This window comes from Bufo bufo, chromosome 3, assembly GCF_905171765.1.
Source record: "Bufo bufo chromosome 3, aBufBuf1.1, whole genome shotgun sequence".
Lineage (NCBI taxonomy): Eukaryota > Metazoa > Chordata > Amphibia > Anura > Bufonidae > Bufo > Bufo bufo.
Genome location: NC_053391.1, coordinates 247367889 through 247928582, shown reverse-complemented (window position 1 = coordinate 247928582; position 560694 = coordinate 247367889). Strand labels below are relative to the sequence as shown.

Sequence of the window (560694 nt, the reverse complement as noted above, 5' to 3'; positions counted from 1 at the left end):
GACGTGGTGAGTGGCTTATTACGCTTTGGCCAAAATGTACACCAATGCCTCATCCAGCATGGAGGCAGGGCAGAATGCTGGATATAGAGTGCGATCACATTTGTATTTTCCGTTTGTATATGTATTTCACCATAGTGATGTGCACCTACATACAGGTTGTGCTGACCCAATCCCCCACATTTTTTCTTTGTAGTATATATTGGAGGCGTGGCGATCTCCTTGGAGTCATGCACACCTGACCAGTCAATCTGTCCTGGAGGCTGGTTTTAAAGTCAGAATAAAACTGAGTCTGCTTATATAGAACCTACCAGTAGCCATTTGGCTCCAGGAGAAGTATATGGTGGGCTCAGCGTGCATGTTGGTACTTGCATCCCTGGATCCGATGAAAGCTGTAATGGCACTGGACGGGGTTAAAAGCAGAGTGTGCTTGGCTTGCATGCTGACCTGCATTCCCTGGACTTTGTGTGGCTGTCATGGCCCATAAACAGGTAGGAACTAGTGTTAGGGACCACTCAATAGAGGCGACCTTGACGTGGTGAGTGGCTTATTACGCTTTGCCCAAAATGTACACCAATGCCTCATCCAGCATGGAGGCAGGGCAGAATGCTGGATGCAGAGTGCGATCACATTTGTATTTATCATTTTGGAAATGTCATTTTATTTTTTAGGACGTTAGAAGGCTTAGAAGTTTAGAAGCAATTCTTAAGAATTTTAAGAAAATTTCCAAAACCCAGATTTTAGGGACCATTTAAAGGGCTTCTGTCACCCCACTAAACTGATATTTTTTTTGTGTACTTATAATCCCTATCATGCGATATTGCTATACCTTATGTTATTAATAATTTTCGTTCAGTAGATTTTGCAAAAAACATACTTTTATAATATGCTAATTACCTTTCTACCAGCAAGTAGGGCGTCTACTTGCTGGTAGCAGCCGCAGAAAACCGCCCCCTCCTTCTGTTGATTGACAGGGCCAGCCGCGATCTCCTCCTCTGGCCAGCCCTGTCACCATTTCAAAAATCGCGCGCCTGTGTTGATTCGGCGCAGGCGCTCTGAGATAAGGAGGCTCGCCTCCTCAGCACTCCCTCAGTGCGCCGATGACGTCTTCTCTTTCGGTGACGTCATCGGCGCAGGCGCAATATAATGCAGACGGATCCGTTCTGAGCGGATATCATCGTTTGCATTATAGGAGCGGATCTGTCTGTGCAGACACCAGACGGATCCGCACCGAACGCAAGTGTGAAAGTAGCCTTAGTTGTTTCTGAGAACCATGATCAGAATCATTGAAGCCCAGGCCTTGAAAAGAGTCAAATCTACTTGAGAAGAGTTATGGTTATTCATAATCTCCTGCTCTCCCCGTCCATCTGCTGATGATTGGCAGTTCTCTCCTAGAGAGAAAGGGAGAAAACTAGGTAGAAGACTGTCAGTCATCAGCAGGTGGGCAGGGAGAGCAGGAATCCATGAATAACCATGACTCTTTTCAGGTGGCCATGAGTATTTTTCAGCCCCAGTCTGCAATGATTGTGATGTGGCTTTTCTGCAAAAAATTCCTTTATAAACTTATAAATGACAGACCGCAGAAATCAACTCACCGGTCTGTACTTTATTCTGCCGTGATTATGGGCAGCATAAGGTTGCTGACAGGTTCCCTTTAAATACATGTATTTTAATAATGTTTTCTCTATTGAAGGACGGAGGACAACCTGGAGGAAGAGACTGAGCAGGCTGCCCAGCAGCATTCTTCTGCTGCTGAAGAGGAGAATCCCCCTTCCCTGGAGACAGAAGAGATGGCTGAAGCCGGACCATCCACCATCTCCACTCCCCACATCCCTCCTGCAGAGTCTTCACTTCAGCTGGGGGCACGTCGGAAACGGTCGATGCCAACAGCTGAAGTGGAGGTCAATACTCGGGTACTGGTCTACTTGTCCAGAGTCCGGCAGGAGGATCATTATGAGTTGTATGGGCGCAGTCTTGGTAGGCTTTTAAAGAAATTTCCAGAGGATCTTTATCTGCGGACCCAAGGCGCCCTTGAGATCGTTATTCAGGCTGCCACTCCTCTGAAAGATCCTACTGAAGTGTTTACAGCGCTTGAAAATTGGCGCTTATATGGGAGCATCTATGGGCCACCACCTAGGCCTCCTTCGCAGATTCCTATCAGGGCTCCCCACTACTCTCCTCCTCCTCGGCAACCATTTCCCCTCCACCCCAACAATATGGCCACCTATACAGTGCAGAGGCAGCATATCTTCAACCTGCTCCTTCCGCAGCTCAGGCTGCTCCACCACAGCACTTTGCCCCCTCTTCTCAGGGCAGGTTAACCCCCCCCCACACACACACCCTCACGTTACTATAACTTGTAACTGATGTAAATTATATATTGTTTTCATTGTTCTTATTTATGTCAGATATGACTATATTTTGTGTTCATATTATTTTTTTTTGTAAAAAATAAATAAATATGGACTTGGTGTTTTATTTTATTACAAGTAATATACACAGTAATTTTATGGACATCAAATAGTAAAGATGACTTATTTTATAGTGACATTATGAGGGATCAGTTGATATTTCACAAACATTTTTATTAACATTTTATGCATGTGAATTATGTAAGCTCGCAACCCAACGTCAAGGGTCCTCATAGTTTTGCGAGTCCCTAACTTTAAAATAAAAAAGTAACTTAAAAAAGTATCCATCCAGGATACATACAATGTATAGTAGTCATCTTGATGTTAATTAAACAATATTATCTTGGACCATATGAAGAGGGCTGTTGATGAAATGTAAATGACCCAGCAGGAGACATGAAATAGTCTGAAAATAATTCTCTCACTCTCAGTGCTGCTGAACCAGCTCATCCAAGTAGAGAAGGGTCTCCAGTGGCTGCTGAAGTCAACACCTCCACATCTTCATCTGGACTGGCCTCATACATGCAAGTGTAGTTATGGAGCACTACACACGCTTTAAAGGGAATCTGTCACCTGGTTTGACCATATTAAGCTGTCACCATTGCCATGTTTAATAAAATACCTTATTTCCTGCAGTGGTATTCTTTCTTCTCTTCATGGTTTCATTTTGTAAAAAAGTGATTTTTGTATTATGCAAATGAACCCCGAAGGTGCCCAGAGGGGCGTTATTCATCACCCTTTGAGCCCAGTAACGCCCCCCTGCAGTGCCTAGCCCACCTTAATTTAGACCCAAGCACGCCTCCTCGTTATGAACTATCGTCCCACAGCCTAGTTTGACGCCGCCGCCCCCTCTGCTATGTCAACTAATTCATTCAAGCTACGCACCTGGAATCTTCATTTCGTCCGACGGAAATCTCGCGCAGGCGCAGTACCGCCTGTGCGATCCAATAGCTCCTGAGGGCAACAGCGATAAGAAGACGTCACTGGGTTCAGCGCATGCCCAGTGACACGTTTGAGGCTGTTGCCCTCAGGAGCTATTGGATCGCACAGGCAGTAGGTGGTACTGCGCCTGCGCGAGATTTCCGGCGGACAAAATGAAGATTCCAGGTGCGTAGCTTGGATGAATTAGTTGACGTAGCAGAGGGGGCGACGCCGTTAAACTAGGCTGTGGGACGATAGTTCATAGCGAGGAGGCGTGCTTGGGCTCTAAATTAAACTGCCCTTTGCAAGCACTCTGTGCTATTATAGGGTGAACCCACATCCTCTTCCTCCGCGGTTCCTCAAGCATTTCTCTTCACTCTCCGAAACAACGGTACACCAGCCAGTGCAAAAGCATAAGATCAGGAGTTGATGCGGGCAAAGAGGACATCCTGTTTAAAAAGGGAACACCTGAAAATACAATCCACACACTTTAGATCCACACAAAATGGAGCTGCCACAAACAGAAGAGCAGGCTGTTTTTTTTATATGTGTTTCAAATGAACATGTGACTCAACAGGATGGTTGTGGTTTTTTTCACACGCGTTAAAAACGCATGTCACCCGGATGCCATCTGCGCAGAAAAAACGCAAGCATGGAATGCAATCGCAGTGAAAACTTACTTATTTTGGTACTAAAATCGCACCCTTAACGCATCCTGAGCCAATCCGTCACGCCCATGTGAACCCAGCCTTAGTGTATGACACTGAGTCATAAACTAACAGGTTGCCTAGGAGATCTGGATATCCTCACTATCGGATTCCTGCCACAGCAGCGCGGGGACTCGATGGGCTCCCTCACCCGCAGCAAACCCCTTCTATGTCGCGGTAAGTGCTGACCGCGGCATAGAAGGCGTTAATCCAGTGGATTAAGCCAGCGGATACAGCAGGGGCCCAGCTATCAGGGACTGCCGGACCCCTGCAGTGATTGGGCGTGCACCGCTCCGGTGCCCGCGTGATCACCATGACGTACTATTACGTCAAAATGCGAGAAGTCACTGACTTCCATGACTTAATAGTACGTCACATGTCGGGAAGGGGTTAAGTATTTGCTGTTTTGTTTTGGTTTTTTGCTGTGTATAACTGCTGTGAAGGGGGCACATGTGGGCATGACTATTATGAAGGGGGCACATCTTGGCATAACTACTGTGAAGGAGGCGCGTCTGGACATAACAACTGGGAAGGGCGCACATCTAGGCATAAATAATGTGAAGGGGGTACATATCTGGCCACAACTACTGAGAAGGTGCACATCTTGGCATAAGCTGTGAAAGGGGCATGTACCTGGGCATAACAACTGTGCAGGGGCACATGTGGACATAACTACTGTGTAGGGAGCACATCTGGGCATAACTACTATGTAGGGAGCACATATGGGCATGACTCCTGTGTAGGGAGGAGCACATATGGGCATGACTACGGTAAATGGGCACATCTGGGCATAACTACTGTGAAAGGGGCACATTAGGGGTTTTTATACTAAGAGGGGCACAATGTGGGCATACCTATTATGGTGCGATTGGGTGTGTATTCTTTGGGCAGAGTTAGAGGTGTGGCCTAGTATGAAAACATTTGCTGCAGCGGACATATTGTCCCTCTTTCTGCTTTGTTATGAGGTATGCAGTAGATATATTGGATGAAAAGGTCTAGTACATGACAATCTATTTCTGACAAAGTTAGAACCAGCCCTGTACCTCACATGGATCCAGAGCTCCCCTCATTTATAGCTCCAATTATTCTGCTACATTTCTTTCAAGCTGGGCGCTCAGTGGACGTGTCTTTTCTTAGAGGGTGTGTCATGTTTAAAAAAGAGCAAAAAGCAGGTGGCGCTATACAGATAGATTTCACTGAATAGCTCAGTAGGTATAATACATTTTTAATTACATGAAATTACAATTAGTGTTCAGATCCAGGTACTGGTTTGAAAACTGTAGAACAGAAATCAGCAACCTTCGGCACTCCAGCTGTGCTGAAACTACGACTCCCAGTATGCACACTTGCTTGGCTGTTCTCAGAACTCCCATCCAAAGTGAAAGTAGCATGCTGGGAGTTGTAGTTTCATAACAGCTGGAGTGCCAGAGGTTGCTGACCCCTGCTGTAGAAGATTATTCATGGAACAACCCCTTTAAAGGGAAGCTGTCAGCTAATCTAACTTTATGTAACCCAAGGCTACATAGTGCTGCCTAACATGCCAAAAACCACACCTTTCTTAGTATTATGTGCATTTCAATAGTGCAGTAAAATAACTATGCAAATAAAGTCTCAAGGTGCCCAGCGGGGTATGTATAACTGTTGTAGGAGCCTACGCACTCCTTCTGCCAGAGCCCAAGCCCTCCTTACTTGTTCCCTGTACTTCCCCTTGCTCCATCCAGCCCACCCTCTCCACTGTGACGTCACGATCCTCCTTCAACTCCGGCCGGCTGATCCACAATGTCCCTTGGTGACATCAAATGTCTACGCTTGCCATCGAATGCCCTGCGGTCAAATGGAATGTGATGTCATCACAGGAGGCCTAGTTGTAGAGGGATTGGCATCGGAGAATTCATGGGAATCAAGTGAGGTGAGTATTCTTTGGGAAGGGACGGGGGGTTCGCTGCTTGCTGGATACTGCAACTGAAATCCACAAACAAAGCTGCAACAGAACCCTCACAATTTGGTGCAGATTTGCAGCCATGACGTATATACGTTATAGGAATAAAAGGGTTAAGAACAGGAAAAAAAACAATGTGGATACATAGAAATGTAAAAAGGGCAAGAAATAACAAAACAAAACCATTTACTGTATTTTTCGCGTCTTATGGAGCGTATACTAATGAACGCTTCCATTATGGAAATTATTAGTACATTAGGTCTGGGGAGCAGTGATTGCAGCATCCTCCATGCGGGCTCTGCACTCACCACCTCCTGGTCTTCCTCGGCCACACGCTGTGCTGTGCTTTGCGCACAGTATGAGGACATGATTGTGCTTGGTGACCGCATCAGGAAGACCAGCAAAAGCGCTGGATCCCAGGAGCGTCTGCAGCATCCGAAGCAGGAGAGGTACGTTGATTATTTTTTTGTGTGTCTGCTCTGAGCCCTGATTAACATGAGGGTCTGATCTGAGATCTTATTAGGGGTCGTATAAACACTGGGGGTCTGATCTGAGGTCTAATTGAGGTCGTATAAACAATGGGGGTCTGAGTTAAGGTCTGATTGGGGGTCTTATTAACATTGGGAGTTTTAAATGAAGTCTAGAATAAAATAACAATGCTTTATTAAATACTTAAATAGGTAAGAGGGATAATCAGTATACTGCCTCTTACCTATTTAAATGGTCCTGGAGTCGAGCGAAAAGCCCTGTACGGACAGGTGGGTGGGGAGGAGGGTACCTTCGGGCATGTCCTGCCTTCTCCCCACCTGATTGGCCAGTGCATCGTTCGAGCTTCTCCCAGAGGCAGGCCCTCCCTCCTTATAGCTTGGTGGTTCAGGTGGCCGCTTCACGGCCATACGAGTGCAAGATGCGCTGCCACATACCTTCAATGTGGCGGCACTTTCTTAGCTCTGCAGTTGGCAACCACATTTACAGTTAGCTCCTGATGACTCACAGATTGTGAAGAAACGCGTCGAGCCAGACGCCACTTGTGGGAATCTTTATATTAGCTAGCTGAGCTTAAAGCATTATAGATAGCATAGGGGTAACTACTCGCAATTGGGGCATCAGGCTCTAATGGACCAGTGTCACCATGTGATGGACACTCATTGGGTGCTATACAACCCGGACTCAGCCAGCAATTAACTAAATAGGTAGCTATTTGTTCTAGTAGTATAGACATATACTCCCCAATCTTCCTCCGCTATCTCTTTATTATCCACACAGAGGTTTTCAGAATTAGAGTGCCTTTACATGCACCATGCACTCTGTGCCTGCTTATGTGTTGTAGCACAGTTTGGTGGCAGACGCCATAACAATGTGTTTTGGTAATTGTATTTTGTTAATTGCGTCACAGACCATGCCATTGTGTTAGTTAATTGCGTCAAAGACAATGCCAGTGTGTTTGTTAATTGCGTCACAGACAATGCCATTGTGTTTGTTGAATAGGGTTAGTTTTGTTTTTAAACTGTACAGGATTGGCTGCTATGTCATGTCCTCAGTATGTCATGTGTATATAAGTGTCACGGCTGAGGATGGGGAAAACCCTCAGCCGTGCGGTATCAGCAGATGGAGTCGCTGCAGGGCCAGGACAGAGAATTAGGGAGCTGGTCACCTCCTACACATCCCTAACTCTGACCCTGTCTCCTATCCGTATGAGCCAACCCTGAAGGTAGGAGGGCTCATACTCCGGAACCTGATATTCCTGCTTGCCCTCAGGGTGGCCCTGGACTAGGAGCAGGGTAAGACGACCCGTTCCTCCTAGACACGGAGGAACAGGAGTCTCACTGGCCAAGATACATAGAAAGGGGGAACATAAACAGACATATGCAATGACAGGTAAATGAGACTAGTTCCACACTTACCTGCCATAGACACACAACCTGGAACCCACGTGCAAGTGCTGCTATCCACAACCAACATAAAGGACACAGCACACAACAGACATCACACGGGAACCCAGTAAACCATATGCTGCAATAACAGATAAACCATAAACTAACACCAGACATAACGTTTATGACAACCAGGGTGGCCCTCACTGGCAGATGGTAAATAAGCAGGAGGATGTCTCCAGCAAGCATGGCTGAAGCACCCTCTCTGACTACTGCCTTCCACTGAGGCTTTATAGGGCCAAGTAGCCACACCCACAGTCAGACACACCCAGTGCACACACACACTAGGAAGGAAGTTAACCCTTCCAACACCAGGGAAGGGAAAACAACAACTTAAAGGGGAAGTGCACACAACACATATAACACCCCGTAAACACCGATAAAAGGCACACCTATAAAGAGAGGTTGCCTGGTGCAACCGCATGCCTACTGCAGCAAGCTGCCTAGCACCGCTCAGGCTGCTCTGCTGCCACATACACAATGTTGCCAGCGGCAACCACAGGTGAGGCAACATACTATAGCCCTCACCTGTGATTGACAACAACACCAAGACCGCAGGCAACTGCTGTCACGGATGGTGTACAGGAAACAAGACAATACCATATAAACAATGTCTCTCTGGATCCACAACTAAGGAACAAAGGGAGACCCCTGCAATAGACCTGCCGCTCTCCCTCACTGCTCAGCCTATGCGAACACCCCAAAGGTGGATGGCCGCATATCCACGTTCCTCGGCTATCTATTACCTGAAGACCCTACAATAGTGAAGGGACACGACCACCGGCTCCCTACACTGACACGGAGGGAGTCAGGGTCACCTGGATCCAGAAAAGACAAAATCATAAATACATAAACAGCACTTATCTTGCAGACGACTGACGACTGGGAACTGGGAACAGCAAGCACACACACTCCAGGAAGTTGTATCAGCCGCACACTACTGCATTATGGGGAGGAACTAAAAGGGTAGCAATTAGTCCAACTGCAAGACAGCTGAGATAGACTAACGAGATGAGAAACTAAACCAAAACAAAGAAATTCAAGGAGGAGGATCTGAGAAGCTCCTGTGAGCGCTTCTCAGCTGTCTGGCTGTGACAACTGCATGCGGTTACAGGGGTCACGACCAAGACCAAGGGTCGTGACAATAAGTCAATGCTGTGTGTTCAATAAAGAGTTCCTGTTTTACATTCAACATAGAGCCTCGTCTCATGTGTATGGGGATTGCTATACGCCGTATATTCCCCTGGCTATAACTACTAGCTCTTGTAAGAGCTGTTCCTGCTCTCTGGATTTAGGAGAGGTTCACCCACTGGAGCCTGGAGCCTTGTCGTAGGTCCAGGGTGGGTAGGAGACGGCGAGACCTCAACCAAGCTTCGGCGGTTCGTGGGGTCTGCAGTGCTTACGGTGTCAAGTGGAGTGCTTGGAGTCCTCGGGAAGCACTAGGAGCATCCATCAACGGAGGTACGCAGTCAGGGTGTCAGGAGATCCTTTACACTTCATATTGGGAGTACTGTTTTACTGGATACACAATACTTATATTTTTTGCGCCCACTGTGTATTTTTCCAGCTTTAGCTTCCACCATCTGTCCACATTGACAATCACTGAGGGAATCCTCTTTCTCTATTTTACCTTTAATCAGATATTTAATAAAGCATTGATACCGCCTTACTCCACAGTGATTAGTCAAATACAGAGATGCATGCTCTTTTATTTTCTATTCCATGAATGTGTCTGATCTGAAGTTTGATTAACATTGGGGATCGAATTGGTGGTATGAACTGAGGTCTAATGAAAATTTTTTTTTTATTATTTTCCTCCTCTAAAACCTAGGTGCATCTTATTGGGCAAAATACGGTAAATTACTAAAATAGGAATGTACAGGGGCGGACTGGGGACTTAAAGTGTTTCTGGAAAAAATACTAAAAGTGGCCCTGTTTTGTAGTTAGGTTTAAATTGATGGAAGGCAGGGACAGCAATACCATATTGTAGTACATTATTAATACCACCCCAACAGAGCCAAATACCACAGTCCGTTACAAAATACTGCCAGCAGCACAAAATACATCCCCAAAACTTCCACTAGCCGGCCATGAGGAGGGCCCAGGTGGCCCCCTGGGCATCAGCCCACCGAGAAATTTCCCTGTAAGGTCTATGGCCAGTCCGCCCCTGGGAATGTAGCGAATAAGCTCTAACAACCTATGAGGAAAAAAATAGGATATGTAAAAGACAGATAAAGGCAGCCAATATGGAAACAGAGAGACTTATTACCAGAGAGTACACCGTGTGCACAATTATTAAGCAAGTGAGTATTCTGACCATATCATCATATTTATGCGTATTTTCCAACTCCAATAAACCTGAATGCTTACTGGCTTGAAGTATATCATGTGATGTGTATTTCAGTAATGAGGGAGGATGTGGCCTAAGGAGATCAAAACCCTATATCAAGGTGTGCATAAATATTAGGCAAAAAAAGGCCAAAAAGATTTAACTGAATCTGAAAAGTCATAAATTGTAATCACAGAACTGTCAAACATTTTGTTGCAAATAGTCAACAGTGTTCCATGAAACATGTTGAGAAAAAAAAGATGCAAATTAACTGCCAACGATTTGATAAGAATCAAACGAGAAGCGACCAAGAACCCATTATCCTCCAGTGCTATCATATTCCAGAACGGCAATCTCCCTGGAGTGCCCAGAAGGTATTCAGTGCTCAGAGACATGGCCAAGGTAAGGAGGCCCGAAACCTGACTACCGCTGAAAAAGACACATACGTTGAATCGTCAAGACTGGGCCAAGAAATATCTGAAGACAGATTTGTCAAAGTTTCTATGGACTGATAAGTGACTCTTGATGGACCAGATGGATGGGCCTTTGGCTGTATCAGTAAGGGGCACAGAGCTCCACTTTGACTCAGACAACAGCAAGGTGGGGTACTGCTATGGGCTGGTATTATTAAAGATGAGTTAGTTGGGCCTTCATGTTGAAGATGGGCTCAAAATCAGCTCCCAAGCCTACTACCAGTTTTTAGAAGTCACTTTCTTCAAGCAGTGGTACAGGAAAAAGTCAGCATCTTTCTAGAAAACCGTGATTTTTATGCAGGACAATGCTCCATCACATGCATTGAAGTACTCCACTGCATGACTCACCAGTAAAGGCCTTAAAGGGGTTGTCTCACCTCAGCAAAGGGCATTAATCATGTAGGCAAAGTTATTACAAATCACTAATGTATTGTGATTGTCCATATTGCCTCCTTTGCTGGCTTGATTCATTGTTCTATCGCATTATGCACTGCTTATATCCATGGTTACATGCTGGGTATCTCCAACCACTGTCTAGGTAAAGGGAGTGGTGGTAGTCGTGGTTGGTATGGATAAGCTGCACAGAAGTAAGTAGTGGGATTGCATGGTTAGTCAGCTTTGTTCCGAGACCTCTTTCAGTGTGAAGCTTGTGTTCATTGTGCTTTTCCCTTTAGCTTCGCACCCCCACTGATAAGCTGTATGAAGAGAAGCCACCTGCCGCATGTGCATGCCATCTCCTGTCTCTCTTCCTGCACGTCGCTGCTATGTAGACAGCAAGCAGGAAGAGGGACAGGGGGTTGCCGGGTGTTGGACCCCCGCCAATCTGATATTGATGACCTGTTCTGAGTTGCAAAAATAGCCAAGCTAGTGCTGAATGGAGAGTGCAACGCACTAGCATGGCTACTTCTTCATTTACTGCTATGGGACTGCCAGAAATAGCCGGGCCATCACTCAGCTATTTTTGAAACTATGGTAGAATTGAATGGAGTATAACTGTACTTGCACAATGCACTCTCCTTCACTTTGGCGCCCCATACTGAAGATATGAGTAGATCGGAGAGGTGGGAGCCACACCTAGTAATATGCCGTCAGTGTCTGAGATGGGAATACCCAGTAAATTGTATGCTTACATGGTATTCCTAAGAACATTGTTTCTGATTGTTACCATTTGTTTCAAACCCTTAAATAGTATCTTAGGTGTTACAGTACCCATTACCAATGTGAATGAGTTACTTATCTGCCACTACTCGTATTTGCTATTAATAATCCCTATCATGTATCTCTCGATACTTCACCTTTTTTCTGTAACTATGGGTTTTATCCTCGTTTTTGGTCTTTTTCCGCTTCCGATACTGAAAACCAGGGGGTAGAGATTGATTCTAATAAACTGTGCACAGTGTGGGCCCAGGTTTAAGCGAACCTGAAGAAAGACCAGTCTTTTCAAAAGAAAAGTGCTGAAAACAAACATTCTGCTGTTCTCTTGTTTTCTGTGGGTGAAAAGGTATGTTTGTCTACACAAAATGTTTCTCTCAAAATACCTTCACATAAGTTAGGTCCCAGATACATTGCTCCTTGCGAGATTGTGGAAGTTCCTAGATTCCTAATGTGTTTCATAAATCACTTCTCAAAAGTACATTTGGCCTGTGACTCTGTCTAAGGGACCTTCTTCTCCTATCCAGGTGGAAGGAGATACAGAGTATGAAGTTCAACTTATTGTTAATTTTCGTAGAGGTTCTCTTTGCATTGGAAGGGTTATGGACATGAAGAACGTTCTTGGGTACCAGCCCAATCTGTACATGTGGGTCATCTGGTCTGATTGTTTCATAAAAAGTTTACACTCAAACTTGATCCTAGGTCTAAGTGGCTCCTCATAGAAGTGTATGTGTGAGTGTAGGGGGTGTACTATCAGGAGTTATTTCATCCAAATCACTATGCAGGGCTATGCTGGGAGGATTGCCACGCGAACCAGCCAAGTTCCAGTTCTAATAATTCTAGAGCTAGGTGTGATTTAAGACTGCTGGAACCTGATTAACTTGCCTGTGATTGTGTTTGTATCAGGGCTCTATACTGTGTGACTTTCTACTGACTGTGTGAACTGACTTGTGGCTTGTTTTTGGATTTACCTTGTGGCTGCTGTTCCTGCTTATATCAACTCTCCTGCTAACTGACCTTGGCTTGCCTCTGGATTAAGCTCTTGTGTTCTGCATTACTCTTGTCTGTCTCTCCTGGTTTTGATCCTGCTTGCTAACTTCCCTTTATACCTCTTTGGTCATTCTGGAAGGTCTGCCACTTGTGTGCCTGCACCAGATTTTTATCAGCTCTGCAGATATATTCTGTGTCAGCAGGGTCAATCCAGCCTTGTGGTGGGCTCTGGTGAAGAACCTAAGGGTAAGCTTTAGCGTCCTACCATCCAGAGTGGTAATAGTTTTGGGGTTCACTGGCTGTGGTCAGTGACCTTAGTACTTCCTAACATTGCCGCTTTGAAGGCAAAGGGTGAACTTTGCGCGTTTGCGATTTGCCGAACATGCGAACATATGGCAATGTCCGCCGGCGCCATATTCTTTTGCACTGCGCCGAACTTTGACACATGACACATCCATCAGGTGGGGCAGGACAGCCAATTGAGACATTTCAGCACATGGACAATCTGGCAGCCAAGTTACATTCTGTGTTTTGCCAGTGTAGGGAGAGGTTGCTTTGTGGAGCAGGGACAGGCTGTTAGGGACACCAAACCCTAGCTAATAGGGTCACAAAAGTCCTTTTAGGACTGGTATAGGTGTGATATACTGAGGGGTGTGATATACTTATAATATACTTTCTAACATCAAAAGTATATTATAGTGCATTTGTATTGTGCAGCAGTTGTGTGCATTTCTGCTGCAATACCGCAGCTATATAGAGAGACAAGCGCTATTGGAACAACTATTTGCAACTGGTGTGATATACCTGTTGCCCCCAAAAAAACTGCTTGAGGAGTGTGATATACCTGCTTACACAAAATACTGATTGACGGCTGCGATATACCTGTTGCCACAAATAAACAGGGTGATGTGATATAACTGTTGTGGCAAAAAAAATTCTTGACGGGTACGATATACCTGCTTCCACAAAATACTGATTAAGGGGATTGATATACCTGCTTTCACCAAATATTGATTGAGGCCTGCGATACACCTGATTCCACAAAATACTGATTAAGGGGTTTGATATACCTCCTTCCACAAAATACTGATTGAGGACTGCGATATATATTTGCTTCCACAAAATACCGATTAAGGGGTTCAATATACCAGTTTTCACCAAATATTAATTGAGCCCTGCGATATACCTGCTTCCACAAAATACTTATTAAGTGGATTGATATACACTGCTCAAAAAAATAAAGGGAACACTTAAACAACACAATGTAACTCCAAGTCAATCACACTTCTGTGAAATCAAACTGTCCACTTAGGAAGCAACACTGAGTGACAATCAATTTCATATGCTGTTGTGCAAATGCGATAGACAACAGGTGGAAATTATAGGCAATTAGCAAGACACCCCCAATAAAGGAGTGGTTCTGCAGGTGGTAACCACAGACCACTTCTCAGTTCCTATGCTTCCTGGCTGATGTTTTGGTCACTTTTGAATGCTGCCGGTGCTTTCACTCTAGTGGTAGCATGCGACGGAGTCTACAACCCACACAAGTGGCTCAGGTAGTGCAGCTTATCCAGGATGGCACATCAATGCGAGCTGTGGCAAGAAGGTTTGCTGTGTCTGTCAGCGTAGTGTCCAGAGCATGGAGGCGCAACCAGGAGACAGGCCAGTACATCAGGAGACGTGGAGGAGGCCGTAGGAGGGCAACAACCCAGCAGCAGGACCGCTACCTCCGCCTTTGTGCAAGGAGGAACAGGAGGAGCACTGCCAGAGCCCTGCAAAATGACCTCCAGCAGGCCACAAATGTGCATGTGTCTGCTCAAACGGTCAGAAACAGACTCCATGAGGGTGATATGAGGGCCCGACGTCCACAGGTGGGGGTTGTGCTTACAGCCCAACACCGTGCAGGACGTTTGGCATTTGCCAGAAAACACCAAGATTGGCAAATTCGCCACTGGCGCCCTGTGCTCTTCACAGATGAAAGCAGGTTCACACTGAGCACATGTGACAGACATGACAGAGTCTGGAGACGCCGTGGAGAACGTTCTTCTGCCTGCAACATCCTCCAGCATGACCGGTTTGGCATTGGGTCAGTAATGGTGTGGGGTGGCATATCTTTGGAGGGCCGCACAGCCCTCCATGTGCTCGCCAGAGGTAGCCTGACTGCCATTAGGTACCGAGATGAGATCCTCAGACCCCTTGTGAGACCATATGCTGGTGCGGTTGGCCCTGGGTTCCTCCTAATGCAAGACAATGCTAGACCTCATGTGGCTGGAGTGTGTCAGCAGTTCCTGCAAGACAAAGGCATTGATGCTATGGACTGGCCCGCCTGTTCCCCAGACCTGAATCCAATTGAGCACATCTGGGACATCATGTCTCGCTCTATCCACCAACGTCACGTTGCACCACAGACTGTCCAGGAGTTGGCAGATGCTTTAGTCCAGGTCTGGGAGGAGATCCCTCAGGAGACCGTCCGCCACCTCATCAGGAGCATGCACAGGCGTTGTAGGGAGGTCATACAGGCACGTGGAGGCCACACACACTACTGAGTCTCATTTTGACTTGTTTTACGGACATTACATCAAAGTTGGATCAGCCTGTAGTGTGTTTTTCCACTTTAATTTTGAGGGTGACTCCAAATCCAGACCTCCATGGGTTAAAAAAATTTGATTTCCATTTTTTTTTCCGTGTGGTTTTGTTGTCAGCACATTCAACTATGTAAAGAACAAAGTATTTCAGAAGAATATTTAATTAATTCAGATCTAGGATGTGTTATTTTTGTGTTCCCTTTATTTTTTTGAGCAGTGTACCTGCTTCCGCAAAATACTGATTGGGGGCTGCGATATACCTGCTTCCACAAAATACTGATTAAAGTGCTCGTTATACCTGTTTCCACCAAATATTGATTGAGGCCTGCGATATACCTCCTTCCACAAAATACTGATTAAGGGGATTGATATACCTGCTTCCACCAAATATTGATTCAGGCCTGCGATATACCTGATTGCACAAAATACTGATTGAGGGGTTTGATATACCTGCTTCCACAAAATACTGATTGAGGCCTGCGATATACCTGCTTCCACAAAATACTGATTAAGGGGTTCGATATACCTGTTTCCACCAATTATTGATTGAGGCCTGCAATATACCTGCTTCCACAAAATACTGATTAAGGGGATTAATATACCTGCTTCCACCAAATATTGATTGAGGCCTGTGATATACCTGCTTCCACAAAATACTGATTGAGGGGTTTGATATACCTGCTTCCATAAAATACTGATTGAGGCCTGCGATATACCTGCTTCCACAAAATACTGATTAAGGGGTTCGATATACCTGTTTCCACCAATTATTAATTGAGGCCTGCGATATACCTGCTTCCACAAAATACTGATTAAGGGAATTAATATACCTGCTTCCACCAAATATTGATTGAGGCCTGTGATATACCTGCTTCCACCGAATACTGATTAAAGGGTTTGATATGCCTGTTTCCACCAAATATTGAGCGTAAAAAGTTGATGACGCCGGATAACCCTCTTGCCCAACGGCTGACTGCTGGCTTGTCGGAACTGCTAGCCCGCCAAATACTGCCATATAAACTGGTGGACTGGGAGGCCTTTAGAAAATTTGTGGCCATTGGCACACCGCAATGGAAGGTCCCCGGAAGGAAATATTTCTCCCAGAAGGGCATCCCAGAGCTATATGGCCACGTTCAGCGGCAAGTGAATATATCTCTGGCACACAGTGTCGGTGTCAAGATACATTTGACCACAGACACATGGTCTAGCAAACATGGGCAGGGAAGGTACATAACTTTCACTGCCCACGGGGTGAACCTTCTGACGGCCGTCAAGCATGTAACCCGTGGCTCCCGTGTGGATTTGGTGTTACTGCCACGGATTGCATGCAGGCCTGCCTCTTCTTTTTCTCCTCCTCCTACTCCTCCTCCCTCCGTCTCCTCCTCGGCTGACTCCTCCTTTTCCACTGCTACCGCCTCTTTCGCTGCACCCCCCAAGCCCCTCAAAGCCTATTTGACTTCCCAGGAAAGACGTTGCCATGCTGTGCTGCGGCTGTTGTGCCTGGAAGCCAAAAGCTACACTGGTCCTGGACTGCTTTCAGCTCTGCAGTCACAGGCCGATAAGTGGCTAACCCCGCTCAATTTGACAGTTGGTAAAGTGGTGTGCGACAACGGTGCCAATCTGCTGAGTGCACTGAAACAGGGCAAAATTACACATGTGCCATGCATGGCACACGTCCTGAACTTAGTCGTGCAGCGATTCGTTGCCAAATACCCTGGGGTCCAGGACGTCTTGCGGCAGGCCAGGAAAATCTCTGGACATTTTAGAAGATCCTACATGGCCATGGCTCGCCTTGCGGACGTTCAGCGGTGACTAGTGATGAGTGGCAGGGGCAATATTCGAATTTGTGATATTTAGCGAATATTCGGTAGAATATTCGTCATATATTCGAGAATTCGAGATGATTTTCTTGATTGCGAAATCGGCAATGCAGCATGCGCGTAATGCGCATGCGCGATACGGGCGTGGCCTAGTTTTGCTAGTTGTCATACTGCCAGAAGTTTCCTGAGACTGGAGAAGATGGATGGCAGCAACTTTCGCGAATGTGAGGAAGAACTGGTCACTGTAAGTAATTTTACATTATATAACTGTTTGAACAATAGCTTTACATGCAGATAGAGTGTCCAATATATTCGCGATTGCTCAAATTGGCATTAATGACGCACATTCGTAATACATGCAACTTCAAAATTTATTAGGTCTAAGTAGATATTACTGATTGGTGCAAAATATTGTTGTGACATCACACCACTATGTCTGTAGCATGTATGTATAGACAGCAGAGAAAAATCTCTCACATGCACATTGCAAATCCATATTCCTGCCACACAGTACGGTATATACCACACACACACCAGACACACACGCTAGGGTAGTTGGACAGTCCGGTTTTCAGGCTCCTGGTCCTCCGTCTGGCGCAAGGCCAGGACGGACGGATGGAAGTTCTCCTTTTTTTGTGGTTACATGGGTGTTTGCAGTTGGCACGGGTCAGGATGGCTTTACGTATTCTCATCACTGGGAGCAGGGCCTGGCAGCATGTCTGGACCGCACAGTGTTCTGTATGACGTGACTTCACAACGTCATCAGCGCTGCTGCGTGCATGGCACGTCCGACATGTACCTTTAGTTCAGACAGGAGCGGCTGCGGCGCGCGGGTGCCACTCTGATCAATGCTCACTGGCACTGCCTGCCATCTATGATTCCCCGCTGGTCCAGGCCATCCAGTGCTTGAAGAGCCAGCAGAATCAGCACTCAGCCCACTAGGCACAAGGTTAGCACGGATTCCACTGCCCCAGGTACTTACAGGACTTCAGACTTTATGTGAACGATGCTCTGTACAGCCAGGAGCCTGTGGGACATTGGCTGGGAAAGCCGCATCGGTTCACAGGGTGTGACCTGTACCTAATAGGTGAGTCATTACATACTGTACATCCCCCACTTAATTTGGATTTTTATATGAGTTCTGAGTTTGTTTAAATTGTGAACATTGTCTAATTCACAGGGGTAATTTAATGCATTTAGTGTAGGTATATATCAACTGTATATCACTGAATAACTACCCTACTTAAAACTTAACTTTTATATTAGGTATTCGCTAAAATAAGTCCCACAAATAGATAAATATTGTAGATGACTGCAATTGGTTATCTGGCAAATGAACATATGTTTACAGGTACAGGGCACCACATTCAACATATAATAATGTTTTTTTGACACTGAAGTTTTGTAACGGTTTGATGAACATTTCATTCAGGCTGTTGTGGTGGCTCCGAGTCCTAGGCAGGGGGGCATATTCGATGGGAATTCCTTTTGGATCCGTGGACCTTGATTATTGCTTCGCCCGCTGTAAATAGGGTCCAAAGGTTTAACAATATTCCTACCCCTCTTTAACAAAAACGGAATGGGGTATTGGGAGATATGTCCCTATTAATCTATTTAGCCCTACCTAAAAGTAGAGAGGTCTCCCGCCTAAATGCGGAAGAATCACCCCCTAGAGACCGACCCCACTTATCGATGGCTGACCCTGGCAAATCTCGCCCTATATTAATAACTCCCAATGCCTGTATAGCCAGATATTCCGACTAGTCCCGACGCATTTCCTCTGTCAGGATATACTGACAGAGTCATCAGGGGATAAAAAAGATGAGGATACAGCTTAATGGCCGTTAACTGAATAGCTATAGCTGATGCTCCGGCTGGTTATGTGCAGTCCAGAACGATGTCTGGAGACTGCTCCCTAATATACCCATTCTTAATCAAACAGATTTTGTACACATGGGTTACTTACACTTTCCCATGGCGTGCGTTCCACCTCGCTAAAGCAGAACCGGAAGCTTGTCACTCGGCGCATGCGTCGGTATTCACCATGTAATTTATACACTATCTATATTAGTCAAAGGTGTGTGGATACAGTAAGAATTTATATGAAACATCCAAAAGACAATACCTCATTAAGGCCTAGTGGGCTCACAGTTTTCAGTCTGTGAGTCCACTCTGCCTCTATGATTAGGGTAGAAACAGATCATAACATTATAATAGAGCCTTCAGATAAAGGAGGAAATTTAGTAGTCATGGATCATCATGACTACAAGCAAATGTGTAATGCTATCCTTAATGATAAAATTTTTTATGATATACTGAGGATGGACCCTACATCTAATTTGTACACTGATCTTGAGGCCCTACTTCTGGAGGCTATTGAAGAGAAACTAGTATCCAGTGATGAAATTAGATTTATACTAAGACCTCACCCACAGATTCCAACATTCTATACTATACCTAAAATCTATAAGGGCCTTACCCCACTAAAGGGTCGCTCAATAGTGGCAGGGATTATCTCCCTAACACAGAATGTAGGCATATATATTGATAGGATTCTGAGAACATTCGTTACGGCACTCCCATAATATATCAGAGACACTTCTGACCTACTAATCAAAACTGACGGATTACATCTTGAAGAGGGTGTTCTATTGGCATCTATAGATGTAGAGGCGCTCTATAGCAACATTCCCCATGACCTGGGCCTATGTGCGGTAAACCATTTCTTGAAAAGTAGGGGAACCCAATTTACAGCACATAACCGATTCGTTCTCAAACTTATGGATTTCGTCCTGTGACACAATAATTTTTTATTTGATTCTAAATTCTTCCACCAGCTCAGGGGCACAGCAATGGGGAGCGCTTGTGCCCCCACTTTTGCCAACCTATTCCTGGGCTGGTGGGAAGATACGGTGGTATTCACCGAGGAGAGTGTCTGGACGTCGAGGATAGTTTTCTGGGGCCGCTATATCGATGACATATTGATATTTTTGGGCAGCTCCAGAAGACTGTTCTCTGATTTTCTGACAGAACTAAATAGCAATCAGATTGGTATGCATTCTACCTCTGAGATAAGTGATCAAGGTCTGGCCTTTTTGGATTTGTACATTATTCTGACCAATGGTACTATTAATACTAAAACCTATAGGAAACCTACAGCAACTAATAATTTGTTAAGATGGGAAAGTCATCATCCTTTTAACCTTAAATGCGGTATTCCAAAGGGCAATACCTTCGAATCCGCAGAAATTGTACCACCAAAAATGATTTTTATGATCAGTCTAGACATTTGAAGATCAGATTTAATCAAAGAGGGTACCCAGACCGACCTTTACAAACAGCTTTTCGATCAGCCCTAAATGCGGATAGAACAGATCTATTGTCTCCGAAAAAAGTGAGGAAACAGGAAATGGATTCAATGCTTCGAATAGTGGGAACCTTTGATAACTGTAACAGAGAAGTGAGAGACATTTTACTAAAATATTGGGAAATGTTGCTTATAGACCCTGATGTTAAGGATATTCTCCCCTCATATCCGGCTATAACGTACAGGAGAGGTAGATCCCTAGGAGACAGGTTCGTCCATAGCCACAATACACCTATTAAAATATTAGGTACGTGGCTGGATAGAAAACCTCTTGGCACCTTTAGATGCGGATCTTGTATAGCCTGCCCACACATTTGTCAAACCAAAACCTTCAACAGTAACACAACTAATAAAACATATACCATCAGAGATTTTGCAAACTGTAAAACAACAGGAGTTGTGTACTTGTGTACATGCACATGCAAACTCCAATACGTGGGCAAAACAAAAAGAGAGTTTAGAAGATGGATTGGTGACCACCTAGGAGACATAAGACTCAAAAGAGATACAACAATCTCTAAACATATACATAACTTCCATGAATGAAATGAAAAATCATTGAGGTTTTGGGTAGTTGAAGTTGTACGCCCCTCACCAAGAGGAGGAGATTTAAATAGAAAAATATTACAAAAAGAGGCAGAGTGGACTCACAGACTGAAAACTGTGAGCCCACTAGGCCTTAATGAGGTATTGTATTTTGGATGTTTCATATAAATTCTTACTGTATCCACACACCTTTGACTAATATAGATAGTGTATAAATTACATATGGACCTGTCAGAAAACAAATGTATCAGATATAGGTGAAGAAGGGTATCTAGATAGGGCATATCCTGAATTTTTAAAAATAATAATATAATAGTCTTATCTCTTTATTCATCTGGTCCCCCTTCAAAATACCGCTGACCCTAATTTAATTTACCCTAATTTAGCAAAACTTACCCTGGCAACACATCTGGCTTAACCACCTGCCATCTGGGCCATTTGCCCCCTTCCTGACCAGGCCAAATTTTGCAAAACTGACATATCTCACTTTATGTGATAATAACTTTGGAACGCCTTTATTTATCCAAGTCATTCAGAGATTGTTTTCTCGTGACACATTGTACTTCATGATAGTCATAAATTTGAGTCAAAATATTTCACCTTTATTTATGAAAAAATCCCAAATTTACCCAAAAAGTTGAAAAATTCGCAATTTTCTAAATTTCAATTTCTCTGCTTTTAAAACAGAAAGTGATACCTCATAAAATATTTATTACTTAACATTCCCCATATGTCTACTTTATGTTGGCATCATTTTGGAAATGCCATTTTATTTTTTTAGGACGTTAGAAGGCTTAGAAGTTTAGAAGCAATTGTTCAAATTTTTAAGAAAATTGCCAAAACCCACTTTTTAAGGACCAGTTCAGGTCTGAAGTCACTTTGTGGGGCCTACATAGTGCATACCCCCATAAATGACCCCATTGTAGAAACTACACCCCTCAAGGTATTCAAAACCGATTTTACAAACTTTGTTAACCCTTTAGGCGTTCCACAAGAATTAAAGGAAAATGGAGATCAAATTTTTAAATTTGACTTTTTTGGCAGATTTTCCATTTTAATAAATTTTTTTCTTTAACACATCGATGGTTAACAGCCAAACAAAACTCAATATTTATTACCCAGATTCTGCGGTTTACAGAAACACCCCACATGTGGTCATAAACTGCTGTATGGGCACACGGCAGGGCGCAGAAGAAAAGGAACTCCACATGGTTTTTAGATGCCATGTCCCATTTGAAGCCCCCTGATGCACCCTTACAGTAGAAACTCCCAAGAAGTGACCCCATTTTGGAAACTAGGGGATAAGGTGCCAGTTTTATTAGTACTATTTTTGGGTACATATGATTTTTTGATCATTCATTATAACACTTTATGGGGCAAGGTAACCAAAAAATTGGTTGTTTTAGCACAGTTTCTATTTATTTATTTTTACAGCGTTCACCTGAGGGGTTAGGTCATGTGACAGTTTTATAGAGCAGATTGTTACGGACGTGGCGATACCTAATATGTATACTTTTTCTCATTTATTAAAGTTTTACACAATAATAGCATTTTTGAAACAAAAAAATTATGTTTTAAGGTGTCCATGTTCTGAGAGCTATAGTTTTTTTATTTTTTGAGAGATTTTCTTATGTAGGGGCTCATTTTTTGCGGGATGAGGTGACGGTTTTATTGGTACTATTTTGTGGGACATACGCATTTTTGATCACTTGGTGTTGCACCTTTTGTGATGCAAGGTGACAAAAATTGCTTGTTTTGACAGTTTTTTTTTTTTTACGGTGTTCACCTGAGGGGTTAGCTCATGTGATATTTTTATAGAGCTGGTTTTTACGAACGCGGCAATACCTAATATGTATACTTTTTTTTATTTGTTTCACTTTAACACAATAATAGCATTTTTGAAACCCAAAAAATGATGTTTTAGTGTCTCCATGTTCTAAGAGCTATAGTTTTTTTTTATTTTTTGAGAGATTTTCTTATGTAGGGGCTCATTTTTTGCGGGATGAGGTGACGGTTTTATTGGTACCATTTTGTGGGACATACGCATTTTTGATCACTTGGTGTTGCACCTTTTGTGATGCAAGGTGACAAAAATTGCTTGTTTTGACACAGTTTTTTTTTTTTTTTTTTTACGGTGTTCACCTGAGGGGTTAGCTCATGTGATATTTTTATAGAGCTGGTTTTTACGGACGCGGCAATACCTAATATGTATACTTTTTTTTATTTGTTTCACTTTAACACAATAATAGCATTTTTGAAACCCGAAAAAAGATGTTTTAGTGTCTCCATGTTCTAAGAGCTATAGTTTTTTTATTTTTTGAGAGATTTTCTTATGTAGGGGCTCATTTTTTGCCGGATGAGGTGACGGTTTTATTGGTACCATTTTGTGGGACATACGTATTTTTGATCACTTGGCGTTGTACCTTTTGTGATGCAAGGTGACAAAAATTGCTTGTTTTGACACCATTTTTTTTTTTTTTTTTTACGGTGTTCACCCGAGGGGTTAGGTCATGTGATATTTTTATAGAGCTGGTTTTTACGGACGCGGCAATACCAAATATGTCTATTTTATTTAATTTTTTCTATTTTTAAAAAAAATTTTCATTCCTTACTTGGGGACTTTTTTTTTTTACATGTGAAACGTTTTTTTATTTTTTTATTTTCAACCTTTTATTTTTATTTTTTTTATTTTACACTTTTCGTCCCCCATAAGGTCATACAAGACCTCTGGGGGACATTTACTTCACTTTTTCTTTTTTTTTTTCACTGTTGATTTCTCCTGTAACTGGGGCTGACATAGTAGCCCCAGTTACAGAAGAAATGCACCCCTAGAGAGGCTGTACAGCAGCAATCCAGCGCTGTACAGCCTCAGTGCAGGGCTGATCGAGGTCTCTGAGAGACCTCACACAGCCCCTGCACTCTCCGGTCACGGCGGTCACATGACCGCCGGGCCGGAACAGGAAGCGCATAGCTCGGTGAGCGCTGTGTACGCAGCGATCCAGAAGGCAGGGACACCTGGGCACTGTCCCTGCCTTGTCTTAGGGTTGCCCTGCTGTCACTGACAGCGGGCAACCCGATAAGCAGCTGCACGATTAGCGTGCAGCTGCTATTTCTGAAAGGACGTTTTAAAACGTGCTTTCAGAAATAGAGGTCCACCCATAGGACATTTATATCCTATGGGCGGACGGAAAGTGGTTAAGGTGATTTTCGGATACAGTAGGTGAACCCGATTTTGTGTCAATCTCGCTGTATTTCTCGGCGAGATTGAGCACATACGAGCCCCATCGCGGGAGCCAGCGCCGAGCTGGCTTGCCGCTATGGAGAGCAAGCGCGTCATAGAAGCGACGGGAGATCCGACTTGGATTCCCGCCAATTCTACACGTGTGCGGCGTTTGTTATGAATCCTGAGGGGGAAGTCCCCGCCGGATTTAAATAAAAATCCGACCTGGGTCCCGCCCTCAGGAGCATACCGGGCCCTTAGGTCTGTTATGGGTTGTAAGGAGAGCCCCCCCTACGCCGAAAAAAACGGCGTAGGGGGTCCCCCTACAATCCATACCAGACCCGTATCCAAAGCACGCTACCCGGCCAGCCAGGAAGGGAGTGGGGACGAGCGAGCGCCCACCCCCCTCCTGAGCCGTACCAGGCTGCATGCCCTCAACATGGGGGGTTTGGTGCTCTGGGGCAGGGGGCGCACTGCGGCCCCCCCACCTCAGAGCACCCTGTCCCCATGTTGATGAGGACAGGGCCCCTTCCCGACAACCCTGGCCGTTGGTTGTCGGGGTATGCGGGCAGGAGGCTTATCGGAATCTGGGAGCCCCCTTTAATAAGGGGGCCCCCAGATACCGGCCCCCCACCCTAAGTGAATGAGTATGGGGTACATCGTACCCCTACCCATTCACCTGCAAGAAAAGTGGTAAAAACACAAATAAACCACACAGTGTATTAAAATATTTTATTTTTCTGCTCCGGAGGCCGCCCCCTGTCTTCTTTATTAGCTCTTTTACCAGGGGGGGCTCTTCTTCTTCCGATATCCCGACGGGTCTTCTCCGCTATCCGGGGGGGTCTTCTCGACTCTCCGGGGTTCTCCTTCTGTCTTCTCCTTCTGTCTTGTTGTCTCCTTCTGTCTTCTGTCTCCGGGGGGGGCTCTTCTTCTTCCGATATCCCGACGGGTCTTCTCCGCTATCCGGGGGGGTCTTCTCGACTCTCCGGGGTTCTCCTTCTGTCTTCTCCTTTTGTCTTGTTGTCTCCTATTGTCTTCTGTCTCCGGGGGGGGCTCTTCTTCTTCCGATATCCCGACGGGTCTTCTCCGCTATCCGGGGGGGTCTTCTCAACTCTCCGGGGTTCTCCTTCTGTCTTCTCCTTCTGTCTTCTCCTTCTGTCTTGTTGTCTCGGCGCACCCCGATTCTTCGTCTTCTCTTCTTGTTTTCGCCTCTCTCTGTTGTTGACTCGGCGCACCCCGGTTCTTCGTCTCGCGAGACTCGGCGCACCCCGATTCTTCGTCTCGCGAGACTCGGCGCACCCCGATTCTTCGTCTCGCGAGACGAAGAACCGGGGTGCGCCGAGTCAACAACAGAGAGAGGCGAAAACAAGAAGAGAAGACGAAGAATCGGGGTGCGCCGAGACAACAAGACAGAAGGAGAAGACAGAAGGAGAACCCCGGAGAGTTGAGAAGACCCCCCCGGATAGCGGAGAAGACCCGTCGGGATATCGGAAGAAGAAGAGCCCCCCCCGGAGACAGAAGACAGAAGGAGACAACAAGACAGAAGGAGAAGACAGAAGGAGAACCCCGGAGAGTCGAGAAGACCCCCCCGGATAGCGGAGAAGACCCGTCGGGATATCGGAAGAAGAAGAGCCCCCCCCGGAGACAGAAGACAGAAGGAGACAACAAGACAGAAGGAGAAGACAGAAGGAGAACCCCGGAGAGTCGAGAAGACCCCCCCGGATAGCGGAGAAGACCCGTCGGGATATCGGAAGAAGAAGAGCCCCCCTGGTAAAAGAGCTAATAAAGAAGACAGGGGGCGGCCTCCGGAGCAGAAAAATAAAATATTTTAATACACTGTGTGGTTTATTTGTGTTTTTACCACTTTTCTTGCAGGTGAATGGGTAGGGGTACGATGTACCCCATACTCATTCACTTAGGGTGGGGGGCCGGTATCTGGGGGCCCCCTTATTAAAGGGGGCTCCCAGATTCCGATAAGCCTCCTGCCCGCATACCCCGACAACCAACGGCCAGGGTTGTCGGGAAGGGGCCCTGTCCTCATCAACATGGGGACAGGGTGCTCTGAGGTGGGGGGGGCCGCAGTGCGCCCCCTGCCCCAGAGCACCCAACCCCCCATGTTGAGGGCATGCAGCCTGGTACGGCTCAGGAGGGGGGTGGGCGCTCGCTCGTCCCCACTCCCTTCCTGGCTGGCCGGGTAGCGTGCTTTGGATACGGGTCTGGTATGGATTGTAGGGGGACCCCCTACGCCGTTTTTTTCGGCGTAGGGGGGGCTCTCCTTACAACCCATAACAGACCTAAGGGCCCGGTATGCTCCTGAGGGCGGGACCCAGGCCGGATTTTTATTTAAATCCGGCGGGGACTTCCCCCTCAGGATTCATAACAAACGCCGCACACGTGTAGAATTGGCGGGAATCCAAGTCGGATCTCCCGTCGCTTCTATGACGCGCTTGCTGGGATGTGCTGTCGCTATCCCAGTGAGTGCGAGATCTCGGCACCACGTCGCCGAGTATCAGCGGGACGCTGTCGTGCTGAAAACACAATGTCAGAAACACCTACTGTATATACAGTCAGGTCCATGAATATTGGGACATGGACACAATTCTAACATTTTTGGCTCTATACACCACCACAATGGATTTGAAATTAAACAAACATGATGTGATTTAACTGTAGACTGTCAGCTTTAATTTGAGGGTATTTAATTCCAAATCAGGTGAACGGTGCAGGAATTACAACAGTTTTCATATGTGCCTCCCGCTTGTTAAGGGACCAAAAGTAATGTGACAATTGGCTTTTCAGCTGTTTAGTGGCCAGGTGTGTGTTATTCCCTCATTATCCTAATTACAATGAGCAGATAAAATGTCCATAGTTCATTTCAAGTGTATTATTTGCATTTGGAATCTGTTGTTGTCAACTCTCAAGATGAGATCCAAAGAGCTGTGACTATCAGTGAAGCAAGCCATCATTAGGCTGAAAAAACAAAACAAACCCATCAGAGAGATTGCAAAAACATTAGGTGTGGCCAAAACAAAGAGATTGCTGCCCATACAGGAAGCAGGAAGTAAAGCGGCAGCCATTTTAAGAAAGGGAAAACAGCATTGTCTTCATTGTATGTGGGAGAATTGTCTGCTATTACACCTGAAGGAGGAGGTCTGGGGAAGATCGGATCCTTTGGGTGTCGAGGAGAGGGGCTGATACCCTATGCCATCCACTGTTGACCGGGAGACATAGTCTCTAGCAGCGCGGTTCCAAAACCCCTTGATTTGTATAAACCGGTGTGAACGACCTACCACACTATTCCGGGACCAGCAGCAGCGCAAGTAATTGTCCGTGTTGGGACACAGGACTGACTTTTCCTTTTTGTATTTTAACTATGCAAATATAAAATGTCTCATTCAATTAAAAGTGATTAAACATGCCCCCCCACTTTTAATATTACCGTACACCCTAACAGCTTCTGTAGAATGCAGGCAGGCAGGGCGGGCGGCAGCGTAACTCCCTGATGTCACGTGCCTGCGTCGCCTACTTTATGAATGAAGCAGGCGGCGCAGGCACGTGACGTCAGTGAGTGACGCGCCGGCCGCCAGGCCTGCCTGCGTTGTACATAAGCTGTTAGGGTGTACGGTAATATTAGGAGTGAGGGGGCATGTTTAATCACTTTTAATTGAATGAGACATTTTATATTTGTATACTGCAGCACTGGAGCGGTGGGGGGGGGAATCTGTGGATGACAGTTTTATGGGGGACATCTGTGGATAGCACTGTTAAGGGGTTGGGGTCTGTGGATGGCACTGCTATGGGCTGGGGGGGTCTGTGGATGGCACTGTTATGGGGTCGGGGGTCTGTGGATGGCACATATATAACAGTGCCACCCACAGATCCCCCATAACAGTGCCACCCACAGATCCCCCATAACAGTGCCATCCACAGATCCCCCATAACAGTGCCATCCACAGATCCCCCATAGCAGTGCCATCCACAGATCCCCATAACAGTGCCATTCACAGATCCCCCATAACAGTGCCATCCACAGATCTCCCATAAGAGTGCCATCCACAGATCCCCCATAACAGTGACATCCACAGATCCCCCATAACAGTGACATCCACAGATCCCCCATAACAGTGCCATCCACAGATCCCCCATAACAGTGCCATCCACAGATTCCCATAACAGTGCCATCCACAGATCCCCCATAACAGTGCCATCCACAGATCCCCCATAACAGTGTCAGCCACAGATTCCCCCCTGTAACAGTATCCTTCACAGATCCCCCCCATAACAGTGTCCATCACAGATCCCCCCATAACAGAGCGTCATCCAAGATCCCCGCATAACAGTGCATCATCCACAGATCCCCCCATAACAGTGTCATGCCCTGCTCAGGCTATGTGCGGAGGTCTGCCAGATTAGCAGCACGTGTCTAGCCTTTTGTTTTGTTTTGGAGTCAAGCTAGATCCGCCTCCCTTCAGGTGCACTGGGTGGGGTCGTTGGTTTCAGTTTAAATCACACCCACTCCCAGTGTTCCCTGCGGGTTATAGCTTCTGGCTGGCTCTGTGTATGCAAGGAAGGAAGAAAGGATTGGCTGTTCCTGCTCAGAAAGATAAGTTGGTTTTTTGTTCTCTTGTAGTTTGCTGTCTAGGCTGTTAGAGAGACACCTGCCCCTCCAGGTTCTGAGGGAGCAGGCTGCCTCTATTTCCCTTTCACCATAGGGTTCTTAGGGTATTTTCAGCCCAGGCACGAGGACACATTATTCCCACCTTAAAGAGGACCTTTCACTAGATTCAAAAATCTAAACTAAGTATACAGACATGTAGAGCGGCGCCCAGGGATCCCCCTGCACTTACTGTTATACCTGGGCGCGCTCCGTTTGCCCGGTATAGCCTCAGGTATCTTCACATGTTAGGCTCCACCCAGGGAAATCTGCCGGCGTCTCTTTCTCCCATGCTGTAGCGCTGGCCAATCGCAGCGCTCAGCTCATAGCCTGAGAGAAAAAAAAACCTCTCAGGCTATGAGCTGAGCGCTGCGATTGGCCAGCGCTACAGCATGGGAGAAAGAGACGCCGGCAGGTTCCCCTGCGTGGAGCCTAACATGTGAAGATACCGGAGGCTATACCGGGCGAACGGAGGCGCGCCCAGGTATAACAGTAAGTGCAAGGGGATCCCTGGGCGCCGCTCTACATGTCTGTATACTTAGTTTAGATTTTTTAATCTAGTGAAAGGTCCTCTTTAAGGGTCTGAATGTGGGCATAGCAGTATAGGGAGAGCTGGTAGGGATTCGCCAGGAGGTGACCTTGATCCCCAGCTTCTAGAAACTTGTTTGTTCATCTTTCTGTGTATCTTATACCCTGTCCGCCGTGACATTATAACCCGCCAATACTTTGACTGCCATTGCTCAGCGGTTTTGAGATGGAGTCAATTGATGCGCTAGTTGATCGCATGCAGGGATTATCCCTAGAGGTTGCAGATCTGCGTAATTCGGTCACACGGTGTCAGAATGCTTTGGCATCAGATGTAAGTCAAATTTATGGGGAACCTAAAGTCGCTCTCGCTGATAGATTTGCAAGGGGTGTGGATGACTTTATCCACTTTAAAGAATCATGCAAGTTGTATTTTCGGCTGCGTCCATCTTCATCTGGTGATGAGAGTCAGAGGGTTGGTATAATCATTTCTCTGCTTAAAGGGGACGCTCAATCCTGGGCCTTTTCTCTGCCGCCCGGTTCTCTGGCCCTCCGGTCGGTGGAAGAATTTTTTAAAGCCTTGGGATTAATATATGATGATCCAGATCGGGTCTCGATGGCGGAATCTAAATTGCGCAATTTATTACAAGGTGAACATACTGCTGAGGCTTATTGCGTTGAGTTTAGGAGATGGGCTACCGAGTCAGAGTGGAATGACCCCGCGTTACGTAGTCAGTTTTGTCAGGGGTTATCTGAGAGATTGAAGGATGCGCTTGCCTTTCATGAGTATCCGGATACTTTGGAAAATGCTATGTCTTTGGCAGTACGGTTAGATAGACGTATTAGAGAGAGGTGTAAAGCTCCCTCCGCGCAAGGGATCCCTCCTGTGAGTGGTTTTGTCTCACCTGTTCCCCAGGGTGATATTTCATGTAACTCTGGGGTAGGGGAGGAACCCATGCAGCTGGGTCAGGTATCTTTCCGTTCTGGTAGTAGAGACTTTAGGAGGTTGCATAAACTTTGTTATTACTGTGGAAAAGGTGGTCATTTTATTTTTTCTTGTCCTTTTGTTCAACCGCATGTTGATGAGAAATAATCACAAAGAGGTTTACTTAAAGAGAAAAAGAAAACATGCCTGACTCTTGGTAGTGTGAATGTAGTGGTGGAGCAAGCAGGTATGTAAGCTCCCTGTAGTACTCGTTTTCTCTTTCCAGCTATGGTGGCGCTAGACTCAAGAAAACTTTTTGTTGAAGTATTCATTGACTGTGGTGCTGGGGTAAACCTTATTGATTTTCTTTTTCTTCAAAATCTGGGTCTAAATACTTGCACTTTAGAAAGAGAGATTTCGGTTTTTGCAATTGATTCTTCCCCTCTTTCTCAAAAGAGTCTCACTCATATTGCTCATGGTATTCTGTTAAGGGTGGGTGATTCACATGTTGAGATTATGTCTTGTTTTGTCATGAAGGACTTGTCCGCTCCTATAGTCTTAGGGTTACCGTGGTTGACAAAACATAACCCAATTATAGATTGGCAAGCAAGACAGATCATTGGTTGGAGTGAGTTTTGTTCGGATACTTGTCTTGGCACATCTATCTCTGGTGTGTCTACTACGGCTCTACCTCTGTATCTCTCAGATTTTGCGGATGTCTTTTCGGAGGGTGGGGCTCAGGAATTGCCCCCTCATCGTGACAATAATTGTCCAGTTAATCTCATCCCAGGGGCTAAGTTGCCAAAGTCTCGGCTTTACAATCTTTCTCAACCTGAAAGAGAGGTCATGCGGAAGTATATTGCCAAAAGTTTGGCAAAAGGTCATATTAGGCCATCTAAGTCTCCAGTGGCAGTGGGTTTATTCTTTGTAAAGAAAAAGAATGGATCGCTGAGACCTTGTTTGGATTTCCGGGAATTGAACCTTATTACGGTCCGTGATCCGTATCCCCTTCCTTTGATCTCCGATCTTTTTGATCAGATTGTTGGAGCCAAGGTGTTCTCCAAGTTGGATTTAAGAGGGGCCTACAATCTGATCAGAATCAAGGAAGGGGATGAGTGGAAAACGGCCTTCAACACGCATGAGGGTCATTTTGAGAACCTGGTTATGCCTTTTGGGTTAACGAACGCACCAGCGGTATTTCAGCGATTCGTCAATGACATTTTCCATCATTTTGTGGGGAGGTTCGTGGTAGTTTACTTGGATGACATTTTAATTTACTCTCCTGATCTGAAGACCCATCAGGATCACGTGAGACAGGTTTTGCCGATCCTTCGGGAGAATAAATTATATGCCAAATTGGAGAAATGTGTGTTTTCTGTGCAGGAGCTTCCGTTTCTGGGATATCTGCTTTCTGACTCTGGTTTTTGTACGGACCCCGAAAAGGTCCGGGCGGTTCTGGAATGGGACCGACCGGAGAATCAGAAAGCTTTGATGCGGTTTTTGGGGTTTACTAATTATTATAGAAAATTTATTTTGAACTATTCTACCATTGTAAGACCTCTGACCGATATGACTAAGAAGGGCGCCGATGTCTCTGTCTGGTCGGATGAGGCATTGCAGGCCTTTTCGACTATTAAGGAATGTTTTGCGTCTGCTCCCATTCTGGTGCAGCCCGATGTGTCTCTGCCATTCCTGGTGGAGGCTGATGCATCAGAGGTGGGGGTTGGAGCAGTGCTGTCGCAGGGTTCATCTCCTGGCAAATGGGTTCCATGTGTTTTTTTTTCCCAAGAAGCTCTCGGTCGCCAAGAGGAATTATGATGTAGGAAATAGAGAATTGCTAGCCATCAAATTGGCCTTTGAGGAATGGCGTCACTGGTTGGAGGGGGCATCTCATCCCGTTACAGTATATACGGATCATAAGAATTTGGCTTACCTACAATCTGCCAAGCGTCTGAACCCTAGACAGGCCAGATGGTCACTGTTTTTTACCAGGTTCAATTTTGTGGTTACTTTTCGCCCGGGGGTTAAAAAACGTTAAGGCAGATGCGTTGTCTCGCAGTTTTCCTGGGGGATGTGATTCAGAGGACCCTGCTCCAATTTTGGTCGATGGGGTGGTGGTCTCCGCTCTGTACCCCAAATTGGAGATGGAGGTGTTGGGAGCCCAGGAGGGGGTTCCTGGTTCTTGTCCCCCAGGGAGGTTGTTCATTCCTGACGGACTGCGATACAAGGTATTCAAGGAACATCACGATACTGTCCTTGCTGGACATCCTGGTGGTAAGTCCACCTTTGATCTTGTGTCCCAGAAGTTCTGGTGGCCCGGGTTACGTAAGAGCGTTGAGGATTACGTGGCAGCTTGTGAAACCTGTGCACGGTCAAAGGTTGCTCATACTCGACCTGCTGGTTCACTTCTTCCTTTGTCTATTCCGTCTTGTCCTTGGACGCACTTGTCTATGGACTTTATTATGGATCTGCCAAGTTCCTCCGGGAAGACAGTAATTTTGGTGGTTGTTGACCGTTTTAGTAAAATGGCTCACTTTATATCGTTAGCTAGTCTGCCCAATGCCAAGACTCTTGCGCAGATTTTTGTGGATAATATCGTGAAATTGCATGGCATTCCTTCGGATGTGGTTTCTGATAGGGGCACACAGTTTGTCTCCAGGTTTTGGAGGGCGTTCTGCTCTCGGCTTGGCATTCAACTTTCGTTCTCTTTGGCTTTTCATCCGCAGTCGAATGGGCAGACAGAGCGTACTAATCAAAACCTGGAGACCTACTTGAGGTGCTTTGTGGCTGAGAATCAGGAGGACTAGTCCTCATTCTTGTCCCTAGCAGAGTTTGCTTTGAATAACCGTAGGCAGGAGTCCACGGGTAAGTCGCCATTTTTTGGCGCATACGGTTTTCATCCTCAGTTTGGTACCTTTTCTGGGACTAGTTCCTCTGGGATGCCAGAGGAGGAGAGATTTTCTTCTGCCTTGTCTTCTATCTGGCGGAGGATCCAAGTGAATTTGGAGAAGATGGGTGAGAGTATAAGCGAATGGCTGACAAGAGACGTATGACTGGTCCGGACCTGTGTGTGGGTGATCTGGTGTGGTTGTCTACTAAAATTATTAAACTGAGAGTACCATCTTGGAAACTGTGTCCAAGATTTATTGGACCGTACAAAATATCTGCGGTGGTCAATCCAGTAGCGTTTCGGCTGGATCTTCCGCAGACTTGGAGGATCCATGATATGTTCCACAGGTCTTTACTAAAAAAATATGTGAAGCCAGTGTAACAATCGCCATTGCCTCCTCCTCCTGTTCTTGTTGATGGAAATTTAGAGTTCGAGATCTCCAGGGTTCTTGACTCAAGAGTTCTTCGGGGTTCCCTTCAGTACCTGGTACACTGGAGAGGATACGGCCCTGAGGAAAGGATGTGGGTTCCGGCTCTGGATGTTAGTGCCAGCCGACTGGTGAAGGCTTTTCACAGATCCCACCCGGATAAGGTTGGGCCGGGGTGTCCGGAAGTCACCCGTAGAAGGGGGGGTACTGTCATGCCCTGCTCAGGCTATGTGCGGAGGTCTGCCAGATTAGCAGCACGTGTCTAGCCTTTTGTTTTGTTTTGGAGTCAAGCTAGATCCGCCTCCCTTCAGGTGCACTGGGTGGGGTCGTTGGTTTCAGTTTAAATCACACCCACTCCCAGTGTTCCCTGCGGGTTATAGCTTCTGTCTGGCTCTGTGTATGCAAGGAAGGAAGGAAGGATTAGCTGTTCCTGCTCAGAAAGATAAGTTGTTTTTTTGTTCTCTTGTAGTTTGCTGTCTAGGCTGTTAGAGAGACGCCTGCCCCTCCAGGTTCTGAAGGAGCCTCTTAATCTAAATTGCAAGTAATTTTCATTCTCTTTTTTTTCCAATCCTAACAGTACAAATTCAATTAAAAAAACAAATAAGGCTGCTGCAACAGTAGCACCTAAAATCAATGAAGGAACTCCAGGAGCAGCAGAGGAAGCAGCAGCTGATTTTTGACAGAAAGGTGCAGCAGATAGAGGAGCAGCACCGTCAGAGAATCCAGGAGCATTTGGACCTTCAAGACAAAGTTAAGAAATTGCCATAGAGGCATATTTGTTTCCCAAATTGTAAATAAATATTTTGTTCATTTCTAACGTGTGCTTTTGTTTTTTGAAATTATGTTTTTGTGTAATATTAACAGATAAGGTTGCAGTAAGGCCCCTTTAGTCCAGGGCAAACTCATCAGGATCAGGACAGACAGCAGCAGGTACATAGTAACGGTCGAGTATAAGGCCTACACATAACTCATCAGAATTATGACTGACAGCAGCAGGTACATGGTAACAGTCGAGTATATGGCCTACACATAACTCAGCAGGGTCAGGACAGACAGCAGAAGGTAAATGGTAATGCTATAGTATAAAGCCTACACATAGCTGGGACTAACTCAGCAGGATCAGGACAGACAGCAGCAGGTAAATGGTAACGCTATAGTATAAGACCTACACATAGCTGGGCCTATCTCAGCAGGATCAGGACAGACAGCAGCAGCAGGTAAATAGTAACGCTGTAGTATAAGGACAACACATAACTGTCACGGATGATGTTGCAGATAGCTGGAAGTTATAAATAAACATCCGACTGGCTTGATCCCAAACTAAGGAGCATATATGTGACCCCTATAAAACCCTAAGAGCTCACCCTGACTGCTAAGCACATACAAGGGTCTCAGAGGTACACGATTGTATGCCCACGTACCTAAGACTGTGTGACACCTGAAAACCCTATAATAGTGAGGGTACACGACCACCGGCTCCCTGCACTTCATACGGAGGGAGTCAGGGTCACCTAGAATCAAGCCAGTAAGGAAACACAATACATGAAAGGACTTATCTGAACAAGCAGCAGCAGAAGCCTCCAGCAGTGAACACTTCAATCCAGGAAGTAGTATAAACCGCAAAGTGAGGCAGTATGGGAGGGAATATAAAGGAAAGAGGAGTAGTCTAAATAGGTGAAACCTGGGAGAAGGAAATGAGATGAGAAAGTGAAACCAAAACAAAGAACATCATGCAAGAGGTAGAGAAGGACGTCTGTCAGACCTTCTCACAGAACTGGCGGTGACAATAACTCAGCAGGATCAGGACAGATAGCAGAAGCAATGTGTTCTCAGGAATGGGACCCCACCAGACCGGGGCAACACCAAAAATAAACTTAGAGACACCTCTGACAGCAGCAGGTTCTTCGTCTAAATGCAATATTTTCCTTTGACAATTTTTTTCAAAGGTATTTTAAGTTTGTAAAGCCCACAATAAATTATTACAAAATTAACTCCACACGCCACCGTGCAGTCTGCTCTCAGTTTCCATATCAGGCACATCGAGTCTGGAGCAGAACACTACGGTAACGCAGCCTGCCTCTACTCCAGTAGTCTACAGTAAATTTTTATCAAGTGACCGCCTAATGTACCTCCAGCCACATCATCACAAGTTCTTTTCTGTCAGATGAATGCCTAATTTTTGGGGCTCGTACTGGCCTACAGTAAAAAATGTTTCCAGTGACCGTTTGATTCCCGGACATAGCTTGATATCACTGCGCATCGACACGGGAGGAATCCTAGGAGCGGTCGGGAGAATACAGGGATGGCTCATGTAAGTAGCGTTGGCTTGAGACACGTGTATTTCATGTCTGTGTTTGGCCCTTGGGGCAGTCTGTGAGTGTGTTTACTGGTTTCTTCACAGACATCTGTATGATTGGAGCTGCCAGGTGCACTCTCTCCATAGTCCTCGAACAGGCATTCATCTTGGCCTAATTTATACGGATCCCAGTCTCATCCATGTGGTGGTATTCGGTCCACATTTTTCATATACATCAAAGATATGTTTGGCTATTACATACATGAGTGACGCCTATGTAAGTTACACCTTCCCTTTTTGTTTTTGTAATAGGACTGAGTTATACCTGAGTAGGTTGGTCTAGATATGTGTCCTGTTTATCGATTGGACCTTCTATATGGGACTGATATCTGGTCACGTTTGGCACACATGAGCTATTTTATACATCATGATATATCGATTACTCTCCCTTACTTAAATTGACCTCTCCTGTAATACTTGGATTATCCTCTTTCATCTCTGTTTATTTATCTTTATATCTATATGTCTATGTATCTATATTTACTAAAATTTTTGTATTTGAGTAGTGACTCACCTATGATATTGACCCCCTGAGGAACCCATTGTTGGGGGAAACGTGTTGGAGTATGAGGCCCGGTTAGGGCCAGCTTGGGTGTGTTGGGGTACGAGGACCCATTAGGGACAACTAGGGTGTGTAAGCCCAGGTACGAGGACAGAGAGTCCCCACCATTAGGGGTCGTCTCTGGGCTAAGGTATAGTTTAGGGCGAGTTCAGGGAAAGAACTCTCTACCCTACACCTTGATACGTACCCCTACCATCACCGATTACCATCTGGAGCATATATTTAATTAATTGACTATGTACACTCACCTAAAGAATTATTAGGAACACCTGTTCTATTTCTCATTAATGCAATTATCTAGTCAACCAATCACATGGCAGTTGCTTCAAGCATTTAGGGGTGTGGTCCTTGTCAAGACAATCTCCTGAACTCCAAACTGAATGCCAGAATGGGAAAGAAAGGTGATTTAAGCAATTTTGAGCGTGGCATGGTTGTTGGTGCCAGACGTGGGCCGGTCTGAGTATTTCACAATCTGCTCAGTTACTGGGATTTTCACGCACAACCATGTCTAGGGTTTACAAAGAATGGTGTGAAAAGGGAAAAACATCCAGTATGCGGCAGTCCTGTGGGCGAAAATGCCTTGTGGAGGCTAAAGGTCAGAGGAGAATGGGCCGACTGATTCAAGCTGATAGAAGAGCAACGTTGACTGAAATAACCACTCGTTACAACCGAGGTATGCAGCAAAACATTTGTGAAGCCACAACACGCACAACCTTGAGGCGGATGGGCTACAACAGCAGAAGACCCCACCGGGTACCACTCATCTCCACTACAAATAGGAAAAAGAGGCTACAATTTGCATGAGCTCACCAAAATTGGACTGTTGAAGACTGGAAAAATGTTGCCTGGTCTGATGAGTCTCGATTTCTGTTGAGACATTTAAATGGTAGAGTCCAAATTTGGCGTAAACAGAATGAGAACATGTATCCATCATGGCTTGCTACCACTGTGCAGGCTGGTGGTGGTGGTGTATTGGTGTGGGGGATGTTTTCTGGGCACACTTTAGGCCCTTTAGTGCCAATTGGGCATCGTTTAAATGCCACTGGCTACCTGAGCATTGTTTCTAACCATGTCCATCCCTTCATGACCACCATGTACCCATCCTCTGATGGCTACTTCCAGCAGGATAATGCACCATGTCACAAAGCTCGAATCACTTCAAATTGGTTTCTTGAACATGACAATGATTTCACTGTACTAAAATGGCCCCCACAGTCACCAGATCTCAACCCAATAGAGCATCTTTGGGATGTGGTGGAACGGGAGCTTCGTGCCCTGGATGTGCATCCCTCAAATCTCCATCAACTGCAAGATGCTATCCTATCAATATGGACCAACATTTCTAAAGAATGCTATCAGCACCTTGTGGAATCAATGCCACGTAGAATTAAGGCAGTTCTGAAGGCAAAAGGGTGTCCAACACCGTATTAGTATGGTGTTCCTAATAATTCTTTAGGTGAGTGTATATGCGATAACATGGACTATTGACCGTTACTTTAATTATTACATGGATTTTAAAGGGTTATCTTGATTTCTGCTGGAACATACTTTTGATTTGATGACTCAGCTATAGGATATTGATTGTTGGATTTTTTGACCGCCTAATGTACCTCCAGCCACATAATCACAAGTTCTTTTCTGTCAGGTGAATGACTAATTTTGGGGTCCTGTACTGGCCTACAGTAAAATTTTTATCTGGTGACCGCCTAATGTACCTCCAGCCACATAATAAACTGCTTGAGAAAGACCAGAGGAGGTCGAAACGTTGCTGTTATTATGCTGCCGGTTTTAATAAAGTAACATGATGGGACCCCTGGCCAGGATCTCTACCTGCGAGCACCATTACCACTATACTTGTTATTGATCTGTTTTTCCCAGATTGGGATCTATAATTCTGCTTACCCTGCATTTATCTAATGTACCTCCAGCCACATAATCACAAGTTCTTTTCTGTCAGGTGAATGCCTCATTTTTGGGGCCTGTACTGGCCTACAGTAAAATGTTTAGCCAGTGACCGTCTAATGTACCTCCAGCCACATCATCACAAGTTCTTTTCTGTCAGGTGAATGCCTAATTTTTGGGGCCTGTACTTGCCTACAGTAAAATTTTTAGCCAGTGACCATCTAATGTACCTCCAGCCACATAATCACAAGTTCTTTTCTGTCAGGTGAATGCCGAATTTTTGGGGCCTGTATTCCCATGGCCTAAAATAAAAAAATTCTAGGCTCCAGCATGGCACATTTTTGAGAGTTTCCCTTTAAGACACATAAAAATAACCCCTGATTAAAATACATATTTTTTGTGGGAATTTATGCCAATGATCCCCCTCTGGTATTTCACTGTCCATGTTGTGGGACTATTTGTGCACTTCTAGTAAGTATTTGGTGGCTGCTAATATGACCTGAAGGTTTTTCAGGTTCGCCTGCCATTAAAGTCAATGGGGCCTTCCGCGAACGCGCGGTTCGCAAACATTTGGTTGCGAATGCGCGTTCACGAACCGTCCCGGACGATGTTCGTCCATCACTAGTGGTCACACCAAATATTTATTTGATTTAGATCTCTCAGGAAGAAGGACAGTTAAGAGAACCTGGTGGGAGGAAGAAGCTGTGTATGTGAGTGTGTATGGTAAGTGAGTGGTTAAAGGTATTTTACTGGGTAGAGATTATTTTAGGTGTTTTGTTAAGTACTGTATATCTTGTATTACACTAATTTAGTATAGATTTATATTAGACTGGAAAATAAAGTACAGAGATATACAGGGCCGTCTTTAATATTGATTGGACCCTGGGCAAGAATTTACTTGGGCCCCCTGGATCCCGCCTACCCACACCCTAAAAAAAAAGCGAAAATCTTACACTCACCTGTGTCCTTTCACTGGCGCTCACTAGCTGCTGGTACGGCGAGGGATGGTGCAACGCAGACGCGCACACCTCACCGCGTCCTGGCACAGGCGGGCGTGATGACATCATCACGCCTGCCTGCGCTGGGATTTCACTACCAAATAGACCTCAGGCCTGTAGCCTATGACAAGTCTTGTCGCCATCTGCAAATTTTAAGGCGCATTGGCGACCATTTTGTTCGCCATCTGGAGCGCTGTATTGCATCAGCGACATGAACACTCTCCACATATAATGATATAGTACATCAGTGACATCACTGCTCTCCACATATAATGTTATATTACATCAGTGACATCTCCGCTCTCCATATATAAGTGATATTTTACATCAGTGACATCACCGCTCTCTACATATAAGTGATATATTACATCAGTGACATCACCGCTGTCCACATATAGGCGATATATTACATCAGTGACATCACCGCTCTCCACCTATATGTGGAGAGCGCTGATGTCACTGATGTAATATATTACTTACCGGTGTGATGTCACTGATGTAATATATTACTTATGTGGACAGCGGTGATGTCACTGATGTAATATATTACTTATATGTGGAGAGTGGTGATGTCACTGATGTAATATATTACTTATATGTGGAGAGTGGTGATGTCACTGATGTAATATATCACTTATAAGTAATATATTACATCAGTGACATCACCGCTGTCCACATATAGGTGATATATTACATCTGTGACATCACCGCTCTCCACATATAAGAGGCATATTACATCAATGACGTCATCCCTCTACAGTATATGACGTTACAGATTACAGTTCGTCTGTCAGACCTTCTCACAGAACTGGCGGTGACAATAACTCAGCAGGATCAGGACAGATAGCAGAAGCAATGTGTTCTCAGGAATGGGACCCCACCAGACCGGGGCAACATCAAAAATAAACTTAGAGACACCTCTGTCAGCAGCAGGTTCTTCGTCTAAATGCAATATTTTCCTTTGACAATTTTTTTCAAAGGTATTTTAAGTTTGTAAAGCCCACAATAAATTATTACAAAATTAACTCCACACGCCACCGGAACCAGTCTGCTCTAAGTTTCCATATCGGGCACATCGAGTCTGGAGCAGAACACTACAGTAACGCAGCCTGCCTCTACTCCAGTGGTCTACAGTAAATTTTTATCAAGTGACCGCCTAATGTACTTCCAGCCACATCATCACAAGTTCTTTTCTGTCAGGTGAATGCCTAATTTTTGGGGCTCATACTGGTCTACAGTAAAAAATGTTTCCAGTGACCGTTTGATTTACGGACTTAGCTTGATATCACTGCGCATCGACACGGGGGGAATCCTAGGAGCGGTCGGGAGAATACAGGGATGGCTCATGTAAGTAGCTTTGGCTTGAGACACGGTGTATTTCATGTCTGTGTTTGGCCCTTGGGGCAGTCTGTGAGTGTGTTTACTGGTTTCTTCACAGGCATCTGTATGATTGGAGCTGCCAGGTGCACTCTCTCCATAGTCCCCGAACAGGCATTCATCTCATCTTGGCCTGATTTAATACGGATCCCAGTCTCATCCATGTGGTGGTATTCGGTCCACATTTTTCATATACATCAAAGACATGAGTGACGCCTGTGTAAGTCACACCTTCCCTTTTTGTTTTTGTAATAGGACTGAGTTATACCTGAGTAGGTTGGTCTGAGGAATTGTTTTTCTGTTTTATTTCTAGATATGTGTCCTGTTTATCGATTGGACCTTCTATATGGGACTGATATCTGGTCACGTTTGGCACACATGAGCTATTTTATACATCATGATATATCGATTACTCTCCCTTACTTAAATAGACCTTTCCTGTAATACTTGGATTATCCTCTTTCATCTCTGTTTATTTATCACGCCTGCCTGCGCTGGGATTTCACTACCAAATAGACCTCAGGCCTGTAGCCTATGACAAGTCTTGTCGCCATCTGCAAATTTTAAGGCGCATTGGCGACCATTTTGTTCGCCATCTGGAGCGCTGTATTGCATCAGTGACATAAACACTCTCCACATATAATGATATAGTACATCAGTGACATCACTGCTCTCCACATATAATGTTATATTACATCGTGACATCACCGCTCTCCATATATAAGTGATATTTTACATCAGTGACATCACCGCTCTCCACATATAAGTGATATATTACATCAGTGACATCACCACATATAGGCGATATATTACATCAGTGACATCACCGCTCTCCACCTATATGTGGAGAGCAGTGATGTCACTGATGTAATATATTACTTACCGGTATATGTGGACAGCAGTGATGTCACTGATGTAATATGTTACTTATGTGTACAGCGGTGATGTCACTGATGTAATATATTACTTATATGTGGAGAGTGGTGATGTCACTGATGTAATATATTACTTATATGTGAAGAGTGGTGATGTCACTGATGTAATATATCACTTATAAGTAATATATTGCATCAGTGACATCACCGCTGTCCACATATTGGTGATATATTACATCTGTGACATCACCGCTCTCCACATATAAGAGGCATATTACATCAGTGACGTCATCCCTCTATATGACGTTACAGATTACAGTTCGTTCTATAGTATGACACAGGAGATTATAAAGCTGCAGGGTGAGACATCAGACATGTGCCTGACACACACAAACTGTTTAGAGGGCGGAGCCCAGGGAAATGAGCGGGTGACGGGGTTGGTCTCCATACAGTATATATATCTATATGTACAAGGGATGAGGCACCTGCTCCGCCGCTATCTGCTTGGCAGCCGCTGACGCCATCTGCTTCTCTTCTAGCTGAGAGCTGTTGCTCTGCACACCGGAGGCTCTGACAGTCACGTGACTTTCGGTTGCGCTCCTGGGCTCCTGCCGCCAGATGTGGGGGGGGGGGGTTGGCGCTGGGGTGCAGCCAGGGCCGGCCTTAGGTGTTCAGGCGCCCTGTGCGAGCTAACCTTGTGGTAGTGTTACCTGCAGTCCTATGTAAAACCACAGATAACACCAGTGCTGAATAATGTAGTAGTGTTACCTGCAGTCCTATGTAAAACCACAGATAACACTAGTGTAGATCATGTGGAAGTGTTACCTTCGTCCTTAGTGTGCCTCCCTGTGTCTATCGCACGGACTCCATGCTGGCGCTGGCGCTGCCTCCTCTTCCATCTTCTTCTTCTTGCCCCGCACAGAACGTTCTGAAGCAGCTGCGTCAAGACATAGGAACACTGTGGGCATGGTGATGGTGACACACAGGGAGAGACACACACAGGGACGGACACACACACACACAAAGGGACGGACACACACACAGGGACGGACACACACACACACGGGGACGGACAGTCACACACACAGGGACGGACAGTCACACACACACACCGGGACGGACACACACACATACATACAATAAATATGATCACCACACGGCTCCTGCCTGTCTACTTTGGTAAAGCAGGGCATAGCTGGGCTATGCCAGGCTTTAGCAGAGTGGGCACAGGACAGTGGACACAGGGCACGATATGTATGCGAGCACAGCTGAGCGAGTGCAGGGCAATGGCCCGCATACACATCACCCCTCCTGCCTGTCATACCACCCCCCCACCGGGAATTTTGGGGGGCATTAGGGGTTGGATGATGCGGAGTGTGCACATAGCCACCAATCATATCCCCCCCCCCCCTCCTAAAGGTAACTGATGTGCTGGGGGAGGGGAATGTGATTGGTGGCACTGGCACACTCAACATCAGCAGCAAGGAGTTAAAGTCCAACCCTTAATGGCCCCCAAAATCCCTGGGGGGGGGGGGGTTGTTGTAGTAGCAGGAAAGCACACACTATCCCCCTGTCCTCTATGAGCCCCCCCCCCTCCCCCGCCTTGGCACATTTCTCCCACTGCATCATGGGCCAGTGGCAGATGGGATCCATCCATCTTTGTACAAAATTGTACTTTGTACTACCAAATACCTGTAAGTTCTGTTCTGACTTGTTATGGTGGAACTGAAACTTGCACTTGCTTAGTTGCTTGGCTGGCTCAGGCTGTGTTTGTTGTGGCTGCTGGCTGGGGCTCGCTCCGCCTCCTTCTTCTCTCTGCCTGTGCGGCAGCTGCGTCACGCTCCAGCAGCCACTGGTCTGCTCTGTTAAAGAGAGAGGCAGGCCAGGCAGCAGAGCGGAGCGCAGAGCGGAGCGCAGAGCGGCCGCGGGCCCTGCCCCCTCCTCACTCAGTCTCTTTCTATAGTCCGGACCGTGACTCCGTGCTGTTACATGGCCGGCGGCAACAAAATATAGGGGGCCCAAGTAAATTCCAAGTAAAATGCTGCTTGGGCCCCACAGGAGCAACTGGGCCCGGGGTTAGCTGCCCCTTTTGCCCCGCGGTAAAGACGGCCCTGGAGATATATCTCTCTTTACTTTGCTCCATTTAGCTTTCCCTCAACCCTGACTGGTCTTTCTGTCACAGCCTCTGAAAAACACCCCCATATGCTTTACTGTAGGGATAATATTGGGCAGTGTCTGGTTTCCTCCAAACATGATGTTTAAAATTGAGGTCAAATAAGCTTGGTTTTCATCAAAATCGTTCATGGCTTTCTGCTGCTCTTTTTTTTCTCTCTTCCACTTACCCCCTTTTCTTTATCCCCTTTATCTCTTATATTATACCTAGCCCTTACATTATTCTAGCTCCCCCCCCCCCCTTTCTCCATATAGGGATACCAGAGCCACTCCAGTGAGGCCTCTATGTGTCGGGGGGACTGTTGGGGCAGCCAGCATCTATTTTGTGAGCCCCTAATATCATCAACATCTGTATCAATTTAATAGTTGTTTTTGGGCTATCCACCCCCGGATTAACAATAAAAAAGAAAAAAAAGAAGGAGGGGGCATATTTATCACAGTGTTTCATGTCCTTTGTTATTTTGGAATAATTTGTTGTCCCCTACCAGGCCCCTCCATGTAGCTTAAAACATTATTCATACCAGGGGACCTAATGCCTAATCTCACCATCTGGAAGCATTTGGCAGATTTGCCTTGGATGCAAGGGACATACCGATTGCCCTGAACACTTGACCACCCAACCTGGGACTACTTATCTGTGGAGCATTTCTTTGTCTGGTTTATTTCTAGCTTCAATTTAAACTATGGGTTTTAGTTTTTTTTTAAGGGAACGTTTATTCAAAGAAGCAGGGTATAAAAAACTGTGGGGGGAATTTATCATGAGGGGAAAATTTTAAGTCAGTTTTGAGTCTGCGTTGGAGTACATTTATCAAATGTCTGACGTTGCTTGATACATTTAGCTTATCCTTAGACCTGACACTTTTGTCTAGAGAAGCTACTCCAGTTTTCATGCTCCATCCTCCTCCTGGAGTGAGATTGCAAATTTTTTTTTCAACTTAAAAAAAAAAAGTCTCAATGATAATTTGGAGTGAAACTCATTAACATGGCCAACGACACCCAATTTTTCACCTACATTACAAAACTGGAGTGAGTGGTGTAAAAATGCAAAAAGTCAAAAAATTTTGGTCAATCGCTTAAATTTTGCGCAAGCGAGTGCAAAAAGTCGCAAACGCCATATTTCTGCGACTTTTTGATGCCAGAATTCAGGAGTGAAGGTATGATAAATCAGGGCCTATTTACAGTTGAAACCAGAAGTTTACATACTGTGAGACAGTGACAGGTCTCACTCAGGTTAGAGGCAAGTAAGGGGTGGATAGTGCGGTCCACACCCCTGTTCCACCACAGGTGAGAGAAGCTGGAGGTAATCAGCCTGGCATAAGGCACCTCCCAGAGTGTCAGAAAGGGAGTGTGTGTTATCTGTGGACAGAGGCCTGGAGGCTCTGTCTGTGTGGTCTCAGCTGGGCAAGGCTGAGGGACCACAAGGCTGGGAGATAGCCTGAAGTTGGGGGACGCAGCGACGCCTGGGAGGGTCGCAGGGCCATAGTCAGGCAGACTACTGAGCCCCAATCCCCCACAAGAAACAGTGAACTGGAGACAGTGGGCGTACTGTGCTCTGTACAGCCAGGAGGCTGTGGGACATTGGCTGACAAAGCCGCATGTGTTCACAGGGTGTGAACTGTGACTTTAGGTGAGTCAGGATATTATATGTTTAGTTAGAGCCCAGCCGGGCAGGCGTTTATTTTGTACCATTTATGTTTGGATTGCTGAGGAGCCAAATAAAGTGATGTTTGGACCAGAAACTTGGTGTCTGGCGACGATATTTGTGTGAATCACCCCCGGAGAAGAGCTAACCCCCCACAATACATATATACTATATAAAAAGACACAAATGCATGTTTTTCTCAATATCTGACATGAAATCAGAAAAAAACTTTCCTGTTTTTGGTCAATTAGGATTACCATAATTATTATTATTTGCCAAATGCCAGAATAATAAGAGAGAGAGATAGAATGTTGTAAGGTATTTGTATTACTTTCTGCAAAGTCAAAAGTTTACATACATTTCATTAATATTTGGTACAATTGCCCTTAAACTGTATAACTTGGGTCAAATGTTTCGGATATCCTTCCACCAGCTTCTCACAATAGTTGGCAGGCATTTGGGCGCATTGCTGCTGACAAAACTGGTGTAACTGAACCATGTTTGTTGGTCGTCTTGCTCGCACCTGCCTTTTCAGCTTGGTGCATACATTTTCAATAGGATTGAGATCAGGGCTTTGTGATGGCCACTCCAAAACATTGACTTTGTTATCCTTAAGCCACTTTGTATCCAGTTTGGCAGTATGCTTCGGGTCATTGTCCATTTGGAAGACCCATTTCCGCCCTTTAACTTCCTGGCTGATGTCTTGAGATGTTGCTTCAGTATTTCCACATAATCTTCTTTCCTCATGATACCATCTATTTTGTGAAGCGCACCAGTCCCTCCTGTAGCAAAACAACCCCACAACATGATGCTGCTACCCTCGTGTTTCACATTTGGGATAGTGTTCTTAGGCTTCCAGTGTCAGACCACAGTAAATGTCTCCAAAAATGTAGGTCTTTGTTCCTGTGTGCATTTGCAAACATTAATCTGGCTTTTTTATGTTTCTTTTGGATTAATGGCTTCTTCCTGGCAGAGTGGCCTTTCAGCCCGTGTTGATACAGTACTCGTTTCACTGTGGATAGTGACACAATCTTACCAGCTTGCGCCATCATCTTCACAAGGTCTTTTGCTTTTGTTCTTGGGTTAATATGCACATGTCAGACCAAAGCACGTTCATCTCTGGGACACAGAACCCGTCTCCTTCCTGAGCATACCGCCAGATGGCTGAAATTCCCATCTTGTTTGCACTTGCGTATACCGTAATTGTTTGTACATATAAACGAGGCACCTTCAGCTATCTTGAAATTGCACCCAAGGGGAGCCAGACTTGTGCAAGTAATAACTTTGGAATGCTTGTACTTATCCGAGCCATTCTGCAATTGTTTTCTCGTGACACATTGTACTTCATGATATTGGTAATTTTCAGACAATATTTTTAATTTAAAAAAAATCCCAAAGTTACCAAAAAATTGGAAAAGTTCGCACCTTTCCAAATTTAAATTTCTCTGCTTTTAAAACAGATAGTAATACCTCATATAATACTTATTACTTTACATTTCCCATATGTCTTCTTTATGTTTGGATCATTTTGTGAATGCCATTTTATTTTTTGGGGACGTTAGAAGGCTTAGAAGTTTAGAAGAAAAACTTGAGGTCTGAAGTTACTTTGTCGGGCTTACTTAATAGAAATCACCCATAAATGGCCCTATTTTAGAAACTACACCCTCAAGGTATTCAAAACAGATTTTACAAACTTTGTTAACCCTTTAGGTGTTCCACAAGAATTAAAGGAAAATGTAGATAAAATTTCAGAATTTCTCTTTTTTGGAAGATTTTCCATTTTAATCAATTTTTTCCAGTAACAAAGCAAGAGTTAACAGCCAAACAAAACTCAATATTTATTACCCTGATTTTGTAGTTTACAGAAACACCCCATTTGTGATCGTAAAAACTGCTGTACGGGCACATGGCAGGGCGCAGAAGGAAAGGAGTGCCATATGGTTTTTGGAGGGCAGATTTCACTTGGATAATTTTAAGTTGCCATGTCACATTTGAAGACCACCTGATGCATCCCTAGAGTAGAAACTCCAAAAAAGTTACCCCATTTTACAAACTACACCCCTCAAGGTATTCAAAACTGATTTCACAAACTTTGTTAACCTTTTAGGTGTTCCACAAGAATTAAAGGAAACTGTAGATTAAATTTCAGAATTTCACTTTTTTGGCAGATTTTCCATTTTAATCCATTAGTTTCCAGAAACAAAGCAAGGGCTAACAGCCAAACAAAACTCAATATTTATTACCCTGATTCTGTAGTTTACAGAAACATTTGTGATTGTAAACTGCTGTACTGGCACACGGCAGGGCGCAGAAGGAAAGGAGCGCCATGTGGTTTTTGGAGGGCAGATTTCACTGGGATAATTTTAAAGGGCTTCTACCACCAGAAATACCGTTATGTAGCTGACTGACATTAGCGATACGCTAATGTCAGCACTACATAACAGTATGTTTCTAACATTTGTCCCTGCAGCCGTTTTTGTAAAATAAGCACTTTTATAATATGCTAATGAGCCTCTAGGTGCTATGTGGGCGTAAAATCAGCACTAGAGGCTCCGTCCACTCATGCTTTATCCCGCCCAGGTCCTCTGTTCTGCCCGCCCCGCTCCTCTTGATTGATGCCACGGTCCACCGCATAGTTGACGAAATCACGCGCCTGCACCGTTCACTTCGGCTACTGAAAGGTTGAGAGATAAAAGCAAGATCAGGAACCAAGTACAAGTAAGAACATTACCTTTTCTAAAGTAAGCTGGAGTTAACCTCTACAATTCACCATAAGGAGCCTGCTAATTTGCAGCTTTGCACTTTATGCCATCTGTATGTAAGACAAAGTGATGATATTGGATGCCTTACTACATCTGACAAGTAAAGTTTAACTACTGCCTCATTCCTCATTCTTTTGTTCCATCTCTTGATTGCACCTTACAGTCCTGGCGTCACAAACACAGGGGCCGAGCCACCAAAGCACCTTAAACACCCATTACTATCAAGGGCACCTCAACCACCATCTGGCTGGTGTTCTCTGCAAAAGAGAGTGCCCTGCAGGATTTCGTGCTGTCTTCCCATCCACTGCACGTCGGCCCCAGGGGACAAATGAACTGTGAGTACTACTACTATCCTCGGCACCTCATCACTAGTACACTCACTCAACCACTAAACCCCTGTGGCTCGGTCGCTGCATACTGCAAGTGAAATTCAACATCACATGCCAAGTTGAGGGTGGAAAACAGTGTCTAGTGTTTACACAACTATCAGAAGGTGTTTGCGAGTCATTGGGTTACAAGCCAGACATCCAGCTACAGGTGTTCCATTGACCTCATGCCACCATTCTCAAAGGCTATCATGGAGCACAGGAAGACGGCAATAGAGTCTGGAATGGAAGTCTGTCCTCCTCAGCGATGAGTCCCACTTTTGTCTTCTTTGCAATGATAGCCAATGATTGGTCTGGAGACCACGTAGGGAATGCCATGCCTTTACAAGAGAACATCACTCCGGTCCTGCTCTTGGCATAATGTGTAATAGCTGGACCCCTTTAGTCTAAATTTTAGATACACTAACAGTTGAGCTTTACATTAATTTGATGGTCCCAGTGGTACGGACATTTTTCCAACAGTTTTTCAACAGTACAATGCTAGACAGCATGTTAGTGCTACTGTGAGAAACCTGTGTGGCCTAAATTTGCTACCATGGCCTGCAGCATCTCCAGACTTGTCTCCCATTGAGCACAACTGGAACGTCATTGGTCGGCAATTGCAAAGGGAGCTGCCAGCAGCAGAACATGATGATTTGCATACGCAAGTGCATTCATCGTGGCAGAACATTGCTCAGACAATCATTAATAATCTAATTGATTGCATGTGTGTGAGTCTGTGTATTTCTGCATATGACGCTCATACCTTATGAATCAAGATGTTTTTAATATTTTGTTTCTATTTATTTATCATTTGCATATCATTACATGTCTATCATATAATTTTCATAATTCCACGATGTGACGAATACTGCACCTCGCAGCCCCGCCTGACGTCAACTACGTCAAGCTCACAAGATACGGTTTAGTCACTGGCTTCCAAGACGTGATGTTTTACGCCCTCCCCGGGAGCATGTAAGGTCAGCTTGATACAGTTTACACAGACGCCTCTTGTCCACGCGAGCACAGACAGGCAGGGGGGTGAGAGACGGTGGTCCACACTTGCTCACAACCCTAACAAGCTGAGTGAGCCCTTTCACTGCCCCAGAGCCTTTTCACTGCCCCGGTGAAACAGAGCTTTCTCAGCCTGGTAGACTGCCACCAGTTCCTCGTTTGATATAAGCCCGGTCCACTAACGGGATTATATAGGGTGAGAAACCAATCCGCAGTAGCGTATAACTATGCTGAAACACAGACGTGGGGATTCGTGATCAAGATACAGGAACAGCACAATATTAAATTATATATTTAATTGCCTTAAGGGCGCACTAGACAATACATGATATACACAGAGAATATATACAGTGGTCGGATGTGCAAATACAGGTGGTATGATACAACAGAGTTAAATAGAGCAAGGGTCAGTTACCAGATGGATGAGTAGTCCTTTGGGTTGTGATGAGTTCTGGGTTGCTGTAATGCTTGGCTGTAGTCACATGGGGGCAGTGATGTCAGCAGTTTGTCCACGGTCCCTCCAAACACGTTACTCGAGGTGACCCCCTTAAGAGAAAGATGCCGGCCTCTGGCCTGCATGGGCCTTTTCACCTGTAGTCGGTCACTCCCCTCCCTCCCTCTGGGAGGAGTCCACACTCCCTTCCTTGTCCTGGCAGCCAAAAGACCCACAAAACCCATTAGGGACCATAGCTCCAGACCAGAAGGTCACAGGGAGATGGTTCTGGGACCAATGGATCCGCCTGGGTTCCGCCTATAGATGGAGACCAAACATGGTGCCGTTATTAGGTTTCTGCTGGGAGATCTCTGTATCTCCCCTTCCTGGCATCCTACAACCAGGGGTATGTCTGTCTGGGCCCCTGTGTCACAGTGATATAACTGGTTTATATCTGTGACGGACGGGCAATTCATAATTCCTTATGAACCCCCGGTTCTGTGATGTCTGATGGATTTGAGTCATCTGGTAATAGCTGCGACCCCCTACAGTTTTTTTTTCCCTGTAGGATGAGTTGGCCTCCGTGCTGGCTGAGTGAGGTGTGAGTTTGTACACATGTGGCCTGTTTGAAGTCAGGACCCCTGCGGAGTTCACTCCCTATGCTATCTGACAGCAAATGTCTGGAATTAGATTATGGCTGGCATTAGATCATAATTCCACATTCCTCACACACGACCTTTCCTTTTTGGTGTTGCAATTGCAATGTCAAGGAGTGTATGGATGTAACATGGTTAGCACTCCTTTTTTCTGAGATTTCTGAGTTTGGTTATCTAATCTAAGCAAACACCATCAATTGCTTTTCAATGGCTTTTGTCTGAAGATAATGAAATGAGTTAAGAAATTTGAGTTAACAGCGGGAGTGCTAACCATGGTACATCTGTATTTTAATAAATATATTTTATTATTCATACAGTAGCAGAATCCTCTACGGCAGAAACTGGTATAAAAAACTCTCATGGCCCCGGTTTTCAAACTTTTTAGATGCACACAGTATTTCTACACCACCCTTGCCACTGGCGAGGGGCGTCGTAGAGGTTGGGCCATCAGCCCTGGCAAATCCATTATTATTTATGGCGTAAATGATGATAGAAATCTACTTCTGCTAAAAACAATATAAAGATAATAGGACCACACTTCTCTGTTTTTTCACAGAGTCAGTTGGAGCCTGTAGATAGTCTTTTTTTTTCTCTCATTTTTGGTGTAGTCAATCACTGCTTTTCGTGTCAGAAATTGAGGGGCAAAATAGTGAAGCACCACAGACACTAACACAAATTAACAGATTTATTACACTCACAAGGGTTATTAAAATCAAAGCACATCAAATGTCTTAAAAGTCTGGTTGCCCATATCTTACCCAACCTAGATTTCTCCACCGCTTCATCGGGGGTGTATCCTTTTTCTCCGTTGTTCACTTCCTTTTATGTGTCCAGAAAAGCTTCCTTTTTCCATTCTTATCAAAAAGCTTAAATCACAACATAATATACAGGCAATAGCACTATCCCCTTGCGTTTCCTCATACTTAATTAAACCTAATCAAATCCCCAGTTTCCAATCCAAAGTCCACAGATGACATAAACAGACCATTGGAGGTTGTACATTCAAGTTTACGCAATAAAAGTTTTTTCCTCAAGTGAAAGAAAATGAATGTGTAGAAGCTTTCAAACAGGGAGTCATAAAAGAACTATAAAAAAAAAAAAATGAAACCCAGGTATTATAATCTAAATATGGAAGAGTCAAATGCCATGAGATCATTAGAAAAAAAAGAGTCCTAAAGCCAGCTGACAGGGGAGCATCGTTGTAATGGACCGGGATAAATATGAAAAAGAATTGTCCAGGTTGTTATCTGATATAAAAACATATAAAGTCTTAGAGAAAAACCCTACGGTGAAATATAAAGGGAAGATGAGAGATTATTGAATAGAGGATTAAAAACAGGCACTTTGAATAAAAAAAGAATTTGACTATTTGAATACAAAATACCTAGTAATCCTAGTCATATATCATATTTCGAAAATACACAAAAGTCTGAATGATCCACTAGGAATAGTGGCGGGGATTGATTCCATGATCAGTCAACTTACAGAATATGTCGATATGTATTTGCAAAAGATAATAACTTAAATACCATCATATATAAAGGATACGGGGGATGTCATTAATATGTTAAAAGGCTAGGTACACCTTTGGAGGCAATTTTTGTTTATGATTGCATTTGATTCATTTTGGCTGAAAATCATATTTTCAATTGGCCTTTATTAACTCCTTAAGGACCGGGCTCATTTTCACCTTAAAGACCAGGCCTTTAAAACGCTTTGACTTATCCAGGCCATTCTGAGATTGTTTTTTCGTCACATATTGTACTTCATGACACTGGTAAAATGGATTAAAAAAAATCCTTTTTAATTATAAAAAAATACCCAATTTTCCAAAAATTTGGAAACATTTGCAAATTTCCAAGTTTCAATTCTCTACTTCTATAATACATAGTAATACCTAAAAAAAATAGTTATTACTTTACATTCCCAATATGTCTACTTCATGTTTGGATCATTTTGGGAATGACATTTTGTTTTTTGGGGATGTTACAAGGCTTAGAAGTTTAGAAGCAAATCTTGAAATTTTTCAGAAATTTTCAAAAACCCACTTTTCAAGGACCAGTTCAGGTCTGGAGTCACTTTGTGAGGCTTACATAATAAAAACCACCCAAAAATGACCCCATTCTAGAAACAACACCCCTCAAGGTATTTAAAACTGATTTTACAAACTTTGTTAACCCTTTATGTGTTCCACAAGAATTAATGGAAAATAAAGATAACATTTCAAAATGTAACTTTTGTCATATTTTCCATTTTAATAATTTTTTTCCAGTTACAAAGCAAGGGTTAACAGCCAAACAAAACTCAATATTTATGGCTCTGATTCTGTAGTTTACAGAAACACCCCATATATGGTTGTAAACCGATGTACGGGCACACGGCAGGGCGCAGAAGGAAATTAATGCCATACGGTTTTTGGAAGGCAGATTTTGCTGGACTGGTTTTTTGACACCATGTCCCATTTGAAGCACCCCTAGAGTAGAAAATCCAAAAAAGTTACCCCATTTTAGAAACTACACCCCTCAAGGTATTCAAAACTGATTTTACAAATTTTGTTAACCCTTTAGGTGTTCCACAAGAATTAATGGAAAATAGAGATACAATTTCAAAACATCACTTTTTTGGCAGATTTTCCAGTTTAATAATTTTTTTCCAGTTACAAATCAAGGGTTAACAGCCAAACAAAACTCAATATTTATGGCTGATTCTGTAGTTTACAGAAACACCCCATATGTGGTCGTAAAACGCTGTACGGGCACAGAAGGAAAGGAATGCCATACGGCTTTTGGAAGGCAGATTTTGATTGACTGTTTTTTCAACACCATGTCCCATTTGAAGCCCCCCTGATGCACCCCTAGAGTAGAAACTCCAAAAAAGTGACCCCATTTTAGAAACTACGGGATAGGGTGGCAGTTTTGTTGGTACTATTTTAGGGTACATATGATTTTTGGTTGCTCTATATTACACTTTTTGTGAGGCAAGGTAACAAGAATTAGCTGTTTTGGCACAGTTAGAATTTTTTGTTATTTACAACATTCATCTGACAGGTTAGATCATGTGGTATTTTTATAGACCATGTTGTCACGGACGCGGTGATACCTAATATAAATCCTTTTTTTTTATTTATGCAAGTTTTACACAATGATTTCATTTTTGAAACCCAAAAAATCATGTTTTAGTGTTTCCATAGAGTAAGAGCCATAGTTTTTTTTCAGTTTTTGGGCGATTATCTTGGGTAGGGTATGATTTTTGCAAGATGAGATGACGGGTTTATTGGCCCTATTTTGGGGTGCGTGTGACTATTTGATCGCTTGCTCTTACACTTTTTGTGATGTAAGGTGACAAAAAATGGCTTTTTTTACACCGTTTTTTTTTTACGATATTCACCTGAGGGGTTAGGTCATGTGATATTTTTATAGAGCACGCGGTGATACCTAATATGTATACTTTTTTTTATTATGTAAGTTTTACACAATAATATCATTTTGGATTTTTTTATATATTCTGAGAGCCATAGTTTTTTCAGTTTTTGGGCAATTATCTTAGGTAGGGTCTCATTTTTTGCGGGATAAGATGACGGTTTTATTGGCAATATTTTGGTGTGCATATTACTTTTTGATCGCTTGCTATTACACTTTTTGTGATGTAAGGTGACAAAAAAATTGTTTATTTAGCACAGTTTTTCTTTTTTACGGTGTTCATCTGAGGGGTTAGGTCATGTGATATTTTTATAGAGCCGGTCGATACGGATGCGGAGATGCCTAATATGTATACTTTTTTTATTTATGTAAGTTTTACACTAACAGCTTTTTATTAAACTAAAAAAAATGATGTTTTAGTGTCTCCCTATTCTAACATAGTAACATAGTAACATAGTACATAAGGCCGAAAAAAGACATTTGTCCATCCAGTTCGGCCTGTTATCCTGCAAGTTGATCCAGAGGAAGGCAAAAAAAACCCTGTGAGGTAGAAGCCAATTTTCCTCACTTTAGGGGAATAAAAAATTCCTTCCCGACTCCAATCAGGCAATCAGAATAACTCCCTGGATCAACGACCCCTCTCTAGTAGCTATAGCCTGTAATATTATTACACTCCAGAAATACATCCAGGCCCCTCTTGAATTCCTTTATTGTACTCACCATCACCACCTCCTCAGGCAGAGAGTTCCATAGTCTCACTGCTCTTACCGTAAAGAATCCTTTTCTATGTTTGTGTACAAACCTTCTTTCCTCCAAACGCAGAGGATGTCCCCTCGTCACAGTCACAGTCCTGGGGATAAATAGATGATGGGATAGATCTCTGTACTGCCCCCTGATATATTTATACATAGTAATTAGATCTCCCCTCAGTCGTCTTTTTTCTAACGTGAATAACCCTAATTTTGATAATCTTTCAGGGTACTGTAGTTGCCCCATTCCAGTTATTACTTTAGTTGCCCTCCTCTGGACCCTCTCCAGCTCTGCTATGTCTGCCTTGTTCACTGGAGCCCAGAACTGTACACAGTACTCCATGTGTGGTCTGACTAATGATTTGTAAAGTAGTAGGAATATGTTCTCATCACGGGCATCTATGCCCCTTTTGATGCAACCCATTATCTTATTGGCCTTGGCAGCAGCTGCCTGACACTGGTTTTTGCAGCTTAGTTTGCTGTTTATTAAAATTCCTAAATCATTTTCCATGTCAGTGTTACCGAGTGTTTTACCATTTAGTATGTACGGGTTACTTGCATTATTCCTTCCTATGTGCATAACTTTACATTTGTCAGTGTTAAACCTCATCTGCCACTTATCTGCCCAAGCCTCCATTCTATCCAGATCCCTCTGTAGTAGTATACAGTCCTCTTCAGTGTTAATTACTTTACACAGTTTAGTGTCATCTGCGAAAATTGATATTTTACTATGCAAGCCTTCTACAAGATCATTAATAAATATATTGAAGAGAATAGGGCCCAATACTGGCCCCTGAGGTACTCCACTAGTGACACTGACCCAATCTGAGTATGTACCGTTAATAACCACCCTCTGTTTTCTATCATTGAGACAGTTACTTATCCACTTACAGACGTTTTCTCCCAGTCCAAGCATTTTCATTTTATATTTTTTTCCAGTTACAAAGCAAGGCGATACCTGATATGTCAACTTTTTTTCTTCTCTATATTTTACCAATTTTTTTTTACTTTATTTGGGGAAAATGAAGTTTTTATTTATTTTTACTTGAAACTTTAAATTTTTTGGGGGGGAAACTTATTTTTTCAAATTTTTTTTCACTTTATTTTTTGTACCACTTTGGGACTTCAACTTTTTGGGGTCTAATCCCCTTTACAATGCATCCCAATACTTCTGTATTGGAATGCATTGGCTGTATGAGTAATACTGTGTGTATTACTCATACAGCTTCCGGCCTGTGAGATCCAGGGGGCCGCAACATGTAAAAGCCGCAAACCACAGGTCTGAATTGAGCTGTGGTTTGTGACGATCGCCGACACAGGGGGGGTCACGGGACCCCCCCCCCGCGCATTGACCCAAGGTGCCTGCTCAATGATTTGAGCAGGCACCTTGTTCCAATCACCACCCGCCGGGCGGCGGTGATCGTAAATACACATGACGTACCGGTACGTCATGTGTCCTTAAGTACCGGGACATCACGTCGTACCAATACGTCATGTGTCCGGAAGAGGTTAAAAATATCGAGCCATTCTGTCACATAGGGTTAACAGTTTTTCTAACTGTGTGACTGGTACTTTCACTTCACTTTATGCTGATCATCTAATAACCCTTATCTCTAATTTACTAATATGTCCTAAACACTTATTTAAGCCACATTCTTATAAGTAAGATAAGGACTGGGCTTTGATGATTATGTCAGAGAGGAGAGATAAGGAGTCCATCTGCTCCCTAGATGACGACAAAAAAAAGCTCTGTACACAAAAAAGGATTCCATATTTTTAATAGACCAATTGAAAAAAAGATTTTTATCTCAAAATAAGTACGAAGCAATAATACAAAAATGCCCTCAAAGGTGTACATAACCTTTAAGTACTTTTGGCCTCCTGTGATCTCCCTGTATACTATTATTCCAAAAGAAAAGGGTGTAACTGCAGTGAAACATCAATTACATAAAGATATGTCCATGTCAGAAAAACAAAAATAAATTCTAATTGCTTAGATTTTTGCCTAACTCTTAACTATTTTTGGTTTAATAAGAAATATTATTTACAGTTAACAGGTATGGTGACAGTGGTGAAATTCACCCTGTTTCCCCATTTTTTTTTTATGGCACACTGGGAGGAGGATTACATAGACTCCCAGCTTGTGAATAAGGATAAGAAGGGATTTATACTTTGAAAGCATTATATAGATGACTGTTTAACCCTTTCATGATCAAGGGTCATTGATACCCCCATGACCACGTCTAATCTTGCAAATCTGACATGTGTCACTTTATGTGGCAATAACTTTGGAATGCTTTTACTTATTCAAACCAATCTGAGTTTGTTTTCTCGTGACACATTGTACTTCATGATAGTCATAAATTTGAGTCAATATATTTCACCTTTATTTATGAAAAAATCCAGAATTTACCAAAAATTTTGACAAATTAGCAATTTTCTAAATTTTAATTTCTCTGCTTTTAAAACAAAGTGATACCTCATAAAATATTTATTAATTAACATTCCCCATATGTCTACTTTATGTTGGCATCATTTTGTAAATGTCATTTTATTTTTTTAGGACGTTAGAAGGCTTAGAAGTTTAGAAGCAATTCTTAAACATATTTAAAGAAAATTGGCAAAACCCACTTTTTAAGGACCAGTTCAGGTCTGAAATCAGTTTGTGGGGCTTACATAGTGGTAACCCCCCATAAATGACAGATTTTTCCAAACTTTGTTAACCCTTTAGGTGTTCCACAAGAATTAAAGGAAAATGGAGATGAGATTTCAAAATTTCACTTTTTTGGCAGATTTTCCATTTTCCTCCATTTTTTTCTTGGAAACAAAACTCAATATTTATTACCCTGATTCTGCGGTTTACAGAAACACCCCACATGTGGTCATAAACTGATGTAAGGGCACACGGCAGGGCGCAGAAGAAATGGAGCGCCATATGGTTTTTGAAAAGCAGAACTCCCAAAAAGTGACCCCATTTTGGAAACTAGGGGATAAGGTGCCAGTTTTATTGATACATATGGGGTACATGTGATTTTTAATTGCTCTATATTACGTTTTTTGTGAGGCGAGGTAACCAAAAAAGGGCTGTTTTGGCACTGTTTTTATTTTTTGCAAGATTTATCTGACGGTAGATCATGTGCTATTTTTATAAAGCAGGTTGTTACGGACGCAATGATATCAAATATGTTTACTTTCTTTGTTTGTTTCAGTTTTACATAATAAAGCATTTTTGAAAAATAAATTATGATTTTGTGTCTCCATTTTCTGAATGCCTTATTTTTTATATTTTTCTGATCGTCTTGTGCAGGGGCTCTTTTTTTGCAGAAAGAGTTGATGTTTTTATTGTTACCATTCTTGGGTACGAAAGATTTTTTGGTCATTCATTATTACACTTTATTGGGCAAGGTGACCAAAAAAATTGGTTCTTTTGGAACAGTTGTTTATTTATTTATTTTTACAGCATTCACCTGAGGGGTTAGGTCATGTGACATTTTTATAGAGCAGATCGTAACAAGGTGGCAATACCTAATATGTATACTTTTTCTTATTAATTTTACTTTTTTAAGTTTTACACAATAATAGCAATTTTTTTTTCCATGTTTTAATTTCTTATAAATGACCGGATATAGGAAAAGGCAATTTATTTTATTTTTAATTTATATATTTAATTTTTATTTTTTATTTTTTTACTTTGTTATTTTCACTCTCTTTTATCAAGTCCCACTTGGATCTTGAAGGCTTGGATCTTGGGGCTTAATGGCTGTACTATACTTTGCAATGCTCTTTGCAAAGTATAAGACTATCAGTTTTACACTGATAGATGGCAACACTGGATGCCTTTGCAAGGCGTCCAGTTGCCATGGCAACCATCAGGCCGCTGCCATCGCAGCTCGGCAGCCCGATGGTTGAGAGAGGGAGCCCCCTCCCTCTGTTAACCCCTTGGATGCCGCTGACAGCTCACTGCTGATGGTGGCGGCTCAGGAACAGAGCCACCACCATCAGATACAGAAGGGGAACCGCATAAGGGGGCACAGACGAGGGCTGGGGAGGGGACACAGATGGGCAGGGGACATGGATAGGGGCAATCACAGAGGTCATGGATGGGAGCAGGACGGCAAGCACATACGCAGTGCACAGCCGGCAAAGCTGGAGGAAGGGCGCACAGAAGGGGGCACAGATCGGGGCAGGGGGCTCACATATTGGGGGCACAGATTAGGGGGATGGAGCATATAGTACCTGAATTCAGGATCTGATCTGCAGAGTGCAGATCAGAGCCTGAAACCAGCATTTTAACACTGCCGCGATCTGATTGGTTAGTCTACAGACTAGATTAGACTAACCAATCGGAGCGATCGTCGGCAAATGACCACACTGATTGGTCCCTTGCCATAATTACTGGACTGTATTCTGTCCATGACAGCAGCAGTGCAGGGGCAGAAGCTTTAATTCAAGCGCTTTGCATCGCTTGGATTAAAGAGGCGCCATAACGTTTATATACGTGCTAGCTGCACGGGGCATGTGTAATTAGCATGTATATAGCCGTATGGCAGTCGTGAAAGGAATAATATTATGGAAAGGTGAATTATTGGATTGACAAGAATTTTTGGGGTATATTAATTCCAATCTATGAAATATTTATTTTGCTTAAGAAGGCCTCCTCTTCAGCCAGCTGATCGGCAAGGGTGCAGGGTGTCGGATCTGATATTGATGACCTATCCTATCTATACATTTTTTTTTTTTTTACACATATCTGTATTAGTATCAGTATCAGTGTCCTAAATATCTGGATATTAGTAGTGGTGCTCTTATTCTTTATATAATTATATGTATATATATTTATATATACAGAATAAGCAGATATTGACACACACAAACACACACACACCTACAGATAAGCTAACACATACACACTAACGGGCCCTTTACACGGGCCGAGAATTGAACAAATCATCGCTAGCAAGCATTCACAGTAACGCTTGTTAGCGATGATCTGCACTGCCGATTACCCGATGAACCAGTGAAGCGCTCGTTCAACAGGTAATTGGATCGTTTGTGCAGCACAAAATTTTTTTGTTTTTCAGTGGTAGATCGTGGGTAAAAGCAATGGCCTACACACTATATACACACACATACACCCACAAGTACACAGACACAGGTAATCACACTTAATTACCTACATGCTGCAGGTTCTCAGTTCTCCTCCTCTGGCATCTTTTGGAGACTAAAGGACCTGCGATTATGTGATGTGATGATATCAAACATCCTTTAGCCTACCATTACTGTTTTCCAAAGGTCTTTCATACTCTGATATGTTGATCTATGCCTAAGGGTCATTGTACATTGAGGTTTTGTTGCGGTTTTTGCAGCAAATTACAGCAAAAACCGCAGTAAAACAGAGATGTCCAATAATCCCCAAACACATAGATGTCTGCATGGCTGTGCAGGAATGCAGGGCTGGAGGCTAAAATGCTGACCCCCTGCTGTCCTAGAACAGCACTGCCTGAGGACACTGCCTTACATTGGCTAATTAGAGATGCAATTTTAGATACTGCCCCAGAACTCTTACTAGACAATATCCCACTGCTCTGTCTGTCACAAGAAGAACTCCCCAATCTCAGTGGAGGAACTTTGTTCAGCCATTAAGTGCCTTAAAGAGGACCCTTCACCTCTCCAGACATGTCTGTTTAGTAACTATTTGCATTGTCCATGTAATAACAGTTCTGCAGCATCTATTCTTATAGCTCTATGTTGTCCCATTCCTCTGTTATTTCTTTTAGAAGGTTATGAATAAATTGCCACCAGCTTGCAGTAAAGGTAAACAGATGGGTGATAGCTGTTGAGGGTGTGTCCCTGCACAGTCTGACACTGGCAGCACTGATTGGATAGAGTCAAACACACCTGCTACTGGTAACACCCAGCAGTACCTATACTTCCGACTGCTAGCGGTTTATTTGTAAACTAGCAGGAATAATACAGGAATAGCACAACATAGAGTCATAAGAATAGATGCTCCAAATTTTTTATTACACGGGGAATGCAAGCAGTTACTAAAACGAACACGTCAGGAGAGGTGACAGATCCTCTTTGAAAGCACATAAAGCACCTGGGCCAAATGGGTATACTACAATTTTTTAATGGTTACCTATACGGAGCAGTAATCCATAGTGAAACAAATACTGCTTATATCAAAGTTTTACCAAAGCTAGGTAAAAAACTCACTCAGGCTTCATCATAATCGTTGATTGATGTAGACTTGAAACTGATATCAAAGATGTTGGCAGAGAGATTATCTTTGATACTTCCTGGGCTCATAGCCCTGTCAAATTGGTTTAATTAAGGGACTTTCAGCTGTGTTGAATATTAGGCTGAATATAAGTGCTGACAGTGTTGGACCTTAAAATGCATCCTGAAACCCATACATCTCTGGCCATACTTACAATAGAAGCTGAAAAAGCATTTGATAATGTGCATTGGGGGTGGTTGTGTGCAGTATTAAATCAAATGGGTTTTGAAGGTCCCATGCGCTAACACATATATTCCTTGCAAACCACATAAACAACTTGGGTTTACACATCAGATTTTCCCCTGCACAAAGGCACTTGACAAGGATTCCCTTTGTCCTCACTTCTATTTAATTTATCTATTGAACATCTGATTAGACTATTAGAATAATCTGCCTATTTACAAGGTATTAAGATAGGGTCACATAGGGTTAAAACTGCACTTTTTGCAGATAATAACCTGATATTTTTATTGCAGCCTATTGCAGAATTACCAACCCTTTTCGCCATTTTTTGGAAAACAGGCAAGCTTTAATGTATATGTTGTTAGTGAAATCCGCTATTCAAACAATACAGCAGGGCTCCAAATGAGGATGTGGTCGAGTGGCTCGGAGGAAAAACACAGGAGACACAAGATTTGTGTACTCAATGAAGAATAGTTTTTATAGGGGAGAACAAGAAGGTTTCATGCCAAGCTTTTGAAGCAAGCATATAAGCAATATACTAACTTCATGGTCATAAAGCTGACTATTCTGGCACAAATCATACCTTATCTACTAATCTTGAGTTCTTGGCTACTCGCCTAGAACTTCTTAAGAAACTGTTCCTGCAAGAGTCATAAATCTAGTACATAATACATTCATAATGAAGTTAAGGATAAAATGGATTCCACAAACAAGATGGAGTCTCTCACAATGTCAACAAATGTGAGTTATTAGCTCAGACCCCAATGCCTCAAACAGCCTTATATACCTCTCAAGGGTTTCTACTGGGGTCCTAAATTCGAATCCGAACATCTGCGTGGAGTTTGTATGTTATGCCCATGTTTGTGTGAGTTTCATCCTGATACTCCTGTTTCCGCCGCACTCCAAAGACATACTGATAGGGAAGTTAGATTGTGAGCCCCATTGGGGACAGCGTGATGCTAATGTCTGTAAAACGCTGCGGAATATAGTAGCACTATATAAGTGCATAAAAAAATAAGTAAATAAATTATGACCCTAGTAAAGACATATTACCTAGTTAGGCATTAAATTTGGTAGAACACCAGTCTTTGTACAAATTACAGTAAACTTTTCCCCATATAAAGTTTTGGCGGAACTTGGTGGACTAATCTGCTGCTATCGCTCTTAGGGCGGTGTCATTTAATAAAAATGATGAGCTTTGGATAGCTGCTATAGCTGTTACAGACTATTCCCCTTCTCTTTAAACATACTAACATGAATAAACTATACCTGGCATTTACTAAAATAATATGGGCAAATACTGTCAATACCAGGGATAGCACTTAGGAAATTAACTTTGCCAAAAGACAAAGGGGGCATAAATTTGCCTGACATTAGGTTTTATACTTAACTAGCCTATTTCACCACTGCATAAATTGGATTAAAAAAATATATATATATATCATGCCACAGTTTTATGGGGTTTGTTTTTACAGCATTTCTATGCAGTATAACTCACCTGTTATTTTCATTCTGTGGGTCAGTATGATTACAATGATACCACATATGTATATGTTTTCTTGCATTTTAATACTAAGAAAAATAAAAAATCTTGAATTTTTTTCCCCGCCATATTCTGATCCCTATAACTTTTCTGTAGTTATGTTTACAGAGCTGTGTACTTTTTTTGTAATTTTTTGCAGGGCGATCTGTACTTTTCATTAATACCATTTTGAGGTGTGTATGACTTTTTGATCACTTTTTATTAATTTTATTTTTTGTGGCAGGTGAAGCGACAAAAAAATGGCAAATCGGCCATTTTTACTTTTTTCCATTTTGCCGTATTGGATAAATATTTGTATATTTGTATATTTTAATAGTATAGCAATGCCCATGATGTTTATTGATTTAACTGTTTATGTATTGTGGTAATGTGTACGGTATCAATGTGGAGGGTGTGTATATCCCACCCAGATACCTCAGCTGGGTGAGATAAGCGAAGTCCAGAAAAGCTGCACTCGCTTCAGCAAACATAGTTGTTGGAGCTGTTTTATTTAGTTATATGGGCTGGATTTTATTTGGACTGAAAGGTAGGTTTAGCAGTGGGACCTTTTAGTCCACACACCCTTCCACTGCACATATTCCCTTTAACCTGAGATGATCGCAGGTGAGGCGGGCTGTGATATCAATGAGGGATAAAACAACCCTCTGTGTAAGAGTCTGGGGGAGAGGAAGTGACTGTCACTGTGTGGTGTGGGAGGGGAACTCCGCACCAAACACAAAAGGGAGAGAGAAGGTACCAGGCCTGCAAACTAGGGAAAGGGGAAAGGTCACCACCTAATAAATCCCAACCCGAGCCCTGACTGCCAATGGTAGGACTGTTTATCCGCAGGAACCTAAGCCTGGCTCACCCTAAAAGGCCCTGAAGATAGTGATTGGGCCACAGACGATCTGTACCTTCCCAGCTGAAGGAACAAGAGTCTGCCTCAGGTTTGGTACCAAGAGACAGGGAAATAAACACAATACATAAAGGAAAGACACTTAACTCCGGGTAAATGGAAAGCAGGAACTCAGCCGAGATCCAGACATCAAACAATCCACAACCAGAATGAGCTATCAACCGCAAGGAGTGATGGGTGAAGCCAGAAGGGAGAAGTAATGGTCACATGATATACACCTGAAAAGGAGGTGTGGACATCCCAGCAACACATAGACAAGGTGAAACCAAAAGAAGCTGTCAGATCACTGACGTGCAGCCAGTCTTTCAGATCTTCCACCACCTGTCACAGGTGTGACAGTACCCCTCGTTCTACGGGTGGCCTCCGGATACCCAGGACCCACTTTATCTGGATGAGCTCTGTGAAAAGCTTTCACCAGATGCTTAGCATTAACGTCGGCCGCTGGGACCCACATCCTCTCCTCTGGTCCATAACCCTTCCAGTGCACGAGATACTTGAGGGATCTACGGAGAACTTAGGAGTCAATTATCCTGGCGATTTGAAATTAAAAATTACCATCCACCATAACAGGAGCGGGAGTTACGGTGGACGGTTCAACATAAATCTACAACAACGATTTATGGAACACAATATAAATTTTCAAAGCTTTGGGAGTTCAAGACAAAAGGCTACCGGGTTAACAATTGCAGTGATCTTATATGGACCAATAAACCTTAGACCCAACTTCCAAGAAGGTATTTTCAACTTAAGGTTTCTTGTGAACAGCCACACAGAATCACCCACTCTCCGGTCCGGACCATTCATACGTCTCTTGTCAGCCATACGTTTATACTTCTTGCCCATCTTTTTCTGATTATTTAGAATTTTCTGCCAAATAGCTGACAAAGAAGAAGAAAATCTTTCTACTTCAGGTATACCAGAAGTCTCAGTGCTCGAAAATGTGCCAAATTGCGGGTGGAACCCATATGCCCCAAAAAACGGCGACTTATGAGTAGATTCTTGTCTACAGTTGTTTATGGCAAATTTGGCCAAAGACTCTCTGAGACAAAATATCTCAAGTAAGTCTCCAAATTCTGGTTTGTGCTTTCAGTCTGTCTGTTTGACTGAGGGTAAAAGGCCAAAGAGAAGGACAATTGTACCCCCAGATGAGTACAGAACACCTTCCAAAACTTGGAAACAAACTGAGTCCCTCTATCAGACACCACATCAGAGGGAATACCATGTAGTTTCACGATGTTATCGACAAACACCTGTGCAAGAGTTTTAGCATTGGGAAGACCTGGTAAAGCTATAAAGTGCAGCATCTTACTAAAGCGATCAACAACTACCAGAATCACAGTTTTCCCCGAAGTATTAGGTAAATCTGTGATAAAATCCATGGATAAATGAGTCCATGGTCTAGAAGGAATGGGCAGCGGAAGTAAAGAACCGGAAAGCCGGGTATGTGTCACAAGTACTACAAGCTGACACATAGTCCTCAACACACTTGCGTAAACCTGGCCACCAGAATGTACGAGATATGAGATCGACAGTGGATCTGCTCCCTGGGTGTCCTGTGAGAACAATACAGTGATGTTCCTCGAACACCTTGTGACGCAGCTCAGAAGGAACAAACAACTTCCCCGGAGGGCAAGAATCCAGTGCTTCCCCCGGGGCCTCCAACAACTCTGCCTCAAGTTCAGGGTATAGGGCGGATATTACTACCCCTTCGGACAATATGGGGCCTTCCGAATCACCTCCCCCAGGAAAGCTACTTAACAAGGCATCAGCCTTGATATTCTTAACTCCAGGCCGATAGGTGACAAGGAAATAAAATCTGGTAAAAAACAACGACCATCTGGCCTGTCTTGGGTTCAGACGTTTAGCTGACTCCAAGTAAGCCAGATTTTTGTCATCAGTGAGCACTGTATTAGGATGAATTGCTCCTTCCACCCAATGACGCCATTCTTCAAAAGCCAACTTAATGGCCAGCAATTCCCTATTACCCACGTCATAAATTTTTTCAGCAGCTAAGAGTTTCTTAGAGAAGAATGCACATGGACGCCATTTACTAGGTGAAGGACCCTGCGACAGGACCGTTCCTACCCCAACCTCGGATGTGTCAACTTCCACAATGAACGGCTGTGACTCATCCAGTTGCACCAGTATAGGGGCAGAAGCAAAACACTCCTTCACCACTGAAAAGGCTTGTAATGCCGTATCCAACCAGACTGAGATATCCGAACCTTTCCTAGTCATGTCCGTTAAAGGGGTTGTCCAAGTTCAGAGCTGAACCTGGACATATCCCCATTTTCACCCAGGCAGCCCCCTGACTTGAGCATCAGAGCAGTTCATGCTCCGATGCTCTCCTTTGCCCTGTGCTAAATCACACAGGGCAAAGGCATTTTCAGGAGTTCTGATGACAAACCAGGCTCTCCACTGATGGGCGGGCTTTAGTGCTGCCCTAGCCAGTAAAACGGCTAGGGCAGCGCTAAAGCACAACCATTAAAGCCGGAGATGTCACCGAACGTAAACTAAAGAGCCCTTGCCCTGTGCGATCTAGTGCAGGGCAAGGGAGCGCATCGGAGCATGAGTTGCCCCGATGCTAGCATCAGGGGGGGCTGCTTGGGTGAAATTATGGGTATGTCCAGGTTCAGCTCTGAACCCGGACAACCCCTTTAAAGGTTTAACCACACTCACCACATTCATTCAAAATGAATTTACGGTAGTAGTTTGAGAACCCCAAAAACCGCATAAGGGATTTAAAATTTTCTGGACGATCCCAGTCCAGCACGGACCTTCTCACGATCCATCCAAAAACCTGAGGAAGAGAGTAGATAACCCAGGAATTGTACTTCCTGAACTGCAAATGCACACTTCTCCATCTTAGCATACAATTTATTCTCTCTTAGGATCTGTAACACCTGTCTCGCATGATCCTGATGGGTCTTCATATCAGGAGAATAAATTAGTATATCATCCAGATATACCACAACAAACCTCCCCGCCAGTTGATGAAAGTGTTGAAAAACTGACGAAGTGTTGAAAAACGGCAGGTGCATTGGTTAAGTCAAAAGGCATGACCAGATTCTCAAAATGACCTTCAGTGGTATTAAATGCCGTCTTCCATTCATCCCCTTCCTTCATCCTTACCAGATTGTATGCCCCCCTCAAATCGAACTTGGAGAACACCTTGGCACCGACAATCTGATTAAACAAATTTGGGATCAAAGGAAGGGGATAAGGATCGCAGACAGTGATACGATTAAGTTCACGGGAGTCCAAACATGGCTTGAGAGTATCGTCCTTTTTCTTAACAAAGAAAAACCCTGCGGCCACTGGGGATTTACACGGTCTAATATGTCCCTTAGCCAAACTCTCAGTGATATATTCTCGCATGGCCGTTCTTTCGGGTTCAGAAAGATTATATAATTAAGATTTGGGCAGTTTAGCTCTGGGAATAAGATTGATTGGGACAATCATAATCCCGATGCGGAGGTAATTCCTGGCCTTCACATTCAGAGAATACATCAGAGAATTCAGATATAAATGAGCGTTCAGCTTTAGTGGTTACAACAGAAATCGATGTATAAAGACAATTTTCTGTGCAATAATCACTCCAATCGAGAATCTGTCTCGCTTGCCAATCGATGGTAGGATTATGTTTGAATAAAATTAAGGAGGATCGGCACTTCAATTTCAGAATCACTCAGAGAATCAATTTATTTAAGCTGAGTACATAATTCATATAAATAACAAATGAATCCACAGAAAAACTAAAGATAAAAATCAATAAAAGTCAGTAAAGGACAACAATAAAAAGTCCATAAGTATAAATAGAAACGGCAATAATGAGATAGATTCCAGAAAGTCCATCCAATTTACACAGTATCCAAGTTGTATTCTGCGCAGCATAAATCTATATTCAAATGGGTATATAATATGTCTTGAAATGTCTCTTTATGCAACACTGAGTGGTATCTCTTGCATTAGAATGTTATCACAATTATATCAGCTGGTGTTACCTATTATTTTCAGATTAAGTAATATAATCTCCAGTAATTGTGCACTGAGGATAAATGGATTGTAGTATATCCTCTATTAGTCAGATGTTGGCTGTATGACCGTAATATTCATTAGGAATATAACATGCATTGGGGATCATTCCCTTGTGTTGCCCCATGTTGGTTATCATAACATGTCCATGCAGATGTTAGTGATCAATAACAAACTTAACAGTTATGCTGGAGTTAGCTATATTAGTTGTTTTAGTTGCCTCCTCTCTATCAAAGCGCAGATTACTATTAGTTAGTTTGGTATTCCTACCATTCCTGTGTTCAAGGGGTCGGAGTCTTAGTGCCTGCCGTGGGGTCCCACGTGTTCATCGGCACTGCAAGCTTACCTCCAAATCTCCCCTCCCACCTGTAGTTCCATTTGTGTAGACGCCGTCCGTGCCCTTGGAGGAGGCGGCTTGTATACTTGGAACAGGTGCAGTCAGCGTGTAGGTGTAGTGCATAAAAGCCGGCCGGCAGCCTTTCGATTTGAATGGATACAATCCTGGAGCGCTCCTTTTAGAAAGAGTTATGAATGGAAGTCCATCTTGAAATATCCATACATGGGGGGCAGATTAAACATCAAACGCGTTTCGGACATTTACACTGTTCCTTCCTCAATGGTCACTGAACTTCTTTGGTTTACTATGGTGAGGCCTGTACTGAGTGGAACCTGTCTTATTAAACCTCTGTATGGTCTTGGCTGCAGCTCAGTTTCAGGGTGATAGCAATCTTCTTATAGCCTAGGCCAGTGGTGGGCAACCTTTTTTTTCAACTGAGCCAAATCTCGCCAAAACCACGATTGAAATTTATTTTGAGAGCCACATTTTTAAAACCGAAAATACATAGGATGGTACACTGTTTTTAGTTTCAATAAGTTTTTATTGAGAATATTGTGCATGCAAGTATCCACATAGGTCGGGTACTGTGGGACTCTTTGCACCGGCCCTGTCACGTGGACGTGACCAGAGCCTGTGCAAGGATTTTTTGGCAACACAAGCGAAGCTACATCTCGGTGACCCCCTTCTCCCACCGCCCCGCCCGCAGCTCACCTGGTCCTGGTTCTGTCTGCAGCAGCTGGCTTCTCCTCTGTGTGGTCCTGATATCTTCGATCTGGTTTGAGGACTGTACTTTTCGCCCTATAAGATGCACATAGGTTTTAGAGGAGTATAATCAGAAACAATATTTTCCATTATACCTCAGGTCAGACCACCAATCAGACCCCCAATGTTAATCATACCTCAGATCAGCCCCCTATATCAGCAGTCAGCACCCCATCCATCATGCCCATGTCAGCCCCCATCCATCATGCCCCCATGTCAGCCGTCATGCCCCTATGTCAGCCGTCAGCCCCCCATGTCAGCACCCCATCTATCATGCCCATGTCAGCCGTCAGCACCCCATCCATCATGCCCATGTCAGCCGTCAGCACCCCATCCATCATGCCCATGTCAGCCGTCAGCACCCCATCCATCATGCCCATGTCAGCCGTCAGCACCCCATCATGCCCATGTCAGCCCCCATCCATCATTACCCCCCATGTCAGCCATCAGCCCCCCATGTCAGCCATCATGCCCCCCATGTCAGCCGTCAGCACCCCATCCATCATGCCCATGTCAGCTGTCAGCCCCCATCCATCATGCCCCCCATGTCAGCCGTCATGCCCCTATGTCAGCCGTCAGCACCCCATGTCAGCCGTCAGCCATCAGCCCCCCATGTCAGCACTCCATCCATCATGTCCATGTCAGCCGTCAGCCCCCATCCATCATGCCCCCCATGTCAGCCATCATGACCTTATGTCAGCCGTCAGCACCCAATGTCAGCACCCCATCCATCATGCCCATGTCAGCCGTCAGCACCCCATCTATCATGCCCATGTCAGCCATCAGCACCCCATCATGCCCATGTCAGCCCCCATCCATCATTACCCCCCATGTCAGCCATCAGCCCCCCATGTCAGCCATCATGCCCCCCATGTCAGCCGTCAGCACCCCATCCATCATGCCCATGTCAGCTGTCAGCCCCCATCCATCATGCCCCCCATGTCAGCCGTCATGCCCCTATGTCAGCCGTCAGCACCCCATGTCAGCCGTCAGCCATCAGCCCCCCATGTCAGCACTCCATCCATCATGTCCATGTCAGCCGTCAGCCCCCATCCATCATGCCCCCCATGTCAGCCATCATGACCTTATGTCAGCCGTCAGCCCCCCATGTCAGCACCCCATCCATCATGCCCATGTCAGCCGTCAGCACCCCATCCATCATGCCCATGTCAGCCGTCAGCACCCATCCATCATTACTCCCATGTCAGCCATCATGCCCCCCATGACAGCCGTCAGCCCCCATCCATTATGCTCCCTAATGGGGGACAATGTTGGAGTCTGCACCATCGGGGGGGGTGACATGATGAGGGACAATGTTGAAGTCGGTACCTGATATATCACTGGGGTCTGGCTGGAGTGGGGTCGGTCTGGTCCTGGCTCCAATCTCAGCTGGCTCTGCCTTAAGGTGTCTTCTCCAGAGTCCAGACTAGAGTCCAGCAGGGTCGGCCAAGTTCCAACAAGTCGTGCCTCAGTGTTACTCTGTGACTGTGTTCTTCTGCTGCCAGCCTGGAGGGGCAGCTTTTACAGGTCATAGCAGACAGAGCAGCTCCGCCTCCTCGCCTCCCTCCGCCGCGGCCCCACTGACAGTCAGTGACGCCTCCTTTGGCCTGAGCGCCGCACGGCACACATGTAGGCAGGACAGCCGCAGGCTGCCGCCCCCGAGAGGAGGGAGGGGAGCGGGCGCCGGGCACACAGAACAGTGCTCCAGACTAAAAAAAAATTCCAAGTAGCCATTGGCTCCTGAACTGAAAAATTTAGGAGCCAAATCAAATTTTTAGTTGCCAAATCGAAACTGAATCAAAATTTTGGTATCGTGACAACGCTACGCCGATCAGATCGGCGTAGGGTTGTTTTGAAACCAAAATTTTGATTCGCTTTCGTCACCATAAAAAAGTATTGTGATACTCAATACCGTGCAAAAAAAAAAAAACAACAAAAAAAGCTGTGTGCATTTCGCATTTTATGAAACATTCGGCCCATAATAGAACAGTCCTATGCTATTTTTTGGGGTGACAAGGTGACTAAAAAGGCTATGTAATATGTTTATTTATTTATTGTTTATATATTTTATATGTAAAATTGGGAAAGGGGGGATTTAAACTTAATATTTTAAAGTACTTTCACATTAGCGTTTTTCATTTCCGGCACTGAGTTCCGTCACAGGGGCTCTATACCGGAAAATAACTGATCAGTTTTATCCCCATGCATTCTGAATGGAGAGTAATCCGTTCAGGATGCATCAGGATGTCTTCAGTTCAGTCATTTTGACTGATCAGGCAAAAGATAAAACCGTAGCATGCTACGGTTTTATCTCCGGCGAAAAAAAATGAAGATTTGCCTGAATGCCGGCTCCGGCATTTTTCCCCATAGGAATGTATTAGTGCTGGATCCGGCATTCAAAATACCGGAATGCACCCGCACTAAATCCGGACCCATTCACTTCTATGGGGCTGTGCACATGAGCGGTGATTTTCACACATCACTTGTGCGTTGCGTGAAAATCGCAGCATGCTCTGTTGTGCGTTTTTCGCGCAACGCAGGCCCCATAGAAGTTAATGGGGCTGTGTGAAAATCGCAAGCAAGTGCGATTTTCACGCATGGTTCCTAGGATGAAAGTCTATTCACTGTATTATTTTCCCTTATAACATGGTTATAAGGGAAAATAATAGCATTCTGAATACAGAATGCTTAGTACAAGGTCAATATAATAAACATTGGTGGCGCAGTGCGCCCCCCCATCACCCCAATATAATAAACATTGGTGGTGCAGTGCGCCCCCCTCAATATAATAAACATTGGTGGCGCAGTGCGCCCCCCCCCATCACCCCAATATAATAAACATTGGTGGCGCAGTGCGCCCCCCCTCAATATAATAAACATTGGTGGCGCAGTGCGCCCCCCCATCACCCCAATATAATAAACATTGGTGGCGCAGTGCGCCCCCCCTCAATATAATAAACATTGGTGGCGCAGTGCGCCCCCCCCATCACCCCAGTATAATAAACATTGGTGGCGCAGTGCGCCCCCCCCATCACCCCAATATAATAAACATTGGTGGCGCAGTGCGCCCCCCCAACACCCCAGTATAATAAACATTGGTGGCGCAGTGCGCCCCCCCATCACCCCAATATAATAAACATTGGTGGCGCAGTGCGCCCCCCCTCAATATAATAAACATTGGTGGCGCAGTGGGCAGTGCCAATGAGGGTTAAAAAATAAAAAAATAATTAACTCACCTCCTCCAATTGATCGTCTCCTGTTCTTACTTCTTTCTAGTTTCTTCAGGACGCAGGACCTGTGGTGACATCACTGTGCTCATCACATGATCCATCACCATGGTAATGGGCCATGTGATGAGCTCAGTGACGTCACCACAGGTCCTGAAGAAACTAGAAAGAAGTAAGAACAGGAGACCGGCAGCTACCTGATCAACTGGAGGAGGTGAGTTAATTTTCTTTTATTATTTTTAACCCTCATTGGCACTTCCCACTGTGCCACCAACGTTTATTATACTGGGGGAGGGGGGGCGCACTGTGCCACCAACGTTTATTATACTGGGGGGGGGGGGGCGCACTGTGCCACCAACGTTTATTATACTGGGGGGGGGGGGGTGGCGCACTGTGCCACCAACGTTTATTATACTGGGGGGGGGGGCACTGTGCCACCAACGTTTATTATACTGGGGGGGGGGGGGCACTGTGCCACCAACGTTTCTTATACAAATACAGGAGGCGGGTGCCGGAATCAAATAGCCGGCACCCGACCTTTGTGACAGGGAGCTGCGATCAGCGGCAGTTAACCCCTCAGGTACCGCACCTGAAGGGTTAACTCAACTGCAGCGGATCGCAGCTCCCTGTCACAGAGGTCGGGTGCCGGCTATTTGATTCCGGCACCCGCCTCCTGTATTTGTATTAACAGGTCAGTTTTCTTCATTGGTGGCGCAGTGGCCACAGCCCCTCCCCTCCTCCTCCTGCCTCTTCTTATTGGCAGCGGCGGGGACAGCAGCAGCACAGGGGGGAGGGAGAGACTCCTCCTGCGTTGCTGAGAACGATCATCTCCTGTGCCCGCCGCTGTATTGAGCAGAGCTGCGGCGGCGGGTCTAGTCGCTAATGGCATCTGGAGCCCTGCAGAAGAGCCGCATTAAAGTGTGTAAAGAGCCGCATGTGGCTCGCGAGCCGCGGCTTGCCGACCACTGGCCTAGGCCATCTTTATGTAGAGCAACAATTCTTTTTTTCAGATCCTCAGAGAGTTCTTTGCCATGAGGTGCCACATTGAACTTCCAGTGACCAGTATGAGAGAGTGTGAGAGCGATAATACCAAATTTAACACACCTGCACCCCATTCACACCTGAGACCTTGTAACAGTAACGAGTCACATGACACCAGGGAGGAAAATGGCTAATTGGGCACAATTTGGCCAGTTTAACTTATGGGTTTACACACTTTTGTTGCCAGTGGTTTAGACATTAATGGCTGTGTGTTGAGTTATTTTGAGGGCACACCAAATTTACACTGTTATACAAGCTGTACACTGACTACTTTACATTGTAGCAAAGTGTCATAACTGTTGTCCCATGAAATGATATAATAAAATATTTACGAAAATGTGAAGGGTGTACTCACTTTTGTGAGATACTGTATGTGATCCACATTATCATTGATCACATACATTAGTCCCAAATGCCTGCTGTTTAAAACAGGAAGCACCTAGTGGCTTTAATTTTAATGCCCCCCCCCCCCCACCTTAGTGTCAGTACATAATGCTCTTCCCCCCTTGGTGCCAGTAGATCATGCTCCTTTGTGCCCTCCCAGTGCCAGTATATAACGCCCCCCCCCTTAGGGCCAGTACATAATTCTTTCCCCCTTTAGTGCCAGTATATAAGGTCCCTCCTAGTGCCAGTACATAATGCGCCCTCCCCCTTTGTGCCAGTAGGTAATGCTCTCCCCCCACTTAGTGCCAGTATAATATGCTCCTTTGTGCCCCCCTTTGTGCCAGTATAATATGCTCCTTGGTGCCCCCCCTCTTAGTGCCAGTATATAATGCTGTCCTTCCCCCTTAGTACCCGTATAATATGCTCCTTTGTGCCCCCCCCCTTAGTGCCAGTATAATATGCTCCTTTGTGCCCCCCTTTAGTGCCAGTATAATATGGTTATTTGTGCCCCTCTTAGTGCCAGTACATAATGCTCCCCATTCACAAAATTCTGCTTCAGAAACAGAAGTCTTACCAGTTGTGCCACAAACCCCAATACAAAAAGAGAGCTACTATCCAATAAGCACCGCGTCTCCAACCGCAACTATTGAAACACCAATAAGAGAACAACAACGCAGTGCTGAATAAATGTCAAAAATATATGAGGGGTAATCACCCCGAAACAGCTGTCTGCAGATGAGGTGCTGGTTTATTTAATATCCAAGTCATGTCTCAAGGCTTATTTTAAGAGCTGAACATTGACTTATAGGATAGCTGCCTTACATCTGGTGGCATTAAAGGCAGAGCTTGTTAAGAGTTCATTTGCATCCCTTCCCTCCCAGAATTCCAGAGGAGCATGTATGGCCTATAAGTCTACTCACACTGATTAAGGTGCTCTCTCCCTAAGGATAGTTAGTTCCCCCCTGACCCGGACACAGGCCTCTCACCCAGTTAAGCCAGTACTCTCTTCTCTGCCCTGATGAGGGGCAATCACCACGAAACAGCTGTCTGCAGATGAGGTGCTGGCTTATTTAATATCCAAGTCATGTCTCAAGGCTTATTTGAAGAGCTGAACATTGACTTATAGGATAGCTGCCTTACATCTGGTGGCATTAGAGGCAGAGCTTGTTAAGAGCTAATTTGCATCTCTTCCCTGTCAAAAATATACAAACCGGATTCCAAAAAAGTTGGGACACTATACAAATCGTGAATAAAAACTGAATGCAATGATGTGGAGGTGCCAACTTCTAATATTTTATTCAGAATAGAACATAAATCATAGAACAAAAGTTTAAACTGAGAAAATGTACCATTTTAAGGGAAAAATATGTTGAATCAGAATTTCATGGTGTCAACAAATCCCCAAAAAGTTGGGACAAGGCCATTTTCACCACTGTGTGGCATCTCCCCTTCTTCTTACAACACTCAACAGACGTCTGGGGACCGAGGAGACCAGTTTCTCAAGTTTAGAAATAGGAATGCTCTCCCATTCTTGTCTAATACAGGCCTCTAACTGTTCAATCGTCTTGGGCCTTCTTTGTTGCACTTTCCTCTTTATGATGCACCAAATGTTCTCTATAGGTGAAAGATCTGGACTGCAGACTGGCCATTTCAGTACCCGGATCCTTCTCCTACGCAGCCATGATGTTGTGATTGATGCAGAATGTGGTCTGGCATTATCTTGTTGAAAAATGCAGGGTCTTCCCTGAAAGAGATGACGTCTGGATGGGAGCATATGTTGTTCTAGAACCTGAATATATTTTTCTGCATTGATGTGCCTTTCCAGACATGCAAGCTGCCCATGCCACATGCACTCATGCAACCCCATACCATCAGAGATGCAGGCTTCTGAACTGAGCGTTGATAACAACTTGGGTTGTCCTTGTCCTCTTTGGTCCGGATGACATGGCGTCCCAGATTTCCAAAAAGAACTTCGAATCGTGACTCGTCTGACCACAGAACAGTCTTCCATTTTGCCACACTCCATTTTAAATGATCCCTGGCCCAGTGAAAACGCCTGAGCTTGTGGATCTTGCTTAGAAATGGCTTCTTCTTTGCACTGTAGAGTTTCAGCTGGCAACGGCGGATGGCACGGTGGATTGTGTTCACTGACAATGGTTTCTGGAAGTATTCCTGAACCCATTCTGTGATTTCCTTTACAGTAGCATTCCTGTTTGTGGTGCAGTGTCGTTTAAGGGCCCGGAGATCACGGGCATCCAGTATGGTTTTACGGCCTTGACCCTTACGCACAGAGATTGTTCCAGATTCTCTGAATCTTCGGATGATGTTATGCACAGTTGATGATGATAGATGCAAAGTCTTTGCAATTTTTCGCTGGGTAACACCTTTCTGATATTGCTCCACTATCTTTCTGCGCAACATTGTGGGAATTGGTGATCCTCTACCCATCTTGGCTTCTGAGAGACACTGCCACTCTGAGAAGCTCTTTTTATACCCAATCATGTTGCCAATTGACCTGATTAGTGTTAATTGGTCTTCCAGCTCTTCGTTATGCTCAAATTTACTTTTTCCAGCCTCTTATTGCTACTTGTCCCAACTTTTTGGGGATTTGTTGACACATTTGGTGAAATTTTCAATCAACGTATTTTTCCTTTAAAATGATACATTTACTCGGATTAAACGTTTGATCTGTCATCTACGTTCTATTACAAATAAAATATTGACATTTGCCATCTCCACATCATTGCATTCAGTTTTTATTCACAATTTGTTTAGTGTCCCAACTTTTTTGGAATCCGGTTTGTATTTGCTGTAGCCCCATCTCTCTCGATCCCTCAGTTGAACCCCTGTTTGACCTAAAAAAAGGGGAGCAATATTTGTGGTCTTCTCTCCTGTGGCTGCATTGGTTTGCAAAGGGTGTGTCTGAATGAGGGGTTGCGATGTTTGTGGTTGAAACATGGTATGCCCCTTGCCTGGGATCCCAAATGAGAAGGGTTGTGTAGAGGAGGATGGATAGGGTAAGGTTGATGTACCGCTGGGGTTCATTGCCGTGATTCAAGTCAAGTGTTCTCCAATACACATATCCCTCTTGGGCAAACGGATATTAACATTGCCTTTAGAAATCTAAACAAGACCTATAGCCAGCACATACGGTTGTGGTGGGAGATAGCAAGTTTGGAAACGTACATTCAACTGGGCATGGTATACAGAGGATTACGTATTCCTCTGAGACCAAACGTGCATTTGGAAGTTACCCAGTTCACCAAGGGCTGGGAAGATCTCCTAACAGAGTGCTCACTTAGATTACTGAAATATCTAGCTGAGTACGAGAGGGAATTCTTTAATAAAGTGGACCAACAACTAGAGAGGGAGATCAGAGAAATACAGGAATTTGGCCAACATCCAGAGTTTCCAGACCTTGAACAAAAAATAAAGAAAAACATAGATACGTTACAAAACGAAATAAAGGAAAGGAAACACGCCAAATACCTGAGAGATCGTACTGGTTCTGAAAGTAATAGAGTATACATCTGGAGGAATAGGGTGAATAATAGAAACCCACAGAGGACATATAGGGAAAATTCTGAAACAGAAACCTCAGGAACAGAGGGGTCAGGTTATAGCTCTACAGGACAGGGGAATTGATCTAAGGGAATAAAGCGTAAAACCAAAAAGAGACAGTATCCACCAAGGAAATAATCTCTTGAGAGACGTGACGTGAAGGGGAGTAACAGCAAAACAAGGTATAACAGATGTAAACACCACGGCAATGAACACCAGCGGTACATCTACCTTACCCTATCCATCCTCCTCTACACAATCCTTCTCATTTGGGATCCCAGGCCAGGGGCATACCATGTTTCAACCACAAACATCGCAACCCCTCATTCAGACACACCCTTTGCAAACCAATGCAGCCACAGGAGAGAAGACCACAAATATTGCTCCCCTTTTTTTTAGGTCAAACAGGGGTTCAACTGAGGGATCGAGAGAGATGGGGCTACAGCAAATAGCTGTGAGAACATCAGATGAAGAAGTAGATGACAAACAGATTATCAATCTGTCAAATTGCATCTTGACACCATCAGAAAAACTCCTTCTGAGCAAAGGCCTCACTTTTGCTCCAGTACCACAGTGTGACAAGTTCCTGTGGATTAAGGATGTGAACCTCTTTGCATGAAAGCTGGCCCTACATAAAGTACATAAAAAAGAAGAATATGATGCTCGTATACTATATGAGAATGAAAGGAGATGTGTGGAAATGTTGGAATCACTACAGAAGGAGAGTGAGGGTCATCAAATAATTCCTGACCCCCCCCTTCTCGACATTGAAACCAAAATCTAAAATTACGCCACAATTCACACAATTCCAAGAAATAGAAACTTTTGTACAGCTGGTCACGCAGGATATCAAATCGTTGCAGATGAGGAAGGAACACATAGAACCAAACCTAAGTACCCAGGAACAGAAGGCTTTAGAAACCTTAAAGAATGAGAGTATCATAATAAAACCAAGTGACAAAGGGGGCAATATAGTCATCCAAGATAGGAAAGACTACGTAGACATGGTGCTGAAACTTTTAAGAGACAAGCAGACGTATCAGCCCTTGGCCAATGACCCCACAAAGGAATATCTGAATGACCTTAAAAATCTGTTACAGGAGGCACTCCAAACAAATGTGATAACAAAGGACGAATATCAATATCTTTACAATAAAAACCCAATGATTTCCACCTTTTACGCCCTACCAAAAGTGCACAAGAATAAAAAAACAGTCCCAGGAAGACCAATTGTGTCTGGGAATGATAATTTAACACAGGCTGTCAGTGAATATATTGACCAAATTTTACGACCATTTGTGACCACCTTACCCTCATATATTAGAGACACCAAAGACCTTCTTCTCAAAATTAATGACATTACACTCACAGCAGGCACTCTCTTAGCAAGTCTTGACGTAGAATCACTTTATAGCAACATTCAACACTCACTGGGGATACAGACAGCTGAATAATATTTAAACACTCGAAGCCAAAATTTTAATAAACACAATAAATTTGTTTTATCATCACTAAAATTTGTTTTGGAGCACAATTACTTTGTCTTTCAAGGACAAAAAAATTAATGGCACCGTGATGGGGCGTCCTGCACCCCAACTTATGCAAATTTATTTTTGGGGTGGTGGGAAAATTATCACTTTTTCACGGAAGAAATGTCGTCATATGTCTGCCACATAAATTTTTGGGGTAGATACATTGATGACATCCTCATCCTATGGGATGGGGGTCAGTCACTGTTTCAGGAGTTTGCTCAGAAACTAAATCACAACAATATAGGTATGAAGTACACGTATGAAATTCAGGACAGTGAGATTGTGTTTTTGGATTTGAAAATAAAAAAGACAGAAGTAGGTCAGTTGGTGACAGAGGTTTTTAGGAAACCAACGTCAACGAATAGTTACTTGCATTGGAACAGCTGGCACCCTGTTTCCCTGAAGAAGGGAATCCCTGTTGGCCAGTATTTGAGGGCACGCCGTAATTGTTCGGATGAGGCCTCTTTTTCCAGGGAGAGTGGACAACTTCTCCAAAGGTTCAGGAAAAGAGGCTATCCAAAAAGATCCCTAAAAAATGCATACAATAGAGCTAACAAGACAAAGAGAGAAGAACTTCTAAAAAATACATCTCCCCAAAAAAATTATGTCATTAGATGCATAGGGACATTCGATGGATACAACAGCGAAATCTATAGGATCCTCAAAAAACATTGGCACATAATAAAATCAGATAGAGATCTAAACATGGTACTCACCCCTAATCAATCGGTCACGTACAGACAGGGCCCTAATTTAAAGGATCAATTGGTTCATAGCCATCTTATGGAAGAGGGGATCAAACTCGGTAAAACAGTAGAGAAATATTGTGGATCATCGCCGTGCGGAGACTGTTCCTTCTGTAAGTACGTCCCTCGCATTAAAAGTACATCAACCCTGTGGATAAAAAGGAGTATGAGATAAGACAACTGATTACCTGCAAAACACAGGGGGTGATCTACCTGGCCTCTTGCCCATGCCCCAAGCTATATGTGGGTAAAACTGTACAGGAATTACGACGTCGAATTTCAGGGCATCTGAGTACCATCGAAACAGGAAAAGATACAGCAATAGCCAGACACATAAAGTACTTTCATAACAACAAGAGCTCTGTATTACGATTTTGGGGCATAGAGAAAATATCTTTAGGACCAAGAGGAGGGAACCTTGACAAAAAATTGCTACAAAGTGAGGCGAGGTGGATACATAGATTGGACACGATGAGCCCACAAGGTTTAAATGAGGGTTTCTTGTTCATGGCATTTATTTAGCGAATATTATGAAAAAATTATTTGAAGTGAAAAATTACACTTTTCTTCCTTCCCCATCACCCCCTAATGAATACATGAATATTATTAGTAAGTAGAAATCATAAAAAGTTGACTTACCTGGAGGAAAAAGAAGAGCAAACCAATGCCCCAGACGTCCATAATTGTCTCCCTAAAAATGAGGACCGAAGGGATAATATTTAGTAATCCGCCATATAAAAAATACAGTAAGAACTAGAAATAATCTAGGAGCGAGTAACATCTTAACGAGTATCCAGATATGACTACCAGTCCTGAGTGGCAACCAAGCTGTATATGGACAAATCTCAAATCCCCACTATTGCACTGTAACATTCAGCAGAACCCAATTCAGATGCAGCCACAGGTATTAGTGGTTGTACTCTGTGGGCAAACAACCTCAGACTCTGTGGGCAAACAATTTCAGATATATGTATAACCTAGGAATTGAAAGATGTCATCCAGGCATGTACTGGAATTTACCTTAATCACACTGGAATGTATAAACTGACCCCCACTCCAATTGTGCTGGATCTGAGGATGCCAAGTATTCACGCATGCACCCTAGCAACTGGAATTGTAGGATAGCTCTAAAAGAAAAGGAAAAAATTGGCCCAAGTTATTCCAAGTACTCACGCATGTGTGTCACGAGGGTGTCAAGAACCACGCCTGACTCCGTTATACCCGGGGTCAGGAAGTCGCAGCGGTTGGCTGCGCGCTCTATGTAAGATAGGGCTGTTTCCTTATGGAAGCTTTCTGGGTTTGCTTTGCAACCCTTTTGGCTCACTCAGGGATCCGTAGCTCCTTCTCCTCTACTGTTCTTTGTCCAGCACTCCCAACCTCCTTATATTCCCCTCTCACACTTCTCTGGTTGCCAGATATAGAGCTTCCCGCCTGGACATCTATTCTGACCCTCTGGAGCTGTGTTGCTGCGATCTCTGGTTGTTGGTCCGGAACGCTACCCTCCGGATCCCTGTTGGACCTTTGTGGTCTGCTGTGGTCGCCCACCTGGGTGTATGTGTTTGTCTGTATTGTCTGTCCTCTCCCTGGTGTTTTCCTCTTAGTGTCAGTGGTGCGGACTAGCGATCCCACCGGCCCGTTCACTATCTAGGGCTCATTTTAGGGAAAGCCAGGGTTTAGGCACGTGATCGCCGCACGGGTGAGGAACCCGTCTAGGGACGTCAGGGCAGTCAGGTGCCAGCCGCAAGGTGAGTCAGGGGTCACCACCTTTCCCTCTCCCTTGGGCAGGGCTTAGCCCTTTCCCTCCCTGTGCGTGACGCCGGTCATTACATTATATCTGGCCCTTATTTTTTTTTTTTTTACCTACTTAGAATCCAGTATGGATCAAATTGCTGCTCTGTCCAAACAATTTCATGGCCTGTCTTTGGAGGTGGCAGGATTGAAGGCGTCGGTCCTCCAGCAACAGCAGCAATTACAACTGACCGCAAGCCCAGCGGTTGCTACTAGTAACCAGGTTGTTGCGGAACCCAAGGTCCCTCTCCCTGACAGATTTTCTGGGGGAAGGGACAAGTTTTTGACATTCTGTGAGGCCTGTAAATTATATTTTAAACTGCGCCCTTACTCCTCTGGTAATGAAGAACAGCAGGTGGGGGTTGTTATTTCCCTGCTGCAGGGGGACCCACAGTCCTGGGCGTTCTCTTTTCCTACTGATTCCCAGGCTCTTCGGTCAGTGGATGAGTTTTTCGGGGCCTTGGGTCTCATATATGACGACCCTGACCGAGTTGCACTGGCTGAATCAAGATTACGGAGACTCCTACAAGGAAAGCGGCCGGTAGAGGAGTATTTCTCTGACTTCCGTAGGTGGGCTACGGATACCCAATGGAACGACCCGGCTCTCAGGAGTCAGTTCTGCTCTGGGTTATCCGAAAGGGTTAAGGATGCGCTTGCATTATATGAGACCCCCTTTTCCCTTGATGCGGTTATGTCCCTTTCTATCCGAATAGATAGACGCCTTAGGGACAGGTTGAAAAAACCGGAGCAATTGGTAACCCCTCCCAAGCAGCAGTTAGTCTGTACGGACTTAGACGAGCCTATGCAGCTAGGAGGAACTACTCGTCAGGTCCGTCCTCCTGAGGCTCGCCGTAGGCGTGGGGTTTTTTTTTTTTGTGGGGAGAGGGGTCATTTCATTAATGTCTGTCCTTCTTTCCTCAGAAACAAAAGACCGTCGGAAAACTACTAACCCCAGGCTGTGTGGAGGATGTCAGCCGGGGGGGTATACGTTTCCTCCATACGTACATCGCAATTTGTGTTGCCAGCGGTTATTGTTTTTGGTGATAAGACGGAGACTATTTCTTTCTTTCTAGACAGTGGAGCAGGGGTAAATTTTATAGATGCCCATTTTGCCCGCACTATGGGTTTGTCTCTCTGTACGCTACAGAGACCTATTCCCATATTCGCTATTGATTCTGCTCCTCTGTCTCAGAGAAACCTCACCCACATTGTTCATAATTTACACCTTCGGGTAGTGGACCACCATAACGAGATGCTTTCATGTTATGTTCTGGAGGGGCTTCCCACTCCGGTGGTGTTGGGTCTTCCCTGGTTGGTAGCGCACAATCCAGTGGTGGATTGGCAGGCCAGGGAGATATTGGAGTGGAGTGAGCAGTGCAGAGAAAATTGCTTAAATAGCAATTGCTTAGTCGCCTCCATAACTACCCTACCTACATTTATTTCGGATTTTGAGGACGTTTTTTCTGAAAAGGGTTGTCAGAAGTTACCACCTCATCGTCCTTATGATTGCCCGGTTAACCTTATTCCCGGCGCAAAATTACCCAAGATCAGGTTATATAATCTTTCAGGTCCAGAGAGACAAGCCATGAAAGATTATCTCCGAGAGCTTGGCTAAGGGACACATCAGACCCTCTTCTTCACCCGTGGCTGCAGGGTTTTTCTTCGTTAAAAAGAAAGATGGGGGCCTGCGTCCTTGCCTAGATTTTCGCGAATTAAATCGGATAACCATCCGAGACCCATACCCTCTTCCTCTCATTCCTGACCTGTTTAACCAGATTGCGGGTGCTAGGTGGTTCTCCAAACTTGATCTTAGGGGGGCCTACAATCTGATTCGTATTAAGGAGGGGGATGAGTGGAAGACAGCTTTTAACACCCCTGAGGGGCATTATGAAAATCTAGTTATGCCTTTCAGTCTGACCAATGCTCCTGCCGTCTTTCAACATTTCGTTAATGACATTTTAGTCATCTAATCGGCAGGTTTGTGGTAATATACCTAGATGATATTTTAATTTATTTGTCTGATCTGAGAACACATGAGGTGCATGTCAGACAAGTACTGCAGGTCCTACGGACGAATAAATTATATGCTAAAATTGAAAAATGTGTCTTCGCCATTCAGGAGATACAATTCCTAGGTTATTTTTTATCTGCTTCAGGTTTCCGTATGGATCCTAGGAAGGTCCAGGCAATTTTAGATTAGGATCTTCCTGAGAACCTCAAAGCACTGCAACGGTTCTTGGGCTTCGCGAATTTCTATAGGAAATTCATTAAAAATTATTCACTTATTGTAAAACCCCTTACTGACATGACTAGGAAGGGGACTGATTTTTCTAAATGGTCTGACGCCGCTAAAGTTGCTTTTTCCTCTCTAAAAGAGAGGTTTACCTCAGCACCTGTACTAGTCCAACCTGATGTCTCTCAGCCTTTTATTGTTGAAGTCGATGCGTCAGAGGTGGGAGTGGGGGCGGTGCTGTCTCAAGGTCTGTCTTCTGGCAAATGGCGCCCTTGTGCTTTCTTTTCTAAAAAACTATCTGCAGCAGCAGAAAAGAACTACGATATTGGCAATAGGGAACTATTAGCTATTAAACTAGCGTTTGAAAAATGGCGTCACTTTTTAGAGGGGGCAGTCCACCCCGTCACTGTGATTACGGACCACAAAAATCTTCTGTACCTCGAATCAGCTAAGCGTCTCACCCCTAGACAAGCTAGGTGGTTGCTATTTTTTACCAGGTTTAACTTTGTGATTACCTATCGTCCTGGGGCAAAGAATACCAAGGCTGATGCACTATCTCGTTGTTTCCCTGGAGGGGGTAATGTGAGTGATCCGGTGCCCATTCTTCAAAGAGGAGTTGTTGTTTCTGCGGTACACTCTGTTCTGGAGGGGAAGGTGTTAGAGGCCCAGGGGGACGCCCCGGTCTCTTGCCCTTCAGAGAAATTGTTTGTACCGTTGAACCTGCGTTTCGAATTATTAAAGGAACATCATAATTCGGCACTTGCTGGGCACCCGGGTAGTAAAGAAACCTTGGAGCTATTGTCTCGTCGTTTTTGGTGGCCAAGGTTGCGTCAGGATGTATTGGATTTTGTGTCTTCTTGTTCTACCTGTGCGCGCGCAAAAGTTTCACATACACGTCCTGCAGGGTCTCTATTACCACTCGTCATTCCCAATAGACCATGGACACATCTGTCAATGGATTTTATCACTGACTTACCTTTGTCTGCGGGTAAAACAGTTATTTTGGTAGTAGTGGACAGGTTTAGCAAAATGGTACACTTCATTGCGTTACCCGCACTACCTAATGCTAAGACTCTTGCTCAGGTATTCGTCAGTGAAATCGTGAAGCTTCACGGGGTCCCCTCCGATGTTGTTTCGGATCGGGGTACCCAGTTTATTTCTAAATTTTGGAAAGCTTTTTGTTCCCGTTTGGGGATACACTTGTCCTTTTCCTCAGCTTTCCATCCTCAGTCGAATGGACAGACTGAGCGTACCAACCAAAACCTGGAGACATATCTAAGATGTTTTGTGTCTGAAAACCAAGAGTTGTGGTCATCATATTTACCGTTAGCTGAGTTTGCCATAAATAATCGTCGTCAGGAATCCACTGGCAAGTCACCATTTCTTGGTGCATATGGTTTTCATCCCCAATTCTGTACTTTCAAAGAGGGGGGTCTTCTGGGGTTCCCGAAGAGGAACGGTTTTCGTCATCTTTTTCATCGGTATGGCAGAAGGTGCAAGCTAACTTGAAAAATATGGGAGGTAAATACAAATGCATGGCTGATAAGAGACGGTCGCCAGGTCCGGACCTAGGAGTGAATGACTATGTGTGGTTGTCTACTAGGAATATTAAATTGAAGGTTCCCTCTTGGAAACTGGGTCCTAGGTTTATTGGTCCTTACAAAATTGTAGCCATCATCAACCCCGTGGCTTTTCGCCTGGAGTTACCTCAGACTTTTAAAATCCATAATGTCTTTCATAAGTCGTTACTCAAAAAATATGTTCCACCTCTAGAACCGTCACCGCTGCCACCCCCTCCTGTTGTTGTGGATGGTAATCTAGAATTTCAGATATCCAAAATTGTTAATTCTCGTCGGGTCCGCCGCTCTCTTCAATATCTGGTGCATTGGAGAGGTTACGGTCCCGAGGAAAGAATGTGGGTTCCTGCATCTGAGGTAAACGCCGACAGGCTAGTTCGGGTTTTTCATGCCTCTCATCCTGAGAGACCTGGTCCTGAGTGTCCGGAGGGGGTACTGTCACGAGGGTGTCAAGAAACACGCCGGACTCCGTTATACCCGGGGTCAGGAAGTCGCAGCGGTTGGCTGCGCGCTCTATGTAAGATAGGGCTGTTTCCTTATGGTAGCTTTCTGGGTTTGCTTTGCAACCTTTTTGGCTCACTCAGGGATCCGTAGCGCCTTCTCCTCAGCTGTTCCTTGTCCAGCACTCCCAACCTCCTTATATTCCCCTCTCACACTTCTCTGGTTGCCATATATAGAGCTTCCTGCCTGGACATCTATTCTGACCCTCTGGAGCTGTGTTGCTGCGTTCTCTGGTTGTTGGTCCGGAACGCTACCCTCTGGATCCCTGTTGGACCTTTGTGGTCTGCTGTGGTCGCCCACCTGGGTGTATGTGTTTGTCTGTATTGTCTGTCCTCTCCCTGGTGTTTCCCTCTTAGTGTCAGTGGTGCGGACTAGCGATCCCACCGGCCCGTTCACTATCTAGGGCTCATTTTAGGGAAAGCCAGGGTTTAGGCACGTGATCGCCGCACGGGTGAGGAACCCGTCTACGGACGTCAGGGCAGTCAGGTGCCAGCCGCAAGGTGAGTCAGGGGTCACCACCTTTCCCTCTCCCTTGGGCAGGGCTTCCCTTTTCCCTCCCTGTGCGTGACGCCGGTCATTACAATGTGTTGGAAGAATGAGGAGAGAGGAAATGACTCTAAGTCCTCACGCATGCGCCGCAATAGTTAAGAGACGTTAAATCAGTTCAAAGACCCCACGCATGCACTGTAGTAATTAGGAGGAAGGGAAGGAAAATATGTGCAAGTGATTCTAAGTTCCCAGGCATGCGCTGTAATAGCTAGGAGATTTGGAATATTTCCAAGTCTTCACGCATGCGCTGGAATAGGCAGACGGACATGCGCCGTAGCGGCTAGGAGATGTGAAATAATTCTAAGTCCCTATGCATGCGCTGTAAGAGGCAGGTTAACATCAAATCGATTCTAAGTCCCCACGCATGCGCTGGGATAACTGGGACAAGCGAAAAATATGTTGTGGACAACTCTAAGTTCCCAGGCATGCGCCGTCATAGCTAGAAGATGCGATCTACCTCTAAGTCTTTGCGCATGCGCCGAAGTAGCGAAGATAAACAAGAAATCGTTAAAGTACTTGCGCATGTGCAGTCTTACGTTTTAAAGGGACGGCGCGAATATATGACGAATAAAACACACTGGAGGCATCGGATTGGTTTGCCCGACTGTCACACGAGTCTGAAGCAGGGATTGGCCACAGGATGACCAATGACCCACCCCTATTAGTTATAAACGCTTACTTGCAAAGCATTCGTGTTAATAGTAGCTCCATCCCCCTGAAGAAGCCACAGCTAGTAGTGATACATGTTGGGGGAGCTATACTTCGGTTTTTAAATTAGGTGCATGTTGGATAAAGTGTCTTACTGGGGAGTGCCTGCAGACTCACCATACTTAGACACTCCAGCGGCAGTGAGTCGCGCCAAATGATTTACAGAAAGTGACTTCTCTGAAAGCGACCTGATAGGTGATCCTCCAATATGCGATACACTTAGATATACAAATTATTGCTGGCAAAAGCAAATAGAAAGCAAAATGGATGCATAAAAAGGAGGCAGGATATATGGGTGAAGTAACCCTAATTTCTGCCGCTTGAATCCATATAGCACCTTTAATTTTAAAAGTAGTTTCTTTTTTCTCCTGTTTCGTATTATCTTTAATAAAATAAATAAACGTTACGTTTTAATCTACTAGAAACGGGAGTCTAGTAGCTTAAGCTATTTGAACTATATTATTTGTAAAATATCCTGGGTCTAAAGGGTCTATGAAATACAACAATGTAAGTAGACTTGACAAAGGCTGTGTATCAGCCGAAACGTTGCCATTTGTAGTACAGCTTTGAAGTCCAAATAAAGTCGATGATGTGAGATGCTGCTGACACCGTCTGAACTTTTCTATATATTCTAGCCGTTGGATCCAAGGCCATCGGTGAGGCTGTTGCATCTATTTGGATACATCAACAAGGACCGAGTGGTGCTGCTTCTACACTTTGTTTATTGCTATTGGGATTCGGGAAGCATGCACAAGGGATGCAGACCTAGTGGTGTGAGTAAATCATGGAGTGTCCCCCAGGTCCGGGTAAGATGACTGAAACTTCGTCAAAGCAAATGTATTTGTACACTGATGAGGACATTAGACGACTCATAGATGTGGATGGTTGTGATGTGACCTTTTTAAGTTCCCCCTCCATTGACATTTTGAAACGTAAAGTGGAACAGGATACTAAAAGGTTGAGCACAATGGAATTGCACCTTATCACTTTAAGAGAGTATTACAAGAATCAGAGAATACCGAGGGGCTTGAGGTCCCATTTTCGCCCGAATTTGTTCCCGTACAATGGGGACATTTGTAAGGCGGTGAATAATAAATACTATTTTGAATTGATCCTGTTGAATATAGATTTCCTCCAGAAAGAGGTGGAAAGCCTCGAGAAAGCTCTCAGTGACCTGGATACCCAGATCCAAGGCCTATTGAGTGTGGAAGATTATACCATATATAGGGATAAAATGTCTCAGAATGTGACTCGTCATAGAGTGGAGGTCGAGCGTGTGAAAAGAGATAAGTGGCACAGAGACCTTGACGATTATCAATCTGGAAAAGTGTATAATTGGCAGTCTACTCAAACTCAGAGAAACAACCGACGGAGGAGAGGGAAACGCTTTGAACAAGGCAAATTTGGCTTCACTACAGGGGACTCTGACTCAACTGATGAGTCAGGCACATTTAATTTTTTAGGAGCCAACAGAGGAGGAGGGGAGGCGGATACCGAAGGGGGGGTAGGAAACACCACCGAACACACAAAAAATCTACCACCGATACAATCGGGTCCCCTGGAAAAGAGAATATTAACAAGAAGGAGATTGCTGGTGACCCTGGGACTGCATTATCATGTCACAAATTGGGCTTAAAAAATAAGAGTCAATTTGCTCCACCACAGAGCAATCATGTTGTGGATTGCATACATTGAGATCATAAAAAACGTATTGATGTATTGCATACTGAAGGAGCTAGTGTAGCAAGCCATAATCTATCTGTGATTGAAAGACAGGCTATAGAGGATCTAGAAAGTAACAGAAAGTTGACTGTGAAACCGGCTGATAAGGGTGGTGTCGTGGTCGTGATGGACACGGATAAGTATTTGGGAGAGATTGTCAGACAGTTGGATGACAATTAAGTGTATGAGGTCCTTATGAAGGATTCCAAATGGGATCTAGCAGGTATCTTGGGAGTGATGTTGGATAAGGCTGTGGATGAGGGTATCATCAATGATGACTTGATTAATTACTTGCGAGTCAGCAATTCCATCGCTCCCGTGGTATACGTGCTACCGAAGATCCATAAAAGGCTAGTGGATCCCCCTGGCCGGCCCATTGTGTCGGGCAGGGGTTCCATCTTTAACACTGTCTCCATCTTTCTGGAAAAGATCTTGCGTGTCCATGCGACCTCGGCCCCATCCTACATTAGGGACACGGGTCACTTTCTGACCAAATTAAGTGAAATCAGATTACCTAAGGAGTTTTTGCTAGTCAGCTTTGATTTTGTATCATTATATACAGTACAGACCAAAAGTTTGGACACACCTTCTCATTCAAAGAGTTTTCTTTACTTTCATGACTATGAAGGCATCAAAACTATGAATTAACACACGTGGAATTATATACATAACAAACAAGTGTGAAACAACTGAAAATATGTCATATTCTAGGTTTTTCAAAGTAGCCACCTTTTGCTTTAATTACTGCTTTGCACACTCTTGGCATTCTCTTGATGAGCTTCAAGAGGTAGTCCCCTGAAATGGTCTTCCAACAGTCTTGAAGGAGTTCCCAGAGATGCTTAGCACTTGTTGGAGGCCAGGTCATCTGGCGCAGCACCCCATCACTCTCCTTCATGGTCAAATAGCCCTTACTTTCAAAGTTTTCCCAATTTTTCAGCTGACTGACTAACCTTCATTTCTTAAAGTAATGATGGCCACTCGTTTTTCTTTACTTAGCTGCTTTTTTTTTGCCATAATACAAATTCTAACAGTCTATTCAGTAGGACTATCAGCTGTGTATCCACCTGACTTCTCCTCAACGCAACTGATGGTCCCAACCCCATTTATAAGGCAAGAAATCCCACTTATTAAACCTGACAGGGCACACCTGTGAAGTGAAAACCATTTCAGGGGACTACCTCTTGAAGCTCATCAAGAGAATGTCAAGAGTGTGCAAAGCAGTAATCAAAGCAAAAGGTGTCTACTTTGAAGAACCTAGAATATGACATATTTTCAGTTGTTTCACACTTGTTTGTTATGTATATAATTCCACATGTGTTAATTCATAGTTTTGATGCCTTCAGTGTGAATCTACAATTTTCATAGTCATGAAAATAAAGAAAACTCTTTGAATGAGAAGGTGTGTCCAAACTTTTGGTCTGTACTGTACATCTATTGACCATACATATGGGCTTAGTGTCGTCGATGTGTCCCTGGCTAGCACGGGTCTCTCTTCTGGGGCGTGCCGGCTGATCCTCGACCTCCTGGAGGTGGTCCTGAGGAGGAATTATTTCCACTTTGGTGACACCTTCTACCAGCAGAAGCATGGGGTGGCCATGGGGTCCAATGTGGCCCGACCTACGCTAACATCTTCATGGCGGAGGTCGAGGATCGACTGCTGTATCGCTCCAATTTTAATGAGAAAGTCCTGTGCTGTTGGCGCTACATCGACGACATCTTTATGATTTGGGGAGGCAACAGCTCGGAACTGGAGGAGTTTCACCAACATTTGAACTCTGGTGTCCGGGGACTCCAGTTCACTCTGACTGTTTCAGACAGTGAGCTGCAGTGGACGTCAGGGTGTATCTGCAGGACGGGGCACTTAAAACCGATCTCTTTCAGAAACCCACTGATAAAAATACACTGTTGATGTATGACAGTAATCATCCACACAAGATGGCTGACTCGCTGCCATGGAGCCAATTGTTGCGGGTACGCCGGATTGTGTCGGAGGATGATATTTTTGAAAAACGTATTGATGAGATGTGTAGGAAGTTTACAAACAGGGGATATCCCAAGAGGTTGTTTGGATGTACCAGGAAGAGGATTATAGACATTGAGCGCAAGGGCACTCTAAATGTGAGTCCTCACAATAGAATTGAGACGAGGATCCCTTTTGTGTCCATCTATGGGGAAGATTGCCACAATCCTTAGAGAAGAATGGCAGATCCTACATCGTGGCCTGCCCACTATAAAGGAATTTTAATTACCTCCCATGATGGCATACAAATGGGGCCCCAACATTCGTGATCGAGTTGTTAAGGCAGATGTCGGAGGGAAAGATTTAGATAGACAACTACTCCTGGCCCCCAAAAAATATGGGAATTTCCCTTGTCTCTCATGCTGTAACTGTCACCGCCAGCTCTCTAAGAAGGTCTGGCAGACGTTCTTCTGTACCTCTTTCATGATGTTCTTTGTTTTGGTTTCACTTTGTCATCTCCTTTCCTTCTCCCAGCTGTCATCTATTTACACTGATTGCCTCCTTTTATATTTCCTCCCATACTGCCTCACTTTGCGGTTTATACTACTTCCTGGATTGTGTTCACTGCTGGAGGCTGCAACTACTGATTACTCAGATAAGTCTTTTTCCCTTTATTTGTGTTTCCTTGCTGGCTTGATTCTAGGTGACCCTGACCCTGTCCGTATTAAGTGCAGGGAGCCGGTGGTCGTGTCCCCTCACTATTATAGGGTTTTCAGGTGTCACACAGTCTAGGTACGAGGGCATGCAATCGTCTACAATAAAGACCTTTGCATGGGCATAGCAGTCAGGGAGAGCTCTAGGGGTTTTATAGGGCTCACCCATATGTTCCTTAGTCTGGGATCAAGTCAGTCGGATGTTTATTTATAACTTCCAGTTTTCTGCAACACCATCCGTGACAGCAACTGCAGTGGCATCATGAGAGGCGATAGCTTCCCACATCCATACAGTGGCAGAATATTTAAGTTGAAGGGATATTACACATGCAGATCCAGAGATGTCATTTATATGATACAGTGCCCATTAGGGCTGCGCATCTTCACTCGTCCCCCGATTCGATGCGATTACGATTATCAAGTCCACGATTCGATTCGATTCGATTCGGCGATGCATCACGATGCATCAAGATTATTACCCAAGTCCCCTTGTTTTTAAATTTTACATCAAAAAATTAATTCAATCAGTCAGAAATTGCACAAAAATATTTATTTGTATCTGCTATTTAAACAAATCATACCAAGTTCCCTGCATATCATATAGCAAAGTCTGAATGAACAAAACAGTGCAGCAGACAACAGTATTTATTTAAAACAGTACTGTCAGTGTCTCTGTAACATTAAACTGTTGTGCTGGCCTGGCTGGTGCAGTTAGTTTATAAGTTTTACAATAGTTTTACCATATAATATATATTATATATTATATAATATTAAACAGTACCTACAAAAAAAGGAGCACTTCAGTTCCTGACTGTAAAACATCACAGTGAGTCAGTGAACCTATAACACAGTCAGTGACTGTGTTATAGGTTCACTCACTGTGATGTTTGCCAGTCAGGAACTGTCTGTCACACAGTGTGTTCAAGTTGTCTGTGTTGCAGAACTTCCTGGTTCACCGTGATTGTTTTGGCAGCAGGAGCAGCACCACCACCAGCACCACCAGCAGCACCAGCACCACCACCAGCACCAGCACCAGATGGGTAGTACGTCTAGATCAGTGCTATAAGCTCTCAGAGTTGTCACTTTACAGAAAACGTTACCTGCACTGAGCACTCAGCAAGCACTCTACCACGATACATCAACTGAAGCCAAGCCATGCCACCATTAGAGGAAGCTGGAAAATCCTTGACAGAATACATTTTCAACTGAATCTGAAAACCTTGGACAAATCTTTATGGGATCACAAACACACACCACAGAATACCAGAAAAAAAATAAACACACATCCTCCTCACTGAATCATAATGGTAAAGGGCAGGCCACAGGACGGGCAATGTGGCACAGCCACCATAGTCAGACATGATGTCAGAAGGTCGGTGTGTGTTTTTTTGGTTTGTGTGAATGTGTATTTGTGTGATCCAATAAAGATTTACTCCAGGTTTTAAGTTTCAATTTATTCTTTCAATGATTTGCCTTCCTCTGGTGGCTTGGCGGGCGTCAGTTGTCTTTAATCAAATAAATACACTTTTAGAATATTTGGCTGAGGTTTTAAGTTGAGCCCCCCTAAAAATTGACATTCAAAAGATAGACAGACAGTACATCAAGTTAGAAAATTCAATGGAATGGACACATTTTTGAAGATTGTGTCCGACACAATCTTAAAAAATAATACCATTCTCCCCAGTGCTAGAAATTGAAAAGCTTGTCGTCACACAGTGACTTAACAGAAAATTTTACCTGCACTCTACCACGCATAGTCGCATACACCAACTGAAGCCAAGCCACGCCACCATTAGAGAAAGCTGGAAAATCCTTGACCGAAAAAATTGGCAACTGAATCTGAAAACCTTGGACAAATCTTTATGGGATCACAAACAGTCACCACAGAATACCAAAAAGAAAAGAAAACACACACATGACACTGGATAATGATTGGTAAAGGGCAGGCCACAGCAGGTCAGACAGACAAGCGGGCAATGTGGCACAGCCACAGACAACATGAGGTCAGGTAGGTGTGTTTTTTTTTTTTTTTTTTTGGCTCGTGTGATCCAATAAAGATTTACTCCAGGTTTTAAGTTTCAATTTATTCTTTCAAGGATTTGCCTTCCTCTGGTGGCTTGGTGTGCTGCTGCAGTCACTGCGTGCTGCTGTTGTCTGTGTGGCACTGGCGATTGCGGCCTAGCTCGGGTCACTCTCCAGCCCAGTGAGCCCACTCCAGTCTTGTGAGCCAGGTAAGGTCTCCTCGGCTCTCAGACAGCCAGTTTGTGCTCCCATGTGGCATGTGCTGCCTGCCACTGCTGCTCACTGTGTCTGAGTGTGTGGCACTGTCAGGCGGTGGCTGCGGCCTAGCTCGGGTCTCACTCGTCTCCTTCACTCCAGTCCTGCGGTCTCCTCCTCCTCTGTCCCCCCGCAAGACAGCCTGTTTTTTTTCTTTTGTGCACAGCACAGTTAGCCGACCGAGGAGAAAGTTCTGAGCGCTCTTGGGGGTACGAGGACGGGTCCGCTGTGCTCAGTGCTGCTGCATGCACGTCCGTCTCCTCTCCAGTCCTCCTCACGAGTCGACTCACGCGTGCGACACAGGGGGAGGGGGGTGTCACTGTCGTCACGTCAGCGGGAGGCGGGAAAGAAGGCGCCAAAAAACTTTTTTTTCTGACTCGGCTCTGCACGGCGGACGCGACGCTGACGTCATCAACATGCATCGATTATTTAAAGCAACCGCATCGATGCAGAATCGCCGGGGGTGGAATCGCGATGCATCGCTGCATCGATTATATTCGACAGCCCTAGTGCCCATGCAGTTTTATATATGTTGGTGAGACGACAATGGAATTAAGAGAGCGGATCAATAAGCATAAGAGCACAATAAGGAAAGGGATGATTGACAAACCTGTAGCAAAGCACTTTATTGAATGTGGACATTCCATAAATCAATTACGTTTTCGTGCAATAGATGGGGTAGAATAAGATGGGGACAAGAATAAGATTTTGAGGAAAAAATAACTCAAATGGATACACAATTTGAAGTCACTCCAACCTTATGGATTGAACATTGAGTTCAATGTTGCCACAATAGATTAAGTTTGGGTTGTGTGATTTATATGTGGGACAAGAATAGGCATTTCTATAGGGGTGCCAGGCGGGTGTGTTGCGGATCCGCAATTTGCGGGTCCGCAACACACCACGGACATGTGAATGGAGCCTTAAAGGGGTATTCCAAGATTTTACTATTTATAGCCTACCCTCAGGAAAAGCCATCAATATTTTATCGGAAGGGGCCCAACACTCCACATCTCTGCTGATCAGCTGTTTTGCAGTAGCTCCAGCATTTGAAGTCAGCGCTGAAATTACATAGCTCCGTCCATTGTGTCATGGATACAGCTGGTTACTACAGCAGTGTTCTCATTCGCTTCAGCGGGAGCAGTGCTGCAATAGCCAACCCTGTCCACTACACAGTGGATCTACTGCATAACAGCTGATTGGTAGGGTCTGGTACCCCAGCAGATCAGATATTTACAGCCTATTCTGAGCATAGGCCATCAATTGTAAAAACCTGGAATATCCCTTTTGGCTTATAAAGGACAGTGGTATTAGTCTTGCCCAAAAATAATTCTTTCTACCATGCATTTTGTTGAGGTCTGCAAACTATTTTTTCTCAGGTATGTTTATTTATCTTACTTTAGCCCCCTCAGCACCGGGTCATTTTCCTTTTTTTTTCATTCTTTTATTACCTGCCTTCCCAGGGCCATAACTTTTTTATTTTTCCATTTACATAGCTGTATAAGGGCTTGATTTTTGCAGGACAAGTTGTTGTCACGGATGAAGTTGCAGATAGCTGGAAGTTATAAATAAACATCCGACTGGCTTGATCCCAAAATAAGGAGCATATAGGTGACCCCTATAAAACCCTAAGAGCTCACCCTGACTGCTAAGCACATACAAGGGTCTCAAAGGTAGACGATTGTATGCCCCTGTACCTAAGACTTTGTGACACCTGAAAACCCTATAATAGTGAGGGGACACGACCACCGGCTCCCTGCACTTCATACGGAGGGAGTCAGGGTCACCTAGAATCAAGCCAGTAAGGAAACACAATACATGAAAGGACTTATCTGAACAAGCAGCAGCAGAAGACTCCAGCAGTGAACACTTCAATCCAGGAAGTAGTATAAACCGCAAAGTGAGGCAATATGGGAGGGAATATAAAGGAAAGAGGATTAGTCTAAAATAGTTGACACCTGGGAGAAGAAAATGAGATGAGAAAGTGAAACCAAAACAAAGAACATCATGCAAGAGGTAGAGAAGGACGTCTGTCAGACCTTCTCACAGAAGTGGCGGTGACAGTTGCACTTTTTAATGGCACCAATTATGGTTGCATACAATGTAATGGGAAGCTTGAAAAAATGTCATATGGCTTGAATTTAGAAAAAGATTCTGATGCTATGTTCATTCTCCGGGTCTGTATGATTTCAACGATACCACATTTATATAATTTTTCTTGCGTTTTAATACTGGAAAAAAAGAAAAACTTTGGAGTTTTTTTTATTTTTTTCTTTGCATCGCCATCTTAAGACCACCATATTTATGTCTACAGAGCTGTGTGAGGGCTTATTTTTTTGTAGGAAGATCTGTAGTTTTTATTGAGACTATTTTGGAGTGTGTATCACTTTTTGTTCATTGTTTTAGGGAGGTGAAGTGACAAACAAAGTAGAATCGGCCATTCTGATGTTTTTATTAATGACGCCATTCGTCATATGGGATAAATATTTTTATAGTAAGTAAGTTTTCGCACACGGTGATGCCTACAATGTTTATTTTGTGGTCTATCTTTATTTTGGCGAAGGGGGGGATTAAAAATTTTTTCTTTTATATTTTTAATTTTTTTTTTCTTTCTGTTAGACAGCTCCCTGATCACCACTAGGGGAAGCTGTTACAGCCCAGAAGCACTGCACTTCTGGGTTTTTGGCTTTCAGATGCTGTGGTCCCATTTGACCATGGCATCTGAAGGGTTTAGTGTCTGCGACCAGCGTGTCTGCTGTTAAAAACAGCAAGCACCCAGCAGCTATGGCGCCCTCTGGACTTGCGAGCAATGCCACATTTAAATACCTAACGCCAGCGGTAAATTTACAGTAGGCAGTCGAGAAGGGGTTAAAGGGGTTTTCCATGGGGAATTTTTTTTTTTTTTACAAAATGGACCACAAAGGGTAAAAAAAATAAAAAATAAACCATACTCATGCTCACTGATGTCCCGCAGATGTTGGATCATTTCCCACTGGTCTCCACTTCCTGTCCAGCTCAACAGGCCTGCTTGGCCATTCACTAGTAAGCATAAGGAGTCTTATAAGCCATGCAATGCTCATCTGGGGAAAAAAGTATGCAATTTAGGCCTCATGCACACGACCGTTTTTTTTTTTATTTTTTTCTTTGCATCGCCATCTTAAGACCACCATATTTATGTCTACAGAGCTGTGTGAGGGCTTATTTTTTTGTAGGAAGATCTGTAGTTTTTATTGAGACTATTTTGGAGTGTGTATCACTTTTTGTTCATTGTTTTAGGGAGGTGAAGTGACAAACAAAGTAGAATCGGCCATTCTGATGTTTTTATTAATGACGCCATTCGTCATATGGGATAAATATTTTTATAGTAAGTAAGTTTTCGCACACGGTGATGCCTACAATGTTTATTTTGTGGTCTATCTTTATTTTGGCGAAGGGGGGGATTAAAAATTTTTTCTTTTATATTTTTAAATTTTTTTTTCTTTCTGTTAGACAGCTCCCTGATCACCACTAGGGGAAGCTGTTACAGCCCGGAAGCACTGCACTTCTGGGTTTTTGGCTTTCAGATGCTGTGGTCCCATTTGACCATGGCATCTGAAGGGTTTAGTGTCTGCGACCAGCGTGTCTGCTGTTAAAAACAGCAAGCACCCAGCAGCTATGGCGCCCTCTGGACTTGCGAGCAATGCCACATTTAAATACCTAACGCCAGCGGTAAATTTACAGTAGGCAGTCGAGAAGGGGTTAAAGGGGTTTTCCATGGGGAATTTTTTTTTTTTTTACAAAATGGACCACAAAGGGTAAAAAAAATAAAAAATAAACCATACTCATGCTCACTGATGTCCCGCAGATGTTGGATCATTTCCCACTGGTCTCCACTTCCTGTCCAGCTCAACAGGCCTGCTTGGCCATTCACTAGTAAGCATAAGGAGTCTTATAAGCCATGCAATGCTCATCTGGGGAAAAAAGTATGCAATTTAGGCCTCATGCACACGACCGTTTTTTATTTTATTTTTTTCTTTGCATCGCCATCTTAAGACCACCATATTTATGTCTACAGAGCTGTGTGAGGGCTTATTTTTTTGTAGGAAGATCTGTAGTTTTTATTGAGACTATTTTGGAGTGTGTATCACTTTTTGTTCATTGTTTTAGGGAGGTGAAGTGACAAACAAAGTAGAATCGGCCATTCTGATGTTTTTATTAATGACGCCATTCGTCATATGGGATAAATATTTTTATAGTAAGTAAGTTTTCGCACACGGTGATGCCTACAATGTTTATTTTGTGGTCTATCTTTATTTTGGCGAAGGGGGGGATTAAAAATTTTTTCTTTTATATTTTTAATTTTTTTTTTCTTTCTGTTAGACAGCTCCCTGATCACCACTAGGGGAAGCTGTTACAGCCCGGAAGCACTGCACTTCTGGGTTTTTGGCTTTCAGATGCTGTGGTCCCATTTGACCATGGCATCTGAAGGGTTTAGTGTCTGCGACCAGCGTGTCTGCTGTTAAAAACAGCAAGCACCCAGCAGCTATGGCGCCCTCTGGACTTGCGAGCAATGCCACATTTAAATACCTAACGCCAGCGGTAAATTTACAGTAGGCAGTCGAGAAGGGGTTAAAGGGGTTTTCCATGGGGAATTTTTTTTTTTTTTACAAAATGGACCACAAAGGGTAAAAAAAATAAAAAATAAACCATACTCATGCTCACTGATGTCCCGCAGATGTTGGATCATTTCCCACTGGTCTCCACTTCCTGTCCAGCTCAACAGGCCTGCTTGGCCATTCACTAGTAAGCATAAGGAGTCTTATAAGCCATGCAATGCTCATCTGGGGAAAAAAGTATGCAATTTAGGCCTCATGCACACGACCGGTTTTTTTGGCGGTCCGCAAAAACGGGTTCCGTTTTTCCGTGATCCGTTTTTTCTTCCGTGGGTCTTCCTTGATTTTTGGAGGATCCACGGACATGAAAAAAAAAAATCGTTTTGGTGTCCGCCTGGCCGTGCGGAGCCAAACGGATCCGTCCTGACTTACAATGCAAGTCAATGGGGATGGATCCGTTTGACGTTGACACAATATGGTGCAATTGCAAACGGATCCGTCCGCCATTGACTTTCAATGTAAAGTCAGGAGTTAATATACCATAGGATCGGAGTTTTCTCCAATCCGATGGTATATTTTAACTTGAAGCGTGCCCATCACCATGGGAACGCCTCTGTTAGAATATACCATCGGATTTGAGTTAGATCGTCAAAACTCAGATCCGACAGTATATTCTAACACAGAGGCGTTCCCATAGTGATGGGGATGCTTCAAGTTAGAATATACTAAGAATGTGTACATGACTGCCCCCTGCTGCCTGGCAGCACCCGATCTCTTACAGGGGGCTATGATCAGCACAATTAACCCCTCAGGTGCCGCACCTGAGGGGTTAATTGTGCGTATCATAGCCCCCTGTAAGAGATCAGGTGCTGCCAGGCAGGAGGGGGCAGACCCCCCTCCCCTGTATTTAACTCATTGGTGGCCAGTGCGGCCCCCATCCCTCCCCTGTATTTAACTCATTGGTGACCAGTGCAGGCCCCTCCCTCCCCTGTATTTAACTCATTGGTGGCCAGTGCAGCCCCCCTCCCTCCCTCCCCAGTATTATATTCATTGGTGGCCAGTGCGGTCTACCCTCTCCCCACCCCCCTAATTAAAATCACCCCCCATCATTGGTGGCCAGTGCAGCCTCCCCTCTCCCCCCTAATTAAAATCACCCCCCCATCATTGGTGGCCAGTGCGGCTTCTCCCCCCCCCCCTAATTAAAATCACCTTCCACCATCATTGGTGGCAGCGGAGAGTTAAGATCGGAGTCCCAGTTTAATCGCTGGGCCTCCGATCGGTAACCATGGCAACCAGGACGCTACTGCAGTCCTGGTTGCCATGGTTACTTAGCAATTTTAGAAGCATTATACTTACCTTCGCTGTCTGTGACCGGCTGGGCGCTCCTCCTACTGGTAAGTGAAAGGTCTGTGCGGCGCATTGCCTATAGCACAGACCTGTCACTTACCAGTAGGAGGAGCGCCCAGCCGGTCACAGACATCGCAGGTAAGTATAATGCTTCTAAAAATTGCTAAGTAACCATGGCAACCAGGACTGCAGTAGCGTCCTGGTTGCCATGGTTACCGATCGGAGCCCCAGCGATTAAACTCTGGGGGGGGTTGATTCTAATTAGGGAGGGGGGGGAGGCCGCACTGGCCACCAATGATGGGGGGAGTGATTTTAATTAGGGAGGGGGGGATAGGGTAGGCCGCACTGGCCACCAATGAATATAATACTGGGGAGGGAGGGGGGGGGTGCCCCTCCTGCCTGGCAGCACCTGATCTCTTACAGGCGGCTATGATACGCACAATTAACCTCTCAGGTGGGTGCAGCACCTGAGGGGTTAATTGTGCGGATCACAGCCCCCTGTAAGAGATCGGGTGCTGCCAGGCAGCAGTCATGTACAAAGTTCTTAGTATATTCTAACTTGAAGCGTCCCCATCACCATGGGAACGCCTCTGTGTTAGAATATACTGTCGGATTTCACGAAGTGAAAACAGCTCTGAAAAAGCTTTTATGCAGACGGATCTGTGATCCGTCTGTGTGAAAGTAGCCTACGGCCACGGATGCGGATGCCAATCTTGTGTGCATCCGTGTTTTTTCACGGACCCATTGACTTGAATGGGTCCGTCAAAAAAATAGGACAGTTCATATTTTTTTGACGGACAGGTGTGATGAATACCACCCCTTGTGCCCACTGACGTCAACCACGTCGAGCTCATGAGACCTGGTATGATCACAGGGTTTACCAAAAACGTGAAGTTACGCCCTCCAGAGGAGCACGTAAGGTCAGGCTGGTATAGTTTACACACCCACCTCCTGTCCACGCGGGCACAGAGAGGCAACAAGCTGAGAGAGCCTGGTCACTGCCGCAGTGAAAACAGCGCTCCCTCAGCTCGGGTATCTGCCAACAGTTTCTCGTTTGATATAAGCCCGGTCCGCTAACGGGATTATATAGGGTCAGAAACCAACCCGCGGTAGCTTATAACTAGGCCAAAACACGGACGTGGGGATTCGTGATCGAGATACAAGATAGCACAATATTAAAATATAGATTTAATCGCCGTATGGGCACACTAGATATAACACAATATACACAGACAATATATACAGTGGTCTGAGGTTACAGATTACAGGTTATAGGGTTACAACAGGGTTAAGCAGTGTAAGTCAGTTACCGGATAAGATGAACGTTCTTTTTAGTTGTGAGATGTTCTTTGCTGGTGTCCACATGAAGGGCCGTGAACTCAGCTATTTACTGGGTCCCTCTAAACACATGTGTAGGATGTGACCCCTCTTCAGAGAAAGACGCGCCTACTTGCTGGCACCAGACTTTTAACCTGTAGCCGGCCCCTCCCCTCCCTGCCTCAGGGAGGGGTCCACTCCCCCTCTTCTGGGCTTGCAGCAAATGACCCACAAAACCCTTTAGGGTTCATAGCTCCAGACCAGAGGGTCATAGGGAGATGGTTCTGGGACCCATGGACCTGCCTGGGTTCCGGCTACAAGTAGAGCCCAAACCTGGTACTGTTATGTGGTTTCTATGGGGAGATCTGGATATCTCTCTACCCTGACCTCGTCTCATTAAACAAAGACCATGGGAACGTACCTCGTGGCCACCGGGACACAAATATGTATCCGGTTTGCGCCTGCGATGGCCAGGTAGTTCATAATTCCTTATGAAAGGTAGGTGCCAACATGTCTGGGAGGTCTCATTGATCCTGGGCAAGGGCAGATACCCCCCGCTGGGGTTTTTCCTGCAGGATTCAGTTGGCTCCAACCTGGTGGAAGTGAGGTGTGACCTTCTCCTTGAAGCCTGGACCCCCGGGGGGGGGGGGGGGGGTGGAAACTAATTTTGCATGTACACTGAACATGCCAAGAGGCCTGGGGCTTTGAAGCAGGGCCCTCCTGTGGAGTTCACTACCTCCGCTATCTGTCAGCACATGGGGGTGTGAGGACATGGCTGACAGTAAATATTAATCCATATTCCTCACACCTCCCCCTTTTAGAGGGTGCCAGGCGGCAGCACATTCCTGTGTTCCCCCGTGCGCCCATCCGCACCCTCTCCTTGTCGGGATAGCCCATCGGCGTTCCCGTGGTCATGGCCCCTTTTGTGGCGAATGGTCAAGTGATACTGCTGGAGAGCTAGGCTCCAGCGTAGCAGCCTCCCATTCGTCCCGGATACGGTGTTTAACCAGCTGAGGGGGTTGTGGTCAGTCTCCACCGTAAAGCGGCGCCCGTATAAATACGGCTGCAACCGTTGCAGGGCCCAGACAATTGCCAGGCACTCCTTCTCCATTGTGGAGTACGCCACCTCTCTCGGCAGGAGCTTCCGACTCAGGTACAGAACGGGGTGTTCCTGGCCCGTAGTGTCAACCTGGCTGAGTACGGCACCGAGGCCAAAATCGCTGGCGTCGGTCTGCCCTATAAACGGCAGCGTGAAGTCGGCCGCCTGTAGTACAGGGAAGCTCGAGAGGGCGGCCTTCAGTGCTCGGAAGGCCGTCTTGCAGTCGTTCGTCCAATCGACTGCGGAGGGCAGCTTCTTCTTGGTGAGGTCCGTCAAGGGCTTCGCCAGGCTACGATAGTGGGGGACGAACCTCCTATAGTACCCGGCGGTGCCCAGGAAGGACATCACCTGTTTCTTGGTCCTGGGGGTGGGCCAGGATGCGATAGCATCCACTTTCCCAGGCTCTGGCTTAAGGGTCCCCCCGCCTACCCGGTGCCCCAGGTAGTGTACCTCGCTCATGCCCAGCTGGCACTTTTCCGGCTTGATGGTCATGCCTGCCTGGTGGATCCGCCCCAGCACCTGCGTCAGGTGCTGTAGGTGATCCTCCTAGGTGGGACTGAAGACGGCAATGTCATCCAGGTACGTGGCCGTGTACTCTTCAAGTCCCTTAAGCAGCGTGTTGACCATCAGCTGAAAAGTGGCAGGGGCATTCTTCATGCCGAACGGCATCACTGTGGATTCGTACAATCCAAAGGGAGTGATAAAGGCAGAGCGTTCCCGCGCCTCCTGGGTCAGGGGAATCTGCCAGTACCCCCTGCTCAGATCCATGATGGTCAGGTACCGGGCCCCGGCCAACTGATCGAGCAGGTCATCGATGCGTGGCATAGGGTACGCATCGGTGACCGAGAAAGTGTTGAGTCCCCTGTAGTCCACGCAGAACGGGGTGGTCCGGTCCTTCTTTGGGACGAATACCACAGGCGAGGCCCAAGTGCTGTTGGATGCCTGGATGACCCCCAGCTTCAGCATCTCGTCAATCTCCTGGCGCATGTGTTGCTGCACCTCCAAGGAAACCCGATATGCTGAACGTCGGATTGGGGGGTGATCCCTAGTGTCCACGTGATAGACGGCCAACTCCGTCCTTCCGGGCTTGTTGCTAAACAACTCACCTGGGCGAGCATGTCCAGGAGGGTTTCCTCCTCCCCCTCTTCGGGGAGGTTGCAGACAGGGAGGGCACATGCCTCCCTCTCATGATGAGCCTTCATCATATTCACGTGGAAGGCCTTCTGCCTTCCTCGGGCGTGGTCCAGGGTGACCAGGTACGTCACGGCATTGAGGCGCTGATGCACGAGGTACGGGCCTTCCCAGGCCGCCTGAAGCTTGTCCTGAGGTACGGGGACCAGGACCCATACCTTCTGACCCACCTGGTAGGTCCTCTCACAAGCATTCTGGTCATACCATCGCTTCTGGTCGGCCTGGGCCCGCTCCATATTATCGTGCACCAGCTGCGACAAGGCCTGCATCTTGTTCCGGAAGCGCATGACATACTCGACGACCGACACTCCAGGGGTGGCTACCTCTCCCTCCCAGGCCTCTTTCACCAGAGCCAGGGGCCCCCGCACACGTCGCCCGTACCGGAGCTCGAAGGGGGAGAACCCCGTGGAGGCCTGTGGGACCTCTCGGTAGGCAAACAGTAGATGTGGGAGGTACCTCTCCCAGTCACGCCCGTGGGAGTCGACCAACATCATAAGCATCTGCTTTAAGGTGCCATTAAATCGTTCACACAGGCCGTTTGTCTGTGGGTGGTACGGGCTGGTCACCAGATGTTGCACCTGTGTTTGCCTACAGAGGGACTCCATCAATTGCGACATGAACTGGGTCCCCCGGTCGGTGAGCATTTCCTGGGGAAAGCCCACTCTGAAAGGCTCTTCAATTATGGGCAGCGTTACCAGTGGGACTTTGGGGAGCCGCCCCGCCTTCCCCACCTGCTGGCAGGTGTCACATGAACAGCAGTAGGCAACCTGTCACGGATGGTGTACAGGAAACAAGACAATGCAATACAATAATGACTCACTGGATCCACAACTAAGGAACAAAAGGGAGAACCCTACATGAGACCTGCCACTCTCCCTAATTGCTCAGCCTATGCGAACACCCCAAAGGTGGATGAGCGCATATCCACGTACCTCGGCTATCTAATACCTGAAGACCCTACAATAGTGAGGGGACACGACCACCGGCTCCCTACACTAGACACGGAGGGAGTCAGGGTCACCTGAAAATCCAGCAGACAGAAAATCACAAATAAAGGAACAGCACTTATCTTGCAGAGGACTGGGAAATAGAAACAGCAAGCACACACACTCCAGGAAGTTGTATAAGCCGCAACCTAATGCATCATGGGGAGGAACTTAAAGGGAAGCAATCAGTCCAACTGCATGACAGCTGAGATAGACTAACGAGATAAGGAACTTAACCAAAACAAAGAAACTCAAGGAGGAGGATCTGGAAAGCTCCTGTCAGAGATTCTCAACTGTCTGGTTGTGACACAACCACATCAGCCCCCATCTTTGGCCAGTAGAAATGCTGGGCTAATCTGGCCCTTGTCTTAGCGATCCCTAGGTGTCCAGCCATCGGGATCTCATGCGCAACCTGCAACAACTCCGTCCTGAACTGATAGGGTACCACTAGCTGTCGGTCCCTAGGCCACGCCTCCCGTGAGCCCGGCTGGACCGTGACCCGGTACAGCCGTCCTTGGTCCCAGACCATCTGCTCAAGGTCCGAGTCCGAAGGGGGCTGTTCCGCTTGCTCCTTGAGAGCGTTCAGGCTGGCGTCAGCCGCTAACGCTGCCTGAAACTCCTGACTGGACGTGGCCAGAATAGACGAGACTGCCACGTCCCCGGGACCTGTCTCCTGGCCTCCCTCTGACTCGGCAGCCACTTGGTCGGAAGGGGGAAAGCCATCAGACCCCTGAGGGGCCCCTAGGGCCCCAGCACTCCCACTGCGCGTGACAGCAGCTATGGCAGCTGCCACTGCTGGTAGTGCCTGCTTTCCCTTGGCTCCCGACCAAGTCGCCAGTCCAGACGGACTAACCTGGCCCTCTGACATCCCAGTGGGGGAGGAACCCTGCACTGAGGCTTCACCTGGCAGCCCTACTTCTCCTGGGACAGCCCTGACCTCATTTGCATCCCCCCCCCCCCCCCCGCAGCTGTCTGCCCCCTGCTTGTCCCCTCAGTCACCACACTGGAGGACAACAGGGTCCAGCAGGATTGCTGGCCACAGCCTGGGGTTTCAGCCCAGCTGGCAGGAATGACCCCCTCCCCACTAAGGGGAGAGGCACTCATTACATCCCCCACCCCCACATCCCCAAAAACAGGCATGGTAGGTACATTCACAGTATCATCAGGGGGGGGCATTACAGGTACATCACATTCTGGGGAATCGGACATCGGGGGGTCAGCGGCCACATACTTAGACACAAGCCGCCCCAGGTCTGTCCCCAGCAAAACACTGGCGGGGATATTTGCAGATACCCCCACCTCCCTTACTCCTTCGACCGGCGCCCCAGTCCAAATAGACCTTGGCGACGGGCAGCGCCGGTTCTACTCCTCCAATCCCGGAGACAATGAGGGATCTCCTGGGCAGTAAATCATGGGGGGCCACCAGTTCAGGCCGTACCAGTGTCATTTCAGCGCCGGTGTCTCTAAGTCCCATGGCCACGGCCTGGCCCACGGTGACCGGTTGAACATTGTCAAGGGACCTCCCACCACCCCCACCCCCACACAACACAGTGGACGGTTTCCGGGTTGATGACTGGGACGGATCCCTCGGGCGCTGGGGACACATGGCTTTGAAGTGTCCTGGCTGCTTACACAGGTGACACAGACGGGGTTCCCCCACCGACGTGGAAAGTGCAGCAGGGGCCGGTGCCCACTTGGGCCTAGGGGCAGGGGTAGCAGGTGCAGCGTGCGTCTTACCCCCTCTCCAGCCGACCGGTTTCCGGGCCTCTAAAGTCCTGTTGTTGGTGTATTCATCGGCCAGGGCTGCTGTTGCGGAGGCCCCCTTTGGCTTCCGGTCACGGAGGTACTGCTGGAGATCCTCTGGGCAGTTCCACAAGAACTGTTCTGTGGCGATGAGCTCCTTCAGCTGCTGGACGGTGGAGAGCTCCAACCCGGTGGTCCATTGGTCGACCGCTCTCAGCAAGGCCCGCATGTGATCGGCCCAGCTCTGGGTAGAACCCCGCTGCAAATTCCTGAGCCTTTTCCGGTACGACTCAGGGGTTAAGTTATACTGCCTGACCAGAGCCTGCTTGATGTCCTCATAGCTCAGGATGGTCTCGCTGGGCAGGTACCCGAAGATTTCAAGGGCTTTTCCCCTGAGCCGTGGCGTGAGGAATCTGACCCACTGGCCCTCTGGCAGCTGGTATTGATGGCAGGCTGTCTCAAATGCCAACAAAAAAGTGTCCAGGTCCCCATCTTTGTCCAGTAGGGGAAAGTCCTCCACCCGCAGTTTGGGAATCCGGACCTCTGGAGACTCACATTGGGCTGGGGAGGGCTGCTGGAATTGAAGCTTCAGCTTGAGCATTTGTAGCTGGTGCTCACGCTCGGCCTGTGCTTGCTCGCGACGCTCTGCAGCGGCCAGGAGGAGCTCAGCTGCTGCCTGGTCTCCAGCCTGGAGATGGTCCATGGTAGCTTGTAGGAGAGCAGCTGAGTTAGCTTGGCTGGGGGGATGGGCAGGTGGAGTGAGGCCCACCGCGGACCTCACCTCTGGCGACTGGCTCCTTGGGGAGCTTTGGCTGTGCTACCCCTCGCCTTCCACCTCCTCTCCGCCACCATTCAAAGCATCGGCCATCTCCCTAGCTTTGCTCCTTGTGATACTGGCCGTCATGCAACCTGATGCCCACACACCTTATTGTATCTGCACTCACTGTCTAGTGTTGAGCTGATCTTAAGACTCCAGCGGCAATAGCTACTGCTGGTCGTCTTTAGTGTCTGGGAGTATGGGTCTCACACTCACACACACTAGTATCTCGATCCCACTTTGCTGCCACCAATATGTGATGAATACCACCCCTCGTGCCCGCTGACATCAACCACGTCGAGCTCACGAGACCTGGTATGATCACAGGGTTTACCAAAAACGTGAAGTTACGCCCTCCAGAGGAGCACGTAAGGTCAGGCTGGTATAGTTTACACACCCACCTCCTGTCCACGCGGGCACAGAGAGGCAACAAGCTGAGAGAGCCTGGTCACTGCCGCAGTGAAAACAGCGCTCCCTCAGCTCGGGTATCTGCCACCAGTTTCTCGTTTGATATAAGCCCGGTCCGCTAACGGGATTATATAGGGTCAGAAACCAACCCGCGGTAGCTTATAACTAGGCCAAAACACGGACGTGGGGATTCGTGATCGAGATACAAGATAGCACAATAATCGCCGTATGGGCACACTAGATATAACACAATATACACAGACAATATATACAGTGGTCTGAGGTTACAGATTACAGGGTTACAACAGGGTTAAGCAGTGTAAGTCAGTTACCGGATAAAATGAACGTTCCTTTTATTTGTGAGATGTTCTTTGCTGGTGTCCACATGAAGGGCCGTGAACTCAGCTATTTCCTAGGTCCCTCTAAACACATGTGTAGGATGTGACCCCTCTTCAGAGAAAGACACGCCTACTTGCTGGCACCAGACTTTTAACCTGTAGCCGGCCCCTCCCCTCCCGGCCTCAGGGAGGGGTCCACTCCCCCTCTTCTGGGCTGGCAGCAAATGACCCACAAAACCCTTTAGGGTTCATAGCTCCAGACCAGAGGGTCATAGGGAGATAGTTCTGGGACCCATGGACCTGCCTGGGTTCCGGCTACAAGTAGAGCCCAAACCTGGTACCGTTATGTGGTTTCTATGGGGAGATCTGGATATCTCTCTACCCTGACCTCGTCTCATTAAACAAAGACCATGGGAACGTACCTTGTGGCCACCGAGACACAAATATGTATCCGGTTTGCGCCTGCGATGGCCAGGCGGTTCATAATTCCTTATGAAAGGTAGGTGCCAACATGTCTGGGAGGTCTCATTGATCCTGGGCAAGGGCAGATACCCCCCGCTGGGGTTTTTCCTGCAGGATTCAGTTCGCTCCAACCTGGTGGAAGTGAGGTGTGACCTTCTCCTTGAAGCCTGGACCCCCTGGGGTGGGGGTGGAAACTAATTTTGCATGTACACTGAACATGCCAAGAGGCCTGGGGCTTTGAAGCAGGGCCCTCCTGTGGAGTTCACTACCTCCGCTATCTGTCAGCACATGGGGGTGTGAGGACATGGCTGACAGTAAATATTAATCCATATTCCTCACAGACGGACAGGAAACACGGATCACGGCCGCGGATGAACAACGGTGCATTTTCCGAGTTTTCAACTGACCCATTGAAAGTCAATGGGTCTGCAGAAAATCACGGAAAACGGAACAATGGCCACGGATGCACACAACGGTCGTGTGTATGAGGCCTTAGGCTACTTTCACACTAGCATTTTTGCTGAATCCTGCAGGGCTTAGCAAAAACGCTTCCGTTACTGATAATACAACCATCTGCACCCATTATGAACGGATCCGGTTGTATTATCTTTAACATAGCCAAGACGGATCCGTCATGAACTCCATTGATAGTCAATGGGAGATGAATCTGTTTTCTATTGTGTCAGAGTTAAACGGATCTGTCCCCATTGACTTGCATTGTAGGTCCTGATGGATGGAGAGAAAACAGCAGCATGCTGCAATTTGCTCTCTGGTATGGGGACGCAACCAAACAGAACAGAATGCTTTTTAGAGCATTCTGTTCAGTTATTTTTTGTCCCCATTGATACTATGATGGATCTCAATACCGGAAAACAGAAACACTAGTGTGAAAGTAGCCTTAGCTGTCTTTCCAAAAAGAAAGCTTATCTTCCAGTGCTACAAAGTGTAAGTAGCTATGCTATAAATCAGTGTTCGACCTGTTAAACAGGCCTTGAGACGTAACTTAGGCTTATACTGTAGATGAGGCAGTAGCCTATCTGCAGACAGCTGCTCTGGGGTGATTGCTCCATCATCAGTGCAACGACAAGAGAACTGGCTTAACCTGGTCAGGATCCAGGATGTACAGTACTCTCCTTATGGAAAGCACTTAATAGCGGTAAGGAGTCTTCTAGAACATGAAATGCATCTTTGAGTAAAATGTATGCAAATGAACTCTCTTTCCAAGAAGAAAAGAAAGCTGAGCCTCTAATGTCACCAGATGTAAGGTAGCTATTCTACACGTCAATGTTTGATCTTTTAAACAGGCCTTAGACATAATTTAGGATTAATTATGGATTTTGGAAGTGACCCTTTGCACAGGGTCTGTTGGATGCCTTGGAACAGCCTAGCACATACTTCAGTGCTCCATGGACATTGTCCTGGGATACTTACTGTTGGGGCAATCCAGTAGGCCTGGCAACTTATGAATTGTTTTAAGGGTGCTATTTGGCTAGCCAAGAATCGCCTCGTTTTGAAGAGGGAGACTATGTCCGTCCTGGACTGTAGCAAGCTGATCCACAGCCTGCTCGGAGACTATTCCATTTTGGACAGACCAGAGGTTGATGAAGAAAAGGATTAATTCCTCTCTCCTCCCCCCTCTTCCATTTTTGTGTCGGTCTCTGAATAAAGCTTCATGCACATGGTTTCCCCTCCCTACCTCCTCTTTACCACCCCCCTCCCTTATTACTTGTCTGTATTGCTTTGTTATCAGAGTTTGTTTATCCTGATTTACTAGAAATGTTGGTCTAGCACGTGGTATGATGTAAGTTAGCTTCTCGGCCTGCGCTGCGTTGCAGTACAATGTATGTTGGTTGATGATGACTGATTACAAAAAACGTTTTTCAATTAGAAAAAAACATCATTATGACCTAGTTAACACAGGCATATTTGTGGTCCTGATAACTTTCCAATTTTACAAAGTATAATGTAAAAACATCTTTATGCTAGGATATATAAAGCAATAAATACACACAACGATGATGCAGGGACTGACTGAAATATTCTTTATTTTCATGCATATTCCATAATTTATCTAATTAAACATGTTAGCATTTGGACGAGAAATGCTGAAGTGTAATAGGTGATAACAATGGGCAAAGTTAGTGCCTGAGCATGCGGGAGGTACAGTAATACAGTAACACAACCACAAATGCTTACACTGTCACAAGTTATGATCATCTGAGTCAGATTTTACTATATTCTCCAATCATTAGCATCAGATAATCTTTTGATATTGGTCCCAAAATGTCAACTCTAATAGTAAAATACAGAAAGCTCTCATCAAAGCAGTAGATATGTTAACAGGCTATTCTAGCTTTACTCAAAAATGCTGGTGTGTTTTTCTGACTTAATGGAACCAAAGCTACAAGATGGCATATGAAACAATGGGCATCTGTCAGCAGATTTGTACTATGAAACTGGCTGACCTGTTGCATGTGCACCTTGCAGCTGAAAGTATCTGTGTTAGGCCTCATGCACACGACCGCGGATCCGCAAAAAACAGAAGCCGCTCGTGTGCCTTCCGCAATTTGCAGAACGGAAGGCCCATTGAAGACAAGCCTATTCTTGTCCGCAAAACGGACAAGAATAGGACATGCTATATTTTTTTTGCGGGCCTCGGAATGGAGCAACGGATGCGGCCCCATTGAAGGTAATAAGTCCGCACCCGAGCCGCAAAAACTACAACTCCCTGTAGGCTGATAGCTGCTCGCTGTCCGGGAATGCTGGGAGTTGTAGTTTTGCAACAGCAGGAGTGCCGCAGGTTGAGCATGCCTGACCTAGAGGATCTGCTCTCTCTGCAACTGTCGTGCCCTCTCCACTTTGATTGACAGGGCCAGGTGTGATAATTTTTTCACTGCCTGGCTCTGTCAAAGTGCAGAGGATGTGGCAGTTGCAGAGAGAGCGGAGCCTCTAGGTGTAACGGCAATGCCCCCATTGCTCCTAGAGGCTCATTTGCATATATGAAAACATCCTTTTTCCCAGCAATGCAGCACATATGAATATGGGACCAACACAGATGCCTTCAGCTGCCAAGTGCACATGTAACAGGTCAGCCAGTTTCACAGTTACAAATCTGCTGACAAATGCCCTTCAACATGAGACACAGTTTATTTCTTATCAGTCACTTCCATACTAATGTATATGCTTCTCACTGGGTTCAGGCAAACAAAGTATAGGAAAAGAAAAAAAACAGCACTGGACTCTTGCACAGATAACCTTCCCTTGCCTGCTCACATACATTACACACAATTTTCTTAGCTCGCTATCTATTCAACTTTCAGCATGCGCTCTCATCTGTAAGAAAAATATACCTTTAGTATAAAGTGGCCATACCGTCATTGAAAATTGTGGACACACAGTATATAAAATGCCTACGGCAATTCTATGTGATCTAGTATTATGTATACACTTTTAAATTCTTCCGTGCATGAGATCTTCATGCCTTATGTTCCACACTTCATAGAGCTCAGCAAATACCTCGCTGGGCCCCTTATGGAAACCTATTTTTCCCTCTCTCTCTCACAATCATGGATTTCAGTGTTCTGTCACTAGATTCCTATGTCAGAAATCTAATCTTAAATCATACATTTGATGTCATGACTCATCAATATAACTCATCATATACAGTAGACATACATTCCTATCTAGGAATGATCCAACTTTTTTAGTTTTTTTCTTACTTTTTGTGATTTTTTACGGCTTTTTTCATGTTGAAGTTCACTTCATGTAAGGGTTCTTTCACACTTGCAGCAGAGGATTCCGGCAGGCAGTTCCGTCACCGGAACTGCCTGCCGGATCCAGCAATCCCGACGCAAACGGATGGCATTTGTCAGACGGATCCGTCTGACAAATGCATTGAAATACAGGATCCGTCTCTCCGGTGTCATCTGGAAAAACGGATCCGGTATTTATTTTTTCACAGATTTAAAGGTCTGCGCATGCGCGGAGCTGAAGAACAAATCCGTCAATGCGGCAATTCCGGCAAGTGTTCAGGATTTTTGGCCGGAGAGAAAAATACAGCATGCTGCGGTATTTTCTCCGGCCAAAAAACGTAAGAGGGACTGAACCAATGCATCCTGAACGGATTGCTCTCCATTCAGAATGCATTAGGATAAAACAGATCAGTTTTTTTCCGGTATTGAGCCCCTAGGACGGAACTCTATGCCGGAAAAGAAAAACGCTAGTGTGCATTCAAGAGATATCAGCAGTCATGCTTTCTGTGCTACAGCATTCTCACATTGATAAAGTCTTCACACAATTTAAATTTACAGTTCTTTCATTTGGTGAACCCTATGCGTTGCCATCTACATGTCTAATGCGCCCCCTCCAGTCTCCTTGATCTTATTAGGGTTTCTTTTTCTCCTCTCCTAAGATTCCAGTGAATTCTCCTTTGAAATGGCTGTCCGGTCTACTGCCCATGCACAGCATTTCTTCAGGGATGGTCTCCAGCTCTTCGCTTTGCAGAGCTTGTGTGATCAGCATCAGCTCTTCACACAGTGTCTCATATCGATATCCAACCCGTATATCAGGCACATTAGTTCTGCGAATATCATTTCCCTCCGGACCTTCTTGCAGATAATCAGGCCCCAGCCAATAACTTTTTACCTGTAATAACAGTAAGATTGTAACATTAGCAAATGATAACTATCTGTGAATATAAGCATATAAACAGTAATGCAAAATTTTGGTGAAGGCTTGCAGATTTTGGTACATATTTACCATGGATTTCACCCTATGCATTGCAAAGGGTGAAATCTGTAGTGAATATCTACAGCAGAATGCCTCATGCACGCAACTGAATTTTTTTCCGCATCTTCTGCGGACTGGATGTGGGCCTATTCTTTTAAAATGGGCCTACAAAAAATGCATCTGTATGTCCGCATGTCCATCCCGCAAAAAAAAAATAGAACATCTCCTATTCTCGTCCATTTTGCGTAAAGAATAGATATTTTGACAATGGGCCTGTGGAAATTGCGAGATGCACACAGATCCATGTTGTGCAGAATACACACAATCGTGTGCATGAGGCCTAAATTGGGAAGGGATGCAAATGAGCTCTTAACAAGCTCTGCCTCTAATGCCACCAGATGTAAGGCAGCTATCCTATAAGTCAATGTTCAGCTCTTAAAATAAGCCTTGAGACATGACTTGGATATTAAATAAGCCAGCACCTCATCTGCAGACAGCTGTTTCATGGTGATTGCCCCTCATCAGTGCAGAGCAGAGAGTACTGGTTAACTGGGTGAGAGGCCTGTGTCCGGGTCAGGGGGGAACTAACTCTCCTTAGGGAGAGAGCACCTTAATCAGTGTGAGTAGACTCAGGCCCCTTTCACACGGGCGAGTATTCCGCGCGGATGCGGTGCGTGAGTTGAACGCATTGCACCCGCACTGAATCATGACCCATTCATTTCTATGGGGCTGTGCACACGAGCAGTGATTTTCACGCATCACTTGTGCGTTGCGTGAAAATTGAAGCATGTTCTATATTTTGCGTTTTTCACGCAACGCAGGCCCCATAGAAGTGAATGGGGTTGCGTGAAAATCACAAGCATCCGCAAGCAAGTGCGGATGCGGTGCGATTTTCACGCTCGGTTGCTAGGTGACGATCGGGATGGGGACCCGATTATTATTATTTCCCCTTATAACATGGTTATAAGGGAAAATAATAGCATTCTGAATACAGAATGCTAAGTAAAATAGGGCAGGAGGGGTTAAAAAAATAAAAATTTAACTCACCTTAATCCGCTTGTTCGCGCAGCCGGCATCTCTTCTGTCTTTAACTGTGAGCAATAGGACCTTTGATGACATCACTACGCTCAACACATGATCCATCACCATGGTGATGGATCATGTGATGAACGCAGTGACATCATCAAAGGTCCTATTGATCACAGTTAAAGACAAAAGAGATGCCGGCTGCGCGAACAAGCGGATTAAGGTGAGTTAATTTTTATTTTATTTTTTCTTAACCCCTCCAGCCCTTTTTTACTTAGCATTCTGTATTCAGAATGCTATTATTTTCCCTTATAACCATGTTATAAGGGGAAATAATACAATCTACAGAACACCGATCCCAAGCCCGAACTTCTGTGAATCACGCATGTTCCCGCAACGCACCCGCACCTTTTCCCGCAACGCCCGTGTAAAACCAGCCTTATAGGCCATACATGCTCCTCTGGAATTCTGGGAGGGAAGGGATGCAAATTAGCTCTTAACAAGCTCTGCCTCTTAGAGGCAGAGCATGTTAAGAGCTCATTTGCAACCTTTCCCTCCCAGAATTCCAGAGGAGCATGTATGGCCTATAGGTCTCCTCACACTGATTAAGGTGCTCTCTTCCTAAGGATAGTTAGTTCCCCGCTGACCTGAGGCCTAAATTGACATGCTGAAGATTTAAAATCTGCACCACAGGTAAACTTACACAGATTTTTTTTTTTTAGCTCAATGCGTGGATGAGATGTCATCTCCACTCTGCTGGTGCTGTAAAATGCTGTGGATTTGCTGCATGAAATTCTACAAAGACAAATTTGCAGAGTATCCATCCTGTGTGGATGTACCCAAAGGCCTTCTTAATAGGCAAGAAATAAACACAGCTCACTTCCATCACATATGATTAAAAGAGTTTCATGGCTTGGTGGACTTCCTGTAAGTTATGTACATTACACAGCTTCCTTTCCCAAGGTAAACTCATCTCTTTTTTGCTGACTTTTAAGAGAAACATGACCTTCCTGCAGGGGAGCTGTTCAGCGCTAACCAGAATTTTTCTTTTTTACGCTCCTTACAGCCACCTAATGCCACTTTTGAATAAAAGCCCTTTGAACATTCTGTAATTTACTCCTTATATAAGTGGGGTCTTTTATCTAGGATTTATGGGACACTTAATGCAGTCCTAGATGGGGCTAAGTTACTGTATATGAAGGCATGGGAGGAGGACCTGGATCTTGTTTATTCAGCTACTAGATGGTGCCAGAGCTCCCAAACTTTGACTAAAGGCAGTTGGCAAACCACCCTAGTGGAAACATCAATCAAGGTTCTTCATAGAACCAATATGGTTCTAGCCAGACTACATTCTATATATTCTCCTGGTTGACATTTGCTAAATTTAAGCTATCGCAATGCATACTCTTGGCCGCCAGAATTCATATAGCTTTTAAATGGTGTTCTAATACTCTCTATTTTCAAGCAGTCCTAGATAGAACTAATAGGATACTATAATATGAAAGACTTAGTGCCATCCGCACCGATATATTAGCCGCCTTTGAGAAACTTTGGGAGCCCTGTCTATCCTCCTATTCCACTGATTTTGATACTGTATTACCTTGTAGCCACTCGCCGTGGGTGTAACATGCTATATTATTATTTATATTCGCCTTTCTGTTTGTCTGACCAGTGGTATATATGGATATAAGACTACGGTCTTTTCTTTTTGTACACACAAATGTACACTTAATATGTTGTGACCCATTTTCTTTTTACTTATTTCTTTTTTTGCCTTATTTTGAATTATCTTTATATTGTAACTTCAATAAATATATTTTAAAACATAAAAAAGAGGTTCACATATCACATAGAGATTACTAGCTTTCTATACATGCATGCAGATACTATTGTGCCACTGAGTACATCCATTGTCCCCGGTTAAAGCCTATGCATTTCCGCAACAGATAGGGCATCTGCACATTTAAACATTCACAGCATGGGAATGGAGTTTGTTGGAAAAAGTTCTGGCGTTTTGCAGCATAAAAGCATAAAAAAAAAAACACTGGGCAGATTTATTAATACAGCCTTAAATCACAATAACTCACACTGTATGGCAGTTTTTTGTGCCAAAATTCTGCCGCAAAGTGGCGTATATCAAGATATGCCACTTTTGGCTAAGCCCCTTATCTGATATATAGTTTTGTGGTTTATTTAGCAAAGTAAATCTGCCCCACTGTGGGAAGGATATAATGACTTCCATATAAAATTGGAGGCACATGAAACACATGAAGATGCAACATCGACCCACAGAGTTCTACAGAATTAGTTTTACAGATGTTTTACATTGGATATACAGAAGTGTGCAGATTCAGCATTTTCAATATGCAGCCACATTAGGGGTGGGCGATATAGGCAATATAGGCGATATAAATTTGTGCCACGATATGGATTTTGTGCATATCGCCTATCTCGCCGGACCGCGATAGGACCACGGAGCTACCCTGAAGTGATGTAGCTGCACCGGAAGTCACGTGGACGCGTTGGAATCAGCTGGAGGAGGGGGTGTGCGCGCTGCGCAAGCGCATTCGGCTAAAGTATAGTAATCTGCCAGAACACCCCCTCCTCCAGCTGATTCCAACGCGTCAACGTGACTTCCGGTGCAGCTACATCACTTCTGGGTATACTCTTTTGTCCGGGTATAGAAAAGTGGCAGAACACCGGCCATATCCCGGCCCCTATGACTGCACGCTGTTAATCGCGCGGATCACAGCGTCCTGTCAGAGGTCGGGTGCCGGGAATGTTCTTCAGTCTCTGCATTGGTGGCAGTGGGCAGTTCCAATCGGAGTCCCAGCAGTGTAATGCTGGGTCTCCGATCGGTTACCATGGCAGCCAGGAGTCACGCTACTGAAGTCCTGGCTGCCATGGTATGTTAGTGAGCAGCATTATACTCACGTGCGCCGTGGCCGCTCCTTCTTCTGTCCTTATAGCATTAGCAATGCGCCGCACAGACCTGTGAGAAGAAGGAGCGCCCGGCGGCCACGGCGCACGTGAGTATAATGCTGCTCACTAACATACCATGGCAGCCAGGACTTCAGTAGCGTGACTCCTGGGTGCCCTGGTAACCGATCGGAGACTCAGCATTACACTGCTGGGACTCCGATCGGAACTGCCCACTGCCACCAATGATGGGGGGGGGGGGGGGGGGGGAGGGGGACCCTGTGGCCACTGCCACCAATGATTAATACTGGGGAGGGGGGGTGGGTGGAAAGGATCAGGGGCTGGGGGGCACATGAGAGGCTGGGGGGCGGATCAGAGGCTGGGGGGGCACATGAGAGGCTGGGGGAAAGGATCAGGGGCTGGGGGGCACATACGAGGCTGGGGGGCGGATCAGAGGCTGGGGGGCACATGAGTGGCTGGGGGGCAGATTAGAGGCTGGGGGGCACATCAGAGGCTGGGGGACGGATCAGAGGCTGGGGGGCACATGAGAGGCTGGGGGGCACATAAGAGGCTGGCTGCCATGGTCAGCTCCCTGCTGTTGTGTGCACAAAGCACAGGGCAGCAGGGAGAGTGTAAAGTCCTATTTACCCTAATAGAGCTCTATTAGGGTGAATATGACAAGGGTTCTAGCCCTTAAGGAGGCTAATAGTTATTAAATAAAAAGTAAAAAAAAAAAAAAAAAAAGTTTAAACACCCCCCGCCCCCCAAATATAGAAAACAATATATCACGATATATATCGCATATCGCACATGCTTAAAATTATATCACAATATCGATTTTTGGCCATATCGCCCACCCCTAAGCCACATCACTGATTATTAAGGAAATGTGCAGACATATTTAAAAAAGACTAACTACCTAATTAATTACTACAATAAGATCATATTCAGATGTGGCACACTCCACTACATATTACAATTTTATACACGTGACTGGGGTTTTCAAAGCCCTAATGCCAGAAACAGGCCAGATCCTGCCACCCATACTATGCAGAGGGAAGCTGGAAAAAATTCAAATGGGGTGGAATTAGAAAATAAACACAATGCAGTTTTATGGGCTTCGCTTTGTTGTGTTCTCTATGAGAAGCGTGCTCAGCTATTTTCGGCAGTCCCATAGAAATGAATGGAGGTCGCTCATGTGCGGTCCACTTCCCTCACTTTGCGGGCTTTGCTCTACAGATAGGTATGGGTCCCTGAGGTGGCACCTATCATTGATGGCATATCCTAGAGATTAATATATAGTTTTATGAGAAAAGATTCAGTAAAGCTTGTATTTTATACATTTATCTTTGCGTTGTACACCTCCTGTGAACAGCTATTTGTACAGGAGGGAGGTGTTATCAGTGACTGACAGCACTGTGTGTATAATTGTGAATGGAAAGATAGCTGTCACTCACTAGTAACACCTCTTCTCTGTACAGATAGCTGTTCACAGGAAGATATACATTTATAAATTACATGTTTTACTGAATCTTTTCCCAAAAATATATATCAAACCGCTCAGCTTCTCTTGCTCTACAGTATGGTGCTTTCAGATTTATTGCATTTTGTGGTGACATGTCCTCTTTAAGTGTTAAATTCATTAATCAAGGGGGGGCGTGGCCTGACCGGCATGGAGTGAGGACGCTGGTCGCTTCAGCTCCGATTCTATCCTGTTTGTATCCTGACCATCCGCTCTGATAAACTTTGAACTTCTGCCTAAAGACCCTCAGCGAGCCTCTGTGAGTGCCCCCCATAAGTTTTACCTGTCCCGGTGCCCTGCGGTGACTGCCGGATAAAAAGCCCTGGGACTGGGCCTACTTACCAGACGGCACTACCTGACGCCATCCCTGACTGCTGGCCGGATCGATCGGTGGGGGAGCCGGTGAGAGGGGATTCCCTGCCATACTTACCTACACCGGAGGCCAAGCGGGATCTGGAACTTTAATCCGGTGGGTTCTTTTCACTCCTTCCTTGGCCGGACGGCGAACCTGTGACCCCGGGGCGTTGGACGCTGCGGGCGCCATATTGGCTGCAGCACTGCAGGCGGCTATACCTCTCCCCCTGTAGGCCGTTACCCAGGTAGAGAACTTTTTCATCTACTCTGCCATTATAGAGATTCACCTGGGGCGGTGTGACGCTGGTTGGGGACACTGTGTCTGCGTTATCCTCAGCAGAAGAGTGATTCGACACTTATATTAAGCCACAAGCGTTGGTTGCTGAAGTTTTTATGGGCCGAAAAACGGGCACCTCAGGGCCTGCTATCCCTCCTAAATTGATGCTTGACAACATGAGCCAGACAGATGGCCACAACCCTGGGGCTTCTTCTGAACGTCCGGAGGTGGACCTTGCAAAAGTCATGGCAGCCATTACTAACTGCCAAACGACACTCACGGTCAAAATTGATCATGTACAGGCCGACCTAACTCTCCTCAGGCATGATATTGATAAGATCCGTGAGAGGACAACTGAGGTGGAGAGGAGGCTGGGAGAGGTGGAAGATACGGTCCAACGTGAGGATTCGGTGGTCCGTGATTTGCAAAACCAAGTTAAAACCCTGGCGGCAAAAGTGGAGGACGCTGAAAATCGAAACAGGAGAAATAATATTAGGATTATGGGCTTACCGGAGAGGGCAGAGGGCCCTTCCCCTGAGGAATTTACGGAGCGTCTCATCAAGCAACTCCTGAACCCAATTACCCTCTCGGGGACGTTTGCAGTGGAGAGGGCGCACAGGATTCCTACCCGTCCTCTGCCCCCTGGAGCCCCGCCACGTCCTTTTATCTTTAAAGTGTTAAATTATAGAGACAGGGACGCTATCCTGGCTACGGCCCGTCGTATGAAGGACATTCATTTTGACAACGTCCGGATTTCCTTCTACCCGGACTTTTCTACAGAGGTGCAGAAACAACGCAGGCAATTCACGGCAGTGAGAGTTCGGTTGCGGGAGAAAGGCCTGGTTTATGCCATGATGTATCCAGCACGTCTCAGAATCCAGGATGGTGAAGTGGTGAAATTCCCCAGAGGAGGCGTCTGACTGGCTCGATCGCAGGGGCTGAGTATAATGGGACTTATGTTCTGAGAGTCTTATTTTATGTTGCGGATGGTCACTTTATATGGGGAGCTGTTTGTGCTAAAATTGTATTGCCCTACTGCCTAGGTTCAGTTCTTGAGTTTACCTAGAGTGGTGGGTGGCAGCACGGGCCTCCCCGTCCTGATCTACTAGAGAGGAGATTGTTCATGGGATATTCAAGCTTGGATAGGTTGGGGTTATCTGGGCAGGGTGGGGGGATTTGTCCGCTGTTCTGGGCACGTTGGGATGTTCTCATTGCATTCTTGATGTATGGGTGTGATTGTGTGTATGTATGGCTTGGGTGGTGCATTTTCCTCGTATGGTATAACTTTGACACTCCGCCGTAATGGCTATCTGTCGGTTTGTCTCCTGGAATGTCAGGGGACTAAATGATAAAATTAAAAGATCACTGGTCTTTAATTTTATAAAGAAACATAACCCCGATATGTTGATATTGCAGGAGACACATCTGCAGGGGAGGAAGCTCCTAGCGTTGAAAAAGCCTTGGGTGGGAGCAGCTTACCATGCGGTATTCACTTCCAGAGCGAGAGGTGTGTCAATTCTGGTGGCAAAGTCCCTTCCCTTTCGTTCCTGCTCTGTTCAGACTGACATGATGGGACGTTTTGTGATCCTTCATGCTGCAATAAGAGGCATCGAGTATGTGGTGATAGGAGTATATGTCCCCCCCCCTTTTCAGAGGGATGTGTTGGATGAAATTATGAAACGAGTGGCAGCGTTGCCTCCGGTGCCTCTGATTGTACTTGGGGATTATAATGCGGTGTTGGACCGGACAATGGATAGGCTTCGTCCTGGGGGGTCGCATACTGATGCGTTGAATTCCTGGGCAGAGGTATTTGCTCTAACAGAGGGATGGAGATATATGCACCCTGATATTCGACAATACTCTTGCTATTCGGCTTCCTATGCAGCACTCTCCCGGATTGATTTAGCATTTCTTAGTAGGGAGCTGCTGCCCTCACTGGTAGCCATGGAATACTTGCCAAGAGGCATTTCTGACCATGCCCCCCTGTTGGTGGTTCTGAGACAGCCGCTTGCACCTGCTGAAAGGCAATGGAGACTGAATAGCAAATGGCTTGAGGTGCTGCCGGTGGTTTGGGCGGTGCAGCAGGGGATGAAAGATTATTGGGAACTTAATGAGGGCTCTGCTAACCCTTTGGTGGAGTGGGAGGCATTTAAAGTTGTCCTGCGTGGTACACTGATTCAGGCAATTGCTTCTTACAGAAAAGAGCTGAGCGCCACCAGAATTAAATTAGAAAACGAGGTAGTAGATAAGGAGCAGGCTTTCATCGCAGATCCTAATGATGTGAACCGTATTTCATGGGACGAGGCACAGAGGAAACTTACCTTGCATCTCACTGAGTACACCCAGAAGAGGTTGCTATTCCAGAGGCGCCTGGTCTTTGCAGATGGCGACAAAAATGGGAGAGCCTTGGCTTTCCTGGCTAAGACTGAGACGCAGCAGACGGTAGTCCCGCACATTACCTGCGGGGATGGCTTGAAGGTATAGCGACCCGAGGACATTTGTGAACAGTTCGTTCAGTTTTTCTACTGACCTATACAGTTCTAAATCCACCTCCTCCCCAGATGGGATCCGCTCATTCCTTCAATCCATCCCACTTTCTCCTTTGGCTGCGGCTGATAATAGATATCTAGGGAGACCTATTGATGTTGGAGAGGTGAGGGCAGCAATCGAGGACATGGCTCCTGGGAAGTCACCTGGACCGGACGGCTTCCCGATTGAATGGTACAGGTTAGACGTTAATTTACAATCTACACGTTTACTCAGACTTTTTGAGTATGCATGTGAATCCGGGAAGTTGCCTTCTTCCTTTGGGGAAGCGACTGTCGTTGTAATTCACAAAGTCGGGAAGCCTCCGGATCAGTGTGCATCATACAGGCCGATTTCCCTCCTAAACACGGACGCGAAAATCTTGGCTAAAGTCCTGGCTAGGCGTCTTGGCGAGGTGATACTGTCCGTTATTGACCCTGATCAATCTGGTTTTATGCCCGGGAAGACGACTGATATAAATCTTAGGAGATTATTCACCAATTTACAGGTCAGGCACGATAATGCGGGTTCAAGAGTCTTGGCGTCCCTGGATAACGAGAAGGCCTTTGACTCTGTGGAGTGGCATTTTATTTGGGAAACAATGTTCTGTCTTGGTTTTCCTTCCTCCTTTGTCAAGTGGGTCCAATTGTTATACCAGACACCTATAGCACGGATTAGAGTGAATGGAGTCATATCCCGGCCCTTCAGGTTGTATAGAGGCACTAGACAAGGGTGCCCTTTGTCCCCATTGTTGTTCGCCCTGATAATGGAACCCTTGACACAATTAATCAATAACAGCTCTTTGATAGAGGGGTGGACGGTAGCGGGGATTCAGGAGAAGGTATCATTATATGCGGATGACCTGTTAGTCTACTTGGCGGACCCTGGCCCCTCCTTAGAAACCCTGCTGGATGTAGTGGATGGATATGGGAAATACTCGGGTTTACGGGTTAATTGGGCCAAGTCTAGTTTATGTATAATAGATGCAGATGAAGATGTGGATATTTCCCCGATATCTCCCCTGAGAGTTGTAGATAATTTTCTTTACTTAGGGATACATATCCATAGGGACCCCAGACAGTTTTGTCAATTGAACTTGAGGCCCACCATGGAATATGTCACGCGTAAGCTGGAAGCCTGGGAAAATCTTCCGCTGACTTTGGTGGGGAGAATTAATATTATCAAGATGGTGCTACTACCCAAACTTCTGTATATTTATAGAGCAGCCCCAGTGAGGATCCCTAAGTCCCATTTTGATATTTTAGATAGATCCTTTTCCCGTTTCTTGTGTCTCCATCGGTCCCCCAGACTTGCGAGAAAGACGCTGAAGGCCTCCTACATTCAGGGGGGCTTGCAGCTACCAGATATGTATATTTATTATATAGCCACGCGCCTAATGTATGCATCTTGGTGGATTAGGGCAGATGCCAATAACCCTGCGGTGGTACTAGAGGCGGCGCTGGCTGGTTCATATGAAGCTCTAACTAATCTGGTATACAGGGGGGGGAAACCCGTAGGACTGGGGACTTATACGGACTCTATGGTAACAGTTAGCGAGGCTTGGGTGAGGTTTGTGGAGATACATACAGAAAATCTGGAGGGTGACACCTGGTCCCCCTATATCCCACTATGGCGTAACAAGCTTCTCCCAGAGCTCTTGCATCTTCCTGACTTTGAATTCTGGCCTAGGAAGGGTCTTAAATATCTAACACAATTGTTTCAGGATGGGACCTTCCGTTCCTTTGAGAGCCTGCGAGCTGAGTTCCAGTTGCCCCAGACGAGTTTTTACCGCTTCCTCCAACTGAGACATGCCTGCGAGAAACAATTTAGAGCCCTATCCCTAAATTTAGAGTGCGGCCCATTAGAGTCAATAGCTAGGAGGAAAATCCCTTGCAAACCAATCTCCTCCTTTTATGTTGAAATTGTTAAAATGCAAGAATCTCCCATTAGGCGTTACTTTGCTAAATGGGCTGAGGATATTCCAGAATTAGAGGATTCTCATTTGGAGGAGTGGCGTCTGAGATGGAGGACGTCGGTTATAAGTGCGAGAGATCAGCTCATCCAAGTGAAGTGGATGCACAGAGTGTACTTGACCCCACTGCGTCTCTATCAGATGCGACAATTACCGAGTTCGGGATGTGATAGATGTGGAGAGGCGAGGGGCTCTTTCTTCCATATGGTGTGGCTATGCCCGGTGATAAAGACATACTGGAAGGGAATTTGTAATTTTATCAATGTTAGGTTAGGGCTCCCAGGGATTTGTAATCCTGTAATATGCCTACTAGGGTTAGTTTCTAATGCCACTCCTTCCAAATATAATAGAATACTGTTAAGATTGTTGATGTTTTATAGGAGGAAAAATATACTTTTGAACTGGAAACCGCCCAAGTGTCCTACAGTGGGCCAATGGGTACTCCTTATAAATAATGACCTGCAAATGTATAAATTGACATACGAGGCAAGGGGATTGACTGATCGATTTGATGATATCTGGGGCCTTTGGGTCCAGGCTGAAGGCACGACTTAAGTCATTGACGGTGGCAAATGTATCACCCATTGTATGTATGTGTGAGTGTATGGGATTGAGTAAGTTCTAGAAGCTTCTTAGAGACAACAGTGACACTTTGTACTAAAGTCATTTATATGTCTTTTATGGTCAAGATATACGTTAATAATGGACTTGCTGATGTGACTGTTGTATCATGGAAGATTGTTTCTTCTTTGTTCTCCCCATGGGAGTGTTGTATTTTTATGCAAAATGTTAAATAAACACTATTAAAAAAAAAATTCATTAATCAAGTGTAATCAAAATACAATACATGACATAAAATACAGAATTATATTTGTACAGTGCTACTCATCATGAAAATCGTATGTGCCCATTGCACAACCAATGTGTGGAGCATATTAACAGTACAAAATCCATGAATCCCTAGTGTGCATATCATCATAAAAACAATTATCAGCGTCTACAGTGCTACTGAGCCTGTCAGGAAGAAGGCATCCAAATATGATTATGTATTTTATATTATGGGGAGATTTATGATTTAGTTTAATCTGAAAGTTGTCCATAAAAAGCCTCAGACTGTGTGTTTGTTACTTTTTTTTTTTTAAGTAGTCAAAAATAGCGTATTTTTTACGCTGCCCTCACCACTTTTCCAGAAGTCGGGAAGGAGGTGTGACCAGAATTTCATTTACGTCAGTTTTCTGCTGTGGATTTCTGTTTAGGAGCACAGATTGCCGGAGGATGCGCCTAATTTATGAGGCAGCCAGAATATGGCGCTTCCTCTGTGTTGTATGGTGGCTTGCAAAAAGGGATGATTATTGGCTTTCCGGCCAAGGGTGGCAGTATTTCAAAAACTGTGAACTGTTCGCGTGCTGCTGTGGTGAAAGTGTATTATGAGTGGACAAATGGCACAACTAGTATGAAAACTGTTGAACACCACGTGTCATTGATTTGAGAGGTGAACATTGGCTACGAAGGTGAGCAAGGGCAGACCGACACTCTACAGTTGAGCAGCTCACAACTAAAATGAACCAGGAGATACCAGATGTTCAGCAAACCCTACTGTGTATGGGGCTCTGAAGCAGACGGATGGTCACTGCACCTCTGCTGCATCAGCAGAAAAGGCTTCAATGTTCACTGCAGTAGCAGAATTGGACCTCTGCTCATTGGCGAAGGGTTGCCTTCTCCGATGAGTCATGTTTTTTCTTCACTGAACGGATGGACATTGGCGTGTCAACAGAAACAACAGATAACAAACACCCTGCAACCATGGCTGGAAGAACGCAAGCTGGTCGTGGCAGTGTTATGGTCTGGGGAATGTTTTCGCCGCATTCTCTGTGCCCACTCATCTATGTGAAAGGCACTTTCAACCGATTTGGGTGTGAATCCATCCTTGCAGATCCCGTACACATATACACAGCAAATCCGTGCAGCTGCAGAGGGTTCCCATATTTGCACTAGTCTATATTGGGTTGTGGCTGTTTGGGACCCCCAGTATGGCCCATTATACATAGATACATTATGTCATGTGACATTACTCGGTACTTATGCTCTGTTAATGGACACACACACATACCCTGTATTAGGGACCAGGGTTGGGCAGCACAATATGTGATTATAATTTTACAACTAGTGTGGTTGTACATACTAAATAATATGCTTACATATAACTGTGGGCATTTTACATAGTCCCTTTTTTAACATGGCTTTGTTAGTCTCTATCTACTCTGAGCATGTCTGACATGCAGTCTGCATATGCCCTCATCGAATATCGCCACGTCCCACTCTTTTTCTAATGTGTATGTCTGACATATGCTTTGGAATTTGTACAAACTGAGCCTGTAGTCTACTTTCTGACATGTGCAGTAGTGTAGGTAGAATTGTTTTTATGATCATATGCACATGTGATATTTTAATTAATGGATTTTCTATCTTGGATATCAGTAGTGCAATGGGCACACATGATTAACTCTTAGAGAACTCTGCGAATTTCCGTTTTTGTTTTTCACTCCACGCCTTCCCAGAGCCACAACTTTTTTATTTTTCTGTTTTGTTTTCTATATGGTAAAAATGACCTGTTACTTTCATTCTCCTGGTCAGTACGATTATGGCATTTTCTTGCCTTTTAATACTGTGGGGTTACTAACGAACTCCCTGGCCTCCTGAGCCTGTTTAGAGGAGAGGGTGTCAGCAATTTTCACTGTGGCAACCGCTTCCCTTGCATCAGACAGAGGAGCCGAAACCTCTTCTCATAGATAACTCGGCCGCGGGCTGTCTTCAGTACCGGTCTCCCTCTCTTAGCAAGGTTTGAGTAAATTAACCTGCCCCGGCTTTCACCGCCCTGGCTGGTGTACCTTGTAGTTTACCTCTCCAACTTTCTCGAGAACTTCGTAGGGCCCCTGCCATCTAGCTGGGAACTTACTCTCCACGGTCGGTACCAGAACCAAAACCCGATCTCCCGGGTTAAAGATCCGAACCTGCCGATTATAAACCCGACTCTGGGCTCACTGTGCTGCCTCCATATGCTCCCTAACAAGAGGCAACACTGTCTCCATCCATTCTTGCATCTGGGTGACGTATTCAATAATACTCTTATATGGTGTGGGTTGTTGTTCCCATGCCTCTTTGGCTATGTCCAACAGACTGCGAGGATGTCTGCCATATAGCAGTTCAAAGGGCGAGAACCCAGTAGAGGCTTGGGGCACCTCTCGCACTGCGAACATGAGATAGGGCAGAAGAAGGTCCCAGTCCTACCCATCTTTAGACACCACCCTTTTTAACATGTTTTTTAATGTTTGGTTAAACCTCTCTACCAGGCCGCCAGTTTGCGGATAATAAACGGCCGTCTGTAGCTGTTTTATTTGCAGCAACTTACAGAGTTCCCTCATGATTTTGGACATAAAAGGGATACCCTAGTCGGTCACAATTTCCATTAACTCCTTAGCTATGAGTTTGGCCGATGTATGTCGCAGTGGCACCGCCTCCAGCTCCCGAGTGGCGTAGTCTAGCACGACCAAGATGTGTTGGTGCTCTCTAGCGGACTTTGGTACTGGGCCTATAAGGTCTATAGCGATTCGCTCAAACGGAACCTCGATAATCGGGAGAGGTACTAAGGGACTGCGGAAAAGGTGCTGGGGGATAGTTGTCTGGCAGGTCGGGCAAGATTTCAAACACCTCTTACTGGGCCAGTAAAACCGCTGTAGTATACGGTCCTGTGTTTTCTGCATTCCCAGATGACCCTCAAGAACATGTTGGCGGGCTAGCTCCAATAAGTTTGCAATATGCCCTGGGCACCACCAGCTATTCAATATGCTCACCCCGTAGTTGGTTTACCTGATACAGCATATTCTGATGAACCACAAAACGAGGAAACATCGACTTGGACACAGGTTGTTGTGGTTCACCATTGATTATTACAACATTCTCCCAGGCCGGGGATAGTGTTGGATCCCAGTGTTGTGCTGTGCCAAAATTTTCCCCAGAGACGTTGAGGTCTGCCAATTCAGGACCCAGCAGCAAGTCCTCCACGTCTCCCACCATTACATTCAGCGGGATTGTCTCCCCCTCTTCCACCGAAGTGGCGGTCACCCTTACCGCTGGCCCTTCGGCCTCAGGTTTCCTCCTGAACAAGGTCCTTCTGCTGGGCTTACCCCTCACTCATGGGTATCAGTAACTCTCATAGCAGGCTACAGGGCCAGGAAGTCTCTCCCTATCAGAGGTCACGCTACATTTTTTCTGGAAGAGTAAAAATACTCCTCTTACCATTTTTGAGGAGTATGTTCAGCGGATGAGGAGTACAAAAGTTACAGTAATTCAAATAGACACCAGCGCAGTGAGGTAGTCTTTTAAATCTCCGTGGATGCACATCACCCTGACTTTCCGGCCAGCATACTCAGCGGACCGCACCAGGGTAGCCCTTACTAGGGTCACCAGACTCCCTGAGTCGAGCAGAGCCTCCGCCAGAGTGTCTCCCACCTCCACCTGGCACAAGTGATCTAGAGACTCTGGGGTACCTGTTGCACACAGCTTCCTGGCATATAGCGACTGACGGTAGCCATAGTTAGTGTCCATGGGCTCAACCCGATAGGGACAGTAAGCCCTTACATGGCCAGGCTCCTGACACCGCCAGCAGACTATAGGAGCCAGGTCCACGGTGGGTACATCCCAGGCAGGTTTTATCGGCTCAAATCTCTGGGCCTGGGGTGGAGATTTCCAGGGTTTGCCAGCCCCCCTCCCGACAGAACCCTCCTTTAGATTCCTGGTAGCCTCATAGCGTTCCACCAGGTCCACCATCTCAAGGGCATTGCCAGAAGACAATTATATATACCACTTAAACTTGTTCATATATGTGGTATGCAATTACACCCAAATGATGCAGAAAAATATTTGTAAACTGGGATTCAATAAAACGTAACCTTTACTAGGTCATTTAAAATAGTATGTCACACTGGGTGAGAGACGACATAAACAACACTTACAACAAAAATATCTCCACTGTATCAATTCATAAATCTGATAGATAAACAATTGGGTGGATCTCACCTCGTCTGGGCGGAGTCCAACTGTGGAGGGCGGTACTGGCGATGGTGTTACCTTAGACCTATGTGACCAGGTGCTGGTGTGATAATTGGCACGATGTTGTATCCTACAAGGCCCTATTGTGGCTTTCCTGCCTGCCTAGGGGAATAGGGGCTCATCTGTAGCCTGCCTACCACAATGGAGCACCCGCCCCGACAGGGGCGACCCCACACCAAGCCTTTCCCTCAGTATGGGTCTCAGATTCTATCAAGCCCTAACTACAACGCCCTACATGCCATGTTTCTGTCACTTCTGGACATCATCAGGGGACTTCACATGTATATATTCCAGGGCAACTACAAATAGAAATTATAAACAGACACTCATTATAGGTCACAAATATATGAGCGCCACATATATAGTGGCTTATCAGCAGCCACAATCTACTTACTGGGAATCAAGCCGCCTTTCCTTAACGGGTTTCCACTATATCTGCTCCGGTCGTGTCCATCACCACATCCCACGCGCCCACCAGGTGGGCACATACGATGCGGGGAGGGGCACGACAGGAACACATACATCACAGTTCGACTCTTGATTCAGATCACAAAAAGCAGCAATAATTTTGTTGTTCGTTTAGCCCGGATGGATGGACTGTTTTGAGATAAAAGATCCATTTAGCCTCACATTGCAGGATCCTTCTATCAAAATCACCCCGTCTTGTTCCTGGCTTGATTTTTTCAATTCCTGAAAAAGATAGGCAGTCCAGTCTCCCTCCATGTTTGATATTTACATGACGTGCCACCGATGTGTCCTTATCATTCCTTATATCACTCAAATGCTCTCCTATTCTTCTCCTCAACTCCCTACCAGTCTTCCCAATGTACTCATGTCCACGTCTATATGTGATGCTGGGGTGCCCCTTTATGGCCTTGCAAACATCAGGATCCATTAGGAGCACGTGCCAATGTTTTGATATGATGTCTCTTATTCCCGAGGAACAACCATTATATGTACTGATAAACCGGATTTCCCTGTTGTCACTGGGGCCACTAGACATAGGGTCATCTGTCTGTGGTGCCAGAAGAGATCCTCTATCTTTATTCAGGGCGATCTGATACGCTGGTGTAAGTACACCTGCTGGGTATCCGCGATCTAAAAAGCGAGTTTTCAGATCACCCGCCTGTTTCACGAAATCCGAGCGCTTCGAGCAGTTCCTTCTTAGTCGCAAGTATTGACCTTTCGGTATTCCCTTCCTGAGGGGGTATGGATGACTACTTTCCCACCTCAGGAGGGAATTAGTCGAGGTTTGCTTGTGATATATAGATGTTTCCAGGCATCCCTGACGGTTTATGTTCACTGTGATGTCGAGGAAAGGGAGTTTAGATGGATCACATTCCGATGTGAAATGGAGGCCAATCTCGTTTTGGTTTAGTTGTTGAACCCAAGCCGAGAAGGTCTCAATACTCCCCTTCCAGATGACAAAAACATCATCTATGAAGCGCGCCCACTTTTGGACGTGCTGGAGCTCGATCGCGCATTCGTCCCTGAATACAATGGTGTTTTCCCACCAGCCCAGGAACAAATTTGCATACGATGGGGCACATGGGCTCCCCATCGCGGTGCCCCTGAGCTGGTGGAAAAAACGCCCATTGAACAGAAAATAATTTCTCTTTAATGAAAATTCCAGTAATTCCAATACAAAGGCACTATGTGCTTGGAAATGTCTCCCCCTTGATGACAGAAAGTATGATACTGCATGGAGGCCCCATTTGTGAGATGGATGAGTATAGTGCTTCAACATCCACACTTCCCAATATGCAGCCCTCATCCAGTTGTATACCCTCTATCTGTCTTAGGAGGTCCCCAGTATCTTTTACATGGGATGATAGCGAAAGGACAAATGGTGCCAGGATCTTATCTATGTATATTCTTAAGTTTTGGCTTAGGCTATCGATGCCTGATACAATCGGGCGACCTTTTAAAGGCTTGTAGCCCTTGTGCACTTTGGGAAGACTGTAGAAAGTGGCAATTTGAGGATGTGCTGGGTACATAAATTCAAATTCTTCTTGACTGATAAGTTTAGCATGTTTTGCCCTATCTAGTATATTTTTTAATTCTTTTTTATATACAAGAGTCGGGTCGCTTAGTAGGATTTCATAGCAGTCCCGTGGGGCTAATAGGTTCTCACAAATTTCCTCATACTTCTTTGCACTCAGGATGACCGTGTTCCCACCTTTATCCGATGGCTTGATGACAATGCCCTTATTTTTGGACAAGTCATCAAGTGCACACAATTCATCCTGAGTGCAATTCTGAGGCGCTGAGTATAAGTGTGTGGTCTCAAGGTCTTTACTGACCAATTTAAGAAAGACGTCCACACAGTTCGTCTCACCTATGGGGGGTATCCTTTTGCTCTTATTTTTAAGAGGTGTAAAAGGGCCCTCACCCAGTGCTGGTTCATTAGCTGCCGACAGGCTTTCTAGTAATTTAACATCAGATATCATATCCCGCGGGACTCCCATTTCTGCGCTCTGTTTCTTTTCAATATTACAAAAATGCTTGTACCAACGCAATTTACGCGCAAATAAATGCAGGTCTACAGTAGTTTTAAATGGATTGTATTTGGGTGTTGGGACAAAGGAGAGACCTTTCTCCAAGACCTTAGTTTCTATCTTTGACAAGGTGTAATCGGACAAATTTATTATTTTTGGGCCAGCGCTGTTATTACTGTCTGGGGTTGTTGTTGTTGTGGTGCTCGATTCCGTAGGGGGTATGTCGAGCTCTGTGTGGAACAATGTTATTTTCTAAATAATGTTCAAGACTTTGAACCTCCCACCACGAGACTATCTGTTCCTTGTATATTTTTTCAAGTTCCTTGAATGCAGCACCATAGGATGGAATGTATTTTCTCTGGCAGAATACTCAGCAGGTGTACTTACACCAGCGTATCAGATCGCCCTGAATAAAGATAGAGGATCTCTTCTGGCACCACAGACAGATGACCCTATGTCTAGTGGCCCCAGTGACAACAGGGAAATCCGGTTTATCAGTACATATAATGGTTGTTCCTCGGGAATAAGAGACATCATATCAAAACATTGGCACATGCTCCTAATGGATCCTGATGTTTGCAAGGCCATAAAGGGGCACCCCAGCATCACATATAGACGGGGCAGAAGCATTCGGGATATGTTGGTGCAGAGCCACTATACACCAGGGTCCCAGCCAAGAACTTGGCTGGAGAGAGGTATTAGTGGAAACTACAAATGCGGTAAATGCGTGGCGTGCCCCTTTATGACCAAAGCAAAGTCATTCAGGAGTAACAATACTAATAAAGTCTACACAATTACGGACTTTATTAACTGCAGAAGCACAGGCCTGGTGTATAAAATCACATGTGAATGTGGAGATGAGTACATTGGGAAGACTGGTAGGGAGTTGAGGAGAAGAATAGGAGAGCATTTCAGTGATATAAGGAATGATAAGGACACATCGGTGGCACGTCATGTAAATATCAAACATGGAGGGAGACTGGACTGCCTATCTTTTTCAGCAATTGAAAAAATCAAGCCAGGAACAAGACGGGGTGATTTTGATAGAAGGATCCTGCAATGTGAGGCTAAATGGATCTTTTATCTCATAACAGTCCATCCATCCGGGCTAAACGAACAACAAAATTATTGCTGCTTTTTGTGATCTGAATCAAGAGTCGAACTGTGATGTATGTGTTCCTGTCGTGCCCCTCCCCGCATCGTATGTGCCCACCTGGTGGGCGCGTGGGATGTGGTGATGGACACGACCGGAGCAGATATAGTGGAAACCCGTTAAGGAAAGGCGGCTAACCAGGCCCCCCACCCCCCCCCCGTAGTTGATTCTGAATGACCCTCGGATCAGATGCTGTCTCATCCAATAATGAGCGCATTGGATCTGATGGTGGATTCATTTGAAATCAGAACATCCAAAAATGTAGTCCGTTTTAAAAAATTGGGTTCCAGGGCCCAACAATCGGCTGGCGTCTGTAGTGGAATGGCCTGTGCTCGGCTGTCCTGCTAATATATATCTGTAATGCGATCTTGCATTTATGAAAACAACAGGCAACTTATCATGTGTCTGCTAACAGGGCCGAGCGTCATGAGCCTAGAAGTTGCTAAGGAAACGGCAACGCTCTGACTCAGGCTCTGACCTCACTTCCGGTTTAGCCCGCATCACGTGACATCAACTTCCGGTCCGGTGGAACGCACGCGAGTGGCGTGCGTTCCACGCTGAATCACAAGCGCTTTGCGATACCTGGACAGGTGAGTTAGATGATCATGGGGGGCGTACACATATCGGAAGTAGAGCTACATAAGGAGGCGGTTTACAACCTTTCAATGCTCACCCAAATCACTGTTATTTGTGGTGAGACATCGGCTGACAAGGGACACTTCCCCTGCATCAGTAAGGACAAGAGCTATCCATCTTCTTGTCCACGGATACGAGGCTAAAATCACCTTGATTCCCAGTAAGTAGATTGTGGCTGCTGATAAGCCACTATATATGTGGCGCTCATATATTTGTGACCTATAATGAGTGTCTGTTTATAATTTCTATTTGTAGTTGCCCTGGAATATATACATGTGAAGTCCCCTGATGATGTCCAGAAGTGACAGAAACATGGCATGTAGGGCGTTGTAGTTAGGGCTTGATAGAATCTGAGACCCATACTGAGGGAAAGGCTCGGTGTGGGGTCGCCCCTGTCGGGGCGGGTGCTCCATTGTGGTAGGCAGGCTACAGATGAGCCCCTATTCCCCTAGGCAGGCAGGAAAGCCACAATAGGGCCTTGTAGGATACAACATCGTGCCAATTATCACACCAGCACCTGGTCACATAGGTCTAAGGTAACACCATCGCCAGGACCGCCCTCCACAGTTGGACTCCGCCCAGACGAGGTGAGATCCACCCAATTGTTTATCTATCAGATTTATGAATTGATACAGTGGAGATATTTTTGTTGTAAGTGTTGTTTATGTCGTCTCTCACCCAGTGTGACATACTATTTTAAATGACCTAGTAAAGGTTACGTTTTATTGAATCCCAGTTTACAAATATTTTTCTGCATTGCCAGAAGACACCTGACCGATCCAGTGCTGGAGAGGGTGTGGTAAAGCCCTCCAGAACATATCGGCTAACAGATGATCCAGCACAGCAGTGGGACTCAGCATGTCAGGCTGTAGCCATTTTTGCAAGAGGTGAAGTAAGTTATAACACTGGGGTCTCGCAGCCTCAGCTGGGTTAAACCCCCACTGATGCACCCGCTGGGCCCGGACTAACACATTCACCCCCAGTCTTGCCAGAATCTCACACATGACTTTCTAATATTCAGCCGCTTGATCGTCCGGCAAGTCGAAATAGATCCGCTGGGAATCGGATGCCAGGAACGGAGTGACGACCTCAGCCCACTGGTCTTGGGGTAGCTTCTCCCTTGTGGCCACCTTCTCGTACATCGCCAGGTAGGTTTCGGTCATCTGCGAGTTTTATCTTGGGGTTTGCCACACAGACTATTTTCCGGGCATCGTGGACGCCCGGGGTTGCTCCTGCTGTCTGCAAAGCCATCACGTGTGGTAGCAGCAGCTAGTTTGTTTCTTGCTGCTGCCTGTTAGCCTCTACGAGGGCCTTCATTACCGCCTCCATTTTGTCAAGGGTAACGGGATGAAATTTAGCGGGTTTAATGCAAGACATACAACCGTGCCCGGTGAAAAAAATATATATATATATTTCGACGCTTACGCCTGCCTCTCTGCGCTTGCCCGCATCCTCCACCAATTATGGGGTTTCGCTCTGATAGATAGGGTAAGCGGACGCATGTACAGAGGCAAAATACAAGTTCTTAACTCAAACTTCAGTGTTTATTTGCGGCAGTTGCACAAAACAACACATCACTTTGCAGTCTTTGGTGTTAATTCACACACAAATGGAAAGTTCAATTTGCCCCGAACAACATGTCACTTTGCAGTCTTTGGTATTAATTCACACACAATGGAAAGTTCATATTGGACAAGTCACCTTGTTGACAGTTCTGCCTCAAGCAGTCCATAGCAGGCTTTAGGGGGCCCGTTTCCCCTGCACATGGGTATCAGCCCTCAAGTCCGGCACAAAATCTCAGATCCCAACACAGAGATCCTGATGCTGAGCCCAGCTGAATCTTTAAGGACAGCCAGGTGCTGCCAAAACCCAGACTGGTAATTAAAATCCAGTCCGGTATTTGACCCCACCTGGCTGCAAATCAGCCCAGCAGCACACGCTGGGAGGAAAATACCTGTTCTCCCAGACCATACCCTTCACTGAAAAGTTTTTTCTTTTCATCGCCATATTCTGTTGAAGTTTTTAATCACTTTTTATCAAATTTTTTGAGGGAAATAAAGTGACCATTGGGCATTTAGATTTTTTTTCCATTACGTTATATGCCATATGGGATAAATATTGTTATATTTTAGTTGAACAGGCGTTTCCGAACCCAGTGATGCCTATGATGTTTTTTTTTAATTGTATATTTATTTAAATTTTGGGGAAAGGGGGTGATTTGAACTTTTATTTTTATTATATTTTTAAAACCCTAAGTGACTATAACTAGCAATCACCAGATTGCTAATTGCGTTCTGTGAAGTGTATATATGAGTGATGGTGAACCTTTTAGAGACCGAGTGCCCAAACTGCAACCCAAAACCCACTTATTTATCGCAAAGTGCCAACACAGCAATTTAACCTGAATACTACAGTCCAATATAGTATATCTTCCATGTACTTCATCATTTAGCTATAATAGCCTGCCTACATTCAGTGTGCTGCCTGTGCTGTTCATAGTGCGCCCGATGAATGGCAGGAAAAGTCTAAGGCAAATTGGTACACCATAGATTTTTTTCGGGGGGCGTGGGTGCCCACAGAGAGGGCTCTGGGTGCCGCCTCTGGCACCCATGCCATAGGTTCGCCACTGGTATATATCATCACAGAACACACCATTCACTGTATATTCCAGTGATGGGTATCAGAGCCTGCTTGAGGCTCCGAGTTGTCATAGGTACATTACACCTTCCCTGATCCCAGCCAGGTAACGCTGTTACAGGCTGCACCGCTCAGATGCTATGGTCACATTTGACCATAGCATCTTCGGGATTAAATGCGTGCGATCAGCCTTATGGCTGATTGCATGCATTCGCCTAGGCCTCTGCTTTTTGAAACAGAAGACTTCTGCTGTTCACGTACGGCAGAGGTCACCAAGGGGTTAAACACTGATCGATACCCTTGTCATGATGATTAGCACTGTACAAATATAATTTTGTATTAATGTATCCTGAAACGTCGTTACTGCATGGGAGAATAAAGGTTACCTTTTATCCACTAAAATGGGAGTGCTGCCAATTTTTCCTTTTTTAACTAAATTTACCAAATTAAGTGTGACAAATATAGGACAGTTCTGATTGGGGTAAAATAGAATGGTGCAAATCTTATATTTATGGCATTTCTTGCTGTCTACTATATAAGACCCGTGGCTTCAGGAAGCTTGAAGACACTGAACATCAAGTTTGGAAGCATGGTTGTAGAAAATGACGAACTTTACACCCTTTACTGCCTGTAGTATTGCATGCTGTAAACTGCATATGTTGAGCTTTGTTACCTTGTGAGGAAAGCCACTCATCAGAACGCTGTTTCTGGCAAGCTCACACATATCGCATGAGCTGAGTTTCCACACTTGAGTTGCAATGCTGTATTCTTCCATCAGAGGCTCCTGAAAACAGACTACATATTAGAAGACATGTACAGTACAGGACTATAAAAAGCATATAAAAATAAAAAAAGGATACCTTTGTGAAATGAAATTGCAGAGGATCATCTGTGGACAGGGATACCATAAGGCCACGTGACAGAAAATCAGGGAGTGGATTGCGGTGATAGCTCAGGAAAAGGCTGTTATTACTCAAGGGAGACATGGCGATACCAATTTGTGCCAGGTAGTACAGATACTGCAACACTGGAGCCTGCAATAAGAGAAACGAAAATTGAGAAAATTAAATAAATAACGAATAAATAAGTGTACTATTGCCTTTGGTTTATAAAATTCAAACCTAAGGTCAGTGATAAATCGCAATACCATAAGTTCAATGTCTTTCCTCCTGTTTGCTGGTTTGAAAACCAATTATGTCTTTATTATGGTTAATTTCCTTTCTAGGTATTGGTGTGGAACATGAGATGCCTGACACTGAGGTATCCATCAATTTTAGACTCTTAGGTCATCTGTAGTTATTAGCATCTGACCTAATGGGGTTAGGGGGCCTAAAAGTAAGAGTTCAGTTCTACACTCCAATATTTTTTCATGTTGCTTTGAATTTATTTTTTCAGTACAACTCGGCAGGGCCTAGTGGGCATTGCCTTGGAGTGGTTCATCACTGTTCCATCAAATGGCATTGTGGTACGTATAGTACTACACAGTCTGCAACTCCCTCCTGCTATGTGAGCTCCTAAACTGACCACAACCTGCCCCTCTAATCACACTTTCTGAACTCTCCATACACTAAGCCCGGTTACACATTTCGGCTGCTGCATGTGGCTGAAACCCCTCTCTGCCCATGGGGATCTTGGCCTTTCCTGAAAAATTGTGCAGCTATAGGCTGCTGCACGTGGCCAGGGCTTCGACCACATGCAACAGCTGGAATGTGTAAACCCTGCCAACTGTAACTGAAAATGCCTGTCATTTACATGAATAGATGATGGAATGCCCCTATCATTTTTCTTTTTCCAAACCCTGTCAATTTGAAGAGATTTGACAATATTCTATTGAGCGGAGTGGTGGAAACAAAGGTCTGACAGGGTTGCATTGTTCCCCACCCCATGCGTTTTTCCCAAATATAAGCAGCACTAGTGATGGCATCTAAAATAACACAGCAGAGCCAAATGTGCATGTTACTGGTGGGTGATAGCTACATGATGGATGCCTTGGAAGTGGGAAGCAAGGCATGGAGAGGATGACACTGATTTCACACTCTCTCACTTGTAAATCTTCCAAATCTTCCTTATAATAAAATGCTAATAACCAGTTTTATACTGCAGGCCACAAACTGGAGCTAAAAGGAAAGGCAATGACAAAGTCCTGGAGTGCAACAGTCAATTTCCCCATAACTATGACCATCATATAAAGCACTGTTTGTCCGACATTACAAGTGACAAATGCTACTGGTAAAAGGGAAAGATCGTTTTTTATGACTTTATATATGACATTGCAGAATTCAGCTTCTGTGAGGGAGTTACACAAATAAAGATAAAACGCTATGTAAGTATCACCTTGCGTAGCAGCAGTCCATGTGAGATATTCTGGGACAGCATGAATCCAGAAACAAGATGGTGAATGGGTCCAGCTTCTCCACAGTGTGGCCGCAAAACAAAAGTATGAAATCCACGCTGTCTGTTACCAGGGAGAAAAAAATAACCATGACTCTAAGGCCATGCGCAGCCATACTGAGGTAGAGATTGTCTAGCTATCACTATGACAAATCTCTGCATATTGGTTGGGCCAGTTCATCACAAAAATACATTACACCAAAATGTATGATGACTACATTACAGGCCTTAGGATAGCCAGTATTTTAATAAAAGAGTTACTCAGTATTGTAATTGTTTCCTTTCATAATATTTTATTGTAGTTCTAGTAGAGGGGAAATAGGGCTGGATTTTTTCCTGTCCCACCAATAGCTTGCCAGTAAAGCAAACTGAAATGACCTTACCACCTCCTATTGTTCATTAATAGCAGTTTTTATTCAGTAATTACTTAAGCCTCATGCACATTTCCGTGGAACGTGGACCGTGTGATACCGGCCTGGATTTCTTCTGAGTGCAGGATCTATACCAGTGTATTACTGTACTGCGGCGGCAGCAGGAAGCGCACGGCGTCATAGCAACTAATAACGCCGTGCGCTCTTGCAGCCAGAAGAAATCCAGGCCAGTATCACACGGTCCACGTTCCACGGACATGTGCATGAGGCTTTAGAGAGGAAGCACCTCTGTAAAACTAAAGACCTTCCCTACGGCAGCCGATCACACTGCTTCCATCTTCTAAAATCAAAGAAGCACTTTATAGAGCAGTGCCATACTAGTACTAGTAATAATAGTACTTTCACATACCTTCGTAGGTGGTTGAGCACAGTCATATTGGCAAACATATAGTATAAATAGTAGGAATAAGGGGGGTTTTCATCCTCTCTCCAGTTCTCTGGCAGTGGGCTCTCCATATTAAAAATATGATGTTCTGACTTAGATTCATCGTCCACACTGTCAAACCCATCCACCTAAAGAAGGAGGAAACATTAATCAAATAGAATGAATAAGCTTGTCATGTCATTTTTGGTGTATAAAACCATGTGGCACTTTTATTTTAACCCTTAGGATACCGGAGGTTTTTTCGTTTTTATTTTTATCTTCCTTGAGCCATAATTTTATTTATATTTCCGGTCACATAGCTGTATGAGGGCTTTTTTGTTTCTGGACAAGTTGTACTTTCTAATGCTACCATTAATTATGGCATACAATGTAGCGGGAAGCGTGAAAAGAATTCCAAAAGGGGTGGAATTGGAAAAAAAACGCATTTCATCCAGCGTCTTATGTTTTATTTTTCAAACGGCGTTCCATTTGTGGCAAAACTGACACATGCCCTTCATTCTCTGGGTCAGTACAATCACAACGAATAGTATGTGATTGCGGCTGCGCGGTCAAATTCGTAGCACAGTGGAAAAGGAGAGAGGAGGAGAGTAAACGGGCGGGCAGAGGCACACGGAGGGCGGGGTTATGAGCCGTTGAGGAGGTGCTGCCTGGGGCTCGGACGATTGAGACGCCGCCCTGGGCACTTGAGAGGGCGCATTTACAGAATCTTAAAAGTTCATTTTTTGCATGAAAGAAAACTCCATTAGATACAACAAAGGTACAGTTTTTAAGTTCTGGGTGGCACATATAACGCTATTTGATCAGTCTAATATGCTCAAATGTGGTGACAGACTCCCTTTAAAGGTCCTTTTTGTAAACCCCCCCCCCCCACCCCCCAAAAAAACCTGCTGTTTCTCTGCTCTATGGCTAGGTCTACACAATGACATTTGTCGCACCAATGTCGCGCGACAATTTTTATAATGGCAGTCTATTGTGTCACACTGCGACAAAAAATTGTTGCGCGACATTGGTGCAACAAAATGTCACACGACAAATGTTGCAGTGTAGTTGTGCCCTATCTGTCGCGCTATGTCGTCGTGTAGACCTAGCATATTTCCCTTCGTTGAGAGACTGAATACACTAATTCCTGATTGGTATTCACAGGCTAATCTTATGTTGCATTTAATTCCCTGTGGAGGGCTATTTCAGGTTGACTACTATTCATAGCCTGGAGTGCTGGCTTAGGCCTATTGCACACGACCGTATGGCTTTTTCAGTGCTTTGCGGTCCGTTTTTCACTGATCCGTTGTTCCGTTTTTTGTTTCCGTTGTGTTTCCGTTTCTGTTCAGTTTTTCCGTTCTTCCGTATGGCATATACAGTATACAGTAGTTACATAGATAAAATTGGGCTGGGCATAACATTTTCAATAGATGGTTCAGCAAAAAACGGAACGGAAACGGAAGACATATGGATGCATTTCCGTATGTGTTCCGTTTTTTTTTGCGGACCCATTGACTTGAAAGGAGCCACGGAACGTGATTTGCGGGCAATAATAGGACATGTTCTATGTTAAAACGGAACGGAAAAACGGAAATACGAAAACGGAATGCATACGGAGTACATTCCGTTTTTTTTGCGGAACCATTGAAATGAATGGTTCCGTATACGGACCGTATACAGAACGCAAAAAACGTCCAGTAAACGGGAAAAAAAAACGGCCGTGTGCAGGAGGCCTTAGGTTAAGATATGCAGATAACTACCCAAATTATCAATCTTATATTAATAAAATGGCTGCTTTTACGAAGTACTGTAGAGGCGAAATGGGGACTCCTAGTTGAAGGATCTGTAAACACAAAAATGTTATTTTCTATTTTAAATTTTTATTTTTCTGATTGTATATTTTTCATTCCATTTTTAGTACATAAATATGGGGGCAGCCATCTTGACTGAGCTGCTCCTCTAAGCTGTTTACCTCAGTGTAGAGGTTTACTTTACAGCAGTCACATGGAAAGAAGAAACCTCAGAAAAGGACCTATTGACTTTGAGACAGTGTTCTAGAAATCCTGCGACCTGTGCAGAGCTCATTATGCTGGTGGAGAGAGTTCTAAGCTTTGACCATTATCCTATTGTAGGGGATCAGGTGTTAACTACATATAGGGGTTACCTTTTATTGTAGTCCTGCCTGTGATGATAATGAAATGACCGCTGAAAAGTAATCTCCACAGAACAGGAAGTGTCAGCCAAATGAGAGGCTCGGTGGCCATTGTAAAAACTGCAAGATTCCAGGATGTTTTTAAATAAAGATACATAGAATATCATCATATTATACACATTTGGATAATTTGCCATAATTATGTAATTTTAACCCTTAGAGGACCAGGCATTTTCGTTTTTCACTCCCTGCCTTACCAGAGTCATATTTTTGGGGGGACAAATTGCAAAGTTTTTCTTGCGTTTTAATGTTGAACAAAAATTTAAAACCTTGAAAAAAAAAATGTTTTTTTCATTACCATAATCTGACCCTTATAACTTTTTTGTAGTTAAGCGTACAGCACTGTTTGAGAGCTCATTTTTTGCTGTGCAATTTGTACTTTTCAGTGCTATCATTTTGAAGTGTGTGTAACTTTTTGATCACTTTTTATTAAAAATTTTTAGGGGAATTGAAGTGACAAAAAATGGTGAATTGGCCAGTTTTATATATATTTTCTCATTACACCATTTGCAGTATGGGATTAATATTGTTAGATTTTAATAGTACGGGCATAGAGCCATCATTGAACAATTCATTTTCAATATAAAAAATACAGTGCTGCCACCTAGTGGCCTGTATTGGTATATTTCACTAATAGCTGCCGAGGCCTGCTTGAAGCTTTGGGCTATTAGAGCAGTGTAACAGGTGCCCCGATCTCAGCAGGTTAGCGCACGGCTCCCACTTCTGGACTGCTCAGATGCTGTGGTCACATTTGACCACAGCATCTGAGAAGTGAAATGTATGCGATCAGCCTTATGGCTGATTGCATACATCCGTCGTGGGTGTCTGCTGTTTGAAACAGCAGAAACCTGACAGCTATGGCGCCTGCTGTATGCACAAGCAGGCAGCATGTTTAAAGATGAGACTTCTGCCGTACGGACAACACAACTTATGTTTTGTTTGTATAGTTTTATAATCATTTACTCTGTATGCATTTAAAAATGTTATACATGGATTAAAAAAAGACACAAATCTTATTTTTTTATAATATTACAAAATTTTCTTGCAAAAAATTATTTAGTAGGAGATTGTATTGCATTGTCCCACAAAGCATAGTGATGTGCCTATAAGGCTACTTACATGCTCCAAAAACAAGTGCAGCTCTGGGTGACTGGCCGGATTCACCGTGACTTCAAACAGAGGCAAGAAAATATTCTCAAGTATTTCTTGAAAATTATTAACCTGCTTCTTACTTCGAAACACATCACTACGAAGTAAAAGAGGATAAAGAAAATGTGGAAGACTTTTTCAAAACTAAATAAACAGTAGACCAACAGACACAAATACATCCATTTGTATATATAAGCGTACTGGGAACATAAAGTGGCCCTGAAAAAAACCCAAAAAATAAAAGTGGCCTTACGTTATGGGTCCAAACTGACAGAAAGCGGGGCAACACAAGTAGGCAGGGTCAGCAATATCATAGTGAAAAATACCATCCGAAGAGAACCAAATACCACAGTGCAGCCCAATTTATTGCCCCAAAAAGCTGTCCCTCTGTGGTGGCCATCAATAGCTACTATTTTCTGTCCTCCTCCTCCAGTTGTCTCTAGTTAATGGCACTTGCACACGACCGTATGCCCTCCGAGACATACGATTTTTTGAGTGCAGGACAATAGTAACGCGGGCGGCCCAGCGTCCACAGCATCATTGTAATCTATGATGCTGCGTGCTCCAGTGCGCACGATCAATGCCACTCCGGGACATATGGCACACTCACGGACGGTATGTCTCGGAGGGCATACGGTCGTGTGCGAGGGCCCTAATGGAGCAAGAAGCTTAGGATGTGAGATGAGGGTCACAGTAGCTGAATTCAGGAAGGCATGCGCATCATGATTACATGATCCTGATTGTGTTAATTACCACCAAGACCTCATTATGTACCTGGCCAGAGGCAGAAAGGAGGGCATGGGTGGCCCATGGGCATCAGCTCACCCATAGATTTCCCTGTAGGTTCTATGGTCAGTCCGCCCCCCTCATTGTATATTATGCTTTGAACACTTAGAGGACCTGGTGATTTTCCATTTTTTCTCCTTGCCCTTCACAGAGTCGTAACGTTTTTTATTTTTTTCATTTACATTGCCGTATGGGGGCTTGTTTTTTGCAGGACAAGTTGTATTTTCTAATGGCACCATTTAATACTGCATATAATGTAGTGGGGAGCTGGAAAAAAAATTCAAATGGGGTGGAATTGTAAAAAAAGGCAACTCTACCACAGTTTTATGGGTTTTGTTTTCACGGTGTTCCCTATAAAACTGGTAATTTCATACTCCAGGTCAGCATGATTAAAACAATACCACATTTATATAGTTTTTCTTGTGTATTAAAGGGATTCTGTCACCAGGTTTCACCCCTGTCAGCTAAACATATGCTGATGTTCAGGGCGTCTTCACGATTCCTAATGTGGGCTTATAAATGTCATCTGTGGGCTTATTTAGCTAAAAAACAGCTTTTACTAACCTGTCAGTCAAACAAATAAGGTGCCCAAGGGGATGTTAATGGAGCAAGGTGCCGGCCGCACCCGCCGCTGTTCGTGCCCAGCGCCGCCTTTCCAGGCTTCTGCGCCGCCTCCTAATCCTCTGTGCCGCCTCTCGCTCTCCCTCCCTCCTCCCTCCTTCTGCTGTAAGATCTCGCGCTTGCGCACAGGGCTCTGCCTGATGCGCCCGTGCGGACTTCTCCATTTGGCCTCTTACAGCGAAGTGCGCATGCGCCGGCACTTCGCTCAACCCCTGTATGCGCGAGATCTTACAGCAGGAGGAGGGGGGAGGGAGAGCGAGAGGCGGCACAGAGGATTAGGAGGCGGCGCAGAAGTCTGGAAAGGCGGCGTTGGGCACGAACGGCGGTGGGTGCGGCCGGCACCTTGCATCCATTAACATCCCCTTGGGCACCTTTATTTGTTTGACTGATAGGTTAGTAAAAGCTGTTTTTTAGCTAAATAAGCCCACAGATGACATTTATAAGCCCACATTAGGAATCGTGAAGACGCCCTGAACATCAGCATATGTTTAGCTGACAGGGGTGAAACCTGGTGACAGAATCCCTTTAATAGTGTGAGAAAAAAAAATGAAAACTGTTAAAAAATTATAATTTTTTATTGCCATATTCTAACCCCTAGAACTTTTTTTTATATTTATGTCTATAGAGCTGTGTGGGGTGATCTGCACTTTTCATTGGGTATGTAAAGCTTTTTGATCACTCTATTCAAATTTTGGGGGGCGGTGAAATTACGAAAAAATGTCGATTTGGACATTTAGAATTTTCTTCTGTGAAGCCTTATGGGATAAATATTGAGAGAGAAACAAAACTCTCAGGCTATGAGCTGAGCGCTGCGATTTGCCAGCGCTACAGCATGGGAGAAGGAGACGCCGGCAGGTTCCCCTGGGTGGAGCCTAACTATGAAGATACCGGAGGCTATACCGGGAGAACGGAGCGGCGCCCAGGTATAATAGTAAGTGCAGGGAGATCCCTGGGTGCCGCTCTCCATGTCTGTATAGTTAGTTTAGATGTTTTATTCTAGTGAAAGGTCCTCTTTAAGCAGGCTCTAGGGCAGGGATCTGCAACCTCCGCCACTCCAGCTTCCAGAAACTACAACTCCCAGAATGCTTCATTCACTTCTATGGAAGTTATAAAAACAGCCAAGCATGTTTGCATGCTGGGAGTTGTAGTTTCACAGCAGCTGTAGGGCCAAAGGATGCTGACCGCTGCTCTAGGCTATCCCTAGAATATAACAGCATCCCCAAATCTCAGCCAGGGGAGGCTATACCTATGGTATTTACAGATAAACAGAGTCAGTGAGATCAGAATTTCTGGCATAACTTATAGTAAATTTGCAGGGCTGCAGGATGCCATGCCCTTTCTCCTAAGCCATGTCCACCTTTTCTTTTCACAAATGATTTGTCATCACTTTTCTGGTGCACTGGGGATGATAAATTACCTCCGCACTGTCTAAATGTTAGAAAGGCTTAGTAAATCTATACACACAAAGTCCCACCATTCAAAAAATGACAACTAAAGTTGTATATAAAACTCTGCATGTATAAGGGCTCTTTCACACGAGTGGATGCCATGCGTGTAATCGGCTGCGTGAATGACAGCCAAACCCTGCTCCAGACAGCAGAGACACGGACGGAGCAGTAACATGACTGATAATGTTCCATGCCTCTCTGTCATCTTTTTACTACAAAATCACAGTGACAACTTTATCTCACTGTGAGGCCTCCTGCACACGAACGTGTGCGCCCAGTGGCCGTGCTGCGGCCTGCAATGCACAAACATCGACCGTGGGGCAGCCGCAGCGGATCGTGGACCCATTCACTTTAGTGCTTCCGTGGGTTTTTGTTCCGTGCTTTCGTTCCACACCATTCCGCATCTCTGGATTTGCGGACTGTGATGCGGAATGCCCATGGAACAGCACCCGTGTATTGCGGATCCGCAAATACGGTCAGCAATATGGCCACGGGGCGCACACGTTCGTGTGCAGGAGGCCTGATCTTGTAGTAAAAAGATCACAGAGAGGCAATCATGTTAATGCTCCGTGTCTCTGCTGTCTGGAGCAGAGTTTGGCAGTCTTTCACGCAGCGGATTACCCGCATGGCATCCGCTCGTGTGAAAGAGCCCTAAAAGTCGCACTAAATCCAATGTGATGTCCAATGTTGGATTGAGTGTGACTTTCATACATACAGGCTTTAATACAGTGGTCCCTCAAGTTACAATATTAATTGGTTCCAGTACAACTATTGTATGTTGAAACCATTAGAACTTGAGTAATCGGTTCCAAAGCCCCAAAATGTCGTCCAAGATGAGAGAAAATGAAGATTTAAAGGGAACCTGTCACCTCCAAAATTGATATAAAACTGCCAGCATTACCTTATAGCAGCCCCCAGTCTGTAACTGATCATGTGTGTGAGCCAGAAATTCGTTACTTCATACTCTATTCGGCAAGCGCATGCGCTGATTAATGCCGGTGCGCACGCGCAGTTCCAAAATTATGCCCAGCTGACTGCGGGAGCCCGAGATGGGATCGCGCAGTCACAAGCGGCGCACCCCGCAGGCGCCAGACTGGAACGATCCCAAGGAATGGTAAATATGTAAATCATAGTCAGGAGGGGGCGGGGAAAAGGCGGGCATTGCTTGACTTAAAGCAAGGCGGCCGCTGCCCCCTTGACTTCAAGCACACTGCAAACAGAGTGCTCAGGGAGATAAAAAAGGGTTTTTCTGACGTATGGATTAACGAATTTCTGGCTCACACACATGATCAGTTACAGACTGGGGGCTGCTATAAGGTAATGCTGGCAGTATTATATCACTTTTGGAGGTGACAGGTTCCCTTTAAGAAAAATAGACAGATAACTAAGACAGATAAAACAAGTCCTTACATATAACTGTCAGGAATAGCTGCTAACTAGCAACTAATACATCTATCTTACCAGAGAAGTGACCTTGATTGGTTGGATCTGAGTCTGAGACATTGTGTGTTGAGTCTAGTTTCAACTTACCATGGGTCAGAAAAAAACACTGTATGTTGAAAATATTGTATCCTGAGGCCATTGTATCCTGAGGGATCACTGTATACAACTTTTGTATGCTGTGGGCGTTTTTGAGATGTGGGACTTTATTATATGTGTCTATATGAGACTTTTTTTTATTAGTTTAAGCAAACTCTGCAGAGCAGTTTTATCTTTCCTTGGTTTATATGTATTTTACTATTTATTTTAGGCTTAGTTAATCTGCCCCATTGTATACTAAATGAAAATATATTTACTAGAGCCGAGGGATCTGGACCAGCCATCGGACGTTGTTGGAATGCACTTTATGACTGACAGCCCAATGCGCCAAACTGTCCCATTCCTGACGAGAACGGCCATATATTGAAAGACGTAGCTCTGCATTCTGATATTTACTCTCTTCCAAATCTGACATTACTTCCTGTAAAGGAGTAAAAAAAAATACGTGGATAATTCTGGAAAGATCATAAGCATAATTTTATTGAACTGAATGATTATGTAGCAGTTTAAAGGGAACCTGTCACCAGGATTTTGGGTATAGAGCTGAGGACATGGGTTGCTAGATGGCCGCTAGCACATCCGCAATACCCAGTCCCCATAGCTCTGTGTGCTTTTATTGTGTAAAAAAGCTGATTTGATAAATATGCAAATTAACCTGAGATGAGTCAGAGCTTGAAAATATGACTCTTCTCTGGTCACACAAGTAAGATATGACTCTTTTATCTTAATTTGCATATGTATCAAATCGTTTTTTTACACAATAAAAGCACACAGAGCTATGGGGACTGGGTATTGCGGATGTGCTAGCGGCCATCTAGCAACCCATGTCCTCAGCTCTATACCCAAAATCCCGGTGACAGGTTCCCTTTAATGTCACAACCCAATTCAGGGCAAGAAATTGAGTGATTCATTGTTAAGATGGAGAAGAGAGCATCTTGAGTATCATCATTTGGAAGTTTTTATTGTTGAAGTTAAGAGCTACATTTACACATGTACTTAAAGGGATTCTGTCACCACATTTTACCCCCTACAGTAAAACACAGCTACTTGTAGGTCTCCCTGAGCTGTATTAAATGATGCCCTAATTAACTAATAGTCTTGATTTATTTCTTTATAAAATCGATTTTAGTGATATGCTAATGACTTACATAAGGTGCCCAAAGGGATGTCCTTTCCTAACTTAGTGCCCAGCCGCGACCCTCGGTCCGGTGCCCAGCGCCGCCTTCCTGAGTCCAGTGCCGAACTCGCAGGATTTCAAACAGGCTCAGGGATTACGTCAGCGTGCTGGCTCTTGAATATATTATATTAGACGTGGCGCTGGCACTGGATCGAGGGGTGCGGCTGGGCACCAAGTTAGGAAAGGACATCCCTTTGGGCACCTTATGTAAGTCATTAGCATATCACTAAAATCGATTTTATAAAGAAATAAATCAAGACTATTAGTTAATAAGGGCATAATTTAATACAGCTCAGGGAGACCTACAAGTATCTGTGTTTTACTGTAGGGGGTAAAATGTGGTGACAGAATCCCTTTAAAGGACAACTGCACTTTAGTAAAACTTTTAATAAGGCCTCTTACACACGAACATATTTTCATTCCGTTCTGTTTGCGGACTGTATATGGAACCATTCATTTCAATGGGTCCGCAAAAAAAATGGAAGGTACTCCGTGTGCATTCCGTTTCCGTATTTCCGTTCCACAAAAAAATAGAACATGTCCTATTATTGTCCGCATTACGGACAAGAATAGTACTGTTCTGTTAGGGGTCAGCTGTTCCGTTCTGCAAAATACGGATTGCACACGAATGTCATCCGTATTTTTTATGGATCTGTTTTTTGCGGACCGCAAAATACATACGGTCGTGTGCAAGAGGCCTAAGTCATAGTGATATATCAACAGAGTGCTGAGACCCCACTGATTGCTAAAACAAGTAAGAGGTGCTCAGATGAGCGCTGTTTCTCCTCGCTGCTGAAATGGCCTCAACAGAAAGTCTATGGGGCTGTCCATCTCCAGCACCAAGGAGAAACAGGGTCTTAAGCCTCAATTCGGCAATCAATGGGGTCTCAGCAACAAGACCCTCACTGATCAAAACCTTTGATATGTCAGTGTGACATATCAAAATTTTTGCTGAAGTGCAGTTACTCTTTTAATACAATATAAGAAAAAATATAAAGCAGCTAGGGATGAGCGAATCGACCTAGGAGATTCGCATAAAACTTTGTTTCAATACTGTACGGAGCGAGCGCTACGTACAGTATTAAAATGTATTGGCTCCGATGAGCCGAAGTTACTTGGAACCGAACCTGAGTCCGAGTTTTTTTACAGTATAAATCAATTTCTGCAGTTATTGTGTGAAGTCTCGCGAGACGTCGCGAAGTAGTAACTTCGGCTCATCGGAGCTAATACATTCTAATACTGTATGGAGTGCTCGCTCCGTACAGTATTGAAACAAAGTTTTATGCGAATTAACTTCGGATGTTTCATCCGAAGTCGATTCGCTCATTCTTAAAAGCAGCAACACATGACAAATGATTAAACAAGTCAATCTGCATGTAATATAACTATGTAAAAGATCTTGAAACAGCTATTACACAGCTAAATCATGAATTTCTAATAATGAATGCTGACCTAGTATTATAGTCACAAATTCCACCACACCTTGGCATGAATCCCTGTGTTCTGAGGCTAAAGATCATTAGAATCAACTTCAACTAACTGATGCAGTTTCCAAAATCAGATGACAGAACATTTAGCATCTTGTGCTAGTGGATTATTAACCAACAGACACACATATATATGTATATATACTAGGGTTGTTGCGGGTATCGAAATTTCGATACCCAATCGATACTTTTGTCCCGGTATCGATACGATACCGGGATTTCAATTTTTTCGATACTAGCCATGAGCGCGCTGCTGTCAGCACTGTCATGTTCCCTCAGCAGCACTGGGAGAAGGAAGCACTTTCTCCATCCCCTCTGTGCTGCTGCTGCCGCTGCCACCAATGAACGGAGAGAGGGGCGGAGGAAGGGCGGGCGCACTGCGCCATCAATGATAGGACTTTTCCTACACAGAGCGGCGCCCAGAGATGTCCCAGCACTTACCATTATTCCTGGGCGCCGCTCCGTTCGCCTGCAGTGCCCCATTACTGCTCCATATGCCAATTACTATCGGAGCAATGGGGAGGAGACATCAGCTTCTCTAGTGGGCGTTCCTTCTCCCTCCATGCGATTGGCCAGGGAGTGATGTTTTCATCTCCTGATGCTGTATTCATAACTTTTTTCTGCTTCTAGAATACAAGGCATACCTGGTATCCATATGTCTCCCCCCTTCCTGGGCGGAGTAGAGTTGCTTTGTTAGTTTCAGTATATGGCTGGCCTGTTCAGATCTGACACCAGGTGCAGTTCCTCCTCATCCAGGTCCTCTAAGTCTTCTCTTTGTCTCTACTAGAAATGATTTTTCCTCATTGCCTGACGCACTACTTAATAAGACTTTCCAGTCCTGTTATACACCAGACAACTGCTCTCCCTCCATGGGCTAGGATTGTTCTTTGTCAACCCTGTAAAGTACCACTGTATGCTGCACGGCCGCGTTACCCCATTTCACGATGGAGTATTCGCGTTATTTCTGCTTCTTTGTTTTCTTTTCACAGAGTTACCGTATTTTTTGCTTTATGAGACACACTTTTTTTCCCTCCAGAGTGGAGGGGAAAAGTTAGTGCGTCTTATAAAACGAATGTGGCCCAAATGTGTAACTTAATGCAGCTCAGGAGCTCTCACTAAATGCTCCTGAGCTGCCATAAAACAATGGGAGAACGGGCGGGAGGACGGACGGGCAGCACTCACGGTACCCGTCAGTGAAGCCGCCAGCCCGTGCATACATTGCGGCACTAAGCAGCGGGCTGGTGGTTTCACTGATGACCAAGTGCTGCGCCCGATCTCCTCAATGTCAGCTGGTCCTGGAGTGTCCGGACTGGTACCGTAACTGTCTGCAGGCTGGCGGCATCTCGGTATGCCATATAGTGCCGCCAGCCTGCATTACCGTAGTACATCGCCACCCCCCTTCGGCAGTTACTCCTCACCTCCTGCCGTCCTCCATGTGCGTCGTCCCAGTGTCCTGCAGGCTGGAGGCATCTCTGTATCCCATGTAGTGCCGCCAGCCTGCTGTATCCAAGTACAGGTCCTGACACTTTCTCCTCTTCTCCAGACCCCCAAACCGCCCACCCTCTCCGCCCGCAGTTACTCCTCACCTCCTGCCGCCCTCCATGTGCGTCGTCCCGGTGTCCTGCAGGCTGGCGGCATCTCTGTATCCCATGTAGTGCCGCCAGCCTGCTGTATCCAAGTAGTACAGGTCCTGACACTTTCTCCCCTTCCCCCCAGGCAGGCAGTTTCTCCTCTCCCCAGGGCAGTTTCTCTTCTCCCCCGGGCAGTTTCTCCTCTCCCCCTGGGCAGTTTCTACTCACCCCTACTCTACTTGTCTGGTGCTGATTGGTGGTGAGTCCTGCTCCCCCTTCCTCCACCAATCAGCTACCGATAGACTGTTCAGTGCCACATGACACCCCCCCACCCCTCTCTGGGTACCGTAGATTGCATCCTAAGTCCCAAGGTGAGGACATCTTAAGGCAATTTATGGTACCCTAATTAAAAACTGTGTGCCAAATATGACTATAACCCCCATCATCCATAAAAATCCACTCATGTACTGCAAAATATGGGTGGATTCCTATGGAAGAGGGGGGTTATAGTCATATTTAATATAGACACATGACTATTACAGAACAGTGCTTATTTTAAATAGGACTATAACCCCCCACAGCCAAAGGAATCCACCCATATTTTGCAGTACATGGGTGGATTTGTATGGATGAGGGGGGTTATAGTCATATCTAGACAGATGCCAATTACAGAACAGTCCCTGGACAGTGTTCATTTTAAACATACTGTAACTATAACCCCCCTTTTAGCTCAAATAATTTTTTTCTCCATTTTACTCCTCTGAAAACTGGGTGCGTCTTATCATCAGGTGTGTCTTATAAAGCGAAAAATACGGTACATGGCACAATCCTGGCAGAGTACAGGGATCACCACTGGATGTTCTATCCTGCAGGAGTACGCAGCGTTGTGAGTACCAGCCGCTACTGCAGTTTCGGGTCATCGCTGGATGTCCTCCACCATACAGAATCTCTCTGGGTGGTCAAGGACAAATGCCTTCACTGGACGTCCTCTCTGATATGACTGTGACAGGACTAGTGAGTGCCACACACCTTCCTGTGGGTGGACTTTTTCGCTGCTTGCTCTGGTATCGGACATGGTCCTGTAGTTCTGCCTTGCTCTGGGTGTTCTTGGTACTCCCTTATGTTCTCTGATTAGTTGTGCTGCATGACAAATGGCTGTTCCCTTGGGCCTGGCCGTTGTCTGCACCTGTCAGTTCCTTCCCCCTTCCCTGGGGGATTCATTGTGCTCTGCCGGTAGCTGGTTTTCTACAGGTCATTGTTGACTCCCCCGGCTTCCCCTGCTGACTTTTGCATCCTTTCTGACATATGGATGTTTGGCGATTCTTTTACCAAATCCAGGATGCTGTACTTGCCCCTTCTGGGACAGTGTTACACAGTTTGCTAGTCACTACACTTGGGATGGTTGGTCACCATGGCCGATGTTGTTTACTTGATTTTCTGGCTATTGTTGTCCTTAGGTGGTCCAGTTCTGTGGACCCTTCTTGGACCCCTGACTGGGTAATCCTGCTTGGAGTCCCTGATTCCACTAATTCTTAGACCATCTAGCTGGCCGCTCCCTTCTGGGGAAGCTACCTATGACATTCTGACCGCACAGGTTCGGTATGACAGCTGCTTCTTTGCGCCCGGTTTGGTCCTTTTCCCTCCTGGGTCCTCATAGGCTTGTTGCCCTCTTGAGACTTTAACATCTCTTTCCATTCCCAGTTGTTTAGTCCTATGGTTTGCAGTTTACATTATATTGGTCACTTTAGGTGGCCAGGGATATCTCTGGTCTTACATTTCACAGCGATATTATGTCTTTCAGAGGCTTGTTCCTCGCTTCCTCTATAGGGGAAGCAGGTCTTTATGTTCCCTTCCCCTGACCATTACCTAGGACCCCCTCTCCTGGGGGTTGACAGTTTTTTCTCTGTCAGGAAGGGATTCCCTCCTTCTCATAGGTGTTTCTTTTTCCCCCTTCCTTGCTGTGAAAGGAGGCTCACTCCCTTCCCTTGTGAGTCTTGTTATGATTTCTCTAGAGCAGGGGTGCACAACCTGCGGCCCGCATGCGGCCCCCAGAGCCATGGTTTGCGGCCCCCGCCCTGCTGGGCAGAAACACAGCTGATCCTGCAATCAGCTGTGTTTCTGCACAGGGCGCCGCACAGCAGATGGATCACAGTTTTTGCTCCTGCACTGTAGCAGGAGCGAAAAGGGTCCCCGGCTATTAGTGAGAGCGGGGAAGCCGAGGAGAAGACAGAAGCGCTTTATTAGCGCTTCTGCCTTCTCCTCTATGAGCGCTCTCAGTGTGGACGCGGCGAACACGTGATCGCTGGGTGTCTCGGGAACAGAGGAGCGCTGCCCTGGTACAAAGATTCCGCAGCAGGCTGGTTTCCCTGTAACTGGAGCTCTTTTGGATGCTCCAGTTACAGTGGAAATAGTACAAAAAAAAGTCACTTATTGTCTCCCAAAGGTCTTTCAGTGACCTCTTGGGGACAAATTGTGGTAAAAATATATTTAAAAACAGCTACAATGATTTAAATTTTTTTAAAAACTAAATAAAAAATATAATAATATAAATAAAAGAAAAGAGAAATAAAATATGTGGCACAAAAAAATAGAAAATTATTTTAAAAATAAATAAATAAAATACAATAGAAAGGAAAAAGTGCTTAATAAAAGAGTGTACACTGTCCCACAACAGTCTTTTTATGACCCCTTGGGGGACATATTATGTGGCAAAAATATATTTAAAAAAAATTATAGAAAATTAAAAAAAATTATAATTATAAAAAATAATACAATAAAATATTATTACATTTCAAATAGAAGTAACAAATTAAAAGGAAAAAGTGCAAAATTTAAAAAAGTGAGTGTCCCCCAAGGTCTTTTTATGACCTCTTGTGGGACATATTATGTAGCAGAAATATATTAAGTAAAAAAAAAATATAATACATAAAAGAAAAAACACCTACACCAATCAAAACTGTCACCATTACCGCCCCATTCACGTGAAACTTTTCATATTATATAGCAAAACGGCCTACACGAAATAGGGAACTAATTATAATAATTTATTTTGGTGTCAGTTTGCATATTTAAAGAATAAGGAGCTATAGTTTGAAATATATATACTTTTTAAAAACGTTTTGTACAGTTTCCCCCAAATAAAAATTGTTGCAAAAATTATTTTGGTAGTCCAACAAATAAGATAGTTACAACCATTTGAACCACCACGCGCGCTAAATCACCAAAAAGTGTCTGGTCATTAATGCCTTTTCGGGCCTGGTCATTCAAGTGTTAACCAATAGGCGCCTTCCCCACTAGCAAGGTAATGTGCTTACTGGTTACTGCAGGACGCCTATAACTGGATTGGCAGGAGATGGTAATAACCAGTGAGCTCCGTCCTCTGCAGTGAAGGAAAACGCTGATTTATAAATAGTAGGCAGGATGGAAGGAAATGTCGCCACTTTTCTGATAAAAAAGATTTTTAACAGCAACTGCAGCATGGCCTCTGAAATAGAAGATTCATAATTACCTGCTTCACTCCACTCTGGTCCTCTGCGCTGCCCCCGCTGCCTCCATCTTCCGATTCCTGCACTTTTTACACCTGGCAGTGCATGGCCATGGTCACTTGCACGGCTCCAGTCAATGACTGGCTTCAGAAGTGACACGTTGCTTGTGGCCACATCACCGCCTAAGCCAGTCATTGTCTGGAGTGGTGTATGACTATTTCCATGCACTGCCAGGTGTAAACAGCGGGGGCAGTGCGAAGGACCGGAGCAATGGGGAGCAGGTAATTATGACTCTTCCGTTTCAGGAGCTATGCTGCAGCACGATTTTTGGGACAATTACTGGGAACAAGTGTTCATAGGAGCGCTTATATCTGGCCAGTATAATCGTTCAGCTGATCAGTCGATAAACAAGGAATCGCTCATTTGTCGGCTGATTTGCATATTTTATCAGGATGAAAGATGTCCGATTATCTGCAGCACATCTCCCTGTGTAATCTAAATGAAGGCGGAATGACTGTGGCAGCGATCACTCCTCCCCAGTCACTTTGCACTGGCTTGTGTAATAGGCAGATGAGCGCCAATCAACATTTTTTATTTGCGGCCCCTTGAAATAGAGCGATGTGACAATGCGGCCCCCAGACCAAAAAAGGTTGTGCACCCCTGCTCTAGAGCATTTAGCCTCCAGTGCTTCAACTTACGTCCTTCCATATGAAGAGCTCTAGGTCGTTACTAACAGACGTTGCTGTGCTTCTCTCCTGTTTCCTCAGGGGGAACCCTGGTTCTTCTAGATCAGTGATGGCGAACCTGTTAGAGACCGGGTGCCCAAACTGCAGCCCAAAACCCACTTATTTATCGCAAAGTGCCAACACGGCAATGTAACCGGAATACTCCAGTCCAGTATAGTATATTTTCCATTTACTTTATCATTGAAGTATAATGACCTCTTATGTACGGTAATATATCTCTATGCACCAAATGTATATATGCAGAGATAGGTCACACCTCCAATAATTGTATTTACCACATTTGGACTGAGTATATTTAAAATGTAACTTTTACTCTAATATCACTCAAAGCATTGGTGGTTGTAGTGGGACATAGACATATAACATACACACATATATACACATATATTACCACCATCCAGAATCGTCTGTGAGAGAATAAGATAATGGGTGGATCTTACCCCGTCTTGTAGACATACGATTCACTCGATGGTGGGTGGTGTGGTACTCTTGTATAGTATAGGCACTAATGGCCAAGATGCTTCAGATGATATAGCAGTCTGGCCAAATTGCTTCAGATAATATGGCAATCTGTGTTCTCCTATAATACCCTGGTCTAGAGCCCTCCCTATATGGATGGTTAGGGGCTATTCTCATAGACCTGCCTCAATGACACGGAGCACCCGCCCCGACAGGGGCGACCCCATACGGAACCTGTCCCTAAATGGGGCCTATTCCCTGTGATTTCCCTCAGTATGTTGCCCTACATGCCATGTTTCATTCCAATAACGATGAAACTCATCAGGGGCTTACTGAAGTCAGAGGGTTTCTGAAAAGTAAATGTGCGAAAACCACAGTCACTAAATGTGCATAAATTTCATATGCATCCATATAGCATTCTTAGGTATGCATTGATAACTTACTGCTTCAGCAGAGAGTTTCTTTCTTTGTAGATACAAAGCGGTATGGACGGTCAGTGGTACACGCCCTCCGGGGTATAGGGAAGTGTCCCCAATAGTACCCTCGCCTTGCCTCACCACAAGATGCCAGCAGTGTGGAGACTCAGCATACACTGCTGTGTCGCCTTTTAAAATCAGCGCCTCCAACTATTTCCGCCCTCTCCCGGTGGAACGCATATGGAACGCACGCCATCAACATGCGCTCCACTCCACCGGAAGTCGCGTCACACAATCACCCAGGCTGCCGGAAGTTGTGTCTGAGCGTCATCCGTCACCAGGTAACCGGACGACGCGCAGGCACTTCACGCTGATAGACGTCTCAGATGCCGGACGGTAACTTCACTAAATATAATAATTCGAATATGGATTTCTTAGGCAGATTCTCCTCCGCACCGATGTCAACATATAGTTAGTTATGCAAGTAGTGCAAAATGGAGAGGATATATGGAACAGCAAAAAACCTACATTCCTGCGCCAATAATACAATATCTGTTCTCTCATCATTATATCTTCCGATATGTAAGGTACCCCACGCCCACATCATAGTGATATAAGCACTGGTGCACCCACGCTCCACGTCAGAGTGCGACAAACAGCCCCCATAGATTAATATACACAAATAAATCAATTGTAAATCAATTGGCACCCCTAGATGCACACCAGGTGCCATGGCACCCTCATCATCAAATGAAGCATGTATAGCTCTGTTGTTCATTAAGGCCATTGGGATATACCGTCTTGAGGTAGACTATCCATCTCGCCTCACACTGGAGGATTCTTTTATCCCAATCGCCGCCCCTTAGAGGTGGCTTCACTTTTTCTATGCCCATGAAGGAAAGGCACCTTGGATCCCCATCATGCTCAGAACGTACATGGCACGAGACTGTGGTGTCCCGACAATTATGAATATCATTTACGTGTTCGCCAATTCTCCTTCTCAACTCCCTTTTTGTTTTACCAACATATTCCTTCATGCAGGTGCATGTGATTTTATAAACAACCCCTATGGTTTTACAGTTTATCAGATCCCTGACAACATATGTTTTCCCTGTATTACTGCTCCTAAAGGTTTTTCCACACTGCATGTATTTACAGGCTATGCACCCTCCACATCGGTAATTACCATAAATTCCCTTTTCCAGACACATTTTTTGTGCTGGCTTAGGGGAAAAATGACTATTCACCGTCCAATCACGTACACTCTTCCCCCTCCTGTATGTAATATTGGGGTACTCTTTTATGGTGGCACACAGGTCAGGGTCCATTCTGAGTACATGCCAGTGTTTGGTGATAATTTCTCTTACACCTGCAGAGGCTTCATTGAATGTGCTGATCAAACGTGTCTCCTGTGTCTCTGTTGCAGACACATTGTCGGCACTTTTTTATTCGGAGTGAGAAGGGAACTGCGAGTACGAGCTTTTGCGGCCTTATAGGCCGGTGTTAGTGTGCCACTGGGGTAACCCCGATCCATGAAGCGTTTTATTTAAATCTGCTGCCTGTTTTTGGAATTCTGCCTCCTTGGAGCAATTTCTCCTTATTCGCAGGTACTGGCCCCGAGGAATTACCCATCTGAGGGGGGAGGTCGGTTTTCGGAATATTGTGGTTTCAGACAGCCGTCTTGATTTTTAATGATGAGGATGTCTAAAAATGGTAGCTGTTTCGAATCACACTCTGACGTGAAGCGCAGTCCCATCTGATTCCCATTTAGGCCTGATGCCCATTCAGAAAATGACTTAGAACAGCCTTTCCAGACTACCAGCACGTCATCAATATAACGTGCCCACATCTGGACATTCTGGACCTCACAGATGGACTCGTCACGGAAGACAATGGTATCCTCCCACCAGCCCAGGAGCAGATTCGCATACGACGGGGCACAAGAACACCCCATCGCGGTGCCCCTGAGCTGGTGGTAGAATCTACCATTGAAGAGAAAGTAATTTTTGCACAGTACAAACTCCAGGAGCTGGAGGATCAAATTATTGTGTGCCCCAAATTGGCATCCACGTGTACCCAAAAAATGTGCTACGGCATGTAAGCCCCATTCATGCGGGATGGATGAATATAGGGCCTCCACGTCAATGCTCCCCAATATGCACCCCTCCTGTAGGTGTATCCCCTCTAATTGTTTTAGGAGATCTCCTGTATCCCTAACGTATGAGGGAAGTGATTGCACAAAGGGTGATAGTATTTTGTCCTTATAAATTCCCACATTTTGGCTTAGGCTATTTATGCCCGAAACTATTGGCCGGCCTTTAAGTGGGTCATACCCTTTGTGCACCTTGGGCAAACAATAGAATGTTGCTATCTGTGGGTGCTGTGGGAAAAGAAAGTCATATTTGGTCTGACTGATTAGTTTATTATTTTTTGCTGTGTCCAATATACTCTTGAGTTCCTGCCTGTATTTAGTCGTGGGGTCTCCCTTTAGGATCTCATAACAGTCACGTGAGGCCAGAAGTTTTTCACACATTATTTTATAACTGTCTGTGTCCATAATGACAGTATTTTCTCCCTTATCCGAGGGCTTTATAGTTATATTCTTATTTAGGGCTAGACTCTCAAGTGCCTGTGATTCTTCCTGTGTACAATTTTGAGGGGCTAGATGTAGGTGTGTTGATTCTAGATCATTACTCACTAGATTTAAAAATACATCAATACAATTTGTATCAGTTGTTGGTGCCATTCTAGTGCTCTTGTTTTTTAATGGAGTAAAAGGTCCTTCCCCAGATAATGTATCTGATGGAGCCGCTAGACTCTGAAGGAGTCTTACATCTGCCACCATATTTGAGGGGACCCCTAATTCCAGACCCTGTTTCCTCTCTACGTTGCGATAATGCTTAAACCACCTTAATTTTCAAATAAACAGATTCATGTCAACTATTGTCCTAAAGAGGTTAAACCTAGGTGTGGGTACAAATGAGAGTCCCTTTTCCAGGATACTATTTTCAGATTTAGTTAGGCAGTGGGAGGACAGATTGATTATTTTTGGGCCTGTGTTGCAGTCGGTTGTTGCTGAGGGCGGTTCCTTAGGGGGTAGGACAGATTCTGGTCTAAAAAACCTTGTGTACTTTTATTATAGGAGTTACCTCTATAATTTCTTCTCCCACACCCCTTCCCTCTGGCCGCGTTTCTTCTATTACCTGGTTGTTCTCTATCAGACTCGGATTGGTCCGTTTCTGTCGAGGACAAATCGGTATCCCTTTCTGTTCTCCCTTTCTCGCTCAAAAGTATATAGGCTTTGTTTTCTTTAAAATCTGATAAATCTCGTGTAAACTGCTTATGCTTTCTTTCCTTTAAATGATATTGGAATTTCTCCAAGGCTACCTGGAGCTGTTTTTCTTTATTCCAAAATCCGTCTCCTGTGCAAATGTTTGGGTAATCTCGATTTGTTCCCTCAGCTTCTTACCTGCGCTTTCTAGTGTGATGCGTTCCTGTTCAACTAATATTTTCATGAAACGTAAGGAGCTGGCAGTTGCTTCCTGTTCCCACTTCGTCATTAACGATGCATTCCTGCATCTATTGGCTGGCAATAGTGTAATCCTTAAACCCCTTGGTACAATATTATGTTCCAGGTAGTGCTCCAGACTCTGGACCTCCCACCAGGACACAATTTGTTCCCTGTACGTTTTGTGAAGTTACCGTCCGGCATCTGAGACGTCTATCAGCGTGAAGTGCCTGCGCGTCGTCCGGTTACCTGGTGACGGATGACGCTCAGACACAACTTCCAGCAGCCTGGGTGATTGTGTGACGCGACTTCCGGTGGAGTGGAGCGCATGTTGATGGCGTGCGTTCCATATGCGTTCCACCGGGAGAGGGCGGAAATAGTTGGAGGCGCTGATTTTAAAAGGCGACACAGCAGTGTATGCTGAGTCTCCACACTGCTGGCATCTTGTGGTGAGGCAAGGCGAGGGTACTATTGGGGACACTTCCCTATACCCCGGAGGGCGTGTACCACTGACCGTCCATACCGCTTTGTATCTACAAAGAAAGAAACTCTCTGCTGAAGCAGTAAGTTATAAATACATACCTAAGAATGCTATATGGATGCATATGAAATGTATGCACATTTAGTGACTGTGGTTTTCGCACATTTACTTTTTAGAAACCCTCTGACTTCAGTAAGCCCCTGATGAGTTTCATCGTTATTGGAATGAAACATGGCATGTAGGGCAACATACTGAGGGAAATCACAGGGAATAGGCCCCATTTAGGGACAGGTTCCATATGGGGTCGCCCCTGTCGGGGCGGGTGCTCCGTGTCATTGAGGCAGGTCTATGAGAATAGCCCCTAACCATCCATATAGGGAGGGCTCTAGACCAGGGTATTATAGGAGAACACAGATTGCCATATTATCTGAAGCAATTTGGCCAGACTGCTATATCATCTGAAGCATCTTGGCCATTAGTGCCTATACTATACAAGAGTACCACACCACCCACCATCGAGTGAATCGTATGTCTACAAGACGGGGTAAGATCCACCCATTATCTTATTCTCTCACAGACGATTCTGGATGGTGGTAATATATGTGTATATATGTGTGTATGTTATATGTCTATGTCCCACTACAACCACCAATGCTTTTAGTGATATTAGAGTAAAAGTTACATTTTAAATATACTCAGTCCACATGTGGTAAATACAAGTATAATGACCTGCCTACATTCAATGTGCTGTCCGTGCCGTTCATAGCGCTGATGAATGGCTGGTAAAGTCCAGAGTATATTGGTAAACCATAGACTTTTTCCAGGGTGCGGGTGCCCACAGAGAGAGCTCTGAGAGCCGCCTCTGGCACTCATGCCATAGGTTCGCCATCACTGTTCTAGATCCTTCCTCGGGCTCTCTAGTGCACTCTTGGTCAACTCTGGTTGTTCTGTACCTGTGCACCCTTTTTTTTTTGCATGAGATTTCTAACCCACCCTCGAGGACTGCTTTGGGACATCCCATGGTACTGATTTTTGTACTTAACGTAAAATCCGTTTTTCGTTCAATGCATTGGGGGACACAGATCCCACCCTCTGTTTTTACTTCTCTCCCTATGACCGGGCTACTGTTCTCTTTTTATTTCCCAGTCTAGGACATGTTGGTTCTTCGCCTTTGTTTCTCTCTCCTACTGCTTTTGGTACAAACTGAATAACCTAGTGCTGTGGAGAGGGTATAGCCCACCTGGGCGGAGCCAACCTTTTTGATGTTTAGTGCCTCCTAGTGGTCTAGTGGTAGCTGGGCATATACCCATGGTACTGTGTCCCCAATGCATTGCATGAGAAACAGATTTTTACGGTAAGTACAAAAATCAAATTTTTGTCACGGCAAATGGGGATAAGAGGAACACCAAGTAAACAAACAGCAACAGGTAAACAGACTAGGCCCCAAAGCTAGGGAGGAGGGAATGGAGCGGGAAGTAGAGGATCCACAAACAACCAGTATAGAACTCCAGAAGGAAAAGAGGCGGACTTAAATAGAGCCTCTTAAACAGCTAAAGAGCAGAGCCTGTGGAGAGGTGGGATCCTGCCTACAACAACAAACAGAAAGGAAACACTGAAAGACCTGTCAGATAGACTCATGTGCTACAAATCTATCCGATCTTCTCAGATCTTTCACAGGGCAGGCAGTGACAGTTTTATGGAAGCAGAGAGGTCAAAAAAGGAGATTTTTTGTGAAACTCACCTGTAAAATCTTTTTCTCGACTTTTCCATTGGGGGACACAGACCATGGGTATAGCTTAGAGGTATTAGTAGGAGGGACACTATGCAAATACAAAAGAGCTCCTCCTCCTCGGGCTATACCCCCCGACTCCACCGGGAGAAACTCAGGCGTTGCAAAACCAGTAGGAGAAGGAGACCAGAAAAAATAATGGAGGCCATCGGACAAAAGCCAATGAGGTCCAACCACAAACAGAAACAGAACTGAAGACCCCTCCTGCAACAGGCAGAATGGGTGGGAGCTGTGTCCCCCAATGGAAAAGTCGAGAAAAAGATTTTACAGGTTAGTTTCACAAAAAATCTCCTTTTCTCGTACTTTTTTCCATTGGGGGACACAGACCATGGGACGTCCTAAAGCAGTCCATGGGGTGGGAAAATATCAGCACCGCCAGGAGGAACGTTTAACGGTCAAACAGGAACCACAGCCTGTAGAACCCTGCGGCCAAAGACAGCATCAGCCGAAGCCAGGGAATGTAACTGATAAAACTTAGTAAAGGTATGTAAGGACGACCAGGTGGCCGCCTTACACAGCTGAGACGCCGAGGCGTCTTGCCCAGGAAGCCTCCACCGCCCTAGTGGAGCGAGCGGTAATCCGAGCCGTGGGAGCCCTACCACGAGCGAGATAAGCCGCGGAAATAGCCGAGCGGATCTATCGCGCCACAGTGACCTTGGAGGCCACCAGACCCTTACGAGGCCCCTCGGGAACCACAAAGAGGGAGTCTGAACAGCGGACGGAAGAGGTAGCCGTGAGATACACCTTTAAGGCCCGGACGACATCCAGGGAATGTAGATGGGGTTTGCCAGAGAAGGGCAAAAGGAGGGCAGGACAAGATCCTCGTTAAGATGGAAAGGAGAAACCACCTTGGGCAAAAATGAGGGAACCGGACAGAGCACAACCTTATCCTGGTGAAAAACCAGAAAGGGCTCCTGGCAGGAAACAGCGGCCAGCTCCGACACCCGTCTGATGGAAGTTACGGCCACAAGGAAGACTACTTTCCAGGTGAGAAAAGTCAGGGAGTCCTCACTCAAAGGTTCGAAGGGGGCCGTCTGCAGAGCGCGCAGGACCAAATTGAGATCCCAAGGAGGCAAAGGGGGAACATACGGAGGAACCGAATGAGCCACCCCCTGAAGGAAAGTCTTCACAAGACCCATAAGAGCAAGGAGCTTCTGAAAAAAGATGGCCAGCGCAGAAAACTGACCTTTCAGGGAACTCAGCGACAGTCCCATCTCAAGTCCGGACTGAAGAAAAGACAGTACCGTCGAGATGGAAAAGCGAAGGGGAGGGAACCCCGAGTTCTCACAAAAAGTCAGGAAGGCCTTTCAGGTACAATAGTAAATCCGGGAGGAAGCCGGCTTCCTCACACTGATCATGGTTCTAATCACGGAATCCGAGAACCCCCTCTTCTTCAGGATGGCGGTTTCAACAGCCACGCCGTTAAACGAAGAGACCGTAAATTCCGGTGGAAGAGCAGGCCTTGAGACAGTAGGTCCTTTCTGTCGGGAAGAGGCCATGGGGCGTCCGCCAGCATCCGAGCCAAGTCTGAGAACCACGCGCGGTGAGGCCACCCTGGGGCGATAAGAACGGTCGGAATCCCATCCGCCTCGATCTTGCGTAGAACCTTTGGTAGTAGAGGAAGCGGAGGGAAGACATAGAGAAGGCTGAAGTCCTGCCATGGAGAAACCAGCGCGTCCACTCCGCACACCTTCGGATCCCGGGTGCGAGCCAGGAACACCGGGAGCTTGTTGTTGAGCCTGGACGCCATCAAGTCCACATCCGGAAGGCCCCATCTGTGGCAAATTTCTTCGAATACATCTGGATGCAGAGACCATTCGCCTGGATCCACCTTGTTGCGGCTTAGAAAGTCCGCTGTCCAGTTGTCTACTCCTGGAATGTAAACCACTGACAACACCGAAACGTGCGACTCCGCCCACGTCAGAATTCTCGTCACTTCCAGCATCACCATCCGGCTGCGGGTCCCGCCCTGATGGTTAATGCGAGACTGGAGAACGCCGCCCCAACCCAGGAGACTGGCATCGGTGGTGACGATCGTCCAAGAGAATGGAAGAAAAGGATCTCCCCTACCTCAGGTTCATCGGGAACAGCCACCCAGGGAGAGCTGCTCTAACCCGCTGAGACAAACGCATGCGATCGTCCCGACCCCGAGAGGTCTTGTCCCAGAGGGAAAGGATCTCCTGTTGCAATAGGCAAGTGTGAAACTGGGCATATGGAACGGCTTCGAAAGAGGCTACCATAAGACCCAGGACCCGCATGCATTCCCGTATGGAGAGGCACGGGGAGCGCAGCAAATGCGACACTGCCCCCTGGATCTGGGAGGACTTGGAGACTGGCAGGAATACTGTGGCGGCCCGAGGTGTCCAAAATCATCCCCAGGAAGGAGAGCTTGAGGACTTTGGGAAATTGATCAGCCATCCGAACTGTTCCAGAGTCTGAACAGTGATCCGGGCGCTGTCCTCGGCCTGCAGAAGCGAGGGGGCCTTTATCAGGATATCGTCCAGATAGGGCAGCAAAGGAATGCCCCTGGTCCGAAGAAGCGCCATGAGCGGCGCCAGGATCTTGGTAAAGACCCGAGGGGCGGTTGCTAACCCGAAAAAAGTCTGCTGTCCAGCGGTCGCTAACCCAAAAGGCAGGGCAACAAGCCGGTAGTGACGGCCACCAATGGTGAGGGGCAGGAATCATGCGAGGAGCTACCCTGGCAGAAGAGTAGGAACAAAGGAGCGGAGGGACCCATTCGAAACCTCCAAACTCGCAGAAACTCAGTGAGCAGCTCCAAGTCTAGGATCGGACGCACCGAACCCCCCCCCCCCCCCCCCTCTTTGGGAATACGAGCAGGATCGAGTAGAAACCTGTGCCCTGTTCCTCTGAAGGAACTGGGGTAATAACACCCAGAAGGGACCATCAAGAGGTCCAAGGCTCTGCCCGGATCCCTCGGAACGCGTGAAGAGAAAAACGTTCCGGCAGTCTGGGCGCGAACTCTAACTAGTAACTGGAAGTTAACATATCTAGAGTCCAAACGTCCTGAACATGGGCCCTCCAAACTTGAAGAGTGGAGAGCAGACGGACCCCCCACCAGGGGTGGGGGCGTCCTATCCTGCAGAAGCCTGCTTAGGAGCAGCAGGGCAGACCGCCTGTGCCCTCGGGCGCCAGGAGGGCAGGAACCCTCAAGGGGGAGGTTAGCAAGGGAACGCTTAGAATCAGTGTCATCGCCCCACCTTTCTGCCAGACCCTTCTGGGTTGAAGATCGAGAGGGCTAGAATGCGGGCACAGAGGAACCATTGTCCCTGGAGGCCTTCGCAAGGAACTTGGAAGCCTGGGACATTTGGAAAATCAAATCCAACATGTCCGCAGATGTCTCTTGTTCCACCAGGTCTTGGTGGAGGCGTCAGCGATCACACCGAGAAGGCTCTGGCAACCTGTGCCAAGGCAAAGGCAGGTCACAGGGACGTGCCTGCCCGTGAGAAAATGGATCTGGAGAGAGAATCCAGGCGCCTGTCCACTGCGTCCTCAGAGAGGCAAACAGGGAGGGCCGTGTTTTTGGTTAACCTGGCCACCAGGGAACCCAACTTAGCCTAGGACATTTGGAGAACCAAGGCCAGTATGTCAGCGGACTCATCTCAATCCGCCAGGTCCTGGTGTTGTAACCACACCGAGAGAGCTCTGGCAACCCAAGCCGAGGCAAAGGGAAGCCGCAGGGACAAGTCTGTCAGCTAGTTGGACAGACAATCCATGCGCCTGTCCACGGCATCCTGCAGACAGGAGCCGTCCAAGGCAGGGAGGGTCCTGGATATGACCTCGTAAATTTCCCTATTGGGAAGGGAAACCCGTCAGTCTCCGGCTTTTTGGGCGGAAAAAAGGGGCAAACTCCTAACCAGTGAGGAGAATCCCTTTGGAGATTAAAGGTATCACGGACCGCCGCCACTAAGTCAGCCACATAGTGGAGAGCTTAGGCGGGAGGTACCGCTCCATGAGGGGGGGGGGGGGAGAGACGTCCGAATGCGCCCGCAGGCGAGGGAGGGGGGGAGACGGAGTCATCCAAGGGGGGATGCTGCCGCTCACGCTGCCTTTTAACTGCCAAGCGTCCTCTGTGGATACCACTAAGCGGAGATGGAGTGGATGGCGCCACAGGTTTGGAATCTGTCATATGTTTCATGGACATGACTGTCATGGCGAATAAGGCCAAATCAGTGGCCGCCCTAGACGTGGTGGATGCCCAGGCGGGTACCACAGGCAGCGCAGGGACATGGGCCAGAGAAGGGAGTGAAGAGAAATTCTGTCCAGGGGCAGAGCAGGAGACACATATACCAGCGACAAAAGAGAAAAAAATTTCTAACAGCTGCGCAAGGGTTAATCGCTTCTCTCGGCCAGCAGCAACATGAAAAAATCCTCATAGAACGTGCAGGCACGCTGCGAGAGTTTCCAGCAGGAAGGAGGAGTCGGCAGAGAGAGCGCTGAGGCTCCTCCCCCATGACGCGTCATCAAGGCGCAAAATGAGCTATGAAAAAATGTCCCCCGGTGCCGAACACGGCATAGCGGGGGTTAAGGAGCCTAATGAAGAGGGGGGTCCGACTTAGCTAATAACCCTGCGCCTGCCCAGGTGTAAGGCAGGAGCGGCTGCTTTAGGCAAAAGTCCCCCGGTGCCGAGTGCGGCAATGCGGGGGTTAAATTTGCGGAAAAATGTTCGGGGGACCCCTAATGAAGAGGGGGGACCGTAGCTGGCGAGCGCCTTGCCCAATATGTAAGGTAGGGGCGGCATGCCGCTTATCTTAGCCTGGAGCTTGCAGAGCCTGCAGCTAAAACGCTCCCAGAGGGGAATATTCTGTCCAGGGACCCCATCAGAGATGTCCCAATTCCCTTAATGCCAGCAGTCCCCTGGTATAGTGCCTCCAGTGCCCCCAGACCTTCACTCTGTAGTTCACCCAGGCTGCCCATAGATATCGGGCAGGGAGAGGGAGGGGAGGGAGGGAAGCAGAGGAGGATGTCTGCCATATTTATCTGCTCCTGCAGTCTTCTCCCTCTGTTCAGGACCAGCAGGGTTCACCTCTTCAGACGTCTGACTCCAGGAGTGCAGTGCTCTGGGTGGAGGGCAGCATAGGTGACCCAAGGGCTGGTGGAGCTAACAGGTTGAGCCCGGTTCCACTTTTCTTCTGGGGGGAAAAGGAGGCAGCCAGGCAACATCCCAAAGATGGCGGTGGGCACTCCATGGGGGACCAGGAAAGTGCCATGCTGACCTGTGTCCCCATCTAGAAAGAAAATAACAAACCGGAGTAGAGATAGTGTAGCGTGTCAACCTCCTTCACCGGACACTAAGCAAAGACTGAGTTTCTCCTGGTGGAGTCGGGGGGTATAGCCCGAGGAGGAGGAGCTCTTTTGTATTTGCATAGTGTCCCTCCTACTAATACCTCTAAGCTATACCCATGGTCTGTGTCCCCCAATGGAAAAAAGTACGAGAAATAGGTATTTAAAACAGTTATATAATGTTCCTATTGTAAATATAGTGATTAGAACTGTACTGAACCAGTTATATGTGTGTTTACTTACAGTTCCACAAATTCAATTGCAAACTACAAAGTTCACAATTGCAACCGTTCATATTCCATATTGCTATCCAAATTGCATAAAACCATACCAGATCGTACTCAACCAATCTGCAAATAGTTAGTGCCAAATGCATATTGCAAATTGCGACCAAATTCAGCAAGTGAACTATTAGTTAGACCTCAGATATCCCTCTCAGAGAGACCATAAAGTGCTTAAATAACTTAAAGTCAGAGTACAGATACTGAAGAGAGAAATATATCAACCATTGTATGTTGAATGACAAGATTGAACAGTTGAACCACCATCTTATGCATACCACCATTTTGTGATCTCTTTTCAACACTTGTTATGTACATGGACTATCTGCTGCGGAGGCGGCAGTGTTATATATGAAGAAAAGTTGAAGTTAATAAAGAAGTTATTTCAAGCATTTGGTGTGCTCTTTAAACCTACTGTTTCCATAGAACGGCGCTAGAAGAATTACGGAGTAATAGACAGTCTGGTTAGACTAAAAAGTCAGAAATATCAAAATTCTTCTAATGCCACAGCGCAAAAGGCACTTCATAGTGCTGCGCCTGCCACAGTACATACAGTACTTAACCCCTTAAGGACTCAGCCCTATTTTACCTTAAGGACTTGGCCATTTTTTGCAAATCTGACCAGTGTCACTTTAAGTGCTGATAACTTTAAAACGCTTTGACTTACCCAGGCCGTTCTGAGATTGTTTTTTCGTCACATATTGTACTACATGACACTGCTAAAATTGGGTCAAAAAAGAAATTTTTTTGCATAAAAAAATACCAAATTTACCAAAAATTTGGAAAAATTTGCAAATTTCAAAGTTTCAGTTTCTCTACTTCTGTAATACATAGTAATACCCCCAAAAATTTTTGGGGATGTTACATAGCTTTGAAGTTTAGAAGCAAATTTTGAAATTTTTCATGAATTTTCCAAATCCCACTTTTTATGGACCAGTTCAGGTTTGAAGTCACTTTGTGAGGCTTACATGATAGAAACCATCCAAAAATTATCCCAATCTAGAAACTACACCCCTCAAGGTATTCAAAACTGTTTTTACAAACTTTGTTAACCCTTTAGGTCTTCCACAAGACTTCATGGCAAATGGACATAAAATGTAAGAATTTCGATTTTTGGGAAAATGTTCCAATATAATAAATTTTTTCCTGGAAAAAAACAAGGGTTAACTGACAAACAAAACTCAAAATGGGTTGCCATGATTCTGTAGTTAGCAGAAACACCCCATATGTGGTCGTAAACTACTGTTTGGCCAAACGGGAGGACATAGGAGGGGAACGCCATATGGTTTTTGCAAGGCAGATTTTGCAGGACTGGTTTTGTTTATACCATGTCCCATTTGAAGCCCCCCGTTGCATCCCTAGAATAGAAATTTCAAAAAAGTGACTCCATCTAAGAAAGTACACCCCTTAAGGTATTCAAAACTGGGTTTACAAACTTTGTTAACCCTTTAGGTGTTCCACAAGAGTTAATGGCAGATGGAGAAACAATTTAGAAATTTCTATTTTTTGGAAAATTTTCCATTTTAACCCATTTTTTCCAGTAATAAAGTAAGGGTTAACTGCCAAACAAAACTCAATATGGGTTGCCCTGATTCTGTAGTTTGCAAAAACACCGCATATGTGGTCGTAAACTACTGTTTGGCCAAACGGGAGGACATAGAAGGAGGGGAAGTCCATATGGGTTTTGGAAGGCAGATTTTGCAGGACTGGTTTTGTTTATACCATGTCCCATTTGAAGCCCCCCGTTGCACCCCTAGAATAGAAATTCCAAAAAAGTGACTCCATCTAAGAAAGTACACCCCTCAAGGTATTCAAAACTGGGTTTTACAAACTTTGTTAACCCTTTAGGTGTTCCACAAGAGTTAATGGCAGATGGAGAAACAATTTTAAATTTTTCTATTTTTTGGAAAATTTTCCATTTTAACCCTTACTTTATTACTGGAAAAAATGGGTTAACAGTCAAACAAAACTCAATATGGGTTGCCCTGATTCTGTAGTTTGCAGAAACACCCCATATGTGGTCGTAAACTACTATTTGGCTAAACGGCAGGACATAGAAGAAGGAGAACGCCATATGGTTTTTGGAAGGCAGATTTTGCTGGACTGGTTTATTTACAGACGGGCTCAAATAATTTTGCACAAAGCGATTTGCCAAGCATCTCTAACTTATTAGTATAGCATTTGCAATTATTATGCAATTTTGTACTTTATTTGATTTGCAGTGAGCTGTTGCATTGCATGTTTTGTTTAACAGTCTTGTTCTCAGCCATAGCAACGTGCCCCTGTGCTTTGGGATGTGCGGACTGACCCCCTTTTTCTTTGCAGCGTGTGGTTTATTTACACCATGTACCCTTTCAAGCCCCCTGATGCACCCCTAGAGTAGAAACTCCATAAAAGTGACCCCATCTAGGAAACTATGGGATAAGGTGGTTGTCGTTTTGGGACTATTTTAGGGGTAAATATGATTTTTGGTTGCTCTATATTACACTTTTTTGAGGCAAGGTAACAAAAAATTTAAATTCTAAAATTGTTTCTACATTCGCTATTTAGTTTTGTGGAACACCTAAAGGGTTAACAAAGTTTGTAAAGTAACTTTTGAATACCTTGAGGGGTGTAGTTTCTTAGATGGGGTCACTTTTTTGGAGTTTCTAGTCTAGGCTACATCAGGGGGGGCTTCTAATGGGACATGGTGTAAAAAAAAAACAGTCCATCAAAATCTGCCTTCCAGAAACCATATGGAGTTCCCTTCGTTCTATGCCCTGCCGTGTAGCTATATAGCCATTTACGACCACATATGGGGTGTTTCTGCAAACTACAGAATTAGGGCCATAAATATTTAGTTTTGTTTGGCTGTTAACCCTTGCTTTATTACCGGAAAAAAAGGATTCAAATGGAAATTTTGCCAATGTGGGTGTTTTGGCACAGTTTTTATTTTATATTTTTAACGCTGGTCAAATGTTATTTTTATAGGGCAGATTATAGGGCAGATTCTTACGGACACGGCGATACCTAATATGTCTACATTTTAAAATGTATTTAGATTTTACACTATATTATCATTTTAGGAACCCCAAAAATTATTTTAGTATCTCCATAGCCTGGGAGCTACAGTTTTTTTTTTTTGTTGGGCGACTATCTAATGTAGGGGCTCATTTTTTGCGGGATGAGATGGCGGTTTTATTGGCACTAATTGGGGGAGCATATGACATTTTGATCGCTCGCTATTACACTTTTTGTGATGTTAGGTGACAAAAAATTGCTTTTTTTCCACGTATTTTTTTTTAACGCTGTTCATCCGGGGGGGTTGGGTTACATGTTACTTTTATAGAGAAGATTTTTACGTACGCGGCGATGCCCAATATGTATGGCTCTCAGACTTTGGAGACACTAAGCAGGCATCCTCAAACTGCGGCCCTCCAGATGTTGTAAAACTACAATTCCCACCATGCCCTGCTGAAGGCTGTAGGTTATCTGGGCATGCTGGGAGTTATAGTTTTACAACATCTGGAGGGCCGCAGTTTGAGGATGCCTGCACTAAAACTAATATATTTTTGGGAAATTTTATTTTTTCCGTGTCTCCAAAGTCTGAAAGCCATAGTTTTAGGGGACTGTTGGGGATTATAAAAATTTAGTACTCCATGGAAGTGTGATACTCCCTGAAGCAATCGATAACGCAGAGGCCCGGATGATCGGGGCACGTGTCGCACTGAGTGGTGGTGTCCTTCCGTATCCCCCTCCTGCGACACACTCTGCACTTTTTTGGGGTTCGTCCCTTCTTTCCAGTATGGGGGACCACACCTGGAAAATGTTGGCCAGGGACGATCCGGGCGCCTATGAGGACTGCATCATAGAATTGGAGGAATGTCCCTGTGCTGCCAGCGCTTCGGGATAGTACAAAAGAGTTGTACATGGCAACCTGCACCAAGTAGACCGCAACTTTTTTGTACCATGCCTGGGTTTTGCGCATGGCATTATGTGGCTGGAGGACTTGATCAGAGAGATCAACTCCTCCCATATACTGATTGTAGTCGACGATACAATCGGGCTTGAGGACCGTTGCCACGGTACCTCGCACAGAGACGGGGGTGGTGCTGTTACCGTGGATTGTGGACAGCATTAGGACATCCCTCTTGTCCTTATACCTGACCAGCAACAGGTTTCCACTGGTAAGGGCACGGGTCTCACCCCTGGGGATAGGTACCTGGAGGGGGTAGGCAGGGAGACCGCGTTGATTTTTCCGCACGGTCCCACAAGCGAACGTGGATCTGGCGGCAAGGGACCTGAACAAGGGAATGCTAGTATAAAAGTTATCCACTTAAAGGTGGTAACCCTTATCTAGCAGTGGGTACATAAGGTCCCACACGAGTTTCCCACTAACACCCAGAGTGGGGGGACATTCTGGGGGTTGAATACGGGAATCTCTCCCCTCGTACACACAAAATTTGTAAGTGTACCCTGAGGTACTCTCACAAATTTTGTATAGCTTCACGCCATACCTTCCCCGCTTAGTGGGAATGTATTGGCGGAAACTGAGTCTCCCTTTGAACGCAACGTGAGACTTATCAACCCCGACCTCCCTTCCAGGTACGTAGGCCTGCTCAAATTTGGCGCCGAAATGATCGATGACCGGCCGTATCTTATACGGCCGGGCAAGTGGCAGGGGGGTCTAAGGTCTGAAAGCTGAAACAAAAAAAGTTTAGAATAAAAGTGCTTTTTTTTTCTTCTAACTAACTTTTCCCTTCTATCCCTGCCTAACGGTGCCTCTCCCTCACTGACCCTAACCTACCTGGAGGGCGATGGGTGCAGGAGGGTGATGGATGACGATTAGGGGGGACTCAGGAGCTGGTGCTGGACGGTGCTGCAGGGTGCTCGTGCAGAACAGGAAGAGGAGGGGAGAGAGGAGCGCAGGAAGTTTGAATCTCGCGCCTCTCTCCCCTGCACCAATCAGCACCCTGGACAGCAGCATTCAGCACCAGGGCCAGCACCGCCTCTCCAAATCTTCGTACTGCGATTGGTGGTGTTTAATCACGCCATCGATCGCAGTCTTTTTCTGGTTCATCAGGTCACCGGAGACCCGAATGGACCGGAAACGCAGCAAACCGCAGGTCTGAATTGACCTGCGGTTTTCTGCGATCGCCGATACGGGGGGTCACATGACCCCCCCTGGCGTTGTGACAGGATGCCGGCTGAATGATTTCAGCCGGCATCCTGTTCCGATTAACCCCCGCGGCGCCACAATCGCGGTTTAAACTTAGGACGTACCGGTACGCCCTGAGTCTTTAAGGATTCGGGAAATAGGGCGTACCGGTACGTCCTAAGTCCTTAAGGGGTTGGCCACTTTCTGTTTTCAGTTGACCAATGTGTAAGATGACCATATGGCACTTACTAATATAGCCTTTGTTGATACTCTGTGCTTTTGCTATATTTCATAAGCTAGGCCTCATGCACACGACTGTTGTTTGATGCGGACCCATTCACTTCAATGGGGCCGCAAAAGATGCGGACAGCACTCCGTGTTCTGTCTGCATCCCTGGCTCCGTTCCGCGGCCCCGCTAAAAAAAATATAACAACGCTTTGCGGACAAGAATAGGCATTTATATTGCCGGCTTCCGTTCCGCAAATTGCGGAAGGCAACACGGGCGGCTTCCGTTTTTTGCGGATCCACGGACCGCAAAAAACTGAACGGTCGTGTGCATGAGGCCTTAGGCAAATCTTCTGTGTTGTCCTGTCCATAAGGCCTCATGCACACAACAGTTGTTTTTTGCGTCCGCAAATTGTGTGTCCGCTAAAAATCCATTTTTTTTCCACAGATCCCTTGTAATAAATGCCTATCCTTGTCCGCAAATGTGAAAAAAGTAGGACATGCACTATTTTTTTGCTGAAGGGAAACATGGACGACGGACGCGGAACACAAACAGATGAACTATCAGCATTTTTTTTGCTGACCCATTGAAATGAATGGGTCCCCATCCTATCCGCAAAAAAAACGTAATGGAGGCCGAGAAAAACAACTGTCGTGTGCATGAGACCTAAGATGGCTGCTGATGGAGAGTCATGTCACTGCACAGATCACTTAGCCTCCTCCTTTTAAACACATTGCACCTGCACTAAACTCCCAATAATGCAAGTGCAGATCATTTGTATGGGGAAGACATCACATGGAGGTGATGAAGGTGATTTACCTGGGAAAAGACTTGGCAAACAAGGGGGACATAACTTGTGAAATATAGAAAATGGCACAGAATTTAGACAAAGACTATATTAGTAAGTGCCATATAAACATTTCACAAACTCATTGGTCAACATTAAACACAAAGAAGCCAATCTCTTCAATACGAGACATCCATATCAATCAGGGTGTATGTGTTGTCCCATCGATGTCAATGCTAGGTGTCCCTCTGCATATATACATCCCTAATATACTAAAAAAGCCAATCACTAAAATGTATAAACTATATTATAACCTTTTTTTGAATACTTGCGTATTTAGGTTAAAAATGAGTCACACAAAAGACTAAAGCAGCACTGAAATGTCGGGGTTGGTTGCGATCCCAGTATTTAGAAGTCATAGTGGGGGTCATTTATCAAACTGGTGTAAAGTAGAACTGACTTGGTTGCCCATAGCAACCAATCAGATTCCCCCTTTCATTTTGGACAGCTCCTTTGTAAAATGAAAGGTGATATCTGATTGGTTGCTATGGGCAACTAAGTCAGTTCTACTTTACACCAGTTTGATAAATGACCCCCACATGGGGTCATTTATCAAACTGGTGTAAAGTAGAACTGGCTTAGTTGCCCATAGCAACCAATCAGATTCCACCTTTCATTTTCCAGAGGAGCTGTCAAAAATAAAAGGAGGAATCTGATTGGTTGCTATGGGCAACTAAGCCAGTTCTACTTTACACCAGTTTGATAAATGACCCCAATAATCTGTAATATATATATAAAGAAGGACGTATATATGTATGTATATTCTGCGATCACTCAAAAACGCAACAATCGATTTCAACGAAACTTGGTATACACATCCCTTGCTACCTGGAAATAAATTTTGTGGGGTCACAGCTCTCTAGGACGTACCGTTCCTGAGATATTCCCAAAAAATGACCTGCATTAGCCAATACAAGCCTGCAAGTCTTTCTCTTTTCAACGGCCATACGGTCACATGTCCCTTATCAGCCAATAGAAGCTCGCAGACCCTTAGTCTCCACATACACACAGCTTTACTCCGGGTTTCCATAACAACCCAGTCATTTTTCTTCACTGCTGTAGGTCAGCTTTAGGCTACACGATGACTTAGGGCACAACTACACTGCTACATGTGTCACGCAACTTTTTATAATGATAGTCTATGGTGTTGCACTGTGACATGTGACATACTGCAACGTGATAGTCACAGAAAAATCCATCTTGGATGGATTTTTTGCAACTGTCGTGTCGCAGCATGTCACATGTCGCAGTGCGACACCATAGCCTTTCATTATAAAAATTGAGACAAAATGTTTTGTGTAGCCCTAGCATTAAAGGGGCAGGGCGCTGTGGAGGTCACTGTTATAGATGTGGGCACTGTGGAGGTCACTGTTAAAGAGGCGTTCACTGTGGATGTTACTGTTAAGGGGGCAGGCCGCTGTGGAGGTCACTGTTAAAGGGGCGGACACTGCGGAGGTCACTGTTAAGGGGGCAGGGGCCACTATTAAAGGGGCAACTGCTGTGGGGGTCACTGTTAAGGCAGCAGGGTACTGTGAAGTCACTGTTAAGGCAGCAGGGTACTGTGAAGTCACTGTTAAGGCAGCGGGGTACTGTGGAGGTCACTGTTAAGGGGGCGGGCCCCTGAGGAGGTCACTGTCAAGGTAGTGGGGTGCTGTTAAACTCACTGTTGAAGGGGCGGACTACTATGAAGGTCAAAGTTAAGGGGATGGGCTGCTGTGGAGGTCCCATTTTAAAGTGGTGGGGCACTGTGGGGGGGGGGGGGTAGTGTAAAGGGGTGGGGGACTGTGGAGTTCACTGTTAAAGGGGGGGGGTGCTGTAGAGGTCACTGTTATGGGGAATACTGTCGATATCTTTTAATGACACACACAAACTGATGAAATAGATGAAATATACCTGTGCAAATCCGGGTCCTTCTGCTAGTTAGTTATAAATTAGGGCTGGGTAAATTAATTAATTTGTTTAATTAGCCCTGTTATTGTCTGATGATTTGGTTTTTTTGAAAATCGTCAGCTCAGCCTGTGTGCTCTCTTCAGTCCCTGTCATCTGTATCATTACTCCCGGTGTGAGCGGAAAGGACTGAAGAGACTCTGCAACGGCTGAGCTGACACAGCACTCCAGATCACAGTGGAGACTCAAAACTGACTGTGGGCGGACTCCTGCTGTAATGGCCAGATCGAAGGTAACTCCGACCCAAGCCATTTCCCTCCCTAAGTGCCACAGTCACAGTGACCGTGGTCTCTAGGTGGCTACAGTGAGGCTCCATATCACTATGGGTCCTCGTGAAGACATTTGTGGGGTAATGGGGACTGATGCATTGTCATGGCAACGGGGGCCTAACAAAGGATCCCAGGCCTGACATGACAGTATGTTTATTAGACTGTGCCGCAGATACAGCCCAATAAACAGCCTGTGACTGTTAGGGCATATTCACACGACCCTAGTGTTTTGCGGATCCGCAAAACAAGGTAACCGGCCCGTGTGTGTTCCGCAATTTGCGGACTGCATATTCCTGGAAATATCATAGAAAATGCCTATTCTTGTCCGCAATTGCAGACAAGAATAGGACATGCCCTATCTTTTTTTGTAGGGCCGTGGAACGGAACTTACAGATGCGGACAGCACACGGTGTGCTGTCCGCATATTTTGCGGAAATGAATGAATGGGTACTGTGTAGTATCCCTACATACATACAGAGGAGGGTTCTGTAAGAAGCTGTTGAGGTTTTGCAGATTCCTGCTCTTTTACACTGCTGTGTGTATTGAAGTAAATGGGATCTTTAGCCCCACTCTTTTTCCTGTCTGTCTGTGAGCTTATGCTAATACACAGAGCCGGCATCCAGCAAAGATGGAGAGAGGAGACACCTCTGCTTTCTGCAGAAGCCTGCAGATGTCAGTGAAGAAAGACAAACTTTCTTTAGCAGGTAATGCTTCTTTTTCAGGGTTTAGTGTCAGCTGTTCCATGGCCAGGTGTGTGTTATTCCCTCACTATCCCAATTACAATGAGCAGATAAAAGGTCCAGAGTTCATTTCAAGTGTGCTATTTGCATTTGGAATCTGTTGCTGTCAACTCTCAAGATGAGATCCAAAGAGCTGTCACTATCAGTGAAGCAAGCCATCATTAGGCTGAAAAAACAAAACAAACCCATCAGAGAGATAGTACAAACATTAGGTGTGGCCAAAACAACTGTTTGGAACATTCTTAAAAAGAAGGAACGCACCGATGAGCTCAGCAACACCAAAATACCCGGAAGACCACGGAAAACAACTGTGGTGGATGAGCAAAGAATTCTTTCCCTGGTGAAGAAAACACCCTTCACAACAGTTGGCCAGATCAAGAACACTCTCCAGGAGGTAGGTGTATGTGTGTCAAAGTCAACAACCAAGAGAAGACTTCACCAGAGTGAATACAGAGGGTTCACCACAAGATGTAAACCATTGGCGAGCCTCAAAAACAGGAAGGCCAGATTAGAGTTTGCCAAACAACATCTAAAAAAGACTTCACAGTTCTGGAACAACATCCTATGGACAGGTGAGACCAAAATCAACTTGTACCAGAGTGATGGGAAGAGAAGAGTATGGAGAAGGAAAGGAACTGCTCATGATCCTAAGCATGCCACCTCATCAGTGAAGCATGGTGCTGGTACTGTCATGGCATGGGCATGTATGGCTGCCAATGGAACTGGTTCTGTTGTATTTATTGATGATGTGACTGCTGACAAAAGCAGCAGGATGAATTCTGAAGTGTTTCAGGCAATATTATCTGCTCATATTCAGCCAAATGCTTCAGAACTCATTGGATGGCGCTTCACAGTGCAGATGGACAATGACCCAAAGCATACTGTGAAAGTAACCAAAGAGTTTTTTAAGGGAAAGAAGTGGAATGTTATGCAATGGCCAAGTCAATCACCTGACCTGAATCCGATTGAGCATGCATTTCACTTGCTGAAGACAAAACTGAAGGGAAAATGCCCCAAGAACAAGCAGGAACTAAAGACAGTTGCAGTAGAGGCCTGGCAGAGCATTACCAGGGATGAAACCCAGCGTCTGGTGATGTCTATGCGTTCCAGACTTCAGGCTGTAATTGACTGCAAAGGATTTGCAACCAAGTATTAAAAAGTGAAAATTTGATTTATGATTATTATTCTGTCCATTACTTTTGGTCCCTTAACAAGTGGGAGGCACATATGCAAACTGTTGTAATTCCTGCACCGTTCACCTGATTTGGATGTAAATACTCTCAAATTAAAGCATATCTTGTTCGTTTCATTTCAAATCCATTGTAGTGGTGTATAGAGCCAAACATGTTAGAATTGTGTCGATGTCCCAATATTTATGGACCTGGCTGTATCTGGCCCTACGCTGTCTCTAATGTGACACAAATCTTTGTGAATCTATCTCCGGGGCTGCCAATCACAATTAGGTGGGGGTCTACCCCCTGCACAGTTTCACAATCTGGCAACACTTGCAGGGTTAATTAACAAGCTCAAATGTTTCTCCAATCATGGCAGCTGCAGTGCAGATGTAAATGGTGGAAGCTAGTAATTATGGCTATAAGGGAGTCTACTCCATTGTATAGTGGCAAGATCGGGAGTTAACTGACTGGATCAGGGTAATCTCTAATCCCAGCGATAGTGGTGGTATTGTGGCTCTGTACCACAACTAGTGTTTGTTGGCCCAGTGCACATGTGTCCAGGAGCGCCAACTACCTGAGGCTCCGGATCTACTTTTACATCCGGGTGCAGGAAGAGGCAAATGGTGCTATCCACAGAGTGCCTTTATAAATACTACAGTCAGAGAATGACCCCATGTACAATGCATGGCAGTGAGAGTCCCCATATACAGAGTCAGCCAGCCTATACAATCCCAGACAGAGACTGTCCCCCAAAATGCTATTAGCCAAAAAGTGCTCCCATTAAACGTGCCAGCCATTTCCTATCACACCATATCTTACTTAGATCTACACTGTGTAACTACCACACTCAGTAACTGACAACTACAGCCAGATTCCTTTGGTAGAGATTAGACTGCCCTTCTGGGGGTCAAGGAGCTCTATGTGTGACTCCCAGACAATCCAGGAAGGTTCAAATACTGTTTGAAGGCAAAGCCCAGGCTTCGTAGAATATTACCTTGATTATGTGGGCAAAGTATTTTCCTGCCACCTTGTTATCTGTCTTGATGAAGATTTCTCGTAGAACAGATTCACCAATTGGATTGTATTTGGCATTGAATTTATCAAATCGATGGAAAGTATTTCTGTCCTGTGGGAACAAAAAAAAACAAATGGGCGTAAGAAAACAAAATCTCAATTTACAGTCACAACAATGACAGGTTGGCACTGCCACCTACTGACCACAGATGGCGATGTACACAGTTTTCATTTGCTAGATAAGCAGATTTTCCACAGACTAAGGAAGGCCTCATGCACACGACCGTTGTTTTGGTCGATCCGAGCCGCAATTTTTGCGGCTCGGATGCGGACCCATTCACTTCAATGGGGCCGCAAAAGATGCGGACAGCACTCCGTGTGCTGTCCGCATCCGTGGCTGTGTTCCGCGGCCCCGTTAGGCATTTCTACAATGGGCCGCCCGTTCTGTTCCGCAAATTGCGGAAGGCACATGGGCGGCTTCCGTTTTTTGCGGATCCGCGGGTTGCGGACCGCAAAAAACTTAACGGTCGTGTGCATGAGGCCTAACCCATTGGACTTAAAAATATCTTCCCAGTCTGACGATTGGCATTTTTTCTGTCTTACTAGACAATATAATACAAGGAATGATTTCAGCAGAAGCTGGTTTACCAGTGAGGCTAGCTTTCTGTGGACTTGTTCTTTGCTTTTCTAGGTAACTAATACCGCAATGGTAAATGTTAGTGTGTGGAAAACTAGAAATTTACAAGCTTTTCTTGGTCTGCATTTGCTGCAACATTTCTAAAAACAGCGCATTTAGATGTTTTTACGTGTAGTCATGACATTTTATTCCCTATTATGTTCAAAGAGGAAAGAAGCACTTTAGTGCAGTATAGAGACTTTCGTGGAATCTGTTCTAGGAACATTTCCTAAAATTGACCTAAAATTAATAAACATCCCTAAAATCACACCAGAAACTGTATATCCTTCACACAGGCAATATACTGTACATTCAATTAATGTCGACTGAACCCTCTGATTTTGGTGTGCCGAAGTTATTACCACATAAAGTAACACATGTCAGATGGCAGGGTCCTGAAGGGGTTAGTAAAGCCCCTTCACCTGTAATAACACAAACATGTGAATCACACACATTTACACATCCCTAGAAAAAATTCTAATGTCTCAATCATCCCAGTGTATTCAGCTGATAAGGCACACGTCATCATTGCCTCTGATACAGATATGGCTAGCAAGGGATAAGAGGATCCCGCATTCCTCTTCCTCCTCATCATCATCTATGGCCAGCGATTAGCTGCAGCAGCATTAAAACAGAAGTTTACATCCTGGGAGCCAAGGGAAGAAGCCAAGAAGAAGAGGAGCCGAGAGTTGGAATCCAGCTCTAGGAAATAGGAAATTATGCTTTCCTTCACAGGTCTGCCAAAGAGGAGGGGTTTGCCAACGACCCACCAAAAAAAGGTGCACAACCCTTTTGATACCCTTGGAACAAAGTTTCTAAGTTTAGTTTTGAATAATTTGAGGGATATACACTGAACAAAAATATAAACGCAACACTTTCGGTTTTACTCACTCATTTTGCATGAGCTGAATATTGTTCACAAATCTGTCTAAATCTGTGTTAGTGAGCACTTCTCCTTTGCCAAGATAATCCATCCCACCTCACAGGTGTGGCATGTCAAGCTACTGATTAGACAGCATGAATATTGCAAAGGTGTGCCCACAATAAAAGGCCACTCTGAAATGTGCAGTTTGATCACACAGCACCACAGATGTCGCAATGTTTGAGGGAGCGTGCAATTGGCATGCTGACTGCAGGAATGTCTACCAGAGCTGTTGCCCATACAATGAATGTTAATTTCTCTACCATAATTTGGCAGTACATCCAACAGCCCTCACAACCGCAGACCACGTGTAACCACACCAGCCCAGGCCTCCACATCCAGCATGTTCGCCTCCATGATCGTCTGAGACCAGCCACCCGGACAGCTGCAGCAACAATCGGTTTGCATAACCAAAGAATTTCTGCACAAACTGTCAGACACCGTACCAGGGAAGCTCATCTGCATGCTCGTCGTCCTCTTCGGGGTCTGGACCTGACTGCAGTTCGTCGTCGTAACCGACCTGAGTGGGCAAATGGTAACATTCGATGGCGTCTGGCACGTTGGAGAGGCGTTCTGTTCACGGATGAGTCCCGGTTTTCACTGTTCAGGGCAGATGGCAGACATTGTGTGTGGCATCGTCTGGGTGAGCGGTTTGCTGACGTTAACGTTATGGATCGAGTGGCACATGGTGGCGGTGGGGTTATGGTATGGGCAGACGTATGTCATGGACAACGAACACAGGTGCGTTTTATTGATGCCATTTTTTATGCACAGAGATACCGTGACGAGATCCTGAGGCCCATTGTTGTGCCATTCATCCACGACCATCACCTCATGTTGCAGCATGATAATGCACGGCCCCATATTGCAAGGATCTGTACACAATTCCTGGCAGCAGAAAACATCCCAGTTCTTGCATGGCCAGCATACCCACCAGACATGTAACCCATTGAGCATGTTTGGGATGCTCTGGATCAGCATAGACAACAACGTGTTCCAGTTCCTGCCAATATTCTGCAACTTCACACAGCTATTGAAGAGGAGTGGACCAACATTCCACAATCAACAATCTGACCAACTCTATGTCACAGAGATGTGTTGCACTGCGTGAGGCAAATGGTGGCCACACCAGATACTGACTGGTTTTCTGACACCCCTCCAGTAAGGCAAAACTGTGCACATTTCAGAGTGTCCTTTTATTGTGGGCAGTCTAAGGCACACCTGTGCAATATTCATGCTGTCTAATCACCACCTTGATATGCCACACCTGTGAGGCGGGATGGATTATCTCAGCAAAGGAGAAGTGTTCACTAACACAGATTTAGACAGATTTGTGAACAATATTTGAGAGTAATTGGTCTTATGTGTATGTAGAAAATGTTTCAGATCTTTGAGTTCAGCTCATGCAAAATGGGAGCAAAACCGCAAGTGTTGCGTTTACATTTTTGTTCAGTGTAGTTTCTAAATAGGGTCATCTATGCTTGGTTTCTATTATGTAAGTACCTCAAAGTCACCTCAGAACTAAATTGGTCCTTAATAAAGTCAGTTTCTAGAACTTCTAGAACTCTAAGCCTTCCAACGTCCTAAAAAAAATAAAATGGCATTAACACAATGATGCCAACATAGACATATAGTAAATAATAACTATTTTATGAGGTATCACTATATGACTTAAAAGAAAGTCAAATTTAGAGAATTGCAGATTTTTCCAAATTTTCGGTCAATTTTATAAAAATAAGTAAAAGTAAAACATATCGACTCAAAATTACCACTAACATGAAGTACAATGTGTCACATCACAAAAAAATCTTAGAATTGCCTGGATAAGTAAAAGTATTCCAAAGTTATAAGCACTTAAAGTGACACATGCTAAGAACACCCTAAGTACGTAGGAGGTCCTATTCATAATACTGATGATGACTTAAGGAGTTAGGCTACTATATATCTCGCTTTACTACTCAAAATGAGCGCATACAGGACTTATCATTTCCCATGTATAAATATAATTCTCACCGCATGCACATCTAGTGTGTCCACACTGAGATCATACGCTGTTAGGTTCATGTTCTGGAAGACTTGACGCAGTGTCTGTTCTTTTCCTCCTTCTTCATGAACTATATCTCCCAAATTCTTTTTCATTGCCCTCTTGATGAATCGCAACAAATGCTTCTGATTCATGCAGGATGCTGCATGAATGTGTGTGTCCACCTTTAGAAGGAGAGCTCAAAGTAAGTGTTTCCATACAGTCGGCTTCCAAAGCTAAATAACAGACTGGAAATGCACACACCTTACGTATGTTGTAAAAGTCTCTGTGGGGCACCTTTTTCTGAGCGGCTAACTCTTTCATCTCATTCAACAAAACATGCATCTGGAAACGGGAACTCAGATACTGCAGTCGCCGGTAGCAGAATGACTTACTGTAAAGAAGTGAACATAAGATTATGTAATTATAATATTAATATTATAAATTTTATATTTTTTCTCTTTGCATTGCCATTTTCTAGCCCCGAAAACTTTTTACGTCAAAGTCTACAGAGTTGTGTGAGGGCTAATTTTTTGAGGGGAGATTTGTATATTGTATAGATACCATTTTCGGATGTGTATGACTTTTTGATCACTTTTAATTGAGTTTTTTGGGGGGGGGAAGTGAAGCAACCAAAAACAGCAAAACAGCCTTTTTTTTTTTTTTTTCTTCTCCCATTATGCTGTTTACTGTTTGGGACAAATACTTTTATATTTTAATAGTTTGGACATTTTAAGCTGGAGTGATAAAATGATCTTTATTTTTTTTATTAATTGTTTATTTTTAAATTTTTAATAACTTTTTTTCTACATTTATTTTTAGTTTATTTTTAGGAGATTTTAACATGCGATTGTCTGATCACTTCTCCTATAGACTGCAATGATTTACCACTGCAGTCTGTGGGAGAATCACTACATTCCTATCAAAGACTGTCACAGGCAGGGCTTAATAGGAACTTTGCTATGGAAGGCCTCAGAGCCTTCAAAAGGCCCAAGGCTGTCATAACAACTGAACGGCTCTCACGATCTTGCTACAGGGAAACTGTTCAAACACCAGGAACACAATTGAAATGTCAAATAGCATGCACCCGGCGGTTATGGTGCCAGCTCAGCTCCTGAGCTGGCGCCATCTTAAAAGACCCAAAATCCACTGTACGTGTACGACATATGTCAGGAAAGGGTTAAAGGAGTTATCCTACAAATTTTATAAAAAAATACAAATATTTGGAGTAATGCACAATACAGTGGTCCCTCAAGATACAATACTTTCAACATACAATGTTTTTTTCTGGGCCATCATAAGCTGAAACTAGACTCAACATATAATACCTCAGACTCAGATCCAACCAATCGACATGGCCATTTCTCTGGTAAAACATCTGCATTGGTTGTCTAGTTGCTTCTCTGCGGTATACATTTTCTTTACTGCCCCATGTCTGTGCCAGGATGAGCTGCTCCTTTGGACACCAGGTGAGGGGCAGCTTCATTTTATTTTTCTGGTACATATATGTACTATGCAAGACCCTGAAGAAGCTCCTGTCCTCAACAAAGAAAGTTATTTACAGCTTACAGCAGCTATTCCTGACTATTATATGCAGGGCTTTTTTTCTGGCGGAACGCACCGGAACGGCGTTCCGCCACCTTTTGACATCGCAGCCTGCCATGCTCCAGCATCGCAGGCTGCGATGTATCAGCGGGGAGGGACTGGGAGGAGGAGCTGGGGGCCGGTGCGTTCACTGTGCTCCGGCCCCCAGCTCCAGTATAGTTATAGAATGTGTAAAATTAATAATGATTCTATTCATGAGGCCCCCTCTGTAGTAGAACATTCAATATATCCATCCTACTCACAGGGCTGTTATCGTAATCCAGGCCGGCCGGGCAGACGAGTGGCAGCGTCACTGACTACTTTATGAATGAAGCAGGCGGCGCAGGCACGTGACGTCAGTCAGTGACGCTGCCGCTCGTCTGCCCGGCCGGCCTGGATTTCGATAACAGCCCTGTGAGTAGGATGGATATACTGAATGTTCTACTACAGAGGGGGCCTCATGAATAGAATCATTATTCATTTTACACATTTTATAACTGTACTGGAGCGGCAATGGGGGGGGGGGGGGGGGGTCTGTGGATGGCAGTGTTATGGGGGGGGGGGTCTGTTGATGGCACTGTTAAGGGAAGGGTCTGTGGATGGCACTGTTATGGGGTGGGGGGGTCTGTGGATGGCACTTTTATGGGGTGGGGGGGCTGTGGATGGCACTGTTAAGGGGGGGGTCTGTGGATGGCACTGTTATGGGGTGGGGGGGTGTCTGTGGATGGCACAGTTATGGGGTGGGGGGGGTGTCTGTGGATGGCACAGTTATGGGGTGGGGGGGTGTCTGTGGATGGCACTGTTATGGGGTGGGGGGGGTCTGTGGATGGCACTGTTATGGGGTGGGGGGGTGTCTGTGGATGGCACTGTTATGGGGTGGGGGGGGGTCTGTGGATGGCACTGTTATGGGGTGGGGGGGTCTGTGGATGGCACTGTTATGGGGTGGGGGGGTCTGTGGATGGCACTGTTATGGGGTGGGGGGGTCTGTGGATGGCACTGTTATGGGGTGGGGGGTCTGTGGATGTCACTGTTATGGGGTGGGTGGGGTCTGTGGATAACACTGTTAAGGGGGGGTCTGTGGATGGCACTGTTATGGGGTGGGGGGGTCTGTGGATGGCACTGTTATGGGGTGGGGGGGTCTGTGGATAGCACTGTTAAGGGGGGGGGGGGGGTCTGTGGATGGCACTGTTAAGGGGGGGTCTGTGGATGGCACTGTTATGGGGTGGGGGGTCTGTGGATGGTACTGTTATGGGGTGGGTGGGTGTCTGTGGATGGCACTGTTATGGGGTGGGGGGGTCTGTGGATGGCACTGTTATGGGGTGGGGGGGTCTGTGGATGGCACTGTTATGGGGTGGGGGGGGTCTGTGGATAGCACTGTTAAGGGGGGGGGGGGGGGGTCTGTGGATGGCACTGTTAAGGGGGGGTCTGTGGATGGCACTGTTATGGGGTGGGGGGGTCTGTGGATGGTACTGTTATGGGGTGGGTGGGTGTCTGTGGATGGCACTGTTATGGGGTGGGGGGGGGTCTGTGGATGGTACTGTTATGGGGTGGGTGGGTGTCTGTGGATGGCACTGTTATGGGGTGGGGGGGTCTGTGGATGGCACTGTTATGGGGTGGGGGGGTCTGTGGATGGCACTGTTATGGGGTGGGGGGGGGTCTGTGGATAGCACTGTTAAGGGGGGGGGGTCTGTGGATGGCACTGTTAAGGGGGGGGGGGTCTGTGGATGGCACTGTTATGGGGTGGGGGGGTCTGTGGATGGCACTGTTATGGGGTGGGGGGGGGGTCTGTGGATGGCAGTTATAGGATGGGGGATCTGCGGATGCCATCCCCAGATCCCCCATTAACAGTGCCATCCCCAGATCCCCCATTAACAGTGTCATCCCCATCTGGGGGGTTTCTTTGCTGGGCTGGACTTTTATAGTCCCCCCAAATTTTACTTGCATCCCTGTTCTCTAAAGGGGCGGTTTTAGGGGGCGGTCCTAGGGGTGGGTAGGGGCGTGGCCAGGGGAGGGGGCTAAGTTCCACCACCTTTTCTCTGAGAAAAAAAGCCCTGATTATATGTAAAGAGTTGCTGCACCTGTCTTAGTTATCTGATTATTTTTCTTAAAACTTCACTTATTTATTTTAGGATGACATTTTTGGGCTTAGCTTTTACTGGTTTTCCATAGAGTGTTATACCAGAAGAAAAATGCAAAATGTTCCTCGGGAGTTAAAACACTGTACTGTAGTTTATTTGTTAAAAGCATATAAATTAAAATGCTTGTGCAACGCATTTCAAAGTGGGTCCCTCTTCTTCATCAGGCACCTGAACTGGTTCTCTGGAATGCCCTACTACAAGCAATTAAGTCACAACATTGACACTTTTAGGTGCTCCCTAAAAATACTTTTTTAGGGTGGCCTATCACATCCCCTTATCTAACTCTCAATTCATCCCCCCACCCTTAATATCATTCTTCTGAATCTGCCTTCAGAAGCACTACAGATATCAGGCAGGTTACTGGCTCATGCAGCCTTATATCTACTCCCCTATTCTGTTAAGATGGCTGGACCACTGTACAAAATGAGCACTTTTGCTTTTCACCCCTATCTTCTCATAGATTGTAAGCTCTTGAGAGTAGGGCCCTCATTCCTCTTTTTTTAACCTGCAGGATCCCAGTGCAGTACATGCACGGCGCGCTGATTCAGCGGGTGCAGAAGCTGCGCTTGTTTGATTGGCATCAAGATCCCTGCTGTATCCGCTAGCATCGCTGAAAACACTGATGCCGGCGTATTTACCCTTTATATGTCACGGTCAACACTGACTGTGGCATGTAAAGGGTTTGTAGAGGGAGGAGGCTAATGATAACAGGGGGCCAATGGCTGCCAAGACAGCCTGATGCCTTATACTGTCATCAGAGACTGTCAGCCATGGAAGTATATGAAACCCAGCCCGCAGGCTGGGTCTCGTAGGCACACTGTCAGTGTAATACTGACAGTGTAATGCATTACAATACACCATGTATTTTAATGCACTGTAGAGGGGATCAGACCTCCAAAAGTTTAAGCCTCAGGGTGGGATAAAAATAATAATGTGTCAAAAAAATTAGATTTTTTTGTACTCACCGTAGAATCCTTTTCTCGTAGTAGGCATTGGGGGACACAGCACAATGGGTATACGTCCAACTACCACTAGGAGGCACTAGACACAAAAAGTGTTGGCTCCTCCCAGGTGGGCTATACCCTCTCCACAGGCACGAGGCTATTCAGTTTGTACCAAAAGCAGTAGGAGAGAGAAGAAAAGCAAGGAATCAACAACTCCCGTACCAGGAAAGATCAAGAGACCAGCCAGGAGAAGCGGAAGTAAAAACATAGGGTGGGATCTGTGTCCCCCAATGCCTACTACGAGAAAAGGATTTTACGGTGAGTACAAAAAAAATCTAATTTTCTCGTGCATGGCATTAGGGGAAACAGCACCATGGGACGTCCCAAAGCAGTCCCCGAGGGTGGGAAAAGAACAGCCATGCCACCGGTCCGGCATACAGCTGCAGGAGAACCATGTGACTCAACAGGAAAAAACACGGAATGGGCAAGAGGTTCCATAACAAGGAAGAAACCTCAAGGAAGAAGCAGTGAAGACTGCCAGCACCCCAGGACAAAATGCCTGGAAGAAAATCCCAAATGCAAGAAGAAGGCAAAAGGGAACACCGAGCTCAGCCAAGGGCTGGAGAAAAAATTAGGACAACACCGCGTGTTGGAACTACCTAACGCTCTAAATTGTCTCAGACCCAAAGAGCGAAAAAACCTGTGGCCAACCCCTGACAGGCCAGGGGAGAAAGGAAACAGGGAAGCACTGGAAGCCAAACGAGTAAGGGAAGCCATAGCAAGGCTGACGTGTGAAGGGAGCAGGTCTCCCCTCACCGCAAGGCAGGTGATGAAGTTAAGCGTCCTATTTAAAAGGTGAAAACCCAAGGCTGCTAGAGGAAACCGCCAACCCTTGGAGAAGGAGGGGGTTGTAGGTAAACGCCAGGAAAAGAGAATGATAAGACCTGCGTCCCAAAAACAGGAGACGAGGCTCGAGCCTCTGAAAACAAGATATCACTGTGAAGCGTAAGACCAGAGGAAACTCTGGGCATATGAAGTATCTGGGAAAAAAGGAACCAGATACAGGCCCAGGAAATCTCAGCAGGGACACACTGGACTGAGAGACATGGGAGTAGAAGGAGAGTACTCCAAACAGCCTAAGGAGGAAAGGTTCTACAACAGGAGGAGGTCCCTCCTGAAGGAGACCATACGGCGGAATTGCAAACCGTAGCACTAAACCACTCAATACCAGGTACTTGACGTGGGAGGATGGGAAAAGAGACACGAATCCCAAGAGGACAACAAGGCTATTGGAACCCATAAAGGGAACAATCAATGAAACTACCATAGGGGAAGGGACATTGGCCATGGACAACTAGCCATTACAAGAATAGTGACTAGCAAACTGTATACATTATCCCAGAGAGGGCAAGTACAGCAGCTCGGGATGTACCACTAAATCGACAGACATCCATATGTATAAGGAATGCAGAAGTCGCCATGAAAAAGCCGGGTGAGACTACACAGAAATGTAGAAACCAGCTGCGACCGGCATACTGAAAACTCCCAGGGGGGGGGGGGGAAGTACCTGACAGGTGCAGACGACAGCAAGGTCCAAGGGGAATGCCCCTCTGTCATGTAGTACAACTAAGCAGAGAATATAAGGGAATACCGAGAACACCTGGACCCAGAAGGAACTACGGGACCCTGTCCGATGCCAGAGCAATCAGCTGAAAATTCACCTACCAGGCAGGTGTGTGGCGCTCAGTGGTCCTGTCCCTGACCCGTCAGGGAGGAAGTCCAGCGACGATAAATGCTGTTGACCCCAGAAGGATTCCGTGTGGCGAATGACATCCAGCGATGACCGAAAACTGCTGCAGTGGCCAGTGCTCACCAAGCTACGTGCCCCAACAAGGTAGAAGATCCAGTGGAGATCCCTGTACTCCACCAGGAATGGGCCGCTCTGTAAAAGCAAACAACGCGAGTACTCCTCTATAACATGGGGTAACGCGGAGCGCAGCATACCATAGTACCTTATAGAGATGGCAAGAGCAACCCTAGCACAAAGGCCAACAACCACCTGGCCATGGTGGTTGTATGTGGACCACCCGCCGGATCAGAACATATCAGCCATATACTGGAGCTACCAGAAGTAGCACTAGACCGACAAGATGGGGGTTGGGCTGGCCCACTCCTGCCAGATATGGTAACCATGCACATGCTGAACCAGGATGGCCTGTTGTAGACAGTGCCTTCAGAAGTACAAGGAGACCATTGAGCACGACAGTAACGGAGTGGCAGATGTATGGAAGAACCAAAAGGATCGAACCAACATCCGCAGCACAGATTAGAACCCGGGGGCAGAAAGCACCCAGTAATACAGAAACTGTATGGGCCACAGATTGCACCATAGGGCCCAGCACTTGGGGTACTACAAATACGTGCCTAAAATATAGGTAAAGTGGCTGCATGTTGCCTTCTAAGGAGAGTGGAAACATAGCCACAGCATCTATGAATGCGACAGCATTTGGAGGGTACAGGTACTCAACCTGTAAAGTAGAAATACGGCTGTGTAGTGCAGAGATACGACCAGACAGGTGTAATGGGTACAGCATCTGGAGATGGTAGAGGTACTACATTTAAGATCGGAGCAATGTGGCCGCATGGTGCACCCAAGAACCAGAGAGGTGCAACAGCTACAGTAGGTGTTTCTGACATTGTGTTTTTAGCACGACAGCGTCGCGCCGATACTCGGCAACATGGTGCCGAGATCTCGCACTCACTGGGATAGTGACAGCACATCCCAGCAAGCGCGTCATAGAAGCGACGGGAGATCCGACTTGGATTCCCGCCAATTCTACACGTGTGCGGCGTTTGTTATGAATCCTGAGGGGGAAGTCCCCGCCGGATTTTAAATAAAAATCCGGCCTGGGTCCCGCCCTCAGGAGCATACCGGGCCCTTAGGTCTGTTATGGGTTGTAAGGAGAGCCCCCCCTACGCCGAAAAAAACGGCGTAGGGGGTCCCCCTACAATCCATACCAGACCCGTATCCAAAGCACGCTACCCGGCCAGCCAGGAAGGGAGTGGGGACGAGCGAGCGCCCCCCCCCCCCCTCCTGAGCCGTACCAGGCTGCATGCCCTCAACATGGGGGGTTGGGTGCTCTGGGGCAGGGGGCGCACTGCGGCCCCCCCACCTCAGAGCACCCTGTCCCCATGTTGATGAGGACAGGGCCCCTTCCCGACAACCCTGGCCGTTGGTTGTCGGGGTATGCGGGCGGGAGGCTTATCGGAATCTGGGAGCCCCCTTTAATAAGGGGGCCCCCAGATACCGGCCCCCCACCCTAAGTGAATGAGTATGGGGTACATCGTACCCCTACCCATTCACCTGCAAGAAAAGTGGTAAAAACACAAATAAACCACACAGTGTATTAAAATATTTTATTTTTCTGCTCCGGAGGCCGCCCCCTGTCTTCTTTATTAGCTCTTTTACCAGGGGGGGGCTCTTCTTCTTCCGATATCCCGACGGGTCTTCTCCGCTATCCGGGGGGGTCTTCTCAACTCTCCGGGGTTCTCCTTCTGTCTTCTCCTTCTGTCTTGTTGTCTCCTTCTGTCTTCTGTCTCCGGGGTTCTCCTTCTGTCTTCTCCGCTATCCGGGGGGGTCTTCTCAACTCTCCGGGGTTCTCCTTCTGTCTTGTTGTCTCCTTCTGTCTTCTCCTTCTGTCTTGTTGTCTCCTTCTGTCTTCTGTCTCCGGGGTTCTCCTTCTGTTTTCGCCTCTCTCTGTTGTTGACTCGGCGCACCCCGGTTCTTCGTCTCGCGAGACTCGGCGCACCCCGATTCTTCGTCTCGCGAGACGAAGAACCGGGGTGCGCCGAGTCAACAACAGAGAGAGGCGAAAACAGAAGGAGAACCCCGGAGACAGAAGACAGAAGGAGACAACAAGACAGAAGGAGACAACAAGACAGAAGGAGAAGACAGAAGGAGAACCCCGGAGAGTTGAGAAGACCCCCCCGGATAGCGGAGAAGACAGAAGGAGAACCCCGGAGAGTTGAGAAGACCCCCCGGATAGCGGAGAAGACCCGTCGGGATATCGGAAGAAGAAGAGCCCCCCCCTGGTAAAAGAGCTAATAAAGAAGACAGGGGGCGGCCTCCGGAGCAGAAAAATAAAATATTTTAATACACTGTGTGGTTTATTTGTGTTTTTACCACTTTTCTTGCAGGTGAATGGGTAGGGGTACGATGTACCCCATACTCATTCACTTAGGGTGGGGGGCCGGTATCTGGGGGCCCCCTTATTAAAGGGGGCTCCCAGATTCCGATAAGCCTCCCGCCCGCATACCCCGACAACCAACGGCCAGGGTTGTCGGGAAGGGGCCCTGTCCTCATCAACATGGGGACAGGGTGCTCTGAGGTGGGGGGGCCGCAGTGCGCCCCCTGCCCCAGAGCACCCAACCCCCCATGTTGAGGGCATGCAGCCTGGTACGGCTCAGGAGGGGGGGGGGGGGGGGGGCGCTCGCTCGTCCCCACTCCCTTCCTGGCTGGCCGGGTAGCATGCTTTGGATACGGGTCTGGTATGGATTGTAGGGGGACCCCCTACGCCGTTTTTTTTCGGCGTAGGGGGGGCTCTCCTTACAACCCATAACAGACCTAAGGGCCCGGTATGCTCCTGAGGGCGGGACCCAGGCCGGATTTTTATTTAAAATCCGGCGGGGACTTCCCCCTCAGGATTCATAACAAACGCCGCACACGTGTAGAATTGGCGGGAATCCAAGTCGGATCTCCCGTCGCTTCTATGACGCGCTTGCTGGGATGTGCTGTCACTATCCCAGTGAGTGCGAGATCTCGGCACCATGTTGCCGAGTATCAGCGCGACGCTGTCGTGCTAAAAACACAATGTCAGAAACACCTACTGTAGAGGCTCGATTGCGCCTAGCCCAGGAGGCCCCGCTGGGGGAACCCTACCCCGGGATCGATAGGCCATGGCAATAGTCGACCGAATCCACCGAGCCACAGTGACCTTGGAGGCCGCCAGACCCTTACGAGGCCCCTTGGGAACCACAAAAAGGGAGTCCGAGCGGCAAAATCGGGCAGTAACCGACAGGTACACCCGCAAAGCACGAACAACATCCAGAGAATGGAGAGCGCGCTCCTTGGGGTTCGCCGGAGCGGGGCAAAAGGATGGCAAGACTATGTCCTCACTAAGGTGGAAGGCGGAGACCACCTTGGGCAAAAAAGAAGGGACTGGGCGCAGTACCACCTTATCCCAGTGGAAGACTAAAAAGGGCTCCTTAGAGGGAAAGGGCGGCCAGCTCCGATACCCTCCTGATAGAGGTGATGGCCACCAAAAAGACCACCTTCCAAGTGAGAAGACTCAGGGAATTGTCCCTCAGAGGCTCAAAGGGAGAGAAGACAGAACCAGGTTCAGATTCCCGGGTGGCAGAGGAGGGACATACGGAGGGACCGAAGGCCAATCGGGGGCGATGAGGACGGTCGGGATTCCTTCTGCCGCGACTCTGCGAAGAACCTTTGGGAGTAAAGGCAGTGGTGGGAAGACATAGAGGAGCGCGAAGTGCTGCCACGGAGACACCAGAGCATCCACCCCGTACGCCTCCGGATCCCGAGCTCGGGCCAGGAAAAGGGGAACCTTGTTGTTGAGCCTGGACACCATCAAGTCCACGTCCGGGCGGCCCCAACGGCGACAGATGTCCTCGAATACGTCCGGATGCAGAGACCACTCTCCCGGATCCACCCTGTTGCGGCTGAGAAAGTCTGCCGTCCAGTTTTCGACCCCTGGGATGTACACTGCAGACAATATTGGAACATGAGCCTCCGCCCACTGGAGGATCCTCTTCACCTCCTGCATCACCGGCCGGCTGCGGGTTCCGCCCTGATGATTGATGTAGGCCACGGCTGTGGCATTGTCCGACTGGATCCTTACCGGGAGACCCGCTAGGAGGGGGGTCCAATGAGACAGAGAGAGGAAAATTGCTCTTAGCTCCAGTATGTTGATCGGAAGGCGGGCTTCCACCTCTGACCACACCCCCTGAACTGTCCGAGCCCGGAGAACGCTGCCCCAACCCAGGAGACTGGCATCGGTGGTGACAACTGTCCAGGAGATTGGGAGGAAGGATTTTCCCGAGGTCAGATTCTGAGGGGACAGCCACCACGGAAGATCCATGCGAACCCGAGGAGGAAGGCGGATCCGAGAGTCCAGACCCCTCGATGTCCTGTCCCAGAAGGACAGGATTGCCTGCTGTAGAGGCCGCGTAGGAACTGGGCAAAGGGGACTGCCTTGCAGAGTCTGAACAGTGATCCTGACGCTGTCTTCGGCCTGGAGACGAGATGGAGCCTTTATCAGTATGTCTTCCAGGAAGGGCAGCAGAGATATGCCCCTGGTACGGAGAAGAGCCATGAGCGGCGCCAAGATTTTTGTGAATACCCGCGGGGCTGTCGCCAGCCCAAAGGGAAGAGCGACGAACTGATAATGACGGCTGCCAATGGCGAAGCGCAGGAATCTGTGGGGAGATTCTGCGATAGGGACTTGCAGAGAGGCGTCCCGGATGTCCACCGACGCGAGAAACTCCCCTGGAAGAAGAGAAGCAATAACGGAGCGGATGGATTCCATCCGGAAACTCCGCACCCGCAGAGACTTGTTTAATAGCTTCAGGTCTAGGACCGGACGCACTGATCCCTCCTTCTTTGGCACTACAAAGAGATTTGAGTAGAACCCTGCCCCCTGTTCCTCCAGAGGAACTGGGACAACTACTCCCCGGACCAGAAGGGAAGAAACCGCTTGTAAAAGGGCCGAGGCTCGGGCTGGATCCCCCGGAACACGAGAAGGAAAGAAACGTTTCGGAGGTCTGGAAACTAATTCTATCTTGTAACCGGAAGTTACAATTTCCAGGGCCCAGGCGTCTTGAACGTGAGCTCTCCAGACTTGTTGAAAGGAGAGCAGACGGCCCCCCACCGCAAGCGGTGGGGGTGTCTCTTCAGGCTGAGGACTGCTTGGGAACCGCGGGGCGGGCAGAACTCCCCTGGAATTGTGCCCGCGGGCGCCAGGAAGGTTGAGGCTTAAAGGAAGGCTTCTTGCGGGAGTCCTGAGAGCCGCCGGAGGGGATGGCTGTCGCAGACCTGGAGGAAGAGAAGTGCCGAAAGGACTGGTTTCTAGAGCCAGAGGGGCGGGCTCTGATCTAGACTGGGGCAGGTGTGTACTTTTGCCCCCCGTAGCGTCAGAGATATCTCATCCAGCTTAGCACCAAAGAGCCTGGAGCCCGCAAAGGTTAGTGAGGGAGCGCTTGGAGGAAGCGTCGGCGTCTCAGACCTTCAACCAGACCTCCCTGCGCTGGTGACCGAGAGGGCCGAAATCCGCGCAAAGAGAGTGCTCACAGAGAAATATTGTCGCCTGGGACATCTGGAGGACGAAGTTCAGGGTGTCCGCAGATGCATTCTGCTCCGTGAGGTCCTCATGATGGCGTTGCAACTACACCGAAAGCGCCCTGGCTACCCAGGCCGAGGCGAACGCGGGTCGCAGACCTGTGCCCGCCAGAGTGAAGATGGCTTTGGAAAGAGAGTCCAAACGCCTGTCAACGGAGTCCTGTAGGGAGGACCCGTCCAGGACAGGTATTGCCGTATTCTTAGCTAATCTGGCCACCGGCGGATCGACCTTAGGAGGAGAAGACCACTACTGCACATTATCTGCTGGGAAAGGATAAAGAGTATCCATGCACCTTGTGGCAGAAATGGATGTCAAAGGTGTCACGGACCGCCGTGACCAAGTCTGCCACCATGGTGGAGAGCTTAGGCGAGGGTTCTGGCTCCGTGTCCTCGTCCGAGCTGGACCTTTCCCCTTCAGACCTGTAGTCCCTGCGAGGGGGAGAGGCTGAACACGATTCCAGGCGAGGGGGGGAAGCAGAGTCATCCGAGGAGGGATGCTGCTGCGTACACAGCCTCTTAACGGTCGAGCGTCCTCTGTGGGAGGCACCGGGATGTGGAGCGGTGCTAACCACAGGATTCGTGGCCGCCATGCGTTCCATAAAGGCCATGGCCGCGCGCGAGACTTGGGCCAAGTCCGCGGCCGCCCTAGATATGGCAGAGGCCCAGGAGGGCTCCGCGGACTCCGAAGGGGCGGTGGAGGGACTGGGCTGGATTGGAGGAGGGGGAGGAGGAGGATGATCCTGTTCTGAGGCAAGGCAAGAGTCACAGGATCCAGTAACAGATAGTGGCAGGCGGCTTACCTTACAGGATCCCAGAGGGACCTGAGTTGCCGCCTTAGATTTTTGGGGGGCCCCCAGGTTTAGGCATGATGGCGACAATCCCAGAGTCAGGGTCTCCAAGCTTTGCAGAACGCTACAGTCCTACCGTGACCTGTGAGGAGCTGGAGGAGCAGCCAAGCGTGGAGCAGCGCTGAGGCAAAGCGTAAGCGCCAGAGTAGACGCGATAGGCTCCGCCCCCCCAGTTGCGTCACAGATCGCGCTAAACCAGCGCACGGGAAATATAAAAAAAGGCAGACCCCGGCTCTGAAAATGGCGTCCACCGCCATGAATGAAGGGGTTAAAAAGCCCTCCGCGCAAACGGGAACAGCCCCAAAAATCACAGCCCCAAAAAGGAATCCCTCCTCCCTTTCAATCCAGCAGCCACCCTGATCCACAGGTGAGCCCTAAAGCACCGCGTCACACAGCTAGTACGGGGGAGGGGGAGATTGCAGGAGAGCCGATGTACTTATCTGAGTCCTGCAGTCTTTACCCTCTGTTCCGGAGTCACCTCTTCAGTCATCTGGCACAAGGAGTGGCAGTGCACTGGATAGAGGGCAGGAGTAGGTGACCCTGGATCTGGTAGGCCACCGGAGCTGCAGGTCGAGTCCGGTTCCACTTATCTTCTGGGGGGAAGGGGAGGTAGCCGGGGACGTCCATTCGACCCCGGCGCTCGCTCCACTGAGAGACCAGGGACGCGATGCGACCCTGCGTCCTCTATTGAGAAAAAAACAAACATGAGAAGAGAAAAATTACAGGGACAACCCTGCAGGAGCAGGAGTGTCACCTCCTTATCCGACACTAAGCTAAAACTGAGGTCCTCCTGTTGGAGCATGGGGGTATAGCCAGTGGAGGAGGAGCTGTTCTTTCTTATTTGCATAGTGTCTCCTCCTAGTAATGGCCTAAGCTATACCCATGGTCTGTGTCCCCCAATGGAATGGGCAAGAAATTTAGTTTTTCCAAATTTTCTGTAAATTTAGGATTTTTTTTAATAAATAAAGGTAAAACATATTGACTCAAATTTACCACTAACACGAAGTACAATGTGTCGCGAGAAAATAATCTCAGAATGGCATGGATAAGTAAAAGCTTTCCAGAGTTACTACCACATAAAGTGATACGTCAGATTTGCAATTATTGTCCCGGGACTTAACCTCCTGGCGTTCCTGTGAACACAGTGGCCTTCTCACAGCTTACCAATCACAGCGCTGTACATACGTATAGCGGCTTTGATTGGTATCACGCTCAGCCCAATTCATTTCAATAGAGCTGAGTTGCGCCTAGGCCATGTGACTGATGAATGTGCCTTCTCAAGCAGCTGATCGGCAGGGGTCCTGGGTGTCAGACCCCCACCAATCAGATACTGATGACCTAGAGGATAGGTCATTAGCAGTAAAATAAAAAAATAAAAAATAAAACTTTCTCGGTACTTGGTAAAATGTGGCTCGATACTGAAGGGGTTAACTGTTGAATTGTTTGTTGCTATGTTATTTATGACTGCATTTGTACATGAACCCCCTGATTACGTTGGCACTATATAAAGATTATTATTATTATTAATTGTCATAGACAACCATGCCCATTTTCCCACCCAACTTCCAAAAGAGGCAATAAAGTCACAAAATATGGTTTGCACCAAAATTAGAGACTTTTTCCTGCCAGAATTCTGGTGCAAATGAAATGATAAAGTCCCCTTTAGTATCTAGGAACATGCTGAAACAGAATAAGGCTACTTTCACACATGCATTTTTGCTGTATCCATTGAACAGATCCGGTTGTATTATCTTTAAAATAGCCAAGACGGGAGGACTTCCGCTGCCATGTGAGGAAGCAACGCTCGGAGCTCCCGCTTACCGCCGACCACAGTGATCATTTAGCAGCGCGGGGAGGCGATTTTACCCCCGAGGGAAGTCTGGCTGATATCGCTCACTCACCTCTGGGCGCCGATGGAACGATATCTACTCCGGAGTGGCCAGAAACTTACAGGTGTGCAGCAGGCAGCTTCACAGGACGCGGCTAAGATGGCGGATAGCCAGCCGCTGCTGTTTCAAGATGAGAGCTCCCAGAATCTTCAGGGAGATATGACTCCCCTGGGTAGCCCGGACCCATTGGATTATAAAAAGCTGGCCATAGAAGTGGCGCTGCGCATTATGCCGGACATCCAGAAGACTCTGGAGATGACTATAATGGCCTCCTTTAATTCCCTGAGAGAGGAAGTAAATCAGACCAGTGTGCAAGTAGGGAACTTGGAAAAAGAGCTGCGCTCTCTCCAGCAACAAGTTGGGGACTCTGATTCTGTCATTCATTCGCAGCAGCATGCCCTAGAATACTTGCGCTTCAAGGTGGATGATCTAGAAAACAGGTCCCGCCGCAACAATCTGAGGGTGGTAGGTCTGCCCGAATCCATTAAACAACCTGAGCTTCTGGACTTAGGCTGGGTTCACACCTGAGCGTTTTACAGCACGTTCCTACGCGCTGTAAAACGCTCAACAGGCAAGAACCAATGATCCCCTATGGGCATGGTTCTCACCTGAGGGTTTTACAGCGCATACGAACGCGCTGTAAAATTCCCTACGCCCCAAGAAGTACAGGAGCTTCTTTGGGGCGTATGGTCGCGCGCTCCCGTACATAGACTTCCGGGAACGCGCGACAATGGGCGTTTGCTTGTTGCCGGCCGCGAATAGGAACGCCCGATAAAATCACGCATACAGAGCGCTACATACAGTACGCTCAGGTATGAACCCAGCATTATGCGAGAGGGAGCTACCTGAGGCCCTCAGCCTAAACTTTTTCTGCAGGGTGGAACGCGCCCACAGGATAGGCCTGGAAAAAAGCCCAGCCAGAGACTCTGCAGCAGCGTCTCCCCGCGGTGGGGATGGACGACCGCGTCAAGTCATCTTTAAGTTGCTGGATTTTAATGATACGGTGGCCCTGCTTCGCAGCTTTCGCAAGAGACAGCACCAAATCACTATCAGGGGTCACAGAATCTTACTCTTTGAGGACTTCTCGGTGGAGGTCGCGAAAAAACGCAAGGCTTTTATCCCTATTTGTACCAAGCTTTACCAAAAGGACATCCGCTTTCAGCTCCTTTTTCCGGCGGTCTTGAGGATCCACCGCGCACAAGGAGGTACTGTCACTTTTAGATCCCCCTCTGAGGCGGAGGAGGCCTTTGATGGGATTTTGGATTCGGAGCTGCGTGACGTCGCCCTATCTCCTCAGCGGCCTACACCGAAGATATCAGCGGAATCAACGACCCGCCGGGGAAATGACCGCTCACGGAACGGCTCGGGAAGACACTCCAGAAGGGGACGCTAAAATGCATTAATCTCAAGTGGGACTCAATCTTAGTGGCCAGTGCACGGGACGTATCCGGGTGCCTCTGACCAGGGGTTTATGTAATTCATGGGGTCTTGATAGTTCAGCCTCACTGATTGTTATTGCTTAGGCTAGGTATACGGGAGTTCTGCCATGGCGGAAAAAAAAGAAGTCAACACCCAGATTTAGGGAAGGCTGACACCATCTAGCCTAGGCGCCTAGCGGGTTTCACCTGCTATATCTATAGGCAGTGTTCTTCATTGTTTTTACATTGTTTATTGTTCCTTTCCCCCTTTTCCTCCCTTCCTTTTCCCCTTCCCATCTGCTGCTTTCTCTGTCCGGGGATCCGTGATTACCAGAACTGAAAGGCAAATCATCTCCTGGAATGTCAAGGGGTTACGCTCCCCACAGAAGCGCTCCAAAATTTTGCGCCATTTAAAATGTCTCCAGCCTCCCTACAGGAGACCCATCTAGAAGACAAGGATCTCTTTCGATTAAAGAAATTTTGGGTGGGTTCTTTTTACGGATCTTCGGCCAGGGAACGCAAGGCAGGAGTGCTTACACTGCTCCATAAGAATTTCTCAGGGAAAGTATTATCAGAATCTCACGATAGCGAGGGCAGATGGCATAGGTTTCTGCTTGACTTTGAGGGGACATCATATAGCATCCACAATGTATATGCCCCGAATGACGCAAATGCGCCTTTTTACACTCTTCTTGAGAACAGACTGTATGCGGACAGAACCCATAATAGAATTGTAGGTGGTGACTTTAATTCAGTCGCATCTGTTCTGGAAGATCGGAAAAGAGCTGAAGGGGTTGTAGGTACACAGAGGCTTTCCGACAAGGTTATACCGCCTCTCTTAGCCTCTACGGGCTTATATGATACCTGGCGCTCTCTACACCCTGATGATAGGGAATACACGCATTTTTCACATGCGCACAATGCTTGGTCTCGTATAGATTATCTCTTTATATCCTCGCATATGTCCTCTAAGGTGGTCTCCTCTGAAATCCATGACTTACTTATTTCTGATCACTCACCTATTTCCATTTGCCTGCAGAATACATATCCTAGAGGGACAGATTTTCTGTGGCGTTTTCCTTCGTTCCTGGCCAAGGATGACAACTTCAAGGATACAATACGAGGTTGGTGGTGGGAATTCCAGGGGGACAATCCTCGAGGTGCATCAGATGTTTCGACTCATTGGGAGACAGCTAAAGCGGTCCTGAGGGGTCGGATACTTAGCTATTTTAGTAACCTGCGTAAAGTGGTGGCCAAACAATATCAGGAAGCTAGCACGGCCCTTCGGCAAGCATACACTAGATTTCTTCAGGTAGCTTCGGGTCAGCACAAGGAGTCCTGGATGACAGCTAGAAGTAATTTTGAATTGTGGGCAGATAGGCGGGAAGCCATGTATCGATCAGAATTTCAGGCGGATCTTTTCCGATTTGGGAATAAGTCGGGCAAAATGCTGCCAAATTTAAGCTGATAAATGAACTGTTAGGAAAATATTATGAGCGGCTTTATAGGGACACCCCAGGAGAACGGGAGGAGGGTGAACGTTTTTTATCGGCAATTAAATTACCGTCCCTGACGGAGGAGCAACGGGGGAATCTGAATGCTGAAATATCGGCTGAGGAAATACTATATATAATACGTTCTCTACATAACGGGAAAGCACCAGGCCCTGACGGGTTCTCAGGGGAATTCTACAAGATGCTACAAGATAACCTCGCCCCCACCCTAGTGGAATACTTTAATCACCTCCTGGGTAGTTTCCCCCCCCCCCCCACGTCAATGTGGCCTACATTAAATTGATACTAAAGCCCAACAAGGACCCGCAGGACCGGGTTCATATCGGCCGATCTCGCTCATCAATCAGGATCTTGACCAAAATCCTGGCTGATAGACTGAGCCTCCTAATGCCCGCCCCGATAGGCTCATCACAAGTGGGATTCATAAAGGGGAGGTCGGGGGTAGCAAACATCAGAAAGGTCCTGGCAACCTTGGATTGGGTCCGGCGCCGCCCCCAGCCAGACACGACCCCTATCTTGTTGGCTCTGGACGCAGAAAAAGCTTTTGATTCGCTACGGTGGGACTGGCTAGGGGTGGTGTTAGACAGATTCAGGATATACGGGGATATCCGTACTTTCCTACAGGGACTCTATACTAGCCCCGCGGCACGCATTCACACGGGAGGGTTTCTATCCCCCATTTTTCCCCTCCAGAGAGGAACCAGGCAGGGGTGCCCGCTCTCCCCCCTCCTTTTTGACCTGGCCATCGAACCTCTGGCTAGATTCTTAGAGGACTCTGAGCTATACTCGGGAATCACTATAGGTAGGAAAGAGGTTAAGCTGGCTTTATATGACGATGACCTATTGATCTTTATGGCTACTCCTCAGCGACATCTAGGCCCCTTAATGGAGTTCCTTCGTCGTTTTGGGTCTTTTTCGGGATATAAAATTAATTCTTCCAAAAGTGAGGTCCTGGAGCTGCACATCAAAAATCTCCCCCACTTCTGGACTGCCTCGGGTTTTTCCCTAGCGGCTGTTAAGCGACATATCACTTACCTGGGGGTGAAGATTGGTAAGCTCCCTGGGTCACTATACCAGCTAAACTCCCCACCCCTCACAGCGAAAATAATATCAGAATTACAGAGATGGCATTCGCTTCCCTTGTCTCTTCTTAGCAGATGTCAGCTCATCAAAATGATGAGCTTCTCTAAATTACTTTACCCCCTCCAAATGCTCCCGATTCTACTGAAACATGCTGATGTTACTGCTTTGAATAGAGCATTCACCACGTTCTTGTGGTCTGGCCGGCGTCCTCGTATCTCTCTCTCAAAGCTCATGTTATGGAAACCAGAGGGAGGGGTGAAATTCCCGAACATACGGGGATACAATTTATCTTGCCTTCTGAGGCATATCTCGGATTGGATACACAATACTGACCACTTTTCAAATAGTGAGCTGGAACAAAACCTAGTGACTCCTTGGAACTTAGTGGCATGCCTCCATTCCAATCTGGCCTCGCTTCCCAAGGATATTAAAACTTCGCTCTTATTAAGGGATACGATGGCAGCTTGGAAGGCGATTAGGAAAACAGTTGGCCTGCCTCATGCAATCTCTAAGTGGATGCCACTGTGGGGACATCCCGAGTTCCCCCAGGGGACTTGTACAGGATTCTCTGGGATGTGGGTGACTAGAGGGTTGGCAAGGGCGGAACATCTGATGCACCGAGAGGAGAAACGATGGCTGACCCCAAAGGAACTGAAGGAAAAATATGCCCTGCCTGATTCCCATTTCCTGCTAATTATGCAGATTCTGGGTTTCTGTTCACATAGGTTACGAGACTTGTCAAAGGAGGCGATCAAGAACTCCTTTAACGAGGTTCTCAGTTTTTCTCCTCAAACGGTATCCCTCTCGAGGTTATATAGGGCACTCTCAGGCAACTTCACGAAGGCCAAGGTATCCACTCTGTTTAAGAAGTGGGAACGCATCACCATGGATGATGAGATCGGGGAAAAGATCCTGGAGGATTGGGGCAAGGTCCGTCAGTGTGTGATAAGCGAAACATGGCGTGAAACATATTTTAAAATGATGCACCATGCAATTTATGGTTTCAATTTTCCAGCCTCTTCTCAATTCCCGGATCGCATCACCCATTCTCCGAATTGCAGAGTCTCAGCAACAGATTTCTGGCATGGTATATGGACGTGTACCAAGGTAGTTAACTTTTGGGTCACCGTGGTCGCTTATATAAAAAAACACTGGCTTTTAGATTTGTCTACGGAGCCCCAGGCTCTGATTTTTCACTACATACGCCTTGAGGGGGGGCATTCTGGCTGTCCAACTAAGATCCCGATCATCTTACATTCCATACTACTGATAGCCAAAAGAGTTCTGCTGCAACGCTGGCTTATAGATGCCATGCCAGACATTCCTGTTGTGATCTCTGAGTTGAAGGTGCTGATGGGTTTTGAAAGAATAGAGGCAGTAAGACACAAGGAGTGCTCGGCTTCAAAAAATTTCAGCAAAAGGCGAACATTCATTACTATACACTTTAGTCCCGAAGATATGACGGAGTTGGTCAAACCCTTCCAGTACACCTCCTGGTACCTTAAATCATCTTTATGTGATACCTTGGGTCCCCTGGCAGTGTAGCCCTGCCTTTTCTTTTCCTCTCAACCCCCTCTCCCTCCCCTTTTTCCCTCCCTGGTTTTTGATCACTGTTTTATTTGTTTATTTTGAAAAATGCAGTCAGATACGCATGTGTAAGGCTCATGTTCCTTTAAATGCTGTACCGACCCCTTTGTTCCTCTCTTGGGGAACAAGGAGATACATTGTTGTATGATTTGTATGTACATGGCCCTTGTTCTTGTCATTCTGTGAATCTGCTTCAAATAAACAGAATTAAAAAAATAAATAAATAGCCAAGACGGATCTGGCATTAAAACCATTATTAGTCAATAGGTGTTGTATCTGTTTTCTTTTGTGTCCGAGAAAACTGATCCGGCACCATTGACTTACATTATGTAACATTACATGACTCACATTATGTAAGAAAAACACTGCTTGCTGCGGTTTGCTCTCCGGTATGGGAACACAACCAAACAAAACGGAATGCATTTTGGAGCATTCAGTCCTGTTCGGTTTTGTCCCCATTGACAATGACAGGGGACAAAACTGAAGCACTTTCCTCCGGTATTGAGATCCTCTACCAGATCTCAATAACGGAAAGGAAAAACACAGATGTGAAAGTAGCCTAAGCGCACATTTCTTAATAGCTGTGTTTCCTAATGGAACATGACCTAACCTTCATACAAAGAAGCACATTGGGAGAGGTTTATTAAAACTGGTGTAAAAGTAAACTAGCTTATTTGCCCATAGCAACCAATCAGATCCCACTTTTCAGCGCTCCTTTGGAATCTGACTGGTTGCTATGGGCAACTAAGCCAGTTTTCCTTAATTTTATACCAGTTTGACAAATCTCTCCAATTATGCTTAAATATTGAGCCAAGTGCAACCTACTACCCTTTTCTATACTACTTACATGGGGCCATTGATAATAAGAGCCATCAGCACGTTCATGTCAGCCACAAACTCTGAAAGGTCCAGATATGGGAGATCCAGCTCTGTATGCCTGAAAGACAGAACCGTGCCAAATAAATATGGTGCACATAATGACAATGTTACAGATGAGGAAAGTTTGCTCACTTCAGCAAGTGGCATTTATCATGTAGAAAGTAAATACAAGGCACTTACTATTGTATTGTGATTGTCTATATCGCTTCCTTTACTGGCTGGATTAATTTTTTCCATCACATTATACACTGCTCTTTTCCATGGTTACAACCACCCTGCAATCCATCAGTGGTGGTCGTGCTTGCACACTATAGGAAAAAGCGTCAGCCTCTCTGCTGGCCAGGACCAAGGGAGCGCACATAGGCTAGTGCTTTTTCCTATATTGTGCAAGCACGACCACTACTGATGGATTGCAGGGTGGTTGTAACCATGGAAACGAGCAGTGTATAATGTGATAGAAAAATGAATCCAGCCAGCAAAGGAAGCAATATGGGTAATAACTAGGGATGTCCCGATACTATTTTTTTAAGACTTAGTACGAGTACCGATACTTTTATTTAAGTACTCACCGATACCAATTACCGATAGTAATTTTAACAATAAAATACACACACATGTATTTTCTGACCACTGACCAACCAAAAGGCCCAAAAACAGAACTATAACATTCCAAGGAGACATTATACTGTATGGGGGCCACAAAGAGACATTATACCGTATGGGGGCAGCCACAAGGAGACGTTACACTGTATGGGGGCAGCCACAAGGAGACGTTACACTGTATGGGGGCAGCCACAAGAAGACGTTATACGGTATGGGGGCAGCCACAAGGAGACGTTATACGGTATGGGGGCAGCCACAAGGAGATGTTATACTGTATGGGGGGCCACAAGGAGACGTTATACTGTATGGGGGCAGCCACAAGGAGACGTTATACTGTATGGGGGCAGCCACAAGGAGACGTTATACTGTATGGGGGCAGCCACAAGGAGACGTTATACTGTATGGGGGGCAGACACAAGGAGACGTTATACTGTATGGGGGCAGCTACAAGGAGACGTTATACTGTATGGGGGCAGCCACAAGGAGACGTTATACTGTATGGGGGCAGCCACAAGGAGACATTATACTGTATGGGGGCAGCCACAAGGAGACGTTATACTGTATGGGGGCAGCCACAAGGAGACGTTATACTGTATGCGGGCAGCCACAAGGAGACGTTATACTGTATGGGGGCAGCCACAAGGAGACGTTATACTGTATGGGGGGCAGCTACAAGGAGACGTTATACTGTATGGGGGCAGCCACAAGGAGACGTTATACTGTATGGGGGCAGCTACAAGGAGACGTTATACTGTATGGGGGCAGCCACAAGGAGACGTTATACTGTATGGGGGCAGCCACAAGGAGACGTTATACTGTATGGGGGGCAGCTACAAGGAGACGTTATACTGTATGGGGGCAGCCACAAGGATACGTTATACTGTATGGGGGCAGCCACAAGGAGACGTTATACTGTATGGGGGCAGCCACAAGGAGACGTTATACTGTATGGGGGCAGCCACAAGGATACGTTATACTGTATGGGGGCAGCCACAAGGAGACGTTATACTGTATGGGGGCAGCCACAAGGAGACGTTATACTGTATGGGGGCAGCCACAAGGAGACGTTATACTGTATGAGGGCCACAAGGAGACGCTACTGTAAGGAGTCAGGACAACAATGTTTGAGCGCACATAGGCTAGTGCTTTTTCCTATATTGTGCAAGCACGACCACTACTGATGGATTGCAGGGTGGTTGTAACCATGGAAACGAGCAGTGTATAATGTGATAGAAAAATGAATTCAGCCAGCAAAGGAAGCAATATGGGTAATAACTAGGGATGTCCCGATACCATTTTTTTAAGACTGAGTACGAGTACCGATACTTTTATTTAAGTACTCACCAATACCAATTACCGATAGTAATTTTAACAATAAAATACACACACATGTATTTTCTGACCACTGACCAACCAAAAGGCCCAAAAACAGAACTATAACATTCCAAGGAGACATTATACTGTATGGGGGCCACAAAGAGACATTATACTGTATGGGGGCCACAAGGAGACGTTATACTGTATGGGGGCAGCCACAAGGAGACGTTACACTGTATGGGGGCAGCCACAAGGAGACGTTACACTGTATGGGGGCAGCCACAAGGAGACGTTATACGGTATGGGGGCAGCCACAAGGAGACGTTATACTGTATGGGGGCCACAAGGAGATGTTATACTGTATGGGGGCAGCCACAAGGAGACGTTATACTGTATGGGGGCAGCCACAAGGAGACGTTACACTGTATGGGGGCAGCCACAAGGAGACGTTACACTGTATGGGGGCAGCCACAAGGAGACGTTATACGGTATGGGGGCAGCCACAAGGAGACGTTATACTGTATGGGGGCCACAAGGAGATGTTATACTGTATGGGGGGCAGACACAAGGAGACGTTATACTGTATGGGGGCAGCTACAAGGAGACGTTATACTGTATGGGGGCAGCCACAAGGAGACGTTATACTGTATGGGGGCAGCCACAAGGAGACGTTATACTGTATGGGGGCAGCCACAAGGAGACGTTATACTGTATGGGGGCAGCCACAAGGAGACGTTATACTGTATGGGGGGCAGACACAAGGAGACGTTATACTGTATGGGGGCAGCTACAAGGAGACGTTATACTGTATGGGGGCAGCCACAAGGAGACGTTATACTGTATGGGGGCAGCCACAAAGAGACATTATACTGTATGGGGGCAGCCACAAGGAGACGTTATACTGTATGGGGGCAGCCACAAGGAGACGTTATACTGTATGCGGGCAGCCACAAGGAGACGTTATACTGTATGGGGGCAGCCACAAGGAGACGTTATACTGTATGGGGGGCAGCTACAAGGAGACGTTATACTGTATGGGGGCAGCCACAAGGAGACGTTATACTGTATGGGGGCAGCCACAAGGAGACGTTATACTGTATGGGGGCAGCCACAAGGAGACGTTATACTGTATGGGGGCAGCCACAAGGAGACGTTATACTGTATGGGGGGCAGCTACAAGGAGACGTTATACTGTATGGGGGCAGCCACAAGGATACGTTATACTGTATGGGGGGCAGCTACAAGGAGACGTTATACTGTATGGGGGCAGCTACAAGGAGACGTTATACTGTATGCGGGCAGCCACAAGGAGACGTTATACTGTATGGGGGGCAGCTACAAGGAGACGTTATACTGTATGGGGGCAGCCACAAGGATACGTTATACTGTATGGGGGCAGCCACAAGGAGACGTTATACTGTATGGGGGCAGCCACAAGGAGACGTTATACTGTATGAGGGCCACAAGGAGACGCTACTGTAAGGAGTCAGGACAACAATTTTTGAAGCACCTCCTCAGTATAATAGTCTTGTGGCCATCATACAGTAATGTATATTTCTTCTTGCCCTAATGCCTGCTTTTAGAGATCAATGTGCAGCTTGCAGGCAGGAAGGGAAGGACCAGGGCCATAGAAGACAGACACAACACCTTTATTTCTTTCTGTCTGTGACCACTTGAGCTGGTTATAATTTTCTAACTAAGCTTTATACACTTACTAGGGTCGGTTCCTATAACTTTTAAAACTACTGGCAGGCGAACTCTGTTTGAGGAGGCCGGAGGGTGTCTGGACTCTGGAGAAGCATTTCCCGTAGAGATGGGAAGTTCGGATCTTTTTCATAAATCGAATCTTCGGTTCACTTGTTGAGTCGGCTCTCAAGTGAACCGAAGGTCAAGAGGGACTCGCTCCTGGCAAACACAGCTCTGCTGCAGTGAAGCAGACTGTGGTGTAATTACAATGTATAGTTATTGCAGGGACTCAGAGAATCGTCAGAGAGTTTATTAGTTAAAAGAATCGAATGAGTCACAGACTGTCACCGAGTCCCTCCAGACTTCCTGCTCTGCTACATGCTACACTGCTGCATGCACCCTGTACACACACAGCACCGCTACATGCTATAGTAATGCGCCCAGCACACAGAGCTATGGGGACTGGGTATTGCGGATGTGCTAGCGGCCCTCTAGCAACCCATGTCCTCAGCACTATACCCAAAATCCCAGTGACAGGTTCCCTTTAACTAATAAACTCTCAGACGATTCTCTGAGTCCCTGCACAACTCCCCCTGTGCTGTGAGTCAGTGCTGGTTGCCTCTGATTGGTTGGAGGGCTGGCAGGGGCGGGGCTAGCTTTCACTGTAGGCTCCTATTACACTGCCTGCTGCTGCCTCTGAAGCTGTTTTTGCTGTGCGAGATGCAGGGGCAGGCCGCGGACGACACAGACACATTTAGAAGCGGCGCACAGGTATCGGCAGTGGTATCGGGGACATTTGCACGAGTACATGTACTCGTGCAAATGTCCGGTATCGGTACATCCCTAGTAATAACAATACATTAGTAAGTGCCTTGTATTAACTTTCTCTACATGATAAATGCCACTTACTGAAGTGAGACAACCCCTTTAAAGAGACCCTGTCATTAGTTTCATGCTGCCCTAACCACGAGCTGCATGAAACTGCAACATACTCCATTTAGCCTATAGCAACCAATCGGATTCCACCTTTAATTTTTCAGAGCTCTTTGGGAAAATGAAAGATGAAATCTGATTCATTGCTATGGTCACCTAAGCCAGTTTTCCATTGCACCATGTTTGATAAATCTCCCCCTATGTTTTAGGCCTCATGCACACGGCCGTTGTTTGGGTCCACATCCGAGCCGCCGTTTTGGGGGCTCGGATGCGGATCCATTCATTTCAATGGGGCCGCAAAAGATGCGGACAGCACTCCGTGTGCTGTCTGCATCCGTTGCTCCGTTCCGAGGCCCCGCAAAAAAAATATAGCACATCCTATTCTTGTCCGTTTTGCGGACAAGAATAGGCATGTCTACAATGGTCCGCCCGTTCCGTTAATTGCGGACCGCAAAAAACGGAACGGTCATGTGCATGAGGCCTTACTCTGACACTGCAGCATTTAGTAGAAATCATAGATTTAAATATAGGTGAGCACAGGAAGAAGTGTGTCCCAGACAGCTACCCACCACCTTCTACACTATTTGGATAGGACTGATTGACAAGGTCTATCCCTATTTGCATATATGGAGAGATCTATCTATCAGGCCTATTGCACACGACCGTATGGCTTTTTCAGTGTTTTGTAGTCCGTTTTTCACGGATCCGTTGTTCCGTTTTTTGTTTCCGTTGTGTTTCCGTTTCTGTTCCATTTTTCCGTATGGCACAGTAAATGGGGGAAAAAACGGTCATGTGCAGGAGGCCTTAAGCCGTTTGTGGGAGAAGCCAGAGGTGAACCGTCCAGAAACCTGCCTCTTTTTAAAGCTATAATTAAAACTATGACTTCTGGTGAAACTTCATTATTTTTGAAGAGGTAGCCTGTTTCTGAACCTGCTCTTTATCAAGTGATGCAGTAGGAGTTAATGCATCTTCTAATGAAGAGCCATTCATAAGTGTGCACTGTATTTTAATACAGCCTATGTGTTCATGGCCACAACTCTTTTTGCCACCAAGAGCTGTGACTGCAACCACACAGTACCTCTCAGCCTCAGGACGTGAGGCTCCACATTTAGGCCCCTTTCACACGGGCGAGTTTTCAGCGCGGGTACAATGCGTGAGGTGAACGCATTGCACCCGCACTGAATCCGGACCCATTTGTTTCTATGGGGCTGTGCATATGAGCAGTGATTTTCACGCATCACTTGTGCGTTGCGTGAAAATCGCAGCAAGCTCTATATTGTGCGTTTTTCACGCAACGCAGGCCCCATAGAAGTGAATGGGACTGCGTTAAAATCGCAAGCATCCGCAAGCAGGTGCGGATGTGGTGCGATTTTCACGCACGGTTGCTAGGAGACGATCGGGATGGAGACCCGATCATTATTATTTTCCCTTATAACATGGTTATAAGGGAAAATAATAGCATTCTTAATACAGAATGCATAGTACAATAGGGCTGGAGGGGTTAAAAAATAAATAAATAAATATAACTCGCCTTAATCTACTTGATCGCGCAGCCCGGCTTCTCTTCTGTCTTCTTTCTTCAGGACCTGGGAAAAGGACCTGTGATGACGTCACTGCGCTCATCACATGATCCATCACCATGGTAAAGGATCATGTGATGGACCATGTGATGAGCGCAATGACGTCACCACAGGTCCTTTACCCAGGTCCTGAAGAAAGAAGACAGAAGAGAAGCCGGGCTGCGCGAACAAGTAGATTAAGGTGAGTTAAAAAATTATTTACCCCTCCAGCCCTATTGTACTATGCATTCTGTATTAAGAATGCTATTAATTTCCCTTATAACCATGTTATAAGGGAAAATAATACGATCTACCCAGCACCTAACCCAAACATGCCGATTTTTGTCACGCGCGTGCAAAACGCATTACAATGTTTTGCACTCGCGTTTCCCGCAAAGCACCCGTATCTTATCCGGGCAAAAAACATGACGCCCGTGTGAAAGGGGCCTTACAGTACAACTCAAAACTCCCATTTGGGAAATAATTCAGCAGGAGCGGTCTAGAAACTCTTTTAAAACTGATGACAGAATTACTTTAACAGTTAAAACAGTGACAAGGAAAACCTGATGATCTGAATTGTGAAGTATGAATGACAGCTATGCTAAGACTGTATTTAAACAGGAATGCTTACGTGTCCATGACATCGTGCTTTGAATAGACATGTACCAAACCATCTACCATTTTTAGCCCAAAGCCCAAGTCAGGAGGCATAGTACTGGGATCACACACTTCATATGGATGCTGGTCAGAGAAGGGAGGATGCACAGGAGCATCTGTGGAAAAACTGACATCTTAATTTCATATAATACGTGAGCAATACATTAATTCTAAATAGCAGTTGTCCATAGCGGTCAGTTAAAGGGGTTTCTCTGACTTTTACATAATTTTTTGTATAAATACAGTTGTGTTCAAAATTATTCAACCCCCAATGCTGTAAAGGGTTTTAGGGAATAATTTAGTGTACATTTGTAATTGTGTTCAGAATGAAATCTTACAACGACTTTTTAAAGAACCAAATGCAGCTAAAATGACATCAATTGTTTTTGTAATACAGTATTAAATGTTTTTTTTGTGATTTCTTCATTGACACAATTATTCAACCCCTTAAAGACTACCACTCATAAAAACAGAGGTTCATTCAAGTGTTTTCGATCAGGTATTGAAAACACCTGTGGATGTCAAGGAGCAGCAATCAAGCATAATAAGCACCAATTAGGCAGATTTAAAAGGACTGTGATACTCCGCTTCTTCTAGACATTTACTGGTGTGTTTACAAACATGGTGAAGTCAAGAGAATGGTCCAGGAAGACAAGAGAAGAGGTGATTTCTCTTCACAGGAAGGGCAATGGCTATAAGAAGATTGCAAAGATGTTAAACATACCAAGAGACACCATAGGAAGCATCATTCGCAAATTCAAGGCAAAGGGCACTGTTGAAACGCTACCTGGTCGTGGCAGAAAGAAGATGCTGACTTCGACTGCTGTGCGCTACCTGAAGCGCAAAGTGGAGAAAAGTCCCCGTGTGACTGCTGAGGAACTGAAAAAAGATTTGTCAGATGTGGGTACTGAAGTTTCAGCTCAGACAATAAGGCGCACACTGCGTAATGAAGGCCTCCATGCCAGAACTCCTAGGCGCACCCCATTGCTGTCTCCAAAGAATAAGAAGAGTCGACTGCAGTATGCCAAAAGTTATGTGGACAAACCACAAAAGTTTTGGGATAGTGTTCTGTGGACTGATGAAACAAAATTAGAACTGTTTGGGCCCATGGATCAACGCTATGTTTGGAGGAGGAAGAACAAGGCCTATGAAGAAAAGAACACCTTGCCTACTGTGAAGCATGGCGGGGGGTCAATCATGCTTTGGGGCTGTTTTGCTTCTACAGGTACAGGGAAGCTTCAGCGTGTGCAAAGTACCATGAATTCTCTTCAGTACCAGGAGATATTGGATGAAAATGTGATGCAGTCCGTCACAAACCTGAGGCTTGGGAGACGTTGGACCTTTCAACAGGACAATGATCCCAAGCACACCTCCAAGTCCACTAGAGCATGGTTGCAGATTAACCGCCTCCGGACCGCCTAACGCAGGATCGCGTTCCGGAGGCGGCAGCGCTGCGCAGAGTCACGCATATACGCGTCATCTCGCGAGACGCGAGATTTCGCTCAAAGCCGGCCCGCGCATGCGCATCGCGGGCCGGCAAAAGTTAAAGAACAATTTCGTCACCAGCCTGCCAGCAACGATCATTGGCTGGCAGGCTGGCGATTTTCAAAAAAACAAATCACAAGCCATATAACAGATCATATTAGTAAATATGATCTGTTATATGGCTTGTCTGCTCCTCTGCTGGTCCTTTTCGTCGGTTGGATCCAGCAGAGGAGCAGACTTCACAGTGAGTAGCACCAACACCACACTTTAGCCCCAGATCACCCCCTGCACCCCAATTAACCCTTTGATCACCCCTTTGATCGCCCCTGTCAATCACTTAGTGAAAGACAAAAAGTGATCAGTGTAAACTGTCACTTTTTTTTTTCACTAGTATTGGCTGTTAGGTTTTAGGATAGTTTAGGCCCCTTGGTTAGGTAGTTAGCGATCGGTTAGCGCCCAGCCCACCGCACCGCAGTCACTGATTCGCTGATTAGCGTATCGCTAATCAGCATTTGTACTTTTATAGTATCTGTAAGTGATCAAAACTGATCACGGTCAGATCTATAATAGTATTAGTGTCACTTTAGTTCGCCCTCCACCCAAAACGCAGTGTTTGCCCGATCAGGCCTGATCGGTCGCCCACACGTGCGTTCACCCACGCCCGCCCCACCGCAGTGACAAAAAATATATATTTTTTGATCACTGCACATTCACTTTACAAGCACTGCGGCGATAAAAAAATCAGTTTTGATATTTTTTATCAACCGCAGCGGCCTCCGGTACTTCGCTAGCCTCCCCTTTGTAAGACAGGCTTGCTTTTTTTCTTGAGTAGTCTCAGGGAATACCCCTAAATTTAGTAGTCCAAAATGTCAAACAGGGGGTATTCTTCTGAAGAGGCCTACAGGATTCTGACCCAGTCGGATGAGGAATGGGAACCCTCATCTGACGAATCTAGCGGGTCAGAATATGAACCTGTAGAAAGCAGTGGCTCTCTGACCCAAAGTTCGGACGATGAGGTGGAGGTCCCTGATAGAACCAGGCGTACCCGGCCCCGTGTCGCTAGACCACAGGTTATGCAGGATCCGCTTCAAGAGCAGCAGAGTGGGGCTGGCGCTGCCGGATCACGTGGTGAGGCATACACCAGCAGCGCAGCCCTCCCTGGACCTAGTACCAGCACTGCCGTACAACATGGTGACGTGGCGAGCACCAGAAGGGCAGTTGAAGCTGGTACGGTGGCACGTGCAATAGTTACCCCGTCGCAGCCACCGCACAGACAGGCCCGTAGAGCCCCTAGAATCCCTGAGGTGCTGGCAAACCCTGATTGGCAGTCACCAACTTCAGCCGCACCATTAGTTCCCCCTTTCACCGCCCAGTCTAGAGTTCGGGTTGAGACGGCTCATATCGGTTCGGCCCTGGGATTTTTTGAGCTGTTCTTGACGGCGGAGCTCTTGGACTTAGTCGTGGCAGAGACAAACCGGTATGCCACACAATTTATATCCGCCAACCCGGGAAGCTATTATGCCCAGCCTTTCCGGTGGAAACCAGTCCAAGTTTCCGAAATTAAAATTTTTCTGGGCCTTCTCCTCAACATGGGTCTAACTAAAAAGCATGAATTGCGGTCATATTGATCCACGAACCCGATTCATCACATGCCCATGTTCTCTGCTGCTATGTCCAGGGCACGATTTGAGGCCATCCTCCGTTTCCTGCATTTTAGCGACAACACCACCTCCCGTCCCAGAGGCCACCCAGCTTTTGACCGGCTCCACAAAATTCGGCCCCTCATAGACCACTTCAACCAGAAATTTGCAGATTCTTATACCCCCGAGCAAAACATCTGCGTAGAAGAGTCCCTAATACATTTTACCGGGCGCCTTGGCTTCAAACAATACATCCCAAGCAAGCGTGCCCGGTATGGGGTCAAATTGTATAAGCTATGTGAAAGGGCCACAGGCTATACCCACAAATTTCGGATCTATGAGGGAAAAGATCAGACCCTGGAGCCGGTCGGTTGCCCTGACTACCTGGGGAGCAGTGGGAAGACAGTCTGGGACTTGGTGTCACCCTTATTTGGCAAGGGGTACCATCTTTATGTTGACAATTTCTACACAAGTGTGGCCCTCTTTATGCATTTGTTTCTAGAACAGATTTGCGCCTGTGGCACCGCGCGAACTAGTCGCGTGGGCTTCCCCCAACGGCTCGTTACCACCCCTCTTGCAAGGGGGGAGAGGGCTGCCTTGTGTAACGAAGAACTGCTCGCGGTGAAATGGAGAGACAAGCGTGACGTTTACATGCTCTCCTCCATTCACGCAGACACGACAATACAAATTGAGCGAGCAACCCGTGTCATTGAAAAGCCCCTCTCAGTCCACGACTATAATTTGCTCATGGGAGGGATGGACTTCAATGACCAGATGTTGTCTCCGTATTTAGTTTCCCGACGCACCAGACGCTGGTATAAGAAGGTGTCTGTATATTTAATTCAATTGGCTCTGTACAATAGTTTTGTTCTCTACAGTAAGGCTGGGAGAACAGGATCCTTCCTCAAATTCCAGGAAGAGATCATCGAGAACCTCCTGTATCCAGAAGGTTCCGTGGCCCCATCCACCAGTGTAGTTAGCCGTCTACACGAGCGACATTTCCCCAGTGTCGTTCCTGGTGCCTCAACCCAACCGTCACCCCGAAAAAGATGTCGTGTCTGTAGCAGGAGTGGAATAAGGCGTGACACCCGCTATTTCTGTCCTGACCACCCTGCCCTATGCTTTGGAGAGTGTTTCCGGAAGTACCACACCCAGGTACACTTAGCATAGGGATTGCATCTCACAGGACAGGCACACAGGGCTATTAGGGCCCTTTTACTCACAGCTGCTGCAAACCTCTCCTTTCACCTGGGATAAAGTGCATAACGTACTTCGCCACATCTTTGGGCGATTTGCGCTTTGCACATTGTCCCATGGGGAAGGAGAGGTTTGTTCTATAAAGGTAAAAAAAACTAAACAAAAAAAAAATTACCGGTAAGTAAAAAAGTTAACGTTCAGTTAAAAAAGTTAAAAAAAGTTTATATGTTCTGTTCAAAAGTTAATAAATTTATTGCGTTGCGGCCTGGTTTTTTCTTTTGTTTTTTTTACCTTCCAGGTGGACCAACCGATCGACTAGCTGCAGCACTGATGTGCATTCTGACAGAAGCATTGCGCTGCTGTCAGATTACATGCAAGTCGGTGTATGCGGCGCTGCAAGACGAGATTTCTCCTCTGCAGTAAAAGATACGTTTGCCGAGGCATATGAGCTGAGGAGGTGGCGGTGTTCATATACTTTGGCAAACACTTTGTATATATAAAAAAAAAAATCCCGGCAAGGATTTATTCATCCACATCGATTGATGTGAATGGAGAAATCTGGTTTGCCAGGGCATACGAGCTAAGTGGGTATGGATGTTGGGCGGAGCTCCTATGTCCTGGCAGACGACTTTCCCCTCCTTTTTCTTTTTTTGGCAGAGATTTTTTCATCCACATTGATCGATGCGAATGAAGAAATCTGTGCCGTTCATTTTTTTCTTTCAGCCCGGAGGCTGAACGGAAAAAAAAAATCTTATTACCCGTATGCTCAATATAAGGAGAATAGCAGAAACTCCTAATGCTGGGCATACATGTAATGATTGCGGAGACCCTCAAATGCCAGGGCAGTACAAACACCCCACAAATAACACCATTTTGGAGAGAAGACACCCCAAGGTATTCGCTGAGGGGCATATTGAGTCCATGAAAGATTGAAATTTTTGTCCCAAGTTAGCGGAAAGGGAGACTTTGTGAGAAAAAAATAAAAAAAATGAATTTCCGCTAACTTGTGCCAAAAATTTATTTTTTCTGTGAACTCGCCATGCCCCTCATTGAATACCTTGGGGTGTCTTCTTTCCAAAATGGGGTCACATGTGGGGTATTTATACTGCCCTGGCATTTTAGGGGCCCCAAAGCGTGAGAAGAAGTCTGGTATCCAAATGTCTAAAAATGCCCTCCTAAAAGGAATTTGGGCACCTTTGCGCATCTAGGCTGCAAAAAAGTGTCACACATGTGGTATCTCCGTATTCAGGAGAAGTTGGGGAATGTGTTTTGGGGTGTCATTTTACATGTACCCATGCTGGGTGAGAGAAATATCTTGGTCAAATGCCAACTTTGTATAAAAAAAATGGGAAAAGTTGTCTTTTGCCAAGATATTTCTCTCACCCAGCATGGGTATATGTAAAATGACACCCCAAAACACATTGCCCAACTTCTCCTGAATACGGAGATACCACATGTGTGACACTTTTTTGCAGCCTAGGTGGGCAAAGGGGCCCACATTCCAAAGAGCACCTTTCGGATTTCACCGGCCATTTTTTACAGAATTTGATTTCAAACTCCTTACCACACATTTGGGCCCCTAGAATGCCAGGGCAGTATAACTACCCCACAAGTGACCCCATTTTGGAAAGAAGACACCCCAAGGTATTCCGTGAGGGGCATGGCGAGTTCCTAGAATTTTTTATTTTTTGTCACAAGTTAGTGGAAAATGATGATTTTTTCTTATTTTTCTTACAAAGTCTCATATTCCACTAACTTGCGACAAAAAATAAAAACTTCCATGAACTCACTATGCCCATCAGCGAATACCTTGACCCCATTTTGGAAAGAAGACACCCAAAGGTATTCGCTGATGGGCATAGTGAGTTCATAGAACTTTTTATTTTTTTGTCACAAGTTAGTGGAATATGAGACTTTGTAAGAAAAAAAAATAAAAAAAAAATCATAATTTTCCGCTAACTTGTGACAAAAAATAAAAAGTTCTATGAACTCACTATGCCCATCAGCGAATACCTTAGGGTGTCTACTTTCCGAAATGGGGTCATTTGTGGGGTGTTTGTACTGTCTGGCCATTGTAGAACCTCAGGAAACATGACAGGTGCTCAGAAAGTCAGAGCTGCTTCAAAAAGCGGAAATTTACATTTTTGTACCATAGTTTGTAAACGCTATAACTTTTACCCAAACCATTTTTTTTTTTTACCCAAACATTTTTTTTTTATCAAAGACATGTAGAACAATAAATTTAGAGCAAAATTTATATATGGATGTCGTTTTTTTTGCAAAATTTTACAACTGAAAGTGAAAAATTTCATTTTTTTGCAAAAAATCGTTTAAATTTCGATTAATAACAATAAAAGTAAAAATGTCAGCAGCAATGAAATACCACCAAATGAAAGCTCTATTAGTGAGAAGAAAAGGAGGTAAAATTCATTTGGGTGGTAAGTTGCATGACCGAGCAATAAACGGTGAAAGTAAGGTAGGTCAGAAGTGTAAAAAGTGGCCTGGTCTTTCAGGGTGTTTAAGCTATGGGGGCTGAGGTGGTTAAAGGCTGGAACATTTTGAAGTGGCCATCGCAGTCACCAGACTTAAATCCGATTGAGAACCTCTGGTGGGACTTAAAGAAAGCAGTTGCAGCGCGCAAGCCTAAGAATGTGACTGAACTGGAGGCTTTTGCCCATGAAGAATGGGCGAAGATTCCCGTAGATCGCTGCAAGACACTTGTGTCAAGCTATGCTTCACGTTTAAAAGCTGTTATAACTACGATTCATTTCGGAGCTGGGGTGGCTAGACGTGTGGAGGGAAAGGAATCCTTCTAACAGGGAATTCTCTTGTTTCACACCCTCCAAGGGGGCGCTATCCCGAATTGATTACCTATTATGTGATGCGCAGGCTTATCTCGCAATATCTGACGTGAAGTATATGCCTCAGGGACCGTCTGATCATGCGCCTATTGTGGGGACTCTGCTCTCATCTGAGGGCGAGTCACGTGGCCACAGTCTTCGCATTCATCCATTCTGGCTGTCCCTGATGAATATAAATGACCGTATACCTGACCAGCTAAAAGTGTTCCTGGACCTAAATGCGGAAGGGGACAGTGATCCTCTTATAATGTGGGATACACTGAAAGCTTATGTGAGAGGTTGCGCCAAATCATCCATTTCTTATCTTAAGAAAACTGTGAGGCTTAAGGAAGAGGAGTTATGTGCATTATGCAAGGCAGCTGAGAATACATATGTATCCACTCCCACCGAGGAGAATAGATTAGATTGGATGCAGAAGGGTAGGCAGTATATGTTATGCTTATAAGAAAAGAGTGATCGCAAGCTCTTCTTCCTCAAACAACAGGCTTTTGAGCAGGGTAGCAAGACGGGGAAGATCCTAGCACAGGTTGTCAGACGTAATACTATGGCTCCTCCGATCATTCGCATACAGAATGAGGACGGAACCGTAGTGGAGGACCCTGGTGGAATACTGAACAGATTTAGAGAATTCTATAGTGAACTATACTCCTCAAGAACCCAGTACACCTTGTCTGCACTTCGTGCGTACTTGGGTGAAGTGGCTCATCCTCAATTATCCCCCTTGGATAAGGGGCTTCTTGATGAAAAGATCATGCTGGAGGAGGTAGTTGCTGCGATCAAGGGTTTAAATTTGGGAAAGTCGCCAGGCCCGGACGGCATTCCTCTAGAGGTATACTCTAAATATGAGGATATTTTAGGGCCTCAATTGCGCAAAGTGTATGTTGCCTCCCTGGAGAGGGGATATTTACCAGATTCCCTATATGACGCTTCTATTGTAGTTCTCTTAAAGCCAGATAAAAATCCCTTGGAGTGCGGATCTTATCGCCCAATATCACTATTGAACCTAGATTAAAAAATTCTGACCAAGATCCTCGCGAACAGGTTAAATAAAGTGATTACCTCAATAGTTCATGAGGACCAATCCGGCTTTATACCAGGCCGTTCCACCTCTAGTAATATTAGGAGAGCCCAGGTAGTGGCGCAGGTGGGATGCACGGACGACAGACAGTGGGTCTTGGCATCCTTAGATACAGCCAAGGCATTTGATTCCATTGAGTGGGAGTTTCTGCTGCATACCCTAGAATGTTTTGGCTTTGGCCCTACTTTCATCAAATGGATTAAAGTGCTTTACCACCGGCCTACTGCTAATATTATGATTAATGGCTCTTCATCCCCCACATTTCCTTTACACCGAGGTACCCGGCAGGGATGCCCCTTATCCCCATTGCTGTTTGCAGTGGCAATTGAACATTTAGTTATTAGAATACACCAAGATAACGTCTTTAAGGGGGTGTCAGTGGGAGGTAGGGAGTATAGACTAGGGTTGTATGCAGACGACCTCATTCTGTTCATGGACAATGTAGATTCATCCCTACCGAGAGCAATTGAATTGATCGATCAATTCGGTAACTTTTCCGGCCTACGCATCAACTGGTCCAAATCGGCCCTTATGCCCTTATGGTCCCCGAACTGGCCTCCGATATACCACAATCTTATGGTGGTGGAACATTTTAAATATCTAGGTGTCATTATTACTAAGGATCCAACGATGTCACACCAACTTAACATTGCCCCTATTGAATCTTATGCTATAGACAAATTCAAGTCATGGACCACATTGCCTTTATCAGTTATGGGCAGATTGAATCTTGTTAAGATGGTTCTCCTACCCAAAGCATTGTACTTACTAGGACACGCATGCACCCCAGTTCCGAGGAGCTTCTTTGTACGGCTGCACTCGGTTGTGGCGAAATTTGTGTGGGGTAAAGAGAGGAGGAAGCTAGCTCTTGATAATCTGCAGAGAGGTTGGCAGCAGGGAGGAGCGGCTATGCCTGATTTTTTTCTGTATTTCCTGGCAGGACAGCTTAAATTCTTGACTACTTGGGTCGCGCAGACTCCCATACCGAATTCTGATTTTTATTTAAGATATCATTTGGGTCTCTCAACCTTGTGGCCGGTTCTAGAAAACTTACAGTCAATAGAGGGCCGACTATTACCCATACACAGGTTAGCTCATCAGGTCTGGAGAGCTGCCAAGCTCCAACAATACCAGGACCTTCCTGATGATATAGTATTGTGGAACAATCCTATGTTCCCACACCTGCGGCACTGTGAAGGAAGGGCTATTTGGGAAAATTACGGCATTTTCACTTTAAGGGATTTGTACGAGAAGGGGGTCCTTTACTCGTTCTCTCAGCTCCAGGAGAAGTTTGGGGTGCTAAGGCCCCAATTTTATAGGTACCTACAGCTAAGACATGCCCTCCAAGCTCAATTTCATGGGGACGTAAGGAAAATTTCCAAATACCCACTGATAGGCATTCTCAGCACACAGGGACCAAAGGGGATGATTTCGACCTTGTACACGCATCTTTTAGATCTAAAAATACGCTCCAAACCCCTGCTGGTGGAGACAAGGTGGAAAGAGAGGGTGCCACAGCTCACTGATGAGGAATGGGCTGAGGCTTTGTGTGCACCATCAACTGTATCGCCTTCTCTCAACAACAGGCTTACTCAGCTATTCATTCTCCACAGGAGTTATCTAACACCTACCAGGCTACACAAAATGGGCAGGCTAGACCACACGAGATGCCACAGATGCGCTCAAGATAATGCGGATTTCTGGCATCTTATCTGGGACTGCCAGCACGTACAACCCTTTTGGAGAAAAGTAGTAGATATTTTGTCTACCCTGATCACAGAGGTGATTCCTTGCTGCCCTAAGATCTGCCTTTTAGGGATAGTGGACGGAGACACCCGCTCCCTGTACGTTTGTACCTTCTTAAGAGAATCCCTATTCCTAGCCAGGAAAGCTATAGCCCTGCGATGGATGGCGGACAGACCGCCGACAATAGGTCAGTGGAAGGCACTGGTAAATCTAATTTTGCCCTATGAAAAGGTGATGTACGGTAATAGGAAGTGCCCTCAGAAATTTGAAAAGATATGGGGCTCTTGGTGTTCTTCACCAACCACTGCAATGCCATCTCACATGCACTCAGTGCATTCCATATAACACCACATATTGCAATATTTCATGGTGTATGCTGGGTGGGGGGGGAGAGGAGAAAATGTACTCTACCAGGAGATGACACATGCTTTTCTTCTGTCTTTATTGCCCTCAGGGTGGAACTATATTACATTCTATCTGTATTGTACCATTTCATGGCAATGTATGTATGTTCACATGTATGATTCTTGATATTGTCATATGTATAAATGTACCAATTTTGGTTGCTATTCTCAATAAAACGAGTAAAAAAAAAAGAAGCTGTTATAACTGGAAAAGGATGTTGTACTAAGTACTAAGATTGAATGTCACTTGGGGGTTGAATAAAACTGATAATGATGTGAGCACAGAAAAGACATTTGTGGTTATTTCATTATAAATGTAATGTTATATTTGTCTGACTTACAAGTGCCTCTCTGATTTAATTGTAAACAAGATGACTGAAATGATCAAAATCAATGTCAAACTGGCCAAAACACTCAATTTCAGTGGGGGTTGAATAATTTTGAACACAACTGTAAGTCACTCTCATCTTACCGATCCCCCTGCTACACCCAATAAAGTAAGTTTCTAGGTGAATCACTTAAGACCTATCTAATGTTCTGGTCCCGAGGCATGATGGCTGAATAGGCACTTCACCCCTACATAAGGCCATCTGAAAATTACCTGCAGCAACCGGGGTATCAGCACTCTCCTCCTGAAGTGGACTGTCTAAAGCCTCACCACTGAGCTTCTTCAGATGCTGAGCAGTAGTCCGAAAAAAGTTTTGCATGGAAATATTCATATACTTCTGCCGAATGAATAAAGCTCGTACTACGCTCTTGGCTGCATCCAGAAGGTCTGTGAAAGGTACCTAAAAAGAAATACAAGACTTAGCCTTTAACATTTTAGTAGTTTGGCAAAGTATTCTTGGTTCTATGTACACCTTTGGGGGCATTTTTTTTTTTGCAATTGCACTGTACTCATGAGCTAAAAATAATTTTTTCAAATATGGAACCCTTTTCTCTGTACAGAGCTGAGATGCTCTACTAGCAAAAACGGAATTTTCTCTCAGCTCTGTCAGACAGGGAGCTGACGGGCTCCTTATCTCTGCTCTCAGACCTTGTAAAGACTCATCAAAGCTCAATCCTTATCCTACTGATATGAATGTGGCTTAAATAAGTGTTCATAAACTCTTAAGGTGCATTTAAACCAACAGATTATCTGACCAATTTCTGTCCAATCAGACCAATAGTTGGTGTGTATAACAAAAGATCTGTGTGTGTACACGGCCATCTGACCAATGATTGGTCAGAAAATCTGTCAGATAATCTGTTAGTGTAATTTAGAGATATAGGTTTTTTAGATGACCAGCACAAAGTGAAAGTAGGATGCACACAGCTAGAAAAACAGTTAACCCTTTGTGACAGAACGGCTCAATATCTTTTATAAAGACTGATTGAAAAAATAATTTTTAGCCCCAAATGAGTAAAATGCAATAATAAAAAAAATTGTCCCCAAAGTTGTAGATAGCCTTTAAATTTGTCGTACATAGTGGAAAATGTTGGACTTCGTGGAAATCATAGTACAGTGAACAAACCACAATTAGTCATTGATATGGTAGGGTCACCAAAATATATAATACAAAAAATCCAAGACTGAAGGTGTATTAAAAACGAAAAGCATACATGTTTAGGAAAAATAAAACAATGTGAAAGTCCTCTAGATATCACAGCTACCATAGTACACTGACTATGACTCTTTAGGGGACTTACTTGGACAAAGGCAAATATTGCTACAAGGCTGCAATGGTTCGTGGATCAAACTGCAGTCACAATGGATATAGCGGAGGCCGCATATAGCATCCAATCAGAAGACCACAATAGATGTCCCTCATAGCAGAGGAGAAGCGCTGTGAAGGAGATCAATGCAGAGAGTACTTCCTAGTGAAGCTCGTTTCCTGGACACTTGCAGGAGCAGAATCTGTCAGAACAAAACTTCATATTCAAACTACTCAAGATAAAAACTCTGCAAAAGGTATGTTTGTACTGCTCACCACAGCCCGTAAAAAGTGATGTCTACAGCTTAGCGTGGTCAAAGCTGCTGACATTCCTGTCATCACCACTGCCCTATTTGTACAGTCATGACCCATCAATTAGAAAGGTCATAAAAGTTACAGAGGTGGTAGTCAAAACGTAGGCCAGAAAAAGTGAAAGATTCTCTGTAATTATGATTTTCTGAACTGTAAAGCGCTGCAGAATATGTTGCTGCTATATAAATAAAGATTATTATTATTTCTTCAAGAGGGATGAACATGTTTTTTACTGTTATTCACAATTAATGAGGCTGTGCGAAAAATATCTCAAACCCCATTAGGCCCCATGGAGACAGACAGAGCATGTTGATTCTGCTCTGTCCCCGAGAATGTGGACTATGGACTGATTATTCTCCGCATGATGGAGTCCTACCGGATCTACTTTTTTCACTTATCTGATTCACAGATTATAAAATAAAAAAGGGTTGTCATGGGACAAACTCTTTAACCACCTAACTGTTTTGCCTAAGTCCAGCTCGGGCAGTGGGAAAAGTAGCTAACTGGAGGGGGAGGGCTGCTTTAGGTGCTGCTATCTCCTGAATGGTAGCAGCTGGTCTTGTTTGAAAGCTGACATTCCAGACTTTCATACAAGACCAAAATGACAGCCAAAGCCCAAGCAACAGAGGAGAAATCACTGTTGCAAGAAAATTTAGACTAAAACCTTCAGGATCACAGGTGCATATCCATGAGGCAAACATAATTACAAAAAACAAAATGGCTGCACACCATTATATACATATTCACATATTCTACAAAAAAAGTAAGAAAGTATAGGTTGCCCCATCTGCATTAATGAATTGCTAGTGTGCATTTGACTGTACAAACTCAGTTAGGTTTACATCCATTTTGCCGCAACATCATAATACAAGTCAAACATTGTTTTAGGTTAGTCGATCTTATCAGTTTGGGTAAACACTTCACATTTTTGAGTTATTAATGCATATGTATCTGAATAACTACTCCACAAATCAGCCACTGATCACCATGAGTCAGGCTGCTAGGGGAAGCTGCAGGGGAAATGTATTACATGTCACTTAAAATAGAACTCCCGCAAAAATGTTTATTCTCTGACCTGCTAGAAAGGTACATGATGTAATCTGTAGAGAGTGTAATCCTCTCATCAGTGACTGTATTTGTGAGCTATCTCCTCGCTTCTAATGTTTAGCTGTGTAATGTGACCAGCACTCTGATCTCCAACTCCTGTCAGTTACTTCTCTAGTCCTTCCTATGAGACTGAGAGTGAGGCTGCCATAGGAATACATGGAGAAACTGACTTCCTGTCCACACATAAGATGCTGTGTCAGTTGGAGAGTCTGATTGTTGGTCACATGACACAGATGAGAAGCAGAAGGGAGGGGATAACTCACAAATAGACACTTGTAGGAAGATTACCTTCACTACAGATTACATCATGTACTTTTCTAGCAGGTCAGAGAATACATTTTTTTGCAGGAGTTCTTCTTTAACGCAATTTCAGTCTTCACTGCAGTTACATAGAAGTCTATGGGCCCGATTCGATTCCGTCCTCTGCAACAGAGAGAGGGAGCATGCTATGTTCAAGACTCTCTCGCCTTGTTCTAGAGATCGTGGTGGTCTCAGCACTCAGACGCCCTCACATCTAAACTTTTGATATGTCTCTGATTTTTCGTTTTTTACTTCCTGCCTTCCCGGAGCCCAATTTTTTTAATTTTTCTGTTCACAGAACCGTTGTGCCACCATCTGCATCTGAAATACACCTAATTTAGACGTATTTCAGATTAGTAAATGACCCCCATAGTTTTTTGGGGAAAGTTTCAGTAAAACCTGTAATTTATACATTTATATCTTTGCTTTTTTTCACTTCCTGTGAATATTTATCGGTACAGAGAGGAGGTATTATCAATGATCGATAGCACTGTGTGTATAACTGTGTATACAGAGATAGCTGTTAGTCACTGATAACCCTTCCCTCCTGCACTCATAGCACTTCACAGGGCTGCAGTTTTAAATGTAAAAATTACAAGTTTTACTGAACCTTTTCTCACAAAACTATATATCAATCTGCATAGCTTCTCCTGCTCTATAGCATGCTGCCTGCAGACTGCGCTGCATTTTGTGTTGATGGGTCCTCTTTATAGTAATAGTAATTTTGACCAGGGTGTCCACACTTTTGCATGCCACTATATACACTGCTCAAAAAAATAAAGGGAACACAAAAATAACACATCCTAGATCTGAGTTAATTAAATATTCTTCTGAAATACTTTGTTCTTTACATAGTTGAATGTGCTGACAACAAAATCACACAAAAAAAAAAAAAAATGGAAATCAAATTTTTTAACCCATGGAGGTCTGGATTTGGAGTCACACTCAAAATTAAAGTGGAAAAACACACTACAGGCTGATCCAACTTTGATGTAATGTCCTTAAAACAAGTCAAAATGAGGCTCAGTAGTTTGTGTGGCCTCTACGTGCCTGTATGACCTCCCTACAACGCCTGTGCATGCTCCTGATGAGGTGGCGGACGGTCTCCTGATGGATCTCCTCCCAGACCTGGACTAAAGCATCTGCCAACTCCTGGACAGTCTGTGGTGCAACGTGACGTTGGTGAATAGAGCGAGACATGATGTCCCAGATGTGCTAAATTGGATTCAGGTCTGGGGAACGGGCGGGCCAGTCCATAGCATCAATGCCTTCGTCTTGCAGGAACCTCTGACACACTCCAGCCACATGAGGTCTAGCATTGTCTTGCATTAGGAGGAACCCAGGGCCAACCGCACCAGCATATGGTCTCACAAGGGGTCTGAGGATCTCATCTCGGTACCTAATGGCAGTCAGGCTACCTCTGGCGAGCACATGGAGGGCTGTGCGGCCCTCCAAAGAAATGCCACCCCACACCATTACTGACCCAATGCCAAACCGGTCATGCTGGAGGATGTTGCAGGCAGCAGAACGTTCTCCACGGCGTCTCCAGACTCTGTCACATCTGTCACATGTGCTCAGTGTAAACCTGCTTTCATCTGTGAAGAGCGCAGGGCACCAGTGGAGAATTTGCCAATCTTGGTGTTCTCTGGCAAATGCCAAACGTCCTGCACGGTGTTGGGCTGTAAGCACAACCCCCACCTGTGGACGTTGGGCCCTCATATCACCCTCATGGAGTCTGTTTCTGACCATTTGAGCAGACACATGCACATTTGTGGCCTGCTGGAGGTCATTTTGCAGGGCTCTGGCAGTGCTCCTCCTGTTCCTCCTTGCACAAAGGCGGAGGTAGCGGTCCTGCTGCTGGGTTGTTGCCCTCCTACGGCCTCCTCCACGTCTCCTGATATTCTGGCCTGTCTCCTGGTAGCGCCTCCATGCTCTGGACACTACGCTGACAGACACAGCAAACCTTCTTGCCACAGCTCGCATTGATGTGCCATCCTGGATAAGCTGCACTACCTGAGCCACTTGTGTGGGTTGTAGACTCCGTCTCATGCTACCACTAGAGTGAAAGCACCGCCAGCATTCAAAAGTGACCAAAACATCAGCCAGGAAGCATAGGAACTGAGAAGTGGTCTGGGGTCACCACCTGCAGTACCACTCCTTTATTGGGGGTGTCTTGCTAATTGCCTATAATTTCCACCTGTTGTCTATCCCATTTGCACAACAGCATGTGAAATTGATTGTCACTCAGTGTTGCTTCCTAAGTGGACAGTTTGATTTCACAGAAGTGTGATTGACTTGGAGTTACATTGTGTTGTTTAAGTGTTCCCTTTATTTTTTTGAGCAGTGTATATATATATATACAGGCCTTTTTTTCTGGCCGAACGCCCCGGAACAGTGAGTTCCACCACCTTTTCTCTGAGAAAAAAAGCCCTGTATATATATATATAAAAAGAAAACAGCAGCACTCTATAGGTATGCCAGTTGCAATTCCCACAATAATTCCTGGACCAGGAACAGTGAAGTAAAGTAGCAAAATGAAGGCAGCACTCCGGTCTTCAAGTGAGAAAGGTGGATTTTATTACACCCAACAGCAATGCAGCATTTCAGCTCTCTCAATGGAGCCTTTGTCAAGCTACTGAACTTAGTGCCCCCAACAAGTTTAAATCAGGTAAACCTCATCAGTGTTACATAATTGATCATAAATAAATAAACATAATTATACTGTATAAAACTCTATCTTAAACATGATTTCAATATAATAAATATATATAAAATACAGTGCTATTAAAGGGATTCTGTCACCTGGATTTTAGTGACAGAGCTTTTAACATCATCACATCAGTCTGCTCGTTTTGTATTAAAATATACTAGTATTACTACCCTAAGTGTTGTAATTTGTCTAGAAAATCGCTTTTATTAATATGGTAATTACCTGAGTAAGGAGCCCAAGGGGCTGTCCCTCCGGCCGTTGGAGCCCAGACGCGCCCTTTCTCCTGGAGCCCAGCACCGCCCCACTGCTAATTAATTCACTCCTCATTGCCGGCTGGCGCATGTGCAGTGCGTCCTATGAGGCCGATTCCAGGCGCTGATATGTGTATCCACGGCGCATGCGCGAGCTTATGGCTCAGCGAACGCATTCCGTGAATACACATGTCAGCGCCTGGAATCGGCCTCACAGGACGCACTGCACATGCGCCAGCCGGCAATGAGGAGTGAATAAATTAGCAGTGCTGGGCTCCAGGAGAAGGGGCTCGTCTGGGCTCCAACGGCCGGAGGGAAAGCCCCTTGGGCTCCTTACTCAGGTAATTACCATATTAATAAAAGCAATTTTCTAGACAAATGACAACACTTAGGCCCCTTTCACACAATCGAGTTTTCCGTGCGGGTGCAATGTGTGACATGAACGCATAGCACCCGCACTGAATCCTGACCCATTCATTTCAATGGGTCTGTGTACATGAGCGTTGTTTTTCACGCATCAGTACTGTGTTGCGTAAAAATCGCAGCATGTTCTATATTCTGTGTTTTTCGCGCAGCTCTGGCCTCATAAATGGGGCTGCGTGAAAAACGCATTGCATCCGCAAGCAAGTGCGGGTGCGATGCGTTTTTCACTGATGGTTGCTAAGAGATGTTGTTTGTAAACCTTCAGTTTTTTATCACGCGTGTGAAAAACGCATCAAAGCGCATTGCACCTGCGCGGAAAAAACTGAACAACTGAACGCAATCGCAGACAAAACTGACTGAACTTGCTTGCAAAATAGTGCGAGTTTCCCTGAACGCATCCGGACCTAATCCGTCACGCTCGTGTGAAAGGGGCATTAGGGTAGTAATACTAGTATATTTTAATACAAAACGAGCAGACTGATGTGATTATGTTAAAAGCTCTGTCACTAAAATCCAGGTGACAGAATCCCTTTAAATAGTGACCGTGATTACAATAAATAGTTACATTTAATCCATAATTCCATGTTAAATCCATAATTACAAGTAATCTATACATAAAGTGCATCTGTGCTAATCATGTGTTAATTAAAAAAAGAAGACAAACCCACGTCATAAATCCTCACATGTGGCAAACAACTTCCGAGTCCCATGTTGGAGACTTCGCAGGCGGCGGCATGTGTCCCGCAACCGCGAGAATTCCTCACATCACGCGCATGCGCACCATATAAACTTCATCTGCCCACACTTACTAGTATGTCTGGGCGCCGCTCCGTTCGCCCGGTATAGGCTCCGGTGTCTGCAGCTCCCTCTGTTGTACTGGGCGGAGTTTTTGTATACATACTAGTAAGTGCAGGGGGACCCCTGGGCGCCGCTCTGCTCACTGATATACTTACTTTTTAGTTTTTAAACTAGTGAAAGGTCCTCTTTAAGATCGAGTTTTTTACCTGATTTAAACTTGTTGTGGGCACTAAGTTCACTAGCTTGACAAAGGCTCCATTGAGAGAGATGAAATGCTGCATTGCTGTTGGGTGTAATAAAATCCACCTTTTTCACTTGAAGACCGGAGTGCTGCCTTCATTTTGCTACTTTATATATATATATATATATATATATATATATATATATATACACCGGTATATATACAGTTGCAAGAAAAAGTATGTGAACCCTTTGGAATGATATGGATTTCTGCACAAATTGGTCATAAAATGTAATCTGATCTTCATCTTAGTCACAAAAATAGACAATCACAGTCTGCTGAAAATAATAACACACAAATTAAATGTTACCATGTTTTTATTGAACACACCATGTAAACATTCACAGTGCAGGTGGAAAAGTATGTGAACCCCTAGACTAATGACATCTCCAAGAGCTAATTGGAGTGAGGTGTCAGCCAACTGGAGTCCAATCAATGAGATGAGATTGGAGGTGTTGGTTACAGCTGCCCTGCCCTATAAAAAACACACCAGTTCTGGGTTTGCTTTTCACAAGAAGCATTGACTGATGTAAATGATGCCTCACACAAAAGATCTCTCAGAAGACCTACGATTAAGAATTGTTGACTTGCATAAAGCTGGAAAGGGTAATAAAAGTATCTCCAAAAGCCTTGCTGTTCATCAGTCCATGGTAAGACAAATTGTCTATAAATGGAGAAAGTTCAGCACTGCTGCTACTCTCCCTAGGAGTGGTCGTCCTGTAAAGATGACTGCAAGAGCACAGTGCAGACTGCTCAATGAGGTGAAGAAGAATCCTAGAGTGTCTGCTAAAGACTTACAAAAGTCTCTGGCATATGCTAAGATCACTGTTAGCGAATCTACGATACGTAACTTTTGTCCCGGTATCGATACAATACCGGGATTTCCATTTTTTCGATAATGGGCTGCGCTGCTGCGCAATCTAGTATCTCTAAACATGAGCACGCTGCGGTCAGCGCGCTCATGTTCCCTCAGCAGCACAGGGGAGAAGGAAGCAGTGTCTCCCTCCCCCTGTGCTGCTGCTACCACCAATGAGGAGAGAGGGGCGGGTGCACTGCGTCCCCAATGATAGCAGGACTTTAAATGGGTCCGGAATTTGTTAAGTTAGCAGGCTACCTAGAGCGGCCCCCAGGGATGTCCCTGCACTTACTATTATTCCTGGGCGCCTCTCCGTTCGCCCGCTGTGCCCCGGTTACCGTCTCCTGCTCCGTATGCTAATTACTACTATCGGAGCGATGAGCAGGAGACATCAACTTCTCTCCTGGGCGTTCCTTCTCCCTGGCTGTAGCGCTGTCCAATCGCAGTGCAGAACGTCACAGCCAGGGAGAAGGAACGCCCAGAAGAGAAGCTGATGTCTCCTGCCCATCGCTCCGATAGAAGTAATTAGCATACGGAGCAGGAGACAGTAATGGGGGCACAGCGGGCGAACGGAGCGGTGCCCAGGAATAATAGTAAGTGCAGGGACATCCCTGGGTGCAACTCTATGTAGCCTGCTTATGAAATGTCGTCTTTAACTTTTAATACAGTAGGCAGGTGCAGGCAGCAGAATCGCATAGCCGGCACCCTACCTCTGACAGGGAGCTGCGATCAGCGGCAGTTAACCCCTCAGGTGCGGCACCTGAGGGGTTAACTGCCACTGATTTGCTGCCGGCACCCGCCTCCTGTATTAAAGGTTAATTATCATTGGTGGCGCAGTGCACCCCCCTCAACCTCCCCAGTATTAAAGTCATTGGTGGCAGTGTCCACAGGGTCCCCCTCTCCCCCCCCCCCATCTCCCCCTCTCCCCCCCCCCCCCCCCCCCATTGGTGGCAGTTTCTAATCGGAGCCCCAGAAGTGTAATGCTGGGGCTCCGATCGGTTACTATGGCAGCCAGGATACTACTGAAGCCCTGGCTGCCATAGTCAGCTCCCTGATGCTGTGTGCACTATGTACAGGAAGCAGGGAGAGTGTGAGGTCCTATTCACCATCATAGAGCTCTATCAGGGTGAATAGGACAAGGGATTAAAAGATCCCAGGTTCTAGCCCCTAAGGGGGGAAATAGTTATTAAATAAAATGTTACAAAAAAAGTTAAAAAAACACCAAAATATTAAGTATAAATCACCCCCTTTCCCAAATGTACATATAAAATATCTAAACCATAAATAAATAAACATATCACATATCGCCACGTCCGAAAAGTCCAACTATTAAAATATAAAAATAATCTATGCGGTGAATGCCGGAACAGGAAAAATAAATAAATAAAAACTCTGCGATTCGCCATTTTTTAAAATGCGGAATGCACGTGGCTTTTTTGGTGTTTTATTTTATTCGTGTGGTATCGAATGGTATTGAGTATCGCAACACTTTTTTATGGTATCGAAACCGAATCAAAATTTTGGTATCGCAACAACTCTACTATAGATAAAAGGTGAGCCCACCATTCAGAGGAATAAAAAAGGAAACAATGTTGCTCATCCCCCTGAGATCCACTGTCTAGACTTATATCATGTGTAAAATGTGCAGGTTTCAGGGCATGCTGCAAAGAAGCTACACTTTTCATCTGGTATCGACAGCACATAGCCAATGTTAAGTGAATATGGGATTTATTTTGATAATGGAATTATCACTATTAGTGTCATTATTACTAATTATTATTACAGACCAATAATTGCTGTGGTAAATGTAAGGAAAATGGATTATTGTTCAATGTTAGCCATGTTCCCCCACCAGTCATCTGCTGTCAGATAGCAGAGGTAGTGAACTCCACAGGGCGGTCCTGCTTCAAAGCCCAGCCAAATGGCAGAGAACTTCTTGCAGGCCACCTTTGTTTACAATTTCTCACCTCCATTCAGCCAGCCAGGAATCCAGCTAATGGAACAGGAAAAATCTCTCTGCAGGAGTCTAGGCCATTCACCAGTTCAATGAACATTATCAGACATCATGGAACCAGCGGTTCATAAGGTATTATGAATCGCCCGTCCATCGCAGACATAAACCAGATACATATTTGTATCCCTGTGCCCACGATGAACAGGCCCATAGTCATAGTTTGGTGGTGGGATTGTAACGGGGTTCCGAAGGTGCACTCGGTCCCCCATTACCCGCAGACCTGTTGCTTAGCTTTGGGAATGAGGATCTGTGTTTGACCTCATTCCCAGGGCGGCTTTACTGCTGGGTGGCTCCCTGCTCCTAAGTCTGCCTTGAGCGCCTAGCTGATCACTCGGTGCTCAACTGGTTGGTCTGTCGGTCATGTGACGCTGGCCACGTCACATGACCCTGACTCCCCACTATAAATACAGGCAGCCTGCTAGCCAAAGGTTGCCTGTTAATTTCTAGGTTCCTGGCTATTTGTTGGTCTACTGAATACTCACCTGATTCCGTTCCCTGACGATCCTTTGCCTGCTCCTCCTGTACTGCGTATCCGTCTTGGTATTGTGACCTCGGCTCCCACCTGACTACTCTCTTAGGACTCCTCTTGTACTTCTCTACTCTCCAGGTATTTGACCCCGGCTTCTCCTGAACATTATTTGCTTACCCCTTTGTACTGCGTAGCTCTCTTGGTTCTGACCCGGTCCGTTCATGTTCCGTATTTTGTCTTGTCTGTCTTCCCTGCACGTATCCTAAGTTAGGGACTGTCGTCCAGTTGTCCCGTCATCAGGACTCGTGAGGCAAGTAGGCAGGGCCAGGGGTGAGGGTGGAGCGCAGTGGTCACTATCCTTCCCCCTGTGTGTGTCACAGCCAGACAGCTGAGAAGCACTCACAGGAGCTTCTCAGATCCTCCTCCTTGAATTTCTTTGTTTTGGTTTAGTTTCTCATCTCGTTACTCTATCTCAGCTGTCATGCAGTCAGACTGATCGCTACCCTTTAAGTTCCTCCCCATAATGCAGTAGTGTGCGGCTGATACAACTTCCTGGAGTGTGTGTGCATGCTGTTCCCAGTTCCCAGTCCTCAGTCGTCTGCAGATAAGTGCTGTTTGTGTATTTATGTTTTTGTCTTTTCTGGATCCAGGTGACCCTGACTCCCTCCGTGTCAGTGTAGGGAGCCGGTGGTCGTGTCCCTTCACTATTGTAGGGTCTTCAGGTAATAGATAGCCGAGGAACGTGGATATGCGGCCATCCACCTTTGGGGTGTTCGCATAGGCTGAGCAATGAGGGAGAGCGGCAGCTCTATTGCAGTGGTCTCCCTTTGTTCCTTAGTTGTGGATCCAGAGAGACATTGTTTATATGGTATTGTCTTGTTTCCTGTACACCATCCGTGACATTATCAGCCGCCAAAACCGTCTCAAGCATGGATCCGGTTTCACTTTTGGCTGAACGCCTCCAGGGTCTTTCATTGGAGGTAGCTGATCTCCGTAGGATTTTTTCTCAGTTTCAAGTGACCGGTTCAGCTTGCGTTCATGGAGTTTGTGCTAAGCCCAAGATCTCGCTCCCGGATACGTTCTCTGGGGGTAGTGAGAATTTTGTGCGTTTTAAAGAGGCTTGCAAACTCCATTTTCGCCTTCTTCTCCATTCTTCTGGTGATGAAGAACGGAGGGTGGGGATCATTGTATCGCTGCTCAGGGGTAACGCTCAGTCTTGGGCCTTTTCGCTACCGGAGGGGGCACGGCCCCTCCGCTCAGTGGATGAATTCTTTTTAGCCCTGGGTCAGATATATGATGATCCGGATCGTATTGCTCTGGCTGAGTCTAGACTACGTCTGTTATGCCAGGGTAAACAATCCGCAGAGATATACTGCTCCGAATTTCGGAGATGGGCAGCTGATACTGGTTGGAATGATGCTGCACTCCGAAGTCAATTTTGCCATGGTCTTTCAGAGGGATTGAAAGATGCATTTTCCTTTCATGAGAGGCCTATCTCCTTGGAATCTGCTATGTCTCAGGCCGTTCGTATTGACAGGCGTCTTAGAGAGAGACGAGAGATCTCTCCTTCCTGTCCTACTCAGTCTCGGAACAGTGCAGCGGTCTCATTCTGTGCGCAGGAGTCTCAGTCGCTGTCAGCCCCTTCTGAGCAGGAGCCCATGCAGCTGGGGTTGATTGCCTCTGACAATAGAAGATTCAGCCCGCATGGGAGGGTTTGTTTTTGTTGTGGAGGTATAAATCATTTGGCAAATGTTTGTCCCTCAAGGAGATTCAGGCAGTTTTCTGGGAGTAATAAAGAGACAAAAAGGAAAAAATCTTTTAAAAATGTTCCGTCTGTTACTATTGGCAGGGTTGAGGCGGAAATTGAAGGTTTTCCGTTTGCTTGTAGTTCCCGTTTTGTCCTGCCTGCTAGGGTGGCGCTAGAGAGCAAGAGCATTTTTTGTGAGATTTTTGTGGATAGTGGAGCAGCTGTCAACCTCATTGATAATCAATTTGCAATAAATCATGGTTTCCAGGTATGCACTTTGGGAAGGGATATTCCTGTTTTTGCTTTTGATTCAGCTCCACTTTCTCAGAAATCATTAAAGGGCATAGTTCACAATATCCGTTTAATTGTGAGTGATGCTCATGTTGAGGATGTGTCATGTTTCGTCCTTAGCGGTTTGCCTACTCCTCTAGTGTTGGGGCTACCCTGGCTCACTAAACATAACCCCACCATTGATTGGCAAGCGAGGCAAATAAATGGTTGGAGTGACTTTTGCAGAGAGAATTGCCTCATAACATCTGTTTCTGAGGTTTCTACTAAGACTGTACCACCTTTCCTCTCTGAATTTTTGGATGTCTTCTCTGAGAGTGGAGTTCAGGGTTTGCCTCCGCACAGGGAGTATGATTGCCCTATTAATCTCATCCCAGGCGCCAAGCTGCCTAAATCTCGTTTATACAATCTCTCCCAACCTGAGAGGGTCGCTATGCGGGCTTATATCTCTGAGAGTTTGAGAAAAGGACACATACGACCCTCGAAGTCACCTGTTGCCGCTGGTTTTTTCTTTGTTAAGAAAAAAGATGGTTCTTTAAGACCTTGTCTGGATTTCAGGGAGCTGAACAGTATCACTATTCGTGATCCTTATCCACTTCCTCTGATCCCGGACCTGTTTAACCAGGTTGTTGGGGCTAAAGTCTTTTCCAAATTAGACCTAAGAGGGGCATACAACCTGGTTAGGGTCAGAGAAGGAGACGAATGGAAGACGGCTTTTAATACCCCTGAGGGCCATTTTGAGAATTTGGTTATGCCTTTTGGTTTGATGAATGCCCCAGCCGTTTTTCAGCATTTCGTCAACAGCATTTTTTATCATTTAATGGGAAAATTTGTATTAGTGTATTTGGATGACATTTTGATTTTTTCTCCTGATTTCAAGACTCATAAGGAACACTTACGTCAGGTCTTGCTCATTCTGCGGGAGAATAAATTATATGCGAAACTGGAAAAATGTGTGTTTGCGGTTCCAGAAATCCAATTTCTGGGGTTTCTTGTCTCCGCTTCTGGTTTTCGCATGGACCCCGAGAAGGTCCGCGCTGTGCTTGAGTGGGAGCTTCCTGAGAACCAGAAGGCGCTGATGCGTTTTTTGGGCTTTGCCAATTATTACAGGAAATTTATTTTGAATTATTCCTCTGTTGTTAAACCACTCACTGATATGACCAGAAAGGGGGTAGATTTTTCTTCCTGGTCGGTAGAGGCGCGTAAGGCCTTTTCTAATATCAAGGAGAGTTTTGCTTCCGCTCCCATCCTAGTACAACCTGATATTTCCTTACCCTTCATAGTTGAGGTTGATGCTTCTGAGGTAGGGGTGGGTGCGGTCTTGTCTCAGGGTTCCTCTCCTGCCAAATGGCAACCGTGTGCCTTTTTCTCAAAGAAACTCTCCTCCGCAGAGAGAAATTATGATGTGGGAGATAGGGAATTGTTGGCCATCAAGTTGGCTTTTGAGGAATGGCGCCATTGGCTAGAGGGAGCCAGACACCCTATTACCGTGTTTACTGACCATAAAAATCTGGCCTATTTGGAGTCAGCCAAGCGTCTGAACCCGAGACAGGCCAGATGGTCTTTGTTCTTTTCAAGGTTTAATTTTGTTGTTACGTTCCGCCCTGGGGTTAAGAATGTGAAGGCAGATGCCCTGTCACGTTGTTTTCCAGGAGGTGGGAATTTTGAAGACCCGGGTCCCATTTTGGCTGAAGGTGTGGTGGTCTCTGCTCTTTTTCCTGAATTGGAGGCAGAGGTGCAGGCAGCCCAGTCAGAAGCTCCTGATCTTTGTCCTCCTGGGAGGTTGTTTGTGCCTCTCGCTTTGAGACACAAGATTTTTAAAGAACACCACGACACGGTCCTTGCTGGGCACCCGGGGGCATGAGCCACACTGGATCTCATCGCTCGGAGATTCTGGTGGCCTGCGCTTCGTAAGTCGGTTGAGGGTTTTGTGGCAGCTTGCGAGACTTGCGCTCGTGCCAAGGTCCCTCATTCACGGCCATCAGGTCCTCTCCTTCCTTTGCCCATTCCTTCCCATCCTTGGACACATCTGTCCATGGACTTCATAACGGACTTGCCTCGTTCCTCGGGGAAGTCTGTGATTCTGGTGGTGGTGGACCGTTTTAGCAAAATGGTGCATTTTATCCCTTTCCCTGGTTTGCCCAATGCTAAGACGTTGGCGCAGGCATTTATTGACCACATTGTCAAATTGTATGGGATTCCTTCAGACATAGTCTCTGATAGGGGCACGCAGTTTGTTTCCAGATTCTGGAAGGCTTTCTGTTCTCGCTTGGGGGTTCGGTTGTCATTCTCTTCTGCTTTCCATCCGCAGTCGAATGGCCAGACAGAGCGCGTCAATCAGAATCTGGAGACATATCTGCGCTGTTTTGTGGCGGAGAATCAGGAGGATTGGTGTTCTTTTTTGTCCCTTGCTGAGTTTGCTTTAAATAACCGTCGTCAGGAGTCCTCTGATAAGTCACCATTTTTTGGTGCATATGGGTTCCATCCGCAGTTTGGGACTTTCTCGGGAGAGGGCTCTTCTGGTTTGCCTGATGAGGACAGATTCTCCTCGTCTTTGTCATCTATTTGGCAAAAGATTCAGGATAATCTAAAGAGCATGAGTGAGAGATATAAGCGTGTGGCGGATAAGAGACGCGTGCCTGGTCCGGACCTGAATGTTGGTGATCTGGTGTGGTTGTCTACCAAGAATATCAAATTGAAGGTTCCCTCCTGGAAGTTGGGTCCTAGGTTTATTGGGCCTTACAAGATCCTGTCTGTCATCAATCCTGTTGCCTACCGTCTTGATCTTCCTCAGACTTGGAAGATCCATAATGTTTTTCATAAGTCCTTATTGAAACCTTATGTTCAACCTATTGTACCCTCGCCTTTGCCTCCTCCTCCGATTATAGTTGATGGAAATCTTGAATTTCAGGTCTCTAGGATTGTGGATTCTCGTCTTGTCCGCGGTTCCCTCCAGTACCTCGTTCATTGGGAGGGTTATGGTCCTCAGGAGAGGATGTGGGTCCCAGTGACGGACATTAAGGCCTCTCGTCTCATCAGGGCTTTCCATAGGTCCCATCCTGAGAAGGTGGGCCCTGAGTGTCCGGAGTCCACTCCTAGAGGGAGGGGTACTGTCACAGCCAGACAGCTGAGAAGCACTCACAGGAGCTTCTCAGATCCTCCTCCTGGAATTTCTTTGTTTTGGTTTAGTTTCTCATCTCGTTACTCTATCTCAGCTGTCATGCAGTCAGACTGATCGCTACCCTTTAAGTTCCTCCCCATAATGCAGTAGTGTGCGGCTGATACAACTTCCTGGAGTGTGTGTGCATGCTGTTCCCAGTTCCCAGTCCTCAGTCGTCTGCAGATAAGTGCTGTTTATGTATTTATGTTTTTGTCTTTTCTGGATCCAGGTGACCCTGACTCCCTCCGTGTCAGTGTAGGGAGCCGGTGGTCGTGTCCCTTCACTATTGTAGGGTCTTCAGGTAATAGATAGCCGAGGAACGTGAATATGCGGCCATCCACCTTTGGGGTGTTCGCATAGGCTGAGCAATGAGGGAGAGCGGCAGCTCTATTGCAGGGGTCTCCCTTTGTTCCTTAGTTGTGGATCCAGAGCGACATTGTTTATATGGTATTGTCTTGTTTCCTGTACACCATCCGTGACAGTATGTGTGTGGACGTGACCGTTACAGGGATGTTAGGGAGGGAAGATAAACATTTCTCCCTACAGAAACCAAATAACGGTACCATGCTTTGACTCTACTGGTAGCCGGGACCCAGGCGGACCCATTGGTCCCAGCATCACCTATACTATGTATATATTCTTTGTGTGTATAGTGTTATTTCTAGTGAGTCCTTAAGGCGATTAAATATATAATTTAATCTTGTGCTGTCTTGTATCTTGATCATGAATTCCCACGTCCGTGTTTCGGCCTAGTCATACGCTACCGCGGGTTGGTTTCTTACCCTATATAATCCCGTTAGCGGACCGGGCTTATATCAAACAAGAAACTGGTGGCAGTCTTCCCGGGCTGAGGAAGTGCTGTTTCACTGGGGCAGTGAAAAGGCTCCCTCAGCTTGTTGCCTCTCTGTGCCCGTGTGGACAGGAGGAGTCTGTGAACACTGTACCAAGCTGACTTTACCTGCTCCTCAGGGACGGAGTAACGTCACGCCTTGGTAACCAATGACCATACCGCATCTCGCTGGATCTACGTAGTTGACGTCCGGCGGCAGCGAGTTGCGATATTCGTCACATATTGGTGGCAGCAAAGTGGGATCAAGATAATAGTGTGTGTGAGTGTGGGACCCATACTCCCAGACACTAAAGACTACCAGCAGTAGCTTTTGCCGCTGGAGTTTTAAGATCAGCTCAACACTAGACAGTCTGAGTGCAAATACAATAAGGTGTGTGTGTGCATCAGGTTGCAGTCTGTGTCAGTGATCATCCGTGGCAATGATGGCCAGCATCCCAAGAAGCAAGGCTAAGGAGATGGCCGAGGCTATGAGCGGTGGCAGGGAGGACGCAGTCCAGATAATAGGCCAAGAGGTGGTGGAAGGCAACTTTCTTCAAGGCGATGGGGAGCACAGCCAAAGCTCCCCAAGGAGACAGTTGCCGGCGGTGAGGCCCGCGGGGGCCCCACTCCACCTGCCCATTCCCCCCAGCCAGGCAGGCTCGGCTGCTCTCCTAAAAGCTGCCATGACCGTCTCCAGGCAGGAGACCAGACGGCCTGTGAGATCCTCATGGCAGCTGCAGAACATCGCGAACGAACAGAGGCTGCAGAATGAGAACGTCGTGAGCAGGCCAAGCGTGAGCATCAGCTGCGAGTGCTCCAACTCTAGCAGCCCTCCTCAGCCCGATGTGAGTGTCCAGACATCCGGATTCCCAAGCTACGGGAGGTGGACTTTCCCCTACTAGACAAAGATGGGGACCTGGACACCATTTTGCTGGCATCTGAGATGGCCTGCCATCAGTACCAGCTGCCGGAGTACCAGTGAGTCCGATTCCTAACGCCAAGTCTCAGGAGAAAAGCCCTTGGTACCTGCCCAGCGAGACCATCCTGAGCTATGAGGACATCAAGCAGGCTCTTGACCCCTGAGACATACCGGAAAAAGCTCAGTAGTTTGCAGCGGGTTTCTACCCAGAGCTGGGCCGATCACATGCGGGCCCTGCTGAGAGCGATCGACCAATGGACCACAGGATTGGAGCTCTCCACCGTCCAACAGCTGAAGGAGCTTATCACCACAGAGCAGTTCTTGTGAAATTGCCCAGAGGACCTCCAGCTGTACCTCCGTCACCGGAAGCCAAAGAGGGCCTCTGCAACAGCAGCCCTGGCCGACGAGTACACTAACAACAGGACTTCAGAGGCCTGGAAACCTGTCGGCTGGAGAGGGGGTAAGACACACTCTGCCCCTAGGCCCAAGTGGGCATCGGCCCCGGCTTCATTTTCCACGTCGGTGGGGGAACACCGACTTTGCCACCTATGTAAGCAGCCAGGACACTTCAAGGCCATGTGTTCCCAGCGCCCGAGGGACCCGTCCCAGTCATCGACCTGGAAACCGTCCACTGTGTTGTGTGTGGGTGGTGGGAGGTCCCTCGACAATTTTCAACCGGTAACCATGGGCCAGGCCGTGGCCATGGGACTTAGAGACACCGGTGCTGAGAAGACTCTGGTACAGCCTGAACTGGTGGCACCCCATGATTTATTGCCCGGGAGATCCCTTACTGTCTCCGGGATTGATAGAGTAGAACCGGCACTGCCCGTCGCCAAGGTCTATTTGGACTGGGGTGCCGGTCGAGGAGTGAGGGAGGTGGGGGTATCCTCGAATATCCCTGCCAGTGTTTTGCTGGGGACAGACCTGGGGCGGCTTGTGTCTAAGTACATGGCCGCTGACACCTCGAGATCCGATCCCCCAGAATGTGATGCCATGTCCACCACTGTTGATACTGTTAATGTTTATAACATGCCTGTTGATGGGGATGTGGGGGTGGGGGATGTAATGTGTGCCTCTCCACTCAGGGGAGAGGGAGTATTTCAAGCCAGCTGTGCTGAGGCCCCAGGCAAGCATGCTGGAACCTGTTGTCCTCAGGTGTGGTTACTGAGGGGACAAGCAGGGGCCAGACAGCTGCGGAGGAGGAGGATGCAAATGAGGTAAAGGCTGTCCCAGGAGAAGTAGGGCTCCCAGGTAAAGACTCAGCGCAGAGTTCCTCCACAACTGGGATGTCAGAGGGCCAGGTTAGTCTGTCTGGGCTGGCGACTTGGTTGGAAGCCGAGGGAAAGCAGGCACTACCAGCGGTGGCAGTGGCCATAGCTGCTGTCACGCGCAGTGGGAGTGCTGGGGCCCTAGGGACCCCTCAGGGGTCGGATGGCTTTCCCCCTTCCGACCAAGTGGCTGCCAAGTCAGATGGAGGCCAGGAGACAGGTCCCCAGGACCTGACAGAGGACGTGGCAGTCTCGTCTATTCTGGCCACGTCCGGTTAGGGGTTTCAGGTGGCGTTAGGGGCTGACGCCAGCCTGACCGCTCTCAAGGAGCAGGCGGCACAGCCTCCTACGGACTCAGACCTCGAGCGGATGGTCTGGGACCAAGGACGGCTGTACCGGGTCACGGTCCAGCAGGGCTCAAGGGAGGAGTGGCCTAGGGACCAGCAGGTAGTAAAACTGACAGAGGACGTGGCAGTCTCGTCTATTCTGGCCACGTCCCACCAAGGGTTTCAGGTGGCGTTAGGGACTAACGCCAGCTTGAAAGCTCTCACGGAGCAGGTGGCACAGCCTCCCTTGGACTCCGACCTCCAGAGGGCGATCTGGGACCAAGGACGGTTGTGCCGGGAAACGGTGCAGCAGGGCTCACTGTAGGCGTCGTCTAGGGACAGACAATTAGTGGTACCTTATCCGTTCAGGGCAGCAAGCGTGGATACTGGTTCCCGTACCTCAGGACAAGCTTCAGGCAGCATGGGGATACCCGTACCTTGAGCACCAGCGGCTCAATGCCAGGATGTACCTGGTCAACCTGGACCACGCCCGGGGAAGGCAGAAGGCCTTCTGTGAACCTGATGCAGGCGCATCATGAGCGGGAGGCAGGTGCCCTCCCGTAATGCCGCCCCTTCCGGGAAATGTTCACCAAAACGCCTGGAAGGATGAAGTCCACCGAGATGCCATTGGGAATGGAGTATGCCCCTGCCACTTCTAAGCGGATGGTCAAGCTGCTTAAGGGACTCGAAGGGTATGCGGCCGCGTACCTGGAGGTCATTGCCGTCTTCGGTCCTACATGGGAGGATCCCCGAGAGCATCTGGCGCAGATGCTCGGGCAGATCTGCCAGGCAGGCTTGACCCTTATGCCAGGAAAGTGCCAGCTGGGCATAAGCGAGGGGCCCAGGGCAGGCGGGGAAGCTTTGGAACAGGAGCCCGGGAGAATGGATGCCAGGCATCCTGGCTCACCCCCCGGGACAAGAACCAGGTGATGTCCTTTCTGGGCACCGCCTGGTACAATAGGGGGTTTGCACCCTATAGTAGCCTGGCAAGGCCCCTGACGGACCGCACCAGGAAGAAGCTGCCCTCCGCAGTCGATTGGACAAACGACTGCGAGACGGTCTTCCAGGCGCTGAAGGATGCCCTTTCCAGCTTCCCGGTACCTCAGGCAGGCGACTTCACACGGCCGTTTATAGTAGCGACTGACGCCAGCAATTGTGGCCTCGGTGTCATGCTCAGTCAGGGTGACTCCATTGGCCAGGAACAATTAGGAGGTGGGAGCTCCAGCCGTACCACTTTGCCATTCGCCACCAGTGAGGGTGCGGAAGGGCGCACAGGGAAACACAGGAATGTGCTGCCCCTAGTGCCCTCTAAAAGGGGGAGGTGTGAGGAAAGGAGATTTTTTGTGAAACTCACCTGTAAAATCTTTTTCTCGTCTTTTCCATTGGGGGACACAGACCATGGGTATAGCTTAGAGGTATTACTAGGAGGGACACTATGCAAATACAAAAGAGAGCTCCTCCTCCTCGGGCTATACCCCCAGGCTCCACCAGGAGGAAGTCGGGCATTGCAAAAGCAGTAGAAGGAGAAAAGAAAAAATAATGGAAGCCACCGGACCAACAACCATGAGGCCCAACCACAAACAGAACTGAACTGAACCCCTCCTGCAACAGGCAGAATGGGCGGGAGCTGTGTCCCCCAATGGAAAAGACGAGTAAAAGATTTTACAGGTGAGTTTCACAAAAAATCTCCTTTTCTCGTACATTCCATTGGGGGACACAGACCATGGGACGTCCCAAAGCAGTCCATGGGGTGGGAAAAAACATCAGCACCGCCAGGAGGAACGTCCAACGGTCAAACAGGAACCACAGCCTGCAAAACCCTGCGGCCAAAGACAGCATCAGCCGAAGCCAGCGAATGCAACTGATAAAACTTCGTAAAGGTGGCCGCCTTACAAAGCTGAGACGCAGAGGCACGATTGCGCCTAGCCCAGGAAGCTCCCACCGCCCTAGTGGAGTGAGCGGTAATCCGAGCCGGGGGAACCCTGCTACGAGCGCGATAAGCCGCGGCGATAGTCGAGCGGATCCATCGCGCCACAGTGACCTTGGAGGCAGCCAGACCCTTACGAGGTCCCTCGGGAATCACAAAGAGGGAGTCTGAACGGCGGACGGAGGCGGTAGCCATGAGATACACCTTCAGGGCCCGGACGACATCCAGGGAATGGAGAGCGCGTTCCTTGGGGTTTGCCGGAGAAGGACAAAAGGCGGGCAAGTCAAGATCCTAGTTAAGGTGGAAAGGGGGGACCACTTTGGGCAAAAAGGAGGGAACCGGACGGAGCTCCACCTTATCCTGGTGAAAAACCAGAAAAGGCTCCTGGCAGGAAAGTGCGGCCAGCTCCGATACCCGCCTGATGGAAGTTATGGCCACAAGGAAGACCACTTTCTAGGTGAGAAAAGTCAGGGAGACATCCCTCAGAGGCTCGAGGGGGGCCGTCTGGAGGGCGCGCAGGACCAAGTTGAGATCCCAAGGAGGTAAAGGGGGGACATACGGAGGGATCGAATGCGCCACCCCCTGCAGAAAAGTCCTCACAGGACCCAGGAGAGCAAGGGACCTCTGAAAAAAGACGGCCAGAGCCGAAACTTGACCCTTCAGGGAGCTCAGCGACATTCCCATCTCGAGGCCGGACTGAAGAAACGAGAGCACCATCGGGATGGAAAAATGAAGGGGGGGGGAAACCCGAGTTCTCACAAAAGGCAAGGAAGGCCTTCCAGGTACGATAGTAAATCCGGGAGGAAGCCGGCTTCCTCGCTCTGATCATGGTTCTAACTACAGAATCCGAGAACCCCCTCTTCTTCAGGATGGTGGTTTCAACAGCTACGCCGTTAAACGAAGCGACCGTAAACTCCGGTGGAAGAGCGTCCTGCAGAGAAGAGCCGTCTAAGACAGGGAGGGCCGTGTTTTTGGCTAACCTGGCCACCGGGGGATCCACCTTAGGGGGAGAAGACCACTTCTGCACACTGTCAGCCGGAAAAGGATAAAGCGCATCCATGCGTTTGGTGGCAGAGAAATTTTGATTAGGACGGTCCCAGGCCCTGGATATGACCGCGGAAAATTCCTCATGGCAGCCTCCGGCTTCTTGGACGGGAAAAGGGCGAACTCCCGACTAGTGGAAGGAAGAGAATCCCCTTGGAGATTAAAGGTGTCACGGACAGCCGCCACTAAGTCAGCCACCATTGTGGAGAGCTAAGGCGGAGGGTCCCGCTCCATCACCTCGTCCGAGCCGGACAATTCCCCTTCAGACTTGCGCTCCCTAGGGGGGGAGAGTCGTTCGAACGCGCCTCTAGACAAGAGGAGGAAACTGAGTCATCCGAGGAGGGATGCTGCCGCTCACGCTGCCTCGTAGTAGTCAAGCGTCCTCTGTGGGAACAACTGATAAAAGATGGAGTGGTGGCGCCACAGGATTGGAAACTGACATACGTTCCATAAAGGACATGGCTGCCTTGGCGACTAAGGCCAAATCAGCGGCCGCACTGGACATGGCAGATGCCCAAGTGGGAACCGCAGGCTCCGCAGGGACAGGGGTGGGGACTGGGCTGGGTAAGAGAAGGAGGAGCAGGATGATCCTGTCCAGGGGCAGGGCAGGAGGCACAGATACCAGTGACAGAAAGTGGCTGAAGACACTTCTTACAGGACCCCATTGGGGTCTGAGAAGAGGCCTTGGCAGACTTAAGGGGGGCCCCAGGCTTAGGCATCATGGCAACCACAAAAAAGATCACTACCAGCTGTAGCAAGAAGGTTAAAAAGTCCTACCACCCAGGCAACAGCACAGAAGTCCACCGGAGAGGAGCAGGGGAGCAGCCACGCGTGCGAGGAGCTACTCAGCAAGCGGAGGAAGACGCCAGAGCGAAGCGTCATAGAAGCGCGAAAAGAGCGCCGAGCGCGGCTTAGCGGGGGTTAATGAAGGGCTGGTGGTGTCGGAGGCCCCCGAATGAAACGGGGGGCCCGCCGCTGGCGGGTGCTGCTGTAGAGTTGTAGTAGTGGTGCTGGCATCGGCGCCGCTCTGAGAACAGCCGTGCCCAAGAAAAAACCTTGATGGGAGAGATCCGCCCACAAAGTCCCAGTATAGTTCCTCCGAATGCCCCCAGTACCTCCTGACAGAAACACCCATTCTGCAGCTCACCCAGGAGGCCCATAGATATCAGGCAGGGAGAAAGGGGTAGGGGGGAGCAGAGGGGAAGCCATACTTATCTGCTCCTGCAGTCTTCTCCCTCTGTTCAGTACCAGCAGGGCTCACCTCTTCAGACATCTGACTCACCGGAGTACAGTGCTCTGGATGGAGGGCAGCAGCAGGTGACCCAGGAGCTGATGGGATGCTGGAGCTAACAGGTCGAGCCCGGATCCACTTGTCTTCTTGGGGGAAAATGGAGGCAGCCAGGCAGCGTCCTAAAGAAGGCGGCGGGCACTCCACGGGGGACCAGGAAAGCGCTATGCTGACCTGTGTCCCCATCTGGAAACTAAATAACAAACCGGAGTAGAATCAACACAAGTGTCATCCTCCTTCACCGGAAACTAGGCAAAGACTGACTTCCTCATGGTGGAGCCTGGGGGTATAGCCCGAGGAGGAGGAGCTCTCTTTTGTATTTGCATAGTGTCCCTCCTAGTAATACCTCTAAGCTATACCCATGGTCTGTGTCCCCCAATGGAATGTACGAGAAATATGAATTATTATTCAATGTCAGCCATGTTCCCACACCAGCCACCTGCTGTTAGATAGCAGAGGTAGTGAACTCCACAGGGGGCCCTGCTTCAAAGCCCAGCCAAATGGCAGAGAACTTCTTGCAGGCCACCTTTGTTTACAATTTCTCACCTTCATTCAGCCAGACAGGATCCAAGCTAATGGAACCTCTCTGCAGGGGTCTAGGCCATTCCTCAGTTCAATGAACATTATCAGACATCATGTAACCGGCGGTTCCTAAGGGATTATGAATCGCCCGTCCATCGCAGACATAAACCAGATACATATTTGTGTCCCTGTGGCCACGATGAACAGGCGCATGGTCATAGTTTGGTGGTGGGATGCCAGGGAGGGGAGATATACATATCTCCCCACAGAAACCAAATAACTGTACCATGCTTGGACTCTACTGGTAGCCGGGACCCAGGCGGACCCATTGGTTCCAGAATCACCTCCCTGCGACATTCTGGTCTGGAGCCATGAGCCCTAATCGGTTTTGTGGCTCATTTGCTGCCAGCACCAGCAGAGGGGGAGTGGACCTCTCCCAGAGGTCGGGAGGGGCCGGCTACAGGTTAAAAGGCTTGTGCCAGCAAGCGGGTGTGTCTTTTCTCTGAAGGGAGGTCACATCGTGCCATGTGTTTAGAGGGACCTGCTCTGCTTAACCCTGTTTGTACCACGCCATCTGTATTTGTAACCTCAGTGAGCCCTTAAGGCGATTAAATATATAATTTAATCTTGTGCTGTCTTGTATTTCGATCACGAATCCCCACGTCCGTGTTTCGGCCTAGCAATACGCTACCACGGGTTGGTTTTTTACCTTATATAATCCCGTTAGAAAACCGGGCTTATATCAAACAAGAAACTGGTGGCAGTCTTCCCGGGCTGAGGAAGCGCTGTTTCACTGGGGCAGTGAAAAGGCTCCCTCACCTTGTTGCTTCTCTGTGCCCGTGTGGACAGGAGTCTGTGAACACTGTATCAAGCTGACCTTACCTGCTCCTCAGGCACGGCGTAACGTCACGCCTTGGTAACCAGTGACCATACCGTATCTCGCTGGATATACGTAGTTGACGTCCGGCGGCAGCGAGGTACGATATTCGTCGCAGTAATATATGTATACATCCCCACCCATCCCTTGGTTGAACTTGATGGACTTGTCTTTTTTCAACTGTATTAACTATGTAACTATGTACATCTAGCTTAGTAATCTTAAAAAGATGTAATATTTTTTAATGAATAACTTACCCCACACTTTTCATCACCTGAGATGGAGACTCTTAGGTATTCTCTTTCAAGAATAGCCTCTTTAGAGAAATAATCCACAAAGTCTTCATGCTCTTCTTCGTATAACCTGAGAAACATAAAAATGACAGAAAAATAGAGCACGAGGGAGCGAAATGACACAAGACAGAGTCTGCAAACAGTAAATGATAAGTGCAGATCAAGCAGACGATACATCACCAGAAAGATAAAAGGAGTGACTCACTGTAAGTCTGAGCTGCTGTCAATTTTCAGAAAATCCTGTTTTGCTCTAAGTAAGATGTCAGGTTCGAGTCTAGGGAGAAATCAACAGTAGATTGGATATAAGGATAGTGAGAAATACCATACAGCAGTAGAAATCAGAAGTAAACCAGAGATACTCTTAGAGAATTACATCGGAGTAACTGGAAATGACTGGGCCTCACAACAATTTTTTGAACAGGTCCCCTCCATCCCAGCAACTGTTTCGCAACCCCCCTAATCAAGTTCACTCTCTCAGACCCGGCCCAGCAGCCAGTCCGTCTGTTTCCTACACGTTTATACTGTATGTCATGTCATTGTATATAATGACATTGTATAATACTATTGATAGGGCCCTGACAATAAAATATTGTAAAAGTGTAATTGAAAGAAGATCCCAGCAGACGTGACTGCTGCTGGGATCTTCTTTCAATTACACGTGGAATTATTCCTGTCCCGTGCAGCGTGCATCTCAGCGTGTGCCGGCCAACTTCTTTCAATAAAATATTTTAGTCCTCCGCAAATGTCCAGCCCTATGATAGAAATGCCTATTCTTGTCTGCAATTGCAGACAAGAATAGGACATGCTCTATCTTTTTTACGGTGCAGCAGAACGGACATGCAGATGCGGACAGCACACAGTGTGCTGTCTGTATCTTTTGCTGCCCCATTGAAATTAATGGGTCTGCACCCATTCCGCAAAAAAACTGTGGAACAGATGCGGACCCAGAACTACAGATGTGTGAATGTACCTTATATCAGTAATGCCCAACCTGCAGCCCGCGAAGCCGTGTCATGCGGCCCGCGCAGTAACAAGACTTTATCAGCGCAGGGCGCGCTGCGAACGGCACAGGCAGCAATCTACCCGCCCAGCGCCGCCTCCTAGCTAATTTATTCACTGCACTTGCCTCTGTGAAATTAAAGCGAAGCGCCGTAATCTCGCACAGGCGCACTGGCAGAGGCATCGAAGTGCGCATGCACCGTCTTCCTGGCCTCTGCCAGTGCGCCTGTGCGAGATTACGGCGCTTCTCTTCAATTATACAGAGGCAAGTGCAGTGAATAAATTAGCTAGGAAGCGGCTCTGGGTGGGGAGGATATCTGTGGTTGACACTGAGGGGGGATATCTGTGGATGACACTGAGGGGGGATATCTGTGGATGACACTGAGGGGGGATATCTGTGGATGACACTGAGGGGGGATATCTGTGGATGACACTGAGGGGGGATATCTGTGGATGACACTGAGGGGGGATATCTGTGGATGACACTGAGGGGGGATATCTGTGGATGACACTGAGGGGGGATATCTGTGGATGACACTGAGGGGGGATATCTGTGGATGACACTGAGGGGGGATATCTGTGGATGACACTGAGGGGGGATATCTGTGGATGACACTGAGGGGGGATATCTGTGGATGACACTGAGGGGGGATATCTGTGGATGACACTGAGGGGGGATATCTGTGGATGACACTGAGGGGGGATATCTGTGGATGACACTGAGGGGGGATATCTGTGGATGACACTGACGGGGGATATCTGTGGATGACACTGAGGGGGGATATCTGTGGATGACACTGAGGGGGGATATCTGTGGATGACACTGAGGGGGGATATCTGTGGATGACACTGAGGAGGGATATCTGTGGATGACACTGAGGGGGGGATCTGTGGATGACACTTAGGGGGGGGATCTGTGGGTGACACTGAGGGGGGATCTGTGAATGACACTTACGGGAGGGGGGATCTGTGGATGACACTGAGGGGGGGGATCTGTGAATGACACTGAGGGGGGGGTCTGTGGATGACACTGAGGGGGGGATCTGTGGATGACACTTATGGGGGGATCTGTGGATGACACTTACGGGGGGATCTAGGGAGGGGTGTGGGGATGTTCGGGTGGGAGGTCCTAGAGGGGTGTTTGGATGGGAGCTCTGGAAGGGGTGGGAGGTCCGATAGGTATGTGGGGGTGGGAAATCCGGGAGGGGGGGGCCATACATTTTTTTGCTATGGGGCCCAGTCATTTCTAGCTACGCCCCTGATTGGTAAGATTGGGCGGGCACTGGAGCGATAGAGCGCCCTGCTGTAGGAGAAGCCGGCGGGAGATGAAAGGAGGAGGGGCCAGGTCCTGGTGGTGTCGGGCACACGGCGCAAGCATGGCGGTGGAGGATCTGACTGAAGCCTAAAGACCAGACATCAAGGTAGACCTGCAGAAGAAGGTGACAGCGCAGTATGTGATGTATACATGTGTGTAATGTATGTAGTGCAGTGTGTGATCATCACATACTGCACTACATACATTACACACATGTATACATCACATGCCCCCTCACAGTAATAATGCCAAGATATGTGCCCTCTTCACAGTAGTAATGCTCACACATGCCCCCTCACAGTAGTTATGCCCAGATATGTGCCCCCTCACAGTAATAATGCCAAGATATGTGCCCTCTTCACAGACATAATGCTCACACATGCCCCCTCACAGTAGTTATGCCCAGATATGTGCCCCCTCACAGTAATAATGCCAAGATATGTGCCCTCTTCACAGACGTAATGCTCACACATGCCCCCTCACAGTAGTTATGCCCAGATATGTTCCCCCTCACAGTAGTTATGCCCAGATATGTGCCCTCTTCACAGTAGTTATGCCCTGATATGAGCCCCCTCACAGTAGTTATACCCTGATATGTGCCCCCTCACAGTAGTTATGCCCTGATATGTGCCCCCTCACAGTAGCTATGCCCAGAAATGTGCCCCCTTACAGTAGTTATGCCCAGATATGTGCCCCCTCACAGTAGTTATGCCAGATATGTGCCCTCTTCACAGCAGTAATGCTCACTCGTGCCCCCTCACAGTAGTTATGCCCTGATATGTGCCCTCTTCACAGTAGTTATGCCCTGATATGTGCCCTCCTCACAGTAGTTATGCCAGATATGTGCCCTCTACTTAGATATGCCAGATATGTGCCCTCTAATGCTCACACGTGCTCCCTCACAGCGTTTGCATTTCTTTCTGGCAAAGCTCCCTGGTTCCGTCCCACGAAATTTATACCAAGTCTAGTGCGGCCCTCAGACGAAAAATGGTTGGGCACCACTGCCTTATGTACCTTTCTAACAGGCCAGAGAATAAAAAATTTTGTGGGAGTGCTTCTTTAAATTGAGTTTTAAGAATTTTGGTGATATATTTAAATTTCTATGCCACTAAGGCCTCATGCACACGACCGTTGTGTGCATCCGCGTCCGTTCCGTCATTTTTCACAGTTTAGCGGAGGTCCCATTCATTTCGGACCACTGAAGCCAAATCACTGACAGTGAAAAAACACTGTCGTGTGCATGAGGCCTTAGCCTTATAACAGGCCAACACTTCCTATTCTGTCGAGATCACATTTCAACAGTCACCTCATTATAATCTCATGCATGATTACAATGGAAGGTGTCACCTATATACAGAAAACACAAGGTCCACCATTCACAATAGGTGATGGTCACAGTGCACAAAGACCTCTAAACAGGTTACTTAAGAGAATTGTCTCACCTCAGATATTGGTTGCAGGATATGCTACCAATGTTAGATAGGTGTGAATCCCACCTTTGGGACCTGTACGTATCTCCAAAATGGGACCCCCAAAGTTAACAGAGAACAGCCACGCATGCGTGGCCACCTTCCATTCACTTCTATGGGAGTTCCAGAATTCGTAAAACAGCCACTCACGCTCACTTGGCTATTGTTGAAACTCCCATAAGTAGTGAATGGAGACTACACTGTGCGTGCGCTGTGTGCTCTTGTTACCTTTCGGGGCCCATTCTAGATCTTAGCGATATGCCACCAATGTCTGATGTGACATAACCCCTGCCATAGCAGTCAATCAGTTCCTTCCAGTCTACTGTGTCTATGGTCCATGTGACTGCTGTAAAGCAGACAAGATGGCTGCCTCATAGGCTGGGCTTACATGGTGACACACACAGCAGCAAGACCCAGAAAAGTAGCACAACCAAAAACATTTCTGCAACTTGCCTGAAACTTGCTGTCACACAGCTATTTTAGAGCAAGAATTTGGCTTTAAAAACACAGCCTAACCGCAGAAAAGCTGAAGCCAAGTGTCAGTCGTACACAACTTGCATTGTGGTGTTGAATTTTGTCTGACAGACCACAGTCTCAGCATGTCGCCGTTTAGCCCCAACTTTTAATCATGTACAGAAAATAAGATGACAATATCTACAATCAATAAATACAAATATTAGAAAAATTTTCAATTTTTTTTCTATCTGGCTATAATTACTAAAAGAAAAGATATTGGTGATAAATTTCCGCTCTCCTGAACTGCCCAATTCAGTGAATATTTGTAATCTAGACTGTGCTGTGCCATTCCTCTGCTATAGAAGGGTTATTGAAATGTAAGTACTTACTAAAGTAGATGTGTCAGGAGAGCTGACGGCTCTGGGCACCTCTAGAGGCCTTTCCTTTCAGTGTGGCTGGACCTGCAGACAGAATCCACGCTGTTGGTTTCTGACTCTTTCACTCTACCAGCATTGGCACTGCTCTGAAAACATGGCTGCAGCAGTGACAGCTGCCCCATTCGTCACATGACCTGGTGACATGTTGCATGGGGCACTCGTCACAGCTGCAGCGGCCACATGACACTTGTTAAGCAGGATGTTGATGCGGGGGCACCAGAGAGCAGCGCCGAAGCAGGGGGAGCAAAGGAGCCGGAAATCAGCAGCAAGGAACAGGTAAGTACAGTCAGGTCCATAAATATTGGGACATGGACACAATTCTAAGATTTTTGGCTCTATACACCACCACAATGGATTTGAAATGAAACGAACAAGATGTGCTTTAACTGCAGACTGTCAGCTTTAATTTGAGGGTATTTACATCCAAATCAGGTGAACGGTGTAGGAATTATAACAGTTTTCATATGTGCCTCTCACTTGTTAAGGAACCAAAAGTAATGGGACAATTGGCTTCTCAGCTGTTCCATGACCAGGTGTGTGTTATTCCCTCACTATCCCAATTACAATGAGCAGATAAAAGGTCCAGAGTTCATTTCAAGTGGGCAATTTGCATTTGGAATCTGTTGTTTTCAACTCCCAAGATGAGAACCAAAGAGCTGTGACTATCAGTGAAGCAAGCCATCATTAGGCTGAAAAAACAAAACAAAACCATCAGAGAGATAGCAAAAACATTAGGCCTGACCAAAATAACTGTTTGGAACATTCTTAAAAAGAAGGCACCCACCGGTGAGCTCATCAACACCAAAAGACCCGGAAGACCACGGAAAACAACTGTGGTGGATGCCCGAAGAATTCCTTCCCTGGTGAAGAAAACACCCTTCACAACAGTTGGCCAGATCAAGAACACTCTCCAGGAGGTAGGTGTATGTGTGTCAAAGTCAACAATCAGGAGAAGACTTCACCAGAGGGAATACAGAAGGTTCACCAAAAGATGTAAACCATTGGTGGGCCTCAAAAACAGGAAGGCCAGATTAAAGTTTGCCAAACGACATCTAAAAAAGCCTTCACAGTTCTAGAACAACATCCTATTGACAGATGAGACCAAGATCAACTTGTACCAGAGTGATGGGAAGAGAAGAGTATGGAGAAGGAAAGGAACTGCTCATGATCCTAAGCATACCACCTCATCAGTGAAACATGGTGGTGGTAGTGTCATGGCGTGGGCATGTATGGCTGCCAACGGAACTGGTTCTCTTGTATTTATTGATGATGTGACTGCTGACAAAAGCAGCAGGATGAATTCTGAAGTGTTTCAGGCAATATTATCTGCTCATATTCAGCCAAATGATTCAGAACTCATTGGACGGTGCTTCACAGTGCAGATGGACAATGACCCAATTCATACTGCAAAAGCAACCAAAGAGTTTTTTAAGGGAAAGAATTGGAATGTTCTGCAATGGCCAAGTCAATCACCGGACCTGAATCCGATTGAGCATGCATTTCACTTGCTGGAGACAAAACTGAAGGGAAAATGCTCCAAGAACAAGCAGGAACTGAAGACAGTTGCAGTAGAGACCTGGCATCACCAGGGATAAAACCCAACGTCTGGTGATTTCTATGCGTTCCAGACTTCAGGCTGTAATTGACTGCAAAGGATTTGCAACCAAGTATTAAAAAGTGAAAGTTTGATTTATGATTATTATTCTGTCCCATTACTTTTGGTCCCTTAACAAGTGGGAGGCACATATGCAAACTGTTGTAATTCCTACACCGTTCACCTGATTTGGATGTAAATACCCTCAAATTAAAGCTGACAGTCTGCAGGTAAAGCGCATCTTGTTTGTTTCATTTCAAATCCATTGTGGTGGTGTATAGAGCCAAAAATGATAGTATTGTGTCCATGTCCCAATATTTATGGACCTGACTGTATGATTCCCTCCACAGGTCCATCCACGCTGGGGGGTGAACAATCCCTTTAAAGGTTCATGCACACAACGGTGGCTTTTGCAGACTGGATGTGGACCCATTTACTTTAATGGGGCCACAAAAGATGCAGACAGCACACAGTGTGCTGTCCGCATCCGCATATCCGTTCTGTGGCCCCACAAAAAAAAAAAAAAAAAAAAACACAACATGTCCTATTCTTGTCTGTAGGACAGTTCTACAGAAGGCAGGACGTACCTTTCCACAAAATGCAGAACACACATGGACGGTATACATGTTTTGCGGATCCGCATGGGCCCTAAGTATCCTATCTTTTTTTGCAGTCTGTGTTTTACTAATAGTTTTCTTTTTCATTTTTTGCACTTTTTGTTGCCTTACTTGATATCTTGACTTATTTGTCGCTCTAGACGCTGTCTTCTCTCCTCAAGCTTCTCAATAGGACTTTCCTCTGGAAATTCATAAGGAGCAGAACGCATTTCACTGTCCGCAAGGGAACGACTGAACAGTTCCTGAAGTAGAGATGAAAAAGAAATGAATGAGGAGGTTATCTTATGATGGGTCCCAGGGTGCTGGGTGCAGGAACTGGGGCGATCAGCTGATTGACCAAGGGGCTGCATCATGAAAGGGGTTGTCCCTGATTAAACATGGGACATATGTATTACCTCTGCTATTTCTTTGTACTTTCCCTCCATGGATGTTCTTAATTCTCGACTTAACTGCTTCAGACTATGAGGGGTACCAGAGAAAGATTTAGCTGACTGTAGTATTTGAAGCGGAGACCCCCGAAAATCTGAAAGAAAAGTGGTAATGCACTTTAATAATACCTTTATGTGACTGCACTCATATATACCGTGTAGAAAGACCAGATGATAACATCTCAAACAGTTATACTGCCAGTGTCGGCAGGTTGTTTTTGTGTGAGACAACTTGTCTTTTTCCATGACACCATTTGGAGGACAAATCATTTATTGATTAGTCTTTTGAGGAAGGCGAATGAGAAAAGACAGCAACTTAACCTTGGCTGCTTTTTTGCTTTTACCATTAATAATACTAACAGGTTGGTGCAAATATGGTGATACCGAATAGGAATAGGGTTTTTTCTTTTACATTTTAGTACTTTTGCACAATAAAAACCTTTTAGGGAAATAAAGCCATTTTTATGTCACTATTCCGAGAGCCATAGCTTTTTTATTTTTCTATCAACATACCGTACAAGGCTTTTCTTTTGCTGGAAAGGTTGAAGCTTTTAGTGGTACTATTTTGGGTACATTATTAGTTACTGTTCATAATTTGGGGGAACATAACAGGGGAGACCTCTCTCTATTAAACACCTTAGATGCCGTGGTTGCTACTGACCGCAGCATCTATGGGGTTAAAATGATCGGAGACCAACTTTATTGGATTCTGTTCAGAGCCTGATGCCCTTAAGTTGTTATCCTTGGCATCATGATAGCAGTGCACATAGGCTGCACTGTTCTTCCAAAGTGTCGCCATAAAAAGGCAGAGCGTTAGAATAAGTCCCTTAAACATGTTTTTCAGCTGGAATCGTTTTAATAAATGCTCCTGTGTCTAGACTGAATCTGAAGAACACCAGTGGGCGCCACAGCAGGTATACGGCAACATCCAGACACAGGCATTGTATTTAAAACTGATTCCAAATGAAAAACTGTACAGTTTTGTGTGATCTAACCGAGTGAAGGCATATATAAAGGGGTATTCCCAACCATCACATACAATGGGGGCATATCGCTAGGATCCCACCTACAAGGAGAGCGGAGCAGGGAGAGTTGTGCCTGGAGGCTACCATACAAGTGAATTGGAGCGCACCGTGAACATCTGGCCCCTGCTCCCATTCATTTCTATGGGGCAGACGGAAATAGTCAAGCCAGCGCTCTGCTATTTTCGGCGGCCCGATTGAAATGAATGGAGGGCGGCTGCGCACCTATCAGACAATGGGGGCATATCCTGGCAATATACACCCATTGTATATGATGGGAAAACCCCTTTAATGATGAGACCAAGCCTTTAAAGGGTCACTAAACCTTAGAGTAAAAAAACAAGGGGCATTAGCGCTGCTCAGAGCTTTCTGCCCCTTCAGGTTTCATTGACTGTACGGCTTCTGGAGTGTGCAGATCAACTCGGACAGCCTTGAAGGAAATTCTATATTGCAAAGTCTCAGAAACAAATCTGTCACCGGCGACCTCCCTATCCAGCTGTTTGTATAGACACATAGCTGTAGTTCACCTGATTAAAACGCTGTTTTATATTTGTTGATCCGAGGCTGTGTTCCTGAGTTAAGATACTTTTTCTTAATATGCAAATTAGGCCTTTAGTGCAATGAGGGGGGTCACCATTGCTCTTGCTGCACCCAAGCTTCACTCCTTTCTGTGGTCTCTCCCTGTCTGGCCGTGTCAATCAAAGCACTCAGGGCCTGGCCACAGAAAGGAGTGGAGCTTGGGTGCAGCAACAGCAATGGTGACGCCTTCCCTGCACCAACGGGCTCATCTGCATATTAAGAAAAAGTATTATACCTTGGAGAACAGAGCCTCGGATCAACAAAAGGAAAACGGCATTTTAATCGGGTGAACCACAGCTATGTGTCTATGCAAACAGTTACTGCACCCAGCAATAGATCCATAAAGGGGCCCTCAATGTAAATGCTTTCCGTATGCTTGAATCAAGTCATAAAAATCACTTAAAGGGGTTGTCCAGGAAGTTAAGAAATTAAGAGTATTCTGGCTAAAAGCATTTATTACCTATCCTCTGGAAAACCCATTTAAGATCATGAAATCACTATGGGGGGTTATTTATCATCCCCCATGCCAGTTTTCTGAAGTAAAAAAGCCCCATTTCCACACTGCCCTCACCACATTCTGAAAAAAGGGGCCCGGTGAGGGCAGCAGACCTGGCACATTTATCTTCCCCCAGTGAAATCTACAACTAGGAGGCTGCCGTAGATTTCAGTCTGCATGGCCGGCTGGAAGATGCACCGAATCCTCTGAGGAGGCTGAACAGTCTAGATAAATGTCCCCAGCATCCCTCCCAGCCTTTCTAATACACGGCTCGTCAGTTCCTGCTCGGCCGATTTCCTGTCAGCAGCCCCTTATGACAGATGACAGGGGCCCGTGTCTTCTGCCTGTGACAACCTGCCATACTTCTGACAACAGTGCCTGCGGCATCGCGCGCTACGCTTCAGCTCTGCACCTCCCAACCCTTCCTAGTACATAGCGCCCCGTTTAGTCCAGTCACTTTCTGCCCCCGTCAGCTATCTCTACTCCCCGTCCACTGCCTCCTGTACCTTACGTACTCTGCCCTTCTATCCGTCCTGTCATCTTCCCCTCACCCCCAACTTTCCCCAGTGCTTACAACTGACCGTCCAGCTGTTCCAGAACTGCTGCAGAGAGACGGCTGTCTCCCCCTCTGCTCTGTAAGTCTGTGGAACTGTCCAAGCCGCAGTCCCAAAGGGGCAAGAAGAACAAGCGGCTACGACTGAACCAAGTGGTGAGTCAGAGGGGGAGAACTTCCAGATCGAAGCTGCAGAGCTGTTGTGTGAGAAAGGAAGGGAGAGCTGCCACATCGAAAGCCACAGAGATAGAGTTCAGAATGAGAATCTGAGCGGTGCCGTAGAGAGGACGGAAGGAGACGCTTACCGGGGAGGTGCGGGAGGAGACGTGTCAGCCGGCGGGCTGTGAGAGGATGACACGCAGGCTAGGGAGACAGGGCTATTGATTACACGGTGAGAAGAGACCGTGCTAATCGTAGTGCAGTCAGTGAGGAGGGGGCAACACAAGAAATTGGATGCTTATATAAGACAGGACACAAGGTCAGAGGAGGAGATAAGGAGCTGGGCAGTGTGACTGATAAGAGGATTGGGAAATGCCAGCCATGGTACAACAGGGGCCTGTTCTCTAAACCTATAGCCTCCTCAGGACCGGCCATAAAGAGGACCTGTCACATCCTGGCGCTAATACTAATGGCCTACATTGTATACCGACTGCTTGGTATCCCAGTATAGGCCCATGCACTTCAATAGGACTGAGCTGCGCCTAGGCCATGTGACCAATGAATGTGATGTCAAATGTGACCTTTGAACGTGACATCACTGGCCTAGGGTAAGTTGTCAGAAGGCCACAGCACTCACTGGAGCCTCCTTAGACAGTAAATCTGCAGGGGTCCCTGGTGTCAAACTCCCACCAATCAGATACTGATAACCTAATTATATGGAGCCGGCTGCTGCGGTGAGCCCACTCCATACGCGGCGGTGATTGAGGCATCTGTGAGGTAAGCCAGAGGTGCCTTCCAATCGGAGTCCCCACAGTGAAATTGTAGGGCTCCGATAAATTACCATGACAGCCTGGACCCTACTGAGGCTTCCTAGGACTGTCACAGTAACCTCCCTGCTAAGCTGTGCACAAGACACAGCTCAGCAGGGAGCATGTCAAAATCCTATTCCACCTAACAGAATCTCTATTAGGGTGAAGGCAATAAGGCATCAAAAGATCCCAGTTCTAGGAAGCTTATATTTATTAAGTGGAAAAAAAACAACACAAAATTAAAAGTTTAAATCAACCCTTTTGCAATTTTACATATTAAAATATATAACCATATTAAGTACTGCTGCATTCGAAAATGTCTGAACTATTCAAATATGTTTTTAAATTACCTTTTTAGTCACCTTGTCGCTCCAAAAAATTGAATAAGGCTACTTTTATACTTGCGTTGTTGTTTTCTCGCCCATTGGGGGACACAGGAACCGTGGGTATAGCTATGTCCTCTAGGAGGTGTTGACACTAGGCAGAAGCTGTTAGCTCCTCCCCTGGCAGCTTTACCCCCTCCAGCCTGGAGAGAGAGCTTTCGTTTTTTCTAGTGTCAATAGGAGGCAAGACCTCTCTGCTCTGCAGGGTAGCTCCTGAAGATTTTTTATTTTATTTTTCCTTCTTTTCAGGTGGGAAACAGTGGTCGCCTCGCCTCCCTGTTCTCCTGGGGGAGCACGCCAGCATTGGTCCGCCACGCTGCCTCCTCCCCCACAAGAAGACAAGGTGGACCAGGGCAGCCTCGCTCCCCTGCATCCCGCCAGCCAGAGGGTCACCTAGGTCCACCAAAGAGAAGACCCTCCCGCCGTACCAGACTCCTGCTACTATGGTGCTAGCTGCTGAGGAGGTGACCCTGCTGGAAGAGGTGACCTTATGGTTCCACTTAGGGAGGGTGAAGCGAAGAGGATGAAGATGAGGTGAGTACACGGGATTAAGTAAGTATGTTAACCCTCTCCCCCCTCCCTCCCTCTTTGGTGGCAATAGTTCTCTAGGGTTAACAGGGTGGTAATGTGCCTTGAATATAGATCAAGTCTCAGAAATATATGTTTTAACACGGGACTTTATTTATTGTAGCCCAGGACCCCCTCTCACTCCCCCTCTAGGTGGCTACGCGGGCACTTAAGGGGTTAATAACCAAACACAGCGGGAGGCCGAGCGCACCGCTGCGGACTGGGACCATGCACCGGTCGGACAGGCAGAGAAGGGAGCGGAGGAGGCTCCCCACTCCACTATATAGGTCGGCAACAGATATTCTGGTGTAATGCGCAGGTGAAGGAGCGTTGTATCTCCGGCTGGTCCCGCAGCTACCTCCAGCATCCGGGAGAGGGCACCGCTCCGGAAGGGTTAACGCCCAGACGATCGGCCGGGCACTGCAAGAGATTCCGGCCCGCGCTCTTCCCAGCCCCCGGTTGGTGGGATGAACACCCCCGATTGGTGGGTACAAGCGGGCGCTTCCGCTGACTGTTCCAGGTCCCTCTGCGCCCTGGCCAACGAACAGGCTCCCGGTCGGCCGTGCGCGTAAACTTAGGCCCCGGCTTCGCGGCTTACTAGGCCGTAGCTTCATCCACGGGGGTGGGGGTGCGCTCTGGCGTGAATTTTTCCCGCCTCACTCCCTCCCCAAGAAGCCGCTGGGCCCCGCCCCCGGTCCTCTAAAAGGCAGCTTAACCCTTTCTGGCCAGCCACCTCTTTAGGTCGGCAACAGATATTCTGGGGGTTCTATCTCCAGTACAATTTGCCTTACGTTGAAGCAGTTAACCCCTTTCTGAATCTCTGCCCACTTGACGCTGGGCATCACCGCAGGACCACCCTGTCTGTGTGGTACCAGGCTGGGCCCGTGTCCTTTAACGGACAAGGGAGGACCTCTCATAGTTCCCAATCCGCCCTCCAGGGTCGTTGGTTGATAATCCTCCACCTGCGCAGATCCAGGGAGGACAGCTGAAGTACTCCAATCCACCCTCTGGGTCGTGTGGTTGATAGTTCTCTAGCGCACTTCACAAGGACCTCTGGATTCCTAATCCGTTTGGTTGACAATTCTCCACCTGCGCGATCCAGTGCAGAACCTCTGGAAGTTCCCAATCCATCCTCCGGGGTCGTCTGGTTGATAATTCTCCACCTGTGCGATCCAGTGGAGAACCTCTAGAAGTTCCCAATCCATCCTCTGGGGTCGTTTGGTTGATAAATCTCCGTCTACGCAATCTGGTGGATGGACCTCTAGTTCCCACTCTACCCTCTGGGTAGTTTGTTTGATATATCCCCACCAGCGTAGCCTGCAACTGCCACGGGCAAGTTTCATAGAGGTAGAACTGCGCGCAAGCGGGCCAGAGCAGAACACATTTCTCCTCGGGTCACCTCTGTCTCGCTCAGACGCACCCTCCCATCCCTGGGGAGGTTCAGTCCGAGGGGGGGATCAGTGATTCGGGCTCACTTGAATCCGTTGCAATCTTCCAAGATTGCGTCCATGGTAGCCAGCAGTTCTTGTCGTCTGCATTACCCCCTTTCCTCAGGCGGAGTATTGCATCATTACTGCATACAATGCTCACCTTAGGCATTACCTCCTTCCATAGGTGAACTAACTGCTAGAGCGCTGTTTTCAGTGTCGCCCGTAGGCGTTCCCCCTTCCATAGGGGACGGAATCGCATTTCCACTCGGTACAGTACGTACCGTATGCATTAGCCTCTTCCATAGGTGGCGTTATGGCTTTATAGCTGGTTACAATGTTTACCGTAGGCATTACCCCTTCCTTGGGTGGAGTAATTGCACTCTCACAGGGTACTGGATTTGCCATATGCATTACTCCCTTCCATAAACGGCGCAATCTCTCTACCATTGCATTCAGTTCCTGCTGTATGCATTGCCACTTCCGCTAGCAGTACTTGTATGCATTACCGCTTCCATAGGCGGAGTAATTACACTACTATGGGATACAATACTTGCTTATATTTTGTCCCCTGCCATAGGTGGACTAAGTACAGTTACACTGGTTTTCAATGCTTGACGTATGCATCCCCCCTTCAGTAGGTGGCGGCATTGCATCCCCATTGGGTTCTGTACCTGCCGTATTCATTAGCCTTTCTCCTACCGCCCTGCTTCCTGTTGCATTACCCCCTTCCACAAGTGATCCGCTTACAGGGGAATACCTAAGCATCTTGGGTTGCTGCAGTTCAACTACGCCTTGGCTCTAGATGTTTTAGCATCTTTCACAGTGGGGCGTGGCAACAGTCGATACCCGCGGGTGCCGGTGCTCTGCATCTAGTGGTGTATGGGTGCCGCCAGTGGATACGGTAGCTGTTTCCCCATTGTATCCTTCTTATCTTTCGGTGCTGGTTTGGAGCATGGTTGTGACATCCTCTGTCCTCCCAGAGGGGTTGCCTGCAACACTTATGTGTCCCATCTCCATGGGCCTCCTCGGTTCCAGTCGGTCATGATACTGTTCTCATGAATACGCCATTGCGCATAATATGGGGAGTACGTTCCATTCGAGTGTTCACTGACTCTGTAATCCCCCTCAGCTGGGGGTTGTACCCTGATGCTAGCTTGCTGTTGCTCCTGTTCAGAGCCCTTCCAAGGTAAAGTGTTAGAGGCTAGCTCTACTTAACTGGGGCAGTATGGTGCCATGGCTTCTACGGGATAGCCTCAGGCCTCCCCCTCAGTTTTGCGCCGACGGGGCAGGCGCTGGCTACTACTGGGGGAGTGGTATTTGCGTTACCACTACATACTATGGTTCTTACTGCACAGCTCCTTCCTCATGTGGCAGATTCTTCTAGCACTGAATTGGTGGCCTCTGCGGTGTGGCCCCCTCCTCCGCTGGGGTATGGGCTAGCGATACAGTTGTGGCTCCCCTTGCTTGGCTTCCTCCTCAGTCTGAGTTTTTGGCACAGCCACTAAATCCCTGGCTGCATCTGAATTTGCACGGGGTATTCTTTTGTGGCCTTCTATTTCCAGACCCGGCTGGTGGGCTGTGGCGCACTCCACATCTCTCCTTCTACAGGTGGATCCTTTCCTTTGGCCCTGGGTGTGCTACCTGTATCTACATTACCTCTCTTAAGACATGACTAATGTCTAGGTCACGTCAACCCTCTGGTGATCATACTTTCCACCGCCCATTCCGGGGGTAGACTACGAGACTCCCCACGCCAGACACAGTGGGGTTGCTGTCACGTCTTGCCACGCTGATAAACGTTCTATTCATGGAATGGAACACCCTTTCTATTTCTTCTTCCTCCTCGAACAGAATGGTTGCCGGCCTCTCCCTTCTGTATTCCTGGACTGCGGAAGGTGTTCGAGGTGATCTGTCTGCGTTGGAGTCGCCTGGACGGGGACTTGATGGCCTCGAGACTCACTCGGAAGCTTGGACGCCCTGTTCTCCCCTTGGCAGGGGTTCTCCCTCCTTTACGTTTTCCCCCCTTCCCCCTCCTACCCAGGGTTCTACGGAAGATCAGTATGTAGGGTATTCCGACTATCCTAGTCGCCCCGGGGATTGGCCGTTGCACGTGGTACGCAGACCTCGTTCTCCTTCTAGGAGACGTCCTTAGTCACTGCCACTCAGAGATTACCTTCTTTTAGAGTCCATCCGTCTTCCATCAGTATTTAAGGTCTCTTTGTTTGCCGACGTGGCTATTAAAACCGCCATTCTGACTCGAAGAGGTTTTTCGACGGATGTCATCCGCAAGCCTGCATCGTCCGTGATCTATTATGGGACCTGGAGGTCCTTCCTGGTTTTCTGTGAAAGCCGAAATTTTCCGCCACTTCGTTTTTCTCTCCCACGGTCCTGTGCTTTCTACAATCAGGGACGTTGTCAGAGCTCTGAAGATCTATTTAGCAGCCTCCGGTCCCTTCCGCCGTACGGGCCCCTTTTTGTCATTCCAGAGGGTCCTCGAAAGGGATTGGCGGCTTCCAAGGCGGCGATCGCCACTAGATCCGGTCTGCAATTGCTGAAGCATACCGCGCCCGAAGCAGGGTTCCGCCCTTAGGTGTCATGGCTCACTCCACCAGAGTGGTGGGCGCATCTTGGGCTCGGAGGAATCGTGTTTCGGCTGCACAATTGTGTAAGGCGGATACTTGGTCCTCCTTACACACATTCACAAACTTTTACCAAGTGCATACTTTTGCATCGGCGGAGGCTGCCTTAGGCCGCATGGTCTTGCAGGTGGCAGTTTCTTAGATGCCTGCAGGGACGATTGCTTACATGGGTCTGTGGTTTTTCCCTCCCTGTGGACTGCTTTTGGACGTCCCATGGTTCCTGTGTCCCCCAATGAATATGGGCGAGAAAAGTAGATTTTTGTATAACTTACCAGTAAAATCTCTCTCACGCTCTTCATTGGGGGACACAGCACCCACCCAGTATTGTTGTTCGGCCACAGTTGTGGCAGTTGCTGGTTTTGAACCCCGTTGGGCCTTTTGGCATGGTTGGTGTTCCATGTTTTTTTTTGGTTGGCTTGCTTCTCCTACTGCTTGTGCACAAACGGAAGCTCTCTCTCCAGGCTGGAGGGGGTATAGCTGCCAGGGGAGGAGCTAACAGCTTTATCTAGTGTCAACGCCTCCTAGAGGACATAGCTATACCCACGGTTCCTGTGTCCCCCAATGAAGAGCGAGAAAGAGATTTTACTGGTAAGTTATACAAAAATCTCCTTTTCCTGATATTGAGATCCGGCAGAGGGTCTCCATACTGGAAAAAACGTTTCTGTTTCGTGCTCATGCATTCTGAATGGAAAGAGATTGGTTCAGGATGCATCAGGATGTCCTCCGTTGCGGCAGCATTCCGTTTCGTGACTGGACACAAAACTGCTGTAAGCTGCGGTTCTGTGTCATAAAAACAGAAAAATTCCGGTATTGAGATCCTTTGCTGGAAAGTAGCCTAAGGGCTCGTTCACACGAACATATTTTGGGTTCCGTATACGGGACGTTTCCTGCGTTCCGCATACGGTACCATTCATTTCAGTGGGTCCGCAAAAGATGCGGACAGCAATCTGTGTGCTGTCCGCATCCGTTGCTCAGTTCCGTGGCCCCGCAAAAATTATGAGGCATGTCCTTTTCTTGTCCGTTTTGCGGACAAGAATAGGCATTTCTATAATGGCCTCTTGTTCCGTTCCGCAAATTGCAGAAGGCACACGGTCGTGTGAACGAGCCCTAACAGTGATCAAAAAGTTGTACATACCACAAAATTGGTACCAATAAAAAGTAGTTTGTTCCACAAAAAACAAGCTCTCATGCAGCTCTGTAGACTGAAGAATATTTTTTTATTATTATGGCTGTGAGAAAATAGCGTTACAAAGAAAATGTAGATTTTTCAAAAGTTTTTTTTTTTTAAGTAATAAAACAAAATAAAAACTACACACGTTTGGTATCGCCGTATTCATCTTGAGCTGCAGAATAAGGCCGTCATGTTATTTTTAGTACACAGTGAACGCTGTCATGTCAAAACCCAAAAAACGTTGGCTGAATTGTGGGTTCATTTTTTTTTTTTCCAATTTTACCCCACAGAGAATGTTTTCCCATTTTTCCAATACAAGACATGGTAAATAATTTTGCTACTGAGAGAAAAACATGTGATTTATACTAAAATGAGCGCGCTGATTTCAAATATGAACTCGGAATTTGCCTGACACGTCTAGATTTTAGGTACATGAAAAGCCTATTCAGTTATAATATTAATGCATTATATTGGAGATATTCCAATGGACATGTCCAGACCTGTCCGGACGCACTCAGGCTGATGTCAGCAGAAAGTATATAAGGAAGATTTTGATAAAGTGATTTGTTATAGTGCTATCAGTTTTGAAACTTAAGATGGATAAACGCAAATGTGTTAACGATCCAGACAATTTCTGCTACATATGTGGCAAATACTTATGATCAGCGCAAGAATCTGACAAAGCGAGTGCGTCTTGTAGCTTGGGATGCATTTGTGCTAGTAGTGCAGAACTTCCTTGGGAACAGAGGAGCTGTAAACTACGCTGAATTAGTAGACAACATGCTTACAGCATATGAACAACTTGGCTGCCGAATGTCATTGAAAGTGCATTTCTTACATTCCCATCTTGACTTTTTCCCACCCAATTTGGGACACGTAAGTGACGAACATGGAGAGCGGTTCCATAAAGGTATTTCTACAATGGAGAACAGGTATCAAGGCCGCTGGAATCCCAACATGATAGGGGACTACTGCTGGTTTTTCGCAATGGGAAAATATGAGTGTTCACAAATGCAAAAGCAGATGCCTGAAGCACTTTTAACCCCTTAGGGACGCATGACGTACCGATACGGCATGTTTCCCGAGTCCTTAAGGACCCATGACGTACCGATACGTCATGAGTTTAAAATGAGATTGCGGCGCTGCCGATTCTGATCCCCGCAATCCCTGACCGCGGGGATCAAACTTTAAAATGCCCCAAATAGAGTTTTATTCACCCTCCCTGCACCCCCGAATGATTTTATGGCGGCGGGTGGTGCAGGGGGGTGTTGCGGGCGGTGCGGGATTCGGGCGGCGCGGCAGGCGGGATCGCGATCCCCCGCCCGCCTCCTCTTGAATAATCATTGGTGTACAGTGGTTATACCAGAGTGTCAGCACATTGCTCTGGTATAAACGTTTATACTCTGGTATAAACGGCTGACATCTGTGATGCAATGTCAGCCGTTTAACCCTTTCCATACCGCGGTCCGTACGGTAAGAGGGGGCTCCCTCCCTCTCCCATCGGGGGGCTGCTGTACCTCTGCAGCCCCCCGACAGGATGGGGTCACAGAGGTAGTGAGCCCCCCTCCTTACCCGTCTGCGCAGTTGTGACCACAACTGAGCAGACGGGGAAGGTTCCCATGGCAACAGGACGCCTTCTCAGGCATCCTGCTGTCCATGGTGCTGAACAGATCTGTGCTAAAGGCATAGATCTGTTCAGACAAAGTGTAAGTAAAATACAGTACAGTACACTATATATTGTACTGTACTGTATTATGCAGACATCAGACCCACTGGATCTTCAAGAACCAAGTGGGTCTGGGTCAAAAAAAACAAACATTTATCACGGATTAAAAATTAAAAAAATAAAATTCCCTACACATGTTTGGTATCGCCGCGTCCGTAACGACCTGATCTATAAAACGGTCATGTTACTTTCCCCGCACGGTGAACGCCATAAAAATAAAATAAGAAAAACTATGAGGAAATTGACATTTTGCCCACCTTACTTCCCAAAAAAGGTAATAAAAGTGATCAAAAACGTTGCATGTACGCCAAAATAGTACCAATCAAACCGTCATCTCATCCCGCAAAAATCATACCCTACCCAAGATAATCGCCCCAAAACTGAAAAAAACTATGGCTCTTAGACTATGGAAACACTAAAACATGATTGTCACGAGGGTGTCAAGAGCCACACCTGACTCCGTTATACCCGGGGTCAGGAAGTCGCAGCGGGTGGCTGCGCGCTCTATGTAGAAAGATTGTGCTGTTTCTTTATGGTAGCTTTCTGGGTTTGCCTTGCAACCCTTTTTGGCTCACTCAGGGATCCGTAGCTCCTTCTCCTCAGCTGTTTCTTGTCCAGCACTCCCAACCTCCTTATATTCCCATCTCCCACTTCTCTGGTTGCCAGATATAGAGCTTCCTGCCTGGACTTCTATACTGACCCACTGGAGCTGTGTAGCTGTGTTCCCTGGTTGTTGTTCCAGAACGTTACCCTCCGGATCCCTGTTGGACCTTGGTGGTCTGCTGTTGTCGCCCACCTGGGATTATATGTTTGTCTGTATTGTCTGTCCTCTCCTTGGTGTTTTCCTCTTAGTGTCAGTGGTGCGGACTAGTGATCCCACCGCCCCGTTCACTACATAGGGCTCATCTTAGGGAAAGCCAGGGTTTAGGCACGTGATCGGCGTACGGGTGAGGAACCCGTCTAGGGACGCCAGGACAGTCAGGTGCCAGCCGCAAGGTGAGTCAGGGGTCACCATCTTTCCCTCTCCCTTGGACAGGGCCTTCCCATTTCCCTCCCTTTGCGTGACGCCGGTCATTACATTATATCTGGCCCTTATTTTGTGTAGGTAAAAAAAACAAAAAAAAAAAAAAAACCTTTTTCTTTCTACCTACTTAGAATCCAGTATGGATCCAATTGCTGCTTTGTCAAAGCAACTTCAAGGCCTGTCTTTGGAGGTGGCAGGATTGAAGGCGTCGGTCCTCCAGCAACAGCAGCAATTACAACAGACCGCAAGCCCAGCGGTTGCTACAGGTAACCAGGTTGTTGCAGAACCCAAGGTTGCTCTTCCTGACAGATTTTCTGGGGGAAGGGACAAATTTGTGACGTTCCGTGAGGCCTGTAAATTATATTTTAAGTTGCGCCCTTACTCCTCTGGTAATGAGGAACAGCGGGTGGGGGTTGTTATTTCCCTGCTTCAGGGGGACCCGCAATCCTGGGCGTTCTCTTTACCCGCTGATTCCCAGGCTCTCCGGTCAGTGGATGAATTTTTTGGGGCCTTGGGTCTCATATATGACGACCCTGACCGAGTCGCACTGGCTGAATCAAAATTACGGAGACTCCTACAGGGAGAGCGGCCAGTAGAGGAGTATTGCTCAGAGTTCCGTAGGTGGGCTACGGATACCCAGTGGAACGACCCGGCTCTCAGGAGTCAGTTCTGCTCTGGGTTATCCGAAAGGATTAAGGATGCACTTGCGCTGTATGAGACTCCCTTTTCCCTTGATGCGGTTATGTCCCTTGCTATCAGAATAGATAGACGTCTTAGGGACAGATTGAAAAAAACGGAGCAATTGGTAACCCCTCCCAAGCAGCAGTCAGTCTGTACGGACTTAGACGAGCCTATGCAGCTAGGAGGAACTACTCGTCAGGTCCATCCTCCTGAGGCTCGCCGTAGGCGTGGGGTTTGTTTTTTCTGTGGGGAGAGGGGTCATTTTATTAATGTCTGTCCTTCCTTCCTCAAAAACAAAAGACCGTCGGAAAACTACTAACCCTAGGCTGTGTGGAGGATGTCAGCCGGGGGGTATACGTTTCCTCCATACGAACATCGCAATTTGTGTTGCCAGCGGTTGTTGTTTTTGGTGTTAAGACAGAGACTATTTCTTTCTTCCTAGACAGTGGAGCAGGAGTAAATTTGATAGATACCGATTCTACAAAGAGGAGTGGTTGTCTCTGCGGTACACTCTGTTCTGGAGGGGAAGGTGTTAGAGGCCCAGGGGGAAGCCCCGGTCTCTTGCCCCTCAGAGAAATTGTTTGTACCGTTGAACCTGCGTCTCGAATTATTAAAGGAACATCATAATTCGGCACTTGCTGGGCACCCGGGTAGTAAAGCAACCTTGGAGCTATTGTGTCGTCGTTTTTGGTGGCCAAGGTTGCGTCAGGATGTAATGGATTTTGTGTCTTCTTGTTCTACTTGTGCGCGCGCGAAAGTCTCTCATACACGTCCTGCAGGGTCTTTATTGCCACTTGTCATTCCCAATAGGCTATGGACACATCTGTCAATGGATTTTATCACTGACTTAGCTTTGTCTGCGGGTAAAACAGTTATCTTGGTAGTAGTGGACAGGTTTAGCAAAATGGTACACTTCATTGCGTTACCCGCACTACCTAATGCTAAGACTCTTGCTCAGGTATTCATCAGTGAAATCGTGAAGCTTCACTGGGTCCCTTCCGATGTTGTTTCGGATCGGGGAACCCAGTTTATTTCTAAGTTTTGGAAAGCTTTTTGTTCCCGTTTGGGGGTACACTTGTCCTTTTCCTCAGCTTTCCATCCTCAGTCGAATGGACAGACTGAGCGTACCAACCAAAACATTGAGACATATCTAAGATGTTTTGTGTCTGAAAACCAAGAGGTGTGGTCATCATATTTACCGTTAGCCGAGTTTGCCATAAATAATCGCCGTCAGGAATCTACTGGTAAGTCACCATTTCTTGGTGCATATGGTTTTCATCCCCAATTCTGTACTTTCAAAGAGGGGGGGTCTTCTGGGGTTCCCGAAGAGGAACGGTTTTCATCATCTCTTTCATCGGTATGGCAGAAAGGTGCAAGCTAACTTGAAAAATATGGGAGGTAAATATAAATGCATGGCTGATAAGAGACAGTCGCCAGGTCCGGACCTAGGAGTGAATGACTATGTGTGGTTCTACTAGGAATATTAAATTAAAGGTTCCCTCTTGGAAACTGGGTCCTAGGTTCATTGGCCCTTACAAAATAGTAGCCATCATTAACCCCGTGGCTTTTCGCCTGGAGCTACCTCAGACTTTTAAAATCCATAACGTCTTCCATAAGTCGTTACTCAAGAAATATGTTCCACCTCTAGAACCATCACCGCTGCCACCTCCTCCTGTTGTTGTGGATGGTAATCTAGAGTTTCAAATATCCAAAATTGTTGATTCTCGTCGGGTCCGCAAGCCGCAGCCTAAGTGGGAAGTTGCAGAAGGTGCATGCAATTACGTCAAAGGACGCACCAGACTTGGTTGAGTGGCTCACTCAGCCTTCCACTTCTGCACCCTCCTCATCCTCTCTATCTGCACCCTCTTCACTCTCTGCTGTGTGCACCCCCAAAGACACCACCACCACCATATCCCCTCCGCAGGAATTATTTTCCCATCCATTACAAGACCTTACCGATGCGCACCCATTATTGGCATCGGATCAGGAAGGAGGTATCAACGGTCGCCACACAGTCTGACGACGGTACCCAGATCAGCCCAAGGAGGGTGGTCCCTGCTGTTGCTGCCTACTCCGAGATCTCTAATGTCAGTGGTGGTGAAGGTGACGAATCCGATGATGACATGTCGATGACATCACGTGGGTGCCCACAAGAGAGGAAGAGGAGGGGAGTTCAGAGGGAGAGACGGAGCAGCAGATAGGGAGGAGAAGCAGGCAGAACTTACAGTGCACAGGAGGCAGAAAGCAGACTGCTAATGTATCTGGAACGAGCCATCCACCATGCACGGTCACATCTGGCGCTCCCAGGACGCCGACACATGGCTCCGCAGTGTGGGCTTTTTTTAACGTATCCGATGCTGACAATAGTGATGCCATCTGCAGCCTGTGCTGTCAATGCATAAGTCACGGTAAGCCCAACACTCACCTAGGGACGACCGCCTTAAGAAGGCACCTGGCCTCCCATCACCGAGTCCAGTGGAAGCAAAACCGTCAGAACCCACAAAGCCACACTCCAGGTGCTCCCCGTCCTGCCTCTTTTCCTTCTCCTCTCAGTTGACCTCCATTCCACCGTGCCGTCGTCACTTTCATCTGGCAAAAGGCAGGTTTCCTTCCCCCAAATGTTTGAGCGAAAAAAGATGATAACGCCAGATAACCCTCTTGCCCAACGGCTGACCGCTGGCTTGTCAGAACTGCTAGCCCGCCAACTACTGCCATATAAACTGGTGGACTCGGAGGCCTTTAGAAAATTTGTGGCCATTGGAACACCGCAATGGAAGGTCCCCGGAAGGAAATATTTCTCCCAGAAGGGCATCCCAGAGCTATATGGCCACGTTCAGCAGCAAGTGAATGTATCTCTGGCACACAGTGTCGGTGCCAAGATACATATGACCACAGACACTTGGTCTAGCAAACATGGGCAGGGAAAGTACATAACTTTTACTGCCCACTGGGTGAACCTTCTGACGGCCGCCAAGCATGCAACCCGTGGCACCCATGTAGATTTGGTGTTACTGCCACAGATTGCATGCAGGCCTGCCTCTTCCTCTGCTCCTCCTACTCCATCCTCCCTCTCCTCCTCGGCCGACTCCTCCTTTTCTGCTGCTACCGTCTCTTCTGCTGGACCCCCCAAGCTCCCCAGAACCTGTTCGACGTGCCAGGTGAGACGTTGCCATGCTGTGCTGCATCTGTTGTGCCTGGAAGCCAAGAGCCACACCGGTCCTGCACTCCTTTCAGCTTTGCGGTCACAGGCTGATCAGTGGCTAACCCTGCTCAATTTGACAGTTGGTAAAGAGGTGTGCGACAACGGTGCCAATCTGCTGAGCGCGCTGAAACAGGGCAAAATGACACATGTGCCGTGCATGGCACATGTCCTGAACTTAGTCATGCAGCGATTCGTTGCCAAATACCCCAGGGTCCAGGACGTCTTGCGGCAGGTCAGGAAAATCTCTGGCCATTTTAGAAGATCTTACACGACCATGGCTCGCCTTGCTGACATTCAGCAGCAACACCATCTGCCCGTCAAACGTCTGATTTGTGATTGCCCGACGCGATGGAACTCCACCTTGTGTATGCTTGATAGGCTGCTCCAGCAGAAACATGCAGTTAACGACTACCTGTACGAACTCTGCGGCAGGACAGGTTCTGGGGAGATTGTTTTTTTTTCACTGCGCCAGTGGCTGCTCATGTGCAACGCATGCAGACTTCTGCGGCCATTTGATGAGATCACCAAACTGGTCAGTCGCAGCCAGGGCGCCATCAGTGACATCGTACCTTACGCCTTCTTTCTGGAGTGTGCATTACATTGTGTTATTGATAAAGCCGTCGAGGAGCAGGAAGATGAGGAAGTCGTAAATGCTGGATTATTTCCAGGGGGGCTACTCCATCTGAGACAAGTCAACAACAGGAGTCTGAGGAGGATGGTGCCAGGGTGGAGGAGGAGCAAGAAGAGCATGCTTTAAACGTTTCTGGGATCCCTGGTGTTGTCCGTGGCTGGGGGGAGGAGAACGAGGATGACATTATCCTGGATGATGAGCAGGAGCCAGGCCACTCCACCGCTTCCAGTTTAGTGCAAATGGGGGCCTTCATGCTCCAGTGTTTGAAGAGAGACCCCCGTATAAAAAGCATAAAGGGGCAAGGACCTGTACTGGGTGGCAACGTACTTAGACCCCCGGTACAAACACAAAATGGCGGAAATGTTACCACCATCACAGAGGGCTGTCAGAATGCAGCACTTCCAGGCCTTGCTTCGAGAAATGCTGCATTCTGCTTTTGCAGGCGCTGGCAGAGGAATTTCCACTCACAGAGAAACCGTTGCGGGTACCAATCCTTCCCCGCATGAAAGAAGAGGACGGTTTGAAGATGTGTTGGTGACTTCGGATATGAGATCATTCTTGCAGCCAACCTATCGACAGACGTCCTCCAGATCCAGCCTCAGGGAACGCCTAGACCGACAGGTGTCCGACTACATCGGGTTAACGGCCGATGTGGACGCTCTGAGAAGAGATGAACCCCTTGACTACTGAGTGTGCAGGCTTGACCTGTGGCCAGAGCTGGCACAATTTGCCATGAAACTGTTGGCTTAACCCTCGTCCTGTCTGAAAGGACGTTCAGCGCAGCAGGGAGGATCGTTACCGATAGGCTCACTTGCCGAGCTCACGACAGTGTGGACTACCTCACATTTCTAAAAATTAATGAGGCATGGATCTCTGAGGAATTCAACACATGTGACGACCACGTTTGATTGAATTTCCTCATGACAGCCCACAAATATCCGCCACCACCCAGAACAAATCATGGTCCCTGTCTTAGGTAAATACAGCGGCATAAAAGGCCTTTTATGTCCGTTGAATGACAAATTTTTGGGGCCTATACTGGCCGACAGTTACATATTTATCCTGTGACCGCCTAATGTACCTCCAGCTAGGGGTGGGCGATATGGCCTAAAATCTATATTGTGATATAATTTGAAGTATGTGCGATATGCGATATATATTGCGATATACAGTCAGGTCCATAAATATTGGGACATCGACACAATTCTAAAATTTTTGCCTCTATACACCACCACAATGGATTTGAAATGAAACAAACAAGATGTGCTTTAACTGCAGACTGTCACCTTTAATTTGATGGTATTTACATCTAAATCAGGTGAACGGTGTAGGAATTACAACCGTTTGCATATGCGCCTCCCACTTGTTAAGGGACCAAAAGTAATAGGACAATTGGCTTCTCAGCTGTTCCATGGCCAGGTGTGTGTTATTCCCTCATTATCCCTATTACAATGAGCAGATAAAAGGTCCAGAGTTCATTTCAAGTGGGCAATTTGCATTTCGAATGTGATGCTGTGAACTCTCAAGATGAGATCCAAAGAGCTGTGACTATCAGTGAAGCAAGCCATCATTAGGCTGAAAAAACTAAACAAACCCATCAGAGAGATAGCAAAAACATTAGGCATGGCCAAAACAACTGTTTGGAACATTCTTAAAAAGATAGAACGCACCGGTGAGCTCAGCAACACCAAAAGACCACGGAAAACAACTGTGGTGGATGACCGAATAATTCTTTCCCTGGTATAGAAAACACCCTTCACAACAGTTTGCCAGATCAAGAACACTCTCCAGGAGGTTGGTGTATGTGTGTCAAAGTCAACAATCAAGAGAAGACTTCACCAGAGTGAATACAGAGGGTTCACCACAAGATGTAAACCATTGGTGAGCCTCAAAAACAGGAAGGCCAGATTAGTTTGTCAAACGACATCTAAAAAAGCCTTCACAGTTCTGGAACAACATCCTATGTACAGATGAGACCAAGATCAACTTGTACCAGAGTGATGGGAAGAGAAGAGTATGGAGAAGGAAAGGAACTGCTCATGATCCTAAGCATAACACCTCATCAGTGAAGCATGGTGGGGGTAGTGTCATGGCGTGGGCATGTATGGCTGTCAATGGAACTGGTTCTCTTGTATTTATTGATGATGTGACTGCTGACAAAAGCAGCAGGATGAATTCTGAAGTGTTTCGGGCAATATTATCTGCTCATATTCAGCCAAATGCTTCAGAACTCATTGGACGGCGCTTCACAGTGCAGATGGACAATGACCCAAAGCATACTGCAAAAGCAACCAAATAGTTTTTTTAAGGGGAATGTTATGCAATGGCCAAGTCAGTCACCTGACCTGAATCTGATTGAGCATACATTTCACTTGCTGAAGACAAAACTGAAGGAAAAATGTCCCAAGAACAAGCAGGAACTGAAGACAGTTGCAGTAGAGGCCTGGCAGAGCATCACCAGGGATGAAACCCAGCGTCTAGTGATGTCTATGCGTTTCAGACTTCAGGCTGTAATTGACTGCAAAAGATTTGCAACCAAGTATTACAAAGTGAAAGTTTGATTTATGATTATTATTATGTCCCATTACATTTGGTCTCTTAACAAGTTGGAGGCACATATGCAAACTGTTGTAATTCCTGCACCGTTCACCTGATTTGGATGTAAATACCCTCAAATTAAAGCTGACAGTCTGCAGTTAAAGCACATCTTCCAATCATCATCATACATGTCCCTCAGAGCCAGAGCCCCATGGCATTTGCCATCATCATCATACATGTCCCTCAGAGCCAGTGCCATCAGCCCCATTGCATTTGCCATCATCATAATACATCTCCCTCATAGCCAGTGCCATCAGCCCCATGGCATTTGCCAACTGCCATCATCATACATGTCCACCAGAGCCAGTGCCATCAGCCCCATGGCATTTGCCATCATCAGACATGTCCCCCAGAGCCAGTGCCATCAGATCAGCCCCATGGCCATCCTTTGCAAATAGATCCCCCCCCCCCCCCGATCCTCCAGCCCCCCCAGAAGAATCGCTGTTATTATACTTACCTTTCCTGCAGGGTGCTCGGCAGCAGCTGGCTGATGGAGTCCGCAGGTGTCGCGACTTCTTCCCAGCATGCATTGGGTGGGACCTGACGTCACACACAGCGTCAACACACACAGCGTCAACCAGTGGGCTGACGCTGTGTGCACGCCAGGCCCTGGTCAGTACAGCGCGATGCGGACTGCGGAGTCGGGAGGCCACGGAGTGGTGAGTGAAAAGCTTCTTCAATTTACTACCGCTCCGTATTCATATCGTGGTCCGGCGATATATGCGATATAGACAAAATCTGTATCGTTGCTCAAATTCATATTGTGCATATCGCCCACCCCTACCTCCAGCCACAGAATCCAAAGTTCTTTGCTGTCAGGTGAATGCCTATTGGCTAATTTTTGGGGCCTGTACTGGCCGACAGTTACATATTTATCCTGTGACCGCCTAATGTACCCCCAGCCACACAATACAAAGTTCTGTGCTGTCAGGTGAATGCCTATTGCCTAATTTTTGGGGCCTGTACTGGCCGACAGTTACATTTTTTATGTCTAGCCACATAATCACAGCCTTGTCTCACTCCTCTGCCTCTTATTATGGTGGCCTATAAAACGCATTCACCATGAGGACCTAATGTCACAGGGTCATGTAACTGTGCCCCCAACCCTGTACTGTGCTCCTCACCCCGTACTGTGCCCCCTTATACCCTGCATTGTGCCCTCTTACCACACCCTGTGCAGTGCCCCTAGTCATTCCCTGTACTGTGCCCTCTTTTATTCGGTCACAGTATGGCGGTGTTATCCGGCCACTGTACAGAGGTGTTATCCGGTCAATGTATGGCGGTGGTATCCAATATCTGGATGGCCATAACTGTATCCCTTTCCCTGCTCATGCCATCCGTTTTTAGACCTGGCATGAGCGGGAAAAATATGCAGATTGCGGTGCAGATTTCTGTGTCAGAAATACGCCTAACATAGACGTATTTCTATATAATAAATGATCACCTAATTGTATTATTATTCGGGGGTAGGGCTAATATCTTTAGATTATATAGATTCTAGTGTATTATACTATGCCCTGTATTTCCCAGTAGAAAATGATCCTTGGGAAACACAGTTCTCATCCATGACCACCAGAACCAGTTAGCGCTCTGCCAGTACATGGCGGCCTCCCCTCTCCGCCACTCTGCTCGGATGTGTATTGGTTCTTATTCTGACACTAGGGCTGGGTTCACATCCTATTTTAGCAATCCATTTAATGCATACCAAAAATTTATACATTAACAGATGCCTCAGACTGATACCATACAGTGGCGTCCGTTCACTATACAGTTCCATGGTAGAAAAAAAATGTACGTTAACGTATGCATTTTTTTGATAGACTCTGCAAGATACAAAAACGTGGAGTGCTGCACATTTGTATACATCAAACCGATAGGAAATAAAAATTTTCTAGGCTCCACATTTTTTAGAGTTTCCCTTTAAGGCTACATGCACACAAACGTTGTTTGTTTCCGTTCCGTTTTTTTGCAGATAGGATGTGGACCCATTCATTTCAATGGGTCCGCAAAAAATGCGGTCAACACACCGTGTGCTGTCCGCATCAGTATGTCCGTTCCGTAGCCCCGCAAAAAAAAATAGAACATGTCCTATTCTTGTCTGTTTTAGCCATTGTTACAATGGATCCGTAAAAAAAAAAAAGGATGGCATATGGATGTCATCCGTTTTTTTTTTTTGCGGACCGCAAAACACATACGGTCGTGTGCATGCAGCCTAAGACGCATAAAAATGGCCCCTGATTAAAATACATATTTTTTGTGGGAATTTTTGCCAATGATCCCCCTGTGGTATATAACTGTCCATGTTGTGGGACATTTGTGTACTTCTAGTAAGTGTTTGCTGGCTGCAAATATGAGCTGAAGTTTTTTCAGGTTCGCCTGCCATTAAAGTGAATGGGGCCCGCCGCGAACTTGCGATTCGCGAACATTTGATCGGGTTCGCGAACTGTCCCGGCCGATGTTCGTCCATCACTAGCGTTACTTATACTGAACCATTCATTTCAATGGGTCAGCAAAAAAAACTCTGTGTGCATTCTGTTTCCGTATTTAAATTTTTCCGTTCCGTTCGAAGATAGAACCTGTCCTATTACTGCCCGCAAATCACGTTCCGTGGCTCCATTGAAGTCAATGGGTCCACAAAAAAAAAACGGAACACATATGGAATGTACTCCGTATGTCTTCCGTATCCGTTCCGTTTTTGTGGAACCATCTATTGGAAATGTTATGCCCAGCCCAATTTTTGGTATGTAATTACTGAATACTGTATATGCCATACAGAAAAACGGAACGGAACCGGAAACACTACTGAAACAAAGAACGGATCCGTTAAAAACGGCCCTGATTCAAGAAAGGAAGGATCCCTTCCAGAAACAATGACAAAGGCCGTGATTACAGTGATATTAAAGAAGGGTAAAGACCCTAATGACTTGTGGTCATATAGACCTATTTCTCTTCTTAACACAGATAACACAGTCAAACTCCTGTCTAAAATCCTAGCTATGAGGCTATCTAGCGTCATGACATCTATTATACATCCAGACCAAAATGGTTTTATGCCTAATAAAGGGACCCATTATAATCTACATCGTCTTTTTGCTAATTTACAGACATCTGGAGGGGCCTCACGATCTATTTTATCTATAGACGCCTCTAAGGCCTTTGATAGAGTTGAATGGGGGTTTCTGTTGAGAGTGCTTCATAAGATGGGCTTCGGCCCTAGGTTTAGCAATATGATAAAACTTCTTTATCCGCCTCCGGACCGCCTAACGCAGGATCGCGTTCCGGAGGCGGCAGCCTGGCGCAGAGTAACGCATATATGCGTCATCTCGCGAGACGCGAGATTTCCTGTGAATGCGCGCACACAGGCGCGTGCGTTCACAGGATCGGAAGGTAAGAGAGTGGATCTCCAGCCTGCCAGCGGCGATCGTTCGCTGGCAGGCTGGAGATGTGATTTTTTTAACCCCTAACAGGTATATTAGATTTTGATAACAGCGTCTAATATACCTGCTACCTGGTCCTCTGGTTGGTCCCTTTTGTTTGGATCGACCACCAGAGGACACAGGTAGCTCAGTAAAGTAGCACCAAACACCACTACACTACACTACACCCCCCCTGTCACTTATTAACCCCTTATGAACCACTGATCACCCCTGATCACCCCATATAGACTCCCTGATCACCCCCCTGTCATTGATCACCCCCCTTTCATTGATCACTCCCCTGTAAGGCTCCATTCAGACGTCCGCATGATTTTTACGGATCCACTGATACATGGATCGGATCTGTAAAAATCATGCGGACGTCTGAATGGAGCCTTACAGGGGGGTGATCAATGACGGGGGTGATCACCCCATATAGACTCCCTGATCACCCCCCTGTCATTGATCACTCCCCTGTAAGGCTCCATTCAGACGTCCGCATGATTTTTACGGATCCACTGATACATGGATCGGATCCGTAAAAATCATGCGGACGTCTGAATGGAGCCTTACAGGGGGGTGATCAATGACGGGGGTGATCACCCCACATAGACTCCCTGATCACCCCCCTGTCATTGATCACACCCCTGTCATTGATCACTCCCCTGTAAGGCTCCATTCAGACGTCCGCATGATTTTTACGGATCCACTGATACATGGATCGGATCCGTAAAAATCATGCGGACGTCTGAATGGAGCCTTACAGGGGGGTGATCAATGACGGGGGTGATCACCCCATATAGACTCCCTGATCACCCCCCTGTCATTGATCACTCCCCTGCAAGGCTCCATTCAGACGTCCGCGTGATTTTTACGGATCCGATCCATGTATCAGTAGATCCGTAAAAATCATGCGGACGTCTGAATGGAGCCTTACAGGGGAGTGATCAATGACAGGGGGGTGATCAATGACAGGGGGGTGATCAGGGAGTCTATATAGGGGGAGATCACCCCCGTCATTGATCACCCCCCTGTAAGGCTCCATTCAGACGTCCGCATGATTTTTACGGATCCGATCCATGCATCAGTGGATCCGTAAAAATCATGCGGACGTCTGAATGGAGCCTTACAGGGGAGTGATCAATGACAGGGGGGTGATCAATGACAGGGGGGTGATCAGGGAGTCTATATAGGGGGAGATCACCCCCGTCATTGATCACCCCCCTGTAAGGCTCCATTCAGACGTCCGCATGATTTTTACGGATCCGATCCATGTATCAGTGGATCCGTAAAAATCATGCGGACGTCTGAATGGAGCCTTACAGGGGAGTGATCAATGACAGGGGGGTGATCAATGACAGGGGGGTGATCAGGGAGTCTATATGGGGTGATCACCCCCGTCATTGATCACCCCCCTGTCATTGATCACCCCCCTGTAAGGCTGCATTCAGATGTCCGTATGATTTTTACGGATCCACTGATACATGGATCGGATCCGCAAAACACATACGGACATCTGAATGGAGCCTTATAGGTGGGTGATCAATGACAGGGGGGTGATCACCCCATATAGACTCCCTGATCACCCCCCTGTCATTGATCACCCCCCTGTCATTGATCACCCGCCTGTAAGGCTCCATTCAGACATTTTTTTGGCCCAAGTTAGCGGAAATATTATTTTTTTTTCTTACAAAGTCTCATATTCCACTAACTTGTGTCAAAAAATAAAATCTCACATGAACTCCCCATACCCCTCACGGAATCCAAATGCGTAAAATTTTTAGACATTTATATTCCAGACTTCTTCTCACGCTTTAGGGCCCCTAGAATGCCAGGGCAGTATAAATACCCCACATGTGACCCCATTTCGGAAAGAAGACACCCCCAGGTATTCCGTGAGGGGCATATTGAGTCCATGAAAGATTGAAATTTTTGTCCCAAGTTAGCGGAAAGGGAGACTTTGTGAGAAAAAAAATATATATATCAATTTCCGCTAACTTGTGCCAAAAAAAAAAAAATTCTATGAACTCGCCATGCCCCTCATTGAATACCTTGGGGTGTCTTCTTTCCAAAATGGGGTAACATGTGGGGTATTTATACTGCCCTGGCATTTTAGGGGCCCTAAAGCGTGAGAAGAAGTCTGGGATCCAAATGTCTAAAAATGCCCTCATAAAAGGAATGTGGGCCCCTTTGCGCATCTTAGGCTGCAAAAAAGTGTCACACATGTGGTATCGCCGTACTCAGAAGAAGTTGGGCAATCTGTTTTGGGGTGTCATTTTACATATACCCATGCTGGGTGAGATAAATATCTCTCTATAATGACAACTTTGTATAAAAAATGGGAAAAGTTGTCTTTTGCCGAGATATTTCTCTCACCCAGCATGAGTATATGTAAAAAGACACCCCAAAACACATTGCCCAACTTCTCCTGAATACGGCGATACCACATGTGTGACACTTTTTTGCAGCCTAGGTGGGCAAAGGGGCCCACATTCCAAAGAGCACCTTTAGGATTTCACAGGTCATTTACCTACTTACCACACATTAGGGCCCCTGGAAAATGCCAGGGCAGTATAACTACCCCACAAGTGACCCCATTTTGGAAAGAAGACACCCCAAGGTATTCCGTGAGGGGCATGGAGAGTTCCTAGAATTTTATATTTTTTGTCACAAGTTAGCGGAAAATGATGATTTTTTTTATTATTTTTTTTCTTACAAAGTCTCATATTCCACTAACTTGTGACAAAAAATAAAAAATTCTAGGAACTCTCCATGCCCCTCACGGAATACCTTGGGGTGTCTTCTTTCCAAAATGGGGTCACTTGTGGGGTAGTTATACTGCCCTGGCATTCTAGGGGCCCAAATGTGTGGTAAGTAGTTTGAAATCAAAATGTGTAAAAAATGGCTGGTGAAATCCGAAAGGTGCTCTTTGGAATGTGGGCCCCTTTGCCCACCTAGGCTGCAAAAAAGTGTCACACATGTGGTATCTCCGTACTCAGAAGAAGTTGGGCAATGTGTTTTGGGGTGTCATTTTACATATACCCATGCTGGGTGAGAGAAATATCTTGGCAAAAGACAACTTTTCCCATTTTTTATACAAAGTTGCCATTTGACCAAGATATTTATCTCACCCAGCATGGGTATATGTAAAATGACACCCCAAAACACATTCCCCAACTTCTCCTGAGTACGGAGATACCAGATGTGTGACACTTTTTTGCAGCCTAGGTGGGCAAAGGGGCCCACATTCCAAAGAGCACCTTTCGGATTTCACCGGCCATTTTTTACACATTTTGATTTCAAACTACTTACCACACATTTGGGCCCCTAGAATGCCAGGGCAGTATAACTACCCCACAAGTGACCCCATTTTGGAAAGAAGACACCCCAAGGTATTCGCTGATGGGCATAGTGAGTTCATAGAAGTTTTTATTTTTTGTCACAAGTTAGTGGAATATGAGACTTTGTAAGAAAAAAAAAAAATAATCATCATTTTCCACTAACTTGTGACAAAAAATAAAAAGTTCTATGAACTCACTATGCCCATCAGCGAATACCTTAGGGTGTCTACTTTCCGAAATGGGGTCATTTGTGGGGTGTTTGTACTGTCTGGGCATTGTAGAACCTCAGGAAACATGACAGGTGCTCAGAAAGTCAGAGCTGCTTCAAAAAGCGGAAATTCACATTTTTGTACCATAGTTTGTAAACGCTATAACTTTTACCCAAACCATTTTTTTTTTACCCAAACATTTTTTTTTTATCAAAGACATGTAGAACAATAAATTTTGAGAAAAATTTATATATGGATGTCATTTTAAAAATGTCAGCAGCAATGAAATCCCACCAAATGAAAGCTCTATTAGTGAGAAGAAAAGGAGGTAAAATTCATTTGGGTGGTAAGTTGCATGACCGAGAAATAAACGGTGAAAGTAGTATAGGTCAGAAGTGTAAAAAGTGGCCTGGTCATTAAGGGTGTTTAAGCTATAGGGGCTGAGGTGGTTATAGATCCCCTATCGCAAGACTGAATATAAATGGTCATCTTACAAGAAGTTTTCGCATGGCTAGAGGCACTCGCCAGGGATGTCCACTTTCTCCTCTTTTATTTGACATCTATATTGAGCCTTTGGCCGCTAGAGTTAGACAAGACTCTAGGATTCTAGGGTTTGGGGTATTAGGAATGGAAGACCGAATTTCTTTATATGCAGACGATATCTTATTTTATATTCAACAAACACAATCTACTCTGCTGAATATCATACAAACGATAAATCATTTTGGAGAAGTTTCAGGTCTGGATGTAAACTGGGAAAAAACTACCCTCATGCCAATGGATAATATGATTATGCCCTTAGATAAATCTGCACTCCCCAATGAGGCCCCTTTGAACATTTTGAAAATTTCTGAGTCCTTTGAGTATTTAGGCATTACAATCTCTCCTAGGGTGGAAGATTTTATCCCGCTTAATTTGATTCCATTGATAAATAAGCTAAGGTCAAAAATAACAACATCGCTTCGCTTATCTTTATCGAAGGCTGATAGAATATCTCTAGTTAAGATGGTGATTCTCCCCCAGTTACTTTATGTCTTAAGGAATTCTCCAGTTTGGATTGCAGATAGGTTTTTTAAACTAATAGAAAGAATTATTAATGACTTACTTTGGGGGAGGAAACGTGTAAGACTTAAATTAGAGCATTGGTACAAGCCGTTGGAGAGGGGAGGACTTAATCTCCCTTGCTTCAGGGGCTATTTTTTAGCTGCACAGTTTTGTTTTTTCCGTGAGTGGAAGGATAGTCCACTCTGTAAGTATTTAGTGAATAGATCTCCATATGATAATTTTTTTACTTTATTGGAGTCTGATCAATTGACCGACTCCGATAAGGAATTTAGATCTGCCAGGAATCTTTTTATGAAGTCATGGTACTCTATTAGACTTTGGTGTGGAGTGAAGGGTTCAATGGGATGTACTCCTTTGTGGTATAATAAGCACTTGCAAACTTTAGTTGAATTAGGTAGAGATTCATATTGGCAAAAAGGTAATATTTTGTATGTGACACAGGTAGTAGGTAATGGGGATATTGTTCCATTCACAGTATTATCACAAAGAGAAAAGTCACAGAAACTATTATGGTTTCGGTACTTACAGTTAAGATCAGCACTTTTGAGTATAAAAAATAAAAAATTAGACTTCAAATACACACTTCTATACAATTTAATGATTTGATAGGGAATTTGGGGCAAAGGATAAAGATTTCTCAACTTTATAAAAATTTACTTATAGCACGACTTGGAGATATTTGCTCCCCTGGACAGAGGGCTTGGCAAAATGAATGTTCAACGACTCACTTGGATGACCAGGAGAAGGTAGATCTGGATTTAAAATTGGTTTCACATAATTTTAATCACGTTTTGGTGCAGTTTAATATTTTAAATAGACTTTATGTCACACCTCTCTGGCTTAATAGATGTGTGTCATGCCTGCCCAGGTTATGTGCAGAGGTCTGCCAGGTTAGCAGCACGTGTGTAGTTTTTTGTTTTTGTTTTGGAGTTGAGCTGTATCCGCCTCCCTTCAGGTGCACTGGGTGGGGTTGTTTGTATGAGTTTAAATTACGCCCCTTCCCTGTGCGAGTTATAGCTTCTATCTTGCTCAGTGAAAGGAAGGAAGGAAAGAAGGATTTGCTGTATCTGCTCTGTGACACGATAAGTTGGTTTTGTTTTCTTGTGTGTGTTCTGTCTAGGCTGTTAGAGAGACGCCTGCCTCCTCCAGGTCTGAGGAAGCAAGCTGTCTCTTTCCCCCTGTCACCATGTTAGGTATTTTAGGGAATCTTCAGCCTTAGGCACGGGGGCACGTTTATTCCCACCTCTAGGGTCTGAACGTGAGCACAGAAGTCTAGGGAAAGCTGGTAGGGATTTGTAAGGACACTTGTTTGTGGATTTCTGTCGTATCTTGTATCCTGTCCAGCGTGACAATGTGGTATTAGGAATGATTCCAATTGCCCTAGGTGCAATGTTCCTGATGCGGATTATTTGCATCTGTTTTGGTGCTGTGTACAGCTGAAACAATATTGGGAGACTATTCATGATTACATAGAGGGAAAACTGAATGTGCGGATTCCCTTTACTGCTGAATGTTGGGTGATCTTGCCAAGGTGGGTTGTCAGCAATATAAAACAAATCTTTTGTTTAAGATAATGTTCCTGACAAGACTCCTAATAGCACGTTCTTGGTTTGAACAAGATGCTCCCAGTATGAATACATGGCTAAATTTGGTAAATATGTATAGAAGATATGAATATATTTTGTATAAGCAAAGAAATATTGAGATAAAATGGCTTAGAATCTGGGGAGATTGGAATCCCTAGAGCTTCCTCCGTTTTCTCCATCTTTCCTCGGTCTGGTTATGGAGGGGTGGTAGTGAAGGGAGGACGCATCATAGGAGGGGGAGGGATTTGAGGGGGGGTATTTTGGCTGAAAAAGATGTAATATTTATATGTTTTATAAAATTGATTGTTAATATTGGAACTTTAATAAAGAAAGTTAAAAAAAAAAAAAAAGCCCCGCAAAACACTGAAAAAGCCATACGGTCGTGTGTATGAGCCCTTAGGCTGTGTTCACATCTGCATTGGAGAAACCATTAGCCTCCATGTCAGATTCTGTCACAAATGATGGAATAAATGGCACACCATGCAGCACTTTTTCTTCAGTAAAATGACAGACATCTTAATGGAAAGCCATTATAAGTCAGTGGGCTCTGCTGGGCCCCGTTGGTGTCTGTCATGGATCCAGCACTCTGTCATTTTCAGTTTCTGTTCCTACAATGGACCAGAAAATCATAGATGATTAGTGCAGAATATTTTCAATGGGAGGATGCACTGCAGTTTGCATGGCTGGCGGTTTAAAGACATGTCTCTTCTTGGTGCTGTGTCCAGACGGACGCCACTTGAAGCCACGCTGGCTGCCCCCTCGTGGTTTAGCTCCATTTAGTAGAGATAAGGCTACTTTCACACTGGCGTTTCTGGGTCCGCTTGTGAGATCCATTTCAGGGCTCTCACAATCGGCCCAAACGGATCAGTTTAGCCCCAATGAATTCTGAATGGATAAGGATCAGTCCAGAATGCATCAGTTTGGCTCTGTTCCGCCTCCATTCCGCTCTGGAGGCGGACACCAAAACGCTGCTTGCAGCGTTTTGGTGTCCGCCTGACGATGCGGAGCCAAACGAATCCGTCCTGACTTACAATCTAAGTCAATGGGGAAGGATCCGTTTTTCCTGACACAATGTGGTGCAATTGAAAACGCACCCGTCCCCCATTGACTTTCAATGTAAGTCAGGACGGATCCGTTTTGACTTTGTTCATGATAATGCAAACGTATTTGTTCTGAACGGATTCAAGCGTTTGCATTATCAGTGCGGATCCGTCTGTGCAGATACAAGACGGATTCGCACAAAACGCATATGTGAAAGTAGCCTAAGCCGCAGGCGGTTCTGCAGCATACAAAGTAAACAACTGTGGCGGGGTTTTTTTTGCCACACAGTATGTGGCAGATGTTGACAGTGTCAAAGCCCACTGTGTGAATGTACCCTTAGGCCTGCATTAGACTGCCAAATTGTCTGCCAGATAATTGCTACGTTCGTAGTAACGCTTGTTAGCGATGATCTGGCAGTGTAATTCTGCCACCGAAGAACGATGTGTTTGCTTATTCATCGGGCAATCTCAGTCTTTCAACAAGTTTAAAAATCATTGTTTGCCAGAGGCAGATTGTGCTGTGTAATCATGATCTGCTGGCGGCAAACAATGATTCAGTATGGTGATGAGCAATGGCATTAGTGATCGGTTCTCCCCATACTGTGGAGGGGATCATTGCATGTAATAGCAGCTGTATCCTCCGCTGACGAGCAGGCAATTTCCGGGAAGGAGCACTTCCTTCCCTACAATCGCCTGCTTAATCTGCCGGTCTAATACAGCCTTAACCCCTTCCCGACCAACATACAGTACAGACCAAAAGTTTGGACACACCTTCTCATTCAAAGAGTTTTCTTTATTTTCATGACTATGAAAATTGTAGATTCACACTGAAGGCATCAAAACTATGAATTAACACATGTGGAATTATATACATAACAAACAAGTGTGAAACTGAAAATATGTCATATTCTAGGTTCTTCAAAGTAGCCACCTTTTGCTTTGATTACTGCTTTGCACACTCTTGGCATTCTCTTGATGAATTTCAAGAGGTAGTCCCCTGAAATGGTTTTCACTTCACAGGTGTGCCCTGTCAGGTTTAATAAGTGGTATTTCTTGCCTTATAAATGGGGTTGGGACCATCAGTTGCGTTGAGGAGAAGTCAGGTGGATACACAGCTGATAGTCCTACTGAATAGACTGTTAGAATTTGTATTATGTAGGGGTGCACCGAAATTCCGGCAGCCGAAAATATCGGCCGAAAATGCACCTAATCCACTTCGGCCGATATTGTTACATATCGGCCGAAAATATGGGGTGTGGGATTTGTCACCCACCATCTGCGGGCGGGCGGTTTACTTTGTCACTGCATCTTTATTTTACCTTACGATCGTGAGGCTCCAGTAACTAACAACTCTGCAGGCAGAGCGGAGGGCGGCGTAACGTCACTTACTCACGTGACGCGCCTGCTCCGCCTCCTTCATTTATAAAGTGGGCGGAGCAGGTGCGTCACGTGAGTAAGTGACGTTACGCCGCCCTCCGCTCTGCCTGCAGAGTTGTTACTGGAGCGTCACGATTGTAAGGTAAAATAAAGATGCAGTGAGTGATGCTATGAGCAGCAGGGCCGGGGCTGTTATGGGTAGGGGGATCGGTCTATGGCACTGCTATGGGGAGGGGGGATCTGTGCACTGCTATGGGGAGGGGGGATCTGTGCACTGTTATGGGGAAAGGGATCTGTGCACTGTTATGGGGAAAGGGATCTGTGCACTGTTATGCCCATAACAGTGCACATATCCCCTTTCCATAACAGTGCACAGATCCCCCTCTCCATAACAGCGCCACCCACAGATCCCCCTCTCCATAACAGCGCCACCTACAGATCCCCCTCTCCATAACAGCGCCACCCACAGATCCCCCTCTCCATAACAGCGCCACCCACAGATCCCCCTCTCCATAACAGTGCCACCCACAGATCCCCCTCTTCATAACAGAGCCACCCACAGATCCCCCTCTCCATAACAGCGCCACCCACAGATCCCCCTCTCCATAACAGAGCCACCCACAGATCCCCCTCTCCATAACAGCGCCACCCACAGATCCCCCTCTCCATAACAGCGCCACCCACAGATCCCCCTCTCCATAACAGCGCCACCCACAGATCCCCCTCTCCATAACAGCGCCACCCACAGATCCCCCTCTCCATAACAGCGCCACCCACAGATCCCCTTCTCCATAACAGCGCCACCCACAGATCCCCCTCTCCATAACAGCGCCACCCACAGATCCCCCTCTCCATAACAGCGCCACCCACAGATCCCCCTCTCCATAACAGCGCCACCCACAGATCCCCCTCTCCATAACAGCGCCACCCACAGATCCCCCTCTCCATAACAGCGCCACCCACAGATCCCCCTCTCCATAACAGCGCCACCCACAGATCCCCCTCTCCATAACAGAGCCACCCACAGATCCCCCTCTCCATAACAGAGCCACCCACAGATCCCCCTCTCCATAACAGCGCCACCCACAGATGAATTTCATTCATGAAAAAGAATTATTAATAAAATCATTAAAAAAAAAGTATTTTAAAAGTATTTGGGCAAAAAGGCCGTTTCGGTTTCGGTTTTCGGTCAAGGGCATCCTGAATTTTCGGTTTCGGACCAGAATTTTCATTTCGGTGCACCCCTAGTATTATGGCAAGAAAAAAGCAGCTAAGTAAAGAAAAACGAGTGGCCATCATTACTTTAAGAAATGAAGGTCAGTCAGTCAGCCGAAAAATTGGGAAAACTTTGAAAGTAAGGGCTATTTGACCATGAAGGAGAGTAATGGGGTGCTGCGCCAGATGACCTGGCCTCCACAGAGTGAAGGCAAAAGGGCCAACAAGTGCTAAGCATCTCTGGGAACTCCTTCAAGACTGTTGGAAGACCATTTCAGGGGACTACCTCTTGAAGCTCATCAAGAGAATGCCAAGAGTGTGCAAAGCAGTAATCAAAGCAAAAGGTGGCTACTTTGAAGAACCTAGAATATTACATATTTTCAGTTGTTTCACACTTGTTTGTTATGTATATTATTCCACATGTGTTAATTCATAGTTTTGATGCCCTCATAGTCATGAAAATAAAGAAAACTCTTTGAATGAGAAGGTGTGTCCAAACTTTTGGTCTGTACTGTATATGGTATCGACGTAATCGTACTGACCTGGAGAATGAAAGTACAGTAACAGGTATGGTTTAACGTATAGGGAATGCCGTAAAAACAAAATCAAAAAAACGGTGGCAGAATTGCGTTTTCTTTTCCAATTTCACCCCATTTGGATTTTTTTTCCAGCTCTCCACTACATCGTATGAATTATTAAATGGTGGAATTAGAAAGTGTAACTGGTCCCGCAAAAAAAAAAGCCCTCATACGGTCATATGTAAATGGTAAAAAAAAAAAGGTATCGCCCCCAAAAGGCAGGAAGTGAAAAAGGTTAACTCAAGGGATTTTTCCAGTTACACAAAAAGGTAAAAAAAATACCAACACTGAACCTTACTATATTATATAAATCAGATTGTCTCTGCCTCTCCTGCTCCTCCCAGCTGGAACATCAAAGAGGCAAGCAGGGCCTAGCAGGGAAATTGCACCATTTACCAATCACCATAAATAATATGTTCACCAGAGGTCGCGCTACATTTTTTCTGGAAGAGTAAAAATACTCCTCTTACCATTTTTGAGGAGTATTTTTAGCCGATGAGGAGTACGAAAGTTACAGTAATTCAAATAGTTAATACGAAGGCCTATATAATATTAAGGGGTTGCTATTTATGCAGGGAAACCATTACTAGTACTCTAGAACTGTCTTCCATGCATAAATAGCTAATTTAGACAATTTTAAATTTAGCTGACATCATATACTAAACATAGGACCACTGCCACCTAAACAGTGCCACCAGTTCTTGCCTTTACAGATGTGAACAGTAGATTCCTTATTACCGTCATTCCTCCAACGCCTAATGCCAGGGACACTGTTACACTCAGCGGAAATGGAGTTTAGGGGCAACTTGGTACAAAGCACCACGCACATGAGGGCTTCCCCCTCTGCAGCGGCCTCAGATTGGATGCCAATGCTATGTAGTCTTAGGGTGGCACAGAGAACTCTGCAGGGTCAGGGTGGCACAGTATGAAGCTATGTAGGCTGAGGGTGGCACAGAGAGCTCTGCAAGGTCTGTGTGGTAGGCTTAGGGTAGCATAGTGTGGTAATGTACTGTATTTAGTGCACATAGTGGATGTAGTGTGATTGTGTACTGTATATACTGTTATAGTGTACATAGTGATACAGTATACGGTATATAGTGTGATAGTGTCTTGGACTATAGTGCACATAGTTTAATAGTGTACGGTATATAGTGGGACAGTGATGCTTTTCCTTGGCCACTACTGTCTGTGTGTGAACCCGACCCTACCCCTGCTTCATGGTGCTTGCAGCATCCTCTCTTCTCCCCTGCTATCTCCAGGACTTGCATTGGCAATGAGAGTAGGGGTATATGTAAGGCTACTTTCACACCTGCGTTTAGGTCGGATCCGTCTGGTATGTGCCCAGACGGATCCGCACCTATAATGCAAACGTTTAGATCCGTTCAGAACGGATCCGTTTGCATTACCGTTTGCATTGTTCATGATAATGCAAACTGATCCGTTTTGACTTTACATTGAAAGTCAATGGGAGACGGATCCGTTTGAAAATTGAGCCATACTGTGTCAACTTCAAACGGATCCGTCCCCATTGACTTACATTGTAAGTCTGGACGGATCCGTTTGCCTCCGCACGGCCAGGCGGACACCTGAACGCTGCAAGCTGCGTTCAGGTGTCCGCCTGCTGAGCGGAGCGGAGGACAAACGGAGCCAGACTGATGCATTCTGAGCGGATCCGCATCCATTCAGAATGCATTAGGGCTGGACGGATCCGTTCGGGGCCGCTTGTGAGCCCCTTCAAACGGAACTCACAAGCGGAGCCCCGAACGCTAGTGTGAAAGTAGCCTTAGTCAGTCATGCTGTGACATCTGTATATCAGCCAGGAGGCTTGTGCTGGGCCCTGCACATCACAGTCTGCTTCATCTATAAACTGCCCCTCTTTTATTTTTTTGGCTAAGGGACAATAGAATGACCTGCCCTGAGGGTCTCCCTCCCGTGTCCTCGCTGTCTTGCAGCTGAGCGCGGTAGTGAAGACGGTCCCATAAACTTTCTATTGAGGCTCACTTCAGTACCGCACTCAGCAGGGAGGAGAGAAAAACAAGGTGCTCAGATCTGGGACCCCCACTAAATTTCACTACACAGCAAGGCCACTTACCCGCGCCAGTGACCATCGTGCGCCTCCTTCCTCACTTCAGAGCGGTGTGCCATAAGCTCTGGCAGCCCGCTCAAACTAACCAATAACAAAGCTCCTTACTGTAAGGAGCTTTGTGATTGGTTGTTTCAGGCAGCAGCATCGCTGCGCTGCCCTTGCCGGTCACAGCGCTCACTGCACTGATGAAAAGCAGGGAAAAGTCTAAGGTAGGGTTGGACGATATCAAAAATATTCAGACGATAACGATATTAAAAAATTTATCGCAATAACGATATATATCGCGATAAATACCCGTTTTAAAGAAAAAAACACAAGGAGACGTTATACTGTATGGGGGCAGCCGTAAGGAGACGTTATACTGTATGGGGGCAGCCACAAGGAGACGTTACACTGTATGGGACGGCCACAAGGAGACGTTATACTGTATGGGACGGCCACAAGGAGACGTTATACTGTATGGAGGCAGCCACAAGGAGACGTTACACTGTATGGGGGCAGCCACAAGGAGACGTTATACTGTATGGGGCAGCCACAAGGAGACGTTATACTGTATGGGACGGCCACAAGGAGACGTTATACTGTATGGGGGCAGCCACAAGGAGACGTTACACTGTATGGGGGCAGCCACAAGGAGACGTTATACTGTATGGGGCAGCCACAAGGAGACGTTACACTGTATGGGAGCAGCTACAACGAGACGTTATACTGTATGGGGGGCCACAAGGAGACGTTATACTGTATGGGGGCAGCCACAAGGAGATGTTATACTGTATGAGGGCAGCCACAAGGAGACGTTATACTGTATGGGGGCAGCCACAAGGAAACGATATACTGTATGGGGGCAGCCACAAGGAGATGTTATACTGTATGGGGGCAGCCACAAGGAGACGTTATACTGTATGGGGGCAGCCACAAGGAGACGTTATACTGTATGGGGGCAGCCACAAGGAGACGTCATACTGTATGGGGGGCCACAAGGAGACGTTATACTGTATGGGGGGCCACAAGGAGACGTTATACTGTATGGGGGGCCACAAGAAGACATTATACTGTATGGGGGGCCACAAGGAGACGTTATACTGTATGGGGGCACCCACAAGGAGACATTATACTGTATGGGGGCAGCCACAAGGAGACATTATACTGTATGGGGGCAGCCACAAGGAGACGTTATACTGTATGGGGGCAGCCACAAGGAGACGTTATACTGTATGGGGGCAGCCACAAGGAGACGTTATACTGTATGGGGGCAGCCACAAGGAGACGTTATACTGTATGGGGGGCCACAAGGAGACGTTATACTGTATGGGGGGCCACAAGGAGACGTTATACTGTATGGGGGGCAGCCACAAGGAGACGTTACACTGTATGGGGGGCCACAAGGAGACGTTATACTGTATGGGGGGCCACAAGGAGACGTTATACTGTATGGGGGGCCACAAGGAGACGTTATACTGTATGGGGGCCACATTACTTAGTTAGAGTATGGGGCTGGGGGGCAGCAGCTGCCCCCCCCATGTCTTATGGCCACTTGTGTGACTGTGACTTGTCACCTGCCTGCCAGGCTGCCACCACCATAATTCTTTCTTGTTGGTCATGCTCATCATGTCATGGGGGAGCCGGGAGGTACTGGAGGGAGTCGAGGGACTCATGATGGCTCACTGCGGAGCATGCAGCCACTGGCAGGCATGAAGGACTGAGTGGGCTGTGGGCCAAGACATATAACTGGGGTAATAGGCAGAGTGGACTGGAGTGACATTACAAACCTTTTACCACTCGCTGCTGTAGTCTGTATGTACTGCGCTGCTCTAGTGTCAGCCTGGGGGCGTCACCTAATTCCGACGTTAGACGTCGGTCGGTGGGCGGAGACAGTCACAGCACATTCAGAGCAAGCAGGAGGAGCCGCTGGTAGATATAGATAATGATGGGGGAGGGCAGCGGCGCCGCGGACTCAGTTTTTAAAGCTGTGACGTCACGAAATATACCGCGGTATTAGGAAACGGCGATATCGCCATATTGCCTTTTTTTTATATCGCGGTATATCGAAAAACCGGTATATCGCCCAACCCTAGTCTAAGGCCTATTGGTATGCCTTAGACTTTTCCAGGGAGTAAAATGGCCTGAACAGGCGTCTATGACGCTTGTACAAGCATTATTGCGACCTCTGGTGTTCACTATATTGTACGGGTTATTATGATTACAAGTATACCAAATACTGTTTTGTTTTCATATTTTATACTGTTATTGGTCTTTGCTTTGCTATTTTTTTTGTAACAATAACTTTGCAGAAAATTTTAACTTTTACCATAAAAGAAAAAAATTGAAAAGTTCAAATTCTATTTTTCTGTCATAACTTTTACTATGATAAAATAACGTCTTCCTCATAATGATTTTCCTCATCTTAGGGAAAGACTATCCTTCCCTTCTCCAAATCTCGCAATCAGAATAAATCCCTGGATCATCATCCTTTCTCCAGAAATCTAGTAAGTATAATGTGTATTATTAGTATTACACTTAAGAAATACATCCAGACCCCTTTTCAACTATCACAACTTCCCCCAGTCTCACTGCTCTTACAGTAAAGAACCCACTTCTGTGTTGGTGTTTCTAGATGTCTAAAAATCCTGGGTATAAATAGATCACAGGAGTGGTCTCTGTATAATCTAACAGGCATATAGCCATAGCAGGCCAGGAGGCCGTTGTTAAACCCCAAGCTGCCATGGAAACCATCAGTGCCCTGCAATTACATCACATGGCTCGAATGGGGTGACAGAGGGAACTACCCATTGAGGTCATAGGTTTCTTTCATGTCATAGTACATCAGGGTGTGTCAACCACCTCATCAAATGCACTATGACATCACAGTTTGGGAAGAGGTTAAGCTACAAACAGACCTGGTCATTCTGAACATGTTTCTATTGAATTAGCAGTGACATACCATGCAGGCACATGTTGCTGCTGAGTGATAATTTGTACTAAAAAGGCAGATATGTCCCTATGATTCCATTTGCCAGTACATATGAATATGTCGTGCTGACACAGAAACTGCCAACAAATCTGCCACTTCTTAGCTATTAACCACTTCACATCCGCCCAAAGGATATAAACGTCCTATGGGTGGATGTTTATCTCTGAATGGATGTTCTGGAACGTCCATTCAGAGATGGCAGCTGCACGCTAATCGGGGCAACCCAGAGAGAAGGCAGGGACAGATCCCAGGTGTCCCTGCCTTCTAGATCGCTGTATACACAGTGCTTAACGAGCGCTGTGTACACATATCAGAAAGCGATATGCGCTTCCTGTCCCGACCCGGTGGTCATGTGACCGCCGGGTTTGGGAGAGTGCAGGAGCTGTTGGGTCTTCCATAGACCTCGATCTGCCCTGCACTAAGGCTGTATACGTTGTATTCTGCTGTACAGCCTCTCTGGGGGCTGTATTTCCCCTGTAACTGGGGCTACTATGTGTCAGCCCCAGTTACAGGAGAAATCAATAGTGAAGGAAAAAAAAAAGTGAAGTTAAATGTCCCCCAGAGGTCTTGTATGACCTTATGGGGCACACAAAGTGTAAAATAAAAAAAAAATAAAAAAAAATTGAAAAGTAAAGTGTTTTAAATAAAAGGTTTCACATGTGAAAAAAATAAATCCCCAATTAAGTAATTTAAAAAAATTGAAAAAATTAATAAAATAGACATATTTGGTTTTTCCGCGTCCGTAACAACCAGCTCTATAAATATATCACATGATACACCCCGTCCGATAAACACCATAAAAAAAACTGTCAAAAAAGCAATTTTTTTCTCACCTTACATCACAAAAAGTGCAACTCCAAGTGATCAAAAAGGCGTATGTCCCACAAAATGGTACTAATAAAACCGTCACCTCATCCCGCAAAAAATAAGCCCCTACATAAGAAAATCGCTCAAAAAATAAAAAAAAACTATAGCTCTCAGAACATGTAGACATTAAAACATCTTTTTTTTGTTTCAAAAATGCTATTATTGTGTTAAAGTGAAATAAATAAAAAAAAGTATACATATTAGGTATAGCCGCGTCCATAACAACCAGCTCTATAAATGTCTCTCCTGACCTAACCCTTCAGATGAACACCGTAAAAAAAAAAACACCAAGCAATCAAAAAGGCGTACGTCCCCAAAATAGTACCAATCAAACCGTCACCTCATCACGCAAAAAATTAGATCCTACCTAAAACAATTGGTCAAAAAATAAAAAAGCGATGGTTTTCAGACTATGGAGACACTAAAACATAATTTTTTGGGTTTAAAAAATGCTATCATTGTGTAAAACTTAAATAAATAAGAAAAAGTATACATATTAGGTATTGCCACGTCCGTAACGATCTGCTCTATAAAAATGTCATATGACCTAATCCCTCAGGTGAACGCTGTAAAAATAAATAAATAAAAACTGTGCTAAAACAACCAATTTTTTGGTCACCTTGCCCCATAAAGTGTAATACTGAATGATCAAAAAATCATATGTACCCAAAAATGGTACCAATAAAAACGTCAACTCTTCCTGCAAAAAACAAGACCCTGCACAAGACAATTGGCAGAAAAAAATAAAAAATATGGCGTTCAGAAAATGGAGATTTTTTTTTTCAAAAATGCTTTTTTGTGTAAAACTGAAACAAAAAAAGTAAACATATTTGATATCATTGCGTCCATAACAACCTGCTCTATAAAAATAGCACATGATCTACCCTGTCAGATGAATGTTGTATAAAAAAATAATTAAAACAGTGCCAAAACAGCATTTTTTTGGTTACCACGCGTTAAAAAAAAAAACGTAATATAGAGCAATAAAAAATAATTTGTACCCCAAAATAGTACCAATAAAACTGGCACCTTATCCCCTAGTTTCCAAAACGGGATATGGGGTTTCTACTGTAAGGGTGCATCAGGAGGACTTCAAATGAGACATGGCATCTAAAAACCAGTTCAGCAAAATCTGCCTCCTTTTCTTCTACGCCCTACCGTGTGCCCTTAATTCAGTTTACGACCACACACACATGTGGGGTATTTCTGTAAACCGCAGAATCAGGGTAATAAATAGTTGTTTTTTTTTAATTTTTTTTTATTTTTATTGATTATTAACCACTTAAGGACCACAGGTTTATACCCCCCTAAAGACCAGGCCCTTTTTTACAAATCGGCACTACACTACTTTCACCGTTTATTGCTCGGTCATGCAACTTACCACCCAAATGAATTTTACCTCCTTTTCTTCTCACTAATAGAGCTTTCATTTGGTGGTATTTCATTGCTGCTGACATTTTTACTTTTTTTGTTATTAATCGAAATTTAACGATTTTTTTGCAAAAAAATGACAATTTTCACTTTCAGTTGTAAAATTTTGCAAAAAAAACGAGATCCATATAGAAATTTTGCTCTAAATTTATAGTTCTACATGTCTTTGATAAAAAAAAAATGTTTGGGTAAAAAAAAAATGGTTTGGGTAAAAGTTATAGCGTTTACAAACTATTGTACAAAAATGTGAATTTTCGCTTTTTGAAGCAGCTCTGACTTTCTGAGCACCTGTCATGTTTCCTGAGGTTCTACAATGCCCAGACAGTACAAACACCCCACAAATGACCCCATTTCGGAAAGTACACACCCTAAGGTATTCGCTGATGGGCATAGTGAGTTCATAGAACTTTTTATTTTTTGTCACAAGTTAGCGGAAAATGATGATTTTTTTTTTTTTTTTTTTTTTTTTTTCTTACAAAGTCTCATATTCCACTAACTTGTGACAAAAAATAAAAACTTCTATGAACTCACTATGCCCATCACGAAATACCTTGGGGTCTCTTCTTTCCAAAATGGGGTCACTTGTGGGGTAGTTATACTGCCCTGGCATTCTAGGGGCCCAAATGTGTGGTAAGGAGTTTGAAATCAAATTCTGTAAAAAATGACCTGTGAAATCCGAAAGGTGCTCTTTGGAATATGGGCCCCTTTGCCCACCTAGGCTGCAAAAAAGTGTCACACATCTGGTATCTCTGTATTCAGGAGAAGTTGAGGAATGTGTTTTGGGGTGTCTTTTTACATATACCCATGCTAGGTGAGATAAATATCTTGGTCAAATTGTCTTTTGCCAAGATATTTCTCTCACCCAGCATGGGTATATGTAAAATGACACCCCAAAACACATTCCCCACCTTCTCCTGAGTACGGCAATACCAGATGTGTGACACTTTTTTGCAGCCTAGGTGGGCAAAGGGGCCCATATTCCAAAGAGCACCTTTCGGATTTCACAGGTCATTTTTTACAGAATTTGATTTCAAACTCCTTACCACACATTCGGGCCCCTAGAATGCCAGGGCAGTATAACTACCCCACAAGTGACCCCATTTTGGAAAGAAGACACCCCAAGGTATTCCGTGAGGGGCATGGCAAGTTCCTAGAATTTTTTATTTTTTGTCACAAGTTAGTGGAAAATGATGATTTTATTTTTTATTTTTTTCATACAAAGTCTCATATTCCACTAACTTGTGACAAAAAATAAAAACTTCCATGAACTCACTATGCCCATCAGCGAATACCTTGGGGTCTCTTCTTTCCAAAATGGGGTCACTTGTGGGGTAGTTATACTGCCCTGGCATTCTAGGGGCCCGAATGTGTGGTAAGGAGTTTGAAATCAAATTCTGTAAAAAATGACCTGTGAAATCCGAAAGGTGCTCTTTGGAATATGGGCCCCTTTGCCCACCTAGGCTGCAAAAAAGTGTCACACATCTGGTATCTCTGTATTCAGGAGAAGTTGAGGAATGTGTTTTGGGGTGTCTTTTTACATATACCCATGCTGGGTGAGATAAATATCTTGGTCAAATGCCAACTTTGTATAAAAAAATGGGAAAAGTTGTCTTTTGCCAAGATATTTCGCTCACCCAGCAGGGGTATATGTAAAATGACACCCCAAAACACATTCCCCACCTTCTCCTGAGTACGGGGATACCAGATGTGTGACACTTTTTTGCAGCCTAGGTGGGCAAAGGGGCCCATATTCCAAAGAGCACCTTTCGGATTTCACAGGTCATTTTTTACAGAATTTGATTTCAAACTCCTTACCACACATTTGGGCCCCTAGAATGCCAGGGCAGTATAACTACCCCACAAGTGACCCCATTTTGGAAAGAAGAGACCCCAAGGTATTCGCTGATGGGCATAGTGAGTTCATGGAAGTTTTTATTTTTTGTCACAAGTTAGTGGAATATGAGACTTTGTATGAAAAAAAAAAAAACAAAAAAAAAAATCAGCATTTTCCACTAACTTGTGACAAAAAATAAAAAATTCTAGGAACTCGCCATGCCCCTCACGGAATACCTTGGGGTGTCTTCTTTCCAAAATGGGGTCACTTGTGGGGTAGTTATACTGCCCTGGCATTTTCCAGGGGCCCTAATGTGTGGTAAGTAGGTAAATGACCTGTGAAATCCTAAAGGTGCTCTTTGGAATATGGGCCCCTTTGCCCACCTAGGCTGCAAAAAAGTGTCACACATGTGGTATCGCCGTATTCAGGAGAAGTTGGGGAATGTGTTTTGGGGTGTCATTTTACATATACCCTTGCTGGGTGAGAGAAATATCTTGGCAAAAGACAACTTTTCCCATTTTTTTATACAAAGTTGGCATTTGACCAAGATATTTCTCTCACCCAGCATGGGTATATGTAAAATGACACCCCAAAACACATTCCCCAACTTCTCCTGAGTACGGCGATACCAGATGTGTGACACTTTTTTGCAGCCTATATGCGCAAAGGTGCCCAAATTCCTTTTAGGAGGGCATTTTTAGACATTTGGATACCAGACTTCTTCTCACGCTTTGGGGCCCCTAGAATGCCAGGGCAGTATAAATACCCCACATGTGACCCCATTTTGGAAAGAAGACACCCCAAGGTATTCAATGAGGGGCATGGCGAGTTCATAGAAATTTTTTTTTTTGGCACAAGTTAGCGGAAATTGATATTTTTAATTTTTTTCTCACAAAGTCTCCCGTTCCGCTAACTTGGGACAAAAATTTCAATCTTTCATGGACTCAATATGCCCCTCACAGAATACCTGGGGGTGTCTTCTTTCCGAAATGGGGTCACATGTGGGGTATTTATACTGCCCTGGCATTCTAGGGGCTCTAAAGCGTGAGAAGAAGTCTGGAATATAAATGTCTAAAAAATTTTACGCATTTGGTTTCCGTGAGGGGTATGGTGAGTTCATGTGAGATTTTATTTTTTGACACAAGTTAGTGGAATATGAGACTTTGTAAGAAAAAAATAATAATAATTCCGCTAACTTGGGCCAAAAAAATGTCTGAATGGAGCCTTACAGAGGGGTGATCAATGACAGGAGGGTGATCAATGACAGGGGGGTGATCAATGACAGGGGGGGTGATCAATGACAGGGGTGGTGATCAATGACAGGGGGGTGATCAATGACAGGGGGGTGATCAATGACAGGGGGGTGATCAATGACAGGGGGGTTGATCAATGACAGGGGGTTGATCAATGACAGGGGGGTGATCAAGGACAGGGGGGTGATCAATGACAGGGGGGTTGATCAATGACAGGGGGTTGATCAATGACAGGGGGGTGATCAATGACAGGGGGGTTGATCAATGACAGGGGGTGATCAATGACAGGGGGTTGATCAATGACAGGGGGTTGATCAATGACAGGGGGGTGATCAATGACAGGGGGGTGATCAGGGAGTCTATATGGGGTGATAACCACAGTCATTGATCACGCCCGTGTAAGGCTTCATTCAGACGTCCGGATGCGTTTTGCGGATCCGATCCATCTATCAGTGCATCCGTAAAAATCATGCGGACATCTGAATGGAGCTTTACAGGGGGGTGATCAGGGAGTCTATATGGGGTGATCACCACAGTCATTGATCACGCCCCTGTAAGGCTTCATTCAGACGTCCGGATGCGTTTTGCGGATCTGATCCATCTATCAGTGCATCCGTAAAAATCATGCGGACATCTGAATGGAGCTTTACAGGGGGGTAATCAATGACAGGGGGGTGATCACCACAGTCATTGATCACGCCCCTGTAAGGCTTCATTCAGACGTCCGGATGCGTTTTGCGGATCCGATCCATCTATCAGTGGATCCGTAAAAATCATGCGGACGTCTGAATGGAGCTTTACAGGGGGGTAATCAATGACAGGGGGGTAATCAATGACAGGGGGGTGATCAGGGAGTCTATATGGGGTGATCACCACAGTCATTGATCATGCCCCTGTAAGGCTTCATTCAGACGTCCGGATGCGTTTTGCGGATCCGATCCATCTATCAGTGGATCCGTAAAAATCATGCGGACATCTGAATGGAGCTTTACAGGGGAGTGATCAGGGAGTCTATATGGGGTGATCACCACAGTCATTGATCATGCCCCTGTAAGGCTTCATTCAGACGTCCGGATGCGTTTTGCGGATCCGATCCATCTATCAGTGCATCCGTAAAAATCATGCGGACATCTGAATGGAGCTTTACAGGGGGGTAATCAATGACAGGGGGGTGATCAGGGAGTCTATATGGGGTGATCACCACAGTCATTGATCATGCCCCTGTAAGGCTTCATTCAGACGTCCGGATGCGTTTTGCGGATCCGATCCATCTATCAGTGGATCCGTAAAAATCATGCGGACATCTGAATGGAGCTTTACAGGGGGGTGATCAGGGAGTCTATATGGGGTGATCACCACAGTCATTGATCACGCCCCTGTAAGGCTTCATTCAGACGTCCGGATGCGTTTTGCGGATCCGATCCATCTATCAGTGGATCCGTAAAAATCATGCGGACGTCTGAATGGAGCTTTACAGGGGGGTAATCAATGACAGGGGGGTGATCAGGGAGTCTATATGGGGTGATCACCACAGTCATTGATCACGCCCCTGTAAGGCTTCATTCAGACGTCCGGATGCGTTTTGCGGATCCGATCCATCTATCAGTGCATCCGTAAAAATCATGCGGACATCTGAATGGAGCTTTACAGGGGGGTGATCAGGGAGTCTATATGGGGTGATCACCACAGTCATTGATCATGCCCCTGTAAGGCTTCATTCAGACGTCCGGATGCGTTTTGCGGATCCGATCCATCTATCAGTGCATCCGTAAAAATCATGCGGACATCTGAATGGAGCTTTACAGGGGGGTGATCAGGGAGTCTATATGGGGTGATCACCACAGTCATTGATCACGCCCCTGTAAGGCTTCATTCAGACGTCCGGATGCGTTTTGCGGATCCGATCCATCTATCAGTGCATCCGTAAAAATCATGCGGACATCTGAATGGAGCTTTACAGGGGGGTAATCAATGACAGGGGGGTGATCACCACAGTCATTGATCATGCCCCTGTAAGGCTTCATTCAGACGTCCGGATGCGTTTTGCGGATCCGATCCATCTATCAGTGCATCCGTAAAAATCATGCGGACATCTGAATGGAGCTTTACAGGGGGGTGATCAGGGAGTCTATATGGGGTGATCACCACAGTCATTGATCATGCCCCTGTAAGGCTTCATTCAGACGTCCGGATGCGTTTTGCGGATCCGATCCATCTATCAGTGGATCCGTAAAAATCATGCGGACATCTGAATGGAGCTTTACAGGGGGGTGATCAGGGAGTCTATATGGGGTGATCACCACAGTCATTGATCATGCCCCTGTAAGGCTTCATTCAGACGTCCGGATGCGTTTTGCGGATCCGATCCATCTATCAGTGCATCCGTAAAAATCATGCGGACATCTGAATGGAGCTTTACAGGGGGGTAATCAATGACAGGGGGGTGATCAGGGAGTCTATATGGGGTGATCACCACAGTCATTGATCATGCCCCTGTAAGGCTTCATTCAGACGTCCGGATGCGTTTTGCGGATCCGATCCATCTATCAGTGGATCCGTAAAAATCATGCGGACGTCTGAATGGAGCTTTACAGGGGGGTAATCAATTACAGGGGGGTAATCAATGACAGGGGGGTGATCAGGGAGTCTATATGGGGTGATCACCACAGTCATTGATCACGCCCCTGTAAGGCTTCATTCAGACGTCCGGATGCGTTTTGCGGATCCGATCCATCTATCAGTGGATCCGTAAAAATCATGCGGACGTCTGAATGGAGCTTTACAGGGGGGTAATCAATGACAGGGGGGTAATCAATGACAGGGGGGTGATCAGGGAGTCTATATGGGGTGATCAGGGGTGATCAGGGGCTAATAAGGGGTTAATAAGTGACGGGGGGGGGGGGGGGTGTAGTGTAGTGTAGTGGTGCTTGGTGCTACTTTACTGAGCTACCTGTGTCCTCTGGTGGTCGATCCAAACAAAGGGGACCACCAGAGGACCAGGTAGCAGGTATATTAGACGCTGTTATCAAAACAGCGTCTAATATACCTGTTAGGGGTTAAAAAAAAACACATCTCCAGCCTGCCAGCGAACGATCGCCGCTGGCAGGCTGGAGATCAACTCTCTTACCTTCCGTTCCTGTGAGCGCGCGCGCCTGTGTGCGCGCGTTCACAGGAAATCTCGGCTCACGCGAGATGACGCCTTTTGGCGTTAGCGTAGCCTGGGGGTGCCGCCGCAATGACGCCTTTCGGCGTTAGCGTGGCGGCAAGCGGTTAATTATCACAAACACAACATTCGGGTAAATATCCCGACAAGCAATACAATGTATGTGCAAAGTATAGAGGGCGCGCAGACCCACTTCTCAGTAAGTGTGTCATTAAGTAAACAAACAGTCAAACTCGGGAACTCACGTCATAGGTCTCAGGTCTAACTCTATAAGACATTAATAGTTGCCGAACCCACCTCACAAGCGGAGGCCTCATTCTGAGTGTGCAGTACATGAAAAAGACTTCCTTTTGTTGTGGCTCGCTACCTGGTAATCAGTAGATAATGCACAAATAATAATTAATTATTAGTTGTACCTTGCATTTCCAACCTACCCAACCTGCCCTTCAATTGCTCCAACAGGTACCAACCCGTTAAAGTGAACGGTTGCATTATACTCCTTATTTCCGTGTCTGACATGTAACAAACAATAAAAGATTTCTATTTCTTAAAAAGGTTTTGTGCGTGCTTGTCTTTTTCATTCATTATGAAAATCCTTTCTAAATGAAATACCTTTTTCAATTGGGACTCTATCATGGTCATGGTAGGAGCCGCTGATTCCGACCAGTGTTGCAGAATGGTGCGCTTCACTACCATACATATGGAATGAAAAAGATGCGGAAGACATCTCTCCCCAGCCTCCTCCTCCTCACAGTGAAAGATACAGAGCAAGGGAGTCATACGAACTCTCATCCCCCAGATTTTGTGAATCATTTCTCCAACCAAGGTCCACAATTGCGCACTTTGAGGGCAAGTCCACAGGCCATGTAACAAATCTGTATACCCCAGGTTACATTTAGGACAATTAATTAAGCGGTCTGGCTTAAGCGGATGAGGGGGGATATTAAATCCGTAGATTGCCCTATGTATGATCCTCAACTCCGTGTCCCTCCACACTTCATTCACTATATGTTTTCTGATCCTCAGCCAGCCTTTCTGTATTTTTGGGGCAATATTATCTACCCCCAACTGCTCTTCCCATTTATCAAAGCTGTTAACATTATAAGTTTGTGCATCTTCCTTACGGAACCCATAGTATATAGATGATACTGAACTTCTACCCCCTCCCCCTCCCAAATCAAGGAGTTTGTCTAAGACGTTCCTTTTGATCTCCTTGTGTACAAGTAGCAGATTAGAATGAAAAGCATCTTTTATTTGAGTAAATTGTATTATCTGAAAAGGGCGCAGTGAGAACTTATTGACGATCTCGTGGACAGACAACCATCTTGGCTCAGTGTCGTGCAAGAGATGCTTAACGTGTGTGATACCTTTGGACCTCCACTCAGCAAACAGCATATTAGTCTGGCCCTGCTTAAATTCAGGGTTTCCCCACAAGGGAAGGTGTTTAGATATGCGGTAAGACAGCCAATACTTCCGTCTTAATATTCTCCAAGACGCTATAGTGTCTTTTATAAGAATAGAGCTTTTAATTACTGTTGGAATACATGTCAATCTTGCATGTAATAATGCTGCAAGGGACCAAGGAGCACAGAATTCGCTTTCCAATAGGAAATCGGAGTAATAGTTGGTTTTGTTTACCCAATCCGCTATGTGTCTAGCCATGCATGCAAGATTATAACGTCTGACATCAGGAGAGGCTATGCCGCATAACTCCCCAGGTGCTGTTAGTTTGTGGTAGCCAATCCTTGGCGGTTTACCCTTCCATAAAAAATCTGTAAAAGCACTCCTCAGCCTATTCACGTCGGCGTGCTTTAAAAGCAAGGGTATTGTTTGCATTGGGTACAATAATTTGGACATCGACATCATTTTAAGTAAATGATTGCGCCCCATCAGTGAAAGCGGGAGAGTACGCCAACTTTGTAATTCAGCTATAATTTTAGAGATCAAGGGTCCATAGTTAAGTCTATACACCGACTCCATTGTTCTTCCTATTTTAATGCCCAGATACGTGATGTAAGAGCTAGCAATAGGTATGTTTTCCACAGTTCTTAGTGAACTGCTAGTAGCTGGGGCGTGTAAAAATAGAATCTCACTTTTGGAGTAATTAACCCTAAGTCCCGAACACTCTCCAAAAATTTGCAGAACTTGAGTAACCCTGGCCAAATCTGAAACAGGGTTCGCCATAAATAAAACGACATCATCCGCAAACAATGCTAGTCGGAGCTGACGGGAACCCACCTCCAGGCCCTCAAATACATCAGATGAGTCTAGATATTGTGCAAGCGGTTCTATAGCCAAGTCGAATAAGAGGGGGGACAAGGGACATCCCTGCCTCGTTCCCCTTTGCAGAGAGCAACATGGTGATAAAAAGCCCGGTGTGCTTACCCGTGCACGGGGATTCGAGTATATTCTAGTAAGGACCGAACGGAAAAGACCCGAAAAGCCCATTTTATCCAATACACGATTAAGCCAGTCCCAGCTAATGCTGTTAAAGGCTTTCTCCGTATCTAGGGTAACCATAGCTGGACCCTTTCCTCTATACTTCACGGAGTTAGCCACCGACAGTGCCAAGAACGCCTTCCTTATGTTGGTTACAGCCGACCTTCCTTTGACGAAACCCGTTTGTCTCGGTGATATCAAGGAAGGAAGTATGTCCGCCAACCTATTAGCAAGGAGCTTTGACAGAATTTTCAAGTCCTGGTTAATCAAGGAAATAGGCCTATAAGAGGAGGGATCTTCCGGGTCCTTTCCTTTTTTGTGTATGAGCGTGATTAATGCAGTATTCATGTGCTCTGGAATAACATGACCATTAACTATGTCTAGGAAGGCCGTAGTCAATATAGGAGATAGTTGTTCGTTCAGAACTTTATAAAAGTCCGCCGTGTACCCGTCTGGACCCGGGGCTTTCCCAGAAGGAAAAGTTTTGATGGTGGCTTGTATTTCTACAGCAGTTATAGGGGCGTTAAGAATCGAGAGCTGATCCTCTGTGAGGGCTGGAAGAGACCGGCTACTTAAAAAGAGGCTATTCTCTCCCTCAACATTTCTGCTGTCCTGATAAAACTGTGCAAAATAAGTTCCTAGAAGATCTGTTATTTGCTTTGGTCTGTGCTCCCTGGTCCCGTCAGCCTTCCGTAAACAATGTATGTGGGTCCTAGGTTGCCTGCCCTTGGCCAGAGAGGCCAACAGTCTCCCTGATTTGTGCCCAAACTTGTGCAGTTCAGACTCTAATTTTGTTCTTCTAATGCTTTCCAATTTATCTGCCCATATGTCGAAGTCCCTTCGGGCCAAGACCCATTTTTCTCTGTTTGACGGAGTCTGAGCCCGAAGGAAGTCACCATACGCCTTGCGCACCACTTCACTCGCTGCCTGATATCGTTGTTTGGCCATTTTTTTCAATGAGGAAACATGAGATATTAGTCTGCCTCTCAACACACCTTTCCCGGTTTCCCAAAACAGTAATGGGGAGTGAACATGAGCCTGGTTAAGTGGTTATCAGTGCTATACTCTATCCACCATCCCCGTAATAAGGCCAGAAAACTCTCATCCTTCACTAGAAAATTAGGGAATCTCCAAATGTAGTCCTCGCCCCTGGGATACCTGTCAACTAGATCTACCAGCACAGGAGAGTGGTCCGAGACCACCATATCTCCAATTGAGACATGCGACACATTGTGAAGGGCCTCAGGGGATAGAAACATGTAGTCTATTCTGGACCAACTATCATGCGCATTCGAGTAATGTGAGAACTCCCTGTCCTGGGGATGGTGGATTCTCCAGCAATCCCTAAGAGTAGCCGAGTCAGCAAATCTCGCCAACAAGTCTACCTGTAACGGTCGCGTACACACACACACAGGGGGGGAGGGAAGTGACCACTGCGCTCCACCCTTACCCCTGGCCCTGCCTACTTGCCTCGCGAGTCCTAATGACAGGGGACAACTGGACGGCAATCCCTAACTTGGAATAAGTGCAGGGATGACAGACAGACAAACAGGACGTGAACGGACGGAGTCAATACCAGGAAAGCTACAAAGTACAAAGGATTAAGCAAAGAATGGTCAGGAGAAGCCGGGGTCAAATACCAGGAGAGCAGAGAAGTACAAGAGGAGTCCTAAGAGAGTAGTCAGGTGGGAGCCGAGGTCACAAAAGGATGGTCAAGGAACAGGATCAGGTAAGTATTCAGCAGTCCAACAAATAGCCAGGAACCTAGAAATTAACAGGCAACCTGTAGCCAGCAGGCTGCCTGTATTTATAGTGGGGAGTGAGGGTCATGTGACGTGGCCAGCGTCACATGACCGACAGACCAACCAGTCGAGCACCGAGTGATCAGCTCGGCGCTCAAGGCAGACTTAGGAGCAGGGAGCCACCCAGCTAGTAAAGCCGCCCTGGGAATGAGGTCAAACACAGATCCTCATTCCCAAAGCTAAGCAACAGGTCTGCGGGCGATGGGGGACCGAGTGCACCTTCGGAACCCCGTGACAGTACCCCCCCTTTTACGAGGGGCCACCGGACCCAAGACTTCAGGCGATGGCTTTTCAGGGTGTTCTAAATGAAATTAAGTCTAGGAGCATGAACCTCCCTGGCAGGTACCCAAGATCTCTCTTCAGATCTCTCTTCAGGTCCATACCCCTTCCAGTGAATCAGGTACTGCAAGGAATTACGCACCTTCCTGACATCCACTATTTTAGACACCACATACTCGACAGCATCATTAACAAGAACCGGCGGAGGCGAGGCTTTTGATGGTACTACCGGTTCAAAATATTTTTTAAGCAGAGATTTATGGAACACATTATGAATGTAGAATGACTCGGGCAGCTCCAACCTAAAAGATACCGGGTTAATCACTTCCGTGATCTTATATGGTCCAATAAAACGAGGAGCAAATTTTTTAGAAGTTACCTTGAGAGATAGATTCTTGGAGGACAACCATACTTTATCCCCAACCTGAAAGTTTACCCCCCTTAAACGTCTCCTATCGGCCTTGAGTTTTTGAGAACATTGAGCCTTTTCTAGGTTCAATTGAACCCGGGCCCAAACTGTGCACAGTTCGGAGGAGAGTTTATCCACTTCAGGGTTAGAGGAGGAGACGGACGACCCAGAATGAAAACGGGGATGAAAACCATGGTTACAAAAGAAAGGGGAGACCCCAGCGGAAGAATTGACCCGGTTATTCAAAGCAAATTCAGCCAATGGAAGAAATTTCACCCATAATTGCTGGTCATCAGCAACATACGACCTCAAGAATTGTTCGACAGACTGATTAAGGCGTTCAGTCTGCCCATTACTCTCAGGGTGGTAGGCAGAGGAAAAAGACAATGAAATTTTACATTTTTGACAGAAGGCCCTCCAGAATTTGGACACAAACTGCACACCCCTGTCAGAAACAATATTTTCCGGGATACCATGCAATCGAACAATTTCTTTCACAAAAATAGACGCCAGGGTTTTGGCATTCGGGAGTTTAGACAGGGGAATGAAATGGACCATCTTGCTAAACCTATCCACCACTACCCACACTACAGTCTTACCCTCCGCCGGCGGTAGGTCAGTTATAAAGTCCATCGAGATATGGGACCAGGGTCTACTGGGAATGGGTAGGGGTCGTAGGTTACCAGCAGGGCGAGTCCTAGGTGTCTTGGACCTGGCACAAACCTCACAGGCTGACACATAGGACTTGACATCCCTAGTTAGAGTGGGCCACCAATAAGATCTAGAAACCAGATCCTTAGTGCCCTCAACACCCGGATGTCCACAAAAGGCAGAATCGTGACACTCACCCAACAGCTGGAGACGAAATTGTACGGGAACAAACAACTTATCTTTTGGGGTGGATACCGGTGCCAGATGTTGTTCCGACCTAATGCGAGCTGAGATATCCTGGGTAAGAGCTGCTAAGAAGATTTTTGCTGGTAGGATGGATTCAGGTGGTACCTCAGTAGGTTGAAAAGCCTGGAAGCTCCGAGATAATGCGTCCGCCTTCACATTTTTACTTCCCGGCCTGAACGTGATGGAAAAATCAAAACGAGTAAAAAAACAGAGCCCATCTGGCTTGACGGGGATTCAACCTCTTAGCAGACTCGAGAAACATAAGGTTTTTATGGTCAGTGACAACAGTTACACAATGCCTTGCCCCCTCCAGAAAATGTCTCCACTCCTCAAATGCCCATTTAATGGCCAGCAGCTCCTTATTCCCTATGTCGTAGTTTCTCTCCGTGGGAGAGAGTTTCCTGGAGAAGAAGGCACATGGTCTCAGATTAGTGAGGCTAGCAGGACCTTGTGAAAGGACTGCTCCTGCGCCGTCCTCGGACGCATCCACCTCCACAATAAAAGGTTTCTCCTGATCAGGCTGGATCAGAATGGGAGCGCTACTGAATGCCTTTTTTAATTTTTCAAATGAAGAAATGGCCTCAGTAGACTAATTCTCCAAATCCGCCCCTTTCTTAGTAAGGTCGGTCAACGGTTTAGCAATTACGGAAAAATTCATAATAAATTTACGATAGTAATTGGCGAAACCTAAGAACCGTTGTAAGGCCTTTAAGGATGAAGGTCTTACCCATTCCTTAACCCCTTAAGGACCTAGGACGTACCGGTACGCCCTATTTCCCGAGTCCTTAAGGACCTAGGACGTACCGGTACGCCCTATTTCCCGAGTCCTTAAGGACCGAGGACGTACCGGTACGTCCTGACTTAAAATCGGAACTCCGGCGCCGCAGGGGTTAATCGGAACGGGATTTCGGCTGAAATCATTCAGCCGGCATCCCGTAACAATGCAGGGGGGGGTCATTTGACCCCCCCGTATCGGCGATCGCAGAAAACCGCAGGTCAATTCAGACCTGCGGTTTTCTGCGTTTCCGGTCCATTCGGGTGTCCTGTGACCCGATGAACCGGAAAAAGACTGCGATCGGTGGCGTAATTATACACCACCTATCGCAGTCCGAGGATTTGGAGAGGCGGTGCTGGCCCTGGTGCTGAATGCCGCTGTCCAGGGTGCTGATTGGTGCAGGGGAGAGAGGCGCGAGATTCAAACTTCCTGCGCTCCTCTCTCCCCTCCTCTTCCTGTCCAGCACCCTGACCGTGCAGCATCGTCCAGCACCAGCTCCTGTGTCCCCCTAATCGGAATCCATCACCCTCCTGCACCCATCGCCACCCAGGTAGGTTAGGGTCAGTGAGGGAGAGGCACCGTTAGGCAGGGAAAGAAGGGAAAAGTAAGTTAGAAAAAAAAAAAAAAAAGTACTTTTATTCCAAACTTCCAAACTTCCATCTAACCCTAACCCAGACCCCTCCTGCCACTTGCCCCCCCACCCACCCCCCACCCCCCACCTCCCCCCCCCCCCCCCACCTGCCTCCCCCCCCCACCCACCCCCCACCAGCCCCCCCCACCCCCCACTCACCACCACTTTTTTTTTTCTGCGTGCGCTGACTGGCCGGCACTTTTTAGCGTCCGTCCACTGTTAGCGCATCGCCCGCCCCACCACCCCACCGACCGCTGATCAGCGTTGTACCGCTGATCAGCAAGTTTTAACTTTTTTTTTTTCTAACACTTGCCCATTTTTTTGCCTGGACTTTTTAGTACGCGAACACCCGTTGCCCCCACACACACGCACATATAATAAAGTTTGCCACACACGCACACCTACACGCACACACACCCATGGCCCACCGGATGTTCTCGGCCGAGGAGGCATACGCCCAGATTGCCTCCGACTCTGAGAGCCCCAGTGAGGATGAGGATGACCCCACATTCCTTTTGTCATCCGCATCCTCCTCATCATCATCTGATGACGATGAGCCACCAAGGCGGCGGAGACGCCGCCAGGCGGAGCCAGGGGCCCCACATGCTAGGGATCCTGTGGCCCACCCTAGTACGAGCCGCCCTGGGGTTCGTACTGGTTTCCCGGCCCACCAAATAAGTCCACCGGAGCCCCCTGCCGATGAACTTAGCTGGTGTCCCCCAGTGGACTTTGAGCCTGAGATTCCGGATTTTGCTGGCAATCCTGGAATCCAGATTCCCACAGTGGGGTTTACTGAAATAGACTATTTTAGTTTTTTTTTCAGTAACTCACTGGTGAATTTGATGGTGGAGCAGACGAATCTGTACGCCCAACAGTTCGTCGCTCAAAACCCAGGCTCAGTTTTGGCTAGACCCGGTGGCTGGACGCCGGTCAGTGCAGCCGAAATGAGGACATTTTGGGGCCTCGTGCTGCATATGGGTCTAGTCCAAAAACCCAGTGTCAGACAATACTGGAGTGGGGACGTCCTATACCAGACCCCACTGTACAGTATGGTCATGATACGTCACCGGTTTGAGGCCATCCGGAAATGTCTGCATTATTCCGATAATGCAGCATGTCCCCCCCGAAGTGATCCTGCCTATGACCGGCTGTATAAGATACGGCCGGTCATCGATCACTTTGGGGCCACATTTCAGCAGGCCTACGTACCTGGAAGGGAGGTCGCGGTTGATGAGTCTCTCGTTGCGTTCAAGGGGAGACTCAGTTTCCGCCAATACATTCCCACAAAGCGGGCGAGGTATGGCGTGAAGCTATACAAAATTTGTGAGAGTGCCTCAGGGTACACTTACAAATTTCGTGTGTACGAGGGGCGAGATTCCCGTATTGAACCCCCAGAATGTCCCCCCACTCTGGGTGTTAGCGGGAAACTCGTGTGGGACCTTATGTACCCACTGCTGGATAATGGTTACCACTTGTACGTGGATAACTTTTATACCAGCATTCCCTTGTTCAGGTCCCTTGCCGCCAGATCCACGTTCGCTTGTGGGACCGTGCGGAAAAATCAACGCGGCCTCCCTGCCTACCCCCTCCAGGTACCTATCCCCAGGGGTGAGACCCGTGCCCTTACCAGTGGAAACCTGTTGCTGGTCAGGTATAAGGACAAGAGGGATGTCCTTATGCTGTCCACAATCCACGGTAACGGCACCACCCCTGTCCCTGTGCGAGGTACCGCGGCAACGGTCCTCAAGCCCGATTGTATCGTCGACTACAATCGGTATATGGGAGGAGTTGATCTCTCTGATCAAGTCCTCACGCCATATAACGCCATGCGCAAAACCCGGGCATGGTACAAAAAAGTTGCGGTCTACTTGGTACAGGTTGCCATGTACAACTCTTTTGTACTATCCCGAAGCGCTGGCAGCACAGGGACATTCCTCCAAATCTATGAGGCAGTCCTCAAAGACCTGATCTTTTCGGACCGGGAAAGAGCAGGCCGGAGTACCTCGGGAATTGGAGGCGCCCGGATCGTCCCTGGCCAACACTTTCCAGGTGTGGTCCCCCATACTGGAAAGAAGGGACGAACCCAAAAAAAGTGCAGAGTGTGTCACAAGAGGGGGATACGGAAGGACACCACTACTCAATGTGACACTTGCCCCGATCATCCGGGCCTCTGCATTATCAATTGCTTCAGGGAGTATCACACTTCCATGGAGTACTAAATTTTTATAATCCTCAACAGTCCACTAGAGAACATAAAACACTATGGCTCTCAGACTTTGGAGACACGGAAACAATTTTTCTTTCCCCAAAAAATATTAGTTTTAGAGCAGGCATCCTCAAACTGCGGCCCTCCAGATGTTGTAAAACTATAACTCCCAGCATGCCCAGACAACCTACAGCCATCAGCAGGGCATGGTGGGAATTGTAGTTTTACAATATCTGGAGGGCCGCAGTTTTAGGATGCCTGCTTAGTGTCTCCAAAGTCTGAGAGCCATACATATTGGGCATCGTCGCGTGCGTAAAAGTCGTCGCTATAAAAATAACTTTTGACCAAACGCCTCGGATGAACGGTGTTAAAAATATAAAATAAAAACTGTGCCAAAACACCAATTTTTGGGCAAAATTTCAATTTGAATCCATTTTGCCGGTAATAAAGCAAGGGTTAACAGCCAAACAAAACTAAATATTTATTGCCCCGATTCTGTAGTTTGCAGAAACACCCCATATGTGGTCGTAAATGGTTATATAGCCGCACGGCAGGGCATAGAACGAAGGGAACTCCATATGGTTTCTGGAAGGCAGATTTTGATGGACAGTTTTTTTTTTGACACCATGTCCCATTAGAAGCCCCCCCTGATGTAGCCTAGACTAGAAACTCCAAAAAAGTGACCCCATCTAAGAAACTACACCCCTCAAGGTATTCAAAAGTTACTTTACAAACTATGTTAACCCTTTAGGTGTTCCACAAAACCAAATAGTGAATGTAGAAACAATTTTAGAATTACATTTTTTTGTTACATTGCCTCAAAAAAGACTAATATAGAGCAACCAAAAATCAAATTTACCCCAAAAATAGTCCCAAAACAACAACCACCTTATCCCGTAGTTTCCTAGATGGGGTCACTTTTATGGAGTTTCTACTCTAGGGGTGCATCAGGGGGCTTGAAAGGGTACATGGTGTCAATAAACCAGTCCAGCAAAATCTGCCTTCCAAAAATGACGTTCCCCTTCTTCTATGTCCTGCCGTTTAGCCAAATAGTAGTTTACGACCACATATGGGGTGTTTTTGCAAACTACAGAATCAGGGCAACCCATTTTGAGTGTTGTTTGGCAGTTAACCCTTGTTTTACTCCTGGAAAAAATTGATTATATTGGAAAATTTTCCAAAAAATAGAAATTTCAAAATTGTTTCTCCATCTGCCATTAACTCTTGTGGAACACCTAAAGGGTTAACAAAGTTTGTAAACCCAGTTTTGAATACCTTGAGGGGTGTACTTTCTTAGATGGAGTCACTTTTTTGAAATTTCTATTCTAGGGGTGCAACAGGGGGCTTCAAATGGGACATGGTATAAACAAAACCAGTCCTGCCAAATCTGCCTTCCAAAACCCATATGGTGTTCCCCTCCTTCTATGTGCTACCGTTCGGCCAAACAGTAGTTTACAACCACATATGGGGTGTTTATGAAAACTACAGAATCAGGGCAACCCATTTTGAGTGTTGTTTGGCAGTTAACCCTTGTTTTACTCCTGGAAAAAATTGATTATATTGGAAAATTTTCCAAAAAATATAAATTTCAAAATTGTTTCTCCATCTGCCATTAACTCTTGTGGAACACCTAAAGGGTTAACAAAGTTTGTAAACCCAGTTTTGAATACCTTGAGGGGTGTACTTTCTTAGATGGAGTCACTTTTTTGAAATTTCTATTCTAGGGGTGCAACAGGGGGCTTCAAATGGGACATGGTATAAACAAAACCAGTCCTGCCAAATCTGCCTTCCAAAACCCATATGGTGTTCCCCTCCTTCTATGTGCTACCGTTCGGCCAAACAGTAGTTTACGACCACATATGGGGTGTTTTTGCAAACTACAGAATCAGGGCAACCCATTTTGAGTGTTGTTTGGCAGTTAACCCTTGTTTTACTCCTGGAAAAAATTGATTATATTGGAAAATTTTCCAAAAAATATAAATTTCAAAATTGTTTCTCCATCTGCCATTAACTCTTGTGGAACACCTAAAGGGTTAACAAAGTTTGTAAACCCAGTTTTGAATACCTTGAGGGGTGTACTTTCTTAGATGGAGTCACTTTTTTGAAATTTCTATTCTAGGGGTGCAACAGGGGGCTTCAAATGGGACATGGTATAAACAAAACCAGTCCTACCAAATCTGCCTTCCAAAACCCATATGGTGTTCCCCTCCTTCTATGTGCTACCGTTCGGCCAAACAGTAGTTTACGACCACATATGGGGTGTTTTTGCAAACTACAGAATCAGGGCAACCCATTTTGAGTGTTGTTTGGCAGTTAACCCTCGTTTTACTCCTGGAAAAAATTGATTATATTGGAAAATTTTCCAAAAAATATAAATTTCAAAATTGTTTCTCCATCTGCCATTAACTCTTGTGGAACACCTAAAGGGTTAACAAAGTTTGTAAACCCAGTTTTGAATACCTTAAGGGGTGTACTTTCTTAGATGGAGTCACTTTTTTGAAATTTCTATTCTAGGGGTGCAACAGGGGGCTTCAAATGGGACATGGTATAAACAAAACCAGTCCTACCAAATCTGCCTTCCAAAACCCATATGGTGTTCCCCTCCTTCTATGTGCTACCGTTCGGCCAAACAGTAGTTTACGACCACATATGGGGTGTTTTTGCAAACTACAGAATCAGGGCAACCCATTTTGAGTGTTGTTTGGCAGTTAACCCTTGTTTTACTCCTGGAAAAAATTGATTATATTGGAAAATTTTCCAAAAAATAGAAATTTCAAAATTGTTTCTCCATCTGCCATTAACTCTTGTGGAACACCTAAAGGGTTAACAAAGTTTGTAAACCCAGTTTTGAATACCTTGAGGGGTGTACTTTCTTAGATGGAGTCACTTTTTTGAAATTTCTATTCTAGGGGTGCAACAGGGGGCTTCAAATGGGACATGGTATAAACAAAACCAGTCCTGCCAAATCTGCCTTCCAAAACCCATATGGTGTTCCCCTCCTTCTATGTGCTACCGTTCGGCCAAACAGTAGTTTACGACCACATATGGGGTGTTTTTGCAAACTACAGAATCAGGGCAACCCATTTTGAGTGTTGTTTGGCAGTTAACCCTTGTTTTACTCCTGGAAAAAATTGATTATATTGGAAAATTTTCCAAAAAATAGAAATTTCAAAATTGTTTCTCCATCTGCCATTAACTCTTGTGGAACACCTAAAGGGTTAACAAAGTTTGTAAACCCAGTTTTGAATACCTTGAGGGGTGTACTTTCTTAGATGGAGTCACTTTTTTGAAATTTCTATTCTAGGGGTGCAACAGGGGGCTTCAAATGGGACATGGTATAAACAAAACCAGTCCTACCAAATCTGCCTTCCAAAACCCATATGGTGTTCCCCTCCTTCTATGTGCTACCGTTCGGCCAAACAGTAGTTTACGACCACATATGGGGTGTTTTTGCAAACTACAGAATCAGGGCAACCCATTTTGAGTGTTGTTTGGCAGTTAACCCTTGTTTTACTCCTGGAAAAAACTGATTATATTGGAAAATTTTCCAAAAAATAGAAATTTCAAAATTGTTTCTCCATCTGCCATTAACTCTTGTGGAACACCTAAAGGGTTAACAAAGTTTGTAAACCCAGTTTTGAATACCTTGAGGGGTGTACTTTCTTAGATGGAGTCACTTTTTTGAAATTTCTATTCTAGGGGTGCAACAGGGGGCTTCAAATGGGACATGGTATAAACAAAACCAGTCCTGCCAAATCTGCCTTCCAAAACCCATATGGTGTTCCCCTCCTTCTATGTGCTACCGTTCGGCCAAACAGTAGTTTACGACCACATATGGGGTGTTTTTGCAAACTACAGAATCAGGGCAACCCATTTTGAGTGTTGTTTGGCAGTTAACCCTTGTTTTACTCCTGGAAAAAATTGATTATATTGGAAAATTTTCCAAAAAATATAAATTTCAAAATTGTTTCTCCATCTGCCATTAACTCTTGTGGAACACCTAAAGGGTTAACAAAGTTTGAAAAAACAGTTTTGAATACCTTGAGGGGTGTAGTTTCTAGAATGGGGTCATTTTTGGGAGGTTTCTATTATCTAAGCCTCACAATATGACTTCAAACCTGAACTGGTCCATAAAAAGTGGGATTTTGAAGATTTCTGAAAATTTCAAAATTTGCTTCTAAACTTCTAAGCCTTGTAACATCCCCAAAAAATAAAATATCATTCCCAAAACAATTCAAGCATGAAGTAGACATATGGGGAATGTAAAGTCATCACAATTTTTGGGGGTATTACTATGTATTACAGAGGTAGAGAAACTGAAAATTTGAAATTTGCTAATTTTTCAAAATTTACGGTAAAAATTGTATTTTTTTATGCAAAAAAATTAACTTTTTTGACCCAATTTTAGCAGTGTCATGAAGTACAATATGTGACGAAAAAACAATCTCAGAACGGCCTGGGTAAGTCAAAGCGTTTTAAAGTTATGAGCACTTAAAGAGGACCTTTCACCGATTTTGACCCTATGAACTAAGTATACATACATGTGGAGCGGCGCCCGGGGATCTCTCTGCACTTACTATTATCCCCGGGCGCCGCTCCGTTCTCCTGCTATGCCCTCCGGTATCTCCGTTCCCTAAGTTATGGTAGGCGGAGTCTGCCCTAACGCTGGCCAATCGCATTGCAGAGCTCACAGCCTGGGAGAAAATAACCTCCCAGGCTGTGAGCTCTGCGCTGCGATTGGCCAGCGCTAGGGCAGACTCCGCCTACCATAACTTAGGGACTGGTATCTCCGCCTACTATAACTTAGTGAGCGGAGATACCGGAGGACATAGCGGCAGAACGGAGCGGCGCCCGGGGATAATAGTAAGTGCAGTGAGATCCCCGGGCGCCGCTCCACATGTCTGTATAGTTAGTTCATAGGGTCAAAATCGGTGAAAGGTCCTCTTTAAAGTGACACTGGTCAGATTTGCAAAAAATGGCCTGGTCCTTAAGGTGAAAATGAGCCTGGTCCTTAAGGTGAAAATGAGCCCGGTCCTTAAGGGGTTAATTGCTAGTACCTTACCAGGATCCATCTTGAAGGCGTGAGGAGTCAGAACATGCCCTAGAAACAGAATCTCCTGCACACCAAAGACACATTTCTCTTGTTTAGCGGATAGCTGATTCTCCCTCAACATCTCTAATACTTGTCTAACATGAGACACATGGGATTCGAAGTCAGGAGAGAATATCAAAATGTCGTCAAGATAGACAATAACAAATTTACCTAAGAACTCCCTAAGAATGTCATTCATGAAGTTTTGGAACACAGCTGGGGCATTGCTGAGTCCAAAAGGCATCACCTGATATTCAAAGTGTCCTACCGGAGTATTGAACGCCGTCTTCCATTCGTCTCCCTCCTTGATTCGGATTAGATTGTATGCCCCTTTCAGGTCAATTTTGGAAAACCAGGTTGCCCCCAGAACCTGGTTAAATAAATCCGGAATCAATGGGAGGGAGTATCTATTCTGGACAGTGATTTTATTTAATCTCCGGTAATCGATACATGGCCTAAGACCACCATCTTTTTTCTTAACGAAGAAAAACCCCGCCCCCATAGGAGAGACAGAAGGTCTAATATGCCCTTTACCAAGGCTCTCCTTAATATAATCTTCCATGGCCTTGCGTTCGGGCATAGAAAGATTATAAATTCGTCCTTTAGGAAACTTGGCCCCCTCTACTAGCTCTATGTTACAATCATAAGGTCTATGGGGGGGGGTAGAACCTCCGGGGTTGGTGATGAGAATACATCAGAATATTCTCTAACAACAGAGGGTAAAGTATCAGACTTTACTGAGACCCCAGCCTGTACCACGGACAGGCACGAGTCACACTTAGGCCCCCATCTCACCAACTCCCCATTGGACCAATCTATAGTGGGGTTATGTAGTCGGAGCCAAGGCAACCCTAGTACCACCTCAGCAGGTAGGTTCTCCAGGACTAGAAGCGAACATCTCTCTGAGTGGCACACACCCACGGTTAGAGAAATCTCCGAGGTACATAAGCTCACCGTACCACCAATAAGAGGAGTAGCATCAATAGCCATGACATGGATAGGAGTTGGTAAGGCAAACATAGGAATACCCAATCTTACAGCATACTCAGAGTCAATAAAGCTAGCCGCTGAGCCAGAATCAATAAAGGCCTTACCCGGCCATTTATCTACTCCCAGAGAAATCGTAATGGGTACCGAAAGCTTACATTTAGAAAATTCAGGGTGTACCTGGTCTTTAGGTTGCCTTGCCTTAGGAGACTTGACAGAGAGGACCTTCTTAGGACACTGGTTGATCCAATGGTCAGGATCTCCACAGTAAAAGCATTCTCCACGTCTGCGGCGAAGATTCCCTCGGGTCATGCCAACCTGCATGGGTTCCTCAGTGGAGACCTCAGCATTGTCTCTGGGATAGGCCTCTGGCTGGACCACCATCTGGGAAGAGAACTGTTGTTCCTGTCGTCTCTCTCTAACCCGTCGGTCAAGTCGGACAACAAGGGTCATCATCTCCTCTAAGGTCTCTGGAAGTTGATAACTGACCAGAAGATCCTTTAATTTATCAGACAGACCTGACCTGAACTGACTCTTCAGGGCTGGTTCGTTCCATCCTGAGGGGACACACCACCTTCTGAATTGGGTGCAATAATCCTCCGCTGGTAAATTGCCCTGAACCAGTGCCTTTAGAGCCGTCTCGGCTACTAGAGCCCTGTCTGGTTCATCATAGAGGGTACCTAGGGCCTGAAAGAACCCCTCCACAGAATATAAACAACTGGCGCCAGCAGGTAAAGAGAACGCCCAGTCCTGGGGATCACCCTGTAATCGGGAAATGATAACGCCCACGCGTTGACTCTCGGGCCCAGAGGACACGGGGCGCAAACGGAAGTAAAGTTTTCAACTCTCCTTAAAAGAGAGAAACTTCTTCCGGTCTCCAGAAAAGGTTTCTGGGAGCGTAATCTGGGGCTCAAAATGCGGACTGGAGGCCTGAGGAGTGGAAGAGCCTTGCCCTAACTCAAAAGAGCTGAGTTTTTCCCCTAACTCCTGCACCATCTGCGTCAGATTAGAGACATGGTCAGTCAGGGTCACCAGAGGATTCATAATACAGTGGTTATTGGGCCTGTTAATCTGTAACGGTCACGTACACACACACACAGGGGGGGAGGGAAGTGACCACTGCGCTCCACCCTTACCCCTGGCCCTGCCTACTTGCCTCGCGAGTCCTAATGACAGGGGACAACTGGACGGCAATCCCTAACTTGGAATAAATGCAGGGATGACAGACAGACAAACAACAGGACGTGAACGGACCGAGTCAATACCAGGAAAGCTACAAAGTACAAAGGATTAAGCAAAGAATGGTCAGGAGAAGCCGGGGTCAAATACCAGGAGAGCAGAGAAGTACAAGAGGAGTCCTTAGAGAGTAGTCAGGTGGGAGCCAAGGTCACAATACCAGGACGGATGCGCAGTACAGGAGGATCAGGCAAAAGGATGGTCAAGGAACAGGATCAGGTAAGTATTCAGCAGTCCAACAAATAGCCAGGAACCTAGAAATTAACAGGCAACCTGTAGCCAGCAGGCTGCCTGTATTTATAGTGGGGAGTGAGGGTCATGTGACGTGGCCAGCGTCACATGACCGACAGACCAACCAGTCGAGCACAGAGTGATCAGCTCGGCGCTCAAGGCAGACTTAGGAGCAGGGAGCCACCCAGCTAGTAAAGCCGCCCTGGGAATGAGGTCAAACACAGATCCTCATTCCCAAAGCTAAGCAACAGGTCTGCGGGCGATGGGGGACCGAGTGCACTTTCGGAACCCCGTGACACTACCTGTTTTCTATGACCTGCAGGTTTCTTATCTTCTTGAACGTCCATTAGAAGATTAAAATCCCCACCCACTATTTTGTATGGATGTGAGTCGCTAAGCAATTTGTGCTGTACCGTATCTAAAAAAGCTTTTTGATCCTGGTTAGGAGTGTATATATTGTATATACTATAATTTCCAAACGGGCCCGAGATGTGTATATGCACCATTCTACCTACGTCATCAGATTCAACTGAATGTATTACCGAAGAGAGATGGCTTCCAAGCAGAATCAGAGCTCCAGCTTTCCTCCCCATGGCGGCTGAGCCTATTACAGTTCCCACCCACATCTTTTTCATCCGTTGGAAATCTTACTCAGGGAGATGGGTCTCCTGCAGCAACGCTATGTCTACCTTAATGCGCTTCAGATGGCGCAGTATTTTCATGCGTTTATTCGGGGAACGCAGCCCCTTAACATTCCAGGAAGCTATTCTCATACTAGCGTGCTGCAGGTCGATCCATATTTCAAATCTAACAGCCCAGGTCTTGAGCCATGTACTTGTTGGCCCATAAGTAACAAGAGGCCACCTCCCAGCAGAGTGTCCCCCTGAACAGTTAAACCCAGTATATGACGGCCTATGAGACTGTGAGTGTAGATCCCATGAACATAAAGAACAAACATAAAAACAGGACAACAAGTAAACTCGTAAATCCAACGTAGCATATTACTCTAAGTTGTAGACTTTCCTTTTTTCTGGCAATACCCTGTAAGCCACCAACCCTCCTCACTGGCAGCTCATATCCCATTAAAGGGCTCCATGATCAATGCAGTCTCCTGTGGAAAAAGAAAGGTTAGCAAACAATAGACCTGTCCTTTCTCAGACATTTGCAGGAAGATGCCGACACGGGGATCAGTATTCCTTGGGAGAAGCTCGACTTTTAGCAGACAGTCCAGCAGGCATTCTACTCCAGTCCTGATGCCTGGGTGGTTTACCCTGGGGCCTGGAATCCAAGCGAGGACTCCTTGGTTCTGTCTCCGCCGCACTCAAATGTTGAATAAAATCCTCTGCTTCTGTAGGGTCAGCAAATTGATGAGTCGATCCGTCTGCATCTTGAATCTTGAGAATAGCTGGAAACATAAGCTGGAATTTAATTTTCTTCTGATACAGTCCAGAGCAAATATTGCTAAAGGCCCTTCGTTTACACTGAACCTCAGCAGAGTAGTCTGCAAATAGGAGCACCTTACTGCCTCTCAGGACGAGCGGTTCTCTGTGACGTCTGTACGCTCTCAGTATTTCTTCTTTATCAGAGTAATCTAGATATTTGCAGATGGCTTGACGTGGCCTCTGCTGCTGGCGGGATGCTGAGGTAGTCTGGCTATCTCTCTGTGGGCCAATACGATGTGCTCTCTCTACCCTCCTTTTCCCAGGTAAACCAAGGGCCTGGGGGAGTTCGGATTCAAAAAGATGGCGTAGCTCATGCTGCTGCACTTTCAGGAACACCCACCAGCCTCAGATTGCTTCTCCTGGATCTGTTTTCCAGGTCATCAACTTTGTCTGCTAGATTATTAGCAAGTTTAAGCAGATCATTGTATTTGGTGGAGATATCCGTAGCATCTTCCTCCATGCACGCCACCCTCTGCTCCAACTCCTCAAAGCGGTGGTCATGCACTAAGATTTCCTCTTGCAGCTTATTCAACGTTGCCTGCACTGTGGAGGATAATGACGCTATAAGGTAGGGGCTAGCTTCTTTGCCACCTCCATTGCCAACGCTTTTAAGTCCACCTTGCCCCCCTCCGATTCAAACATATCCACCTGTGTGGAGCAAAGTGCGTCCATATGTTCCTTCCCGTCGGTCTGCCTCTCCGCTGTGGTAGGAGTTGGAGTCGGCGCCATCTTGGGAGACGCACACTCCGCGGCCTGAGAATCTCAGCTTGCGGAGACGATTTTATGACCGCTTCGGAGCAGGTAGCGCTCCATGTACTTCTACAGCGGCGAAAATTCAATGTCCTCCTCCTTAAAACAGAAGCGGGGGCTTAATAGCAGGCTGATGTAAAGCTGCACAGTGAGGAGCGGGCTTCTCCGTGTCCTCACATACCAGCGCCGGAACCGGAAGTCAATAAATAGTTTTGATTGGCTGTTAATCCTCGATGTGTTAAAGAATTTTTTTTATTAAAATGGAAAATCTGCCAAAAAAGTGAAATTTAGAAATGTCATCTCCATTTTCCTTTAATTCTTGTGGAACACCTAAAGAGTTAACAAAGTTTGTAGAATCAGTTTTGAATACCTTGAGGGGTGTAGTTTCTAAAATGGGGCCATTTATAGCTGGTTTCTATTATGTAAGCCCCACAAAGTGGCTTCAGACCTGAACTAGTCCTTAAGAATTGCTTCTAAAATTCTAAGCCTTCTTACGTCCTAAAAAAATTACAAAATGATGCCAACATAAAGTAGACATATTGGGAATTTTAAGTAATAAATATTTTATGCGGTATCACTTTCTGTTTTAAAAGCAGAGAAATTGAAATTTAGAAAATTGCCGCTGTCCGTGTTTTGCGGATCCGCAAAACACACACGGATGTGTGAATGGACCCTGTAACGGATCTCCTAGCACTCCGACCGGGTGCCTCCGTTAATAGATGCTCCTAGTGCTTCCAGAGGTCCCCAAGCACTCCACTTGACACCGTAAGCACTGCAGACCCCACGAACCGCCGGAGCTTGGTTGAGGTCTTACCGTCTCCTACCCACCCTGGACCTACGACAAGGCTCCAGGCTCCAGTGGATGAACCTCTCCCAAATCCAGAGAGCAGGAACAGCTCTTACAAGAGCTAGTAGTTATAGCCAGGGGAGTATAGCAAATCTTCAGCGTATAGCAATCCCCAGTGTGGAAAGTTACCCAACCACCAGCCTCAACATGATGAAGGGTAAAACAAGAACTCTTTATTTGAACACACAAGCATTGATTTATACACATTTTCCAACAAGGTTACCACCCACAGGGTTTTGTAAAAACAGCCAATAACCACGTACAATACCCTCAGACACGATACAATTATCTCACTCTGGGTTGATGCAGTCATCACAGGCAGGATAATACACAATGTCCTCTGTCCTGGAGACAACCGAGACGTAATTCAATTATCTCTCAGGACAAAGGACATCGCCAATACACACAGAGAGACAATGGAACAGACCTCACTACTCAACGTATACAATGTCCCACCCTTTTCAATACACATAGTCATTTAACATCCCAAAATGGCACGAATTAGACCAGGGGTTCAAGTTAGTACAAGTCCTTCTTGAACAAAGGAAGCCTGGCTGATGAGAGGGCCCATAATCCTGGGGCAAGAGGCTGGTAGCCAGGCCCCTCCAAAACCCAGAGGCGAGGTTGATTTCGCCACAGACCCTAATGTGCTTCAAGTAGTAATAATCGCAATATATATACAGTGGCTCACCCCTGTGGTAGCAATGGATTAAAGGGGTTATCCGAGAGTATAAAAAGCCCCCCAATATGCCCCTCACACTGAACATGCTTAACCCCGTGCCTCTCCTGGTCCCCGCACTGCCGCTGCTGCTTCTCCCCGTGCACGGATGAAAACATCCGGTGTCGGGGGGAGTAGCCAATGGCAGGCGAGGACGAGCTTCCATAGCTTCACCCGCGATGCTAGGGAGGCTCGTCCCCTCCTGCCATTGGCTGCTTCCCCCCGACACCGGATGTTTTCATCCGCGCACTGATGCAGGGACCAGGAGCGGCGCAGGGAGCAGCAAGCCAGGAAAGTATATTCAGTGTGGGGGGCCCGGCATATTGGGGGGCTTTTTATACTCTCGGATAACCCCTTTAAGGTGCTCTAACCAATGGCTTGCTCTAACCCACCGCCAGAGAAAATAAAGAGTATTGTCTGGTAGGCACACTTTCATACAGGAATTGTATTTACCAAATTTTCTGGCATATAAGACGACTGGGCGTATAAGACGACCCCCAACTTTTCCAGTTAAAATATAGGGTTTGGGCTGTACTCGCCGTATAAGACTACCCCTCTAACACTATTTACTTGGGCATCAAGATCTGCAGATAATTGTTGTGCAATTTTCGCCTTTTGCCTCAGTACCATATTATGCCTTTCCAGGAATCTAGTACACCAGGATACAGTGGCCTTAAATCTGTTGCTGTGATCTGAGTTAGATTTGGCCCACTGAAGTGCAAACAAACGTATTTTATTTCGTGTCACTACATAACCATTTTGGCGATGCTCATTCACCATATCTACTACCTGTTTTTCGAGTTCTGGTCAATGTGGGGTGCCTCTTCTTAATGCACACTTACCCCTTGGCATACTCTTTAATGCTTTTTCATTTGCTTTCCAGTCCCGAACCATCTTTTCTGTTACTCCATATTGTCTTGCAGCTGCGCAGTTATTATGTTTCATGGCAAAGTTTACACTTTAAGTTTGAAACTGGCTTCATATTTCTTTCTTCTTGCTGGTAGAGCCATGATGGGGTCTTGACTGTTAGCCATTTGTATACTGTACTGTATGTACTGGTGCTGTACTGTATGAACCGGTACAGATACTGGGGCTGTACTGTATGTAAAGATACTGGTGCTGTACTGTATGAACCGGTACAGATACTGGTGCTGTACTGTATTCACCACCACATGTATCTGCTCCCCAGATAGACTCTGTTTTTTCACCACAGATAAGATGCACACCAAACTTCATTTTAGAGATCCGCCGTTCCAACATTAGAATTGGCTAAAGTGCAGATGCTCCTGCTTCCCCCTGCCTTCCCTCAGAATCGCCAATCCAACCCAGTATGCAACAACCAGCCAATCACGGTAAGCGATGTACCGTTTTTTTTTTCTGTGCACACTGCATACAAAGCCTGCTTGGATTGGGTTCGTCAGCTCTCCCTGCCTGCCCAGCCCTCCCTGTCTTCAAAACGATCTGCTCGGTAGTATGCAATGTGATACTGCCGGCATGAGAAAACCACTGAGAGAAGGGAGAGGGGGCTGCTTCAGGAGCGGCTGGCCCGGATGCAGCGCATGGTGGCTCAGCTAGAGGGCGCCTGTCCCTGAAGCTGGAGAAGGACAGCTTCTCCAGTCAGGCTAGGAAGTAAGTTTCAGCACTCCGTATACCGGCATATAAGACGACATCCGGCGTATAAGACGACCCCCGACTTTTGAGAAGATTTTTATGTGTTAAAAATTAGTCTTATACGCAGGAAAATACAGTATATATTCATGATAGATCCATCATGAATATATAAATACAATTCCTGTATGAAACTGTGCCTACCAGACAATACTATAAGTAGTAATATTGGCTCCTTTAGAGCCCCAGTGATTATGTCCCAGTATTAAAAATGCCCCCTTAGTGCCTCCAGTTTTAATAATGCACCTTATAGTGGCTCCAACAATAATGCCCCATATCATACCTCCATTAATAATGATGACCCCAGTAATAATGCCTCTTATAGTGCCTCCAACAAGACCTCACAATGTCATGCCGCACTATGGCCATTGTAGTGGCTAAGCTTCTAGCACCGGACATAAAATCTACTCTGGAAGCGACAGTATCTGCAGCAGCGCTTCAGCAGATTCAGAAAGATGTCTCTCAACACTCCATCCAGCATGTAGAATTGGAGCAAAGAGTAAATATGGTAGAGGAGGAGTCGGAGAAGATCCACACAGATAAGAGAAGTCCTTAGTACCAACCGGACTCTCAAAGATAAACTAGAGGATCTGGAGAACCGCTCCAGGCGGAGTAACCTGCGTATAGTGGGGTTACCAGAGAACATTTCTCCGAAACAGTTAATGCAAATATGTGCAGTGGAAATTCCACAAGCCCAGGGACTACAGGGAACATTCATGGTTGAAAGGGTGCACAGGCTGGGACCAGCTAGAACTCCTGATTCAGATATAGGTCAGTCCAGACCGAGACCAGTGTTGGGCCTTTTTATAGGTAAATGCATTGATATCCAATTCATTATTGTCAAGATGGATCTTCATTTCCTTTAAGAGCCATGCTCGACTATAGTTGCAATTTTGTATGTCTTGAGTAGGCCAATTTAAGGTCACACAAAGGTTTATACTTTTCAGTGTTATCCTTCCCATGAGTATACCAGTCTGAGAAGAGGCATCCTTGTTTACTTACTTAAATTTATGACGGGAGTAAAAGATAAGCTTTATGCAGCTGGTGATAATTACCTATACAATTAGGCATTTATAAATGAAGCAAAATACATAATATGTGTGTATTCATTTATTGAGCCTTAGTTAGTCCTTAGCATAAGACAATCAGTAGGACATATATATATTACTTTATATTATATTGTTATATGTTACGAAGACAACATGTATCCAGTATATTGTATATATTTCTCATTAGAAGAGTGTCTGTGAAGATGTGTATTTTGTAACAATTAATCACATCTTTGGTATGACAGAGGAGGTACTGATATCTCTGTGAGAAAACAAGCCATTTACGAGCCATAAATTAAGTGTGAGAAACATTCAAAAGAGACGCCTAGAGGTCTGTCTCTAATTGCTACAAGTGTCAGAATTAATCCCTATAGCTTTGAATTAAAGCTTCTGAGGTCAAGATGTATATTCAGACTTACATAAGTTAACCCTTTATACTATGATGCAAATAGCTTATACAGCAGTGCCACCTATGTGTCAGTAGGTGACATTACAACAGTAGCAAAAATGCATTCTGGGTAGGGTTATGATGTCACATTTTATCAATGGTCACACCCATCCGACAATGATTGGAAAGTTCCCAAACTAGGAAGGTGTGTCTAACTGATAAGTTTGGGATCATAAGCCATAGAGAGAAAGTAAGGAAAAGGAAAGAGAGAGAGGAAAAGAGAGAAGTTGAGTCTCTAGAGGGGTCTATCAAGATGAAAGCCATGATGAGATGTGCTATGATGGACCACCCAGCTTTCCTAGGAGCAGAAGTAAGATTCCTACTAGGACTTGGTAAGAGACACAGAAAATGATATTTCATTTTATTAAGACTAATTTGATAGTGTGGGTGAAATTATACCATCTAGATTGGCGAATAAATAAATGATTAAATTAATTGATCATCTCCATATTGAGATGTAGTCTTAGGATATTGTGAGACTTCATTCTACCTGCAGAAGAATCTAGACTCATAATCTAGCAAAGCATAAAATGATTGCTTATATATATATATATATATATATATATATTATATTGATAGAACATTCTTCGCCAAGCTAAGTGATGGATTCCCACGGGAAAGACGTCAAATCCTTCCCATTTAAGATCCTAGATCCCAGTTATTTGTCTTAATAGTCTTACCAAAGTTACGTATGTGAAAATAGTCCAGGATGGGGCGGAAGGAAAAAGTTATCTCTTCTAAGTTATATCCTTGGATGGATTTGCCCATCTTGAAGCCATGTGATGTGTAGTTGGTTAGGGGGGGGGCAGAATGTATTTAGCATTCTATATTGATGTCTAGGATTAGACATGCCCATCTTGATATCATGAGGTTTTCTCTGAACAGCAGTAATGTATATAACTTATGTTCATATTTTGATATCCTAACCTAATAATAGCTTGGTTATAATGTGACAAGTTATTTCCACTCACATGTATTGTTAAGCTTGTAATGCTTTATATTAACGCTATATATATTCATTTGCATGTATCATTATGTTTATTTACTTATATATGTTTATAATCTTGTAACCAATAAATCTGCATATTTTTATAATACCTGCGTATCATTGTATAATGCAGAACTACATTTTATCATTAACGTCATCTCACGTCAAAAAGAACTTATTTATCTGAGGAAATAGTCGGACTCAGATGTGAATTGTATCAATTAGGTTGTCTACAATTCACCAGGTCATGATTTTAAGAATTTATGACAAATTTTATAAATTTAATTTTTTTATGATTAATAATTTTTATGACCATAATTAATAATTCTTAATTGAATTATTACCCACCGACACCAGCAATAGCAAAATATCTCAATTACGCTAAGGAAGCAATATTAAGCAAATATAAAAGATTTCAGCATCCACTAGTGATACGGGACTCCAAAGTGCTAATATTCGGTGACTATTCGGTAGAAGTCACCAAGCGCAGATATGTTCCACACTGGTCAAAAGAAAGATAAAATTCGCCCTATTGTATCCAGCGACATTGAGGGTGTTTCGCTCAGATGGCTGTATAGACACTTACCTCACACCAAAAGAAGCTTTGGAGGCTCTGGACATGGAGGTTGATTTTCAGGAGGAAGGAAGGAGGAGAGGAGGATCAGAATATCAAAGCAGAAACGAGAAAACTCAAGGGAGAAGGCATTCCCAGAAATCACCGAATGTCATCGAAGCCACAGATGATTCGCAAGATTAAACATGGTGACTGAGATGAGTAGAATATCTGCTGGTATTGTCTTTAGCGAATTAATCGCAAGATTGACTTAGTGTCATGTGAGCTATGTGGATTATTACCTTAAATGCCTGTTATAAGCTTACATCTACCCTGGATAGGGACTTTTGGTTATGACAGCTGATAATTTGATGCTAGTATGGGATGATTATCAGGAGGGGATTTGGGGTTCACAAATGTAGGGGACAAACGAAAACCTAAAAAAAAAAAAAAAAGGGGGGGATGGTTGTTGAGGGGTGAGGCCTGGTGAATATATTCTCGCATAGGGCTATGGGAGAAAGGAGATCATTTTATGAGAAAGGATCGTAAGATATACTGAGAGGGCAATGAGTTACGATAGCTCAGGAAAAGACGTGAAAAAAGAGAAGTCAATACGTTTTAATTTGATATCGTTGATGAACACATTAGGTGTTCAATGGTTGGGGAAGGGTAGGGAATCGGTTGGGTTGCTCAGTTGGGGAATGTTAATGCTAATTGCTGATAATGTTTTGCACCAGATGAGAAATGATGAGGGAGTTTCATTTTGCTATATCTAGAAAGACTAGAGGCGGGTAAAAACAAAGAAAAAGCCATAGCTAAATTCGATAAAAAATGGAGAAGATTTATTGAACACTCACTATCAAGAGAGGAAATTAGCAAACTAATTTCTCTTTTCACGCAAACCAAATGGTACTTGGAGACAAAATTAAAGGGTACACTAGGAAAGTTGGAAATTTAATGGAGACAATAAAAATGGAAGTTTGTTTATATATAAACATCAAATGTGCTAGAATTTCAGCATGAGCCAGCTGTTGGGGATCCAAAGGGGTAGGGAGGGAGGAGGGTGAACTGTTATATGTGTTTGAAATTTGTATTCGCATCAAAAATGAAAAAGAAAATTGGATAAAATGGATGTATTTCATAAGGAAAATATGTTATGAGACTTGTGTTTCATGGATTGTAATCACACTGATGTAACATCCAAATAAAGAAAGTTTATAAAAAAAAAACAACCATCCAACGGTTACAAAAATAGACATAAAAATTACATTTTAAACTGCAGACAATTTTCATCCTTTTCTGTGGTGACCGAAGTCCCTTCACATTCCATGACAAAACTCTCATATCATAATTCAACTAATAAAGATTCCTATCCAATGTGTCGTATGGCATTGAGGCGCTCAATCAGTGAATAGACTCCCCAGTACAGAGCCTAACAACCTCAAGACCTAGGATAGTAAATGAAAATGGACCAGCAGGGCCCCCTAATCTGTATCCAGACAGACTGACCAAACATGAAAAAAAAAAAAGCAAAAACATTTCCAAGTCTAGTAACCCAAATCATAATCCTAACCCACCATAAGTATGGGACTTCCTTTTTTCTGGTACCACCCAGAAAAAAGGAGCATGGTGGAAAAAAGGAAGTGTGGGACTTCCTTTTTCTGCAGCCCCCCTCCGTAGCCATAGGATGTAGCATGAAATCTCCTCACCAACAAAATAACAAAAAGAAAACTATAAAGCAGTCATGGTGAGTCCCTACTGTCCTCGCAATCCAAACTCACAAGCAGGAAGTTAAATTCAAGTGTCCCAGCCTTCATCATATCGACCTGGCTTTGGTCGGGTCTCCCACTGCCTTCCTGGCTTGCTTTTGAGCCAACAGGTATCCTCAGATCGTTCTCTTTCTCTGGTAAGCTTAGGGGAAGGCACAAAACAGATAAATGTTCTTTTGTAGAAGATCCCTTTGGACCAGAAGGTTAAGCCTTCTGTACAAGAAGGACTCTGCTGCCTATGGATCCTGGAACATTGAGAAAGAACAATACTGGTGACAAAGCTTTAGAATCGCAGTGTAGACAAGACAGTGGAAACAAATACCTCGGTTCTGGAGAGATGTGCAAATGTAACTAAAGACCCGTCGTTTTGCTGACAATGTTGCAGAATAGTCGCCAAAGATAAGAATTGTACATCCTCCCAAAATAAAGGCTCTTTTCTTACTCGGAAGGTGCGTAGTATGTCATCTTTTTCAGAATAATCCAAATACTTGGAAATAACCTGTCTAGGAGGGTTATGTTCTCTCTCTTTCCCAGCTTCTTGTCCTCATTCCTCACCAGGACAATTCTATGTGCTCATTCAACCTTTCTCAATTTAGCCAGTCCTAGAACACAGGGCAGATCGACTTTGCAGAGTTGTTTCAGACCTGTGGCTTTATATCCTTTGAGAGTCCAATGATACTGAGGTTGTTGCGCCAAGACCAGATTTTAAGGTTGTCAATGCGGTTACCAAGCATAGCGTTAGTTTTGAGAAGGTCTTTGAGTACTGGATGCATACTCAATAAGGCGTCTTCAGTTTGAGAGATGCACTACTCAGCCTCCATGAGTCTCATCTCGTGCTGCGCCACCTCCTTATTTATGGTGGTTCGTGTTCCTTGCACTATAGCGACTAGGGTCTGTTTAATGTCCAGCGCCACGTCAGACCCTGCTTCTAGTGCAAGTTGTTTGATATCAATCAGACCCTGACCTTGAGCTGTGCATACCCCCAGCAAGCTGCCATGCTCACACTCTAGCTTATGGTCAGGCTGTACTAGTGTGGTAGGTGACACAGACTTTTTGCTTCTACTGAGGAGGTATCACTCCATGCAACGAACACAGCAAAATAGACTAGATACCTGGCAGGTAGGATGAAAGGGAGCAGTTGATGCTTGGTGGAGAGGGGAGCTGCTCATGGCGTGTCTTTACATACCAGCACTAGAACCGGAAGTAAACATATTTTTAAATAATTTTTGTTGGTGCTATTTTAGATTTTTCATGTCTATCTATATATTTTTTTTATCCTAAATTTCGCACTGACCACTAAACCTAATAATAGGTGGCACTTCTTAGTATAGATAACTTTACTGCAGTTATCAGTTTCTCATTACAAATAGGATTACAATGACAGATATCTTATAGATAGATAACACTGAATCGCTATTCACAATTGGTGATATTACAGCTTATCATCTTCTCCCTGACCTCTGCACAGATCACAGAGCATGCCTAGAAAAGTCTTCAATAGAAGTCAATGCTGTTTTCTCCTGTCTATTTGTTGCTGCTATAAAGTATATCTCCAAATACTGTGAACAACAGCTCAGACAAGATGACTGTCCCCATAATCATGTTCAGGAATTAGAATAAAAAAAATCTTCAATCAAGCAGATGTGTCATTATCTAGTTTTACAGTAATGCGTATAGATACAGTTGCAAGAAAAAGTATGTGAACCCTTTGGAATGATATGGATTTCTGCACAAATTGGTCATAAAATGTGATCTGATCTTCATCTAAGTCACAACAATAGACAATCACAGTCTGCTTAAACTAATAACACACAAAGAATTAAATGTTACCATGTTTTTATTGAACACACCATGTAAACATTCACAGTGCAGGTGGAAAAAGTATGTGAACCCTTCGATTTAATAACTGGTTGAACCTACTTTGGCAGCAATAACTTCAACCAAACGTTTCCTGTAGTTGCAGATCAGCCGTGCACAACGGTCAGGAGTAATTCTTGACCATTCCTCTTTACAGAACTGTTTCAGTTCAGCAATATTCTTGGGATGTCTGGTGTGAATCGCTTTCTTGAGGTCATGCCACAGTATCTCAATCGGGTTGAGGTCAGGACTCGGACTGGGCCACTCCAGAAGGCGTATTTTCTTCTGTTTAAGCCATTCTGTTGTTGATTTACTTCTATGCTTTAAGTCGTTGTCCTGTTGCAACACCCATCTTCTGTTGAGCTTCAGCTGGTGGACAGATGGCCTTAAGTTCTCCTGAAAAATGTCTTGATAAACTTGGGAATTCATTTTTCCTTTGATGATAGCAATCCGTCCAGGCCCTGACGCAGCAAAGCAGCCCCAAACCATGAGGCCCCCACCACTATACTTCACAATTGGGATGAGGTTTTGATGTTGGTGTGCTGTGCCTCTTTTTCTCCACACATAGTGATGTGTGTTTCTTCCAAACAACTCAACTTTGGTTTCATCTGTCCACCGAATATCTTGCCAGTACTGCTGTGGAATATCCAGGTGCTCTTGTGCAAACTGTAAACGTGCAGCAATGTTTTTTTTGGACAGCAGTGGCTTCCTCTGTGGTATCCTCGCAGTGACTTCCTCTGTGGTATCCTCCCATGAAATCCATTCTTGTTTAGTGTTTTACGTATCGTAGATTCGCTAACAGGGATGTTAGCATATGCCAGAGACTTTTGTAAGTCTTTAGCTGACACTCTAGGATTCTTTTTCACCTCATTGAGCACTCTGTGCTGTGCTCTTGCAGTCATCTTTACAGGACGGCCACTCCTAGGGAGAGTAGCAGCAGTGCTGAACTTTCTCCATTTATAGACAATTTGTCTTACCGTGGACTGATGAACAGCAAGGCTTTTGGAGATACTTTTATATTCCTTTCCAGCTTTATGCAAGTCAACAATTTTTAATCGTAGGTCTTCTGAGAGCTCTTTTGTGCGAGGCATCATTCACATCAGGCAATGCTTCTTGTGATAAGCAAACCCAGAACTGGTGTGTTTTTTTTTTATAGGGCAGGGCAGCTGTAACCAACACCTCCAATCTCATCTCATTGATTGGACTCCAGTTGGCTGACACCTCACTCCAATTAGCTCTTGGAGGTGACATTAGTCTAGGGGTTCACATACTTTTTCCACCTGCACTGTGAATTTTTACATGGTGTGTTCAATAAAAACATGGTAACATTTAATTCTTTGTGTGTTATTAGTTTAAGCAGACTGTGATTGTCTATTGTTGTGACATAGATGAAGATCAAATCACATTTTTTGACCAATTTGTGCAGAAATCTATATCATTCCAAAGGGTTCACATACTTTTTCTTGCAACTGTAGGTCTGCTTCACTAAAAGAGGATAGCTAACAGAAGTCGTATAGACGGTAAAACAAAACAAAAAAATCTTTGTTAAAGTTGCACGTTAAAAATAGGTGGAGAGAAAGGAGATTTTTTGTGTAACTCACCTGTAAAATCTTTTTACAAAGAGAACTCCTCCTCCCCGGGCTATACCCCCATGCTCCACCGGGAGGACCCCAGTGCGTGCAAAAGCAGTAGGAGAAGGAGACCAAAGCAATAGAGACCAGAACAAAGGAATACCGCCATCGGACCGAAAACCTTCAGGACCCGAAGAACTAAACCAACCCTTCCTACAACAGGTAAGAATTGGAGGGAGCTGTGTCCCCCAATGGAAAAGACGAGAAAAAGATTTTACAGGTGAGTTTCACAAAAAATCTCCTTTTCTTGCACATTCCATTGGGGGACACAGACCATGGGACGTCCCAGAGCAGTCCATGGGGTGGGAAAAACCAGCACCTCCAGGGGAAAACGCCCAGCGGTCAAACAGGAACCATCGCCTGCAATTAGGGGTGCACCGAAAATATCGGCCGAAAATGGGCCTAATCCATTTCGGACGATATTGGTACATATCGGCAGAAAATATGGGGTTTGGGATTTGTGGGATTTGTCACCCGCGCCGGGCGGGTGGTTTACTTTAAGTCACTGCATCTTTATTTTACCTTACAATCGTGACGCTCCAGTAACAACTCTGCAGGCAGAGCGGAGGGCGGCGTAACGTCACTTACTCACGTGACGCGCCTGCTCCGCCTCCTTCATTCATAAAGTGGGCGGAGCAGGTGCGTCACGTGAGTAAGTGACGTTACGCCGCCCTCCGCTCTGCCTGCAGAGTTGTTATTGGAGCGTCACGATTGTAAGGTAAAATAAAGATGCAGTGAGTGATTAGTCTGCTGTGAGCAGCAGGGCCGGGGCTGTTATGGGTAGGGGGATCGGTCTATGGCACTGCTATGGGGAGGGGGGATCTGTGCACTGTTATGGGGAAAGGGATCTGTGCACTGTTATGGGGAAAGGGATCTGTGCACTGTTATGCCCATAACAGTGCACATATCCCCCCCTCCATAACAGCGCCACCCACAGATTAATTTCATTCATGAAAAAGAATTATTAATAAAATCATTTAAAAAAAAGTATTTTAAAAGTATTTGGGCAAAAAGGCAGTTTCGGTTTCGGTTTTCGGTCAAGGGCATCCTGAATTTTCGGTTTCGGACCAGAATTTTCATTTCGGTGCACCCCTACCTGCAATACCTTGCGCCCAAGGACAGCATCAGCCGATGCCAAAGAGTGCAATTGGTAAAACTTTGTAAAGGTATGCAAGGAGGACCAGGTGGCCGACCTTACAAAGTTGAGATGCCGAGGCGCGATTACCCCTAGCCCAAGAGGCCCGCCCTGGTGGAGTGCGCGGTAACCCCCGGCTGGGGGAACCCTGCCACGGGCACGATAGGCCGTGGCAACAGCCAACCCAATCCACCGGGCTACCGAGACCTTGGAAGCCGCCAGACCTTTACGAGGCCCTTCCGGAATCACGAAAAGGGAATCAGTAAGGCGGAAAGAGGCAGTAACCGACAGGTACACACGCAGAGCCCAGACAACGTCCAGGGAATGGAGAGCGCGCTCCTTGCGGTTCGCCGGAGATGGACAAAAAGAGGGCAGGACTATATCTTCATTAAGGTGGAAGGCGGAGACCACCTTGGGTAAAAATGAAGGGACCGGACGTAGCACCGCCTTATCCTGGTGGAAGACCAAAAAGGGCTCCCTACAGGAAAGCGCGGCCAGCTCCGACACCCTCCTGATCGAGGTGATCACCACCAAAAAGACCACCTTCCAGGTGAGAAGATTCAAAGAAACCTCCCTCAGAGGATCAAAGGGAGCAGCCTGGAGGGAAGACAGAACCAAATTTAGGTCCCAGAGGGGCAGGAGAGGAACATACGGAGGGACCGAATGCGCCACCCCTTGAAGGAAGGTCCTCACTGGACCGAGCAGAGCCAGGGATCGCTGAAAGAAAATGGCCAGAGCAGAGACTTGACCTTTCAAAGAGCTCAACGACATTCCCATCTCAAGGCCCGACTGGAGAAAGGAGAGGACCACCGGAACCGAGAAACAAAGGGGAAAAACGCCCAGTTTCTCACAAAAGGCAAGAAAGGCCTTCCAGGTACGATAGTATATACGGGACAAAACTGGTTTTCTGGCCTTGATCATGGTCTTTACCACAGAGTCCGAGAAGCCCCTCTTCTTCAGGATGGCGGTCTCAACAGCCACGCCGTTAAACGCAGTGACCGTAAATTCTGGTGGAAGAGCGGTCCTTGAGACAGTAGGTCCTCCCTGAGAGGAAGAGGCCACGGAACGTCTGCCAGCATCCGAGTGACGTCCGAGAACCAGGCGCGGCGCGGCCAATCGGGGGTGATGAGAATGGTCGGAATCCCTTCCGACGTGATTTTGCGAAGGACCTTCGGTAGTAGAGGCAGAGGTGGAAAGACATAAAGGAGGGGGAAGCCTCGCCACAGAGACACCTGCGCGTCCACCCTGTATGGCTCCGGGTCCCGAGCGCGGGCCAGAAACGTGGGAACCTTGTTGTTGAGCCTGGACGCCATCAGGTCGACATCCGGGTGGCCCCAGCGGCGACAGATGTCCTCGAAAACTTCCGGATCCACCGTGTTGCAGCTGAGAAAGTCCGCCCTCCAATTGTCGATCCCCGAGATGTACACTGCCGACAGTACTGGAACATGAGTCTCCGCCCACTGGAGAAGCCTTTCCGCCTCCTGCATCACCGTCCGGCTGCGGGTCCCGCCCTGGTGGTTGACGTAAGCCACGGCTGTGGCATTGTCCGACTGGACCCTTACCGGGAGACCTGTCAGGAGAGGAGTCCAGTGAGAAAGGGAGAGGAAAAAAGCTCTGAGCTTCAGCGCGTTGATTGGAAGGCGGGCCTCCGCCACCGACCAAACCCCCTGCACCGTCCGGGTCTGGAGAACACCACCCCAACCTAGGAGGCTGGCGTCGGTGGTGACGACTGTCCAGGAGATCGGAAGAAAGGACCTCCCTGAAATCAGGTTTTGGGGGGACAGCCACCACTGGAGTTCCACCCGAACCCGAGGAAGCAGACAGACTCGAGAGGCCAGACCGCGCGACGTCCTGTCCCAAAAGGACAGAATCGCCTGCTGTAGAGGCCGAGCGTGAAACTGGGCAAAGGAGGCCACCATCAGCCCCAGAACCCTCATGCACTCCCGGATGGAGAGTCGTCAGGAGCGCAGTAGGAGAGATACCGACTCCTGAATTCGAGAGGACTTGGAACCCGGAAGGAATATCCAAGCTGCCGTGGTGTCCAGAACCATCCCTAGGAAGGTCAACCTCTGTGAAGGGAGAAGAGATGACTTCTGGACATTGATCAGCCAGCCGAACTGCTCCAGAGTCTGAACAGTGATCTGGACGCTGTCCCTGGCCTGGGGAAGGGAGGAAGCCTTTATCAGTATGTCGTCCAGGTAGGGCAACAGAGATATACCCCTGGTACGGAGGAGCGCCATGAGCGGCGCCAAGATCTTCGACCCGAGGGGCCGTAGCCAGCCCAAAGGGCAGAGTGACAAACTGGTAATGCTGCCCGCCGACAGCGAAGCGCAGAAACCTGTGGTGAGATTCTGCTATAGGGACATGCAAATAGGCGTCTTGTATGTCCACCGACGTGAGGAATTCCCCTGGCAGAAGAGAAGCAATAACGGATCGGAGGGATTCCATCCGGAACCTCCGGACCCGCAGAGACTTGTTTAACAGCTTCAGGTCTAGAACAGGACGCACGATCCCTCTTACTTTGGCACCACAAATAGGTTGGAGTAGAAACCTGCGCCTTGCTCCTCCAAGGGAACTGGAACAATCACTCCCCTGTCCAAAAGGGAAGAGACCGCCTGCAAAAGAGCCGTGGCCTGGACCTGATCCCCTGTAACCCGAGAAGAGAAGAAACGCTCCGGAGGCCTGGAAGCGAATTCTATTTTGTAACCAGATGTTACAATTTCCAGGGCCCAGGCGTCCTGGATATGAGCTCTCCATACCTGTTGAAAGGAGAGCAATAGGCCCCCCACGATAAGATGTGGGGGCGCCCCTTCAGGCAGAGTACTGCTTGGGAGCAGCAGGGCGGGCTGATTGTGGCCGGGGGCGCCAGGAAGGCTGGGGCTTAAAGGCAGGCTTCTTACGGGAGTCCTGAGAGCCACCCGGGAAGGGTGCCGCCGCAGATCTGGAAGAGGAGAAGCGACGAAAGGACTGGTTCCTAGAACCGGAGGACCGACCTCCAAAGGTGCGCTTGGATCTAGATTGGGGCAGGTTGGTACTCTTGCCCCCCATCGCGTCCGAGATTATCTCGTCCAGCTTATCACCAAAAAGCTTGGAACCCGAAAAGGGGAGGTTAGTGAGGGAACGCTTAAAGGAAGCGTCAGCGTCCCAAACCTTCAACCAGACTTCTCTACGCTGTGTGACCGAAAGGGCCGAAATCCGCGCAAAGAGAATGCTAACATCAAAGGAAGCTTCGCAGAGAAACTTCGTCGCCTGAGACATCTGGAGGACAAAGTTTAAGGTGTCCGCAGAGGCATCCTGCTCCGCCAGGTCCTGATGGTGGTGCTGCAACCATATGGAAAGCGCTCTGGATACCCAGGTCGAGGCAAAAGCGGGCCGCAGTCCAGTGCCTGCCAAAGTGAAGATGGCTTTGGACAGAGAATCCAAACGCCTGTCAACTGCATCCCGTAGAGACGAACCGTCCAAGACAGGAATGGCCGTATTCTTAGCCAATCTGGCCACCGGCGGGTCAACCTTAGGAGGAGAAGACCACTGCTGCACATTTTCTGCAGGAAATGGATAAAGAATATCCATACGTTTCGTGGCAGAAAACCAGTGAGTAGGGCGGTCCCAGGCCTTAGAGAGGACCTTGTCGAACTCGCCATGTATGGGAAATACAACCGTTTGAGGTTTCCTCGAGTGGAAAAGAGGGAATTCCTGGCTACCAGCGGAAGGAGATTCCCCCTGGATATCAAAAGTATCCCGGACCGCCGCCACCAAGTCTGCCACCATAGTGGACAGCTTGGGCGAGGGCTCCAGCTCTGTGTCGTCGTCAGAACTGGACCTTTCCAATCTATGGTCTCTGCGAGGAGTGGAAGTGTCTAAACGGGCCTCCAGGCGAGGAGGGGAAGCAGAATCATCCGAGGAAGGATGCTGCTGTGTACGCTGCCTCTTAGTGGTCGAGCGTCCTCTGTGGGAACCACTGGAAAGCGGTATGGTGTTAGCCGCAGGATCCGTGGACGCCATGCGTTCCATGAAGGCCATGGCGGCCCGAGTGACTTGGGCTAAGTCAGCGGCCGCCCTAGAAATGGCAGAGACCCAAGCGGGTTCCGCGGGCTCCGACAGGGCGGAGGGAGGACTGGGCTGAGTGAGAGGAGGAGGAGGGAGGAGAGGATGATCCTGTCCAGAGGTAAGGCAAGTGTCACAGGATCCCGTGACCGAAAGTGGCAAGCAGCAAACCTTACATAGCCCCAGAGGGGCCAACTTGGATTTTTGTGAGGCCCCAGGTTTCGGCATGATGGCGGCAATCCCCGCAAATGGAAGGGGTCAGGGTCTCCTACCGCTGCTGCAGCACGCAACCGCTACAGAGTGGAGCCGGGAGCAGCCACGAGCGCTGAGCCGGAAGTAGCAGAAGAAAGGAACGCCGCCCACAAATCGCCTCAGGAGGCGCGAAACCCGCACGGGAAATATGAAAATTAACCGAGACGCGGCTGTCGGAAGGGTAGGAGGGCCCGCCCCCTAGACACCGCAGAGGGAGAGCCGGAAGCTGCCGCTTCTGTAGCGATGCCCCAGACAGGGATCCTTTCCCCCTTCAAACCCCCCACGAAGCGGCCCTAAGTGTCACACCGGAAGACAGGGGGAGGCAGTGTACTTATCTGCATCCTGCAGTCTTCGCCCTCAAATCCACACCAGCGGAGGTCACCTCTCAGTCAGCTGGCACAAGGCGTGGCAGTGATCTGGAGGAGGGCAGGAAGGTGACCCCGAATCTGGTAGGCTGCCGGAGCTGCAGGTCGAGCCCGGTTCCAATTAACTTCTGGGGGAGGGTGGGAGGTAGCAGGGGACGTCAATTCGACCCCGGCGCTTGCTCCACCGAGAGACCAGGGAAGCAGAATTGCGACCCTGCGTCCACTGCTGAAAAAATAAATAAACGGGAGTAGAGAGAAATGTCGCCTCCTTATCCGACACTAAGCAAGACTGGGGTCCTCCCGGTGGAGCATGGGGGTATAGCCCGGGGAGGAGGAGTTCTCTTTTTTATTTGCATAGTGTCTCCTCCTAGTAATGACCTAGGCTATACCCACACAATTGTGCCGTAAGCGCACTTATTGGCCTTTAGGGATCCCACGTTTATGGGCCGGTGGATGACAACTCTCCCAGCCCAACAAACTATTGGTAGCAGTGTTTTTCCTAAAGAAGCAAAGGTAGATAGAGGTTGGCAAAGGTTTGGGCACATGGGCTCCCCATGGCCACACCTTTTAATTGATGGTAATAGTTGCTGTTGAAAAGGAATGTGTTGTGCTCCAAGATAAACTTAATCAATTTGAGCACAAACTCACTGTGAAGGCGACAGTGAGTACCACGCTCCTGCAGGTAGAGGGACACTACTTCACAGCCCTTACAGAGAGATCTGGATAGATTGGATGCTTGGGCAGAGAAGTGGCAGATGAGGTTTAAGGCTTTCACACTAGCGTTCGGAGCGGATCCGTCTGATGTTTCATCAGACGGATCCGCTCCGATAATGCAGACGTTTGCATCCGTTCAGAACGGATCCGTCTGCATTATAACTTAGAAAATTTTCTAAGTCAGAAAGTAGCCTGAGCGGATCCGTTCAGACTTTACATTGAAAGACAATGGGGAACGGATCCGCTTGAAGATTGAGCCATATAGTGTCATCTTCAAGCGGATCCGTCCCCATTGACTTCCATTATAAGTCTGGACGGATCCGCTCGCCTCCGCACGGCCAGGCGGACACCCTAACGCTGCAAGCAGCGTTCTGGTGTCCGCTCACTGAGCGGAGCGGAGGCTGAGCGCTGGCAGGCGGATGCATTCTCAGTGGATCCGCCTCCACTGAGAATGCATTAGGGCCAGACGGATGCGTTCGGGGCCGCTTGTGAGCCCCTTCAAACGGAGCTCACGAGCGGACACCCGAACGCTCGTGTGAAAGTAGCCTAACACTGACAAATGTAAGGTTATGCACATGGGAAGTAATGATGCATGCGCTAGCTCGCGCATCACGAGATTACGGCACTCTAGCTTTCTGACGTCGGGGAGCAAGGAGGAGATTATGACGATGCGGGGCGGTGCTGGGCTCCTTCACGCTGGACTCATCTCAGGAACAGGACTCATCTCAGGTTAATTTGCATATGTATCAAATCGTTTTTTTACACAAAACATCTGTCGTGGGTAAACTGTGGGTTTTCTGTTTAAAATGTTATTCTGGAGTATCTCAATGAAAATAAGCATATAACGCTGTATCAGCATTGCTTCATGAGGGATCAGTCATGTCAAACTAATTTAATCAGTGGTAAGTTCTAGACAAGGATGAGTCAATAGATCTTAACTTCTCCAAAACATTTCATACTGTACCACATAAAAGGTTAGGACATAAAATGAGAATGCATGGACTGGGAGAAAATGTCTGTATGTGGGTAAGTAACTGGCTCAGTAATAGAAAACAGAGGGCGGTTATTAATGGTACATACTCAGATTGGGTCACTGTCACTAGTGGGGTACCACAGGGGTCAGTATTGGGCCCTATTTTCTTCAATATATTTATTAATGATCTTGTAGAAGGCTTGCACAGTAAAACATAAATTTTTGCAGATGACACTAAATTGTGTAAAGTAATTAACACGGAAGAGAACGGTATACTGCTACAGATGGATCTGGATAGATTGGAGGCTTGGGCAGAGAAGTGGCAGATGAGGTTTAACACTGACAAGGGTAAGGTTATGCACATGGGAAGGAATAATGCAAGTCACCCGTACATACTAAATGGTAAAACACTGGGTAACACTTACATTTAAAAGGACCTAGGAATTTTAGTGAACAGCAAACTAAGCTGCAGAAACCAGTGCCAGGCAGCTGCTGCCAAGGCCAATAAGATAATGGGTTGCATCAAAAGGGGCATTGATGCCCATGATGAGAACATAGTCCTGCCACTTTACAAATAACTAGTCAGACCACACATGGAGTACTGTGTACAGTTTTGGGGTCCTGTGAACAAGGCAGACATAGCAGAGCTGGAGAGGATTCAGAAAAGGGCAACTAAAGTAATAACTGGAATGGGTGGACTACAGTACCCAGAAAGATTGTCAAAATTAGGGTTATTCACGACTAAGGGGAGTCAGTACAGAGATCTCATTTATCATATATTTATCCCCTGGACTGTGACGAGGGGACATTCTGTAGGTGTAGAGGAAAGAAAGTTTCTACACAAACATAGAAGAGGATTCTTTACTGTAAGAGCAGTGAGACCATGGAACTTTCTGCCAGTGGAGTTGGTGTTCAAGAGGGGCCTGGATGTATTTTTGGAGTGTAAAAATATTACAAGTTATAGATATTAGATTTCTGGAAAATGGGCGTTAATCCAGGGAGTTATTCTAATTGCCGTATTGGAGTTGGGAAGGAATTCTTTCCTCTAAAATGAGGAAAACTGGCTTCCATCTCATGTTTTTTTTTTTTGCCTTCCTCTGGATCAACTTGCAAGATAACAGGCCTAACTAGATGGACGGATGTCTTTTTTTCAGCCTTACAAACTGTTACTGTTACCATTCAGATACAGGTAACTCCTTCATTACACACAGTCTCTGTCTGGAACATTTATGGGTGCTTAGCAGAAATTTGGTGTCAGCCCCCATTACTGCCATTGTACCCATGTTTTGCCATTGACAGCAGGCCACCATCACTTTCAATTACAGTGGTGCCTTCAGCAAGAAAACTGGACTGCTACAGACTAGAACTTATAGACAATCCAGTTCCTGTTTGGGATACCATGATGGTCAGGTTCAAGCATGGAGAACTTGTGGTGAGTCCTTCAATCCTCCTTTTGCTGTGCAGCGACACACTGCCCTAACTACGGGGTCATCACATACGACTGCTGGTCACCCCTACTAGTGATACGAGGGACACTAACAGTTCAGGCCATATGTGCTGCCTCTCATGGCAAGGCTTACAACTGGAATTTTTCAGCAGCCTAATGCTCACCCACAAACAGCAAGGGTTTCCCAGGAATGTCTCCATCAGATTGCAACACTTCCTTGGCCTGCTCATTAATGCGGAATTCACACGGCCGTTGTCTGTCTTTTGCGGATCCGCAATTTGCACACATATGGACATGTGAATGTACCCTTGGTATAATTTTTGTACTGCTCAACAATCAGTGGCCTCAGTGGTCATGTGCCATGATGCCTGCACGTCAGTGTTGAGGCCACTGATTAGCTGGCAGCAGAGATGTGCGAGGAGTCAGCACATCACACTGCCAGCCAGGCTAGAACCAGAAGCGGAAGGGTCAGAGCAGCACTACAGAAACTGGGATGACCAGAGCAGGTGAGTGCATTTTTCTTTTTGTTCACACACCATGACTGCCCATCTTCAGTGTTTTTCATGGCCCAGACAGCCCCTTTAAATATACAAAAACAAAAAAATAAGAATAAGTACATCTTATTAAAAGGGTTGTCTCACTACAGCAAATAACAATTATCATGTAGACAAAGTTTACAAGGTACTAATGTATTGTTATTGTCCTATTCTCCATCACATACACTGCTTGTATCCAGGTTACGACCACCGACCGCTGCAGTGCAGATATGAGGCGTCGGGGACAGGTGCTGTTATGCATGCATGCCTATGTGCTCTCTCACAGTTAGGGCCACCAGAGAGGCCGGCGCCTTTTCCTATAGTGTGCAGGTACGGCAACGGGCTGGATTGCAGGTTGGTCATAAAAATGGCCTGTGTATAATGCGACTGAAAAATGAAACAAGCCAGCAAAGGAGGCAATATGGACAATCACAATACATTAGTAAATGCCTTGTATTAACTTTGTCTACATGATAAATGCTATTTGCTGAACTCAGACAACCCCTTTAATTCAATTTGATACAACATAAAACATTTTGGGGGGAAAAACTTTTGTTTATTTTTCAGACTATAAGACACACTTTTTTTTCCATTTCATTAGTATGTAAGAGGTAGGGAGTGGTGAGGGAACTGCTGCGCCAGCTCTACTCACCCTCCCTGGTCTTCTTCCGGGCCCCGCTCTGCACTGTGTCCTGACTATGTATGGCATCAGGACATAATGCACGTAGGCGCACATTATGACCTGACGCTGTGCAACACAGGCTGGAAGAACACCAGATAGTAGTGAGTCCTGAATGTGCAGAGTGGCAGCACTGTCCAGAGCAAGCGAGGTAAGTTTTTTTTTTAATGTCTCATCTGAGGCTGATGGGGGCCTGATCTGAAGCTGATGGGGTCTGATCTGAGGCAGATAGAGGTTGGGGGTTTGATCTGAGGTCTGATAAATATTTTTTTTTCTTATTTTCCTCCTCTAAATCCTGTCTGCATCTTATAGTCCGAATGATATGGTAACTACTTTGGAGATCGTGAATCTGCTTCATCAAGAAGCTGGTTGTCAATGACACCTAGAATTCCCAGAGGTAAGGCAGAGACAGTTTATTACCATCCCTAACTTCCTGATCACTATGTACATTCCTTTTTTGATTTTGTATACAAAACAAAAACAAAAAATACTATAATAAAAGTAAAATAAAAATAAACAAGCATTACCAAAAAATAGATGCAAAAATGATTTCAATAACCAATCAGAACAAAAAACATTGCTTTTGAACCTGAATGAACTAGATCAGCCACCTCTGGCACTCCTGCTGTGGGGAAACTACAACTTCCAGCATGCACACTTACTTAGGTGTTCTCAGAACTTCCATAGAAGTGAATGGAGGATGCCAGAAGTTGTGGTTTCACCACAGCTGGAGGTTGCTGACCCCTGTACTAGATGATCAGCCTACAAATTCACTACATTCAATATACAGTGAATTCGGAAAGTCTTCAGAGTCTTTCGCTGTGTTCACATTTTATAATGTTGTGGCCTTCCCCATCATTCTGCACTCAATACCCCATAATGAGAAAGTGAAAACAAAATGGAAGCGATCATTAGTACCGGAGGACCGGGAAGTGGTGAAGGCTCTGTACTCACTCCTTTCTGGTCCTTCGGCTGTCGGCTGTGCTGTGGCTGCATACAGCGTGAGGGTGCTCTGTGACCATATGCTGTGCGCGTCAGGTCACAGCACAGCCGACGCGGGAGGAAGAAGAACATGGGAAGTGAGGAGCAGCGGCACCAAGGGCAGAAGAGGTGTTTTTTTATTTTATGTGCTCTGTGGCTGGGGGCTGATGAGAGGCATGGGTGCTGATGAGAGGCATAGGGGCTAATATGGGTAATGATGAGAGGCATGGGGGCTGATATGGGGTCTGATGAGTGACATGGGGGCTGATGAGAGGCATAGGGGCTGATGAGAGGCATAGGGGCTGATGAGAGGCATAGGGGATGATGAGAGGCATGGGGGCTGATATAAGGCAATAAAGGCTGATGAGAGGAATGGGGGCTGATATGAGGCAATGAGGGCTGATAAGAGGCATATGGGGGCTGATTAGAGGTATGGGGCTCTTATCTGAGGTCTGATTGGGGGTCATTCACATTGGGGTCTGAGCTGAGGTCTGATCTGAAGTTTTATTGGGATCCAATTAACATTGGGGGTCTGACTGGGGCTGTCAGCTGTGGTCTGATTAACATTGGGGTCCGGTTGAATGAGGACCCATCAGTGGACAACCATTTTCAGGTCTCTCCACAGATGTTCGATTGGGTCCAAATCAGGACTCTGGCTGGGCCACTCAAGGACATTTACAGAGTTGTCCTTAGGCCACTCTTGTGTTGTCTTGACTGTGTGCCAAAGGTCATTGTCTTGTTGGAAGTTGAAACAGTCTGAGGTCCAGAGCACTCTGGATCAGGATTTCATAATGAATATTTCTGTATTTCGCTGTATTCAGCTTTCTCTCAACCCTGACGAGTCTCTGTCCCAGCCGTTGAAAAACACCCCCACAACATAATGCTGCCACACCATGCTTCACTGTAGGGCAGGTGATGTGAAGTGCCTGGTTTCCTCCAGACATCACATGGTGAGCGCGGTGACGTCAGCACAGGTCCTGCTGAATGAAGATAGAAATCTTCTATCTTCATTCAGCAGGACCTGCGCTGACGTCGGTGAGCACGATTACGATTACGTCATCAAAGGTCCTGAAAGAAGAAAAAAGAAGAAGATGCCGGCTGCGCGAACAACAGGATGAGGCGAGTTAATTTTATTTATTTTTTTATCCCCTAAAGCCACATTTTAGTAAGCATTCTGTATTAAGAATGCTATTATTTTCCCTTATGACCATGTTATAAGGGAAAATAATACAGTAAATTGACTTTTATCAATTTACTTACATCAACTCCTAGCAAACATGCGTAAAAAACGCACCGCATCCGCACTTGCTTGCGATTTTCATGCAGACCCATTCATTTCTATGGGGCCTGCGCTGCGTGAAAAACTCAAATATAGAACATGCTGCGATTTTCACGCAATGCACAAGTGATGCGTGAAAATCAACGCTCATCTGAACAGCCCCATTGAAGTGAATGGGTCCAGATTCAGTGCGGGTGCAATGTGTTCACCTCACGCATTGCACCCGCACTGAATTCTCACCCGTGTGAAAGAGGGGCCTTAGATTTGAGGCCAAAAAGTTCAATCTTGATTTCATCAGACCAGAGAATCTTGTTCCTTTAGGTGCTTTATTGTAAACTGTAGGTCGGCTTTCATGTGTCTTTTACTGAGGAGAGACCTCTTTCTAGCCACTCTGCTATAAAACCCATATTGGTTGTAAGATGCAGTGATTGTTGACCTTCTGGAAGTTTATCCCTTCTGCACACAGGATCTTTGGAGTTCAGCCAGACTGATTATTGGGTTCTTGGTCACCTCTCTTACCAAGGCCCTTTTCCTCCGGATTACTTAGTTTGGAGGGGAATCCCGTTCTAGGAAGAGTCCTGGTTGTTTCAAACTTCTTCCATTTAAGAATAATGGAGTCCATTGTGCTCTTGGGAACTTTAAGTGCAGCAGAAATGTATTAAACCCTTCTCCAGATCTGTGCCTACACAATTATGTCTCTGAGCTCTACAGGCTTTTCTTTCCTCCTCATGGTTATTGCTTTTATATGCATTGTCAGCTGTGAGACCTTATACAGACACAGGGAAGTGTCTTTCTAAATTATGTTCAATCAAATAAATTTAACACAGGTGGACTCCAATTAGCGTGTAGAAACATCTCAAAGATGATCAAGAGCAGTGAGAGGCCCTCAGAGCTAAATTTAAGATATCATAGTAAAGGATCCGAATACTTATGTCCATGCAAAATCAGATTTTTTTCCTTTTTAATAAATTTGCAAACATTTCTTAAATTCTGTTGTAGTTGCTCATTGCTAGGCTGTTTCTAATGCTTCTATTATATATGCTGTACTGTTTGCCTCATTCCGTGTCTGGGCAATAGATTCACTAGTCTCCTAATTCCTGCTAAAGTGTGCTGTATCTAGGGTTGCCACGTAAACCACCGGCATATCCTGTATTTTGTCCAGAAGGCTGGCGCCGATATTATATTTTTTAAAAATCGCCAGTAATTGTCTCTGACCCGGTTTGTACATGTGCATAATCATCTTTTTTATCTTACGCCCTCTTACAGGCAGGGAGCAGCTTTGATTGGATGCCAGCATCGGTGTTAGGGAACTTGGAGGAGTGTTCAGACTTAAGCTAGACTTAAAATAGACCCAGATCGGCAGCCAGGAGCACCTGACTGGAGTGATGTGTGCGAATGTACTGCCTGCCACCTGACTTGGCTACATTAGACACGATGGCCACGGTGCAGACTATGGGGAAGGACTATGGCAGGAGAACTTTATTACCTGCAGCGTCTGCGCCTGGGGAATCCACGTCAGTGACTATTGTGGTCACTGGTCAGAAAGAGAGACCTAGCTGGAGCAGAGAATGGAGTTGCACTGCGGAGAGAGGCCAGATGTTGTCATGCCCCACTCTGACGATGTGCGGAGGTCGGCCAGGATAGCAGCACGAGTTTAGTATTTGTTTTGGTGTCGTGCTGGATCCGCCTCTCATCAGGTGCACTGGGTGGAGTCATTAGTTTAAATGGCCTCCAGCTAAGTGCTCTGAGCGGATTATACTGATCATTCTGGTCTGGGAAGTTTGGAGGGAAGGTTGGCTGTCAGTTCCTGCTCTCAGAGATAAGTGGCATTTCTAGCTTGGTTGTTTGTGTCATCTAGCCCATCCAGGTTCTGTGCGAGCAGGCTGCTCCTATCCTCCCACTTCACCATCTCAGGGAGTTCAGGGTTTTGTCAGTCCAGGCTGGAGGACACAGCACACCTAACTTCAAGGTCTGCCTGTGGGCTGAGCAGCGCAGGGAAAGAGGTCAGGGATGAACTAGGAGGTGACCCTTCCCCTGTCTCTCGTCCAGAGCCTGGTTGGTGTGTTATTGTTTATTCTGAGTGCACGTCCGTCGTGACATTGATTGCCCAGTGAATCTCATTCCGGGGGCTAAGTTGCCTAAGTCTCGGCTTTACAACCTCTCTCAACCCGAGAGAGAGGTCATGCGAAAGTATGTCGCCGAGAGTTTGGCAAAGGGTCATATTAGACCATCTAAGTCTCCAGTGGCTGTAGGTTTGTTCTTCGTGAAGAAGAAAGATGGATCACTGAGACCGTGTTTGGATTTCCGGGAGTTGAACCGTATTACAGTCCGGGATCCATATCCCCTGCCTTTGATCTCTGATCTTTTTGATCAGATTGTTGGAGTCAAGGTGTTCTCCAAGTTGGATTTGAGAGGAGCATACAATCTGATCAGGATCAAGGAGGGGGATGAGTGGAAAACAGCCTTCAATACGCGCGAGGGTCATTTTGAGAACCTGGTAATGCCTTTTGGGTTGACGAATGCGCCAGCGGTATTTCAGCGGTTCGTCAATGATATTTTTCATCCCTTGGTGGGGAGGTTCGTATTTCTTTTCCTGGATGACATTTTAATTTATTCTCCTGATCTGAAGACCCATCAGGATCATGTGAGACAGGTTTTGACGATCCTTCGGGAGAATAAGTTGTATGCCAAATTGGAGAAATGTTTGTTTGCGGTGCAAGAGCTTCCATTCTTGGGATACATGCTTTCTGATTCCGGTTTTCGTATGGACCCCGAAAAGGTCCGGGCGGTTCTGGAGTGGGACCGACCGGAGAATCAGAAAGCTTTGATGCGATTCTTGGGGTTTACTAATTATTATAGAAAATTTATTTCGAATTATTCCACTCTAGTCAAACCTCTTACTGATATGACCAAGAAGGGCGCTGATGTCTTTGTCTGGTCGGATGATGCATTGCAGGCCTTTTCGGCTATTAAGGAGCGTTTTGCGTCTGCTCCTATTCTGGTGCAGCCGGATGTATCTCAGCCATTCGTGGTGGAGGTTGATGCATCAGAGGTGGGGGTTGGGGCGGTGCTTTCGCAGGGTCCTTCTCCTGGCAAGTGGGTCCCGTGTGCCTTCTTCTCCAGGAAGCTCTCGGTCGCCGAGAGGAATTATGATGTTGGAGATAGGGAGTTGTTGGCTATCAAGTTGGCCTTTGAGGAATGGCGTCACTGGTTAGAGGGGGCGTCTCACCCCGTTACTGTGTATACAGACCATAAGAATTTGGCTTACCTGCAATCTGCCAAGCGTCTGAACCCTAGACAGGCCAGATGGTCATTGTTTTTTACCAGGTTCAATTTCGTGGTTACCTTTCGCCCAGGGGTCAAGAACGTTAAGGCAGATGCCTTGTCTCGCAGCTTCCCTGGGGGAGGTGATTCTGAAGATCCAGCGCCGATTTTGGCGGATGGGGTGGTGGTCTCCGCTCTGTACCCTGAATTGGAGATGGAGGTATTGGGAGCTCAGGAGGGGACTCCTAGTTCGGGCCTACGATACAAGGTGTTCAAGGAACATCACGATACTGTTCTCGCTGGACATCCTGGTGGTAAGTCCACCTGTGATCTGGTGTCCCGGAGCTTCTGGTGGCCAGGGTTATGTAAGAGTATTGAGAATTACGTGACAGCTTGTGAAACCTGCGCTCGGTCAAAGGTTGCTCATACTCGACCGCCTGGTTCACTTCTTCCATTGTCTATTCCATCTCATCCTTGGACGCATTTGTCCATGGACTTTATTACGGACCTGCCGAGTTCCTCCGGGAGAACAGTGATTTTGGTGGTAGTCGACCGTTTCAGTAAGATGGCTCACTTTATACCACTAACGAGTCTGCCTAACGCTAAGACTCTTGCGCAGATTTTTGTGGATAATATTGTGAAATTGCACGGTATTCCTTCGGATGTGGTCTCTGATAGGGGCACGCAGTTTGTCTCCAGGTTTTGGAGGGCGTTTTGCTCTCGGCTTGGTATTCAACTTTCTTTCTCGTCGGCTTTTCATCCACAGTCGAATGGTCAGACGGAGCGTACCAATCAAAACCTGGAGACCTACTTGAGGTGCTTTGTGGTTGAGAATCAGGAGGACTGGTCCTCATTCTTGTCCTTAGCAGAATTTGCATTGAATAACCGTAGGCAGGAGTCCACGGGTAAGTCGCCATTTTTTGGCGCATACGGTTTCCATCCTCAGTTTGGTACCTTTTCTGGGTCTGGTTCCTCCGGGATGCCAGAGGAGGAGAGATTCTCTTCTTCCTTGTCCTCTATCCGGCGGAGGATTCAAGGGAATTTGGAGAGGATGGGTGAGAGGTATAAACGAATGGCTGACAGGAGACGTGTGACTGGTCCGGACCTGTGTGTGGGTGATCTGGTGTGGTTGTCCACTAAGAATATCAAGTTGAGAGTGCCATCTTGGAAACTGGGTCCAAGATTTGTTGGTCCGTATAAAATTTCTGCGGTGATCAATCCTGTGGCGTTTCGGCTGGATCTTCCGCAGACTTAGAGTATCCATGATGTCTTCCACGGGTCTTTACTAAAAAAATATGTTAAACCGGTGGTACCATCGCCATTGCCTCCTCCTCCTGTTTTAGTCGAGGGAAACTTGGAGTTCGAGATCTCCAGGATTCTCGACTCGAGAGCTCTTCGGGGTTCCCTCCAGTACCTGGTGCACTGGAGGGGATACGGTCCTGAGGAGAGGATGTGGGTTCCGGCGTCAGATGTCAAAACGCCAGCCGACTGGTGAGGGCCTTTCATAGGTCCCATCCGGATAAGGTTGGTCCAGAATGTCCGGAGGTCACCCGTAGAAGGGGGGGTACTGTCATGCCCCACTCTGACGATGTGCGGAGGTCGGCCAGGATAGAAGCACGAGTTTAGTATTTGTTTTGGTGTCGTGCTGGATCCGCCTCTCATCAGGTGCACTGGGTGGAGTCATTAGTTTAAATGGCCTCCAACTAAGTGCTCTGAGCGGATTATACTGATCATTCTGGTCTGGGAAGTTAGGGAAGGATGGCTGTCAGTTCCTGCTCTCAGAGATAAGTGGCATTTCTAGCTTGGTTGTTTGTGTCATCTAGCCCATCCAGGTTCTGTGCGAGCAGGCTGCTCCTATCCTCCCACTTCACCATCTCAGGGAGTTCAGGGTTTTGTCAGTCCAGGCTGGAGGACACAGCACACCTACCTTCAAGGTCTGCCTGTGGGCTGAGCAGCACAGGGAAAGAGGTCAGGGATGAACTAGGAGGTGACCCTTCCCCTGTCTCTCGTCCAGAGCCTGGTTGGTGTGTTATCGTTTATTCTGAGTGCACGTCCGTCGTGACAGATGTCCTAGACTTAGACAAGAGTTCCGCAGGCAGCTCGCTCAGACTCAGTGGATCAGCGTCAAGGAGATGTACCTGCAAGGATTCCAAGAAAGACTGTCCGGGAGAGAAAGGTAGGATTATAAGGTCAATTACCGTATTTTTCGCCCTATAAGACGCACCCCCCCCCCCCCCCCCCCGCCCCAAAAGTGGGGGGGAAATAGCAGTGCGTCTTATGGGGGGCGAATGCTGCGACCGTCCGGTGAATATGCTGAGAGGGAGGAGGGGCTGGGGGTCGGCATCTGTTTCTGTAATGGCAGCGGGGCCCGGTGCAGTCACTGTATTCTACTACACCGGGCCCCGCTCTCTGTAGTATATCATATCTAACTTGTGGGTTTTGTTTAAAGTATTCCAATCATCTTAAATCTAGCGCTGTACTACTTACAACTAACTTCTTGGCAGTCAGGAGGCCGGGCGGGCGGGCGCTCGTAGCGTAACTCACTACTCTCACTGCACCGCCCACTTTATGAATGAAGCAGGCGCAGTAAGCTACGCTACGAGCGCCCGCCCGCCCAGCCTCCTGACTGCCAAGAAGTTAGTTGTAAGTAGTACAGCGCTAGATTTAAGATGATTGGAATACTTTAAACAAAACCCACAAGTTAGATATGATTACCGTATACTACAGAGAGCGGGGCCCGGTGTAGTAGAATACAGTGACTGCACCGGGCCCCGCTGCCATTACAGAAACAGATGCCGGCCCCCAATCACTACACAGGGACACTGTTATGGGGGATCTGTGGATGACACATAAGCTGCTATATATGTGTCATCCACAGGTGCCCCCATAACAGTGCCATCCACAGATGCCCCCACAATGATCCCCTAAAACAGTGCCATCCACATATGCCTCCATAACAGTGCCATCCACATATGCCCCCATAACAGTGCCATCCACAGATGCCCCATAACAGTGCCATCCACTAGGGGTGCACCGAAATTCCGGCAGCCGAAAATATCGGCCGAAAATGCACCTAATCCACTTCGGCCGATATTGTTACATATCGGCCGAAAATATGGGGTGTGGGATTTGTCACCCACCATCTGCGGGCGGGCGCCGGGCGGGCGGTTTACTTTGTCACTGCATCTTTATTTTACCTTACAATCGTGACGCTCCAGTAACTAACAACTCTGCAGGCAGAGCGGAGGCCGGCGTAACGTCACTTACTCACGTGACGCGCCTGCTCCGCCTCCTTCATTCATAAAGTGGGCGGAGCAGGTGCGTCACGTGAGTAAGTGACGTTACGCCGCCCTCCGCTCTGCCTGCAGAGTTGTTACCGGAGCGTCACGATTGTAAGGTAAAATAAAGATGCAGTGAGTGATGCTGTGAGCAGCAGGGCTGGGGCTGTTATGGGTAGGGGGATCGGTCTATGGCACTGCTATGGGGAGGGGGGATCTGTGCACTGTTATGGGGAAAGGGATCTGTGCACTGTTATGCCCATAACAGTGCACATATCCCCTTTCCATAACAGTGCACAGATCCCCCTCTCCATAACAGCGCCACCCACAGATCCCCCTCTCCATAACAGCGCCACCCACAGATCCCCCTCTCCATAACAGCGCCACCCACAGATCCCCCTCTCCATAACAGCGCCACCCACAGATCCCCCTCTCCATAACAGCGCCACCCACAGATCCCCCTCTCCATAACAGCGCCACCCACAGATCCCCCTCTCCATAACAGCGCCACCCACAGATCCCCCTCTCCATAACAGCGCCACCCACAGATCCCCCTCTCCATAACAGCGCCACCCACAGATCCCCCTCTCCATAACAGCGCCACCCACAGATCCCCCTCTCCATAACAGCGCCACCCACAGACCCCCCTCTCCATAACAGCGCCACCCACAGATCCCCCTCTCCATAACAGCGCCACCCACAGATCCCCCTCTCCATAACAGCGCCACCCACAGATCCCCCTCTCCATAGCGCCACCCACAGATCCCCCTCTCCATAACAGCGCCACCCACAGATCCCCCTCTCCATAACAGCGCCACCCACAGATCCCCCTCTCCATAACAGCGCCACCCACAGATCCCCCTCTCCATAACAGCGCCACCCACAGATCCCCCTCTCCATAACAGCGCCACCCACAGATGAATTTCATTCATGAAAAATAATCATTAATAAAATCATAAAAAAAAAAGTATTTTAAAAGTATTTGGGCAAAAAGGCAGTTTCGGTTTCGGTTTTCGGTCAAGGGCATCCTGAATTTTCGGTTTCGGTTTCGGACTAGAATTTTCATTTCGGTGCACCCCTACCATCCACAGATTCCCCATAATAGTGTCATCCACAGACCACCATTACGGTAGTTCAAAACCCACCAAAAGCACACCTTTTGGTTCAAAATATTTTTTTTCTTATTTTCCTCCTCAAAAACCCAGGTGCGTCTTATGGGCAGGTGCATCTTATAGGGCGAAAAAATACGGTAAGTGAAAAGCTGTCTGCTCCTACCCACTGTTCACCTGGGTCACCACTAGAAAGGATGGCCAAGTGGTCTCTGTTCTCATCGGCTCAGAAGCTCTAGTCAGTGGAGCTAATCCCAGACAGCAGCCAAGGACACAGAACAGTTACAGGGCAGCCTGTCTGTGTGCCTTTGAGACAAGAATCTGTTACTGTTAAAGGGGTTTTCTGGGATTGGGGACATTGTTCTAATAGTAATAGACTGACATACACATTACAAACATGCATGTCATACCTTTTGAACATATTTCTCAAGCCCAGTTTTCATCCGGTAAATTCTTGGCCAGAAGAGAGTATTTTCTTGTCTTGAAGTCTTTCTCACATGCGCAGACCGATAGGATGGATCCGTCCTTCAGTTGTTTTGCAATGCCAGATCGGCATTCTGCCGACTGATCAGACATTTTGGATGGACATAATACCATAGCATGCTGCGGTATTATGTCTGGCCAAAAACGCCTGACAGTGACTGAACGGAAGGCATACTGATGTAGACTGAACGGATTTCTATCCATTCAGAATGCATTGGGATATGCCTGATCAGTTCTTTTCCGGCATAGAGCCCTTTTGACGAAAATCTATGCCGAAAAAAAAAAACACTAGTGTGAAAGTACCCTTAGACCACTGCACAACTGCTTTAAATACAGCAGGAAAAAAAATAAATACCGGTACATACAGTACAGACCAAAAGTTTGGACACACCTTCTCATTCAAAGAGTTTTCTTTATTTTAATGACTATGAAAATTGTAGATTCACACTGAAGGCATCAAAACTATGAATTAACACATGTGGAATTATATACATAACAAACAAGTGTGAAACAACTGAAAATATGTCATATTCTAGGTTCTTCAAAGTAGCCACCTTTTGCTTTGATTACTGCTTTGCACACTCTTGGCATTCTCTTGATGAGCTTCAAGAGGTAGTCCCCTGAAATGGTTTTCACTTCACAGGTGTGCCCTGTCAGGTTTAATAAGTGGGATTTCTTGCCTTATAAATGGGGTTGGGACCATCAGTTGCGTTGAGGAGAAGTCAGGTGGCTACACAGCTGATAGTCCTACTGAATAGACTGTTAGAATTGGTATTATGGCAAGAAAAAAGCAGCTAAGTAAAGAAAAACGAGTGGCCATCATTACTTTAAGAAATGAAGGTCAGTCAGTCAGCCGAAAAATTGGGAAAACTTTGAAAGTAAGGGCTATTTGACCATGAAGGAGAGTGATGGGGTGCTGCGCCAGATGACCTGGCCTCCACAGTCACCGGACCTGAACCCAGTCGAGATGGTTTGGGGTGAGCTGGACCGCAGAGTGAAGTCAAAACGGCCAACAAGTGCTAAGCATCTCTGGGAACTCCTTCAAGACTGTTGGAAGACCATTTCAGGGGACTACCTCTTGAAGCTCATCAAGAGAATGCCAAGAGGGTGCAAAGCAGTAATCAAAGCAAAAGGTGGCTACTTTGAAGAACCTAGAATATGACATATTTTCAGTTGTTTCACAGTTGTTTGTTATGTATATAATTACACATGTGTTAATTCATAGTTTTGATGCCTTCATAGTCATGAAAATAAAGAAAACTCTTTGAATGAGAAGGTGTGTCCAAACTTTTGGTCTGTACTAGGGTTGTCCCGATACCACTTTTTTAGGACCGAGTACAAGTACCGATACTTTTTTTCAAGTAGTCACCGATACCGAATACCGATACTTTTTTTAAATGTCATGTGACCGTTTTGGGGGATCTGTGGATCTGTGGATGACGCACTGTCATGTGGGGGATCTGTGGATGGCACTGTTATGGGGGACCTGTGGATGGCACTGTTATGGGGGATCTGTGGATGGCACTGTTATGGGGATCTGTGGATGGCACTGTTATGGGGGATCTGTGGATGGCACTGTTATGGGGGATCTGTGGATGGCACTGTTATGGGGGATCTGTGGATGGCACTGTTATGGGGGATCTGTGGATGGCACTGTTATGGGGGATCTGTGGATGGCGCTGTTATGGGGATCTGTGGATGGTGCTGTTATGGGGGATCTGTGGATGGCACTGTTATGGGGATCTGTGGATGGCACTGTTATGGGGATCTGTGGATGGCACTGTTATGGGGGATCTGTGGATGGCACTGTTATGGGGGATCTGTGGATGGCACTGTTATGGGGATCTGTGGATGGTGCTGTTATGGGGGATCTGTGGATGGCACTGTTATGGGGATCTGTGGATGGCACTGTTATGGGGGATCTGTGGATGGCACTGTTATGGGGGATCTGTGGATGGCACTGTTATGGGGATCTGTGGATGGTACTGCTATGGGGTGGGATATCTGTGGATGGCATTGTTATGGGGTGGGGGGATCTGAGGATGGCATTGTTATTTGGTGGGGGATCTGTGGATGGAACTGTTATGGGGAGGATCTGTGGATGACACTGCTATATGTCATCCACAGATCCCCCTCATAACAGTGTCCCCCAATACACCGGGCCCCGCCGCTCACCGAAGTATTTATAAACGTGAATCCTTATCCTGTTGTTAAGTTGAACTAACGCTGCCCTCTCCCATGTTCCCCTGTATCCCCCTGTATCCCCACAGCACTTACTTAAGCTTCCATAGCAGGCAGAGCGGACGGCACCAGTAACGTCACTCACTGACGTCGCGCGCCTGCTCCGCCTGCTTCACTCATAAAGTGGGCGGAGCAGGCGCTCTACGTCAGTGAGTGACGTTACTGCTGCCGTCTGCTCTGCCTGCTATGGAAGCTTAAGTAAGTGCTGTGGGGATACAGGGGAACATGGGAGAGGGCAGCGTTAGTTCAACTTAACAACAGGATAAGGATTCACGTTTATAAATACTTCGGTGAGCGGCGGGGCCCGGTGTAAGAGTACAGTGACTGCACCGGGCCCCGCCCATAGTTACGCCCATAGTATTCTATTTATGTATCGGGGCGGGGTATCGGCGGCTGAGTACCGCCGAGAAAACTCGGAATCGGTCCCGATACCGATACTAGTATCAGTATCGGGACAACCCTAGTCTGTACTGTATATTTAAAAAAAGGGGCAAAACTCAAAATTTTATTAAACCACTGGTGTCAAATAACACCCTGTTTTAAGCCACGTGCAAAAGCCACACTCTCTTTTTACCCAAGTGTACTTGAGCTGTATTCTTTGTTGGGAAAGGTGACAACCTAGCTGTATCTGATTGTCTGCCTGTGTGCCGATTAGTGTCTGATTCCTGGATTTTGACCCTCTGCTGCCTGACCAAACAGCGTCTTATTACCGTATTAACCCTTTGCTGCCTGCCCTAACCTTGGACCTGTTTCTCAGATCTGCACATACCCTGCCCGCCCTGACCCCGGCCTGTTACTATAAGTTTGCTTATCCCTCCAGTGCTGCACACCATGTCTCCACACAGGGACTGCTCCAAGAGGTAGCAGCCTGATGGCTCCCCTGCAGTGAAGACTAGACCCCTGTATATGACTTAAAGGGAACCTGTCACCGGGATTTGGGGTATAGAGCTGAGGACATGGTTTTTTCTAGATGGCCGCTAGCACATCCGCAATACCCAGTCCCCATAGCTCTGTATGCTTTTATTGTGTATAAAAACCGATTTGATACATATGCAAATTAAGATAAAAGAGTCATATCTTACTTGTGTGACCAGAGAAGAGTCATATTTTCAAGTTCTGACTCATCTCAGGTTAATTTGCATATGTATCAAATCGGTTTTTATACACAATAAAAGCACACAGAGCTATGGGGACTGGGTATTGCGGATGTGCTAGCGGCCATCTAGCAACCCACGTCCTCAGCTCTATACCCAAAATCCAGATGACAGGTTCCCTTTAAAGGGTGAAAACCAGGGAGCAGCCACGATGACGTCCAAAGCCAAATCCACTTGTTGGCACAGTGGTTGTGGAACCACTGCCGGTACCAGGAGGCAGAAGAGCTTATTTCCCATGAGGTGCTGCTATTAACACTACTGTTGTTTTTTTGCACAGATCATCTTATATTCTTAAGCCTCTTTCACACAAGCGAGTTTTCCGTCAGGGTGCGATGCGTAAAGCAAACGTATATCATCCAAACCTAATCCTGACCCATTCATTTCAAAGGGTCTGTGCACATAAGCATCGTTTTTCACGCATCATTTCTGCTTTCAGGAACAATCGCAGCAAGTTCTATATTGTGCGTTTTTCATGCAGCTCTGGTTCCATAGAAGTGAATGGGGCTTCAGTGAAAAACGGAAGACATCCAGATGCAATGCGTTTTTCACTAATGGTTGCCAAGAGAAGTAGATGCTTGATGCGTGAAAAACGCATTAAAAACTGATTGCATCCGTGCAGAAGAATGCACACACTGAGCGCAATCACAGACAAACCCGACTGCACTTGCCTGCAAAACCATCCGTTTTCTCCTGAACAGATCCTGACAGAATCCGTCACGCTCATGTAAAAGAGGACTTAGGGTCTTAGAACTCATTTCCGGCATAGAGTTCTGTCCTAGGGGCTCTATACCGGAAAAAAACTGATCAGTTTTATCCCCATGCATTCTGAGTGGAGAGTAATCCGTTTAGGATGCATCAGGATTTCTTCAGTTCAGTCTTTTTGACTGCTGTAATACCGCAGCATGCTACGGTTTTATCTCCGCCCAAAAAAACTGAAGACTTGCCTGAATGCCGGATCCGTCATTTTTTTTCCATGGAACGTATTAGTGCCGGATCCGGCATTCAAAATACCGGCATGCCGGATCCGTCCTTCCATGCGCAGACCGGTAAAAATGTGAAAAAAATCGAAAAGGATCAGTTTGTCAAACAGACAGACGGATCCGTTCTTGCAATGCATTTGTAAGACGGATCAGGATCAGATCAGTCTTAAAATGCATTCAGTTGGCATACGTTTTGCCGGATCCGTCAGGCAGTTCCGGCGACGGAACTGCTTGTCGGATCCCTCTGCCGCAAGTGTGAAAGTAGCCTTAGGGTGCCTTCACATGCAGCATATTTTGTTGCAGAAAATTTCTGCTACCGAAAAATCTGTTCCATTCATCTGAATAGAGCTTGCTGAAATCCATGCGCTCGTCACCGAAACCTCAGTCACATGAATAGAAATGGCTGAGATTTTCTGCAACTAAATCTGCCTGTGTGACTGCAGCTTTATTAAACCCTCTGGATGATTTTTAATATGGATGTGTGATATTAATGACATGACTTTGATAAAGAGCCCTGAATAATGCTGAGACTGATCCATAAATCACAGCCACCCCCGGAATGCCAGCCTCCACCATCTTCGCCCTGCTCCCGATGCCCGGAGGTGATGGTGGACGCTCACTGACCCTAAAGGACAGCAGAAATTCCTCTACTGCACGTTCATTTGGTCGCCGCGCCATGTTTTCTCTTTCTCTCACCTCCAGGTCCTATGTTACATACATACATATAGGAACAGCATGCCTAGTCCTGGCTATACACCTATATTCATCTTTTATCCCATACATGACAGCCGTGCTCACCTGCTGCGCTCGGAGCTTGTAAACTGGCTCTCTTTTTGAAAGGAGATTTGCTGGCTGACATGGTGGCTGGTATTCGGGCAGGAGCTGGGTTCCTATGTGGGTATGCAGTGCGTGCTCCAGCAGTGCATGTGCATAGTAATGGATGGGGACGGGGAAGTATGGGTACAGTTGGTGGCGCGGGCTCCTCCTTCTCTGCAAGCAACAGCGTGTGGTGTAATGTGTGGAGCTCTGACACACGGCCACTCAAATCATCTTCCTGTGGGGAGCCTTGGAAAATGGCTGCTTTCTTGTCAGGGACATATTCCTTGGGCAACAAGTGCACACAGATTTTATATTGTAAGACCTAATGGAAGAAAATGGCTGCTTTCTTGTCAGGGACTTATTCCTTGTGCAACAAGTGCACACAGATTTTGTATTGTAAGAACTAATGGAAGAAAATGGCTAGATTTCCTCACAAACATGTACAATTCACACCAGAATGGTCGTGTGCAGGTCTCCCTGCTCACCCGTGACCAAAAGTAAGGGCTATATTACACATAATACCTCCCAGCTATGAGAAGATGTAGAGGCCAAGGTTTTTTTTACATTAAAGGGGATGTGTAGTGGTCATCAGTATCAGATTGGTGGGGTCTCCTGACACCCCCACAGATTAGCGGCTTGAATAGGTTGCCGCGCTCATGCAATCTTTGCATCCTCTCTAATTTTTACCTGCACACCGTCTCCCATATTATACCACTGAACAATCCCTTTAAGCCATGCCTCTAACCCTGCCCAATATCTATCTATACATATCCAGACCTCTTTGTATCACCACACAGTAATAGTGCCTCTCTGTGCCCACCATACAGTAGAGATGTCCCTTACACAGTAAAGTTATCCCAGACACTAACAAAGTTTCCTTAGTACCCCTCAAACAGTAATGATGCACCCTTAGTGTCCCCACACAGTATGATACCCCCAACATACTATGATACACTCTTAGTGCCCTCATTCAGTTTGATGTCCCCTTAACTCCTTCTTCATCTGTATTATGCCCCCCCCCCCAAGTATCATGCTCCTTTAGTGCCCTGCAGTATGATGCTCCTTTAGAGCCTGCCCACTCAGTATTATGCCCCCTTAGTACTCCCATGAAGTAATATGCCCCCTTAGTTCCCCACATGAAATTTTATGCTCCCTTCGTACCTCCCATGAAATATTGTGGTTGCTTATTGCTCCTATGAAGCATTATGCCCACTTAGTGCCCTCATGCAGCATGATTCCCCCTTTGTGCCCTCACACAGCATGAGATGCCCTTAGTGCCCCCATATAGTATAATGCCCCGTTGGTGCCCCCCACACAGCATGGTGACCACTTAGTGCCCTCCATGAAGTATTATGCCCCTTTGTGCCTCCAAATTAATACTCGCTTAGCCCTGTTCCCACAATGAATGGAACTCAGGGAAGGCCTGTGCTGACATCACTACATCACACCTGCACCAATCCGCTGACAGCACCTGGACGATTTGAAGGCAAGGAATCGGGAATGAATGATCGTTATGTAGCAGTGATCGGGGAATGTATATGGATAAATGATCGTTACTATAATCGTTTCCTTCTTCCTCCACTTGAAAGATGTGATGATCTAACGAATGAGCAGTTGCCTGTTCATTGGGTGATCGGTGGCACTTTTTTACGGGCCAATTATCAGGAAAACACTTGGGCGGTCATTTATTATTTGTTTTACGCCACCTTTTGGTGTATTTAGGTTGCAGATTTTGTCGTAAAGGTGTTTTGTGTCAAAATCTGTGACTTTACCCTGCTCGCGCTACTTTTGCAAAGTGGTGGAAACAGGGGGCGGGGAAGAGGGCGGACCGGTCGGCCCATCTCATTCGTAATTTTCCACGCCAGTTTATGGTGTGGAAAATTACCTTAAACTACGTCAGCAAGGGAGCTAATGTAGTTTAACGCATGTCGCATGGACGGCGGAAGCAAGAGCCAAACTTATGTAGAGGCTTGCGCCTCTACATAACTTTGGCGCATCTGCCAGCAGCACAGAGGGATTAAGACATTAAAGGGTTTCTGTCACCTGAAAAATGGGTATTAACCCCTTACGGACACATGACGTACCGGTACGGCATGGTTCCCGAGTCCTTAAGGATTGAAACGCGATTGCGGCACGGCGGGGGTTAATCGGAACAGGATGTCCACTGAAATCATTCAGCGGGCATCCTGTCACAACGCGGGGGGGGGTCATGTGACCCCACCCGTATCGGCGATCGCAGCAAACCGCAGGTCAATTCAGACCTGCGGTTTGCTGTGTTTCCGGTCCATTCGGGTCTCCGGTGACCCGATGAACCGGAAAAGGACTGTGATTGGTGGTGTGATTACACACCACCAATCACAGTCCGAGCATTTGGGAGAGGTGGTGCTGATGGCTGCTGTCCAAGGTGCTGATTGGTGCGGGGAGAGAGGCGGGAGATTCAAACTCCCGGCGCTCCTCTCTCCCCTCCTCTTCCTGTTTCAGCACCTGCACCATCCAGCACCGTCCTCATCAGCTCCTGTGATCCCCCCGTTGGCACCCATCACCTTCCTGCACCCATCACCCTCCAGGTAGGTTAGGGTCAGTGAGGGAGAGGCACCATTAGGCAGGGATAGAAGGGAGAGTTAATTAGGGGGGGAAAAAAAAGTTTAACTGATTTATTGTTTTTGGTGGTCTCTGGTGGTTGGGGTCCACAGCACTCAGCCAATACATTCCCACTAAGCGGACGAGGTATGGCGTGAAGCTGTACAAAATTTGTGAGAGTACCTCAGGGTACACTTACAAATTTTGTGTGTACGAGATTCCCGTTTTCAACCCCCAGAATGTCCCCCCACTCTGGGTGTTAGCGGACAACTCGTGTGGGACCTTATGTACCCACTGCTAGATAAGGGTTACCACTTGTACGTGGATAACTTTTATACTAGCATTCCTTTGTTCAGGTCCCTTGCCGCCAGATCCCTGTCCGCTTGTGGGACCGTGCAGAAAAATCAGCGCGGCCTCCCTGCCCACCCCCTCCAGGTACCTATCCCCAGGGGTGAGACCCCTGCCCTTACCAGTGGAAACCTGTTGCTGGTCAGGTATAAGGACAAGAGGGATGTCCTTGTACTGTCCACAATCCACGGTAACAGCATCACCCCTGTCCCTGTGCGAGGTACCGCGGCAACGGTCCTCAAGCCCGATTGTATCGTCGACTACAATCGGTATATGGGAGGAGTTGATCTCTCTGATCAAGTCCCCAAGCCATATAATGCCATGCGCAAAACCATGGTACAAAAAAGTTGCGGTCTACTTAGTACAGGTTGCCTTGTACAACGCTTTTGTACTATCCCGAAGCGCTGGCAGCACAGGGACATTCCTCCAATTGTATGAGGCAGTCCTCAAGGACCTGATTTTTTCAGACCGGGAAAGAGCAGACCGGGAATTGGAGGCGCCCGGATCGTCCCTGGCCAACATTTTCCAGGTGTGGTCCCCCATACTGGAAAGAAGGGACGAACCCAAAAAAGATGCAGAGTGTGTCACAAGAGGGGGATATGGAAGGACACCACAACTCAATGTGACACTTGCCCCGATCATCCGGGCCTCTGCGTTATCGATTGCTTCAGGGAGTATCACACTTCCATGGAGTACTACATTTTTATAACCCCCAACAGTCCCCTAGAGAACATAAAAAACTATGGCTCTCAGACTTTGGAGACACGGAAACAAATATTTTTTTCCAAAAATATTAGTTTTAGTGCAGGCATCCTCAAACTGCGGCCCTCCAGATGTTGTAAAACTATAACTCCCAGGATGCCCAGACAACCTACAGCTATCAGCAGGGCATGGTGGGAATTGTAGTTTTACAACATCTGGAGGGCCGCAGTTTTAGGATGCCTGCTTAGTGTCTCCAAAATCTGAGAGCCATACATATTGGGCATCGCCGCGTCTGTAAAAATCTTCTCTATAAAAATAATATTTAACCCAACCCCCCTGGATGAACAGCGTTAAAAAAAAAAATTGTAATAGCGAGCCAATAAGTGCCAATAAAACCGCCATCTCATCCCGCAAAAAATGAGCCCCTACATTAGATAGTCGCCAAAAAAAAAAAAACGGTAGCTCCCAGGCTATGGAGATACTAAAATTATTTTTTTTGTTCCTAAAATGATAATATAGTGTAAAATCTAAATAAATTTAAAAATGTAGACATATTAGTTATCGCCGCGTCCGTAAAGATCGGCCCTATAAAAATAATATTTGACCAAGCCCCTCGGATGAACAGCGTTAAAAATATAAAATAAAAACTGTGCCAAAACACCCATTTTTTGGCAAAATTTCTATTTGAATCCTTTTTTTCCGGTAATAAAGCAAGGGTTAACAGCCAACCAAAACTAAATATTTATTGCCCTGATTCTGTAGTTTGCAGAAACACCCCATATGTGGTCGTAAATGGCTATATAGCCACACGGCAGGGCATAGAACAAAGGGAACCCCATATGGTTTCTGGAAGGCAGATTTTGATGGACTGGTTTATTTACACCATGTCCCATTAGAAGCCCCCCCTGATGTAGCCTAGACTAGAAACTCCAAAAAAGTGACCCCATCTAAGAAACTACACCCCTCAAGGTATTCAAAAGTTACTTTACAAACTTTGTTAACCCTTTAGGTGTTCCACAAAACTAAATAGCAAATGTAGAAACAATTTTAGAATTTAAATTTTTTGTTACCTTGCCTCAAAAAAGTGTAATATAGAGCAACAAAAAATCATATTTACCCTAAAATAGTCCCAAAACAACAACCACCTTATCCTGTAGTTTCCTAGATGGGGTCACTTTTATGGAGTTTCTACTCTACGGGTGCATCAGGGGGCTTGAAAGGGTACATGGTGTAAATAAACCAGTCCAGCAAAATCTGCCTTCCAAAAACCATATGGCATTCCCCTTCTTCTATGTCCTGCCGTTTAGTAGCCAAATAGTAGTTTACGACCACATATGGAGTGTTTCTGCAAACTACAGAATCAGGGCAACCCATATTGAGTTTTGTTTTGCTGTTTACCCATTTTTTCCAGTAATAAAGTAAGGGTTAAAATGGAAAATTTTCCAAATAATTTAAATTCCCAAATTGTTTCTCCATCTGCCATTAACTCTTGTGGAACACCTAAAGGGTTAACAAAGTTTGTAAACCCAGTTTTGAATACCTTGAGGGGTGTACTTTCTTAGATGGAGTAACTTTTTTGGAATTTCTATTCTAGGGGTGCAACGGGGGGCTTGAAATGGGAGATGGTATAAACAAAACCAGTCCTGCAAAATCTGCCTTCCAAAACCCCTATGGCGTTCCCCTCCTTCTATGTCCTCCCGTTTGGCCAAAAAGTAGTTTAGGACCACATATGGGGTGTTTTTGCAAACTCCAGAATCAGGGCAACCCATATTGAGTTTTGTTTGGCAGTTAACCCTTACTTTATTACTGGAAAAAATGGGTTAAAATTGAAAATTGTCCAAAAAATAGAAATTCCAAAATTGTTTCTCCATCTACCATTAACTCTTGTGGAACACCTAAAGGGTTAACAAAGTTTGTAAACCCAGTTTTGAATACCTTGAGGGGTGTACTTTCTTAGATGGAGTCACTTTTTTGGAATTTCTATTCTAGCGGTGCAACGGGGGGCTTGAAATGGGACATGGTGTAAACAAAACCAGTCCTGCAAAATCTGCCTTCCAAAACCCATATGGCGTTCCCCTCCTTCTATGTCCTCCCGTTTGACCAAACAGTAGTTTAGGACCACATATGGGGTGTTTTTGCAAACTCCAGAATCAGGGCAACCCATATTGAGTTTTGTTTGGCAGTTAACCCTTGCTTTGTTCCTGGAAAAAATTGATTACCGTATATACTCGAGTATAAGACGAGTTTTTTGGCACATATTTTTGTGCTCAAAAAGCCTCCTCGTCTTATACTCGAGTCTAGGTCTTTGCTCCGGTAATACAGGCAGTGCGGGGAGCGGCGCTCACTCACTGACGTCACGCGCCTTCTCCCACTAGGCGGCGCAGGCGCGTGACGTCAGTGAGTGAGCGCCGCTCCCCGCACTGCCTGTATTACCGAAGCAAAGACAAAGTAAGATATCCAAAGTTAAAGGTTACTGATTAGTTTAAATATACTGCTGTGAGCGTCGGGGAGGGGGATCTGTGGATGGCACTGTAGGGGGATCTGTGGATGGCACTGTAGGGGGATCTGTGGATGGCACTGTAGGGGGATCTGTGGATGGCACTGTAGGGGGATCTGTGGATGGCAGTGCCATCCACAGATCCCCCTACAGTGCCATCCACAGATCCCCCCTCCCCTAAACAGTGCCATCATGGCACTGTTTAGGGGAGGGGGGATCTGTGGATGGCACTGTTTAGGGGGGATCTGTGGATGGCACTGTTTAGGGGGGAGATCTGTGGATGGCTCCCTGTATTTAATGCAGAGTGTGTGTGTATATAATGCACACACTCTGCATTAAATACAGGGAGTCACCCTCTTGCAGATGTGTGTATATAATGTAGAGTGTGTGCATTATATACACATACACTCTGCATTATAGCTGCATTTCCCACCCTAGTCTTATACTCGAGTCAATAATTTTTCCCATTTTTTTGGGGTAAAATTAGGGGCTCGGCTTATACTCGGGTCGGCTTATACTCGAGTATATACGGTATATTGGAAACTTTTCCCAAAAATCGAAATTCTTAAATTTTATGTCCATTTGCCATGAAGTCTTGTGGAAGACCTAAAAGGTTAACAAAGTTTGTAAAAATCAGTTTTGAATACCTTGAGGGGTGTAGTTTCTAAAATGGGGTCATTTTGGGGTGGTTTCTATTACGTAAGCCTCACAAAGTGACTTCAGACCTGAACTGGTCCATAAAAAGTGGGATTTGGAAAATTTCAGAAAAATTTCACAATTTGCTTCTAAACTTCTAAGCTATGTAACTTTTTTGACCCAATTTTAGCAGTGTCATGAAGTACAATATGTGACGAAAAAACTATCTCAGAACGGCCTGGGTAAGTAAAGGCGTTTAAAAGTTATTCACACATAAAGTGACACTGGTCAGATATTCAAAAAAAGGCCAAGTCCTTAAGGTGAAATAGGGTTGAGTCCTTAAGGGGTTAAGCTGGCTGACATAAGCGATGTGCTAATGTCAGCTGAACATAACTATAATAGTGCCATCTCACTGCCTAAAGCCTTTATTGAGAAAAACAAACTTTTATAATATGCTAATTAGCCTCTCAGTGCAGGGGGGTGTTGCACCTGCTCCTAGAGGCTCCTTTCTTCCACCTCTGGCCACGCCCTGCTACACTAGATTGACAGGGCCAGGCAGTGCTGGTCCCCTACCTCTGGCCTGTCTGCTGTGTAAATCTCGCGCCTGCGCCGTCCCGTTCAGTACACGGCGCAGTGAGTGAAGGGAGCTCGCCGGCTGCCAGCTTCCTCACTGCGCCTGCGCCGAATACTGAATGGCGCTAGATCTCCCCAGCGCACAGGCCGGCAGGAGGAGGTGAAGGCTGCCTGGCCCTGTCAATCTAGTGTAGCAGGGCGTGGCCAGAGGTGGGAGAACGGAGCCTCTAGGAGCAGGTGCAACACCCCCCTGCACCGAGAGGCTAATTAGCATATTATAAAAGTTTGTTTTTCTCAATAAAGGCTTTAGGCAGTGAGATGGCACTAATATAGTTATGTTCAGCTGACATTAGCACATCACTAATGTCAGCCAGCTTAATACCCATTTTTTAGGTGACAGAAACCCTTTAATAAATGCCCCACTTGGTCTTTATTAAAAATGTTCATCCCTTTTCTCTGTACAGATGTCAGTGTGTATTTGCAGAGCAGCAGGCTTTCTGTTGTGTAGCCCTTATCACTGAACTCCTGACTGCTCCTAAACACTTATTTAAGCTAGATTTTTGTCAATAGCTTTTAAAGGGAACCTGTCACCTCCCAAATGCCGCTGCCCCCTTGACTTCAAGCTGACATGCAAAATAGAGCGGACAGAAGGTAAAAAATTATTTTCAGACCGTATGCAGCAACGGACTGCAGGATAAAAAAATATGATTAGTATCACACTGCGGGCTACTCTGAGGTACTGCTGGCGGGTTTACATGCATTTGGGAGGTGACAGCCCAATCTTGCCTTATGCCTCCATGATCAGCACTTGGAGATGTCCTTTTACACAGGCAGATAAAAGTTGATCAATCTTGTTTAACTGCAGTTTACTACGTGGTAACCAAATAATTAGCGTGGTTATACAGGGTGGCCCATGAAAAAGTAGCTCGCCTCCAGCAAAGATGAACGAGCAAGTGGATTGTTCTTTTTTAATTACCCACAAGTCACAAAAGATGCTGAAAGTGGTCCCCATTCACGTCTATACATTTTTGGGCACGTCGGATCATGCCGACTGATACTGCTTGTGATGCTGCGGATGGTGTTTGTGATGTTCTCCTTGAGTTCATCCAGGATATGTGAATTGTTAGCGGACATTTTCTGTTTTAAATCTCCTCACAGATAAAAATCGCATGTGGATAAGTCTGGGGAACGTAGTGGCCATAACCCTTTGCTCACGGGTCGCTCCTATGTAAACCAGTGCCACTGAGTTCTGTCAAATGTGGCATGTTGCCCCATCTTGTTGGAAAAAGCAGGACATTTTTTCTTCTGCAGCACCACTGTTGAAAAGCTGCAAGCAGTATCATCCAACATATTCCGACGTGCCCAAAGATGCATAGACGTGAACGGGGACCACTTTCAGCATCTTTTGAGACATGTGGGTAATTAAAAAATAACAATCCACTTGCCCGTTCATCTTGTCATACTATCGCTGGAGGGGGGGTACTTTTTCATTGTCCACCCTCTATCAACCCTTTGAGGACCATAAGATTACCGTCATCAATATAAAAATAATTATATTTTTTTCCATTTAAGAATGTATTTGAACAATAAATAAAACCATTTTCACACTTGTGTCATTTTTGGGGGAGGAGTTATGACACGGGACAAATGTGACTATTTAGGTTACTTTTAATGGAAGGCTAAAAGAAGTAAATTTGTTTTTGTTACAGCAACTGAAGTTCGTACACTTCAGTTGCTGTAACGAAGCCATTTCATGAAATAACTGGCAAAAAGCTAGATCCATTTGTTGATAAGAACTAATATTTTGACTCGAACAAAAAAAAAAAAGTATTTTAAGTTCTTAATCAGATGATACAGGCAATTAACATGGGACAAATACACTCACCTAAAGAATTATTAGGAACACCTGTACTATTTCTCATTAATGCAATTATCTAGTCAACCAATCACATGGCAGTTGCTTCAATGCATTTAGGGGGGTGGTCCTGGTCAAGACAATCTCTTGAACTCCAAACTGAATGTCAGAATGGGAAAGAAAGGTGATTTAAGCAATTTTGAGCGTGGTATGGTTGTTGGTGCCAGACGGGCCGGTCTGAGTATTTCACAATCTGCTCAGTTACTGGGATTTTCACGCACAACCATTTCTAGGGTTTACAAAGAATGGTGTGAAAGGGGAAAAACATCCCGTATGCGGCAGTCCTGTGGGCAAAAATGCCTTGTGGATGCTAGAGGTCAGAGGAGAATGGGCCGACTGATTCAAGCTGATAGAAGAGCAACGTTGACTGAAATAACCACTCGTTACAACCGAGGTATGCAGCAAAGCATTTGTGAAGCCACAACACGCACAACCTTGAGGCGGATGGGCTACAACAGCAGAAGACCCCACCGGGTACCACTCATCTCCACTACAAATAGGAAAAAGAGGCTACAATTTGCACGAGCTCACCAAAATTGGACTGTTGAAGACTGGAAAAATGTTGCCTGGTCTAATGAGTCTCAATTTCTGTTGAGACATTCAAATGGTAGAGTCCGAATTTGGCGTAAACAGAATGAGAACATGTATCCATCATGCCTTGTTACCACTGTGCAGGCTGGTGGTGGTGGTGTAATGGTGTGGGGGATGTTTTCTGGGCACACTTTAGGCCCCTTAGTGCCAATTGGGCATCGTTTAAATGCCACGGGCTACCTGAGCATTGTTTCTGACCATGTCCATCCCTTCATGACCACCATGTACCCATCCTCTGATGGCTACTTCCAGCAGGATAATGCACCATGTCACAAAGCTCGAATCATTTCAAATTGGTTTTTTGAACATGACAATGAGTTCACTGTACTAAAATGGCCCCCACAGTCACCAGATCTCAACCCAATAGAGCACATTTGGGATGTGGTGGAACGGGAGCTTCGTGCCCTGGATGTGCATCCCTCAAATCTCCATCAACAGCAAGATGCTATCCTATCAATATGGGCCAACATTTCTAAAGAATGCTATCAGCACCTTGTGGAATCAATGCCACGTAGAATTAAGGCAGTTCTGAAAGCAAAAGGGGGTCCAACACCGTATTAGTATGGTGTTCCTAATAATTCTTTAGGTGAGTGTACGTCCCTTCGTCCTCAAAGGGTTTTGCACCAGCACTTCCGAGCCCTGCATTTTATACAAGAAGATGGTTGCTGCAATATGTGTTGACAGGTAGGTACATACCATATATGTTGTATGGGAAGAGGGCAGTTGGGATAAGATATATGAGATGCTCGGGAGCAGATTTACCGGCATTTCCTGTACCAGTCATAGGTTATTGGAGTGAAATGTGCTAATTTGTTTAGGAGGCTCTTGCCTGCTGATTATTGCTTCACCGAGTAGCATCCACTGGAGAGGAGCGGGGGGAGGTTGAAAGTTTCCCTCCATTTCCTCTCACTCTTTATTTCATCTGTCAGCTTGATATTGTGCAATGCTGCTGGAGCCTGGAGAAAGATTGTTAAAGGGGTTTTCCGAGACTTTAATACTGATGACCTGTCCTTTGGATAGGCCATCAGTATCTGATCAGTGGGGGTCCAACACCCAGGACCGCCGATTAGCTGTTTGAGAAGGAAGCAGAGCTCACAGTAGCACCACAACCTTCTCCAGCTTTTCCTAAGCTATGTGATGATATCTTTATCGGTCACATGCAGTTGGCACAGCTCAGGCCCATAGAAGTGAATGGGGCTGAGCTGCGATGCCAACGTATGGCGCTGTGCTTGGTGAGATCAGAGAATGCCGCTACGCTCAGAGCGCTGGTACCTTCTCAAACAGCTGATCAGCGTGCATCCTGGGTGTCAGACCCCCACCGATCAGATACTGATGACCTATCCAGAAGATAGGTCAAACTCATAAGTTAAATCAATTACATATCACATAATAATAAAAACTAGCAGCAATGTTGGAGGTGTTGATACACAAGATGTGCACCTCAGACCCCCCCCCCCCCCCCCCCAGTCAGGAAAACGACACAAAAGAAAAGGACACTCAATACAATAAAAAGCTAGTGTCGCAATCACTATCTTATGAACAAACCAATGTCCTAATACAGCTACTACATACTACACAGTAAGATGCCTAGAGGCTGCTGTCATGGATACAGTGTAATAAGGAACTAACATCCTAAACAATAAATGATCCAATATAACCCACCCAATAGAACAGGCATATCTACAGTATACATCATGAAAGCAATAGCTATAATGTCATACAGACCAGGAGTACCGCGGGACACACCAACCCCAACGGACTTTTCGCCTAAGCTTCTTCCCGGGGGTCTGAAGTGCACATCTTGTGTATCAGCACCTCCAACATTGCTGCTAGTTTTTATTATTATGTAAGAGGTAATAATTAATTGATTTGTAATAAAATTTGCTAATATATTATATGTGTGCTTTGGTTTCGGTATTTATTTATGTTGTGTTGCACACATTCAATCTTGATAGGTTGTTTAACTGTATTGGTTTTTTATAGGTCATAAGTTTTTGGAAAACTCAGTATGCACAGTATGATGCCCCCTTATTGCCCCCCACACAGTATGTGCAGTATGATGCTCCTAAGTGCCTTTTCCCAGTAGGATGTCCCCTAAGTCCCCCCCCCCCCTTCCCTTGGTGCCCCCACACAGTATTTATATATTTATTTTATGCACTTATATAGCACTGTTATATTCCACAGCACTTTACAGACTTTAGTGTCAGTATGATGCTCCTTTAGTGCCCTGACACAGTATAATGTCCCCTCAGTGCCCTCCATGCATTATGATGCCCTCTTAGTGCCCACCATACATTGTGATGCCCCTAAGCATCCCCTTCACAAGACGATTGCCCCTAAGTTCCCTCTCACAGAGTGATATCCCCTAAGTCTCACCTCACAGAGTGATGACCCCTTAAGTAGTCCCCCACACAGAGTGATACTTCCTTATGTGCTCCCCACATAGAGCAATACCTCGTATTGCCACCAATTTAAATACTCACCTACTTCAAGTTTCCCAGACAAAAAGACCTGGTCCTGTCTGTGCTATCTGTGGCTCAGCACAGCAGGTGCAGTGATATCACTATTTTGCTACTACATGCACTGAACCACCAATGGTGGGGGAATGGAGAAGCAGGGATGTGACGGCTCTCTGCTTCACCTTTTGTATTTGCTGTATTCATGTCATGAGAACACAGATACAAGATGAAAGTAGGAGATGCAGGGATCTGGACAGCCAGCAACTGTGCTCCAGATTCAGACCAAGGGCCACCAGTTGAGTACCCCTGTTATAGCCAAAGTGAGTGGGTCAAGAGAGCCCAAGAGTTTGGGTTTTCATTGGGGTAAAGGCGTCGTAACTAGTCAACAAGGTTGTACTTACAAGAATATAGAAGGGAACAGCACTCACCCAACCTAAATAATATATATATTTTTTTTACTTTTATTAGTGGAAATCTGCAAAAATCTCCCTTATATCTAGGGGGCGTAGGAGACTGTAAACTATGACTTCTTGAGTCGCGACATGGACTAATGCATTTCAAGAACACAATAATTCTGTAGTAGAGATGAGCAAATCGAAGTTGACAAAGTGGAATTCGATCCGAATTTACGGAAAAATGCGATTCGCACTGAATCCGAATTTCCTCACGCTTTGTGGAAACAAATCACATTTTTCCTAAAATGGCTGCTGCATGTGTGAGGACATGGAGCAAGGAACTCTGGGAAGGCGGTATCACCCATAATGCCATGCATGCAGCCAATCAGCAGCCAGCCCTGTGATGTCACAGCCCTATAAATAGCCTCAGCCATCTTAGATTCTGCCATTTTCCTGTGTACTTAGTGCAGGGAGAGACGTCAGCAGGCGCTAGGGACAGTGCTAGGAAAGACTTCATTGTGCTAAAAAAAAAGATTTACAAGTGCAGGGAAAGATTATTCAAGGTGTAGGGAAAGGATAGGGAGGAATCATTCCACAGCATTTATGTTGAACAGGATTCAGTATTGGAGGTTACAGCCTGGGTAATAGGAACAATCCTATTACACCTTGCTGCACTGACTGGGCACCCAAATTGCCATTATACAGCTCTGTAATTCCAGCAAACCGTTCTTGTTATTGGGGTGTTACAGCCATTAACAGGGTTTATAACAAGGAAATATTGTAATGTAATGTCTTATTTGCCCTTGTGCGGTGCAGTTATATGTTATAAAGCATGTTTTGGCTTGTATTAGTGGGAAAAAGGGCTTATTAGCCGTTGTGTAGTGAAGTGCTAAAATTACAGCACTTTTTGTTGTGTATTAGTGGCAAAAGAAAAATATATTTGCCATTCAGCGGTGCAGTTACATGTTCTAAATCCCTTTTCGTCGTGTAATAGTGGCAAAATAAAAATATATTTGCCGCTCAGTGGTGCAGTTATATGTTCTAAAGCCTTTTGTGGCGTGTATAAGTGGAAAAAGAAAAATATATTTGCTGTTCAGCGGTGCAGTTATATGTTCAAAAGCGCTTTTTGTTGTGTAATAGTGGCAAAATAAAAATATATTTTCCATTTAGCAGTGCAGTTATTTGTTCTGAAGCCTTTTGTGGCATGTGTAAGTTGAAAAAGAAAAATATATTTGCCGTTCAGCGGTGCAGTTATATGTTCTAAAGCCCTTTTTTGTGTGAATTAGTGGGGAAATAAAAGTTCTTATTAGCCGTTGTGTGGTGAAGTGAGAAAATTACAGACCAGCGGTTCTTGATTGGTTGACTCGGTCATCTCTGTTTTGGATCCACTCCTGACCGAGTGAAGGCAGATGCTCAAAAGACAGGATCCGTTTTTGGGGGATTATTGTTCTGACAGATCAGAGGAAGGGCAAAATAATCAGTGACGTCAACACAAACTTACTGCTGACACCCTCTCCTCTCTGTCGGGGGGCTCTACATGTATAAGCATTTAATAGAACAGTTTCTGTAGACATCTATGTGGAATCAGCTGACGACGGTGTAAAAGGAGTGCGCTTCTTCTTGGCGCTAACATTGACCTGTAAGGCTGAGTTCATACTTGAGTTATTTGGTCAGTTTTGGCCCCGTGACCAAAGTGAAGTATGCAGTGATTCTAAGAATGACTCCTGTCATCTGCATGTCATACAGACTCACAGTATTGTTTCACTACCAGAGCAGACTCCCTGTGCGTGTTATTGCAAGACACAGTGTTCTACACAACTATAAAGGCTCTCTGCAGCCAGGAAATAGCCGTTTTTTTTATGCGATTCGCCGCAAATAAATTTGGATCAAAACAAATTTTTTCAGAAAATTTGACGAACCAGCCAAATTGAATTTTTGAAAAATTCTCTCATCTCTATTCTGTAGGTCATTTGAATAAACATTCCAGTAAGCCATTGAGCAGCACACTTACTACGGTCTGTTTAAGTCTTATTTAACTCCTCATGGGTCCCGCTTTGTATTTACTGTAGATGTAGCAGTCAGGTAGGTTACAGGTCACCTCAATGACACAATGTCTGCAAGCATAGACACTGCTGAGCTGGGCACAAGTGCCGACCCCTTCCTCTCCTGGCCATGCTGTGCTAATTTTATTAGGAGCAGTAAAACTGTGTTGAGGGTGAGTGATAGTGATGAGCGGCATAGGCAGTATTCGAATTTGCGATATTTCACAAATTTTGGCTCGAATATTCGCCATAAATTCACAAATTTGAGAATTTGTGATCTCCAGTCATTGTTTACTTGATTGCGAAAATCGGCAATGTAATATATTCGTTATAAATTTGCGATTAGAATATTCAACACTATTCACGAATATATAGCACTATATTCTAAATATTCGCGAATTCTCGAAGTGGCGATATTTGCGATTAAAATTCTCTATTCGAATATTCACACTCAGCACTAGTGAGTGATGCTCCATTTAAATCAGATTTTTGCGTTCTGAATTAATTTTGGGGGGTCTGAATGCCCTTTTAAACAACTTGCAAAAGACTGGTGGTTTGAAATGTTGTTGCCATGTACTCATGTAATGGACATTTCCTTGATGATGATCCTTGTTGCCAGCAGGAAGGAGATGTCTCCCCACCAGCAAGCAGCGTCATTGCTTAAAGATGGCTCTTGAAAAAGTTGAGTAAAGTAAGTTGTGAGTCTTGAGTAAATGGTAACCCGTTTTTCATGGCAGTACAATCAATCAGGATCAATGATGAAGGGTATTTCATTTCACTTTGCCAATTATCATTATGATCGTTTGGAAACAATTGACCAGTTTAAACATGCTATAAGTCACTTACCTTGTCCTCATACAGCGTTCCTGCCTGTCCCTGAATTGCAAACACAACTGTGCTGCTTGTTGTTGGAAACAGTTTTTCAGGATGGTAACTGTTATGGCCCTGCTTTGGAGATTCCCTATCTGTGAAGTCCCTGACTATTTTTCTCAGATGTCATGTTCTTGATCGCCTAAGCTATAAAAACCCTTATTTTATATCATGGTGCCAATTACAAGCGCATATGAGCCTTTCCACCATCAACAGGACAATAAACTTTTACAGTTTTCCACTAAGCCTATTATAAATATAATTTCCTATCGTACAAGTATTTTACGTATGTATACTATTCTCTTATTTCTGCTATGAAAAGTATGATGTTCATAGTTGGTGGTCCACTTCTTGAAATGGAACAGGTATAATATAACATGAATGATAAAAGAGATGACTTAGTTCATTGCTCTACCTATGTCATGCTAAACATACTGCATATTTATGCTACATCCTAACAACTTCTGTGGAGTGGAGCATTGTAGACCGCTAAAAGGTCATAGAAAGAGCATACAATATATCCATGCAATGCAGATAACAAAATGAAATGGTAATCCAGGATTGTATACAACCCCAATTCAAAAAAAGTTGTAATGCTTTGTAAACTGTAAATAAATGTACAGTGTGTTCAGAAAATCTAAGTTCAAACCCTCTTACTTTTTCACATTTTATGTTGGCGCCTTGTGCTAAAAAAAAAAATAAGAATAATGTTTTCCCCCATCAATCAACACTCAATATCCCATAATGAGAAAGTAAAAACTAAATTTTAAAGGTTTTTGCAAATGTATTAAAAAGAAAAAACTAAGGGGGAGATTAATCAAACTGGTGTAAAGTAGAACTGACTTAGTTGCCCAAAGCAACCAATCAGATTCCACCTTTCATTTTTCACAGCTCCTTCGGAAAATGAAGGGTGGAATCTGATTGGTTGCTGTGGGCAACTAAGCCAGTTCTACTTTACACCAGTTTGATAAATCTCCCCCTACAATTTTGCATGGACTTACATATTCAGACACTTTTCTATGACATTATAAATTTAGCTCTTAGGGTCTCCCATTTCTCTTAATCATCTTTGAGATGTTTCTACACGTTGACTGGAGTTGATTTGACATGATTTGGAAGGACACACCCCTGTCTGTATAGGGTCTCACAGCTGACAATACATATCAGTGCAAAAACCAAGCTAGTACAGCTCAGAGACAGGATTGTGTGGAGGCAGAGATCATCTGGGCAAGGGTACAAAAAATGTATGCTGCACTGAAAGAGAGGTGACCAAGAACCCAATGGTCACTTTGGTTGAGCTCCAAAGATCCTGTGTGTAGATAGAACTTCCTGAAGGACAACCATCACTGAAGCACACCACCAATCTGGACTTTATTGGAGAGGGGCCGGAAAGAATCCTCTCCTCAGTAAAAAGACACATGAAAGCCTGTCTGTAGTTTGCAAAAAAGCACCTAAATGACTCCCAGACTGTGAGAAACAAGATTCACTGGTCTGATGAAACCAAGATTGAACTTTTTGCAGCCTCAATTCTAAGCATCATGTCTGGAGGAAACCAGGCACTGCACATTGCCTGCCTAATACCATCCCTACAGTGAAGTACAGTGATGGTGGCAGCAGCATGACGTGGGGGTGTTGCTGGACACAGGGAATGGTCGAGGTTGAGGAAAAGCTCAATGGAGCAAAGTACAGAGAAATGAAGACCTTAATGAAAACCTGATCCAGAGTGCTCTAGACCTCAGACTAGGCTAAAGGCTCACTTTCCAACAAGACGATGACCCTAAGCACACAGCCAAGACAACACAGGAGTGGCTTAGGGACATGTGTGTGCTCGCTGCGCTATATTTGAAACTTACATAAGAGTGAATGGAGGGCACACCACACATGTGCGGTGTGTTCTCATTCTCTTTAGGGGCCCAATTCTAGAGATAGGTGCATGGGACCTGCACTTTTTTTTTTTACAATGGTGGCATATTCTAGTGATATGTCACCAATGTGTAAGATAGACCAATCACTTTAAGTATCCTAAACATATCCTCAGCAAAAAACTGACACTTTATTCTCAATCCCATCCACAAGGTCATTAATAAAGAGATTAAAGATAACCGGGCCTAACACAGACCCTTGTGGTACCCCACTGCTGACTTTAGTCCATTTTGAATATGTACCATTTACAACTCTTTCTTTTATGTCCTGAAACCAATTCTTTACCCATTTTCAAATATTGTTCCATAGCCCCTGCATCTGTAGCTTAAATACAAGGCTCTTGTGTGGCATTGTATAAAATGTTTTTGCACCCTAGATCCTAATTTAAAAGCTCCTCCAGCCGTCTAACCATTCTTTCCCCCGGAGCTGAATCCTCCTTATTAAGGTGCAGCCCGTCCTAACTGAAGAGCCTATAGCCAACAGAGATGTCTGCCAGGGGGTAGACTGGAAACTGAAAGTGTCCCTGGAAAAAAACAACTAAAAGTGTCATAGGTGTGTCCAAGATGACAGAAGGGGGAGGGGGGTAACACAAGTAGGCGGGGTCAGCAAATACCATAGAGCAGAACAAAATACTGCAGCACAAAATAACTCCTCAGAAGCTGTCCCTCTGCGGTGGCTGCCATGTTATGTTCTCCTTAGGACAGGGGTGCACAACCTTTTTTGGTCTGGGGGCCGCATCACATCACTCTATTTCAAGGGGCCACAAATTTAAAAAAATGTTGATCGGCGCTCATCTGCCTATTACACAAGCCAGTGCAAAGTGACTGGGGAGGAGTGATCGCTGCCACAGTCATTCCGCCTTCATTTTGATTTCACAGGGAGATGTGCTGCAGATAATCGGACATCTTTCATCCTGATATAATATGCAAATCAGCCGACAAATGAGCAATTCCTTGTTTATCGACTGATCAGCTGCACGATTATACCGGCCAGATATAAGATATGAGCGCTCCTATGAACACTTGTTCCCAGTAATTGTCCCACATATCGTGCTGCAGCATAGCCCCTGAAACCGAAGAGTCATACTTACTTGCTCCCCATTGCTCCGGTCCTTCGCACTGCCCCCGCTGTTTACACCTGGCAGTGCATGGACATGGTCATACACCACTCCAGCCAATGACTGGCTTAGGCGGTGATGTGGCCACAAGCAGCATGTCACTTCTGAAGCCAGTCATTGACTGGAGAGGTTCATGTGACCATGGCCATGCACTGCCAGGTGTAAAAAGTGCAGGAACTGGAAGATGGAGGCAGCGGGGGCAGCGCAGAGGACCAGAGCTGCGTGGAGCATGTAATTACGAATCTTCTATTTCAGAGGCCATGCTGCAGGAACTTGTTAAAAATCATTTTTACCAGAAAAGTGACATTTCCTTCCATCCTGCCTCCTATTTAGTAATCAGAGCTTTCCTTCACTGCAGATGACGGAGCTCACTGGTTATTACCATCTCCTGCCAATCCAGTTATTGGCGCCCTGCAGTAACCAGTAAGCACATTACCTTGCTAATGGGGAAGGTGCTTATTGGTTAAAGCTTGAATGACCAGGCCTGAAAAGACCTTAATGACCAGACACTTTTTTGTGATTTAGTGCACATGGTGGTTCAAACCTTTGTAACTATGTTATTTGTTGTTATTTGACTACCAAAATAATTTTTGCAACAATTTTTATTTGGGGGGAACTGTACAAAACGTTTTTAAGAAGTTTTTTTTTTTAAACTATAGCTCCTTATTCTTTAAATATGCAAACTGACGGCAAAATAAATTATTATAATTAGTTCCCTATTTTGTGTAAGCCGTTTTGTTATATAATATGTATCGTTTTACATGAATAGGGCGGTAATGGTGACGGTTTTGGTTGGTGTGGGTGTTTTCTCTTTTATGTTTTTGGTTTTTTTTAACTTAATTTTTAATATATTTCTGCTACATAATATGTCCCCCAAGAGGTCATAAAAAGACCTTGGGGGACACCGTCACTTTTTCAAATTTTGCACATTTTCCTTTTTATTTCTTCCTTTTTATTTTATTATTTTATTTTATTATATTTATTTATAGTATTTTATTAATATTTTGTATTTTTTTTTATAATTGGTTTATTACTTATTTTTTGTAATATATTTTTGCCACATAATATGTCCCACAAGAGGTCATAAATGGAGGACAATGAACACTTTTCCTTTTTAGTTTTTATTTTATTTGTATTTTATTCTTTTTTTCTTTTTTTAATTTCCTTTGTATTTTATTAGTATTTTTTTATTTATTTTTTTAGAATTTTCTATTTTTTTATATATATAAATATATATATATATTTTTTATTTTATTTTTATTTTTTTGCCACATATGTCCCCCAAGGAGTCATAAAAAGACTGTTGCGAACACTCCTTTTTATTGTACTTTATTTTTTTTATAATTATCTATTTTCATATTATATTTCTCTTTTCTTTTTTTTATATTTTATTATATTTTTATTTAGTTTTCAACTTTTTTCAATTTTTTTTTTTAATATATATTTTTACCACATAATTTGTCCCCAAGAGGTCACTGAAATACCTTTGAGAGACAATAAGTGACTTTTTTTGGTACTATCTCCACTGTAACTGGAGCATTCAAAGGAGCCCCAGTTACAGGAAAACCAGCCTGCTGGGGGGGGAGGAGGTTTGTAACAGGGCAGAGCCAATCAAGTTCTACTGACCCTGCAGCTCTGCGCTCCTCTGCCCCCGAGACACCCAGCGATCATGTGATCGCTGGATCCACACTGCAGAGCGCTCATAGAGGAGAAGGCAGAAGCACTGATAAAGTGCTTCTGTCTTCTCCTCGGCTTCCCAGCTCTCACGAACAGCTCTAAAGCTCGCCCATCAGTGACGTGATGTCACCTGGCTAACTGCTATGCGGAAACCTTTGCCTAGCTTACCCATGGAGAGCCCGATATTTTTAAATATTGTTTTTGTGTCGCAGATTTCTGAAAGCCATATATTTTTTTCTGGCAATGGCCTTGTGTGACGGCTTGTTTTTTGCGGGATGACATAAGACTTTTTGAGTCTTTGCTTAATATTGAGTTTTTTGTGAGATGAGTGACCTAAAAATCTTTTTCTGGCACTTGTTTTATTCATTTTTTTTACAGTGTTCACCTGACGGGGTAAATCACGTGATATTTTTATAGTGCAGGACATTGACGTGATGCTACTTAATATTTTTTATTCTTTGTTCAGTGTTACACAATAAAAGCCTTTTTGAAAGCCATTTATTTTTGTACTGGGCATAGGTGAATACAATTAAAAAACGACCACCCACAATTAGTTTCACACACTACTCATACCTACAGTATAGATGCAGGTGAAGGATCTTGATTCTCTTCCCCTATAGACAGCACAGTAATAAATACTTATATTGATGTTGGTAGTTATATCTTTGCAGTTGAAGTGGTAAGGGAGAGTTCACATCTCCGTTTCAATATTTTTAGATAGAAAAAAAAGTCCTGCATGCAATAGTTTTTTTTCCATCTAAAATAACAGATCTCTGACAGAAATGGCTCAAACGGATGCCAAATGGGCAACAGGATCCTGTGAGAAAACGGATCCTGTTTTTTTTTCTGTTCTTTTGACGGATGAGAAGAACAGAAAATAAAAAGGAAATTTGAATTCTCCCTTACCTTAGCACTGTTATAAGTTAAGAGTAGGAGTACTAGTGCCAAATAGACATATAAGATTTCTCTTTACTCATTTTGTTATTTTTCAAGGAAAGTCTGTTTTTCCACAATGCCCTATCATAAGCCTTATCAATGTTTTCCTTCGGGTAACCTCTTTGTAAATGGCCCATAAGGTAATGCATTTTTCACACAAGGAGGATGATACCTGTAGTGAAAGTGTCAATTTCTAGCTGTTGATTTGTGGTGGCCTTTAGTCACTATCCCACCATTTTCTTTCATTACAGATATGTCCAAAATCCGGGAAATTTTCTATTTTTCATTTTCGTTTTTTACTCCCAGAGTTCCTAAAGCCATAACTTATAATACATTTTTTCATTCACGTATCCGTTTGAGGGCTTGTTTTTTGTGGTACAAGATGCGCTTTCTAATGTACCATATACAGTTGCATAAAATGTGGTGGGAAGCGGGGGGAAAAATCTAAATAGTGTGGAATAGTAAAAAAAAAAAAAAAAACAGTTCCGCCACAATTTTATGGGGTTTTTTTTCTACACCACTTCCTATGCGGCAAAAAAACTGACCTGTTACTTTTATTCTCTAGGTAGTACAATTATGGCGATACCACACATGTGTAGTTTTTCTTGCGTTTTAATACTGAAAAAATAAAATACTTTTCATCAAAATATTTTGACCCCTCTAACTTTTTTGTAGTTATGTGTACGGAGCTGTGTGTTTTTGTGGGGCGATATATACTTTTTAATGATACCATTTTTGTGTGTGTACGACATTTTGATCACTTGTTATTAAATTTTTTGCGGGAGATGAAGCGACCAGAAAAATGGTAAATTGGTCGTTTTGACTTTTTTCCGTTTATATTTTAATAGTATGGGTGTTTTTGCACGCGGAGATGCACATGATATGTATTTTTTTTATTTACATATTTTTTAATTTTTTTAATTTCTTTGTTCTTTATTTTTAAAAACACTTTGTTTTTTTTACACTTTTTATAGTTCAGCAGATATTCTCATATGGGAATTTTACTATGTTTCTATAAAGCCCTGCCACAGCCTGGGGCTCCATAGAAACTAATATGCAGCAGCCTCCTGTCGCACAGGAGGACAGAGGCTGCTGCTTACATGCTCTGGCCCCCCGATTCCCGCCTGGGGGAGATGGAGCACGCCCAGAAGCACGCACTTCTGGGTTTTAAGGCATCCAGATGCCGTGGTTACATTTGACCAAGGCATCTGAAAGGTTAAATGTCCGTGATCGGCATTACTGCACGCGCCAGTGGGCGCCATTTTTAAATGCCCGTCCTCTTATGTAAATTTTATTTATGTTAAACCATTCTTCTGAATATACTGATGAAAGTCTGTAAACTCCATCTTCTGTGTCCAACCAAACAATAAATATGTTGTCTGTAAATCTAACATATAAGAGTCTGATTAACAAATTGGACAAATTGTCATGACTAGATGACTGGGTCACAGCATGTCCAAAATGGGAGGACTTGTGCAGAGTCCATGCAGTGGCATAACGTGGGGGGCAGTTGGACCATTGCCCCGGGCGCCAAATTTGCCAGGCAGCAGGCAGTAAAATGAGGGCAATGGAAGCCTATGGCTCCAGTACCCTCTGTTATGCCTCCTCATAGGCTTTAAGCCACCAGGCCTGAAGCCTATGAGGCAGTAGAACAGCGCAGAGGGGGTAATTATATATTCTAATAATACAGAGGGGACACTGCAATGGGTCTTTATTAATACTGGGGCTACTACAGGGGTCTTCATAAATACTGGGGCTATTACAGGCGTCTTTATAAATACTGGGGCTATTACAGGGGTCTTTATAAATACTTGGACCACTGTTGGAGGTATTATAACTACTGCAGACACTATAGGGGACTTTATTACTACTGTGGGCTCTATAGGGGTACCTTATAGAGGGGCCTTGTTACTGCTAGGGGCACTATAGGAGGCATTATTTCTACTAGGAGCCCTATGGGGGTATTATTAATACTGGGGTGCTAAGTTTTTTTTATTATTGAGTGCAATATGGAGGGAATTACTACTAATGGGGTTGCTATTGGGGGTTCTGCAGGGAACACAATTACTATTGAGGACAGTTTGGGAGCATATTATTATGGGGGACTATCTGTATGGCAATAGCAAAGTATTGGGGATAGCAGCAGAATGACAGTATTAAGGCACCAGGAGGGACAGGATGATAATAAAGTGAGGAATCAAAAAATAAATTCTATGATAAACCCTGAGGAGACGAGACATTGAGGAAAGAGTCTACAGGAGACGTGACTGGATGTAAGAGGTATGTGCTGCTGTAGTCTCCTGTATTTTTTGTACAAATATATGTAATGTCCATCCACATATTTCTTTCATGGTAGAGTTGGGGGTGATGACTTCAGGTCACACTGTGCGTGTTCTGAATTCTAGGGCCTCCCATCCATCTAGATTATCTGTACTCAGATACTCAGAGAGTTATCACTGTGTTACGGGTGGTATTACATAGGACTGCAGTTGACATCTACTATCTGTAAAAAAAAAAAAAGGGGCGTGTTGACAGGTTGTGGTGGGGGGCCTCGCAATAATTTGCTTGCCCCAGGTGCTAGCAACCCACCCTACGCCAATAAGTCCATGAGTCCATGGTATGCAGTGGTTAGTACCTACTAAAAGGAGTCCAATAAAGGACAATTGATGAACTGGTGACAGAAGTATGCACATGGCAATCGAAGAAGCAAGCAAGTAGCAAGAATTGCAAATGTTAATGCAGTGGTTTGCATCTTGCTGCATACTATATGTGGCTGTGTAGTCGCAAACTGGTTAGAGTGCTTATGCTGATTCCTGTCCACTGATGAAGGAGCTAATAATGCGCATTTGAACATAAAAATGGAACCAGGAGCAATGGAAGAAAGTGTTCTGGTCTGACAAATGACTTAATGTAGACACCATGAGGATGGCCAAGTGTGTGCATCACTTACTTGGGGAAGAGGTGACACCACGGTGCACTGTGGGAAGAAGATGTTCTCCTGGGAAACCTTAGGTCATGAAAGGGTGTACTTGACCTGCTATGTTTAGGTAGGTGGTATGTACCACCTACCTAAACATAGCAGGTCAAGTACACCCTTTCATGACAACAGTGATTCCTAATGCCAGGGGCATCATCTAGTAGCATAATGTGCTTTGCCACACTGCCAAGATACAGGTGAAACTCGAAAAATTAGAATATCGTGCAAAGTTCATTTATTTCAGTAATCCAACTTAAAAGGTGAAACTAACATATGTGATAAAAGTTGAGAAAAATCCAGCTCCACTTTAAAGGAATGTGCGTTTATTCAGCTTGCGGTTAAAAACTCATCCATGAAATACAAAAATTAGCAGTCTTGTCTACGCGTTTCGGGCTACCAGAGACATTTCCAGCCCTTCTTCATGACACAGAAAGACATTAAAAGTGAGACCTTTTAAAGGGGAGGGTGCACCTGTGTTCACTGTTTGTTTCCACAGGCCTGTAGGCGCCCCCAAGAAAGGGTGCCACACCTTCAGTTAACTCTTCTCATGAAAATTAAATGAAAGAAAAAACAAAAATATAACCATATGTATGCATAGAGAAAATAAAAGTATAATAACTATGAAAAAAAACTATGTCATACAAGGGTATACATATAAAGAGGATACATGGGGTATGAGCCGGATATGTAGCAATATTTTAGCAAACTGTGGTGGAATGTGATGGAAATCAGATCATCAGAAATTTACTGTAGCATTCTCAGGAAAGGAAGAAATTCACATGCCAAATTTGTTAGTGTGTGGATTATTGCTGCAAAATCAGATCTAGGCGTTTATTAAGCCCCTCAGGTTGACGTGTGTTCAGTGAAAAAATCCAAAAAGATTCCCTGTTTAATAATTTTCTTCTATGGTCTCCTCCACGTTTAGGCAGAAAAACTTTTTCTATGCCTTGTACTACCATGTCTGATGTGTCCCCACCATGGCAGACAGCAAAATGCAGACTAGCTGCAGACACATTGCGACTGCCATGGTGGGGCACATCAGAGATGTGTTTGCGTATCCTAGATTTTATTGCATTAATAGTACAACCCACGTATTGCAGTTTGCACTTTGTGCAGGTGATCAAATATACAGCGTGGGTTGTATTGCAGTTAAGATACGCTTTTATTGGAAAGACTCTGTTGTTTGCAGTTGAGGAAAAGGTTTTGGATTTCATCATATGTGTGCAGCAAATGCATCTGTGGTGTCCACACCTGTAACTCCCCTTGGTCCTAAGCCACACAGGTTGCGACTTTTTGTCTTCTTGGTATAGGCTAGTGCTGACATAGTTTGCAATTGTGGGCGCCCTTCTGGCTGCGCATTTAACCCCATCTGCAACTATGTCAGTCCATTCTCTGTCATAAGACAGGACAGGAAAATGTTCTTTTATAATATGTCATATGTGTTGGTACTCTGTACTATATTGTGTTACAAACAGATTCCTTCTGTCCTTGTCCTTGATAATGTTGTTTGTGTTTCTATTTTTGTTTTCACTATTGGTGCCTATGTCCAGTAGTGGAACCTCCCTATGCAAAGGATTTTGCTGTTTAGGATAAAGGAGGGATCCCCTTTCAATGGTTGAGACCTGAGCTATAGCATCTTTTACATGTTTAATGTTATAGCCTCTTTTACCCAGTCTATGGCAAATGTGTCCAGCTTCCTCCATAAAGCTAATTTCTTCCGTGCAATTCCTTTTTGCACGGATGATATCCCCCCTGGGTATATTGGCAGTTACATGTTTTGGATGACATGATGTCGCATGTAATGTGGTATTACCTGCCATAGGTTTCCTATATGTGCAGGTGGATACCTGACTGGTGGCGGGGTTTAAAAGGTCTCACTTTTAATGTCTTTCTGTGTCATGAAGAAGGGCTGGAAATGTCTCTGGTAGCCCGAAACATGTAGACAAGACTGCTAAATTTAGTATTTTATGGATGAGTTTTTAACCGCAAGCTGAATAAACGCACATTCCTTTAAAGTGGAGCTGGATTTTTCTCAACTTCTTTCTGCATTTGCTGCCCGCACCTGACACGGGCCATCCGTGCTCACAACTAAAGGAAGGGCAGGTGAGAGCTGCTACACTTCTCTTTTCCTAACATATGTGATAGACTCATTACATGCAAAGCGAGATATTTCAAGCCTTTATTTGTTATAATTTGGATGATTAGGGCTTATAGCTTATGAAACCCCAAAGTCACAATTTTGAGGTACCTTTGCTCAGGGGGTATGGATTAATTAGCCGACTAGAGTGTGACACTTTGAGCCTAGAATATTGAACCTTTTCACAAAATTCTAATTTTAAGCTGCATTAATGCAATTCCTTTCAATTTGGATCACTGAAATAAATGGACTTTTGCACAATATTCCAATTTTTCGAGTTTCACCTGTAGTTGGTTTGAGGAATATGACAAAGAGCTCAAGGTAATGACTTGCTGTCCAAATTCCCCAGATCGCAATCCGATTGAGCATCTGTGATATGTGCTAGAAAAATATGTCCAATCCATGGATGCCCTATCTCACAACTTATTGGACTTGAAGGATCTGATGCTAATGCCTCAGTAGATCCCATATTCCATAATTGCTATTTATTTTCCCATACTGTGCGTTATCAGGGACGTGTCACCTCTCCTGACATGTCTGATTAAGTTACTACTTGCATTCTCATGTATTAACATTTCTGGAGCATCTGTTGTTAGCAGGCTTGGACTGGCCCTCAGGGTTACAGGTGAATCCCCCCGGTGCGGTGTGTGTGTGGGGAGGGGGGGGGGGGACTTACTGCACCACATACATATCTTCAATGTACAGCACATGAACCAGCCTATGTTCATATAAAAAACTTGATAGATTATTAAAGAAACTCCCCAGTTTATTATTATAGACACGATCAGATAGCTGAGATGACTTCTAGGTATAGAGGAAGGCTAGCCATCCTCTTTTCTCCAGGACCTACCTTCTCAAAGTTGCTGCAGGGACCCCCATATTCAATCATCTGGTAGCATCTTGCTGCTGTGTGAGCAGGTAATATTTAAATGTACCGTGGTCCCCCAAAATACATTTTACTGGTGGCCCTAGGCACCCCAGTCCAACATTGGTTGTTAGGACTGTATGTTGTGCTGTCCCTCTATTATTCCAACTAGAAGCTTATGAATGAATTGCCAGCAGTCTACAATAAAGGTCCATCCGGGTGTTACCAGTGTCTCAGTACAGTCTGACGCTATCCAATCAGTTGTGCAAGTGTCACTGTGCAGGGGCACACCCTGAAATGGTAACACCCAGGCAGACCTTTATTTTGAGATATGATTGTGGTTTCATTAACAATAAACAGTTTCATACCCACAGTTCTTGGTCCTTAAATGAATGACAACAAATGGAACAAACAAATAATGGAACTAGGCCAGAAAACTGTAATTGCATCAGTAAATGCTATGTTGTCCATTATACATGAGCCTTAAAGGGGTATTCCAGGATTTAGTTATTGATGGGCTGTCCTCAGGATTCTGTCAATAAGCTGTTTCAAATAAATGACTTTACCAGAATCGTCACCCGTCACACCAAATGTATAAATATGGCACGCAAGTTATGAAAAACAATAATTGAATAATGGGAAAACCTTAAAACAATCTTTAATTCATCATATGTTAAAATGATAGGCCCAATAATTAATCAAACAAAACTACCTCAAAAGATAGTCATCTACTGCCAACCAGAGTGCTCTGGTGGAGAGTTTAAGCAGCCACAAGGTGTGCTCACTGGCTTACTCAGAGGGTGAGTGCGGAAACAAAGGGATACAATAAAAGAGGGAGACAGATACTGGGTCTCTTGCCCTAAAACATCCCTTAATTCTCACTTATAAACAAAAACACCCCTCTCGGTCTGTCCCTTGGTGTCCCTTGTAGGCAATATGGTGACTGCCCAGCTTCATCAGAGTTTAAAGACCAATCACACCCTGGGGCAGACAAACAATCATATATCGTATATACTGTCCCAACGCGTTTCACTGGCAATGGGCCAGGTCATCAGGGGACCAATGAATATCAGGAAATCAATAAATATACATAGTGGGCGCTCCTCCAGCATCAGACACTACCAAATATGCCGGCGCCAGCAAGTAAAGAACAATGCTATTAGTGAATAGAGAGTAGTTAGCTCGCCATGTATATAGGATTCCTGGGTCCGCTCCTCTCCTGCGTATGGCAGTGGGGAGCGATTACTCGTGCTGGCGTTCTTTTTAAGACAGCGCAGTTTTAATTGAGTCCGCCCCTAGGATCACATGATGGGTCACGCGGGTCGTGACGTAACTGGTCGCTAGGTACCCGCGTCACAGCGCAGAGTCACATGATCGGGATCGGCACCAACAATGTGTCAGTGCCGCCCATTCGCTGAGGCCAGCCATCTACAGTAAGAGGTAGGTCCAGCGCTATGAGGGGGCGGATCTAAGATGGAGATGTCGAGACATAGAGATGAGCTAACTCCAGTTCACACAAACACCATCTGGGCAGGCGAAGATCGCCAGATGAGGTGCGTCACTTCCATACAGTCACTGGAGGCGCTACCAGGGTATTTACATAGCAGATTCAACAGGTAACAGATCAGTTAGAGACAATAATCAATGGACATGATACTTTTTGTATATTTTTGAGACCAGTCAAACCCACAAATACACAGATTATATGCACAGGTGAGTATAAGTGTCCCAAAAATAGATTGAAACTATTAGGGTCAGATGCCTGTCCAACGACAGATCCAACAACAAAATATTTAGTAATGGGGCAAGTGAAATCGTATAGAGCCCTATGGTAAAAAAAATAAGCTGTTTCAGCATAGCTGTGTACTGGACATAGCTGGTTACTGCTCCCACTGAAGTGAATAGATGCAGTGCTGCTGTAACAAGCCCTGTCCATTACACAGTTTTCAGAGCTGACTTCTGGCACAGGAGCTACAGTGCCACAGCTGATCAGCTGGGTTTTGATTGTTGAACCCCCACTGATCAGATATTGACTCTCTATCCTAAAGATAGGACATCAATTACTAAATCCTAGAATACCCCCTTAAGTTAATTTCATATCATGAATTATGGAGGATTGTATAAAAGTGACTACCTACCTCTCTGTAGAGGTTTGGGTGTATTCATCATGACTTGAACAGGAGCAAGAATTTGTGAAACAGAATATATTACTATTCACAGAAAAGCAGAACTGTCACCAGGTCTTGTTGCTATAAGTTTGGCCACAGCAGTCACGCCTGACCAAAGAGCAGATCTGTTCTGTTAATCATCTTCAAATAGGAAGTGATCCAGGGATAAGTAAGAGACAGGAACACATGGGTGTCACCCACATGGCCACATTTATATACTCCAATTCTGAAGTCATATTGCCATCTACAGTATCAGTCCCCGACAATCTGTAGAGGAAGGGTTTGTTTGCAGTCTGTCACAATGAAAAGTTTGTACGTCTATAGGCATTGTCTTGCATTTTTCATAGATACTTTGAAACATTAAAATAATTTTTTTGCGGAGGTGAACCTTCTCTTTAGGCCCCATGCAATCAACCGTATCTGCTTTACGGCCTGCAAATCATGGTCTGTGTTGCATCCACATTTTTTGCATACCCATTCACTTCAATGGGTCAGTGGTCCACATTTTTAAAGCAAGTATAGGACATGCTCTATCAGTTTGCTAAATGGACATACAGATGTGAAAAGCACACAGATCATCCCTGTTCTTTCTGCATGTGTATGTCCATTATGCAAATACACAAGGAGAAAAAGAACTGGTGGAGTGCCAAGGTAAAGAAAGGAGGAAAGAAAGAGATAATAACCCCAGGGGTCTAGAGGCTTCCTAAGTGGTGTGGAGGCAAAAGACCCCAAAGGCCAATGTGAGGAATCTGTGAATTAGACAGGACTAAAAAAGTCCACAGTGTGGAGTGACCGAGATAATGAGTGGGGAGGGAGGCCCTTAGTGGAAACAACAGGCGGAATAAATATATAAATAAAAATAAAAACAATTACATTAGACTGATAAATTATGTGTAGAAATAAAACCCAGTAGGGTGTGTACACACACACTTTGTGTTTTACTCACTTCACCAGGGAGGGTGGCGCAAGATAAGCGCAAGGCACTTGATGCCAAACCCTCCCTCGCCGAGGTCACCTGTAGATTAGTAGTCCCCTTGGTGTCCTTCAGAAGCCTCTACACCCCTGGGGGTTATTATCTCTTGCTTTCCTCCTTTCTTTACCTCCAACAGTTCTTTTTCTCCTTGTGTCTTTGTCCACTGCGACCCGCTAGTCGGGGCGCTGTATGAACCTTTGGTTCAATTGAGTGTCAGCAGACGATTTTTCTATTCCTTTGTCTTTCACTTTTGGCATTATTTGGCGCCCCTCCAACCCAATCCCTTATTCCGAACATCATTTCCTCCTCCCTCCGTTCTTTCCCTTCCTTATTTTTCCCCTTGTTTCCATTTACCCTTATACCCATTTACGCTCCCCTTTTTTTCTCTTCTTCTTTGCATTATGCACCGGTCCTCCTCCCTGGAAGCACCAGCTGGAACCCATAGGGCTGACTCAGGATATCTCTCCCACCAGGTGCAATTGAAACTTTACCGAAGGATTTGAAGGACTTTATACATCACGAGATTGACTGGTACTTTCTAAGTCTGTACTCACACCTAGGTATTATTCCTAGGGGTTTGCGTATTTCATTCAAACCAATATTTTTGAATGATGCAGAATTCACCACACAGTGGTATGGACAGATTGATGAGTGTGCTAGATCCCTTATGACTACCCTTATAAACAAACAGCGTGATCTTTGTAGGGGGTTGGCAATGCGTATCGCCGATGGTTATAATATCTATGATCAGACTGCACAGACCCTTCCTTCGAGGTATTTCTTCCAAAAGCTAGAGTACAATGAGGTGAGGAAGAAATTTAAGAAACTTTTACAAGATATTCATGACTATAAAACTGGACACATTAAACATTGACAGTACTATTCGCCAATGCCCCAACAGTCCTCAACCTAGTACTCGGCCAAATAGTTAAAGTCCGGTCCAACATATGACCTCGAGGTCCAGGCAAAACCCTTCAAATTCCTAACACTTCACGTATAGTAATATCTCAGGCAGGACCTTTTACAGGAGTGAAAAACTCACAGCTACCACCTGCTACGGGAAATATTCTGATTACAATATCTAGTGCGTCCACTGTTTCAGGTAAATCATACGCTGCCGCCCTTCGGCAGTCATTGGACCAAACTAATCATGCATACCTGACTTCCCACTCCTGCAAAGGTCCAGTGGGCACCAATCTCAACCAGGTGGAGAAGCTGGCCACATCCATTCCCTTAAATTTCACTCACCAAAATTGTCCTCAGGACCCTCATCATCCTGAGGTGTTCCAGATAAATCCTCAGCCAAATACCTTTGTTGAGGCAAATTCACAGAAAGTGGAATGTAAGGTTCCCAGTAACTCTCCTTGAGGTCCTAATAGTACTATAATATCACCAAATACATCACTTGTTTCTGATGTGCCCCTTTTTACAGTGGCCATTCAGAATACACCAACCCCAATGTGTAGTCCTGGTCCTCTCTCCACCCATCCCACCAATAACATTGTCATTTCCATGAGTCCTCCACACACCCCGTTAGTCAATGTATCTTTATCCCCCCATATGGTGGACAATTTGTCAGTCTATAGTGATGAATCATCAAGTGTAGAACCCTTCTTAGTTCTACCCATTAACCTGGATGACCAGTCCTCTTTAAATCATTTGTCTCCTTCAGCGGGTACCCCCATTGGGTCCAGACCAGTCCTTTCGAGTATTCAGTTATTATCACCCTACCTCACCAAGTCCTCACCTGCGCAACCTAACCTTTTTTTGAACCTGCGCCTACAGCAAAACTTGAAAATTACTCAATTCTTCAGCCCCATCCAACCGCCTTCACGCAAAAACAAAAGAACAATGTCAGGCGAAAAGGACGCAGAGGGGGGAAAAGGTACAGGTCCAGACACCAAAAAAGCAAGGCCGGAACCATGGGTGGTGGGAAGCAATCTACTGAAGTACTGAAGGAGAAAGGTATATTCAACCTTTCTAACTACAGTCTCAATAGGAGTGAAATAGAGGTCCTCTTGAGAGGCTTGTCATTCTGCCCCTCCAGAGGGCCCGATATGTTTGAACTGTTTGTCGACCTAAATCAATATATATGGAAGTTGACACTTAAACGCCACTATACACTATAGAATTATACCATTAATTCTATCCCCTGTACCATCACTAATTCACAACCAACTGAGACGGATGAGAATGAGGTTGATGCCCTAATTGAGGAACTTTTTGATTGTCCCATTCCATCTCAATTTAAACCACGATCCACGTTCTATCCAGTGGAGAATCGAGGGCCACACCTAGAAACATTTTATAACCTGGTCCTTACCGACCTTAAGACCTTAGTCAATCCCGGTCAGTTAGGGACTAAACCTCCTCAGAATCTCACTAGTGCCCAGGTTAGAGCAATCTCCCCCCTAAATCCAATAGAGAAATAGTTATCAAAAGTGCTGACAAGGAAGGGGGGATTGTCATTCTGGACGCAACCGCCTACAACAATGAGGCTCTAAGAATCCTATCTTACGAGAAATACTACACCAAACTGCCAGAGAATCCCATTGACGAATTCAAGAAGACCTTGGCAGTACTCGTCGATAGGGGATTTATAGATAAGATATTGACAAAAAAAAAAAAAAAACAATTCCTCAAAGTTCCCTTCCCTTCCACACCTTATTTTTATTTTCTGCCTAAAATACATAAGACTTTCATTAACCCACCCGGTCGTCAGATTATTTCAGGGGTCGACTCATCAACCTCAAATTTATAAGCTTACATTGATCAAATACTACAGAGGTACAGTACAAACCAAAAGTTTGGACACACCTTCTCATTCAAAGAGTTTTCTATGAAGGCATCAAAACTATGAATTAACACATGTGGAATTATATACATAACAAACAAGTGTGAAACAACTGAAAATATGTCATATTCTAGGTTCTTCAAAGTAGCCACCTTTTGCTTTAATTACTGCTTTGCACACTCTTGGCATTCTCTTGATGAGCTTCAAGAAGTAGTCCCCTGAAATGGTCTTCCAACAGTCTTGAAGGAGTTCCCAGAGATGCTTAGCACTTGTTGGCCCTTTTGCCTTCACTCTGCGGTCCAGCTCACCCCAAACCATCTCGACTGGGTTCAGGTCCGGTGACTGTGGAGGCCAGTCATCTGGCGCAGCACCCATCACTCTCCTTCATGGTCAAATAGCCCTTACTTTCAAAGTTTTCCCAATTTTTCGGCTGACTGACTGACCTTCATTTCTTAAAGTAATGATGGCCACTCGTTTTTCTTTACTTAGCTGCTTTTTTCTTGCCATAATACAAATTCTAACAGTCTATTCAGTAGGACTATCAGCTGTATATCCACCTGACTTCTCCTCAACACAACTGATGGTCCCAACCCCATTTATAAGGCAAGAAATCCCACTTATTAAACCTGACAGGGCACACCTATGAAGTGAAAACCATTTCAGGGGACGACCTCTTGAAGCTCATCAAGTGTCACGGCCACGGCTATGGTCGTGACTCCTCAACCGCATGCCTGCGGTTTGGTTTTGGTCTTCAATCACAGCTGAGGGCCGCTGGTTTGTGGCCTCACCTGTGGTTGCCGCGGGCAACTAGTTGTATGGTGTTAGTTTCAGCAGAGCAGCCTGAGCGGTGCTGGGCAGCTTGCTGCATTGCATGCGGTTGCACCTAACAACACTCATGTTGGGTGTTGTGTTTGTTTGTCTGTTGTGCACTGTGTTTTGTGTTGTGTGTGCACTAGGACTCTTCCCTTCACTGTGGCTGCCCGTGGCAACGTTTGGTTGGATGTGTACATGTGGTGGCAGTGTCCCGGCCTGCGGGCTGACTCCCAGGACATGGTAGCCACCCATGTCGTTGCCTGCGGCAACAGCCACAGTGTGATCTTGGTTTGGTCACTTCCCCTTTAAGTGGTGTTTTCCCTTCCCAGGTGTTGGAAGGGTTAACTCCCTTTCTGTGTGTGTGAGACACTGGGTGTGTCTGTGTGGGTGTGGCCTCTTAGGCCTATAAAGCCTCAGTGTTTGGCATGTCTCGGTGGGTTGCTTCAGCCATGTGTAGCTGGAGCAGCCTCCTGTGTACATCATCTGCCAGTGGGGGCCACCCTTGTGGCCATAGGTTTATCTGTGAAGTATTAGTTATGTTTGCATGATGTTCAGTTGATGTTTCCCTTTGTTTCCTATTTAGTGCAACTATGGATGTCCTGGTTACCTGTGTGTTATGTGTGCTATGTCCCTTTGTGTTCTGTGGACATGAGTAGTGCATGCATGGGTTCCAGTCAGCGTGGCTGTGACAGGTACGTGTGGAACTTGTTTAGTTCCCCTGTCATATCTGTATGTTGTATGTGTTCCCCCATTCCTTGCAGCTTGGCCAGTGAGACCCCTGTTCCTCCGCGTTCAGAAGAAACAGGCCGTCTTACCCTGCTCCTAGGTTAGGGCCATCCTGAGGGCTAGCAGGGACTTCAAGGTTCCGGTGCATGAGCCCTCCTACCATCAAGGTTGGCTCATGTAGCTAGGAGTCAGGGTCAGATTAGGGATGCGTTTAGGAGGTGACCTGCTCCCTAATCCTGTCGTCCTGACCGAGCCGCCTTACATCTTCGGGCATGGCACGGCTGAGGATTTTCCCCATCCTCAGCCGTGACATCAACAGTGTGCAAAGCAGTAATCAAAGCAAAAGGTGGCTACTTTGAAGAACCTAGAATATGACATATTTTCAGTTGTTTCACTCTTGTTTGTTATGAATATAATTCCACATGTGTTAATTCATAGTTTTGATGCCTTCAGTGTGAATCTACAATTTTCATAGTCATGAAAATAAAGAAAACTCTTTGAATGAGAAGGTGTGTCCAAACTTTTGGTCTGTACTATATATATATATATATATATATATATATATATATACACTCACCTAAAGAATTATTAGGAACACAATACTAATACAGTGTTGGACCACCTTTTGCCTTCAGAACTGCCTTAATTCTACGTGGCATTGATTCAACAAGGTGCTGATAGCATTTTTTAGAAATGTTGGCCCATATTGATAGGATAGCATCTTGCAGTTGATGGAAATTTGAGGGATGCACATCCAGGACACGAAGCTCCCGTTCCACCACATCCCAAAGATGCTCTATTGGGTTGAGATCTGGTGACTGTGGGGGCCATTTTAGTACAGTGAACTCATTGTCATGTTCAAGAAACCAATTTGAAATGATTCGAGCTTTGTGACATGGTGCATTATCCTGCAGGAAGTAGCCATCAGAGGATGGATACATGTTCTCATTGTGTTTACGCCAAATTCGGACTCTACCATTTGAATGTCTCAACAGAAATCGAGACTCATCAGACCAGGCAACATTTTTCCAGTCTTCAATAGTCCAATTTTGGTGAGCTTGTGCAAATTGTAGCCTCTTTTTCCTATTTGTAGTGGAGATGAGTGGTACCCGGTGGGGTCTTCTGCTGTTGTAGCCCATCCGCCTCAAGGTTGTGCGTGTTGTGGCTTCACAAATGCTTTGCTGCATACCTCGATTGTAACGAGTGGTTATTTCAGTCAACGTTGCTCTTCTATCAGCTTAAATCAGTCGGCCCATTCTCCTCTGACCTCTAGCATCCACAAGGCATTTTTGCCCACAGGACTGCCGCATACTGGATGTTTTTCCCTTTTCACACCATTCTTTGTAAACCCTAGAAATGGTTGTGCGTGAAAATCCCAGTAACTGAGCAGATTGTGAAATACTCAGACCAGCCCGTCTGGCACCAACAACCATGCCACGCTCAAAATTGCTTAAATCACCTTTCTTTCCCACTCTGACTTTCAGTTTGGAGTTCAGGAGATTGTCTTGACCAGGACCACACCCCTAAATGCATTAAAGCAACTGCCATGTGATTGGTTGACTAGATAATTGCATTAATGAGAAATAGAACAGGTGTTCCTAATAATTCTTTAGGTGAGTGTATATATATATGTATATATTAGTGCTATCCCCATCTAGTGGTGGAATATGTGTAGTGCACCTAACAGCCTGTTAACAGGAATCTATCAGCTAGATCACAGGACTATGCTAATGACATAACATGGAACATGACAACTTTGCAGTGACCCATACACACATCAAGTGGGAGGCTGCATACACCCTCATTTAACATGTGTCGGCCTCGACACATTCTTGACTCGGTGACGTTTCTTCCTGAAAAATATAAATAAAGAGAGTGCATGCATGCATAGAGGACAATACCGTAACCCTATTCTTGTATTTTCTTCTTTTAGCTTCAAGAGAAAAAGGTTAGGCACAGATATATGTATTCAGAATATTGAAATACATTAAAGTATAGTATGGGTAACAAGGGGCTGTAGTTTTCTTTCAAGACTGGTGATCTGGGGCGCTGACCTGGCACAGCGAACAGTAAGAACCAGGATAGTCCATAGTGAAATCCAACAATAATTCCTACAGGAGGCTCACAGGGCATGAGTCCGTTCCCTGAGCAAAATGTCAATAGTGGAACATAACGGAGGCTCAGGTACGTTAAAGTCTATCTCCGGGCTTAAACGTTGCAAAAATAGGTAGAAGAAGGTTTATAGAGAGTCCTTAGGGTAAGGCGAAACAATGAAAGTAAGAAGTCTCTCACCCGGACTCTGTAGCTTTAAATTGTAATAAAAATAGAATTACTGTTGAACAGGCAGGGCTGGAAGCCTTCTTCTCGGCTACGGCTGCAGAAATTCTCTGTAACGGGCAGACGACTATCCCTTAGTTGTCCGGTCGGATCTCCGAAGTTGTAGTGACTCCATAGACGTTTGTTCAAGAGAACTGGGTACATCTGGGTTTCTGAGGATCCTCCATGAGGTAGTTCTTCTGGCTGAAGTGGAACTGTATTGGCCTTTGCTAATAAGGCATAAGGAACCACTGTAGAGGATCTGATTCCAGTAACAGTTTCCCAATTGTCCGCATTTGTTCTTCTAGATCAGCTGATTTTTCAGGCACTTGCGCTGTGGATGGAATTTCTTCTTGAACAGCTCTTTTTAAACACAACTTAAGACGGTTGCGATGCACTATTCGTGGTGCTCTGTTTTCTTTAGTGATTTCATAGATATCAGTCTCACAATTAGGAATAGCTGTGATGAGGTAGGGTTCTCTTTCCCATTTACTATCCATCTTGCTAATGCGAGGATTATTTTTCAGCCACACATGGTTACCAAATTCTAAAGGTTCTGCTTTAGCAGACTGATTATAGTCGTTCTGTTGTTTGTGGCGTGCATTTGCCATACAGACTTGGACAATCTCTTGGGCATCAACTAGGTGTTTTTGATGTTCACTCACCCAATCAGTTTGTGGTAGAGGATTAATTGAATCTGGAACTTGCACATCCAGGGTGTGATCTGCAGGTAACTTTCCTTGACGGCCAAACATAAGGTAATATGGGGTATATCCAGTAGAACAATGGGTGGTATTTTTGTAAGTATACATCAATTGAGGTAGTAGAGTTGGCCACTCGGTTCTTTTAGTAGGTGGTACAGCCCTCAACATTTCAATCAAGGTTTGATAATTTTACAAAGTTCGTTACCTTGAGGATGGTAAGCTGTTGTTCTAATCTTCTGACAATTGTGAAGTTAACACAGTTCATGGAATAGTTGGGATTCAAAGGCAGATCCTTGATTATGGTGGTTTGGGCTGTCAAGTCTTTAACAGGTACATCTACTACAAATTTGGTGTAGTGATCAATTATTGTCATGGCATAGGTATATCCTGAGCGACTTAGTTCTAGCTTTACATGATCAATGGCCACTATTTCTAGAGGGGTTTTGCTTACAATTGGATGCAATGGTGCTCTTTGGTCATGTCTTTCGCTTATTCCAATGGCACAAGTAGAGCATTCTCAACACCAATTTTCAATATTTCATCTCATTCCAATCCAATAAAATTTCTGCGGATAGTAGCTTCTTTTTTTTTTACACCAAAGTCTCCTGATCTATCATGGTACAGTTCAAGGATGATTCTGGCCTCTCGGCGTGGTATTAGGATCTGATACAGCCGATCATTGGTGATTGGATCTAGGGTTCTTCTTAACATTAGCCCTTTTTGCATGAAGAGTTGCTTTCGGTGTCTCCATAGCTTAAGTAACTCTGGGTCTGCATTCTTCCTGTGGATAATTTCTGGTGTTCTTCCACTAGTGAAGAAATCTTGTAGTTCACCTAATACTCTGCTCTCTGCTTGCAACTTAATCCAACTTTCTTTCTCAATTTGGGATTTTGGATCTGTCTGTTGTTGGAAGTGGAGAACTTCTTTACCTTTGATGGTGATGACATCTTGTTGGGCAAAATGTCGGTAGAAGGCGGGCATCTTTACTTCTTTCCATACGTCTATCTGTTCAGTAGGATCTTCTCTGGTAGGCAGGCGGGATAAAGCATCCGCATTTTCATTTGACTTGCCTGTTCTGTACTTGATCATGAAGTTGTAGTTGGCATGACGTGAGGCCCATCTTTGTTCTAAGGCTCCTAACTTGGCTGTGTTAAGGTGCGCCAGTGGGTTGTTATCGGTATAGGCCACAAATGGGGTTGCTGCGAGGTAGTCTTTACATTTTTCAGTGACAACCCACACAAGAGCTAGAAATTTCAACTTGAAGGAACTGTAGTTCTGGTCATTTCTCTCGGCACCTCTAAGAGATCTGCTAGCATAAGCAATTACTCTCTCTTTACCTTCTTGCACTTGAGACAGGACTGCTCCCAGGCCTTTCTTACTGGCATCAGTGTAGATACGGAATGGCTGTTGATAATCTGGATAGCCTAAGATTGGTGGTTCTGTCAACTTCTTCTTCAAGAGTTGGAAAGCAATATCTCTTTCTTCATTCCATTCAATCGGTATCTGGGATTTCTGGTACTTCTTAGGAGTTCTTGTATTGGTTCAGCAATCTGGGTAAAGTGAGGGATGAAACGTCTGTAGTATCCTGCAAAACTAAGAAAACTTCTCACCTCTTTTACTGTGGTAGGAGTAGGCCAATTCCGGACTGCAGCTATCTTTTCTGGGTCTGGGTCTGGCTTGACACCTTCAGAACCGACATGTCCCAGGTACTTTACTTCTGATTTTAGTAAGTAGCACTTAGATGGTTTGATTTTGAGTCCATGTTTGATGAGGACTTGGAAAACTTCTGCAAGATATTTTAAGTGGTCTTCATAGGATTTTGAATAGACGATTACATCATTCAGGTATAGCAAGTAGTGATGTCCCGAATAGTTCGCCGGCGAATAGTTCCCCGTGAACATAGCTTGTTCGCGTTCGCCGCGGCGGGCGAACATATGCGATGTTCGGTCCGACCCCTATTCGTCATCATTGTGTAAACTTTGACCCTGTACCTCACAGTCAGCAGACACATTCCAGCCAATCAGCAGCAGACCCTCCCTCCCAGACCTTCCCAACTCCTGGACAGCATCCATTTTAGATTCATTCGGAAGCTGCATTCTTAGTGAGAGGAGGGACAGTGCTGCTGCTGCTGATTTAATAGGGAAAGCGTTAGCTAGGGCAGTGTTCTGTGTCCACAGACTCATCTGCTGTAAGGACAGCGTCCTGACAGCACCCCAAAAAGCCCTTTTTAGGGCTGGTACATCAGTCTGCTTTTTTTTTTCTTTTTCATATATATATATATATATATATACAGGGAGTGCAGAATTATTAGGCAAGTTGTATTTTTGAGGATTAATTTTATAATTGAACAGCAACCATGTTCTCAATGAACCCAAAAAACTCATTAATATCAAAGCTGAATATTTTTGGAAGTAGTTTTTAGTTTGTTTTTAGTTTTAGCTATTTTAGGGGGATATCTGTGTGTGCAGGTGACTATTACTGTGCATAATTATTAGGCAACTTAACAAAAAACAAATATATACCCATTTCAATCATTTATTTTTACCAGTGAAACCAATATAACATCTCAACATTCACAAATATACATTTCTGACATTCAAAAACAAAACAAAAACAAATCAGTGACCAATATAGCCACCTTTCTTTGCAAGGACACTCAAAAGCCTGCCATCCATGGATTCTGTCAGTGTTTTGATCTGTTCACCATCAACATTGCGTGCAGCAGCAACCACAGCCTCCCAGACACTGTTCAGAGAGGTGTACTGTTTTCCCTCCTTGTAAATCTCACATTTGATGATGGACCACAGGTTCTCAATGGGGTTCAGATCAGGTGAACAAGAAGGCCATGTCATTAGATTTTCTTCTTTTATACCCTTTCTTGCCAGCCACGCTGTGGAGTACTTGGACGCGTGTGATGGAGCATTGTGCCGCATTAAAATCATGTTTTTCTTGAAGGATGCAGACTTCTTCCTGTACCACTGCTTGAAGAAGGTGTCTTCCAGAAACTGGCAGTAGGACCTGGAGTTGAGCTTGACTCCATCCTCAACCCGAAAAGGCCCCACAAGCTCATCTTTGATGATACCAGCCCAAACCAGTACTCCACCTCCACCTTGCTGGCGTCTGAGTCGGACTGGAGCTCTCTGCCCTATACCAATCCAGCCACGGGCCCATCCATCTGGCCCATCAAGACTCACTCTCATTTCATCAGTCCATAAAACCTTAGAAAAATCAGTCTTGAGATATTTCTTGGCCCAGTCTTGACGTTTCAGCTTGTGTGTCTTGTTCAGTGGTGGTCGTCTTTCAGCCTTTCTTACCTTGGCCATGTCTCTGAGTATTGCACACCTTGTGCTTTTGGGCACTCCAGTGATGTTGCAGCTCTGAAATATGGCCAAACTGGTGGCAAGTGGCATCTTGGCAGCTGCACGCTTGACTTTTCTCAGTTCATGGGCAGTTATTTTGCGCCTTGGTTTTTCCACACGCTTCTTGCGACCCTGTTGACTATTTTGAATGAAACGCTTGATTGTTCGATGATCACGCTTCAGAAGCTTTGCAATTTTAAGAGTGCTGCATCCCTCTGCAAGATATCTCACTATTTTTGACTTTTCTGAGCCTGTCAAGTCCTTCTTTTGACCCATTTTGCCAAAGGAAAGGAAGTTGCCTAATAATTATGCACACCTAATATAGGGTGTCGATGTCATTAGACCACACCCCTTCTCATTACAGAGATGCACATCACCTAATATGCTTAATTGGTAGTAGGCTTTCGAGCCTATACAGCTTGGAGTAAGACAACATGCATAAAGAGGATGATGTGGTCAAAATACTCATTTGCCTAATAATTCTGCACGCAGTGTATATAGGAAGATGAAGAAAATGAGCAGCACTCCGGTCTTGTGGTAGAAAATAGGTGATATTTTATTCACACCCAAACGCAATGCAGCAATTTAGCCCTCTCAATGGAGCCTTTGTCAAGCTAGTGAATCCAGTGCTCTCAATACATTATATAGGTGAAGCTCATTACAATAGCATAATTGTTCATTAAGGACATATTCAGTGAACAAGAGTATAAAACAGTGAAAATATAGTTCTTTCTTCATAAAATATTGCAGTGTGTCAATATATGTGGACCATAATAGTGTCCATATCTAGTACATATATACGAGTCAGTTATAACCCAGTATTACATACATAATTAGTGTTACTCCCCCTCATATATTACAGGTGCAAAACAGTGTTAATTAATTATAAATTAAAAGAGGGACAAACCCACAGTACGAAATCCCATAGTGCGATCCGATATTGGCGTCTTCTAGTGTGTACTGCGCAGGCGCCGGCTAACATCTGCGGATCGCGAGAGTCCGCAACATCCCGCGCATGTGCACAAACGCTGGGATGCTTCCAATGTTCGCGGCTTCTCTCCAGATCCCGTAGCCACCCACGCATGCGCACAATACAGTGCGTCAGTGCTGGGATGCTTCCAAAGTTCGCGGCTTCTCCCCAAATCTCGCGCAAGCGCGCACAGCTTACTACGCATAATCAGGAGGTTAGAGACCTTAGTTGTCACAATGTGACCATGGTAACCGTGCTAACGTGAGGTATGAAGGATCAGTGAATGCATGGAAAACGTTGACTGCAGCCAGATCCTTAGGCCAATCCAGACCCAGGTTCCGATCACTGCTCCTCCGCTTCCAGCAACATTAGACGGGGGTAGTGAGGATGCCGGTGTTACACACAGGACCCGCAGTCATTTTTGAGTGCTTGGACCTATGCGGAACAGGGGACCGTGACATTCTCATGTCACATGTCCCTCGCTCTCCCACCTAACATCAACACACCTCCCCCTCTGACCCATACACAAACCTCCACCTTATTCCAAAGCTAGATAGTATTTTATATACAGGTCTCAAATCCCCTCAGCATGTCTTATAATAGTTAAATACAGGGAGAAGTCCACAAAATAGATAATATAGGCACAAACAATATATGTAGATCGCATAGGGATTTCATATCGGGCGATGTCCTCTCAGTTAAGACAATGATCTCCATTGAGATAGTCTGAAAAAATGATGATGATCTGAAAAAGATGAAAAAAAAAAGAGATAAATAAAGAGCACAATCTTATCCTTTCACACTTTCAGATAAAGGTCAAAAGAGTCCCACTGGTACAAAATTAGGTCACTCTAAAGTCAACATTAAGTCCACGAGGCTTCAAAGTTTGTAATTTGTAAATCCAATATAGTTCCCGTTGCTTCAGTGTCAGTGACCTGTCACCCCCTCGTCGTGGCATGGTGACCTGGTCTATGACCCTGAAGCGTAGGTCCTTCTCAGTATGTCCGACTTCAGCGAAGTGTTTTGACACCGGTAGATCCAGTCTCTTTTTCCTGATTGAGTATCTATGGTTATTCAATCTTGTCTTGACGTCCCATGTCGTCTCTCCCACATAGAGAAGACGACAGGGACATTCCAATAGATACACTACGTAGGAAGAATCACAGGTCACATGATGTTTAATTGTATACTCTTCTCCTGTCTGGGGGTGTGTGAAAGAAGCCCCCCTTAACATAAGTGGGCAATTCACACATCCATGGCAGGGGAAGCAGCCTTTTCTGGATGCACCAAAGTATGTGCTGAAGGAGATCTTATTAGTCCCGATGTCTGCCCGTACTAGCTGATCTTTGATATTGCGTGTACGCCTATACGACATCAGTGGAGGATTGGCAAATTCGGGAATGCATTTGAAGTTACTACCCAAAATGGGCCAATGTCCCTTCAAGATGTCACCAATTTTGTTGCTCAGAGGTGAGAACCGTGTAATGAATGGGATACGTTTAGTGTCCCTAGTCCTATCTACCTCTTTTGCTAATAGGGTTGTTCTGGACTGCTGCATGGCCTTCGCTGTGTGTTGTTCTACCAGTCTTTTAGGGTACCCTCTTTCAATAAATTTACGGCCCATAGTGTTGAGCCTGCCACCCTAAAAGCATGGTCAGATCATTACCCTATAGCCAGTTGCTTCGTGTCAGAAGAATAGTGCAAGGGGAGCAGGAGACAGTGGACAGGCTCAACACTATGGGCCGTAAATAATCACAGTTGCCAGACAGTGAGAGGCTGCAGGCTCACAGACTGTACTGTGTCCACTGGCCAGGCCACCAATCATACCGTTACAGGGTGTCACACTCACAATACCTGGGAGATTAAAAAAAAGCCAATTTATTTGTTCTCTGTGATATAATCGCAGTTGCCAGACAGCGAGAGGCTGCAGGCTCACAGAGTGTACTGTGTCCACTGACCAGGCCACCACTCATACCATTACAGGGTGTCACACTCACAATACCTGGCATATAAAAAAAGGCCAATTTATTTTTTCTCTGTGATATAATCACAGTTGCCAGACAGCGAGAGGCTTTAGGCTCACAGACTGTACTGTGTCCATTGGCCAGGCCACCACTCATCCCGTTACAGGGTGTCACACTCACAATACCTAGCAGAAAAAAAAAAGCCAATTTATTTGTTCTCTGTGATATAATCGCAGTTGCGAGATGGCGAGAGGCTTCAGGCTCACAGACTGTACTGTGCCCACTGGCCAGGCCACCACTCATACCGTTACAGGGTGTCACACTCACAATACCTGGCAGATTAAAAAAAGCCAATTTATTTGTTCTCTGTGATATAATCGCAGTTGCCAGACAGCGAGAGGCTGCAGGCTCACAGACTATACTGTGTCCACTGGCCAGACCACCACTCATACCGTTACAGGGTGTCACACTCACAATACGTGGCAGATAAAAAAAAGCCAATTTATTTGTTCTCTGTGATATAATCACAGTTGCCAGACAGCGAGAGGCTGCAGGCTCACAGACTGTACTGTGTCCACTGGCCAGGCCACCACTAATACCGTTACAGGGTGTCACACTCACAATACCTGGCAGATAAAAAAAAGCCAATTTATTTGTTCTCTGTGATATAATCGCAGTTGTCAGACAGCGAGAGGCTGCAGGCTCACAGACTGTACTGTGTCCACTGGCCAGGCCACCACTCATACCGTTACAGGGTGTCACACTCACAATACCTGGCAGATAAAAAAAAAGCCAATTTATTTGTTCTCTGTGATATAATCGCAGTTGCCAGACAGCGAGAGGCTGCAGGCTCACAGACTGTACTGTGTCCACTGCCCACCACTTATATAGGGTGGCACAGTACCTTGCACGCATTGTACCGCTTATCTAAAAAAAAATGACAGGCAGAGGCAGGCCACCCCGCAGGGGCCGTCGTGGTGCTGTGATTTCCACTGACCCTGGAATAATGCCCAGTGTTCAGAGGCCACGTACCCTGAACCCGAAAAATTCGGAGAAAATAGTTGACTGGCTTACATAGGACACCCAATCTTCAACAGCTTCCGCTAAGAACCTTGACGCACCATCCTCCTCCAGCTCAGCTTCGGTCACCTGCTCTCAAGTTACCACTCTCCCGCCCACCGCCACCACCACCACTACCACCACAGCCACCACAGCCGCTTCACTTGATCCGTCAGAGGAGTTATTTACACATCAGTTGGATGAAATTAGTGATGCGCAACCATTATTGCCAGAGGATGTAGATAACAGGGATATGTCTCAGTCAGGCAGGATTACACACATGGACGTACAGTGTGATGGTGATGATGATGATGTTGTACCCGCTGCTGCTTCCTTTGCTGAGGTGTCAGATACAAGTGAAGTGGTTGATGATGACGATGTGTCCGTGGATGCCACGTGGGTGCCTGCTCGAAGAGAAGAAGAAGAGGGGGAAAGTTCAGAAGGGGAGACAGAGAGAAGGAGGAGACGAGTTGGAAGCGGGGGAGGTCGTCGCAAGGAGCTAGTGGCACAGTCAGACAGCATGTATCGGCACCCGGGGTCAGGCAAACAGCACGCCAATCAACGCATGCTGTTGCCACCACCAGAATGCCGTCATTGCAAAGCTCAACAGTGTGGCATTTTTTTTGTGTGTCTGCCTCTGATAACAGCAATGCCATTTGCAACCTGTGCCAAAAGAAACTGAGTCGTGGGAAGTCCAACACCCACCTCGGTATAACTGCTTTGTGAAGGCACATGATCGCACATCACAGACGCCTATGGGATCAACACATGAGTACAAGCAGCACACAAACTCAAAGCCGCCATCCTCCTCCTGGTCCAGCATCTTCAGCCACGTCAACCACTGCTGTCCTCCTTGCCCCCTCTCAACCATCCGCCACTCCGTCTCTCGCCTTGAGCAGTTCCTGCTCATCTGCCCACAGTCAGGTGTCTGTCAAGGACATGTTTGAGCGTAAGAAGCCAATGTCACAAAGTCACCCCCTTGCCCGGCGTCTGACAGCTGGCTTGACGGAACTCTTAGCCCGCCAGCTTTTACCATACCAGCTGGTGGAGTCTGAGGCCTTCAAAAAATTTGTCGCTATTGGGGCACCACAGTGGAAGGTACCCGGACGAATTTTTTTTTTTAAAAAGGCAATCCCAAACCTCTACTCTGAAATTGAAAAGGAAGTCATGGCATCTCTGGCATACAGTGTTGGGGCAAGGGTCCATCTGACCACTGATACCTGGTCTGCAAAGCACGGTCAGGGCAGGTATATCGCCTACACTGCCCATTGGGTCAACCTGCTGACGGCTGACAAGCATGGAATGCATTGCTCTGCAGCGGAGTTGGTGACACCGCCACGACTTGCAGGCAGGCCTACTGCCACCTCCTCTACTCCTCGATAACCTCCTCGGCTGAGTCCTCTTCTGCTGCGGCGTCTGGCTGCACATCAACTGAATCCCCCCAGCTCCCCAGGGGCTATTCCACATCCCGGATACGACAGTGTCACGCTGTCTTGGGGTTGACTTGCCTGAAAGCAGAGAGCCACACCGGACCAGCACTCCTGTCCGCCCTGAACGCACAGGTGGATCAGTGGCAGACCCCGCACCAACTGGAGATCGGCAAAGTGGTGTGTGACAATAGAAGCAATTTGTTGGCGGCATTGAATTTGGGCAAGTTGTCACATGTGCCGTGCATGGCACACGTGTTGAATCTCATCGTACAACGCTTTGTGTCTAAGTACCCAGGCTTACAGGACGTCCTCAAGCAGGCCAGGAAGGTGTGTGGCCATTTCAGGCGTTCCTACACAGCCATGGCGCACTTTTCAGATATCCAGCGGCGAAACAACATGCCAGTGAGGCGCTTGATTTGCGACAGCCCGACACGTTGGAATTCAACACTCCTAATGTTCGACCGCCTGCTCCAACAAGAAAAAGCCGTCAACGAGTATTTATGACCGGGGTGCTAGGACAGCCTCTGCGGAGCTGGGAATTTTTTTGCCACGTTACTGGATGCTCATGCGCAATGCTTGTAGGCTCATGCGTCCTTTTGAGGAGGTGACAAACCTAGTCAGTCGCACCGAAGGCACCATCAGCGACCTCATCCCATTTGTTTTCTTCCTGGAGCGTGCCCTGCGAAGAGTGCTGGATCAGGCTGTAGATGAGTGTGAAGAGGAAGAGGAAGAGTTGTGGTCACCTTCACCACCAGAAACAGCCTTGTCATCATCGCTTGCCGGACCTGCGGCAACGCTGGAAGAGGAGTATGAGGAAGAGGAGTCAGAGGAGGAATGTGGCTTTGAGGAGGAGGAAGACCAACCACAGCAGGCATCCCAGGGTGCTCGTTGTTGTCACCTATCTGGGACCCGTGGTGTTGTACGTGGCTGGGGGGAAGAACAGACCGTCAATGACATAAGTGAGGACGAGGAACGGGAAATGAGTAGCTCGGCATCCAACCTTGTGCAAATGGGGTCTTTCATGCTGTCATGTCTGTTGAGGGACCCTCATATAAAAAGGATGAAGGAGAACGACCTGTACTGGGTGGCGGGAAATGTTACCAAATTACCGAAAGTCGGAAAGGATGCAGCAGTTCAAAACCAAACAAAAAAATATGCTTTACACAGCTTATAAGGGGGATGTCACAGCACAATGGGAATCTAACAGGGGAAGAGGTGAAAGTAATCCTCCTCCTCCAACGACCACGCCGGCAAGGACAGGACGCTTTACAGACGTGTTGTTGATGGAGGACATGCAGAGCTTTTTCAGTCCTACACATCGCCACAGCCCTTTGGGATCCAGCCTTAGAGAACGACTCGACCGACAGGTAGCAGACTACCTCGCCTTAACTGCAGATATCGACACTTTGAGGAGCGATGAACCCCTTGACTACTGGGTGTGCAGGCTTGACCTGTGGCCTGAGCTATCCCAGTTTGCGATAGAACTTCTGGCCTGCCCCGCTTCAAATGTCCTGTCAGAAAGGACCTTCAGTGCAGCAGGAGGCATTGTCACTGACAAGAGAAGTCGCCTTGGTCAAAAAAGTGTTGATTACCTCACCTTCATTAAGATGAATGAGGCATGGATCCCGAAGGGACTGACAGTGGGGGATACGTTTGACTAACAAAAGGCCTGATGACATGCCTTGGCCTCAAAATGGTCCCCACGCTGCTGTATTTAATGTCTGCATACCGGATGACTTTCGTGAATTCTCCGCCACCAACTAGGGTTCAAGCCGCAATGTTTTAGTCACCTTTCTGCCTGGAAAACATCAATTTTTCCGGCCGCTGCTACAACAGCGGCTGCAACAATACCATTATTTTTCAGGCATGTATACATGCCTATTTTTTCTGGCCTCTGGTGCTGCACTGTGGCTGCAAAAACAAAACAAAAAAAAGGCACATACATGTGCCAATTCCCCTTCGTGATCGTTACCTTGTCGTGGTGAAGGGGCTTGGATATCACAATGAAGCGATCATCACCTCTATGAGTGTGTTGGCAATGTTGCCACACCCCAGATGATAAGGCCGTTGCTTCATTATGATCAGACCAAAAGCGATCGGCTGGATAATTTTTCATAGAAAAAACATTAATTTTCTTCTTTTTTTTAAGTTTTATGGGTTTTTAATACATAAAATAAAAAAATCCTAATAAAGTCTCTTATTAGAAATAATGCAGACAATTTAAAAAATCCCCATCAATTCCAATACAAAGCAAGTACAGAGCTCAGAACTAAATTATTTCAGGATGTCGTAATGGTTCGTTAATTCAACAATGGTTAATCAATTCGACACACGTCCCCGGATAGGGGACGTAACAGGGATTAAACTGATAGGAATAGTGCTAGTTAAAACACCACTCATATAGGGTGTCACAGCACATTGCTCCGTGCACACGCAGTGCCCCAACTTGGGAGTAAGAGGACCGACCAAGCTGCTTTTTCCATCTCCCGGTTCCTAAAATCAATTCAGTTAGGTGTATCAGAGTTTGGTCTGTCACTGTGAAGGCAGTCGAAGGTACCCGGCCTAAATTTTTTTTTCACAAAAGGCAATCCCTGATATGGGACGTAACAGGGATTAAACTGATAGGAATAGTACTAGTTAAGACACCACTCATATAGGGTGTCACAGCACATTGCTCTGTGCACGCGCAGTGCCCCAACTTGGGAGTAAGAGGACCGACCAAGCTGCTTTTTCCATCTCCCGGTTCCTAAAATCAATTCAGTTAGGTGTATCAGAGTTTGGTCTGTCACTGTGAAGGCAGTCGAAGGTACCCGGCCTAAATTTTTTTTTCACAAAAGGCAATCCCTGATATGGGACGTAACAGGGATTAAACTGATAGGAATAGTACTAGTTAAGACACCACTCATATAGGGTGTCACAGCACATTGCTCTGTGCACGCGCAGTGCCCCAACTTGGGAGTAAGAGGACCGACCAAGCTGCTTTTTCCATCTCCCGGTTCCTAAAATCAATTCAGTTTGGTGTATCAGAGTTTGGTCTGTCACTGTGAAGGCAGTCAAAGGTACCCGGCCTAAACATTTTTTCACAAAAAAGGCAATCCCTGATATGGGACGTAACAGGGATTAAACTGATGAGAATAGTACTACAGAAAATACCACTCATATCGGGTGTGACAGTAAATTGCACGGCGCGGACGCAGTGACCGTGGAATAAAACAAAGGGGAGGGAGCCAGCGTTTTTTTAACCATCTCCCCGTTCGAAAAATCAATTCAATAAATGGACCCCAGATTGGGGACGTAACAGGGATTAAACTGATGAGAATAGTACTACAGAAAATACCACTCATTTCGGGTGTGACAGTAAATTGCACGGCGCAGACGCAGTGACCATGGATTAAAACAAAGGGGAGGGAGCCAGCGTTTTTTTTAACCATCTCCCCGTTCGAAAAATCAATTCAATAAATGGACCCCTGATTGGGGACATAACAGGGATTAAACTGATGACAATAGTACTACAGAAAATACCACTCATATCGGGTGTGACAATAAATTGCACGGTGCAGACGCAGTGACCGTGGATTAAAACAAAGGGGAGGGAGCCAGCGTTTTTTTAACCATCTCCCCGTTCGAAAAATCAATTCAATAAATGGACCCCAGATTGGGGACGTAACAGGGATTAAACTGATGAGAATAGTACTACAGAAAATACCACTCATATCGGGTGTGACAGTAAATTGCACGGCGCAGACGCAGTGACCGTGGATTAAAACAAAGGGGAGGGAGCCAGCGTTTTTTTAACCATCTCCCCGTTCGAAAAATCAATTCAATAAATGGACCCCAGATTGGGAACGTAACAGGGATTAAACTGATGAGAAGAGAACTACAGAAAATACCACTCATATCGGGTGTGAGAGTAAATTGCACGGCGCAGACGCAGTGACCGTAGATTCAAACAAAGGGGAGGGAGTCAGTGTTTTTTTAACCATCTCCCCGTTCGAAAAATCAATTCACCTTTCGGGGACCCTTGGTGTTGTACGTGGCATCAACGGGACATCAACGGGACATGGCTAGCTTGGTATCCAACCTTGTGCAAATGGGGAGTTTGCGGTTGGGCAAATGGACTGTTTGCGGTTGTTTGCGGTGCATTAAAGGGGGAGTTTGGTCTGTCAATGTCTGTGAAGACCTGATCGTATACACACACTGGATGTTTTAAACCAAGTTGTTCAAAAAAATTTAGGATTGTTAGGTGATTTATGCCCTTTATGGATTAAAACCCAACTCTGCGTCAACTATGTAATTTTCCATGGGAGTTTTGCCATGGATCCCCCTCCGGCATGCCACAGTCCAGGTGTTAGTCCCCTTGAAACAACTTTTCCATCACTACTGTGGCTAGAAAGAGTCCCTGTGGGTTTTAAAATTCGCCTGCCTATTGAAGTCAATGGCGGTTCGCCCGTTCGCGAACATTTGAAAAAATTCGCATTTGCCATTCGCGAACGGAAAATTTTATGTTCGCGACATCTCTAATAGCAAGACAGTTGCAAAGTTTTTGTGGCCTAAACATCATTTAGGGGCATTACAAAGTCCAAAGGAAATGTAGTTAAATTCAAATAGGCCCATTGGGGTAGTAAATGCAGTTTTTTCACGATCTTCAGGAGCCATAGGTACCTGCCAGTACCCACTGGTTAAATCCAGGGTAGAAAAGTAAGCTGAGTATCCTAATGCTGTCAAGGACTCCTCGATTCTTGGTAAAGGATAGGCATCCTTGTGGGTGATTTGGTTAATCTTCCTGTAGTCCACGCTGAATAGAATGTTACCATCTTTCTTTCGGGCAAGGACTAGAGGTACGGCCCATGGACTATGGCTGTCTTAGATGCTTGAATCTTTCATCTCTTGAATCATCTGTTTTACAGATTGATACATTGTCGGTGGTATAGGCCGGTACCTTTCCTTGATTGGGGTGTGCGAACTGGTAGAGATTGTGTGCTTGATTACACTGACTTCACCATAATCTGTAGGATGTTTACTGAAGGCATGATGATGCTCTTTCACAACTTTTAAGACTCCTTCAATTTGTCCCCCAGGTGTAAGAGTATCTCCCACGTTAAGTTCTTTCCACCATAATGTATCTGAAGTATGGTTTCGTGGATTTAGCTTCTGAGCAGACTGTTCAGTGGTAGCTGCAGGTACACTGATAACATCTTGGAAAGTGACTTGTAGCAACTGAGCCACAGGGCAGTGCTTGGTCAAAATTATACTGCTATCACTTAAAGAGGACCTTTCACTATAATAAAAAATGTAAACTAAGTATACAGACATGGAGAGCGGCGCCCAGGGATCTCCCTGCACTTACTATTATCCCTGGGCGCCGCTCCGTTCTCCCGGTATAGGCTCCGGTATCTTCATATGTTCGGCTCAACTGGGTGGAGCCTGCCGGTGTCTCCTTCTCCCAGGCTGTAGCGCTGGCCAATCGCAGCGCTCAGCTCATAGCCTATGAGGTTTTTTTTTCTCTCAGGCTATGAGCTGAGTGCTGCGCTGCGATTATTCTAGTGAAAGGTCCTCTTTAAATTCAGAAGACGAATAGGCACTTTACTTTGAGATACAATCACTAGGCTTCGTGCAGCTCGGACTAAAGGATGGTCTTCTAGGGTGATGGGTTCTACCAGGGCCTGGTAGTCTTGACCTTGGATCCCAAGAGCAGCTCGGCACCACAAGAGTGTTTCAGTATTTGGTTTGAGGATTACTGGTTGGTTACCTCGGATGCAGGCACAGCAAATCTCTCCTTTCTCATTGGCAAATTTATGTTGTGCTTGTAACACATGGATAGTCTGTTATATCACCTTTTTGGAAGCAGGTGAGCCGGTAGGCATAGATTTGTGCAAAGCTTTCAGTATTTCAGTATAACAGTTCCTAAGGACATTCATTCCTAGGACTACCGGAAGGGTTGTTGTCTTTCCTGACCTGCGCAACAATGATACCTTGTTGGGGTAGTGTAGTTCCTCCCACTAGGATAGTTGGCTCCCAGTACCCATACACTGGCACAGGTTTGCCATTGCTGGCTATAATGCTCAGCCAGGATTCTGGTTGTGTCAACTGGTTCTGGTTCCAGTATTTCTCAAATGCAGTCTGTTGAATAGTTTTAACTTGAGACCCGGTGTCCAATAAAGCAACAAAGGGAACCCCATTTATTCAGAGAACCACTTCTGGACTGGATCCGAACATATCTGGGCATCCAGCGAGAATCTTCTGGACCTACTGGTTTACCTCCCAAGGGGCGGTCCCTGGCCACAAGGGTTGCCCTTTTAATTGCCAGCATATCATTTCTGTATGGCCTGGCTTGTAGCAGTATGTGCAAGTGAGTCGCCTCTGAGCATTGAAGCGGTCAGGAGGGCGTCCACCAGAATTTCTGGGATGTCTCTTTACAATCAGGAGGGAAAAGCTTCCTTGGTAATGGTGTCTCATCTTCCAGCACTAATGGTATTTCCCACTGTTCTAGTTTTTTACATGCTTTCTCCAGACCTTTAGTCAGGAAGTTGACTTGCTCTGTCAAGGCGGCAACTGCATCAGGAACCGGAGCTTGAGTTGCTTGACTGACTATAGGATAACATTTTGGAGATGCAACTGGCTTATCCGTAGATATTTCAGCAGGTCTAGTAGGCTCTGATTGTGGGTTTCTTTCCAGAATACTGATGGCTAACTCTTTGAAGTCTAGGAAAGTAGAACTTGGGTGCCGAGCAGCTAACATCCTTAACTGACTCTTTAAGGCTTCTGTACTAACACCTTCAATGAATTGTTCTTTAAGTGTCTTATCTTGGTTTTCTGCCTCACGGGGATCTACTTGTACCACAGCCCTGAGGGCTTCCTGTAATGATAATGCAAAGTGACCCACCAGATTGCTGTTTCTTGCTAAAGAATCTCATCTTGACCTCTAACTCAGTCTTGGGTTCAAGGGTGGTGTAGAGTCGTTCAAATATCTGCTCCAGCGTTTTCCTCTCTGAGCTTGGCCAGGATTTCACTACTCTGAGCGCAGTTCCTTCCAATTGTGCAATAAGAATTTCCATTTGTTTCTCTACTGACATAGGGTACAACCTGAATACAGCAAAAAAAATATTATTTAAAGTCTTTTAAAGTGTGAGCTTCCCCAGAGTATCGTGGGAACCAGGGTGCCCCAAAGTAGTAAGGCATTGTTAAAGGTATCATACTTAGTGCTGCAGCGGCTGGTGATGCGTTAGGACCAGCTAACACATCACCGGCTACTGCGGGGGGACCTGTTGAGGTCAGGCTGCATATTGTCTTCCTGTACCGACCTAGTAACGGCAAATGCTCAATAAAATGTAGGTTAAACACGGCTTTACACACTTGTTATGTTGCGTTGCTATGGGCCACCTTTATTTTGAGGGTGTATGGCCCTTTAAGAATTGCCATGCCAGCTGAATAGGGTGCTTGGTAGGGTAGCTTGTATTCCAAACAGTCCCGACTAGAGTTAATCTCTCCTAATAGCATTACTTTAGGTACCTGGTAGGCCCTCAGGTTTGCGGGTGAGTTAGAGCAATATGATATGCTCATTCCATGGAGGATGGCCGGTATTCGCCTTCCCTTTCCTCCCGATTGGTTACACGCGAAGTCTCGCGTCTTTTCGGGCGTGCGTACGCACGTCATACTCCCTTCTTGCGCAAAGCTCCTCTCTTCAGTGCGTCTGACAGGCAGGAGAGGCGGCGCTGCGTTTTGCATACAGGGTCGGCCTCCCCGGACCACTACAGAAGAGGTGAAAGGGGCCGTCCAGGCTATTTTGCATATAGGGGTTGCACTCAACTTTTCCCTCCAAGCAGGGCGTTCTGCACAAGGATGGCACAGTAGATTAAACAAGAAGGCCTCCGGTGGCCATTTTGGGCTCAAGGGAAAAGCCAATTCAGTCACAGCAAGCAGGGCTAGTGACACAAAAGTCTGCGACTTCTCCAGTTTTAACGGTGCGATTTTAGAGTAGACTATTGGTACAGCACATTCAGGCACTTTTTAAGTATTTTGAACAGTTCTTTGGCCCAATAAAAACAATAAAACAAATGGGGCTCATTCACATAAGGCAGTCCACTATGGTGCACAGTTTTATTACTGTTTTCCGAAATCCTGTTTGTTATGCCAATTTTTTGCAACCCACCGTGTACCGAGGAATAATAACAGTTAGTTCTTTATTCACAGTTTTGACGCTCCCTGGGCCAGGCTGCAGTGAAGGGGAGAACAGCACTAGATTCTCTGGGGCACACTCTATTACAGGTGACACCGGCCAGGAGGTGACTGAGATGCCCTTGATGGTGATTATCCACTCCTTCTCACTTGAGCTGAACTCCAATAACACTGCTAGCAACTGCACTCTCACTCCTACAACTACTACTGCGCTAAGACTAGGCCCGAAGTGAGTTATATATATATATTAGTGCTATCCCCATCTAGTGGTGGAATATGTGTAGTGCACCTAACAGTCTGTTAACAGGAATCTATCAGCTAGATCACAGGACTATGCTAATGACATAACATGGAACATGACAACTTTGCAGTGACCAATACACACATCAAGTGGGACGCTGCACACGTGCCTAAAACTGACCCCCATAGATGTCGCTCCCCCTTCCTAGTCCCAGCTTTGTAGAAGGGAGATGTATTGGATTTATAGATTCAATACTCTGTCTCCCTTTGGTCTGAATGAAGTTTTAGAGTATAGCCATTACTGAAGCATACAAATCAAGAGAAACTACTGAAGTACTTAAACCAAGAGAAATAACACATGTACAAGAAGCACCAGCTGTTAGGCAGATTTTAAGGTAGAAACTATACCCATAAGTATTAATGGTTTTTCCATTGCCTTGTATGTGTTTAGACTTATCATCTACTACTATGTATGTTTTAATTTTTTATTTATATTTGTGATATTTTATTCATTCACATTAATTTTGTGTTTATTTTTTCATAGCAACTAATGTTTCTCCTTCCTCTGATTTGCCGGCCGGGATGCGCTCCAGATTGGAACGCATGCCCGACTTCCGGTATCAGTTGAATGGAGACTGTGACTTTAACATCTATATATATCTTTTATATACCTTCCCAATTTCAGAATCCACATCTTCCCTTAATCATTGAATCCTATTCGTGTGTTCCATATCCATGGTGTGTTGTTTCCAGCTCACTTATATCCCAGCACCTCGTGTGCACGGAACAAACAGATAAGACCTCATTGCATAATTTGAGAAAAAAAGAGAGGTTCCAGCACTCACTTTTAAGATGTGTAGTTTTTTATTGTTGCTTCAATACATCAGACAAGAACAATCCATCCATCATACGACCATTGTTCTTAATTGTAACCGTTATGATTAGGAACAGTTGTTCCAAACGTGTAAACAATGGTTGTATGGTGGATTTCTCGTGTGTTCCATACTTTCCCCTATTTTTTTTAAAAAAGCAATGACAATTTAACTGCTCTTCATATGCGTTCCACTGGTGGAACGCACACTGGGTTTCCGGTGTCATGGGACCAGAAGCCGCCTTCTGCCATGCCACCGTTCGGCTCATGTTACCGTTCGGTCTACGACCCCATTTCTTGCCACTTTTGAACTGTGAGTTGAAGTTCATTCTTTCTGTCTTACACCAGTATTTTACACTATGAATTGATTTTTATACTATGAATTTATTTTATTGAATACATGTTCTGCTACTGGAGAGCACTTCCGGTTCCGGTGTCATGGGTTATAGCTCCACCACGTGGAACTACCGCTTTCTTTGTAGGTGTACACTATATATTCTTGCTAATGTCCGTTTGTCATGTATTATGTTATTCTCCTGATAAAAAGGTTCTGGAATACCTCAAAACGCGTCAAGCTTTTGAAAAATAAATAACCTTGTACCATATTGAGAGTCCACCGGGTCATCCATCTGAAGGACACCAAAGGGACTACTAATCTACAGGTGACCTCGGCGAGGGAGGGTTTGCCGTCAAGTATCTTGAGCTTATCTTGCGCTACCCTCCCTGGTGTAGTGAGTAACACACAAAGTGTGTTTGTACACCCTACTGGGTTTTATTTCTACACATAATTTATCAGTCTAAGGCCTCATGCACACAACAGTATTTTTTCACGGTCCGCAAAACGGGGTTCCGTTGGTCCGTGATCCGTGACAGTTTTTTCATCCGTGGGTCTTCCTTGATTTTTGGAGGATCCACGGACATGAAAAAAAAAGTCGTTTTGGTGTCCGCCTGGCCAAACGGATCCGTCCTGATTTACAATGCAAGTCAATGTGGACGGATCCGTTTGACGTTGACACAATATGGTGCAATTGCAAACGGATCCGTCCCCCATTGACTTTCAATGTAAAGTCAGGAGTTAATATACCATAGGATCAGAGTTTTCTCCAATCCGATGGTATATTTTAACTTGAAGCGTCCCCATCACCATGGGAACGCCTCTATGTTAGAATATACCATCGGATTTGAGTTACATCGTGAAAACTCATATCCGACAGTATATTCTAACACAGAGGCGTTCCCATGGTGATGGGGACGCTTCAAGTTAGAATATACTACGAACTGTGTACATGACTGCCCCCTGCTGCCTGGCAGCACCCGATCTCTTACAGGGGGCTGTGATTAGCACAATTAACCCCTCAGGTGCCGCACCTGAAGGGGTTAATTGTGCGTATCATAGCCCCCTGTAAGAGATCAGGGGCTGCCAGGCAGCAGGGGGCAGACCCCCCGCCCTCCCCAGTTTGAATATCATTGGTGGCCAGTGTGCGCCCCCCCCTCCCTCTATTGTATTATCATTGGTGGCCAGTGTGCGGCCCCCCCTCCCTCTATTGTATTATCATTGGTAGCCAGTGTGCGGCCCCCTCCGCCCCCCTCTATTGTATTATCATTGGTGGCCAGTGTGCGCCCCCCCTCTATTGTATTAATATCATTGGTGGCCAGTCTGCGGCCTCCCCCTCCCCCAGATCATTGGTGGCAGCGGAGAGTTCCGATCGGAGTCCCAGTTTAATCGCTGGGGCTCCGATCGGTAACCATGGCAACCAGGGCGCTACTGCAGTCCTGGTTGCCATGGTTACATAGCAATATTAGAAGCATCATACTTACCTGCTGCGCTGTCTGTGACCGGCCGGGAGCTCCTCCTACTGGTAAGTGACAGGTCTGTGTGGCGCATTGCTTAATGATCTGTCACTTACCAGTAGGAGGAGCTCCCGGCCGGTCACAGACAGCGCAGCAGGTAAGTATGATGCTTCTAATATTGCTAAGTAACCATGGCAACCAGTAACCATGGCATGCAGTAGCGTCCTGGTTGACATGGTTACCGATCGGAGCCCCAGCGATTAAACTGGGACTCCGATCGGAACTCTCCACTGCCACCAATGATCGGGGGGGGGGGGGGAGAGAGAGGAGGCCGCACACTGGCCAACAATGATATTAATACAATAGAGGGGGTGCTGGGGGGGGGGCGCACACTGGCCACCAATGATAATACAATAGAGGGAGGGGGGGCGGCTGCACACTGGCTACCAATGATAATACAATAGAGGGAGGGGGGCCGGGGGGGGCCGCACACTGGCTACCAGTGATAATACAATAAAGGGAGGGAGGGGGGGCCGGGGGAGTCGCACTAGCCACCAATGATATTAATACAATAGAGGGAGGGGGCGCACTGGCCACCAATGAAATTAAAACTGGGGAGGGATGGGGGTCTGTCCCCTGCTGCCTGGCAGCCCCTGATCTCTTACAGGGGGCTATGATACGCACAATTAACCCCTTCAGGTGCGGCAGCCCCCTGTAAGAGATCGGGTGCTGCCAGGCAGCAGGGGGCAGTCATGTACACAGTTCGTAGTATATTCTAACTGGAAGCGTCCCCATCACTATGGGAACGCCTCTGTGTTAGACTATACTGTCGGATTTGAGTTTTCACAAAGTGAAAACTCAGCTCTGAAAAAGCTTTTATGCCGACGGATCTTCGGATCCGTCTGTATGAAAGTAGCCTACGGACACGGATTACGGACACAGATGCCAATCTTGTGTGCATCCGTGTTTTTTCACGGACCCATTGACTTGAATGGGTCCGTGAACCGTTGTCCGTCAAAATAATAGGACAGGTCATATTTTTTTGACGGACAGGATACACGGATCACGGAGGCGGATGACAAACGGTGCATTTTCCGAGTTTTCAACGGACCCATTGAAAGTCAATGGGTCCGCAGAAAATCACGGAAAACGGAACAACGGCCACGGGTGCACACAATGGCCGTGTGCATGAGGCCTAAGGCTACATGCACACGACCGTGCTGTTTTTTGTGGTCCGCAAACCGCGGATCTGCAAAAAACGGAAGCCGCCCCGTGTGCCTTCCGCAATTTGCGAAACGGAACGGGCGGCCCATTGTAGACATGCCTATTCTTGTCCGTAAAACGGACAAGAATAGGACATGCTATATATTTTTTGCGGGGCCAAGGAACGGTGCAACTTCGTGTGCTGTCCGCATCTTTTGCGGCCCCATTGAAGTGAATGGGTCCGCATCCGAGCCGCAAAAACGGCTGCTTGGATGCGGACCAAAACAACGGTTGTGTGCATGAGGCCTAATGTAATTGTTTTTATTTATATATTTATTCCACCTGTTGTTTCCACTAAGGACCCCCCTCCCCACCCATTATCACGATCACTCCACACTGTGGACTTTTTTTAGTCCTGTCTGATTCACAGATTCCTCACATGGGCCTTTGGGGTCTTTTGCCTCCACACCACTTAGGGAGCCTCTAGACCCCTGGGGGTTATCTCTTACTTTCCTCCTTTCTTTACCTTGGCGCTCCACCAGTTCTTTTTCTTCTTCTGTCTTTGTCCACTGCGACCCGCTAGTCAGGCCGCTGTATGAACCTTTGGTTCAATTGAATGTGAGCAGCCGATTAATCTATTCCTTTGTCTTTTGCTTTTGGCATCCTTTGCGCCTCTTCTACCCAATCCCTTATTCCGAACACCATTTCCTCCTCCCTCCATCCTTTCCCTTCCTTCTTTTTCCCCTTATCACCATTTACACTCGCCTTTTTCTCTCTTCCTCTTTGCATTATGCAAATAGATAGACACAATGCAGACCACGGACCCATTGAAAACAATGTGTTGGCAAATAAAATGTGGACATCACACAACTTTGTCCGTATTTTGCAGATCGTAAAACGGATACAGTCGTGTAGATGGGGCTTTAAAGTGAAGCTGTCACATACTCCATGCTGTATTCTCTGATTTTAAATGTATGCCTTTTACACACTCAAGTCAGATTCTTATGATCAATGCTAACATACAACAATGTCAGCCAAATAGCTCATGAAGGAAGTCAGATGTATGCAGGCTTGGTGGATATATAAGGTGTGCAATAGGCTGTCTGCACACATATCCCTCATTGCAGTCATGGGGAAAAGGGGCAATTTATCAGAGTTGCAAAAAGGGATGATTATTCGCTTTTGTGTATTCTTCGTGTCCTCCTGTGGTGAAAGTGTATCATGAGTGGACAAATAGTGCCATTGTGAATAAGCTACATGTACGATTAATGTCAGAGGTGGATGTTGGTTATAAAGGTGAGTGAGGGCGGACTAACACACTACAGTGGTGCAGCTCACCACCAAAATGAACCAGGGGGGCTGCCAGACGTGTGTCTAAAACAACAGTTCAGCGAACCCTACTGCGTATGGGGCTCCAGAGCAGATGGATGGTCACTGCACCACTGCTAACGAAGTTGCATCGGCAGAAAAGGCTTCTATTTTTGCAGCAGTATCCCAACTGGAACCCTGCTGATTGGTTGAGGATTGCCTTCTCTGATGAGTGATGTTTTCTGCTACATAGAATAGATGGATGTTGGTGTGTCAGACGAGAAACATCAGAGAACAGTTTAGCACCAAAATGACCCACTTAGTAAGTGATGGGCGTATTAAACAATTGCAGCTTAGTCACATACAGTTTTGTTAGACTTAGTTTCGCTCTATTTTCCACTCACTAACTATAGATAAAGCTTAGCTTTTATTCCTTTTCATATTAATAGGATCTTACAAATGATATGGAATTTTTGACTTAAAATGCTGCAGTAGAATTCACAGTATAATCAGCACTTAAATAGACAAGTATATGCCTACTGCCTATAGTCTCTGCAGTGACACCTTGTATCTCTTTAGGTTAGTCATACTGATGTATTGCGCGCATACACCAGCACTGTTCATTAAGTTGTAATCAGCATACTTTACATCCCTGCCTAACTGTGCTCCTACTACGTTTTCTAAAAACCAGCTAAACGATGCCCCCCGACATGTTTCGCCGGAACAACGGCATCTTCAGGGGAAACGGGCAGTGTCTGACGCGGGCCCGCGAGTACAGCCCTTTTATGTATTCTCCTGATGACGTGTGTTTTTCCTATCACCTATAGTATTGCTTGTCTCAGGTGTGTAGACCATATAGGGGTTAGTATACTATCATTAATAGGATGACGTTGCGGCAGGTTTTTTACCTCACCGCCCTCTGTGTCCGCCCCCTCACTCCGTTCACATTGCACTGATTGGATCTCATCTGAGCTTCGTATTTTGCCGCTGGCTGCTCACTGCACATGTCCCCTTCATATTTCACGCATACACAAGAACTTATCCTTCTCTTTTGCCGCTGGCTATTCATTGCGCACGTCCGTCGGTATTGATCTAATTACGGCGCTTGCGCTAGGACTTGGTCTTTTTCTTCATTGCGCATGTTTGTATTGTCCCATTTAGAGGAGTCTGGAATAGACTTGTTACATTATGTTGCCACTTATTTATAAATGTTACCTAGTGTGTCTCATTCTATTGAACGTATCTATAATTGTGTTCTCACATCTATCTTTTACCCTCTAGATGTAGTCAGCTATACAGATATATTAGTTGTTTTAATATCATCCAGTTTTCTTACTAATGGGTATCACTATATTTATTCCTTTGATAAATAGAGGACTTGCCCATAAATTCATTTTGGGGAGGGGGAAAGAATCAGAAACTCCGCTACCTTCTCTTTTGCATCTCTTTGAGGTGTATTTCATTTTAGATGTTAGTTGACAATTTTTATTTTAGTATACAGTGCTGCCCATAATTATTCATACCCCTGGCAAATTTTGACTTAAAGTTACTTTTATTCAACCAGCAAGTAATTTTTTGACGGGAAATGACATAGGTGTCTCCCAAAAGATAATAAGACGATGTACAAGAGGCATTATTGTGGAAAAAAAAACATTTCTCAGCTTTTATTTACATTTGAGCAAAAAGTGTCCAGTCCAAAATTATTCATACCCTTATCAATAATCAAGAGAAACGCCTTTATTGGCTATTACAGCAATCAAACGCTTCCTATAATTGCAGACCAGATTTTTGCATGTCTCCACAGGTATTTTTGCCCATTCATCTTTAGCAATGAGCTCCAAATCTTTCAGGTTGGAGGGTCTTCTTGCCATTACCCTGATCTTTAGCTCCCTCCACAGATTCTCAATTGGATTCAAGTCTGGACTCTGGCTGGGCCACTCCAAAACGTTAATGTTGTTGTCTGCTAACCATTTCTTCACCACTTTTGCTGTGTTTTTTGGGTCATTGTCATGCTGAAATGTCCACTGGTGCCCAAGGCCAAGTTTCTCTGCAGACTGCCTGATGTTGTCGTTGAGAATCCTCATGTATTGCTCCATAACACAGAAGACCAGAAGTCTTCTTCTTTGTCCAGATGAGCTTTTGCAAAGGCCAAGCGAGTTTTTGTGTGCCTTATCTGGAGAAGTGGCGTCCTCCTTGGTCTGCATTGTGCAGTGTCCGTTGGATTGTCTGCCTTGAGGATGGCCTTGGTGGTGATCCTTGGATTCTTTTTCACCTCTCTAACTATCCTCCTGGCCAGCACAGGTGTCACTTTTGGCTTCCGACCACGTCCTCTGAGATTTTCCACAGTGCGGAACATATTGTATTTTTTGCTCAAATGTAAATAAAAGCTGAGAAATGTTTTTTTTCCCCCACAATAATGCCTCTTGTACATTGTCTTATTATTTTTTGGAAGACACCTACCATATTTTTCGCCCTATAAGACGCACTTTTCCCCCCCCAAAAGTGGGGGGAAAATAGCAGTGCGTCTTATGGGGCGAATGCTGCTGATTTTGCCGAATTTTCAATGATACACCCGCCGCGATGCCACGCGGCGGGTGTATCAGCTGTGAGGGAGGAGGGTCTGGGGGCCAGCATCTGCTTTTATAATGACAGCGGGGCCCGTGAACTGACTGTATTCTACTACACGGGCCCCGCTCACTGTATATTATCGTATCTGTAATAGTTAATTGTTATGTATATAATCGCATAATCAGCGCCTGTATACTTACAACTACAAGCGCTCGGTAGCAGAGAGGAGGGAGGAGGCAGGCCGGGAGGACGGGCGCTGGCAGCGTGAGTCACTACGTCACGCACCTGCGCCGCCCACTTTATGAATGAAGCAGGCGGCATGAGCACATGACATAGTGACTCACGCTGCCAGCGCCCGTCCTCCCGGCCTGCCTCCTCTCTGCTACCGAGCGCTTGTAGTTGTAAGTATACAGGCGCTGATTATGCGATTATATACATAACAATTAACTATTACAGATACGATAATATACAGTGAGCGGGGCCCATGTAGTAGAAAACAGTCACTGCACGGGCCCCGCTGTCATTATAAAAGCAGATGCGACCCCCATCCCCTGTATTGAGGGTCATTCACTACAGAGACACTGTTATGGAGGGGATCTGTGGATGACACATAGCATAAGATGCTATATATGTGTCATCCACAGATCCCCCCATAACTGTCATACACAGATCCCCATAAAAGTGCCATCCAGAGACCCTAATAAGAGCCACCCACAGATCCCTCATAACAGTGCGTCACCCACAGATCCCCCATAACAGTGCATCACCCACAGATCCCCCATAACAGTGCGTCACCCACAGATCCCCCATAACAGTGCATCACCCACAGATCCCCCATAACAGTGCGCCATCCACAGATCCCCCATAACAGTGCGCCATCCACAGACCACAATTAGTTCAAAACCCACCAAAAGCACACCTTTTGGTTCAAATTTTATTTTTTCTTATTTTCCTCCTCAAAAACCTAGGTGCGTCTTATGGGCCGGTGCGTCTTATAGGGCGAAAAATACGGCATGTCATTTCCCGTCAAAAAATTACTTGCTGGTTGAATAAAAGTAACTTTAAGTCAAAATTTGCCTGGGGTATGAATAATTATGGGCAGCACTGTATATTATTTTTTTGACTATACTCCTTTTATCTAATAAGCATTCTGTCATCCCTTCATGTAGTTCAGGATTATCAAGACTCTTTTATATTTTGATACTTCAAAATTCTTCCACACCAATTTCTTTTTCTTCTGTTTTCAGGACCACTATCACCTTTTTACTAGCACCTCATTAGGTACAGACTTTTTATCTTTTTTCGTACTCTGTTCTTATTTCCTATGGCCACCTTTTCTTTTGTTTGTGGCATTTTTTGTCCCCTGCGTTCTCTATATCTATTCTTAATTTAGTAATTTATTTATTTTTTGTACCAAATTTTTTAAATTTTCTTTGCCGGTGATATTAACAGATGCAGTCGGACATAAAAACACTACAACAACAGATTTATTACATAATAAAATAAAAGTTATCAGTAGAAAGAGTGTCCTCGCCTCCGTAGTTATTTCACCAATTTATTCAAACTACTACTTTTAAAACGATGGCACAGGAAGGACAAGAAGGTGAACCCTTCATTGAGTCCCAGTGGTGTCAGGCTACTGAGACGGTAAATCCATTTCATCTCCTCTTGTAGCAACCTTCTGTCTAAGTTGCCTTGTCTGGGGCCTGATCTTATTTTACTAACTTCCCAGAATTTCAAACTTAATTATACTGTGAATCCTACTGCAGTATTTTAAGTCAAAAATTCCATATCATTTGTAAGATCCTATTAATATGAAAAGGAATAAAAGCTAAGTTTTATCTTTAGTTAGTAAGTGGAAAATAGGGCGAAACAAAGTCTAACAAGACTGTATGTGACTAAGCTACATCAGAGAACAAACGCCCTGCAACCATTACTGGAAGAACACAAGCTGATGTCGGCAGTGCTATGGTCTGGGGAATATTTTAGTGGCATTCTCTGGATCCACTCATCCATGTGCAAGGCACTTTCAGTTTACAGGTATGAATCCATATTTGCTGATCACGTACACCCATTCACGATGATTGTCTTTCTTGGAGCAGATGGGATCTTCCAGCAAGACAATAAGACATGTCACATGGCTAGAAATGTCTGACATTGGTTGGAAGAGCATGACCAAGTACTGCCCTGGCCCCCTAATTCCCCAGACTTAAACCCAATTGAGCATCTGTAGGACCATCTCAATCATTGCGTTCAATCTATGGATCCTTCCCCATGCACCCTACAGTAGCTGGGGGATGCACTGCAGTCAGCATAGCTCCAACTACCTGTGACAACCTACCAGGACCTTACTGAGTCACTCCCAGCCCGTCTAGCTGCTGCCCGTGCTGCACACAGCGGTTACTCTGGACATTAGCTGGTGGTTATAATAATGTGACTCGATAGTATGTATGAATATGCTATGATTTGGCTGAAAATATTAGTTGCAGTGTACTATGATGACCATGAGTTTGAATCTGCACATCCATTTCTATTGTATATGAAGGAAAAACTAAATTAGTTTGTATTATACAAATCTACACTGAAAATCTGCTCTGGAATTCGAGACATCACATCATATATGAGTTCATATATGTTTTATGAGCAATATTCAAAATAGAAATGCTCTCCACTTGATTGAAGTCATAATGCAGCCACATGGTCTTCTCTCAGCCAATCAAACCATCCATTATCTGTATTGCACGCAGTCAGTTCTTGACCTGAGTTAACGATGGCAATAAGCAGGTAAAGATGCACCTTTAGAGTTCATGCCCATGAGCGTAAGCGGTGGCCGGTACGCAATATATATATACGCGCACTGGCTTGAATATGTCGCCATTGACTTGAATGGGTCCACAATCAGTAAACTTATGACCTAAGATAGGACTTCACCTATCTTTTGCAGACCGGAGGCATGGATTGGAAGCCCATTGAAGCACTACGAAGCGCTTCCGTGGACTTCCCATCCGTGCCTCAGCAACATGTTCCATCTTTGGCCGTATGTTGCAGATCGCAGACCCATTCAAGTCAATGGGACCGCAACCGCAAATGGTGTGCACACGGCCAGTGCCCGTGGATTGAAGAACACTGTTTGAGGTCCGCAGCACAGACACTGAGCGCTTACGCTCGTGGGCATGAGCCCTAAGTTCAAGAGTCTGTCCTGGAGATAGATCACGTATGAATTCCTGAAGGCTGGCTTCACAAGTGACTGAAAATCCAGCAGAAAATCCACTGCGGTTTTTGCTGTGAAAAGAAACACAACAAAACCGCATGTATTACTTGCAGTTTTTATAGCGGAAAAGGCAACACATTTCACTCTTTCTATTGCAAAGGGAGAAATCTGCAAGAGAAATCCACTGTATAAATTGACATACTGTCTCTTTGAAATCCGCAATACAGCAGTTTTTCCTCTGCGTTCTTTACTTAGTGTATGGGTGAGAATTCAGAAATTCTCATACACTTTGCTGGTACTGTACAACGCTGCGGATTTGCCGTGCAAAAATACGCGACAGCAAATCAGCAGCTATTCTGTCACATGTGAACCCAGCCTAAGGATGCAGCCTACTTTGGCCATAAGAACGTGGCAATTTTATTGTGTTTTCATTGTTGCATCCCAAGAGCCGGAACTTTTTTTTATTTTTGCATTAACAAACTGGTAACAAAGTAGCTGTATGAAGACTTGGCAATCACCATCTAGTATAAATGACAAGTTAGGCTACTTTCACACTAGCGTTCGGAGCGGATCCGTCTGATGTTTCATCAGACGGATCCGCTCCGATAATGCAGACGTTTGCATCCGTTCAGAACGGATCCGTCTGCATTATAACTTAGAAAATTTTCTAAGTCAGAAAGTAGCCTGAGCGGATCCGTTCAGACTTTACATTGAAAGTCAATGGGGAACGGATCCGCTTGAAGATTGAGCCATATAGTGTCATCTTCAAGCGGATCCGTCCCCATTGACTTCCATTATAAGTCTGGACGGATCCGCTCGCCTCCGCACGGCCAGGCGGACACCCTGCAAGCAGCGTTCAGGTGTCCGCTCAATGAGCGGAGCGGAGGCTGAGCGCTGGCAGGCGGATGCATTCTCAGTGGATCCGCCTCCACTGAGAATGCATTAGGGCCAGACGGATGCGTTCGGGGCCGCTCGTGAGCCCCTTCAAACGGAGCTCACGAGCGGACACCCGAACGCTCGTGTGAAAGTAGCCTTAACTTGACAATGTTTTACTACTTTTGCACTATAAAAACACTTTAAAAATATTTGGGAGACAATTTTTTTTTTTCAAGCGTTAACTGTGTGGATTATATAACATGACAGCTTTTAAATTTTGTGTCTTTCTTTGTATTTGTCCCCATAAAGAATTTATTGTTAAAAATTTTTTTTGTATTTTTTGTAATTATTTTTTTTGTATATTTATTAGTGCCACAAGGGAACTTTTAGTAGTGCACTTATGTAGTCTAGTGTATTATGCCTTCATGTCAGAATTTTATTGACAGGCAGCCCATTAGACTCTGCCTCTGGCAAAACCTTTGATAGGCTGCAACACACATCACAACCACTGGATGGCTACACATAAAAAAATATAGCATAAGCATTTCTTGACAGAAGCTGGTCATCTATTGCTACTCATCTCGGGATACTTGTGGAGCTAAGGCTACTTTCACACTCGCGTTTGTGGCGGATCCGTCAAGGATCTGCACAGACGGAACCGTTCAGAGAATACAACCGTCTGCATCCATTCAGAACACATCCATTTGTATTATCTTTAACATAGCCAAGACAGATCAGTCTTGAACACCATTGTAAGTCAATGGAGGACGGATCCGTTTTCTATTGTGCCAGATTGTGTCATAGAAAACGGATCCATCCCCATTGACTTACATTGTGTGTCAGAACGTATCCGTTTGGCTCAGCTTCGTCAGACAGACACCAAAACGTTGCAAGCAGCGTTTTGGTATCTGCCTCCAAAGCGGAATGGAGACGTAACGGAGGCAAACTGATGTATTCTGAGCTAATATTTTTCCATTCAGAATGCATTAGGGCAAAACTGATCCGTGTTGGACCTCTTGTGAGAGCCCTGAACGGATCTCACAAACGGAAAGCCAAAACGCCAGTGTGAAAGTAGCCTAAGAGAAAAAGTAAGGGCACATTTATATGTGTAGGAGGCCAAGTTCACATCACCATTTAGCTGTCCCAGAACGTCCCTATAAGTGTTAGCAACTGCATCCCTGTTCGTGCCTAACTGTCTCTATGAGTATTAGGGCTCATGCCCAAGAGCGTAAGTGCTCAGTGTCTGTATTGTGGACCGTAAACAGCCAATCTGCAATATATGGGCACTGGCCGTGTGCACTCTGTGGTGCAGATGCGGGCCCATTAACTTGAATGGGTCCACAATCTGCAACATATAACCGAAGATAAAACTTTACCTATCTTTTGAGGAGCAGAGGCACGGATCGGAAGCACTACGAACTGCTTCTGAATTTCCGTGGCTTCCCATCCATGCCTTCTCAACACAAAAAGAGATAGAACAAATTGTATCTTTGGCCGTATGTTGCGGATCGCGGACCCATTCGAGTGCACACCACAGTGACAGTGCATTGCGGACCGCTGTTTGCTGTCTGCAACACGGGCACGGGGCCCTTACGCTCGTGGGCATGAGCCCTTAGTCACCACATGCCTGTCAAGTGCTATCCGTTCTGCCAGCCTACTGCTAGACAAGCGATTGGGAAATCAGCCTGAGGAGGTGGTTAAGCCACTGGACACTGTTGCTATAAACTCATTCACTTTCATTGACCCCTTACTAGATTGTAAGTCTACCCTAACAAAAAACTGCAGTGTGTGAGCAAATGGGAGGTGTGTCATTTCATTTCTCACCTAAGGCAGAAAGTATGGCCTCTTCTTGCCATACAGATGATCATGATATTGGGTGGTGTATGTGTGCTACTAATCTGCACTATAAGCAATGTTTTTAGGGGCAATACCATCATATAGATCGGATGCCATGCCATGATTTCTGTCAGACCATTACAGAAGAATTAAAACTTTGGGGTCTTGATTCCCCCTGTACTGCCAGATGATGCTAAAAATGTATGCAGAGGTGCATGTGTCTCAAATATCTGGGCACCTTTCGGCTGTACTGTGCAACACACCTAAATCTACGGCAGCCTCCAAGCTTCCATAGATTTAAAAGGGCTTTCTGAGATTTTAATACTGATGACCTACCCTCTCCTCTGGACACCCACCGATCAGATACTGATAACCTATCCAGATGACCTAGGAGGTCATCAGTATTAACATCTCAGAAAACCTCTTTAAGTCTTTATTCACACAAGAAATCTGGCTTGAAGGAAGATAAATGTGCCAGGCCTGTGGCACTGCCCCCTTTTCTTGCCACTTCTGAAAAGTGGAGTGAAGGGGGTAATATTGCAAATTTTAAAGCACAAATATCATGCAACAAAATATCCCCCTTCGTGTCTTTCTATAACTTACAGTAAGGGCCCCATGCACTAAATGGAACCCTAATACTGCCCTGTACATGAAGACATGTACATAGCAAGTAAAGTTACATCATTTGACAGCCTTTGCATACTTGAAATACTATTGAATTCTCATGTACACATTCTTCCAAGATGTCAGCCCTATTGTGACTGCTTTTGTAGTGTCAGCTTCATAACAGGAACACAAGACACATATGATTAATTTTACTTACTGCATACGTCGATATTTAGTCATATTGACAGAAATCTAAAATTAAACTGTAAACATGAAACATAATAAAATCTATTTAAATCATATTTCATTTAGTATAGCTGCTGCTCAATATATACTATACATAAGACATCTTTCCTGTTCCTTGTCAGTAGCAGAACATGGATCCAGCCAACTGTACAGCTACCTCTCATAATCACAGCTTGGTTACACAGTCTTCACTGTTTGTTATAGGGCATGTTCACAGAATTTCTGCAGCCGAAAATATGTTGTATCATCTGATTGTGGTTATTTAGGCTGTGAGTACATGGATTTCTGTATGTCCCATCCAAATAAATGGGAGAAGTGCAGACATTTCTGCAATAAATTTTTGATTGTACCCTTAGAAAGCTTTTAAACACCAGTGCAGACCTGAAGGGCTAGAAAGGGAAATAGACGAGACAGCAAATCATAATAAGGTCCTTATTATGGGGGGCATCAACTTCCCAGATATGGACTGAGAAACTGAAAGCTGTGGATGTCAATAACTAAAGCTAGTTCAAGGTTCAAGAACCGACCTGACAGAACAAGACATGCAGGTTGGGGGACGCTTGAAAAAGTAGCCCGTCTCCAATATCTCCAAATCAAACTGCCTAATAGTAAATCTGTCTTAGTTGTCCATAGCAACCAATCAGAGCTCAGCTGTCATTTTCAGAGCTCTGTAGGAACTGAGAGCTGAGCTCTGATTGGTTGCTATGGGCAAATAATACTGATTTATTATTCAGTTTGATAAAAGTGGCCTATTGTGTCAGAAAGATGGTGTTCTCCCTTGAACAGCGAATAGTGATTGTGGAAGGCTATGTACGAAGCAATGATTTAGGAAATGCAAGAGACCTTTGCCGACAGGTACCCAAGAACAAAACCACCAGCTGTATTCAGAGTCTGGTTCAGAAATAACATGAAACTGGCTCTGTTGCAAGCATGAAAATAGAAAGGCCTCCATCGATCAGGATGGCTGAATTTGTGCATGAAATTCAGCAGCAGATTGCAAGTAGCCCCCAAAAATGAACTCTAAGACTGTCTCAGCAAGTTGGTGTTTGATGAATGAGTTGTCAGTGGTTGCTGAAATCTCTGAGCCTGAAACTGTACCAAATAACATGTGAGCACGAATTGAAAGAGTCTGACAATGGTGACTATGATTGCTGACAGACATTGGGACCCATTGCTGTATTTTGTGATGGATGAAGCTTGGTTTCACTTATCTGGTCATGTAAATTCCTAGAATACAAGGTACTGGTCCACTGAAAATCCCCATTTGACTCACAAAACACCACTTCACGACCAGAAAATTGGCGTTTGGTGCAAAGTGCCAGGAACACGAATAGTGGGCCCAATTTTCTTAAAATCAACTATGAATACCACAATTTAGCTGGACATCTTGTAACAGTTTTAAAACCATTAACACCAGAAGAAAACAATTCTTGCTTTTTTCAATAAGATGGGGCAACATACCACACCTCAGAGAACTCACTGGCACGGGTTCATGAACTGTTTACAGAGGAGCGTGAGCAACTGTGAGCAACGGGTTATAGCCACCACGTTCCTTAGACTTGTCCATCTGTAGGGAAATTGTATGCTAACAATCCACATCCCCTGGATAAACTCAAGGAAAACATCACAAACACTATCTGCAGTATCAGACAACATAATCCGACATGCTCAAAGATGTATAGACGTGAACGGGGACCACTTTCAGCATCTTTTGTGACTTTTGGGTATCTAAAACTATCATTGGAGGCTGGGTATTTTTTCATGGTCCACCCTATATAATAAAAAATGTGGGGGATTCAGTCAGCACAACCCTATATGCAGGTGCACATCGCTATGGCGAAATACATATACAAAGAAAATAAAACACAAATGCAATAGCACTCTGCAACCAGCACTCCACCCTGCCTCCATGCTGGATGTTGAATGAGGCATTGGTGTACATTTTGGCCAAAGCGTAATAAGCCACTCACCACGTCAAGGTCGCCTCTATGAGTGGCCCCTAACACTAGTTCCTACCTGTTTATGGGCCATGATAGCCACACAAAGTCCAGGGAGCGCAGGTACAGCATGAACGCCAGGCACACTCTGCTTTTAACCCCGTCCGGTGCCGTTACAGCTTTCATCGGATCCAGGGATGCAAGTACCAACATGCATGCTGAGCCCACTATATACTTCTCCTGGAGCCAAATGGCTACTGGTAGGCCCTGTAGAAGTAGACTCAGTTTTATACTGACTTTAAAACCAGCCTCCAGAGCAGACTAACTGGTCAGGTGTGCATGACTGCATGGAGATCGCCACGCCTCCAATATATACTACAAAGAAAAAATGTGGGGGATTCAGTCAGCACAACCCTATATGCAGGTGCACATCGCTATGGCGAAATACATATACAAAGAAAAAAAAACACACAAATGCAATAGCACTCTGCAACCAGCACTCCGCCCTGCCTCCATGCTGGATGTTGAATGAGAGTGTGCCTGGCGTTCATGCTGTACCTGCGCTCCCTGGACTTTGTGTGGCTGTCAAGGCCCATAAACAGGTAGGAACTAGTGTTAGGGACCACCCTATATAATAAACTTTAAAATTGTCATTCAAGAGGGTGTTTTTTAAAAGAATTAAATAATGTAATAGGCAGACCCTTATTTCTGATATTTAAGGACTCTATAATGACAGGACCTGTTACACAGGATTGGCGCTTAGTGAATGTGATGCCAATATTCAAAAACGGTTCAAAAACAGAGCCCGGAAACTATAGGCAGGTAAGTCTAACATCTGTTGTGGGTAAACTGAAGGTTTTCTAAGAGATGCTGTCCTGGAGTATCTCCACAAAAATAAGCATATAACTCTGTACCAGCATGGGTTTATGAGGGATACTTCCTGGCAAAACTAATCTAATCAGTTTCTCTGAGGAGGTAAGTTCTAGACTTGACCGGGGTGAGTCAATGGATGTCATGTATCTCGATACTGTACCACATAAAAGGTTAGTACATACAATGAGAATGCCTGTATTGGGGGAAAATGTCTGTATGTGGGTAAGTAGTTGGCTTGGTGATAGAAAACAGAGGGTGGTTATTAATGGTACACACTCAGACTGGGTGACTGACACTAGTGGGGTACCACAGGAGCAGTGGCGTAGCATGGGTTGCCAGAACCCGGGGCAAGCCAAGTATTGCCCCCCCCCAGCTGTGGCCACGCTCCTTTTTACAGATAATGTAGTAGATATCACTTGCAGTCATATGTAACACCATAAATAACAGTGATAACTCTCTGAGTACAGATAATGTGGTAGATGGGTGTGAGCCCCCAGAATTCAGAACACGCACAGTGTGACCTAAAGTCTTGGGCCAGGCTGCTACAGTGTGGGCCAAATTCTATATCCACCCTCCCATCACTACAGAACATATAGGGTAATACAGCGCCCCATACCACTTACATCCAGTGACGTCTCCTTTGATGTAGATGTTCTCTTTCCTCATCTTCTCCTTTCAGACCTTCAGACCAGACCACCATTTTTCAGCCATTTCTCGTCTCTGCAGTTTGACAAAAAAAATCTTAGTTTACTACTTTTCCATCATCCTCCCATCTTCTGGACAAATCATCTTACCAACCCCAATACTGTGCTCCCCAATATTATACTGCAGAAACCCCCTGATAATACTAGTGCCACACAGATCATTCCCCCTTCAATAATTATTGGCACACACTGCCCTAAAATAACTGCGCCCAGCAAATAGTGCCCCTGACACTAATAGTGTAAACATAACGTCCCCAAAAATAATTGTGGTAAGCTGGTACTGTGCCAACGTGCCCTCACAGTAATAGGGCTCCCAAAAGTCCCACCAATAGTAATAATTATCTGCTAGAGCACACATGGTAGTAATAGTGCTCCTACAGTGCCCCCAACATGTCCCCACTGTGCCCCAAAAGTAATAATGCCCATACTAGAAATCATGTTCCCCATAGACCCCCAGTAGTAATAAAGCCCACCATAATGCCCCCCAGTAGTAATAATTCTACTTATAATATGCCCCCCCTAATCATGTGCCAGTAACAAGTGCCCCTCCATAGATGCGACCCAATCATGTGCCAGTAACAAGTGCCCCCATAGCGCTCCTCTCCATATTGTACCATATAAAAAAAATAAACACTTATACTTACCTCCATCAGGCTGGCAGAGATGCGATGCAGGCCCCTTCCGGCCTGTGTCCTGCGCTGTACGGCTCAGGCGGCGCGATGACGTCATCGCGCCGCCAGCATGGGCTTCTGATAGGCTGCAGGCTTAGTGCCTGCCGCCTATCAGAGGAACGGAGACGCGACGCCTCGCCCCGCCGCAGCACATCCATCTGTATCGCTGTCCTGAGGACTGCGATACAGATGACTATGGAGAAGAGCGCTTCCATGGAAGCGCTCATCTCCCTCTGCCCTGCTGCCGCCCCCACTTGTCACCAGTCCGCGCCACCTGAGGTGATTGCCTCATCTCGCCTAATTGGCAGTGTGGTCCTGCTGGCGCCCCCTGCAGTTTTGGTCCCGGGGCAATGCCCCCCCCCCCCCCCCCCCCCCACGCTACGCCACTGCACAGGGGTCAGTATTGGGCCATATTATCTTCAATATATGTATTAATAATCTTGTAGAAGGCTTGCACAGTAAAATATCATTTTTTTTGCTGATTATACTAAACTGCAGGATTATACTAAAATGTGGACTGTATACTGCTACAGATGGTTCCGGATAGATTGGAGACTTGTGCAGATAAGTGGCAGATGAGGCTTAACACTGACATACTAAATGGTAAAACACTGGGTAACACTGACATGGAAAAGGACGTAGGAGTTTTAGTTGACAGACTTAGGCCTCATGCACATAACCGTTGTTTTGGTCCGCATCTGTGTGCTGTCCGCATCAGTTGCTCCGTTCCGTGGTCCTCAAAAAAAATATAACCTGTCCTATTCTTCTCCATTTTGCGGACAAGAATAGGCAGTTATATCAATGACTGTCCGTGCCGTTCTGCAAATTGCGGAACACACACGGACGACATCTGTGTTTTGCAGATCCGCAATTTGCGGACCGCAAAACACAAAACAGTCGTGTGCATGAGGCCTTAACTGTAGAAACAGAAAACTAAGCTGTAGAAACCAGTGCCAGGCAGCTGCTGCCAAGGCCAATAAGATAATGGGTAGCATCAAAAGGGGCATAAGATGTGCATGACAAGAACATAGTCCTGCCACTTTACATATCACTAGTCAGACCACACATGGAGTATTGTGTACAATTTTGGGCTTCTGTGCACAAGAAAGACATAGAAGAGATGGAGAGGGTTTAAAAGAGGGCAACTAAAGTATTAACTGGAATAAGTAGTGCACAGTCCCCAGAATTATTATTAAAATGAAGTTTATTTAGTTTAGAAAAGAGGACTGAGGGGAGATCTAATAACCATCTATAAATATATCAGAGGTCAGTACAGAGATCTATCCCATCAGCTATTTATCCCCAGGACTGTGACTGTGACGAGGGGACATCCTCAGCGTCTGGAGGTAAGAAGGTTTGTACACAAACATAGAAGAGGATTCTTTACTGTAAGTGCAGTAAGACTATGAAACTCTCTGCCAGAGAAGGTGGTGATGGTGAATTCACTAAAAGAGTTCTAGATGGGCCTGAATGTATTTCTGGAGTGTAATAATGTTACAGGTCATAGTTACTAGATATCTGGAGAGATCGTAGATCCAGGGAGCTATTGTTATTGGATTTGAGAAGGATCCCCCCCCCCCCCCCCCCCTAAAATAAGGAAAATTGGCTTCTACATCATGATGGTTTTTTACCTTCCTCTGAATCTATGTTGCATGATAACAGGCTGAACTGGATGGACGTATGTTACTGCTAACTGACAAAGATGTTTTACATCTTTTAGATACTGATGACCTATCCTCTCAATATTAGATCAGTAGGGGGTCACTCGCTCAGCATTCCCACCGAAACATAACAGTTGATGGAGCAGTAAGTAGAAAGCCCTTTCCACTGTGTCCAAATGCTTACCAGGTGATGCCACCATAGCTATGAAGTAATTATTTTTCATTTTCATAATCCCAGCTTTGTGCAGCACAGTTGTTTTCATGCTGCCTGTGCTTGCTCTGGACAGGATTACCAATGCTAAGAACAGACGTTTCCACGACTCTTCTCTCCTCTTACAGACATTGCCTATGTTTACAGCTGCCTGCATGTCCCTCTATTAACAAGGTGTAAGGCAGTGCTGTAATTACTTAAGTCACAGATGCCCTATCATGAACCATGGAGGAGTGGAGATAACAGGCAGAGAACAGGACTTGATGTATGACAGCCCATAATTCATAAAGGAAGAGAAGGGAGATACAAGAATACAAGATGTCATGCAAGCAGGAGATAAACACCAGGTTCATGGTACAGTGTACAGACGACAGTGTATTACTACTGTAAGACATAAGTACTTCGGTTAAACCATCTAACAGTTTTGAAGCTAAAAGCAGCTATGGATTCACAAAAGAGGAGAAGTAGAATCTGCCTGTTATACATATCTCTCTTAATGATCCATTTATGATCCACACCTGGTTTTGGCTTCAAAACAGCATCAGAAAAGCTAATCAAAACCTGAACGTGTATGTGTAACTGAACCCCATAATTAATAACTCCAACACAGATATCACTGATTAAATGGATTAGCAAAATAGCTCCACTCTTCTCCATGGGCAGCATGATGTGTAGTATCCTGGCGACATTCACTTGAATGTGAGTTGACTACAAGACCAAATACAGCCCATGGACAAGAGTGGTGCCTTTAAGGCAAAAAAAAAAGTGCACACTTTAAATTTTAGACAAACCCTTTCTACCGCAGCTGCCAAATATTGAAACTTCTGGCTTTTGACTAGTCTCCTTATATGAAACATTACATGGTGGCTCCAGTGCTGTTATGATAACAGCTGCCAACAATACAATATGCATCACATGGCTATTGCTTTGCACTATTTTGTTAATGTATTTCTATAACATAAGCTCTAACCTTTTGGAATACTTGGAAGGCTTCAGTTTCACACCATGTTTTTTTCGGAACCAGAATCCCACTGCTGTGTTTTTGAAGGTATAAGAAAAATTCTTTTGTTGAGGTCAACGGTAAAGTAGTTATGTCCTTGTTACACAGTTGTTCACAGCATATAATCAAGTCTCATTTAGCTATGGCAGACCCACTAGGGAAAACAAAGCTGGTAAATTGCTGTATGATCGCACATTACCATGTAGTGTACAGATATTTAGAGAATGGCTATGTGATGAAACAATGACATAAAAAAGGACACCAATGAGAACACTTAGGCTTTGTGAATCCTATGGTGAACTGAATAGCCAGTCTGATCCTGTGTGTAAAAACTGGACACTGCGGTTGTGTATTTGCAGATCATTGTGCAGAAGTCAGAGTGAGAGAAGGACACAGCAATTCAGGATTAACTTCGAAATCCTCCACTTTAAAGAGCTTAATGCGGACGTCTGACTCCAGTGTCAGGAGATCCTGGCAGTAAAGCTGTGGGATTAGAAGCAGTTGGTACCTGTCACATTGAATCAGTATGTTGTTGGGGGTGGTACATCAACTGTCAGGGGGGCAGGGTGTTGTTTGTGCCGAGGGGATCAGAAAAACAGTTTAGTAAATCCTGATGACCATAGAACAAAGAATTGATTAGGCTGCTCAAGGACCAAGCATGGACTGCTCTTTTGTAAGAACATGGAACTTCATATAGCATAGGGTGTTACTGTTCACCTCTATTAACTTCAGGATTGTCTATAAATAGCAAGTGATGATGTAATGTTCTAAATCTCTGACTTTCTCATCATGACCCTACAGTACTTTAAGTTGTGATGCTTGAAAGAAGCAATAGTTGTGTCTAAAATGTAGAACACTTGTATACACTCTCAAGTCAGAAGAGTTGGAGCGCAGATTTCATATATGTTACATGTCTGCAATTATTTTAGCCTAAATCATAATATATTTCTCTTACCATACAGAATGTTGCTCTAAATTCAAGCCCTAAAGCTTCAATATCCCCCTCCCTTTATCCTTAAGCTCAGAGACCATAATGGGATTTCTTAAGTCAGGTGATGACTGGAGAGCTTTCCTTCCAAGAAGCTCATCTAACAAGAATCACAGAAAGAGAAAGGAAGAAGGAGGAAGACGTGTGGCGAGAGACATGTTAAAAGAAAATTCTCATAACATATGAAAGAAAACAGCTGAAAATAGAATGGAAAGAGACAGGTGAGATATATTGGACAAAGAGAGAGAGAGAGACAGAATAAGGTTATAGTGGTGCACAAACTCTGGAAAACTGGAATCTCAGAACAAGAAACTTAAAGCTGATATTCCCCTCAAAAGAACAAACCTCAATATCTGCAAAGACAATAGGGGACACAAAGCCATCAAACACAGTAGAAGGTTGCAGGACAACGTGGAGGGCAAGCAGGAACAAGAGGGAACCTTGCTGATATCCATATCACAGGCACTGGAGGATAACGGGACAGAGAGTGAAGATACAGAAATGGGAAGTGGAGCTAGTGCAGAAGACAAGGAGCTGGCAAAGAGATCTAAGGAGCTAGAAAAAAAACTACAAGAGGATGCGGCAAAAGATGCCAAGACAGTAAAACTACTACTGCTCGGTGAGAAACGCTTCATTTCATAGGGATTGGTGAACAATGGGGCAATAATGAACTTGGTGCAGATGTGCTTATCTGTTTACAGTCTGGAATGCTAATTCCTAATGACATCCTTTCAACAAAATACATTACTCATATATAACGTACATGAGTCAGATACCCAGAGTATCATTATTACAACACATTACATTTCTTCACTATATTTGCCAACAACTGGAGGCCTATACAACTCTTACAAAGACATGACACAACACCACAGAAAAGCAGTCATTATTAAACACCATAAAATACTAAAATCAAGAAAGTGAATGTCAAGGTTACATACACATAATACAGTACATCTAGGCTTGGTGAGTTACGGGGTATAAGGCACTAGTCAGCAAAAAATTTCTAGCAGCCACAAAATGTATAAAGAAATAAATCATATTTACAGAAATGACATACAGGCTGGAATGATAATTACTAATATCCCTTCAACAAAATATACTTTTCTTATGTACACGTGGTGAGCCAGAAATCCAGGATGCCATTAGTGCAATACATTTTCTGTTACAATACCAGTGAAAATGGCACTGATGACAACCACTATTTTTAAATGTTGCACTTAATTTATTTGTCACAAATCATACATGCAATATAAATTTTTTGCCAACTAGACATAATGACATAAAAGAGATGCTTTACTATTAAGAAACATTGAAAACTGTGGTTGGTATCATAGAAGAAAATGTTGTGAATCCCAATTTATGAATAATTATGGCACACACGTTTTCTGATAGGTTTGAATCCGTTCTTGTCCTACACAATGTAATGCAGTTTTATATCATTTTAGGTAGCCTACCTGTCTTTTTTTTTTTATATATCCTTCAGCTGTTTTTATTAAGTTATCACTCATTCCTCCTATAATTCATGCTGTTGCAAGACTTTAATCCTGTCTGCCCAGGAATAGCTATAACTATTTTTTCCTATTGTCAGTTCTGACCTACACTGTAGTTATGATCAACTTATTTTTAATACTGGCATGATTACTCAACTATACCGCTAGTGGAGACTGTACAGTCATTATATTATGAAACTATAATAAGATTAGCATGACAGTCATTAGGTTAAGGATTGTGTAATCTGATTACATGATGAGTAATTCCAGTACGTTATCAAAGTACTGCAAAGCACATGACCTCAAGCCACTGAGCTATTAAAATACCTACCTAGATGGAGCATTTTCATTTTCTGTACATGACACCTTCTGGCAAATATTAAATATCATACAAACACAGAAGCTATAGACTAGTAGGAGATACAAACTAACAATTGACTTGAATTCGCAAAAGACAGGACATGTCCTATTTTTTGTGGTTTGTAAGCATGAACTCAAAGCCCACGGAAGTACTTCCGAGTATTTCCTTGGGCTTCTGATCTGTGCCTCCACTCGGCAAAAGATAGGACATGTCTTATACCTTTTGCCGGATCGCAGACCCATTCAAGTCAATGGGCAATTTGCAGTCCATGGCCATACCCATACGGTCATGTGAATAAGCCCTTAAAAAAGTTTTTTTCTGACTCTTTATACTACACCACAAACAAAACAGTTTAGTGTGCAGATTTTTAAATTTCCTCACAGTCCCAAAAAAAGGAGTAGGTCCGTGTTCCTATAAAATTCTAATAAAATACATAAGTATGGGTCCGCGCTAATTGTCTTTTCCTAGAGGAATGTTCACAAGCAGTCACTCTCCTGGAGCAGTCTTTCCTTATCCCTTGGCTTTCGGCTTCCTCGATCCCTGAACCGACCGGCAATGGAAACCTTTTCTTCCTTCAAAAGGATATAAATATAGTACAGACCCGCAAAGAAAACGGTTCACCGTGCTTTTATTGTACGTACAAGACCATTTCTTGCCACATCACATATAAAAAGTTTTTTTGTATCTCTGCCCGTCTCAGGTTTCGCTACCAGCTTCGACTGGGGCGTCCTTATTTAATATTCATTGGGGCGGTATTTATTATCCGTCCCGCTAATCACGTATTCCACATGTTCTCCCAACCCCCCTAAATATTTGAAAGCCAGGAATAAGCAGAGACTGCTCCAGGAGAGTGACTGCTTGTGAACATTCCTCTAGGGGAAGACAATTAGCACGGACCCATACTTATGTGTTTTATTTGACTTTTTATACTGATGAACTATCCTCAGGATTGGTCACCAGTATCTGATCAGATGGGGTCTCACACCTAGGACCCCACAAATCAGCTGCTTGAGGAGGCAGGAAAGCTCCTGTGAGTGCCGCAGCCTCCTCAGGGCTTACACTGTATTGTGGGTGTGCTTGGTATCAAACGAATCTGAAGTCACTGGCCTAGGGTAAGCTGCGAGAAGGTCTTCTCAAGTAGCTGATCGACAGGAGTCCTGAGTGTTGGACGTAGACTGATCAGATACTGATGACCTGAAAACCGCCTTTAATTAAATATAGTATAAGCTAGCCTGCTAAAATACCCATGGTTTTTGTGTGTAGGATTTCAGATTGCTTGTTTATCAAATTATGTAATCGAGAAATAAATAATACCCATATACATGTTAATTTAATAGAATTTCTTCTTTCAATAGGCATTTCACACTAATGAATATTTGTACAAATATGCTTTCCAGGCAATTTTATCCTAAGGCTACATTCACACAACAGTGAAACTGATCATCGCATAGCCGTTTTAAGAACCATTGCAGTCTAGGACGTCCTATTTTGTCCGTTTTCACAACCTAACAGCCCCCATAAAATTTAAATGAATTAATGGCCCTTTTGCAGAAAGGCATTAGTGTAGAAATAGCTGTTGAAAACTGTTTGACCATTTTTAACTGTTGTTTTGTTCACCATCATGTTAATGTAGCCTTAGGAGGAAAAATCTGACATGAATCCACAGAATTCCGAGGTTGAACCAGTTTTTCAGTCCATTATGTTAATCTATGAATCTATTCACGTGGGCATTTAACAAATACATGTATTTTGAAAACATGTGGATCCTTATAATTGACTTTTACCAATATGCTCATGTGAAACAGGCTCAATGTGCTTGCGGTGATGTCTGATTGTTAGGACGTGGCAGAAATCTTCTTACATGTATGATGAATGTAAGAAATGTCATCAACTCCATTATCTGTAGATTTATTAGAAGAGAATTGTCTTTGATTACCTTTATGCCGTTTGGCTCTATGGCATGGCCAAGTATCTGGTACTAAAAAGTGATGGTTAGAAAGGAAATTCAACCCTGACATTGTAATTATACATATAACAAAGAAACATAAAGTCACGTACCAGCAGAAAATGTAATCTGCAAGTAAGCTTAAAGGGGTTGTCTCATTTCAGTAAGTGGCATTTATCATGTAGAGAAAGTTAATACAAGACACTTACTAATGTATTCTGATTGCCCATATTGCTTCCTTTGCTGGCTGGATTCATTTTTCTATCACATTATACACAGCTCGTTTCCATGGTTACAGACCACCCTGCAATCCATCAGTAAGTGCCTTGTATTAACTTTCTCTACATGATAAATGCCACTTACTGAAGTGAGACAACCCCTTTTAAAGGGAGTCTGTCACCTCCATTAACTGCAGTACGACATGAGTAATACTGCTGACACTTACTCCGGATCGCTACTTAGTATGTCTATATTTCCTCCTGTGTTCCCACTGCGCCGCTGCAAAGCTCAGCTGAAATACAAGCATTTGTAGAACTCTTGAGCTTGCGCACATAATGTAGAAAATCTCTGGAATGCAAATTTATGAGTCCTCTCAATTTATTACATCAGAGCTTTGTGACAGCACAGTAAGGAAGATAGGGGAAGGGGGCGTACTGTATGAGAATAAAAATTCTGATCGGAGGTCAGTGTATGCAGTACTACTCATGTAGAACTGAAGAAAACTGTGGTTAATATAGGTGACAGAGTCCCTTTAAGCATTTGCCTTCACGTTTGAGTCACGTAGAAGCACTTTTATCACTTTTTGTAGGGACCACAGTCCTATCATTTTAATCAGAATGTGAATCCTAAACTGCCACATGACATATACTATATACGTTACTATGTCTGCCTTAGATAACATGAAAAAATATGTTGGTTTCTCTGCAGGTGCCGGAGAGTCTGGAAAGAGCACTATAGTGAAGCAAATGAAGTGAGTAAGGACAAAACTATCTTCCAAATGTTTGGATCTTACTTGTTTTTAAAGTTCTCTAGTAATTATCTCTGCTTTATTAAGGATTATACACCAGAATGGATACTCAGAGGAGGAATGCATGGAGTTCAAGGCGATTATCTATGGCAATGTGCTACAGTCAATCCTTGCTATAGTCCGCGCTATGTCCACCCTTGGTATTGATTATAAAGACTCAAGCAAAGCGGTAGGTTAGACTTCAAGGGGTTGTCCAAGTTATTTTTATTGATCACCTATGCTCAGGGTAGGTCATCAATATCAGATCGGCGGGGGTGCTGGGTGTTGGCTCTCAGATGGTTGAAGATAGGACACCTGCCATGCCAGCGCTGCCTTTTCTTTTTTGCTTACCTGCTCGCCATCACAACCTAAGCCATCCTATTCACTTCAATGGGACAGCTCGTTCCTAAACACTTGAATAGGAATGAGCAGTCCCATTAAAGTGAATGGGACCGCTTCTTGTAATTACACCTGCTCACCACAGCTGTTGCAACAGCAAGCAAGTACACAATGTACCGCACGCGCCTTCTGTTCAACCAGCTGATCCTCATGAGTATAGGTCATCAATAAAAATAACTTGGACAACCCTTTTAAGTAATGCAATAATAATAGTTTGCGGGAATCTAGTACTTAGAGATTGTTTGTAAGGCTGGAAACACAAGCGCAGTTTTTCATGCAGTCTCAGGTGCAGTTTATTGAGCCAACCCCAAGTATAAGATCTTGATTTCTATTTGCCATTCATTTTTAATCCACTTCTGGATTTGGATCAGAAAAATTGACACAAAAAGTGCATGTGTTTCTATCCTTACAGGCACAGCATTTTGTGCAGGCAGAAACTGGAGAAAATTCTGTGCCAGAGTATGCCTCCCATTGTTTTCAGTTGACGTGGTTGATGGCTGTGACTGTGCCAGGAAAGAACATCTAATCCCTTACAGAAATTATAATAGCATTGTTAAATCATTTTGGATTTTCCCAGAATATAAATGCAACCCCAATTCCAAATGCTATGTAAATTGTAAAGAAAAACAGAATGCAATGATTTGAAAATCTCATAGACCCATACTTTATTCACAATAGATCACAGAACACATATCAGACGCTTAAAGTGAGACATCTTACCATTTCATGAAAAAATTAACTAATTTAGAACTTGATGGGGGCAACGCATCTCAAAAAAGTTGGGACAGGAGCAAGAAAAAGGCAGGAACAGTAAGTGGTACTAATAAAAAAAACTGATGGAGGAACAATTTGCATTTAAGTCACATGAATGGGTATAAAAGGAGCATGTTAGAGAGGCAGCATCTCTTGCTGCAGTCTTCTCTGGGCCAAAGCTCATTTAAAATAAACTGAGGCAAATGAAAATTGTTCTGTGGTCAGATGAATTAAAATTTGAAATTCTTTTTGGAAACCATGGATGCCGTGTACTGCAGACTCAAGAGGAGAGGGACCATCCAGCATGTTATTAGTGCACACTTCAAAAGCCTGCATCTCTGATGATATGGGGTTGCATTAGTGCCTATTGCATGCGCTATCATTGCTGAACAGTATGTACAGATTTTAGAACAACATATGCTCTCATTCAGACAATGGGGGAGATTTATCAAAACTGGTGTAAAGTAGAACTGGCTTAGTTGCCCATAGCAACCAATCAGATTCCTCCTTTAATTTTGCAAAGGAGCTCTGAAAAATGAAAGGTGGCGTCTGATTGGTTACTATTGGCAACTAAGCCAGTTTTCCTTTCTACCAGTTTTGATAAATCTCCTCCAATGTCTCTTTCAGAAAAGGCCTTGCATAATTCAGCAAGACAGTGCTAAACCACATACTGCATCCATCAAAACAGCATGGCTTCACAGAAGAAGAGATTGTGAGCTGAACCTCCTGCCTGCAGTGCAGACCCTTCACCAATAGAAAACATTTGGCGTATCATAAAATTAAAAATATTGCAAAGACGACCCAGGACTGTTGAGCGCCTAGAATTTTACATCAAACAAGAATGGAACAATGTTCCTCTCCCAAAACTCAAGTAATTTGTCTCCTCACTGCCCAGATGTTTACATATTGTTATTAAAAGAAGAGAGGATGCTACACAATCGCAGACATGGCCCAGTCCCAACTTTTCTGAAATGCGTTGCTACCATCAAGTTCTAAACAAGTTAATTTTCTCAAAAAAAAAGTAAAATGTCTCACTTTCAACATCTGATAGGTCTTCTATGATCTATTGTGAATAAAATATGGGTCTATGAGATTTGCAAATCATTGCATTGTTTTAACTTATATTTATTAACATTTTACACAGCATCCCAACTTTTTGGAATTGGGATTGTTAAATCAATGTCCTGGTGCTCTTTGTGTAACAAAGGCTCTCACCACTCCTTTGTATGTGTATGGATGTGGAGTAGTCTGGTTGTCAAATACACTGCTCAAAAAAATAAAGGGAACACTTAAACAACACAATGTACTGTAACTCCAAGTCAATCACACTTCTGTGAAATCAAACTGTCCACTTAGGAAGAAACACTGAGTGACAATCAATTTCACATGCTGTTGTGCAAATGGGATAGACAACAGGTGGAAATTATAGGCAATTAGCAAGACCACAGATCACTTCTCAGTTCCTATGCTTCCTGGCTGATGTTTTGGTCAATTTTGAATGCTGGCAGTGCTTTCACTCTAGTGGTAGCATGAGATGGAGTCTACAACCCACACAAGTGGCTCAGGTAGTGCAGCTTATCCAGGATGGCACATCAGTGCGAGCTGTGGCAAGAAGGTTTGCTGTGTCTGTCAGCGTAGTGTCCAGAGCATGGAGGCGCTACCAGGAGACAGGCCAGTACATCAGGAGACGTGTAGGAGGCCGTAGGAGGGCAACAACCCAGCAGCAGGACCGCTACCTCCGCCTTTGTGCAAGGAGGAACAGGAGGAGCACTGCCAGAGTCCTGCAAAATGACCTCCAGCAGGCCACAAATGTGCATGTGTCTGCTCAAACAGAAACAGACTCCATGAGGGTGATATGAGGGACCGACGTCCACAGGTGGGGGTTGTGCTTACAGCCCAACACCGTGCAGGACGTTTGGCTTTTGCCAGAGAACACCAAGATTGGCAAATTCGCCACTGGCGCCCTGTGCTCTTCACAGATGAAAGCAGGTTCACACTGAGCACATGTGACAGACATGACAGAGTCTTGAGACGCCGTGGAGAATGTTCTGCTGCCTGCAACATCCTCCAGCATGACCGGTTTGGCATTGGGTCAGTAATGGTGTGGGGTGGCATTTCTTTGGAGGGCCGCACAGCCCTCCATGTGCTCGCCAGAGGTAGCCTGACTGCCATTAGGTACCGAGATGAGATCCTCAGACCCCTTGTGAGACCATATGCTGGTGCGGTTGGCCCTGAGTTCCTCCTAATGCAAGACAATGCTAGACCTCATGTGGCTGGAGTGTGTCAGTAGTTCCTGCAAGACGAAGGCATTGATGCTATGGACTGGCCCGCCCGTTCCCCAGACCTGAATCCAATTGAGCACATCTGGGACATCATGTCTCGCTCTATCCACCAACGTCACGTTGCACCACAGACTGTCCAGGAGTTGGCAGATGCTTTAGTCCAGGTCTGGGAGGAGATCCCTCAGGAGACCGTCCGCAACCTCATCAGGAGCATGCACAGGCGTTGTAGGGAGGTCATACAGGCACGTGGAGGCCACACACACTACTGAGCCTCATTTTGACTTGTTTTAAGGACATTACATCAAAGTTGGATCAGCCTGTAGTGTGTTTTTCCACTTTAATTTTGAGTGTGACTCCAAATCCAGGCCTCCATGGGTTAAAAAATTTGATTTCCATTTTTATTTATTTTTGTGTGATTTTGTTGTCAGCACATTCAACTATGTAAAGAACAAAGTATTTCAGAAGAATATTGAATTAATTCAGATCTAGGATGTGTTATTTTTGTGTTCCCTTTAGCATATGCGCTATTGCAGGTAGCATACATTCCTTGTGTTTTGTGCAGGTGGAGGTGGTCATGCTTCTTATGTGCTCCTCCACTGGAACATAACGGGTATTGTTCAGCAAACTCTAGCAGCACTTCACTACTTCTTCCTCTGCTCTTTCAAAGTCCCTGGGTTACATCCAAATCTGCATTGGGAAATCAAGGACAAAGGCACGTTGTGCAGCACCTTTTTGATAAAAACACTTTAAGATAAAGCCACAATGTATTGGGCTGAACAAGCAGGTTTTGAGTGGAGGAAGTAGGACTGTAATTGATATATAATGTGTAAAATAGCTCTGTAGTCTATCCTTCTATGAAACCAGAACAGCAAAACTGGCCTGGAAGACATAGAGGGTCTGTTTGAATATTTTATCTACTTTTATGCTTTCTGAGCCCAATAAAGAAAAACTACACTGAGGCTTTATGCACACGACCGTTTTTCGGGTCCGCATCCGAGCCGCAGTTTTTGCGGCTCGGGTGCGAACCCATTCACTTTAATGGGGCCGCAGAAGATGCAGACAGCACTCCGTGTGCTGTCTGCATCCGTTGCTCCGTTCCGAGGCCCCGCAAAAAAAATATAGCATGTCCTATTCTTGTCCGTTTTGCGGACAAGAATAGGCATGTCTACAATGGGCCTTCCGTTCCACAAATTGCGGAAGGCACACGGGCGGCTTCCATTTTTTTTCCAGGACCGTGGTCGTGTGCATGAGGCCTAAGACTGTGACCCAGGCTTTGGGACAGCTTCTGAGTTGTTGCATTTGTTTCCTATTATGAACACAGAAGAAACACGTATGTATTCTCTGGTCAGTAAAAGGCACCAGAATTGTGGGCAAAACTGTTCTGTATTGGGTGCAGTATGTCAAATAATGTCTCAGCTATGGCATCCAATGTCAAGTTTAAATGGGATTTGTGTAAGTGATTTATTGCTTATATCCAACAGCATTCTGGAGTGTCCATGGATGTCATCATCCTAGAGACTGAGGCACACTCTGCTGGCTCAGAGTAGTAATTACAGTACATGTATTTGGCTCTTTCCGTTTCTAAGATGTTGGGATGGTATTTATAACTTAACTGCATTAATTATTTTTATACTTGATATGTATATTCTCACAGGATGATGGTCGGCTCCTTTTCCACCTTGCAGACTCCATTGAGGAGGGTACAATGCCTCCAGAGCTTGTGGATGTGATCCAGAGGCTTTGGAAAGATGATGGGGTGCAAGCTTCTTTTGAAAGGGCAGCAGAATACCAACTGAATGACTCTGCACCATAGTGAGTGTCACAATAAATCATCCAAATATTACAGTCACAGTGTGAAGAGTGTTCTTTCCCTTGTATTAATACTGAAAGTTACTACTCATAAGTGTACCGGCTGATTCTTCCCCTGCACCATCCACAATATATACTGTGCTATTAGACTGTCAGAACGCCCTGTGGAACATTACTCATTTCCAAACTCCTGTGGGAGACGTCAAATATATCTGCAGAAAAGCATTTTTCCAACATTTGCTAACCTCTTAAAATTTGCACATAAGGATGTAGTTTTATGACCGTTTCCAGCAGTGCCTATTAGGATGCCTTCACATGTGAAATCAGCCAGAAAATATGTAGCATAAAGACTTCCCTATGTTATCCTATGGGGCTAAAAAATGTCAATCTCTGCGCAGTGTTTCACTGGAGAATAACATTCTGTTGCATAAAATAATGTGGCTTTTCTGAAGCAGAATGTCTCCATTCATTTCCATTAAGAAGGTGTAATCCGCACTTGCATATTTTTGTCGTATTTGAAGGCACCCTAAGATAGTTTTCTGGTGGTTTTTTGCAGCATGCTTTGGGTGTGGCCTTTTTTCCATAAACATCTCTACAGGAAAAAGTCTGAAAAAGAGAAATGTGTGACTAAAAATAAAACTATAAAAAAAAATAATGTATTTTACAAACAAAAAAAGGCAAGCAAAGGGCATATTGTCAAATATATCATGAAAACATTGGTACTTCTTCCATGCTTTGGAACCACCCCAGGCATTGGCTTACAAATACTGACAAATTTTGCAAGCGTGAATTTGGCCTTACATTAGTAATGCAGCAATATGCAATCACCTAAAGGTCTGGTGGGGGTGACTGTAGATTCATTTTATGCCACAATTATCTTTTTATTCATCACATTAGTTACCTTAACGAACTGGACAGGATCACAGCACTTGATTACCTCCCAAATGAGCAAGATGTTCTCCGATCTCGTGTGAAGACAACAGGAATCATAGAGTCGCAGTTCTCATTTAAAGATCTCCACTTCAGGTCTGTCCATCTTGCCTTCTTGTTAAAAAAAATAAAAAATAGAAAAAACTTAAACAATGTAACAGTTGTATATTTTCAGCAATGTCAGTGGTGATACGTAGCTCACTCAAATTCATCAGCCACATTTTCTCCTCGTGTATCCTCTTTGGCATTGGGTTATGTTACTCACAAAAAAAAAGATAACAAAAATGTAGTTTGAGGAAGAAAATCATTAGGGCAAATATATAAACCCCATTGGTATCCTCTGAGTAGGATATGCCAAAGCTTTCAGTTGGTGGATGCCAGAAAACTGCAGTAATTATATTAGCAAAGCTTACTAAACTTCAGTGTATTGCAAAAGCTATGAATACCAGTATATATTCTCTAAAATGACACTGGTGAAATAAAGCACCTTGTTAGAGGGTTTGTCTTATCAGTCATTGGTGGCATGTCACTAGATTATACCCCCAATGACCCATCAGCACCACTTTGTTACGGTATTTCCAAACAGCTGCACAGACAGCGATTATACTTTGTACAGTCTACCTGCCAATTGGACATTTGTGGCATATCGTCAGGATTTGCCGTTAAATGTTTTTGATTAGAGAACCCCTTTAAGAGAATCTCAATCCTTTTAACACTTTAATACTGTTGCCTTTTATAGAATGTTTGACGTGGGAGGACAGAGGTCAGAACGCAAGAAATGGATACACTGTTTTGAAGGGGTCACTTGCATTATATTCTGTGGAGCATTAAGCGCATACGACATGGTCCTGGTGGAAGATGAGGAAGTGGTATGTGAGCTTCTATTCTAACATTATTTTGTGGACACAAACTGGTGTAAAGTAGAACTGGCTTAGTTGCCCATAACAACCAACCAGATTCCTCCTTTCATTTTCCAAAGGAGCTGTCCATAATAAAAGGTAGAAATAAGTAGACGCTGGACATTTTGAGCTGAACGTATGGACAGCAGGAGGCGCACTCTCACAACCGATGTTTAGCAATTTTTAGTTTATTTGTAGACAGCACGTTTCGGGGTACTACTGACCCCTTTATCAAGTCTCGGATTAATCAGCAGAGAGGGTGGCACGTGGAGGACGCAGACGCACTCTGGCATGAAGGCCTCCTGGCAAGGAATAACCCCTTCCGGATCTTATCTGTATTAGTAAAGAATGTGTCATTTTGCTAAATACTACAAAGCAATGCAAAAAAAAAATATATATAAATTTCTATTTTTCACAGAACCGGATGCACGAATCTCTTCATCTCTTCAACAGCATTTGTAACCATAAGTTCTTTGCCGCCACGTCCATAGTGCTTTTTCTGAACAAGAAGGATCTTTTTGAACAGAAAATCAAGAAAGTTCATCTAAGTATCTGTTTCCCAGACTATGATGGTGAGTGAACAGATCGTTTAACCTCGCTACATCCCACCTCAGTATTTAAACAGAGTTTATTGGGGTCATTTATTAAACTGGTATAAATTAGAACTGGCTTAGTTGCCCATACAAACCAATCAGATTCCACCTTTCATTTTTGACAGCTCATTTGGAAAATGAAAGGTGGAATCTGATTGGTTGCTGTGGGCAACTACTAACCAGTTCTACTTTACACTAGTTTGATAAATGACCCCATATATGTTTTTCTCTGACAGGTCCAAACACGTTTGAAGATGCCGGAAATTACATCAAGTTACAGTTTCTTGATTTAAACATGCGGAAAGATACCAAGGAGATCTACGGCCACATGACCTGTGCCACAGACACACAAAACGTTAAGTTTGTGTTTGATGCAGTAACTGATATCGTCATCAAGGAGACGCTGAAGGACTGTGGACTGTTCTGAAAGGCACATTAGTTTTTGCTTATTCTTTTTGAAACAGGATTGTAACCAGTAACAAGATCCCAGAGCTACACTTTGTGTAAGCATTGACAACCCTTCCATACTTATATAATATACGTAGCACAAGAAACAAGTATGTAGGTGGTGTAACGTCTACAGCTCTACAAAAACTGGTAGCAAATCTTTAAAGAGGACCTGTCACCACTCCTGACATCCCCGTTTTAATAGTTTCATGCAATCCCCATGTAATAACAATTCTGGAACATCTATTCTTATGGCTCTATGTTGTGCCATTCCTTTATTATTTCTACTAGAAGTTATGAATGAATTGCCATTAGCCTTCAGTAAGGGTACAGAGGGGAGGTAACCAGTTGGGGGGTGTGTACCTGCACAGTCTGACTCTATCCAATCAGTGCTGCCATTGTCAGACTGTGCAGGTACACACCCCCAACTGGTTACGTCCCCTCTGTACCCTTACTGAAGGCTAATATCAATTCATTCATCACTTCTAGTAGAAATAATAAAGGAATGGCACATCATAGAGCCATAAGAATAGATGTTCCAGAATTGTTATTACATGGGGAATGCATGAAACTATTAAAATGGGCATGTCAGGAGTGGTGACAGGTCCTCTTTAACTGGCATTGCCAAACATAGGCAGCTATTTATGAGAACATGGCAATGCCCATATGAGACATCTTAGCCAATATATGCAATGCATTAAACAGCTCTTCATATGGCCGTTGTTCTGGGTCCAGTTTGCAAATACGGAAAAAGGAATAATCTCGTTCTAGAAGCTTTTTCCTGCATACACAACATGAACCTATACAGTAACTTATACTGAACATTTGAGTACTTTCAGTTCCTGCCATGTCAGCCTTCCTTGTTTATTTTACCAAAATCCCTGTGCACAATGGGTATATGGACAAAAAGGCTCTTTAGGCCAGTTTCACGCAAGTGTATTCAGTCCAGGAAACACGCTCTGTGCGAGAGATGTATTTGAACATTGTTCCTGTGACACGAACTTGCAGCATTATAATGATTTATAATGATGTGAATTCCAGTCTGACCATGGCTCTACTGAATTGTATTTATAACATTGAGTACAGTTCAGTAGATTCGAGGTCGGGCAGGAACCCATTGCATCTGTGAATTTGTGTCATAGGAGCAGTGTTTAGCCCTGGACTGTATGAGCTCATGTGAAACTGGCCTTTGACAGGAAAATGATCTGGTAAATATACATTCCTGCAATTAGACGTATAATGACATATTACAAAGTGAAAAGTGAAGTAAAGTGGCAGATTTTCTAATCCTATAGATGGCATAAACTTAGACAGGTTCCTTAGACCTGGGCAAAATTCATCTCAATGCCTTATGCTGGACGATAAATATGCTGCAGGGATAGACACTTTTGTCTAACTCTGTGCCAGCTATTGGTTGGCTTTGAGACAGAAAATTACGCCAGCGTTGTGGCACATAATAGTGCATATTAGGCTGTCCCTTTTCCAAGTCAAAAAATTGGAGAAGCCCCAGTTGCACCAAACTGCACCACTTTTTAGACAGACTCACAGATACATTAGAAAATTTGGGCCAATGTGTTTTATGGGAACACACTGTAGACGAAGAAAGCAATAAAAACACAACGCATTGTACAAGTCTCACCATTTTAATACTGTATACAAATAAAAATGTGTGCGCGGAGTGCAGAGAAATTAGGTGTATGTGTGTGCAAAATAGAAAAAAAAAAGTTAGGTGTTTAAAAACCCACTGTAATTGGTCAATTATAAGCACGCATGAAAATAACAGCTACAACCAAATGTCAAATCTATAACCTTGGTGTTTGGCACCAGACATATAAAGGCATGCATCTGAGCAGGTGAACAGGCTGGAAACCACAGGTCCCAAAAAGACGTGGAGCACGCAGGTAAGTGGCTGTAGGCTATGACAGCAGCAAAGGCACCAAAACATATGAATAAAAAAGACAAAAGCCAGGGAAAGGACACTTGGGTAAATCAGAATTTGAGAGAAAGTGCTTTGTGGCTAATGGAGTAGCTTAAATAATGGAATTGAACTGATATGGTTCACATATAGTAGATGCCAAGCAAAAGACACTACTCAGTGCTGGGAATGGTTTAAGTATAAAATTCATTAGGCTTATCGGTGTAACCCACCATGGTGAGAGCAAGAATAAGTATCACTGATCTCGGTCCACAACATAAATATAATCTCCCACTGCAAAAAAAAAAAGAAAAAAAAAAGAAAAACTTGGAGACAGATAAATGCAACACTGGGACTGGCAACTGTCGTCACATCATGACTGTAGTATGTATTATAACACAGAGTCTCAAAGAAGTGCTGTGCCATAACACTGCCGTTTCTTCAGATTCAATGATCAGCATCTGAAGAGGAAGATTCTTAGTGCGGACAGTGTCGATCGGTAACAGTCCAGCCATTCAGAGTGATGGAATACTTGAAATGTTGAGATAGTGGTAACATCAAAGGACAGCAGCTCACAGTTCTGGCCAAGGAGAGTCACATCATGGTGGAAACTGCATATGCAAGGGGAGAAAGGAGGACCTCCAGAGAGGAACAGGGTTGCTTGTGCATAGAGTAATACCACATCCCTCATATAGCAGGGCCCCAGAATTAGCCAGCCATCAGGGCTTTCATTACCTGAAAAGTAAATGGAAGACAGAATTTTTTTTTTTAATAATGCTGCATCACACAGACTCCTAGATGACATCTTGTGAGGGTTTAGGGTCTTTACAAAACCAGCTTTTCATCATACGCCACTATATTAAAGGATTTATAACTGGTGAAAATCTAACCACAACCTTCTGTGATGGTGGGTGAGGAGTTACTGTAATACCCCATCTAATTAGGTAAATATGCTTAACAAGCACCTTTTACATTAGCAATATAGATCCCATTCGGAGCCAATTTAACCCCTTCCTGACATGGCGACATGTGCCCTGCCTTTTCTGGGTCAGTATGATCACAAAGATACCACTTTTATATAGTTTTTCTTGTCTTTTAATAAAGAAAATTTGGAAAGTTCATCTCCATATTCAGACCCCTTATACCTTTCTTATAGTTACGTCAGCGGAGCTGTGTGAAGGCTAATTTTTTCTGGGACGATCTGTAGTTTTTATTGATTACTTTTTGGGATGTGTATGACTTATTGAGCCATTTAGTTTTTTCCTGTTATGCCTTTTATCTTATGCAATAATATTATAATATTTTAATAGTACAGGAGTTTGTGGATGTGGCGAGGCCATGATGTTTATTTTTTGATTATTTTAATTTTGTAGAAAGAGGATTATTTAAATCTTTATATATTTTTTGAAAAAAAATTTTTTAGGCCCCCAAGTGGACCCCAATTAGATTACGTTTTGTATTAAGGGAAGTTAGGAAGTTGCTCCCTAGGAGTCAAAAAACAACTTTCCACCAAGCCTTGAGATTTGACAAGGGTATGCAGCCATGCCAGATATCCATCCATAAACAGCTGTTTCAGGGGGCTTGCACCTCATCAGTACAAAGTAGGATTCTGGCTGGCTGCACTGCAATGCCTTGGAATGCGGCTTAAGTAATGGAATTCTATTCATTACAGAAAAAATTAAATAAATCAATGTTGCCACCTGCAGGCCTGCACTGGAACATACCAGTAATAGCCCTAGAAGTCTTGTACAGGCTCTGACCTATTGCTAATATGGAATTCCTTCCCTGATCTCAGCCAAGGGAAGGCGTTCATGCCCGGGAAGCACTTCCGTTTTATTTGCTTTTCCGATGCTGTGGTTGCACGCCCCTGGTGGCTATGGCACTTTCTCTGGTACGTGCGCCATCTTTAAGGACCAGACATCCACAGTAATCATATGGCAGATGTTGGGAAAGGGTTAAATGATATATTTAAAGGCTTCATTATGGCAAAGTTCAAAATTGCAGCATATGTATGGTTGCCAACTTGTTATTGATGTTATTATAACAGTTTGTGAGGCAGAAAAAAAGACATGTGTCTATCCAGTTCAGCCTGTTATTCTGCAAAGTTGATCCAGAGGAAGATAAAAAAAAAAAGCCAATTTTCCTCATATTAGGGGGGAAAATTCCTTCCTGACTCCAATCATACAATCAGAATAAATGCCTGGATCAACGACCCTTCTCTACAATTCTGGTCACTATAGCCTGTAATATTATTACACTCCAGAAATACATCCAGGCCCCTCTTGAACTCTTTTAGTAAATTCTCTGGCAGAGAGTTCCATAGTCTCACTGCTCTTACCGCAAAGAGTCCCAATTTACATTGATGTAGAAGCCTTCTTTCCTCTAGACGTACAGAATATATTCTTGTCACAGTCAAAGTCCTGGGTATAAATAGATCATGGGAGAGATCTCTGTACTGACCCTTAATATACTTATACACGGTTATTAGATCTCCCCTCAGTGGTCTTTTTTTTTTCTAAAATAATTAATCCTAATTTTGATAATCTTTCTGGGTACTGTAGTCCAGTGGATTACATGAGTGTTCCTCAACTCCAGTCCTCAGGTCCCACCTGCTTGTCATGTTTTTAGGACTTCCTTAGTATTGAGCAGCTGATATAATTAGCGTCAAAACATCAGGACTTACCACAGGTAATCGTTCTTTGAGATATTCTCAAATCATGACCAGGTGGTGGGCTGGAGTTGAGGAACACTGCTGTAATTCACCCATTCCAGTTATTACTTTAGTTGCCCTCCTCAGAATTCTCTCTTAGGGTACTTTCACACTAGCGTTTTTCTTTTCCGGCATAGAGTTCCGTCCTAGGGGCTCTATACCGGAAAAGAACTGATCAGTTTTATCCCCATGCATTCTGAATGGAGAGCAATCCGTTCAGGATGCATCAGGATGTCTTCAGTTCAGTCTTTTTGACTGATTGATGTAACCTATTATCTTATTGCTCTTAGCAGCAGCTCCCTGACACTTGTTTCTACAGTTAAGGGCTCTTTCACACTTGCGTTCTTTTCTTCCGGCATAGAGTTCCGTCGGGCTCTATGCCGGAAGAATCCTGATCAGTTTTATCCTAATGCATTCTGAATGGAGTGAAATCCATTCAGGATGCATCAGGATGTCTTCAGTTCCGGAACGGAACGTTTTTTGGCAGGAGAAAATACTGCAGCATGCTGCGCTTTTTGCTCCGGCCAAAAATCCTGAAGACTTGCCGCAAGGCCGGATCCGGAATTAATGCCCATTGAAAGGCATTGATCCGGACTTAAGCTAAACGTCGTTTCGGCGCATTGCCGGACCCGACATTTAGCTTTTTCTGAATGGTTACCATGGCTGCCGGGACGCTAAAGTCCTGGCAGCCATGGTAAAGTGTAGTGGGGAGTGGGGGAGCAGTATACTTACAGTCCGTGCGGCTCCCGGGGCGCTCCAGAGTGACGTCAGGGCGCCCCAAGCGCATGGATCACGTGATCGCATGGATCACGTCATCCATGCGCATGGGGCGCTCTGACGTCATTCTGGAGCGCCCCGGGAGCCGCACGGACTGTAAGTATACTGCTCCCCCGCTCCTACTATGGCAACCAGGACTTTAATAGCGTCCTGGCTGCCATAGTAACACTGAACGCAATTTGAAGACGGCTCCGTCTTCAAATGCTTTCAGTACACTTGCGTTTTTCCGGATCCGGCGTGTAATTCCGGCAAGTGGAGTACACGCCGGATCCGGACAACGCAAGTGTGAAAGAGGCCTAAGTCTGTTAAGTAAAACTCATACGTCCTTTTCCACGTCAGTGTTACCCGGTGTTTTACCATTTAGTATGTACTGGTGACATGTATTATTCCTTCCCATGTGCATAACATTTCATTTGTCAGTGTTAAACCTCATCTGCCACTTCTCTGCCCAAGCCTCCAATCTATCCAGATCCATCTGTAGCAGTATACTGTCCTCTTCAGTGTTAATTACTTTACACAGTTTAGTGTCATCTGCAAAAATTTATATTTTACTGTGCAAGCCTTCTACGAGATCATTAATAAATATATTGAAGAGAATAGGGCCCAATACTGACCCCTGTGGTACTCCACTAGTGACAGTGACCCAATCTGAGTGTGTACCCTCTGTTTTCTATCACTGAGTCACTCCAAGCATTCTCATTTTATATACTAACCTTTTATGTGATACAGTGTCAAATGCTTTGGGGAAGTCAAAATATATGACATCCATTGATGTCTAGAACTTACCTCCTCATAGAAACTGATTAAATTACTTTGACAGGACAGATACCTCACAAATCCATGCTGTTACAGCGTAGGGGTGGGCAATATAGGCGATATGCGATATAAATTTGTGCCACGATATGTTTTTCTGTGCATATCACCGGACCGCGATATGACCACGGAGCGGTAGTGAATGATCGCGCTCTCGGCGCGCACCATGTTCTTCTGAGCCGGCACAGTGGAGGAGGAGGAGGGAGTCCCTCCCTCCCCACTGTGCGCGGCTGCCGCTGACCACCAATAAGAACAGAGTAGGAGGAGGAGGGGAGGGACTGTGGCCACTGCGCCACCAATGAATGCCTGAATACCAACGTAGCGTTCATGGGCCGGCCATATCCCAGCCCCTATGACTGCACGCTGCGATCCGCCGCAATTAAACCCTCAGTTGATGGGTTAATCGCGCGGATCACAGCGTCCTGTCAGAGGTCGGTGCCGGGAATGTTCTTCAGTCTCTGCATTGGTGGCAGTGGGCAGTTCCGATCGGAGTCCCAGCAGTGTAATGCTGGGGCTCTGATCGGTTACCATGGCAGCCAGGAGTCACGCTACTGAAGTCCTGGCTGCCATGGTATGTTAGTGATCAGCATTATACTCACGTGCGCCGTGGCCGCCTGTCGCTCCTTCTTCTGTCCTTCTAGCATTAGCAATGCGCCGCACAGACCTATGAGAAGGAGCTCCCGGCGGCCACGGCGCACGTGAGTATAATGCTGCTCACTAGCATACCATGGCAGCCAGGACTTCAGTAGCGTCCTGGCTGCCATGGTAACCGATCGGAGACTCAGCATTACATTGCTGGGACTCCGATCGGAACTGCCCACTGCCACCAATGATGGGGGGGGAGGGGCACCCTGTGGCCACTGCCACCAATGATTAATACTGGGGAGGGAGGGGGGGGGTTTGAGTTACCAGAGGGGGCTGATAAGAGGGAGATGATCAGAGGCGGGGGGGGGGGGCTGATCATGGGCTGGGGGGCTGATCAGGGGCTGATCAGAGGCTGGGGGGCTGATCAGAGGCTGGGGGGCACTTGAGGGGCTGGGGGGCACATGAGAGGCTGCCTGCCATGGTCAGCTCCCTGCTGTTGTGTGCATAAAGCACAGGGCAGCAGGGAGAGTGTAAAGTCCTATTCACTCTAATAGAGCTCTATTAGGGTGAATATGACAAGGGTTTTAGCCCTTAAGGAGGCTAATAGTTATTAAATAAAAAGTAAAAAAAAAAAAATATTTTAACACCCCCCCCCCCAAATATAGAAAACAATATATCGCGATATACATATTGCATATCGCACATGCTTAAAATTATATCGCAATATAGATTTTAGGCCATATCGCCCACCCCTATTACAGCGTTACACTTATTTTCATTGAGGTACTCCAGGATAGCATCTATTAGCAGACGTCCAGTTTAGCCACAACAGGATGTTAGACTTACCGGCCTATAGTTTCTGAGCTCTGTTTTTGACAACTTTATGAATATTGGCATCACATTTACTAAGCGCCTATCCTGTCGAACAGACCCTGTCATTATAGAGTCTTTAAATATCAGAAATAAGGGTCTGTCTACGATATTATCTTAGGATATGGGGGATGTATGTCATTTGGACCCAGTGATTTGTCTATTTTAACTTGTCACTTGTTAAAGGGCCAGCGCTTTCAGGTTTAAACTTTCTTCCATTTATATGACTGAAGAACATTTTAAGGTTAGTTTTAATCTCTTTGACAATGAATCTCTCTGTCTCCAGTTTGGATGTCTTTATCTGTCTTTTACATATTCAATTTTTTTTTCCTTATAGTTTTTTAGTGCTTCTTTACTACTTTCCCATGTTGGTAACTTAAATGCTTTTTTTTTGTCATTTATTGCCCCTTTCACATTTCTTGTTCCTGACCCATAAAAGGTATGTACCTCTCACAATGAGTTTAGGATTTTCTCAAAAATATCCCATTTTGTGGCTGCATTTTAACTTTTGAGGACATTGTCCCAGTTAGTGAGAATAATAGCCTCTCTAAGCTGGTTAAATGTTGCTTTTCAGAAGTTGAGCGTTTTTGTGCCTCTCTGAATAAACACTATTTTGAACGACCATTGAAAGTTTATTATATTATGGCCCCTATTTCCGCATCCTACACGTCTGTTGTTAGGTCAGATCTATTGGTTAAAAGGGTTGTCTCAACTTCTTTTACCTCTTCAGCAGAGCCAGATCGCCCAACTTCCTGAGTGGGCGAGATTTTTTTTTTTATTGACAGGCAAGCAGCACGGTGTGATTTTTATAGCACCACTTGCCTGCATGTGCGCGCTCCCAATGCCTTACAGCAAGTGAACTGTCTAAGCCCTGAAAATCTTTTCAGAGCTTAGCAGCCGCTTTTGCTGTGTGTTCCAGGATAGAACGGCTCCAGGGCTACTCCTCCATTGAGATCAGAGACACTGTAGAGCAGTCGCCGGATCGGGAGCTACAACGCTTGCACGCTTATGCGCACTCCCCTCCGGCCACTAGCCTAAAGAGGCAGTAACAAAAGGTGGGGGAAGGAGAGGCCCAACAGGAAAACGAGGCACTTCTGAAAAATGTAATGTATTTGGCATCCAATTATGGAGATGAGACAACCCCTTTAATACTAAGTCCAGTAAAGCTGTCCCTCTAGTTGGGTCCTGTACCATTTGGTTATGGTAATTGTCTTTAGGTAATGACAAGGACCTGTTTTCTTTATGACATCAAAAGGTTTTAGTTTCTCAGTCTATATCCTTTCCGTCTTTTTAAGATCCTTTCTAAACAGACTGTAAGGCCTCTTTTTACACGGGCGAGATTTCTGCGCGGGTGCAATGCGTGAGGTGAACGCATTGCACCCGCACTGAATCCGGACCCATTCATTTCTATGGGGCTGTGCACATGACCAATGATTTTCACGCATCACTTGTGCATTCCGTGAAAATTGCAGCATGGACTATTTTGTTTGTTTTTTACGCAACACAGGCCCCATAGAAGTGAATGGGGCTGCGTGAAAAATCACAAGCATCTGCAAGCAAGTGCGGATGCGGTGCGGATGCGGTGCGATTTTCACTTATGGTTGCTAGGAGATGATCGGGATGGTGATGGATCATGTGATGCGTGCAGTGACGTCACCAAAGGTCCTTTTCCTCAAAGAAGTAAGGAGAGAAGCCGGGCTGCGCGAACAAGTGAATTAAGGGGAGTTAAATTATTTTTTTTTAACCCCTCCATCACTATTTTACTAAGCATTCTGAAAATAAAATCTACACAACACCTAACCCAAACCCGAACTTCTATGAAGAAGTCCTGGTTCGGGTCTGGGTACCAAGCATGCCGATTTTTCTAACGCGGGTGCAAAACCCATAAAAATGCTTTGCACTTGCATGGAAAAATCGCGCATTTTCCCACGATGCACCCACATTCTATCCGGCCCAAATCCGTGACGCCCATGTGAAAGAGGCCTAACACTGTATGTCAACCACCCAGTCATACCCATCATCCAGCCATGTCTCAGTTATTCTCACTATGACATAGTCCTCCTTAGACATTACCAATTCCAGTTCACCAATTTCATTGGTCAGGCTTTTGGCATTAGTACACATAAGAGGTTTTTATATATTTTTATTTCACAAATTTTTTATTTGAAAATTAGAGCATACAACATCTTCCATAGTGTTATATTACCGTACATTACAGTATTATTTGCTCATCACATTACAAGTTTTCAGGATAGAAGATATCGTATGAAAAGCCTTCATTTACAATAAAGAAGAAAACAAGGCCGTGAAAGACGACCAACAAACAAACAATAATAAACACTGCACCACAGTTAAAATCAAGCAATATAATTGAGGTATACATCTTTTATACTTGTAGATTTGGCAAAGATGGGTAATGTTTAGATATATAAGACGCCCAGTCACGCCACCTGACACTGACACTTGATAACCGGCAAAGTTGTTTTGCAATCAGTAGTTCCATGCCGTAATTATAGTGAACTTTAGCAATGATTTCTGGTATGGTTGGGATATCCCTACTCTTCCACCTTTTGGCTATCGCCACTCTTGTTACTGTTAGTATATGAAAAGCAATAGTGAGGTCCTTCAAATCTAAACATTCCAGCCCCAAGGAGAGCAGTGCTATTTCCGGGGATGCGGGAAGTGTCTTCCCTATTACAGCACCTATGAGTGACAATATGTTGGACCAGAAACGGTTGACAGCAGGGCAAGTCCACCAGATGTGCATTAAATTGCCAACTGCTGATAGGCATCGCCAGCAAACGTTTGAGGTTTTTATATATTTTTTACCCTACACTTTTACTTATGAACTGTTCTAGTCCCCCTGTCCATTACACCCCCAATTCCATTACTTCACCTTGTCACTACCTTCCCCTCCTATGGTGTAATTACCTACTACTTCAGTCCCTAAACATTCCTCCAACCTTCTAGCCATCTTCTCCCCCAAAACAACCCTCCCATTAGCGATGAAGCCCATCCCTATGGTAGAGCTTGTAGTTGACAGAAGTCAGCTCAGTTCTCTAGGAACCCAAACCCCTCCTTTTTACACCAGTTCTTGAGCCACTTATTTACCTTCCATATCTCCCACTGCCTTTCTGGTGTGACTCGTGGTACAGGTAGTATTTCATACAATACTACCGTTGAGGTCCTTGCCCTGAGCTTGCAACCCAAGTTCCTGAAATCATTTTTAAGGACCCTCCACCTATCTCTGACTTTGTCATTGCTGCCAAAGTGCGCCACGACTGCTGGGTCTTCACCAGCCCCTCTCAGTAATCTATCAACCCAATCCAGGATATGTTGAACTCGAGCGCTAGGAATACAACTCACTGTTCAATGTTGCCAGTCTTTGTGACAGATCACCCTATCCGTACCCTCGGATCTCCAACCACCAGCACCTCTCTGGCCTGCCCTGCACTCCTAGTCCCCTCTTCAGTGAGCAGCAAACTCCTTTCCATATTGTCAAGGTATCGCAAGGTTGCAATTAGCCCATTTAGATATAGGATCTGGGCTTCCAAAAGTGCAATTTGCTCATATTTTACATAGCAATATGCAATCTCAAACGGCTGTTTGCACTGGATTGCATTGTCAATCATGGAGCACATACTTGCTAAACAGAGATTACCCTAGAAAAAAACAAGGTAATTTATACAATGGAATAAAAATTATAAACAAATGAATAAATGCAGTACCATCCTAAAGTCCCTGAATCTAAAGTCACTTAATCTGAAGTCTAACACTGATGACACACTTGCACGCTTGCTCTTTTATTCTTCTTATAAGGCCTCATGCACCCGACCGTTGTTTGGGTCCGCATCCGAGCCGCCGTTTTGGCGGCTCGGATGCGGACCCATTCACTTCAATGGGGCCGCAAAAGATGCGGACAGCACATCCGTGGCTCCGTTCCGCGGCCCCATGCTTTGCGGACAAGAATAGGCATTAATATTGCCGGCGCCCATTCCGTTCAGCAAATTGCAGAAGGCAACACGGGCGGCTTCTGTTTTTTTGGATCTGCGGTTTGCGGACCGCAAAAAACAGCACGGTCGTGTGCATGAGGCCTAAGGCTGCTTTTCCCTGTCAGATCCAAACCAGTCTGCAGAATTTTTTTATTTTTGGATTCAAAGGGAGATCTTCATATTAGTATACCCATTCCAACATTTATTACTTAACTCCTTCCCGACATATCTGCTGTACTATTACGGCGGATGTTGGGTCTTTAGAAATGGCACCTGCTCTGCAGTGGCGAGAGCAACATAGCCACCGGGGGCCAGCTATATCACACAGCATACACTTTGGGCTAATGTCTGCAAACAGCAATTGTGTATTTAATAATAGATAAAAATCCATTACTACATACCAATGGCAATCTAATGATTGCTTTATCTAGTTACTTAGGGTAACTTCAAAAAAAGTTAAAAAAGTCATACCACACCCAAATATCACTGGAATCACTTAAAAGTACAGATCGGCTTCCGGTTCCGGCGCCAACATGGTGAGACGTGTCTGATCGCTTCTCTGTGAAGAGACACTCTGCACAACCTTAATCCCCTGCATACCGGAGCATTTTTCGGGACCACCACTACCAGCGATCAAGCGGCTCTGTATGGAGCGATACATACGGAACATGGGGAGCAGGAACAAAACCAAAGGCCAAAGTAAGCCGCAGAAGCAGGCAGCGCGGGAAACTGAAATGGCGGATGATGACCCCGTCACAGTAGAAGACACTGACCTGGCTGAGAGCGTAACTGCTGACTATGAAGACTCTAAAGTGAAAGGCAGTAACATTGATTACGTAAAGCTAGCTATAGAAGTAGCTAAAAGGATCCTTCCAGATCTCCAAGAGTCGTTATCTAGCACGGTGGGGGTGAAGCTACAAGAACTTCAACATACTGCCGCAGAACATGGCAGCAGACTAGATGTGGCGGAACAAAAGCTGCAGGAGATGGATGACAAGTGCCACAAACTGCAAGTAAAGTTGGAGTCAGCTCTCAGGGATCATAGATTCCTAAAAGATAAAGTCGATGATCTAGAGAATCGCTCACGCAGAAGCAATTTAAGGATCGTGGGCTTACCTGAAAGCGTGCCATCTCAAGATCTTATCCGCATCTGCGAAGTAGTTATACCAGAAGCGCTAGGAATACCTACAAAATGTAAAGCGGAAAGAGCACACAGATTGGGCCCAGATTTAAGGCCTGGTAAAGATGAAAATAATACCAAGCTCCCAGGTGCCCTGAACCGCCGCCCCAGGGCAGTGATTGTGAAGTATCTGGACTTTACAGATAAAGTGGCAATCTTAAGAGCATATAAGAGACGCAAGACAGCGTTAGAAATAGATGGTCAGAGGCTGTTAATTTTTGGAGACTACTCTATGGAGGTACAGAGGAAAAGGAGAGAGTTCTCAGCGATATGCACCGCATTATATGAAAATCATACGAGATTTGCATTACTATATCCAGCCATTTTGAGAGTGTTTCAGGAGGATGGCCAGACGCTCACATTTACAAAAGTACAAGACGCCAAAGACGCCTTGGATCTACATATTCCACAGCAAGCTCCAAGAGGAACATTCAGACAAGGAAGGTCGCAGTCGTCCTGGGATCAAGAAGGGGACTGATCAACTGCCTGACTTCAGCGGGATAAAGTGGACTTGGTCTTTCCACGACAATTCATATGCTAAGCAACTTCTATTTGTTTTTCTTTTCTTTTCTCTTTTATCTATGCCTGCTTAGCTGACATATTAAGGGTCACCTTATATAGCGTTAGATCTATGATAATGAATCACATGGTCTTAAATGTAAAAGAAGTAATACATAGCAGAGTAGAAATGTATGGTTGTAAATCACCATGTTGGAAAAAATGGAAGTCGATGACAGTCAAGGGAAAGTAGGGCTAATGGAGGTCATACTATCTTTCCTGGACTGGTTCCTAGAGAATCCAAACCAGTTAGAATTTATATGTCTAGTGAGACAGTTTTTTGGGGAAGTTCTTGGGAGGGAGGGGAGTTGGGGCGGGTTATGTTGGGTGCTACCACGCTTACATGCCAGATGCCATTTTTTTTCGTCCTTCACAGTATTAGAGGGCAATACACTATCTTGGAGCCAAAACAATAATGGAAATAGGATAGAAATATGTGAATAATAACCTGGAACATGAAGGGGTTAAAGTCCCCTCAAAAGAGAATGAAAGTGTTACGTCACTTGAAACGGTTGAAAACTGATATAGCTTTATTACAGGAGACACACCTAAGCATAGCTGAAAGCATGAGATTGCGTAAACTATGGGTGGGAGAGGTATTCTGCTCTCCATCAGTTCATACAAAAGCAGGAGTGATCACGCTACTTCGGAAAAACCTCCCTTATACATATCGTGAGGGGTATAAAGATAATGAGGGAAGGCTGCTTCAGATATATTTAGACTCACCCTCTGATTCACTCAGTATATTTAATGTATATGGGCCAAATGAGAATAATGTGGCGTTCTATAGGGATCTAGGGACGAAAATACAAGCGGATGAATATGCAAATCAAATAATAGCGGGAGATATGAATGATGTATCTAACGTTCTTGAAGACAGGCGAAGGGTACGAGATAAAAAATCCTCATTAAAAGATAGATGTACTTCACTGAAACAACTATGTACCTCTTACAAATTATGTGATATATGGCGAGCAAAAAATCCTGAGGGTAGGGAGTACACCCATTACTCTCATCCCCATGAATCTTGGTCAAGGCTGGATTACATACTAGTGTCCCCATCAATACAACTTAGAACGAAATCAATATCAATAGGGGAGTTGGTGGTCTCTGATCATTCGCCGGTACTTATCACTGTGGCTGACACGATTCCAAGAGGATCAGATTATATATGGAGGTTCCCTTCTAACTTGATAGGAAATGAAGAATTTGAGACTGCTTTGTCAAATTGGTGGGATGAATATATGAGCTTCAATGCTACAACAGATAGTACGCAAACACTATGGGAGGCAGGTAAAGCTGTTCTACGGGGGAAAATAATAGCATTTACGGCATCCTTAAAGAAAAGGATGGTGGAAAAGCTTATATCCTCGAAACACTTTCTAGCATATCATCAGATTATGGGATTCTTGAAAGAGAGACTCAGAAATACTGTTTTTGAGTTTTCTCAGAATGATTTTGATGATATACTGTCTCATGGATATGGTAAACCTTCAATAGCCTCCCTATATCAAAGGGTGAGGAAAACATTATCCTCAGGCATAGTGGATACTCTCTTTAAGAAATGGACAGGAGGAACGAATATAAAAGCAAAAACCGAAGATATATTGAGGGGATGGGAAAATGTGCGTAAAGCAGTATCTAGTGAAATATGGAGAGAGACCCACTTTAAATTGATGCATAGAGCAATATATGGCTTTGATATCAAAGGTAACAGTACTGTTGCCGTTAGTGATAGGCTGAACGCTTGCCCTAAATGCTTGCTCTCAGATGCAAACATGTATCATTGCATGTGGGAATGCAGGGACATTGAGGAATTGTGGCAAAAGATAACCAAAGAATTAAATATGAAGTTAAAAACAAACTTATCTATGGATCCAAAAGACATCTTGTTCCAAGATACAGGCCCACGGGTTCCCTTGGCAGTACAGGTAGTTCTACTAGCCACAAAAAGGTGTATCCTAACACACTGGTTACAGCCAACGATCCCATCAATTGAAGAAATAATAAAGCATACAAAGAAGTGCATACTGGCAGATAAATGGGCGGCAGACAGGGAAGGCCAGAAAGCCACAAAAAGATATCAAGCAAAATGGCTTGCGTTTATACAGGCTTTCTTTTCCGAAAATGACACTAGGGATTTGATATAAACAAAGACATGGGGCTAGGATAGTAAAAGGGTTATATCCATAAAGTAAATTAACCGAAGTGATAGTGATGGCATGTAGTATGAGTTTAGTTTAGAAGGATGATATTCTCTTAACCCAATTGGGTTATTAATTAGCACTGTGGGATTTTTCATTTAGGGAGGGGGGAGGGGAGGGATAGATGCTTAGAATACTGAAATGATCTGTATTACACATTTGTCTTGATCACATGTATATATGTAAACTTATGCAAGTTATGTACTACAGATAACTTTGTAACTTTGTGAAAACTAATAAAAATATGTTTAAAAAAAAAAAAAAAAAGTACAGATCACCCTGCACAGATCCAAAAGATATAAAAAAATAAAGTTATGGGGGTCAGAGTCCATAGTTTTGTTTTTGTTTTTTTTCAGTATTACAACACAACTATACAAATGTGGTAACTGTAATCGTACTGACCCAGAGAATGAAGGGAACAGGTCAGTTTTACCACATAGGGAAAGCAGTAAAAACAAAACCCATAAACCTTTGGCAGGTTTGCATTTTCAATTCCACCCCATTTGGATTTTTTTTTCCAGCTTCCCATTATACGGTTAAAGGAGCTGTCCAGAATTTTCATACTGAAGGTCTATCCTTAGGATAAGCCGGAGCTCTGGTGAGCGATGCAGACTCCCGGCAGAGCCATCTATCTTATAGTTGCAGTACTTGGTACTGCAGCCCAGCCCCATTGACTTGAATGGGGTTGAGCTGCAGCTAGGCCAATATGACTGATGTACAGTCATGTCACTGGCCTAGGAAGAGGCTGCGACACTCAAGGCCTCTTCTAACAGCTGATCGGTGGGGGTCCTGGGTGTTGCACCCCCGCAGATCTGATACTGATGACATATCCTGAGGATGTCATAAATATCTTTTCCTGGATAACCCCTTTAAGGCTCTCACAGGAATGAATGGATAAACAGATTTTTTGTTCACATATGAGACTGTGTCAGTTGGAAAGTCAGAGTGCTGGTCACATGACACAGCTGAGGATCAGAAGGGAGCGGATAACTTACAAATACAGTCACTGGTAAAAACATTACCTTTACTACAATTTACATCATGCATATGTCTAACAGGCCAGATTGTGAGAGTGATTCTCTGCATGGGAACATTAAAAGCCATGTTTTGCATGTGCTGAAATGCCAAGGGAATAAAAGATTAGGAAAGCTAAAACCCAAGAGCAGGACTACATTGATGTTACTCGAATCACACTTTTAGATACATTTATCCATAAAATGGTTACGGATACCGCAACTTCTGTACCTATTGCATAACACACCGATATGGCTCCCACTACTTTATTTTTTATAAGATCCAGGGTACATATAGGGCTTTATACTGGAAAAGAGAATTTGCCAAAATAAAACGAGACCTTGCAGAGGGAAAAACAAAATAGAAGGTGGGCTACCTACATTATTTTATATATCCTGACATGCTAGTTGCAGTAGATTAAAAGGTGGGTCCAAATGGATGAGTTGGGAGTTGTTGATGGACTAGTGGCCCAGGCAACAGGTTATCATGCCCGGGGATGTCTCCAATCTTGGCATTTATGGTAAAGGTATGGCACAAAGCAAAAGAGCTATTACAGATATCCGGTTTTAATACGCTCGTTCCTTAGGAGGAAGTCTAAATTACCAGAAATATTTAGAGTGGTTTACACCATGGGAACGAAAAGATCTAATACTTCTAAATCAATTAATATTTGAATGACTGCAGAGCATATCTGATCTTCCATAGAGTCACTTTTTTTTACATTTCTGCAGATGAGGCATGCTGTTGAGGTTCAGAACATGGTCTCTGGAGAAAACATCTGATGCTCTCCTGGACTATATTTCAGCACCATGGGAGGCGAAGGGGCTATTTCAGTGGCCTACAAACACCTCCTTCCGGCAAAACTTTAAATGTCAGAGAAAAGAGAGAGAGAGATTCTGGGCCTACACCCAACAAGCAGTGGATGGAGGTCTTAGAACAAATGCCAGTATGGTCCTTGAGTGAGACCCGAAGCCTCTCAAAAATTCACCTCATACAGCAGGTCTAATCTATTATACTCAGAGATGAGCGAATTTCCGCTTATGAAATTCGTTCACACTTCATTTGTTGATTAAAGGTGAATTGCGTTATGGATTCCGTTACCACGGACCATAACGCAATTCTATGACGGAATGCATAACGGAATGCCTTTAGAGGAATTCCGTTATTCATTCCATCATAATAGAAGTCTATGAGTTGCAAAACAGATCCGTCCCGTTTCCATTACGCAAGGGAGGACTTAGTCTACTTTCACACTCGGCTTTTGGCTTTCCGTTTGTGAGATCCGTCCAGGGCTCTCACAAGCGGTCCAACACGGATCAGTTTGCATTCTAATGCATTCTGAATGGAAAAGGATCCGCTCAGAATGCATCAGTTCAGTCTCCATTCCGCTTTGGAGGCGGACACCAAAACGCTGCTTGCAGCTTGCATAGGAACTGCATCTCTGATACGTTGGGTTTCTCCACAGAGACCCAACACTTCAGAGAGAAGGTACGGCTCACCTGATCGCCACATGGGGGTAGGCGGTCCTAACCTGGAAGCACGCTCTTCTATTTTTTGGGCATTTAGATGCAGTGGTCACGCTTTGCCACAGCATCTAAAGGGTAAAATGCATGCGATTGGCATTATTGCTGGTTGCAGACATTAGTGTTGGGCCTTTGCTGTTTGAAATAGCAGAGGCTCGCGAGCGAGCCCCATATTTCAAACACGCCGTACATGTATGGCGGCGGTACTCAAGGGGTTAAATGTCCTTTTAGGCAATGTATACATTAATAAAAGGCAGACTAATAAGTGCCTTCCTACACCAGTTCTAATCGATCCTCACTTTATTTGCATGGCCATCCTTACAGTGGGACTAATATATGAAGGAAAGACTTTCAATACACTAGTTCTTTATTAAAGGGGTTTTCCAGGATTTTGATAACCTATCTTCAGGATAGGTAATCAATATGTGATCGGTGGGTGTCCGACACCCAGGACTCCCATCAGCTGTTTGAGAAGGCACTGGTGCTCCTGTGAGAGGCGCAGTCTTCTCACAGTTTACCAAGCATAGCACCGTACATTGTATAGTGGCTGTGCTTGGTATCCAGCTCAGCCTCATTGGGAGTGTTTGATGCCGACTTAAACAGCTGATCAGCAGGGTTCTCAGGTGTTGGACCCTCCCCGATCACATACTGATGACCTATCTTGAAGATAGGTCATCAGTAGTAAAATCCAGGAGAACCCCTTTAAATTTAGGGCTGAAGATGGTGCATTGTAAGAAGAAATAGCTAGGTTGTGGCAAATGCATTCACATTGCCTCCAGACAAAAGGAAACATTTGCTGTTTGTTCCTACTAGGCAAATATGGTATTGATGGTAACCTTTAGATTCTTACTTACTTGTAATCCCAGGTTAGTAGAGGCCACACTCCACAAGGTTGCTTTTTATGATAACATCTGTCACTGCATCAAACACGAACTGCACATTCTTTGTGTCTGTCGCACATGTGAAATGCGTGTATATCTCTTTTGCGTCTTTTTTTCTGTTGAGATCCTCAAACTGGCACTGAATATAGGCAGCTGCCTCTTCATATGTATTTGAGCCTGGAAAAAAAAGAATGAAAATTCTTTTTAACGATATAGACTGGTACAATATCTAAGCAGCTAATCATAATGCAGATTTGATACCCACGGCATGTGCCACATGCAGAAGGTACCTGAGTATTCTGGGTAGCAGATTGTAAGTGGGCTCCTGCTGATCTTTTCTTCAAATAAATCCTTCTTGTTGAGGAAGAGGATTATGCTGGTGTCAGTAAACCATTTGTTGTTGCAAATACTGTCAAACAGCTTCATGCTCTCATGCATACGATTCTGTTAGAGGAAAAAAATCTGTTACTGAGGAACGTCATCTACAGGTTATATATTGTGTGAGAAACAGGAGGGATTGAAAGTTAGAGCAGCACCGATCAGAAATGTGCTGTATGTATTAGGCCTCATGCACACAAAACGTATTTTCTTTCCGTGTCAGTTATGGGTTTTTTTTGCAAAAAAAAACGGAAGTTACTTTGTGTGCATTCAGTTTCCGTATATATCCGTAGTTCCATTCCGCCAAAAAATAGAACATGTCCTATTATTGTCCACATTACGGACAAGGATAGTACTGTTCCATTAAGGGCCAGCTGTTCCGTTCCGCAAAATACGGAATGCACACGTCATCCATATTTTTTGCGGACCACAAAATACATACAGCCGTGTGCAAGAGGCCTTACTGCTCGGAAAAAGTGAAAAGGGCAGCAGAAGAGTAGAGCTCACACATATGGTCGTGGCTGAAAGATAATTCTCCTATGTTAAAGGGGTTATCCCATGAAAAATGTCTAAAATAAAAATCAGATACCATATAGTACATGATAATCTCTTTCTAATAAAGCCAGAACCAGCCCTGTACCTTATATGGATCCACAGATCTGCCCATTCATTGCTGCAATTGCTCTGCTAGATTTAGGGTACGGCTACATGTGTTGCACAACATTTATGTTGCAGCAAATGTCAAGCATAGTCAATGGTATCACAATGCGACACGCTGTGACTGCATCAGTTGCAAAATAAATCCGACCGATTTTGTGCGACTGTCCTGTCTCAGCGTGTTGCATTGTCACACCATTGGCCTTCATTACAGAAATATTGCACGGCATTGCTGCAACAAGAATTGGCAAGCTGGACCCTTATTTCAAGTTGGCAGATCGGAGGGCATGTCCTTTCTGCTAATCTGGTAGCAGTTGAAGGATAGCACTGAGCATATGCACCCACCTCAGTGAGCTGGACAGAGAATTTAGAAAAAGGGCAAACAGTAGGTGGCACTATACAGATAGATTTCGGTGAATAATTCAGTGGCTATACTGAATTTTAATTAGGCTACTTTCACACTTGCGGTAGCAGGGATCGGCAGGGGAACAGCCTGCCGGATCCGTGCCAACGCTAGCCCACTGTGCCGCTGCAAGTCTGCTCTGGCCCCATTCACTACTGCAAGTGTGAAAGTAGCCTTACATTCATTTACAATCAGATCCAGGTGCTAGTTTAAAAAGTGTTGAATATTTTTGTGGGGCAAAACCCTTTAATTGAAATCTAGCTTTACATGCCCACAAGCCTTAAAAAAACCCTCTTTGGATTTCTACCAGGTGTTGTGCTGCTACGTATAGATCAAATAGATCCATATAGATCAAAATTACCGAATACAATAATTCCATTAGTCTAGTGCCCATTTGTCTTGAAATACGACATTGGATCAAAAAATTATCTAATTTCATTTTATTTTAAAGATGCTTTCCCACAACTGACATTTCTTGCCTACCTGGGATATTAGTGTCTCACTGTGGAAAAGAAACCTTTAACTTAAAAACTTTAACTAGTTCACCATGCTGGGTCCTCCGCAGGAGGCATCTTGATTCCTGAACACTTACTTTAGCCTCTGAATATAATGCAAGGCTAATAAAAATGGAATCTAGGTTGTAGCATCATGTCCTTCCTTCCCATATGAGCTTGGCCCATTTTCCCAATAAGTAATGTCAAAAGTTATGACTCCCCTTATCATCAAAGGCCCATTTGATGAAGACTACTGTGCTCTTCGACAATTTCAGTGCAACAAAAATGTTTTTGTACCCTTCTCCAGATCAGTGCCTCCAAATAACCTGGTATCTGAGCTCTACATGTAGTTCTTTCCTCTTCATGGCTTGGTTTTAGCTCTAATATGTATTGTCTGTGAGACCTTATATAGACAGGAGTGTGTCCAAATCCTGTCCGATCAACTGAATTTACCACAGGTTAATCAAGGTGCTGAAACATCTCAAAGATGACCAAGAGAAATTGGAGGCCTCCAGGGCTAAATTTCACATGTCATATAAAAGGGTCTGAATACTTATGTCTAGGGATGAGCAAATCGACTCAGGGAAAAGGTTTTTAACTGTAGAAATTAATATTCGAAAGACTTTGCGAAGTAATAACTTCAGCTCATCTGAGCCAATACATTCTAATACAGTAGAGAGCGCTTGATCTGTACACTATTCAAACTAAGTTTTATGTGAATCGACTTCGGATGTTTCATCCGAAGTCGATTCACTCATCCCTACTTATATCCATGCCAAATGTTTGTTTTTCATTCCTAATAAATTTGCAAAAAATTCTAAAATCCTGTTTTCACTTTCATATTATATGGTACTGAGTTCAGAATGATGGGGAAAATTTGATTTGTTTTCATTTTAGCCCTAGGTCGCAACATCACAAAATGTGAAAAAAGTGAAAGGGTCTAAACAGTTTCCGAATGTATTGTATTCCCCACTGCCATGCTCTACTTCTTGCTCCTGTTCTGGACATGGCAGGAAATGGATATGAATGCCGTGAAGCCAATCACTGGTTGAGGAGGGTCATCACTGCAGCTAGTGATTGGCTAAGCAGCATTAACAGCCATTTCCTGCTGTGTTGAGAACAGGAGCAAAAAGTGGGGGGCAGAGCAGGGACCCTTACATCATTCATGTGATGGAATACCCTTTAAACTAGCTAAAGGAAATTATCATGAGTAGGGCTGAAACGATTGCTCGATTGAATCGAATAATTCAAAACAAAAAAATCTTTGATGCAAATTTGAGGATTCGTTTGTGTCATGTGACCACGGAGCAGAAGTGAAGCACTTGCTATTACTTATCGCTCCGTGGTCACCCGCCAGCCCGCACAGCGCTGCACTTTCAGCCCTGACACATCGTCAGGACATAGTGCACTATGACCCGACGCTGTGTGACGTCAGGACTACAGTGCAGTGCGGGGAGAAGAAGACGGAGGATCTGTGGAGCGGCACTCCTACAGGAAAGGTAAGTACTGGCACTTAGGGGGGCAAACTGATGGCACTGGGGTGGGGGAGAGCTGAAGGCACTGGGGTGGGGGAGAGCTGAAGGCAATGGGGTGGGGGAGAGTTGAAGGCACTGGGGTGGGGGAGAGCTGAAGGCACTGGGTGATAGTGGAGCTGATGGCACTGGTGGAACGGAGCTGATGGCACTGGTGGAACGGAGCTGATGGCACTGAGGAGACCTGATGCACTTGGGCTGATCACACAGGAGGGAACGAAGGGTGTTGGGGACTGATGGCAGGGGGTCTGATGAGTTTTTATAAAAGGAAAACAGTCTATTAATTCATTTTTTCTTATTAGGGTACTCGAATAATCGTAAAAAATAAATCGGTAGAATACTTGATTACTAAAATAATCGTTTACTGCAGCCCTAGTCATGAGGTTAAAAAAAATTAACATCTGTCAGCATGATCAATCTTATTAAACCAGGCATACTGTCTGGTAGGGTTGATTATGGTTTCCAAAATGAGCCCTTTTTCTCTGCATTGAATGAGATGGTCATGAGGACATAAAGCATGTCATTGCTCCAGAAAAATAAGAAGAAACTGGTGGGGCAATAAACATTGGTGCTGGTGCAGTCGGGGATTTAATTGGTGAGTAATGCTTGTTGTTTGTTTTTTTACTTTATAACATATACTGGGCTAGTTTTTTAAACTCTCCAATAACTTATTGAGATCAAAATCAACAAAGTAAAAATTTTCCTGTGTATTCTTATATATTTTTCTGAATACAATTATGTGGATATAAAGAAAAAAATATATACAGTCAGGTCCATAAATATTGGGACATCGACACAATTCTAAAAATTTGGGCTCTATACACCACCACAATGGATTTGAAATGAAACAAACAAGATGTGCTTTAACTGCAGACTGTCAGCTTTAATTTGAGGGTATTTACATCCAAATCACTTGAACGGTGTAGGAATTACAACAGTTTGCATATGTGCCTCCCACTTGTTAAGGGACCAAAAGTAATAGGACATAATAATAATCATAAATCAAATTTCACTTTTTAATACTTGGTTGCAAATCCTTTGCAGTCAATTACAGCCTGGCGTCTGGAATGCATAGAAATCACCAGACACTGGGTTTCATCCCTGGTGATGCTCTGCCAGGCCTCTACTGCAACTGTCTTCAGTTCCTGCTTGTTCTTGGGGCATTTTCCTTTCAGTTTTGTCTTCAGCAAGTGAAATGCATGCTCAATCGGATTCAGGTCAGGTGATTGACTTGGCCATTGCATAACATTCCACTTCTTTCCCTTAAAAAACTCTTTGGTTGCTTTTGCAGTATGCTTTGGGTCATTGTCCATCTGCACTGTGAAGCGCCGTCCAATGAGTTCTGAAGCATTTGGCTGAATATGAGCAGATAATATTGCCCGAAACACTTCAGAATTCATCCTGCTGCTTTTGTCAGCAGTCACATCATCAATAAATACAAGAGAACCAGTTCCATTGGCACCCATACATGCCCACACCAAGACAGTACCACCACCACTGATGAGATGGTAAGCTTAGGATCATGAGCAGTTCCTTTCCTTCTCCATACTCTTCTCTTCCCATCACTCTGGTACAAGTTGATCTTGGTCTCATCTGTCCATAGGATGTTATTCCAGAACTGTGAAGGCTTTTTTTAGATGTCATTTGGCAAACTCTAATCTGGCCTTCCTGTTTTTGAGGCTCACCAATGGTTTACATCTTGTGGTGAACCCTCTGTATTCACTTTGGTGAAGTCTTCTCTTGATTGTTGACTTTGACACACATACACCTACCTCCTGGAGAGTGTTCTTGATCTGGCCAACTGTTGTGAACGGTGTTTTCTTCACCAGGGAAAGAATTCTTCGGTCACCCACCACAGCTGTTTTCCGTGGTCTTCCGGGTCTTTTGGTGTTGCTGAGCTCACCGGTGCGTTCCTTCTTTTTAAGAATGTTCCAAACAGTTATTTTGGCAACACCTAATGTTTTTGCTATCTCTCTGATGGGTTTGTTGTGTTTTTTCAGCCTAATGATGGCTTGCTTCACTGATAGTGACAGCTCTTTGGATCTCATCTTGAGAATTGACAGCAACAGATTCCAAATGCAAATAGCACACTTGAAATTAACTCTGGACCTTTTATCTGCTCATTGTAATTGGGATAATGAGGGAATAACACAAACCTGGCCATGGAACAGCTGAGAAGCCAAATGTCCCATTTCTTTTTGTCCCTTAACAAGTGGGAGGCACATATGCAAACTGTTGTAATTCCTGCACCGTTCACCTGATTTGGATGTAAATACCCTCAAATTTAAGCTGACGGCCTGCAGTTAAAGCACATCTTGTTTGTTTCATTTCAAATCCATTTTGGTGGTGTATAGAGCCAAAAATGTTAGAATTGTGTCGATGTCCCAATATTTATGGACCTGACTGTATATATTAAGTGTATCTACTGTGTACCTTCTGTGTATCTACATACCCAATGACAACAGTTAGAACCTGGCAAACTAACTTACCATTTCTTCATCTTCAGCTAAAAGCAAATCATAGTCACTGAGCGCCACACAAAAGATGATTGAGGTTACACCCTCAAAACAATGAATCCACTTCTTTCTTTCTGATCTCTGTCCTCCCACATCAAACATTCTGCAATTAAAAAACATTGTAGAATGATACATATCTGCAGAGGAAAAAATGGAAAGTGAGGCCTACAATGGCCCTCAACGTGGTTATAAAGAATGACTATAGGTCAGTACTTGTCCCTGCAGTGTACATTCTTAAGGCATCTTCCACTAACACATTTAACCACCTCAGCCCCCATGGCTTAAATCCCCTCAAAGACCAGGCCACTTTTTACACTTCTGACCTACACTACTTTCACCGTTTATTGCTCGGTCATGCAACTTACCACCCAAATGAATTTTACCTCCTTTTCTTCTCACTAATAGAGCTTTCATTTGGTGGTATTTCATTGCTGCTGACATTTTTACTTTTTTTGTTATTAATCGAAATTTAACGATTTTTTTTGCAAAAAAATGACATTTTTCACTTTCAGTTGTAAAATTTTGCAAAAAAAAAACGAGATCCATATATAAATTTTGCTCTAAATTTATTGTTCTACATGTCTTTGATAAAAAAAAAAATGTTTGGGTAAAAAAAAAATGGTTTGGGTAAAGGTTATAGCGTTTACAAACTATGGTACAAAAATGTGAATTTCTGCTTTTTGAAGCAGCTCTGACTTTCTGAGCACCTGTCATGTTTCCTGAGGTTCTACAATGGCCAGACAGTACAAACACCCCACAAATGACCCCATTTCGGAAAGTAGACACCCTAAGGTATTCGCTGATGGGCATAGTGAGTTCATAGAACTTTTTATTTTTTGTCACAAGTTAGCGGAAAATGATGATTTTTATTTTTTTCTTACAAAGTCTCATATTCCACTAACTTGTGACAAAAAATAAAAGCTTCCATGAACTCACTATGCCCATCAGCGAATACCTTGGGATGTCTTCTTTCCAAAATGGGGTCACTTGTGGGGTAGTTATACTGCCCTGGCATTCTAGGGGCCCAAATGTGTGGTAAGGAGTTTGAAATCAAATTCTGTAAAAAATGGCTGGTGAAATCCGAAAGGTGCTCTTTGGAATGTGGGCCCCTTTGCCCACCTAGGCTGCAAAAAAGTGTCACACATGTGGTATCTCCGTATTCAGGAGAAGTTGGGGAATGTGTTTTGGGGTGTCATTTTACATATACCCATGCTGGGTGAGAGAAATATCTTGGCAAAAGACAACTTTGTATAAAAAAATGGGAAAAGTTGTCTTTTGCCAAGATATTTCTCTCACCCAGCATGGGTATATGTAAAATGACACCCCAAAACACATTCCCCAACTTCTCCTGAATACGGAGATACCACATGTGTGACACTTTTTTGCAGCCTAGGTGGGCAAAGGGGCCCATATTCCAAAGAGCACCTTTCGGATTTCACTGGTCATTTTTTACAGAATTTGATTTCAAACTCCTTACCACACATTTGGGCCCCTAGAATGCCAGGGCAGTATAACTACCCCACAAGTGACCCCATTTTGGAAAGAAGACGCCCCAAGGTATTCGCTGATGGGCATAGTGAGTTTATGGAAGTTTTTATTTTTTGTCACAAGTTAGTGGAATATGAGACTTTGTAAGAAAAAAAATAAAAAATCATCATTTTCCACTAACTTGTGACAAAAAATAAAAAATTCTAGGAACTCGCCATGCCCCTCACGGAATACCTTGGGGTGTCTTCTTTCCAAAATGGGGTCACTTGTGGGGTAGTTATACTGCCCTGGCATTTTCCAGGGGCCCTAATGTGTGGTAAGTAGGTAAATGACCTGTGAAATCCTAAAGGTGCTCTTTGGAATATGGGCCCCTTTGCCCACCTAGGCTGCAAAAAAGTGTCAGTGGCACACATGTGGTATCGCCGTATTCAGGAGAAGTTGGGGAATGTGTTTTGGGGTGTCATTTTACATATGAAATATCTTGGCAAAAGACAACTTTTCCCATTTTTTTATACAAAGTTGGCATTTGACCAAGATATTTCTCTCACCCAGCATGGGTATATGTAAAATGACACCCCAAAACACATTCCCCAACTTCTCCTGAGTACGGCGATACCAGATGTGTGACACTTTTTTGCAGCCTAGATGCGCAAAGGTGCCCAAATTCCTTTTAGGAGGGCATTTTTAGACATTTGGATACCAGACTTCTTCTCACGCTTTGGGGCCCCTAGAATGCCAGGGCAGTATAAATACCCCACATGTGACCCCATTTTGGAAAGAAGACACCCCAAGGTATTCAATGAGGGGCATGGCGAGTTCATAGAATTTTATTTTTTTGGCACAAGTTAGCGGAAATTGATATTTTTTTCTCACAAAGTCTCCCTTTCCGCTAACTTGGGACAAAAATTTCAATCTTTCATGGACTCAATATGCCCCTCACGGAATACCTGGGGGTGTCTTCTTTCCGAAATGGGTTCACATGTGGGGTATTTATACTGCCCTGGCATTCTAGGGGCCCTAAAGCGTGAGAAGAAGTCTGGAATATAAATGTCTAAAAAATTTTACGCATTTGGATTCCGTGAGGGGTATGGTGAGTTCATGTGAGATTTTATTTTTTGACACAAGTTAGTGGAATATGAGACTTTGTAAGAAGAAAAAAAATAATAATTCCACTAACTTGGGCCAAAAAAATGTCTGAATGGAGCCTTACAGAGGGGTGATCAATGACAGGGGGGTGATCAATGACAGGGGGGGTGATCAATGACAGGGGGGGTGATCAATGACAGGGGGGGTGATCAGAGAGTCTATATGGGGTGATCACCCCCCTGTCATTGATCACCCCCCTGTAAGGCTCCATTCAGATGTCCGTATGTGTTTTGCGGATCCGATCCATGTATCCGTGGATCCGTAAAAATCATACGGACATCTGAATGCAGCCTGACAGGGGGGTGATCAATGACAGGGGGGGGTGATCAATGACAGGGGGGTGATCAGGGAGTCTATATGGGGTGATCACCCCCCCTGGAAGGCTCCAGGGAGACGCCTGTATGTGTTTTACGGATCCGATCCATCTATCAGTGGATCCGTAAAAATCATGTGGACGTCTGAATGGAGCTTTACAGGGGGTTGATCAATGACAGGGGTGTAATCAATGACAGGGGGGTGATCAGGGAGTCTATATGGGGTGATCACCACAGTCATTGATCACGCCCCTGTAAGGCTCCATTCAGACGTCCGTATGCGTTTTGCGGATCCGATCCATCTATCAGTGGATCCGTAAAAATCATGCGGACATCTGAATGGAGCTTTACAGGGGGTTGATCAATGACAGGGGGGTGATCAGGGAGTCTATATGGGGTGATCAGGGGTGATCAAGGGTGAATAAGGGGTTAATAAGTGACAGGGGGGGGGGGGGGTGTAGTGTAGTGGTGCTTGGTGCAACATATTACTAAGCTACCTGTGTCCTCTGGTGGTCGATCCAAACAAAGGGGACCACCAGAGGACCAGGTAGCAGGTATATTAGACGCTGTTATCAAAACAGCGTCTAATATACCTGTTAGGGGTTAAAAAAAAAACATCTCCAGCCTGCCAGCGAACGATCGCCGCTGGCAGGCTGGAGATCCACTCTCTTACCTTCCGTTCCTGTGAGCGCGCGCGCCTGTGTGCGCGCGTTCACAGGAAATCTCGCGTCTCGCGAGATGACGCGTATATGCGTGACTGTGCGCAGCGCTGCCACCTCCGGAACGCGAATCTGCGTTAGGCGGTCCGGAGGTGGTTAAAAAGCATTAAAGGCTATGGCACTTTTGCAATTTTTTATTGAGCTGTTTGTAATCTGCTGTAAAAACACATTCTTTCTAATAGGGTTTAATTAAAATCTTAGCTTTGTTTGGCTTCAGTAGCTTGCCTATATTCCACAACATAGCAAGCTGCAGAATGCTGCCCGGTCCTAAGTCCATTAGATAAGCTCTCTGATGGCTCTGTCAGTAGCCCCACTCTAACCCTTTCTGAAGCCTGAATCTAAACTGAAATCCTATTTTATTAACATAGACTGGCTTCAGGAAAGGCCAGGAGGGCAACAGACAAAGCCGTCAAAGAGTTCATCTGATGGATTTAACACAGGATGGCATGCTAAAGCTTGCTCTGTGGTACAATACATGCAAGCTACTGAAGCCTAAACAAAGCAAAATTTTTAATTAAAGCCAAATAGAACTATGATTATTATTTTTTTTGCCCAAATTACATGCAGTTTAATGGAAAAACAGCTACTAAGAAGTCCAAAACCTTTAAGAGATGAAACTATGGAGGCAAGTACCAATGAACCATAAATCATAGAAGTTGAATGTTTAACGCAGAATCTTCATACAATGGGAAAATCAATATGTATTTAGAGAAATGCATTATTTATGCCAGAGGGCAAACAGCAGAATGCTATCAGAGCACAAAATTGAAAGAATAGTTTCCCATTAAGATGAAAGGGTTACTGAAACCGATCAGCTGCTGTAACTTACTTGAAGTAAAGGTCTTTGAATGTGAAATGTGTTTCCACAATACCCGTAGTTTTGACACGCGTCCGGAGAACATCTTGTTGGGTAGGAATATAATTTGCTTGCGAGAGCCTATCCAGATCATTTAAGTAGCTTTAAAAAACAAAAAAAACAAAAACAAACATTTCATGAAATGAAACAGAACAGAATTCAGGCAACACTATAGCTCTATGGGGTAATTTATTATAGAAAAGCGTTTTACACTAGATTATGATATACCCTGTAATGCTGGAGGAAGCGAATAATTTATGATGAGGCAAAATCCTCATTATAAGGGTCCATTCACACGACCGTATTTTTGGCTCCGCATCCGTTCCGCAATTTTGCGGAACGGGTGCGGACCCATTCATTTCAATGGGGCCGCAAAAGATGCGGACAGCACACAATGTGCTGTCCGCATCCGTAGATCCGTTCCGCGGCCCCGCAAAAAAGATAGAGCATGTCCTATTCTTGTCCGCAATCGCGGACAAGAATAGGCATTTCTATCATAGGGGCGGCTAGATTCACGCGGCCGGTATCCGTGTTTTGTGGATCCGCAATTTGCGGACCGCAAAACACATACGGTCGTGTGAATGTAGCCTGAATTAGGCGCATCCTATGGCAGTCCGGCGCCTAAACTGAAATGTTAGGCTCTTTTAGTCTTTATTTACTCTAGAAAACGGTTTGGGAAAGTGGTGCGGGTGGAGTACAATCGGCACTTGTGCCTAGATTTAGGCGCAGTGGCATTTAAAAAGCCTCATATTTGTGACTTTTTTACACCTTAAAACTGGCATGGGGGGGGGGGGGAATGATAAATTTCCCCTATGTGTTTCTTCTATCATTTTCCTTCATTTCTCACACTTACTATGAGGCAGAGTCATTGAGTTGGTATTCACGGGAGCGGCAGAAGCATGCCTGCACGCCAGCATCTTTCCACAGCCTCCTAATAACACCTGCAAGCTCGGGGGAGAGAATACCTTCCTCTGCAGTACTGGCTAAAACAAATAGCTGCCGGGCATCATCCTAAGTGAAGACAAAATAGACACAAATATGTTAATGTGTAACACTGTTCTCATGGTTTTAATGCCAAGAACCAGCACAAGCAATATTGTAGAAATACTTAGCCCTCACAGCTCTGGCCACATCTCCAAAGTCAATCTTTAGTCTTCCCATGGCACGTATTATAGCAATGATGGACTGAATGGTGTTACTGTAGACAACCACTTTGTATTGCTTGCACTCTTCTTCTGAATATCCATCTTCATGGATAATCCTAAAAACCACAATGAATACATTAGCATGTATACAAATACATTTGATCCTCCTTAAGAAAGAAATGTGGGAAAGGCTTATAAGTGCCATTAAGTAATTGACCTTCACTGAGGCTAATACTGCTAGCACATCACTTGGAAAACTGCTCTCTGGATGGTGTGTAAAGGATCAGGGAGATGGCTACTAAGTTGGCAGTCCGGTGCCAACTTGTGCATAATAGAGGTGAATTGGACATATTGTGTATTTCATATGGCAGAATACACAGGTTTTCTTTATTTTTTTTTGTATTTCGTATGTACATGCCAGATAGAAAATCAGATTTACAGTATAGAGCTACACAGAATATTCCTGCTTAGAGAAGTTCACCAAAGATTTCAGTTCATATCTGGCACATTCACGGAAGAAAGATTTACAAATCCCAGTGACCAGGTGTCCAAATATTTGCTCCTACTCTGCAATATACCATTATAAACCAGTAAAGCTCTTAGGGTACAGCAGCACTGGTCGTGTGACAGCTGTGGCGGCCAGGATCACAGATTAGTGGTGATACCATAGAAATGAATGAGATCGCTGCAGCAGTGTTGAATCCCAATAATTTGTATGGGACCATCACTGCTCCGCAATCCTGGCCTCGACCAGTGTCACCATGTAGCTGTACCTTATTGTTAGTCTACAAAAAAATTGCATTGCTCTTAAAGTTGTGCATCTACAGGGTTCCCCTGGATGCACGAGGCCTCCTGTTGGAAGACACTACTGCACATTACAACGCCAGACACATGGCATCATACGTGTACAGACACAAGCCGCCTTTTCTTATTCTGGACAACTTCAACCCTTAAATGACCAGAGGGGTTTTGAGTCTTCATGAGCTGAGCTTTTACCTTTTGGAATGCTGCAGTCTAAAAGTTACATTGTTTTGTTCCTCAGTCTACCCTTATAAAAATGTCTCTCGCACATCTCGTTCAACTGAGAACAGGCAAAAATGAGTGGCTGGGGGTACCACAATTATTAGATTTTTGGCATTAATATATATTCTGCCTGACAGGAATGTATTAATGCCTGAGCACCTAATGCCCATGTAAAACCCAATTGTGTCAAGCAGGTGTGTAAAATTCAGGTGTGTAATTTCAGAGGCCATTTTATTCTATTTTTTTATATTATTTCTTTCTTGACAGTTATGTATTGATACTTTTCCTATCAGTCCCCTATCGCAGTACAGGATCGGGCTGAGTATGGCATCCTGACTCTGCAGATGGCATTACACAAAGTGCCATCAGACTCACAAACAATAAATAATACATGAAAACACGGCTGAAGCTCCTAGCTTTAATGACACCACTTCAAAAGGAAAGAGCAGGAACCCAACTTACTTCATCTGCTTCACGATTGTGCTTTTCCCAGACTCGCCAGCACCTGCAAGGCAAAGCAGAATTCATTATCTGATCAGTGGGTGTTTTAACCCTTCAGGGTCGCACATAATTTATATAATGCTAACATCTTCCTGGCAACAGATTTTAAAAGCAACAAATCCCTAATGAATGGGCAGCCATTACAGATGTATTAAACTATCCCAGATAATATGATAACATGGGGAGCCGCCTTCTCCACGATACAATCTGGTGTCCAAGTTTTATGTAACCCCTTCACTACCGAGCCACTTTTCACCTTAAATCCCAGGCCGATTTTTGCAAATCTGACAAGTGTCACTTTATGTGGTAACTTTAAAACGCTTTTACTTATCCAGGCCATTCAGAGATTTTTTTTCTCGTCACATATTGTACTTCATGAGAGTGGTAAAATTTAGTCGAAAAAGTCATTTTCATTTATAAAAAAAAATACCAAAATTTACCAAAAATTATGAAAAATTTGCAATTTTCAAAATTTCTATTTCTCTACTTTTATAATCGATAGTAATAACTGCAAAAATAGTTACTACTTTACATTCCCCATATGTCTACTTCATGTTTGGATCATTTTGTGAATGACATTTTATTTTTTTGGGGACATTAGAAGGCTTAGAAGTTTAGAAGCAATTCTTAAAATTTTTAAGAAAATTGCCAAAACCCACTTTTTAAGGACCAGTTCAGGTCTGAAGTCACTTTGTGAGGCTTACATAATAGAAACCACCCAAAAATTACCTCATTTTAGAAACTACACCCCTCAAGGTATTCAAAACTGATTTTTACTAACTTTGTTAACCCTTTAGGTGTTCCACAAGAATTAATGGAAAATGAAGAAGAAATTTCAGAATTTAACTTTTTTGGCAGATTTTCCATTTTAATCATTTTTTTCCCACTAACAAAGAAAGGGTTAACAGCCAAACAAAACTCAATATTTATTACCCTGATTCTGTAGTTTACAGAAGCACCCCATATGTGGTTGTAAACTGCTGTACGGGCACACAGCATTGCGCAGAAGGAAAGGAACGCCATATGGTTTTTGCAAAGCAGATTTTACTGGGATAATTTTGAACTGTCATGTCCCATTTGAAGACCCCCTGATGCCCCCCTAGAGTACAAACTCCAAAAAAAGACCCCATTTTGGAAACTACAGGATAAGGTGGCAGTTTTGTTGGTACTATTTTGGGGTACATATGATTTTTGTTGCTCTATATTACACTTTTTGGGAGGAAAGGTAACAAAAAATAGCTGTTTTGACACCATTTTTTATTTACAGTGTTCTACTGACAGGTTTGATCACGTGCTATTTTTATAGAGCAGGTTGTTACGGACAGGACAATACCAAACATGACAACTGTTTTTGGTTGTTTGTTTCAGTTTTATATAATAAAGCATTTTTGAAAAAAAAGTTTTTTTTAGTGTCTCCATAGTTTATTTTTTAGGCTATTGTCTTATGTAGGGGCTCATTTTCTGCAGGATGAGATGAAGGTTTGATTGGTACTATTTTAGAGTGCATATGACTTTTTGCTTGCTTGCTATTGCACTTTTTGTGATGTAAGGTGACAAAAATGGCTTTTTTTACACTGTTTTTTTTTTTTACGGTGTTCATCTGAGGGGTTAGTTCATGTGCTATTTTTATACAGCAGGTTCTTAAGAACGCGGCGATACCGAATATGCATACTTTTTTTTATTTATGTAAGTTTTACACAATGACAGAATTTTTGAATAAAAAAAAATCATGTTTCAGTGTCTCCATATTCTGAGAGCCATAGTTTTTTTGTATATTTTGGTCGATTGTCTTAGGTAGGGTCTCATTTTTAGCAGGATGAGAGGACAGTTTGATTGGTACTATTTTGGTGTGCGTACGACTTTTTGATCGCTTGCTATTACACTTTTTGCGACAAAAATATTTTTTATAGAGCAGGTCGTTACGGAAGTGGCAATACCTAATATGTATACTTTTTTTTATTTATGTAAGTTTTACACAATGATATAATTTTTGAAACAAAAATTTGCGATGTAAGGTGACAAAAAATGTTTTTTAGCAGTTTTGATTTTATTTTTTTGATGGTGTTCCCCTGAGGGGTTAGGTCATGTGATATTTTTATAGAGCCGGTCGATACGGATATGTCAACTTTTCTTTTTTTCCCAAATTGTTACAATTTTTTATTTACTTTATTTTTGTCACCAGAAAATTCACTGTTAAACCAGGCATGATGCTTGGCAGGGACATCTAATATAATGATACTGTAAGGGTGCTGTCACACGTCACGGCTGTGTTGCGCTTTGGCTTTGGCAAAAAAACACATTAAAAAACATGCGGTTTTTACAACATACTGTCACAGTGTAGGGGGAGGGGAGGAACACCAGAATGACAACAGAAGGAAAATTACCAGGAACTAGGCCTCAAGGCTAGGGAAAGGGAAATGGTCACCACCTAAGGAAACCCTAAACCTAGCCCTGACTCCTGTCAGTATGAATAGACCATGGAGGTGGGAATATTCATACACCGTAAATCTAGGCCCTAGTTACCCTGAAAAAGCCCTAGGATAGTGACAGGGCCTGAGACTACTGGTTCCTTCCCAGAAGAACGAACAAGCCTCTCCCTGAGGCCTAGTAAACAACGAGCAAATAGGAGCAACAAAATACCAAGAGAAGTACACTTATCTTCAATAGAAAATTGAAGCTCTTCCAACTACAGGCTGAGAATATCAACGCATGGTATGAAGTGCGAGTCCAGACTAAATAGAGGAGCAGTAATGACCACAAGCTACACCTGAGACAAGAGGTGTGGCCATTACCAACAACAACACAGCAACAAGTGAAAACAGATAGGCTGTCAGATGACCTAACGTGCAGCCAGTCTCTTAGATCTTCTAACCTCTGTCACTGGAGGGAACATGACACATACCCGAGTTTATGGTGTGCTTTCTTACAGCAAAGGGAAAACAAACCGCAGACAAAAAAAAGTGGTTATTCAGGTTATACTATAGACGACTTATCCTCCCCGTACATCGGTTACGTGGCCTAGTTGTAGCTCAGCCCCATTCAAGTTAATGAGGCTGAGCTGCAACACCAAGCACTGCCACTGTACGATGTACGGCGCAGTGCTTGGTAAGCACCCAGGAGGCCGCCGCTGCGCTCACCAAAGCTTCAGCGAGTGCCGCAGCTTCTTGAAACAGCTGATCGGCGGGGTGACGGGAGTCAGACCCCACCAATGTGTTATTGATGTCCAATTCTGTGGACAGTTCATCAATAATATTTCCCGAATAACCCTTTAAATTACATGAATGTAACTATTTTGTAGTTAATTTAATTCAGTTTTGCTGCGTTTTCCCTTTGCTGGAAGAAAATGCTCCATAAAAGCAGGTATGTTGTTGCAAAAAACCGGAATTAGTCTTACTGGTAATTCTGTTTCCATGAGATCATCACGACGGCATACAAGGAGATTGACCCCTGACCTCTGTAGGGGCAGGAACAGAGAAAGGTTAAATACCCTCCTCCCACCACCAACACCAGTGTTTCCAAAATCACACAGAGCAACCGGGTGGTGGAAAATAGTGAAAAAAAGGTATTACTTCATACCTTCTAGAGACCTACTAGGTCAAAAACGATTTAAATCATAGGGAGGGAATAACGTGCCGTCGTGATGATCTCATGGAAACAGAATTACCGGTAAGACTAATTCCGGTTTTTCCATAGCATCATCACGACGGCATACAAGGAGATATAAAAAATATATCAGTTAAGGGGGGGCTACAGCCTGGAGGACTTTCCGCCCGAAGGACAGATCAGAAGATCTGGAAAGATCCAGGCGATAGTGTTTTATAAATGTATGAATGCTGGACCAAGTGGCAGCACGACAGATTTCCTCCAGAGAAGCCCCAGCTCTCTCCGCCTGAGAGGAAGACATGGCCCGAGTGGAATGGGCCCTAATGTTGACTGGACATGTAAGGTTTTGTATTTGGTAACAAAGACTAATGGCTTCTTTGAGCCATCTAGCTATAGAGGACCGGGAGGCTTTTTGGCCCATAAATCTTCCTCCAAAAAGGACTAGTAGATTGTCAGATTTCCTAAACTTCCCTGTCACCGTGATATAGTTTAGGACTGCCCGTCTAACGTCCAGAGAGTGAAACGCCGATTCTTTGTCATTAGAGGGGTGCTGGCAAAAAGAAGGTAGGGTAACTTCCTGGCTCCGATGAAAATTGGATACGACTTTGGGGAGAAATCCAGGATCCAGACGGAGAATAATTCTATCATCTAGAATACGGAGGTAGGGTTCCCTGATTGATAGGGCTTGTAATTCCCCTACTCTGCGGGCCGAAGTTATCGCAATTAAGAAGGCCGTTTTCAAGGACCATAATTTTATTGGACAGTCAGACATGGGTTCAAAGGGTGGTAAAGTAAGGCCTGTAAGAACGACGTTCAGATCCCAGGAAGGGACACGGGCGGTGATCGTTGGGCGGAGCCTCGTCGCTGCCTTAATGAATCTTTTGATCCAACGATGGCCGGCTATATCTTGGTCAAAGAAACAACCTAGGGCTGAGATTTGGACCTTCAAGGTAGAGGGTCTAAGTCCCAGGTCCAGACCTTGCTGTAGGAAATCCAGTATTCTTTGGATGCTGGGTTTACGCAAATGTGGCGATTCGTCCCCACTCCAGGAACAAAAACGTTTCCAGATCTTAAGGTAAATTGCTGACGTTACCTTCTTTCTGGAGGCTTTCAAGGTAGCAATAACTTCGTCTGACAGGCCCTGAAGCTTCAGGGTTTGGGACTCAGGATCCAAGCCGCCAATTTCAGAAACTGCGGGTTTGGGTGTAGAACTGGACCCTGCTGGAGTAGATCCCCCCGCACAGGAAGGAGCCATGGATCTTGTAGGGAAAATTTTTGGAGGGATGAGAACCAGCTTCTCTTTGGCCATAGGGGAGCGATCACAATCACCGTGGCCTTGTCTTGGAGAATTTTTTGTACCACCTTCGGAATTAGAGGAAGTGGAGGGAAGGCATAGCACAGATTCCAATGCCAACGAATGGCGAAGGCGTCTAAGGCATGAGGTCTGTCCCTGGGGTTTAGGGAACAGAATGTTTCCACCTTTGAATTTGCCCTGGTGGCAAACAGATCCACGTCGGGCATCCCCCATTTCCTTACTACTAGCCCGAATATTTCTGGACTTAGAGACCATTCTGTATGGTCGATTCTGTGGCGACTGAGAAAATCCACTTCCTGATTTAGTATTCCCTTCAGATGAACTGCCGATATAGAGGCCACATTCTGTTCTGCCCAAGCAAAGATTTTTGTTGACAGTGCTTGTAGGGTTACGGACCGTGTTCCCCCTTGATGGGAGAGGTAGGCAATGGCTGTAGTGTTGTCCGACAGCACTTTTATGTGATGATGACACAACATTTCCTCTGCTACCTTTAACACCTCCCAGACTGCTCCCGAGGAGGGGCGAAAAGGATACCGGCGTCTGGAGGGGCGATCTTCCGGAAACCCCTTCTTTCTGTCCGCGGCCTTCTCTAGAATCTTATCTAGCACCGGGCCAAACACATATTCTCCAGAAAAGGGTATGGAACAAAGCTTAAATTTAGACGTCTTGTCCCCCAACCAGCACTTCATCCAGAGGGCTCTTCTGGCTGCATTGGAAAGTGCCGCGTCTCTGGCAGAGAATCGGACTGATTCAGCAGAGGCATCCGCCAGGAAGGCCGTGGCGGATTTTAAAAGAGGGAGAGAACTAAGAATTTGTTCCCTAGATGTTCTATCTTTAATATGAGTTTCCAATTCTCCCAACCAAAGATACATGGATCGGGCGACTGAGGTAGCCGCAATATTGGTTTTAATATTGAACATGGACGCCTCCCAGGATTTCCTGAGAAGACTGTCCGCTTTACGATCCATTGAATCTTTAAGTTGGGAGGTATCTCGGAAAAATAAAAAATAAACAGGTTCCATTTCCTTAGCTTCATCTCCCTGCATACAGGGAGACCTTTCTCTGCCCTGTCCTCTGTAGGGACAGGAAACACTGGTGTTGGTGGTGGGAGGAGGGTATTTAACCTTTCTCTGTTCCTGCCCCTACAGAGGTCAGGGGTCTATCTCCTTGTATGCCGTCGTGATGATGCTATGGAAAACTGCATTTTTAATATGGGAGATCCATTACCTATGAGTGGCCAAACGGCAATGTTGATCATACTTACCTGGCCCTGCTGCTCAGACCCGGTTGCATCCCATCCGTCTCTTCATCTTCCTGGGGTGCCGATATCAACATCCTGTTGACAAATGACTGCTGCAGCCAATCACTGGCCGAAGTAGTGACCCGTGATTGGCTGCAGGAGTCACGTGTTGATATTGACACACCAGGCCAGGAAGTAGCCATGACCAGGTAAATATGATCACCACCACGGGTCAGCCACTCTGGAAGGTCTGTTATAATTTGGATAATCCCTTTAACATTTGAATACAGATTAAAAGTACTTTATCCCCAAAAAGAAGCAATGTATTTCTAAGGGTGCTGGAACTCTGTGAGGTTTGTTATAATGTTGGATACCACCTTTAACCCGTAGAGGACCTCTGGCATACATGTACAGCGCTGGTAGACGTGACTTAAGGATCAGCGCCGTACTTGTACGGCGGGCTGATCGGGCGGGTGCAGGAGCTGTGCCCGCCCAATTGGCGGCATGGACCCGGCCCCTGCAACATACGCCAGTGTTCTGCCAAAAATCCTTACTTCTTCAAAATACCTTACCCCTCGTGACTTCCGGGGGTGTGCGCCCAATGCCAGGGTATTAACCCCTTTGACGGCGGCATGCAGAGGGTTTGCAGAGGGTGCAGGTGCCCTCCGCATCTCCATCAGGTCCCAGCGCTGCAGTGACGGGGACCCGATGGCACCCCGATGCCTTCCATAGGCATCGGGGCTTGCCTTCTACGGAAGCCTGTGAGATCCAGCACCTTAGGCTGGGTCTCACATGCAGGCTGTCAGCTTACAAGCTGACAGTCAATGCATTAGAATACAGGATGTATTGTAATGCATTGCAGAGGGGATCAGACCCCAGAAACCGTGTGCTGTCCACATACGTATGTCCATGCCGTAGCCCCACAAAAAGATAGGACATTTCTATTGAAGGGAAAAAGAAAAAGGCAGCATGCACAAAGCCTGTGTCCGTGTTTTGCGGATCCGCGGTCATATATGATGCCTAACTGCTGTAATAACAAATAGATCATGGAACAGCATGATCATTGGTAGAAAAAGATATGGGACAGACCAGGTGGATAAAATCTTAACACATAAGTGTAATTTGGCACAAGAGGAAGGCTGCAGCACAGACCTGGAAGGGCTACCATATGATTCCGGGTCTGTGTGGCCGTGCCGCCAAAGATAGGACATGTCCTATCTTTGGCCACAACATGAAGATTGTGGAACCATTGAAGTCAATGGGTCCGCACCGCAATACAGGATGCACACGACTGGTGTCGGTGTTTTGCATATACGTGGTTTGTGGTCTGCCAAACGGAAACAGCTTGTGTACGCTGGCATATGGATTGGCAATATCAAATATGTGGAGAGGATTTTACTTTTACATTTTTTTTCACACAGCGGTTTTTGTACGGCTGATTGCCGGAATTCTCTGCCAGAACAGCTGGCCGCAGCCGTGCCTCTGGGAAACACAGAAGGTTGACCTGGGGACATCATTAGACCCCATGGCTGCCATGTGAAGACATCGGCACCAGAGGTCGCAATAACGCCTGTAGAAGCGTCATAGATGCGTCTTCAGGCGATTTTACTCCTTAAAAAAAGTCTAAGGCGTACCAATACGCCTTAGACTTTCCCTGCCTTTCATCAGCGCAGTGAGTGCAGTGAGCGGCACAGGCAGCGCAGCAATGCTGCCTGTGCCTGAAATGACCAATAACAAAGCTCCTTACAGCAAGGAGCTTTGTTATTGGTCGGATTGAGCGGGCAGCCGGACCATTCTGCACACCGCTCTGAAGTGAGGAGGAAGAGTCCTGCAGCGGTGCGAGGATTCTCACCGGGTGGCGCCTGGTGGGGTAAGCGGTCGTGGGCTGTGGGTCACTTCCTCCATGTGCTTACGGCATCCTCTCCAGTGAAGAATGCGTGCCCAAACTCCATAGCAACTAGATACCAACAAACTCCCCCCAGGGCACTATATGCCTGAGCATGCTTTCCCTGGTCGGATGAATAAAATTATCGGGTCCGTGCTAGGCCAGTCGGGCGCAGCGCATGTTGACATGGAGACTGGGGGGCTGATGGTGATGTGTTGGGGTGGGCTATGAGTTTGGGCGCACGTTCTTCACTGGAGAGGACGCTGTGAGCACATGGAGAAAGTGACCCGCAGCCCGACCGTCCAGAACATGAAGTGAATGTGACTATTGGAAGACTTATGATTGGCGAGCACATTAAATGAATTTCTCATAATTAGACGGCACAATTTGTGATTGGTGCAATGTTATGTGTCCTGCTGGGATCTAAGAGGGCTTACATTTTTAGGGAGATTCCAGAAAAACCAAGGAGGGTTGGCAAATAGGCAATAGATTGTCCCAGATACACGGACAGCCATTTTGCCTCCATTAGGTCTCATGTACACAACTGTATCCATTTTGAGGTCTGCAAATCGCAGATCCACAAAATATGGACAACCGTGTGCTATCCACATCTCCATGCTGCAAAAGATAGAGCATCCCCTGTTCTGACGGACCCACTTAAATCAATGGGTCCGCAAGAAAATGCATGTGCTTCAGACCTTATAGTGAAAGCCACAGTGCTCATAGATGCAAAGTACAGAGACGCCAAGTACACTATACTGTGAAATAGTCCAATATACCGTGTATAAGACTGTCCTATAACTGACTCCTGTGCATTCGTCCCAGACCGCCACCCACTGCTCCCTGCCACAACCACCAGACGTCCCTGTTCAATTCTTATTGCATTGTGTTTTGCACAGTCTACCGCTCCGATCTCTACGTGACAGATTTGGTGCTTCAAGAAAGGTAGGGATTCAGTCTTCTGAGAGATAAATAAAAAAAAAGGTCAAAATTTGCTATTTCTGCATGGAAGACATTATAGAGGAGACTGGTAATGGTTTCCGTGCCGAAATAGCAACATCTTAACATTATTTAGGCCTGTGTATTATATATATGAATTACCGCAAATTACGTACTCCTCCTCGGCTAAAAATACTCCTCAAAAATGGTCAGAGGAGTATTTTTACTCTTCCGGAAAAAATGTAGCGTGACCTCTGATCGGCACAGTGCTCGATGCATCAGGTGCATCTTCAAAAATAACACTTCTGAGATATTACTCCAGTTTTTACGCTACGCATACATATGCTACAAACATATGAGAATGTGAGCACCCTATAATGTGTGTAGTCCCCATATGGCAGGGGTCAGCAATCATCGGCACTCCAGCTGTTGTGAAACTACAATTCTTTCCCAGCATGCTTCAATCATTTCTATGAGAGTTCTTAGAAGAGCAGAGCAAGTATGCATGCTGGGGGTTGTAGTTTCAAAATAGCTGAAGTGACGGAGGTTGCTGACCCCTACCATAGGGAATCATTGTTCCTGGGCAGCAGATCGCTGTTTAGATAGCAAAAGCTTCTGCATAGGAACAATTATTTTTGGTGATGGCGGAACGACACCATCACCCAAACCTTTTACACAGGCCAATCATTAGGAGCGAGTGTGTATACACTTATCCCCGATAACTGGCCTGATAATCGGTCCGTGTAAAAGGACCGTTACTCCTACTTTTTGACCATAATACAAATTTGAGAAGTCCTTCTGTGTTAGCACAGATACTGGATTGGTAACTAGTTTATACAGGAATCTTTAGATTTCCGGCATCATTTATATTTCATATCATACATAGCCGGTCTACTGGAAAATAAAAGCACTCATCCAGTTTTTGCAAAAGCACAGAATTAAAAGGATTCTTCTGGTACTTTTAGTGGATGGAGCTGGTTGCTGCTCTCCCTGAAATAAATGGGAGCAGTGCTGCCGTGACCTGCTCTGTCTATTACATAGTGGACAGAGCTACTGCAGAATAGGTGATCAATGGCGGTTTAGGGTGTTGGACCCCCATAAATTAGGAAGTACAGGAAAGCCTCTTTAAAAGGGGTTGCGTCACTTCAGCAAATAGCATTTATCATGTAGAGAACGTTAATACAATCCACTTATGTATTGTTATTATCCATATTGCTTCCCTTACTGGCTGGATTCATTTTTCCATCACATTATACACTGCTCGTTTCCATGGTTACGACCACCTTGCAAACCAGCAGCAGTGGTCATGCCTGCACACAATAGAAAAAAGCACCAGCTTATGTGAGATGCCACAGTCCCAGACACCAGAAAGTCTGGTGCTTTTTCCTATGGTGTCCAAGCACAGCCACCGCTAATGGATTGAATTGTGGTCGTAACCATGGAAACGAGCACCGTATAATGCAATGGAAAAATGAATCCAGCCAGCAAAGGCGGCAATATGGACAATCACAATACATTAGTACGTGCCTTGTATTAACTTTCTCTACATGATACATGTCAAGTTGCTGAAGTGACAACCCCTTTAACTGTGCCTCAACCGTAATAAGTGAACACAAGGTTCTCTTTTTATGTCTGTGCGTTTTCCAATACCAATTTGGATGTTTTCTGCTTCCTTTCATATTAAGGTTCAAAAAAGTGTTATTCATCATCAGCTGACAAAGAAACGCACAAATGTGACAAAACAAGATCCAATAGCCTATCACATTAATGCCACGTTGGGATCATCTATAGCAGGCATGCTCAACCTGCGGCCCTCCAGCTGTTGGAAAACTACAACTCCCATAATTCCCGGACAGCCTACAGAAGGGCATGCTCTATAGCCATGATGGCTAACCTCCGGCACTCCAGCTGTGGTGAAACTACGACTCCCAGCATGCTCCATTCATTTCTGTGGAGTTCTGAGAACAACCAATCAAGTGCACATCTTGGGAGTTGTAGTTTTACCACAGCTGGAGTGCCGGAGGTTAGCCATGACTGCTCTATAGGAACCTGCTGCAGTACAGATGAAGTGCATGTTTAGTGCTGTTAGAACAAAAAGTGCTTCCTTCCATTTTAAAGCCATGCAGAATATGCGCTGCGATTTAACAATATCTGATATATTGTCTCTCTCCAATGATAACAGATGTTGGGGGGGGAAAAAGAACGAGTATTTGGATTTCATCACCAGAGGGGTCTCCACGCTGACTATTGAAAGCACATGCATGCCTGGCCGATAACTGCCTGCTATTCTAATGCGTGAAGAAAGTAAAAGCAAGAGCTTCAATAAACCTACATTGTCTATAGGTTCTGCTAAATTCTCACTGCATTTTCAGTGTCCGTTTGTCATATGTGCCAGGACAGCTTCCAGTGCATATATCAAAGGTATACACAGGCTCTCATTCACCGTACAGAGGCCTTCATGCCAGCCTGCTGCCCTATGTCAGTGATGGTAAACCTTTTACAGAGTGCCCAACCCAAATCCCACATATTTATTGCAAAGTGCCAACATGGCAATTTAACCTGAATACTACAGTCCAATATAGTATACATTCCATGTACGTTATCATTTAGCTATAATAGCCTGCCTACATTCAATGTGCTGCCTGTGCTGTTCATAGTGCGCCCTAAGGCATATTGGTACACCATAGACTTTTTCCAGAGTGCGGGTGCCCACATAGAGGGCACTGAGTGCCACCTCTGACACCTGTGCCATAGGTTCACCACCACTGCCCTAATGCATATCAAGGCATTCCATAAAAACACATCCTGACGTATATTTCCAACATATACCTCCTACATATGCTGTGTGAAAAGACAGCAAGAAGCTAAAATGGTGGTCAGATTATTATTTTAAAGGGGTTGTCAGCCAATCAGTGGCCATAACAGTCACAAGCCATTCATGCACTAGCGATTGGCTGAACAGTCATGTGAGCAATGGATGTGACGTCATCACTTCTGCTTGGAGCAACTCAATGCAGAGCGGAGGGCACTTGACAGTGAAGCTGCTCCTCCAATGCACTTGCATGAGCAGCAGAATAAAAGTTCATTTCTACAATACTCCTGATAGTAAAAGCTCCACAAAACGAATGTTAGTCCTGCTTTCCCCAGCCCATACCTAGTGCTTTCAGCAGTTTTGCATCATCAAAAGTACAGATAGACTCCAGTTAAAATGCTAAAAGTGGAACTGAAATTAATTACAGAGATTTATTTTTTGCTATTTCAAATAGTCGCCGAAGCAATTCCTCAATACAAGTGCAAATATTTAAACCATAGAACAAAGGCTAAGATCCGGGTATAAATTTCCTGGAGAGGTGTTGGAGAAAGACGTCACCAGCCTCAATAAAAGGACTTATCTATGTTTACTGGTTTTCTTAAAGTGGTTGTGTCACTTCAGCAACTGACATGTATCATGTAGAGACAGTTAATACAAGGCACGTACTAATGTATTGTTATTATCCATATTGCTTCCTTTGCTGGCTGGATTCATTTTCCATCATATTATATACTGCTCGTTTCCATGGTTACAACCACCTGCAATCCATTAGTGGTGGCCATACTCGCTCATTATAGGAAAAAGCACTGGGCTATGTGCCCTCCCATGGCCGCAGCCACCAGAAAGGCCGGCGCATTTTCATATAGCGTCCAAGCATGCCCATCGCTGCTGGATTGCAGGGTGGTCGTAACCAAGGAAACACGCAGTGTATAATGCGATGGAAAAATGAATGCAGACAGTAAAGGAAGAAATTTGGACAATCAGAATACATTAGAAAGTGCCTTGTATTAACTTTCTCTACATGATAAATGCCTTTTACTGAAGTGAGACCACCCCTTTAAGAAAACCAGTAAACATAGATAATTCCCTTTATTAAAGCTGATGACGTCTTTCCTTTAAGTACACAGCAGTAAGAAAGAATAGTTTGTCTGTAGAGGATTGGAATGAAACGTCTCAAGTTTTCACACTAGACTGTCCTATTGCAACATCTTGAAATGAAAGGGGAAGGTGACCCATGACTTACTTGAAGTTTTCTGACATCAGCAAACCCAACTTCCATTTTCTGCTTCTTTAATTCTTAACAACCCACAAATGAGGAACCTAGCATATTTACCAACGTGTGTGTGGTAATGTGCACTACCTCTATAAGAACAGTATACCTCCATTAATTTAATAAACATAAAGACAAGGGTCAATGATTTCTAGAAGTGGTCTACTTTAGCATGGCAAACATAACCTTAAAAAGTCACTGTACTTTCACACAATTTCATTTAATACATTTCTAACTGATTTAAAAAAAAAAATCTGCCTGCATCCACCAGAAAGAAGCTGTAAAGTCATGGCCACTAGGGGTCTCACTTCCACCAAGTTGCAGTCCACTGCCAATTGTCAGGTAAGCTACCTCCCTGGTAACAGAGACTCAGTAGAAGGCTGAGGGGAAGTGGGGGCGTGTCAGAGCTAGCTGAGATCCTGAGCCTGATAAAAGAATTACTCTTTTGAACATCACTCGAGCCTTCCGCCTTTCTGTGTTATTTATGCCTCCTTATCTGTTCTGTGATGCATGATTCTGATTACTGTATGCAGTGACCCCATTATGTTTGTTCTGGAGCTGAAAACAAACATAATGGGGTCACTGCATACAGTAATGGCAGAAGGGAGACACGCCCTGCTTCTGAGTGAAATGCATCTAGCTGTGCAGCTGAAACAGGGAATAATATGGCTGAAAAAACCCATTAAGGAAGCCCAATCATAACTGTTCCTTCACAGTTATGATTGTACAAAGAAGCACAGCCATTATGCAAACTTTTTTATTGAAAACTCAGGTACACTTTAAAGGGGTTATTCACCTCCGGGGACCTTTTCTGCGGACAGCCCAAGCATGGGGCTGTGGTGGGAATCATATTTTACATGACCCCTACTGCTGGGTTCCAACTCCATTACTCAGGTCTTCCCGTTTCAACATACAGTTTGATGTAGGTCACGTGACTTCTGCAGTGGTGACATGTCACCCATGTGTCATGTCACTGGGCATAAGGTAATTGAGTCCCAATGGTGGTCTGGCCAAACTGGGGAGGGGGGTCTGCAGAAAAGGTCCACAAGGATGAACAACCTCTTTAACCATTTGAGGCCTAGACAATTTATTTCCGTTTTTGTTTTTCACTCCCTGTTTTCCCAGAGCCATAACTTTATTTTTATTTTTACATTCACAGAGCTACAGATGCAGTAGAGTTAACACACAATTTATGAGACATGTTATCTAAACTAAATGCGTTAAGCAAACACCTTCAATTGCTTTTCAATGGCTTTTGTTTCAAGATAACATGATGAGTTAAGAAATTTGAGTTAAGCGTTTGTGTGTTAATCCTGTTACATCTGTATATGATGGCATGTTTTTTTTTGCAGGACAAATAGTACTTTGGTATTTGTTTTTACAGCATTCCCTATGCAGTAAAAAAATGACATAATAACGTCATTCTGACTCTGGGTCAGTGTGATTACAATAAGACGACCTATTCTGACAGCCATGATTTTTTTTATAGTTATGTGTATAGAGCTGTGAAAGAGTGATCTGTAGTTGTCATACGGTGTATGACTTTTTGATCACTTTTTATTCAATTGTTTATTTTTATTTTGGGGAAAGGAGATGATTTGAATTTTTAAATTTAAAAAATAATAATTTAAGCCCTCATAGGGGGGTCCTGAACATACAATCATTAGATACACACTAATGTGATATAATATATTAGTGTATTGGAAATTTTGTATATTCTAATGCAGTACTGCCTCCTCCAGGCCAACACTGGAATATAACTGTGATAGGCCTGTTATGCTTGTACAGGCTCTGGCCTATAACCAAGGAATGGCTTCCCCAATCACAACTGACCATTGCATCTCAGGGGTTAAATGTCTGCGATCGTAGTTTTATCACTGATAGTAGACATTGGCCCAGATGTCAGCCATGTTTAAAGAGCCGACTTCTGCCGTACATTTATGATGACAGCTGGGAATGGGTTAAACATCCATTTTAAATTTTTTTGCTCACCCCACAGAAAGAGCTATTGTCATCTGCAAAAACAGACAAGAATAGGACTTGCAGTGTGTTTCTTGGACTGGAGCGGGGGGGGGGGGGGGTTTATGGGGTGTAACGGATGTGTGAATAGCCCCTTAGAATTGTATTGTTCCTTGTGTTATCCTCTTCAAAAACAGATGTCACATGAAAGAAAAATACAGTTTTGTGAATAGGCTCTATGTACAATTATAAATCTGATTTCTCCTAAAACAGATCATAAATTGTAAGCTAAGCAGACATGCACTTTTCTTGTTTAGAAAGCTATGAGCTGTGTCCTTCTAAGCTGACTGCTGGCACCCAGCAGTGCCAGGCAAGACAAGGAAGAGATGCCATTCGGGCAGCTGTGCTATTGTTCCAAAACCACTAAACTTCCTTGTTGTGACAAGTTAAAAACCCCAAACCAGCCACAGGCAATAATGACATGACTAGAAAACACAAGTATACATCTGCGTGGGCACAGCAATGACACCGGCAGACAAGGGGAGGAGGGGTATACCGAGATAAATTACAGAAGTGAAGGTTAGAAGCAAGACTGGGGTAAGCAACTCTAAGAAGCCATGGAACAGATGACACATGCACTAGTGAAATCGAGCTCGGCGCTGATAATAAGCCTCTGCCTCCGTTTTCCTACGTTGTGTTACTTATTCTGCTCCAATTACCCTGGACAAAAACTTCAGGCTACAATGTCTTTTCAGGTGGAATTTATGAAGAGAATTTTCTAATGTAATAAAATATATTTCTGGGTAAATCTACCCTCATACTTCATGACTAAGTCAACCAAACGTTATATCCCTGCTCTCCTCTGGCAGAATCCAGATACACTATATGGAGAAAATTATTGAAACACCTCCAGGAGTTTTTAGGACATCCCATTTTACTGTAAATCCATAGCCATTAACTGAAGATAAAACAGCCTTCACTCTTCTGGGAAGGCTTTCTACAAGGGTTTAGTGGGTGTCTGTGGGAATATTTGCCCATTCATCCAGAAGAGTATTTGTGAGGTGTAAGGAAAAGTTTGAAACCAAGGAGCCTAGGCCAACCCCCTAAAAGTCAACCCCACTGGATTGAATGCAGCTGCCCGGCCATGGAAAACCAGATGTCAATTCCAGAGGTGGTTTGGAGCAGAGTTGAGTCAGCTGAGCGTTGGTGAATTGTATCACTATACACCACAATCTGTAACTTAACCTGGTCTGTTACATCCAAGCCGAGTTGCTGTGGACCCTAAACGCTTCCACTTTGCAGTAATAACACTCACCGTTGATTCTGGAATATTTAGTGGGGAAGAAATGTTATGGACCTACTTGTTACAATGGTGGCATCCCGTTACAGCACCGTGCTCAAATTCACTTTCACAAATGTTCTTAAAGGCAGACTGCATGGCTAGGTGCTGGATTGTATACACCTGCGGGAAGGGGACTCAAGAAACACCTGAAGTCAGTTATTAAGAGGTGTGTCCCAATACTTTCTCCACAGAAACAGCTGAAATTTAGGCTTAGTACACTACAACCATTAGACTGAGGAGCTGCTTGGCTTTCATTGACGTCTTTCACTAAATGGCTTTTCGGTTGTGTGAAGTTATGCTACAGGATGTGAGATAACTATGAGATTGGTGGGGGTCTGACACCAACCATGAGAACGGGGACCCCTTAGAAATGAATGGAACACGGGAGTTCTGTGAATAGCCAAGCACTGTACTCTGCTGTCACTGGAACACCCGTAGGGATGACTGGAGAGGCAGTGCGGATGCCAGACCTGCCACTTTGTTCATTTTGAGGGGGCCCTGATGAGTACAGGATTACCATTCTCGTGATCGGCAGAGTTCCCAGCAGTAGGATCTGTTGATAGGGGACTACCTTCAGATAACCAAAATACCCCTTTAACTAACCAAATATTGGCTATAAAGTGTTAAAGGAGATGATGGAAGCAGGGAAATTCTTAAAGAGTGTCTTAAATAGGCCTTCACACATGGCAGATTTTTCTGTGACTGAAAATGACTGCCATTCATTAGAACTGAGCTTTCAGAAATCTGTGTGCTTCCCAAAAAACAACCTTTCAGATAAATGGAAATGATTTTCAGTTACAAAAATGTCTGCAACCAAATGCGTGGGGAAAAAATAAACACTTAAATCCACATTTACGCATTTTTAGGCTACTTTCACACTGGCGTTTTGGCTTTCCGTTTGTGAGATCCGTTCAGGGCTCTCACAAGCGGTACAGAACGGATCAGTTTTGCCCTAATGCATTCTGAATGGAAAAGGATCCGCTCAGAATGCATCAGTTTGTCTCCGTTCCATCTCCATTCCGGCTTGCAGCGTTTTGGTGTCCGTCTGACGAAACTGAGCCAAACGGATCCGTCCTGGCACACAATGTAAGTCAATGGGGACGTCTTTTCTACTGGCACAATAGAAAACGAATCCGTCCTCCATTGACTTTCTATGGTGTTCAAGACGGATCCGTCTTGGCTATGTTAAAGATAATACAAACGGATCCGTTCTGAACGGATGCAGACGGTTGTATTATCTGAACGGATCCGTCTGTGTAGATCCATGACGGATCCGCACCAAACGTGAGTGTGAAAGTAGCCTTAGGTCAATGCGGATTACGATTTCTCATTGAAATCTATGGAGAACTTGTGCTTCACAACCACAACACATCATGTTTTCAGCAGCGAAACACCGGCACACACATTTTCAGACAGTAAACATATTACTCTCCATAGAAATAGATGGAAATTATATATTATCCATTATTTAAGATGGGAAAAAAGTCCTGCATGATGGATCAGAAGAACGAAAAACTGAACGGTGATGTGAACCCCGCTAAGCGTCATAACAGGAGCGTGATTGGTGTGCGCTTTTTTTTTTTTTTTTCACTACATACTGTAGACTGTTCACATTTTACAGAAAATCTGTCCACTGCTGAAATTCACACTGTATTACCACAGTAACATATTCCCAGGTTTAGGGTTTTGGGGGCTAAACTGAAAAAAGGTCAATTACAAGGTCGATTCCCTGGTAGTACAATTCCCATGGGACGCTCTATGCACTGTAAGTATATATAACTGCCCCCTAAAGGACGTGTGCTGTATATACGCAACTACTGCATCTGTTAAAAATCAAAACCCTGTCACAGTGTGTGGCTTTACATATTCACACGCCCACCGCGAGGTCCATGAGAAGACGGCAAGTGTTTCATCCGTGAAGAAGCCTGTGAAGGGTTCGTATTCTCATGTGCCATCAGTATTTCCCCAGGCTGAAGAAGGGATTTCTAGAACATCTCCTACTAATGGTCAGTAGAAACCACTGACAGAGCAAGGATGCCATCAGTGTCGTCAGTGTTTTTTATGGACCCAGAGACTTAAATGGGAGTGGTGCATGTGTTCATGATTCTTCCACTGACCACTGATGTGTGAACACACACATTATATTCAATGGACCCTTGTGCTCTCCATGATTCACTGACTTCTGGATAAAGCCTTATTGCTAACAGGAAAGGCAAAGCATTAATTCCCCCACATTTCCACAGGGATAGTCAACATCTCCTGTACAGTGCTGGTATTTGGGCAAAAGTACCCAATGCATTAGTGCATTTACCTTACAATAATCATAATTATCTAAACATCTTACCCTAGAGATACGTACAGAGATAACAGGCACTCGCAGCAATTTCCCAATAAGCTGGAAAATGTCTGTGCAATAGAAAGTGCCCTTCCCTCTCATCATCACTGAAGGCAGCATACAGTAGTGAGAGATGAGCTTGAAGAGCTTGCCAAGAACCAGTATCATAATCATGGAAAAGAGTCATGGATGTTCATCAGCTCCTGTTTATGACCTGTTGAGTATTGGCAGTTTTCACCTTGGCTTTTTCCCTAAGAGAGAACTAGCAATCATCAATAGGTTGGGGAGAGGGAATTCATGAATAGCCATGACTCTTCTCAGGCAGCTGTGACTCTTTCCTAGGCCCAGCCTACAATGATTATGATGCTGGTCCTGGAACCACTTTGATTTAGCTCATGAGTGACACTACTTTATGCTCAGGGCGGCATGAAGTTGATATGTTCCCTGTAATGGTGCTTTCCCCTAACAGACATTTATGGCTGGGGCCTCACCACTGTTCCCGGTTGTGAGGTGAAGAAGATTGAGTGTACCAGTGGTAGAGCGGGTGCCCTGCTGCTCCATAGTACTGATAGTACTATAGTACTGAGACAGTCGAGTAATACGGGAGCAAGCTTCCAAAAGAAGCCTGGGTAAAGGTGCCAGAGATGGTCTGCAACTGCCAGACACTACAATAATTACTGAACCAATTTTTAAAGGGGTATTCCAGTAGAAACAAGTTATCCCACATGTAAAACAGCCAGCAGTAAGGCCTCCAGCAATCAAGAACGGTGACCCTGGAACCCCCTTCCCCAATGAACAGAGCGGCAGGTCGGGCATGCACACTGCCGCTCCACTCATCTCTGCAGGAGTTCCGGATATATCCAAACACTGTACTCAGCTGTCTATGGAACTCCCGTAGAGATGAATGGAGCAGTAGTGCAGACGCTGACCTGCCACTTCATTCACGTTGGGGGTCCACAAGGGATCATTGTTTTCTTGATTGGTGGGATCTGTGGATAGGGATAACTTCCCATACCCCCTTAAAGGGTTTCTGTAACCAGAATTAACCCTATTAAACTAGCTGACATTAGCGATGTGCTAATGTCAGCTGAACCTAACTAGTCTAGTTAGCCTCCCCGTTCAGTATTCGGCGCAGCGAGTGAAGGGCGCTCGCTGGATTCCTCACTGCGCCTGCGCCAAATACTGAACAGTGCGAGATTTCCCCAGCGCACAGGGCCGGCAGTTGAAGGTGAAGGCTGCCTGGTCCTGTCAATCTCGTGTAGCAGGGTGTGGGTTCAGCTGACATTAGCACATCGCTAATATCAGCTAGTTTAATAGGGTTAATTCTAGTGACAGAAACCCTTTAACTAATAACATATTGGCTATAAAGCATTAGAGGAGGATCTAATAGTTATCCCCCTATCCTGTAGAAGGGGATAACTTGTCTCTACCAGATTACCCTTTTAAGGACCAATACTCAGGCCAATTATTGGGGACGAGTAACACTGATTCCCCATAATTGCCCTATGTAGAAGGTGCCCATAATCATCCGATGAACGAGAAAACATTTGTTCTTCGGGTGATCATGTCTTCCAGCCACCACCTAAAATCATAATTTCTGTGCAGCAGATTTTTCTGTATAAAGAGGGATCTGCTGCTGAGGAACAATGAGTCCCAATACAGCGCAAGTGATAACCATGTTAATCCAGTCTCATCTCCGCTGATCATCAGGCAATTATCAGGAACCTTTGGTTCATTCCCAGTAGTTGTCTGAAACATTTGTCCGTGTAAAAGGACCTTTAGGCCTGGCCAAATAGGTGTACTACCATGGCAAACCTTCATTAGGCCCTAGAATGTCATGATAACTGATCAGCACTCGGCAACTGCATTGTGTTGTTGTCAATGGGGATACCAGTACCGCGGTCAAACCCATTAGATACAATGGTCGCTTTTGATCAGTAGGGTGTTAGTTGTGTTTGATAGACACCAGTTGCTGATGGCAGCATAGTTGCCATGGCAACCGACCAACTTGGGTTTGTTACTAGAATTTTGTAAAGAACATTCTGTCAGCAGTAGAGAATGACTATCAACCTGTGATTGCACAATAGCTCAGAGCAAGGTTTCCTTCCTGTTCAGGAGCACTTCCCTCTACTATGAGGCGGAGGTACATACATACTGCAGAGAAGACTGGAGACCCCGACGAGCACGAAACTAAAGGAACAAAGCTTCTCAAAGACTAAAAGCTTCAATATGGCTAATGAGCCTCATAGCAGACACTGCCTGTTCTGTAGAGACCACATTACTATACCACTCCATAGAAAGTGACAGCAGATTATGTAGCACCATGTAGCTTACTGGACCCCACCCCTGGCTGCCCACCATAAAGAAGTATTCCGGTTATATAAAGTTAACTTTCAGACCAGTGGGGGTCCTCCCGCTGAGACCACCATTGATCATGAGAATGGGGGCCCTATATGCTGAGGTACTCCCTGAAATGAACGGAGCAACCAGTATATATATATATATATATATATATATATATATATATATATATATATATATATAATATATAGACACAGACAGACTAGTACCCTGTGTATATGTATATATATATATATACACATACACACACAGTACAGACCAAAAGTTTGGACACACCTTCTCATTTAAAGAGTTTTCTTTATTTTCATGACTATGAAAATTGTAGATTCACACTGAAGGCATCAAAACTATGAATTAACACATGTGGAATTATATACATAACAAACACCTGTGAAACAACTGAAAATATGTCATATTCTAGGTTCTTCAAAGTAGCCACCTTTTGCTTTGATTACTGCTTTGCACATTCTTGGCATTCTCTTGATGAGCTTCAAGAGGTAGTCCCCTGAAATTGTTTTCACTTCACAGGTGTGCCCTGTCAGGTTTAATAAGTGGGATTTCTTGCCTTATAAATGGGGTTGGGACCATCAGTTGCGTTGAGGAGAAGTCAGGTGGATACACAGCTGATAGTCCTACTGAATAGACTGTTAGAATTTGTATTATGGCAAGAAAAAAGCAGCTAAGTAAAGAAAAACGAGTGGCCATCATTACTTTAAGAGATGAAGGTCAGTCAGTCAGCCGAAAAAATTGGGAAAACTTTGAAAGTAAGGGCTATTTGAGCATGAAGGAGAGTGATGGGTTGCTGCGCCAGATGACCTGGCCTCCACAATCACCGGACCTGAACCCAATCGAGATGGTTTGGGGTGAGCTGGACCGCAGAGTGAAGGCAAAAGGGCCAACAAGTGCTAAGCATCTCTGGGAACTCCTTCAAGACTGTTGGAAGACCATTTCAGGGGACTACCTCTTGAAGCTCATCAAGAGAATGCCAAGAGTGTGCAAAGCAGTAATCAAAGCAAAAGGTGGCTACTTTGAAGAACCTAGAATATGACATTTTCAGTTGTTTCACACTTGTTTGTTATGTATATAATTCCACATGTGTTAATTCATAGTTTTGATGCCTTCATAGTCATGAAAATAAAGAAAACTCTTTGAATGAGAAGGTGTGTCCAAACTTTTGGTCTGTACTGTATATAGACACAGACAGACTAGTACCGTGTGTGTGTGTATATATTAGGGCTGCACGATATGGGAATTTTGTGCGATTGCGATTAAGGCCCTAAAAATTGCGATAACGATATGCGATGCGATATTTTAAGGGAATTGTGCTAGAGGTCTATTTGCTTGGATTTTCCCATGAGCCGCTGACGCGGCTGGGTATGACATAGTTGTGGGGGATCTGTGGAGGACGCTGTGTTGTGGGGGATCTGTGGAGGACGCTGTGTTGTGGGGGATCTGTGGAGGACGCTGTGTTGTGGGGGATCTGTGGAGGACGCTGTGTTGTGGGGGATCTGTGGAGGACGCTGTGTTGTGGGGGATCTGTGGAGGACGCTGTGTTGTGGGGGATCTGTGGAGGACGCTGTGTTGTGGGGGATCTGTGGAGGACGCTGTGTTGTGGGGGATCTGTGGAGGACGCTGTGTTGTGGGGGATCTGTGGAGGACGCTGTGTTGTGGGGGATCTGTGGAGGACGCTGTGTTGTGGGGGATCTGTGGAGGACGCTGTGTTGTGGGGGATCTGTGGAGGACGCTGTGTTGTGGGGGATCTGTGGAGGACGCTGTGTTGTGGGGGATCTGTGGAGGACGCTGTGTTGTGGGGGATCTGTGGGGGATCTGTGGAGGACGCTGTGTTGTGGGGGATCTGTGGAGGACGCTGTGTTGTGGGGGATCTGTGGAGGACGCTGTGTTGTGGGGGATCTGTGGAGGACGCTGTGTTGTGGGGGATCTGTGAAGGACGCTGTGTTGTGGGGGATCTGTGAAGGACGCGGTGTTGTGAGGGATCTGTGGAGGACGCTGTGTTGTGGGGGATCTGTGGAGGACGCTGTGTTGTGGGGGAACTTTGGAGGACGCTGTGTTGTGGGGGAACTTTGGAGGACGCTGTGTTGTGGGGGATCTGTGGAGGACGCTGTGTTGTGGGGGATCTGTGGAGGACGCTGTGTTGTGGGGGATCTGTGGAGGACGCTGTTATGTGGGGGATCTGTGGAGGACGCTGTTATGTGGGGGATCTGTGGAGGACGCTGTTATGTGGGGGATCTGTGGAGGACGCTGTTATGTGGGGGATCTGTGGAGGACGCTGTTATGTGGGGGATCTGTGGAGGACGCTGTTATGTGGGGGATCTGTGGAGGACGCTGTTATGTGGGGGATCTGTGGAGGACGCTGTTATGTGGGGGATCTGTGGAGGACGCTGTTATGTGGGGGATCTGTGGAGGACGCTGTTATGTGGCGGATCTGTGGAGGACGCTGTTATGTGGGGCATCTGTGGAGGACGCTGTTATGTGGGGCATCTGTGGAGGACGCTGTTATGTGGGGGATCTGTGGAGGACGCTGTTATGTGGGGGATCTGTGGAGGACGCTGTTATGTGGGGGATCTGTGGAGGACGCTGTTATGTGGGGGATCTGTGGAGGACGCTGTTATGTGGGGGATCTGTGGAGGACGCTGTTATGTGGGGGATCTGTGGAGGACGCTGTTATGTGGGGGATCTGTGGAGGACGCTGTTATGTGGGGGATCTGTGGAGGACGCTGTTATGTGGGGGATCTGTGGAGGACGCTGTTATGTGGGGGATCTGTGGAGGACGCTGTTATGTGGGGGATCTGTGGAGGACGCTGTTATGTGGGGGATCTGTGGAGGACGCTGTTATGGGGGATCTGTGGATGATGCTGTTATAGGGGATGTGTGCTATGACACGTAGGGCCATGGGGGGGGGGGGGAGCATAAGACATATAGCATCTTATGCTGGTCCCCCTCATGGCCCTATGTGTCCCCTCATGTGTCCTAAACTGCGCACATAATTGGCTTTGTGTAAAGTATTTTACTAGTGTGTAAAACAATCTCTCTCCTATTGATAACAGGTCCAGCCTCTGTACTCACTGTCACTATGAATGCACTACAGAGAGCGGCAGCGAGCTGGCCGCCCGGCGTGTGACTGACGTCACTTAGTAACGCTCCTCCCACTTTAGGAAGCAGGAGCGTTACTAAGTGACGTCAGTCACGCGCTGGCCGGCCCGCTCGCTGTAGTGCATTCATCGTGACAGTGAGTACAGAGGCTGGACCTGTTATCAATAGGAGAGATTGTTTCACACACTAGTAAAATACTTTACACACAAAGCCAGTTATGTGCGCGGGGCCCCTTCATATATAATCGCAGCATTTTCGGGTCGGCCAAATCGCCATATCGCATTTGCCGATTATCGCGATTCGATAATTTTTTAGATTTATCGTGCAGCCCTAAATATATATATAGTGACCAGTATATACAGTGCTCCAGCCTAAAAAAAATACCTAGTAGCCATTGGCTCCTGAACTGAAAAATTTAGGAGCCAAATCAAATTTTTAGTCGCCAAATCGAAACGGAATCAAAATTTTGGTATCGTGACAACGCTACGCCGATCAGATCGGCGTAGGGTTGTTTTGAAACCAAAATTTTGATTCGCTTTAGTCACCATAAAAAAGTATTGGGATACTCAATACCGCGCAAAAAAAAAAAACAACAAAAAAAGCCGCGTGCATTTCGCATTTTATGAAACATTCGGCCCATAATAGAACAGTCCTATGCTATTTTTTGGGGTGACAAGTTGACTAAAAAATGGCGAATGCTCACCGCATAGGAGATATTTTTGAATAATTTAATAGTTTGGACAGCGCTATGTAATATGTTTATTTATTTATTATTTATAAATTTTTTATATGTAAAATTGGGAAAGGGGGGATTTAAACTTAATATTTTAGGGTACTTTCACACTAGCGTTTTTCATTTCCGGCATAGAGTTCCGTCCTAGGGGCTCTATACCGGAAAAGAACTGATCAGGCATATCCCTATGCATTCTGAATGGAGAGTAATCCGTTCAGGATGCATCAGGATGTCTTCAGTTCAGTCATTTTGATTGATCAGGCTAAAGATAAAACCGCAGCATGCTACGGTTTTATATCCGGCGAAAAAAAAATGAAGATTTGCCTGAATGCCGGATCCAGCATTTTTCCCCATAGGAATGTATTAGTGCCAGATCCGGCATTCAAAATACCGGAATGCACCCGCACTGAATCCTGACCCATTCACTTCTATGGGGCTGTGCACATGAGCGGTGATTTTCACACATCACTTGTGCGTTGCGTGAAAATTGCAGCATGCTCTGTTGTGCGTTTTTCACGCAACGCAGGCCCCATAGAAGTTAAATGGGGCTGTGTGAAAATCGCAAGCAAGTGCGGATGCGGTGTGATTTTCACGCATGGTTCCTAGGATGAAAGTCTATTCACTGTATTATTTTCCCTTATAACAACATGGTTATAAGGGAAAATAATAGCATTCTGAATACAGAACGCATAGTAGAAGGTCAATATAATAAACATTGGTGGCGCAGTGCGCCCCCCCCCAACACCCCAGTATAATAAACATTGGTGGCGCAGTGCGCCCCCCCAATATAGTAAACATTGCTGGCGCAGTGCACCCCCCAATATAATAAACATTGGTGGCGCTGTGCGCCCCCCATCACCCCAGTATAATAAACATTGGTGGCGCAGTGCGCCCCCCCATCACCCCAATATAACATTGGTGGCGCAGTGCGCCCCCATCACCCCAGTATAATAAACATTGGTGGCGCAGTGCGCCCCCCCATCACCCCAATATAATAAACATTGGTGGCGCAGTGCGCCCCCCATCACCCCAGTATAATAAACATTGGTGGCGCAGTGCGCCCCCCCCATCACCCCAAAATAATAAACATTGGTGGCGCAGTGTGCCCCCCCCCCCCAATATAAAACATTGGTCGCGCAGTGGGCAGTGCCAATGAGGGTTAAAAAATAAAAAAATAATTTAATTTACTCAACCCTAACCCGCCTCCTGTATTTGTATAAGAAACGTTGGTGGCACAGTGCGCCCCCCCCCCCCCCCCAGTATAATAAACATTGGTGGCTCAGTGGGAAGTGCCAATGAGGGTTAAAAATAATAAAAGAAAATTAACTCACCTCCTCCAGTTGATCGCATAGCTGCCGGAAGACCTGTGGTGACGTCACTGTGCTCATCACATGATCCATTACCATGGTGATGGGCCATGTGATGAGCTCAGTGACGTCACCACAGGTCCTGAAGAAAGAAGTAAGAACAGGAGACCGGCAGCTACGCGATCAACTGGAGGAGGTGAGTTAATTTTCTTTTATTATTTTTAACCCTCATTGGCACTTCCCACTGAGCCACCAATGTTTATTATACTGGGGGGGGGGGGCGCACTGTGCCACCAACGTTTATTATACAAATACAGGAGGCGGGTGCCGGAATCAAATAGCAGGCACCCGACCTTTGTGACAGGGGGCTGCGATCAGCTACAATTAACCCCTCAGGTACCGCACCTGAAGGGTTAACTCAACTGCAGCTGATCGCAGCTCCCTGTCACAAAGGTCGGGTGCCGGCTATTTGATTCCGGCACCCGCCTCCTGTATTTGTATTACAGCTCAGTTTTCTTCATTGGTGGCGCAGTGGCCACAGCCCCTCCCCTCCTCCTCCTGCCTCTTCTTATTGGCAGCGGCAGCAGCACAGGGGGGAGGGAGAGACTCCTCCTGCGCTGCTTAGAACGATCATCACCGCTGTATTGAGCAGAGCTGCGGCGGCGGGTCTAGTCGCAAATGGCGACAAGACTAAAAAGTCTTGTCGCCATTTGTAAATTCTAAGTCGCATTGGCGACCATTTTGGTCGCCATCTGGAGCCCTGATATATATATATATATATATATATATATAGATAGATAGATAGAGAGAGAGAGAGGCAAAAAAGACAGACCAGAACTAATATATATATACACCCCTGTTAAAATGTTAGGTTTCTGTGATGTATAAAAAAAAATGAAAAAAATAGACAAAGATAAATAATTTCAGAACTTTTTCCACCTTTAATGTACCTATAAACTGTACAACTCAATTGAAAAACAAACTGAAATCTTTTAGGTAGAGGGAAGAAAAAATATAAAAATAAAATAATATGGTTGTATAAGTGTGCACACCCTTAACCTCTTAAGGACATAGGGCGTACAGGTACGCCCTTATGTCCTGGTCCTGGGTGCAGTTTTTTTTTTTTGTGTACGCTGACTGTGGCCGGCACTCTTAGCGTCCGGCCACTGTTAGCGCATCGCACACCCCACCGCATTTTTTTGGCCTTTTTTTTGTTTTTTTTCTGATAGTTTTAGGGTGAGTTCGTGAACACCCGTGCCCCCACAAACACGCACACCAAATAAAGAGTTACATACACGCACATATACACGCAGACACACACTCCCCTATGGCCCGCCGGACGTTCTCGGCCGAGGAGGCATACGCCCAGCTTGCCTCCGACTCAGAGAGTCCCAGTGAGGACGAGGATGACTCCACATTCCTGTTGTCATCCGCGTCCTCCTCATCATCTAGCGATGATGATGAGCCCCCAAGGCGGCGGAGACGCCTCCAGGCGGAGCAAGGGGACCGCCATGTTAGGGACCCTGTGGCCCACACTAGTACGAGCAGCTCTGGGGCTCGTACTGGTTTCCCGGCCCACCAGTTAAATCCACCGGAGCACCCTGCCGTTGAACTTGTCTGGTGTAGCCCAGAGCGATACGAGCCCGTGATTCCTGATTTTGTAGGCCAATCAGGAATCCAGATTTCCACAGTGGGCTACACTGAATATTACTTTTTTTGTCATTTTTTCATAGGTAAATCTGATGGTGGAGCAGACGAATGTGTACGCCCAACAGTTCGTTGCTCAACACCCGGGCTCCTTTTTGGCCAGGCCCGGTGACTGGACGCCGGTCAGTGCAGCCGAAATGAGGACATTTTGGGGCCTCGTGCTGCATTTGGGCCTGGTCAAGAAACCCAGTGTCAGGCTGTACTGGAGTGGGGACATCCTATACCAGACCCCACTTTACAGTACGGCCATGACACGCTCCCGGTTTGAGGCCATCCGGAAATGTCTGCATTATACCGATAATGCAGCATGTCCCCCCCCGAGGTGATCCTGCCCATGACCGTCTGTATAAGATACGGCCGGTCATCGATCACTTTGGGGCCAAATTTATGGAGGCCTATGTACCTGGAAGGGAGGTCACGGTTGATGAGTCTCTCATTGCGTTCAAGGGGAGACTCATTTTCCACCAGTATGTGCCCTCCAAGTGGGCGAGGTATGGCGTGAAGCTATACAAAATTTGTGAGAGTACCTCAGGGTACACTTACAAATTTCGTGTATACGAGGGGCAAGATTCCCGGATTCAACCCCCAGAATGTCCCCCCACTCTGGGTGTTACCGGGAAACTTGTGTGGAACCTTATGTACCCACTGCTGGATAAGGGTTACCACCTTTACGTGGATAACTTTTATACCAGTATCCCCTTGTTCCAGTCCCTTGCCGTCAGATCCACGTCCGCTTGTGGGACCTTGCGGAAAAATCAACGCGGCCTCCCTGCCCAATCCCTCCAGGTACCTGTCCCCAGGGGTGAGACACGTGCCCTTACCACTGGAAACCTGTTGCTGGTCAGGTATAAGGACAAGAGGGATGTCCTTATGCTGTCCACAATTCATGGTAACGGCATCACCTCTGTCCCTGTGCGAGGTACCGCGGCAACGGTCCTCAAGCCCGATTGTATTGTCGACTACAATCGGTATATGGGAGGAGTTGATCTCTAGGATCAAGTCCTCAAGCCATATAACGTCATGCGCAAAACCCGGGCATGGTACAAAAAAGTTGCGGTCTACTTGGTACAGGTTGCCATGTACAACTCTTTTGCACTATCCCGAAGCGCTGGCAGCACAGGGACATTCCTCCAGTTCTATGAGGCAGTCCTTAAGGCCCTGATCTTTTCGGACCGGGAAAGAGCAGGCCGGAGTACCTCGGGAACTGTAGGCGCCCGGATCGTCCCTGGCCAACACTTTCCAGGTGTGGTCCCCCATACTGGAAAGAAGGGACGAACCCAAAAAAAGTGCAGAGTGTGTCGCAGGAGGGGGATACGGAAGGACACCACTACTCAGTGCGACACGTGCCCCGATCATTCGGGCCTCTGCATTGACGGTTGCTTCAGGGAGTATCACACTTCCATGGAGTACTAAATGTATATCCCAATTTAGCACTGACATCGGATAAAAAAAACTGGTTCTCAGACTTGAGACACCCAAAAAAACTAAAATAATTTATTAAAAGTAGACATATTAGGTATTGCCGCGTCGGTAATAATCTCCTCTATAAAACTACCCCATGACCTAACCCCCCAGATTAACACGGTCCAGAAAAAAAAAAAAAGTGCAAAGAAAGTATTTTTTTTGTCACCTTACATAATAAAAGGTTTAATAGCAAGGGATTAAAAAGTCATATAGCCCCCAAAATAGTGCTAATAAAACAGTCGTCTCATCCCGCAAAAAATGAGCCCCCACATAAGTTAATCGGATAAAAAAAAAAATTACAGACTTTAGAGATACAAAAATTTTTTTTTTGTATCAAAAAGGATAATATAGTCAAAAACCTAAATAATTGTAAAAAAAAAGTAGACTTATTAGGTATCGCCGCGTCCGGAAGAATCTCCTCTATCAAAATATCCCATGACCTAACCCCCCAGATTAACACGGTTAAAAAAATAAATAAATAAAAAAACGGTGCCAAAACCGCTATTTTTGGCACTTTTCCATTTCAATCCGTTTTTTCCGGTAACAAAACAAGGGTTAACAACCAAACAAAAGTTAAAATTTATTACCCCGATACTGCAGTTTACAGAAACGCCACATTTGTGGTCGTAAACTGCTGTATTAGTAAAAGGGAGGCCGCAAAAGGAAAGGACCGACTTGGTTTCTGGAAGGCCGATTTTGATGGCCTTTTTTATTGACACCATGTCCCTTTTGAAGCCCCCCTGATGCACCCCTAGAGTAAAAACTCCCTAAAAGTGATCCCATCTAAGAAACTACACCCCTCAAGGTATTCAAAACTGATTATACAAACTTTATTAACCGTTTAGGTGTTCCTCAACAGTTAATGGCAAATGGAGATGTAATTTCAGAATTTAAATTTTTGGTAAACTTGCCTCACAAAAAATGTAATATGGAGCAACCAAAAATCATATTTACCCTAAAAATAGTCCCCAAAAAAATGCCACCTTATCCCGTAGTTTCCAAAATGGGGTCACTTTTAGGGAGTTTCTACTCCAGGGCTGCATCAGGGGGGTTGAAACAGAACACGGTGTAAATAAACCGGTCCATAAAAATCAGCTCTCCAAAAACAAAACGGCGCACCTTTCACTCTACGCCCCGCTGTGTGGCCGTACAGTAGTTTACGGCCACATATTGGGTGTGTCTGTAAACGGCAGAGTCAGAACAATAACGATACAGTCTTGTTTGGCTGTTAACCCTTGCTTTGTTAGTGGAAAAAATGGGTTAAAATGAAAAATTAGACAAAAAAATGAAATTCTCAAATTTCATCCCCATTTGCCAATAACTCTTGTGCAACACCTAAAGGGTTAAAAACGTATGTAAAATCCGTTTTGAATACCTTGAGGGGTTTAGTTTCTTAGATGGGGTAATTTTTGGGTGGTTTCTATTATGTAAGCCTCGCAAAGTGACTTCAGACCTGAACTGGTCCCTAAAAATTGAGTTTTTGTAAATTTCTGAAAAATTTCAAGATTTGCTTCTAAACTTCTAAGCCTTGTAACATCCCCAAAAAATTAAATATCATTCCCAAAATAATTCAAACATGAAGTAGACATATGGGGAATGTAAAGTCATCACAATTTTTTGGGGTATTACTATGTATTACAAAAGTAGAGAAACTGAAACTTTGAAATTTGCTAATTTTTCAAAATTTTTAGTAAATTAGGTAATTTTTGGTGAAAAATTATTTTTTTGACTTCATTTTACCAGTGTCATGAAGTACAATATGTGACGAAAAAACAATCTCAGAATGGCCTGGATAAGTCAAAGCGTTTTAAAGTTATCAGCACTTAAAGTGATCAGATTTGCAAAAAATGTAAGGTGAAATAAGGCTGTGTCCCTAAGGGGTTAAACTAATACTTTGTTGAAGCACCTTTTGATTTTATTACAGCACTCAGTCTTTTTGGGTATGAGTCTATCAGCATGGCATATTTTGACTTGGCAAGATTTGCCCACTCTTCTTTGCAAAAACACTCCAAATCTGTCAGATTGCGAGGGCATCTCCTGTGCCCAGCCCTCTTCAGATCACCCCACAGATTTTCAATCGTATTCAGGTCTGGGCTCTGGCTAGGCCATTCCAAATCTTTCATCTTCTTCTGGTGAAGCCATTCCTTTGTTGATTTGGATGTATGCTTTGGGTTGTTGTCATGCTGAAAGATGAAGTTCCTCTTCATGTTCAGTTTTCTAGCAGAAGCCTGAAGGTTTTGTGCCAATATTGACTGGTATTTGGAACTGTTCATAATTCCCTCTAGTTTAACTAAGGCCCCAGTTCCAGCTGAAGAAAAACAGCCCCAAAGCATGATGCTGCCACCACCATGCTTCACTGTGGGTATGGTGTTCTTTTGGTGATGTGCAGTGTTGGTTTTGCGCCAAACATATCTTTTGGAATTTTGGCCAAAAAGTTCAACCTTGGTTTCATCAGACCTTTTCCCACATGCTTTTGGGAGACTTCAGATGTGTTTTGGCTTGGATGTTTTTCTTTGTAAGAAAAGGCTTCTGTCTTGCCACTGTACCCCACAGCCCAGACATATGAAGAATACGGGAGATTGTTGTCACATGCACCACACAGCCAATACTTGCCAGATATTCCTGCAGCTCCTTTAATGTTGCTGTAGGCCTCTTGGTAGCCTCCCAGACCAGTTTTCTTCTCCTCTTTTCATCAATTTTGGAGGGACGTCCAGTTCTTGGTAATGTCACTGTTGTGCCATATTTTCTCCACTTGATGATGACTATCTTCACTGTGTTCCATGTTATATCTAATGCCTTGGAAATTCTTTTGTACCCTTCTCCTGACTGATACCTTTTAACAATGAGATCCCTCTGATGCTTTGGAAGCTCTCTGTGGACCATGGCTTTTGCTGTGGGATGAGACTAAGAAATTTCAGGAAAGACCCACTAGAGCAGCTGAACTTTATTTGGGGTTAATCAGGTGCACTTTAAATGATGGCAGGAGTATGCTGACTCCTATTTAACATGATTTTGAATGTGATTGTTTAATTCTGAACACAGCTACATCACCATTATTATGCAACCACTGTATTTTAGTTTTTTGTTTTCTTCCCTCCACCTAAAAGATTTCAGTTTGTTTTTCAATTGAGTTGTACAGTTCATAGGTCACATTAAAAGGTGGAAAAAGTTCTGAAATGATTTATCTTTGTCTCATTTTTTTACAGCACAGAAACCTGACATTTTAACAGGCGTGTGTAGACTTTTTATAGTGTGTGTGTTTTTTATATATATATATATATATATATATATATATATACACACATACAGTAAAGACCAAAAGTTTGGACACACCTTTTCATTCAAAGAGTTTTCTTTATTTTCATGACTATGAAGGCATCAAGCGGTCCAGCTTACCCCAAACCATCTCGATTGGGTTCAGGTCCGGTGACTGTGGAGGCCAGGTCATCTGGCGCAGCACCCCATCACTCTCCTTCATGGTCAAATAGCCCTTACTTTCAAAGTTTTCCCAATTTTTCGGCTGACTGACTGACCTTCATTTCTTAAAGTAATGATGGCACCCTCGTTTTTCTTTACTTAGCTGCTTTTTTCTTGTCATAATACAAATTCTAACAGTCTATTCAGTAGGACTATCAGCTGTGTACCCACCTGACTTCTCCTCAACGCCACTGATGGTCGCAACCCCATTTATAAGGCAAGAAATCCCACTTATTAAACCTGACAGGGCACACCTGTGAAGTGCAAACCATTTCAGGGGACTACCTCTTGAAGCTCATCAAGAGAATGCCAAGAGTGAGCAAAGCAGTAATCAAAGCAAAAGGTGGCTACTTTGAAGAACCTAGAATATGACATATTTTCAGTTGTTTCACACTTGTTTGTTATGTATATAGTTTTGATGCCTTCAGTGTGAATCTACAATTTTCATAGTCATGAAAATAAAGAAAACTCTTTGAATGAGAAGGTGTGTCCAAACTTTTGGTCTGTATTGGAGAGAGAGAGAGAGAGAGAGAGAGAGAGAGAGAGAGAGAGAGAGAGAGAGAGAGAGAGACACACAGAGAGAGAGAGAGAGAGAGAGAGAGAGAGAGACAGAGAGAGAGAGCGAGACACAGAGAGAGAGAGAGAGACACAGAGAGAGAGAGAGACAGAGAGAGAGAGAGAGAGACACAGAGAGAGAGAGAGAGACACAGAGAGAGAGAGAGAGAGAGAGAGAGAGACAGAGAGAGACACAGAGAGAGAGAGAGAGACAGACAGAGAGAGAGAGACAGAGAGAGAGACAGAGAGAGAGAGAGACAGAGAGAGAGAGAGAGAGAGAGAGAGAGAGAGAGAGAGAGAGAGAGAGAGAGAGAGAGAGAGAGAGAGACCAGCAGTATATATACACTGCTCAAAAAAATAAAGGGAACACAAAAATAACACATCCTAGATCTGAGTTAATTAAATATTCTTCTGAAATACTTTGTTCTTTACATAGTTGAATGTGCTGACAGCAAAATCACACAAAAATTAAAATCAAATTTTTCAACGCATGGAGGTCTGGATTTGGAGTCACACTCAAAATTAAAGTGGAAAAACGCACTACAGGCTGATCCAAGTTTGATGTAATGTCCTTAAAACAAGTCAAAATGAGGGCTCAGTAGTGTGTGTGGCCTCCACGCGCCTGTATGACCTCCCTACAACGCCTGTGCATGCTCCTGATGAGGTGGCGGTTGTGGGTTATCCAATTTCTGAAACAGCCCCGCCCCCAATTGCCGGCCCCCTCACAGGTAATATACATATTTTCTATTATATTGGCCAATATACTAAAGGATTGCGGAACATACAAAGAATCCGCCATTTTTTAAAGATCCCGCGGCACGCCAAACCGCAGCGATTTAAACACGTGACACGCTGACCGCGAGAAATTTCACTGCTACCCGGAAGTGACGTCACCGGAAGTAACATCGCGGTGGCTGAACTCATGCAACTCACGCGCGCAGTAAGGAGGACGCCACCTACCACCCCGACGGCCGCAGAAAGACACAGGAAGACCGCACACAGGAGTGGTAACGTACCCATGTGAGATCTTTGTCTTCCAGGTTGAGATCCAGCCTCAATACGAGTTGAAACTCCTATAGGGAGTATATACAGAAACTATTACCTACTTGTATTTACAACTATTACTACCTATCTCTTACCATAAAGGATCACCAATTACCTTACACTTAGAGAGATCAATATCAGGATTATTCAATTACCTACATGAACTGCTTTTTTGTGATTTTCTTATATATTTATTCTTGTTTTGCACTCTTTTTATATTTTTGATTAAATGAATTTTTATATGGACTCTTTTTGATTATACAAACTTTTATATGGACATAAATTTTTATATGGACATAAATTTATATTTTTTATATGAACTAACATCCATTCATTATTTATTTATTTATTCCTTAAGGAGTGCGCACATCCTAATTCTCATCAAAACTATACATTTTAAAGAATAAATATAAAACTACATGTTAACTACCCTCTGGTATTTTTAAACCACCCTATTTTCATAACCTAATAAATAACATCCATAGACCCCATTTGCTGTGAGTGCCGTCCATTTATTCTATTTTTATTCCACTATGTCCGAAGCTTTGGGTTAGCTTCATCGGACTGAGCACCGCCGCGATTCTACTACTAGAAGTGAGCCACCATAACTGAATATACATTCCCTACTCCTGGTCCCCGCACCGCTGCTTCTGCCATCCAATGTCGGGGGGGGGGGGGGGAAGGGGGGCGAGCAGCCAATGGCAGGCATGGACGAACCTTCCTAGAATCGCGGGTGACGCTAGGGAGACTCGTCCCCATCTGCCATTGGCTGCTCCCCCCGACACCAGATGTCTTCATCCATGTACAGGGAGAAGCAGCAGCGGCGGTGCGGGAACCAGGAACGGCGCAGGAAGCAGGGTAAGTATATTACCTGTGAGGGGCCTGGCACATGGGGGGCTGTTTCAGAAATTTGATAACCCCTTTAAATGTATTTTATTGGGATTTTATGTGATAAACCAGGGATGCTCAACCTGCGGGCTTCCAGCTGTTGTAAAACTACAACTCCCACCATGCCCTGCTGTAGGCTGATAGCTGTACGCTGTCCGGGAATGCTGGGAGCTGTAGTTTTGCAACAGCTGGAGGGCCGCAGGTTGAGCATACCTGTGATAGACCAACACAAAGTATCAAGTATGTGTGAAATGAAAAGAAAATGATACATGGTTTTTAACATTTTTTACTAAATAAAAATCTGGAAAGTGTGGTGTGCATTTGTATTCAGTCCCCTGTACTCTGATGCCACTAAATAAAATCCATTGTGACCAATTGCCTTCAGAAGCCACTTAATTAGTAAATAGAGTCCACTTGTGTGTAATATACTCTCAGAATAACTACAGCTGTTCTGTACAGGCCTCAGAGGCTTGTTAGAGAACATTAGTGATCAAACAGCATCATGAAAACCAAGGAACACACCAAACAGGTCAGGGAGCAGGGAGCTGCAAGCAGCGTTTTGGTGTCCGCCTCCAGAGCGGAATACAGGCGCAACGGAGCCAAACTGATGCATTCTGAACGGATCCTTATCCATTCAGAATGCATTGGGGCTGAACTGATCCGTTTTGGGCCGCTTGTGAGAGCCCTGAAACGGATCTCACAAGCGGATCCAGAAACGGCAGTGTGAAAGTAGCCTAAGGTCCAGATGGTGTAATGCGTTTTGATGCGTTTGTCACGCGCATAATAAAAAAACAAGGTTTACAAACAACATCTTCTAGCAACCATCAGGGGGAAAAAAACGCATCGCATACGCACTTGCTTGCGGATGCAATGCGTTTTTCACGCAGCCCCATTCACTTCTATGGGGCCAGGGCTGCGTGAAAAACGCAGAATATAGAACATGCTGCGAATTTCACGTAACGCAGAAGTGAAAAACAACGCTCATGTACACAGACCCATTGAAATGAATGGGTCAGGATTCAGTACGGGTGCTATGCGTTCACGTCACGCATTGCACCTGCGCGGAAAACTTGCTCGTGTGAAAGGGGCCTTAAAGGCTGCAAAAGACTTGAGACTGGGTGGAGGTTCCCCTTCCAGCAGGACGATCCTAAACATACCGCCAGAGCTACATTGGAAAGGTTTACAACATGGGGGCCCTGCTGTAGGCTGATAACTATAGGCTGTCCGGGCATGCTGGGAGTTGTAGTTTTACAACAGCTGGAGGGACGCATGTTGAGCATCCCTGGTATAGAACTTTAGATCAAAGCCTATTCATGTGTCAGAATGACCCAAAGTCCAGACCTAAAGCCCATTGAAAATCTGTAGCAAGACATCAAAACTGCTGTTCACAGACGTTCTCCATCCAATCTAACTTAGGGTCCATTCACACATCCGTGTGTGTTTTGCGGATCCGCAAAACACGGAAATCGGCAATGTGCGTTCCGCATTTTGCGGACCACACATCGCCGGCACTAATAGAATATGCCTATTCTTGTCCGCTATTGCGGACAAGAATTGGACATGTTCTATTTTTTTCAGGATCGGAATTGCGGACCCGGAAAATTCCGGATCCGGGCCGCGCATCGTGCGGCCCCATAGAAATGAATGGGTCCGCAATTGCGGATGTGTGAATGGAGCCTGAGCCTGAGCTATTTTGCAAATAATGGGCAAAAATGTCAGCCTCTAGATGTGCAAAGCTGGTAGAGAGATACCCCAAAAGACGTGTAGCTGTAATTGCAGCGAAAGTGGTCCCACAAAGTATTGACTCAGGGGGCTGAATACAAAACCATTTTCTTTTCACTTCATGCATACTTTCTACTTTGTGTTGGTCTATGACAGTGATGGCGAACCTATGGCACGGGTGCCAGGGGCGGCACTCAGAGCCCTCTCTGTGGGCACCCGTGCCCTGGAAAAAGTCTATGGCGTACCAATATGCTTTAGACTTTTCCTGCCATTCATCAGCACAGGACGCACTATGAACAGCACAGGCAGCGCACTGAATGCAGGCAGGCTATTATAGCTAAATGATAACGTACATGGAAGATATACTATATTGGTATTCAGGTTAAATTACCGTGTTGGCACTTTGCGATAAATAAGTGGGTATTTGGTTGCAGTTTGGGCACTCGGTCTCTAAAAGGTTCACAATCACTGGTCTATGACATAAAATCCCAATAAAATACATTTAAGTTTGTGGGTGTAACGTGAAAAAATGTGGAAAAGGGGTATGAATACTTTTTCAAGGCAATATATATACACTGCTCAAAAAAATAAAGGGAACACAAAAATAACACATCCTAGATCTGAATAAAATATTCTTCTGAAATACTTTCTTCTTTACATAGTTGAATGTGCTGACAACAAAATCACACAAAAATAAAAAAATGGAAATCAAATTTTTCAACCCATGGAGGTCTGGATTTGGAGTCACACTCAAAATTAAAGTGGAAAAACACACTACAGGCTGATCCAACTTTGATGCAATGTCCTTAAAACAAGTCAAAATGAGGCTCAGTAGTGTGTGTGGCCTCCACGTGCCTGTATGACCTCCCTACAACGCCTGTGCATGCATGATGAGGTGGCGGACGGTCTCCTGAGGGATCTCCTCCCAGACCTGGACTAAAGCATCTGCCAACTCCTGGACAGTCTGTGGTGCAACGTGACGTTGGTGGATAGAGCGAGACATGATGACCCAGATGTGCTCAATTGGATTCAGGTCTGGGGAACGGGCGGGCCAGTCCATAGCATCAATGCCTTCGTCTTGCAGGAACTGCTGACACACTCCAGCCACATGAGGTCTAGCATTGTCTTGCATTAGGAGGAACGGCCAACCGCACCAGCATATGGTCTCACAAGGGGTCTGAGGATCTCATCTCCGTACCTAATGGCAGTCAGGCTACCTTTGGCGAGCACATGGAGGGCTGTGCGGCCCTCCAAAGAAATGCCACCCCACACCATTACTGACCCAATGCCAAACCAGTCATGCTGGAGGATGTTGCAGGCAGCAGAACGTTCTCCACGGCGTCTCCAGACTCTGTCACATGTGCTCAGTGTGAACCTGCTTTCATCTGTGAAGAGCACAGGGCGCCAGTGGCGAATTTGCCAATCTTGGTGTTCTCTGGCAAATGCCAAACGTCCTGCACGGTGTTGGGCTGTAAGCACAACCCCCACCTGTGAACGTCGGGCCCTTATATCACCCTCATGGAGTCTGTTTCTGACCGTTTGAGGAGACACATGCACATTTGTGACCTGCTGGAGGTCATTTGGCAGGGCTCTGGCAGTGCTCCTCCTGTTCCTCCTTGCACAAAGGCGGAGATAGCGGTCCTGCTGCTGGGTTGTTGCCCTCCTACGGCCTCCTCCACGTCTCCTGATGTACTGGCCTTCCTCCTGGTAGCGCCTCCATGCTCTGGACACTACGCTGACAGACACAGCAAACCTTCTTGCCACAGCTCGCATTGATGTGCCATCCTAGATAAGCTGCACTACCTGAGCCACTTGTGTGGGTTGTAGACTCCGTCTCATGCTACCACTAGAGTGAAAGCACCGCCAGCATTCAAAAGTGACCAAAACATCAGCCAGGAAGCATAGGAACTGAGAAGTGGTCTGTGGTCACCACCTGCAGAACCACTCCTTTATTGGGGGTGTCTTGCTAATTGCCTATAATTTCCACCTGTTGTCTATCCCATTTGCACAACAGCATGTGAAATTAATTGTCACTTAATGTTGCTTCCTAAGTGGACAGTTTGATTTCACAGAAGTGTGATTGACTTGGAGTTACATTGTGTTGTTTAAGTGCTCCCTTTATTTTTTTGAGCAGTGTATATATATATATATATATATATATATATAAAAAAACAGATAATGCAGCAGCACAGTCAGATGTGATGTACCGGGTGCAAAGTCCCCACAGAGGTCGGCTCTTCCTCCACGATATATATCAAACGAATGATGAGGCAGCACTTCCAGTATGTGGTGAACGGGTGTGGACCCCAAACTTTATTCAAGCGACGTTTCGGCCTGCTCAATGAGGCCTTTCTCAAGCTTGAGAAAGGCCTCATTGAGCAGGCCGAAACGTCGCTTGAATAAAGTTTGGGGTCCACACCCGTTCACCACATACTGGAAGTGCTGCCTCATCATTCGTTTGATATATATATATATATATATATATATATATATATATTAGAGTTGTTGCGATACCAAATTTTTGATTCGGTTTCGATACCATGAAAAAGTATTGCGATACTCGATACCATTCGATACCACGCGAAAAAAATAAACAAAAAAAGCCACGTGCATTCCTCATTTTTAAAAATGGCGAATCGCGCAGTTTTTATTTTATTTTTTCTGTTCCGGCATTCACCACCTAGATTTTTTTTTTATATTTTAATAGTTTGGACTTTTCTGACGTGGCGATGTAATATGTTTATTTATATATTTTATATGTGAAATTGGGAAAAGGGGGGTGATTTATACTTCATATTTTAGTGTTGTTTTTTTTTTTCACTTTTTATTTAATAACTATTTCCCCCCTTAGGGGCTAGAACCTGGGATCTTTCATCCCTTTTCCTATTCACCCTGATAGATCTCTATCAGGGTGAATAGGACTCCACACTGTCCCTGCTGCTCTGTGCTTTGTGCACACAGCATCAGGGATGTTACCATGGCAACCAGGGCTTCTGTAGCGTCCTGGCTGCCATGGTAACCGATCGGAGCCCCAGGCTTACACAGCTGGGGCTCCGATCAGAAGCTGCCACTGCACCACCAATGAGGGGGAGTGGAGAGGTCCCTGTGGCCACTGCCACCAATGATTTTAATACTTGAGGGTTGAGAGGGGCCGGCGCACTGTGCCACCAATGATTTTAATGGGATGGGGGGATTGAGGGGGGGGGCACACTGCACCACCAATGATTTTACCCCTTTATACAGGAGGCGGGTACTAGCAGATCAGCGGCAGTTAACTGCCGCTGATCGCAGCTCCCTGTCAGGGGCAGGGTGCCGGCAATGCGATTCTGCTGCCGGCACCCGCCTCCTGTATGTGTTAAAGACTGACTACTGTATATGAGTCCAGACTTTCACTATTAGGCCACACAGAGCGGCGCCCAGCGATGTCTCAGCACTCACCATTAGTCCTGGGCGCCGCTCCGTTCGCCCGCAGTGCCCCATTACTGTCTCCTCTCCTGCTCCACATGCTGCTGATTACTATCGGAGCGATGGGAGGAGACATCAGCTTCACTAGTGGGCGTTCCTTCTCCCTGGCTGTAGCGCTGTCCAATCGCAGCGCAGGGAAAAGGAACGCCCACTAGTGAAGCTGATGTCTCCTCCCATCGCTCCGATAGTAATCCTATCATTGGTGGCGCAGTGCGCCCGCCCCTCCTCCGCCCCTCTCTTCTCATTGCCGCCCCTCCTCCACCCCCTCTCTTCTCATTGCCGCCCCTCCTCCGCCCCTCTCTTCTCATTGCCGCCCCTCCTCCGCCCCTCTCTTCTCATTGGTGGCAGCGGCAGCAGCACAGGGGGAGGGAGGACAGCTTCCTTCTCCCCGTGCTGCTGAGAGAGAACATGAGCGCGCCGATAGCAGCGCGCTCATGTTCAGAGATACTAGACTGCGCAGAAGCGCAGCCCAGTATCGAAAAAACGGAAATCCCGGTATCGTATCGATACCGGGACAAAAGTATCGATTGGGTATCGAAATTTCGATACCCGCAACAACCCTAATATATATATATATATATATATACACTGCTCAAAAAAATAAAGGGAGCACTTAAACAACACAATGTAACTCCAAGTCAATCACACTTCTGTGAAATCAAACTGTCAGGTGGAAATTATAGGCAATTAGCAAGACACCCCCAATAAAGGAGTGGTTCTGCAGGTGGTGACCACAGACCACTTCTCAGTTCCTATGCTTCCTGGCTGATGTTTTGGTCACTTTTGAATGCTGGCGGTGCTTTCACTCTAGTGGTAGCATGAGACGGAGTCTACAACCCACACAAGTGGCTCAGGTAGTGCAGCTTATCCAGGATGGCACATCAATGCGAGTTGTGGCAAGAAGGTTTGCTGTGTCTGTCAGCGTGGTGTCCAGAACATGGAGGCGCTACCAGGAGACAGGCCAGTACATCAGGAGACGTGGAGGAGGCCGTAGGAGGGCAACAACCCAGCAGCAGGACCGCTACAGGAGGAGCACTGCCAGAGCCCTGCAAAATGACCTCCAGCAGGCCACAAATGTGCATGTGTCTGCTCAAACGGTCAGAAACAGACTCCATGAGGGTGATATGAGGGCCCGACGTCCACAGGTGGGGGTTGTGCTTACAGCCCAACACCGTGCAGGACGTTTGGCATTTTCCAAAGAACACCAATATTGGCAAATTCGCCACTGGCGCCCTGTGCTCTTCACAGATGAAAGCAGGTTCACACTGAGCACATGTGACAGACGTGACAGAGTCTGGAGACGCCGTGGAGAACGTTCTGCTGCCTGCAACATCCTCCAGCATGACAGGTTTGGCATTGGGTCAGTAATGGTGTGGGGTGGCATTTCTTTGGAGGGCCGCACAGCCCTCCATGTGCTCACCAGAGGTAGCCTGACTGCCATTAGGTACCGAGATGAGATCCTCAGACCCCTTGTGAGACCATATGCTGGTGCGGTTGGCCCTGGGTTCCTCCTAATGCAAGACAATGCTAGACCTCATGTGGCTGGGGTGTGTCAGCAGTTCCTGCAAGACGAAGGCATTGATGCTATGGACTGGCCCGCCCATTCCCCAGACCTGTATCCAATTGAGCACATCTGGGACATCATGTCTCGCTCTATCCACCGTCACGTTGCACCACAGACTGTCCAGGAGTTGGCAGATGCTTTAGTCCAGGTCTGGGAAGAGATCCCTCAGGAGACCGTCCGCCACCTCATCAGGAGCATGCACAGGCGTTGTAGGGAGGTCATACAGGCACGTGGAGGCCACACACACTACTGAGCCTCATTTTGACTTGTTTTAAGGACATTACATCAAAGTTGGATCAGCCTGTAGTGTGTTTTTCCACTTTAAGTTTGAGGGTGACTCCAAATCCAGACCTCCATGGGTTGAAAAATTTGATTTCCATTTTTTTATTTTTGTGTGATTTTGTTGTCAGCACATTCAACTATGTAAAGAACAAAGTATTTCAGAAGAATATTTAATTAATTCAGATCTAGGATGTGTTATTTTTGTGTTCCCTTTATTTTTTTGAGCAGTGTATATAGAAGCATATAGTGACCAGTAATACAGATAAATATATACATAGAGAGAGGGGCCAGTAAGGGGTCTTTCACACGAGCAGATGCCGTGCGTGTCATCCGCAGCGTGAAAGAGAGCCAAACCTCGCACTGAACAGCAGAGACACAAACATAACATGACTGATAATGCTCCGTGCCTCTCTGACAACTTTTACTACAAAATGACAGTGAGATAAAGTTGTCACTGTGATTTTGTAGTAAAAAGATCACAGAGAGGCACGGAGCATTATCAATCATGTTACTGCTCCGTCCGTGTCTCTGCTGTTCAGTGCGAGGTTTGGCTCTCTTTCACGCTGCGGATGACACGCACGGCATCTGCTCGTGTAAAACAGCCCTTATATTATATATACACAGAGAGGCAGACGAGAGAAAGAGACCAGCGCCCTGTATATAATGACCAGTCATGTGATCACTCATGTGACTATAGTGATCAGTCACATGACTACTGTAAACAGCACTCTGTATATAGTGACCAATAATATGGCAAGTAACCAGCACCCTATACATAGTGGCCAGTACCCTGCAACTAGTGGCCAGTACCCTGTACACAGCCTCCAGTACCCTGCAACTAGTGGCCAGTACCCTGTACACAGCCTCCAGTACCCTGCAACTAGTGGCTAGTGCCCTGTACACAGCCTCCAGTACCCTGCAACTAGTGGCCAGTACCCTGTACACAGCCTCCAGTACCCTGCAACTAGTGGCCAGTGCCCTGTACACAGCCTCCAGTACCCTGCAACTAGTGGCTAGTGCCCTGTACACAGCCTCCAGTACCCTGCAACTAGTGGCCAGTACCCTGTACACAGCCTCCAGTACCCTGCAACTAGTGGCCAGTGCCCTGTACACAGCCTCCAGTACCCTGCAACTAGTGGCCAGTACCCTGTACACAGCCTCCAGTACCCTGCAACTAGTGGCTAGTGCCCTGTACACAGCCTCCAGTACCCTGCAACTAGTGGCCAGTACCCTGTACACAGCCTCCAGTACCCTGCAACTAGTGGCTAGTGCCCTGTACACAGCCTCCAGTACCCTGCAACTAGTGGCCAGTACCCTGTACACAGCCTCCAGTACCCTGCAACTAGTGGCCAGTGCCCTGTACACAGCCTCCAGTACCCTGCAACTAGTGGCCAGTACCCTGTACACAGCCTCCAGTACCCTGCAACTAGTGGCTAGTGCCCTGTACACAGCCTCCAGTACCCTGTACACAGCCTCCAGTACCCTGCAACTAGTGGCCAGTACCCTGTACACAGCCTCCAGTACCCTGCAACTAGTGGCCAGTACCCTGTACACAGCCTCCAGCACCCTGCAACTAGTGGCCAGTACCCTGTACACAGCCTCCAGTACCCTGCAACTAGTGGCCAGTACCCTGTACACAGCCTCCAGTACCCTGCAACTAGTGGCCAGTACCCTGCAACTAGTGGCCAGTACCCTGTACACAGCCTCCAGTACCCTGCAACTAGTGGCTAGTGCCCTGTACACAGCCTCCAGTACCCTGCAACTAGTGGCCAGTACCCTGTACACAGCCTCCAGTACCCTGCAACTAGTGGTTAGTGCCCTGTACACAGCCTCCAGTACCCTGCAACTAGTGGCCAGTACCCTGTACACAGCCTCCAGTACCCTGCAACTAGTGGTTAGTGCCCTGTACACAGCCTCCAGTACCCTGCAACTAGTGGCCAGTACCCTGTACACAGCCTCCAGTACCCTGCAACTAGTGGTTAGTGCCCTGTACACAGCCTCCAGTACCCTGCAACTAGTGGCCAGTACCCTGTACACAGCCTCCAGTACCCTGCAACTAGTGGTTAGTGCCCTGTACACAGCCTCCAGTACCCTGCAACTAGTGGCCAGTACCCTGTACACAGCCTCCAGTACCCTGCAACTAGTGGTTAGTGCCCTGTACACAGCCTCCAGTACCCTGTACACAGCCTCCAGTACCCTGCAACTAGTGGCCAGTACCCTGTACACAGCCTCCAGTACCCTGCAACTAGTGGCCAGTACCCTGTACACAGCCTCCAGTACCCTGCAACTAGTGGCCAGTACCCTGTACACAGCCTCCAGTACCCTGCAACTAGTGGCCAGCACCCTGCAACTAGTGGCCAGTACCCTGTACACAGCCTCCAGTACCCTGCAACTAGTGGCCAGCACCCTGCGCACAGTGGCCAGCACCCTGCACACAGTGGCCAGCACCCTGCACACAGTGGCCAGCACCCTGCACACAGTGGCCAGCACCCTGCACACAGTGGCCAGCACCCTGCACACAGTGGCCAGCACCCTGCAACTAGTGGCCAGCACCCTGCAACTAGTGGCCAGCACCCTGCAACTAGTGGCCAGCACCCTGCAACTAGTGGCCAGCACCCTGCAACTAGTGGCCAGCACCCTGCAACTAGTGGCCAGCACCCTGCAACTAGTGGCCAGCACCCTGCAACTAGTGGCCAGCACCCTGCAACTAGTGGCCAGCACCCTGCAACTAGTGGCCAGCACCCTGTAACTAGTGGCCACTATGTACAGGGTGCTGGCCACTATGTACAGGGTATACAGTGGCCAGCACCCTGTATACAGTGACCAGCACCCTGTATACAGTGACCAGCACCCTGTATACAGTGACCAGCACCCTGTATACAGTGACCAGCACCCTGTATACAGTGACCAGCACCCTGTATACAGTGACCAGCACCCTGTATACAGTGACCAGCACCCTGTATACAGTGACCAGCACCCTGTATACAGTGACCAGCACCCTGTATACAGTGACCAGCACCCTGTATACAGTGACCAGCACCCTGTATACAGTGACCAGCACCCTGGGAAGAGAACGACAGGGGGAGGGGGACGGATAGGACACCCAGCTCTCTAGACAGCAGCGCAAGTTCCGCTCAGCATCCGTCCTCACCTAACAGCAGCAGCTTCACTTCCTTGGACGCCTTCTCCCCGTCCTCCCGCAGGTTGCGGTCTATCATCTTACTCCTCTCCACCGCCGCTTTGTCTTCGGCACTTAATGTGCACCCCATGGTGGAGCCGGGTCACAGAACCCCGTCCCGGGCTGTCTCACCCTGCCTGGATACTAGTTTACCAGTACTCCCTGCCTCGCCCCGCTTCCTCTGCTGGCGGTCGCCACTAAGCGTCACTACCGCCAGCTAGCTGGAGGATGTACCAGAGTTTCCACAATCAGGAGTGCGCATGCCCAGACACTAGCCGTACAACTACATAAACGTGTCGCCCGCCGCAGATGCAGTGTGGAGCGGCGTCCATGTTTATGGTTAGAATAATCAGCATGACTTTATGTTGGCAGACCTTCCACTTGTGTTTCCTTATTCCCATACTTCCAACAAAGATAAACAATTGCTTCATAGAAAGCTAGGCCTGGAACAACGCCAAAACATATCTCTACACGCCCAATAGCACCCACATAGTAATTACTTCCCCTTTGTGCCACCATGCAATAATTATGCCCACACTGTGCCCTTCACAGTAGTTATGCCCACACTGTGCCCTTCGCAGTAGCTTTTCCCACCAGTGGCGGACACAGACAGCAGAGGGCCCCTGTGCAAAGAATGTGCCTGGGCCCCTCCACCCCCCATGCCAAATACTCAACCTAACCTATTCCCTCCTAATATTACATACAGCAATACAAAACATACAAGGTAAGGCTACTTTCACACCCGCGGCACTACGATCCGTCTGGACACAAACCACAGCATGCAGCGGTGTATGTCCCGCTGATTCTCAGCATTTTTGCCAGATTGTGGCCGGATCTCTACCGTACCCCATTATAGTTAATGGGGCCGGCGGGCATTCTGTCTGCATCCAGCAGTTCTCAGCTGGAACAGTCTGCCAGAATCACTAACACAGATTTGAAAGTAGCCTAATACAGCGCCACATACCTTGTACATCCAGTGACGTCTTAGATCTTCTCTTTCCTCATCTTTTCCTTTCAGACCAGACCACCATGATGATTCCTTTCAGCCGTCTCTTCTCTCTGTAGAGTTTGACAGACAGACATCTTAGTTTCCTACTTTTCCAACATCCTCCAACCTTCTGAACACCCATCCTGTGCCTGCTGTGCTCCCCAATACTATACTGCAGAAACAGATAAACCCCCTGAAAATACTAGTACCAGATAGTGCCCCTTCAATAATTATTGGCACACAGTGCCCTAAAAAATAACTGCGCCCAGCAAATATATGAGCAAATACTCATATATAGTGCCCCCAGTAGATGCCCCCATAGTGCTCCTCCCCGTTTCACGGTGCCTGACATAATGTGCCAGTATAAAATGCCCCTATAGAGTGCCCCAAGTAGATGCCCTGATAATGTTCCTCTCCCCCCTTCCCCATAGTGCCCATATAATGTATGCCAGTATAAAATGCCACTATGGTACTCATCCCAACCCCCATATTGCACATATAGTTTGTGCCAATATAAAATGCCCCTATATAATGCCCCCCAGCAGATGCCTCCATAGTGCCCCCCATGTGTGACAGTATATAATGCCACTGTATAAGGCCCCCAGTAGATTCCCCCATGGTGCTCCTCTCCCCCATGTGTGACAATAAATAATGCCCCCTAGTAGATGCCGCCATAGTGCTCCTCCCTCCCATGTGTGCCAGTAAATAATGCCCCCTTGTAGAGGCCCCCATAGTGCTCCCTCCCATCTGTGCCAGTAAATAATGCCCCCTAGTAGATGCCTCCATAATGCTCCTCTCCCCCCATGTGTGCCAGTAAATAATGCCCCCTTGTAGAGGCCCCCATAGTGCTCCTCTCCCCATCTGTGCCAGTAAATAATGCCCCCTAGTAGATGCCTCCATAATGCTCCTCTCCCCCCATGTGTGCCAGTAAATAATGCCCCCTAGTAGATCCCTCCATAGTGCTCCTCTCCCCCCATGTGTGCCAGTATAATGCCCCCTAGTAGATGCCCCCATAGTGCTCCTCTCCCCCCATGTGTGCCAGTATAATACCTCCTAGTAGATGCCCCATAGTGCTCCTCTCTCCCATGTGTGCCAGTATAATGCCCCCTAGGAGATGCCCCCATAGTGCTCCTCTTCCCCGTGTGCCAGTATAATGCCCCCTAGTAGATGTCCCCATAGTGCTCCTCTCCCCCCATGTGTGCCAGTATAATGCCCCCATAGTGCTCCTCTCCCCCTTCCCCATTCTGGGCAACAGCATAGTGTTAAAAAAAAAAAATTAACTCACATACTTACCTCCATGACACTCTGAGTGAAGCGATGAAGGCCTCTTTCGACCTGTGTCCTGTGCTGTACAGCTCAGGCGGCCTATCAGAGGAATGGGTTAGAGAAACACCTCTCCCCTGCCCCGCTGCAGCATCCATCTGTATCGCTGTCCTGAGGACTGCGATACAGATGAATATAGAGATGAACGCTTCCACAATGGAAGCGTTCATCTCTCCCTGCCCTGCCACAGAACCTCTCACGGGCCCCCCTACCGCACTGGGCCCCCGTGAAGCTGAACCGGCTGCACAGGAGGTATGTCCGCCCCTGATGCCCACACTGTGCCCTTCGCAGTAGTTATCCCCACACTGTGCCCTTCGCAGTAGTTATGCCTACACTGTGCCCTTTGCAGTAGTTATGCCCACACTGTGCCCTTCGCAGTGGTTATGCCCACACTGTGCCCTTCGCAGTAGTTATGGCCAGATATGCGCCCATAGTTTAAAAAAAAAAAGTTTAAAAAAACATCACTTGCCTCCCTTCAGCTCCCTCCTACATACAGTCCCATGTAAATAACATCACTCTCTCGCCCAGCCACCTTGAATATACAGTCCCATGTAACCCAATGTCCTTTTACCATGGTCATTTTTTTTAACCCTTTGTGCATCAATTTTCTGGACATATTGGCTGTTTCCAACGGTGTTTTGCATCCTGATAAATTTCATTGTACTTTCCCAACACCTTTAGTATTCATAATGCCCACCGATAGTGGCCCCTATTGAAAATAATGCCCCATAGTGGCCCTCAGCATAAATGATGTTCCCTATAGTGGCTCCCAGCATTCATAATGTCCTCCATGCTGCCCCCACTTCAACCACTTGCACGTGCAGGGACACTTGTTCCTCACCGGAGGCAGCAGGACCTGATGCTCCAAGTGTGATCACGTGACATCTTTATGCAAGGAGCACAGGGCCTGCTGAATCCAGTGAGGAGTGAGTGTATTGTTACTTTTATTCGTTTATAACCCCTGAAATACCATTTTTCGCCTAGTGTTACCGTTTTAACAGCTGTTACATGGGTGCACTCCTGTCTAAACAGCTGTTAAAGCAGTCCCATTGATTTCATGGCAAAAATAGGACATGTCCTACTTTTTGAGAGCTGCTATTCTTTCTCTCCATACAAACAGTCATGTGACTAGCCCCATAGACTTTAATTGGTTATAAAAATGGCCGTGTGACGACTGTTATGTAAATGGCCATTTTTCGCGTTCATGTGCATATAGACTAAAAATAACATTGCTCCCCTCCATCATACAGTGCCATGTACATAACATCACTCCCCTGCCTTCAGCCACCTCTAAAACACACCATCCTATGTAAATAACATCACTCCATCCCCCAGCCACCTCCAATATACAGTCCCATGTAAATAGCATCATTTCCTCCCTCCAGCTGCCTCCAATATACAGTCCCATGTAAATGGCATCATTCCCTCCCTCCAGCTGCCTCCAATATACAGTCCCATTTAAATAGCATAATTCCATCCCTCCAGCTGCCTCCAATATACAGTCCCATGTAAACAGCATCATGTTAAAAATCTGTCCCCTCCCTTTAAACCTATAGCCCTAGGTAAATAACATTACTCCGTCCAAGCAGGCAGGGAGTATTAGAGAACTACAACTCCTAGCATATCCCAGGAATCAATCACAGGTCCTTCAACACCACTTCCACTGCTGAGCTCTGCATATTGACATCACAGGTCCTTCAGCGCTTGAGTTTAAACATAACTGCAGACAGAGGATGGATTTTTTTCCCCTCTGTACACTGTGCACAGTCAACATAAGGACTGTCAAAGTCTCAGCAGAATGACTCCCAATAAATAATACTATGAAGTTCCACATACACTAAACAGAAATATAAACGCAACACTTTCGGTTTTGCTCCCATTTTGCATGAGCTGAACTCAAAGATCTGAAATATTTTCTACATACACAAAAGACCCATTACTCTCAAATATTGTTCACAAATCTGTCCAAATCTGTGTTAGTGAGCACTTCTCTTTTGCCAAGATAATCCATCCCACCTCACAGGTGTGGCATATCAAGGTGCTGATTAGACATCATGAATATTGCACAGGTGTGCCTTAGACTGCCCACAATAAAAGGCCACTCTGAAATGTGCAGTTTGATGACACAGCACAATGCCACAGATGTCGCAATGTTTGAGGGAGCGTGCAATTGGCATGCTGACTGCAGGAATGTCTACCAAAGCTGTTGCCCGTGCAATGAATAGTCATTTCTCTACCATAAGCCGTCTCCAAAGGCGTTTCAGAGAATTTGGCGGTACATCCAACCGGCCTCACAACCGCAAACCACGTGTAACCACACAAGTAGAGTTGAGCGGACACCTGGATGTTCGGGTTCAACGGGTTCGGCCGAACTTCACAAAAAAGTTTGAGTTCGAGACCCGAACTTGACCCCAAACCCGAACCCCATTGAAGTCAATGGGGACCCAAACTTTGGAGCACTAAATGGCTGTAAAAAAAAGTCATGGAAAGGGCTGGAGGGTTAAGTGTGGTTAAGAGCATGGCAAGTGCTCTGCAAACAAATGTGGATAGGAAAATGACTTAAAATAACATAATATACGTAAAAAAAAAAAAAAATAATCTTGATCTAGGAGGAGGAGGTCCATATGGAGTAGGAGGTTGAGGAGGCGGTGGATGTGGCGGTGTAGGTGGAAGCGGCGGTGGAGGAGGAGGAGGTAGTCAACACTGTTTTTTGGTTATGTTTTTTATTTTATTTTATTATTATTTTATTTTTATTTTTAATTAGGGTACACCCCAAAACATTGGGAAATATAACCATGCTAAACAAACGTTCAGGCAATACACTGGCTGCAGGGCAGGCCAGCACCTCAAAGGCGTAAAGGGCAAGCTCAAGCCATGTTCCCAATTTGGAGACCAAGAAATTAAAGGGGGCAGACCCATCAGTAGGTACGTGTAGGCGTGTGCACACATACTGCACAACCAGGTAGCACGTCCCCGTGACGTCCACGATCCCATTGGATATCTTCTCTATCAACTTTCAATGTTCTTTTCTGCGCCTACTATGGTGATCACGGGTAGCGGGGAATCAGGGTTCCAGGCCGGAGAGGTAGCCTGAGAAAGGGATAACACATCCAAGGGAGGTCAATGGATGAAATTAAATGTGATAGAGCGGAAATGTGGGACAAATTATTGAAGCAGAAGCTTCCAAGTAAAGGAGGGGGCGCACGGCAATTACCCACTCCCGACTCGGGAGGTAGTGATGATAAATAACAATACAGGACTCTTATGATGCCCTGTTATTTGAATGAATAATAAAAAATTACAGGGAATGTCACTGGGGTATTTTGGATTTGGAAACGTTAGACAGGAGAGGCCCTGCTGCCACTTTGTTGACTCTAGATAACTTCTGCCCGATCGCACGTCCCCGTGACGTCCACGATCCAATTGGATATCTTCTCTATCAACTTTCGATGTTCTTTTCTGCGCCTACCATGTTGATCACGGTTAGCGGCGAATCAGGGTTCCACGCAGGAGAGGGAGCATGAGAAAGGGATACCACATCCAAGGGAGGTTAATGGCTGCAATGTGATTGAGCTGAAATGTAGGACAAGTTATTAAAGCAGAAGGATCAAATGAAAGGAGGGGGCACCTGTCAATTAAAGACGAATTTTAGAAATTTAAGTCCCTGTCACCTATGCATAGCAGGGGTTTTTCATCTGCAAAAATGGGTTAATGTCACCCACTAATGGAACAGACGATTTTTTAAAATTTCAGGCCATGTCAACTATGCAGAGCAGGGGTTTATTCAGAGCTAAACTGTGTTCATGTCACCCACCAATTGAACAGTCGATTTTACAAAAATTAGGTCCCTGTCACCTATGCAGAGCAGGGGTTTGTATACGGCAAAATTGGTAAAATTTCACCTGACAATGTAACAGATGATTTTTTGAAATTTAGGTTCCTGTCACCTATGCAGAGCAGGGGTTTGTTTATGGAAAAATTGGTAAAGCACCAGCACCTCCAAGGCGTAAAGGGCAAGCTCAGGCCATGTGCCCAATTTGGAGACCCAGAAGTTGAAGGGGGCAGACCCGTCATTCAGTACGTGTAGGTGTGTGCACACATACTGCTCCACCATGTTGGTGAAATGCTTCCTCCTGCTAAGATGTTTCATATCAGCTGGTGGTGCTGGTTGTTGTGGCGTGCTGACAAAGCTTTTCCACATTTCGGCCATGCTAACCCTGCATTCTGTGGTGCTGGTGGTGCCCCAGCTGCGTTGGTGACCTCTTCCTCCTCCTCTGCCTTCGCCTTGTGCTTCCACTGTGTCTCCGCTGTCAGGTGGGAATGCCATCAGCAGCGCGTCTACCAGCGTGCGCTTGTACTCGCACATCTTACGATCACGCTCCAGTGATGGAATTAAGGATGGTACGTTGTCCTTTTAACGGGGATCCAGCAGCGTGGCCACCCAGTGATCAGCATAAGTTAGAATGTGGGCAACTCGGCGGTCATTGCGGAGACACTGCAGCATGTAATCGCTCATGTGTGCCAGGCTGCCCAGAAGCAACGACAAGCTGTCCTGCATGGGAGGTGTATCGTCTGTGTCCTCTGTATCCCCCCAGCCAAGCACCAGTGATGGCCGTGAGCTGGTTTGGGTGCCACCCTGCTGTGAACACGGTTCCTCCTCCACCATCTCCTCCTCCTCATCCTCCACCTCATCATCCTCCAGAACTGTGCCCTGGCTGGACAATTGTGTAACTGGTGTTTGTGGGTGCAGGAACCCACCCTTGGAGCCACTTGTCAATGACTGGCCGGAAACCCTATGAAATTATCCCTCTTCCTCCTCCTCCTCCTCCTGTGCCACATCCTTTTCTTTTTCAAGGAGGCATAGAAGTGGAATAGTAACGCTGAGAACGGTGTCAACTGGCCATGTTTGTGGAATACTCGAAACAGCGCAACAAGGCACACAGGTCTTGTTCCACAGAGTGACTCACCCGTGCGTGCTGCAGCTTAAACTCCACTATCGCCTGCTGTTGCTGGCACAGTCTGGCCAGCATGTGCAAGGTGGAGTTCCACCTTGTGGGATCATCGCATATGAGGCGGTGAGCGGGAAGGCCGAAGTTACGCTGCAGCGCTGACAGGCAAGCAGCAGCAGGGTGAGAACGCCGAAAGCACGCACAGACGGCCAGGACTTTTTGCAGCAGCTCTGACATATCGGGGTAATTTTTAAGGAACCTCTGCACCACCAAATTCAGCACATGCGCCAGGCAAGAGATGTGCGACAAACCGGCTAGTCCCAGAGCTGCTACGAGATTTCGCCCATTATCGCACACCATCAGGCCAGGCTTGAGGCTCACTGGCACCAACCACTCATCGGTCGGTTGTTCCATGCCAGTCCATGCCCGTCCACAGCTCCTCCCATGTACTCATCCTGAAACATAAGTGGTTGGGCATCGGTGCACTCAATCTCTTCCACTTCTGGGACAGGGCTATGTGGATAGTCCACGGAAACCCTGCTAGTATAGTCATCAAAAAGCCGAAGAGACTGCTGCATGACTTGGGACTCAGCCGCTCAGACTGCTTGGCTGATTTGCAAGGGAGTGAGGTGAAAGACTGATGGACATGGGCTGCAGGTGCCAACTCTGATCTTTCAGCAGGAGACTGGGTAGGAGACAATGTGAAGGAACTGGATCCACTGTCAGCCACCCAATCTACTATCACCTGTACTTGTTCTGGCCTAACCATTCGTAGAGCCGCATTTGGCCCTACCAAATAACGCTGAAGGTTCTGTCACCTACTCGCATCTGAGGAAGGTGTTTCATTTGTGCGTGTAGCTGGCACAGATCGACCACGTCCTCTCCCTGCAACAGTAGCTCCACCAGCAGCACCACCATCAGGGCCACGTCCCTTATTTGACGCTCTCCTCATTCTTAGCGTTCACCCACCAAACTAACAGATGGTTTGTGTCAGGCGACAATTTAACCACCAATAGTCAACAATTAAGTTCACTGAGGGTAAGGCAGTGTCGATGTCATAAAGATGAAAATCTTGAGGTCACACAACAGTGTGAGAGGAGAATTTTATACAATTACTTCACTGTCACAAATTTTTTTAATATACAGCAAAGGCCCCAAATGTAGTGTCTTGCACAGAATGGGTGTTTTTTTTAAACCATAATATAACAGCAGTATCTAACGCTTGTATTGGACTGTCACAAATGCAGCAAAGGCCGCAAATATATTAATTTGCCCAAAATGGGTGTTTTTTTTTTCAACCAAGTATATAATTGCAGTATTTAAAGCTTGTATTTCACTGTCCCAAATGCAACAAAGGCCCCAGATGTAGGGTCTTGCAAAAAATTTGTGTTTTTTTCAGCCCAATATATAATTGTAGTATTTAAAGCTTGTATTTCACTGTCACAAATGCAACAAAGGCTGCAAATGTACTATCTTGCCCAAAATGGGTGTTTTTTTTTAAACCCAGTATATAATTGCAGTATTTAAAGCTTGTATTTCACTGTGACAAATGCAGCAAAGGCCCCAGATGTAGAGTCTTGCAAAAAATGGGTGTTTTTTGAACCCAGTATATAATCACAGTATTTAAAGCTTGTATTTCACTGTGACAAATGCAACAAAGGCCGTATTATCTTGCCCAAAATGGGTGTTTTTTTAAAACCAGAATATAACAGCAGTATCTAACGCTTGTATTGGACTGTCAGAAATGCAGCAAAGGCCGCAAATTTATTTTTTGCACAAAATGGGTGTTTTTTTTCAAACCAAAATATAATTGCAGTATTTAAAGCTTGTATTTCACTGTGACAAATGCAACAAAGGCCCCAGATGTAGGGTCTTGCAAAACATGGGTGTTTTTTTTCAACCCAGTATATAATTGCAGTATTTAAATCTTGTAATTCACTGTGACAAATGCAGCAAAGGCCCCAGATGTAGGGTCTTGCAAAAAAAATTATGTTTTTTTCAACCCAGTATATAATTGCAGTATTTAAAGCTTGTATTTCACTGTCACAAATGCAATAAAGGCCTCAGATGTAGGGTCTTGCAAAAAAAAGGGTGTTTTTTTTAAACCCAGAATTTAATTGCAGTATTTAAAGCTTGTATTTCACTGTGACAAATGCAACAAAGGCCCCAGATGTAGGGTCTTGCAAAACATGGGTGTTTTTTTAAACCCAGAATATACCGTATTTTTCGCTCTATAAGACACACTCCCCCCCCCCCAAAAGTGGGGGAAAAATAGCACTGCGTCTTATGGGGCGAATGCTGCAATTTTACACTGATACAGCGCGATCGGCGTGTGTATAAGCAGGAGGGAGGAGGGACTGGACTGGGGGCCGGTATCTTGTTTTGTAATGACAGCGGGGCCCGGTGCGGTAACTGTATTCTACTGCACCGGGCCCCGGTCACTGTTGTAATCATATAGGCAATGTTAATTCATCTCCGTTCCAGGCTGTAGTACGGTACTTACTACTAACTTCCATTGAATGCAGGAGGCCGGGCGAGCGGGCGGGAGGCGGCAGCGTAACTCACTACGTCACGCACCTGCTCCGCCCACTTTATGAATGAAGCAGGCGGCGCAGTCGCATGACGTAGTGAGTTACGCTGCCGCCTCCCGCCCGCTCGCCCGTCCTCCTGCCTGCTATGGAAGTTAGTAGTAAGTACCGTACTACAGCCTGGATTGGAGATTAATTAACATTGTCTATATGATTACTACAGGTCATTCACTACACAGGGACACTGTTATGGGGGGGATCTGTGGATGACACATAGCCTAAGATGCTATGTGTCATCCACAGATCCCCCCATAGCAGTGTCATGCCATTCCCAGATGCCCCAATAACAGTGCCATTCCCAGATGGCCCCATAATAGTGCCATTCCCAGATGGCCCCATAATAGTGCCATCCCCAGATGCCCCCCTAATAGTGCCATCCCCAGATGCCCCCATAATAGTGGCATCCCCAGATGCCACTATAATAGTGCCATCCCCAGATGCCCCCATAATAGTGTCATTCACAGATGCCCCCATAACAGTGCCATCCACAGACCCCCATAACAGTGTGTCATCCACAGACCCCCATAGCAGTGCGTCATCCACAGACCCCCATAACAGTGCATCATCCACAGATCCCCCATAATAGTGTCATCCACAGACCACTATTAGTTCAAAACCCACCAAAAGCACACCTTTTGGTTCAAAATATTTTTTTTCTTATTTTTCTCCTCAAAAACCTAGGTGCATCTTATGGGCCGGTCCCTCTTATAGGGCGAAATATATGGTAATTGCAGTATTTAAAGCTTGTATTTCACTGTGACAAATGCAGCAAAGTCCCCAGATGTAGGGTCTTGCAAAAAATGGGTGTTTTTTTAAACCCAGAATATACCGGAAGTATTTAAAGTTTGTATTTGACTGTCACAAATTCAGCAAAGGACCCAAAATGTATTATTTTGCAAAAAATGGGTGTTTTTTTAAACCCTGAATATAACTGCAGTATTTACAGCTTGTATTTGACTGTCACAAATGCACATATGCTGTGCTGGTGCACTGAACTTGCACAAAATGGCCGCCGACGCCCACTTAACTAAAAGACAGATAAAAGTTATTTTTCTGTGTCACTGGGCTCAGGGCAGGGTAAAAAAATGTTGCACTGCACCCACAAAACAATATCGCTGTAGATCGCTGAGTTAACAAGCACTTCTGATAATAGATTCTTTCCTATTCTCTCCCTCACAGCAGCAGCATCCTATCCCTACACTAGTAAGAGCAGAGTGACGTGCAGCGCTATGTGACTCCAGCTTACAAAGAGGCTGGGTCACATGCTGCACTGGCCAATCACAGCCATGCCATTAGTAGCCATGGCTGTGATGAATTCTAAGGGCACACGAGTTAAACGCTTGTAGATTAAAAGCGCCATTAACTCGCCGAACACCGAACTCGAACCCGGACTTTTACTGAAAAGTTCAGGTTTGGGTCCGGGGTCCAAAAATTCAAAAGTTCGGTACGAACCCGAACTTTACAGTTTGAGTTCTCTCAACCCTACACACAAGCCCAGGACCTCCACATCCAGCATGTTCACCTCCATGATCGTCTGAGACCAGCCACCCGGACAGCTGCAGCAACAATCAGTTTGCATAACCAAAGAATTTCTGCACAAACTGTCAGAAACCGTCTCAGGGAAGCTCATCTGCATGCTCGTCGTCCTCATCGGGGTCTGGACCTGAATGCAGTTCATCGTCGTAAGGCAAAACGGTGCACATTTCAGAGTGCCCTTTTATTGTGGGCAGTCTAAGGCACGCCTGTGCAATATTCATGCTATCTAATCAGCACCTTAATATGCCACACCTGTGAGGTGGGATGGATTATCTCAGCAAAGGAGAAGCTCTCACTAATACAGATTTAGACAGATTTGTGAACAATATTTGAGAGTAATGGGTCTTTTGTGCATGTAGAAAATGTTTCTCTGAGTTCAGCGCATGCAAAATGGGAGCAAAACTGAAAGTGTTGCTTTTATATTTTTGTTTAGTGTAGATAGTGCTAGCAAAGTACTCAACGTAAATGATACAGCAGCGCCCCCCTCGTAAACAACTCCAGACTATCTGGAGCTGCCACTAGGGGGAGCTCACTACATACATTTTCTATATCGTTTAATGAAGACAGGAGGCTCAATATAAGTAAGTATGTGGCTAGCTCCCTCCAGTAGTTTTGCAGGAGACTTGCTTGAGTGTTTCTGGAGATTCCCAGACAATCCAGGAGGGATTGTAGGGAAGCAGTATTTTTATAAATCTGAACTAATCAAAAGTTGTGATTGCTGGAACGCACACATACCATTACAATGGTTGACTCATGGTTGTGAAGCACAATAACAGTCATGACTTTGAATCCACGCATTGATTTACAGATTAAAGGGGTATTCCAGGATTTTGTTAATGAATCAATCTTTTTGATTGACAGGGTCAGGTTCCTGCATCGTCATCTTGCCGAGCCCTGTATATCAAAATTAGAGGGAGGAGTTGGTAGAGGAAGTAGGAGGAGCAAGGGTGCACAGAGTGACTTGGGGCTATCCTAGGAGCACCTAACTGCTCATTTGTATATGGATTACAAGTACTTTTTCTTCAGAATAAAGCAACAGATCTGCATACCAAAAGAGTTTCACATGGCTTCTAGAACACACACAATCGGTGGACATTTCCTGCTTCTGCTGCTTGTCGGTTTTGTTGTGTAGACTGGGATAGGGTCAGCAGGGATGTAATGACAGCTCTGCTGTACTGCTGAAGGCCTAGATAGACACTAAACAAAAATCACTGAAAAAGATATAAAAAAAACATCATGCACAATGAGAAAAATTAATATGCGGATGTACAGTACAGACCAAAAGTTTGGACACACCTTCTCATTCAAAGAGTTTTCTTTATTTTCATGACTATGAAAATTGTAGATTAACACTGAAGGCATCAAAACTATGAATTAACACAAGTAGAATTATATACATAACAAACAAGTGTAAAACAACTGAAAATATGTCATATTCTAGGTTCTTCAAAGTAGCCACCTTTTGCTTTGATTACTGCTTTGCACATTCTTGGCATTCTCTTGATTAGCTTCAAGAGGTAGTCCCCTGAAATGGTTTTCACTTCACAGGTGTGCCCTGTCAGGTTTAATAAGTGGGATTTCTTGCCTTATAAATGGGGTTGGGACCATCAGTTGTGTTGAGGAGAAGTCAGGTGGCTACACAGCTGATAGTCCTACTGAATAGACTGTTAGAATTGGTATTATGGCAAGAAAAAAGCAGCTAAGTAAAGAAAAACGAGTGGCTATCATTACTCTCAGTATCAGCCTGTCACTAACAATTGGGACAGAGCCTGTCACCAGGAGAGAAGGGAACCTCTACAAAACCTTTGCTCAAGGGTTATCACCGTGATTTGGGTGTCTGGACCTTGAGAGTATTGCCTACAGCCAGGAACTAAAGCAGGAGAGAAAGTACGTGTACCCCTGCAGAGAGAATAGTTGCCTGAAGTGTATTGCTGCATTTAGAGTAAGAGGAAATCCCTGATCCTAGGAGGCCTGTCTTTTTTCGGCCCTGCTTTTTTCTACGTCAGCAACGTCACCGCGTAGACAGGACGTCCGGAGTCTCGCGGGACTTGGCCTGCGCAACCCCGGCGATACCGGTAAGGACTTGTAACCGGAGGGAAGGGGATTGTTCCGGCCCCTTTAGTCGCCAGCGGCCGCATCTTATTAAACTAATATGTCAGAGCCGGGAGTTCCCGAGCAGCCGGCCCCAGGAGAACTTGCGGCTTCTAATCCTCCTATAGCCCCCAGCATGATGCCCTTTACTATGCCTTACTATTTTGGGGCCCCATGGTTTCCCCGCTATAAAGGGGAGGCCCATACCTTAAGAGACTTTAAAGAAAAGTTGCTGGCATTATTCAAACTGTACCCCATAAATGCCGAACAGCAGATGGAAATCCTGCTAGCACAATTGGAGGGAGCTGCCCGCAGAGAGGTATTATCCTGGCCTGCTGCTGAGCGGAGTACTCTAGAGCAAATATTCACCCGCCTCAGGGCCACTTTTGAAACAAGGACTGCCTCAGAGATAAAGATGCACTTCTTTGGCAAGAAGCAGAAGTCCGGTGAGTCCCTCCGTGACTATGCCCTATCACTTCAGGAGGCTTTGGGGGCTGTAATCCAGATAGATCCCAAGGAGGCTGAAAATCAGGACCAGACCCTGAGGGAACAATTTATCACAGGGGTGTCTAGTGAGCAAATAAGGACTCAATTAAAAATGCTGTCAGCCCAGCACCCTAGCAGTACCTTTCTGGATTTTAAAGAGCTGGCCATAAGAATTCTGGGGTCAACAGTATCTACGGAGTTAAGCATCCCACCTGAGTCACCAGCCTGCAGGCCAAAACCGCTTATCCCTAACCAGGTTGGGGCCGACCAAGCTGTTCAAGCTTCAGCTACTGATACTATTGCCATGCTGACGGAACAGGTAAACCATCTCACTAAAAGTTTAGAGAGAGTGTGCAGAAAGATAGAAGAATGGGAAAAACCCCTAATGTCAGAGGAAGAGTTCCTGTCACCTCCTAAGCCATTCTCACCTCCATACCAAGAGACTCACCCCAGGGATCCTGGGAGGCGTAATAGAGATCGTTCCAAGGGCCGCAAACGGCCCGTGTGTAAATACTGTAAAAAGGTGGGACACACAGAATCCACGTGCTGGCAGTTAAACGGGCTACCCTCGAGGCTGAGGACCACCCCTCGGGAGGTAGAACATTAGGTCCAAAAGATCCAAGTTGGATGCCCCGGTATGTAGGATCCCATCCTAAAATCAATGTAGAGATCAACGGGGTCCCCTTTGAAGCCCTACTAGATACTGGGTCCCAGGTCACTACCATTCAGCTGCCCACATTTGAAAAATTCTGGGACACCAACCAGTTAACCCAGCCGCCTGAATCCTGGGTGGAGATTATCGCCAGCAATGGCAAGCCAGTAAAGGTTCATGGATACTGGGAACCCACTCTGCAGGTGGGAGAAGCAACCTTGCCCCAACAGGGGGTGATAGTAGTACAAGCCGGTGACAGGGGAGGCCATCCTGTCATTCTAGGCACCAATGTCTTCAAGAACTGTTATTCTGAAATACTTGACACACTGCATCAGACTTTGCCCACTGCTTCCTCTGCATCCAAGAGGGTGATTCAGAAGACTATTACCGTGTTAAGTGCTCAGCAGAGGTTTGCTAATGGGAAAGGAGAAATTTGTACTGCCAGGATCCGTGATAATAAGTCTGTGACTTTGCCTCCTAATTCTCAAACTCTTTTATGGTGTCGTGCTGTCCTGGGAGTCCAAGGCCAAGATTATCCAGCCCTGGTGGAACCAATCCAGATGGAGAATTACCCTTATGTGAGAGCTGCCAAGTGCCTGGTGAACGTCTCCCAAGGTAAAGTACCTGTCCGTCTGATTAACCTGAGCGATCAACCTGTTGCGCTTACTAAGCACTGCCCTGTTGCCCAGCTTTCCCAGGTGTCCTTCCAAGACATCATTCGTCTTCCAGTGACAGAAAAGCCGCCAGCTGCAGTCAGCGGACGTCCGCCGGTGACCCAGCCACAAGTGCCCTGGTGGGAAGAGCTCCATGTCGGGGACGAGGCTACCCCCCAACATCAACAAGAAGGGATCCTACAGCTTGTCAAAGAGCACCACCAGGCCTTCAGTAAACATGCTACTGATTATGGAGAGGTTAGTGCCATACAACACACCATACCTACTGGCTCTCATCCTCCTATCAAGGAGAGATACAGACCCTTACCACCGACTTCATATCAGACTGTAAAAGAAATGATCCAAGAGATGAAAGACTCTAATGTAATCCGGGACAGCCGTAGCCCGTGGGCTGCACCCCTGGTCCTTATAAAGAAAAAGGATGGTGGTATCCGTTTCTGTGTGGATTATAGAAAAATTAACCAAATAACCCACAAAGATGCATATCCACTGCCCCGCATTGAGGAGTCACTAACTGCTCTGGGCTCCTCCGCTTATTTCTCCACATTGGACTTGACCAGTGGCTACTGGCAAGTACCCATGGCCCCCGAGTATAGGGAAAAGACTGCTTTCACCACTCCCATGGGCCTGTTTGAATTCAATTGTATGCCGTTCGGGCTATGTAATGCCCCAGGGACTTTCCAGAGACTAATGGAGCGGTGTTTGGGCCACAAAAACTTTGAAACAGTGCTGCTGTATCTAGATGATGTCATTGTATACTCAAAAACATATGAGGACCATCTGAAACATTTAGCAGAAGTATTTGAAATCCTTATCAAATATGGTTTGAAAGTAAAGCCATCCAAGTGTCACTTGCTCAAACCTGCAGTAAAATACCTGGGGCATGTGGTAAGCGCAGAGGGTGTGCAGCCTGACCCTGATAAGCTAGCGGCTGTCCGTAATTGGCCGGTCCCCACTACCGTCAAAGAGGTGAGGAGTTTCCTTAGCTTTACTATAGACGTTTTATCCCCCATTTTGCTCAAATAGCTGATCCTATCCAGGAACTCCTGAGGGGGCAACCCAAGAAAAGTCCTAGAACTCCTGTGCCCATTGAGTGGAATGAGGAAAGAGAGATAGCGTTCCAATTGTTAAAAAAGAAACTGACCGAGCCTCCTGTGTTAGGTTATCCAGACTACAACAAACCCTTCCATCTTTATACCGATGCTAGCAAACGAGGCCTGGGAGCTGTGTTGGCTCAGATCCAAGAGGGAAAAGAGAGAGTTATAGCTTATGCAAGCCGCTCCCTGAAAGGGGCTGAGAAAAATGATCAGAATTATAGTTCCTTCAAACTAGAGTTCCTGGCATTAGTGTGGGCAGTGACGGAGAAATTTAAAGATTATCTAGCCGCCACCCCGTTCATTGCATTCACCGACAATAACCCTCTGGCGCATCTAAATACAGCTAAATTGGGGGCCTTGGAGCAGAGATGGGCCTCTCGCCTCGCCAACTATGATTTCTCTGTAAAATACCGTGCTGGACGTACTAATGACAATGCTGATGCTTTATCCAGGCTTCCCACAGAGACAGCTCCTGATGATGGGCGGGATGCTTGGGAAGATGTAGAAATGCCGGCCTTCTATAACAAATTTGCTCAACAGGATCAGGCTCGAGCTACCAATGACAGAGCCGCAACCCCTTCGCCCTCCAGTAAGTCTGAGCCCAAAGAGGAAAGGTGGGTGAAATTACAGTCTGAAAGTAGAGTGCTGGGTGAGTTGTTGGATTTTATTACTAGTGGCAGAGTCCCTGAGAGAATTAGACTTAAGAGTGCAGATCCAGAGCTCATCAAACTGTGGAGACAGCGCCATCAGCTCTTCATACAAAAGGGCCTATTGCTACGGAGAAGCCTAGACCCAGTATCCAACGAAAGAGTGCATCAGATTCTCATACCCCGACGAGATGCAGGTATGGTGTTGGAGATGTACCACAATCAATCCGGTCATTTTGGGGTCCAAAAGACTGAGGCTAATATCCGTCAGCGGTTTTATTGGGTGGGCATGAGAGAAGACATTGAGAGGTGGTGTCGGGAGTGTATACCCTGTGCCTTAAAACGAAGTGAGCACCACGACCAGAGGGCACCACTGCGACCCATTGTAAGTACCCGTCCTCTTGAACTAGCCTAGTCGCTCAGGGTATGCTTATGCCATGACTATTATTGACCACTTCACTAAGTTTGTTGTAGCGGTGCCTGTGAGAGACCAGACGGTCAAGACTATAGCCGAACTGTTCTGGAAACACTTCCTCCTGCCCTACGGATGTCCAGAGAAGATCCTCACCGATCAAGGACCTGCTTTTGAGTCCCATCTGTTCCATGAACTGTGCCGCTTACACAACTGCAAGAAGATCCGGACAACGGCCTACCATCCTCAAGGTAACGGGCTGTGTGAAAAAATGAATCAGACCTTGATAGAGATGCTGAGGGCCGTGCCTCCTAAAACCAGAGGAGATTGGCCCAGTCTGTTGCCACAGCTCATGTACACGTACAACCATACCATCCATTGTTCCACTGGGTATACCCCTTTTTATTTGATGTTTGGGCGCCAAGGGACGTTGCCTGCTGATCACTCCTTGGACATACACGTACCTGATTGCATCAACCCATTACCTAACACCGACTGGGTTGCTGAGCACCAAAGGCGATTGAATACGGCCAAAGCCATTGTTCAGGAACGTATGGATTCTGCTAGAGACCGACAGCAGAGAGACTATGATCAAGCAGCCCATGCAGAACCCTTGACAATAGGAGCTGTGGTGTGGTTGAAAAATAACCGCCGTACAAGTAAACTGGACAGTAAATGGGAGCAGATTCCCTATGTTGTCACTGCAATCCCAAATGCTGGGACCCACACTTATGAGATTACCCGAGAAGGCAGGGGATCCCAAATTGTGCACAGGAACCGGTTAAAGCTCTGCCTAACGAAAGAATCCAGTGCTGAGAGTTCTAAATCTGAATCATCTGTGTCAGAGCCATCAATACAGCCCGAGGATCCTATGCAGGCTGTCAGTAATCTGATGTATGACACTGATCCCATGCATTGGCTCCTGACACCATGGTTGAATTTGTTGGTGCCCGCTCCGGCACCTACTGTGCCTTCACCTCCAGAAGAGCCGGTTCAAAATGCCCCGGATCCAGTCCCCCTTATAGGGGATCTTGTTGTTCCTGTTGTTCCTGACCAGGGTATTACTGATGGAGACCCTCCTGTTGCTCCTCTCTCTTCTACCTCGATGCTAAGGGAGGAGGAGACCCCTGTGTTGAGAAGGTCCACCCGGATGAACAGGGGACGTCCGCCAGTCCGTTTAGGGGACTTTGATTATGCTGGTGGTGTCTCCTCCCGAGCAGTTACTACTGGAAATAGTTTGCTTGACGTTTGTGCTCAAGAATGGACTCCTCCACGTGAGTCCTTGCCTGTTATACACCCGCAGGAAACCCCTGTGTAGTTCCCTTATTATACTTCAGCCAAGAAAAATGGACTGATGTTGAACTTTTATATTTGAAAAAGTGATATATCTTTGCATTCTCTAACATATTTGTTGCACGTACAGAGACTTTGAAAAAAAAATCTTATTCATGACATGTGTTACTATGGACTAACCTGGTTCACCTTAAGTCCGCTGTGCCAGGTCAGCGGCCGTGTCTAAGAAGCAAGAAGACGCCCCGTTCCTTGCGTCGTCTGTTCATTAAGTTACAAATGTTATATCTTCTGTGTGAAATAATTATTTACCATATTTATAATGTAATGCTTAATTTATGTAACATTTTATGCCGGTTCAGAAAGGCGTGTGTGTGAGTACGAGGCCTTACTCACGTTAAAGTCTGGGGGTGTGCAGCATACGGGTAGGTTACCCAACACTGCTATATTATAATGTGTATCTCCCTTTAAGAAAGTTAGGCCTGTAGCAGACAATTCATATTCCAGCCAGCAGAGGGAGCCTCCAGTTTAGTATAAATAGGCCAGGGCCTAGCCTAGGGAGTCAGTTGTTGGAAGTTTCTAGTTCAGAGTTAGTTCTGAGAGATTCAGGACTCAGTAACTAGTGCAGAAATTGCACCACTGGTGTGGAGGATCATTCCCACCCAGTTTTCCAGGTCAAGTATACCTGAGGTACTCTCAGTATCAGCCTGTCACTAACAATTGGGACAGAGCCTGTCACCAGGAGAGAAGGGAACCTCTACAAAACCTTTGCTCAAGGGTTATCACCGTGATTTGGGTGTCTGGACCTTGAGAGTATTGCCTACAGCCAGGAACTAAAGCAGGAGAGAAAGTAAGTGTACCCCTGCAGAGAGAATAGTTTCCTGAAGAGTATTGCTGCATTTAGAGTAAGAGGAAATCCCTGATCCTAGGAGGCCTGTCTTGAAGATAGTCTTTTGCGACTGTGAGTAATAGCCTGAACCACTGCTGTGACTGTATTGTAACGTGTGGAATAATTCTGGAACTGTACTTACTGACTGTTCATCCATTTTCAAATTCGTTCAGTAAAGTTATCCTGTTATTCAAATATAAGGATTGCTCAATTATTCCACCTATCACTACACGGTGTGCCACCGTTCAATTGGCACTGGCGTCACGACATTCATCACCTGCCTGTTCCAGTGTTGACCCGATTGAAGACGACAGTGAGTCCCAGGTTAGTGGGTTGCCCTGCACTACAAAGCCCAGCGTACCAGAAGTTACACTACTGACCCCCTGGGACACTGCAGATGAACTGTGTGTTATATTATTTGGCCCCTCATCGGTCCACCGTGCACCTCACGTGTTGCCCCTGTGACTGGCTGGCTGCATTAGGAGTAGGTATCCAAGGGGATTAAGTAGCAGGGAGGTAAAATAACAGAACGGTTACTGGGAAGTTCTTCACAATTTATAAAAGAAAAATCACTGAAAATAATTCACTAACACAATTAGATGCAAACACAAAATATGGACAAGCCCTCACTCTGATATGATAAAATCTGAGATTCTTAGCCAATATATTTTGATCAAAACAGATCTGTGCTCGCTTACCAGCACCAAGGTTGGCTCAGTCAGGCAGGAACCTATTGTAAGCCTAGATAAAGCCATAGAAGCACTATACTCACAGAGAAAACATCTCTTTGGTCTCTAGGGGAGGGGATGTATTTATCATTTCCTGGAAACTGCAATAATCAATTGACTTCTCTCAGTAAACTCTCAGGCAACTGCAACTCCCAACATGCCCTAATAGCTGTAGGTTGTCCAGGCATGCTCTGAGTTGTAGTTTTGCAACAGCTGGAGGGTCGCAGGTTGGGTATCCCTGGACTAGAGCATTTATATTCAGGGGAAACTGCATGGGACATTTTTATTCAGTGGGCAGAGTGTGGGGAATATTTTTATTTAAAGGATAACTGTCATTTATTTTTATTTTTTTTGCTAAAGTGTAGGGCGTGATAGATAACAATTTTGCAATAGACTTTATTTAGCCAAAACGTTTATTTTTGGTAGAAAACTGGGGCTGAAATTGCCCTTAGCAGCACTCTTCAAAAGAGCGTTGCTAAGGGCCATCTGTCTCCGATTAGAAAAGACAGGCTGTGCAGCCAGACGCTATGCTTCTGCCTCCCGTGCTTGCCTGGGAGACAGAAGGCTGGGCACAGGAGTCTTAGGAGTTGAAATTACATTTATATTCCCCCTTTCTATGCAATCTAATGCTCCGTTACACTCACTGACCTGCGATCCCTGTGATAATTCATGAATCAGCCGACGGAAGTAGAAGCACTGTGTACAGTGAGCCGACGGCTGCTTCACCAATTATTATCACAGGGATCGCAGGTCAGTGAATGTAACGGAGCATTAGATTGCATAAAAAGGGGGAATATAAATGTAATTTTAACTCCTGAGACTCCTGTGCCCAGCCGTCTGTCTCCCAGGGAAGCACGAGTCAGAAGCACAGCGTCTGCACAGCCCATCTTTTCTAATGGACGGATGGCCCTAAGCAACGCTCTTTTGAAGAGTGCTGCTAAGGGCCATTTCAGCCCTAGTTTTCTACCAAAAATAAACGTTTTGGCTAAATAAAGTCTATTGCAAAATTGTTACCTATCACTTGCCCTACACTTTAGCAAAAAAAATAAAAATATGACAGTTATCCTTTAACCGCCTCCGGACCGCCTAACGCAGGATTACGTTCCGGAGGCGGTTGATTCATTCCTCCTGGACGCGCCGGCGCGTCATCTCACGAGACGCGAGATTACGCTCACAGCCGGCCCGCGCATGCGCATCGCGGGCCGGCAAAAGTTGGAGGACAAGTTCGTCATCAGCCTGCCAGCCAATGATCGTCGCTGTCAGGCTGATGATTTTCAAAAAATCAAATCACAAGCCAGTTAACACATTATATTTATAAATATAATGTGTTAAATGGCTTCTGTGCTCCTCTGCTGGTCCTTTTCGTCGGTTAATCCCAGCAGAGGAGCACACATCACAGGGAGTACACACAAACAGTACACTTAGCCCCAGATCACCCCCCATCACCCCAATTAACCCATTGATCACCCCTTGATCACCCCTGTCAATCACCTAGTGAAAGGCAAAAAAGTGATCAGTGTAAACTGTCACTTTTTTTTCCCACTAGTATTGACGGTTAGGTTTAGGATAGTTTAGACCCCTTTGTTAGGCAGTTAGCGTCGGTTAGCGCCCAGCCCACCGCACCGCAGTCACTGATTAGCGTATCGCTAATCAGCATTGGTACTTTTATAGTATCTGTAAGTGATCAGAACTGATCATAGTCAGATCTATAATAGTATTAGTGTCACCTTAGTTCGCCCTCCACCCAAAACGCAGTGTTTGCCCGATCAGGCCTGATCGGTCGCCCACACGTGCGTTCACCCACGCCCGCCCCGCCGTGATCACTGCACAATCACTTTACAAGCGCTGTGGCGATAAAAAAAATTGTAAAAAAGTTTTGATATTTTTTTTATCAATCGCAGCTGCTTCCGGTACTTCGCTAGCCTCCCATTTGTAAGACAGGCTTGCTTTTTTTCTTGGGTAGTCTCAGGGAATACCCCTATTCTTCTGAAGAGGCCTACAGGCGTCTGACCCAGTCGGATGAGGAATGGGAACCCTCATCTGACGAATCCAGCGGGTCAGAATACGAACCTGTAGAAAGCAGTGGCCGGCACTGTTTTTTTTTTGGAGCTGTTCTTGACTGCGGAGCTCTTGGAATTAGTCGTGGCAGAAACAAATCGGTATGCCACTCAATTTATAGCCGCCAACCCGGGAAGCTTTTATGCCCAGTCTTTCCGGTGGAAACCCGTCCAAGTTTCCGAATTTAAAACATTTCTGGGCTTTCTCCTCAACATGGGCCTGACAAAAAAACATGAATTGCGGTCATATTGGTCCACGAACCCAATTCATCACATGCCCATGTTCTCTGCTGCCATGTCCAGGACACGATTTGAGACCATCCTGCGTTTCCTGCACTTTAGCGACAACAGCACCTCTCGTCCCAGAGGCCACCCAGCTTTTGACCGGCTCCACAAAATTCGGCTCCTCATAGACCACCTTAACACCAAATTTGCAGATTTGTATACCCCTGAGCAAAACATCTGCATAGACGAGGCCCTTATACATTTTATTGGGCGCCTTGGCTTCAAACAATACATCCCAAGCAAGCGCACCCGGTATGGGGTCAAATTGTATAAGCTCTGTGAAAGGGCCACAGGCTATACGCACAAATTTCGTGTCTATGAGGGTAAAGATCAGACCCTGGAGCCGGTCGGTTGCCCTGACTACCTGGGGAGCAGTGGGAAGACAGTCTGGGACTTGGTGTCACCCTTATTTGGCACGGGGTACCATCTTTATGTGGACAATTTTTACACAAGTGTGCCCCTCTTCAGGCATTTGTTCCTAGAACAGATTGGCTGCTGTGGCACCGCGCGACCTAGTCGCCGGGGCTTCCCCCAACAGCTTGTTACCACCCGTCTTGCAAGGGGGGAGAGGGCTGCCTTGTGTAATGAAGAACTGTTTGCGGTGAAATGGAGAGACAAGCGTGACGTTTACATGCTCTCCTCCATTCACGCAGACACGACAATACAAATAGAACGGGCAACCAGTGTCATTGAAAAGCCCCTCTCAGTCCACGACTATAATTTGCTCATGGGCGGGGTGGACTTCAATGACCAGATGTTGGCTCCTTATTTAGTTTCCCGACGCACCAGACGCTGGTATAAGAAGGTGTCCGTATATTTGATTCAATTGGCTGCATATAATAGTTTTGTTCTCTACAGTAAGGCTGGGAGAACAGGATCCTTCCTCAAATTTCAGGAAGAGATCATCGAGAACCTCCTGTATCCAGGATGTTCCGTGGCCCCATCCACCAGTGTAGTGAGCCGTCTACACGAGCGACATTTCCACAGTGTCGTTTCTGGTACCTCAACCCAAGCGCCACCCCGAAAAAGATGTTGTGTCTGTCGCAGGAGTGGAATAAGGCGTGACACCCGCTATTTCTGTTCTGACTGCCCTGACCACCCTGCCCTATGCTTAGGGGAGTGTTTCCGGAAGTACCACACACAGGTACACTTAGCATAGGGATTGCGTTACACAGTACAGGCACACAGGGCTATTAGGGCCCTTTCACCCACAGCTGCTGCAAACCTCTCCTTTCACCTGGGACAAAGTGCATAATGTACTTCGCCACATCTCTGGGCGATTTGCGCTTTGCACATTGTCCCATGGGGAAGGAGAGGTTTGTCCTATAAAGGTAAAAAAATAAAAATAAATCACCGGTAAGCAAAAAAGTTAATGTTCTGTTCAAAAAGTTAAATAAAGTTTATAAAAGTTAATGTTCAAATGTTATATAAACTTAATGTTAATAAATTTATTGCGTTGCGGCCTGTTTTTTTTTTTTTTCTTACCTTCTAGGTGGACCAACCGATGAACGAACTGCAGCACTGATGTGCATTCTGACAGAAGCATTGCGCTGCTGTCAGATTACACAAAAGTCGGTGTATGCGGCGCTGCAAGACGAGATTTCTCCTCTGCAGTAAAAAAGATACGCTTGCCGAGGCATATGAGCTGAGGGGCGGTGTTCATATGCTTTGGCAAACACTTTGTATATATAAAAAAAAAAAAAATCCCGGCAATGATTTATTCATCCACATCGATTGATGTGAATGGAGAAATCGGGTTTGCCAGGGCATACGAGCTAAGTGGGTTTGGATGTTGGGCGGAGCTCCTATGTCCTGGCAGACGCCTTTCCCCTCCTTTTTTTTTTTTGGCAGAGATTTTTTCATCCACATTGATCGATGCGAATGAAGAAATCTGTGCCGTTCATTTTTTCTTTCAGCCCAGGGGCTGAACGGAAAAAAAATCTCATTACCCGTATGCTCAATATAAGGAGAATAGCAGAAACTCCTAATGCTGGCCATACATGTAATGATTGCGGAGACCCTCAAATGCCAGGGCAGTACAAACACCCCACAAATGACCCCATTTTGGAAAGAAGACACCCCAAGGTATTCGCTGAGGGGCATATTGAGTCCATGAAAGATTGAAATTTTTGTCCCAAGTTAGCGGAAAGGGAGACTTTGTGAGAAAAAAAAATAAAAAAATTTCCGCTAACTTGTGCCAAAAAAAAAAAATCTTCTATGAACTCGCCATGCCCCTCATGGAATACCTTGGGGTGTCTTCTTTCCAAAATGGGGTCACATGTGGGGTATTTATACTGCCCTGGCATTTTAGGGGCCCTAAAGCGTGAGAAGAAGTCTGGAATCCAAATGTCTAAAAATGCCCTCCTAAAAGGAATTTGGGCCCCTTTGCCCACCTAGGCTGCAAAAAGTGTCACACATGTGGTATCGCCGTACTCAGGAGAAGTAGGGCAATGTGTTTTGGGGTGTATTTTTACATATACCCATGCTGGGTGAGAGAAATATCTCTCACTTTGACAACTTTGTATAAAAAAATGGGAAAAGTTGACTTTTAGAGAGATATTTCTCTCACCCAGCATGGGTATATGTAAAAAGACACCCCAAAACACATTGCCCTACTTCTTCTGAGTACGGAGATACCACATGTGTGACACTTTTTTGCAGCCTAGGTGGGCAAAGGGGCCCAAATTCTAAAGAGCACCTTTAGGATTTCACAGGGCATTTTTAACACATTTGGATTTCAAACTACTTCTCATGCATTAGGGCCCCATAAATGGCAGGGCAGTATAAATACCCCACAAGTGACCCCATTTTGGAAAGAAGACACCCAAAGGTATTCCGTGAGGGGCATGGCGAGTTCCTAGAATTTATTTTTTTTGGCATTTTTTTAGCGGAAAATGATAATTTTTTTTTATTTATTTTTTTCTTGCAAAGTCTCATATTCCACTAACTTGTGACAAAAAATAAAAACTTCCATGAACTCACTATGCCCGTCACGGAATACCTTGGGGTGTCTTCTTTCCAAAATGGGGTCACTTGTGGGGTATTTATACTGCCCTGGCATTTTAGGGCCCTAAAGCGTGAGAAGTAGTTTGAAATCCAAATGTGTTAAAAATGCCCTGTGAAATCCTAAAGGTGCTCTTTAGAATTTGGGCCCCTTTGCCCACCTAGGGCAATGTGTTTTGGGGTGTCTTTTTACATATACCCATGCTGGGTGAGATAAATATCTCTGTCAAATGACAACTTTGTATAAAAAAAATGGGAAAAGTTGTCTTTGACAGAGATATTTATCTCACCCAGCATGGGTATATGTAAAAATACACCCCAAAACACATTGCCCTACTTCTCCTGAGTATGGCAATACCACATGTGTGACACTTTTTTGCAGCCTAGGTGCGCAAAGGGGCACAAATTCTAAAGAGCACCTTTAGGATTTCACAGGGCATTTTTAACACATTTGGATTTCAAACTACTTCTCATGCATTAGGGCCCCTAAAATGCCAGGGCAGTATAACTACCCCACAAGGGACCCCATTTTGGAAAGAAGACACCCCAAGGTATTTCGTGATGGGCATAGTGAGTTCATGGAAGTTTTTATTTTTTGTCACAAGTTAGTGGAATATGAGACTTTGTAAGAAAAAAATAATAAATATCATAATTTTCCGCTAACTTGTGACAAAAAATAAAAAGTTCTATGAACTCACTATGCCCATCAGCGAATACCTTAGGGTGTCTACTTTTCAAAATGGGGTCATTTGTGGGGTTTTTCTACTGTCTGGGCATTGCAGAACCTCAGGAAACATGACAGCTGCTCAGAAAGTCAGAGCTGCTTCAAAATGCGGAAATTCACATTTTTGTACCATAGTTTGTAAACGCTATAACTTTTACCCAAACCAATAAATATACACTTATTGCATTTTTTTTTTATCAAAGACATGTAGAACAATACATTTTAAGAAAAATTTATATAGAAATGTAATAAAAAAAATAAATTTACAACTGAAAGTGAAAAATGTCATTCTTTTGCAAACATTTAGGTAAATTTCGATTAATAACAAAAAATGTAAAAATGTCAGCATCAATGAAATACCACCAAATGAAAGCTCTATTAGTGAGAAGAAAAGGAGGTAAAATTCATTTGGGTGGTAAGTTGTATGACCGCGCAATAAACCGTGAAAGTAGTGTAGTGCAGAATTGTAAAAAGTGGTCTGGTCATTAAGGGGGTTTAAGCTAGGGGAGCTGAGGTGGTTAAATAATTATATGGGGGAGTGCAGTGTCCTGGGAAAGGAAATAAATCTAAACCAAAGAAAGTTAAAAGGCATCAACCTTTTGGGATTATTGGGCTGATATTTCTATTAAGGGGGAATTTTCATTCAGGTGGCACTATATTTGATATTGTTATTTTCAGGTGGATAATGTGTGGATGTTGTCACGAGAAGGGGATGGGGAAGGTGCAAGCTGACTCCACCCACACCTCTGTCCCTTCCTACTCGCTTTTACCCATCCTAGGCAACAGAGCGCAACTGGGCGGCGATCCCTAACCTGAGTAAGTGCGGAGAGACAAACAAAACAGACAAACACAGAGATGTCGAACTAGCAAGGTCAAAACCAGGAGGTCAAGGCGGTACCAGGGGACAAGCAGAAGCAGTGTCAATGTACAAACCGAGAGTAAATACCAGGAGAAGCAAGTAAGACACAGGGAGCAGGCGAGGACAAGTCAAAGGCAAGCAGAAGTCAAATACCAGGAGAAGCAACAGTACAAAATGAGCAAGCAAGGGACAAAGTCAAATAACGAGCCGAAATACAAGTACCAAGTCAAATGTCAAAGGGAATATACACAAGGTATAGGACCTTAATCACAGGCAACTTGTGGTCAGCAGGCTACCTGTTAAATAGGGGAGAGAAGGAGTCATGTGACGTGGCCAGCGTCACATGACTCATCCCCCTGCATAATGCTGAGTGCGGAGTGCCCAGTTCGGCGCTCAGACTTCTCGCTGAAACCACGGGAGCGGAGGACGCTGACCACGCTAAGGAGGCGTGCGCGGCAGGGTCCTCTTCGCCCCCCGTTGCCCTGGAGACGAGGATGCAGCACACATCCTCGCTCCGAAGTTATCGCAGGGTGCCGGCGGCACAGAAGGGAAGGAGCGCAAAGCCGGCGCCCTGTGACAGATGTGCTTCAAAAGAGAGGAATAGATAACATCTGTGCAGCAAACTGCTGAAGTGAGTTGTGAGCAGGAGAAGTCATGATGGCCTGGTCCAAATAGAGAAGAAAAGGAAGAGAATGACTAAAATCTGTGCAAACATCACCTGTGTGTCACTAAATGTAAATGTTTATTCTTCCACTGACTGCGACTGCTGTACTTTGCTTAGTTCCTGTGTTGTATTTATGTAGTGATCTTGGTTTAGGCCAGTGCTTCTCAATTATTTTCTGTCATGCCCCCCCCTAGGAAGAAGAAAACATTTTGCGCCCCCCCGCGCTACTGTAAATAGTATCATTTGTCTAAAAAATTGTAATAAGTACACCTCTGCATAACACGGTATCCTTATTAACGTATAAGAGAATAAAAAAAAGAAGTTTGTAAAATACAAAGATTAAAAGCATAAAATGAGCCACACTTACATCAGTTGTGGAGCAACTTTTCTGTACAGAGGACCGATTTCCGGGTCTAAAAGTCACACGGGCGGGTTTGGCCAATCAGGATAGAGCATCATCCAGGGTACTGCCTTCTAGTTCGTATACTTTTTCCTCCTCCATCCCCTGGTTACTATTTCTTTTCCCCTTTTCAGTTTTATTATCAGATTTTGTGTTTGTCCTACCTCCTCTCCTTGACCCCTGCTCTTTATGTTCTTTCTGTGCTTCAGCTCTTGTTTTCCCACCTGGTGATGCTGCGGATGTATCTTTGCGACTCTGCCTTGATGACATGCCGGCGTCCTGCTCTTTCTCCTCTGTGAGTGGCACTAGGAACTGGCGTATTGATTCCTGTATGTCTCCACGGGTCCTCTGCATGTGTCACGTGCGTTGGCGGTCACGTGGTCCTCCGCGTCGGGCTGCTATTGGGGCTGCGCTGGGACAATCTCCAGTGATCGCGCCGCGCTGCTCCCTCTCTCCAGCCATAGAGTTGCTAGGCAACCGACGCCGTGTGGGACGCCACTTGCGAGTGAGTCGGATAATCCGATCTGGACATCCAATATGACAGTGTTTGACTATTTGAGAAGCACTGGTTTAGGCAGTGTATTATTTGTGTGTTAAACTTGGATCTGGTATTATATCTGTAAATGTAACCGTAAACCTATGTTTAGAGGGTGTAAAAAAAGTACATATTATAAGTGAATGTGTTGTCCACGCCTATAATGCATATATAGGCCTAAAACTAATGTGGGGCCGTATTTAAGGTAGAATGTGGCACTCGTGTCCTATTGTTCTGGTGCTCTAGTTGTTGGGTCCCAAACCCGTAGAACAATCAAATCAAATAAACGTAGGTACTCCTTCAGTTTAATTTTAATTATTGTGTTGATTTTTATTTGGTTTTCATATGCAAGGCAACTTGTCATGTACATGTGACGTTTCGGTCCTATTCAGACCTTTTCCAAACACTAAATGACAGATACAAAAATACATGTAAATATCAGAATATTACAGAAAACAAAAATTATACAACATCTGTCTGTGATATTATCGCTACATATAGGATGGCCTTTAACCCCTTCCTGACATCCGATCAGCGGCAGGGGTCCGGCAGTGACTGATAGTCGGACCCCTGCTATATGCGCCGGCATTGGTGAAAACACAGATGCCGGCTCATTAACCTTTGATGTGCCGCAGTCTGCTCTGACCGAGGGACGTGCCATGTACGGGGAGGGAGGGAGCAACCATCGGGTCTCCGTGCTGCTGTGGCATCATGGCTGCCTTCACTCTTAGTCTGTGAGATCCAGCCCCCTGCATCTCACAGGCAAGCAGGCTGTAAGTGTATTACACTGGTAATACAGTTACAGCCAAAAGGCGTATGCCCCCCAAAATAGTACCAATCTAACCGTCACCTCATCCCGCAAAAAACTATGGAGACACTAAAACATGATTTTTTTAGTTTCAAAAATGCTTTTATTGTGTTAAATGTAAAAAAAATTATTTGGTATTGCCACGTTGTAAGGACCTGCTCTATAAAAATATCACATTACCTAACCCCTCAGGTGAACACCATAAAAAAATAAAAATAAAAACAGTGTCAAAAAAGCCACAAAAAGTGTAATAGCAAGCGATCAAAAAGTCATATGCACCCCATAATAGTGCCAGTCAGTGGTGGATTATAATTGGGGTGTTTGGGTCTGTAGCCCCGGGCCCGGTATTGCTGGGGTCCTCAACGCCAACCCAAACGCCCACAAACTACGGCGGGGCATGGGAGCGCATAGTTCCCTGCCCCCTGATCACCGCTATAGGCTTCAGGCCTAGTAGGCCTGAAGCCTATGTGGTAGTAAAATCTCGGCGCAGGCCTGTGGCCGGACACAGCACACTAACGTGTGTGCGCAGCGCGCCTGCCTACCATCTACGAATGAGCGCTGACTGGGACACAGGTAAGTATTAGCTTTTATTATTTATTTATTTTTGTGTGGCAACTTTGGGGGAAATTACTGGGGGGCACAGGAGAATATTACTGTAGGGACAGTGGGGGGCAAACTACTACATGGGGAGCAAACTACTACGTGGGGGCAAATTACTATTGTGGGGGGAATTAATACTGTGGGGGCAGTGCGGGGGACAATTAATACTGTGGGGGCAGTGTGGGGAAAAATACTACCGTGGGGGGAATTAATACTGTGGGTGCAGTGTGGAGAAATTAATACTGTGGGGGCAGTGTGGGGGATGTTGCTATTGGGTAGGAACTATAGGGGCATTTCTATTACAAGGACATAGGGGAAATTATTTTTCAGGGACACTATGCAGGCATTATTACCTGGAGCACAATATAGGATGTTATTATTACTGGGGCACTCTAGGGGACATTATAATTGCTGTAGACACTATAGGGACATTTGGGGGTCATTTATCAAACTGGTGTAACGTAGAACTGGCTTAGCTGCCCATAGCAACCAGATTCCACTTTTAATTTTAGACAGCTTTTGAAAATGAAAGGTGGAATCTTATTGGTAAACATGGGCAACTAAGCCAATTGTACTTCATACCAGTTTTATAAATGACCCCAATTATAAGAAATCTAACATGTCTGTGTAACAAACTGTAGAGACGAGATGCGGCTGAAAGAATTAGTCATGGCGTTCTGGGGCAAACAGAGGAGAAGAGGAAAGAGAAGATCTACATGACAGGAGATGTCACTGGAAGTAAGAGGTATGTGGTGCTGTATTCTATTATATGTAGACCTGGCTCACTACTGTGAGCTGCGTCTCATCTTCTCATCCAAGTCTTTTTTTATTATAATTTACCGTATTTTTCGCTTTATAAGACACACTTTTCCCCCCAAAAATGGGAAGAAGAAGTCAATTTGTTTTATAAAGCGAATGTGCTCAGAAATATGTCCGTCACTTTGCAAGCTGTTATCTAGAGACGCACCTCCAGTGTTAATAATGTGAGTGGCGCCCTCTAGTAGGAAGTGTGGGGCGGGCAGCGGTCATTGAAGCTAAATGCCGCAAGCACGCATGTTTAATAGAAGGTGTGAGCGCTCAGTCTGCTGTTGCTTAGCAGCACTGACGCTGTGCTGTCCTCCAAACCACACCTCCCTCCCCTACTGTGACGCGCTCCGGCACTGCTGCCCTGTATGTTGAGCTGATTGGTGGTGAGCACGACGGGAACTGCTGCTCTGCCGCCTCCACCAATCAGTTTAGTCAGTTGCCCGACCGCTCGCCACTACCAACTGCTCGTCACTACTGAACCTTCGGCATCCCGAGTCAGCACTGCTTTCCCCTGGGACTCCTGGGCTCTTTCTGCCTGAGACTTGCTGAGTGACAGCCTGGATAAAAAGAAGGGGAGCTCAAGGGCCGACCTGGACAAATACGTATTACATATGGCTATAACCTTCCCTCATCTATAGAAATACACCCATGTACTGCAGTACATGGGTGCACGCTTTAGGATGAGGGGGGTTATAGTCACATTTAATATAAACACTGTCCAGGAGCTGTACTATTATTGGCCTAAGTGTTTACATTAAATGTGACTATAACCCCCCTCATTCATAGGAATACACCCATGTGCAGCAGTGCATGGGTGAATTTCTATGAATGAGGGGGGTTATAGTCACATTTAATATTAACACTGTCCAGGGAATGTACCATAATTGACCTGTGTATATTAAATGTGACCATAAGCCCACTCATCTATAGGAACACACCCATGTACTGCAGTATATGGGTGCATTCCTATGGATGAGGGGGGTTATAACACAGGTGAATTAGGGTACACTGGACAGTGTTTATATTATATGACTATAACCCCCTTCATCCATAGGTATGCACCCATGCACTGCACTTGTTTTAGCCCACCTTTAGGTTGAAAATATTTTATTATAATTTTCCTCCTCTAAACATTCAGGTGCGTCTTATAAAGCGAAAAATACGGTATGTATTTAAAATTTGGGATTTATATATTGATGGCCTACCCTCAGGATAGGTCATCAATATGAGATTGGTGGGGGTCCGACTCCTGGCACCCTAGCCAATAAGCTGTTTGAGGAGACCGCGATGTTCCAGTAAGCGCCGCAGCCTCTTTGCTCAGAGCTGTCATTTGATAGCACTGTGCTTGGTATTGCAGCTCAGCCCCAATCACTCGGATGGAACTGATCTGCACCTAGGCCATGTAACGATGAATGTGATGTCATATGGCCTAGGAAGAGACTGTGGCGCTCACGAAGCACCACAGCCTCTTTATATATATAAAAAAAAACTAAACTAAAATGGAGGGAGGCGCCCGAGTTGGGTAGACAGCCCCGGGCCCATCATGCACTTAATCCGCCCCTGGTGCCAGTGCCAATCAAACTGTCATCTGATCCCGCAAAAATGATACCCTACCTAAGACAATCGCCCAAAAAGTGAAAAAACAATGGCTCTCAGACTATGGAGACACTAAAACATGATTTTTTTTTTGTTTTAAAAAATATCATTGTGTAAAACTTACATAAATGAAAAAAAGTAGACAGATTAGGTATTGTCACATCTGTATCTACCTACTCTTTAAAAATATCACATGACCTGACCCCAGAGTAATTTTTTTTTAATAAAAACGGTGTCATGAAAGCCATTTTTTGTCACCTTACATCACAAAAAGTGTAATACCAAGCGATAAAAAAGTCATACGCACCCCAAAATAGTACTAATCAAACCGTCATCTCATCCCGCAAAAAATGAGAGCCTACCTAAGACAATCGCCCAAAAAATAAAAAAAATATGGCTCTCATAATATGGAGACACTGAAACATGATTTTTTTTTATTCAAAAATGCTGTTATTGTGTAATAAATAAATAAATAAATAAAAGTATACATATTAGGTATCGCCGCGTCCGTTAGAACCTACTGTATAAAAAATATCACATGAACTAACACCTCAGGTGAACACCGTGAAAATATAAAAATAAAAAGTGTGTCAAAAAAGCAATTTTTGGTCACCTTACATCACAAAAAGTGTAATACCAAGCGATCAAAAAGTCATATGCACCCTAAAATAGTACCAATCAAACCAGCATCTCATACAGAAAAAAATTAGCCACTACATAAGACAGTCACCCAAAAAATAAAAAAAAATATGCCTTTTAGAATATGGAGACACTAAAAAATCTTTTTTTTCAAACAACCCAAAAAAATTGTCATATTTGATATTGTCGTGTCAGTAACAACCTGCTCTATAAAAATACCACGTGATCTAACCTGTCAGATGAACATTGAAAATAACTAAAAATTAAAACCGTGCCAAAACAGCTATTTTTTGTTACCTTGCCTCGCAAAAAGTGTAATATAGAGCTAACAAAAATCATATGTGCCCTAAAATAGTACCAACAAAACTGCCACCTTATCCCATAGTTTCCAAAATGGGGTAATTTTTTTGTTGTTTGTATCAGTTTTTTTTTTCAAATGTGACACGGCATCTTAAAATTATCCCAGTGAAATCTGCTTTCCAAAAACCATATGGCGTTCCTTTCCTTCTGCGCAATGCTGTGTGCCTGTACAGCAGTTTACAACCACATATAGGGTGTTTCTGTAAACTACAGAATCAGGGCCATAAATATTGAGTTTTGTTTGGCTGTTAACCCTTGCTTTGTTAGTGGAATTTTTTTTATTAAAATTGAAAATCTGCCAAAAATGTGAAATTCTGAAATTTCATCTCCATTTTCCATTAATTCTTGTGGAACACCTAAAGGGTTAACAAAGTTTGTAAAATCAGTTTTGAATACCTTATGTAAGCCTCACAAAGTGGCTTCAGACCTGAACTGGTCCTTAAAAAGTGGGTTTTGGAAATTGTGTGAAAAATTTAAAGATTTGCTTCTAAACTTCGAAGGCCTCTTTCACACGAGCATCGCGTGTGAGGGGCGGACAAGGTGCGTTGCTGGAAAATGCACGATTTTTCCGCGCGAGTGCAAAGCATTTTAATGCGTTTTGTACACGCGTGAGAAAAATCAGCATGTTTGGTACCCAGACTCGAACCCGGACTTCTTCACAGAAGTGGGGGTTTGGGTTAGGTGTTCTGTAGATTTTATTATTTTCCCTTATAACATGGTTATAAGGCAAAATAATTTGAGATTTTCCTAGCCTGTGACGGAAAATATTGATTATATGAAGACAGGAGGCGAGTATCTTATGCATTAATCCTTCTTTATTAATGCTCACAGCAGAAAAAGTATTGTTCAATTTTAACGTAAATAAACAGAAAAGAAAAGAAAACTGTAGGGACTACACTTCCCAGCAGCCCTTGGTCGTAGCCACTCCCATCCTAGACTCTATAAAAGGACTGCTCTCACTTATCTCTTCCTCTTTCTTCGTGTAAGTCCCAGATATCGAAACCAGGTCTATCTCTGAACTTCGTCGTTATCTGACAAACTCTTCGGCCAGCCGGCCTAACATCTCCGTATCGGAAAATGGTTGTGTCGACAGCAACTGGTCCCAACGGGGACAAACCAACAGAACCAATTCGACCAACTGGTCGTCCGGAAGGTTGAGCATCATTCGATCAACAGGTCGTCTGCATGCCGCTGTCGTGACCTTGTTCAATAACCTGAAATAAAATGTAGAATCGTGAAAAGGGTTGGGTAGGGAGGGAAGATACTCGCCTCCTGTCTTCATATAATCAATATTTTCCGTCACAGGCTAGGAAAATCTCAAATTATATATCAGACAGGAGGCTCATATCTTATGCAAGTTCAAAGCTTAACACATTAGCATCTTAACAAGATTATAATAATAAATAAATGTAATCATCCTAAGACTGACATGGAGACATGGTCCTCCGGTCTGAAATAGAAGAGGCGAAAGACTGTCTCGGAAGACCAGTCGGCCGCCATTAAAAGGTCTGTGAGAGAGCCCCCTGTCATGACCACCTTAGTAGCCATGGCACCTCTGGAGGAGTGTGCCCCAAACAGGGTAATGTCTATGCCCGCCATTGCCATGGCCGATCTAACCCACCGCGCCAGAGTGGCGGGGATGACCAGGTGATGTGGTCTTACGTAGGATATCAGAAGTTGAGACAGCCCCTGGGGTCGTAGTTCCGTAGTGCGAGTCTCGTAGGCCTGTAGGCATCTAACCACGCAGAGCCGTGGATGTGCAGGAAAATAGGGATAAAACACCGATTGTAGGCCCGTCTTGGTTCTACGGACCACCGTGAATTTCACGCCCTGCGGTGAGAACTGGCGTCTGGAAATGTCCAATGCCCTAACGTCTGAGACGCGTTTGATGGATATTAGGCATAGGAGGACTGTTAGCTTAAACGACAATAATTTGAGGGGC

The 560694-nt window shown here is 45.5% G+C and overlaps 3 protein-coding genes across 7 annotated transcripts; 1 reads left to right on the top strand and 2 right to left on the bottom strand.

Moving 5' to 3' along the window:
• Positions 1 to 112058: 112058 nt before the first annotated feature.
• AMPD2 (adenosine monophosphate deaminase 2) lies at positions 112059 to 386412 on the bottom strand. Of its 4 annotated transcripts, none has more exons than XM_040424078.1 (18): positions 386283 to 386412; positions 253333 to 253460; positions 253049 to 253179; positions 246256 to 246324; positions 246015 to 246120; positions 220989 to 221175; positions 209951 to 210092; positions 203190 to 203279; positions 182191 to 182320; positions 181917 to 182111; positions 178286 to 178417; positions 146507 to 146670; positions 141826 to 141952; positions 138480 to 138643; positions 137643 to 137763; positions 136169 to 136342; positions 135982 to 136092; positions 112059 to 112595 (listed from the first exon to the last, which is right to left on the bottom strand). In XM_040424078.1, the coding sequence occupies exons 1-18, from the start codon at positions 386311 to 386313 to the stop codon at positions 112335 to 112337; spliced, it is 2463 nt and encodes an 820-aa protein (XP_040280012.1). In that variant the 5' UTR covers positions 386314 to 386412; the 3' UTR covers positions 112059 to 112334. The 4 variants fall into 4 exon arrangements, with proteins under 4 accessions (XP_040280012.1, XP_040280011.1, XP_040280014.1 ...); XM_040424077.1 differs by lacking the exon at positions 386283 to 386412 and adding an exon at positions 356884 to 356969; XM_040424080.1 differs by lacking the exon at positions 386283 to 386412 and adding an exon at positions 256321 to 256463.
• Positions 386413 to 432503: 46091 nt separating this feature from the next.
• On the top strand, positions 432504 to 447528 carry GNAT2 (G protein subunit alpha transducin 2). 2 transcript variants are annotated; one of them, XM_040421869.1, is made up of 10 exons: positions 432504 to 432794; positions 434429 to 434617; positions 434735 to 435015; positions 439123 to 439165; positions 439250 to 439391; positions 444290 to 444447; positions 445342 to 445470; positions 446114 to 446243; positions 446692 to 446845; positions 447103 to 447528. In XM_040421869.1, the coding sequence occupies exons 2-10, from the start codon at positions 434604 to 434606 to the stop codon at positions 447291 to 447293; spliced, it is 1242 nt and encodes a 413-aa protein (XP_040277803.1). In that variant the 5' UTR covers positions 432504 to 432794; positions 434429 to 434603; the 3' UTR covers positions 447294 to 447528. The 2 variants fall into 2 exon arrangements, with proteins under 2 accessions (XP_040277803.1, XP_040277804.1); XM_040421870.1 differs by lacking the exon at positions 432504 to 432794 and having other exon boundaries at positions 434427 to 434617.
• Positions 447529 to 449152: 1624 nt separating this feature from the next.
• Positions 449153 to 525279, bottom strand: GNAI3 (G protein subunit alpha i3). Its single transcript, XM_040424076.1, has 9 exons — positions 525039 to 525279; positions 479469 to 479511; positions 477958 to 478099; positions 477692 to 477849; positions 476812 to 476940; positions 472289 to 472418; positions 466626 to 466779; positions 466309 to 466512; positions 449153 to 449963 (listed from the first exon to the last, which is right to left on the bottom strand). Exons 1-8 carry the CDS (start codon positions 525154 to 525156, stop codon positions 466322 to 466324), a joined length of 1065 nt encoding a protein of 354 aa, XP_040280010.1. The 5' UTR covers positions 525157 to 525279; the 3' UTR covers positions 449153 to 449963; positions 466309 to 466321.
• Positions 525280 to 560694: the final 35415 nt, after the last annotated feature.

Bases quoted from the DNA above. Each gene is read 5' to 3' on its own strand.
- GNAT2 (XM_040421869.1), top strand. The intron at 439,392-444,289 runs GTAGGTTAGACT...ATATTCTCACAG, and splicing joins ATAAAGACTCAAGCAAAGCG to GATGATGGTCGGCTCCTTTT. The intron at 446,244-446,691 runs GTATGTGAGCTT...TATTTTTCACAG, and splicing joins TGGTGGAAGATGAGGAAGTG to AACCGGATGCACGAATCTCT.
- AMPD2 (XM_040424077.1), bottom strand. From the start codon at position 356,944: ATGTCAGCCAGCAAATCTCCTTTCAAAAAGAGAGCCAGTTTACAAGCT. The intron at 246,325-253,048 runs GTAAGGCAACAA...ATTTCTCCCTAG, and splicing joins CAAATAAGTCAAGATATCAA to ACTCGAACCTGACATCTTAC. The intron at 141,953-146,506 runs GTAAATATATTT...TTTACTTCGTAG, and splicing joins GTCCAGATCCCTCGGCTCTA to TGATGTGTTTCGAAGTAAGA.
- GNAI3 (XM_040424076.1), bottom strand. From the start codon at position 525,156: ATGGGGTGCACATTAAGTGCCGAAGACAAAGCGGCGGTGGAGAGGAGT. The intron at 479,512-525,038 runs GTGAGGACGGAT...TTTGCCTTGCAG, and splicing joins AGTGAAGCTGCTGCTGTTAG to GTGCTGGCGAGTCTGGGAAA. The intron at 477,850-477,957 runs GTGAGGGCTAAG...GTCTTCACTTAG, and splicing joins TTGGAGATGTGGCCAGAGCT to GATGATGCCCGGCAGCTATT.